At 35.5% G+C, this 576716-nt stretch overlaps 1 protein-coding gene, 2 long non-coding RNA genes and 1 pseudogene across 4 annotated transcripts; 2 read left to right on the forward strand and 2 right to left on the reverse strand.

Annotated features, from left to right (window-relative positions):
• The first annotated feature begins 70828 nt into the window (after nt 1-70828).
• On the forward strand, nt 70829-71900 carry LOC101971253 (ATP-dependent RNA helicase DDX19B pseudogene; annotated as a pseudogene).
• Nucleotides 71901-74873: 2973 nt separating this feature from the next.
• Nucleotides 74874-89878, reverse strand: LOC144371628 (uncharacterized). The gene is made up of 2 exons (XR_013431581.1): nt 89548-89878; nt 74874-75012 (listed from the first exon to the last, which is right to left on the reverse strand). It is a non-coding gene; the product is annotated as an uncharacterized LOC144371628 (long non-coding RNA).
• A 17220-nt stretch (nt 89879-107098) lies between these two features.
• LOC144371629 (uncharacterized) lies at nt 107099-386993 on the reverse strand. Its single transcript, XR_013431582.1, has 4 exons — nt 386934-386993; nt 362220-362289; nt 343431-343486; nt 107099-107212 (listed from the first exon to the last, which is right to left on the reverse strand). It is a non-coding gene; the product is annotated as an uncharacterized LOC144371629 (long non-coding RNA).
• Nucleotides 386994-394117: 7124 nt separating this feature from the next.
• Ar (androgen receptor) lies at nt 394118-560083 on the forward strand. Of its 2 annotated transcripts, XM_005335195.5 has the most exons (8): nt 394122-396816; nt 484055-484206; nt 523758-523874; nt 541931-542218; nt 548371-548515; nt 551606-551736; nt 552573-552730; nt 553487-560083. In XM_005335195.5, the coding sequence occupies exons 1-8, from the start codon at nt 395309-395311 to the stop codon at nt 553640-553642; spliced, it is 2655 nt and encodes an 884-aa protein (XP_005335252.2). In that variant the 5' UTR covers nt 394122-395308; the 3' UTR covers nt 553643-560083. The 2 variants fall into 2 exon arrangements, with proteins under 2 accessions (XP_077890772.1, XP_005335252.2); XM_078034646.1 differs by lacking the exons at nt 541931-542218; nt 548371-548515; nt 551606-551736; nt 552573-552730; nt 553487-560083 and adding an exon at nt 532373-533894 and having other exon boundaries at nt 394118-396816.
• Nucleotides 560084-576716: the final 16633 nt, after the last annotated feature.

Raw genomic sequence — 576716 nt, forward strand, 5'->3', positions numbered from 1 at the left:
AGGAGCCAAGGCTTTCAATGCCCTCCAAAGAAATCTGGATTTTCAGCAGGGCTGAAGCTGAAGGATAACAGCCAGAATCCTGCAATAATCACATAAATGGCCTGGAGCTAAAGGTTTGAAGGAACCAATGCTAATTAAGCAAGCATTAGGCTCAGTAGAAATTTACCATAAAAAGACTCCAAGTCTTCTGGGATGGAAGTTCCAAAGCAGAATGTTGCTATTGATACCCTATTTGAATCCAATGTATGATATATCAAGATCATTGTACTGTCTTCAGCAACTATTAAAAAATTAAAATTAAAATAAATTAATTAGAGAGAGACATCCCAGGCCATCTCTGGTGTTTATGGAACATCTTAACCTATTTTTGCAAATGTTTGGGGTTCAATGTAAGCCAACCTCTGTTTTACCCTAAGTCCTTTTTTTCTGTATTTGGGAGAAGAAATAAATGTATGTGTATTTTAAGCAAAATGTAGCCCATGTGTTGTTCAATACATCTGCATTTAAATAATTGAGATTTTATGACAATGTTTTATGTTCCAGGCAGATTTTGAATATTTAAATAAGCTGTTTTTATAAATAGCAAATTATCTTCAATTGCTGCTCAATACTAGGTTTGGATGAGTGGGAGTGGAAAAAGTTACCACATTCTCAGCCTTCATCCTGAAGCAAAACAGGATCTTTTCTTCCCATTAATGTTAATGTTCAAAGGACCTAATTGTTTTTATTGAGGCCTTCTTTTATTTTTTTCAATGAAGTTGAATCTGGAATAAACTCAGTATGATACTCTCAGGTAATGACATGATATCATCATGGCAGTGCATAGAAATCACCTGGTAACTAGTAGGGAAAACAGCTGAAACTCCTCCAGAGATTGGAAAGAATACAATAGGAAATAACTGCTAACTCAGGCTCCAGGACAACCCTCAGTTTCTGCACTAGCCTATACTACTTAGCCACAATGCAATTGATAGGATCTTCCTTCAGTCTTTCTCAGCTTGGTGTTGTGGTCCTTGTGAAGCAGAAACTTCCAATCTGAGGATCCCTAACTATGTCATGAGCTCTGTTCCTACCCAGATGGCCTCTAGTATTGGGCATTCATGTGATGCTTCCTTTTAACTGTTCCTTTAAGGATGCCTCCATTCCACCACACCTTCCCTGCAAGATTCATTGTGCCAAGTAAAGTATCTTGTGATCAGATCATGTATGTTACTCAGCAAGGACAAAAGGAATATGTTCATTTCACCTTTGGCTTTATATTCAATGGTACTGACACAAGTTTTTTTTTTTTTTTTAACCATACACCAAACACATAGTGATCTTTAACATATACATTTTTTTTTGGCATGCAATACGACATCTTGCCTCACCTTCTTTTTCGTCTTCATTTCTGTTGCTGCATTAGTTATGCAGAATAGTGAGATTAATTATAACTTATTCATATATAAACATACTATAATTTCCTCAATTTCATTCCGCAGTGCCTCGCCTTTACCTCTGTTCCTCCCTCTTCTCTGGTACCCTTTCTCTAACATATTCTCTCCCTTCTATTTTCATAATGCCCTACTCCCCACTTTTCCCCTTTTGTTCTCTAATTTTTACATGGGAGAGTAAACATATTACCTTTGTTTTTCTGAATGTGGCTAATCTCATCTAGCATAACATTCTCCAATTCCATCCATTTTACTGCAAACGACATATTTTGATTTCTTATGGCTCCATACAACTCCAGTGTGTGTGTGTGTGTGTGTGTGTGTGTGTGTGTGTGAGTGTTGCATCTTCTTTATCCATTCATCTCTTGAAAGACTCCAAGGTTTGTTCCATAACTTAGTTATTGTAAATTGTGCTGCTATTAACATTGGTATGTATATATCCATACAGTCTGCTGATTTTACCTCTTTTGGATAAATTGCAAAGAGTGGTATAGCTTGTTCAATGGTAGCTCCATTCCTACTCTTTTGAGGAGACTTCAGATTGATTTACATAGTTTTCTACTAGTTTGCAATCCCACAAAGAGTTTATGTGTGTTCCTTTTTCCTGTTTCCCCTTATTTAAATCTTGGTCATATCGTTTCCCTGTTGAATTTTTATAACTTCGTACATTCCTTTAATTTTCCTTCATGGCTCTATCATTATTTATGAGTATAAATGATTGGTTACTTGTGAGACTGCCTTCTTAACTATATGGTATACTTTTTTAGTTTTTGGTACTGAGAATTGAACCCAGGCCCTTGCATATGCTAAGAAACATTCCACCACTGAGTTATATTCCAAGCCCATATATGGAAAATTTAATATGGATGAGTTCCATGTTTGTTTTTCTTTCCATTATATTCCCAGTACCTAATATAGTTTATGGCATATGATTTCTGCTTTATTGGATAAATAAACAAAAAAAAAGAAATAGTTTGTTTAGGTAGACTAGTGTACAACTCCTGTCTGTAAACTCTAATTTTAAATGTTTGTGATCATCCATATAATCTGTGTACATATAATTGAATTTGTAGGTAAAATCTAAATTTTAAATTATAAAATATATATTAGATCATGGGCTGGGGTTGTGGCTCAGTGGTAGAGCTCTTGCCTGGCATGCGTGAGGCACTAGGTTCGATCCTCATCACCACATAAAAATAAACAAATAAAATAAAGGCATTCTGTCCATCTACAACTACAAAAAATTCTTAAAATATTAAATAAAATACTAGTAATTTAAATAATGCTATTTACTTTACATGAATTTTTATTTGAATAAAAGCATATACTTTATTATAACTATTAACATATAATAATTATAAAAATTAATGGGTTTCACTGTGATGTTTCCATGGAAGCATATATCATGCTTTGATCATATTTGTCTTTTTGTACTTTTTCTTTCCTTAATTCTCATTACTACAGCCCAGACCTCCCATATTTTTTATAGTTTCCACATGTGAGAGGCAACAGGTAATATTTTCTTTCTGTAAACTATTTCACTTAACATCATGTCCTCCAGTTCAATTCATTTTTCCCTAAATTTCCCATTTTTTATTTTGTCTTTATGGCTGAATAATACTCCATTGTGTGTGTGTATATGTGTACCTCATAATTTCTTTATCCTTTCATCTGTTAATAGGCACCTGATTCCATATCTTAGCCATTGTGAATAATGCTACAATAATGCAGGTTTCTCTCTTTTATGCTTATTTCATTTTCTTTGCCTATATACCCAGAAATAGTGTAGCTAAGTCATATGGTAGTTCTAATTTTAGTTTTTGAAGAAGGACCACACTGTTTTCCATAGTGAGTTACTAATTTACATTCCCAGCACAATATAGAGGGTTATTTTTACCCACATTCTCACAAGCATTTACAAATTTTCATTGTGTGTTTGTGTGTGTGTGTGTGTGTGTGCGCACGCGTGTGTGTGGTTATGCTAAATGAGCATTTGTAATAGTTATTCTAACTGTGGGAAGGTGTTATCTCATTGTAGTTTTGATTTGAATTTCCATGATAGACAATGATGTTGAGCACTTTTTTCATTCATTTATTGGTCATTTGTGTTTCATCTTTTGAGAAGTATGTATTCTGATAATGTGTCCATTTTCAATTGGATTATTTTTGTTTTTATTATTAAATTTTATGTCTTTATTCTGGACATTAATCCTCTTTCAGATAAATAGCGGAAACATTTTTTTTCCAACTATGTAGGTTGTCTATTGTCTCTGCTGATTGCTTTCTTTGCTCTATGGAAGCCTTTTTTTTTTAAGAGAGAGTGAGAGAGGAGAGAGAGAGAGAGAGAGAGAGAGAGAGAGAGAGAGAGAGAGAGAGAGAGAGAGAGAGAGAGAGAGAGGGAGAGAGAGAGAGAGAGAGAGAGAGAGAGAGAGAGAGAGAGAGAGAGAGAGAATTTTTAATATTTATTTTTTAGTTCTCGGCAGACACAACATCTTTGTTTGTATGTGGTGCTGAGGATTGAACCCGGGCCGCACGCATGCCAGGCGAGCATGCTACCGCTTGAGCCACATCCCTAGCCCAATGGAAGCCTTTTGATTTGATGCAATTCTATTTGTAAGTTCTTCCATTTGTTTCCTGGGCTGAGTGAATCCTTATTTGAGAAATGATTACAAGCTCAATATCTTGAAATATTCCCCCTATATTTTCTTTTAGAGTATCTAATTTTTTGATCTCACATTAAGGGCTTTGATCCATTTTGAGTTGTTTTTCCTTTTTCCCACAGAGTGAGGGATAGGTGGATATTTTCCATCATCTGCTGGAAGATATCCAGTTTTCTTAGTACCATTTGTTGAAGAGGCTGTCTTTATACAATGTTTTTTTTCTGGAACCTTTGTCAAGAATCAGTTAGATGAGGATGTTTATTTCTGAGCCCTATATTCTACCCCTTTGGTTTAATCATCAGTTTTTACGCCAATGCCATGATATTGTTTCTACAATGCCTCTGTAATGCAGTTTGAAATCCGGTATAATGATGTCTTCAGACTTGTTCTTTTTTTCTCAGGGTTTCTTGGGCTATTTGACGGTGTGTATGTGTGTGTGTGTGTGTGTGTGTGTCTGTGTGTGCGAGTGTGTTTCCTTATAAAATTTAGGATAATTTTTCTAGGTCTGTGAAGAATGTCACTGATATTTTGATGAAAATTATGTCAAATCTGTGGATCATTTTGTATAGTATGGCTATGTTTACAAAATTAATTCTCCCAATTCAAAAACATGTGAATTCTTTCCATTTTTAGAATCTTCTTCAACTTCTTCCATCAGTACTTTGTGATTTTCTTTGTAGAGGTATTTCATTGATTTGGACAGGCTTATTCCTAGATATATTTTAGGCTATTGTAAACAAAATTGTTTTCCTGATTTATTTCTCAGTGTTCATTCTTGGTGTATTAAAAAATCTGGAGGGAAAAGAACAGTGCTAGGGAATGTGATTGATAAAATTATATTGTCTATTATGTATAATTATAACACACCAATAAAAATAAAATTTAAAAAGTTATTGATTTTCATGTGTTTTGTTTTCTTTTTTTATTGGTACATTATAGTCATACCTTTTATTTGGGTTAATTTTGACATAATTATACAAGCTTGGAGTGTGCTCCCATTCAGTACCCATTACTCCCTCCTCCTGTTCCTTTTTCCTTTTACTCCTCTATTCTACTGATCTTTCTTTTATTTAGTTACTATATATATGAAATTCACTATGGTATACTTATTCATGTATATAGGAAAGTTTTTCCTTCAACCATTCCTCCATTTTCCTATCCCTTCCCTTCCTCTACTGATCTCTCTTCTATTTTCATTGGATTCCCTCCCTCATCCCCTTTTTTCCCTCTTATTGTGTTCTAGCTTCCACATATGAGACAAAACATTTTATCTTTGACTATATGAGTATGGCTTATTTCCCTTAGCATATTGTTCTCTAGTTCCATCCAGTTACTGCCAAATTTCACAATTTAGCTATTCTTTACCACTGAGTAATACTCCATTGTGTATATATACACATTCTCTCTCTCTCTCTCTCTCTCTCTCTCTCTCTCTCTCTCTCTCTCTCTCTCTCTCTCTCTCTCTCTCTCTCTCTTTTTGTACCAGGAATTGAACCTCAGTACTTAATCACTGAGCCACATCCACAGCCCTTTTAATTTATTTTTTTTTTTATTTTGAGCAAGGGTCTCAGTAAGTTGCTTAGAGCTTCACTAAGTTATACATCACATTCTTAATCTGTTCATCTGTTGATGGACATCTGGCCTGGTTCAATATCTTGACAACTGTGAATTGTGCTATTATAAATATTGATTTGGCTACATCTTTATAATATGCTGATTTTGGATAAATACCAAGGAGTAGGATATTTCAATCATATGGTACTTCCATTCCATTTTTTTGCATAATCTCCATACTGCTTTACACAGTGGTTATACTAATTTGCAGTTTTATCAACATAGTATGAGTGTAACTTTTTCCTTACATACTTTTCAATACTTATTATTATTTTTACTCCTTATAATTGCCATTCTGATTGGAGTAAGGTTAAATTTCAATGCAGGTTTGATTTGCATTTCTCTGATTGCTAGACATGCTAACCATTTTTTTTCCATATATCTATTGGGCATTTGTTCTTTTGAGAAGAGACTCATTTGCCCATTTTAAATTGTTTGTTTTTGGTATTAAATTTTTTGATTTCTTCAGATAGATAGATAAATATAAACATATTAATATCCTGAGGAGCAGGTGGAAAAGATCTCCCATTCTCTAAACTCTTTTTTATGCTCTTAGTTGTTTTCTGTGCAGAAACTTTTTAATTTGATGCTTTCCTCCTTATTGATTCTCGATTTTATTTCTTGTACTTTTGTATCCTGTTATTTTGCTGAAATGGTTTCCCAATTTTAAGAGTTTTTTGATGCAGGCTTAAATTTTCTCTCAGTGTAGAATTATATCATCATAAAGCAAGAATAATTTAACTTCCTTCTTTCTGATTTGCATCCCTTTGATTTATTTTTCTTGCTTGATTTCACTGGCTAAAATTTCAACTGCTCTATTAAATAGGAGTATTGGGTGTGGACATCATTATCTTGTTCCTGATTCGAGATGAACTGCTTTCAGTTTTTCACCATTCAATGAGATACTTGGTATGTTTGTTATATCCTTTATTATGTTGAAGTACGATTCATATATGCTGAATTTATTCAGGGCTTTTACAATAAAGGTATCAAAGACATGCTAAATTTTATCAAGGATTTTTGGCATATATTGAAATGATCATGTAATTTTCATCATTGATTCTACTTATATTCTGTATTACATTTATTGACTTCCATATCTTGAAACATCCTTGTATCCTTGTTATGAAACCAACTTGATGGTGTGTGATCTTCTTGATGTGTGGTTCAATTCAGTTTTTAACTATTTTACAGATGAATTTTTAATCTATGCTAATTGAGAATATTGATTTAGTTTCCTATCTCATTGTGTCCTTATAAACTCTTGGTAGCAGAAAAATATTAATTTTATAGAATGAATTTGGAAGGGCTCCTTTTCTTTCTCTTTCATGGAATCATTTGAAGAACATTGGTGTTAGTACTTTAAAAGTCTGGTAGCATTCAATTAATGAATCAGTTCAGTACTGCACTTGTCTTTTTATGAGATTTTTACCACTACTTGTATTTTATTGCTCAGTTTAGATTTTTACATTCATTTGGTTCCATTTTGATGAATCATATGTGTCCACTTTTCAATTTTTATTTAGTTGGACTTTTTTTCAATATATATCCTAATGTTCATTTAGATTTTAGTCATATTTGTTTTGATATTCCATTTTATGTGAAATTTTGTCTATTTATGTCTTCTCTCTTTTACTTTGGCTAAGCTAAAAGTATGTAAATCCTGCTTATACCTTCAAAGAACCAATCCTGTGTCATAGATAATTGCTATTTCCTTTTGGTATCTGTTTCATTAAGTTTTGTTTTGATATTTATTTTTTTCCTGTTGATATAGGGTATGCTTTGTTCTTGTTTATCTAAGACACTGAGATGAATCATTAAATTATTTATTTGAGATTTCTTGGTTTCCTTAATGTTCTTATAACTGCTTTCACTGTGTCTCACAAATTCTGATATGGTGTATTTCAGTTTTCATTTAGTTATAGGAATTTTAAAATTTCCTCCCTGATTTCTTCAATGATGCCATTGTTCATTCTAAAACGTATATGTCAATCTCCATGTATTTTCCTAATTTTTATAGTAACACTTGTTGCTGATTTCTAGTTCCATTCTTTTATGATCTAATACAATGCAAGAGATTATTTGACTTTTGTTAACACTTGCTTAAGGGCCTAACATATGACCTGTTTTGGAAAATATATATATATTTCATTATAAAAATAATATGTAGTTTGGTTCTTCTCTTTAGATGTCTAGATCCAGTTGATCTATAATGTAACTTGACTCTGTTGTATTTTTGTTGATTTTTTTTTCTTGATGATCTATCTATGGGTGAGAACGAAGTACTGAATTCACCTACTATTATTATATTGGAGCCTATACCTCCCTTTATGTCAATTAGTGTTATTTTTAATAAAGTTGGTTGCTCCAATGTTAGGTGCATACATATTTACAATCAATATAACTTCTTCATGGATTGATACCATTATCAATATGTAATGACTTTCTTTGTGTTTTTTGGCCAATTATTCCTTGAAAACTTCTTTGTTAGATTATAGTGTGCCAACTTCTTCTTGCTTTTGGATTCCATTTTATTAGTGTACGAATTTCTATGCTTTTTACTTTCAGTCGTATTTTTGCTGGTGAGGGGAGGATTTCCAGGCAGGAGATTGTTGAATTTTTTTTGACCAACTAATCTACATCTTTTAATTGGAAAATTTAGACTGCTTACATTCAGACACATTATTAAAAGGTATATAACATTTCCTGAAATTTTGCTGTGTTGATTCTGGTTGCTTTGAATTTTCTATGCTCATTTAGCTATCCTTTATTGATAAGATTTTCAATGGTTTAGAAAATTAACTATATTTTATTTTTTCCTAATTCTGAATTGTTTATCTACCTTTCTGGAAAGATTTATATTTTACCATGCTCTCAAGATTATTTTTTATCTTGGGACCTCTTCTCTAGAGGATTCTTTTTAATATTTCCTGTAATTCTGCTTTAGTGATTGTGAATAACTTTATGTTATCTTAGAACTTCTTTATTTCTTCAATGCTGAAGAATAATTATGCTGAATAAAGTTAATTAAATTGACAGTTATTTTCTTGCAGTACTTTCTGATTACACATAAATTTCTTCTTTCAAAGGATTCTTATCAATATTCTCTTTTCTGTTCAATACTCTTTTTTCTTTATTATTTTCTTATGCCATGATTAATCAATCGTATCTTCAAATCCTGATATTCTTTATTCTGCTCGATTTAGTCTATTGGTGAAGGTTTCAACTGAGTTTTATTTGGTTTGGTTTGGTTTGGTACTAAGGATTGAACTCAGAGGCACTTGACCACTGAGCCACATCCGCTATTTTATATTTTATTTAGAGACAGGGTCTCACCGAGTTGCTTAGTGCCTTGCTTTGCTGAGGCTTGCTTTGAACCTACGATGCTTCTGCCTCAGCCTCCTGAGCCACTGGAATTACAGTCGAGCACCACTGGGCCTGGCTTGAGTATAAGGCAACCACTTCTTCTATTGGTCCCCGAGAGTGGGGTACCTCTAGAATTTCAGGCAAATGTGCTGTACACAGTAAAGTATAAGGGGCACACTCTCTGTGGTTACTCCGCCAGACTTCTCAGCAATGTGTGTGGTGTGAGAATATAAAGAATCAACCTATACTGAGGCCCCTCTTAGATTCCATGTCCACAACTTTTGTGCCATTTCTCTGCTGCTGATAAGAGTATGAATATCCCAAATGGTGGTTGCGTTTCAAGTTTCTGAGGAATCTCCATACTGCTTTCCAGTCTGGTTATACCAATTTTCAGTCCCACCAGCAATGTATGAGTATACCTTTTCTTCCACATTCTTGCCAACACATATTATTGCTTGTATTCTTGATACTTGCCATTAGAACTGGAGTGAGATGATATCTTAGAGTACTTTTGATTTGTATTTCTCTAATTACTAGACATGATAAACATTTTTTCATATGTTTGTTAACTGATGGTATTTATTGTTCTGAGAAGTGTCTATTCAGATTTTCAACTCATTGATTAGGTTATTTGTTTTTTTCAGTGTTAAGTTTTTTGAGTTCTTTTTGTATCCTGGAGATGTATCTATCTGATTTACATGTGGTAAAGATTTTCCTCCCATTCTGTAGGCTCTATCTTCTTGTTATTGTTTGTTTAATTTGCTGAGAAGAAGTTTTTTAGTTTGAATCCATCTCATTTATTGATTCTTAATTTTATTTCTTGTATTTAGGGGGTCTTAAGGAAGTCAGGACATGAGCTGACATGATGAAGATTTGGGACTACTTTTTCTTCTATTAGGCAAAGCATCTCTGTTCTAGTCCCTAAGTCTTTTAATATACTTTGAGTTAGGTTTTGTACAGGGTGAGAGATAGAGGTTTAATTTTATTCTGCTACATATGGATTTCCAGTTTTCCCAACACCATTTGTTGAATAAACTATTTTTTCTCCAATATATATTTTAGGCACCTTTGTCTAGTATGAGATAACTGTATTTATTTGTGTTTGTCTATGTGTCATCTATTCTGTACCATTGGTCTACATGTCTATTTTGGTGCCAATACTATGCCATTTTTGTTACTATTGCTCTGTAGTATAGTTTAAGGTCTAGTATTTTGATGCCTCCTGATTCACTCTTCTTGTTTGAAAAGGATTGCTTTGGCTATTCTGTGTGTCTTGTTTTTCCAAATGAATTTCATGATTGCTTTTTCTAATTCTACAAGGAATTACATTGGGATTTTAATAGAAATTCCATTAAATCTGTATAACAGTTTTGAGATTATTGCCATTTTGACTATATTAATTCTGCTTATCCAAGACCATGGGAGAGCCTTCCATCTTCTAAGGTCTTCTTCAATTTCTTTCTTCAGTGTTCTGTAGATTTCATTATGGAGATCTTTCACCTCTTTCGTTTAGTTGATTCACAAGTAATTTTTTTGAGGCTATTGTGAATGAGATAGTTTTCCTAATCTTATTTGAAGTGGATTCATCACTGATATATAAAAATACATTTGATTTATATATATTGATTTTATATCCTGCTGCTTTGCTAAATTCATTTATTAGTTCTAGAAATTTTCTGGTGAAATTTTTGGATCTTCTAAATATAGAGTTATGTCATCAGCAAATAGTGATAATTTGAGTTTTTCTTTTCCTATTTGTATTCCTTTAATTTCTTTCTTCTGTCTGATTGCTATGTCTATAGTTTCAATGACTGTTGCATAGAAGTGAAAGAGGGCATCTATTTCTTGTTCCAGTTTTTAGAGGGAATGCTTCCAATTTTTCTCCACTTGGAATGATGATGGACTTAGGCTTAGCATAGATAGCTTTTACTATGTTGAGGTATATTCCTACTATTACTAGTTTTTCTATTGTGCTGAACATGAAGAGGTGCTATATTTTGTCAAATGCTTTTTCTGCATCTGTTACAACAATCAAATGGTTCTTGTCTTTAAGTCCATTGTTGTGATGCATTGCATTTTGATTTTCTTATGTTGAAACAACCTTGTATCCCTGGGATGAACCCCACTTGATTATGTGCACTATCTTTTAAAATATGTTTTTGTATGTGATTTGTGAGAATTTTTTTTAAAGAGAGAGTGAGAGAGGAGAGAGACAGAGAGAGAATTTTTAATATTTATTTTTTAGTTCTCGGCGGACACAACATCTTTGTTGGTATGTGGTGCTGAGGATCGAACCTGGGCCGCACGCATGCCAGGCGAGCGCGCTACCGCTTGAGCCACATCCCCAGCCCTGTGAGAATTTTTTGAGAGACAGAGAGAGAGAATTTTTAATATTTATTTATTTATTTTAGTTTTCGGTGAACACAACATCTTTGTTTGTATGTGGTGCTGAGGATCGAACCTGGGCCGCACGCATGCCAGGCGAGCGCGCTACCGCTTGAGCCACATCCCCAGCCCCGATTTGTGAGAATTTTATTGAGAATTTTTGTGTCTATGTTCATCAGGGATATTGGTCTGAAGTTTTCTTTCCTTGATATATCTTCATCTGGTTTTCGAATCAGGGTGATACTGGCCTCATAGAATGAATTTGGAAGTATGTTTCCTCTTTTTTTCTTTCTTGGAATTATTTGAGTAGTATTGGTGTTAATTATTCTTTGAAGGTCTTGTAGAATTTGGCTGAGAATCTATCTTTTCGTGGGTTTTACTTTCTTGGTAGGCTTTTGATGGTGTCTTTCATTTCATTGCTTCAAATTGATCTGCTTAAATTGTGTATGTCCTCCTGATTCAGTTTGTGTAGATCATATGTCTCAAGAAAATTGTCAGTTTTTTTCTATTTTGACTATGAACTTTCAAAATAATATTATCTTCTGTATTTCAGTAATGTTTCTCATTATAGTTCCTTTTTCTTCATAAATTTTAGTAATTTGAGAGTTCTCTCCTTTTCTCTTTGTTATTGTAGCTAAGGTTTTACCAATTTTATTTATTATTTCAAAGAATCAACTTTTGTTTTGTCAATTTTTTGATTTTTTTTGTTTCAATTTCATTTATTTAAGCTCTTATTTTAAATATTTCCTGTATTATACTACTTTTGCTGTTGATTTGTTCTTCTTTTACTAGGGCTTTAAGATGTAATATATTTGTTGACTTTTTATTCTTTTAATGTATGAGCTCAATTCAATGGACTTTCCTGTTAGCACTGCCTTCATAGTGTCCTAGAGATTTTGATATGTTGTATCAGTGTTCTCACTTATCTCTAAGTACTTTTTTATTTCCTCCATGATTTCTTCTTCTATCCATTTCCCATTCAATAGCATGCTATTTAGTCTCCAGGATTTTAGTAGCTTCTATTTTCTTATTTTATCATTGATTTCTAATTTCCTTCTTTAGAATGCAAGGTAGTACTTTTATTTATTTATTTATTTTGAATTTGCTGAGAGTTGCTTTGTAGAAAAACATATGGTCTATTTTAGAGAGGGATCCCTGTGCTACTGACAAGAAAGTGTATTTGTTCAACGATGTATGAAATACTCTACATATGTCTGTTAAATCATTATATTATTTATTTGTATACTTTCTTTGTTTAGTTTTTTTTGGGGGGAGAGAGGTGTGTTAAAGTCACCCAGTATTATTATGTTGCAGTCTATTTGATTTTTGAAATCGAGAAGAGTTTGTTTGATGTACATAGATGCTCCATTGTTTGGGGCATATATATTTATAATTGTTATATCTTGTTGATGTATGACTCCCTTAAGCAGTATGAAATGTCCTTCTTTATCCCTTCTGACTAACTTTAGTTTGAAGTCCACTTTATCTGATATAAGAATAGAAAGATTGTATATTATTTTGTGTTGTATCTCTGCTCCTTAGTCTATTCCAATAATTTTTAAATTTAATCTTTTCATGTTATACCATATTTCTTAAAAGTTTTATTTACGGTTTCTTATCATCTTCTCTGTGAAGTCAATTTTATTCTCAAGAGTGTATATTTTGTCTTTGTGGCCTGAGGTTTTGCCTTCTAAGTTGTCTATTCTGTTGGTGATACTATTCATTGAGTTTTTAATTTGGTTTATAGTTTCTTTCATTTTGAAAATTTCTGCTTGACTCCTGTTTATAATCTCTGCCTCTTTATTGAAGTGATCTTTCACTTCCTGTATTTTCTCTCCAATATCATCTTTCATTTCAAAGATCAGCCTAACTATGGACCTTCTAAATTCCTTTTATGACATATTCTCTACTATTTTATCTGTGGATTCTATTGTTGAAACATCTTGGTTTGTTAAGGCATTTTGTTCCCTTATATTTTCATGTTGTTTGTGTGTCTTCCCACCTAGTGTTATGGATCTGAGGCAGTACAATTTCTACCCGAAGTCATATAATGTCTCTGAAGGTTTCCAGTATCTGTCCTTTAAGGGGGAGACCAATATTAACAGCACCCGATGCAAACAATATACAACTTTAAACCAAATAGCTCCTATTAAGGCATCTACAGGTTTGTCACAATAAACAGAAATTATGTGTTCAATTATTGTCTACAATATAAAAAGTAAGTTTGCTAAAAGGGTTTACTAGTTCAAATAATTGATAATAAGAGAAAAGAAGTGTGTAAGATGTGATGTTTATGAGGGAGAAGGAAAGAAGATAGAGGTAAAATTTTATAGTAATATAGGCTGGTTGTCAGTACTATAGAAGTGAGGACTGGAGCTGTGGCTCAGTGCTGGAGCACTTGCCTAGCATGTGTAAGGTATTGGGTTCAATCCCCAACAGTACATAAGAAAATTAAATAAACAAAATAAAAGTATTATGTCCATCTACAAATAGAAATATTTTTAAAAATGTAGTGAGAAGGAGAATCCAGGGAGACAGACAGGCAAGAGAAAAAATATGTAGAGGCTTATAAAAAAGTAAAAATATAAGAATACACAAAAAATGTAGTATATTATTTAGACATCCCATTTATCAATAAATTGATGCATGAAAAATATTTGGATTTACAGATAGTAGAGATGTGTGAGAGAGAGCAAAGAGGGAAAAAAAAGGAAAGTCTCCATGGAAAATTGAATGATTGCTTCTGTTTGGTTTCAAAAATTTTCTCAGATTCCCTTCTCTGCTGATAGGTGGGGTTGTCTAAACTTGGTATCTCCAGTCTGGTGGGTGCCATATTGTCTGGGAGGGCAAGCCAATATAAAGATACTCTCACACTCTCTTCGAGTCTTCCCACCCATTGTAGCTGACACCTTTAGTCCCCATGCACTTCAGTTTGGTAAAAGGGTTTACCATTTTAAATAATTGATAATAAGGGAACAGAAGTAGTATAAGATGTGATGTTTATGAGGGAGAAGGAGAGAAAATAGAAGTAAAAGTTTATTGTAAGAGTGTGATAAGCTAGAGAGAGCCCAGATTTCCCCAGCTTCTCCACTCCTCCACCTCCAGGGAACTACCTGTAGTCTCCAAATTTCCACAGGCTTGCCAGACCTAGACTGGCTCATACAAATTCAGCTGCAATCTGACAGACCTCAGCTTCAACTTTACCAGGCTCTGCCTTGTTGCAATCCCAAGATCTCAATGCCCTTTTAACTTGTAGAGAGATCACTAAGGATGCAGTCACAAAGGAGGTCACTGCAAAGAAGCAGCCAGATGGTGGCCACTAGCAAACCCAGCAGGAAGATCTCAGGTTAAACCAGGTCTCCAAGCCCTGGCTCAAGACTGAGGCCACTGCTCCCCTAGATGGCAGTGGTGGCAGCAGCAAACCTGCAGGCCCTGGCAGGTGTCCCAAAATAGTGGTGGCTGTGTCTAACCAAACATTTGGGTACTGTGACAATGGACTTCCAGGCAGCCGTGGGCAGTGGGCAGCAGGCAGCATGCTATCTGCTGGCAATCTGCAGGAGGTTGGCAGGGTGGGTGGACTTTTGGCCATGGGAGATGGGTAGGTGAAAGGCAGGTGATGGGCAGATAAGAGGCAGGTAAATGGAACAAATGGCAGATGATAAGTGGCAGTCAGCAAACAATCTGTTTTCAAAAGGCAGGTGATATATTGGCAGACAGTGTGTTATTGCTACAGACAAATGGGGGATGAAGGGCAGGGGATAGATGGTCATTGACAGCTGCCTCAAAGAGAAACAGTATTTCCTCTGCTTGAATCCCAAGTCACAGAGAGACAAGGAATACAGCCTCTTGTAATTTGCCATCTTGGATCTTCTAGAATAAAATATCTTAGATTATGAACAAATACGGAAAGCAAGTTAATATAATTTGGTTAGTTGAATATTCATTCATCAAAAAATTATTTGCTTCTGGAAATACAGAAGTGAGTCAGATATGGGACGCTCCCCTTTAGAAATCCAGAGGGGGGTTGAGAAAGGTAAATCACTGAAAAGGAAATTTGAGTTCAAACAACAGGTCCAAGAAAAACTTGATTCTTCAAACACTACTTGTGGTTCAATAACCAGGTCCTCTGTAACCTACTTTTTGAAATACCGACATTTTCAGAAGACAGAGGCTAATATCAATTATGTCATTTGTATGTTGATATGACCTCAGAGACGTTCATTCTTTCTCCATGCCTATATTCCCCAACTATAATCTGAGGAAGTAAGATAATATGGGAATAACCAAATTAATTAATTTCAGGATTACACATACCAACCTGGGTTATATCATATACCCTCTAGTGGACTTCCCTCATATTGAATGGAGTTTTCAGAAATGAAATAGGCAATGGTCAGAGCTTAAGCTCTAACAAGCAATAGAGCATCACCAATTAGCTTTATGATCTTAGGTCTATATGAACTCTGTAGAGCATGAAGTAGTTTTCCTCTCTTGCGTGGAATACTACAACTTCCATCTCCAATTAATTATCGTGAGACAATCCATGAGAGTTTATAGCAGATCAGTGGAAGTCCCAGGTTGGAGACACAGACAGTTCTTATTAAAGAATGAATTCCAGAATGTTTGGTGCAAGGTGAAAGTTCTGTATAGTTGGACTTCCTACAACTGAAAGATATTACACATTAAAACATTTAAAAATAATGTCAACCAAAGAAAAGTGTGAGCAAATAAGACAAATTCACTTGATAAGCACCTTCTGTTTTCCAGCCTCTGTAGTAATCTTTGAGAGAAGAGAGAGAAATTTGAAGCAAATCCTATTATCAAAAAGCTTAATTAATTTATCAAGAATTAAAAATGTGAAGAGGGAGCCTATAGAATGAGAGATGATCTTTGACAACTACTTCTGAGGTCATTACTATCCAGAATATATAAAGAACTCAAAAAACTGAACAGCAAAAATAATACACTTACTAAATGGGCAAAAGAACTAAACAGACACTTCTCATAAAAAGAAATTCATATGGCCAACCAATAGGAAAATACAAATCAAAACTACATTGAGAATGCTTTTTTTAAAGAATCAGCGAGTTGCAATAGCTTTATTATGAGGTTAGCTGTCCCCTAGAAATGTATGTCAGCTTATAGAATCAAAAGTGAACACACCATATAAAGAGAGCTGTGATCAGCAAACTGTTATATGAAATGATTCCAAATACTCCTGATTTTAAACTATGCAGTCTATGCTCATATATATCTTTGAATAAATAAATAAAAAACTAAAAAGAAATACATCAACCTAAAGTGGTTGAGATTTTTTTGGTGGGATTTTATGGTGGGATTTTTTTCTGTTTATCTCTAATTTTAAAAAATATTTTTATTTCTTATTTTTAGTTATACATGACAGTAAAATGTATTTTGGCAGAATATATATACATAAATTATAAATTATTCTATTTAAGTTCCCACTCTTGTGGTCATACATGATATAGAGTTAGCCTGGTCATGGATACAAATTCATAGCTCATAAAGTTATGATCAATTAATTCTATTTCCTATTCTCCTCCACACTTCCTTCACTACATTCCCCTTTCTCTAGTCCAGTTGATTTTTTAAAATTCCCCTCTTTTACCTCCCTTGTTTGAGGCTAGAATTCACAAATCAGAGAGAACATTCAGCCTTTGATTCTTTGAGATTGGCTTATTTCATTTAGCATGATATTTTCCAGTTCCATCCATTTAACTGCAAATGCCATAATTCCATTCTTCTTTATGGCTGAGTAATATTCCATTGTGTATATACTGCATAGTTTTATCCATTTATTCATTGAAGAGCACCTAAGTTGTTTCCATCGTTTGGCTACTGTGAGTTGAGCTGCTATAAACATGGACATCCATGTGTCACTCTAGTATGCTGTTTTTAAGTCCTTTGGGTATAGACCCAGGAGTGGGATATCTAGGTCAAATGGGGGTTCCATTTCAACTTTTTTGAGGAATCTCCATACTGTTTTACATAGTGGTAGCACCAATTTGTAGTCCTACCAACAATGTATGAGAGTACCTTTCTCCTGACATCCTCACCAACATTATTGTTAGTTGTATTCTTGATAATTGCCATTCTGACTGAAGATGGAATTTCAGTGTGGTTTTAATTAGCATTTCTCTAATAGATAGAGATGTTGAACATTTTTTCGTATATTTTTGGCCATTTATATTATCGTCTTCTGCGAAGTGTCTGTTCAGTTCCTTTGTCCATTTAGGGATTGGGTTATTTCCTTTTTGTTGTTGTTAAGTTTTTTGAGTTTTTTATATATCCTAGAAATTAATGCCTTATCTGAGGTACTGGTGGTGAAGAATTTTGCCCAATCTGTGGGGTCTCTGTATATGTCCTTGAATGTTTGTTTTGCTGTGAAAAAGATTTTCAGCTAGATACCATCCCATTTATTGATTCTTGATTTTACTTCTTGTGCTTTAGGAATCTTGTTGAGGAATATGGTTCTCATGCTGACATGCTGGAGAGTTAGATCTATTTTTTCTTCTAGTAAGCACCAGGTCTCTGGTCTAATGCTTACATCTTTAATTCACTTAGGGTTGAGTTTTGTTGAGGGTGAGGTATAGAGGTTCAAATTTATTCTACTACATATGGATTTCCATTTTTTACACCATAATTTGCTGAAGAGGCTATCTTTTCTCCAATGTATGCTTTTTGACACCTTGGTCTAATATGAGGTAACTACATTTATGTGAGTTTATCTCTGTGTCTTCTGTTCCATTGGTCTTCATGTCTGTTTTGGTGCTGACACCATGCTGTTTTTGTTACTTTTTGTTACTATAGCTATGTAATATAATTTAAATCTGCATCATTTTCATGCTAAGGATTGCTTTGCCTATTCTGGGCCTCTTATTTTTCAAAAGGAATTTCATGATTTTTTGCTATTTCTGTGAAAAAATGTCATTGAGATCTTTATAGGAATTGCATTAAATCTGTATAGTGCTTTTGGTAGCATGATAATATTGATTCTGCCTATCTAGAAACGTGGCAGATATTTCGATTTTCTGAGTTCTTCTTTACTAGATTGAGGTTTCATCTCTCTCACTTCAGTCAGAATAGCAATTATCAAGAATACAAATAATATAGTGTTGGCAAGGATGTGGGGGGGTGAGGTATACTCATACATTGTTATTGGGATTGCAAATTAGCATAACCACCCTGGAAAGCTGTATTGAGATTCCTCAAAAACTAGAGATGGAACAACCATATGACCCAGCTATCCCACTCTTCAGTATATATCCAAAATACCCCAAATCAGCACACTATTGGGATATATTCACATCAACATTTACAGCAGTACAATTCATAATAGCCAAACTATGGAACTAATCTAGGTGTTCTTCAACGGATGAAAGGATAGAAAAAGAGTTGTATATATACACAATGGAGTATTACTCAGCCATAAAGAAGAATGAAATTATGAAATTTACTTAGAAATGAATGGAATGGAGGTTATCATGCTAAATGAAATAAAACCAGACTCCAAAAGTGAAAGATTGAATTTTTTTCTGATATGTGGAAGCTAATATAAAATAACAAGGCCACAAGAGGAGGGGTAGGGGAGTTCTGTCAATATAGAAGAATATTGGTGAACCAGGTGAAAGAGATTGAGGGGGAGGGAGGAGGGATTGGATGAAGGAAGAATAATGGATTGAATCTGAGTTATATATATATCTCACAGTGAATCTCATCATCATGTATATCCATAAGACATTAATTTAAAAACATATAAGTACATAGAAGAAAGATGACTAAAGTAGAGTAAAGAAAATGGGGCTGGGAGGAGTGGAGGGAAAATGAAAGTACTGGGGACCGAATTAGAACACATTATATTCCATGCTTTTATAATTATGTCCAAACAAAACTTAATGTTATGTACAACTAAAAAGAACAACAAAAAGAATGTATTCCACACTTAGTATGTGTCAGGCGGTAATCTAGGTGCAGATAGTACACCAATGAACAAAAAAGATAAGCACCCATGCATCTGGAGAGCATACATTCAATGTGGTAAGAAACTTAAAATTCTGGGCACTATGGAGAATATTTAAATCCATAAACTTCCTTTGAGTTTGTTAAAACTAGTTTAGAAAATAAGATTGCTACTCATGCAACAACAAAACAATTCAAAGCAGGATATAATCAAGAATTATTTTCTATGTCATAAATAATTTTCCTCTCTTGCCTGGACAGCTACAACTTCCATTAAAAATCTTTGTAAGATAAAGACTGAATAAGTCATATTTTTTGATTTACTGTGCCTGTTATCAATGCTCTATGAAAAGCTTCTTTCTTGATTTTGTTTATTTATTCACCATTTGTTTATTTATTTTCCACTGTTATTCCCATTTACAACTCTCATTTCACAATTTAACTATTCCATTCCACAGGCATATATTGGCATCATAAATCTTTCATAGTTCTCTCTTTAAATATCATCTCACAGAAGCCTTCTTGGATTCTTTTGCCTAATCACTGTTTCTTTTTTTCTTTTCTTTTTTAAAGAGAGAGGAGAGGCAGAGAGAGAGAGAGAGAGAATTTATTTATTTAGTTAGTTAGTTAGTTTTTCGGCGGACACAACATCTTTGTTGGTATGTGGTGCTGAGGATCAAACCCAGGCCGCATGCATAACAGGCCAGAGCGCTACCGCTTGAGCCACATCCCCAGCCCATAATCACTATTTCTTATCCCACCGTAATTTTTTTTCTATAGAATATATTACAATTTAAACTTCAATTTTTTATCCCCATCACTAAAATGAAAGCTCTGAGGGTGTAGGATCTTTGTATCAAACCACATTTTAAATTAGGTCATAAAACATCACCTGCCACAAAGAAGATGATTAATTAAATATTTGTGGAATGAATGTATGAATGAATGAGCAAATGAAAAAAAGAAGATAATTAATGACTGCAGATTTTGAGAAGTTCCATAGATGGCTTGTAAATTCCTGAAATGTTGTGCATGTTCAAATTTAGTGTTTTTCTTTGTCTGTACTTTTATTGACATATTCCTTCAACAAAGACAATGCCTACTCTAAAATTGGCACTGTGCTAGACACCACAGAGTCCAAAGCAAAAAAGAACATTATTTTCTTCAAGGAAATTTCAATTTATTGTGCAAAATTGGCATATAATTGGATAACTATACAGCATGAGACATAAATGGACATATAAATATACATATATGGTGTAAGAATAACTTTATTAAACACATGGACAAAGTGCTGTGGGATATCAGAGATATAAGGAATGAATTTCACAAGGGTAAAAGATGTCTTAATGGACAAGATTATATTTCTTTTATCATTTCAACAATGATTATGGAGCACCTATCCTGTCTACGCTATGCTAGGTACCAGTGACTCAGTGGCAACAGTGACTGAGGCTCAATATGATGGATAGCTAAGCACAAAACAAGAATCATTCACTATTAAGAATAGCTGAAACTAAGTTGTAACCACTGAATGACTGCTAGTGTGAAAGACTATTTCTCAAGCAATTGAAAAGTCAAGAAAAGGGACTTTTTGCAGCCTCTTGGAAATAGACATGCTCTAGAGAAACAAAACAAACAGAGATTTCAAATAAGTTTAGGTTGACTCTGCTAAGTAATTTAACATTGCTTCAGCTTCCTGCAAAGGAAAGGTGAGACTAAAAGTACACTGTATTCCAAAGGTTAGGTAATGTTGAAGGAAGGTTTTGAGATCCCAAAGCACAGAAAACTAAACTAATGCAATATATTTGGAATTCAGATAATTTGAAAGCCAGCAACTGGGGGCACAATGCACATTTAAAAATGGTGTGTAAAGGGTATTAAGTACAAATTCTTCAGCTCCTCTTAAAGAACTTCAGCTGCTTTAAAAATCCATAGTTACCTGAAAACATTTGCTTTGTAGCATAACCATAGTTATAAGTCACAATAGCAAATGCTCCAAATGGTAGGTCCTGGTTTTCAATGAAACTGCTTCTTACATGGGCAATTCTAATCTAGTGTGCTATAGAGGGAGGAGCTTCAGAGGTTTATAGTAGATTGACAAATTGTCCATACAACTTCTTTTATACAAGTATAAAACTTCTTTTCAAAGTTAGAAATTATTATAATTCTTTATTATCATAACAAATAGAATCAATAACACATACCCAAATATATTTATTTTATTGGTTCATTGAAGTGTATTTAACAAGGTTAAAATATAATATCTGAGAAACATCTGAGAAACACCAGTTAAGACAGTGAGTAATAAATATAAAAGTTACACACATTGCACCTAAAACTTATCACAATTAAACTATCCATAATATACTACTATCTCAATGCAACATGTTGTGCATTCTGATATTGTTCATGGGACTATCATGTACCGAGAAATGAAGGCACAAAACAAATGAGACTGAAGTTTGATTGTCCATTTGAATGGGCACATACAGACTAAAATCAATGAAGGACTATGACAAAACTAGTACCTTCCTGAACAATAACTTTAAATATAAAGTGAAGACATTCCAGGATATGAATTTCAAAGTCTGCATGAAAAGCATCTTGCAGTCCAAGTCAATGAATAACTGGTTTTCAAAAGAGTTCAAATTTAATGCATTACACATTAATATATTTTCTTTTGAATAATACTTTATTACAATGGTTTAAAACACCCTTTATATATATTTAGAAAAAATTTAAAGTAAAATAAAATGCCTGTGGTTTTTCTGAAGCATTTCCATTAGTCCAGTTCATAGTCACTTATCAGGGACTGAGTAAGTCTGACTAAGTAAACAGGGAAGGAGGAAATTATCATTTTCTTTCAACAACTGTTTCCTTTTTAAATTTTTTTCTTTGTAGATATACATGACAGTGCAATGTATTTTGACATATTACACACAAATGGAGTATTACTTACTCTAATTAAGATCCTATTCTTGTGATTCTACAGGATGTGGACTTTCACTGGTCATGCATATGAACATGGGAAAATTATGTCCAATTCATTCTACAGTCATTTCTATTCCCATCTCTCCTCCCTTTCCTTCATTCCCCTTTGGTCCCCCAAAGGTCCATGTGTTGACCCAATGAACTTCTAAGCTTATTCCTTCCCTTGTTGTTTGTAGATAGTCACATATAGTAGAGACCTTTTGACCTTTGGTTATTTGGGTTTGGGTTATTTCACTTAGCATGATGTTCTCCAGTTCCATCCATTTAATGGCAAATGCCATATTTTTGTTCTTCCACATAGTGGAGTTATATATATTGTGTAAACATATCCATTCATCTGTTGAAGGGCTCATAGTTTGTTTCCCTAGCTTGGCTGTTGTGAATTGAGCTGCTATAAATATTGATGTGGCCACGTCACTGTAGTACGCTGATTTTAAGTCCTTTGGGTATAGACCAAGGAGTAGGACAGGTGGATCAAATGATGATTTCATTGCAGGTTTTCTAAGGAATCCCCATACTGTTTTGCATAGTGTTTGCACCAATTTGCAGTCTCACTAGCAATGTATGAGTGAACCTTTTTTCCTACCTCTTTGCTAACATTTATTGTTACTTCTGTTCTTGATAATTGCCATTCTTATTGAAGTGAGATGAATGTACCTCACATAGAGCATTAGTCTCCAGGATATACAAAGAACTCAAAAAATACTTAACACCAAAAAGAAATAATAATCCAATTGATAAATGGGTAAAGGAACTAAACAGGGACTTCATAGAAGAAGAAATATGAATGGTCAACAAATATATACAAAGTGTTCAACATCTCTAGCAATTAGAGAAATGCAAATCAAAACTACAGTAAGATTCCATGAAAAGGAACACTGTTTTTCAAACTGTGATTAATAACCCACTAAGAAGGCATAAAACTAATTTAGTGAGTAGATTGGAATCAGTAGTGTACATACTTAAATAGTGTGTATACACACACATATACACACATACATGCACAGAATCAGTAATTATATACATATACTTACATATATGTGTTGACTTTTTAATATGTATGTACATATATTCCACTTATATCAATGTTTTATATGCCATAATGCATCATATTTGTTTTTAATAAAAATTGTTTGTGATTCAGGGCTGTAGCTTAGTGGTTAAATGCTTGCCATATCCCTGGGTTTTATTCCCAATACTGCCAAAAGTTGTTTTGAAGGAAGTTTGGTTTCTTTTACACACATCTCTGCACACATATAAAATATTGATGTTCATTTTTTTACAATACATCCCAAACAAAAAGGATTAGGAATTTTTTGCCTCAGATCTTCTTTTCTTCCATGCATCAGAACTTACTATGACTTTGTTTTGGTTTGGATCTGGAAAGTCCCCCAAAATTCCATGTGTTGAAGCCTTGATCCGCACTGCACCAATGTGCAGAAAATTGGCCATAAGGAAGTTATTGGATCATGAGTGCTTTCACCTCGTCAGTGGATTCATCCATTAATGGATTCATAAATTGATGGCCTTATGGGGGGTGATAGAAACTTTAGGAGGTGGGAACTAGTAAGCCACTGGAGGTATATCCTTGAAAGGTCTATCATGACCCTGGCACCCACCATCCACTTCTCTCTTTTACTTTGTTGGTCAACATGTAGTAAGCATCCCTCCTCTATCACAAGTTCCCCACCATGATGTTCTTCTTCACTACAAGCCCATAGTGACTACAGATGGAAATTTCATTTGGGGGGGCATGGATACTGGGGACTGAACCTAGGGTTATTTTACTCATTAAATACATCCCCAGTTCTTTTTAAAATTTTCTATGTTGAGACAGAGCCTCATGAAGTTGCCCAGGCTGGCCTCAAGTTTGACATCTTCCTGCCACACCCTACTGAAGCACTGGAATCATAGGCATGCACCACCTACCCTGGTTTGGACTAAAATTTTTGAAACCTGAGCAAATTAAATCTTTCTTCCTTTGATTTCCTTGGGTGTTTTGTCACAGTGATAAAAGCTTGACTAACACTTGTTTGCCTCAAGGAGATTGGCTTCCTTAATCTCAGCCCTTTGACCACACATTCAAACACACAAAAACTATAGTAATTTATGTCTTTGAGACATTACTCCTCCAACCTCTCTTATTCAGAGTACCATTTATGTCTTCAAAACTATGAAATTTTTGTCTCTAATACCCAGAATAAGTATGACTTATTCACATGAGGCCATAACTGTTAATTCATTTGTATTAGCACTGAAATTCCTCTCTTTTATTTCTGATTTGACCACAGTACTTATATTACATGCCATATGTATCAGTACTTAATGTAAGAATCTCAAAACTATGGGTGACTTGAAAGGCTATTTGTTTTCACTATGCACTGTAGGCAAGGCAATCCAGAAATTTTCTGTACATGAATCACTTTAAGAATGTATTCTACATTCATATTTCTGAGTTTTATGGCCAGATATTGTGGATAAGATTCTTGGGTTTAGAGGTTAGTTAGGGATTTGCATGTGCATTGTTCTCTGGGGACAATGATATTCTCAAGTTTGAGAAATGAGTATCTAATTTGACCTATCTCCCACCTCAGGGACTATTGATTTCCTTATTTTCTTGGGAAAAGCACAATGTCATTATTTATGTTCGTAAGTATTTTTTTTCTTTTTTATGGATCCTGCCTAGCTAAGCAGTAGAGTTTCCCATCTTGCAGATTTGTAGATATCAAAATAAGAAAGTTGCCACCAGGCAGGAGGAGGACTAAGTGATAACATGTGCACAGCACCATAGGGAGTTAACTGTTAGGTACCCTCCCAGGACTTTGTGTCCATCTCCAGAAAGGCAGAATAACCTCTATTTATATGTATCCTGAAGTTCAAACATACTGCTTCTTTAATCACCAGAGCATTGGCCCATAATCTGAAACTCTTTATTTACAGCTCAGCAGGTTAACTGTTGAGTCTGAGTTTCCTCATCTGGAAAATGGAGGTACTAATAGTACTGACTTTACAGTGTAATGTGAGAATTAAATAAAGCAATGAACAGGAAATTGGCCATCAAACAGGAGAGGCTCAATAAGTGATGTTTGTTGTTATTATTCCCATGGTCTCTCTGGTTCCAAATCGCCTTCAACTCTTATTTTATCACCCAGGCCCAGCAGACAATTCTAAGGCACAAAGGACTCTTTACTGAATTCTGTCAACATGAATGGATTCAACCCCTGTACAGCTAGTCCTCAGACAATAGCAAAATAATGCCCCAGAGAAAGCTGGAGATAAGGCTAGAGAAATAAGTATGGGCTGATCCGTAAGGGCTCTTGGTCTGCCTTACATGGAAAAATCATCTGAAGCAGTTCAGTGATAAGGCAGACTTGAAAAACAGTTGGGTAAAAAAGCCTGGATCAAGAGGGTTTGGGGAGGCTTTATAAAGCCTTGTTCAAGAATATTTCTAGCCCACACTTTGCTTTAGCCCCAGATAGGCTGGCTGGGACAGGGGTATTATGAGGACTGGAAATGGGCTAATGGAACAGGTATGGTGTATGGAAACCATTGGGGAGTAAAGAGGGCCTGGTAACTTGGCAAGTGTGAAAAGAGAAAGCCTTGATCAGGCATCTTATGGGGCTATAGTATTCACCTGTTCATAGTTTAGGCAGGATAGAGGGAGACAGCAGGGCAAACACAGGTGCCAAGTAGGAGGCAGGTTTAGGGACTTGGACATGATGATCACAAAAACTGAGTTCACTCAGTTATTAGAACCCAAGTGCCTGGTAGATCCCAAAGCAGCAACTTCCCAATCCTACTATGGAACTTCCAGGGGTTTAAGTAGGCATGGTTAGTAGGCAACTCACCCCAACCTATACACAAACAAACATAATCACAAACATAACGGTTCAGTATTTGGTTCAAATGTTAACGTCACAGTTTTTTGTAAGATTTTGTCTGAAGAAAGGAAAAGTTCCATTGATAAAAAGGAAGTTGTAAGAGCATTCATCATGATACAAATTGGGTATAGGGGAAGAGGCTGGGGTCAAACAGTTTAAGGGACTTGCAAAAGTTTATGGAGCCAGGGCCAGAAATAGGACAGGAGCCCATTCCATTTAACTACCAATGCAGTACTCCTTGCACTCCTTACCACTGGCCTCACCAAGTATTAATCAGCCAACCTCAACAGGCTGCTGCCCAAAATATAATGAGAAACATTTGGGGGATTTTTACCCATTCTGAGGATCTGCATCTGAATTGAATTGGAAACCTAGGGATTTGAGTCTAGTACCCTAGGTGACATTGATGCACTGCACACTTGAGACTGAGAACCATAGCTCCATTTGGTGTAGAAATTTCATTTCACAGTAACATTAAAGAATCTTCTCTTTGCACAACTTCTGCTTGCAAGATATTTACTGTGACTTGAGATATCCTATTCAATTTAGTGATGTCTGTGAATAAAAGTCCTTTGTCATAAGAGTTGAAATTTCTTCTTGGTTTCATGTAGCTTCTTAGGTCTCTCAGATCTTGACTGTTCCATTTGCCCTGTGAGAATCCTTGGAAGGTCTGAAGACAGAGATGATGTCCTTGTGATACTTCTCCAGTCTAAAAATTGATTCAGGCTGTTGTATGTATGAGTTATGTGGAAGTTTCTATTTCTGAGCAGTGTCTCATGGAATGAATATATCACAGTTGGCTTATCCATTAAACCATTGATGGATATTTGTTGTTTTGGTTTTTCCCACTTGGTGATTTTAAGTAGGGCTGATGTAAACATTAGTATAAATGTTTGTGTGAATTAAAGGTTAATTATCTATGTTAAATGCTTAGAAATGGAATTTAGGGATCATATAATAAGTGCATTTTAACTTTTTAAAGAAATGTTTAAAATGTCTTCCAAAGTACTTGTACTACTTTACATTCTCATTATTTCACTTTTTTGAACTAAGATTTGGTCCCTATCTTATCACCCCTACTAGTTAGAATCTAGGGGCTTTGTCTCTGTATAATTCAGAGTTCATAGCCCAGGAAAACATATATCAAGTACTTGTTTTGTGTCATTTATGGCTATGTGTTTCCCTTCCACCTCTCATACATGCCCTTTTAAAATTTATTCTACTTAAGGGATCCTTTTTAACTCAGAATGAAAGACAAATAATTCAAGGTTGGTCCTCAAATTTGTTTCTTAGCTTTATCACAATATGTCATAGCCTATAGCCTAGAAACATCAGAAAACTTCAGTTTATTCCTTCATCCTGGAATGCCCCTTTCCTCCTATTCTAATTTTACTGTGAATATTAGTAGCTATATTTGCTATTTCAAGTCCATTTGTGCAATATGTTCTTTATGTCATATCACCACTGAAGTATGTTTTATTATCTCCATTTTACATATTCAGAAACAATTGTTCAGATAAAGTAATTTGCCCAGGGTAATTCAGCTAGTGAGTTATAGACACTGAAATCAAAACCCTACAAGATAGAGCTTCAAGTTCTTACCCTGGTATCCAATGTCCTTTATGATCTTCTTGCAGTTTTTGTTGAAAGGTAATATAGAATTTGAGAGAATGGGATATTTCTGTATCCAAACTTCTTGGGTTTGAATATTTATTTTATCTCCTGCTGTTTGTGGAATATTGAGTAAGATGCTTAACTATTTTAGACCTCATTTTCTGAACTAACAAATGGAGATGAAGATGATAATATTAACCTGTCTCCCAGGGTTATAGTGAGGATTAAATAAATTAATACATATTCAACTAAACATTATTCCTGACATATAATAAGTGATCCACAAATACTATTAGTATCACTTTCTATCCTCATCTTCTCCCATTCCCATCAGTACATATCTTGTATTCTTCATTTCCTGTCTCCTTCAATATGTCTATGCATTTCTCTGTATGTCATACATATGTGAGTAAACCCAATTCATTCTTCCAAGGCTAGGTCAACTGCTGCCTTCTTTATATAACCTTGGATTTCTCCAGCTGTAAGTCAGCCCTTCCTCCTCAGCACTCAAAATAGTTTAGGTCTCTCTCATCATAGTGTTTGTCCATGGCTATTTGATTAAGATTGGTAGGTGACTGTCTCTTCCATGTCTTCTTATACTCAAGGATGTCAACTTATTCCTTTTTTCTGTTGCTTACAGTGTGCAGCACTATACATGGCACAGGACTTTCAAATGCAGTAAATTGCTGTTGAATTGTATTCATCTTTTTCTTGTTACTTCCAGCAGTGCCAGCTGCAGCCTGGAACAAGCTGATGGAAGCTTCACTCTGAAGTTAAGCCAGCCAAGGCTTTCATCTCCTCTCTGCAGACACTTTTATTTTGTGTTAATATTTTCCATGTGGGTATCTTTGAACCAAAGCTCTGCAGGTGGGAGTGGCTAGCATAGGCCTAGTCCATGCAAATCACCCTATAGTTAGTAGTTGTTGTCCACTTTAGGGTTTCTTCTTCCAGTACAGATTAGGGTAATAAGCCCCTCTAGTTTCTTAACACTGATATAGATATTGACTCTGTTGACATAAGATACCCTCAAGCAATTACACAGAAATGGGGCTTTCCAGATATCTGGCATCCAAGGTAGCTTCCAAGTTGGCATTGTTTGGTTTCTTCCAGGCCCATACACATACATTTCCAAATGTAATTACAAATAATGCTCAGTCTTCTTCCTCTGCAAGAAATCATATTAGAGTCCTTAGAATGACCAGTCTTCTAATATCTGTTGGGGCAAGCATGAGGAGTCAGTGGGGAATATGGCTAGGCAAGGTTGGGAATAAGAAAATACCTGGAATGGCAATGAAGATAGTTCTAATCCCCCAAAATACTGGGGATGAGCTGGAGAGCCATCATTTATTGAGCCAGTTGCATTCATTTGCTTCTCAATCCTCATGGTAGTGGGAGGATTCATTCCTAGCCTTAGAGTCCTGTCATCGGAGTGTACTGCCCTCTGCTTTTTTTCTTTGCTATCACCTTCTAACTTCTTTGTTGATATCCATCATGTGGATGATTTTGGCACTGTGAAAGATGACCCAATTAATATTCTGGACTCTTGGTCCTTTGATTACCTCATTGGCAGTGAGTTTGTCCTTCATTTATTCTCATCCACTCTAGCTATTGTAATCATCCAGAACTGCTCCACTCTTCAAATATTAAATTCAAACATAAAGTTACCATAACACATCCTTCCAGCTTTTCCTTCTCAGGCAATCTCTCTGTATTCTTCCTACTTTATGCAGGTCTTTACTAGCATACAAGCTTGTTTATGATGTCTCCAAAAGGTAGGAGCTGGGTCAGTAATTGCTCATTGTAGGGTTAATCAACTCAAAATTAAACAATGGTTAGGTTCAACAGCTCCAGTCATTTAGCACTAGAGATAAGGCATGTGGGTATAACAGGTATAACGAGGGTCTTCCTAGATTATTGTGTGGAGTGGCCATATAACTGTAATTATTTGGGGGCAAGTCCTCTTTGTGGGCTTTAGAACACCAACCAAATGACATTTTAAAATGAGACTTTCTTCCTTCAGTTACCAGAGTGTTTCTTTAAAGATTTGAATCCTTAAATGAAAAGCAGACCAAAACAACTTGATTATAAATGCAGCAGTTTGGGGCCCAAATATTACACTTGAAATGTAGGAGTGACTTTTAGCAATGTATTTGAAAAGCACTGGTGAATTACCATTGCCTGAGAAAGCTAGGTATGGAATACTTGAGCTCTTGATAAGAGCTATGACTATGCTCAGGGCCTTCTGTATATGGAATCCTGAAGTAACAGGATATATTTCAAATATCAGACAATATTGCTATTCATGCTAGAACCTTCCATTGAGATGTTTTCTACAACCAAAGAGGACAGACCCAGATCTTTTGAGATCTTCAGAAGGCTAGAAGTGATGTTCACCAACCTTTTCTATATTCTTCCTAAATGAAAGAAGCTTTTATTTTTTTATCCTCTCTGGTCTAGACAAAGGTCACTCTAAAACTTGACTTTGTTTTATTTACTTCCAGCCAACCTGTGCTTTCTGAATAAACGTCTACTTGTTTAGAAGGGAGAAAATGCTACTCTTAGTTTTTACATTTGGAACTGGAAATTTTGTCACAACCATGTAAGAATAGATGTGAGTCAGGCAGGGATAGGTGGAAAGGTTGAGCTGGGTCAAACCAGAAATTACCTGGAACACCACTGGAGTGCATGAAAAGGGGGTCTGGGAGCTGAAAACACTGTTACAATAAAAAAATTCTCCAAGATGTCATGATGTAATAGAGAAAAAAATGCTCTAAAGTCAAAATACCTAGATTTCAAAACAAAAGTAGTTGTGTAGACTTGGACAAGTAATTTTACCTCTATGAGTAACTTTACCTCTTAGATTCTCCATCTGTAAATTAGAGATACTTCATTCCCCGTAGATTATAGTGAATTGTGAATAAAATGATGGATATGGAAGTATTTGACTTTTTATTTATTCATGGCATCTATAGGGAATGAAACAGGGAATTTCCTCTGAGTAGCAATTTATTCAGAAGTCAAAGGGCAGAAAGGAGAAAAAGATGGGAATGTTGAGACCTGGGGGTACTCTGCTCTCTGTCTGACCACTTAATCCAACATTCCATATCCCCAGAGTTGATTAAGTTTGTCCTTTTCAAAACCTAACAACAAAGAACATGGATTTAAAAGTTACTGATTTAAAATACTATCACATTCTAGTTATGTCATCTTATGCTTTTCAGGACTCAGTGTGTAAAATGGGGATGATAATGGAATAAATATATTTAAAGCCCTTAGAATTGTGCCTTATCCTTTGTAAGTGCCACAGAAGTTATTCCCTTTTATTTCCCTCATTCCAATGCTAGTCAGAATGCATTGCATTCACCTATTATTAGTTTGTGATGCATGCACCCACTTCTCTGGGAACTCATCCAAAACAAATAATACATACTCATTGTAAAAATTTCAAATAATATTACATGAGTAAAATGAAAAATGTATATCATCTTTAACTTGACCCTGGAGATAACCCCTGTTCTTGTGTGAGTTTATTTTATATATATATATATATATATATATATATATATATATATATATATATATATTCATATTGTATATACAGTTCTATCATTTTTTTGTCACTTAACAAGGAATCACGATAGCCTTTTTATGCAAAATCTCTTTTTTCAAAGAAAATTATGAGGTCACTTATAAGAGCATTGCTAATATTTAGTATGAAGTGATTGAGAATATATTTAAATATAAAAAGTCACTCCATATCAAAATCATATCTAAAAATCATTGAAAAATTATACCTCTACCACATGTAAGAAAATTATTTATTTTTTTGAGAGATGTGTCTAAGGCTTAAAATACTCCTCTCATATTTTTAGGGTGCCACAACATAGGATTCATAACCTCCAGGAGACAAAATTGTGATGCAATCAAGAGGTATTTCCAAATGTGATACTCTATAGCTTTATGTAGGAATGTAGGATGGTAGACTGGAACATCCCCTTTTGCTAATATCCTTGGATGACTGGTGAAAGTAACTGTTTTGTTTTATTTTGTTTAGGAACAAGCTTTCCATGTGGATTAGAAAGTTAGGAAGGAGAATGGGAGAAAGGAACATGGTGGAGTAGAATATTCAGAATATTCAATCACCACAGAGTCCACCAGGAGAACCATCAAATGTGTTGATGGGGGATTTAATCATAGCAAAGATATGTGAGCTCTAAAAATTTGTAGTTCCTGCTGAGGGTTGGAATGAACATTGATAAAATGCTGTAAAACACCTTTTTTGTAACTTTCATATTAGAAATGAAGAAGATAGATATAAAACAAAAATATAGGCCTCCCACTGTTTCTATAGCCTGGAAATAAAGATATACATAGAAATCACAAACACTTGTTAACAAGGCAGAGGAACCTGTGATTCATACTTCTTGTGTTTTCAGTCCCAAATGACTCAGAGAAGGAAGTTAAAAATCCTGGCTATTAAACTATCCTATCTAGTTCTCTGCCTCAGAAAAATGCAATGCTGAATTTCCTGGAAAGATGGTAGCTTTCTCCAGTACTTTTTATACCCATGGAATTCACAGACTAAAACATTCTTTTAAAGAGGACAATCATAAGGCCATCAGTTCTTTGTTTTGTCAAGTAAGAAAATTAAAACAATAATGAAACTGCTCTTACTAGTTTCACATTTTCTTTAAATTAAGTATGTTTCAATATTTCAAAATTAGGTGTGATTAATCACAGCATATCCAGTTTATAACAAGACTATTTAACTTAATGAAAATTGCTGCACAGCTCTTTTTTTTTCTATTTCACTAGGAGGGCCATATGTCCTTTGGAGCCCAATATTTGTAAATATCAGCCTGAATTATTTTCATAATAATCTTATCAATAGGTTCAAATAGTTTAGTCAGATAGATCTTTTTATCTCTAATTTAATGCTCTTCAATTGCTGTCTCTGACATTACTCCCTTCTTCTATCCTCCAAGCAGACAAAAACACTAGAACAGCACCATTCTTAAGGTAAATCTTCAGATCCAGAGAGAGCATCAAGTCACCCTTTTTGTACATAGGATCATTGCAGAAAACACATGGCACACGCAAACTGGGAATTTGAATTTAATAGGAAAAATATCTCTTTCAATTGACAAAATCAAGGTAGTTTAGTACCTTAGGACTATTACAATATGTGCATGTCCATTCCCCTAGGCCTGAAGTAGACAGGTGCACAGGGAGGTTGCTGCCCAACTATGGCAAAATCTCTGCCCGTAAAGGACTAAATGGGGGAGATAAATATATTAACTGCTGTACTCCACTTCATACTTCCTTCCAGGACACCCCTTTGGCTAAACTCAATCAAAAACTCTAGAAAATGTCCTCATACATATATGAGAGTGAAATACGGATCTGGAGTGAGAAACAGAAGGTATTTAGTCCACCTAATATCAAATGACTTTTTAATTCCTAGAAAATCAGATGAGTCTTTAGTCCAGGCTTTTATCTGTATGAAACTAAGATCCATGTAAGGAAAGTGACCTACTAGTGCTACAGAAAAACCAGATGAATATTTAGGAAATTTTTTCATTTAATTTCATAGATTACATTTCAATTTTGTAGTGTCATTTTATGACTGATATATATTTTTTAGAAACTACATGTCTCTTTCAAAATAAATACATAAAAATAATAGAAAAAAAAAGAGATGTTAAAGATAGATTTAACTTTATGAAATAGATGATTTTCTGAGGGGACAAAAGGTTCATAAATCAAATTTTGCATCAAACTAAATTCTACCAAGTAATTGAAGGTATATTTGTAATTGAAATTACTTTTGAGATGTCAACTTTGTAACAAAAATAGCAAGCTTACAATTAGTGATATACAAAAACATAATTTTAAAAGTCTCAATAATAAGCATAAATATATCAAAAATTAAAATACAAAATTTATTCAAATATAGTGCAGACAATAATGACCATGAATGATGCATTTAAAACAATTTTAATAAACTCTCATTTCCAAAAATAAAATGAATTTTTAAAAATTACCTATTTAGGGGCTAAGGATGTAACTCTGTGGAAGAACACTTGTCTAACATGTGCAAGGTAGTAGGTTTATTGCCAGCACCCCCCACACACTCAAAAGCATAAATCAGATTACATACTGAAAGAAAAATTAAATTGTACTTGCACATTAATATTAAAAATGTCACACAGAAAAAATATCAAAACAAACCCTCAAATATACTAGACACTGAATTTATTGAGAAAGATATCTATGTATTAGAAAACGTATTGTGCATGCTGAAAAAAAGCTTTAAAAGAAAGCTTTAAAGTTTTTCAATTATTCCATATCTATTCATTAAAATATACCCTATTAAATTAAAATAGGCATTTGCTTGTCCCTTTTGAAATGGGTTATAGTCTAGGAAATGCTTTAGTTCCTGCTATTTATCATTGTAAGTAAGAACCATCAATTATTCTCCATGTGTTTGAATAGTATTCTTTGCAGAACTCCATGGTGATGCTATAATAGTTCACTGCATTTACCATTAAATGCATAATTTCCTGGTTAATTTGTGTTTCTCTAGGTCATACTGCACTAGAATTTTTTTAAAATAGGCCATTTTTCCTGTCTTCCCTCTCTCCTACTTTATAAGGACATCGAGCTCCCCTAACCTTTATTTTTTTAAACTTTTTTCCCCATGATTTTGTGCAGCACAGTGTTATCAAATGAAGACTATGCAGTTGAGAGGGACCTAAGTTAAATCCTGGCTTTTGACTTGCTAGTTTTTGACCTTAGCCAAATTCCTATTAATTTCTCTGAGTCTCAGCTTCTTAACAGCTAACAAAGGGAACTAACTTATGTAATGGTTCTGTGGATCAAATAAAATCATACACACTTTGAATGAAGTACCTAGAAAACTGTGTGTGTGTGTGTGTGTGTGTGTGTGTGCAGTTTTGTATATATACAGATTTTATATAGAACTAAAATTATATATATATAATATATTTAATTATTATACATAAAAATTATTTGAAATAAAACACAATATATGGGTAATGAAATTTCTACCCCCATGATAGGATATGTAAGCAGACAAAAGAAGCATGTACCTTTAACTTGTGGTGTCATACTTAGTTGTATGTGATATCCTCATTTCTTCAGAGGTATTATGGTTTGTACCTGGATTGTCCCCTAAAGGCTCATGTGTTGATGGCTTGGTCTCCAGTGCAGTAGTGTTCAGAAATGGGGCCTTTGGGAAGTGACTGGATCATGAGATTTCTAATCTCATCAGTGGATTAATCCACTGATAGCCGAATGAACTATTGGGATGTTGAGGGAACTATATCTTGTCCCTGGTTCCTTTCTCTGCTTCCTGGCTGCCATGAGGTGAACCACTTTCCTCTGCATTGCATTCCTACCAAGCTCTGCCTCACTATGGGCCCAGAAATAGTGTAGCCAGCTGACTAGTGACTAACCCTCTGAAGCCATGAGACAAAATAAATATTTTCTCCTTTATGTTGTTCTTCTCGAGTATTTTTATTACAGTGACAAAAAGCTAACAAACACAAGATATTTCCATGAAGATATCTATTTCAGTGTTTTTCATAATTTTTCCCACAAGGATTTAGGAATGAGTGCATGGAGATCCGGAGTATGGAATATATTCAAATGATATCACACTGTATATAATATCATTTCTTCTCTCCAACTGAGATGTTGTTACTGAGACAAATTTTCTTGCCCACCCTCTCTGCTCTTAGTGTGATTTTTCCCCCAGAAGATTCCTTTGTCCTTTATATACAAAATAAAATGTCCCTGGTGGGCTTATAATATCTTTAGTAATGGCTGAGCCTCAATGAATAAACACAAAATCAATTTAAACTCGGATCTGTGGTGTGTAAACATTGCTAACTATCCCTCAATATCCATTCCCCATGCCTTCCTTTTTAGTAATAAAACCATTCTTGTTTTGCTAAGTACATGAGCTAGAAGCTACATTTTCTACCATTTCTTGCAGCTAAGTATGGTAATGAAACTAAGATGTAACCAATAAGCTGCAAGTGGACATGATGTATGCAACTTCTTGATTATCATCTTTTTTTTCTATTGGTTGTTCAAAACATTACAAAGCTCATGACATATCATCTTCCATACATTTGATTCAAGTGGGTTATGAACTCCATTTTTTACCCCAAATACAAGTTAATATTGAACTTGTGTTACACAAAATTTATCTCATTCTCCAACCTTAATCACCTTGAAAAAAGAGATGATGGTGAAATACTTACACCCATTTTGATGAAGTAAACATTCTAGGAATTGGGAGAAATTTAGAGAAGTTTCCAAATGTTCTACCTCTAGAAATTGGTTCACAGTACATGTTCATTCCACTCTCTTAAGCACTTGAGACAAATTTTCCTAGATAAACCTTAGAATTGAAACTGCTTCACTAGCCTGGAGCATTTACCTCTGGAGAGTTAGGAGATAAAAAACATTCTAAATTAAATCTCTGAGTTTTGGGGTCTCTCTTATAGTAGTAACTTGCCTACCTGACCCTATATAATAAAATTGTGTTTTAGTATGTGTGTGTGCTTATGCCACAATAAAATCCATCATTCTGTATAACTGAAATGAACCAATTTTTTAAAATTACATAGTTTTTCCAAGCATAGAATGTCACACAATGGTTATTTTCCAGTGGGGTATGTATCTATGTTTCATGCTCCTTATTCCTTTACGAAACTTATTTTGCCAGTCCAATGACACACATAGCAATGGCCATTGAGGTGGGAGGGAATCCTTTTTCAGAGGTCAAAGTGGTACATGTACTAACCTTCCTTCTGGGCAATTTCCTGGGGTTGGATCAAATGGGAGCTATATTATGATTTTTCTCCTATGACCTAGATGTTTAATAATCAGTCAGAATTAGCTGAAAGCATCTATTACTTATATCACTGACAGACATTCAACACAGACATTCTACAACCAGATGACTTTGGGAGCCATGTGAGAAAAGAGTAAATTTGAATTTGTCCTCTCTCCAAATCTAGTGCCTTCTTCCCCAACAGGTAGTAGCTATATGAAAATAATATAGAGTAATTATGAAAAGAACAAACTCTGGAGCCATACCTTGTGGGTTTGAATCTCAATTCTTGTACATAATAGTTGTTTGACCTTAAACAAATAACTTATCTTGTCTGAGTTTCCCTGTCTATAAGATGGACATAATGATGGTACTTTGCTCACATATTTATTGTGTTAATTGTTTAAAATAATTTAGATTCCTCAAAAGACTAAGAATGGAAACACAATATGATCCAGCTAACTCACTTGTTGGTGTTTTCTTTATAGAACTAAAATCTGCATACTACAATGATAATGGAAAATCAGTGTTTATAGCAGCACAATTCACAATAGCCAAGTTATAAAACCATCCCATAAGCGCATCAACAGATGAATAGATAATGAAAATGTGATATATATTTAATTAAAAGATATAATTAATTATATATAATTAATTAAAATGTGATATATATAATTAATTAAAAGAATTTAGATTCCTCAAAAGTACTATATAGATATATAGATATACATACCCATACACACAGACATACACACACACACAAGTACATACACACATACACACTATGGGATATTACTCAGAAATAAAGAAGAATGAAATTATGGCATTTATTTGTAAATGGATGTAACTAGATACTCTCATGCTAAGTGAAATAAACCAAACTCAGAAAGTCATGTATCAAATGTTTTCTTTCATATGTGGAAAGTAGAACAAAATAAGCAAAATCTGGTAGATTTCCATGAAAATAGAAGACAGAGCAGAAGAGCAGAGGAAGAGAATGGGAGGAGGAATCGTGAGATGAAATTAACCAAACTATGTTCTGTGTATTTCATGAATGTACCATAGTGAATCTCTCATGTATGTATATCCTCAAAGCACTAATTTTTAAAAATCCAACTAAGTAAAGAGCAAAAAGATCATTAGAGTAGAAGAAAGGGAATTTGGGAGGGAGGCAAGGAAGTAATTAGAGCAAATTATATTCCATACTTTTATAATCATGTCTAAATTAATCCTAACCCTTATATTATGTATATCTAAAAAGAACTAATAAAAAACACAAATAAGTGGAAGGTCAATTGGATAGAGGAAGGAAAACAGGGGAGGAAAGAAAGAAGGGTATAAGAAGTTATTGGGAACTGAAGTGGAGCAAATTATATTTGATTCATGCATCATTAGGACAAAATAAACCCAATATTATACATAACTCTAATGTACTAATAAACATTTTTAAAATAATCTAGAATACTATTATTGATATCATTGTTCTATAATGACTGGTGTGGCCCTGAGGCTCATAACTTACAAGTCTATTCACTGAAATACCCATTACCCCATTCTAACCCCTGAGTTTCATGAGATACAGAACTGAGATTCAGTACTGGAAAATTTGGGGTTCACCCCAGGTACAGATCTATTCCATACAATCTTCTTCTCTGATGGGATGCAGTTGTAAAATCAAAGAAGGATTTCAAAATATTTTTAATTATTGATGACCTTTATTATTTATTTATTTATGTGTCATGCAGTGCAGTGAATTGAATCCAGTGCCTTCACACATGCCAGGCAAATGTGCTGTAAATTATGTTCCCAATAACAGAATATAATTGTTCCTCATTCTACACATGCATTTATAATTTTTTCCTTTTGAAAACATCCATCCCAACTGTGATGATATCATAGTTCATTGTATTTTCAATTTGCATTTCCCTGATAACTAGTGTTACTGAGTATTTTTTACATACACTTTTTGGCTCCTTCTCATCCTCCAAGTCAAAAATGCTCTTTTGGTTTGCACTACAGAGATAGTTATCCCGATTTAAATATTACACAATGATGCATGTATCTAAACATTGCATGTGCCTCATAAATATGTAAAATGTTTTCGTTTATGTATCAGTTAAAAAGAAACTTAAATTAAAAATTAAAATATTGGAAAACAAAAGTTAAAATTATGGATAATACAAAATAAATGCTATAAAATATGCAAATAGAAGAAATCAACCTACCAAAATGACTCTCAGATAATTATAAGATTGTTATTAGCCTACATTATAGTCAAAGAATATGTCTAGGGATAAAAAGCCCAGAAAGAGTCAAAGGTCTCAATGACATTACAAAAAAGAAAGCTGAACTTGTGTTATTAATATCATATATCACACTAATTTGAATTAAAGATAAAATAATTAAAGGACATAGAAGTGGCAGTTTATAATAACAAATGTAGAATTTACTGTAAGTACATAACTATCATATATCTGTGTATGCCACATATTATCATATGTAAACTATAAACCTTACAACATGTAAGCATAAATTGGCAGGGAACACAAGTCCTAGGACACTTTAAGTCATTTAGTTAGGCAACAATTGAGCAAATATAGCAAAAAAGTCAAAAAAGAATGAAAGGTTCTAAATAGCATTACTAATAAGGTTAAATTAATGAAGATATACAAAGCACATTACCATGAATGTATACAATACAAATTATTTTCTGGCTCTGGAGAGCACTTATAAGAATTAGCCATGTTAGGCAAAAAAAAAAAACCAAAAAAACGAGGTATAGTAAAGATCATACTTGCTAATCAAAATACAATTAAGCTAAAATTATTTTATGGAATAAAATACAATTAATGAATTGAAAATTACTAAATTTAAATACATAAAATGAGTTGAATTGATAAATACATCTTAAAACTGATTCTTGAAAGAAAATAATGGAATGCATACAATATTTCCTAAATCAGTATCAGAAAATATATGCAGACTTTGAGGAAAAGGGCTAAAATTATATACAGTGTAGATTTAAAAGACTTGTAAAAGAGTATTTTCAAAAATATTATGCAAATTACCTTGATAACTAGGATGGGATGAATGGTTTTTTCTAGGAAAATACAAATTTAATTATGACCACAAAATATTTAAAATTCATACAAACAATATGGAAAAAATCAAGAACATTAAGTGATTTCCCTTCAGAGTACCAACTCCCTATGTTTTTAACACATTTACAAGTGATGCAAACACTTAAATAAACTTTGGCTAATAGAACACAACAGTATTAATTGATGTGAATATACTTTGTATACAACCAGAGATATGAAAAATTTGTGCTCTTTATTTGTAATATGAAGTGTAATGCATTTCACTGTCATATATAAATTTTAAAAAGTAATTAAAAAGTGTATTGTGATATACTAATGATTTTAAAAGTCAAATATATGAACAATTTCTCTGGAAAAAAGAATGCAGCATCAATAAATATAATAAAAATGTTTCAATATTTTAAAATCTATTATAATAATATATTAAATTTCTAAAGAGAAAAAAAAACATGGTAATGTCAATTAATGTCAAAAAGGCATTTGACAAATCCAACATCCATTCCTGATTTGAAGCTATGTTGTGTTTGTTTGCACTGAAGATCAAAACACATGGATACCATCCTTAAATAATAAAAAATTTCTTAAAGCAAAACAAAAATCCTACTTCAGGCTGAACATAGAAGTATTTTTTATTAAAGTCAATAATAATAAGAAGTGTCATAACATAATATCTTTCCTAATGTTGTTTAGTAAATTTTACCCAATTATATTTGACAAAGGGAAAATAATTAAAGGCTCATTATTAAAAAGAATAAGGCTAAATTATACTTAATTGTGAGACAATTAAATAAGTAAACAAAAGAAGTACAGAAAAAGTAATCAAGTTGGACATTACAAGGTTAATATATATATATATATATATATATATATATATAAAAATAAGTAAACCTTTTTAATTTTTATTTTTAATTGATATAATAATTACATAAAATTGGTAATAATGATCAATAATTGTTATTTCAATTTATGTATACATTGTACAAATGATCAAATCAGGATAAGTAACATTGATTATCGTAAATATTTATAACTTAAAATTTTAAGGATTATAATTTTATATAAATTATTAAATTTATATAAAATACATTTTATTTTTTATTTTAATAAATAAATACAAATACGTGCAAGGGCATTCAAATTCCTTTCTTATAATTTATAATATATAATGCATAACTGTTCCATATATTTACTTTATTCTAAAATTAAAAAAAAACCTGTAGTTAATCTTCTTATCTTAATGTAACTGTACTCAGTGACCCTCCCCACTACTTTTCCCAGTTATTGTTAAAGCACTATTTTACTTTCAACTTCATCTTCTGTGTGATGGACTTTGTGTTTGTGTGTTTCTTTTTCTTTTCTTTTTTATAACATTATAATCAGGTTAATTTTTTACAAAATCATTCATGCAAGGAATTTGATTTTAATCACCATCGCCCTCTTTTCTGCCTTCCCTCCTCCCCTATTCTCCTTCCTCTAGTCTACTGATCTTACTTTCACTCTTTCATTTATTTTTATTGGTACTTTCTACATATACATAAAGGTGAACACATTTATATGTGCATATAACATAATTTTTAGTTCTTTTACATATTTTCTTCCCTCTCCCATTTCCCCTCCTTCAGTCTCACTCTCCACCTTTTACTCCACTGATTTTTACTACATATTTATGATACCTGATTCCCCCAATACACCCTTTTCCCCCTGTTTTCTTTCGCTTCCACATATGTAAGAAAACATTCAACCCTTAATTTTCTGAATCTGACTTGTTTCACATATGAAGAAGCAAGATATCATATGGTAGTGATTCCATTCCTAGTTTTTGAGGAATTTCAGGAATCTTCACAATGATTTCCAAAGTGATTGTACATATTAATGCAGTCCCACCAACAGTGTATCAGTATATCTTTTGGACTGCATCTTTGCCAGAATTTATTAACATTTGTGTTATTGATAACTGCCATTCTGACTAGAATGAGATGAAATCTTCGTTTTGATTAGTATTTCCCTGATTGATAGAGATGATGAACATGCTTTCATATTTTTATTGGTCATTTGTGATTCTCCTTATGAGAAATGCCTATTTAGTTCTTTTGCATATTTATTGATTGGGTTATTTATTTTGTTGTTGTTGTTTTGAGATTTTTGAGGGTTTTTTACATATTCTGGAAATCCCCTGTCAGAGGAGCAGCTGGCAAAAATTTTTATCCCCTCTGTAGACTCTTTCTTCCTGCAGAAGGTTTTTTACTTTGATGACATTCAACTTATTGATTCTTAGTTTTATTTTATTTTATTTTTTTGAGCTTTAAGGGTCTTATTGAAGAAATCAGTACCTGCACATATATTTAATGGTATGGTAATCCCACCTTTTTTTCTAGAAGTTACTAGGTTGCTGGTCTAATTACTACATTTTTGATTCATTCTCATTTTACTTCTGTGCAGAGTGAGACATGGAGATCTAATTGCACTTTTCTACATACGGATATCCAGTTTTTTTTTTCCAGCACCATTTTTTAAAAAGACTATATTTTCTCTGACATATTTTTATCACCTTTGAAAAGTCTCGCGTGGCTATAAGTAGGTGGGTTTGTCTCTGTGTTTTCTATTCTATTTAATTGTTCTTTATGTTTATTTTGATGGCGGTATATACTTTTTGTTACTATAACCCTGTATTGCATTTTGAGTTCAGGTATTGTGATGCCTCCTGAATCACTATTCTTGCTCAGAATTGCTTTGAATATTCTGGATCTGTTACTCTTCCATTTGAATTTTAAGACAGGTTTTTATAGCTCTATGAAGAATGCCATTGGTATTAGATGTGGATTGCATTTAATCTTTATATTGGTTTTGGTAGTATGGCCATTTGACAGTATTAATACTGTCTATCAATGAACATGTGAGGTCTTTCCATCTTCTCAGATCTTCAATTTCTTCTGTGTTCTACAGTTTTCATTATACAAATCTTTTACCTCATTGGTCAGATTAATTCCAATGAATTATTTTGAGGTTATTATTAAAGGGATGGTTTTCCTGATTGCTTTTTTCACCTGAATCACTGTATAAAAAGTGAAAGGAGTATAGAAAGCTGTGTATGTATGAATGTTGATCTTGCATCCTAATATGTTGCAGAACTCATTCATCAACTCTGGAAGTCTAGTGGAATGATTTGTGTCTTCCAGATATAGGATCACCTCATCAGTGGAGTTAGTTTGATTATGACTTTGATTTTCAGTTTTATTTTTCTTTGTATCCCTTTAATTTCCTCCTCTTGTCTGATTGTGTAGTTAGAGTTTGGGAACTATATTGAATAGAAATGATAGGAGTGGATATCCTTGTCTTATTCCTCATTTGGGGAAAATGCTTTCAGTTTTTGTTCTTCATTTACTATGATGTAGGCTTTAGGTTTTTCATATATAGTCCTTATAATGTTGAAGTAAGTTCTTTGTATCCCCAGTTTCTCCAGTATTTTTAACATGAATGGCTGATATAATTTATCAAAGGCCTTTTCTGCATGAATTGGGATGATCATACGATTCTTGAACTTAATTATATTTATGTGGTGGATTAAATTTATTGATGTGCATATGTTGAAACAACATTTCATACCTGGGATGAAACATAGCAATTTTAGTGTATTATCTTGTTGATGTGCTTTTGAATGCAGTTTGCTAATATTTTATTAAGGATTTTTGCATTTCTGTTTATTAAGAATATTGATCTATAAATTTCATTCCTTGATGTGTCTGTCTGGTTTTGGTAGCTGGGATATGCTGGCTTTACAAACTATATTTGGGTATGTTCCCTTTCCTTCAAATTGATGGAATAATTTGAAAAATACTAGTTTAGTTCTTCTTTAAAGGACTGGTATAACAAAGTGGAGAATCTATCTGTTCCTGGGCTTTTCTGTCTTGATAGATTTTAAATTGGTATTTCAATTTTATTACATGGTCTCCATGCATTTAGCTTTCCTATATCATCCTGCTTCAATTTGGGCAGGTCTTCATGTCAAGAAATTTGTCAATGTCATCTAAATTTTCCAGTTTAAGGTGATATGAATTTTCAAAATAGTTTCTAATTTTTCTCTTGATTTCAGAAGGGTCCGTGGTAATATCTTCTTTTTCATCTAAGATTTTGTTTACTTGGTTCTTCTCTCCCCCCCCCCACCTTTTTTGCCTAGTTTGTCTAAGGGTTTATAAATCTTTTTATCTTTTCAAATAAATTAACTGTTTGACTGATTTTAATAAATGTATATATATTATTCTCAATTTCATTAATTTAAGCACTTGATCAATTTTAGCAAATTAATCAATTTCATTAATTGAACCTTCATTATTTAGTGTCTTCCACTGATTTTGAAATTGTTTTTTCTAAGGTCTTGAGGTGGAGCATAAGCTCCTTTATTTGTGAACTCTTTTTTTTAATGTAAGCACTCAATGTCATAATTTTTTCTCTTAGTACTGCTTTCATACTGTCTCATAAAATTTACTATGTTGTGATCTATATTCTCTTTGTTTTTAAACATTTGTTGATTTATTTTCTCTCAATTTCTTCTTTGATTCATTCTTCATTTCAAAATGTATTGTTCAATGCCCATGTAAATTACCTGGTTTACTTTGTTTTCTCAATGTTGATTTCTAGTGTCAATTCATTATGATCTGATAGGATGTATCAAATTACACTCTTTTTGTATTTGTTATGATTTACATTGTGATCCAAAATATGGTCAATTTTTTAAAAGGTTCCATGAACTCTCGAGGAGAAGTTAAATTCACCTCTTTGTGGGGTAAAATATTCTGTAGATGTCTGCTGGGTCAGTTTGATTTAGAGTATTCGTTACATTGGAAATATATTTATTGATATTTTTACTTTGATGGGCTTTCTGTTTTTGATAATGATGTGTTGAAATGACCCAGCATTGTTGTATTAGACTCTCTGAGATTTAATATCAAGAAATTTTTTACATAATTGAGTACACTGACATTTAGGCCACATATATTTACTTCTGTCTTTGTCTCTTCTGATTATTTTTTGTTTGAAATCTCTTCTGTCAATTATAAAAATAGCTACTTTTGCTTGTTTCTGACATTTATTGCATTGAATATATTTTTCATCCTTTTATTTTCAGCTTATGAATGTCTTTGCCCATGAGTTGAGTCTCTTGAAAACAACTATAGTTTTACCATCTTTTTAAAAAATTCATTCCGCTAATCTTTGCCTTTTTTATTGAAGAGTTAAGATTATTTGTATTCAGTGCTATTATGGATATGTATTTGTGGTTTCCAGTCATTTTTTTTATATTTAATTCTGTCTTTATTCTGATTTGGTTGATTAGTCTTCATTGATTTGGGAGAGTTTGGATTTGTTTTTGGGTTCCCCTGTGTGAAGTTGATTTTGAGTATTCTTTATAATATTGCATGGGTGGTCATACATTTTTTTGTTTATCCTTATTATGAAAAGTTTTATTTATACATCAAATTTGAAAGAGAACTTTGCTGTATATAGGAATTTTGACTGCTAATTGTTTTTCTTTTAGAGTTTGGAATATCACATTCCAGGCCCTCCTTGATTTTAGGGTCTGAGTTGAGAAGTCAGAAGTCAGAAATGATCCTTATTTGTTTACCTCTATATGTGTCCTGATATTTTTCTCTGTGTCTTTTAATATTTTTCCTTTTGTATTATTATTATTATTATTATTATTATTATTATTATTATTATTATTATTTCAGTACTGAGGAATGAATCTAGGGGTAGGTAACTACTGAACCTCATAACTGTCCCCTTTTTATTTTATTTTTTAAATTTTGAGACAAGACCATGCTCAGTTGCTTAGGGCCTTGCCAACTTGCTGAGGCTGGCTTTGAATTTGTGATCCTGCTGCCTGAGCCTCCTGAGTTCCTGGAATTACTGGCTTGCACCACCATGCTTGGCCTTGTTCCTTATTTTGTACGGTAAGCATTCTGATTATTATGTGTCTTGGAGAATTTCATTTATAATCTGGTCTATTTGGGACCCTGTATAGTTCCTGTATGTGTATGGCTCTCTCACTTCTGAAATAGGACAAGTTTTTTGTTATTATCTCATTCAAGGTAATCTTAATGTCTTCAGCCTTTATTTTCATGTTCTCTTATATACGAATGATGTTCAAGTTTCTCCTCCTGATGGTGTCATGGAATTCTTGAGTATTCTGAACAAGTTCTATCATTTTTTCTTTTATTTTCTACTGTGTACTCAAGTTCATGCACCCTGTCTTCAAGAGCTTAAGTTTTGTCTTTGGGGCCTAAAACTCTATTTTTCTGTGCAATCTAATCTGCTTCTGATGCTTCCAAGTGAATTTTTTAGTATTTATTTTTTAGTTGTAGCTGGATGCAATACTTATTTATTACTTATTACTTATTTATTTTTATGTGGTGCTGAGGATCAAACCTACGGCCTCTCATGTGCTTGGAGAGCACTCTACACTGAGCCACAAGCTCAGCCTCCAAGTGAATTTTTAATTTGATTCATTTTATCTTTAATTTCCAGCAGTTCTGATTAGCTTCTTTTTAATATTTCCATTTGTTTTTCATAATAGCCTTTCATATTCTGTATTTTCTCTCAATTCATTCCTTAGATCTTCTTTTAGTTCATTGAATATTTTAATAATCAGCTTTTTATAAACATTCTCTGGAATTTAATCTACTTCCATACCTGTGGGATCCTTTGTTAGGGGATTTTGAATTTCGTGAGGCTATTTCTTAGGCTGTTTCTTCATATTTTCAGATGTTTTGGACTTGTGTATCAATTGAAATGGGACCCCTTCCACTTTTATTTGCAAATATTTTTATGTAATTATTATTTTTCCTTTGTAAAAGAGACACATGACAGTAGAATGCATTTTGACATATTATACATACATAGAGTATAACTTAATGTAATTAGGATTCCATTCTTGTGGTTGAGCATGATGTGTAGTAGTACTAGTTTCATATTCATAAATGAACAAAGGAAATTTATATCTGATTCATTCTACTGTCTTTCCTATTCCCATTTCCCTTCTCTTCCCTTCCTTTTTTGTTCTGGAGTTTCTCTCTGTTTTTAACATGTGAGTCACTCTCAAGGGGTGCAATTTGAAGTTCTTCTTTTGCTGTTTCTCCTTGGAACCTGGTTGTGAGTTTCAGGTACTTGTCTCCAAGATTCTATGAGTTGAAGTAGTGTTACGGCTCAAGTGGGGCTAGATCACTTGTGGAGTGAGATGCACTGTTGCTTGGCTGAGTGTGAGTGTTTCTTGGAAGCAGAATCTCTGCAATCTTTAAGTGTCTCAAACACTTTCAGCCTAAGATGGAAGGGGATCCAGGAAAAGTATTTAATGTCAATAACACATATGAAGCCTTAAGATAAATTTCCAGTGTCTAATTCAAAATATATAACACTAATTGCCACCTATGTAGAAATGGTGGGGTCATCATTTAACATCAGAACCAATATCATAATACTGAACTAGCTCAGGCATTTGATAGCAGGTATCTACTATGTAATCTACTCTATTAATAATCTCAACAATATAAATGTGGCAAGAATTGCATAAATCATACAATTCTATTATATGGTAGGATTAAGTAAAGACAAATTATGGTGGGAAAGTGAGAAAAATACAATATTTTAAAAAAAACAATCAGAGGAGAGGCAGGAAGTAGGTTACAAGGGTCATCTGGAAAATGAAGGAATAAAAACCTAACTGAAAGTAATAAAAGAATAAAAACTGTAAAAGAGAATAAGAAAATTTATCTGTTGGTGGAGAAAGGGAATGAAAAAAGGGACAAGAAAGAAGGTATGAACAAACCAACACTCAAACCCTTGTATAATTTTAGCTCACTTAAGCCTATCAAGGCTAAATATTTTAAAAGTGCAAAAGAAATCCATTAATATGAAAGTACAATGATATATGTAAACATTCATATAAATATATGCATATATACATATACATATATTTGAAACTATATACATAGTGAGAGCACAGCCATATATACAAACCCATATAGTCACTCAAAATCATGCATAATGGAAAATTTTTAAAAATCAATGCAATACTATGAAATTAGGTTTGGAAAAATAAATTTACAATTTAAGAGAATAAAATTAAAATAGATAAAAATGGGAATGTGTAGAGAAAAAAAATAAAGAATGAAAAAGAAAAAAATCTTACTGCGAAATAAAGGCTTCATTTTCACTGAGGTGACCAAAATTGTTGGCAGGGATGGATTTTCATTCTTTGTATCTAGTTTTGGCTTTATAACCCTTGGGCTATAGACTGAGGTTTGTTAAATCCAATGTATGTGTTTCTGATTGAGCTTCCAGACGTTATGACTAGGAGGCAAAACTTGCTGTAATAGTTCTCAGCATCCAGTATCCCAGTATAGGGTGAGACAGAATGGAGTGCTGACAAATTGTGTATTTGTAAAATGAGGATGGTGCAGAGTTGAAAACTGAAAGTTTCTATAGTCTGGGTTTAGTCTTGACCAAACCATGAAATTCTGTGGATGTTTGTGATTAATCCATGTCCCCTATTTTGGGGGAGATGCCAGTCTGTGCAGAATAACTGGATCTCCAGGACCTCCTGTAAAATCCACTTTTAGTGAATAGGGACTGAACCTCTATATATTTCACCTCTACTGACATGAATGGGAAGTACTATGTGCCCTGGAGTGCAGATGCTTTTTGTGTGGCTGCTAAAGGAATCTTCCCATAACTCTTGTGTGGTGCCAGCAACAGAGAAATTTCTTCTCTGGTATTAAGTGTCTCTATGGTCCAGGTATAATATTCTTTGTGCCTATATCTGTCTTTATGGTATACACACCCTCAGGGAATTCTTTTAGCTGACTACTGGTGACTTCCTTTATAAATTCTGATCATTGATCTTTGCTAACAGCTGCATAGCACTTACATGTGTTTCCTCCAGTGCTTGGAAGGCACTTTACATGACTGGGAGAAATTTCCAAACTATAGAATGCTTTCTGCCTGTGGGGTGAGATATTTTGGAGCTTTCTTTCACTGAGTCATTTTCCCTGCTGAGTCCATTAAATGAGCCATCCTTTTTAATCCCTAGGTTTCCCAAAACAATTTTTTCTTTATTCTTTATCCAATAGCCAAGGTGGATCTTTGTCTCTACTCCTATAACACTCTGCTACAGCCACTACTCCTGCTGGCAACCAAGCTGGCATGTTTGTAGGATATTATTCCTTATATAATGTTCAAGATTCTGACTTTTCTGTATCTCTATGATTTCTTTTACAGTCTAATATTAAGTATCAGTGAGTTCCCCTAGTTACTCACCTCATTCACAAACAATCTTCCCACTTTGAAAGTCTGCTGCTGATAAAATACTGGGAAGTGCATCATTCCTCTACTCCAGCATCTCTCTCTTCTGAGATTAAATTCTTGAGATTCTACATATGAATAACATCAAATGGCATTTGTTTGCTATACCTATTTTTCCTCACATAATGTGAAAAAAAATATTAGGAAAATTCGGAAATTTTAATGGAAGAAAAATTTCATTTTTAAAAGTGAGCACAAATAAGTACACTATTCAGAAAATATTAAACCAAAATTATAGTAACTTTATAAAGCCTACCTTAAAATTACTCTGGAACATAAAAGAATATGTATAAATAAATGAAAGCAACTTTTTTTTCATGTACCTAGGGTAATGATGCCCATTTCATTCCACCACTTTTCTGCCCCCATTCCCTTCCCCTCCCCTTCCTTCCCTTTTCCTAATAAAAGTTTCTCCATTTTTTCTATGCACCCCCCCTATATGGATCAGCATCCACTTATCAGAGACAACATTCAGCTTTTGGTTTAGTGGGATTGGCTCACTTTGCATAGCATGATATTCTTCAACCCCATTCATTTACCTGAAAATTATTCTCTTTTAATGCTGAGTAATATTCCTCTGTGTGTGTGTGTGTGTGTGTGTGTGTGTATACACACACACACATACAGTTTCTTTATCCATTCATCTATTGAAGGGCATCTAGTTTGGTTCCACAGTTTAGCTCTCATGAATTGAGCTGTTATGAAGACTGATATGGCTGTATCACTATAGTATGCTGATTTTAAGTCCTTTGGGTATAGAACGAGGAGTGGGATAGCTGGGTCAAATGACGGTTCCACTCCAAGTTTTCTAAGGAATCTCCATACTGCTTTCCAAAGTGGTTGCACCACTTTGCAGTCCCACCAGCAATGTATAAGTTCCCCCATATCCTTGCCAACAAATTTTGCTGTTTGTATTCTTGACAACTACCATTCTGACTGGCATGAGTTGAAATCTTAGAGTAGTATTAATTTGCATTTCTCTAATTACTAGAGATGTTGAACATTTATTAATATATTTGTTAATCAATTGTATATCTTCTTCTGAGAAGTGCCTATTCAATTCCTTAGTCCATTTGTTGATTGGGTTGTTTGTTTTTCTGGTGTTAAGTTTGTTGAGTTCTTTATATATTCCGGAGATTGGTGCTTTATCTGATGTGCATATTGCAAAAAACTTGCTTCCAGAGTGTAGGCTCTATTTTCACCCTATTGATTGTTTCTGTTGCTGAGAAGAGGCTTTTTAGTTTGAATGCATCCCATTTATTGATTCTTGAATTTTATTACTTAGAAATTAGGAGTCTTCTTATGGAAATCTGGGCAAAATCCAATGTGATGAAGATTTGGGCTACTTTTTTATTGGCACCATTTGTTGAAGCGGATATCTTTTCTGCAATGTATGTTTTCAGCACTTTCATCTAGAATGAGATAACTGTATTTTATGTGGGTTTATCTCTGTGTCTTGTATACTGTACCACTGTTCTACATGTCTATTTTGGTGCCAATACCATGCTGTTTTGTTACTATTGGTCTGTAGTATACTTTAAGGTCTGATATAGTAATGTCACCAGCTTCACTCTTCTTGCTAAGGATTCCTTTGGTATTCTGGGTCTCTTATTTTTTCCAAATGAATTTTATGGTTGATTTTTTTTCTATTTTTAAAAGGAATGACATTAGTATTTTACTTTTACTAGCATGGAATCTGTAAAATGCTTTGGGCAGTATGGCCATTTGACAATATTAATTTTGCCTATCTAAGAGCATGGGAGACCTTTCCATCTTCTAAGGTCTTCTTCAATTTCTTTCTTTAGTGTTCTCTAGGTTCTTTTTTTTGGGGGGGGGTGCTTGTGTGTGTGTGTGTGAGGTTTTTCACCACTATTGTCAAATTTATTACCAAGTATTTTATTTTATTTTTTAGGCTAATGTGAATAGGGAAGTTTTCCTAATTTCTCTTTTAGAGGATTCATCACTTATGTATATAAATTCATTTGATTTATGTGCATTGATTTTATATTGTGTTACTTTGCTGATTCATTTATTAATTCAACAAGTTTTCTGGTGGAGTTTTTTGGATGCTCTAAGTAGATTCACATCATAAGCAAATAATGATAGTTTGAGTTCTTTTCCTATTCATATCCCTTTAATTTCTTTCATCTATCCAATAACTCTGCTTAGTTTCAAGGACTATATTGAATATAAGTGGTAAAAGGCAGCATCTCTATCTTGTTTCAGTTTTTAGAGGGAATACTTCCAATTTTTATCCATTTAGAATGATGTTGGACTTAGGTTTAGCATAGATAGTTTTTAAAATTTTGAGGTGTGTTACTACTATCCCTAGCTTTTCTAGTGTTTTGAACATGAAAAGGTCCTGTATTTTGTCAAATGTTTACTTTGCTTCAATTGATATAATCTTATGATTTTTATATTTAAGTCTATTGATCTGATGAGTTACATTTATTGAATTCCATATGTTGAACCAAACTTGCATCCCTGGAATGAACCCCACTTGATCATGTGCACTATTTTTTAAATATTTTTTGTATGTGATTTGCCAGAATTTTATTGACAATTTTTTTCATTTATGTTCATCAGGGATATTAGTCTGAAATTTCCTCTTTGATGTGTCTCTGCCTGGTTTTGGTATCAGGATGATACTAGATTCATAGAATGAGTTTGTCAGGGTTCCCTCCTTTTCTATTTCATTGAATAATTGGGGAAGTATTGATATTAATTCTTCTCTGTAGGCCTTGTGGAACTCAGCTGTGAATCCATCTGGTCCTGGGCTTTTCTTTGTTAGTAGGTATTTGATGGTGTCTTCTATTTGATTGCTAGAAATTGATATGTATACGTTATATATGACTTCTTTACTCATTTTAGGTTGATAATATGCCCCTAGAAATTTGTTGGTGTCCTCGAGTTTTTCTATTTTACTGGAGTATAAATTTTCAAAATAGTTTCTAATTGTCTTTTGCGTTTCAGTAGTGTCTCTTGTGATATTTCCTTTTTCATCATGAATTTTATTAATCTGAGTTTTCTCTCTCCTTTTCATTAGAGTGGCAATTTCACTTATTTTTTCAAAGAAACAGCTTTTTGTTTTGTGAATTTTTGAACCACTACTTTTGTTTTAATTTCATGAATTTCCACCCTGATTTTAATTATTTCCTGCCTTCTCCTACTTTTGGTGTTGGTTTGTTCTTCTTTATCTAGGGATTTGAGATGTAGTTTCAGGTAATTTATTTGTTGACTTTTTCTTCTTTGATGAATGAGCTTAATGCAATGAACTTTCATCTTAGCAATGCTTTCATAGTGTTCCAGAGATTTTGATACATTGTATTGGAGTTCTCATTGACTTCTATGAATTTTTTTTAATCTCCTCCCTGAAGTCTTCTGTTATCCATGCATGATTCAGTAGCATATTATTTAGTCTACAGGTGTTGGAGTACCTTTTAGCTTTTATTTTATCATTAATTTCTAATTTTATTCCATATGGTCAGATAGAATGCAGGGTAGTATCTCCACTTTTTTTGTATTTACTAAGACTTGTTTTGTGACATAAAATATGGTCTATTTTGGATAACGAACTATGTGTTGCTGAGAAAAATGTGTATTTGTTCATTGATGGATAGAATACTCTATATGTCTATAAAGTCTAAATTATTGATTGTTTTATTGAGTTCTATAGTTTTGTTGTTTAGTTTCTGTTTGGAAGATCTATCCAGTGGTGAGAGAGATGTATTAAAGTCATCCAGTATTACTGTGTTGTGGTCTATTTGATTCATGTAGTTGAAAAGGGTTTGTTTGATATACATAGATGCCCCATTGTTTGGGGCAAAGATATTTATCATTGTTAAGCCTTCTTACTGTATAAATCCCTTAAGCAGTATGAAATGTCTTTCTTTATCCCATTTCACTAGATTTTCTTTGAAGTCCACTTTATCTGATATGAAGATGGAAACTTCTACTTGTTTGCAAGGTCTATGTGAGTAGTATGGGTTTTCCCACCCTTTCACCTTCAGTCTATGGATGTCTTTTTCTGTGAGAGCGTCTTTTAAAGGCAGAATATTGTTGGATCTTTTTAAATCCAATCTGTCAGTCTATGACTTTCAATTGATGAGTTTAGGTCATTCACATTCAGGGTTATTATTGAATTATGATTGTATTCCCAGACATTTGGTTTATTTTTGGTTTCTAACTCCATGTAGTTTCTCTTTTGATTGGCCTTTCCTTTAGTGTAGTTCTTCCCATTGCTGATTTTCATTGTTGTTTTTCATTTCCTCCTCCTGAAATATTTTGCTGATAATGCTTCATAGTGCAGGTTTTCTCACTGTAATTTTTTGAACTTTCATTTGTCATGAAAAGTTTTCATTTCATCATCAAATCTTAAGCTTCATTTTGCTGAATATAAGGTTGGCATCCATTTTCATTCAGAGCTTGGTATATGTTGTTTCAGGATCTCCTGGCTTTGAGGGGTCTGGATTGAAAAATTTGCAGAGATCTGAATTGGTCTCCCAGTGTATATAATATGATTTCTCTCTCTTATAGCCTTTTAGATTCTATCCTTATTCAGTATGCTATACATTTTCATTATAATGTGTCTTGTTGTTGATCTGCTGTAATTTTGTACATTTGGTTTCATGTAAGCCTCCTGTATTTGATTTTCCAATTCATTCTTCTTCATGTTTGGGAAATTTTCTGATATTATTTTATTGAAGAGATTATACATTCCTTTGGTTTGAATCTCTGTGTTTTACTCTATCCCAATAAATCTTAGATTTGGTCTTTTGATGCTATACTGCAATTCTTGAATGTTCTGTTCATGGTTTCTTGCCATCTTCACTGTGTGGTCAACTTTATTTTCAAGTTTGGATAATTTGTCTTCATTATCTGTCATTCTGTATTCCACATGATCTAATCCATTGTTGATGCTTTCTATTGAGTTTTTTAAATTGGGTTTATTGTTTCCTTAATTTCAAAGATTCATGATTTTTTTGTTGTTTCTAAGAATCTCTCTTTCTTGAAGTAAACTTTTGCTACCTGTATTTGCTCACTTATCTCTTTATTGATATGATCAATTGATGCCTGTATTTGCTCTCTTAGGTCATTCTTTAAATCACAGATCATTTTAATTATGTACATTCTGAACTTCTTCTCTGATATTTCACAAACTGTGCTGTCCATGGGTTCTGTTATTGTAGTATCTTGGTTTGTTTGAGGCACTTTCTTCCCCAATTTTTTCATGTTGGATATGTCTCCCTTTTTTAGAGTGGCTATGAGGTATTACAGTTTCTACCTATAATCTCATAGTGTCTGTGCAGATTACCTATACCTCCTCTTGGTGTTGGGCTTCCAGTCCCTTGCCAGTGTCCCAAGATGGATGCTACTGCAACTAAAGATGATGGTGGCAATAGCATAGGTAAATCAAGGTAGCAGCAGGTACATCCCAAGATGGATGTAACCACTTTCAGAGATGGGGCTAAATCTGGGCTCCCACATGGGTCAGCCAGGTGGTCCAGAGACTGGGCCTAGGCTCCTGCCTGGGTTGGCAAGTTTGGTCTTATGTTTGGGCCTGGAGTGTGTCTGCAGGTGAAATAGGGTGGTCCTGGCCTGATCTGGGCCTAGGCTTTTGCAGGGATCCACAGGGGTTTTCCTAGATCTGGGCCTGGACTTCTTCTGGGGACCATGGGGGTAGTCCTAACCCTGGACCTGGGCTCCTGCATGGGTCAGCAGGTTGGCAGGTTGGCCATGAAATAGTAATATTATACTCAGAAAAATTATATTTCTCATTTGAAAATGAAACAAACTTTCCATGATAAGTAGAAAACAAAAGAATTCATAAACACAAAGCCTTCACTAAAAAAACATACTCAATGACATATTACATGAAGAAATATAAAAATAATAACCAGCATAGTAATGCATTACACTAGAAGAATAGTCAATTAAAGGAGAACTAAGCCTGAATTAATCCTCATAAATAAATCAAAATGGCTGGAAATAACAAAAAAAAATCTCTAAAAATATTGAATGTAAATAGTCTAAACTCTTCTATGAAAATTTATAGATTGGCAGATTGGATTTAAAAACAAAACCCAACAACACATCATTTGTAAGAGACACACCTTACAAAGACATCTACAGACTGAAGGTGAAAGAATGGGAAAATATATTCCATGCAAATTGTACCCATAAACAAACAGGGGTAGCCCATCAAAAGGGACATCAAGTCAAAATTAATAAGAAGAGACAAAAAGGTCACTTCCTACTGATTAACATATGACAACATGCTATAATTATTTTAACCATATATTCCCCAACAATGGTGCATATACATACTAAAATGATTCTTCTCTCAATATAAAGAATCAAATAGACTACAATACAATAGTACTCACTAAATTCATCCCACCTCTTTAACCACTACATAGGTAATCCAGACATAAACTTAATAAAGATTCTTTAGATCTAAAAACATACTATTAACCAAATAGACCTAACAGGCATTTATAGAATATTTTATCCATCAAAAACTCAATTCATCTTTTTTCTCAAGAATGCATTGACTATGTTCTAAAATTGATCATATTTTAGGTTACAAACCAAATCTTAACCAAATTAAAAAATACAGTCAATTCCTTGCATCCAATCAGATAATAATGGAATAAAAGTATAAGATAAAAAACAGAAACCGTTCTAACAGCAGGAGTCAAAATGATATTCTTTTGAATAATATCATTTTGAATAACAAATGGATAGCAATAAATGATCATAGGAGAAAAAGTGTTTGAATTACAAATGGATAGCAACAAATAATCAGAGGATAAAAAAATCTTACAAATGAGAAAAAAGATATAACAAAATTTCTGGGACTGTATGAATAGTTTTAAGAGAAATGTTTATATAACTGGGTTCAAATATTTAAAAATTTAGAAAGATATTAAATAAATAATCTAACATCACACTTGAAGGCCATATAAAAAAAGAAAAAAAAAGTCCAAATCAGTAGAAGACAGGAAATTATTATAATCAGATGAAATTGAGAATAATCACTGAAATTTAGAATAAAAACTATACAAAGAATCAAAGAAACAAAGACTTTGTTTTTAAAGAATAAAAATATTCATAAACCCATAGTTAAAATAAACAAAATGAAGGCAAAAAAGACTCAATCAAATAAAATTAGAGATGTAAAAGAAAATATCCCTATAGATACTATTGAAATCCAGAGGATCATCAGAAACTATTTTGAAAATGTACACTTCAATAAGCTTGAAAATCCTGAAGATACTGACAAACTCCTTGAGATATATGACCTACCAAATTGAGCCAAAAGGACAGAGAAAACCTAAATAGAAAAACAAAAAGTAATGGAATTCAAGCAGCTATCAAAAGGCTTCCAGTGAAGAAAGAAAGCTCAGAACAGGATGGATTCTCAGCAGAGTTCTACAAGATTTTTAAAGAAGAAATACTAATCCTTCTCAAATAATTATATGAAATAAAAAGGATAAAATGGTGCTAAATTAATTCTGTGAAGAGAGAAAAACCTTGATACCAAAAAACAGATAAATACATAGCAAAGAAAGAAAACTTCAGTTCAGTAACCCTGATGAACACAGGTGCAAAGACTCTTTAAAAATATTGGCAAACCACATACAAAAACAAATTTAAAAAAATAATGCACCATAGTCAAGTGGGTTTCAGTCCAGGGATGCAAGGTTGGTTCAAAACATGCAAATCAATGGACAAGAATCATATGATTATCTCAATACAAACAGAAAAATGTTTTGGCATACTTCAGCCAATATGCATCTTTAAAACATTAGAGAAACTAGTTACAGAAGTATTACCTCAACATTTTTTTAAATATACTTTTTGTTGTAGTTGGACACAATACCTTTATTTTACTTATTTAATTTATGTGGTTCTAAGGATCAAACCCAGCACCTCGAATGTGCTTGGTGAGTGCTCTATTGCTGAGCCACTCCCAATCCCTTACTTCAACATTTTAAAGGTTGTATATGACAAGCTGAAGGCCAATGCCATACTGAATGAGAAAAATTGAAAACATTTCCACTAAAAGCATGACAACATTGTTACCAAATCTCACCATTCCTATTCAATATAGTCCTTGAAACTTTAGCCAGAGCAATTATGCAAAATAATGAAATTAAAGAAATACAGGGGATGAGGGTGTAGATTATTGGTAGAGTGCTTGCTGAAAATATGTGAGGTACTGGGTTCAATCCTCAGCACCACATAAAAATAAATACAATAAAAATATGTGTCCATTTATGAAATATAAATAAATAACAATGAAAGGATACAAATAGGAAAAACAGAACTTGAATTATCTCTTTGCTGATGACATGATCCTATATTTATAAGATAAAAAGAATCTACTTGAAGACTTCTAGAGCTGTTAAACTAACTTAGCAAAGGTTCAGAATATAAGATCAATATACATAAATCTACCACTTTCTTATGTTTCAATAATGAAACCAGTGAAATGTAATTAGGAATTCAATGTCTTTCACAGCAACCTTTAAAAAATACTTGGAAATTAATATAACAAAGAATGTGAAGGACCTCTACAATGAAAGCTGTAGAATTCTTAAAAACTAAATTTAAGACCTTAGAAAAAGGAAACACTGTATATACCCACATCAGTGTTCATAGAAGCTCGATTCGCTATTGCTAAGCTATGGAGCCGAACTACTTGCCTTTCAACATATGAATGGATCAAGAAAATGTGATATATATACACAATGGAGTATGACTCAGTGTCAAAGAAGAATGGCTTCATGACATTTACCAGTAATTGGGTGGATACAGAGATTATAGGCAAAATGAAATAAACCCGCCCCAGAAAACCAAAGATTGAATGTTTTTGGTAATATATGGAAGTTAACCCACAATAAGGGGGAGGTGAGAATAAAAGCTCAGTGTGTTAGAAAAGAGAAATTAAGGGAAGGGAGGGAAATAGAAAAAGAAAACACAATGAGATGAGTCTTACATAAGTTTCTTATATTTATATATAAAAACAAAACAGTTAATCTCACAAGAACAGGGTCCTAAAAAGAATAAGATATGTTCCATGCTTACATAATTATGTCACAAAAGAATTATACAGTCTTTTTAAAAAATTAATTATTTTTTAGTTGTACTTGGACAAAAAACCTTTATTTTATTTATTTATTTTTATGTGGTGCTGAGGATCGAACCCAGGGCCTCACACATGTTAGGCAAGCACTCTACCACTGAGCCACAACCCCAGCCCTCTACTGTCTTTTATAACTAAAAAATAAGAGAAAAGATGAAAAGACCTCTCATATTCTTGAATAGATAGAATTAATGTTATGAAAATGGCCATACTATCAAATGCATTATACAGATTCCATACAATCTGTCATGGAAATACCAATGACATTTCACAGAAGTAGAACAAGGTGTTACAAAATTAACTTAGAAAAATAGGAGACCCAAAATAGGCAAAACGTTCCTTAGCAAAAGAAGCAATACTGGAAGCATCACAATACTGGTCCTCAAATTATACTACAGAGATATAGCAACAAAAACAGTATGATACTGGCATTAAAATAGACATGAATCCCAATGGAATAGAAGACACAGAAATGGATGAACCTATCTGAATATAGTTGTCTGATACTAGACAAAGGTGTCAAAAACATATGTTGAAGAAAAGATAGGCTTTGTAACAAATGGTGGTTGGAAATTATATGTAGAAGAATGAAATTGATACCATTTCTCACCCTATACAAATGTCAACTCTAAGTGGAACAAAGAGATTAGACTGCAAATTCTACAACCACTTGAACAAAATGTAGGCCCAACAAAATACAAGAAATAGAACAAAAAATTAATAAGTGTGATGGAATCAAATTAAAATCTCCTGCACAACAATAGAAACAATTACGAGCATGAAGATAGCTCACAGAATGAGAGAAGATCTGTGCCACCTGCTCTTCAAATAGGACATTAATATCCATAATATATAAATAACTCAAAAATCTTGACACACAAAAAATAATAACCCAATTAATAAATGGGCAAAAGAACTAGACACTTCTCAAAAGAAGAAATGCAAATAGCCAACAAATATGTAAATATGCTCAACATCTCTAGTAATTAAGGAAATGAAAATCAAAAATACATTGAGATTTCATCTCAACTCAGTGAGAATGTCAATTATTAAGAACATAAATAGCAATAAATGTTGGCAAAGATGTTATGGAAAACATACACTTTTGCATTATTGATGGAATTGCAAATTAATGCAACCACCCTGGAAAGTGGTATGAAGATTCCTAAAAATCCTGTAGGGATTCATATGACCCAGCTATCCCACTCCTTGATATATATACAAAAGATTTCAAATCAACCCATTGTATGAATATAGCCACAACAATATTTATAGCAGCATAATTCACAGTAGCCAAGCTTTGCAAACAACCTAGATGTCCTTCCAAATAAGATTATTTAGTTAAATGCATAAATTTCTAGATATAACCCAAATTCATGAAAAAATAGAATTCTTGAATTGACTTATTAGTAAAAACCATGAATTATAAATTTGAAAATTTCCTATAAAGAAAATTCCAGACTGAAGCAACTTGTGTGGTAATGTCTATTGAAAATTTAAAGGGAATTAACAGTAATACCTCAAAAATTCTTCCCCAAAGTAGAATTAGGTGTCAATACCTCACTTCTTATATGTGTCTACTCTTACTCTTGTTCCAAATCCAGGCAAAGATATCACAAGGAAAAAATACAACAGATCCCTATCTCTTTGAATGCAGGTGCAAAAATGCTCCAAAATTACTCCAAAATCAAATCCAGCAATATTTGAAAATGACTAATTGGAAATTATCCTAGCAATTTAAATTTGGATTAACAGTTGAAAGTCAATTGATGTAATACATCGTAAAGGACAAAAACTATGTGATTTCAATAGACAGAGAAATGCATTTGATGAAATCCATTACTCTTTCATCATAAAATCTCAACAAAATGGTAATAAAAAGAACTTCCTCAACCTGATAAAGTGCATCTATGAAACACCCACAGCTAACAACATACTTAAAAGTAAAAGGCTGAATGCTTTTTCCTCAATATAAAAAGAAAGACGAAGATGTCCACTTGTATCATTATTATTCAACATTGTACTGGATGTTCTAGCCAGAGCAATTAGGCAAAATCAAGAAATGAAAGGCATCCAGACTGGAAAGGAAGAATTTAAACTAGCTCTATTTGCAGATGACATGATCTTGCATATAGATAATACTAAAGAATCCACTATAAACTACTAGAACTAATAAACAAGAATGGCTTTTTAAAAAACTGATTGCTGAAATAAGACTATATACAAACAGCAAAGAATGAAGTTAAACTCCATGTTACCCCACCCATTAAAATCAACTCAAAATGGATTTTGGAGCTAAATGTAAGAACAAATATTATAAAATTATTAGAAGATGGTAGATAGAAATATTTATAATTCTTTTAGGTAAACATTTCTTATATTTGACACAAAACAGCGGCAAAATTTTAAAAATGAATAAGTTTGATTTAAGCAAAATTAAAAACTTTTGTGCACAATTAATGTTACTAATAATAGAAAAGATAACAAATAGACTGGAAGAAGGTACTTGTAGATCTTATATTTGTTAAGGGAATTAAATCCAGTGTATTAGAAAAACTTCAACAATAAACATTACCAATTAAAGAAGAAAGAAAATATTTTAATAGCTGTTACCCAAAGTAGATGTAAAAATGGCTTGTTTGCCATCAGGGAAATGGAAATCAAAAGCACAACATGTACCACTTCACACCTTCTAGAATGGCCATAATGTAAAAGGCAGACAAAAATAACTATTGGCAAAGATGTAGAGAAATTTTGTCCATCATATATTGCTGATGGGAATGTTAAATAGCAGATCCACTTTAGAGAAAAATTTGAAAACTCTTTTTTAATCAAACATAGGCTTACCATATGATCTATCAAATCTACGTTTATATATAAGAGGAAAGGAATATACCTATGCACAACAACTTTTACATGAATGTTCATAGAAGCAATATTCATAATAACCATGAAGTGAAAACAACCTAGATGTCCATAAATTGATGAATGGTTAAACGTATCCATGCAGAGAGTATTAGCCAGTTTTAGGAACTGAATATTTGTGTCTCTCAAAATTTAAAATTAAACTACGTGAATTTTCAGTCCCCGTGGTGATGGTATTAGGAGGTAGGGTCTTTAGGAGGTAAAGAGGTTTATATGAGGTCATGATGGAACCCCATCAAGTAGGTCAGTGTTCTTATAAGATAAAGTGAAGCATGTACAAGACTATAGGTTCAAATCCCTAAACAGGAGAAGTGGAGGAGGAAGAGCAGAAACAAGAAAGGGGGAAGCAGAGTGAAGGTAGCAAGAAGGCTCATACAGAATCCAACTCTGATAATAAATTGATCTTGGACTTCTAACCACCAGAACAAAGATAAATAAATGTGCATTAATTAAGTCACCCAAACTATGGTATTTTGTTATACCACCATAAACTAGTACAGTTTTGTTATACCAGTGTATAATGGTGCAGCCAATATGGAAAGCAATATGGAGATTTCTTACAAATCTGGGAATGGAGCCATCATTTGACTCAGCTATCCTTCTCCTCGGTTTATACCCAAAAGACTTAAAAACAGCATACTACAGGGACACCGCCACATCAATGTTTATAGCAGCACAATTCACAATAGCTAAACTGTGGATCCAACCTATATGCCCTTTAGTGGATGAATTGATAAAAAAAATGTGGTATGTATACACAATGGAATATTACTCAGCAATAAAAGAGAATAAAATCATAACATTTGCAGGTAAATGGATGCAGTTGGAGAAGATAATGCTAAATGAAGTTAGCCAATCCCCCCCTAAAAAAACCAAATAGTGAATGTTTTCTTCAATATAAGGTGACTGACTCGTAATGGGGTAGGGAGAGGGAGCATGGGAGGAATAGACAAACTCTAGATAAGGTAGAGGGGTGGGAGGGGAAGGGAGGGGCAGAGAGTTAGCAATGATGGTGGAATCATTATCCAAAGAACATGTATGAAGACATGAATTGGTGTTAACATACTTTATATACAAACAAAAGTATGAAAAATTGTATTCTATGTGTGTAATAAGAATTGTGATGCATTCTGTTGTCATGTATTTAAAAAATAAAAGCAGTTAGAAATAAAAAAGAAGATGGAAAAATCTCCCATGTTCTTAAATAGGCAAAATTAATATTGTTTAAAAAAAGTGCTACACAGATTTAATGCAATCTTCATTAAAATTCCAGTGATATTATTAATAGAAACACAAAAATAAGTCATGAGTTTCATTTGAATAAATGAGAGGTCTAGAATAGCTAAAACAATCTTTAATGGAAAAAGTGAAGCTGGAAGAATCACAACACCAAAGCATAAATTATATTACAGAGCTATAGTATCAAAAACAGTATGGAATTAGCACCAAAACAGACATGAAGACCAATAGAATAGAATAAAATAAACAGAGACAACCTAAATCAATACAGTTATCTCATACTAGAAATAGGCACCAAAAATTCACTGGATGGCCTTTTCAATAAATTGTGCTGGGAAAACTGGAAGTCCATATGGATGTAGTAGATGAAATTTGATGCCTATCATTCACCCTGTACAAAACTCAATTGAAAGAGGAACAAAGACCAGGAAGTTAACCAGAAACACTGCACCTATTAGAAGAAAAATTTAGGCCCAACATTCCAACATATCAGCTCAAGAATTGACTTTCTTAAGAAGACTTTTAAAGTGCAAGAAGTAAAATTTTTAAAAAATCAATAAATGGAATTGTATCAAACTAAAAAGCTTCTTCACAGCAAAAGAAACAATCAAGAGCTTGAAGGTAGTGCGTAAAAGTGGGAGAAAATCTTTGCAATCTACATGTAAGATAGCATTCATTTCCAAGCTATACAAAGAAATCAAAAAGCTTAACAACCAAAAACCAAATAACTCAATCAATCAATGGATAAAAAAAAAACTGAAAAGACACTTCTCAAAAGAAGAAGTATAGGGGCGGGGGTTGTGGCTCAGTGGTAGAGTGCTTGCCTAGCATTTGTGAGGCACTGGATTTGATCCTCAGCACCATATAAAAATAAATAAAGGTCCACTAACAACTAATAAAATATATTTAAAAAAGAAAAAGTACAAATGATCAATAAATATATAAAAAATGTTCAATTTCTTTAGCAATCAGAGAAATACAAATTAAAAGTACACTGAGATTTCATCTCATTCCAGTCAGAATGACCATTATGAAGAATACAAATATTGAATTCCATATGTTAAACCAACCTTGCATCCCTGCAATGAACCCCATTTTGATCATGTTGCACTATCTTTAAATATGTTTTTGTATGTGATTTGCCAGGATTTTATTAAGAATTTTTGCATCAATATTAGGGATATTGGCCTGAAATTTTTTTTCCTTGATATTTCTTTGTCTGGTTTCTGTATCAGGGTGATACTAGCTTCATAGAATCATTTTAAAGAGTTCCCTTCTTTTACATTTCATGGAATAATTTGAAGAGTATTGTTGAAATTTCTTCTTTGAAGTTTTTGTAGAGCTCAGCTGAGGAGTCATATGGTCCCAGGCTTTCCTTTGTTGGTAAGCTTTTCAAGGCATCTTCAATTTCATTGCTTGAAATTGATCTGTTTAAATTTTCTATACACTCCTGATTTAATTTGGGTAGAATATATGTCTCTAAAATTCCAGTGATATTCTTAATAGAAACACAAAAATAATTTGTCAATGTCTTCATTATTTTCTATTTTAATGGAGTATAGATTTTCAGTGTACTTCTTGATTATCATCTGTATTTCATCTTCATGGTGATATTTCTATTTTCATTGTGAATTTTAGTAATTTGTAATTTCAATCTCTTTCTCTTCTTTATTCTGGCTAAGAGTTAGTCAATTTTGTCTATTTTTTCAAAGTAGCAACTTTTTGTTCCCTTGACTTCTAAGTTACTTTTTATTGTTTCAGTTTTGTTAATTTAAGCTATGATTTTAATTATTTCCTCTTTTCTAGTGTTTTTGATGTTGATTTTTCTTCTTTTTATACAACCACAATAATAGGATCCTATTTGGAAAAAGTTATACTTATTCTATGTACATAAAATTGGTCAAAATACACTTTATTGTCATGCATATTTAGAAAGAACAAATTTTTTAAAGGAATATAAGTAACAATAAATCTTGGTGAGGATGTGGGGAAAAGGGTACACTTATTTATTGCTGGTATGACTGTATATCTATAAAATCCTTCTGGAAAACAATAAAGAAATCCATCAAAAAACTAGGAATGGAACCACAATTTGAACTAGCTATTCCACTATTTGGTACATGACCAAAGGAGTTAAAATCAACATACTATAATTTGCAAAAGATGAATAATTTATTCTATTAAACATTTTTTTCTGGACGTCCTAATGAGCTAAATAAAGCAAGAAAAAAAGCATAATTTATACCACTTGGAAAGGTAAAAGTTTTTACTCAAATGTGTCACAATCACTAACCAAATCCTAGGAGAACAATGAAAGAGCTACTAGAACTAGAGATAGGTTTAGGTTTAGAAATACAAGTGAATATACAAAAATCAATTGTATTTGTTACAAATCTATACTACTCTAAGATTTCATCTCACTCTAGGCAGCATGGCAATTATCAAGAATACAAGTAACAATAAGTGTTGGTGAGAATGTGGGGGGGAAAAGCTACACTTACGCATTGCTGGTGGGACTGCAAATTGGTGCAACTATTATGGAAAACAGTATGGCGATTCCTTGGAAAACTGGAAATGTAACCATTTGACCCAGCTATCTCACTCCTCAATCTATACCCAAAGGACTTAAAATCAGCATACTACAGTGACACAGCTATATCAATGTTTATAGCAGCTCAATTCACAATAGCTAAACTGTGGAACCAACCTAGATGCCCTTCAACAGATGAATGGATAAAGGAAATATGGTACATACACACAATATAATAATTACTCAGCCTTGAAGAAGAATGAAATTATGGCATTTGCAGGTAAATGGGTGGAACTGGAGAATATTATGCTAAGAGAAATAAGCCAAACCCCCCAAAACAAAGGCTGAATATGTTCTTTGGTAAGCAGATGCTAATCCATAATGGTAGAATGAAGGAAATTTGGATTATGCTGAGGGTGGCAAGGGGTGTGGGGATGTAAGGGACAGTGGAATGAGATGGACATTATTACCCTCTATACATGTATGATTACACTACCAGTGTAACTCTGTACCATGTACAGCCAGAGGAGAGAAAAATTGTGCTCCATTCGTGTACAATGTGTCAAAATGCATTCTACTGTCATGCATAACTAATTAGAACAAATTTAAAATATATAATAAATAAATAAATAAGAATAAAAGAAAGAAATCAATTGTATTTTGATTGGCTAATAATAAAAATTGGAATATAAAATTTAAAACAATACCATTTGCAAACCAAAATGAAACACTTAAGGGATGTTTAGCAACATATGTGAAAAATTATACACAGAAACTACCAAACATTGTTTATAAAGTTAAGAAAAGCCATAATAAATGGTGAACTGCATTGCATCCATGACAAAAAAATCAATACTATTATGATATCTATTTTTCCAAAATTGATCTAAATACTCAATATAATCTCAGTCAAAATCTTTGTCTTGAAAGAAATTACAAGCTAATTCCAAAATGTATATGAAAATGCAAGGAAACAAGAATAACCAATGAGGAATTTTAAATAAAGGAAGGAATGGAAGGAAGACCTTTATTTCAATATTATTATTTACCTAAAATAACCATAAAATTGTGTTTCTGACATACAGATAAGCACACGGATCAATGGACCACAATAGAGATATATCCACACTTATATGGTGAAGTAAGTTTTTTTTTTTTTTTTTTGACAACAGATTGAATCCAGGGTCATTTAACCACTGTGCTGCATCCCCAGTCCTTTTTAAAAAATATTTTGAGACAGGGTCTCACTGAGTTACTTAGGGTATATGTTAAGTTGCTAAGGCTGGGTTTGAACTTGTGATCCTCCTGCCTTAGTCTCCTGATCTGCTAGGATTACAAGTATGCAGCACTGTGCCAGGCACATGCTCATTTACTTTGTATTTGCAGTAATAAGAAATAACAATGGAGAGAAAAAAAATAACCTTTAAACCAAAGATACCATGAAAATTGAATGTCTTTTTGTAAAAAGGAATCTCAAACCTTACTTTACACCATATATAAAACTTATCTTTAAATGAATAATATTCCTTAACATAAGAGATAAAAGGATAAAGTTTGTAGAAGACAACATAGGAGAGAACCTTTTCTAAACTTGGGTTAAGTATAAAAATAAATAAATAAATAGGAGAAAATAATGAGGCACAAAGGAAAACAAGATAAACTTGGACTTCATCCAAATTAAGAACTTTTGTTCTTCAAATAACACTGTTAATATAATTAAAAAATCAATCCCAGAGTGGGAAATAATTAAAATAACTATAATTGAAAAAGTATTAACATATAGAATCTATGTGCACATTCACAATTCCAATAGCAAGAAAAAAAACAAGAACAAAATAGAGAACAGGTTGTGACATACATATCAGCAAAGAATATATCATGAATGGTCAACAAGAGTAGAAAATATATAAAACATAATTTTCATTAGAATAGTTAATTTAAATCCACAATAAGTTACCATTATAAATGCAACAGAAAGTAAAAAAATGTAAAAGACCATTAAATGACTGCAGGGTTGTAGCACGGGGAAATTTCATTTATTGCTGGTGAGAAAGCTAAATGGTACAGTTACCTTAGAAAATATTCTGACAGTTTCTTAAAAACTAGGAATAAATTTACCATGTGACCTAGCAATTCTTCTCCTAAATATTTACTTTAAAAATATGAAGGTACTTCCACACAAAGATATAAAATGCCATAAAATGGTCATAGCTATATTATTCATAGTAGTCCTAAACTGGAAATAAGCCAAATATCTATCAACTGGAGAATGGACAAACTGCAGTGCATCTATGCGATAGAATGCCACTCAGCAATAAAAAAAAAAAGAACTACTAATAATGAACTACTAATAATGTAACAACATGAATGAATCTCAAAAACATTATGCAAAATGAAAGAATCTAGACTCAAAAGGATATAAATTGTGTGATTCCACTTATGAGACATTCTGGAAAAATCATAGCTGTATAGAGAAAACTAGCTAAGTTGTTACTAGGAGATACGGGGACCTTAACTGTAAATGAATAAGAGTAAACTTTTAGGGTTAATGACTATATTATATACGTAAGCTTTGGTGGTGTTGATATTAATAGTCAAAATTAATAGAACTATATTCTTTAAAAGGATGATATTTTTATATGTGTAAATCATACTTTGATAACAAAAATATATAAAATCCAAAATAAGAATATTTATAATAGATATAATTTTAAAAGAAATTTAAAAGTAAACTCAAATGTAGATTTATGAAATTGAAATGGATTTATAAAGCACATAAGGCTTTTTAATTTATAATATAGTATTATTTATAATCATTTGATGAAAAATTTTGAAATCTTGAATAAATGGTTAAGATTGAACAATATAAGACCTGGTTAAATAAACTATGGCAAATTTAAATGCCAAAATACTATTTAATCAATAAAAATAATAATGCATAAGACAATTTTGTGACATGATCTCACTAATATAAAATGGATATATATATATATATATATATATATATATATATATATATATATATATATATAAACTGGTAGTATTGCTAATAGCAATGGTCACCTCAGGGTATATTTGACTTTTGCTTCATCTTTGTGCTTTTTTTGTTTCTATGTTTTCTGGATGTTGACATTGTGTAATTTTTGTAAATCATAAAGGCTATTGAAATAATTTGGTGATATCAGAAAATAAATGCATGCTAAATGCCTAACAAAATTATGTCAAAAGAATACATGAGATAGCTTTAGGGATTTCTTGCTGGCAAACATTGGGCAATTTTATCATGAAAAAGAACAGTAATGATAGCATAAATAACCATTTAATTTTCACAGAAATATGAGTTAATATTGCTACTCTTTAAAAAGTTGGAGAAAGTAAAGGAAGGCAATTTGTTAAACATGTATATATGGTGGTAGGATAAACTTCTTTACAAAAGATAGTCTATGAATAAATATTGAGGGAATAGTAATAAATCACAATTCTGCCTTAACTCTGTGATTAATTCAACCATTTATTAATATTAACAGATTCTAATAGATACTATTAATTATCACTAATAGAAACTATCACATATAGCATTTATTATAACAGAAGCATTTTTCTCTTTTATGTATTTATTAGTACATTATAGTTACATATAAAATGGGGTTTATTCTGATAGAGTCAAATTTGTTTTTAATATAAGTTGCTCCATTTTAGTCTCTGATACTTTCCCTTTCCCTTTCCTCCTCCTTCCCTCTGTTCCCTTCCTCTACTCAACTGGTGTTACTCCTTTATGTAGTTTTTTGAATTGGTATTTTACAGATTTACATAAAGGTAAAATTTACTGTGGTATGTATATATATATATATATATATATATATATATATATATATATATATATATATAATGATTAGATCATTTTCATTCTACCATTCCTCCATTTTTCTAACACTCCTCCCTCCCTTTCAAGATTCTTCCTCTACTCCTCTGATGTCCCCTCAATTTTTGTGGAATATGCCCCCCTTTTCCCTCTTATTTTGGTCTAGCTTCAACATATGAGAGAAAACATTTGACCTTTGACTTTGTAAGTCTGGCTTAGACCACTTATTATGATAGTTTCTAGTTCTACTCATTTATCTGTAAATGTCATAATTTCATTCTTCTTTATGGCTGAGTAAAACTGCATTGTGTATGTATACCACATTTTCTTTAACCATTCATCTGTTGACAAGCGCCTGGATTGATTCCATAACTGGGCTATTGTGAATTGTGCTGCTGTAAACATTGATGTGGTTGTATACATATAGTATTTTAATTTTAGAACCCTTGGATATATAGCAGAAAGTGGGATAGCAAGATCATATAGTGATTCCATTCTTAGTTTTTTTTTTTTAAAGAATCTCCATACTTATTTCCAAAGTGGTTGTACTAATTTTCAGTGATCAACTGATAAATTTAGTATTATAAGTAGAGAGACTTCCTAATATTATGTCTTTCTGGTTGTAATTAAATTCTAAATACAAAAAATACCAGTGAAGTATACTTGCCAAGCATCATTAACTAGCATATAGTCATAAAGGCATAATCAGAATAAATAATCAGTAGAATCAATGACATTTTGCCAGACAACTAGTTGATCTCGACTTCATAGATAATATAAGCTAATTTAAAATGAGTGGAGGAAGGGAGGGGAAGAACAGAAGTTCAGTAGATTAGACAAAGGGAAATAAAAGGAAGGGAGGGGGATAGGAAAAGGAAAGACAATGGAATGATTCTGACCTGACTTTCCTTTGTACATATATGAATATATCACATTGAATCTCACCATCATGTACAACCACAAGACTGGGATTCTAATTATAATAAGATATACTCCATGTTTGTATAAATATGTTGAAATTTACTATAATGTGTAAATAAAAAGAAAAACAAATTTAAAAATGGATGGGTGAAACAGAAGAATTGTCCTAGATTAAAATGACTAAAAAGACATAAGCAAATGTATTTAAGAACTTCAATTATGTCGAGAGTTAAAACATATTGTATTTGGGAGATAATTGTGGAATTATGAATATGGACTGTATATTAGATGATATTATTGAATTAATTATAATTGTCATAGATGTGATGATGATCTTGTGGTTATATAATGAAAATCGAGGAAAATTATTTCTTTTTTAGAGAGAGAGAGAGAGAGAATTTTTTAATATTTATTTTTCTGTTTTCGGTGGACACAACATCTTTATTTTATTTTTATGTGTGCTGAGGATCGAACCCAGTGCCCCGTGCATGCCAGGCGAGCGCATTCCGGCTTGAGCCACATCCCCAGCCCAAGGAAAATTATTTCTAAGTAGTACATGTAGGATTATTTTGATATAATAAGTTGTGATGTTTGAAATTAACTTTTAAATGGTTTAGCAAAAGCTAAACATAGATCCTACTGTGCCTGCCAGGGTACCCACCAGCAGCCACATCCCACCCAAGCTGGGGACCATGGCCACCAACTTGTGGCCCTGTTCGTAGATGAACAGGAAGCAGCAGCCTAGTCTGTGCTGTTGTCAAGACCAATACTAATGCAGGTAAGACAGATGAAGAAGAGAAAGAGGACAGAGCTGCCCAGTCTTTACTCAACAAGCTTATCCAAAGCAAACTTGTGGATAACACTAAACAAGTGGAAGTCTTGCAAAGGAATCTGAACTTCGTGGCTCTCCTCAGTAAAGTCTTTTGAAGAGCTTCATCTAAAACCACAGCTTCTCCAAGGAGTCTATGCCATGGGTTTCAACTGTCCATCTAAAATTTAAGAGAATTCATTGCCTTTGATGTTTCCTGAACCTCCACAGAACTTAATTGCCCAGTACTGGTAAAACAGCCAAATAGAACCTTCAAAGAGACACCCCCAAATTTTTGTGCCTCTCCCCCACATATGTGCTCACCCTTCAAACAGGAAAAATAATTAACAGATGGACAAATTTTATCTTGAACTGAAGCTAACTTATGCTGTTTGTGGCAATAAATTGGAAAGATAACCCAAGATCTGTGAGAAGATTGTCATTGGTACCCCAAGGACCGTCCTGGACCAGTGCTCCAAATGGACACAAAAAGAATCAAGATATTTGTTCTGGATGAGGCTGACATGATGATAGCCACTCAGGGCCACCAAGATCAGAGCATCCATATCCAGAGGATGCCACCCAAGAACTGCCAGATGTTGCTTTTCTCTGCCACGTTTGAAGTCGCTGTGTTGAAATTTGCTCAGAAAGTAGTTCTGAGCAACATTATCAAAGTAAAGTGTGAGTAGGAGATTTTGGACATCATCAAGCAATACTATGACCTGTGCAGTAACAGAGATGAGAAGTTCTAGACCTTGTGCAACCTGTATGGGGCCATCACCATCGCTCAAGCCATGATCTTCTGCCATATCTGCAAAATAGCTAGTTGACTGACAGCAGAGTTCTCAAAAGAAGGCCCCCAAGAGGCCCTGGTGAGTGGAGAAATAATGGTGGAGCAGAGAACTGCTGTTATTGAGTGCTTCTGAGAGGGTAAAGAGAAGGTTCTGGTGACCCCCAAGGTGTGAGCTTGTGGTATCAATGTTGACCAAGTGTCTGTTGTTATCAACTTCAATTTTCCTGTGGACAAGGATGGGAACCCAGACAACATGATCTACTTGTACTGGATCGGGTGTACTGGTCACTTTGGCAAGAGGGGACTGACTGTGAACATTATCAAGCACAGCATGAACATCCTGAATAGAATCCAGGAGCATTTTAATAAGAGATAGAAAAATTAGACATGGATGATTCAGATGAGATTGAGAAAATAGCCAGTTGAGAAGCTCTACCAGCCCTTGGCACTGCCCTGCATGGGTGACAATTGCTTTCACAGTAGAGGCCTCAACCATCACTACAAAGATGTAGACATGAGGAAAAAACTACCTACCTCACTTTACATTACGTTGGACTTGACAAAAATTTTTGCCAATGATGAGGGATAGTAGAAATTTTTTACACCACTGTAGAAGATTAGGTGTGAATACATAGAAATTTACCTTTTGGAACTTCTGTCAGTTTTTTAGCCAGCACTTCTCTCATCATTACCCTAATCTAGACATTGTAGCTGATTACTTACCAGGATCCCCTGCTGAAATTCCTTCCTGTTCTGTGGCTTAGAGTGTGGAGGGCAGCCTCCAATCCCTGTAGAATACAGAATAGAAGTGAAGAGGGATTACAGAGGGAGAGGACACCCACAGTAAATAGGTGTTACACCTGTGATGTCTGGAAGCCACCATGAGGAAGCAGAGGAGACCTGTGACCTGCTGCTTTGGACTGACTTGGTATGGAATAGCTCATCTGCATATTGCCAGCCCCTCTGTCCTAATGTCCACAATAGGAAGGTATTTGCTGTGATGGACAAAAATGTCAGGCTCTGGGTCTTTCTATGCAGGCTTGTGTCTCAGGACCATCATTGGCTCTTTTCAGCAGGTTTGATGTGGGTGTAGTGTACATTGGATTATTGGTGGGTCCTTTGCTTGTGCTTGGGCAAGTCCTTTGGAGAAGTCCCCACAAAATTGCCACAAAATTTGGTTTCACTGGCACTTACAGCATCTTTTTTGTGTTGTCTTTCTTAATCCTCAGCCCGAGCAAATAAAAAGTGGCCTGGGATTTGGATTCTCAGCGAAAATTGTGGGTTCAACTTTCTAATGGCCATCTTCAAGGCAGTTTCAATGATAGTCACAAATTCTTTCTTTGCCTCAAGGTCCCAGAAGTTTTGTCAGATCTGGGGAAAGATTATAGATATTTGGCATCTTGATTGTAAAGAGGTTCTGAACATCTGTGTTCACAGTGCTTGGAATATACAAACAGGTTCAACTGAGGGACTAGATGGATTACAACTATTCATCTGTCCAAGGCATGAGTAATTGCCAAGATCAAACTTCCTCACACCTGGCCAAGGCTCTTGGGACCCAGAGTGTCAGAGCAAAGATAATCTCTTTTGCAAGAGCAATCTGAGACCCCCAACCAAAAGGAGTCTTCTTCAGCTCTTTGGCCCTGATATAGAATGCACTTTATCTAGGACCTAGAAGAGGAATTTATTATTATTATTATTATTATTATTATTATTATTATTATTATTATTATGGTTCTGGGGATCAAACCCTAGGCAAGTGCTCTACCATTGAGCCTTGGTAGAAGTCTTTTATGTGATTAGAACTATTCTAATCTCAGATCGTCTTTGAGTTGTCTCTGTTTTAAGGCTGTCACCTAGAAAGGGAGGTTGCCTAATATCAGCCTCCTGGTACTTTTCTTAATCTGACATGGTAGAGAGACTGACTGCCAATTCTGATACATTCTCCAGTGGGTTCTTGATGGTGTAATTTTCTGTATGCTCCTGGTCAACACTGACCCATAGTAGGAGTCTCATGAGAAGAAATGTTATAGTATCCTGCAGATCTGTGGACCAACTTTGAAATAACTAAAAACAAGGACAATAATTAACGAAATAAATAGACTCCCTACTAGTCTGTATGCCAACTTCACTCCTCACAACAGGTATGACTCATCTACTATTACAGCCATAAGTCTGAGAAGGAAAGGGAAGTGGTGTGCAGCTGACTCTTCAATAGTAGGAGTAAATAGGTTTCTGGTGGAAGTGTAGATCAACAGTTCTTAACCTGAGGTATTAGATCTCTGAAAATTCACTGGATAGGTTTCATAGAGTCTATGAAATATATGCATTAGTTTGAATTTAAATGCATTTTCTTGGGGAGACTCCCAAAGGATTATGCATCTTTTAAAAAACCAAGACACACTCTATTGTTGATGGTTCTGGAACATCACCCCAGTATCACTGTGGTTCATAACCCTTCATAGTCCATTTTCATTCCTGCTAGTGCTTGTATCCAGGGCTCAGTGGTCCACAACTGCTTCTGTGACCTTGTACAGTCTGGAGACCTCAGTGATGTAAAAGTGTCTTGAACTTAGTTAATCTTGGTCCCCAGGGATTTTTTACTGATTTTATTTATGGAAAGATAAACTGTGCCCTAAAAGAGAGAAACTCAGGAAAAGAAAATTTTGGTGCGGTAGAAAATTCTGGATTCTCATTATCTATAAACAAAGTGAAATTTCTTAGGATTGTTTTGTGCCATCCATTGACTGTATGCATAAGAACAAATCACTTGTTGATGTATTCTTTATTGATGTTAACTAAACTTAATTAAGGTGTGTTCTCAAAAGAAAGTTAAATATATATACCCAATATATAGAGACAGGTATGGAGAAAGTGAGAGGAAAAGTAAACGAGAAAGAAAGAATGAGGGTACAAAGTAATTAAAATGCTATCAATTAATGAATATGAGAATTTGGGTGAAGTGATGTTCAGTATATGACTACTTTTCTACACATATCAAACCTTTTTTCAGAATGAAAATTATGAAAACAATCATTTGACACTTTACATGACAAAATATTAAAGCTATTCTGTTAACCAGAGTTTATCTGTGTGCCCCTATAAATTATATGGAGTAGGGATGGCTGCTTAAATACAGCCCTTGCTGACAGCAAAGAGGCCAACTTACAAGAATAAAAATTAGTGAAATTTTTTTAGTTATATGTGAAAGAATAGATAGATGGTGGATCAGTTTTACAAGTACAATTCAAGACATTTAAAAGCATGTATTTTCAAAATTGATTTCAAATCAATGTTCATTATCCTTCAGGATGATAAATGGCAAAAAACTTAAGAAATGAAATGTGACATTCAATGACAACTTATATCATACCAATTTACAAAATGAAGAAGCAGATATATTGGAAATATTATGTATATTCTTTAATTATAAAAATTAAGCCTGTCACAGTGGTATATACCTTCAATCCCAGGTACTCAGGAGGCTATGGTAAGAGGACTACAAGTTTGAGGTCAGCCTCTGCAACTTATCAAGATCCTGTATCAAAATAAAAAACAAAATAAAATCATAAGGGCTGGTTATATAACTCACTGAGGAAGACTGTCCCTGAGTTTAATCCTAGTACTATAAAAATACAAGTTAGGGGCTGGGGTTGTGGCTCAGTGGTAGAATGCTTGCCTAGCATGTGTGAAGCACTCGGTTTGATTCACAGCACCACATGTAAGCAAATAATAAAGGCCCATAAATAACTAATAAAAATATTTTTAAATAAAATAAATAAAAATACAATTAATGTGTTTCACTGTGACATTTCTATATATTCTTACATATTGTGCTTATATGTATCCATCCTCCTTACTACACTTACTTAATGTGATATTTGGCTTAACATGATATCCTCCAGTTCTATCCATCTTCCTGCAAATGATGTGGTTTCATTCTTCTTTATAATACTCTATTTTTATATCTGCCACATGTTATTTTTCCATTAATCTGATGATGAGCACACAGGCTGAATTCACTTTGGATATTGTAAATAGCACTGCAGTAATCATGGGTATGTAAGTATATCTTTTGTGTTTTTGACAGCAGAATATTAGGGTTAGCCTTCAGTCCATTTTCCTCCAGTCTTGACAACAGTGTGCTATCAGCAAGAATATAGGAGTGAAATATGCTGAGGTCCCTAATAGGTACAGTGTCCAAAACAGTTGTGTTATTACTGTCTGCTGTTGCTATGGGGAAAGTATACAAGAGGGGAACTTCTGCCCCCTCAGACATGCCTACCTGAGGCTGAGTCATTGGCTGAGCACTTTAATTTCCCATATTCTTTAAGTTGAAGTGTTTGCAAGGTTTGTGTGAGAATTCATCATGGCATAACTTCTTTTAACTGGGCTATGGGTGTATTTCAGCAATAAATCCCCCACCCAACATGCTTAAGGTGCCCGGCTTGATCTCCTGATCCACTCAGAAGGAAGAAAACAAATACTAATACCCGTAACATCAAAACAGATCATATATAAAAATACAGTAGCAATTAAAAATAAAAACAACCACAACACTAATAACAATAGAAAAGAGAAAATACAGAAAAAAGTAAGAGTTAAAAAGTAATAAAAAAGGGTAAAATGGGGGAATAGAGGCAAAAAAATCCTATTAAGATACAAGTCAAAAAATAAAATAAGATGATAATGAAAAATATCAAAATAAAAATAATAAATGACAGAATGAATCGAGGAAAAGGAAAAAGCAAAGCAAAGAATCAAAAAAAAAATGAGTCAAAAATTCCTCCTAGGTGAGTTTTTGGATTGGAAACAATCTGTGTACCTGGTAATGTGGTTAATGTCTGGGCTGCAGCAAAACCTCCTCACAGACTGAGCTGCAGCATTATGTGAGCTCTGCCAGGAGCATGTATATTCAGCCCCACAGAATATAGCAGGTGTGCACCAGGGACATAGTAAATGTTTAAGTTGAGGCATATACACAAGATGTCTCTGGACATGGGAGGGAAGCAGTCAAACCAGCAAGTTCGTACTAGATTTGATGCAGCTTTGGGAACCTGAGAAATTTCCCCCATTGGTCTCAGAATTCTCAGACCTGGTTCTCCCTCAACACCATGTGTAACTTGACTGAAACTCTCTGTTTCAGCCTCCACTCCTCAGATGTTCAAACCACTAGGCAGACATATGTGTGTCACTCATCCAGCCAGGACTGTCTTGCTTGGTTGTCTCCCTCCAAATCAATATTGTGTCACGGGTCCACAGGGACTCTGAATTGTGATTGCTGTATATTTAGTTTATTTCCTAATAAAGGACCCTGTTAAGATGGATTCTAGTTGTAGTATTCTGAGGTGTTGTTGACCTATGTATTGAATTTTTTCTCTAAAGCTAGCTTGCTGCCCAGAAAGAGTCACTCTCAGGCCAAATTCCTCCAAAAGGATTTAAAGTTTGTTTGAACCATGGATTTCTTGGGCAGTTAAGACTGCTGGTCTGTAATTATTATTGGGTTGATTGCATTTTCCAGCTTACCATATTCTTGTGAGGTCTGTTTTTCCTTCTCTCACCAGGGAGCCACACCATTAGAACAAACTTTTTCTCTTTGATGTCTTTCCTATTCTCTCTGCTGTTTAGATTCTCTGTCACTACTTTATTGATTATCTGACTATTCCCTCACTTTCTCTCTTTGGCATATAATTTATCCTCTGTTTCTGACTTTTCTCACTTGCAGAACCACACAAAGGGTAATCCTATTCCTCCATCTTTCTTCTTTCTCACTATACTTAATAGCATAGTTGAAACTGGATCACAGTCTCCTAACTTCCAGTTCCATGTGCTCTTGTGTTATAAAGCCAGAACTGAGAAGAAGTGAAAATCAAGGACCATTATCCCAAAAGACATGAAAAGGGGTAAAATAGCCTTGTTTTAAAAATGCATAATAAGAGAACTTGAAGATTCTTTCCTCAAAGCTTGAAAGAGAACATTTTGAGGCATATAAAAGAAAGTGCTATATTACACAGAAAATAGTAATTGCACACAATTGTTACCCTAATAGTTAGTATAAAGTAGAAATTGAAATAAAATCAAAAAAGCTTAGGTAGTCATAGAAGACAAATTAAAAAAAGAATGCTATTAAAGGAAGCTACTAAGGGAATGTGATATAGTGCAAGCAGCAGTAGACCACAGATTCTCAAGACCTAGGCATAGTTCTGGACCAGCCACTGAGCCAAATAGAAATCTCAGGTAAAATTATTTCTCTTATCTGAATCTCAATTTTCTGTCAAAAACAAAGATTAAACTACACCAATGTTTCTCAAAGCATACTATTTAGAATATGAGTTTCCACGAAATCCTCTACAAAAGGGTAATTTCATACCCAAATGATACTTTGCTCTTAGAAATTTATAATGCACATTCTTCTATTGCACATTATAAATTTCTAAGAACAAGGGAGTAGAACCACCATTTGACCCAATTATCTTACTCCTCAGTTTATACCCAAAGAACTTAAATTCAGCAAACTACAATGATGCAGCTCAATTCACAATAGCTAAACTATGGAACCAACCCAGATGTCCTTCAATAGATAGATAAACAAATGTGGTATATATACACAATGGAATATTATTCAGCCCTAAAGAAGAACTGAATTATGGCATTTGCTAGTAAATGGATGGAACTAGAAAATATCACATTAAGTGAAATAAGCCAGTCTCCAAAATCCAAAGACCAAATGTTTTCTCTGATATGCAGATGTTAATTCACAATAAAGGGGGTTAGGGAAGAATAGAAGTACTTTGGATTAGACAAAGGGGAATGAATGGAACAGAAGGGGAATAGGAATAGGAAAGGTAGAATGAATTTGACAATATTACCCTATGTAAGTCTACAACATGTACAACCAGAAGAATGAGAAGTTATACTCCATATTGTATAATATGACAAAATACATTCTACTGTAGGCATAACTAATTAGAAAAAATTTTAAAAATTAAAAAATAAGAAATTTCTAGTGTACATTATGCTACTAAGGGCTCTTACAAGCCCTACTGTATACCATAATTTTAAACTTTTTGTCCACTTTTTTTCAGTTTTGATTTTAGGAGTTTCTGGGGGATTGAAACCAAAGCCTTATGAATGTTAATTACCTGCTTGACAACTGAGATACACACCAATATATTTCAAACATATAATCATGTAATCCTTGTGTCTTAGAATACTTGATGCAGTCATGTAGGTTCAATGCAACCTCCTTTTAGATAACTATACTCTTCCTTTGAGGACCTTGATAATGGTTAAGCCAGGCCTCACCTGCAATTCATAGCATAATGTGCTTTTGATGTTAAATGGGAAACAAAAATATGTGTTGAAGGAGATTATATATACACATACATATACATATATGTATGCATACATATACATGTGGTCATGTATACACACAAAAACAAATATGTATGCATATGCATACACATAACATTTTCCCTTCAAAATTCACTCTCGGAACAGTTGGCCTGAATGGAATTAATGTTGTGAGCACTTATGCCTCTGAGTTTAGCCAACATGAGACACCATCAGAAAATTAGATATAAAGCAGTGAGGAAAGGATTCTTATGCCCAGGGATTCTCTATGGTAATTTTCCTTTAATTTCTGGACTGAAAAACACTGCTCCTTTCAAGGTGGCCAAATTTATAGAAGTGTTTCTTCTACCAGACTCTAGCAATTCCTTTCCTTCCCTTGTCCTCCCCTAGGAGTGATAATAGCTTAAATGATACTATCTTGGAATATTGTTTTATGCCTTGTTGTTCCCCTATATACCTCCTTTGAAAATAACCCATTTGTAATGAAGCTGATTCAAATTATTGTATTTTAAGTGTATCATCTGATTTTGGTTGAGAACCTTAACTAACCCACTGTTTTCAGTAGGTCAAGTTTGAGATTAATATGGAGTGTCCAGTTGGAGATAAACAGTAGTAGGAAATTCCATCAATGGATTTGAAACTCAGGAGAAACTAGAGTTAGAAATTTGAAATTCATTAGTTATGTGAGGAAGGTGAAGCTGGTGAAGTTATAATAATTGTCCATCAAGAGAGCTGAATAAAATTAGGACTTAAAACAGAAGAGAATTGTAAGGAAGGAATATCTCCTTCTGGAAAGTCAAATTATTAAGCAGAAACATAAGGCTGTGTATATTAACAAGGATTGAGACAAAAAGGTAGATAATGACTTTATAGGATATTTTATAAACACCATCTCTACCTATTGAAAACACCTTTTCTAGTGACTTGAGTTTAGAGGTCCTTTAAATTCTAGTGATATTTAGAACTTTCCAGATACACCCTGCCAACTGGGATCTCTTTAACACCCTATTTACCTCTGTGTCCATAACGTTTCTGTCATCTTCCTGATTTACACATTCTACCTCTAGATGATCACACATCTTATTAAGATAAAATCAAATTAATTTTTCTGCTTCAGGAGAAAAATATATTTTAACATTTTGTGTTTATATTATTGACCAATTGTTGAGATCTAGATTGTTCTATTGCCTCTGCCACAAAAAAAATGTATCAATGTAGTTGTCACTGCAAAAGTAATTTACAAGAACTATCAGTTTTCAGTATTGCTATAAAGGAAAAAGTATCGTAATCTATAGGAATTACGTATAAGTTTCCAAAAATGATGCAGCATAAAATCATAAAATGTCCCTGAATTAATAACCAGGAAATTTGGATTCTAGATGTGGAAAGGAACCAAACTTCAGAGTGACCTTTGGCCTTAGTTTTATCATCTACAACATGAGAAAATTGGAATAGATTGACATATTTTTTTAAATGTATTCCTTGGGACCCTGGAGAGCTACTTCACAAGGCACTTAAGTAGGAAAAGGAAATTGAAAAGATGGCCTCTGAGTCTATCCCCTCACTCTTTCAGAGCACTTTTTTCCTCTTGTTTATATTTCATTCTCTGTATGATTTTTAATGAACAAAGCCCTCACTGCATATCAAGTAGCCTTCAGAAACAGCCTTGATGATCTTTCAGATCTCTTCTAGTGTTGACAGCCTAGAATTCTAAATGTGAGGATGTAGCTATCTGGAATGTCATACCTAAACAAGACTTGTTTGTGAGAACCTCATTGCTCCCAGGTATAGTCACCATTCGGGCAGAAGAAGGCCATGACTAACTAACCCCAGCCTCCTGATTCTGGCACTGCCTTGTTCTGATTTAATCCTTGATCTTAAGTTTTGTGGTGACAAAAGGAGGGAGCCTTGGCTTTATTACAATGTGCTTTTTGTCCCCCTCCCACTGTGCATTATTCAGGGCTACGTGGGAGAGAGTGTTGCTATTTAGGTAAGATGGGCCAAGTTCCAAAATTGGAAAGCAAACAAACTTGAAATGTTTCTCTCATCAAATCATACTCTTTAATCTTTCTTCTTCCATTTTTATTTATTCTTCTGTTAATTTTGTGGTTGGAACAAGTCTAAATATAAATGAAATCTCCCCCAGCTGGTCACCTTCTCCAGCCAGATCCTGAAGTACAGGGAACCATGTTGCTGTCACCATTTGCTTTACATCTGGAATCTCAAACAAGGCATTCCTTTTACCTTATGCCTCCTGACAATATTCCTGATGCTGGACTGAGTAGGTACTGAATTAAATAAGGCAAGTGAGAATGATTCCCCTCTATTTTAGTATGAAAGTAGTACAGAAAATAATAAGACACCACAGAAGACATGAATTGATTAGCAGGAATGTAGTTTCTAAGTCAGGCCAGAGAGAAACAATGAAGGTGAATTCTTAGAAATTAGATTCCAACTGAATCCACAGGATATTAGTTAGAAAGGAGAAAAAAGAAATTCGGGTCTCCAGCTGCTTAGAGAAGCCAGAAAAGAGGCAGTAAATATGATTAACAGAGGATTCAAGGAGTCCTTCCTTTGTCAGAGTTGCTTCCTCTTCTCACTACTGCTGCATACATCATACTCTTATTCATTTCTGAGGGGCTCAAGAATGAAGGAATGGGGCTTTAGAATGGCATTCCCTTGGATGCTGTAACATCAATTTTCAAGTTTGTTCGGAGAACAAGACTATTAGACATGGTATCAGAAATCATTCTAGTTTATTTCAATAATAACTTACTTGAGTACCTACTGAGTGCCATAGTATGTGCCTAACCAAGAAGTTTTCAGCCTAATGGCAAAAGAGTAAATAAACATCAAAATTCAACACAAAGCAGTAAATTGAGTGATAGTGGTTGGAGCAGCATGTCACAAAAGCATAACGTAGAGGCCCTTTACTGAAATGCACATAGATTCACAGAACCTCAGAGTTGAAAAGAAATAGAGAACATGAAGTCCAATACCTTCTCTGTAGAGATGGAAAAGTAAAATCCTGAATACTGATGAGACTTCTTCAAAGTCATAGAGCCAGCTAATGGCAGAGCTGGACTTCTGGTTTAGAGAATCAGAGTCATTTAGCTCTCTGCCATTTTTTCATTTACTTCAAGATGGTACTTTCTTGTAATAAATTATTCCAGGACTCTGTTCTGGAAAAACAACTAAAAGAAACTGATGAAGGGTTTGTGCAGTGTAGAAGACATGCCTCTTGATCTGGATATCAGAATATATCTGTTTCTGTATGTCCTTTCTCTTTTTATGATAGCTTGCACATCAACAAGTCTCATACAGAAATCTTCCATTATCTTATACTATAGTATAGTAGTACCATGGATCCTAGAGTAATCATTAAAGAAGCACTGGAATTCTAACTGAGAAAAAAATCTCTTGGGTTCTCTCTCTCTCTCTCTCTCTCTCTCTCTCTCTCTCTCTCTCTCTCTCTCTCTCTCACACACACACACACACACACACACACACACACAATAAATAAATAAATAACTGTAGTTTCTAATATACTCATGGCAGGACAAGAGTAAGCAAGTTTATCTAATCTAATTGTATTTCAATTTTCATATCCCTGTCAGATGGTCATTCAATGCTTTCTTACACACATCCAACATCAATGATCCTACTAAGCTCAGAACAAATCTGTTAGAAAGCACTATCTTGGTCCAAATGAATAGGTTTATGCTTCCCTAAATTTTCTGCCTCTTGTGGATATTCTCATTAGGTTGCTCTCCTCAACATTCAAGAGATTTAAAGAACTATTATTATGTCTTCCTGACTTTTCACTTTTACAGGCTCAATAGTCTCACAATTTCATGTTCCAGTTGTTCTTGTTGATACCTAGATTCTAGCCCTGTTCTTGGTTGTTATTTGGACTCATTTTGCTTAGGTCAAAGAACATAGTGTGGAGAAATACAACTTTTTTACATATTACTAGGGTGAATACTAATTGGCAAAAATTTCTTACAGGGTAATTTGACAACATATATAAATATTTTAAATATTTATGTACCATAACTCAGGAAATCTACTTTTCCATGGAAACAACAGCATCAGTGGATGAACAGACAGATTATAGAAGATAAATAGATAAATAGAGGATAGAAGACGGTTTTGCTTTTCATAAGAAGTAACTGTAGAAATATAAGTGCTTACTAAAAGATCATTGATCTAAAATTTTTCTATAATCATACTATGAAATAAAATGCTAGCACTGATATGATAGAAGAAGATCTACGTAATAATGTGGAAAGATGCCCAAGGTACATTAAGTGAAAAAAATGAAAATCAATATTCAGGGTATGATTTCATTTTTGTAAAAAAAATGTGGGCATACTTATATGAAAACAGAAATTTTATAGGCATAAGAAACATCTGGAAAGATGCACACTAAATTACCTCTGAGATTTGGGCTTGAGGGCGTCTTTTGATTTTTTTATATATTTCTACATTTATCTCCTATAAGCATGAAGTATTTTTACAAATTAAAATAAATTAAGATTACAAAGCAAAAAGGTAACAGAATAAACCTAATTGACCCATCATCTCTATTCCCTCTATTCATGACAATCATTTCAGGGATACTTGTCCAGAGTCAGGAGAAACAGAGTTTACTTGGACCTTGGAGTCAGACTATCTGCGATCAGCGCCAAGTTTCTCAATTTAGTAGCACATTGCCTTGGTGAAATCACTTTAGGTCTATATACCTCAGTTTCCTCCTGGATGAAGTGGGCATAAACGGATTACTGACCTCCTAGAGATTTTCTGAATATTAAATGACTTAACACATGTAAATCACTTAAATGTTGACTAACACATAGAAAAGTTTAATAGATATAAGTAGTTATTCTAATTATTTTGTGTTATAATGAATATATATACTTTCAGTCACCATGACTTTCTGTTACCGTCATCCTTAACTCCTTCCTTCCCCTCACTCCTCCCAATAGGTCAACTACAAATCCTGAATTATATTAGGACAAGCCATATGCAATTTCTGTTTATGTACAACATAAATGATTTGCTATAAGTAATTTTATATGTTTCAACCTAATCCGTCCTGAGGATTGCACAAATATCTTCATTATTTTTATCTTAAGCAGTTAGTCTTCTAATTGGTCTACCTAGTTCCTGATTCTCTTGTTACACTAATATGCCTTAAAGATATACCTTTGATGTAGTCACCACTCTAAACCTACTGACCATTCTTTATCATGTTCTTCCTAGGAAACACCAGAGACATCACCATCCCCATTTATGAGATGATACATGTAACAGGTAAAGTTCATATATGTGATGACTTTTAATGGACACACTCAGATTTTGTTATATCCTGAAATAAATTCTTCAGGGAAGTGAATCACATTCTCTGCAATTTTGATTTATTATTCATAGAAGTATTTAAAAGAATATGAGTAAAGAAATAAACATTTAAATTAAATTGGCTATTTTAAATGACACTAAATTAAAATGTTTTAAAATCACTTTCAGAGATACTCTTATTTTTTAATGATAAACAAAATTGATGGAAATAATCTGCCAGTGTTTGGACAATTTTCTCAGGATTTGAACTGAAATGCCTCTTTAACTTGCTTGAAACCATTGATCACGTCAACCATGATTGGATATTACCCCCAATATGGCATTGTGGTTTGAAATTGTTTTTCTCACAAGCCAAACTAAGCCTGAAAATTATAAAATCACTTTTGTTTATAATAATGCACATTGCATGTATTCATTGAACACTTTCTGTGCTTTATATACTTTTTTGTGATCTTAATAACAGAAACATTCATGTCTCATTCTTTCTCATATACAGAATAAATATACAGGCTCTTGGCACCATTTATTTATCTCTCCTTTCCTTCTTCTCATAATATGGAGTGTGTGTGAGTATAATGTGGAAAGAAAAAACATATGATATATATCATATATATGTGTGTGTGTATTTTTACATATCATAATTATAAATTATGTATTACATGTATATATTGGAAAAATTAAGTATAATAAGCCCTACAACTCCCAAGTTCTTACAGTTATGAAAACCCATTATAGAACGTATCAATTAGACTGAGCAAAGTATAAGGGCTAGGACTTTATATAACTCTCAGTAAACAGTTTACAACTCCACCCAACCTTCTCTTCTACTCAAGAAAGTGCATAAAAAAGTTAGTAAGAATGGTCTTATTATAGGATAACCCTGAGTCTACTTTACTTGATTTTCTTTTAGGTAAATCATTTGCAAGCACTGGTACTTTAACTCTTATGGGTAACAGATTACTTTTGACACATCAGTGGGTTGCAACACAGGTCTGATCTTCTGAATAAAGTCCAAGGCCTTTGGCTGGCCTTCAGGAGAGGCTGTGCTCTAGCCCCCATCTTTTTAAAGTACCTTTCTATACCCAGTGCTTGAACCAAATGGATCTCTTCACTGCTTCCTAATCACTCTAAGATGCAGTATTTTCTCTTTATATCAAGGACTCATATTGGAGCCAGAATTCAATCTCAGGAAGGAGTCTGGCTCCAGAGTGCAGACATTTAACTACTACACTACACTGACTCTCATATAGTTCTTGCATTAGAGTACTTGCTGTCTGCATGAGAGGCAGCCAGAATGCCTCTTTTTTTCATTTGAGTCCTCTATGGAAACCTGCATGTAGTAGGCCTACCAAGATAGTGTACAGAACTCAAAACAAATGATAAGAATGTAAGCAGCATTTTAAAACAAATATATTAAACTTCATGAATGCTACATTAAAATTGCACAAAATGTATTTTTATAGGAAACCCTGTGGCAAACCAAAAATGACAACAAGAGATAAGAAAGCAAACTGTGTGTTATGAGTCTTATAATCTACATCCCTATCAGCTGTGAGAACACAATTCACTGCTTACTGCTTATTACTTTAAAAGATTATGGATGGCTTCTAGCTTAGTGATTCCTTCAAGTTTAAAAGTTAAAAGCTCTAAAATTACAGGGCAATTTACAAAGCCACTGCATTTGGCTTTTAAAGTTTCATATGTAGTATGTTTTTACCTCTTCCATCTAATAGATACTTGAAACTGGGTGAGTTAACATCTGAGCATTGCTCTCCTCATCTGTAATATGGGAGTACACCATCCACATAGTCGTTGTAAAGACTAAAATATCATAATGCACATAGAACATCTAGAACAGTGCTTGACATATATTAGGGTCAACTAATATAATAGTGGTCACCCCATTCTATCCTTTTACTAAGACAATAAATTCCTAGCATGGGCTAATTAAAAGAGAGAATTATATACTTAGTGGGATGATAATTCCTGGCCAGTGCTTTGGGGAAGACAAAATTGACACCTATATAATGTTATTAGCAATATAAATTAACTTATTACCTTAAATTTACATGTCATCACTACATATTCTCAGTCACTAAACCCTCACATCCAATTAGATCAACAAATCTCTCTATTCTCTCTCATAAATCTCTCTCCTCCTTTTGTAACCCTCATTACGTCTCACCCAGATTGCAGTAACAGCCTCTTAATTTGCCTTCTTTGGTCTTGCTTCACTTTCAATCCCCTCTCCTCATTCTTTCTAAAGTGCAATTTGAAACATTTCACACTCTGGCTGAAAATCCTTCAGTGTTCCTCATTAGCTTATGGTATAATGAAGGGGAAACTCCTTAACATGGATTGCTCATCAGTTATGTCTGATCCTTTCCTTTTCAGTCTTATCTCTGGCTACTTCCCACATACAAATTGTATGCTTTGGTAAAATTGAACTGCTTGAAATTCTCATCAAAATTCATTCATATTATCTTCCCCCATTTTCCCCCTTTCTCTCCGTACATTCTCCAAAGCTCTTATAGTGTCCTGAAAAGACTTAAATTTATGCTGCTCCAACATCTGGCTTCCTTGATGTTTCTTCAACATGCCAAATACACTCTCAACTTAGGGTACATTAGCTGTTAGGGTCCCCCTAGCCCTTAGGTAACAACCTAAGTTTAAATTGCTTGTTATCCATATATATAGATATAGATATAGATATAGATAGTTATAGATTCTTCCATTTCATTCATAACTCTACCCAAATATCATCACAATTATATCTATAATACACCCCCCATCTCATCACTTTTTATCCTCTACTTTACATCATCCTTCTTACATTGCTTCATACTACTTGAAATACATGTGTGTGTACCTCTCCAACAATATTTGCTTTATGAGAGAAGAAACATCATCTATTGTGCTTACTATGACAAACTTGTGGTGGCATATTGCCTGCCATAATGTATGCATTCAAAAATATGGGGGAACTCTCTTCCTTCTGTTTCAAAAACTTTTCTTTCCTAACTTTTCAACATTTTCCTGGGTAATGTTTTACTCAATCTTCAGTCTTCACCATCTTTGCAACAAGGAACTTAGTTGTGTAGCCTTCCTATGGCCTTCCCCATTTCCTCATAATTTTTTTTATAAAAAACAGACTATTCCTTGGTGGAAAGGGGGAATGTGAATAGATCATGGCAGTCACCTAGTTGTGAGGATATTTAAAAATTATTCAAGGGGTATTTTAGTCAATTTCTGCTGTGACTAAAAGAGTCTCACCAAAACAACTGTAGAAGAGGAAAGCTTTATTGGGGGGCTCACAGTTTCGGAGATCAGATACAGACTCCATAGACAGCAGACTCCATTCCTTGGGGCTCAAGGTGAGGAAGCACATCATGGCAAAAGAGTGTGGTGGAGGAAAGCAACTCATATAATGATCAGAGAGCAGAGAGAGACTCCACTCACCAGATAACAAATATATATCAAAAGCCACACCCCAATTCCAACCTTTCCAGCCACAACCTACCACTTTAGTTACTATTCAGTTAATCCAAATTAGGGGATTAAATAACTGATTGGGTTAAGACTCTTACAACCCAATTTTTTTCTTCGAACATTCTTATATTGTCTCACGCTTGAGCTTTTGGGGGACACCTGACATCCAAACTATAACAGGGGGATACTGTGCTTTAAAAGAATGCTTTCAAAAGAAGTATTCTCAGAATAAAACATTTTAAGAAATAAAAGTAATTCTTAAAATGGTAAAAGTTGATAAGAAATAATATTATAATATTCTTAAAGTTATTATTTATTAAATTGCTCAAAACTTTTAAAAAGAATGAGTATTCCAGCCACAACATGCAGGATATAGTAAACAAAAATGAAAGGATGGACCTCTAAGAAGAGGGATATAAAGACTGAGACAAAGAGACATGAAGCATGAAGAATTAAGGAGGGGTCTGATGTTTTTATGAAGTAAGAATTAATGGGGCCATGTGATAGATGGATATAACAAGATAAAAACCATGGTAATAACAATCCACAGGTATTGAATCTCTGTGGTTATAGAGTTGAACTTGAGTGGTTCAAGTGGAAATCTAAGTGAAACTAGACATCAAGCAGTTGGAAACTTGATCATCAAAAATTAAATGTATCCTTATAGTTTAGTGGTTACCCTTATTAGAATTTGTACTGTGCTCCTGAGGAAGACAATGGAGAAGGAACAGACCTCAATTTGTGTTTTAAATTATATTAAAAACGAAAAGCATTAAAACCTAAAATTAACTTATCTTTTGTAAGTTCAGAAGAAAGACTTCACTAGAAACAAAACATGGCGAGTGTTGATTAAACTTTGCACATATGCTATTACTATGCAACTTATATTGGAGCTCAGGTCTTCTGAGTTATTTACATTGCACTACCTCCCAGTAAACAATTGTCATCAACAGACCTGTCTTGTGTAGAATATCAAAATATATCCTACTCTTTCCCCCTAGCCTTAAACATTTAAGTTTTTAAATGATATGACTGATGGAAGAAAAAGATTAGCCTACAATGAATGTATAGTACGAAAAAAGCCTCTGTGGTTTGCTTTGAAATGATAAGAGTTAAAGAGATCTACTGACCTCTGTAATAGGCTGCCCATTTATCATATGCTGTAACTTTTACCAGAGGTGAGGGAACAATCTAGTATTTTGTTTAAGAAATTAATTTGAATTTTTAGAAGCCCTCATGGATAAAAACAATAAAACAAAAACTGATTTCAACTCTCTCCAGAGTTTTTGAACTACTGGAAATGGACTAAATTAATATTTGAGGGGTGGCTTGTTATTTGAGTGGGAAATACCTAAATGGACCTCACGATTCTGAAATTTTAAAATTACAATCTTAAACTTGAATGAACAACAACACAAAAAGAACTAAAGTATATTTTTCAATTATTTAGGGGGCTTGGGGCTGGAGTCTCCTGTTTGGGTGGGTTTGGGTGCATAGGTTTCCATTTAGGCCTGACAGGGTCAGTGAAAATTACCATCTAATAACCTGATGATGGGTTGAGAAAATTCTGCAGAATAGATGGACTCTAAGAGTAACCATGTATAGTATCCAGTTTAAAATTTTTCTTTTTCTATGTTGTAATTCTTTTCAGGAAATTTGGTAAATCACCACAGTTTCATGTTGCCTGTGGTTTGTGGAATAAGGGAGGAGACTGTATCTACTGTGGGATAAAGGGGTACAGAGAGAAAAATAGTCCACTACTCAGTAAAGTGGTGGTTAGGAGATAGCTTGAGAAGAAAAGCAGAGAAGTCTAGGGTGATAGGTGACAATAGAGAGCAAGGAAAGAAGTGTGATTAATATAAACACTCACCAGGGAATTTGAAAAGAAGGTAGGGAAGAGTCAGTAACCATAGGGTTTCTTCTGTTGCCCTAAAGTCTCCTACTAATCTAAGCCATTCTGTGGCCAAACAATTCTTGGCTACAGTCTTGAATCCACCTCCTTTTCCTGATGCCATCTCCTCACCAGGCCTGCCAAATTCCTTTACCTGTTTCATTGAGTCTTGTTGGTAGCAGAGGAGGGGAAAGGTTCTGGAGTTATCAGCCTGTATCATCATTCCTGCCCTCCCTTCCCCCTAGGAAGCTGGGGCCTGGAAGGGGGGAGCTGCAGGTTGGAACAGCAAGCTACCCGCAGGCCATAGTGAGGGACAGGGGGCCTTTGATCAGCTCCCCGTTACTGGGCTGTTTTTCCTCATGTTCTTTTTTTCTTTCTTTTTCTCTTTTGTCTTTTAAATTTTATTTATTTATTTACCCATTTGGTATGTGCCGAGCAGACATGGTTAGCTATCTAAAGGTCACTAGGATAGAACCATTTGGCCACAGCCCAATGCTTCAGCTTTGCCAGGGACACACTGTTCTACTGTACCTCAGCACTGTCAAAAACACTCAGTTCAAACCCATTTTACTTTTCTTTCCTTCCTTTTCTCTTTTTTCTTTTCTTAATACCACTGTTTTTTGTTTTTCTTTTTTTTTGTTGTTGTTGTTCGAGTACTCTAATTCTTTCTGTGCACTCTTCACTTCTTCCACTCCTTGTAGCATTTGCTGTTCTTCCCATGCTTTTTTCCCCAGGCTTAGCCATTGCAATTATGCAAACATGAAGTGACTCCCATGACCAGTAGGATATCTTTTCACCTATTAGCTTGGGAATATAGCAGGTAGAAAAGAGAGCAGAATATTACTTTCATCTTCAAAATGGAAATAAGGTTAGGCTATTGCTGAGCACTTGGTAGAATGCCAAGCTAAGAGCTGAGACAAGAGTGTGTGAGAAGAGTTGGGGAACACCTGATAAAGGGGGTGTTTTCCTTGGGAAAAGCCTAAGAACACATGAACGCTGTCAAACAGAGAAACTATGAAATGTATTTCCTGGTGGCAAGAGGACTAAGCTCAAAAGTCTAAGAGGCTTGGGCACAGCCTATTTAGCATGATTTTCAAGATGACCTTCTTCACCTTCCAGTCTTCCATTCATTTTCCTACTTTGGGGCACCTTCACCATGAGCACCAATATGTCCATAGTTTCCTTCCCATTTCTCTTTCTCATAACTCTCCTTTCAGGTTTCTTATATAACCCCTCTGAACTCCCTGGAGTCTGCCTCTGAACTACTATCTTGGCACTTCAGATTATTGATATTCTTCTTTGGGAAATTTATGAGGTGGTGTGAAAATGAAGGTAGGAAAGGTCTTGCTGAATTCAAACACATAATTACATATTCCTGTCTCCACTAGTAAGTAATATTCTGTGTAGCTCCTCATGTGGCCATCAAAGCTCAATCCTATCTGTTATTCCAGGATGCATCCATGTAGGTGAAGCACACAATCCTAAACAAAGACTTCAATGAAAATCAAGGAAGCCTAGTCTGAAAGATTAAGGATTGTGTCTTGTGAGCCAGGTACTGTGGCACATGCCTGTAATCCCAGTGACTTGGGAAGCTGAGGCAAGAGAATTCAAAGTTAGGGGCCAGCATCAGCAACTCAGCTAGACCTGTCTCAAAATTTCAAAAAAAAAAAAATGGGCTGAGGATATATTTCAGTGGTTGAGCACCCTGTATTCAATCCTTAGTATCAAAAAAGTATCTTCTGTACATAAACCATAGGTGAAGGAGAAACAAAATCACTGAAGAAAGGAGGCAAAGAGTTTATATGAATCTAAATGGGAATAGGAGAGATCAAAAAGGTAATATAATGGTTGTAGACAAGAAAAAAATTTTAAAAAAGTTTTCTGATAGTGTGGATTCTAGGTAACTCAAAAGTTGTTTATTTTTCCTCAACAGTTCTCAAGAATGGGATATCCTGTTTGCTATGGAAATGTCAATGCTATATTCCTTGGGAGATCTATAATTAGTTCTAGGCTCTATAATTATGAAAGATACTGTCATATAGAATTTCCTCCAGATGAATTTGAACCACAAATTAAGCTAGTTAGAAAAGTATCAACATATGGGAAAAGACTAAATATTCTCCATGGCCCTTAATTTCATATCTGGAAGTAATGAGACAGACTCTATGAGGATGAGGGAAAGATAGAGAGACCAGGCAGAAACCTATTATGACCTCGCCCTGTTTAAGAGGGAGGAAGAGGGAAGAGCATATGAAATAGTGTGAGAATCTGTATCTAATTAACCTGTGACCTGCGAAGGGCTTAAATGACTACAGAAAGATTTTCATAGTGAGACCACATGAGATTTGAGAATCAGGAGAAAATGTGTCCCAGCTCTCAATAGATATAACATAGGCTTGGAAACCAGACCCCCTGTTTCATCCTTCCTTCAGATTCCTTCGTCATTTTTCACTTCCCTTCTGAGCAATAGCCTAGTTCCCAGTTATCAAAGAAGTATCAAGAGTTTCCACAAACCAATTCTTGTTCACTTCTCTGAATTCCTATATTCCACTTTAGATAGGTGAGGAAGAACTTTGAATGAGCCAGACCTGAAATTCTAGGAAATCTTCTAAATATTCCTTTCCATAGCTTGAAGCATTCCTATATGTACTTCTGTCTTCTTTGAATGCCTTTTTTTCCCTGTCTTAAGCCCTGCCCCTCCCCTGGGAGGCAGTATTGTGCAACTCAAATACCAAGCATTTGGATTCTATTACCAAGTTATTAAAATATCAACTCATGTTCCCACTGCCCATGCACCTTGACTAAGTTACCTCATGCCTGGGAATCTTAGATGTTACATTTGTAACATGAGAATACTACCACTTATGATAGGACTGTTGTAAAAGCTGAATTATATATATTATGTAATGTGCTTGGGACAATGCTTAAGAAATAGCTATAATGTAACAATTTTTATTAATGTAATTGTCTCTAACTCTTCCTCTAAAATTCTGACTTTAGTCTCTTGACTCACTGTAGGAATTAGCTTAGTATTTATATGTATATAAACATATTTCAATTAATTGGGTCTTAGTATAGTTGTATGATTGTCAAATCTGCAGAAATCCCATGCCATCCTAAAGAAACACCTTGGTGTCAGGCTTGACTGGGTCTAAGAGAACAGTATTCCTTTTAAGCCACTCTAGATCAGTGTGAAGGTAAGTTGTGTAATAAATCTGGTTTTGCTTAATGAAATCTGAAGTCAGGGTCTACAATGAAGCATATGAGAAAAGTATGCCATGGGAATCATCACTATACACTTTATCCTAACTTACATGACTCAGACAGCAGCCAGTGTGGGTGGATGGCATTCTCAAGGGATGTTGATGAGAATATATATAATAGAAGAACTAGAAGCTGACTACAGGTCTGGGGTTATAGCTCAGTAGTAGAGTGCTTGCTGAGGACATGTGCGGCACTGGGTTTGATTCTCAGCACTCATATAAATAAATAAAATAGATTTAGATCAAGAACTGGAAGAAGCTGACTATAGAGTCATTCCTCCTATCATAATGTCCTAGAATATCTTTCCCAAAGCTATGCCTGCATAGTGAGGAAATAGCATAATAAATTATTCCTGTATTTTGTTCATTTGATATCCATCTGGTCATAGTCAAGAAAATCAGCAAGTCCTTTGAGAGATGGGCACTGAAGCATCAACTGAAAAATATGTGGCTCAGTCCAATATTTTACATATGACGAACTCAAAGCCAACATCATGCTATAAGGGAAAAATAGCTGAAGCTTTTTTCTCTAAAATCAGAAACAAGACAAGGCTGTCCACTCTCACTACTGCTATTTTGTATAATCCTGGATACATTAACCAGGCCAATCAGTCAAGAAAAGGAAATCAAAATGATACAAAAAGGAAAAAATAAATTCAACTATCTCTGCTGATGATATGATCCTATATCTAGAAGATTGAAAAAGTTCCACTAACTCTAGAGCTTAGAAACAAATTTAGGAAAGTAGCTGGATACAAGACTAATACCCATAAATCAATAGCTTTCCTATGTTCCAACAGTGATTCAACCAAGGAAGAAATCAGGACAACCATCCCATTGAAAATAACCTCAAAAAATCATATACTTGGAAACTAATTTAACCATGGTGGTAAAAGAGCACTCCAATGAAAATTGTAGAAGACTGAAGAAAAAAATTGAAGAAGATCTTAGACAATGGAAAGACATCCCATGTTCTTAGGCAGAATTAATGTCAAAATGTGCATACAGTAAAAAGCAATATACAGATTCAATTCAATCTCTTATTAAAATATCAATTTTATTCTTCACAGAAATAGAAAAATAAACAATTATTTTTCTTTTTTAAAATATTTTTAGTTGTAGATGGACACCATGCCTTTTATTAATTAATTAATTAATTAATTAATTAATTTTGTATTGTGCTGAGGATTGAAACCAGTGCCTCACAATTGCCAGGCAAGCACTCTACCACTAAGCTACAACCCCAGCCCCACAAAAAAAACAATCTTAAATTTGTTTTGAAGAATAAGAAACCTAGAAAAAACAACACTATGCACAAAAAGTGAAATGAGGCATCACAATACCAGTCTACTAAGATTATAATACAGAGATGCAGTAACAAATACGACATGGTATTGTCATAAAAATAGACATGAAGATAATGGAATAGAATAGAAGACACAGAGAAAAATTCACATACATATAACCATCTGATATTTGACAAAGGTGCCAATATATATTTTGAAGAAATGATGGGCTTTTTCACAAATGGTTCAGAGAAAACTATATAGCTAAATGTACAAAAATGAAAATAGTCCCCTATCTTCTGCACAAAACTCAAATCAAAGTGGATGAAAAACTTAGGAGTTAGGCCAAAAATTTTACAACTGCTAGAAGAAAACATACGATCAACACTTTATCATATTGGTGCTGGCATTAAATTCCTTAAAAAGACTGCCAAAGTACAAGAAATAAAACCAAGAATTAACAAGAGGGATACCATCAAACTAAAAAGCAAAAGAAACAGTTAAAAACATGAAGATAGAGCCTGCAGAATGATATAAACTCTTGGCTATCTACTCCTCCAATAAAAGATTAATATCTAGAATATACATTAATATCTATAATATACAAAGATTTCAAAAAAACCTAACACCAATAAATCAAATAACACAATCAATAAGAGCCTACATCTTGGGAGCAAATCTTTACCCCTCACACATCAGATAGAGCACTAATCTCTAGGGTATATAAAGAGCTCAAAAAGCTAAAGACCAACAAAACAAATAACCCAATCAAAAATGGGCCAAGTACCTGAACAGACACTTCTCAGAAGATGTTATAAAACCATTCAATAAACATATGACAAAATGTTCATCATCACTAGCAATTAGGGAAATGCAAATCAAAGCTGCCCTAAGGTTTCATCTCACTCCAGTCAGAATGGAAGCTATTAAGAATACAAAAAACAATAAGTGTTGGTAAGGATGTGGGGAAAAAGGCACACTCATACATTGTTGGTGGGACTGCAAGTTGGTGCAACCAATATGGAAAGCTGTATGGAGATTTCTTTGAAAACTGGGAATGGAACCACCATGTGACACAGCTATCCCTCTCCTCAGTCTATACCCAAAGGACTTAAAAACAGCATACTACAGGGACACAGCCATATCAGTGTTTATAGCAGTACAATTCACAACAGCTAAACTGTGGAGCCAACCTAGATGTCCTTCAATAGATAAATGGATTTTAAAAAATGTGGCATACAGGCTGGGGTTGTGGCTCAGTGGTAGAGCACTCATCTAGCACATATAAGGTCCTGGGTTTGATACTCAACACCACATACAAATAAATACATAAAATAAATGTATAAAAAAGCTTTTAAAATGTAGCATATATACACAATGGAATATTACTCAGCAATAAAATAGAATAAAATTATGACATTTGCAGGTAAATGGATGGAGTTCGAGAAGATAATGCTAAGTGAAGTTAGCAAATCCCCCCAAAATATGCTGAATGTTTTTCTCTGATATAAGGAGGATGATTTATAGTGGGGTAGGTATGGAGAGCATGGGAGGAATAGACAAACTCTAGATAGGGCAGAGGGGTGGAAGGGGAAGGGAGGGGGCATGGGGTTAGAAATGATGGTAGAATGTGATAGACATTATTATCCAATGTAAATGTATGAAGACACAAATTGGTGTGAATATACTTTTTATACAACCAAAGATATGAAAAATTGTGCTCTATATGTGTAATATGAATTATAATGCATTCCTCTGTCATATATAAATAAAAAATAATAATTAAAAAAAGAAAAGAAAAGATGATCCTTGCTAGTAGCAAGTTTCTCCCAGGCCACAAGTGAAAATTGGTCAAGAATACATTTGTACCTGAGATAATATTTGAGATGTGCTTAAAAATATTTTTTACAAACCGCTGATAAAACTTTCCCTGCCTACTCAATAACCTAGTAGCTCCCATGTTAATGCCTTTAGCTTGGCTGAATCCTCTTAGTCAGACAGCTATGCTGAATTGCAGATGTGAGGCTTGAAAGGCCCTGACTTTGCTGTGGCTCATATTTACTTAATAAGGCACTGTTTGGATATGGGAATCATCTCAGCATTCCCATGCCACAGGTTTTCCATTTCTAATAACAAAACACCATAGATATTGTAAGTTAAAAATATAAAAAAGAGGTTCATTTTGGCTTACCATTCTGGTCCGTGGTTGTTTTAGTCAGTATTTTTACTGCTATGACTAAAGGACCCGAACAGAACAATTGTAGGGGAGGAAAAGTTTATTTGGAGGCTTACAGTTTCAGAGGTCTCAGCATGGCCAGCCAGCTCCATTACTCAGGACTCAAGGTGAGGTTGAGCCTGATGGTGGAAGAGTGTAGTGAAGGGAAGCAGCTCACATGGTAGTCAGGAAACAGAGACAGAGATTTCACTCTTCAGATACAAAATATACACCCCATAGCCATGCTCCAATTCCTACCTCCTCCAGCCACATCCTACCATTTCAGTTACCACAGTTAATCCCTATCAGGGGCTTAATTCTCTGATTTGGTTACAACTCTCACAACCTAATCAGTTCTCCTCTGAACCTTCTTGCATTGTCTTAACACGTGAGCCTTTGGGGCATACCTCACATCAAAACCATATCAGTGGTGGAGGGGCCATATCTAATGATAGCTTTCTGCTAGAGTCCTGAATTAGCACCATGAATCACAAAGTGAGACACTGATAGCCTGTGTGTATGTGTCCTCTGGTCTCTATTTCTTTTCTTATAAAGCTACCATATTCAGTTATGGGGGCACTACACTATAAATCCCAATATTTCCTAAGTTTTCACCTCTACACATCAGCATCAGATTAAGTTTCCACCTTCTTAATACCTCACAATGGGGATTAATTTAAGACACCAGTTATGGAGGGGGCAAAACATATTCAGCTGTACATAATAATCATACATATATTTAAAGGCTTCAAGACAATGGAAGTAGTGGAAGAATTTAGTATTGAGAGTAATTTAATTCTAAAAGCAGAATAGGAAAGTGGTATGGTTTGACATTTATAGGGAAAATACTCTATAAAATCTTTCCCAACACAAATATCTAGGTCAGAAATTTCACATTAGACATTCTATCCTTTGTACTTTACTCTTCCAAATTTACTGAAATTCAAGGATCAGATATATTGGGACTTAAATTCTCAACTGATAAATCCTTAGTTTATATCATGTGGTGCACAGAATTAAGCTGGGCTACTAGGATGAGACATGGAGTGATACCTCAGATTTGGAACCTGATAAAATCAGACACAGGATAATCTTCAACAATTATACCCTATTAGCAATTCTACTCTCAACAGATCTTATGATGCTCTTACCCCCCTGATAAATTCTTCATAAATCTGTCCATGATATACCTGGATAGTGCATTGTTCTTTCACTGAAGCACATGAGCATTTGTATGCACATGCATATGCATGGATGCCTGCATGTGCACACACACACACACACACACACACACACACACACATACACACATGCTCACATAGCCTCTCATTCTTATCTTGCTACATAAGTTTATTTAGATAATGTATTTTGTCTTTTCTTTTCCATTTCTCCTATTCTACTGGCTGCAACAGTCCAAATAAGATCCATATCACATAACAAGGTGCCAGGATCAGTGTTTCTCTATAAAGAAGTGGTTTTCAAGTTTTATATGAATTGTCTCATGATGCTTCATACGTATCTCAAAGACAAAGGTGAGTCATGACACGTACGGTGCCAGATCTCCAACAATATCTTCGTGGAGAAAAGTTATTATTTCTTATATTTAGCATATGAGCTATTTTAGTGTCCTAAGGCAACTACCAATAACTGGGTGTCTTAAAACAACAGAAATTTATTGTTTCACAATTTTAAGAGTAAAAAAGCCATAATTATTGTATTAACAAGGCCATCTCAGTCTGAAGTATGCAGTGGGAAATTTTCCTGTCTATACATATCTTATAGTGATTTGCTGACAATCTTTGTCATTACTTAGCTTGTAGGTACATCACTCTGATTTTTTGCCTTCAAAAGACATTCTCCTTGTGTCATTTCAAATGATCTTCCCTCTGTATATCTGTCTGTGAGTCCAAATTTCTGCTTTTTATAAGGACACCAGTCACATTGGATTAAGACTTGTCCTTTTCACTTCTTTTTAACTGAAATAGTTCTGTAAAGACCCTGTCTCCAAATAAGGTCACATTCTGAGGTATCAGGATTAGCACTTGAACATATCTTTTATATGGGGACACAACTCAACCTTCCATGTAAAAGTTTGTTTGGAAAATAAAAGGGGCTGTATGACTTTAAAATCTAAATGTTTCAGAAATGGGTCTCATCTGTCTTTATTCTGCATTCTAACACATGGCTACCATCTTTTGCAAAGGAATGTTGACCAGATTCTAGAAAAACATGGCAAGAATGGTCTGACAGAATAGGAATATCCAGGGCTTCTGAACTTCAAAGATGTTTGAAGTCAAGTCTTTGGTGTGACTTTTATACTAAATGAGGCTCTCCCAAGGGGCAATATGGTTTGTGCCTAAAATAAATTATACTCTTTTTTTTTCTGAGGAAGGAAGAAGAGTTCTCTTTGTGAAGATTGGCTTCCAGGTGTCTAGTCACATCTGAGGAAGATGGTCAAATCTGATTACATTTGCAGGAAAACCTTTTCTCACCATCAAGCTGATAATAGTATCTCTAATGTCAGGATGACCATATATAAAACTGATCTTTTAAGAAAGAAGGATGGAGAACAGACCTTCCATATACTGAGGAATAGTTGTTGTTGTTGTTGTTGTTGTTTTATTCCCACAATTCCTGTGCCCTTCTTGATTGATTTTCTCTGTAAGGAACTTGTTTTTCTGAGCTCCTCTGTGTTCATTTAACATATTAGTTCTGAACTAATTACAACTGTATAGTAAATTATTTTAATATAAAATTTATATTGTAGTTGGGAAATGATGGCTCATGCCTGGAATTCCAGTGCCTTGGGAGGCTGAGGCAGGAGGATCGAAAGTTCAAAGCTAACCTCAGCAAAAGCGAAAGGCTGAGGAACTCAGTGAGACTCTTTCTCTAAATAAAATAACAAAATAGATCTGGAAATGTGGCTCAGTGGTTGAGTGCACTTAACTTCAATCCCCAGTACTTCCCACCTCCCCAAAATATTTATATTGTCCACAATGAAACAACTGATATGACTCTGAAAGGGTTATTGGGACCTATGGAGAAATTTCAAGAATCAATGAAATCTACACTGAAGAGTACATGTAAAAAAGTGATTCCATGAGACCTGTGAAGACTTAGTGGGGTTCCACTAGTCACTTGGGCCTACTACACATAATTTGGAGGTAAGGCTACCCTCCTGAATGCAGGAAGAGAAAATGTCAATGGTACAGCCTGTTGGGTAAAGTTTTGAAAGGGAGATTATATCCTGTGTGGCATTAGTAGGGAATAGAAACAAAATAGAGGCAGGTTAGCTATTTATTTTCTTCTTAGTTTCTGAGCCTGGGAGTTAATCAAAGAAGCTTCCCCATGGAAGTTAGGAAGTGAGATAAGATAGCTAACATTAACAAGGTTGAGCTTGGTTCCAGAAAGCAGACCAACATATGAAGCTATCAGGAACATGTCACATCTGATTACTTCCCCCCAAAAAATCTTAGAGAATCATGGATGGAGGACCTGTGATAAAGTTCTTCATGGTGCCTCTAAACTAAAATTTGCTCACACTCACCACTTCTTGAATCCAGTTGTCATCAGACATAACCAAAAATTACTCATTTTTTACATATTTTATACTTCCACTCATATATTTTTATAATGACAATTTTTCTACATGAGGTATCTCATATAGATAATTTTTTTTCTCTGTGTCAGTGAGAAAATATCAAGGGCATGTGTTATGAGAACAACTTTCAAAATACTTATTACAGTATTAGACACATAGAGTGAATATCATGGATCCTTTGTTTTCTTTTCAGTTTTCTATAGTAAGATATAATTGGGATACAATTAGGCACTGCCACATTCATATTTTAACTCTTTCAGCTCTAGGCTGAAATCCTTAGGCTAAATCTGCTACTTGTGTTCTTAGGATTGTTAGGAACTTTCTGGATGAACTCTATTCTCACTCTTGCCAATGAACTTACTCCTGGTCCTAACTCTCCTTCACTTGCTCCCTATTTCCCTTCATCCACGTATGGCCTAAGGAAGACCTTCCATACTTACTTGTGACTTCTTCCTATTGCACCTCCTCCCAGTGAACAACATCAAAATATACCCCTCTCTGTTCCCATAGGCCTAAACATTTTAAGTTTTTAAGTTTTTGCTTATGTCAGCCATCTTCCAAACTATTGTTAAGAAATATACACGTACCTCATGCCATTTAAATTAATCTATACAATTTAAATTTATTGAAAAGTTCAGAATATAATTTACATAAAATCTCTTTTTCTATCATCAGGTGTGTGTGTATGTGTGTGTGTGTGTGTGTGTGTGTGTGTGTGTGTTGAAAGACTTTAGGTTATAAGAATCACAAAACCACTTCCTTAATAAATGTCTGATCTGAGATTGATGGAAGATGTTGGCAAACTTTTAATGTTAAAAAGCGAATTAATGGATAGATTAGGCTAGAAGGGTCATAAGACACTTTTACAATATTCAACACTGCCACTAAAGTGAAAAGCAGCCATAGACAATACATAAACAAATTGAGTTGGCTACATTCTCAAAAACTTTATTTGTAAAACCAGGATGTAAACCAGATTTGATCCACAGGCCAGAAAATATTTTCTGTATAGTTTGATGTAACAATAATGATGGTGGTGCTCTTGGTGGCAGTTATGGTTATGATAATTTATAAATAGCTCCTTTTGAATAGTTACTGTGTAATAGGCCCTGTATTAATGACTTTTGCATTATTTGATCATTTATTCTTCATATCAGCCCTATGAGGTAAAGCCTAATTTCAGTCATATAATACAGATAAGCAAATTATGGTAAGGAAGAGTTAAGTTAGAAATGGAGTGATCAATGAGAACTAATATATATATATATATATATATATATATATATATATATATATGTATAGATATACATATATACATATATATACACACACATACATTAAAGATTTAAATACTGTAATATGGGACACCATTACAAGAAAATATAGTGATAATATGTTAGGATTTTTTTTCTTTTTTGGTACCAAGGTTTGAACCCAGGGATGCATAACGACCATGCCACATTTCCCAGACCTGTTTTATATTTTTTATTACAGACAAGGTCTTGCTGAGTTGCTCAGGGCCTCGATAAGTTTCTGAGGCTTGGCGTGAATTCGCAAACCTTCTGCCTCAGCCTCCCAAGTCACTAGGATTACAGGTGTGCGCCACCACACCCCACTGGACAAACATATTAGGATATTGACTTGGGCAAAGATTTTGTTGGCTATTTTTATGGTTTGGATATGAAGTGTCCCCCAAAAGTTCATGTGTGAGAAAATGCAAGAAGGCTAAGAGGTGAAATGATTGGGTTATGTGACCCTTCACTCAAGCAGTGATAATCCCCTAATGAGATTAATTGAGAGATAACTGAAAGTTAGTATGATATGGCTGGAGGAGGTGACTCCCTGTGGGGTATGTATTTGGTAAACTGAGTTTAGTCTTTGTCTCTCTGCTTCTGATCATCATGTGAGCCGCCTTCCTCCACCACACTCTTTCACTATGATATTATGCCTCATCTCAAGCACTGGGGAATGGAATTGGCTGTCTATGAAGTGAGAATTCTGATACTGTGAGCCCTCAAATAAAGTTTTTCTCCTCAAAATTGTTCTCATAAGGTCTTTTAGTCACAGCAGTGAAAAAGCTGACTAAAACAGAAATATCCCCCAAGCACAAGCAACCACAGAAAAAATTGCAAATTAAATAACATCAAACTAAAAACATTCAGTATAGCAAAGAAAGCAATCAGCAAAACTAAAAGACAGCCCATGGAATGGTGGAAAATATTTGCAAACTATACCTACAGCAGTGTGTTAATATCCAAAGTATATAATAACTCAACAACCTAATAGTAAAAAAATAATTTAAAAAATCACAGAAAGACCTAAATAGGTACTTCTCAATAGAAAAGTACAAATAGATAACAGCTATATTAAAAAATACTATATATCACTTATCATCAAGGAAATTCAAAATTTAAAAAAAAACATAATGAGATACCACTACACTCCAGATAAAATGGCTATTATCAAAAGGAAAAAAATAACAAATTCTGGGATAGAAGTAGATAAAAGAGAATTATTATTTACCATTCATGAGCAGGTAATTAGTGTAGCCATTATAAAAAATAGTGTGGAGATTTCTAAAAAAACTAAACATAGTGTTTCCATACAATTCAGTAATCCCAACTGGTCATATATCCAAAGAAAATTAATAAAATATGGATGTTTAATAGAAACTTATACTCTCATGTTTATTGTATGATTTTTATTCACAATAGCTACGAGATAGAATCAATCTAGTTGTATATCAAAGGGAAAATGGATAAAGAAAATATAGTACACATACAGAATGAAATACTGTTCAAACATTAAAAAGGATTTAATTCTGTCATTTGGGACAACATAGATATATCTAGAGGACATTATGCTAAATGAAATAAGTCAGGCAGGCACAGAAAAACAAATATCACATGATCTCACTTATATATAGAAGCTAAAAATGTTGACCTCATAGAAGTTGATATAATAGTAATGGTTACCAGAAGTTGGGATGAATACAGTGGAAGGGGAATAGAAGTTAGCCAATGACAAAAATATTACAGTTAGATAGGAAGTATGCATGCCGATGTTCTATGGCATAGTAAGGGGAAATATAGAAGATAATAATGCGTCATCAAGATAATATGTCAAAACAGGAGAGAGGACTCAATGATTTTACTGTACACAAATGATAAAATTTGAGGTAATGGATATGCTAATTACCATGAGTTGATCATTACTGAATGCACAAATAAATCAAACATCACATTTACCTGATAAATACATGTAAGTATAATGTGTCAATCCAAAAAAGTAATTTTTAAAAAGTGGATTAAGGATTAGGATTGAGTCCTGGCTCTGAAGTTCTATAAATTACTCAACTCTCTAAATCTCAGTTTATTTTTTCTCTAAGATAGCAGTAAAAACAATATTTGCCTTGTTTCACCTACAAAGGGGTTACAATGAATGAATATAAAATTGTATTGTACAATGTAAAGTTCTTTAGAAATGTAAATTATTATGATTATTAAAGATATTTATATCTTGCTTCATTATGAAAAGAATTTGAGATGACATATTATTAGTATTTTGACTTTTGTTTTAATTGTACACATTCCTCACTATTATCCAAAGAAAAATGATTACTAATACTAGGCATTTGGCTACTTAAAAGGCTAACTCATAACAAATAAGGCAGCAACTCTGCCTTCCTTTTGGCAATTGTGTCAAATTGTGTCTATGTCTCAGCCAGAGAAAATATGTATGAATGTTTGAGAACACTTTGACACCTTTAGCTCAATTTACCAAAAACCAATCTCATAGTTCTCAAAACTGACTCCTAGCTAGGCACAGTGGTACACGGCTATAATCCCAGTGGCTCAGGGTGCTGAGGCAGGAGGATCACAAATTCAAGGCCAGCCTCATCAATTTAGTGAGGCCTTAAAATTTTAAAAAAGCCTCATCAATTTAGTGAGGCCATGTGGTGAGCCGTTTCAGCGGACTGTGGCCGCCATTACAAGATGGCGCCGGCTTCCGCCGTGGATTGAGACAAACAACTCCTTATTAGGGAGAGTTGACACGTCATTGTTTAACACCCTATGAGAAAGGTCCACGTGGCGGCTTTGCATTGGAGCTTGGTGTGCTTTATTAAGTGTGGGAGGCGCAAGCGGAGAGAGAATGCTTGAAGACATGTCTGAGTAAAGGCCTGAATAAACTGCTGAGAGAAGATTCCTGAGTCGTGTCTTTCTTGCGGGCAAGGGGTCACGACAAGGCCACAAAATTTTTAAAAAGTAAAAAGGGCTGGGTTAGTGGTTAAGTGACCCTGGTTGAAACCTTGATACCAAAAAAAAAAAAAAAAGGAAAAAAATAAAACTTTTATTTATGATTTCCCAATCTCAGCTAATAATATAATCATGTTCTTAGTAATCCAGAATAGAAGGCTGTGCATCTTCATTTCTTATTTATTTTCAGCTTCCCCAATCAACAACTTCCAAGTCTCACCATTTCTATATCAAGTCATCAGTTTTACTTGGACCACTGTCATCATCTTCTAATTCATCTGTTGCTATCTCCTCCAGTAGAGTTTTCATAACTTTTCTAATTATCTTGCAGGAACCTGGCTTTGACTGTGATGTCTCTCTTCTCAGGGCCATCAATCTCCTTGGCACACCCTCCACATTTTGGACCCAAGTGTCCATTCTTATTCAATACTCATCACCTCTCCTTTTGCTCCTTTATTAGATCTCTACGTGACACCACTAGTTACTGGTGATGAGTTCTGCTCCCTAGCATGTTGAAGTATAATATTAGAGATGCACTGAGACAAGCATATAAAGCAGGGTTTATTTTAAAAAGGGTAACAGATTTCTCCCAGTAGGGAAAAGGGGGCCATAGCTGGTATCCTGGTATCCCAAGAAGTGAGGGCTTCTGCCTTTTTTATATGTCTTAAATTTCCTTTGTTCTCCTGCTCTCTTCCTCTGATCTCTCCCCTTCCTGCATATGTGACTAGGCCCAGGAGCTGGTTAGTGGATGGCCAGAATGTGAGAAGCAGATGGGTGGGGGAAGGGCGAGCTGAATCAGCAGTTAGGGACACATTAATTAACAACTCTATAACTCCCTGTAGGGAGGGGCAATTCCTGGGGCAGGTTACCTTAGCAACAGGTTGAAGCTGGGGCAATTTATCTAGATAGGGTGGAGGAAGGGCTCTGAAGGCATTTCAATCCCTCCAGGGGCTGTCTCCAACTTCCCAGATTCATTCAAAGTGGCCTCCTTGATCAGAACTGACTTGATTTACTTTCTATACTAACTGCCTGTTCTAATTCTGGCTTCAAAGGGAAGAATACATTCCCATTTTCCATCTTCTAGAAGCTTCCCACATTCCTTGATTCATAGTCCAGTTCCTCCAACTTAAAAACCAAGAACAGGCCTGTCCAGCCACCTCCAGCCCAGGTGGCTCAGCTACTGTTAGACCACCAGCTGAGGTGCACTCCAGCCCTGAGCACCCCCAGCACAGAGGCCCATGTGCTCAGGTTCTGAGGATCAGGGCAGACAGATCTCCTGAGCATCCCAGACCTTCTTCCTCATTGCAGAGGCCTGAAGACGGAGGGTACACACACCTTGCTCCCAGGAGAGTTCAGCCCCTGCTGCCCACTGGCCTCCCTCAGACACAGAGGCCTAGGGGCAGTGTTGGGACTGCAGATGTTTGGTGACCAGCTTTTCAAAACACAAAGTCCTGATGTCTCTGCCAATTGTCAGTTTCCATGCTGTAAATATGTCCACTATTGCCCTTTTCTAGAGGAGCTGAGAGAAGGCACACAGCTGAGCCCCTGTGGTTTTGTATTTTACCCTGTGCCTAGATGGATAAGTAACCTGGATAGGATATAATGTAATAAAATGATTAGAAAGTGAAAAAATAAAAAAAAAAGAACAGTGCTACACTACCATTTCACTAGTTCTCTGTGGCTGGGAAAGTACTTCTGCTTTACCAAAGCAAAAACATTAAATCTATCTGGATGATGTAGCATCATCTCTTCACCTGAATGTGCTTAACTTAATCACACCTTCAAAATCCTTTTTGCCATACAAAGTAACATATTCACGGATTCCTGTGATCAAAACATAGATTTTGGGGGGGGGGAGGCAATTATTGTGCTTACCACAGAAACTTCCAGGATTTTATGCTCCAGTGGAGGAAATAGGCTTAAATAAACATAATTTAAACTAATAGTCTATACTCCCAAATGAAGTATTAACACCAATAGGGATGGATGAGGTTTTAAGGAAGCATTATGAAAGGATTAACTTAGTCTTGACAGATGAGGATGAGGAATTCAAAGACCAGGATTTGTAACTAAAAAAAATTAGTGTTCACTAAATTTCTTTAGTTGGACACATAACTTTGGTTGTATTTATTTATTTATTTATTTATTTCTATGTGGTGCTGAGGATTGAACCCAGGGCCTGACACATGCTAGGTGAGCACTCTACCACTGAGCCACAACTCCAGCCCCTAAGTTTCTTGTACTCTAGAAATGTTCACATATTCCAGCAATCACGAAAAATATCAACTAAAACACAACCAAAGTTTAGACCCTTTTTTGACATATCTACCTGTGATTGTACAGACTTAAAATCCTCTGTATCCATTTGTTCATCTAAAAATGTGGAGAGTAATTTCACTTACCCTCTTCTCCAGGGCTTTGTGAGTGAGAATTTACAATGTTAAATTGATAATATCCATAAAGTACTTAGACATGTGTCTAGTTCATAGCAAATACTCAACAAATGCTGTTTGGGGTATCTACTTAAGAACATTCTTGTGAGACTTAAATAAGATGATCTTTATAAAATATCCATTACCATGTCATGAATATAACCTACTCAAAATTTCATCCAAATAATTTATGATAGAAGTTACATCTATAATGAAAACAGTTACATTCCTCCCTTAGTATGTAGGTGGCTGGGATTAAAGAAAGTGATCAATGTTAAGAAGATCCAAGACAAAGAAAACTTGAACTTGATATTCAAATGAATGTGACCAATGATTGTGAGGTTTTTTTCATCCCTTCTCCAAATAAGATGTGTTTGAGTTGCATATGTAGTTTCCCATTTCATTTTCTGTACTTGTAAGCTTTCCTTGACTGTGACAAAATACTTGATAAAAACAATTTAAAGGAGAAAATGTTTACCTTGCTTTCAGTTTTTCAGTCCTTTGAATCATGGCTTTATTGTTTCCGAGCTATCATGAGGCAGAACATGGTGGGGAGCTTGTGGTAAAGAAATGCTTCTTACCTCATGGTGACTGGAAAGCAGAGAAAGACAGAGAGTGAGCCAGTAATGGGGAACAAAATATATCTTCTAAATGCACATCCACTGTGGCCTACTTTCTCCAACTAGGACCCACCTTCTAAAGGCTACATCACCTCCTAGTAGTACTACAGGCTGGCAGATAAGCTTTTATCACAAGGCCTTTATGAGGACATTTCAGATCTAAATCATATATTCTGCCCCTGACCCACAAAAGCTCATGTCTATCTCACAATGCAAAACAAATTCAGTCCTTCTCTAAGAGTTTCCAAAGAGTCAAGAGCTAAAGCAATCCTCAAAAGCCCAAGTCCAAAGTCTCCTCTCAGATTCAAGGGAAACTCTTAATTGTGAGCCCCTATAAAACATATCACCAACATACAATGGTGGGACAGTGTTCACATTTTCATTCCAAAAAGGAGGGAAAGGAAAATAACAAGGAAGAATGGGATAAAAGTGAGAAGGAAACCTATTAGGGCAAACTGTAAATCCTTTAGCTCCATATCAAGCATCTGGGTAAGTAGTAGTGGGTTGTGGACTTCAAAAGTCTTAGGCAGACCCACTCCTATGGCCTTCTTAGCTACCTCCCACATGACCACTCTCTTGGGCTGGCTTTGCTCCACTGTCTACAGTTTTCTTTGGCAGTTATTCCACTTTCCTGGAAAGTCTACTTTCCTGAGGGTCTCCACTGCATCTCCAGATTCCATTTCACAGCTTCATGAATCACCTATCAAGGGCTGTGACACAGTCCCTGGATTCACAGGACTTCCACTGATATCTCAGTGCCCTATAACTCTTTAATGTTGCATGCCTCCAAAACCAGGATCAGGTGGGTGATACTACAGTCTTCCATCAACTTGAGTAGTCCTGGAGCCTACCTGAACCAAGCAGTCTCTGAGTAACTAGACTGTTAAAAATGGTGACATGAATCCTTGTGGAAACAATTTCCAGAGGATCTTTTGGGACCAGAGTGTCCAGAGATTCTCTTCTTAAATGAAAAGTTTACAGTTTATATCTTTCAGTCTGTGAGGGATGGGTTCTTGCCAATTCCTGAGATATCCTCGAGGCAACTTTGCTATTATCCTGGTACAAAATGCTTAGCCTTAATGGTGTTAATTTCCTCAGCAATCACACTTTCCTTGGCCCCTACTTACACTGCTTCTGTTCTGGCCAAACTGCAGGATTTTCAAATCTTTCCACTCTGTTCTTTGCTCATAATTCTTACTGTAAACCTGGCTAAAAGTAGCCAGCAATATTCCATGTCATTACCTAAATGCTGTGCTGCCTTGAAATTTCCTCTGCTACATTAGTCCATCATCTTTAAACTTAACCTCTCACAAAATCTCAGGACCTCATGAATATACTTTTGTGTCCATACTCCTATTGCATTCTGATCTTCTGAGTTCTCACCAGAATCACACATTGAGCTCGGCTTATAATATTCTAAGATATCTCTAGCCTGCTTCTCCAAGCTTTTCAAAACTCCTTCCACAAACCAGTTCCAAAGGCTTCTGAACCACATGGTAAGGTATAGTCACACTGTACTTTTCTGTATCATTCAGCTTTGTATTACCATATTTTCTTGTATTAAGAGAATAAAGATGTATTTTGGCTCCTGGCTTCAGACGATTTATTCCATGGTCACTTGATTATGGGTTGTTTTGAGGCAGTATCTCATTGCAGAGAGCATATGGTAGAGCAAAGTTGCTCAATCATTGTGGTCAAGGAACGGAGAGAAAGAGAACTGATGCTGACGTCAAAAATATCACCTTCAAAGGCACACCCCCAGTGACATACTCCACCAGTTAAGTCTCAGGTCTTCCAAAAGGATGCACCTAATAACACTACATGTTGGCATGCAAACTTTTATTGCATGACTTTGGGAGAATATTTTATATCCAAAATATTACTCTCTCCTAGTTCTATCTGGGAGTTTCAGAATTAATGTGGAGGCATATAATCAATTGGAAACACAATAAGAGAGCAGCCAGAAGGGGCATAAGTCCTAAATCCACAGCCTAGAAAAAAGAGATGAAAGAACTGTGGCTAAGTAGACATGAGGGAAAATAAATGGAGGAGCAGACTTACTGTCTTCTAGCAGCTAAAAGTTTATGCTGTGGAAAGGAAATCTGACTTGTGAAGACATACAGAGAATAAACACTAACAGTAGCAATCTATTGGAATATAATTTACAGCTCCCTAGAAGAACATCCTGAATAATTTGACAACAGAATGATAGCAGACTCACAACTCATTACATCATGATTTTTCTCATTACTGGAAAAAATTTAAGTAATATTTACTCATATATACCAAAGAGAACATTAACATAATTCACATATCAGAATCAGAAATTCTTAACCCAGTATCTTGGATAGATTTCCAGAGATCCATAAATATTTCCACATTTTTATTCATGCACTATAATTGTACATAATGTTGGAATTTGTTGTTACATATTTATATATGAACATAATATAGCAGTAGATTTTGGCCAATATCACTCCCCTAAATTTACTTTCTTTCTTCCCTTTCTCCCATTTCCTTGTCCCTTTCCAATATTCTACTGCTCTTCCCTTGATTTTTATGAGAACCCCCACTCACCTTTATTTTCCTTTTTCTCTCTAGCTTCCACATATGAGCAAAAACATACGAACCTTATCTTTCAGGGTTTGGCTTATTGTTCTTAATATAATGGTCTCAAGTTCCATCCATTTTCTTGCAAATGATATAATTTTATTTTTCTTTGTGATTGGATAAAATTTCATTGTTTAAGAGAGAGAGAGAGAAGATTTTTTAATATATATTTTTTAGTTTTCAGTGGGCACAACATCTTTTTTTTTTTTTTAATGTGGTGCTGAGAATCGAACCCAGTGCCCCACACATGCCCGGCAAGCCCGCTACTACCTGAGCCACTTCCCAGCCCCATAATAACTTCATTTTGTGAAATACTACATGTTCTTTATTTATTCATTCACTGAAGGACACCTAGGCTGGTTACATTGTTTGGCTATTTTGAGTTGTGCTGCTATAAAGATGGGTATGCATATATTACTAAAGTATGATGAGTATTTATTTAAGATAAATACTGAGGAGTTAGTTATTGTTTAGGTGTGAGATGTCTTCCAAAAGCTCTTGTGCGAACAATGCATGGAAATTTAGAGGTGAAATTATTGGATTATGAGAGCTGTGACATAATCAGTGCATTAATTTTCTGACAGGGATTAATTTAGTGGTAAATTTAGGCAAATAGGGCGTGGTCAGAGGATATGGGTCAGTGGGGTGGTCTTGCCCTTGGAATATATATTTTGTTTTTAATGAGTAGAAGTCTATTTCTTAGTTTCCTGGTGCCATATCCTGAGCCACATTCTTTGGCTACACTCTTTCATCATGGTGTTCTACCTCACCTCAGGCCCCAATGAATGGAACCCACGATCTAAGGACTGAGACTTCTGAAGCATGAACCCCCAAGCAAACTTTTACTCTTCTATTTGTCCTTGTCAAGTTTGTGGGCACAGCACTAAAAACTTGACTAAACAGAAGTGGTATAGCTGGGTCTTATGGTGGTTCCATTCCTGGTCTTTTAAGAAATATCTCTATTGATTCCCATAGTGGCTGTATTAATTTACAATCCCACCAACATTGTAAAAGTGTTCCTTTTTCTCCATATCCTCTCCAGCATTTATTAATGTCTGTATTTTTGGTGGCTTCCATTCTGACTGGCATGAGATGAAATTACAATGTAGTTTTGATTTGCATTTCCCTAACTGCTAAAATGATGAACATTTTTCCATGCATTTTCTGCCATTTGTATTTCTTCTTATGATAAGTATCTGTTCAATTCATTTGATCATTTATTAATGGGGTTATTTGTGAGGTTTTTGATGTTGAGATTTTTTAGTTCTTTATGTATTCTGGTTATTAAACCTTTGTCAGAAGAATAGCTAGCCAAGATTTTCACCCATTCTCTAGAGTGTCTTTTTACATTCTTAATTAATTCCTTTGCTGTGGAGAAGTTTTTAATTTGTTATAATCCCATTTATTAACTCTTGGCTTTATTTCCTGAGCTTGAGGCGTTCTTTGAGAAAGTTGTTACCTCTGCTTTTATATGCTGGTATGATGACACTATGTTTTCTTCTAGGAGTTGCATATTTTCTGGTCTAATTCTTATGTCTTTGATACAGTTTGAGTTAATTTTTGTGAAGGATCAGAAATAAAGGTCTAGTTTCATTCTTTACACATGAATAACCAGTTTTCAAAGCACCATTTAGACATTTTCTCCAATGTATGTTTTTTATACCTTTGTCAAGGATCAGATAACATTTTCTCCAATGTATGTTTTTTATACCTTTGTCAAGGATCAGATGTATGGGTTTGTCTTTGTGTAGTCTATTATGTACCATTTGTCTATGTGTCTATTTTTATTGCAGTACCTTGCAGTTTTTCTTACTATAGCTCTGTAGTATAATTTGAAGCCAGGTATTGTGATGCCTGCAATATTGCTTTTTTGGCTTAAAATTGTTTTGGCTATTCTGGGTCTTTTTTTTCCAAATGAATTTAGGACAGTTTTTCTTAAGTTAATAGAATTTTAAATAATGTTATTAGTAATTTTATGAAGACTGCATTAAATTTATTTCTTTTGGTAATATAGCCATCCAAGTACATGGGAGGTCTTTCCATCTTCTTGTGTATCCTTCAATTTTTTTCTTAAGTTTTCTATAATTTTCATTGTAGAGGTATTTCCCTTCCTTGATAAGATTTATTCCCAGATATTTTGAGGCAATTGTGCATTGAATTATTTTCCTAATTTCTTTCTCTATAGATTTTTGTTAGTATATAGGAAACTTATTGATATATATATATATATTGATTTTGTAACAATGCTTTGCTAATTTTGCTTATTAGCTCTAACCATCTTTTGGTATAGTTTTTGGAAGGAGATCCATAAATTTTGATGAAAAATGTATATTTGTGCTAAATTCTGATTAAAATTTACCATTTACTTCAATTATGAACATAGACAACAAACTGGAATAATAATATTTTAAAATGTCATTTAATATAAAACACTAATTACATTGTATTACATTAAACTTATTGCAGATTGTTGACATACTGTGTATATTCATCTTTAATATGAAATTATGGTAGATATTGGACCAACCAGCACACTATTGTTTTGTTTTGTTAAGATGGAAACTCATACATTACTCTCTTTTTGTATTTCAATATATTTATTTCTTTGTATTGCTAGAGTTCATTTTATACATTTCAAATATTACTCAAAAAATGGTAAAAGGGATTCAAGCCACAATCTTACAATTTCCAAGAGTAATTTTACTGAGATGACTTCTAAAGTTCCCTCCATTCTAGAATGGGTGTAAGAGAGAACTCTGTTTGAGATGTAAAATGTTTCATGACTGGATCTCCCTATTGCTAACATTTAGTCTCAAGTTACTTGATAAAGCCTTTGAGGAAACAAGAGTCATGAAATTTGGGGGCAGGGCAAATGACATCTTAAATTCCCTTCTGATTGTGAAAAAAACTGCAAATGTGCTATAATTAAAAGTATTCCAAATGACAACTTCTTCTAAAGCAACCTGCCCATAAGATTTGAATATTTGAAAAACAACAGTCCATATCTGAAATATAAAAAAAGTATTTGAATGAAGAAAAAGAAATACTCTAGTAGAAGAATAACACCACATGTTAACAAAAAATAGATTTCAGAACAGACCTAGACTGATTATTATCTGAAGCAAACTGGGAAATGGAAATAGGGACACAAAAAGCTATACACTATCTTATTTAACATTTTCAGCAAACCTTAAGAGGGAGAAAGGTCACTTTTACCCCTGTCTTACTTTATAGTTTGAAAAAACTGATGTTTAGTTTAAATAACTTGTCCAAGGACAAATTAGTAGTAAGTGGTAGAAGTAGAAATTGATTGCAGTCAAGGCTACTGAAAACAACACTATGATATTTCTCAAGGTTTAAGATACAAATGCAGTTGTCTTCAATAACTGTTAGGTTTTCCTAAAATATGTTACGTGCATGTGCATGTGCACATGTATGTGTGTACATGCACGAGAGAGAGAGAGAGAGAGAGAGAGAGAGAGAGAGAGAAGGAGAAAGAGAAAGTTAATATAGGATATAAAATGGGTGGATGATATGATGTGTTAAGTACCTGTCACTGAGCATGACCAAAGAATGAGCTTCATAAGGTCAGGAAATTCAACTATTTTCTTTTTCATGGAATCCTAACTGCCTGGAAATAAATTGACACATAAGTGTGAATTATACAAATGCTTTTTAAATGAATGAATTAAAGGATGCATGAATTATTTTATTTAAAATAATTTTAACAATATTATCTGGTTATGGTATGAATGATTCCATGTACCCCAAATATGTAAGTCCATTTCTTTTTTTAAAGAGAGAGAGAGAGAGAGAATTTTAATATTTATTTTTAGTTTTTGGTAGAGACAACATCTTTGTGGTGCTGAGGATCGAACCCAGAGCAGCGCACATGCCAGGCGAACACGCTATCGCTTGAGCCACATCCCCAGCCCCTGTAAGTCCATTTCTGAAGTAAAAAACAAAAAAAAGGAAAGGCACAACAAGAATGAGAAAGAAAGGATGGAAAAGTAAACTCAGAGAGTTTGAGTAAAAGCCTGAATTAATCTCCCATCAGAGGCTGAGTAGTGGAAGTAGTAATTGGAATGGTCTTCTGGAATTTGTGAAGAAGTCAAGAGATGTATAAGACATGACCTAGCAATACAGCCCCTTGCTTTTGTCCAAAGACTTGGGAAGGAAGCCTGAGGGAGAGAAAATTTAAAAGAAATATTTTTTATTGCTGTAATGCACCCCTTTGTGCTACAATTATGGACAATGAGATACAGGACAAAAATGAAGATATTTATGTTTTCTCTGCTCTGCTGAAGTTTAGCTCAATCTTAGACTTACAGGGTCTCCTTAATTTCCATGACACAAATGTGTACTGATACAGGCTTTTTTTCAATCATCTCTGAAAATTGAAGAAAGCAGAAAAATCTTTGATATGAGGAAGAATAAACTGACTGTAGACTCATTGCCTGTCAACATCTATGTATATGTCTTTTCTATGCCAAGAGATTCAACTAGTCAGTTAAAAAAATTAAAAAGAAGAAAGAAAGAAAGAGAGAGAGAGAGAGAGAGAGAGAGAGAGAAAGAGAGAGAGAGAGAGAGAGAGAGAGAAAGAAAGACCATCAAACCATCAAACTTTGATTAGTCAGTTTGCTGTAAAGCCCAAGATGCCCATGTAGACTCAGGCTAAATTGAAAGAGCCAATCTTCCCACTTCCTTCTTCTGTTTCATGGGACTTCAGTATATGAAAGGGAATAAAAGTAAAAGAAAAATTGCAGCTACTGAAAAACTCTGGACACTATCTTACCAAAATTTATTTATATAAATTGGATTTAGAGTCATTCCAAATGTATACATCCAAAAATGAATCCAAGCAATTCATTTTTACCAACTTGGATCTTTTGAGCCCTAGATGTCCCTTAGAGACCATGTAATACAGCTTCTTTATTTTACAGATATGTAACTTGAGGCCCAGGGGATATCATATAGTAAGCTAGTAGCAGAACTCAGTATAAAATCCAAATTTCCAAAATGCTTTAAATTACCTGGGACTCTGGATTTCAAAAAGGTATCTTTTCTGCTATTCTGGAGGAGGCTAATACTTTATGCTTCAAATGATCTGAAGATAGTTGTGAACTTTCTTTGTACCTTCATCTCCAAAAAGCAAATATGCAAGGTAAACATAATTTTTCATACATTGTCAAGGCCTAAGATACCTCAGGTTAAGAATATTTGCCTAAAGGCACAGTCAGATCTCTAAATTCTCTGCTATTTTCTAGTGGAAGATGTTAAGATGACTACTGTATCTTTGAGGACTGTACCCATTTCAAGCCTGCTATGCAGTCCACACTCAGACCAGCTAATTAGGACCAGATGTGACATGTCTATTTTGAAAAAAGGCTTTATTAAGTAACTATTTATTAAGTAACTAAAATAATAGAAAAAAGATGAACAGAAGCACAAATGGTTTTAATACTTGTCAATGTATTTCTGAATTCAATTATCTAAACCTGAATGGCTTGCTTAATGCAAGTTTTCTATATATAGAAGAGTATATTCTAGCTCACTTTGAAGAAACCCCAGAACTATCAAAATAGCCACTGGCCAAGCTGCAATAATAAATACTAATATGTTCTCCATTTTTCATTCCAAAAATAATTCACGTTATGTTAACTTCTACAAACAAGAAAGCCTCAGGACATAGGTGAAAAGGGTCATTTTATTCATGAGACCAAAGAAACATCGTATCTCCTCACCTTTGGCACCTACATACATTTTATTTTATTTCTTGTCCTATAAGGGTATAGGGTCTTAATCCCTTCCAAGGTCTCCTGGAATAATAAAATACTGAATGAAGTGTTTTTCTCAGGGTCAGAACTCAAAAAGTAGCCAGGCACAGTGTCACAAACCTGTAATCCCAGTGATTTGGAAGTCAGAGGCAGGAGGATCATAAGTTCAAAGGCAGCCTCAACAATAGCCAGGCACTAAACAATTCAGTGAGACCCTGTCTATAAATAAAATACAAAAAAATAGGGCTGGGGATGTGGCTCAGTGGTTGAGTGCCCCTGAGTTCAATTCTCAGTACCACCCCAAAATAAATAAATAAATATCTCAAAAAGTTCTGACCAATTCTATTTTTTTCTTTTTTTTTAAGTACTGGGGTTTGATACTATGGGTGGTCAATCACTGAGCCACATCCACAGCCCCATTTTAAAATTGTATATTTTGGAGACAGGTTCTCATTAAGTTGCTGAAGTTGGCTTTGAACATGCAAACTTCCTGTCTCAGGCTTCCAAGCAACTGGGATTATAGGTGTGCACCACTGCACCCAGCTCTGACCCATTCTAATCTTTTCCTGACCTATTTCTCCATGCCCTGTTGTTCATGTTCAAAACTTATCTACAAAATGGGGAGCAGCAGCCCCTTAGATCTCCTGGGAAGATGAACTCATATTTGAATGAAGTGAATTAATAGACATGTAGGAGACTGTTCCCTGAGCTCCTCTTCACTATCCAATATTAATTATCTAGCATGTGATCCCAACGTGGATCTAGTTGTTCTATAGCTCAGATTTTCTGTTTCACCCATTTAAGAAAGATTCTAATTTCTTACTCAGGTGGTCCTTTTCTGGACATTCTACACCCCATGTTTGACCTCAAGATTACACGATGCCTTAATTACATATGCATGGTACGGGTACTGATTCTTATGAATACTTTCTGTGAATTAGAAATAGTAATCCCTTGGGTTTAGCTGTGTATCGGGGCATATTGACCCAATTAATCTTCTCAGCCAGATATTGTGTAGTGAACAATCTACACAGCAGCTGTATTGGAGATCCACTAATGCTGACTACCATATATAATATGTGATTGTGTATTTGTGGGAGCATTTGGAAAAGAATGTGGTTTTATCACTTAACAAAGAATTGAGGAATTCTTCCTAGAAATCTTTGACATTTTCTATAATAATAAATGAGAGAAGGAAGAAAGGGAAGAAAGAAGCAAGGATAGAAGATAAGGGGGTCTTTTGAAAAGTGAGAGGTTTGCAGAGCTTGAGTCACTAACTAAAAGTGCACAGAGGAAGCAAGATAGAGCGATAAGACAGAAGAATCTAACATTAATTGACCACATATTGTGAACCAGTCATTCTTCTAGGTATTCAAAAGCATTATATTATACTGACAGTTCATAATCCTACAAGATAATAGCTCAATTTTTAAAATTAGTTTAATTGTTAAATATACATAATAGGAAATTGTCAGCTGAACTATTTTTATTATGGTAAAAACAAAAAATTGATCATCTTGACCATTTTAACTGTCCATTTAAATGGCATTGAGTACTTACACATCATTGCACAAGTATCCTATGTTTTCTTATTGAATAATCTAAACTCTGTATGTACTAAACAATAACTCCCCATTATTCTTCACCACAGCCTCTGGCAATTGCCATTATATTTTCTGTCTCTATGAATTTGAATACTCTAGATACCTATATATTATTCTAGAGATACCTTATATAAGTAGAATCAGACTTTCTTATGTTTATTTGTACCTTTGTGACTTGCATATTTTGCTTAGTTTAAGGTATTCAAGATTTATCCATGTTGTAGTATTTGACAGAACTTTATTTCTTTTTTAGCATTGAATAACATTACATTGAATGTATTTACCTTATATTTTTATCCATTCATCCATCCATGGTTGTTATGGATGGGACTGTTTGTTATTGTGAATAATGGTCCTATCAACATGGGTTTACAAAGTTCTCTTAAAGACCATGTGTTGGTTCTTTCAAGTGTATACTCAGAAGTAAAGTTGCTGAATCATGTGGTAATGTTATTATTTTTTTTTTATTTTTGAGGAACTTGCATACTGTTTCCCATAGCAGCTGTGCTATTTTACATTCCCAACAACAGGGCACAAGATTCCAATCTTTTCACCACTTTTCCAACATTTGTAATTTTCTAAGTTAGTAGATAGAGGATACATAGATACAGTAATCATTTCAGTGTGAAATGGTATCTCATTGTGGTTCGGTTTTGCATGCCCTAATGATGACTGATGTTATGCATGTTTCCATTTTCATTATTAGTTACTTGTATATCATTTTTGGATTAGTATTTATTAACACCTTTGTCCATTGTTATAGTCTGGTTGTTTTGTTGTTGTTGAATCATAATGGTTCTTAACGTATTCAGAATATTAACCCCTTATATGTGAATTGCAAAATTTTCTATTATTCCATGGATTAACATTTTAATCTATTAATTATGTCCTCTAGTTCATAGAAATTTTAAATTTTGGTGCAGTCCAGTTTGTCTATTTTTTGTTGCCTGTGTTTTTAATAGATCCAAGGAACCATTGTTGAATCTATTGTCAGGAAGTTTTTAACCTAAATTTTATTTAGAAGTTTGAGGGCTTATTTCTTATGTTTAAGACTTTGATTCATTTTGAGTAAATTTTTGAATATGGTGTAAGGTAGGGTATGGCTATCCATAAATGCATATGGATACCCAGTTTTCACAGCACTACTTTTTGAAAACAGTGGTTTTCCCATTGGATGCTGTTTTATACCCATTTTAAAAAATAATGTGACTATATACACATGAGGATTTGTTTTGGGGCTGTCTGTTCTATTCCATTGGTTTATAGCTCTGACTTTGTGCCATTATCACACTGCTTTTATTAATGCAGCTTTGTAAGTTTTTAAATCAGAAATATGAGACTTACTTCTTTGTTCTTTTTATATTTTTGGCTATATGGTTTTCTTAAGATTCTACAGGAATTTGGGGATGAATTTTTCTGGTTGTGTAACTGGGGTTTTGTTAGGGATTGCATTGAATCTGTAATCACTTTGAATAGTATTAACATCTTAACAATGTTAAGTCTTCCAGGACATAAATACGGATGTCTTTCCATTTATTGATATCTTTAATTTCTTTTCACGATGTTTTCTAGTTTTCAGTGTGTAAGTCTTATGCCTTTTTTTGGGAAGGTTTTAATCTTTTCACTTTTAGTTACATTTTAAAGACGAAACAATTGAGCCTTAGTAAAACTTAGAAATGGTCATACAGATGGTCAGAGGGAGAACTGGGCTCTAAATCTAGATAAATTTTGCTCTGGATGCTACATACTTTCTACTATATCATGTTGCTTTTATTGATAGCAAGAATATTTATCATCTATATATTCCATCAGCCAGGGGCCTGTTAGACCACTATTAAATGGAAGAAGATCTAAAGTAAAAATAAATCAATAACATCAACTAGGGCTCTTCTCCAACTCAGTGGAGAGATAATTCATTGGTTAGACTTTGGTGCAGCTAAGGACAATGCCAAAAGTTCAATTCCCACATGATCCTTTTAGCTTTGCTTTCTTTTATAGCTACCACAAACACTCCTAAAATCCAGGTTTAAGGCAAACCAATGCCATGGGAATAGAAAAGGGGAACAAGCAAACAACAACAACAACAAAATTACTGGGGCTTAAGGAAAGTTTCATAGGGGAATGGCAAATTGAAACACGTCCCAACATATTAGTAAGAGGTCATAAATAGAATCAATAAATTAGAGGAAGGGGATAGAGAGGGAAGGAGGAGGTGAGGTGAGGGTATGAAGAAGTATTGGGAAACAAAATTTACTAAATTTTGCTATGTCCACGTACAACTATACCATAATGACTCATATGTGTGTATATATATATATGTATATATATTTATATTTGCATATATATGTATATATACATATATATAACTATATATATATACACACATATATGTATATATCACTACTACTACTACTACTAGTAATAGAAGGGAAATAAGTAGAGTAGAGCAAATTAATCTGGGGGAAGGAGAAGGGAGGAGGGGAGGGAGGAGGAAGATTCTGGGGAAGGATATTGATAAAATTATGTTATCTGCATCTAAGCATATGGCATAATGAACCCCACTATTATGTATAATTATAATGCAACAATGGAAAAGTGGTCATCATGCAGGGAAGGGGAGGAAAGACCTGTATTATAGAAGGAACAGCTTATTCAAAGATATAGATGAATAAATCAATTCATGCAATCCATAAGTAGTTCAGTGAGTTTGCAGTCTTCATTTAAGGGAGAAAGAAATGATAGATAAAAGGGATAAAAGTCAGTAAGAGTCAGATTTTAAAGGAAAGTTAAGAAGTTTGGATTTGAGAAAGCAACAAAATTCAACACAATTTAAAAGCATAGGAATGATTTGTTTGCATATGAAAACTTGCATAGCTGAATCTTAGGAATATTATTCACCTATGGCTAAATTTTCAAACATCTCTATTGTAGTCTTAAAGTTATGGCCAATGGTTGGCAGAAGATATGAAAGGAAATAGGATAGTTATGCTGTAGGAAGATTTATTATGGCAAGAGGGGATTTTGAGTAATGGGCTAACATTTCTGAAATTTCTAGCCCTGTAGAAGGGTTTGCTATCTAAGTCCCTTCAAATGATCTGTGGCTTATTTCTATCTCTGCTAGTAACCAGAGAAGGAATTGAGGAGGGGAATAACTGAAACCAGATTGCTCTTGTCCTGATCTCACTTCTTCCCTGGAGGCAGAAAAAAATGGGCTTTAGTCCCTCAATAACTACCACATCTTTTGTTGGGAGCCCCAAGGAGATAAAGGAGTTAATTGGAGGGGTACCCTGTGTTCCTTGGAAAAAGCACAATTCACAAAATGCAATGTTTATGCTCTGTGTGTAATAGGTGATATTGACGGTTTTTATGCAACACAAGCACCAGACTCAAGATGTGGGCACTGAGTCCTGCTTGTAGCTTGCTGGCCAGGGCAGGCTTTTTTTCCATTTGAAAAACTCTCCTAATTTCCCAGAAATTTTCCATTCTCTTCCTTCCCATTCTCCATTGTAGGGGCCAGGCAGTAGTCTTACATGTGCCCCCACTGCTGGGTTTGGGTTTTCGGAGTGTTGTCATGGTGACCGTACACTTTCTGCAGTGACCACCCATTGCCTTGAGAGAAGAAGCTGGCCAAAACCTCTCATGTTTTTCACTTAATGTTGGCTTTATTCACAAAAGGCTCCTGCTTGCTGCCTGCTTAACTAGGGCCAGAGACCATGGACTAGAAGGAAGAAAGATAATAGAAGAAAGGCTGCCCCTGGTTTTGAGGAATACTCAGCTTTGTACCTACCACCCACCACCAAGGTCAACCTCCAAGTATCTTTTCAAAGCCACTAACAGCAGGCTGTACAAAAATGCAAAAGTACCCATTTGTTCCTGGGATTTTCTGAAAAATCAGATGCAACCCACTCTTTAGGTCTCATGCCTATGCCTGCAAGACCATGAAGAATAGTTAACAGTGAACTACACTCTTCCCTAGGGTACAGAAGGATATCTCCATTTGTAGAACCCCTCGCTTAGTGGTAGTAAACTTCAGTTGCATTTGGAAAATTCTTTTCTTTGAAACTATTATTTTGATGTCTCCTGACATTTTGTCATTAATGTAAAATTCCAAAGAGATCTTTAAGCCAAAAAAATAACTTCATGGGGAATATGAAGAAATAAAAGGTTTTTTCATTGCCATTGTAAGGGACACATTAGTAGGAAACAGACTGTTTTTTTCAAGAGAAGAAAAGAAGACAAAAAATGGGAGGGACAGGTGTCATAGTGTAGCCTTGTTAGGGGAGTTAAGATCTGTTGACCTCAAACAAATTTTTTCTCATAGAAGCATGTATTCATTGCAAGCTTGAAGGAAATTCTAGCCTCCTCTCATCCAAACCTTTGTAGGCAAGCATTTCATTTTGAGCATCTACCTAATAACCTCTTAATTTATGGGTGTGTACTTCTAGTAACTATCTATCTCCTAACTTTTGAGTCCACATTATGTCTAGAAACTGATTGTTTTGAGGTGAAACCCACATCCTTTAGTATCCTACCCACTTAAGCCTCCTAGCTCTGATTTTGAGGGCACAAGTAACACATGTACATGTTAATACCATCTTCCTTATAACACCCCCTACATCTTCCAGTTTTTTTTAAAAAAATCTCACTCTTTGAACTATTTCTTTTTTTATTGGTTGTTCAAAACATTACAAAGCTCTTGACATCTCATATTTCATACATTAGAATCAAGTGGGTTATGAACTCCCATTTTTACCCCAATAAAGATTGCAGAATCACATTGGTTACACATCCACATTTTTACATAATGCCCTATTAGTAACTGTTGTATTCTGGTACCTTTCCTATCCCCTACTATCCCCCCTCCCCTCCCCTCCCCTCCCATCTTCTCTCTCTACCCCATCTACAGTAATTCATTTCCCTCCATGTTTGTTATCCCATTCCCCTCACAACCTCTTATATGTAATTTTGTATAACAATGAGGGTCTCCCTCCATTTCCATGCAATTTCCCTTTTTTTCTCCCTTTCCCTCCCACCTCATGTGCCTGTTTAATGTTAATCTTTTCTTCCTGCTCTTCCTCCCTGCTCTGTTCTTGGTTGCCCTCTTTATATCAAAGAAGACATTTGGTATTTGTTTTTTTAGGGATTGGCTAGCTTCACTAAGCATAATCTGCTCTAGTGCCATCCATTTCCCTGCAAATTCCATGATTTTGTCATTTTTTAGTGCTGCGTAATACTCCATGGTGTATAAATGCCACATTTTTTTTATCCATTCATCTATTGAAGGGCATCAGGGTTGATTCCACAGTCTAGCAATTGTGAATTGTGCTGCTATGAACATCCATGTGGCAGTATCCCTGTAGTGTGCTCTTTTAAGGTCTTCAGGGAATAGTCCGATAAGGGCAATAGCTGGGTCAAATGGTGGTTCCATTCCCAGCTTTCCCAGGAATCTCCATACTGCTTTCCAAATTGGCCGCACCAGTTTGCAGTCCCACCAGTAATGTACAAGTGTACCCTTTTCCACACATCCTCGCCAGCACTTGTTGTTGTTTGATTTCATAGTGGCTGCCAATCTTACTGAAGTGAGATGGTATCTTAGGGTGGTTTTGATTTGCATTTCTCTGACTGCTAGAGATGATGAGCATTTTTTCATGTACTTGTTGATTGATTGTATATCCTCCTCTGAGAAGTGTCTGTTCAGGTCCTGGGCCCATTTGTTGATTGGGTTATTTGTTATCTTATTGTCTACTTTTTTGAGTTCTTTGTATACTCTGGATATTAGGGCTCTATCTGAAGTGTGAGGAGTAAAAATTTGTTCCCAGGATGTAGGCTCCCTATTGACCTCTCTTATTGTTTCTCTTGCTGAGAAAAAACTTTTCAGTTTAAGAAAGTCCCATTTGTTGATTCTTGTTATTAACTTTTATGTTATGGGTGTCCTATTAAGGAATTTGGAGCCCGAACTATTTCTTAATAGAACTGAGTTTCTTCCTCTTCTTCCTGCATCTTCCTAAGAGTATATCCAATTTATATGTATTTCTTAAAGTATTATGCACAGAAGTTGAACTGGATTTCCTGATGAGATCGGAATGGCTCAGATAGTGGAACCCTAACACCTCCCCCATTCTCTTGTCTATATAATAGAAATGTTTTCAGATACCACATTACCATTTTAAGCTATTGCATCATACTCCTGTGTAGGACATAAAAATTGTTTAGTCTTTTTAACCTGTACCCATATTCTCTGCTATATCCTCCATGAATCCCTATTCTTTCCCTCAGTATTCAAATGGTGTATGGTGGGTCCTCTGCTACTGTACCTCTTTCTGCATTTTTATTTTCACTCAGACCTGACTCCTTTCAGGGGCATGACAATTGATATTCCCTTGAGTTCTCCCTGACATTCTTCTTTTTGCCAGTTAAGAGAAAGTTGGCCTTCTCCTTTCTCCCAGGCCCCATGTCTACTAACAAACTACAAGAGGGCTTTAGTCACTCATCAAATTAACCTCCTACATTGCCTGACTAAACTAAAACTAAGGTACTAACTAGGAGAAGGAGAAGGAGTTTCTGAGGACTAAATGTGGCTGTTTTGAGCACAGATCTAAAGAACTGGGGTTTAGTGGGATTCCCTCCAAAAACAATTGGGCCTGGGCCTACAGCATCACAAGTGAAAGGCAGCAGCAAGCTGAGGGAACTTTTCTGGGGGTTAGTCTACCTCCTCAAAAGAAGTCTAAACTTCTAATTCTTGGACATAGATGCTAACCTATCCCATGAATTCCAGGTTTTTTAGCATCTACTCACACAAAAACTTCTTTTATCTTGAAGGAGTATTCATTGCTTTGATTTTTACAGATAAACTAGGGCTCAATAATATGGAATGACTCACCTAATGTCATACAGCAAGTAAATGGCAAAATCTATGTAAGAGATTGAAGCAGGGACCAAAAGATTTTACTTGTATTTCCTTGGAATCAAGTACTTGTGACAAGAGCAAACAAGGGTGCCACTTGTTCCGACTCCTTCATGAAAATAATATAAGCTCTAATCAGGAGTTTATATTAAAATACAAATAAGATTTTAAAGGTCAGAGCAGAATCCACACTTTGAAGCATCAAATAATACCTCAGCCCTGAGCCCCATGGTTTATGAGTGTTCTTAGAGGAGAAGACTCAATGTAACAGCTTGTAGTTGAAGCATTGTTGTAACCTATATCTCCCAGGTCCTTAAGGCTAAGATACCAACAACTAGAAATCTCTTTAAAAAAATAAAAGTGTGGTCTATTGATTAAAAGCTTGTACTGAAATATCTATACTAGAACATTGACTATTTAAGAGAATACAAAGCCTTAATTTTTTGAATTTCTCCTACCCACCCATAAAGGAAAGTATTCTAGAATATAGAGCTAGCTACATGATAACTGTTCAGAGTTAAGAGACAAGACCTGAATTTGAGTCCAGTCCTTAATGGAGTATCTCAGTTGAATTACTTTCTTAATTTAAGCTTATTTGTTCCCTTTTGAAAAGTTCCTCCTTGGGCTGGGATATGGCTCAAGTGATAGCGCACTCACCTGGCATTCGTGGGGCTCTGGGTTCGATCCTCAGCACCACATAAAAATAAAATAAAGATGTTGTGTCCACCGAAAACTAAAAAATAAATATTAAAAATTTACTCTTTCTAAAAAAAAAAGTTCCTCCTTACCTCCCATTGATTAAGACAGAAAAGCTTCAGAAAATCCATCGAAAATATACCAGAGGCATTTGAGAAAATTGTGTCAAATGACCAAAGAAAGGAATTTGTCAGAGAATAAAGAGGCATCTTTTTTTGGAAATATGAGTGAAGAGACTAAAAGTTCCTCCTCCATATGATTTTGGAACTGGACAGGAGAGAAAAATTTCCGTGTTTAAGTAGTGAGAAATCCAAACAGGAGTTGGTACCAGGTCACTGAACGGGCAGAATACTCTTGTGTTTAGAGTGCTAAGGCGCCATGTGATTCAAAAAAAAAAAAAAAAAGATTTTTTTTTCTGAAATAATCTGTCCTTAATATGAAAAAGAAAAAAAAAGCCTTCAAATGAATCATCATAATGAAAATTACGGACATCCTTTCACCTATTTTATAGTTCAGTTTTTGTTGTTGTTGTTGTTGTTGTTTTGAGTTACACATAGGGAACAAGATTCTTGTAATCATATTTTTGTTTAGGTCTCCTATATGCTATGGCCCTAAAAGGCAGTTACTGTGGATGATGTATCCTCTGTCTGTTGTTTTGGCCTCCACACCTCCTATCTCATGTGGCTTAATTCAATCTAGGTGGAAATGCCAGGGCCTTATTGTCTTCCTTCCCAGTCCAGGTCAAGGACAGCTCTGTCAAATTCCTCAACCTACCATTGCCTCATGCTTGCTGGAGACAAACAGTTATTGTGGTAGAAGGAAATTCAATATATATTTTCCTTTTTTTACTGATTTAAAACCAAGAGAAAATGACTGTTGTGACTATTATGGTTAGTTTAGTCAGCTTTTTCACAACTGGGACCAAAAGAACTGACAAGAACAATTTTAAAAGAGGAAAAGCTTATTTGGTGCTCATGCTTTCAGAGGTCTCAGTCCCTAGACTGCTGATTCCACTGCTGTGGTCATGAGGTGAGGAAAAACATCAGGGCAGAGGAAAGCATCTCAGGACAGGTCAATAAGGAAGTAGAGATACAGTATTCCACTCAGCAGGGACAAAATAGAAACCTCAAAGGCACACCTCCAGTGACATACCTCTCCTAGTCATATGCTTTCCTATAGTCATTACCAAGTTAATCCTGTTCAAGTGGATTAATGCACTGATTAGAATAAGGCTATCTTAACCCAATAATTTCTCCTCCAAAATTTCTTGCATTGTCTCACACATGAGCATTTGGGTGATACCTCATATCTAAACCATAACATAGTCTATTTCAATACAAGGATTTGAAGAAGCTATTAAGTATGTAGGGACTCTGGGCAACTTTGCTCATTTGTTGGTGGAAGAAGTAGTATTAAAGAATTAGACTTCCTTAGTTCTAATGTCCAATAGCCCTCACTCAAAAAGTTTCCATTTAAGTCTAAACTTCCCTTGCTATAATTTAAGCCTATTTATTGTAAATTAATTAAATATTACATCAATTTTTTTAGATGAGAGGAAGGATGTTATATTAGAAACAGTTTTGCTCTGCCAAAAAAATAATGAATGATCACAGCCACACCTTTCCTTTCTCTGAGTATCAATTTCCTCATCTATAAGTCAAGAAAAACAATGCTTTACTCAGAGGGATTTTGTGGCCTTTTAATGATGAAGCACAAATGGAAATGGTAGGCACTAGTTTATGGTGTATAATCAATATAATCTACACAGTTTTCTCAATTCCATGTTCTATGGTGATAGAACCAGCACCACAACACAGACTTTCTGATTTCTAACCCAGTTTTAGGAACAGTGATCATATCATACTGCTAGAAGTGACCATAATATCTATCTGACATGCAAAGAACTAGGAACTAAGGTGAATGAGAGAATGAGGATTAAGAGCCTTGAAAGATAAATAACTGAGTTCAGACTTGATGCATAAATTAAGAAGTTATGGGAAGCTTCTGGAGTTTTGGGGTTGTTGAGCAATAGAATGAATCTTCCTTCAGAGTTGCCAAGAGGAGGTTGAAGATTAGATAAAATAAATTAGCAACCCTCCACCCAGCTAGGATGACCAAGCTTAAAGTCTTTCTTTTTCCTTTGATGATCTCTTATAAATCATCTTTACAGGCTAGAGAAGCACATGTGATTGATAAGGCTACTAAGAAGCACCACTGGCTTGCCTCTGACACTATTAGAGGGCAGGGGAAGCAGTGCCTGTAGGACTCCCAATCAGGACATTATCCCTCATAGAAACATTCTACAAATCCCTTGTCAGAAGCAGGAAAAGAGCTACATCAACAGCACTGAGTGTCCTGCCAGGCTCTACCTGGGAACAACTTTTTCAGTTAAAAACAAAAGCAATGAAGAGGGAGGAAAGATGGTGAAATAAAGGAAGGCCATACATCCTGGTTATTCTGCTGTTCAGAATTAAAGTGACGGGGAATACTACTTAATGAGGTGAACTGTGAGGAAATTCAGGAAAATTCAAAGATAATTCAATTTTAGACAGTCACAGACTCTGACAAAACCAGAAATTCTGATATTGTGAACAGAATATAAGAAAGAAAACATTGAAACAAAGACAGTGCTGTCAAGATCAGTGCAGAAAGTGGCACCATATTACCTGTGTCACCTTAGCATTTTTGTGACCAAAATGCATCATTAAAAAGGAGAGTGGCAACACAAAGGAAGGAGAGAGAAACACAGTAGAAAATTTGGCACATAAACACCTGTAGTAGGTAATCCAAACATGGTAGATACTGATGATGGACACTGAACTAGTGTTTGAAAAGTGTTCCATGATTCTCAAATTGTAAGCAAAGATACGAAGGCAGAGATACAAGAGTGGGGTGCAACTCACGTACCTTTTAGAACCGTGGCTAACACAGCCAGATGAAAATGGTCAAAAAGTGAACAGACAGATGTGTTACATTAAGGTACTAAGCCTTGGAAGTTCATATTCAGGAGCAGCGGGCTGTGTGAAACTTGCCATGTTCCTTTCAGCCAAAGTGACTTGTTACCCTGCCATATAAGTAGAATTCTTCAGAGATTCTGAAGACCCAGATGTCCAATGCAGATTGATATCCATCCATCCCTAAGTACTGCTCATTTACTATCTCTAGAGTAGATACTACCTGACAACATTCCAATAAGAGCTTGGTCCCAGCTGCCACAATTGTCCAAGTAGAACTCTCTATCTTTCCTATCCAGGAAGTACAGTGATCTAAGTCATCAAGACAAAACTCCAATAGAAGGGACTTAAGTTCTATCCTACCTTGTATTTTTGAGCAAGGAAGGCAAGAGCCATTTCAACCAGCTATATAATTCCAGACAATTCAAGCAGGAAGATTCACGAACAACACAAAAGGAGAAAGAGTTTAATAGCCCAGCTCTTGCATTTATTTGTATCTTTTTTCCTTTTTATCATTCTCTTTCATTTTATTATACTTTTATTCCTCTGTTTTATTTTCAAGGAGTATTCATTCTTCAGTTTTGTTCTCTGAGATATTTATCGATGGCTGTTTTTTAATTGGTTCTTTGTCCTTATACATGACAGTAGAATCAATTTGATTTCACTTAGTATGATAGTCCCCAGATCCATTAATTTACTGGCAGATGTCACAAAGTCATTTTTATTAATGGCTGAGCAATACTCTATTGTGTATATATACCACATTTTCTTTATCCATTTATCTTTTGAAGGTCACCTAGTTTGGCTCCATAGCTTAACTTTTTAAAATTCTGCTGCTATAAATATTGATGTGGCTGCATCACTATAGTTTTCTGATTTTAAACACTTTGGATATATACCAAGGAGTTGGACACCTGGGTCAAAGGGTGGTTCCATTCCTATTTTTTTTTTTTTTAGGAATCTCCCTAGTGCTTTCCAGAGTGTTTGCACAAATTTGGAATCCCACAAACAATGTATGAGTGTACCTTTTTCCCCACATCCTCACTAATATTTATTGTTACTTGTATTCTTAATAATGGCCATTCTGACTGAAGTGAAATGGAATATCATATAGTTTTAATTTGCATTTCTCTAATTGCTAAGGAAATATATATATATATATATATATATATATATATATATATATATTTGTTGACCATTTATATTTCTTGTTTTGAAAAGTGTCATTTCAGCTCCTTTATCCATTTATTGATTGGATCATTTGTTTGTTTGATTGTTTTTAGTTTCAAGCTTTTTAAGTTCTTTCTTTATCCTGGAAAATGCCCTATCTGAGGTGGAGGTAGCAAATATTTTGTCCCATTTTGTATGTTCTGTCTTCATGTTCTTGATTGGTTCTTCTGCTATGAAAAAGCTTTTGAGTGTGATGTTATCCTATTTACTGATTTTTAATTTTATTTTGGTCCTTTAGGAGTCTTGTTAAGGAAGTCAGTTCCTGAGCTGATATGTTGAAATTTGGCCCTGTACTTTTTAGGTGCAGGGATTGTGGTCTAATGCCTAGGTATTTGATTAATTTGAGATGAGTTTTGTGCAGGCTGAGAGATGGGGTTTAAATTCCATTCTACTACATATGGATTTCCAGTTTAATCAGCACAGTTTGTTGAAGAGACTATCTTTTCTCCAGTGTATGTTGTTGGCATACCTTTTTTGAGTGTGTGGTAACTGTATATTTGTGGGTTTGTCTCTGTGTCTTTTGCTTCATTCCAACTGATCTTCATATCTCTTTTGGTGTCAATCTCATCCTATTTTTGTAACTATACTTCTGTATAATTCACAGGCTTGCTATTGTAATGCCTCCTGCTTCACTTTTCTCACTAAGGTTTGTGTTACCTATTCTGGGCTTCTTATTTTTCCAAATAATCTTTGTGACTGCTTTTTTCTATTTCTATGAGGAACATCATTGGAATTTTGATGGGGATTACATTGAATCTCTATAGCTCTTTTAGTAGTATGGCCATTTTGACAATATTAATTCTGCCTATTCCATAACATGTGAGGTCCTCCATCTTCTAAAGTTTTCTTCAATTTCTTACTTTAGTATTCTGTAGTTTTCACTGAAAATGTCTTTCACCTATTTTGTTTGAATGATCCAAAGTAATTTATTTTTTGAGGCTACTGTGAATGGGATAGTTTTCCTAAATTCTCTTTTAGCTGTTTTGTCATTGGAGCATAGGAACACATTTATGAGTATTAGAAGTTTTCTGTTGGAATTTTTTGGGGGTCTTATAAATATAGAATCATGTCATCAAAAAACAGAGAATATGAGCTTTTCTTTTCCTATTTGTATCCCTTTAATTATTTTCTTTTGTCAAATTTCTCTGGCTATTGTTTCAAGGATTGTGTTGAATAGAAGTGGTAAAAGTGGACATCTTATCTTCTTCTTGGTTTTAGAAGAAATGCTTTCAATTTTTTTCCCCGCTTAAAATGATTTTGTCCTTTAATTTGTTGTATATAGCTTCACAAAGTTTAAGTATATTTCTTCTATCCTATTTATTTATTTATTTATTCTTTTTAAAATTTATATATGACAGCAGAATGCATTACAATTCATATTACACATATAGAGCAAAATTTTTCGTATCTCTGGTTGTATACACAGTATATTCACATCAATTCATGTCTTCATACATATACTTTAGATAATAATGACCATCACATTCCACCATCATTTCTAATACCATGTCCCTTACCTTCTCCTCCAACCCCTCTGCCCTATCTAGAATTTGTCTATTCCTCCCATGCTCCCTCTCCCTATCCCACTATAAATCAGCCTGTTTATATCAGACAAAACATTCAGCATTCGATATTTGGGGATTGGCTAACTTCACTTAGCATTATCTTCTCTAACTCCATCCATTTACCTGCAAGTGCCATGATTTTATTCTTTTTCATTGCCGAGTAATATTCCATTAAGCATTCTAAACATGAACAGATGTTGTATTGAGAAAACCATGTAATTCTTGTCTTTAAGTCTACTTATGTAGTGAATTTCAGTACGTTGAACCAACCTTGTATCCCTGGGATAAAACCTACTTTTGTTATCATATGTTTTTTGCTAGTATTTTATTAAGAAATTTTACATCTATGTTCTCAAACTCATTACTTGAAATTGATCTGTTTATATTTTCTGTATACTCCAGATTCAATTTGTGTAGGTCACAAATCACTAGAAGTTTGCTGATGTCTTCAATATTTTATAGCTTATTGGAGTATACATTTTCAAAATAGTTTGATTATCCTCTGTATTTCAGTAGTATCTGTGGTGATATAGCCTTTCTTTTCACAGATTTTAATAATTTGAGTTGTTTCTCTTTTTATCAGTTTGGCTAAGAGGTTATCAACTTTTATTTTTTCAAGCAACCAATTTTATGTTTCATTGATTTTTTTAAATCTGTTTAAAATCTCATTTTCTTTGATGTTAGCTCTGTTTTTAGTTATTTCCTGTCTTCTATTGAGTAGGTGTTCACTTGTTCTTTTTCAGGGCCTTCAGAAGTAACGTTACATTATTTATTTTATAACTATCTATTTTTTTCATGTATGAGCTTAATACAATGAGCTTTCCTCTTAGAACTGCCTTCAGAGTGTTAAAAAGATTTTGATGTTGTATCACTATTCTCATATTTCTATATTTTTAAATTTAACTCCTGATTTCTTCTGCTATCCATTCATCATTGAATAGTAAATTTATACTTTTCAGATGGTAGAGAATTTTCTATTTTTATCTTATTATTGTGTTTCAATTTCATTCCATTATGATCTGATAGAATACAGGGTATTACCTCTATTTTTTGTATTTGCTAAGAGTTCCTTTGAGGTCTAAAATATGGCTTATTATAGAATATATTCTTCTGCTACCAAAAATAAAGTGTATTCAGTCATTGATGCATGAAATATTCTAATATTATTTTAAATCTAAATTATTAAATAATTTAATATTATTAAATGTATTTGTTATTAAATACTAAATTATTATTATTAATTTTTAAAATTCTGTAGGTACTTCATTTATTTTGTTTGGGAGATCTATCTAGTGATGAGAGAGATGTGTTAAAATTACCCTGTATTATTGTGCTGTGCTCTAATTGATTCTTTTTTACAGAGAGAGGGAGAGAGAGAGAGAGAGAGAGAGAATTTTAATATTTATTTTTAGTTCTCGGCAGACACAACATCTTTGTTGGTATGTGGTGCTGAGGATCGAACCCGGGCCACACGCATGCCAGGCGAGCACGCTACCACTTGAGCCACATCCTCATCCCTCTAATTGATTCTTGATATTGAGAAGGCTTGTTTGATGTATGTATGATTGGGGAATGATAATTATGTTTGTTACTTCTTGTTGTCATATGATTCCTTTAAGCAGGATGAAATGAACTTCTTTGTGTCTTCTGATTAACTTTGGCTTGAATTGCCAGCCTATGGCTTTTGATTGGTGAGTTTAGACCTTTACTTTCAATGTTACTATTTAGAGATGATTTTTATTTCCTGTCACTTTATTTCTAGTTTTTAAGTTGAATTAAATTCTCCTTTAATTAACTATTCTTCTAGTGTCCTTTTTTTGCCAGTTTTCATTTTCACTCTCCATTTCTTCTTCATGATATATATATATATATATATATATATATATATATATATATATATATATATATATATATATTAGTGCTGGCTGTTTGTCATGGAATGTTTTTATGTCATCTTCAATTCTGAACTTAATTTTGCTGAATATATTATTCTTGGTTTGCAAACATTTCCTTCCACTGCTGTGGTATATATTATTCCAAGACCTCCTGGCTTTTAAGTCTGTGTTGAAAAATCACCTGAGATATTGACTAGTTCACCGCTAAATGTGACCAGTTGTTTTTCTCCTGCAGCTTTTAAAGTTCTAACCTGATAGTGTATTTTAGGTTTTTCATATAATATGCTTTGGGTTAGGTCTGTGGTAATTCTGTATATTTGGAGTTTGTTATGCCATCTGTATTTGTTGTTTTTTTCTTTTAATTCTTGACAAAATCATGGAATTTGCAGGGAAATGGATGGCACTAGAGCAGATTATGCTTAGTGAAGCTAGCCAATCCCTAAAAAACAAATATCAAATGTCTTCTTTGATATAATGAGAACAACTATGAACAGAGCAGGGAGGAAGAGCAGGAGGAAAAGATTAACATTAAACAGAGACATGAGATGGGAGGGAAAGGGAGAGAAAAGGGAAATTGCATGGAAATGGAGGGAGACCCTCATTGTTATACAAAATTACATATAAGAGGTTGTGAGGGGAATGGGAAAATAAACAAGGAGAAAAATGAATTACAGTAGATGAGATAGAGAGAGAAGATGGGAGGGGAGGGGAGGGGGGATAGTAGGGGATAGGAAAGGTAGCAGAATACAACAGTTACTAATAGGGCATTATGTAAAATTGTGGATGTGTAACCGACGTGATTCTGCAATCTGCATTTGGGGTAAAAATTGGGAGTTCATAACCCACTTCAATCTAATGTATGAAATATGATATGTCAAGAGCTTTGTAATGTTGTGAACAACCAATAAAAAAAATTAAAAAAAATAGAAGAGACAAAGAGAATCAAGGGCACATGATGAAGACACAAATTGGTGTGAATATACTTTGTATACAGCCAGAGATATGAAAAGTTGTGCTGTATATGTGTAATAAGAATTGTAATGCATTCCACTGTCATATATAAATAAAAATAAATTTAAAAAAATTCTTGAGAAATTTTCTAATACTCAATTTTGGGAAATTTTCTAATACTCTTTCATTGGAAATTTGTGCATTACTTTGTTTTGTGCTTCAGAACCTTTATGTATCCTAGTGAATTTTGGATTTGGTCTTTTAATATTATTTCATACTACTTGAAAATTCTGTTCATGGTCTCATAACATCTTTTTTCCATGGCAAACATTATTTTCAAGATTGTGTATTCTGTGGTCATTGCCTGAAACTATCTTGTAAGAGGTCTAGTCTATTTTTGAAGTTTTCCATAAAATTTTTGATTTGGCTTAATTATTACTTCATTTTGAGGATTTCCAATTGGTTTTCTAAGAAATCTCCATATCATTTTGAAGTTATCTTTCACTTCTTTTATTTTCTTTCTGATTTCATTCCTTACATCACCCTTTACCTTATAAATCCATTTTTAAGTATACACTGTATAAATTCATTCTCAGATATTTGTACCATTTTGGTGTTAATGGAGTTCATTTTTGAGGCATTTTGAGTGGTTTTTTCCCTTTCTTTTTCATATTTTTGGTGTCTGTCCACCTATCTGAATGGATCTAAGCAGCAGAATTCCTACCCTACAAACTTATTGTTCCCTGTAGTTTTCTAGTATCTTAGAGATTAGGTGCAGCCAAATGATAGCAACCATCTATGTAAACAATATATAACAATAGACTAAGAACTTGGTTCCTATTATGACATCTACAATGTTAATTGCCACAAGAAACAAAAAATGCTAGAATCAGCCAATTCCATCAATAAAAACTGCAAGTAGTCATGCATTATGTCTGGAATAAAATGAAACAGTAGCTATTACCTATGCATTTGCAAGTATTAAATATTCTGCAAAATTAGTGGTGGGGCTGGCATTATTTTAAAAATTAGTATAAGAGATATTAAGAATCAATTAAGAGAAAAGAAGAATAGATACTTGTATAGAAAATAGTTTGCAATTTCAAAAGTTGAACAGGACAATTGCAGATGTGACATAGGATGTGATGGTTATGAGGGGGAGGAGAAAATAGAAATAAGACATTTAGGAATAGTGAAAGAGAGAATAGAATTTGGCTGTTAGCAAATTAAAAGCAAGAAGGAGAAACAAGGGGAACAGAATAGTGAAATAATACAAAACTAACCTACACTAATCAATAACCATGACCTTCAAAAGACAGTGCAAAGAGCTGGGACTGGAACTCAGTTGCACAGCATTTGCCTAGTACATGTGAGGGACTGAGTTCAATCCTTAGCACTGCATAAAAATAAATAATTAAATATAGGCATGCTATCTATCTACAACTACAAAATAAAATTTTTTAAAGACAGTGAAGTAAAAATAACTACCCTCAAAAAATGCTAGAAATATGTAAACAAAAGCATATATGTATATGTGTAAATGTCCATAAATCATTCACCTCATGTTAAAATAAAAGTAGAATCTTGATGAAAATTTAACTAATTATTTCCATTGCGGTGTACAAATTAGTCAGTGAGAATATATGTTTATTATCTGTGCCAAACTGTATTTCTTTCTGATTCTTCTTGAGGTATGTACTGAGTGTAAGATTAGGGTCTGCAGGCTGTAGATTCCTTCCTTTTTATTGTATTGCTCGCCAAGTGGTCAGTTGCCCCTGCATTCTGTGAGATGACTTCCTATAGTTGGAGCTCCTGGGGGTAGGGCTTAAATATAGTGTGTCTCCAGGTGCTTTATTGGATGGTGAGTGGTCTGGGTATATTAAATCAATGGACGTCAACAGTCTTGCAGATGCAAGCTGTGTACCCTGGGGGAGTCTCCCCAGGGTTCCCATGGTTGAAGGAGGAACAAAACCTTGCTGCTTCTGTTGATTGCTGAGACTCCCCTTCCTGGTCTCTTGGGATCAGGTCCCGAGTACTATCACACCAGCCCATTCAAATTCCTGACTGAATACAGGTGGTCTTGTTAGCCACCAGACTCAAAAGAGGGAGGAAAGTAGGCTCTCTTGAGCCTTCCCAATTTATATTCCCTTGGGAAAATACTCTCCATGCCTGATTTTCTCTGGATTTGCTAGGCACAGTTTACATCACAAAGCTGGTGTCTGCCAGGACTGTGTATTGGACCTAGCCCCAAACACCCAGATTCAAATTCCTAATTCCCATTGGCACCATGCAGTGAGGCCTCAAGATGGCCCTCACCTCAGCTCTCTGGACAATTGGCGAACACATGGCATATTGTGTGCACCAAGTTATTGTGCAGAACAGCCTCTGAATTGGACTAGGGCAGGCTGCACCTCCAAACTCAGAATTTTTCATGCTAAAACCATCCATAGTATTTCTAACTTTTTCTGTACTTATGTGCTAATACCACTGCTCCCACAAAAGACCATCTCTGATTTTGTCCCTTTTCCTTGTTTAACATATCCCAAATTTCTAAGTATCTGAATCACTCTACCTGTCCAGCATTGAGTATTAGTGAAATTCCTTTCACCCACTTCTCAGAGAAGTAGTATTCCTGCTGCTTGAATCCCAGGTCACAGAGCTACAAAAAGTATTGCTTCCCTATAGCCTACCATCTTCCTTCTGTCATTTTGTTTTACTTTTTAGTTTGTTTGCTAATTGTTACTCTCCTTTCCTCATCCCAAGTCAAATTATCTCCTCTTCCTCCTCCTCCTCCTCTTCTTTACTCTTTATGACCTTCATGTGCTCTGCTATCTCCCTTCTCCTTGCTCCCTTCTCACATTTTGGACATTTTAATCTTTTCTTTTCCTTCCTACCTTATTTTCTTTTTTTTGTGAACTGTATTTTGACAAGTTTTAAGTATGTTTAGTTTATTCCTTTGGGGAATGGAAAAACATGGATCACAAGAATCTCAATATTATAGCTACTCTCTAAGTGTAACTAAATATGGGATTTCTTCAGCAACAAACACTCTTACAGAGCTGAGAAGAGTGAAGCATACTTTCAATTGAAACTGGTGATTTGAATTCTTGGATAATGATCCTGGCTGATACTGAGGGATGGGAAAATGAGACTAAGTCAAATCAAATCTGGGTCACATCTCCAAAGCCTAGAAGGGGCTAGAAAATAGACTGTTGTACCCCCAACACGTTCCTCCAGTATATAGCTGAGGGTCTAGGAAGGAGTGAAAACTCTGGCCATGAGAGAAGGAAGTGGAACTTGTCATATATATTCAACGCATAAGTTTGACCAAATTGGGTAAGAGCTGAGAAAAAAAAAATGTATCATATCTGAAACCCCACAAAGAAAAGACACTATTTTAAAAACCTCAGCAAGAAAACAAAATAAATTACAAATGGGTGCTTTGGAGATGAAGAGGAACTGGGCACCAAGTTTCAACTACTCCACAGCCCTGAATTGAAGCAGTGAGAAAATATATGACCAGAGAGCCAAATATAATTTAATGCTAATTTTATTTTCTTTAATACATAATTGTTCAATGTATCTAAGAACATGAATTCTCTTTTCTAATTAATTAGTGGATATCTGGAGAACATTTTCACAATGGTTTTTTATTTTTTTTAATTTTTAAATTTTTTTGTAGTTTTTTTTTTATTGGTTATTCAAAACATTATAAAGATTGCAGAATCACATCGGTTACACATCCACATTTTTACATAATGCCATAATAGTAACTGTTGTATTCTGCTACCTTTCCTATCCTCTATTATCCCCCCTCCGCTTCCCTCCATCTTCTAACTCTACCCCATCTACTATAATTCATTTCTCTCCTTATTTTTCCCATTCCCCTCACAACCTCTTATATGTAATTTTGAATAACAATGAGGGTCTCCTTCCATTTTCATGCAATTTCCATTTTCTCTCCCTTTCCCTCCCACCTCATGACTCTGTTTAATGTTAATCTTTTCCTCCTGCTCTTCCTCCCTGCTCTGTTATTAGTTGCTCTCATTATATAAAAGAAGACATTTGGCATTTGTTTTTTAGGGATTGGCTAGCTTCATTTAGCATAATCTGCTCTAGTGCCATCCATTTCCCTGCAAATTCCATGATTTTGTCATTTCTTAGTGCTGCGTAGTACTCCATTGTGTATAAATACCACATTTTTTTTTTATCCATTCATCTATTGAGGGGCATCAGGGTTGGTTCCACAGTCTAGCTATTGTGAATTGTGCTGCTATGAACATCCATGTGGCAGTATCCCTGTAGTACACTCTTTTAAGGTCTTCAGGGAATAGTCCGAGAAGGGCAATAGCTGGTTCAAATGGTGGTTCCATTCCCAACTTTCCCAGGAATCTCCATACTGCTTTCCATATTGGCTGCACCAATTTGCAGTCCCACCAGCAATGTACAAGAGTACCCTTTTCCCCACATCCTCACCAGCACTTGTTGTTGTTTGACTTCATAGTGGCTGCCAATCTTACTGAAGTGAGATGGTATCTTAGGGTGGTTTTGATTTGCATTTCTCTGACTGCTAGAGATGGTGAGCATTTTTTCATGTACTTGTTGATTGATTGTATGTCCTCCTCTGAGAAGTGTCTGTTCAGGTCTTTGGCTCATTTGTTGATTGGGTTAATTGTTCTTATTGTTTAATTTTTTAAGTTCTTTGTATACTCTGGATATTAGGACTCTATCTGAAGTGTGAGGAGTAAAAATTTTTTCCCAGGATGTAGGCTCCCTGTTTACCTCTCTTCTTGTTTCTTTTGCTGAGAAAAAACTTTTTAGTTTGAGTAAGTCCCATTTGTTGATTCTTATTATTAACTCTTGTGTTATGGGTGTCCTATTAAGGAATTTGGAGCCCGACCCCACAATATGTAGATCGGAGCCAACCTTTTCTTCTATCAGACACATAGTCTCTGATTTGATATCAAGGCCCTTGATTCATTTTGAGTTGACTTTTGTGCATGGCGAGAGGAGGGGATTCAGTTTCATTTTGTTGCATATGGATTTCTAGTTTTCCCAGCACCATTTGTTGAAGATGCTATCCTTCCTCCATTGCATGCTTTTAGCCCCTTTATCAAATATAAGATAGTTGTAATTTTGTGGATTGGTTTATGTGTCCTCTATTCTATACCATTGGTCCACCTGCCTGTTTTGGTACCAGTACCATGCTGTTTTTGTTACTATTGCTCTGTAATATAGTTTGAAATCTGGTATTGCTACACCTCCTGATTCACACTTCCTGCTTTGCATTGTTTTTGCTATTTGGGTCTTTTATTTTTCCATATGAATTTCATGATTGCTTTATCTATTTCTACAAGAAATGCCGTTGGGATTTTGATTGGCATTGCATTGAACCTATAGAGAACTTTTGGTAATATCGCCATTTTGATCATGTTAGTTCTGCCTATCCATGAACAGGGTATATTTTTCCATCTTTTAAGATCTTCTTCTACTTCTCTCTTTAGGGCTCTGTAGTTTTCATTGTATAAATCTTTCACCTCTTTTGTTAGGTTGATTCCAAAGTATTTTATTTTTTTTTGAGGATATTCACAATGGTTTTTTAAAGATATATTAACATGTGCCTTTTTTTTCTGAAGTGGTTGTAATTACAATGAATTAGTATCTCCTAAAGTGGTGCTAGAGACTCAACATATGATGGGTTCATGTAGAGTAAGAATATTACTTAGGAATTTACCCAGTCCAGGAAATCAAATAAAGAAGAAGCATCTCACTAAAACTCCCTGGTGTAACAGTAGAAAAAAATAAACACCATAGCAGATTAGTAGAATTAAAAACTCTATGAAAAAGCAAAGCAATCAGTTTTCCTCAATAGTTGATAACACTTCAATAATTGACCCCACAGACATTGAATTAGAGGAAATATTAGATACACTCTATTATCATGTAATCTAAAAAGAACTAATTTAAAACTATTTTAAAAAATTTAGAACATTGTTGGTTAAAATGACCAAGGTATAAGAAATCAGTTAAGAGAGAAAATATGGGAAGTGAAAGGAAACTTCATAAAGAGATAGAAATAATAAAAGGAACCACAAAAGAAATCCTAGAAATAAGAATACAATAAACCAAATTAAAATTTAACTGAAAGAAACACCAATAGATTAGACCACATAGATAGTTTAATATATGCAAATCAAAAAATGTAAGCCATTATATAAATAGAATTAAGAGTAAAATCACATCATCATTGCAATAGATGCAGAAAACCCCTTGTCAAAATTCAACACTTATTCATCTTGAAAAAACACTGAATAAACCAGGGTTAGAAGAAATTTGCACAATACCTACAATATCATGAATGCTATATATGACAAAGCCAACATATTGAATAGGAAAAGCTAAAAGTGTTTCTTCTAAAATCAGCAACAAGACAAGAATTCCCACTATCACCACTCTTATTCAATGTAATACTTGAAACTTTAGTTAGAGCAATCAGGCAAGAGAAGGGCATTCAAGACATACAAAATGTGAAAGAAAAAATCATATTATCATTGTTTGCAGATTATATGATCCTATATGAAGAAGATACCAAAAACTACACCACAAACCTCTAGAGCTGATAAACAAATTCAGCAAAGTAATAGGATAAGAGTTCAACATACAAAAATGAAATCATACAATAATGCATGTAATGAAAAACAATTCAGGAAAACAATTATATTCACAATAGCAACAATAAAAATGAAATATGTGGGAATATATGTAATAAGGATTTGAAAGACCTCTACAAGGAAAATTGGAGAACAATGAAGACAAATTGAAGAAGATATTAGAAAATGGAAAGATCTCCCATAGTCTTCAATAAACAGAATTAATATTGTTAAAATGGATGTATTACCAAAAGTTATCTACAAATTAAAAGTAATAGACATCACGATTCCAAGAGTATTTTTCACTGAACTATAGAAAGAAGTCCTAACATTCATAAGGAAGATGCAATCTTGACAAAGCATTGTTGAGCAATAAGAATAAAGATGAATGTACCATAGTACATGATCTCAAATTACTCTACAGAGGTATAGTAAAAACCAAAACAAACAACAACAAAAAAGAAAACATGGTAGTGATATAAAAACAGACATAAAGACCAGTAGAATAGAATAGAAAACACAAATGTATGATCATCTTATCTTTGACATAGGTGCCAAGAGCATAAGATGGAGAAGAGAGCATTACAAATGGTTTTAGGTAAACCAGATAGTCTTTTGAAGAAGAATGAAACTAGATCCCTATATATCTTCATGCACAATATTCAATTCAACGTGGTTGAAGAAGCTAGAAATTAGATAAAAACTGTGCAACTGACAGAAGAAAATAGGGCCAACAACATATATAGGCAGGCACTCAATTCCTTAATGAGACCCATAAAGTACAAGAAATAAAACCAAGAATCAATAAGTGGGATGGTACCAAATTAAAAAGTTTCAATAGAACAATAAAAACAATTAAAAGTGTAAAAAGAGAGCCTACAGAACATGAGAAAATCATTGACAATTATTATTTCAGTAGTGGGTTAATATACAGAAAAACTTAATACCAAAAAAATATGAATAACAATCAATAAGTGGACAAGTGAACTAAACAGATATGTCTCAAAGGAAGGAGAGCAAATGACTAACAAATATATGAGGAAATGTTCAATAGCATTAATAATTAGGGGAATGCAAATCAAAACTACACTGAGATTTCATCTCACATTGCTTGCAATGGCAACCATCAAGAATATAAGTAGAGTAGAACCACACCACAGCCCAGGCCAAGGGTGAGAACAACCCCCCTCCCCACTGGCCTGAGCAGGACCTTAGGCCAAGGTAAGGCCAGGGACCACCCGGCTGACTGACAGACCAGGCCTCACCCACCTCCATCTTGGGACATTGCATCCATTGCTATAGCCTTCCCCACACAGTAGCCTCCACCTTGAGACAACAGATAGGACTTGGAAACAACTGCATTTCTGAACAGGCAGCCCACCCTTTCAGCCCTATCTCTGAAACTGGTTGCATCCATCTTGGGACACCCCCTCTGCTATCTTGAGTTACCTCCACTTTTGCTGCCACCACCTTTAGTTTAAGTAGCATCCATCATGGGACACCAGCCAGGGAATAGAAGCCCAAACAAAGATGAGATACAGGTAATCTGCACAGCCACTACAATATTATAGGATAGAAATTATAGAACCTCAGATCTGCACTACAAGAAAGGAAGACACATACACAATGTGAAAAAACAAGGGAAGAAAGTGCCCCAAACAAAGCAAGATACTACAATAATAGAATCCATGGAGAGCAGAGTTGATGAAATCTCAGAGAAGGAATTCAGACTGTATTTAATTAAAATGGTCTCAGAAACACTATGAACTGATTCCTTTATTCAAGTATTTCCCACCATATGAATCCAGTTTTAGAGGGTTAACTTATCCAGCTTCCATAGCACAGCTGGGACCCAGGAAAAGTACAGCACCTCTCTAATCTGGTTTCTGGATTGCATCTTCCAAGGGCTAGATGTGAATGTAGATCCAGCCAAAGAATTAGCAAAAAGAAAACTGTCAATTTAAAGTGTCCTAGCATTCAGGTTCATCTGAGATATTTCCCTGGGACAGGAAACTGGCTGCTGGTTTATAGGACTGGGCTAAGAAGCAAAGGAGTGAGAATAGACATAAGGCACCAATTCCCACCCTTGATTATCAAGAAATCAAAACAAAGAGTTCAAGAAGCACCCTTGTGCAGCATCTCAAACCCAGGCTGAGGAAGTTGGGTGATGCAAAGTATGGCTTAAGACTTCAAAGCAAGCTGTTGAGGTTTCACCAAAACAATGTCCTCATTAGAAAGGGAGGATAGAAGATAGCTAGCTTTGGGGAAGTGAAGCAGCCCTTTAACATGGCTTCCATGCCCACCACATTCTAGTGTTTTAGAAGCTGGTTAACCTCTCCTTGGAAGGTCTGTGCTGAGTAAAATCTTCATATCACTTTAGTATGAGGTGAGCACTTACATATTCCTCTAGCCAGACTTTCAGGAAGTATAAACATGGCAATAAAGTACAACTGTAGGCTAGCTTCAAAGGCCAGAACCAATCCCTATAATCATCTCCACGTGGGAAGGCCCAGGGGTGTAGATTAATAGTTGAGCAGAACTGATTTAGAAACTGCATCTCACAGTAATAACAAGAGAACAACAGTCAGAAGGCACTGTAAAAATATGGAGAGAGTGGGGAAAGATTGGCTTAACTAGAAGGGTGTCTATTGAAAGTACTCCAGAGTTGGAACAGTGTAGCTATGGGGTCAAGGAGGTGTTTTTCCTGCTACCATATCAGAAGAACAAAAGAGTTTCCCATGATAAGCCCAGAAAACAATTTTCTAGCAACTTAATGGCTTTTCTGGAAAGCCTGTTAGGACAATGTGTAGAATTTGTTCAGTTACTTTACAGACCATTAAAAGGTAGATCACAAATATAGATTTGTCCAATGGAAAAAACATTAAGGATAATTTCTAGAATTGTAGATCTAGCTTTTATAGTGACTGATGAGAGAACATGGGCCAGGTCTCCCATCTCTGCCTACTGTACTGTTCCGATCTGTACAATTCAAGGGAGTTGATGAACTTTCTACCTTTGACCTGTCATGCATGATTTTCTGTGGAAAATCTAGCATTATTCTTGATTCACAGGAAAAGCCGGATGGTATGAGTTGCATTACAGTGATATTCAATTTCTGACAATGCTAGAAGCTACTTCTAATTTCTGTTTTCTACAGTTGTCTCTAGAGACTGGATATTTTTTAAGCCATGGGTTGTCGATACTTGGGTTAGCAAGGCTGTCTTATACTCTATTGTTAGCCCTAGTTTTCTTATCTTTATTTTTAGTAGGGCTTGTAGCAAAATTTCAATAACTTAGTTTCAACCATATGTAAAAATCAGATGGATTTTTTATGTATACATTGCACATTCTCTGTCTTATGCATTTGCATTAATTAATTTACATGCATTTATTTCTGTACAAAACCTCAGTTTAAATCAAGACAGTTCAACTATTAGCTGCCTGCTCATAGACAGACTTTATCAGAGGAAAGAAGAATGCCTTTATCACTCCACTTTTCCACAAGGAATAGGAAAATGAAATAGAATGCATATTAGTTGAAAAGAAATTAGTTGAAAAGAGAAGAATGAAGATATTTTCTGCACAATATAAGACAATGAAAGTGGTTTAGGAGATTCTGAAAACAATAGTTAGAAGGGCTGAGTTAGTGTGAACAATAACAAATGGTCTCCAGTCAATCTCATGTAACCTTAGTCTACATTAATAGCTGTGTAAAACCCAAAGCAATAGAAGTGGTAATCTTATATTCCTCTTCTTGGGTTAGACTCCATTTAACAATGTGCAATCTGTTCTGAATTCACATATTTTAAAATGTTTTCTTCTACTCATCAAAATGATCATAGTAATAGTTCATGGTAAGTAATTTGAAATGTAAATGAAAGAATGAAGGAGATAATAAACATATGGTTGCTGAGGTACTAGTGTTAAAGTCCTGATGTATTATTTCCTTATGAATTTCTTTTTTTCCCTATGGGTGTGTGTGTGTGTGTGTGTGAGTGTGTGTGTGTCTGTTTTTGTGTTTGCATGTGTGTTTCCAAAATTTGAGGTCATGAAGCACATTGAATTTTTGTAATCCCTTTTTACTAAAATTTTCACATAATATACATTAAGCAAGTTCCCATGTCAATATACTTCAGTACCATGATTCAAGTAATTTTATAGTATGCCTACATTTAACTACTATTGAGCATTTAGGTAATTAATTTCTCATGATTATGAACAACATTGCAATGAAAACTCTTATGCATAAATCTACTTGCATCTCTAATTATATATTTAGGTTATTTTTCTAAAAGTAAAACTACTGGTTCAAGAGGGTATGAATATTTTTAAAGTAAGGAAAATAATATTATCACTCATAACACCAGCTGGGCATTCAGTTTTATCTGTACTTTATTCACTAAACCCTATATTAAGAACTAATGACAACAAAACTAAATCAAATCTTATCCTTGTCATGAAGGGACTTACAGTCTGGGGGAAGAGACATATAAGTAAACACACAATAGTATTTCAGTGTAATCATTGTTATGAAGTAAATATGCATGGGATATTTGAAAAAAAGGAGGGCTCAAGAAAGGTGCAGTGATGGTTACTTCTAAAACACGTCAGATAGAGCACTAATCTCCAAGATATATAAAGAATTCAAAAAACATAACACCAACAAAACAAACAACCCAATAAATAAATGGGCCAAGGAACTGAACAGACAGTTCTCAGAAAAAGATATACACTCAACCAACAAATAGATGAAAAAGTGTTCAACATCTCTAGTAATTAGAAAAATATAAATCAAAACTACTCTAAGATTTCATCTCATGCCAGTCAGAAGGGCAGTTATCAAGAATACAATAAAAATGTTAGGGATGATATGGGAAAAAGGAACACTCATACATTACTGGTTGAACTGCAAGTTGGTGCAACCAATCTGGAAAGCAGTATGGAGATTCCTTAGAAAATTTGGAATGAAACCACCATTTGACCCAGCTATCCCACTCCTTCATCAATATACAAAGTATTTAAAATCAGCAAACTATAGTAACACAGCCACATTAGTGTTCATAGCAGCTCAATTCACAGTAGCTAAACAGTGGAAACAATCTAGATGCCCTTCAACAGATGAATGGATAAAGAAAAATTGTGGTATATATACACAATGGAATATTAGTCAGAATTGAAAGAGAATAAAATTATGACTTTTGCAGGTAAAGGGATGGAGTTGAAGAGTATCATGCTAAGCAAAGTAAGCCAATTCCAAAAAACCAAAGGCTGAATTTTCTCTTTCATAAGTGTATACTGACCATAATGGGGAGTGGGGAGGAATGCAAAAAACAAAGGAACTTTGACTGGGCAAGGGAAGGAATGGGTGGGAGGGAGCATTGGTGCATCAAAGATGGTGGAATGCGATGGACATCATTAACCTAAGTACATGTATGACTGCACGTATCGTGTGATACTACATCGTGTACAATCAGAGAAATGAAAAGTTATGTTGCAGTTGTGTACAATGAATCAAAATGCATTCTACTGTCATATATATATATATACCTAATTAAAAAAAATTAATTTTTAAAAAGTTTGAAAGGTGAAATGCAGACTAGGTTGAGTCTCCCTAGGGCTTTGATGACATGGATTCTTGACTGAGCCTTCCCCAGGAAGAAGAGACAGTAATGAATTCAGCCTCCTGAGAAGCACTGACATAAGTGAATGAGAATAAGAAAATGAAGGTTCTGACAAAGTTTAGAATGGATCAGTACCTAAAGTAGAAAGTGCTGTGGTAATAAAAGTGTTAGATTAATAAAATCCATGTTAGATACATTTAAGTTGTAAGACTCAGAGCTAGGTAAAATGTCCTCTGGGCTTGAGACATTGGTTGTGAGGTTTAAGGAGAAGAGAGTAGAGAGTACATTCCTGCAAAACTCAAGCAGAGTAAATAAATCCAATGGGCACCTATCGATGTATGATACAGCCTCAAAAAGCTGACTAACATCATGACTTTGACAAGGAGAGAGGGGAAAGTTGAGAGAGATGGCCTGTGACAAAAGTTTTAAATAGTAAATTTTAACCTTTGTTCCCTGTTTACCACACTGCCACCATTTTCCACCACCACTATATTCTCTACAAGTGCTATATTTTTCCTTTGAAATACTTCTACAATTTGTAATTACATGCTTATCTGTGAAGCTTTTTTCATTATCTACCCCATTGTATTGAGAATGTTCTGAATATAAGCAATCTTGTTCAGATCTCTATTCATAGAACTTAACACAATTCTAGGTACATAGCTGATTTTTCACGTTTATTGAATGTATGAATGACATGTCTATGGACCAATAAATCCAAAGAAAGGTACATCCCTGAGGTCTTAGGAAGAAGAGGTATAGGTTTGTTAATCAGACTTTTCGGCAGATAATTTCTCAAGGTTTTATTTGATAGACATTTTGACATTAATCATCCTCAAAACAAACATTAAGTATGAACTTAAGCCCCTATCTCTCACCCTACACAAAACTCAACTCAAAGTGGATCAAAGACCTAGGAATTAGACAAGAGTCCCTGCACCTAATGGAAGAAAACGTAGGCTCAAATCTCCATCATGTCAGCTTAAGACCTAACTCCCTTAGCAAGACTCCTAAAGCACAAGTAATAAAATCAAGAATCAATAAATGGGATGAATTCAAACTAAAAAGCTTCTTCTCGTCAACAGAAACAATCAATACCATGAAGACAGAGCTTACAGAGCGGGAGAAAATCTTTAGCACACACACACAAGATAGAACACTAATCTCCAGAATATATGAAAAACTCAAAAAACTTAACACCAAAATAACAAAAAAAAAAACGCAATCAATAAATGGGGTAAGGAACTGAGCAAAAACTTCACAGAAGATATATAATTAATCCACAAATATATGAAAAATGTTCAAAATCTCTAGTAATTAGAGAAATGCAAATCATCTAAGATTTCATCTCACTCCAGTCAGAATGGCAGTCATCAAGAATACAACAACAAGAAGTGTTGGCAAGGATGTGGGGGAAATAGTACCCTCAAACGTTGCTGGTGGGACTGCAAATTGGTGCAACCAATCTGGAAAGCAGTATGGAGAATCCTTAGAAACTTGGAATCGAACCACCATTTGACCCAGCTATCTCACTCTTTGGTCTATACACAAAAGACTTAAAATTAGCTCTGCTACTTTCTGATTCTCCATAAACCTTCCCAGTCCTTGGTTTCTACCTAAAATCAATCAGAATTTTATTCCCTTATTTGACAGTTTACTCCTTGCTGTAACACAACCCTCCTATCTTGTTGAAATTCATTCAATAATACGAAGATAGGAAATTTGAAAATCCAATCTGAACTTTATGATTAAATTATGTTTTAGTAGGAAAATACTATACTACTGTCTGAAGTTTGTGCACCAAACCACAGTTCTGCCACTTCCTAGATGTGAAAAATCAATTCACTTCTATTAGCCCTGGTACCTCATCTTCACACTGTTGCTAAAAAGTCCTTCCTCTCAAGTTATTTTAAGAATTAATTTAAATTATGCAATGACTTAAATGTCTGTGGTTTATATTTACTATAAAAATTGATACTTGTGAATATTTTGAGCACCCAATGCCATCAATAACTTTGAACCCAGATTGAGGTTATGCTTTGTGTGTGTGTGTGTGTGTGTGTGTGTGTGTGTGTGTGTTGACTAAAATAATTTTGGTACATTGTGATTAAACAATAGTGGGATACTCTATGACATATTCATCCAAGCACAAAACATAATTTGATAAATTTCATGTCCCAGTACTTCCATTTTTCTTTCAGTCCTCTACTTGTGATTTTCTTCCTCTATTTCTCTACTTTAATAGTATTCCTTCTGTTTTCATAAGGTCTTCTTTTTACTTTTTTTCATTATAGGTTCCACATATGATCTTTGACTTTCTGAGTGCGATTTATTTTGCTTAGCATTATAAATTCTAGTTTCAACTATTTTCTTGCAAATTATATAATTTTATGATTTTTGTGGATGATTTAATCTCTACACATGCTTGAATATTTTTAAATTGTTTTTAGTTGTTGATGGATTTTTATTATATTTATTTATATGTGGTGCTGAGAATTGAACCCAGTGCCTCACACATGCTAGGCAAGCATTCACCACTGAGTACAATCCCAGCCCCATGCATGAGTTTTTATTTATTCATATGTTCATGTACACATAGTCTTATTCCATAACTTGGCTATTTGTTAATTGTGCTGCTATAAACATGGATATGCATATACCACGATAATGTGATGATTTCAGTTCTTTTAGGTGAATATTAATTAGTTGTGTGGCTGAGTCATATGGTGGTTCCATTCAGAGTTTTTGAAGCACCTTCATACTCAACCCCATAGTGGTTAGACTAATTTATAGTCTTTCAAAATATTTATATTATGCATTATACATAACATTAGGTTCATTTTGATATAATCATATTGCATGTAATATAATTTGCTCCATTTCAGTTCCTCATACTTCCACTTTCCCTCCTCTTGTCCCTCCCTCTATTCCCTTTCCTCTACTATAATTCACATGCTTTTAACAAATGATAATTTAACATGAAGGAATAAGCTGAATTTCTTAAAGGCCGTAGCAGGCAAAGGAATGAAAAAGGAGGGAGAGAAGCCTCATCAGCATCAAGTATTTGATTTATTAAAAGTATTTTTAGTGGTTGATGGACCTTCATTTTATTAATTTATTTTTTCATATGTGGTGCTGAGAATTGAACTCAGTGCCTCACATAAGCTAGGTAAGCACTCTACCACTAAGTCCAAGCATTTTCTTTTTATCATTACAATTTCTTGGTTTATCTCTTGACAGAAAAAAAGTCACATATTTCAATGGTTTTGAACCATACAGCAGTAGAACTGCCCCACTGATGGTAGGATTGAACTGTGTAATTGAGTTGCCCTGATTTTTCTATAGGAATTTTGTTTTAGTGATGCTACTTAAAATCCCAGTAATAAATAAGATGAAACTAAAGCTAATGTGTTCTAATGGATTTTACAAACACTGAAAAAGAAATAGTTTGGGGCTGGGGATGTGGCTCAAGCAGTAGTGCTCTCACCTGGCATGCGCCGGACGCTGGATTCAATCCTCAGCACCACAAAAATATAAAATAAAGATGTTGTGTCCACCAAAAACTAAAAAATAAATATTAAAAGATTCTCTCTCTCTCTCTCTCTCTCTCTCTCTCTCTCTCTCTCTCTCTCTCTCTTAAAAAAGAATCAGTTTGAAGAGCAAAAATATATGCTTTCATGTGTATGACAAAATTTCATCTTAAATTTTTTTTTATCCAACTAATATGTTGATGTTCTAAGCAAAAATACTAAATTTAGTTAAAAATAAAAATGCACTGGCTTGGACCCAAGTTACAAGGGTTATAATTATGTTTCTTTGAATGACCTTTGAATTAATTCCCCTAAATTTCAGATAAAATATGAATAGGAAGATACTACAAAAATTAAATACAAAGAAAATATTCTGCAAAAAATAAACAAAGCATTAAACTACCATGGGGCAAATTTAAATGGTTAAATATGCATTTAGTTAGAATTTATAAAGAGAAGGATTGAGTGGAGGTACAAAAATCTTGAAAGAAATAATGACTAATTTTTCCCCAAATAAATGAAAACTATAAAATTTCAGATTCAAGAAGTTCAATGAACCCCAAGCACAAGAAATTAGAAAATTATGCCAAGTCACATCACAATCAAATTTATTAAATCCAGTGATACACAGAAAATCTTAAAAGCAGCCACAGTGGGAAAATATGTCTTAATTTATTCTGGCTATTATAATAAAAGATAATAGGCAGGGTAACTAATAAACAACAGAAATTTATTTCTCAAAGTTCTGGATGCTGAAAAGATCAAGGCACTGGCAGATTCAGTGTCTTGTGAGGGCCTGCTTTCTGGTTGAAAAATGGTGCTTTATAGTTTTGTCCTCATGTGACAGAGGGGATAGTTAGTTCTCTGTTAGCAGGGCATTAAAACAAATCATGTGGGTTCTGCCCTCATGAACTGATTTTTCATTTACCCCATATCCTAATACCATCACCTTATTGGTTAGGATTTCAACATATGAATTTGTGGGGGGACACAAACATTCAGGTCACATCAATATGCTACATGCAGAGAAATAAAAGAATGATGTGAGATGTTTTATTAGAAGTAATGCAAGTGACAGGACAGTGAATTAAAATTTTAAGGTACTGAAAGAAAAATACTGTCACACAAAATTCTCCACACGGTGAAAATATATGCCTAAATAAAGGTAAAATAAAAACATTCCAGACATGTAAAAGATAATTCACAATCAAAAGACTTCCTTTATACAAAATATTAAAGTGAGTCCTTTACAAAATAAATATACTACAAGAAGGGAACATGCACCTACACCAAAGAAGGAGAATATAAAATTATTTTAGTCTAATTATTTGAACCTCTCCACAATGGCAACAAAAGAAAAGAATGATTACAAACAGGATATTTGCATAACAGAAGATCACAACTACATACGAATGTATAGACACATGTGTAAACTACATATCACTCAGAAAATTTTGAACAAGAACTCCCTTAAAAATTACATTATGTGTAGATTAAATTAGGCCATACATTATAATACATAGTTAGATTAGTTTGGATCTATAAGATTTACACACTGAAATTTGCCCTTTGACCTGGCATCACTATTTCTTGGAACAGAATTAGACAATAATTCCAAATAAATGTAAAATTACACATAAGTATAAATTTAGACAGAGAAAGTAAGCCAAAAAAGAGAAACTGTACATGAAGTTACCCATTATACTACAATTCAAACTAATGTCCAGCAAATGGAATAGTAAAATATATGTTCTGGATAACATATGATTAATCCTTTGAATTTATAGTTATCAGGACGATATCAAATAGTAAAAAAAAAACTTTATGAAATTCAGTGACTGAAACAGATATAAATCCAAATATTTTCTATTATCACAAAAAACTATATAAAATGTTTTCTATGTAGAAGAATCTAAGATGCTATGAAGCAAATAAAAATGTGAATTGTCAAAGTGAAAAAGTAGGAATAAATTTTCTTTTCCCATTTTTCTATTAATGTTTCATTCTTTGTATATTAAAAATGAAAATAATAAAACTAATCCTGTATTTGTTCCCAAGTTGTTGTAGAACAAAGTGAGATAATGAGTATCTAAAAAGTGCTTGAATGAGTGCTAAGGGGCTGTTCTGCAAGTTTTAAATGATTGATTGAGTAAAATTATTTAAACAAAATTCCTACATAATAATTAATAAAATTTATTATCCAGACCATTGTAACACACAGTTATACCCTAACTCGTGTTTGCATGAATATTCTAAAAGAAGCACAAAAATAGATTGAAAAAGGTGGTATAGGCATGGGGCCACTGGAGTGGTAGAGGAAATCTCTGAAAATCTCCTCTCCTACAAAAGTAATTAGAGTACAAAAAGTGTACAAATCAATTTATATAACTCTGAAATGAATCAAAAGCTTGAAACAATCCAAGGACAATATTTAAAGAAAGGATATATGGGAAGGGAGAGAAAGAAATAGAATATTTGAAGAAATAATTGTCAAAAACTTCCTAATTCATTCAAAAATTCAACAAACTCAAAATAGGATAAACTCAAGGAGTTCCACACCTAACCACATAATAGTCAAACTGCCAAAAACAGACTCTTGAGAGCAAGAGATAAACAAGAGATGAACAACTAATCAAAAATGAAGTATCCTCAATATATTTACAGATTATTTTCCATCAGAAGCTATGAATGCGAGAAATAATAAAAATGTCAAAGTCAATATGCTGAAAGAAAAATTTCAAAAAGCCAAAACTGTATATCACAGAAAGTTTTATTTCAAAGAAGTATAAGAAATTTAGATATTACCAGACAAACAAAAACTGATACATGTTTTCTAGAAACTCACCCCATAAGAAATACTCGACAAGTATAAAAGAATTGAAAGCACATATCTTTCAAATTAAACTACAAATACACAAAGAAGGATGCAAGGTTGGTTGTACATATGTAAGTCAAAAAATACAATTTACCACCCTCATAAGACAAGAATCACATGATCACCTCAATACATGCTGAAAATTTTTGATGAAATCCGCCACCCAGTCATGCTAAAAATGCTGAAAATTAGGGCAGGAACTATTTAGAACTATATCTGGGGGCAAAGATAGGAGATGGGAACTTATAAAGGAAGTTGACAGCTGCCCCAGCAATTGCCTATTCTGATTCACACAGTATGCCTAGACCAAACTGACTGAGCAAGAACAAAAGAAAATTGTGCAGAGGGCATACAGGCCCAAGATATCAAGGAAAGAGAGCTCCCTTTGGTGCTGGCACCTCATAGGAGCTATTGAGAAAACTCCAAGAATGGCCAGACAGGGGAATCTGCACTCCATGAGTGGTAGTGGTAATTTATATCCATAGAAGTTAATATGCAAACTGTGGAACTTTAGATCTTACACCTTAAAAGTGGATATTATGAGATGCTCCTAAGATCCAGACATCAGCAGAGATTGAGCTCCCAAAGTAAAAGTGTGTATGAATCAAAATCAAATACCCAAAGAAAGAGTTCAAAAGGCAAGAAACCCCCAAATATGGGAAATTTCCATTCAGAACTCTGCACCACATCCACTACAAGAGTACACATTTTTTCCAGCATTCACCAGTCTATATCACACATTATATTGGGACATAGAAAGCCACAAGCTAAAACAATAAGCTTTGGCTACTAGTCATAATGCCTGACAGCTAAATAGGACAAAAAATTGGACTGAATAACCCCAGCCCTTGACCCAAGGCATGACCCAAGGCTTGACCCAAGGGTTACAGAACACAAAAATAAATGCAAAGAATAAAAAACCACCCATGCCAACAGTTTTGGCCACCTTGGTGGGAACAAGCCCTCTATTTCTCATTAAGATTTTTCTAGTTTTTTTAATATTCACTGCATATTTTTTACTTTTTAAACATGTTTTTCAAAAATTATTTTGTTACTTTTTTTTTGCTTTTTTTTTCCATTCTGAAAGATTGTTGTGTAGCTGTGTGGGTGTGAGTGTGTATGTTCTCATTGGGCAATACTTAAAGCTCAGCCAAGTAACAGCAAATCTCATCTGATACCTGATCTAACCCCACCTAAGCCTCAAAAGTACTTCAGCACACAGAACTGGGGAGACACAAATCTTAAACCAACAAGTAGATTTCAAGGAAGAACAACCAGAGAGAAACTTCAAGTTCCACTCCTGGATACCTACTCATAAATAAAAAACATAGAAGTCCAAGAACAACAACAACAACAAAAAGATAACTACACAACAAAAGAAACACATATGAAAGAGAAAGGGAATCCATCTCAATTGATATGCACACAGGAGACCTCTAAAAACGTGAGGAAACAGGCAACAAATCTTCCACCAAAATTTGTAGCCCTTCAACAAAGCATCCACAGATATGGATGTGGATTGAATTCTGGAGAAAAAATATTAAATTACTAAAATGTTCAGTGAATGAAAAAACTTATAAGGAATGAGTTAAGAGAGCAACTATACAAAATAAAGGAAATGTTAAAAAATAATAAATACAATAAAAAGAAAATGAACAGAATTCCTATAAAAGATACAATAAATCAAATTAAAAATTTACTTGAAAGTATTAACAATAGATTAGATTGTGTAGAAAAATAGAACTTCAGCTTTGAAGACAGAACTTTAGGACTTGAAGACAATATATAAAAATTTAATATTCAGTATGTACTAAAGAAAAATGATTAAAAAACACCATGATCAGAATATACAAGAACTCTGGGACAGCATCAAGAGAACAAATCAAAGAGCAACAGAAGAGAAGATGGAGATATAGGCTAAAGGCATTAAAAATATTTTCTATGAGACAGTAATAAAAACCTTCTCCATTTCAGAAATGAAATAGACATCAAATACAGGAGACATGCAGGACCCCACATAGAGCAGATCAGGAAAAAAGTTCTCCAAGACACATAATAATCAAAATGTCTAACATAGAAAATAAAGAAAGAATATTAAATGATTCAAGAGATAAACATCAGGTCACACTCAGAGGCAAAGCAATAAGGCTCACTCCTTACTTCTCCTCTCAGACTCTAAAATCAAGGAGGGACTAGAATGAAAAGTCCTAATCTCTAAAAGAAAACAACAATTGAGTTGGTTGTACCCAGCAAATCCCCTCTTTCAAATTCAATGGAGAAATAAAAATTCTCCATGACAAGGATAAAAAAAAAAAGAAATCCTGACCACCCAACCAACACGACAAAGAATACTCAAATATATACACAGAGAACTTGAAAACAATTCACTCTGAGAATTAAAAATACTTTAATGCCACAAGTAGATGAAGATCACTAGAAGAGTAACCCAAATAAAAATAATCAAGATAGAATTAAAGACATCACACAGGTCAAAATGACAGGAAACCATAATACATATCCATAATAACACTGAATATAAAATATAAATGTTCTGAACTCCCAAAGACATAAATTATCAGAATGTAACAGAAAACAAGATCCACTATATGATGTTTGCAAGAGAATTATCTCACAGGAAAAGGTACCCACAGGGTGAAAGTGAAAGGATGGAAAATGTATTCATGCAAAAATGGAATTCAAAAACAAGAAACAGCAGCCAGTCTCATATCTGACAAAGTAGATTTCAAGCAAAAATTGATCCGAAGAGACAAAGAATGCCACTACATTCTGGTAAAGGGAACAAACCAACAAGGGATAACACAGAATTGTATATATGCACCAAACGCCAGTTCATCTAATTACATTAAAAATACATTTCTTGTCATTAAATCCCAGATAGACTTCAATAAACGAGTACTGTGTTATTTAAACATACTCATATCACCCAAAAGTAATATCAATAAAGATATTTCTGACCTAAAGAATACTCTAAATCAAATGGGCATAATAGACATCTACAGAATAATTAATCCAAATTTGTACACGTGGAAAAATGAGAATTCATACCCCATTTGAATCAAATGTATGATGTGTCAAGATCATTGAATTGTCTTGAGCAACTAATAAAAAAAAGAATAAAGTGAAATATTATGACAAAAAAAAACATCTGGATGTATCGTTTCCTCAGCAACTCATGGAACCTTCTCCAAAATAGACTATACTTAAGGTCACTGTGCAAATCTTAGCAAATCACATGCATTCTATCAGATCATAATGGATTGACTAGAAATCAACAGCAAGAAATATAACAAAAACCACATAAACAAATGGACATCAAGCAATACTCTTTTAAAAGAAGAAGGAATCTTAAAATAAATGAGAAAAAAATGGAGAAATTATTTGAAACAAGTGAGAAGAAAGTCGTTGGAATGAGATGATATCATTACTCTAAGTACATGTATGAAGACACAAATGGTGTGATTTTAATTTGGGTACAACCATAGATATGAAAAATTGTGCTCTATATGTGTAATATGAATTGCAATGCATTCTACAGTCACACATAACAAATTAAAATTAATTAATTAATTAAATTGATTAAAGAAAGAAAGATGCTTCATTGGAGTTTCAAAATCAGGGGAAAATGTTGGAGAACCTAGTGATAGAAGGAATTTTCCTTAACTTTACAAAGGCTATGGTAAAATCAAAGATAGCATCATCCTGAATGGGAAAAAAACTGAAAATATTTCCTCTAAAGCCAGGAAGAAAACAAAGACATCCACTCTCACCAAACCTATTCAATATAGTTCTTGAACCTGTAAACAAAGCAATCAGGCAAGAGAAAGAATTTAAAGGGATAAAAATAGGAAAAGAAGCCAAACTATCTCTGTTTGCTGCTGACAGGATCCTATATATAAAAGACCCAAAAACTCCACCAGAAGACTTCTGGATGTGAATGAATTCACCAGAATATAAAAAAATAAGATCAACATTCATAAATCAATACTTTTCCTGTACTCTAACAGTGTTTCTACTGAGAAAGAAATCAGTAAAACCATTTCCTTCGCAATAACCTTAAAAATTAAATAAAATTACAAAGGAATAAATCAAATCAGGGAAGTGAAAAATCCTTCACAATGAAAATTATATAAAATTGTAGAAATAAACTGAAAAAAAAACCCTTAAGAGATGGAAAGACCTACTTCCCATGCTCCTGAATAGACAGAAATAAAATTATAATTGCCATACTACCAAAAGTAACAGATAATTTCAACACAATCTCCATCAAAATACCAATGACATTCTTCGCAGAACTAGAAAGAAACAGTTCTTAAATTCATTCGGAAAAAGAAAAGACCCAAAATAGCCAAAGCAATTCTGACACCAACATAATAATAACCCAATGAATAAATGAGCAAAAGAAATTTCTCAAAAGAAGAAACACAAATGGCCCAAAAATATATAAAATAGCTTTCAAAATATCTAGCAATCAAGGAAATTAAAATAAAAAAACTTTTAAAGATTTCATCTCTAGTCAGTATTGCAATTAGCAAGAATACAAATAACCATAAATACTGGCAAGTAGGTCTCACATAGATGGTGGGACTGAAAATTTGTACAACCACTCTTGAAATCAATATGGAGATTCCTCAGAAAGCTAAGAGTAGAAGCACATTATGACCCAGTTATCCCACTCCTTATTATGTATCTAAAAGTTCTAAAATCCATGTAAAATAGGGATGCAGGCACATCAGTATTTATAGCAATTCAATTCACAATAGCCAAGTTATGGAACCAGCCTAATTGCCTGCCCCTCAACAACAACAAAAACAATTTCTTTGTGTATAAAATTTTTCTCAACCATTTTCATACATTTACAGGGAATTGCCATAGTTTCTTTTTTATGACTGATGATTTAGGATTGAAATTGAATAAGTTATATTCCATGAATATATCAATATGTCAAAAAGAGCCCATTATTATATATATAACTACAACACAATTATAAAAACATTTAAAAATAAATAAACACACAAAGAAGGATACTTGGGAAACACACAAATATGTGAAAATTTAACAACACACTCTTCAATAACCAATTGGCCAAAGGGAAAACATCACAAAGGAAATTAAATATACATTGGGATACATGAAAGAGAAAATACAACATGCCAAAACATTATGGGATACAGTTAAAGCAGTGCTAATGAGGAAATTTTTAGCTATGGTTTCAGAAAAAGAACATCATATAAATAAATCATAAATTAAATCATTCAAACATACACACAACTCTATATAATTTACCACTAGAATTTATAATTGACAAAAATTAAGTAAAGTACACTACAGAGGAACTCAAATCAACATGATAAAAATAGAGAGCACTTGTTAAGTTAGCTACACTCTTAAACAGAAAAGAGAATATAAATAATTTTGATTTGTAACTCTTCTTCTCCTAAGGATTTTGAAAAACAACAGCATAAAAGCAATTACATAACTGTGTTTCTTGGCTGTATTAGAGTAATTATGTATTATAATAAGAGAATAAAAGAAGAGTGGAGGTAATGGAGGTATATTGGAACAAATTGTCTTTATAAAATTTATTGAATATAAACTAGTTTGTTATAAATTGACTAGATAAATCACTAATAAATTAACTCAATCACTACAGTGAAGAAAATTGGTATGGTAGAAAATAGTTAACACAAAAAAGTCAGTAATAGAAGATTTTAGGAACAAAAAATACATAAGATATATAGCATACAAATAGCAAAATGACATATATAAGGCCAATATTATCACCAATTTCATGAAATGTGAACTAATTCAACACTCCAAATGCAGAAGTTGGCATAATGGGCTAAAATAACATGATCCATATAAAGCTGTCTGCATGATGCATTTTGGATTCATATACATAGTGTGAAAGTAGAAAATGGAGAAAATACACTATAAATACATTAAATAAAATTTGGAATACTAATACAAATATCAAGCTAAATAATTTGTGACATATAATTGTTATTATAGATAGGCAAAGATATTTTATAATGATAAGATAATTTTTAATCAGAAAGATATAACAATTATATATGTATATATGAATAATTCATATATATGATATATATTCATATATAATTCATATATATATGAATAATGACAGAGTCTTAGTTATATGAAGGAACTACTAACAGGTGAAGAAAGAAATAGATAAATCAGCAATAGTAGTTGCCATCTTAATAAAGTGGGCCACTGGAAAAAAGATGTGTGGATCAACGGAATGTAAGAAAGATTAGAGTAACAGAACCATTGATATATATTGATTTTTGACAAAAGTACTAAGGGAATTTAGTGGGAAAGGATATTCTTTTCAACAAATTGTATTGGGAGTGCTGAGAGTATTGGATATTCTTAGAAAAACAGAATTTCAACTGTATACAAAGTAACTTGATATAGACCATCAGCACAATTATGAAAGCTAAATCTACATATTTCCTAAAAAAAGAATAGGAGGGAATCTTAGTGACTTTGGGAAATTATTTCTTAAATAAAATATAGAAAGTATAAAATATTAAGGAAATACCAATAAATTGTGATTCACAAAATGAAACATTTCTGCTCTTCAGAAAACATATAGGAAAAGAAAGAAGTAAGCCACAATCATGAGAATATATTTGTAAACCCTACATATAATGAAGAACATAGGTCTAGAATATGGAATAAACTTTGCAACAAAAAGAAAAACAACCAATAAAATTGGGGGAAATAACTGAATAAACACTTCAGCAAAAGGGCTACCAATAGCAAGTGAACATACATAAATATATCCTACATTTTTAGTGGTTGAACAAATTCAATTTAAAGCCACAAAAGGATACCACTACTTTCCTATTAGAATGTTTAAATAATAAAGGCAGATCATAGCATGTTTGACAAGGACATAAAGGAACTAAAATTATCTTCCATTGTTAATGGCAATTCAAAATCTTGAAGTTACTCTGGAAAATGTTTGGAAGTTTCCTTAAAGTTAAATGTATACCTACTACCACATTACTCAAACATTCCCTTATTGCACTCACAGGATTTTCCAAGAGAAAAAGAAGTATATTCCTATGCAAAGACTTATACACAAATGTATATAGAAGCATTGAAATAGTCAAAAACTAGAAATAATCTAGATTTTTGTCAAGAGATGAATGAATACACACATTTCGATACATCCATACAATAGGTTACTACTTGACAATATAAAGGAATGAACATTATTGCATACTACAACATGGATGAGTCTTAACAATTATTTTGAGTGAAAGAAACCAAACAGTGCATACTGTTTTATATATGTATGTGTGTGTGTGTATATATATATATATATATATATATATATATCATATTCTGAAAAATGTAAAACTAATCTATACTGACAGAAAGCAGATCCATATTTGTCTAGGGGTGGGATTGAGGTGACAGGGAATGGGAATGGTAGGGGCAAATTATTACAAAAAGATATGAAAGCAAGTAATATATTCATTATCTTGATGGTAGTGATGGTTTCATAGGTGCATGCATGAAAGTGTATCAAATTCTATAATATAAATAGGTGCATTTTCTTGCACATCATCACTCCTCAGTAAAGCTCTTATGAAAAAAGGTATACATCTAACAGTACCTAGCAATACATCACTTGTCAACATTCTATTACTATATCAGTAAATACTCAGAAGAAAGATGAATCCAAACATTCACATGAAAATAATATGTCTATAATTTCAGAATATGGTAAAAAAGCTTCACTTAATTCAAGATTAATTTAAAAATAACTTAGGCATTATAATATAATACAATTTGCCTCATGAACACGAAGTAAGAATATGCCTAAACTTTTACCTGTTCTCCTTTTCTGACTCAGAGATCTAGTTTCTATAACAAGTATTAAGCTAAATCACATGAAAATAATCATATTGACCATTTTCAACCTTTCAGAAAAGCAATTTCAAATGGTTCAACCTAATAAAAACTTGAACGACATTTCCTCTACAAAAATAAAAATACTACCATATATCATTTTTTCTACATCTTGATAGAGTGCCTTCTAGAGAATAAATGTTCAAAAAGTGGGAGTAATGACAAAGATGCTTAATTCATTGTATTCTGAGCATTCTTTTCTCCATAGTTAGAACATTCCAAGGAGGGGCATATGAAAAATACTGATGTAATAAAACTCTAGGAATTGTAATTCTTATACTCAACCCGAGAATAAGGAAGTGGGATATGAAAATATACTGTTCCATAGTGAATATATACTAGAAACATAATTGAACTGGAAACTGTATGTTAGCCTTCCTTATAGCATTAGCACTGAGAAACCACATGAGTAGTCACAGAGTAATGCAAAAGGTAAGCCATACCACTAGATTTTTGTTTTGTTTTTAAGACATATACTTAGTCTAAAGATCACTCATCTTGTTTAAGGTAATTTTTTTCACGAGTAAGAGAGACAGAGAAAAATGAATATTGAAATGGACCTATGAAAGCACACACAAAGATATTTAGATGAATCCAAGAAAAAGGTTAACTCTGAAAATAATCCATTGTGGAATCCAGAAGAAAATTTCAGTATCTATAATGAGCATGCAAGAAGATGAGTAGCAAGAAGAAACAAGAAAACATATCAATAGAACAAAAAATGAAGATGAAAATGCATCAAGTTGAAAGAAAATAGGGAGTGAATGAAATTAGGAAGAATTTCCAGGAGACTAAAAATAAATAAAATAGGCTGGGATTGTGGTTCAGTGGTAGAGTGTTCTGCTAGCATGTGCAAGGCCCTGGGTTCAATCCTCAGCACCACATAAAAATAAATAAATTAAAGGTAGTGTGTTTAACTACTACTAAAAAATATTAAAAAATAAAATAATAATATTATAATTGACATATCTATTGGAAGTAGTGAGAATATGGTTGGAATTGTGTTGAATGCAGTCAGTGACATGAAAAATATTCTTAAGAAGTTCTCCTAGAATTAAAAGTGACAAGGCAATTCTATAAAACATTATAAAATAATAATTGTAGATAAGTAGAAAGTAAATATTAAGCAGAGTAAGTAATGAAAGAAATAGCAAAAAATAATACCCCACCACACCAAACTGTTCCAAATTGTACAAATTGCCCCCAAATTTTACATGATTCAACAAGAATCAAGTACAATAATAGTAATAATATCAAAAGAAATAAAAATCTATACTTCAACACTTCTTTGTTAAAGTTGAAAATGTTAATATTAAACAAATCAAAAAGATTCCAGATTAGGAAGAATAAAAAGAGCTGAGCTTTTACGTAAGAGAACGGAAAACACATTTGACAATTTAACTTTTCACTAGGAACATTGAATGCCACAAGTCAGTGGCATCACATATTTAAGTTTTTGTGGAAAATAGTTTTGAACTTAAAAATCTATTTCCAGCCAAACTAATAATAGTATATGAGAGTAGAACAAAGAAGTGTTCAGATATGTAAATATCAGAGATGTTCAGGCCCTTGTTATACAATAAATAAATACTTGAACACAAAAATTCAGGAAAGGAAAATGTGAGCACAAGAAATTATAATGAACACCAAAGTCAATAAAAATTAGGGTAAGTCTCAATAATGTTTAAAAAGTCCTAACAATTCCAAAATTAAGTCCTGTATTATTACAACATGAAAGGGCTGGAGAACAAGTGAGAGCATGAGAATTGTTTTAATTTATCAGCTTTGAAAGGAAATACAAATTCAAATCTGCAATAATATATTTCAGGATAACCCTTCTTATGGTTTGGACTTGGAATGTCTCTCAAAGTTCATGTTTTGAGGGCTGGGTCTGTAGCTCAGTGACAGAGCACTGCCTAGCATGTGTGAGGCACTGGGTTCAATCCTTAGCACCACATAAAATAAATAAATAAATAGATAGATAGATAGATAGATGATAGATAAAATAAAGGTATGTTTTCCATCCTCAAATATTAAAAAAAATTAAAAAGCATTTATGTTTGGAAGGCTTGGCTCCTAATGCAGCAATAACCAGAAGTGGGACTTATAGTAAATGATTGATACTGAGGGCTCTACCCTCATCATTAGATCAATCCTTTTGTTGGATTAAGAATTTGAAGGGGATACAGGGAGGTGGTAGAAACTGTAGTTATGGTTGAAGGAAGCAGTTCATTGGGAGCATGCCCTTGGAGATGAAGTCTTGTCCTTAGCCCCATTCTCTCTCCCTCACTCTCTTCTTCCTGGCTGTCATGAGCTAAGAAGTTTTCTACTACCATGCTCTTCTAACATGTGGTTTCTGCTTTGGAGTCAGTCAACCATGAACTGAAACCTCTGAACCGGATGTCTAAAATGAATGTTTTCTCCTCTATGTTGGTCTTGCATATTTTGGTAACAACAATAAAAAGCTAAAATAAAAATTAATAAAAATTTTACCTATAACTTCCAATTTATTAGAAAGAAAAGAACAGAAAAATCTGATCAATTAATTCAACAAAAGGGAACACGTGTGTGCACATGTATGTATACTATTACATGAAGAAAAACAGCCCAATAAATAGAAAAAAGAAAAGAAAAAAAGATAGTAGGATCTTTTGGAAAAGATACAAAGAGTTTGAAAATACAGGGTGGAAAAACATGTTAGACAAATAGTAGAATGAAGGAAATAATGAGAGGAAGAGAAAATCAAATATTTAAGCATATTAATATCAGACAATATTAATATCACACACAATAGAATTCAAAGTGAAAGGAATTTAAATAGGACAAATAGGAGAATTTTATATTGTGAAAGGAACAATGCTCCAGGAAACTATAATAGACATGATTTTCTATTTAGCTAATGATAGAGTTTTGAAATCTATGAGCAAAGCTGTTGGCAATTCAAAGAACAATGAGCTTATCTAAAGACATGGGGAGACATGGTGATAAATGTTTCTCAGAGATATAAAAGACTACAATATGATGAAGTGAGAAATTAACATCAAAGGATCAAACCTACATATACATCCATATAATTGGAAAATAAATGTTTATTTTGCAATTCTTTCAAAGTAAAAACTATCAAAGTTAAAGTCTAAATTAATTCACTTTGTATTTTCTTTTTGTCTAATATATTTAAACTGAAACTTTCCTCGGTGTTACTTTGCCTACATCACACAGATTTTGACATGCAATGCTTATATTGTCATTTATAATGAATTAAAAAGCAAAGAAAAACCTTAAAACATGTTGAGAGCCACAGCAGAAGGGGACCCAGCAAACTTCCAGCTGCCAGCAAACTTCCAGCTGCCAGCTGATGATTGGCTCACAGTGGCCCCAGCAAACTTCTAGCTGCCAGCTGATTGGTTCCTCTGCAGTGATGCTCATTGGGCTGTTTCCCTGCCCTTTCAGACCAACGAACTGCTCATTGGGGGACTTTTTTTGGTTCCGCCCATGTGACCCAGCCAATCGCCTCAAGAGCAGGAGGAGTGGGGGGGGGGTTGAGAGGCTTGTGGGAAGCTGGTGGTGGCAGTTGGGCTCTGAGGGAATTCCTGAAGAGCTCCTGTGGTGTGGCGTGTGTTCTAAAAATAAAGTTCATTTCTGCTTCATAAGTGGCTCATGAATTGTGCCCAGCCAGACTGCGGCAAAAACATATGCCAAAATATTATTAGTGACTATTCTGGGAGATGATAGGTTCTTTTTTCCATTTAGTTTATTTTTGTCTATTTCCTGAAAAGAGATAGTAGAATCTTTTTTTAAAGGAAGTAAAGTCAAGAGGGTTTCTTAAAATATTTTTATTTATTTTTATGTGGTGCTGAGGATCGAACCCAGTGCCTCATGTGTTCAAGGCAAGTGCTCCACCACTGAGACACAACCCCAGCCCCAAAAGTTTTTGTAAATAAATATGGTATAATTATCTGTCTTTGAGGAAAATAAAGGCAATTTATTTTCAGGAACAGTATTTTTATGTCGACTTTTCTAGTTTTCTCTATTTATATACATTTTTGGCAAATAGTTGGAAAAATAAAACACCTTAATAAAAAATTGAAATGTGAGTATGAAATCATAGTTACTCTTTATGTTATACTCTGATCCTTAGAAATATGTAAGATTCATTGTAGATGACTCTTACAGATATCATGTTGAAAAGAAAAGTAATTCACAAAAGTATACATAAACTATGATCCTTTTTACATAAAGTTCAAAATACTCAAAGTGACTTTGCATGAGAGATCAGCAATTTTTTTCTGTGAAGAGCCATTTTTGTAAACATTTTAAGCTTTGTGTGTATACAGACTCTGTTGCAACTACTCATCTCTGTTATAGGCTTAAGAAGCTGTCGGTCATACATACGTCAGTGGGTATGGTTAGATGCCAATAACACTCTACAGAACAAGCAGTGGGTCAGATTAGGCCCACAAGCCATAGTTCGACAACACATGCTGTGCATTTCCTACAGATGTATATGTCTGTGTAGCACTATATAGAAAATCAAGGGAACTATTACTGTAAAAACCAAGCCATGGTTTCCAGTAGGGGAAAGTGAAGGGTTGTAATTATTCAGGGATACACTGGGAAAGTCTGGGTAACAGAAATGTTTTATTTATTGACTTCAGTGATTATCCAATGGTTGTATAATCTACAAACATTTGTATAATTTACACATATATTTTTGCCCCTTTCTTTATGGTGTATTTCACATTGAATATTTTAATTAAAAAAAGGGACAGGCAGAGTGGCACATGCCTGTAATTTCAGTGATGCTGGAGGCTGAGACACAAGGATCACAAGTTTGAGGCATGTCTCAGCTAATTTGCAAGGCCCTCAGCAACTTAATGAGATCCTGTCTTAAAATAAAAAAATGAAAAGGACTGAGGATGTAGCTCAGTGGCGAAGCACCCTAGGTTAAATCTCCAATACCATTTTTTTAAAAAATAACGCATTTAGAACTGAAGAAAAATGACTCTAATAATCAAAGGAAAAGAAAATAATCTTTCATATACTATTTTGATACATTTCATTGATTCTTTTTTAGTTTCAAATGACAGTAGAATCTATTTTGACATAATTATACAATCATAGAATATGTCTTGTTCTAATTCAGACCCCAGTATATCTCCTTCCCCTTTCCTCCCACCACCCCCTTGTCCCTTTTTTCTATTGATCTTTCTACTCATAATTATTTTTTTTAAGTTAGTATCTTGTGGATGTATATGATGATGAAATTCACTGTGGTTTATCCATATATATATACATAGGAAATTTATGTCAGATTCATTCTGCCCTTTTCTTTTCTCTGTCTCATTGTTTGATATCTACTTTTACATAAATCCATAACAAAGGTCCCATTTAAATTTTTGTAAGAAAGAAAGGGATTTATGTAGTAATTGAGAGGGGAAGAACTTGAGAAATACTTTCTTTGGTCTCAGTGAAAGATAATTTTGAGGTCAGCTGCACCTCAGTTTTTTTTCTATTTATTTATTTAGATAGTCTCATTACATTGCCTAGATTGACCTTGAACTCCCTATTCTCCTGTCTCAACTTCCCAAGTTGCTGGGATTACAGGCATACACCACTGTGCCCAGCACATTTCATTTTAAACCTGGGTCTCTGGCAGTTACTAATTAGGAGAAGATGGGCAAGTATATTAATTCATTGAATTTTAATTTCCACATTTACAAATTATGACTAATACTTACATTTTATTATGTCTGAAATAATAGAGTGAAAAGATGAGGAAAGTTGAAGAGAGGGGAGGAAGGGATGCATCCAAGAACAGTGCTTTCTTTCACTAAATCACAACATTTCTGAGATCTCTCCCCAGACATTTATTTCTTTATTATGGCTCTTAAATTAAATTCAATCAACATTTACCGAACACATAGTATGTGCCTGCCAGGCAATGGGCTAGACAAGGATAGGACCCTCAATCATTGCCCATCCAGAAACGTACAGTACAGCAGAGAAGTTCAACTTGAATTAAAAAAAAAAAATCCACTTTGGGAACCCTGAAAAAAGCTGTCACAGGTTGTGGACTCTGGAAAACAGAGTCAGAGACCAGCATACAGGAGTTATACCAGGAATATTTTTGAGGTCAACATCCCTGGAAAGGAATGGAAAACAGTAGGACTGGGCAGATAACTTGGCTAACTATGAAGCTGAAATGATCTTTTAGAGTCGTCCAAAGTTGAGGTAAGTTGACCAGGCCCTAATATACCCTTATGTATTACTCATTGAAGGAAACATCTTCTTGCCTTCATCCTGGAAAGGAGAACTGATCTTGTTCAAGGCACATTTCTTCAACTGAGATTATCTCTGATGGAGTCTGATAGCTGAGGTCCATGTTCTATTGTCACTGACAGCAAACAGGGAAAGAAATGTTTCATTTATTCCTGAAGGAAGATTGGACAGCTCATTAAAGATCACAACAGATGTGCCTCAGGCTGTTGAAATATCCTTTGTGTTTCTGCATTTATTCATGTTCAGTATATCAAAAGATTCTCAGGGACTCTCCAAAAGAAGAAGCTCTACAAAAGCCCGTATTCCAAAGTATTCTGGGACCAATTTTGAACTTCTTGTGACAAATAGGTGCAACAGATGAGATAGCTATTTTTGCCCTGCTTGTTTTTCTTCTTTATTATGATTTCTGCCCATCATTTTAAATGTCTTTAATTAATGATACATTTTGTTGGACTTCTGCCCCCAAGCTTTTAAGACAGAGGACATGTTTCTAAAAATCAAAGAACTAAATAATAAATAGAGTGCTGAGCAATAAAGTGATCTTCAGATGAAAGAATAGAAATCCAAACCCAAAGCATAAAATGGGCCAGTTCATCATCATGGTTGCAAGCAGGAAGGAGGGCCTTTCACACAGATGGCTCCATCTCAATTCCTTATGTCAGAAGCCCTAAGCAGCTGTTCTGCTGGCCCATATTGTAGCCTTAAGGCCAGATTACCAAAAGATCCAGCTGACTTGGCTACAGTGCAATGACACATGCACTTTTATTATTTGAACAAGATTCTGTTTTCCACTCACCTACAGATAAAAATGACCTTTCAGGCCTTTAGCTTCTGAGAGTCTGCAGGGGACTGAGAGTATGGAGAGGACTTAGTTGAGAGGCACAACAAATTTGGTTCAGTTCAATAATCACTCCCTGAGCTCCTACTTTGAGCCAGGCCCTATGTTGGGTTCTGGAATTTCTGATAAAACAGATACATTCTCTGTCAGAAGTTTCTAATTTAGTATCAAGACTGTCCAACATTCAGAAAATTATAATACTGGTTGTGCTACAAGTTGGGAGAGAAGCTCAGTTGAGAGTAGTAATATCGAAAGGAGATTTAGGAGGAAGAATTACCAGGGCTTGAGATCAGTTAGGCAGATATTGCCATGGACCAGGTGAGATCAGGTCAATGAAGGCTTAAGTACTTATGTAAATGTAGTCATGTTCTCTTACCTATGATCCATAAGAGGTAACTGACAATACTTAAAGCAGGGACATCTTAAATCTAATTTTAATAAAAGTGTTAAATCATACCTTTTGAAAATAATATCTGGCTTTATATAGATTTCTCAGATGCTCTGGACACTTTTTATTTGAGGAGAGAAAATGAAGATGCAGTGATGCTAGGGAGGTAATTGAGCAGAGGTTGGATCTTTAAAGAACTTTACTATTTTTTTTTAAAGAGAGAGTGACAGAGGAGAGAGAGAGAGAGAGAGAGAGAGAGAGAGAGAGAGAGAGAGAGAGAGAGAATTTTTAATATTTATTTTTTAGTTCTCGGCGGACACAACATCTTTGTTGGTATGTGGTGCTGAGGATCGAACCCGGGTTGCACGCATGCCAGGCGAGCGCACTACCGCTTGAGCCACATCCCCAGCCCTTTAAAGAACTTTATAATGTACACAACTATTGGTTTGCCATAGAAGTGTTTTGAGGAAAGAAATTACATGCTGACATCTTTTTTTAATTAAACTTTTTTGTTTTGATATGATTATAGATTCACATGAAATTATAGGAAATACTAGAGAAACCATGTGTACCCTTTCCCCAATGGTCACATCTTGCAAAACTATAATATATTGCAAGCAAGTTATTGACTTCTATACATCAAGATAAACAATGTTTCCACAAGTGTTTCTCATGTTTCCCTTTGATAGACATACTCACCTTGCTCTGGATCATACCTCCTCTTTAATCCCTAATCTGTTTTCCATTTCTATAATTTTCTAATTTAAAGAATAATATATAGTTGGATGTGGTGGCACATGCCCATAACCCCAGTGTCTGGGGAGGATGAGGCAGGAGGATGGAGAGTTCAAACCCAGCCTCTGGAACTTAGTGAGACAATAAGCATCTCAGTGAGACCCTTTCTCTAAATAAAATACAAAATGGGGCTGGTGATGTGGCTCAGTGATTGAGTGCCCCTGAGTTCAATCCCTGGTACCAAAAAAAAAAAGAATAATATATAATAAAATTTTGCATTATATAAGCTTTATAGATTGACAATTTTCTACTTATTATAAATCCCTGAAGATTCACCCAGGCTGTTTCATACATCACTAGTTCATTTCTTTTTATTGTTGAGTTATATTCCATAGGATAGACATGCCACCATTTACTGATTCACAATTTGATGTATATTTCAAATTGTTTACATTTGGAGTTATTTGGAAAAATCCTGCTATAAATGTTTGTGTACCAATTTTTGTGTGAGTATAAAATTCTATCTTTCTGGGATTGATGCCTAATAGCATAATTTCTAGGTCATATGGTAGCTGCAGACTTAATTTAGCAAGCTACCAAAAATGATTTCACAGTAGCTGTACCATATTATATGTTCACCACCAATATGTGAGCCATCTAACTTTTGGCATACTTACTAAAATTTGGTATGATCACTATTATTCTTTTAGCCACTCTGATAGATCTGTGCTGACATTTCACGGTGGTCATAACTTGTAATTTTCCTAATGACTAGTAATGTTGAAAAGTTTTCCATGAATTTGACATCTGTGATGATATGTTTATTCATGTCATTTGCTTATTTCCTAATTGGATTGTTTGTTTGATTACTAGTGAGCTTCGGGTGTTCTTCATATGTTTTCAACCATTATGATGCTTATGGTCAGTTTGGACTAATACAATGAAAATACCATTGACATGGTATTTATAAGTTGCACAGTTCTGAAGCTGAATAATCCATGATCAAGGCACTGGCAAATCCAGAGTCTGGTGAGACACACTTTTTGATGGTGACCATCTTTTCATTATGTCCTCATAAGGCAGGAAAGGGAGAGACAATAATCTCATGTCTCTTTTTCTTTAATAAAAGCATTACTCTCATCAGAAGTGCTGCATTCTTTTCCTTAATTAACTACTTAATTTTAATTAGTTATATATATGACAGCAGAATGAATTTTGATTCATTGTACACAACTGCACCACAACTTTACATTTCTATGGTTGTACATGGTGTAGCATCTCACCGTATTTGCAGTAATATATGTGCATAGGGTAATGATGTTCATCTCATTCCACTATCTTTACTGCCCCCATGCTCCCTTCCTACCCTCCTTCCCCTTTTGCCAATCAAAGTTTCTACATTTTCCCCATGTCTCCCCCTTCCTCATTATGAGTCAGCATCCACTTATCAGAGAGAACATTTGGCCTTTTGAGATTGGCTTTCTTTGCTTAGCATAATATTCTCCAACTCCATCCATTTACCTGAAAATGCCATAATTTTATTCTCTTTGAATGCTGAGTTTTATATATATGTGTGTGTGTGTGTGTGTGTGTGTGTGTGTGAGAGAGAGAGACCATTTCTTTATCCAATCATATATTGAAAGGCATCTAGGTTGTTTCCACAGTTTATCTATTGTGAGTTGTGCTGCTTTTTTGAACACTAATGTGGCTGTGTTACTATAGTGTACTGATTTTAAATTTTTTGGATATAAATCAAGGAGTGGGATAGCTGGGTCAAATGGTGGTTCCATTTCAAGTTTTCTAAGGAATCTCCATACTGCTTTCCAGAGTGGTTGCAGCAATTTGCAGTCCCACCAGCAATGTATGAGTGTGCCTTTTCCCCCACATCCTCACCAAAATTTATTTTCTGTATTCTTGATAACTGCCATTCTGACTGGAGTGAGATAGAATCATAGAGTAGTTTTGATTTGCATTTATTTAATTACTAGAGATGTTGAACATTTTTTTTCATATACTTGTTAGTTGAGTGTATATCTTCTTTTGAGAAGTGTCTGTTCAGCTCCTTAGCCCATTTATTCATTGGTTTATTGGTGTTAATTTTTTTAGTTTCTTCATATATCCTGGAGATTAGTGCTCTATCTGACTTGTGTGTGGCAAAAATTTGCTCTCCAAAATAGGTTCTCTGTTCACCTCATTGATTGTCTCTTTTGCTGAGAAGAAACTTTTTAGTTTGAGTACATCCCATTTATTAATTTTTTATTTTATTTCTTGTGCTTTAGGAGTCCTGTTAAGGAAGTCAGGGCCTAACTAGACATGATGAAGAGCATACTATCAGACCTTAAAGGAATGAAATTAGAAAACAATGATAAAATTAAAAAGAGAAGCTATTTCAACTCCTGGAGACTAAATAATATGCTATTGAATAATGTATGGATAAGGAAGACATCAGGAAGGAGATAAAAAAAATCTTAGAGGTAAATGTGAACTCTGATACAAGTTATCAAAATATCTGGGAGACTATGAAGGCAGTGCTAAGAGGAAAGTTTATTGCATGGAGTAAGTTCATTAAAAGAAAGAAAAGTCAGCAAATAAACAACCTGACATTGCAACTCAAAGCCCTATAAAAGGAAGAACAAACCAACACCAAAAGTAGTAGAAGACAGGAAATAATTAAAATCAGGGCAGAAAAATGAAGTTGAAACTAAAGAAACAATTTAAAAAATTGACAAGACAAAAAGCTGGTTCTTTGAAAAATAAACAAACCCTCGGCCATTGTAATGAATAAAATGAGGGAGAAAACTGGAATTATTAAATTTGTGATGAAAAAGGAAATATCACAACAGACACTATTGAAATACAGAAGACAATCAGAAAGAAAATTTTTAGAAAATTTATACTTTAGTAAAATAGAAAACCTTGAAGACACCGACAAATTTCTAGAGGCATGTGATCAACACAAACTGAGTTAAGAAGACATACAGAATTTAAACGGATCAATTTCAAGAAAAGAAACAGAAGACACCATCAAAAGCCTACCATCCAAGTAAAGGTCAGGACCAGACAGAGTCACAGCTGAGTTCTACAAAACTTACAAAGAAGAATTAGTACCAATATTCCTCAAATTATTTCATGAAATAGAAAAGGTAGGAACCATTCTAAACTCATTCTAAAAAGCTAGTATCATCCTGATACCAAAACCAGGCAGAGACAGACACATCAAGGAAAGAAAATTTCAGACCAGTATCCCTGATGAACATTGATGCAAAATTTATCATTAAAAATCTGGAAACTTGCTTACAAAAATATTTAAAAAGTAGTGCACCATGATCAAGTGCTGTTCATTCCAGAGATTCAAATTTGGTTGAACATACAGAAATCAATAAATATAATTCATCACATCAGTAGACTTAAAGATAAGAAACATATGATTATATCAACTGATACAGAAGAAGCATTTTACAAAATGCAGCACCCTTTCGTGTTCAGGACACAAGAAAAACTAAGGCAAGTAGGAACATACCTCAACAATGCAAAAGCTATCTATGCTAAACCCAAGTCCAACATCATTCTAAATGGAAAAAAAATTGGAAGCATTCTCTTTATAAACTACAACAAGACAGGAATGTCCTCTTACACCACTTCTATTCAACATTCCAAACCACAGCAATTAGACAGATAAAAGAAATTAAAGGGATATAAATAGGAAAAGAAGAACTCAAACTATCATTATTTTCTGATAACATGATTCTATACTTAGAGGATCCAAAAAACTCCACCAGAAAATTTCTAGAATTAATAAACAAATTCAGCAAAGTATCAGGATGTAAAATCAATACCTATAAATCAAATATATATATATATATATATATATATATATATATACATATATATACACATATAGATATTTATATGTATATTTATATATATAACAGTGACTAATCCACTGAAAGAGAATTTAGGAAAACTACCCCATTCACAGTAGCCTAAAAAAAAAATACCTGAAATCAACTAAACAAAAGAGGGAAATGCCTCTACAATGAAAACTAGAGAACACTAAAGAAAAAAATTGAAGAAGACCTTAGAATATGGAAACCTCTCCCATGTTCTTAGACAGGCAAAATTAATATTGTCAAAACGGCTATACTACCCCAAAGTGCTATACAGATTCAATGTGACTCCAATTAAAATCCCAATATCATTCCTTATAGACATAGAAAAAGCAATCATGAAATTCAATTAGAAAAGTAAGAGTCCCAGAATAGCCAAAACAATCCTTAGCAAGATTAAAGCAGGAGACATCACAATACCAGTCTTTAAACTATACTACAAAGCTATAGTAAAAAAAACAGCATGGTATCGTTACCAAAATAGACATGAAGACCAATAGTACAGAATAGAAGACACAGATACAAACCCACATAAAGACAGTTTTCTCATACTAGACAAAGGCACAAAAAATATATATGAAGCAAAGATAACCTCTTCAATAAATGGTGCTGGGAAAACTGGAAATCCATATGTAGCAAAATGAAAATAAACACCTATCTCTCACCATGCACAAAACTCATCTCAAAGTGGATCAAGGACCTTGGAATTAATCCAGAGACCCTTCACCTAACTAATAGAGGAAAAAGTAGAAGTGCTGCATTCTTTTTTAAGGTTTTAAAAAATTATATTTACTTTTTATTTGTACATGGACCCAATAAATTTATTTTAAATATTTATTCTTATGTAGTGCTGAGGATCAAACCAGGGCCTCACACGTGCTAGGTGAACACCCTACCTCTAAAGCCACAACCCCTGCCCCAAGCACTGCATTCTTATGACCTAATTATCATTCACATTGCCCCCAGATAAAGAGGATTTCAACATGTGAATTTCAGCATATGAGGATCACAAACATAGAATACATGGCAGAGATCTCCATCACATAAATGGTTTGCAAATATTTTCTTTTACTATGTACTTTCTTTATACTCTTATTGGGAGTCTTTATCACACTAAATGAGGTTTTATTTTTTGTTTTGTTTTTAATCTTGATAAATTCCAATTTATTGATTATTTTTCTTTTTTGGAGTAAGACTTAATGCCATGTATAAAACTTCAACAACCCCTATGTCTCAGAGAATTTATATTATGCTATTTTCTAAAAGTTTTATAGTTTTATGTTTTACATTTAAGTCTGTACCATTTTGAATTAATTTTGAGTAAGATTCAAAATTGTGGTCAAAGTTATTATGGTTAATAATATCCAATTTTTCCTGCATCATGTACTAAAAAGATATTCTTCTTTCATTGTACTATATTTGTACCCCTGTCAAAAATCCATTGAGATCTGTTTTAAGCATTTCTGCACTTTTTTTTTAAAGAGAGAGAGAGAGAGAGAGAGAGAGAGAGAGAGAGAGAGAGAGAGAGAGAATTTTAATATTTATTTTTTTTTTGTTTTCGGCGGACACAACATCTTTGTTTGTATGTGGTGCTGAGGATCGAACCTGGGCCGCACGCATGCCAGGCGAGTGCGCTACTGCTTGAGCCACATCCCCAGCCCCAATTTCTGTACTTTTTTTAACTTACACATAATCTTGATTACTATAGGTATATAAATTTTTAAAAATAGCTCTCATCTTTATTCTCCTTTTTCAAATACCTTAAACTATTCTAATTCAATTTGCAGTTCTTATAAATCTCAGAATTGTCTTTTCTACATCTGCAAAAACCATGTTGCAGATTTGATAGGAATTGCAATAAACATAGATTTGGCAATTATTTACAGCTTCACTAGGTTGAGTCTTCTATTTCAGTAACATGATATGTCTCTATTTTTAGGTAAATCATCTTTGATTCCTGGCCTCAGACTCTTATGGTTTTTCAACACTTTTTTAAAACTTTATACCTAAATAGTTCAAGTTTTGAGCAACTGAAAACTGTACTTTTCATTTCAGTGTTCATCTACTCATTGTTATTATATACAAATGTAAGAAATGTTTTTATGTTGATTTTGTATCCTCAAAATATGCTGAACTCATTTATTAGTTGTATCAGTTTTTGTGTTCTACAAGTTTATTTTAAATATTTTTTTCATTGTAGTTGGACACAACACCTCAATTCCATTCATTTATTTTTATGTGGTGCTGAGGATCAAACCCAGGTCCCTGCGCATGCTAGGTGAGCGCTCTACCACAGAGCCACAATCACAGTCCTGTTCTACAAGTTTTGATCATCTGCATTTAGTTCAAATACTTATTTATCATGATACTTCTACTATGACTTATTATATAGAAGTGTTGCATAGCATCCAACTAATTAGATATTTTCTTGTTACCGATTCATAGTTTGATTTCATTGTGGTCAGAGAATACATTCTATGTTATCCAAATTCTTTTAAATTTTTTTAAAATTTGCTTTGGTCCCAGAATATGGTTTAACTTGGTATACATTGGGAGGTTTCTTATAAATGTTGATTAGATCACCTATTTCATGGAGTTATTGAATTCTTATATATTATTGCTGGTTTTCAATCTAGTCAGACTGTCAGTAAGAAATGGTGATGGAAGTCTCTAATGTTGATTTTTTTTCACATTTTTTTTTCTATTCACTCCTAGCAGTTTTTACTTCACATATTTTGAATCTCTGTATTTAGTGGTATACTTATTTAGGATTGTTGCATCTTTGTGGGTTGACTTATCATTATATGCAATTTTATGTCTATTCATTTCATTTGTTCTATTGTTTCAAATATTAATATAGTCATTATTTTTCCTTTTTCATTAATATATTTATTATAGATCTTATTATAACCTTTTATTTTTATATTGCCTCTATCATTATATTTCAAGTGAGGTTCTTGTAGACAGAAAATAAGAAGGTTGAGAGTGTTTAATCCTGTCAACCTATGTTTTTTAAATTTAAAAGGTATATTTTGACCACTTACATTTATTTATTAACATATAAGGGATTAAATCAGCTACTTTGTTTTTGTTTTTCACTTTATTCTTTCTGTTTTGTTTCTCCATTTTTTTCTTTCTTGGGGTTCCATGAACATATTTTAGAATTCTATAATGATATATACTTAGAGTATTTGTATCTGTTCATATACCTTTTAGTGCTTTTTCTGACTATTGCATTATATATGTACATATACAAAGCTTGTTAGAGTGTACTGCTGTTGTTTTACCAGTTACTCTACCCCATTTATAATATATTTGCCTTTAGTATTTTTCTTTTCACATATTGATAACTACATTAGAACCATATCAGTTTTAATACTTTTTATTTAAACCTTCAAACAGAATTTTAAATTCATTGTATTTACCCTCATTTTTATTGCTATGTTCTTTGTTCTTTCACATGTCCTGAGATTTCATCTTTAATCACTTCTTTTTAGAAAAATTCTTTTAGCCATTAGAGTTGAGCTGGTGAAAAATTCTCTTAATTGTACTTCATCCCAGAGTATCTCAATTTCCCCTTCATTACTGATATATAATTTCACCAACTACAAAATTCTGGGTTGATATGTTTTTTTGGTTTCTTTGGCTCTTGAAATATGCTATGCCACTTCCTCAGCATTCATGTTTTTTTTTTTTAATGAGAAATCCACTCTCCTTTGAATTGGTTTTCACCTATAGTTAATTTGTAATTTTTGTTTCAAGTTTCTGTTTTCTCTATAAAAATGTGAGTATAAGTCTTAATGTAGATTTCTTTGACTTTATCCTATTTGGGTTTTTCTCAAAGTTTTAGATCTGTCTTTAACAAAAAATAGGAACGTTTTCAGCCATTATTATTAAAATTATTCTTCTGTTTCACACTTTTTTTGTTCCTGCTTTGGACCTCTGATTACATGAATTTTGCATCTTTTGCTGTAGTAGTATAGATGCCTGAAGTAATTTTTATTCATTCAACATAATTTCTTATTTTTACTTAGCCTGAGTAATTTTCAACATTCCATCTTCTAGTTCATTATTTCATCTGCCCTCTATTATATTAATGAGATTCATTTCTTATTTTAGTTATTGCATTATTCAATCCTAATAATTCTTTTTGAATTTTTTCTTTGAAGCATCTGTTCAATGTTAAAACTTTCTATTTCCTGAGAGTTAATTTTTTTTCATTTTTTCAAGGGTTATTGTAATTGTTCATTGAAACACTTTTATGATGGATGCTTTAAAATCTTTGTCAAATAATTCTAATACCTCTATATTCTTAATTTTGGAATATATTGATTTTCTTTTTTAGTTGTTTGAGATCTTACTGTACTTAGGTATAATAAATTTTCATTGAAACCTGAACAATTTCAAGATTATGTAAGGAAGTTATGAATCTTATGTGAACTTTCAGGTTTAGCTGACTTCCTCTCAGACTGCTCCAGAAGAGGAGGAGTGTACCACTTCATTACTGCCAAATGGGAATAGAAATGTAGGTTCCCCCACTAGGCCTCCACTGTTACCCAATAAGTGTTGGGGAACATTTTGTTACTGCTTGGCAGAAGGTAGTTCTAACCTCCCACTAAGTCTCCACTGATGCCTCTCTAGCTGGAAGGGGTAAGAGTGCCTAGTTATTGCTCCTCACATGGCCTCCCCTGGCACCACAGGGGAGTTCGCTTCCCTACTGCTGGGCATTGGTGAATGTCCTGACCCTTCCATTAAATCTCCTCTGATGTTATCTTAACAAAGACAGGGAGGGGCACCATGCTATTGCCAGGTGAGTGTGAGAGTTCAGATTCCCTACATTTTCTTCTTTGATATATGAATTTGGTGCTCTGTGCAGCCCAGTGGTGATGAAAGTACTGGTTCCCCACTCAGCCTTATCTAATACCTCTTTGACAGGGTTGCTTGAGTGCGTTGTTATAGCCTGGTAATGGGGGAATTCTAGCTTCCCAACTCAGCATTTGCTGGCACAGTGATATTTGCCTGAGGGAGAGAAGTTATTGTCTAAACATTTTATGTCTTGCTAGGCTGCCCTTTGCCTTGTAATTTAGCCAGAAAAGACAGGCTTTGTTTAGGAATTTTTTGTTAGAACCTATTGGCATTTCAGAGTCATGGGCTTCTTTGACATCAAGTTTTGGATATAAGAAGCAAAAAGGAAATGCAAGAAACTCACCAGGTTACTTTTCCTTGAGTTTTACAGTTCCTAGTCATATGTTTACTTCTTCCAAACTTTCCAAATCTTATGTTAGTTTGTTTGTGTGTGTGTGTGTGTGTGTGTGTGTGTGTGTGTGTGTGTGTAATGTAAGGGAGAAGTGGGTAAGAGTGTATCTACTTCATATTTCTTGAAATTCGAAGTTCAAGTGTATTTTAAAAGATTTAAAAGATGATAGTGAAAAGAATTGGATTGGATTCTGGCCGTAGTCCTGGACTATGAAGGAAAGGACAGCAATTTTGATTCCATTAAATATGATTGGTTAGTGTTTTAGTTGTTCCTTTCTGTACACAAATGCCTCCTGGAGAGAAGGGATAAGGAAGTTGCTGCTCAGACATCACAAAACTAGTGCTCTTTGTTCAAATGGTATGAGACTCCACACTAAACTATTGAGCTTGAACAGGTAAGGAGAAAGACAATTGTGTACTTGGATTTGAAATTTTTCAGGCATATTTTGACACCAGTGTATTTGGGATACAATATGGAGACAATCTGATCAGCTTTACAATATTCAATGCTTGGAACAACCGTATACACAAAACCCCACCTATGACCTGAACTGATGTCCCTTATGGTGTATGGGTACAAATCTGATTCTTTTAAAGAAGCCTGGCTTTACAGTTTGTATAGAGGATAAGCAAGGCAGTTTATATTTATAAAATGAGCATCAGCAATTCTACTTGCTTGATATAAAGAAGAATCTGCACAGCAAAGCAACATGTAGTTTACAACACAGATTTCTAATGAAGACAATAAGGACTAAATACCTAAAGATAGAAATAGAAAATTTTAGAAAATAATAATGAAGCAGAATGGACTTCAAGTTGTGTTTGAAGTGATATACTCCATCATAATCTATTTTGTTATGAAATATATTTTTGTGTGTGTGTGTGTGTGTGTATTTGATATTGTATAGTTTGGAGGTTGGGGAGGGATTCAGAACGCAGTAGCAGAGAGGTTCCAAAGGAGGGCTCAAGGAGATATTTTAAGTCAGTTACTTCCTAAATACATTAGGGAAAAGATGGGCTGCGAAGCTGAAGAGCCAGAGTTATCATCAGCTTAAATGGTTCTGAATCTGGATTTTCCCCTTGACCAAATATGTTTTTTCAAGAACAGAATAACAAATTTGTTCAGCAATCATAATAAATGTACCCAGAATTCCCAAGTCTGCAAGACCACTGGTCTAAGGGCTAAGAAATTTAATTTCAGTCTAATTTCTTCCATTGCCAGTTCAAATAATCATGGATGAATCAATTTCCTCTTTCTGTTGCCAGGTTTCCCATATGAATAAAAAGGAATTAGGCTAGACTAATTCCAAAGGTACATTCCAGTTTGCTTTTCTCTGACTTTATGCTCTTGGTAATAATTAGGCTTCAAAAATATCTGAGTATGGCAATGTTCTGTCAAAGATAACAAACCCCATTCCTTAAGGTAATAGTTTGCAAAACAATTCACAAAGCTGGTGCTTAGTATTCTTTATTTTTAAAAATTGATCTGGTGATCTAATGCAGTTGATTCACTGATAACAATTAATGATATATTAATTAATTCAAAGTCCAGATGTTGATGCTGTTTGTGGACACATGCTAGAAAGGGGCCAATTATACAGGAGCAGTCTCTCTCTCTCTCTCTCTCTCTCTCTCTCTCTCTCTCTCTCTCTCTCTCTCTCTCTCACACACACACACACACACACACACACACACACACACGTTCTTTGTGTCTTCCATGTATAATGATCCTTGTTTTTCTTTTTTTTTTTTCAGACTTTAAATGTTTTAAATAGAACTCATATACTATTTACCTCCCATCCCCACCCATCAAGCCTTCTCCTCCTGTATTCTCCATCTTGGTTAATATTACTGTAAAATTTATAGTTATCCTAGGTAGTAATACCAAAGTTATCCTTCACTATTTTTTCCAAGAAGATTAGTAAATTCTATACTCTTTACCATCATGGTCTCTCCTGCTAACCTCCAGTCTTTCTTTCAACCTCAAAATATAGTTTATATTTCACCTCCTCTGAAGCATTTCCTGACCTTTTCCCTTCCCCCAATCATAGCTGTATTTACTCTTTACCCAGATATATTTATGAATGTTATACTTTTCCCTATCTTTAAGGTTATCATTCTATATTATAATTTACTGAAGTAATGTTTATCTTTCCTATTAGACTTGAATACCTTGAGGGCATTAGATTATACATAGCTTTGTCCCCAGGGCAAAGAACAGTAAGTATTTGTTAAAATGAATGTTCAAGCACTTATCCAGAAGAGAAAGATGCTTCCAATATCTACAGAGGTGCTGTATCCTAAGCCTCAAGACCTAAGAACAGGAGTCACAGTCACACTGACTTACCATTATTGGATTAAAGATGTCATGGCTGCCTTCAAATATGTGAAAGACCTCCATATAGAGAATGGATAAGATTCAATTCATCTCAAAGAGCACAAAAACCAAACAAATGGGTAGAGAATATAGTGGAATACATTCTAAATTATGAGAAAAGAGAGATAATAAGATTGCCAAAGGGGAAATAAGCTTATCTGAGAAATAGGAAATTTTTGTTATTGAAGTTGTGTGAGTGGTAGTTGGACAGCCACTTGCAGAAAACATTGCAAAGAAGATTTACTTAATCATGTGGCAAAGATAGACTGAGTAACCTTTATGGTTCCTCTAGAATGTGTTCATTAAAACAAGATGGAATGGAACAGAACTGGGTCATATTGTTCCCTATGTCTTCTTTGCCTCTAGCTGTGTTTCTCTTTGTTAATGGCATCATCACTAGTATCAACAACTCACACTCAAAAGCACAAAATCATATATCATTACATCACCTCATCATAGTTCAATCAGTTAACAAGCTATTCATAGTCTACTTTCACATCGTCTTATCATCTCATGAGTCCCCTCACTCTGTCTACATTGACATTTATTTAATGTAGATTTTTAAAAATATTTATGTTTAGTTGTAGTTGGACACAATACCTTATTTTATATATTTTTTATGTGGTGCTGAGCGTTGAACCCAGGGTACCGCATGTGCTGGGCAAGCACTCTACCATTGAGCCACAACCCCAACCCCTAATGTAGATTTTATTTTACCTCTTGTCTGGATTATTGCAAAAATCTTCCTAACTCCTTGCCAATACTATCAGATAAATAATCCCTAATTCCCATTCTTTCACATTACTCTTATGCTCAAAATCCTTAAACTGAATCACATTACCATTAGGAGAAAAAATACTACCAATCATTCAAAGATCCTCCAAATTTGGTTATGATTTACTTTCCCCTACTTCTCTGTATGATAGCACTTCTCCAGACAACTTATAATATGGACTATTCCCAGAACTGCCCTGATGTTTCAAATTTACCCGTTCTGCTTCCAACTATGTAATTCTTAAATGTATTCTTCAAGAACCAGGTAAAATGACATCTATCATCAGGCCCATTATTCATTACTTCCACTTTCCATCACATTTTGGGGGACATTTTCCCCATATAAACCCTTAAAATAGTATTTTTGGTTAGTTTTTTCAAGTTTTATCTTTTAAAAATCTTTTTATTTCAATGTACTTGTGCTTATATTTAACAAATTTTTATTGTGGACACCATATATATGGGTTTGCTTTTTTTCAATACAGCCAATCTCTGCCTAACCATCAGATTTTACTTATAATATTCTTATTATTGTACAGTAACACCAAAATTACCTGACTTTTCTTTAGCACTATGTGTCAGCTACTATTTTTACTATTTTACATACATTATTTTATTTCTAAACTTACAAGCACCTCATGAGCTATTAATATCCTCATTCTACAAATAAAGAACTTGAGGATTGGAGATGTTAAATGTTTTCTCAATTACACACAGAACATTAAATTTTCCTAGTAAATGATACATGTGTAAGAAAAGGAGTGGCTAAGCCTAAGTTCAGTCCCTTTTCCTTGTTCCTTGGTTTCTGTCTGAACTGTTTATCCTGTGTACAAACCAATACATACTGTATGCCAACCTTACCTCAGTAGTTCTCTTACCATTATTTAATGCCAGGAGACTTCCTTGTTGATGATGAACAGGAAAAGTTGGAAATATATTATAAGAGGAAATGATTTGGAAAAGAAATCAGCACTGGGGTCCAAGATGCAGACAGAACTGCTATTGAGTCCTGACATCTTTATTTCCCAGCTATGTGACTGTGGACATCTGTTGAGCCTCAGTCATGAGGCTGAAATATTTAAGTGGAAATTTCAAAATCCATGAACCTGTTGAAAAAGATCTGTCACTTGTGTTTTATCTGTATAACAATCCATATCACACCTGCCCCTATGTCTCACAGTCTTTGGTAAACCTTCTCTCTTTGTGGACATCATTGGTTATGTAGTCACATGAAGAATTTCAAATGGATAGTCTCTAAAAGGCTCTTCCATTTTGATGCTCTCTGAAACATGAGATAAATAATGTGGAATGACTTCCAAAAATATGCCAGTGGGCAATTTGGGGTCTCACACCATGATTATTTCCTTTTTTGTTCTAGGAAGTAGTAAACAGTGCTATTAATCATTGTTGTTATCATCATGGTCTCAAAGAAACATTTCCTGTGGAGAAGAGCATGCGAATATAATGGATAAGATGCATATTTGTGTTATAGTATATTTATAATAGTTATTTAATCATTGTTTTCATTGATGAAGTACATGAAAATTTATAAAGTACCTACACCATCAATGTCACTTCATCCCCATAACAATTTATTGAGATGGTACAGGTTGTTATCTCCATTTTACAAATAAGAAAACTAAAATTGAAGAAGTTATATTGTATGTCCAATGTTATACAGCTAATAAGTGAAGTAATCAATATTAGAAACCAGATCTCTCTGTACCAAAGTATCTGTACTGTTCCACAGCTAAATTTTAAAATGAAACAATTGTAGGTTTTTTTTTATAATTAATGGATTTTACATTCATTGACTGCATTCCTTGTGTAAGATACTCTTTATACACTACAGAAATTTATATTTTAGTTAAGGAATCCAGACATAAACATACTGATAGGAGCACCAAAAGGCTGATATGAACCTTGAGTTTGAAGAGAGGGACAAAGACCTGGAGGTACATAAGGGAAATATTCTTTTCTAGAGAGGATATTTGTACTGGGTCTTGAGGAAGATATGACTGTGATGAGATGATGGGAGTGGAGCTTCCAAACAGGAAAAATAATGTGAGGTGTGGAAGATGAATATGCCAAGGTACATTTAAAGAATGAGTAAACAGGTTTAGCAGGGGCTAGGTTATTTGGCAGAGATATTGTTAATCCCTTGAGAACGCCTATATGTTAGAAGGCTTGGAATAACATGTTGTTTACTTCCCAAGAGTCTGTAGTTTTTATTTACCCTATGAGGAAAGCCTACGTGGACCATAGAAAAGTCAAGTGAAATGTCAAAGGCCACATAGACTATATTGGGTCCATGGCCAAGCCAAAGAGTCCCTTTGTGGCATCCTGTCTTCCCAATCAGTGCCCCTTCCAACAAAATTTAGGGTCCACAGTCTTTTCTACTTCCAGGAACAGCAGTAAACAATAGTTTATGTGAAATATAAGGATTCTTGGGAAGATTTTTTTTTGCTACAAAGATTCTTCAAAGCATGTAATCAGTAATCTGGACTTTACCTTCTTTGGAGGTGTTGGGAGGCAGTTGGGTCAGTGCCATGTCCCCAGCTCTCCCTTAGAACAACATACAATCAAGACACTAGGTCTCTTTCTACCTGACTCAATTATGAACACTCCCAAGATTCACCAGAGAGTAGGGAGTTCCCTAAGAAAATGAGACAGAGACTCAGAGAAATAGGCAGAGTTGGTGTCAACTGTAATAAGACATCAAATTAGAACATTCTCTCCTTTTTTTAAGGCCACATTTTACCTTGACGGCTTTTAAAATAAATGTCAATTTGAAAAATGAGAAAGGCCTCTTTGTCTGTGGCTAAATCACTCTTGAAGTTCCAGGAATCATCCTTGCTCATTGCCTTACTTACTTTCTGTTTCAGATCTCTGTGTCCGCTTTCTTTTTTCTTTCCTTTTCTTCTCCTAGTCTTCCAATTCCCAGAAGCTCATTCACTGATGCCCCCATTATTAGCAAGCTGCAGTCACTGATAAATCACTAGAGTTTGGGGTCTAACACTATCAGAAATTTTATCTTAATTATAAGGGCTGTGTGTGTGTGCATGCATGAGGTCTGGTATTCATTCAAGGAAAAGTATCTCCCCTAAGCCACTGATTGAGGTTTCAGAATGAGAAAATTAAAATGGCCTCATAGAATCCGCTCTTAAACTTGGAGAGGAACCAAGGAACCAAGCTGTTCTTCTGACACGGATGAAAAGTCCCATCTCAAAAATATCTAAACCCACTCAAAATTTCAAAAGAACCTGAGCTCAAGGCTCAAGCCCTGGGAGATGTCTTCTGCAGAGCAGCTGGAGAGCTACAGGGGAAATATAACATTTTTGTCCATTTTTATCTAATCCCACGCAGATTTAATCTCATCCTTCATGAAACATATCTCTTAATCAAACACTGTGTAAATAGAAAGGGGAAAAAAGCACCTCAAACACGTCTTATGTTTTATTTTTAGCTCAATTAATCCCTAGAGTCATTAACTGGCCTGTGGCTTCAGGGCTAACCTGGAGGAAAGCTCAAAGGCCCTTGGGCCTCCTCAGTCTAAACTACCAATCTTTCTTCTGTGCTGAAGAAGGTTAGTTTAGGCCTTTAACTTTAAGACTCAATCCCAGGATATTCATTTCCATTTTTATTAAAGCACAGATATTACTGAAACCTGTTTTTTTTTTGTGTGTGTGTGTGTGTGGTTTATCAAAGACCTCAAAACCTAATTCAGTTGGCCACTCTTAAGTTAAATCTAACTTTTTCCTGCTGTAAAGTAATTTTTAAACAGGTAAAAATACTTTTTTTTGATACTTTGATTCTGGGATTTTACCACTGAGTGATATCTCCACTCCTACTTATTTATTCATTTTAATTTTCAGACAGAGTCTCTAATTTGCTGAGGAACTCACTAAATTGCCAAGGGTGGCCTCAAACTTGCAATTCTCCTGCCTCAGTCTTCCAAGTCACTGGGATTATGGGAATCATCACCACCACATCTGGCCAGAAAGAAAGTTTAGAGATTAAAATGATGACACATTTCTCCTTCTGAACATTACTTTATTCATGTCTATAAACTTGATGAAGTCACATTTCCTTTCTTGGTCTGATTTATCCTTTATTTAAAATGAGAAAATAAATCAGTGGATTTGATCCATGGTTCCCAAACTTCATGGTACATCAGAATCACTGGAGGACTAGGATAAAAATATAGATGTTTAAAAGCATCAGCCATATTGATTCTGATTTAGTATATTAAAGGTATAGCTCTGGGAGCTACATATTTTTGTAAGCTTCCTATACAATTCTGATGGACACCATTGAACTCAACACTCTCTAAATTGCTATCCATATATAAAAATCAAGAAACTAATGTCTCCTGAAGAAATTTTGACATGTAACTGAACCATTCCGTTTCCTAAGATTCTCAGATCCATTATTCAAAGCATTGAAACTTATTAGAGCTCTAAAATTCCTGATTGATGATGAAGATAATGATGAAAACAGAAAAAGATCCATAAAATGTCAGTTATGAAATTCAGAACTAGGCCTGAGAGAAAAATCAGGAAACTCTGTTGTCAAAAGGTGTTCTACAATATGGCCTTCCGTTTTGAACATTATTCAAAATACCACTAACTTGGAAGTAGAACATGTAACATTTCAATCTATGTAAAAGGATTCAGTTGAAGGTTATCTGGTAGCACGGAGGCAAGGCTTAAATTACATTATTTCAAGTGGCCAAGTTAAGGCTTCTAAGTGATGAGAGACTTACATGAGTCTCCTAGTTATTCTGACCACCCCATATTCCAGGGATTTCTGATAGATTTACTCCCACTCTGAACCCCCTCAAGAAATTTAAAATCAAGTCTGGGGCATAGACTGTGTGTGTGAGAGAGAATAATAGACCCCAGCCTTCTCCTCTAATGCTGCTCTTGTCTGGAGTGTTCTAGTCAAAACAGTTTGTCTCCATGGCAACCCCTGCTTTGGCTCAGCCTGAGGATTAAGATGACTTCATTGCACACACCTGATAAGGGAAGGCGGGATTTACTGTATGGAGAACATTCTTACTCCAAACAGAAACAGAGTCAACAAGTAGCCATGTTTGTCCCTGTTATGAAGGACAGCCTTGTAGCCCACAGAACTTATGCCTAAAGTAAGCCTCACAAGTTATCTCTGGCTTCCCTTCTCCATGCTTCCACATTTTCACTATCTGAGGTTTTGAAATCTTTAATTTCAAACATCCTAACAAAACTAATCACTCCATTTGATGGACATACAATGTAAACATTGCCTCCTATGAGGAGTCAAATTGTTTGGCATTATTATACTAATTGTTGACAAAAAGGGGCAACTGAGTTGCATATATCAAGAAATGATTGCTAATATTTCACTAGGAGCTGGGGAAAGGATTCCTCCACTTTTAGGGCAAAGGTGGCTTAGGAAAATTCCTGTGTCTGGGGAGGGACAATATGTTGAAGATGCTTATATCAGCTCAAATTAATCTAGCATCTTGGAAGAAATATCTCTATCTAAACACTTGGGTATTTATCCCCAAAGAAATGAAAATATATGTCGACACTAAAAACCTACAATGTAAATGCTTATAAAAGTCATATACTGAAAACAACCTGTATTAATTTCCAAAGGCTTCCATAACAAATTATTGCAGTTTATGTGGTTTAAAATATTGGATATATATTTTCTCATAGTCCTAGAAACTAGAAGTACAAAATTAAGATGTCTGGAGGATAGGGGCCTACTGTTGGGCTATGAGGGAGAATCTGTTCGATGCTACTCTCCTAGGTTCTGAATATTTTTTGGCAATCATTGGTATTTCTTGTCTTGTAGATAAATCATTACTATCCTCAACCTTCACATGAAGCTCTCCCTATGTCTTTTCACATAATCTTCTCTCTGTGCATGTCTGTGTTGTGTCCATATTTCTCCTTTGTATAAGGACACTAGTCATATTGGATTAGAGCTCATACCAACGACTTCACATTAACTTGGTTACCTCTGTAAACATCCTATTTTAAAACAAACTCACACCCTGATATACTGTAGGTTAAAGCTCCAAATTATCATTTTTAGGAGACAAGATTCAATATGAAACATAATCAAATTATTCTACAATAGTTACAGCTAAACAAACTGGTGCATACATACCATAGAATATCACTCAGTACCAAAACACACAGCAATTTGAATGGATTTTAAGTGCATTATCTAAGTGGGGAAAAATAACATAAAAACATTATATAATTTCATTTATATAATGTGCTCAAATTTTTAAAAAATGTTAGATACCAAAACTAGAATGGTGGTTGCCATGCCTTTGGAACAGTATGGTAGAGAGAGGTGAGTATAAATATAAAGGGGTAGAAGCCATGGAGCTCTTTGTAATGATGGAATAGTATTTTATCTTGATTACAATGATTATCAGAACCTAATAATATGATAAAATTAGTTGGAAGTGCACACACATTGAACTAATGACCTTTTGCTTATTTCAATATTATTCTTTGCTTATATAAAATATAATCACTGAAGGAAACTGGATGAAGAGTATATGAGAATTCTCTGTACATTTCTGTAAAACTCCCTATGAATGTAAAATTATTTTAAATAAAAACACTTTTAAATTTTGAAATGGTTTTTAAATCCCTCCTCAAAATACTGAAAGAGCAGTCTTTTCATAAATTTAAAACCTTTTTTATATGAACCACTCATTTGAAACCCACAAAGTGTTCCAATAGAGCAGCAATCTAGTGGGTGATTTTTTTGTGAACAGAGCTATTGAGTATACCAAGAAGGAGACCATGGTCCCCAAGATAGTATCAACAATTAGGAGAATTAATATGGGGGGATATACCTACATCAAGACCTGGCAGGAAATTTATTTGGAAATATTTGAGACATACATGAGGATACACAGAAATACTTGTGGAATGATATGTAGAGAGAGCACAGTTTGGAATTTTTGTGGTCACATATGAGCAGGTAGGGATAAGATAAGTGAAACAAATGTTACATGACACTATGTGAACCATAGATTGGTAAGACCTGGAAAATAAGTTATAAATACAATACATCCTATAACAGAATTACAATATAAGTGTTATAGATGCTCAACAGGGAAAGTAACTAATTATTACTTTGTTTGAGAAAAAACTTCACAGAAGAGGTAATAGTTGATTTTGAAACTTAAGGATTTAATTAGGCAAAATAAAAATATTAAATAAAATAAATATAATCATGCCTCAGAAATTATGAGTAGGGTGAAATATAAAAGAGGGTGGTGGCTAGAGATGGATCATATATATCATATTATGAAGGCCCTTGTTTACAAAGCTAGGGGTTTTAAAATTTATCCTATAGATAATATGGACTTTTTAAAGAATTTTCAGCAAGAGTACTAAGATCAGATTTTTTATTTGGAAAGAGAACTCTAGTGGCAGTATGGAATATGAATTGGATTTTTGAGAGGCTGGATAAAGATGAGTAAAGAGTTTTATGATGTGAAGCCATGCCCAACAATGAAGTATAGGAAAACCTGATGAGACTAGGTGGACAGAATACACAGGTGCATCAGTATGCAATTTTGTATTTTTCAAGCTCTTGGTGAAATGGATCACAATGTGTGTGTATGTGTGTGTGTATGTGTGTGTGTGTGTCACAGTTTAGAAAAGTGGAGGAACTGTTGACATAATTCTTTTTTTCTTTTTTTTAATTGATTTTATTATTATTTTTTAAATATGTGACAACAGTGGAATGCATCACAATTCTTATTACACATATAGAGCACAATTTTTTTGTATCTCTGTATATAAAGTATGCTCATGCCAATTTATGCCATTATACGTGTACTGCTTTTCATTACAATTCTTAATACACATATATACCACAATTTTCATACATCTGTTTGTATATAAAGTATGTTGACACCCAATTTGAGTCTTTATACATGTACTTTGTATAATGATGACCATCACATTTCACCATCCTTGCTAATACCCTTCCCCTTCCCTTTCCCTCCAACCCTTCATCCCTATCTAGAATGAATCTAATCCTCCCATGCTCACCTTCCCTACCCCATATGAGTTACCCCCCTTATATCAGAGAAAACATTCAGCATTTGGTTTTTTTTTTGGGGGGGGATTGCCTGACTTCACTTAGCATTATCTTCTCCAGTGCCATCCATTTAATTGCAAATGTCATGATTTTGTTCTTTTCTAATGCTGAGTAATATTCCATTGTGTATAAATGCCACATTTTTTTTTTATCCACTCATCCACTGAAGGACATATAGGTTGGCTCCATAGTTTAGCTATTGTGAATTGTGCTACTATAAATATTGATGTGGCTGTGTCCCTATAGTATGCTGTTTTTAAGTCCTTTGGGTATAGTCTGAGAAGAGGAATAGCTGGGTTAAATGATGGTTCCATTCCCAGATTTCCAAGGAATCTCCATACTTCTTTCCAAATTGATTGCACAATTTGCAGTCCCACCAGCAATATATGAGTGTACCTTTTCCCCCACATCCTCACAACACTTATTGTTGTTTGTCTTCATAATAGCTGCCATTCTGACTGGAGTGAGATGATATCTTAGAGTAGTTTTGATTTGCAGTTCTCTGATTGCTAGAGATGATTAGAATTTTTTCATGTATTTGTTGATAGATTTTATATCATCTTCTGAGAAGTGTCTGTTCAGGTCCTTGACCTGTTGATTGCATGGGTTATTTGTTTTTAAATTTTTTTTGTGCTTAGCTTCTTGAGTTCTTTATATACCCTAGAGATTAGTGTTCTATCTGATGTGTGAGGGGTAAAAATTTTCTCCCAGGATGTAGGCTCTCTGTTCACCTCACAGATTGTTTCTTTTGCTGAGAAAAAAAACTTTTTAGTTTAAATCCATCCCATTTATTGATTCTTGTTTTTAATTCTTGCACTGTAAGAAACTTGTTAAGGAAGTTGGGGTTTAATCCCACATGATGAAGATAAGGGCCTACTTTTTCTTCTATTAGATGCAGAGTCTCCGGTTTAATTCTTAGGTCCTTGATCCATTTGAGTGAAGTTTTGTGCATGGTTAGAGATAGGGGTTCAATTTCATTTTGCTGCATATGGATTTCCAATTTTCCCAGCACCATATGTTGAAGATACTATCTTTTCTCCAATGCATGTTTTTGGGACCTTTTTCTAAATAAGATGATTGAAATTTTGTGGGTTAGTCTCTGTGTTCTCTGTTCTGTACCATTGGTCTACCAGCTTGTTTTGGTGCCAATACCATGCTGTTTTTGTTAGTATTGCTCTACAGTATGGTTTAAGGTCTGGTATAGCGACACCACCTGCTTCACTCTTCTTGCTTAGAATTGCTTTAGCTATTCTGAGTCTCTTATTTTTCCAGATGAATTTCATGATTACTTTTTCTATTTCTATGAGGAATGCCATTGGGATTTTGATTGGAATTGCATTAAACCTTGATATAATTCTTGTATTGAAAACAATAAATGAGAAACAACCTTTAAAAAGTTACCAGCAGGGAGTGACAAGATCTAGATGACAGAATAAGAAGTCACAGGCTCTCCTCCAGCCCCACCATGGGTATAATGATTCAACAACAAAAACACATGTAAAAATCCCTTGTGAATTATCCAGAAAATTATTGATGAGATTCTGCACTCCCAGGAGACTATAAAACCAGCCACACTAAAACTGTTATAAAAATTGTAGACACCCTAACACCATAATTATCAAGCTTGGCACAGTGCCAAATAATCATGATAAAACTTTCAGCTCCAAGTTTCTTTCTTAAGAGAGAAAAAACTTGGACTGCACATTCCACATCCCAACTTCTCTTTTGTTGTCTGAAAAGACTGGCTTCTATTTTACCTTTTCTAGAGTGATAATAGGAACCAGCATATTCTAGACTCTTGGGGGCTACAGAGAACAAAGGTGGTGTTTTGAATTACCACATAGGCACTTGTCACAGGGTATCCTGCTGATTCAACAGAGACATAATGAGTCAATCTCAGCTCCCAGCTTTTCCTTGGAAGGCATGGGGAATTGGATCATGTTCAAATGCTCTTGGTCTCTGTATCATTTGTTTCAGAGTACTCACAGGTATGGTATACTTTAGATTTCGGGGGACTAAAAAGAACATGATGGATTAAACTACCATTGAGGATTAAAAGGCCCATAAAGGCTCTGGCTGTGTTGATTGGTGAAGATCTTCCCCAGAAAAATGGAGAGATTTGGTCTTTTTGCTACTGCACATATATGAACACACAAAATATAAGGTAAAATGAAGAAACAGGGAAACACAATTAAAGGAACAAATGTCAGAAACTCATCATAATGAAACAAAAATGTTATTTTTATAATAGAATTCAAAATAATACTCATTTAATATTTAATTGAATACAAACTGGAAAAAAATGTTTAAAACAGCCAAATAGAAATTTTGAAGGTAAAGAATAAAATAACTGAATAAGAAAATTAAATAAAGATGTTCATCAGAAAACTAGAGCATGCCCAAGATGAAAAATCAACAAACTTGAAGATGGGCCATTTTAAATTAGAGTAGGAAAAAAAAAAGAAAGAAAGAAAGAAAAATTTAAGGATTTGTGGGAAAATACTCTGTTGATAATACAGAACTTATGGATGTCCAAGAAGTAGAAAAGAGAGAAAAAGTACCAGAAAACTTATTAATTAAAAATATCAAAAACCTTCAAAATCTAAAAACCTTCCTAATCAAGAGAGTGAAATAAGTATCCAGATACTTACAATCTCAAAAGATCCAAAATAAGATTAACCTAAGGACATTACACTAAGACATTAAAACATATTATAATCAAATTATCAAATGTCAAAAAAATAAGAGAATTTGAAAGCAGGAAGAATTATTTGTCACATACAAGGGAACTTTTACAATATCCTCAGAGAATTTTTTTAGGCACAAAATTTACAGGCCAGGGCTGGGTTTGTGGCTCAATGGTAGAGCACTTGCCTTGCATGTGCTAGACCCTGGATTTGATCCTCAGCACCACATAAAAATATATAAATAAAATAAAGGTATTGTGTCCAACTAAACTAAAAAATAAATATTTTTTTAAAAGTTTATAGGCCAGAAATGAGTGGACTGATGAATTTGAAATGCTGACACAGAAAAAATTGAAAACTATCAACCAAGAATAGTATTCCCAGCAAGGCTATTTTTCAGAAATGAAGCAAATATTTAAATATAGGTATACAATGCATATTGAGCAAATTAATGTTTCCATCTCCTTTCCATTATGTTGTGTTTGGAGACTCTTATATTTGACAATACACATGCTGAAAATAAAGAAAAGAAAAAAATATATCCCATGCAAATTGTATCTAAAAGAGAGAAAGGGCAGCTCTATTTATATCAGACAAAAGAGACTTTAGAACTCTCATAGAATGTATAGATGGACATTATATAATGATCAAATGTCAATACATCAGAAGTATCTAACAATGAAAAAATACATTTGATGAATATTGCACAACTTGAGTATATATCGCAAACATTACTGAAATGGAAGGAGAAATAAACAATAACATAATAGAAGATTTCAAGACTCCACTTTCTACCATGTATACCACAACTACAATGAAAGTTGTTATGTGAGATATCCCCCCAAACCTCATGTGTGAGACACTGCAAGAACATTCAGGATGGGTGCTGTGACACAAGCCTGTAATCCCAGCTACTCTGGAGGCTGAGGCAGGAGGATTGTGAGTTCGCCACTATCCTCAGCAACTTAGAAAGGGGAAAACCAACTCAGTGAGAGACCTGGTTTCTAAATAAAATATTTTTTAAAGGATCTGGGGATGTGGGTCAATCATTTAGCACCCCTGAGAAAAATCTCCAGGACCGAGAGAGAGAGAGAGAGAGAGAGAGAGAGAGAGAGAGAGAGAGAGAGAGAGAGAGAGAGAGAGAGAGAGAGAGAGAGAGAGAGAGAGAGAGAGAGAGAGAGAGAGAGAGAGAGAAGATTCCGAGGCAAAATGAATGAGACCTCTGAAATCATATGCCTCCAAATAAACACTTCCTCTTCTTCATTGTTCTCGTCAGATCTTTTAATCACAGCAACAAAAAAAGCTGACAAAAACTGAAACTGAAGCAAAGAGTGGGGTCGTGTGATTCATAAGCATTTGGAGCTTTATGGGATTGGTGAGAGGAATTTTGAGACATTTAGCAGTGAAAGCAGTGCAAGTTAGAAATGCCTTAGATTGATGCAAGTACAGCTTAATGGGTGATTCTAATATTGGCTCAGAAGACCAGAATGCCAGTAGGAATTTGTGCAGTAAAGACTGAGCTCATGAGGGACTTTGCCAACAGATAATAAGAAATAAGGCTTGAGTGCATCTTAGGAATTGGCAAGATATTATCCATCTCAGATTCAAGGAAGTGAAAGTAAAAATTCTCTTGAGAAGAGACCATTGGAATAAACTTCTTGCATAATGGGGCCTAGAAAGTTTTTTCAACATGCTCAGCTACCCAGGCACTCCGAGGCTGTGGTTCCTGGAGGCTTGCTTCTGCTTGAGATGGCTTCCAAAAAGAGTTCAAAGGAAGACCTGGGAGTCCAGGCAAAGTGCAGCACAAAAGTGCCAGACAAAGTGCAGCTCCTGATAGGAGCATAGGGTTATGTATGGAAATGAAGGAGGAAGCCAAAGATGTAGTGGAGACCCCTGAGATAAAGAAAGGCCAGTAACATGGTACTTCATTCTAGTAAAGCTGTTAGAATTGAGCAGAGATGAGCCAACAGAAAGGCCACAGGGATGGAGCTACACAAGTCTTTGGGATAGAACATCACCATGGTATGTGACCAGATGCCAGATGTGGAGCTTCAGGACTTTTTTGTCCATCAGGATTTCAGTCTTGCGTTGGTCCTATATCTTTTTTCTATGCCCTTATTTTCCTAAATGAAAATATTTACTGAACAATCAATGTAGAAATCAAAGGGAATTCTTAAAATAGCTAAAGAAAAATAAAAGCGTAATGTACAAAAATTTAAGAAAGGCATAAAAAAGCAGTACTAAGGGAGAAGTATATAGTAATAAAAGCCTATGTCAAAAAGTAGAAAGTTATAAAATAATCTAACTTTTGCCTCAAGGAAGTAGAGAAGAAAAAATAGCCAAATGCAAGGTGAGCAGAAGGAAGGAAATAATAAAATTTAGAGCCAGGTGTGGTGGCACAAGACTGTAATCCCAGTGGCTCAGGAGGCTGAGAAAGGAGGATCACAAGTTCAAAGTCAGCCTCAGCAACAGCAAGGTGCTAGGCAAAACGGTGAGACCCTGTCTCTAAATAAAATAAAAAACAGGGCTGGGGATGTGGCTCAGTGGCTGCTGCCTGCAAAAAAAAAAAATAAAAATAAATAAATAAATAAATAAATAAATAAATAAAATAGACCAATAATATATTAGGAACTGGGAAACAATAGAAAATATCAACAAATCCAGAGTTAGTCTCTTAAAAATTAAATGACCATGCTAAACAAAGCATAAACACAGAGCAAAAGAATCAAATAAATTAAATCGGAAATTAGTCACATTATAAGAGATGCTTCAGATATAGGGAGGATCATAAGGGACTCTTATCAACAATTGTATGCCAATTAATTATATAATCCTGAAGAAATGACTACATTCATCACTTACATATGATGAATAAGTTCCAGAGATCTTTTGCAAAGTCCTGTATCTACAACTATTAATACTTGATGTATCCTAAATATTTTTTTCAGAGAGTAGATTTCATGGTATCTGTTTTACCACAATAAAACAGAAATATTTCTAAATGAAATACAGCTTCTTATCACAACCATAAAATTTCTAGATGAAAATAAAATTCTCTTATGTCATTTTAAAATTTCAAAAAAATTACACCACAATCACTACTACACTCTGAATGTGTATAAAAACAACTGTAGTTAATTGCTTGAGCCATTATTATCCCCATATTATCAATGAGGAATCTGAGCTTTAAAGTGATAAAAGAGCCTTGTAAAAAATCACAGGTTTTCAAACTAAAGCAATTTGCCTCCAGAGACTACATTCTTAACCATTGTGCAATGCTCCCACTCATACTACTTAGGAGGGGAACAGTTATTTTTTAACTTTTATGTTTGCTCAGCTAAATAAGACTGTTAACAATTTACACACCTTGACTTAAAAATACAGTAATTCAGTATAAAACTTAGTAACCAGTACAAGCTAAAATATAATTGGAATAAGATTATCCCAAAAGAAAGCAGTGAACAAAATCACTAATGTAGAAAAAAGGGAGATAGACAAAGCAAAACGTTAAATAGTAGATTTGAAGCTACATATATCAGTAATTAGAAAAAAAGGTGAATTAATTAAACTCACAAGTGTGAGAATTTCTCTAAATTAGACTTTTAAAACATTAATATAAGATACAGAAAATTTCACAACAAAAAGGTACATTTGTATGTAATGAGAAACCAATGTAATAAGAAAGGGTAACACATATTACTTAAAAATTGATAGATCTAGTATTTTAAAAACAGTGGGATTTATAAAAGAGATGAGTATCACAAAGGGAAGGGAAGATGATAAGAATAGGAAAGACAGTGGAATGAATGGGACATAACTTTCCTATGTCCATATATGAATACACCACCAGTGAAACTCCACATCATGTCCAACCAAAAGACTGGGATCCTAATTAGAATAAGTTATGCTCCATGTATCTATAATATGTCAAAATACACTCTACTGTCATATATATCTACTAGAACAAATAAAAAAAACTTAAAAAGAATAAACGATATTAGACAAATTTGGAACACATATTGACTTGTTCAGCATTAACAAGGAACATTTAAAAAATTGACTATATATTAGACATTAAAACAAGGATCAACAAATTTCAAAGAATATATATCACAAAGGATACTGTCTCTGACTGCAATACATTTTAGAAACTAATAGCAAGTAAAAAATATTGAAACTATGTCTAGAATTTTAAATGTATGTTTAATATTTCCCCATTCAAAATTATGTTAATGGAAATAGGAAAATGTGTACAATTGAATAAGCATTCATATCAGCATTTGTAGAATACAGAAAACATAGGATATTCAGGAAAATTTTACCTTTAAATCCTTATATTGCAAAACAAGAAAGCCTATATCCTAAGTCATCCACCTTAAAGAAAAGTTAGGAAAATAATAAAATACTTCTAAATAATGTTCACAGGAAGAAATTATAAATATAAAAGTATAAATTTTGAGATAGAAAAAATATATCAACAGAAGCAATGATCCTTTGAGTAGACAAATATCTGACAAGATTCATCAAGAAAAAGAGAAAAGCATGAATATATAATACTAGGAAAGTAAAACAGTATGTAATTATGACATAAAGATATTTTTAAAATAACACCAAAAACACCACTCAATAATTTGGTGAGAAAATTATTATAGCACCAAATTTGAAAACTTAGTCAAAATTGAGAGTTTACATGGAAAGGATGACTTATAAAAATGATTCAAGAAGGAATATGAACAAATTACACCTATAATCATTAAAGTATTTGACCGAGTCTTTTAAAATCTGAAGCTAAATTCAAAACAAAACTGATAATTTAGAAAAACAGAATCAGAGTTTTTTTTTGTTTGGTTTTTTTTGGGGGGTTTTTTTTTGTTTGTTTGTTTTGTTTTGTTTTGTTTTTTTGTAGTCTACAACTAGGCAAAGACCAAAGCAGTGAGAGAGAACTCTGTGTGGCACAAGTGTACAGATTGTTTAAAGATGTGGGAGGAGAGGAACTGAGAAAAAAGTGTGGTACATACAGCCCCTCTTTTTAAATATTTTTACTGGTAAATTATAGTTATACATAATACTGGGGTTCATTGTGACATAAATATACACACATGTAATAGAATTTGCTCCATTTCAGTCCCCATTACTTCAACTTCCTTTCCATTCCTTCCTATCCTCTACTCCTTCCTCTATTCTACTACATTATTCCTCTATTCAATTTATTTATTTATTGTTTTCTTAATTAGTGCTTCATAGAAATATGTAAAGGTGAAATTCCATGTGCTATATTTATATATTTCCATAGCATAATGTGGTCAGTTTCATTCCACATTTTATCCCATTTCCTGTCCTTCCCTCCTTCCCTATCAATCCAGACCTACCTTCTTAAATCACAAGAGAATAAGATCTCATTTCTAGAGGGATTGGGATGTTTGTGTTGCCCTGAAATTATTGGGATAAACAATACAATTTAAACTTAACTCCAGTCCTAAGTAAACTGACTCAAAACATCTAAAAAATTCATAGGAGAACAGATGTACCCATTTTCAGATACATAACATGCTAAAGAATCTAGTGGGAAAAGAAGACTGCATACTGAACATATGATGAATTTCTACAAAGAAATGCATACTTTAAGAGTTAAATAGGACTGCGGTACAGGGAAGATGACTGTAACTATAAATACTGAAGAGAATGCATAGAAAAGTTAAGGGCATAAAAGCAAAAATCGTAGCAGATAGATTCAAGAATGTCACCATAAGTACCACTGAATTAGTGGGGAGTTGATCTTCATTATTTCACTTTTATTACTAGATCTGACAGTAAAAAACCTAGATGTACATGCCAGGTGCATAGATAATTTTTGCTTTACTATTCTGAAGAGAAAGAAGAAAAAGACTGCTGAGAATTAGTGATAATAGGTAAAATGCATAGATAATTGTTCTTTTTTTTTAAAAAAAATGTTCTTTATCTCTTCTTTTCTACCCCAAGTCCCCATGCAGCTGAAGTGACACAGCAACTAGCAATGCTCCCTGGGAAACTGCCTGGAACTCTAAGGGAACCATTCTTTCTGACTAGAGGAGTTATGGACTTAAGATCACTTGACAAATTCTCATAGGCTTTCTTTCTCTTCCTTCTTTCTTTCTTCCTCCTCCCTCTCTTCCCCTCCCATTACCCTCCCCTCCCTTCCCTTCCTCTTCACCTCCCCTTCCCTCCCCTCCCTTCCCTTCCCTTCCTCCTCTCCTCTATTTTCTCTCTCCTCCCATTTCTTGGTCCTGAATGAAAAAACAGTCAGAAAAGATGCAAAGTGAGATTGTGGCCCACAGTGGAAAGATTAATCTCTAAAAGAAGGGACATGAACAGAGTAATATAAAGTCCTGGGTTCACTTCCCTATAGTACATGTATATATACTATTATACCAATTTACAGAGATCTTACCTACAGAAGAGACCATCACCTACAGATTGCATGCGAAAATGATTAAAATACAACTTTAGAAAATTTGAAAACCAATTATAGCTAGAACCATAGCATCCAGAAATCAGGTTAGGATTTGTTGTCTGAACTTAACATAGTGAATTGCCTGCTAAAAAATCATGAAAAAATTAACATTCTCCTTAGAATTTAAACAAGACTTATGTTCTCATGACATAATATTCATAATGTCCAGGACACAACCCAAAATTACTTGGCATACAAAAGTAAAAATAAACAAATAAAAATAAACAACAGAAAAATCCATAAAAAACCCATAAGGAAAAAGATGATTAATAAATGCCAACTAAGAAAAGACACAGATGTTGAAATTATCAGACAAAAATCCTAAAGTAACTAATAGAAGAATGATCCAAGAAGTAAGGGTGAACACATTTGATAGGAATGTAAAGATATAAAGTCTTAGCTAAGAAACAGAAAATAGAAGAACACAATGGAAATTTTACAATTGAAACATACTATATAATTTATTAATTACTGGATGAGATCAATTGCAGAATTGAGATGACAAAGAAAAGGGTTTGAACTTAAAATCAAAACAAAATTAGTTTTTTGAAAAGATTAATAAAAGTGTGGTGATAGAAGATTGAACATATAAAGAATAAAATAGAAAAGATTCAGGTATGGAATTAGACTAAATAATTAAAGCTACTTGATTTTTTAAATTATTTTATTTTGGTAAAATACAACTGCCCCTTCTTGATTTGATTGAGTATATATGAAGTGAGGTTTGGTCTCTGGGCTTCCAATAGCCCCTCATCTTTATCATATGTTCAAAATCATTGAATTTTCCAGAGGTGATAAAGGACTAATAATGTTTCACATTAGCATGTTGAGAAAAAATGAAAATAATGTGGTATTTGGGGAAAAATGATGTATTAACTTTGGAATTAAAGTAAGCAGTATGTGGTTGTTGAAAGTGGGATTTGGGAGGAGAATATGATACATGGAAAATTAAACTTGTTGGTATAATATTTTGAATGATGTTGAATTCCATGTCTTATAATTTTTTATCTATTCATCAGACAGCCACCAGAAATTCTAGACAAACATACAACAATTCATTTGTCTGTTAATTAATTTCATAAACATTTACACATTATCTATTCTAGCTATGGAATACTAGGCACAGGCCTACAATAATAAGTAAGGTAGTACAAAGAAGGGATTGGAAGGAGGAAAGAGTGGAGTCTTCAAGACCATTTAGAAATTATTGAAATAGTTTTAGAAACTGAGACTGGGTGGGAAAAGGTAATGATAAAGACCTGAATTAAGGACAATGGAGATGAAGACAGAGAGGATAGGCAAGATTAAAGAGCTAATTGGGTGATTAAATTCAGAAGACCGGATAAACACCTGAATGTGGAGAAGGAGAGTAAAGGAGGAGGTAAAGAGGGTGGATGGTTTCTAGTGCATCCTGGAGAGACAATGGTGTCACTGGAGTGTGAAAGAGAGGCATCAGTCATTTCCATTGTGGAATTCTCATACCATGGTAGACTCCTCAATAATAAAGGATACATCCTTGGGGTTAACATTCATCTGGTTTATACCTGTATCGTCAGGATTTTTCAACTTAAGCATTATTGATATTTTGAGTTAGATAATTATTATGTGTGAGTAGAGGTATGGGAGAGAGCTTGGGGCTGTCCTGAGCATTGTAATATTTACCTGCATTCCTGGCTTCTAGTTACTAGATAGCAGGAGCATTTCTCCAGTAATAACAATCAAAACTATTTGTAAATGAAGGATATGGTGGCACACATCTATAACCCTAGCAACTTGGGATACTGAGGCAGGAGGATCACAAGTTGAAGGCCAACCAGAGCAACATAGTGAGACTCTGTCTCAATATAAAAAATTAATAAATAAAATAAAATAAAAAGACTAGGAATAAAAAAAGAATAAATTAAAAAAATAAATTAAAAAATGGTGTGTAGCTCAGTGGCATAGTGCCCCTGAGATCAATCCCCATTACTCAAAAGTACACACACACACACACACACACACACACACACACACACAGAGCCAAATATCTACTAGGAGGTAAAATCAGCCCATCCAAGTTAAGAACAACTATTGTATGGCCATACCAAGTTAAAATATTGAAAAAATTTAATACTAGTTAATAAAGGACCACCACTTCTTGCCTCCCAAATCCAACCACCACTTCCTGGCTCTCCTCCCATCATGCATTACCTGATGCAGGAGCAAGCCTCAAGGACCTTATTCCAATGCATAGGCTCATGTCTATATTCTCTGATCAATACCCTTGCTAAGTTTATTGTCAATAATTTTCATATAATTTTAGACATCTTCAGAGAAAATCAGTTTTTATATCTTCCTTTATCTCCATCTATGAATCCTTGCTCTTCCACCCTGCTCCACTGTAGAAAATATCTTCCCTTCTACTAGTGAGAATGCCTTAAGATATTTATAGAAAACCATGTGGTCTAATCTCTGTGCCCCCACATCAAGTGCATTTAGAGAAACATATTTCCTTTAATGTTCCCCTGCCAATCAGAGCTTCTCACTTCATAAATTCATGTCCACAGCTTCTGTCTGACTCCCTTCCCTGTGTCCTCATCATTTGGAGCTTCTGATGGCCCCACACTGACTCGGACCTCCCAGGTGCCATCTCATCAAAGTCACGTTGTTCCATGACACAGTGTCTCTCAGAACACTCCTGGAAATAACATTGGCCCCTTTCAGTTACCTTATCATATTGCAAAACCATATCTAATAAGAGAAAATCTCATCCTCACACACACACTGTTACCCAATCTGATAGAGAACCACATGTTCACATGTCTGAGGCCAAAAATAATATATGATGGTAGACAGTGGTAACATTTCCAGTAAGTATTCCCAAACTGAACAGAGAAGAGCTGCCCACTTTCCCTTATATTTCTACCCATTGGAGTAAACTGCAATTATATTTTCTTCTCAGTCTTCTACTTGTTATAATCCCCTAACAAGCATATACCACCACCCATAAAATAACTTTCCTCTAATTTTGTTATGTAAATATTTTATTGTTCATAAATGTTCTTCATGGTTGAATTTTCCTGTTTCCTATTTCAGGGTTCATGTTGGTTTCACTTAAAATATAGGGACAGGGATATAATATTACAATAGTCTTTGTAAACCTACAATAAGAACTTACTTCATTCAGGAATATTAGCTTCTAAAGATAAGGAAGAATAAGGGATAGGTTCTTTTGATATTATACCTCGTGAATATAATCAGAAAAAAAAATTGGAAGGGAATAATTCTGGCCGTTGAAAACTTCTGGTAGTCTTGTAATCATTGGTGCTTGTTTAAATCACATAAGAAGTTTATAGCAGTGTCTCCAAATAAGAAAATTAATAGTAAGTTTCACCTATAAAAATGATGATTATAATGAGTACATTAAAAATGTTGTAAGATAATGTTAAGTGAGAAAAAAGGACAGAAAGACATATGCAAAAGTTTATTTACATTTTAAAAAGCTTTTACATAGAAGTGAGTTTCAAAAACCCCGTCAAGGGTGGTCCTAAGCAGTTTAGTTAGACCCTGTTTCAAAAGAAAAAGAAAAAGGCTTGAGGGTGTAGCTTGTGGAAAAGTGCCCCTGAGTCGAAAAAATACACTCAAAACTCAGCAATGTTATTGTTAGGGTCACAAACTATGGATAACTTTTCTTATTTTTCTCCATTTGTCCAATTTTATATAGGATTATTGTCCAATTTTATATAGGATTATTGTGATGATCAATATATTCTTGATTTGCCAAATGATAATAAACACAAGGAGATAAGAACCCCTCCACAAACATATTCAACAAATATGTAATGAACACCTACCAGCCTTAAGCCAAATACCCACGAGGTACCAGACCACAAGGAAGAACTATCAGAATAGGTTATCAAGAGGTGAAAAATATTCCATTGGGTTAGTTTCATGAAATAGGTAACATCTGATTTCACTCCCAGATCTATGAGCCTTAAGTTAGTGGTAAAATCTAACCTCAGAAAAACTATCCCAGAAAAAACAGGAAAGCTTTTGACTATCAGGGATGGTCAGAAACATAAAAAATAGTCCACAAGAAGTCAACTTCCTTCCCCTCTCTTTATTTACAAAGTGAGAAAGTTGGAATAGGCATTTCATAAAGGTCATCCAGCTCTGGTGTACATGTAATCATCAGCCTTAAAGAGGAAAGGAACCTCGAAGGCTAAATTTCATGAGAACAAACATGAATGAAGCTGACCCTTACCGAGCATTTTAATGTACTTTAGGAAAGAAGATAATTTCAAAGATAAGTTGGACATATTACCTTGAATTATGAGATTTTTGTGGTTAATCTTTGGGTTGACTAGAACTAGAGTTATTTTGATAATAGTTTGAGATGGGGAATGTCATCTGTTTTCTGATAAGATTTGAGGATGAATTTTATGAATTCCTCCAGTCTTAAGTTCTTCTGGAAGACCCCATTTTAATAGCAGATCTTGTGGAAGCATAAAACTATCCCATATATAATGATAAGAATAGCCCTCGGTTGTTTAGAATGTACTAGGGCCAGTCTTATTCATTATTCTTAAAAACTGCATATATCAGGCTGGGGTTGTGGCTCAGTAGTAGAGCACTTGCCTAGCATGTGTGAGGCACTGGGTTCAATTCTCAGCACCACATGTAAATAAGTAAAAAAAAATAAGACTGTATACATCTTTAGAAACATACAGCTGAACACTGTGCCTGGAACAGCTTATCTCCTTGCACTGACTCTAACTAATTTTTTAATATTTGTCTCAGGTACCACCTCCTCCAGAAACCCTTCCTTATTCCCAACTTATGTTGTTTAGGGCCCTTCTAGCCTTTTCTATATACTTTAACAATCTAATTTCCATGTCTTATCATTATCGGTTTGTCTGTATCACCCACTAAATTTCATGTTTCTCATGGACAGAAAATATGACTTATTTATTTGAAAAAGGCTGGCAGAGATGAGCTCAGTAAATATTTGTTACATGAGAGAGAACACATACATCTGTACATAAATGGGAGTGCATTTTTTCCTTATACTTTCTTCTTGAGTAAAGTAATTGAAGTTTTTTTCACTAATGCAGTGAGTCTCAAACTTTATACTGCATCATAACACCTGGGAGTACTTATTAAACATGCAGATTTCAGGACCCTTTAGACATGAGCCAGTGGAACTTGGACTTGAGGCTCTTACTTCTATTATCATATGAATTGTTAGAAGTTGTTGCTGGTTCTCACTGCATTCATAAATATATGAGACAATAACCACCAGTCAAAATATTGTTCCTGACTTCATTTGAACAAGTTAAGTTGCAGGAGGGGATCCTTTTGGAGATAGAGCACATGACAGAATGTGATACTTGAATTGACCACTACCTGACTGGCAACTTTCCCATACTCTCAATCTATTATCCATTTTCCAGAGAACACAGCTTGGATACATTGGCTCATCATCTTAAGAGAACAGCAAGATTTCAGAGAATGAACAAGTCCATGTGATCATCTTTTCCATTATTCATATGCGGAAACTGAGGCACCCAGTGAAGAAGTAATTTGCCCAAATTCACACAGTGGTTCACTGGTATGCCTGGTACTAAAACCCAGGATCCTTAACTCCTAGATAAGAATAATTTCAAGTAGAAAATCATGGGCCTGTAATCATGAATTCTTGGACTTTAGCATCATTATATGTGGAATCTTTTAAGGTGATGGATGGATAAGAGAAGCTTTATGATGCCTCTAAGACAATATCACAAAGGAAGAAGAGTACTCTTCACAGAGCTTATTTTAGTGGAAATAACCTGGATATTGAGTCACAGAGACCCAGGTTCAAATGTGTAAAATATTTGCTAGCTTTGAAAACTGTACACTTTACTTAAGCTCTCCTCTGAGCCTTCATTTCTTCATTTATAAAATGATGCTAAAAATAACTTCTTCTCAGCATCATTGTAATGAATTATGTTTATGAAACTCCTAGCATAGTTCTTTGCACATTTTAAGCACTCAACAAAAGTTAGTTATTGTTTTACCCTGACAGTAACCTATTACTTCTACCCAAATAAAAGTGGAGTTTAAGTATGTTGGAATCCTGGAACCAGAGGAAAATCACTCCCACTTCTCTCACCTGCATTTTATTCCACTTAGGAAGAGAAAAACATCCCAAAGCCATCTCTAGGCCAACCCAATGGGCATTGTTCTACTATTGAAGAACACAGGTCCTCCTTAGAGAAGTAGAAGACCTGAAAAGTCAGAAATAAATTACTGGGATGAAAAATACTCCTAATCCTTAGATTTAGTCTGTGGAAAAGAAGATCAAACAGTGACATCATAACAGAGTATCAGTGTAAATATTCAAGAGGCAGTGGTTTGCTCTTCACCAAGCACTGAGAGAGGAAGAGAGTCAATAAGCACAGTGAAAGAACATGGTAATTGGTCCATAAAACCTGAGTTTGGGACCTGGAGTTGTCTCTTATGAACTGCGTAATTTTTGGCAAATCACTTTATCCCAAAGGGCTTTAGTTACCTCATTTTTCAAATGTGAAGGCTGGACAAGATAGCAATAATAATCAATTACATCTGTGCAGTACTTTATGGATATCAAATCCCCTCATGTAATCGTAACATCCCCTTCTAATTCTGACTTTCTATGACCATAAAAAGAAATCACACTAAGCATAAGAGGAATCAAGACACATGCAAGAAAAGCATTCAAAGCATAGAGGCTACTGAATTAATCAGAGACTGTTGCAGAATCCCTCTCCATAAGATATTTTTGAAAAAATAAAGACAGGAAGGAAATCACACTGAAAAAAGTGATGGACAAATTGAGTCTACCAGGTTCTTCTGCCAAACAACTACAGATTCCACAATTCTCTTCAAAGTTTGAGGTAGGAAAGTTTATTGGTAAGAAATGTCCCAGAGAATAGCCTCTTGTTTGTGAGAAAAGGCAAGTAAGCAGGTTGGCTTGAGACATACCATTTCCTAAATAATGTACTTTTTTATCCCCTAAATCCTGCCCTGCACCAGAGAAAATGTTATCAGGAGTTGGATCAATCCTCTAGCATTCCTCACAAAGAAACAGACAACTTGTCTTAATTGAACTCCATGCCCTTAAGAGGTATGATCTGGTTCTGAGAAAACCTTCCCTCATATACCCTCTTTTGTTTTCCATCTTCTCCTCTAAACAACACCAGCCAGGCCTGAGGAATGAGTAGCAGCAGCTGGAATGACCAACAGGGTCTGAGCATCAGAACTAGGCCAGGTCTCAGAGGACTGATGCAGGAGACCCTTTGCTTCCCTCTGTGACTTCAGCTTGGAGGGCACATTTGGAATTTGGAGGACTAGAAACCTAAAATATTGCCTAAAAGCTAGGCCTGTCTTCCTTTCTTCCTTACTAACCTGAGTATATTCTGCTTGCTTTTTTATATCCTGCTGCGGGAACTAGAGCAGCAACAAGGGATAAATGAAAAGATGTGTTCATGTTGGGCTGAGCATTCCTAGGAATGCTTTCAGCAGAGTTTGCCAGAAGGATGTTCCAGTGCTGGAGCTAAAGCCTGACATGAAGCTCTAGAGAGGAGAAAGGAAGCCAGCTCAAACTGGGTCTGGATACTGCCTCACTCCTCAGCTTTCTCATGTGAAAAGTGATACACAAACCTGAAGTCTCAGGATTGGCAGAAAGATTCAATAAGACACCAATATAAATAAATTTCCTAGCCTGACACATGATGGAGGTTTAAAAAACAGGTGGTTTGTTAAACTCATGGGACCTAGCTAAATATCCTGTACAGCTTCCAAGAAAGCAGAGGGAGTAGTATATTTCCTAGAACACTGGAGTTGGAGTCAGACAGTCCAAGAATTGTGCCTAGAACAATGTCTGATACATAATAAGTGCTCAGTAAGTATTACATGGGGTGACTTACTGATCTATCCTGCTGTAAACTTATTGTTTGACCATAGGCAAATAACTTACCTTGTTTGGTACTCAATTGTCCTACATGCAAAATAATGACAATAATCCCTGCCAAGCCTCCTCTATGAAATTATTAAATATATAAGAGAATGTATATGGAAGTGCCATGCGCCTATTAAAGGTATTTTTGTTGCATTTTGAGAGCCTACATCAAGGAAATTTCTCCCAAAATGTTATAGACATAAAACTTATTAGTTTTGGGCTGGGGTTGTGGCTCAGTGATAGAGCTCTTGCCTCGCATATGCGAGACCCTGGGTTCGATCCTCAGCACCACATAAAAAAAGTGAATGAGTAAAATAAAGTTTTTTTTCCAACTACAACTAAACATAAATATTATAAAAAGATTTATTGGTTTAGGTCAGGTTATAAGAGGAAATTCAGAATAATCAGTAAAACTAGTCAATAAACATCTGAAATTCTTGATTTATCAATTTCACTCAAAATGCAATGGGAAAGGCCTGGACCTTATCAAGAATTAAAAAGTAACTTGAAACTGAAATACACCATATTCCTGCCTTATGATGCGTTTTATCCAAGCCTGGGAGCCAGGACAGCACAGTGGCAACAGTACACATTCTGGAACTACATATCCTAGGTTCAAATATAGACTCTGTCATAAACCTTATGGGTGACTGTGGGTAAATCAATACATCTATGTTTCTTCAACTGAAAGTGTAGGTGATAATACTAGTACCTACCTTGTAGGATGCTATGAGGTTTAAAAGAATTAACACATGAAAATACATTTTGACATGACAGGCACAGAGTACACACTATATAAATGTTGGTAATTATTAGTACTATGTAGCAACATAATCATTGCTAGGACAGCTTCTGCTTGTCTAACCCCTTCAAAGCTCTTTTAATAAGCTTTGCTCCACAAAGTTCAGGACAACCAATTCTGCAATGGCTTTCTAAGTTGCTGTCTATTTGCAGTTATAAAGCAAACAACTTGACAACCAAAGCACTAACTCTTTACTGACCTTCCTTCCTTGAATGAATATCAATGTTAGTATTGAACACAGCTACAAAAGCAAACTTCCTAGGAGGTTCATCTTTTATAAGAAATTATTCAGAACATAATCAAAACCACACTAAAGAAACTATTCCACATGTTGCTGATCCCATTGTTCTTTTTCCTGCCTTGCAAAACTCCCTTTTTCTGCTTGCTATCAAAAAGTGTGTCATTCTCAGGCAGAATGGAGAGCAAGGTCAAAGATCAAGGAGATAGAAAAAAGGGGAGGGCAACACATCAAACTAGGAAGGGTTGGCAACACAACACAGCAACAAGATGATTTACTTCAAAAAACTCTACGTCAAGCCTGACATTGAACCTTGTACCACAGCCCACAACACAGAACTGAGATTAGAACCACAACATTACACTGAAACACACTTTGGAAATCATCCTAATAATGCCTTCTTACATATATTGATATACAGAGAAACCAGGGCCAACAGAAGAGGCTTAATAATTAACCAAAAGATCTGGGTAGATAGATTTTTATGCATTCCACTTTCACATACTGACCTTTCATTCTGTGTCAGGCTCTGTGTTAGCTTCTTGCTCTGTTTTATTTCCTTTAATTTTAACTCATCCCTGTGAAATAGGTACTGTATAGAAAGATCAAAAGATTCCCATCTTATATATAACAACTGAATTTAATAGCTAGTGAGACATACCTTATTCAGTCATCACCCAAATGACCTTATTTACAGGGCAATTTGTTCATTACCACATCTGAATGTCTCATTGAGAGAGTAATATTGATCTGGGAGTCTCTTTCAGGGGTGTTTGAAGAAGCTAGTTTTCTAAACAGCTTCTGAACTTCACAGCAGCAAATTGCACCAGTGAATATGGTTGTCACAGTATCCTCCCTTATCTATGCAGTTCTAAGTGGCTGTCAGAACCATTTTGATAAGTAGCATAACTCAACACAAGTAGTCTTGGGGTTCTCAAAGGATTTTCCAAGAAAATGGAAAGATATACTTTGTTCATGGATAGGCAGAACTAATATCATTAAAATGGCCATATTACCAAAAGTATTCTATAGGTTTAATGCAATGCCAATCAAAATCCCAACAGCATTCCTCACAGTAATAGAAAAAGCAATCCTGAAATTCATCTGGAAAAATAAAAGACCCAGAATAGCAAAAGCAATTCTAAGCAGGAAGTGTGAATCAGGCAGTATAGCGATACCAGATTTCAAACTATATTACAGAGCAATAGTGACAAAAACAGCATGGTACTGGTACCAAAACAGGCAAGTGGACCAATGGTATAGAATAGAGGACACAGAGACTAATCCACAAAGTTACAACTATCTTATATTTGATAAAGGGGCTAAAAGCATGCAATGGAGGAAAGATAGCATCTTCAACAAATGGTGTTGGGAAAACTGGAAATCCATATGCAACAAAATGAAACTGAATCCCCTCCTCTCGCCATGCACAAAAGTCAACTCAAAATGGATTAAGGACCTTGATATCAAATCAGAGACTATGCGTCTGATAGAAGAAAAAGTTGGCTCCGATCTACATATTGTGGGGTCGGGCTCCAAATTTCTTAATAGGACACCCATAGCACAAGAGTTAATAATAAGAATCAACAAATGGAACTTACTCAAACTAAAAAGTTTTTTCTCAGCAAGAGAAACAATAAGAGAGGTAAACAGGAAACCTACATCCTGGGAACAAATTTTTACTCCTCACACTTCAGATAGAGCCCTAATATCCAGAATATACAAAGAACTCAAAAAATTAAACAATAAGATAACAAACAACCCTATCAACAAATGGGCCAAGGACCTGAACAGACACTTCTCAGAGGAGGACATACAATCAATCAACAAGTACATGAAAAAATGCTCACCATCTCTAGCAGTCAGAGAAATGCAAATCAAAACCACCCTAAGATACCATCTCACTCCAGTAAGATTGGCAGCCACTATGAAGTCAAACAACAAGTGCTGGCGAGGATGTGGGTAAAAGGGTACTCTTGTACATTGCTGGTGGGACTGCAAACTGGTGTGGCCAATTTGGAAAGCAGTATGGAGATTCCTTGGAAAGCTGGGAATGAAACAACCATTTGATCCAGCTATTCCTCTTCTCGGACTATTCCCTAAAGACCTTAAAAGAGCGTAATATAGGGATGCAGGTACATCGATGTTCATAGCAGCACAATTCACAATAGCTAGACTGTGGAACCAACCTAGATGACCTTCAATAGATGAATGGATAAAAAATGTGGCATTTATACACAATAGAGTATTACTCAGCACTAAAAATGACAGGATCATGGCATTTGCAGGGAAATGGATGGCATTAGAGCAGATTATGCTAAGTGAAGCTAGCCAATCCCTAAAAAACAAATGCCAAATGTCTTCTCTGATATAAAGAGAACAACTAAGAACAGAGCAGGGAGGAAGAGCATGAGAAGAAGATTAACATTAAACAGGGACAAGAAGTGGGAGGGAAAGGGAAAAAGTAGGGAACGTGCATGGAAATGGAAGGGGACCCTCATTGTTATACAAAATTACATATAAGAGGAAGTGAAGGGTGTGGGAAGCCATTCTCGCTCGTGATTGGGCACTTCCCTGATTGGGTGTGAGGCATTCTGGCTGAACTGTGTTGGAACTAATCCCCACCATCTCCAAGTATGAGAGCCTGTCCATGTGGGGGCGTGACTGACCATTGACCCTGAGACCAATCACTGACCCTGACCTTGGAATGCTGTCCCCCTCGACATTCATTGGATGGAATTTTCCCCTGAATTTCTTGTTCCCCAATAAAAGGCCATCCTCTGGTGTGTTCTCTGTCTCTCTCCTGCTAGTCCTGAGTAAGCCTTGCTACCCCATCGGGTGGTTAGAGGCAGGAGCCAGAGGGAGGGCCTTCTCAGGCCTGGTAAAAGAAAAAGGTAATTGAGTCTTGTGTGTTTATTTTGATCTTACTAGTTAACTTCTATGCTATGAACCTCTTGTATGAAGCCAGTGTGCTAGTTGCACGGCTGAGAGGGGAAAGGGAAAAAAAAACAAGGGAGAGAAATGAACTACAGTAGATGGGGTAGAAAGAGAAGATGGGAGGGGAGGGGAGGGGGGATAGTAGAGGATAGGAAAGGCAGCAGAATACAACAGACACTAGTATAGCAATATGTAAAACAGTGGATGTGTAACTGATGTGATGCTGCAATCTGTATACAGGGTAAAAATGGGAGTTCATAACCCACTTGAATCAAATGTATGAAATATGATATGTCAAGAGCTTTGTAATGTTTTGAACAACCAATAAAAAAAGAAAAAAAAGTCTGATGATTACTTTGAAGGAAGGGGTTGCAGAAATATCAGTATGTGGTATTTTTACTGAATGTGAAAGTCCTCTATAAACCCATCACTATAAAAATGAAAATTATTCCATTGAATATAACTATTAGAAGTATAGAGAAAAGTTGAATAAGCATGTATTTCAATTTTTTAACCCATTGAGTCTATAATGTCCCCCCACTCTAGCTTCTAGAAAATCTCTACCTCCAGGTATTTTTGCCCAAATTTCCTATTGGTAAGTCTTCCAAATATGTTTCTTCCAACTACATACCTCTTTTCCATCCCCCACCATAAGGGGGATGCTCTCTGCATAAACTTTTTAAAGAAGTCTTAAGATCTTACTTGGAGAAAATAGAAATTAGCTCCTGAAACTGGAACAGGTAGGTGGAATTTCTATTCTAATTCTGATTCTCCCGGGGAAAATTCCTTCCCTTCTGTTTCAGTCAAATTTTCATCACTGTAATGAAAAGAACTACTTAGGAGAGGAATAGTATATTTTGACTCATAGTTTCAGAAGTTCAGCTCATAGTTGATTAATTCCATAGCTCTGGGCCCAAGGTAAGGCAAAACATCATAGAAGAAGGATATGGTGGAGAAAATCTGCTCAGTTCATGACAGCCAGGAAGCTTGAGTGTAAGGAGCTAGGGATGTAGTATTGCCAAAAAACATGTCCCCAGGAACCTTTTTCCTCCAGTAACACTTTCCCTGCCTGCCTAAAATTACCACCCATTAATCATTAATCCATTCAAATTAATCCACCAAGAAGAGAAATCCATTAATTAGGTTATAGCTCTCATAAACCAATCATTTCTCCACTGAACATTCTTACACTCTCTTATATATGAGCATTACAGGAACATCTCATATCCAAATCATAACCTCTCCTTGGGCCTCAGTTTTCCTATCCATAAATGTGGATGGGAATCTATTTCATGATGTCTTATGTTCATATAGCACTGCCATCTGATGAAGGCCTTTCTACTTTTTTGTCATGGGGAGATCCCAACTGTGACAGCTGCATATATGGAAGGGTAAGGTAAATATCACTGTGCTGTCTCATAATAGTATTTCTTAAGGGATGGGTCCAGTTTGGCAATCGTCAGTGAAGCCCAGACCCTTTGGCTTCAATGATCAATGAATCAGTCAGCTGCATGCCAGAGAGTGCTACCCATAGGGAAAATAAAAAAGAGGATAGGAGGTCCATCTCTGGGCGCTTTCTTTAGCTTCCAGGCCATCATAATTCAAGGATGTGGGCCTAACAGAAAACCTGAAGGAATTATGCCACTAAGAACAAATCAGCCCAGGGAGGCTGAGTGTGCACACCAGAAAACTCAGAGTAAAGAGGAATAAAGGCTACTGAATATTTGGTCATCACTCTATACTAAATGCTTCACAGAATCCCCATTATGACTATCCCAGTTCATAAACCAGATTTTAGAGAAATTCATTCATTCATCTATTCAATTGCTATTTATTCAGCATTTGCTTTTGGCCAGGCACTGTTTGGATTGCTGAAAATATGACTCATAAAAAGTCCAACTGTCATAAACAAACAAAAAACATAAAATACATAACTAAACACATGAGCAAATATCAAAGTGTCCAACAGCAAAAAAATGTTAAGGCAGAAATAATGCAATAATGAATGTGAAGTAATATGATAGAATCCAGGGGTGAACTGGATGTTATGGTTGAGGGAAATATGTATAAGGGGAAAATGTTAAACTCAGACCTTGACATAGAAAGCAAAGTCAATCATGATTACGGTTCCAGAAAGGGGGGAATTTTAAATGGAAAGATCCTGGAAAGCAAATAAGCTTGTCACATTTAAAAAGGAGAAATAACATAAGTGTGCATGGGGATCTAAGAGCAAAAGGGAGGATGGTAGAAAATGAAGTAAAAAAGCCCTAGGGACATGCAGGGCCTTGTGGACTGGTGTAAACACCAATGATTTTCTTACAAAAGCAACAGGAAGAAGATGCTTTAACGTTTTAAACAGTGTAATGTTGCTTTCTGAATTTCACTTGTACAAAATCACACATTAAATAACTTTTCTAACTAGAATTCAAACTCAGGTCTGTCTGCACTTAAACATTCCCAGTTACTGTCCAATGGAGGCATTGTACTCCTCAAACCATACATTAGTAGACAACTCCAAGCAGAATTCTTGGCAGACAGAGGATTAGGGGTAATAGATCATTTAACCACCTAAATGGAGGTTTCTTGAACTCTGTATTTGTATGTTTTTGCATGTGGAGAAGAGGTATATAAGGATGTTCTTAATGGGGTGGGGAAAGGGCTGAGGAGACTAAGATGGCCATAAAGTCTACTATGAGAGACAATAATAAACCTTCAGATTCCAGATCTGCCAATCACTAGCTGTTTGTCTTCAGGACACTCGCTGGGTCTCTGGATCTCTCTAGGCCTCAGCTCACTGTCATCCTCAGGTAAATGCAAATAATAATGTTTACTTATATGTCAGTGTACTCTGAGGTCACAGGGGAAAGTACAGGATAAATAACTCCAGTGCAGAATTTTGCAAACCATAAGTATTCGGTGTGTGTTAGATATTATTAATTGAAAATATTTAGAAGAGGACAGATGAGACTTAAGGATAAGTTGCAGCTCAGTGAGGCAACTATTATTTCTAGAAGCAGTTGGGCCTAGCTTTTAACTGATAGGTAAGATTTTTCAACATTCATCTCGCTGATAATGCTGAGGTACTAAGTCAGGGGATAGAGTTCACTTGCTATGAGTAGAGTCTCTCCCAGGCCATCTCTCTCCATGTTAAAGGGCTTGCCCAGCTTCAGCTTTATCTGGTCTTTCAGGACAAAGATAAAGACACTAGGCAGGGTACAAAAACCTGGGTTACAATGGTATGGTAACCTTGAATAAAAAATAGTTACCATGTCCTGAATATCTATGCTGGACTAGATACTTTCCATTTGTTATTGTTGTTGTTGTTATTATTGTCATTATCATTGGTGGTGGTGATGTTGCACTTAAACCTTCAAGTAACATGAGTAGGTAAGCAAGTGAAGGCTCAGTAAAACAGAGTTGCCTAAGATCATTCATCTATCATGTGACAGATCTGGATTTTGAACTCAATTTTTCTGGCCCTAAGGTCCCTGAATTTTATATTTGGGATATTCTTAACTTTTCCCCTTTGGGGGCTTCTAAATATGGGACCTTAAGCAAATAGCTTTCTCTCTCTGAATATAAATTTTTAGATCTCTAAATGGGGAATAGTAATTTACATCATGAAATTATTATGAAGACAGGAAAGTTCTTATGCATACTGGGTACTCAAAATTTTACATATAGTATTGGAAAATTATTAAATCTTAACTATATTGTTTAAATAGACATTATTACTGTCTCATTCCACTTTATAATGTCAGGCAGGAGACTTATCAGACTCTTGCAATCCCCACAATTCCTTTCTGGATAAGAGATTTTGAGGTTATCTGGGGATCAGCTGGAACATCCAGCAGCAATTCCTGGAAAATTTAGAGTTGGAACAATGAAAGTACCAGCACCCCGCCTAGCAAAGTAGGTCTGATGAAGGCTGAGAAGTGTGGGCCTGGAGGAGAATTGCAACCTGGCACTGGGCTGCACTATCACATGAGGATTACAAACCTCCTTGTAGCACATGTTAAAAGAAATAAAAATGAATTTTTCCCAATTTATCAAAGGACAAGTGACTAGCAGAGAATGAAGACCTATCTTTTGGTTGCCTATTAGTTGGGAAATTCACAAACAGTTTAGATTGCATGGCCTGAGGCTGAGATTAAAAGGGCAAGAAAAAGATCACAGCCTACTCTTATCTGACTTCACTGTACTTCTAAAAAAGAAACCTAATGAACAAGTGACAGCTAAAAATATGAAAATCATAGACTCAGGGGATCTAAAATAATTATTAAAAAATCATGTAGGTCAAGGGTTCCCAAATATGTCAGTACCAGAATAATGGTGTTCATTCAAGTCCATGACATGTGGGGATTATAACATTGGAGGACATTTGATAGTGTTTAAATTCTCACTGGTGTACTATTTACTAATAATAATAAAAAAACTTGGTGAAGAATTGCACTTGAGGCCAGGTGCCATGTCACATGCCTGTAATCCCAGCAGCTCGGGAGGATGAGACAGGAGGATTGCGAGTTCAAAGCCAGCCTCAGCAAAAGCAAGGCACTAAGCAACTCAGTGAGACCCTGTCTCTAATAAAATACAAAAGAGCCTGAGGATGTGAATTAATCCCCTAATGGGGTTTAACTGAGTCATAACTATCAGCAGGTAGGGTGTGGCTAGGAGAGGTGGGTTAATGGGGATGTGCCCTGGGGGTTTATATGTTATCCAGGAGGACAGCTCGCTCATTCTCTCTCTCTCTCTCTCTCTCTCTCTCTCTCTCTCTCTCTCTCTCTCTCTCTCTCTCTCTCTCTCTCTCCTTCCTGATCACCATATACTGAGCAGATTTCCTCCACCACATATTTCCACCATGATACTCTACCTTAGTTCAGGCCTGGAGGAATGAAGCCAGCAGTCTATGGACTGAGACCTCTGAAACCATTTGCCCCCAAAATAAGCTTTTCCTCCTCTAATTCGTCTTGTCATTTCTTTTGGCTGTAGCAGCAATAAAAGCTGTCTAAGAAAAAAATTGATACCAAACAGTAGGGTTGTTACTGTGACTAACTTGACCATGTGTTTTAGAAGCACTTAAAATTTTTTTGGAATTTATGGGAGGAATTTTGTGATATTTAGAGATGCAAGCTGATAAGCTTTACATTGCTGTAAGTGGACCTTAGTGGGTGATTCTAGTGGTAGTTTAGAAGACCAGAATCCTGACAGGACTGTGACTGCAGAGAGTAAAAGTTGGGTTCACAGGGTACTAAGGGAAAAACAGAACTCTTGAAATTTGACTAGAGGTCATTCATGTTATGTGCTGGCTATAAGAAGTGATGTAGTGCATTTTGCTCATGCCCTGAGAATTTCTGTGTTGCTCAATTAAAAGGTGAAGGACTTCTTAATCTGGCAGAAAAAAAATTCTAGGCAAGATAGTATTCAGGCGGTTGCATGGGTATTTCTGACAAATTTATTGTGATAATCAGGAGCAGAAAACAAAGCAGAAATATTTGAAAAACCTGCAGATTGGCTCGAAAACTGTGAATAAAACTGGAGCTAAGAAATGTGTCATTGTTAAAGATATGACAGCCACTAAAGATATACCACTTAGTACTTTACCTGCAAATAATAGAAAAGATGAATTGAGAGCATCTTCAGAATTTGCAAGATCACATCCATCTCAGACTCAGGTTGTAACAGTAAAAATTCTTTTGAGAAAAGACCAGTGGGGTACCTTGCTTGTATAGGGAGTCCTAGGAAGTTATTTCATCGTGCTTAGTTACCAAGGCACTCTGAGGATGCTTCAGCCATGGTCCCTGGAGGCTTGATTACTGCTCCAGATGGTAGCAGACATTGGCAGCAATCACATAGTGTTGGTTCTGTAGGTATACAGGATGTTTGAGTTTTAGGGAGTCGTGGAGGCTTCCATTGAGATTTCAAAGGAAGGCCTGGGGGGTCAGGCAAAGTGCTCCAGAATCAAAATATTTTCTAGAAGCTCTTAAAAGGGCAATGCTTGGAGATGTGAGGGGAAGGTGTAGCTGTGGTGGAGACTCCTGAGATAAAGAAATGCCAGTAACATGGGACATCTTCTGAGGAAAGTTTCAGGAATTGACTGGTCAAAAGCCAACAGAATGGTCATATGGGCTGCAATCAGCAAAGCCATAGGAGCAAATCTCCACAAATTTTTTAGAGAGAACATTACTGTGCCATGTACTCCAGATGCTGGACATTCAGTTTCAGGACTTCTTTGCCAGCTGTATTTCAGTCTTGCTTTCATCTTACCACTATTTTCTATGCCCCTATTTCTGTTTTGTGAAATAAAAAAGTTTTCTTTGTGAATTTAAATATATGATATGTGTAATTTGCTTTTGATTTTTGCAGGAATTAATGCTGAGAGTTTGCCTTGAGACTCAAAGGAAACTTTGAACTTGGAGTTTAGAGCAACCCTAAAACTGTTAAGACTATGGGGACTCTTGGAAATGGACTAAAGATATTTTGCATTGTGAAATAGGCATGAGCTTTTGAGGACCAGGGTTTGAATGTTGTGGTTTAGGAATAAAGTGTGAGACAATGCAAGAAGGTTTAGAAGTAAAATTATTGTGTTATAAGAACCTTAACTCCGTCAGTAAATTAAACCCTTGATAGGGATTAACTGAGTGGTAACTATAGGCAGGTAGGGTGTGGCTGGAAGAGGTGGGCTAGTAGGGTGTGACCTTGCTGTGTTATTTGTATGCTGTCTGGGAGGGGAGCTTTCTTTCTCTTCTCTTCTCTTCTCTTCTCTTCTCTTCTCTTCTCTTCTCTTCTCTTCTCTTCTCTTCTCTTCTCTTCTCTTCTCTTCTCTTCTCTCCTCTTCTTCTTCTTCTTCTTCTTCTTCTTCTTCTTCTTCTCTCTCTCTCTCTCTCTCTCTCTCTCTCTTTAGTTTTTTGAGAAATCGCCATACCATTTTCTATAATCACTATGCTAATTACACTCCCAGCAGTGGTGTGCAAGAGTTCCTATTTCTCCATCTTCTCTTCAGAATCTGTTACTTTTTACTTTTTAAAAATAAGAGCCATTTTTTGGTGGGGGGCAAGGACCTGATCAGACACTTCTCAGAAGAGGAATATACAATCAATCAACAAATATATGAAAAAATATTCATCATCTCTAGCAATCAGAGAAAGGCAAATCAAAACTACTCTAAGATATCATCTCACTCCAGTCAGAATGGCAGCTATAAAGAAGACAAGCAACAACAAGTGCTGGCGAGGATATGGGGGGAAAGCTATACTCATGCATTGCTGGTGGGACTGCAAATTGGTGCAGCCAATTTGGAAAGCAGTATGGAGATTCCTTTGAAAGCTGGGAATGGAACCATGATTTGATCCAGCTATTCCTCTTCTCAGACTATACCCAAAGGACTTAAAAACAGCATACTACAGAGACACAGCTACATCAATGTTTATAGCAGCACAATTCACAATAGCTAAACTGTGGAACCAACTTAGATGCCCTTCAGTAGATGAATGGATAAAGAAAATATGGTACATGTACACAGTGGAATTTATTCAGCATTAAAAGAGAATAAAATTATGGAATTTGCAAGTAAATGGATGGAGTTGGAGAAGATAATGGTAACTGAAGTTAGCCAATCCCCAAAAAAACAAATGTGAAATGTTTACTCTGATATAAGTGGGGTAGCTAATAGTGGGGTAGGGAGGGAGAGCATGGGAAGATTAGCTTAATTGTAGATACGGAAGAGGTGTAGGAGGGAAAGGGAGGGGGAAGGGGATTAACAAGGATGGTGGAATGTGATGGTCATCCTTATACAAAATACATGTATGAAGATTTGAATTTGGGGCCAACATACTTTATATACAGAGATATGAAAAATTGTGGTATATATGTGTATTAAGAATTTTAGGGGCTGGGGATGTGGCTCAGGCAGTAGCATGCATGCCTGGCATGCGTGCAGTCTGGGTTCGATCCTTAGCACCACATACAAACAAAGATGTTGTGTCCTCTGAAAACTAAGAAATAAATATTTTAAAAAATTCTCTCTCCCTCTCTCTCTCTCTCTCTCTCTTTTAAAAAAGGATTTTAATGCAAAAAAGTACATGTATATTGGCATAAGTTGGTGTGAACTTACTGTATGTACAGAGATACAAAAAATAGTGCTCTATATGTGTAATAAGGATTGTAATTAAAAAATACATGAATTTTTTTTAAAAATTAAAAAATAAAAATAAGAGTCATTTTAAAAAAATTCAGTTGATTTGGATGACCATTCTGGTTTGGGTGCCATTAAAGTAGTCCTGAGATATTCACTATCCTTAAAAAATTAGAAGGGAAAACTTTTTTAAATAAACTGTTTTCTTATGCAGAGACTGAAGACATGAAAGATATATAAAAACCCAAATAAAACAAACCAGAGATCAGAAACAAGTGCATGAATAGGGAACAATTTTCTTTGTGATGAAGGTAACATGCCTGATGAGTTTAAAGACAGAAAGAAATGTTATGCAATAACTGATGCTTACATTTTATTTGTAATAATTTGAATATGTGTAATTGTTAATATGAATCGTCAACTTGATTGGATTAAGAGATGCACCTGGGAGTAGTTTATGCCAACCTGTGCCTTGGATAATTGGCATAGTCTGTGCTGAGAATCCTGAAACTGCCATAACCTGGCTCCATCTGCTCTCAATTACTGTCTAGGAGTCAATCCTGCACAAAAACCTGTTGAAAGATATGTCAGTTCATGCTCTAGAGTGTTTCTGCCAGCCCAGGGACAGCCAAGGGACATTGATCTGTGCTCCAGGAAGCAAGTCTGTTCACCTGAGTCATATAGAAGAACCCCAACAAGTTCTGTATTCTGGTTCCAGAACTTCCCAGATGCCTGACTTGGGACACACTGAGAGATGTACCTCCCAATAACCTCACAGGAAGGGCCACTGAACTTACTCTGAGTACAAATCCTAAACATGAATCCAGCCTCTCTCAGTCATGGTCAAACAGCTGTCCTTCCCACACAATATCCACAATGAAAAACATACATGAAAACAACCTTAACAAAATTCTAGCAAACCAAATTCAATGGCACATTACAAGAAAGTATATTCACCACCAAGTGAGATCTATTCTGGGATCACATGGATCACCTAATATGTACAAATAAACATATATGCTACATAGCACATTAGCATAATAAAAGATGAAAAATATGTGATAATATCAATAAATGCAGAAAATCATTTGACAAATTTTAACACCCTTTCATGATAAAAACACATTACATTGAGTATGGAATAACTGTATCTCATCACAATAAGGGCCTTTTATAGTAAGCTCAAGGTTAACATCATCCTCAATAGTAAAAAGTTGAAGTCTTTGCCTCTAAGATCAGAAACAAGACAAGAATGCCCCCTTTCACCACTTCTCTTCAACATAGTACAAGAATCCTAGTCAAAACAATTAACCTTAAAAATAAATAAAAGATATCCATACAAAAAAAGAAGTAAGATTGTCCTTGTTTTCAGATGACATCATCTTATATGTAGAAACTTTATCAACTGAGGACCTATTATACAAGTATGGTCCAGCCAAATAATAGGATATAATACTTTTCTATAGAAGAATAGGAGACTCTCCAGGCCATTTCCCTGCACATTAAATAACATGCACAGCTGCAACATTTTCTGGTCTTTAAGGACAAAGATTAAGAGACTGTGTGGAGCACAAACACTTGAGTTACAATTCAAACTATGGTAAATTTGGGTAAGAGGAGTCTTTCCCTTATAGCACCCTCTGTTCTAGGACACTGAAAGAAAAACAGTTTAGAAACTGTTGTTTCCACTGGGCATGGTATCACACGTCTTACAATCCCAGTGGCTCAGGAGGCTGAGGCAGGAAGATCTCAAGTTCATAGGTAGCCTCAGCAACTTAGTTAGGACCTAAGCAGCTCAGTGAGACCCTGTTTCTAAATAAAAAATATTGAAAAAGGCTGTGGATGTGGCTCAGTGGTTAAGCACTCTTGGGCTCAATCCTCAATACCAAAAGGAGAAAAAGAAGTCATTGTTTCCAAGCACAACCCTCTTGTTGTTCAATAAAGGAACTGCCATTCAGAAAAGAAAGACCCTTCACCCAGGGTCACATAGTTCTGGAATATTACATGGATCATCCCTGACTTCCATAAATTTTTGTGAGGCCTGCTATTTTGGAGACACTAGGTGTATAGTTGGAAAAGACTAGAGGAAGTAATGCAAAAATAACATATGATGATACAATATGATTATTTGGTACTACTGGCACAGAAAAAAAGAAATATTACATACTTTGTGAACTTGAGAGGAGAACAGGTATTTTAGCAACACTTTAAAGAAATAAATCAGGATCTTGAAAGAGGTGTATGAGTTCACCAAATAGAATTCAGGTCAGTAGAAGGCATTCCAGATGAAAGGAACAGCAAAGGTAGAGGCATGCTCAGGGAAGAGCAAGTGTCAAATCCTAGAAAACAGTAATGAGAAGGACCGGGAGGTGAGGAAGACTGAAGAGGAAATAAAAGGTAGCATGCCTATGGAAAGTTAACCTAGGGTCAAATTCTACCCATCTTCATGTTGAACACTTTATTCTATGGATAGAAGACTTGGATTTGAACGTTTTCCCTGGAAATTCAAATCATGGTTCTGGATCTGCCTCCTCCATTTTGGCTGTGATAACTAGAAGTCTACAGTGAGAGGCTTCTCCAGGATAGTTTCCATGCCTCTAAGCATTCTTTCTTGTATCTTGTTTCCAGTCCTTAGCCAGTCAACAACTGTTCAGTTTTGTCTATGTCCTTCCTAATGTGTAAGAGCAGAGCTCGAACAATCCCCTTGGGATGGAGGGGAAATTTGACTAACCATGTACATAACTTTCTAATTTTTATTGGTTATTTAGTTATTCATGACAGTAGAATCCATTTTGATTCTACTGTCATGAATAACTACCCTCCATACCTCATTGCCTAATCTATTGCACTTTTATTCTTCCCCTCACCACCCCCTTTATTGTTCTTTAGCTTCCATATATCAGAGGAAATATTTGGACTTTGGTTTTGGGGGATTGACTTTATTTTACATAGTATGATAGTCTACAGATTCATCAGTCTACCAGAAAAACTCATACAGTCATTCTACTTTATGGCCAAGTAATATTCCATTGTGTGTGTGTGTGTGTGTGTATATATATATATATATATATATATATATATATATACACCATATTTTCTTTACCCATTCCTGTATTGAAGGATACCTAGGTTGGTTTCATAGCTTAGATATTGTGATTAGAGCTGCTATAAACATTGAAATGGATGCTGATTTTAGATCCTTTGGGTTTATACTGAGGTTAACCCACGACTAGCCCAGCAGGTGATGATCTACAATTGATAAGTACTTTACCACCTTATTAACCAATGAGAAAACTGTGGTACTAAAAGGTTTAATGTATTGCCTAAATTCACAAATCATTTAGGGAAAATGCCAAGATTTGAACTTAGGCACTCTGCCTCCAACGTCTCTATTCTTGACTTTACTGATTTTCATCCTCCTACAATGGTATAATTCATATTCTATTTCAATTGCTTTCATGTCTCATAACTCTCACAGATCTAAAGCTGAAAGGAAGAACTACTTGTGCTCTACTTCTACCTTAACCCAGAAGGTGCTCAGGAAATATTTTAAGTGTAAACAAATTATGAATGGAGCTTTTCAAGTCATATAGTCCAAGAACTTGCCCAAGTTCAATGAGCCATGCCAGTGACCATCCCCTTTGAAAATTACCACCCTTTAACTACTGCTGTTTCATGTCACTTCTGCTGTTACCACCCTCCCAGATCCAAGAGCACATTTGTTCTTTTGGTGAACAGAACAGTGATGAGGATGAGGAATTTTCTGCTTTGCTGGAAGGATGTTATTTCTTTTGGATTCTTTTTATATTTTGATTAGTTCATTAAAGTTAGATACAATATTGGAGTTCATTTTGATATAATCATATAGGCATGGAATATAATTTGTTCCACTTCAGTCCCCAGTACTCTCTCTTTCCCTCTTCTCCTCCCTCCGTCTTTACCTCTTCCACTAGTCCTCTCTTCTGATCTTCATCATATATTAATATATTTTAAATATATATGTATATATACATATATATGATTCGCTGTGCTATATTCATAGTCAATTCATATATTCATGCTACATATACTATAAATATATTCATACTATATTCAGAGTATAATTCAATCATTTTCATTTTTCAGTTCCTCACTTTTCTTGTGCCTCTTCCATCCCCCTCAATCACTTTATATTTTCATAATATCCCTCCCTCCTATGCTTTTCCCCTTATCTTGTTCTAGTTTCTGCATATAAGAGACAACATTCACCTAGAATGTTTTCCAGACATCTGACTCCATGTCTTTTGAATTCTTTAACCTAAAATGTCTATTTTTTAAAACATCAATGCGCCCACACAAAAGTTAGGCTACTTACAGAATAATTGTATTCTGATATGCACATTCTCTCTCTTTCTCATTAATGCCTTTTATTCGTCTTCCTTCTCAGAAATGCTAAACATAAAAAGAGACCAACAAATTGAGTAATAAATATAAGGAAATGAGATACTTTTGGGGGGATAATGGGTGGCTAGTCCCCACTCTCAAGTGTGTTTTCATATGTTTCTATGAATTACTTCAAATAAACCTCATTTCTGGGCTGGAGTTTTAGCTCAGTGGTAGAGTACTGACCTCGAACATGTGAGGCACTGAGTTCGATTCCCAGTACCACATATAAATAAGCAAATAAATTAAAACTCTGACAACAACTAAAAAAAGCTTTCGCTTAAAAAATAAGCTTCATTTTAGGTGATAGGAACACAAAACATGTAGGAGAACACATTTGACAACAGGGTTTGACTTGAGTGCTAGGTCAGGGAAGAAAGCAGGGAAACCTTTACATTATCTGATGCCTTAGTATAGAGGAAAGCCAGTATATTTGTATTCATTAATCTCTTCCCATTGTATGTTCAGTATTATCTGAGCATTTACTATGGTAGATACTGACCTAGGCCAGAAGTAAATTAAACAGGCCCTGTTCTATCCTCTAAGACATACCATCATCTGCTGCCAAATCCTACTTTTGATCTAGCCTTTCCCTATTTTATATTGGATCTTTTTAGTTATACATAAACATAGAAGTTATTTGGCAAAATTATAAAAGTATAAAATATAATTTGTTCTAATTCAGTCACTTGCACTTCCCCTTTCCCTTCCTTGCTCCCAGCCCCTGATTTCTTCCCTCCTGTCTACTGATCTTTTTGCTCTTTTTGTTTTTTTTAATTAGTATATTATGGATGAACATGATGGTGGGATTCACAGTGCCATATTCATAGGAATGTTATGTCAGATTGACTCCACTCTCTTTCCCTATTCTGTCTCTCATCCCTTCTCTTTATTCTCATTTGTGGACTTCACTGATAATTCATCTGTTATTCACTAGTTTGACCAGGTTCCCTGTGTGTGTGAGCTTCCTCTTGGTAATTCACTAGGACTCTAGCATTTCTTTCCCACCCAATAGTCTTATAACCAGATCACAGGCCCAGACGTGAGTGTCTTCCCTTGATACTGACTATCAGCCCAGATTTCCAAATATTGCCTAATTCTTGTTGCCCTACAACTCTTTTCCATTTGATCGCTTGACACCATTCTCAAGTAGGAATCCAAGATCCAGGAGAGAAGTATTGTACCAAATATTAGGAGGGAAGTTTCCATTTGCTCTCAGAAAAATCTCTGTGACACAAAAAGTAAACAATAAAAATCCCAGAGAATAATAATGCCTTATACTGAGCAACTGAACAGGTATGGGTGAGTGGATGTGCTATAAAAGGGAATGCAGAACTGAGTGCCTGGAATCTAAGGGATATTACCTGTGCTTCTCCTTTCTACTCCCTATACTAGAATAGAATGAAAAAGGTCTAGGTCACAGCTAGATCCAGTCTGGATGCTGGTTCATCTGCTTAGTCATGCTCTTGAGGAAAGTGAAACAGAAACCTTTTCATAGACAACGAAAAGGGAAGGGTACCACAGAAGCATTCCCATAGGTAGTTGTGAAGGCAGGAGTATGTGTGCCCAGTCTCAGAATCATACCTGTCAGCTACACTGGACTGTATAAAGGTAGTGACCATATCTGGCTCAGTATTAGGAATCTACTATATGTGTAATAAATAGTTGTTTGAATGAATGAAGAGATAGATTTCTTTTAAACCAAATGAAATTAATGTTGTATATCAATTTGCTCTGAGAATTTTAAGCTCAAAATCGTGACTACAGTTGGTTCTAGATGATATAAACATTCTGGTCAGTTTAATGCCGTGACAAAAATGTAGAAAATCCCTTAGGTATTTTGTTTACATTCATTTTAACTGAAATAACTATTGATCCACCTTATATGTTCCATTATGGTCCAGTGCTTCTATAATTTCAACATTACTCCAGTGGGGCAGAGAAAACTTTATGGAGTTTGAGAATCCCAGGCCTCCAAAATGTTCACCATTCAGAAAAGTCATCAACCATTACCCTCTTCATTTGGTAAAAATTCTCCCTCTCTTTCATGCTCCCTTCTCTACTTATGAAAATTACACACACTTTCCCTTTCATTAGAGCAGAGTCTGTTTTTAATCTTTTATTTTAAAATTATTATAGATTCATAAGAAATTGCAAAAATATACAGAGAGACCCTGTGTGTCATTTCTCCAATGCTTACATTTTATATAACTATAGTAGATATTGATGCTATAATGCATGTAGACTTTGATATCAACTCACCACATTTGTAGATTACTGTAATCACCACTAAAGTCAATATGAACACTTTTTCAAAGATGTCCTACATGGTAACTTTTTTTTTATTACACTACTTCTAGCCATCCCTAAACCCAACTACCATTAATCTGTTTGTCATCTCAAGAGTCTAATGCATGATGTACATTGAAGTTGATACATGTATTGAAATATATTTCTTTCTAAAACTGAGTGTTATTCCATAATGGTTTAATCATTCACCTGTTATCAGTTATTTTGATTCTTTATGCTTTTGGGATATTTTAAATAAATCTATGAAAACTTATATACATATACATATTTTTTTGCATGAACATATATTTTTACTTATTTAAGATAAATTCCTAAGAGTGTGATTGTTGAGCTATGCTCTTGAGGAAGCTGAAACTAAAACGAAATATGGGTGTATATCTTCAAATTTATAAGAAACTAACAAACTATTTTTTAGAGTGACTTCATCATTTTACATCATTTACATCATTTTACACCACTATCAGTAAAGTATGAATTGTCCAATTGATCTACATCTTTGCCAGCATTTGATAACTTCAATATTTATTTAAGCTGTTCTATAGGTGTATCATGGTATCTCATTGTGGTCTTAATTAGCATTTTTCTAAAGGTAAATGACATTAAACATCTCTTCCTATGTTTATATGCCATAATTTCTTCAGCAAAAAGCCTCTTCCATACTTTTACCCATTTTCTAATTACTTTGCTTAGGATTATATTTTTAACTTTGAATCTGAAAGTTCTATATATTGTAGATATTAATCTTTCAAGAAATGTTTAATTTCAAAATAGTTCATTGCAATCTATACCATGACTTTCATTACTCCTCACAGGGCTTTTTCGGAACAAATTTTTAAAATTTTGGTGAAATGGAATTTATCATTTTTCAAACTATGGATCATGATTTTAGTGTTCATCTGCAAATTCTTTGTTTAAGCATATATCCCAAAGATTTTTCATGTTATTTTCTAAATGTTTTATAAGTTACTTTTTATGTTTAAGTCCATGATTCATTTAGGGTTAATTTTTATGCAAAGTAAAAGGTTTGTGTCAAAGTAGTTTGTTTTCGTTTTTTGTTTATGAACATCCAACTGCTCTAGCACCATCTTTTTTGAAATATTTTTTTTTAGTTGTAGATGGACATGATATCTTTATTTATTTATTTTTATGTGGTTCTGAGGATCGAATCTAGGGTCTCATGCATGCAAGGTGAGTGCTCTACCACAGAGCTACAACCCAGCCCTAGCACCTCATTTTTAATTGCTAACTTTCCTCTATTTTGAAAAGGCTATTTATTTATGTATTTATTTTGTGGTGTGATAGACGTAAACCACAATTTTGCACATGCTAGGCAAGCACTCCAACACTGAATGACATCTACAGCCTTTTATATCAATGTGGAAAGCGTTGACATATTTAATTCTTGAGTCTTCCAATCTGTGAACCTGTTGTATTTTCATTTATTTTGTTGGTCATTTCTTTCTTTCTTTCATTAACATTATACAGTTTTCAACATTCATGGAATGAACATGTTTTGTCAGATTTATACTTAAGTATTTTGTCTTTTGAGTGATTGTAAATGATATTTTATTTTAAATTTTATTTTCCACACTTTATTGTTAGTATACAGGAATATAATTGATCTTAAACTTATGACCTTGCAGAACTCAATAGTATTTGGAAGTATTTTTGTAGGGTCTTTGGAATTTTCTATGAAGGCAATCATGTCATCAGCAAATAGAGAATATTTTTTCTTTCACATTTATATGCCTTTTTTATCCTTACTTTGTGTGTTAATTAGAACTTCCAGTAAGATATTCAATAGTAATGCTGAAAGTAGAAGCTTTGCTGTTACTAATCTTGAAAAACATTTAGTCCTTTATTAAAGATGTTAGCATTGGGTCTTCGGTAAGTGTTCTTTGTCAAGTTGAGGATGTTTTCTAAGAATTTTAAATCATGATTAAGTGTTAAATTATGCCAAATGCTTTTCCTGTATCTAATGATCATGATATCTAATATCCTGCTAATAAGATGGATTACATTGATTAAGTTTTAAAAATATTGAATCAGCCTTATATAACTGGAATAAACATTACTTTTTATCATGCTATAAATTATTTTATACTTTGATGAATTTTTAAAAAAAATTTTCACAATACTTTATTCTACTTATTAATTTATATGTAGTACTGAGGATCGAACCCAGGGCCTCATATGAGATAGGCAAGCACTCTACCGCTGAGCTATAACCCCAGCCCTACTTTGATAAATTTTATTTACTCATATAATGAGGGTCATTAATCTGTAACTTTCTTTTTTGTCTTTCTATTATTGTTTCTAGTTTGATTTCATAGTTCAGGAACATAACTGTATTTCTTCAATTCTTCCACATTTGTTGAGATTGTTTATGGCATAGATTTTAGTGCATATTGGTGAATGCTTCATGTACATTTGAAAAGAATCTGTATTCTCAGCCAAGTACAGTGACACAGGGCTGTAATTCCAGCTATTTAGGAAGCAGAGGAAGGAGGATCACAATTTAATTTTTAAAGAATAGGGGTTGGGATATAGCACAGTGAATAGAGTGCCCCTGAGTTCAATTTCCATTACAGAAAGAAAAAGTCTATTCTCTTGTGGTTGGGTGGAATATTGAAAAAAAAATGTTGAATAGATCCTGTAAATTAAAAATTTCTTTGTTTTCCATACCTAATTATTAGTTCATATTAGTTTTATTAATTTTCTGTCTAGTAATTTAATTTGTTGCTGAGAGGGGTGTGTTGAAGTCTCAACTAGAAGTGTAAGATTTTTTTCATGTCTCTTTCAGTCCTGTAAGCTTTTGCTCCATGTACTTTTTAGCTTTTTTGGTGCTTCGATGAGTAAAATTGCTAGGTATCTTTTGGTTTATTGATACTTGTACCATTATGTAATGTCCATCTTTTCCAAAATAATAATTTTCTTTGCTCAGAGTATTCCTTTATATGATATTAGTATCTAAATTTTCAATTGTTTTCCCATTTTACCTTTCTATGTGCTTTAATATTCAACCTGCCATGTCATTAAGTTTAGAGGAAGTTCCTTGTAGGCAATATAATGTTAAATCATTAGTTTTAATTCCTCTACCAATCATTGTATTTATTGGTTCATGTATACCATTTACATTTTATATAATTTGTAACATATCTTAAGATTGTCATTTTTGTTTTGTTTTCTGTTTGTTTCTTCTGGCTTTTGTTGTTGTAATTGTTTGTTGTTTCTCCGTTTTCTTTTTTCAGTCTCCCTGGTGTTTACTTGAACATTCTTTGGAATCCTAGTTAGCTTTGTTGCTCTAGATATTACATCATGCAAGCTTCATGTACAGGATACAAGTATCAACATTTTATCATTTTGAGTGAAATATAGAATCCTTCCCTTCCCTTACATTTCACCCAGTCTCATTCATAATATGGTTAAATATTTCCTCTACATACATTAAGAATCACATTAGACAGTGTAATGATTTGTACTTCTAATCCCAAACATAATTTAGATAACTCAAGATGAGAAGGAAATCTATTGTTTATACACATATGTTTTGAACTCTCTGTTGTTCATTCTTCCCTTCTGATGTTGCAAGACTTCTTATTTTGTCATTTCTGGGTAGAGAAATTTCTTTAGCCAATATTTTTTAATATTCATTTTTTTAGTTGTAATAAGACACAACATCTTTATTATATTTATTTACTTTTATGTGGTGCTGAGGATCAAACCCAGGGCCTCGCACATGCTAGGCGAGCATTATACTGCTGAGCTACAATCCCAGCCTTCTTTACCCATATATTAGATCAAGTCTTCTGGCAACAAATTCCCTTAGTTTTTCTTCATCTGATAATATGTTTTCTTATTTATTGTTGAAGAATATTTCACTATATGCAAAATTCTGGATAATAATACTTTTTTCCCAACATTTGAAAAATGTGCCAGTTCCTGGTTTTCATGGTTTCAAATGATGAATCTTCTCTCATTCAAATTGCTTTATCCTTAGAGGGAAAGTGTCCTTTCGCCTTCAAAAGTCTCAAGATTTGTCTTGTCCTTAATTTTTTGGAAGTTTGTCAATAATGTGTCTTGTTATAGATTTTTTGCAGTTTATCCTATTTCAGTTCTGGTTGGCTTCTTGCATCTATAGGTGTATAACTTTTGCAAAACTGGGGGATTTTTGAGCCATGATTTCTTCAAATACTTTTTGGCCTCATCTTCCTTTTCCTCTTATTTTGGGACTCTGGTGACACAAATGTTATATCTTTCAATATGGTCCCAAAGTTTCTAAGGTTCTACTCATCTTTCAAGTCTATTTTATCTCAATTTCACAGATTGGGTAATTTCTCACTTTGTATTCAATTTCACTTATATTTCCTCTGGCCAGTCCATTCTGGTATTGAGCCTATCATGTTTTTAATTTTGGTTATTATATATTTTAGTTTCATAATTTTAATTTATATAGTATAGAACCAGAAGCAACTTTTAGTATACAAACTCTACAAAGCGTATGATACAAGGACATATAATATGGAGATTTTTTATTTCATGAGAGTGATAAAGAAAGAGAATATGTAATGACCAAGATAAATCATAAATACTTAACAATGTGAATAGGGAAAGAAAGTACAATCCAATCCAGACACAGAACACACATGGTAGATTCCTATACTGAAGAGCATGGTGCATTAGAGAAACTGATAAACTATATTGGGCTTGGAGGTGTAGTGTGTGCAGCAAATAACCAGGGAGTCATACGAGATGATTATGGAAAGCACAGGACTATAGGCAAAGGTAGGAAATTTATTCTGTATTCTAAAACTGAAATGATAGCAGATGAAAAATTTATGCAGGAAAGTGACATTTTATAACTTGATTTAAAAGCTTTCTTTGGGCTGGCAGCAATCAAAGAAAAAGAATCATTAGCAGGGAAAACAAAGCAAGAGATTATGGTACCAGGGTGGAGAAATAGGCAAGTAGATATATGCAGAATATATTTTGGAGATATAACTAACAAGTTGGTTAAATGTTGGCAATAAAGCATGAAGGATAGATAGTAAAAGAAGAGTCAAGGCCTAACAGCAAACTATTTCATGCTTGAGTATTGTTGTAGAGTGACAAAAATATGTAACCATACTCATAATTTCCAAAAAAATCTCAACATTCATTCACTTGCTTGAGCCTCAAACCCTGGGAGGTAGTGATGATTACCCTACTAATATTGCCACTACCATTATCACCACCATAGTTTGACAGATTAATAAATTAAGACTCAGAAAAATGAAATGATTTACACAAGGTCAAATAGCAAGGAAAATGAGACAATGCATTTCCTAACCCCAAGAAAAAGAAACTTTATCTTCTCTTTTTATGAAGCTCCACATTAAACTAATTATTCTCAACATCAAGCCAAAGTCTTCCTGGCTGAAGGGCCTATAAATAATGCATGAGAGTAAACTCATTCTCCCAACAAACCCATCAAGCAAGAAGACTTCCCTAAGGGCTTTCCTTTTACCAATTAAGTATTCAGATCTGTTATTCTTCAGATTGAGAATTGCTGGAAGAATCTATTTCTAAAGTGCCCTTGTTTAAATGACTACTTCAAGGGCATGTGCATAGTAGATCCCATGCTAGGCCTGGTGTTTCATATGTGTCTACTCATTTGTGGGACTTATTCCCAATATCTAGTGCAGGTTCCACTACTGGAGAAAGGAGAAGTGGATTCCCCATCCCAATCAGAGTTTAGTAATATCTACTAAACATCTTAAAAATGGATATCCAATTAGGCCCTAAGGGGTCTTATAGACCTACCTTGATAAATTACCAAAAACAGGTATATATAGTCATGTTTCATATCATGTTGTGAAACCATGAAGGAAAATTAATGATTAACAGTATTAATGAAAAATAACACAGTTAACAGCACACTTAATAATGAAAGACTGAAATCCCCATTATAAGTAAAAATATAAGGAAGTAAGTACAACGTATGCTATTTCTATTAACCATTACAATGGAGATTCTCAGGGAGGGAAAAAATTCAAAGGCATAAAAATTGGAAAGAAATATGTAAAACTATATTTCTTCCCTAATTAAATGACATTGTATGCTGAGATCCCTAAGGAATCAAAAAAAAACTATTAAAAGTTGTTATTGTTTGAATGTGAGGTGTCCGCCCAAAGCTCATATGTGAGACAATGCAATATGGTTCAGAAGAAAAATGTTTGGGTTGTGAGAGTCTTAACCCAATCAGTGAATTAATCCCCTTATAGGGATTAACTGAGTGTTAACTGAAGTGGTGGTAGGGTGTGGCTGGAGGAGGTGGGTATTAGGGCATAGCTTCCGTGTAAATATTTGTATCTGTAGAGTGGAGTTTCTCTTTCTTCTTCTTGATCACCATGATGTGAGATGCTTCCCTCTGCCACACACTCCGCTAAGATGTTCAGCTGCATCTCCAGCCCAGAGAAATTGAGCCAGCCTTCTCTGAACCAAGACCTCTGAAACTGTGAGCCCTAAAATAAACTGATCCTCCTCTATAATTGTGCTGATTGGGTCCTTTAAGTCATCGCAGCAAAAAAGTTGACTAAATTGCATGGAATATAACATGTAACACTTAATACTAGAATTATTAAGTGAATTCAGCAATATTTCAGGATACAAGATCTATGTACAATAATTAATTCTATTTCTATATATGACAACAAACAGCAGAAAATGAAATTAAAGGCAACAAATTTATTTAAAATACTATAAAAAATAACATACTGTACTTGGTGAAGACCTTGGTGGTAAGCTCTAACCCTGACTTTTTCACAAAATTTTAACAGCAGCATTCCTGGATTCCTCCATGGCTTTCTCAATAGTTTATTTCCAAGGAGATTCAGGAAGTCTTAACCAAATGAGACTCCTAGTGTATTCTTTTGAAGATGAGTTTGTAAATTACTCCTCCTACTCTTCCTATCCTTATTCCCTTCATCCCTATGCATATGTCTTACAAGATAATCTGCTTAGCTATTAATGGGTAAAGTAAAATCAGATCATGTCTTGCCTTTTCACAAGGGATATCATAATATTCAAAGCTTTTTTTTCCAGAAATGACGTCCAGATGTTGGAAATCCAAGAACTATGTTAAGTTAGAGGAAGGCAAGAGCAAAGGAGCAAGCTGACCTTTTAAAGGTGCTCACGAAGAGGAACCTAAATCCATCTTATTATTAATTGATCCTACTCATGGATATTCATTGAATACAAAATCTAGAAGCCAAAATGTCTGTTGCAGTGCAGTCAAAATCACTTTGATATAGCAATGAGGAGACCTGGGATCTAGTGCCAATTTGTCCTGAACTAGCCTTGATATAATAAAAAGGGTATTAAATAAGAATCAGAAAAACTTCAATTCTAGCAACCAGCCAAATCTATATTGGTAAAATCCTTTCTATCTGTGCTGCATTTTCCTCTTCTGTAATATGAGAAGTTAAACTCAATCTGTTCAGGCTCTAAGATAACAAAATCTTATTATTTGGTTATCTTCTGGCCTTGCTGAGCAGTTATATCAGCAGCCTCAGATGGCACTCAGTAAGTTATTGTGTGAACAAGGTGACTGGACAGAGTGGAGAAGGAGATGAGTACATGCATGGTCACTGCTATTGGTTTTCATCTGGCAAAGATTACAATGCACATCCCATCATTTCCTCATTTGGCAATAATCCCCAGAGTCACAGATCTATATTTACATAGCCAATGTGATATACAAAATAAGAAAGGGCCTAGAGATACTTGGTGAATACTGGTACCAGGCATATTTGGGTTTAAATCCTGATTCTACCACTTTCTACATGTATGACTTTGGGAAGTTTACTTTATATTTGATTTTCACCAGTCAATTGCTGATCAAACTAATATCTTCCTTGCAGGTTTTTTTTGGGGGGGGGATTAAATAATTTAATGATAGTAAATTGCTTATAATATAACATGTAAATAAGCATTTATCTTTGACCCCTTCATGGAGGGAGTGGAGTAGGCACTTTTACAGCTTGGTGAACACCGGCAGCTCCTTCATTTGCCCTGAGGAGGTTTGTCAGCATCATTTTCTGGATGAGCACACAGGAATTGAAAACCAAATGTAACCTCATCCACACCTTCATCATGCAGACTAGCAGTAAAGTTATCACAAAGAGCAAGACCAGAATTGTTGAGAAAACTCCTGAGATTTCCAATGAAGATACTTTCTTATGGGACCAAGAGTTTATATTTGGCTCATGCCTCTGTCTTCCACAGAACAGTTAGCAAGAGAAGAAATATTCTAGGATTTTGAACACAGTCTGTGAAAGAAAACCAGGAGAATTAGTGACTCCTTGAATGTCCTTTCTTTGACCCTGCCTCACTCTAGGGATTAGAGGTCTGGTTCCCAATGCCTGGAGATCAAAAGTCACCAGATGGAACTCTCAAGCCACTACCAGTTGAATATTGTTATGATTCTGGGCAGGAGATCTTTAGTGGTCAGGAAATAAACAGCCCAACAAGAATAACATATTTCAGAAGTCACAAATGCTGGATTATGAAACTACATGCCAAGTATTCTTTAAATAATAAGGGATTCTGGGAACTATATGAATGCTAAAGTAGGCCACCAGCCAACAAAGTGGTTGAGGCCTCTCTTATAGCACAACTAGATCCTGAATATGACAAAACAAAATTGCTTTAACTCCTTTTTGCCATTCACCATAGTCTGAACCATCATGGAATAAGAAGAACAGGAAATGGAGAAAAATGTTATCAGCCTGCTGGCTCTTTTGTTAGGGTACCACATAAACCACCAGACCTAAAGCCCCTTGAACAAAAGTATTATGGTTGTCTTGTTCTGTGTCTTCTGTAGAGTGAACATTAAATAAATGCTTGCTGAGTGGATGGATGAATGGATGGGTGGGTAGATAAATGGATGTGTAGATGAGTGAATTGTGTTAGAAAAAGGAAGGCAAAGAAATTGGGAGACACACACATACACACACACACGAGAACACAAAATAAATTAGGAAACAGGTTTTAGTTCTTGCCACTAACTGGCATATAGTTTGTAGCAAGTTTTTTTTTCTCTTTTACTCAGTCTCTGTATATATCACATGATTATCCTAAAAGCCTTGCCAACTCAATTTTTATTGATAGATATAGATATAGATGTAGATATGGATAGATATAGATATATTATGATCACCTAGGGTGTTGATTGCCAGCCCTTGTTTAGGATTTCATTACTAGATTATCCCTTGCTATCTTCAAGGGCTATTGAGTTATTAGAATGATGTAAAAGAATTCCTTATGGAGAGAGACAAAACATCACAAAGTGAAGAATGTGGATTATGAACAGATTTAGCAGTCCAAATTTCAATCCTACTTGTTCTATTCTATTTATGCAGGTTGAATATTTAAATTTTTCCCTAACAATCTGGTTGACAAAGGCCAAAATTTCAAAGTTTAAGCCAGTCAAATGGTTTAACAGTCCCAGTTTTGAATTATATATTTCACTTGTGGACAAAGCAGAGCTTCCTTTACTGTAGGTGTTGCAGGACTTGAAACTTCTTTCCAGATATGAAGGTTGGATTCTTTTCTTGTCAAAATATATAAGGCTCATGCCTTTCAGTGCTGATTTCTTTTATTATTCAGCATTAAAGGAGAATAAAATGATAGCATTTGCAGGTAAATAGATAGAGTTGGAAAACATTATGCTAAGTGAAGTAAGCCAATCCCCCCCCCTCCAAAAAAAAAAAACAAATGCTGAATGTTTTCTCTGATATGAAAATACTGATCCATAATGGGGATGGGGGGGAGCATGGGAGGAATGAAGGAACTTTAGATAGGGCTAAAGGGGATGGAGGGAAAGGAGGATGCATGGAGGTTAGGAAAGATGGTAGAATGAGATGGACATCATTATCCCAAGTACATGTATGAAGACATGAATGGTGTGACTTTACTTTGTGTCCAATCAGAGACATAAAAATTGTGCTCTATATGTGTACTATGAATTGAAATACATTCTGCTGTCATATATAACAAACTAGAATTAATAATTGTTTTTAAAAAGCAGTGGAAAGACAGAACTTGAATCTTTACAGGATAAAAATAATTAGAAAAAGGGAAAAATGTACTAATGTTTCCTAAACAACAACTATGTGATAGGCAATGTAACATGTTACTATAGTTTTATAATTTATTTGTTTTTAACCATTTTATTTAGGAATAGTTGACATATGAAAACTACTTATATTTAAAGTATATAATTTGATGATTTTGAACATATGCATATACCTATGAGATCACCACTACAATCAAGATAATAAACAAATCGATCACCTCTAAATGTTTTCCACTTAATGAATGAGAAAACTGGGGTTCAAACTGATAATGTGATTCAGAATCATGATTTCAGAGCTTGTTTAGCATGTAAGAATGATCTAGTCCTATATTTCTTAAAGTTTGATTACAATTTTAAAATATAATTTAAATATTTGATGGAAAAAAGAAACTCAAAGTGTGCTGGGCCAAATTTAATACATTTGAGATACTAATATAGGAGCATGTACATGTACTGTAGGTAAACTCACCTCCATGGAGACCTCATAATATGCCAATATTCTTTACATATTTGAAAATTCTTATAAATCTGTCATTGATTCAGAAGATTGGAAGTCTATACTTGACTCTTTTTGAATCCAGGCCTGCACATGTCTGCTCATATCAAAGTCTAATAAACAAGTTATCCACTACTCATCAGTATTTATAAAATCTTTCACACAATTGTGCAATAAAAAATTGGATGCTGAACATATTATCATTAAGCCTATTTAAAAATGTTTGTGTTTTGTCAAAATGGCTTAATTGTTCACTTTGACATTATAATAAGCAGATTACATTCTTTGAAATGTAATCCCTTTCAAATGTGTCAGATCATATCAGTTCTCTATTTGAAACCCGGAAAAGGCTTCCCAGCTTACTCAGAGTAAAAGGCAAAATCTTTACCATGACCTACAAATATACCTATATCCATGACATCTCTGAACTTCTCTCACATCACTCTCCTTCTTACCCCCAACACCGTGGCTTCCTTGATGTTCCTGAAAGGCAAGACCTCAGGGCCTCTTGCACACATTGTTTATCTTTCTGGAATAATCTTCCTCGAGACATATAAATTCTTAACTCTTCCAATGTTTGGCTAAAAATTCTCCTCTCAGGGATTCCATGATTACCTTTTGTAAAAATTGTACCATTCTCCCAGAACACTACATTCTCCTTCATTTTTTATTTTTTCCATAACATTTATCTTCTTTTGAAATATTATTTATTTTACTATTTCTCCTTATTTTAGTGCATTTTCCATAAGGGCACAGATTTTTTTTATTGTTATTCTATTCCTATTTTAATTTTTTGTTTGATTATTTCAGTTATATATGGCAGTAGAATGTATTTTAACATATCATACATACATGGGGTATAACTTACCATTTTTGTGGTGGTATATAATGTGGAGTTACACTGGTCATGTATTCATAGATTAATATAGGAAAGTTATGTCAGATTCATTCTATTGGCTTTCCTATACCCAACCCCATTCCCTTTTCTTCATTCCCCTTTGTCTAATTCAGTGAACTTCTATTCTTCCCTCTGACTATTTATTGTGAGTTAGCATTCGCATATCAGAGAGAACATCTGGCCTTTGGTTTGGGGGATTGGCTTATTTCACTTAGCATGCTAGTCTGCAGTTCCATCCATTTCCTGGAAAATGCCATGATTTCATTCTTATTTTTTTGCTGAGTAATATTCCACTGTGTATATATACCACATTTCCTTTATCCATTCATCTGTTCATGGCCATATAGGTTAGTTCCATAGCTTAGTTATTTTGAATTGAGCTAAAGGGCATAGAATTCTTGTCTGTCCATTTATCACTGTACCAACAATACTTAGAACATTGTCTCATGCACAGCAGGTGCTCAATATGTATTTGTTGAATAAATTGATCAATGTGCTAATAAAATACATTTAAACAAATAATATTCCACTTATATGCACATATAATAAGATTCAATGTAAGATTTCTTTACAACATAAATAATAGGCTAGCTAAAATAGTTTAAGGACTATTGATAAAGTCCTAATTCTTCACATTAAGATGGGCAAAATGAAATCTAGAAATGCATCTCAAAAAATTTTATAGTAAAAGAAAAACCTTCATCTTCTTCTTTCCTCAAGATTTATTTCATTTCTCCTAGTTTACTTCCAGTATTCTCTATTTAGAGAATACAGGGAGTCTGGGGCCTCTGAGAACCTAATCCACACTGACCCATTGAGACATATTAGATTGGGGCAAGAAAGTAGAAAATTTGTGTCAGAATCAGGAGCAGGGTCTCCAGAAAAGAACTGGGCATAAGGCTATAGAGTGAGAGGTTGAGGATTTAGGGAGAATGTTAGGTGAAGAGTTAGTTGCTGTGAGGTTATCCCATAAATACTGACTAGGTATTCTCATTCAATCAGGCATTCAAGGCACAGTTGTTCATAGCCAGCTTGAGAAAGCTGCAACTGAAACTGGCCTCTAAATATCCTCTGGCAATATGCTGACTTCTGTGGTTTCTAGACCAGTACTTCCAAATTTCCTTGATATAATCAATGACTCTCAGGCCTAAAGATCTGGAAAGGCTCCTCTAAGATTATCTAGTCTAATAATCTTATTGGATGAACAGTGGACTATGGACCAGCAAGGAAAAAGTCATTCATCCAGGAAAAGGCAATGCTGTAACTAAAGTCATACTTAGTCTTTTTGCCACTTACCCTTTTTACTAGTGAAAAGAGAATTTGATTCTCTTTTCACTAGTGTCACAGGAACTCAGGGCTGGAAAACACTAGGTAATCAAGTCCAACCTCTATAAGTCAATTTGAAGTTTAAATATCTGTGAAAACTAATTCTCCTTTTCTGTGGATATTTCCAGTGATGGGAGATCATTCCATATAAGGTAGTTCATTCTTTCCATTTGTGGCTGTGGGAGTTATAAAGTTTATTATTTACCTTCATGTTTATTGAAAATACTAGTGTGCCTTCCACTAAAAGGTAGCCATTATATCTATAGGGCTCACATGGACCCCACCTACTTATTCCCTTTGCAATAGGATAACCCTTCAGAGGGCTGAGAACAGCAAACATATTGCCCTCAAGTCTTATCTGAGTCAATCTAAGAAGCTCTATGTTTTAATCAATTTTATAGAACATAGGTCCCAGATCTCTCCATATCTGTTCACTTTCTTTTGTGTACCCTCCCATTTTATGTTGTCATATTTAAAGTTGAGGACATGCATTAGCTGAGCACAGACCTCCAAGGAAGTTTGACTAGGGCAGAGACCTTCTCTATCATTCTTGTGTCTATAGATGCAGTTTGAGATTACTTTGGCTTTGAAGAGTGCCAAAACTGACTTTCTGCACCCGATCACCTAGGATTTTTCATAAAGATTTACCTGACTTCTGCTTTCCAGTTAGACACATTAGGAGCTTGATAGTTATAACCCCATCATCAAAAAGTTTTTAAAAAGCTGAAAAAAATCCTTTATTTCATCCATAACAAAATTGAAGTCAGAGGGAGACCTGTACCCAAAATTTGAGACACAGAGAGGAATATATAATCACAGCTTACCAGAGCAGAAGCTCAAGAGGAGAAATATCTATGAGGATCAACACCTAACTAGGAAAACCTAATCTATAATTGATAAATACTTGGAACCTCATAAGGATGAAATAGAAAGTTCAAAACTACAGGAGGAGAGCAGTCTTAGTAGGCCCCCACATTTTCTGGAATTTTACCACCAGTAACCCTGCTAGATTCTCACAGTGAAAAAAAACCCTTATGCTTCTAGCAAGGAGAATGAAAAAGTCATTTTGAAAAAAATAAATAAAGCCCATAAATAAATGAGCATTCTGTTCATTTGGGCCTGCCCTTCATCAAGGGAAATGATTTTATCAGAGACTAACTGAATTAAGTAAAGGAAAATACCCAAGTCCAGCATGCTCTAGCCTTCTATATGGATGAATGAGGAATGTTATACTCTTTCCCTTCATAGTCTTTCATATCAGGGAAAGGAAATACCAAAATCTAGATCCATCCAGTTTCCTTGTCTTTCCTAAGGGGAGGGGGGACTGAGAAGGCTCATGAAAGTCATATCCCAGGGAAACAGGTTCACTGAAAGTCTGAAATGTTCTTATACAAATATTGAATTTGTTCTCTTCTCCCACACATTTCTGCCACATTGATGGGACTCCTGTATAATAACAGGGATTAAAACAGAAAGAATGAGATCTACATGTCTCTTATCTTATATAACAAGAAGTACCCAGAAAAACACAAAGCAACAGGGAGACCAAAAGGAAAGAAAGGAGAGTACCGAAAGAAATTTTCAAATCTGACACCTATAGCAATCACAGCCAAACTTCTTATCTAGATAAACACAGAATCTTACATTTTTGTTCTTTTTACATACACATGATGGTAGAGTTTATTTTGACAAATTGTACATACATGGAGTATAATGTATAGCCTACTTGTCTTAGCAATTTTACTCAGTACCTGTCATGTACTGCCTTCAAAAAATAATAAGGAATAGTAATTTTAAATGCACACTTTGAAGAGAAAGTATATACATGAGAGAAGACTCAGATATGAAACAGATGATATAATTATCAAACTCGGAATTTGAATGATAATGGTTCTAATAAAAACAATAAACAACATGTAAGAACAGACAGGTTACATAGGCAGTGAGATAGAATTTGAAATAAAGAGTTAAAAAGAAATGCTAGTAATCAAAAACAGTATATGAGAAATAAAGGATGATTATAATGGGCTCATTAATAGATTAGAAACAAACAAGGAAAGAATTAGTGAGCTTGAGATATGTTATTAAAAACTTCCAAAACTTAAATGGAAAGATAAAAATATTAAAATTACATAAAAGAATAACCAAGGCCTACACGATAATTACAGAAGTTATCAACACATATAATGGGAATACTAGAAAAAGAAAGAGAGAATGGACCAGAGGGAATGTTTGGAGTAATATAGGCTGAGAATTTTCAATAAATAATGACTGACACAAAGTTTAAATATCCAGGAGGCATGGAGAGTACCAACTATGATAAATATTCAAAAAGGCCTACGTCAAGGCATAGCATATTCAAATTTCAGAAAATCAAAGACAAAGTAAGTCCTCAAAGAATCAATATTGGCTAGAAGCCTCTTACCTATGAAGAAGCAATATTAAGAATTGCATCAAAATTCTCATGGAAACCATATAATCAAAAAGATTGGAACAAAATGTTTGAAGTCATTAAAGAAAGAAAAAAATACCAACCTTAATTCTGTATCCAACAAAATTATCCTTCAAGGTGAAAGAAATAAAAACTTTCTAAGATGAGGTCTGAATGGATTTCTTTTCTTTTTTTTTTTGAGAGAGAGAGAGAGAGAGAGAGAGAGAGAGAGAGAGAATTTTTCATATTTATTTTTTAGTTCTCGGCAGACACAACATCTTTGTTGGTATGTGGTGCTGAGGATCGAACCCAGGCCGCTCGCATGCCAGGCGAGCGCGCTACTGCTTGATCCACATCCCCAGCCCCGGATTTATTTTCAATAGACTTTTATTGCAAGAAATGATAAGAGTACGTCTTAAGAGACAAGGAAAATGATAGAAGTACCCACAGAAAGAAAGAGCTCTCAAGAAGGAATAAATGAGGATAAAATAAAATACTTTCATTTTTTATTCTAATTTTATCTAGCAGATAATTATTTGTACAAAAAATTACAATGTATTTGTTGATGATATCTTCTAGATAAGTGAAATAAATGACAACAATTATAGGGGCTGTGAGGGAAAAAGGTGGATATACTTTTTTATAAGGAAACTTCACTACCTGTGAGGCAGTACAGTATTATTAGAAAGTTAATTAATTAGACTAAATTGTAAATGGATGGTGCAAACCTTAGAACAATCACTAAAAAGTAAGAAAAAAAAGAAATATAATTTTCTGATAAAAAGGAGAGAGAATAGAATCATAGAAAATATTCAGTTAAAAACAGAAGGCAGGAAAGAATGAATGACAAAAAGTGAAGGAACTGGATTAGTAGCAATTAATAAAAGCAGCAATAAATACAACAGATACTAAACCAAGAAAATCAATACTCATCTTAAAAACCATTAGTCTAAACACAAATTAAGTGACAGCAACTCAAAATTGAAAAAAAAGATGACTCAAATATATGTTGCTTTAAAAAATCCACTTAAATATGAAGTCACAGATTCAAAGGGATACAGAAAGATATTCTATGATAACACTGAATAAAAGAAATCTGAATATCTGTATAATTTTCAGAAAAGTATATTTTAGATCAAGAAAAATTATCCAGTATAAAGAGGAGTATTATATCATATTAAAATGACAAATTCTCCAAGAAGACATAACAACTATTAATGTGCATGTGCTTAAAAACAAACAATCCCCAAATTATATGAGGCAAAATCTGAATCCACTATTGTAGTTGGTGGCATCAGCACCAATGTATCAACATATCAAGAAGGCATAAAATCAGAAGGGAAATAACTGAAATCCATACCACCATAATCAACTGGATTTCATTGACTATTTAATCCAACATGTGCAGAATATACATTATTATCAAGCTAATACGGAACATTCTTTATCACAAAACAACCTTACCAACCTTACCCAGCTATCCCATTCCTTGGTTTATACCCAAAGAACTTAAAATCATTGTACTATAGTGATGCAGCCACCTCAATGTTTATACCAGCTCAATTCACAATAGATGCCCTTCAACAGATGAATGAACAATGAAAAATGTGGTGTATATACCCAATAGAATGAAATTATGACATTTGCCGGTAAATGATGGAACTGGAGAATATCATGGTAAGTGAAATAAGCTAACTGCCCCAAACTAAAAGCCAAATGTTTTCTCTGATATGCAGATGCTAATTCACAATAAGAAGGGACTAGGGAAAAATAGAGGTATGATTCTTTAGGCAGAGGGGAGTGGAGGGAGGGGAAGAAGTAAAGGGGTAGGAAGGATACCAGAATAAATTAGACATTATTACTCTATGTACATATATGATTACACAACCAGTGTAACTCTTCATCATGCACAACCAGAAAAATGAGGAGTTATCCTCCATTTATGTATGACATGTCAAAATTAATTCTACTGTCATGTATAACTAATTAGAATAAATAAATTTTTAAAAAAACCTTCTGGGCTGGGGAGTGGATCAGGGGTAAAGCACTCACCTAGCATATGCAAGGAACTGAGTTCAATCCTCAGCACCCCATAAAAATAAATAAATAAAATAAAGGTATTGTGTCCATCTACAACTAATAATATAATTTAAAAAAACACACCTTCCAGTTTCAAGATGCCAGTTTAATGTACAAAAGGCAACTGCTGTCTTATGTACCAGCAACAAATTCAACCTTTCACAGAGTGTTTTCTCAGACCACAATGGAATTAATCCAGAAGTCAGGAATAGAAAGATAGTTAGAACAGTCCAAAATACCATTAGAGAGCTTATTGCTTAATAACATGGATCAAATAAGAAGTCTGAAGATAAAGTTAAAAATATTTTGAACACAAGGAGAAGAAGAAATATGTAAAATAAAAAAATCTAAGTTTCCATTGTCAGGAAACTAGAAAAGGAAGAGCAAATTAAATTCAAAGTAAGTAGAAGAAAATGAATAATAAAAAGAAAGCAAAATTAAAGAAATCAAAAATATGAAATTGACAGAGAAAAATCAAGGAAATTAAAAGCTAGTTATGTGAAAAAAATCAATAAAACTTATGAATTTCCTGCCAGATTAAGAAAAAAGAGAAAAGATAAAGTATATTAATGTTAAAATGAAAAAAAGACCTTTCTTATTGATACCATAGACATTGAAAGCAAAATGAATAAATATTGGGAAAATTTTTAAGTCCACAAATTTAGTAATCTAAGTGAAATAGACAAATTTTTTGAAAGATACAATCTATCCAAACACACTCAAGAAGAAATAGATTATATATACAGGTCTATATGTAACACATTTATTGTACAGCTCACTGGTGAAGTTTTCCAAATATTTGAGAAAATAATATGGCAATTCTCTACAGAATACATTCCAGAATGCAGAAGCAGAGGAAGTACGTCCTAACACTGTCTATGAGACTAGCATTGTCCTAATAGAAAAATCAAAGATACTACAAGAAAGAAAATTAGAGACCAATACTTCCCCTACCATAGACACAAAGATCAATATAATACTGAATCCACCCATGCATAGAATTAATTGTACACCATGACTGAGGTTTATCACAGTTATGCAAGACAGTTTCAAAATTTGAAATCATTTTAGGTGATCCACCACATCAACAGACTAAAGACGAAAAATCATAAGACCATACCAATTGATGCAGAAAAACATTTGACAAAATCCATCCCCTGTTCATGATAACATCTTTGCACAAACTAGGGATGTAAGATAACTTCTACTCTTTGATGAAGAACAGCTACAAAAGAAGAAAAAGAAAATAAAACCTCCACAACTGATAGCACAGAAAATGATAGGAAACTAGTGCTAAGACTAGGAACAAATGAAGGCTATCCCATTTCACCACGATATTTAGCATTTTCTGGAAGTTTTAACTATTGCAATAAAACAAGAAAAAGAAATAAATATATGCAGATTGGGAAGGAACTAATAAAACTGTTTTGTTGTCCAATGGAATGGTTGTATACATAGAAAATTTCGAAGAATCAACCAAAAAATAATCCTGTAATCAATAAATTATTAAAGCATAGTTGAAGATATGAGGTTACTATATCAAAGTGAATTGCTGTCTTATATACCAGCAATGAACAACTGGACATTGGAAACCAAACAAACTTGGCTGAGCTCTTTAGCCTTAAGCATTTGGGGCTCAGTGGCAAAAATTTATACTTCTTCTAGTTTCATCATACCTCTTTATTATTAGTCTTTTGGTTGATACTTAGTCTTTTGTTTCACCACAATACTTCTAGGGTTAATCCCAGGCTGAGTCTCACAAACCTAGAAGAACAAAATATGTATCTAGACCATTCCTAAATATCTCCAAGAAATGAGAGCACCTACATACTTCTCTGTAATTTCCACTCCATTTATTTGTTTTCAACAGGAGCCCACAGAACAAGATCACTGGAAACAGCTTAGGTTCTGGTCCTCACTTAAGAGTGACTTCAATTCCTCTAGAATTTCAGGAGTTTGTGGCACAGTCCCATGATTTTAGGCAGGAAATTCTTTCTTAAGTGCTCAGTAAATGTTTGCTTACTGTAAAGAGTTCTCTTTTTTGGAAATCACACATATTTGGGTGTGAATCCACATTTGTTAGTTAATAGTTGTGTGGCATTATGCAATTTATTTAACTTCTCTGAGCTACAGTTGCCTTTTCTGTACAGTAAAACTTACCTGAAAGAATTTAAAAAATAAGTCAATGAAATAAAGAAACAATAAATAAGAAATTGCCTACCACTTTATACAAGATATGTTAATTACCTTCTTATAGATTATCTCTGTTGTATCTACCACTATGCTAAAACCTGGGAAAAACCTATAATACCATGAGCCCAGAGTAACTTGGGACCTGGATGTTCTCCCTTGATATTTATATCTTAATCTATATCATGAAGGTTGAGAAGAGTAGAACCTGAAATAATACCCCATAGAATTTCTTCAACTATAGTGTTGGCCAAAGTAGGTTCAGTCTGGCAGATAGGTGTGTTACAATACAGGAACTCTGTTGGCAATGGTGCCAATGAGATGTGCCCCATTTACAAATCTGCTCTGAGGGGATGAAACATCTCTGATTTGTAGGATTTGCCAATGTTTCTTGTGTGAACACTTCCATGACTGAATATGTAGTTTGAAGAGAAGTGCACAGTTGGTTCTCATCAGCCAGTGTTTGGTCACTCTAGCATACAATAAAGTAAGTCAAGAAAATCTAAGCAGATTTTAAACCATGCAAAAAAAGGATACAGGGATCTAAAGCAGAGCCTAGGTCAGAATCAATAAATCCTCTCACACTGAAAGGTCAAGAAGGTGTTGCTACAAAGTTTTGGTCACAATTTGTCCTAGTTACTGGGCCCGGGCTGAATCTACAGCTGGTATCAAAGAACCTCAGATGCTAACAAAATGTATTTTAAAATCATGATCCCAGGAGTGGTGTCAGCCTCACCTGGAAATTTGCAAGAAATATATATTCTTAGTCCCACCCTACATTTACTCAGAAACTCTAGGTGCAGGGCCTGAACATCTATGCTTTATCAACTCTTCCACGTGATTCTGAAGCCCACTAAGGTTGGAGAACCCTGGCAATAATTACAAGCACATTATTCCTGAGACCAAGCCAAACCATGTCCATATTCTAGGTTCTTCTGGATAAAGCCTCAATATGAAAAAATTGGCAGGCCCATTTGGATAAATTTGGGACAAGAGGTAAGGACTGAAATCATGGGTATGGTCAGTGGGGATAGGGAGATTCAAAGACAAAGAGAAACAGCCTCTTTTCATCCCCATTTCCAGTTATAGCTAAACTGCCTATTACAACAATGTTAGTATTAATTCTCTTTATAGTTTGTCTTTAAATATAACAATAGCATTTTCAAGATAAGGAAATTTAGGCAATAGCTCTCAATATGGCAGATTAGTTTCCAGTTCAACATGTCTATCACTTTATATAATTTGAAGGGATTTTAAAAACATATATTCCAGAAGTAGAGGAATTGTTCCAAGCAGGAAAAAGCATTGGACCTTTATTACACCTTCAATAGTTTTTTTTATAAAGTGCATTATCATCTCACTGTAAAGGTGTGGATTTATTTCTGGGTTCTTTTCTGCTACACAGGTTGGTATGTCTGTTTCTATGCCAATAATATACTGTTTTTATGACTGCAGCTTTGTTCTGTATTTTAAAATCAGGAATGTGTTGCCCCCTGCTTTGTTGTGCTTGCACAAGATTTCTTTGGCCATTCATGATTTTGTGAATCCATATATATTTTAGGATTTTTCTATTTCTATAAGAAATGTCATTAGAATTTTGATACACATTGCATTGAAACTGTAGACAACTTTAGATATATTAATTTTGCAGCCCATGAACACAGTATGTCTCTCCATTTATTTTGTGATTTTTTTCCAATATCTTTCACCAATATTTTATGGTTTCCAGTGTGCAAAATTTTCAGTTCCTTAGTTACATTCATTCACAAATATTCTACTCTTCTCACTGTTACTGAAAATGAAATCCTTTTCTTAGTTTTCTTTCCAGATTGCCCAATGTTAGTGTAAAGAATTTTTACCAATTTTGTTTCTTGAGTTTGTATCCTGGAACTTTACTGAATTCATTTATTAGTTCTTTCTGTTTTTTATTAAGTATTTATAATTTTTTACATATAAGATTATATCACCTGAAAACAGATCATTTTATTTCTTCCTTTCTGAATCCTTCAACAAACAGAGACAAGAATACACAATGAGGAAATACAGATATTTTCTTCAGTAAATGGTTCTGGAAAATCTAGATACCAACATGGAAAAGAATGAAATTGAACCCACATAATATATGATGCACAAAAATCAACACAAATGAATCAAACACTTAATTCTAGACAGGGAAGAGGGGTGGGTGGGGAAGAGAGGGGCAGGGAATTAGCAAGGATGGTGGAATGTGGTAGCCATCATTATCCAAAAGTACATGTATGAAGACACAAATTGGTGTCAACATACTTTATATACAACCAGAGATATGAAAAATTGTACTGTATATGTGTAATAAGAATTGCAATGTATTTTCCTATAATTTTTTTAAAAAATTCAATAAAAAATAAATAAATAAAAATTTTTTTAAAAAAGATCTGAAACTAGAAAATTCCTATGAGAGAAAACAAAAATATTTGCCTTGGCAATTATTTCTTGGACATGATACCAAAAGCACAGGCAACACAAGCAAAAGTAGACAAATGGGAGTACATCAAACTCAAAGACTTCAGTATAATAAAGGAAGCAATCTGTGAAATGAAAACACATCAGCCTATGGAATATAAGAAAATATTTGTAAATCATGTAGTTGGCAAAGGGTTAACATAAAAAGAGAAATCCTATACTCAATACTAAAAAAGCACAAATAAGCAATTTAAAAAAATGGACAAATTACCTGCATAGTCACTTCTCCAAATAAGGCATTCTAATAACCAGTTATATGAAAAGGTTCACAGTATCTTAAGTCATCAGGGAATCTCAAATAAAAAAAAATCACCTCACTTGTAATAGTGATTATTATTTTATAAAAACAGAACTGGGTATATAACTCAGTGGTGGATTACTTGCCTAGCATGTGCAAGGTGGAAGACCCTGGGTCCCATCCATAGCACTTAGAAGGAAGGAAGGAAGGAAGGAAGGAAGGAAGGAAGGAAGGAAGGAAGGAAGGAAGGAAGGAAGGAAGGAAGGAAGGAAGGAAGGAAGGAAGGAAGGAAGGAAGGAAGGAAGGAAGGAAATAGATGAGTGTTGGCAAAGACATGGAAGAAAGCAAAACATTATATATTGTTGGTGGAAATGTAACTTGAAAAAAGCCATTATGTAAAATGTTATGGACTTTGATCAAAAAAATTAAAATAGAGCTACCAATATCTCTGCTTCTGGTTATTTACCAGAATAATTAAAACTAGCACTTCAAAGACATAACTGCATTCCCTTGCCCATTACAGTCAATTTGAAAGATAAGGAAACAATGTAAAAGTGCACTGACAGATAAATGTAACTAAATCTAGCCATTAAACAAAAGAATGCCCTTTCTTCACAGGCCTATTATCTATATATAAAATGTGATATATAGATATAGATATATGTATATGTATACACACTTATAAACAATATGTATATATACATATATTCAGCCATTGAAAGGAAGGGAATTCTTCCATTTGCAACAATATGGGTGAACTTCAAAGATATTATGCTAAGTTAAACTAGATTCAGAAAAGCAAACACTACATAACCACCTTATTTCAGGAATCTAAAATAGTCAAACGGGGAATAGAATGCTGTGCTCCAGAATTTGGGGGTTGGGAGAAATAGATGTTGGTCAACCGGTACATAGTTTCAGTTACACAAGATGAATAAGGCCTAGAGATCTACTGTCCAGGATAGTCCATACAGTTAAGAGAACTGTATTGTATATTTAAAAATTGATGAAGAATTTAGATTTTTATGTTAAATGTTCTTGTCACAAAAAAAGGAAGAAGTAAATTTTCAGAAGTGTTATATACGTTTTTGGTATAGTGTGCAGTGATGGCTACATGGGTATATATTTATCTTCAAACTCATCAAACTGTACATTAAATATATACAGTTTCTGCATGTCAACCATACCTCAGTTAAAAATTAAAATAAATTAATATGGAACTATATTTCTGAAAATATAAAGAAAACTGTTACACTTGAAATCTAAGCCAATTCCAAAATTTATAGAACAGTTTTCAGTTATCATCTCAACCATTTTTAAGTGACATTAGATACATTCATAGTGTTGTCCAGCCATCACCACAATTATTTTGGAAAACCATCCATCCCACTATACTATTGTCTTGCAAAAATGCAATTAACTCTCGCCATTAAATAAAAAAAAATGCCCTTTCTTCACAGGCCTATTTTCTACTTTCTGTACCTCACATAAATGAAATCACACTTTTTTTGTCTTTTTGTGAATGACTTATTTCATTTAGCACAATACTGTCAAGGTTTATCCATGTTGTAGAATTTGTCAGAATTTTCTACCTTTTGAGGTTTAATAATATTGCATTGTATGAATGTAGTACATTTTTTTTACCAACTTATCAGTGAACACTGGGTTGCATCCACCTTCTAGCATTATAAATAATTCCACTATGATCATCAATATAGGCATATGTTTCTGAAAGCCTGCTTTCAAATTCTTTGGATATATATCCAGAAGCGGAATTTCTGGATAAGATAGTAATCCTTTTATTTTACTTTTTAGGAACTGCCATAATATTTCGTATACTAGTTGCACCATTTTACAGTCTTACCAAGAGTGCACAAGTGTTCTAATTTCTCCCCATTCTTGCCAACACTTGCTATTTTCTGTTTATTTAAGTAGTGCCCATCTAAAGGAGAGGTAGTATCTCATTGTGTTGTTGATATGCATTTCTCTAATGATTAGGAGTGCTGAAATAATTTCATAAAAATATTTCCTATTTGGGTGTTTCTTTGGATAATCATTTATTTAAGCTCTTTGCTTTTATTTTTAGTCAGTTTCTTGTTGTGTTGTAGGAGTTCTTTTTATATTCTGGATATTAACTCCTTGCCAATTAATCAAATTTTGAATATTCCATATGAGATCCTTACAACAAACTTTGGAAGGTATCTGAGGCCTCACTTATAAGTATTCCTAAAGTTATAGACAAGAAAACTAATTCTTAGAGAGGAGAAGGGATATCCCAGTAGTACATAGTAAGTCCAGACATACAGCCAACTATAGGAGCAAGTCTGCTATCTTGCTGATCCTGGAATTCAGATTTCAAAGGGTCTTTCAACAACACTGAATCTGAGTACCTGATCATATAAACAAAATATGGAGGCATGAGAAGCAAGAGGGATTTATACAGCCCACACAGTAAGTCAGTTTGGGAATATATTATAGGACTTATCTTCTTGATTCCCACTGAAGTAGCCTTTCTTCTCTAATATGTAACAATTTGCTACAGTTGTAAATCATTCTCATTTTCTACCTCTTAAGTAAGTTCCAGGTTCCTCAAAGACCCAATCTTCTAAAAATCAGGAAAAGTTGGTGAGAACAACAGAGCTATTTGCATTTCCCAGGCTTTGAATGTGAGAGAAGATTGGTTGAAAAGTATCCAGAGCTAAGAACATACAGAACTGAATTTTAGCCTATGCCAATGGGGTGAATAAACACCTACAGAATCCACTTGACTCCCCCACAGCTATTTGCTGATCTGTCTGCCTATGCCTATTTTTGCAACAAAAGACTAGATCTCTGGGGTGGCTTAAAATGTCAAGAAGAATAGGAATTCCACAGAACTTTGCTACTCTATTTGAAACTCTTTTGCAAATGATACAAATGGGCTAGTCTTCAAAGGGCTTTTGTAAGCAGTGGTTTACATAATTTTCACACCAGCTCTGTGAAGCTGCTCCATTACTCACATTTAGAAATGAGGAAACTATAGAACCAATTTAGGTGCCCTTCAAAAGATGAATGGATAAAGAAAATGCAGTGTGTGTGTGTGTGTGTGTGTGTGTATGATGTAATATTACTCAGCCTTAAAGAAGAATGAAATTATGGTATTTTATGAGTAAATGGATGGAGCTGGGGAATATCATGCTATGTGAAATAAGCCAACCCCCCAAAAAACAAAGGCCAAACGTTTTCTCTGATATGTTAAGCTAATTCACAATGTCGGGGGTGGGTAGGGAAAATAGAGTTACTTTAGATCAGGTAGAGGGGAGTGAAGGGAGGGATAGGAAAGATATTAGAATGAATCAGATATTACTACCCTATGTACATATATAACTATAGGACAAGTAGGATTCCACAAATTGTACAACCAGAAGAATGAGAAATTATACTCCATCTATATATGATGTATCAAAGTACATACTGTCATGTATAACTAATTAGAACAAATTTAAATAAATAAATAAAATGAGGAAACTAAGGTTGCAGATGTGTTATGACTTTCTTGAGGTCACATGACTAGAAAGTTTTATTTCATCTGCCTGATTCCAAGGTGTATGTACACATCGGCATATAGGCCAGTGTTTCACAGAGACTATCTGGAGCTTCAAATATAAATATTACTTTAATTTCTTTATGGTAGTGGCTGGTGCCTAAAAGTTTGATGCCATAAGCCATTTATTTAAACCAACACTTTACTTATAACAGTGGTTCTCAAGTTGTATCTTCCTGGTAATACATCACCAGGGATTTATTAAAAATTCAAATTCTCAGCCTCCATCCCAGACCTAGTGAATCACAGTCTATGGAAGTAGGGCTTAGCTATCTGTGTTTAACAAATTTTCCAGGACATTTTGGTGCATCTTAGGATGCAATTAATGAAATTAAGTACTTGATCTGATTTCCCCAACAAATGTACTTGTCTGCCTCATTTCATCAAAACAGACCCAGTCCAGGTGTTTTATGCCCAAGTTTCTCCACCTATAACATGAGATGTGGCATAATTCTCAGTTTTATAATGAGAAAAACCAAATCTTGAGCATAATGGGGAGAAGTATATAAATCAAGAGGCAGACCAGTTTTGATTCTAATAGCTGTAGAACCCTTTTCTTACTTTACTTTCTTCATCTGTCGAGGGAAATATTCATCCCTCTGAACATTCTGTTTTGAAGCTCAAAGAAGATAATGGAAGTGAAAAATCTTAAAGATTTGTTAGGCAGCATTCACTGAAGTCAGAAAGTCAAATTCTATTATGTAGACATTGTCCTTGTTATTACGGCTGCTGGTTGAAACCCAAAGGGCAGAGAATGATTAACTATATACTATGTTCAAGAAATATGCAGCCTTGCAACTTCTCAGATGATGTTACCTACACTACTTCCCGAAGGATAGCTGTCTTGACATTTCCTAATCAGTGCACATCCGCAGCCAAGTTCTTGCCCATATCTGTTCCTTTGTTCAACTACAGAGTGTGATTCTTATGTTATGGTCCTAGTCTAACTATATCTCCTTCCAAAAGAAGCTGTTCCTAAAACCTAGGTTGTCATGTTTTTCACAGAATGGCATCACCCTGACTGGGTTTGACTCAAAACCCACCAATATTTAAGCTGTCCTAGAATGTATGACATATCCTCTCACAAAGGAATGAGTTGGGCCAAACAAATTTGTATGGTTTAAATAAGAGGTGTAATACAAAACACCTGCAGAAATATTCAGAGGTAAAACTATTAGACTATTAAAACTGTAATAGAGCAAGTAGATTAATCCATTTTATGGATTAATAATTTGAATGTACTAACCAGGTGGTAATTGTAGGCAGGTGGAGTGTTACTGAAGAAAGCAGGTCACTGGGTATACCCCTGATTCCATTCCACTCCTCTCCTTTCCTCTCCTCTCCTCTCCTCTCCTTCCCAAGATGACAGGCCCTGAGCAGCTTTCCTCCCTTTCCCTTCTGACTTGATGCTCTACCTCACATTGGGCCTAGAATGATGGGGATTGCTGAGCATGGACTAAGACTCTAAAACAATGAATCCAAAATAAACTTTTGTCCTTTAAGTTGTTCTTATCAGGTATTTTGATCACAGCAATGAAAAACTGATGAACACACACACACACAAAAAAATATTCTCTCTGGCTGTCATATTTGAACTAAGACACATGGAAAAAAATACAAACTGGTATTGGATCCTAGAACTAAAAGTCAGTATTTTGGGTTGGAGCAGGAAATGATATTTTATTCTGTTGAAGCTGAAGTTATGAGAGGTCCAGTTGATAAGGGAACTGAAAGTAGAGAGTAAGTGAATCATAATAATAAAGGGCCATTTAGGAACTCCAATTGAGGTCTCTGTAGTTTCTTAGGCTCATTTTTTTCTGTGTCAGCCCTCCTGTAGCCTTGTGATAAACTCTGCTTTACCTTAAATTTTCTTCTTATGAGTAAAAATTCACACATCAGCATTAAGCAGCTCCTTGTACATACCTCTCTTTACTCACCCCAGAGCCTTGGGCATCCTGTAGAGCTAGTTAAACAAATAGGGTCTATGTTATCTAGGAACTAACAACAAACCAGGCTAGAGAAGTAAATAACCTTTTTGAGTGCCTACTACATGTGATTAACTATGCTTGTTTCATTTCCTACATCATTTCCTTTAATCTTTACAGTAACTTCAAAAGTTAGTTTTAATGTATAGAAAGGGAAATGAAGGCTCTGAGAAAAAAAGTGATTTGGTCCAGGTCAAGACTTGAAGTTGTATTCTCTGGAAACATAGCCTAGGCTCTTTCTAATGTACCTCACTGTCTTGATGAGTCTACTAGTTCAGTGGTTTTCAAACTTCACTGATTGACAATCCTCTAGAGAATATTTCATGAAAATACTGATATACTGCCTAATTCATGCTTCCATCCCCATTCAATTTAAGAGTCAAAGCATCCAGATGTTTTTAAACACATCTCTAGTGATTCTTATTCACCTATATGACCCAGTAAACAAGAATTTTGGATTAGTTAAGCATTAAAGAAGCTTATTATTACTCTTTAATCACTCCATACATAACTTTTCTACAGTTATTTGAACAAAGGTGGTCATACCTTCTACTAGATTTACTTGAAAAAATTCAAAACATTCATGTGATCTTTATGATAATGCTATCATTTTTAAGAAAATGTCAATACTGTCCTCTTCAAGCAACTCTTCAGAGTTCCATTGAAATAGTTGAACCAGATCTAATTATTCCCATTTTACAGATGAAGAAACTAAGGTCAGAGAGGTTAAGTAGTTTAATTAGGAACAGCCAAGTTTAGAAATATAGGTCCTGGAAGCCCAATATTTTCTTAATTGCTTTAAATCTTTTTTTCTCATCTGTCAATTTCAGGTCTTTCACCAGCCTGGTTTCTTTTCAGCCTGACCCATTTGTTCCCAGTTCAGGAACTGTGAGCCATAGATTTTCCACCTAGCTATGTGAACATGTTCTTGGCTTGTGGCCTCTGTTCCAACAACATGCAAAGGAGATGTGCTGTGCAAACATGTCTAAGCATACCTGGCTCAATTTAGTGTGGAAAGGAGATACAGCCTGAGGCTTCTTCAAGCTCTTCTCTATGGGAGCACAGCAACAGCACATTCTGGGCCAAAATGAGTTTATAATTATAGTCAATGCAATTCTGAAATGGAACAAAGACATTTAATTTCCTGTTCACATGGTGTTTCCAATCCATGAAACTGAATTCAGTAAAACTGACCATCACTGAAAAATCATGTGGTGTGCTGAGAACACTAACATGAGGTTAGGAGATCAAGCTTCAAATCTTCAAATACCACCAATATCACTACTTAGAAAAGAAAGAAAAGGTTTTGGCTTTTTTTGTTTGTTTGTTTGTTTTGTTTTCTAACACAAATTGAACCCAGAGCACTTAACCATTGAGCCATATCCCCAGCACTTTTTAATATTTTATTTTATAAGAGGGTCTCTTTAAGTTGCTCAGAGCCTTTCCAACTTGCTGAAGCTGCCTTTGAATTTGCAATCCTCCTGCCTCAGCCTCCCAAGTTGCTGGGATTATGGGCATGCAACACCATGTCCAGCTGGGTTCTGCAATTTCTAAGGTCCCTTCCAGATTTGACACTTTATCATTCTATGGTATCAACTCTTTGTAGAATTCTTTATTGCCTGCAAAACTTGGCTAGTGAGTAGAGTATACTTCAAGACTAAATTATTAAGCTTTGAGCAGGAAATCTGGGGAGTGTGGGATATTTAACAAAACAACAAGATGATTTTGGTTTTGAGGACATATTTCTTCCTTTAATCATTTAGGAGAGAACAAAGTAAGTAAAAATTGAATTAAAAATTATAAGCATTCTTCTCACTAGTGCAAAATTTAAACTCTATGAATGATCAAATTGATTATCTGAAATATTTCTGAGTTTGTATTCATTTTGACTCACCCAGATCTTGTTCCATTTCTGTCTATAAGCCACTTCAATTTATTGAGATGAATTGAAAGAATTTGGTACATGAAATTTTGAGGTTAGATTTGGAAAGTTACTCTGAGAAAAGATTAATCTTTGTCCTTGGCAGGACTGAGAAATATTTAAGTATTTATTTACTCAGTAAACACTTCATTAACACCTACTATATTCCAGAGACTATTGCAGGCACTTTAAATATGGAGAAGAATGAGGCAAACATGATTAAAAGCAATCATGTGACCTTCCTGTTCTTGTCTGAGTCACTCAACTAATGTTAGGATGGCCATAATGCTGGAGTTGGATAGGACTTTGACCTTCAAATGGGGTACAGGTAAGTAGGGAAGACAGATTTTAATTACTTCTTATATGCCACCAAATTGGCTGACAGAGCCTAGACCCCAAAGAGAATCACATTATAAAAATCTCAGTCCCAGGGCTGGGGTCGTGGCTCAGTGATAGAGCAGTCATATTTCTAGTACATATGAGGCACTGGGTTCAATCCTCAGAACAACATAAAAATAAATACATAAAATAAAGGTATTGTGTCCACCTACAACTAAAAAAAAATTTTAAAAAAGAAATTCATCAGTCCCATGTTAAGAACTTAAGTACAACCCAGCAATGTTAAATGACTTAATCTATCCCCCCCCCAAATTTCCCCAAATCTTAAATTATCCATTCTTCTCACTTAAAAGGTTTCTATATTATTCATTCCCTCCCCTTTTCCCTGATATTAAGAAAATTGTTTTTCTATTGATGAATGCCTGAGCTGAGCACAGTGGCACATGCCTTTAATCCCAGTAGCTCAGGAGGCTGAGATAGGATGATTGCGAGTTCAAGTCCAGCATCACTAAAAGTGAGGCACTAAGTAACTAAGTAACTCAGTGGGGGTGTGGTTCAGCAGTCAAGCACCCCTGTGTTTAATCCCTAGTACCAAAAGAAAAAATGAAAGCCTAAGCATCTCCAAGGTTTAGGGTGAAAATATCTAGGATATATAATTTAAATGGAAGTGTCAACTCCCCCAAAAAGCAGTGTTTGGAAAGCTAGGACTTCTGTTTGTTCTCATCTAACCTCCATCCAATTATTTTCTTATCATTATTCTTATCAAATCATGGTGCACTTTTAAATAAAGAGAGTGACTAGGGCATTGAAAATTTAAGCATTTTCTTACTTAGTCATCTCAAGGTGGACCAAACAGTTTATGTTCTGAAATGAATAATGGAATCAAAGCAACAGGCCTGGCTGATACTGGGGTTTAAGGTCAGAATAATAATGAAACAATGCAATCTCATACTATTTTAAAGAAATTGATAATACAGATACTCTCTTGAGGAATTTTGGCCAGTTTGGTTTATCCAAAGGAGTCATGCCCATTTCACAAGAGAACAAGGCAATTTAGATTATTTAAAACAAGTGAAATCTCCCTAATTGACTTTAGTGGAATGATAACTCCTGCCCTTGACTCACCACTGCAAGAAGGATTTTGGAAAGATTGACTTTCCTTGATTCCACCAAACCTTTAGTAAGCTCATAAAAGCCATATTTCTAGTCTAAGCAGAAGGATGGCTAAGGTATGAGGAAAACTTTAATACTATAGTTAAAAGATCAGCTGAACTCTGTTCTTGTGTATTTATTATACAACAGTAATTTATGTGAAGCAACCAAATTTGTCCTGGAACATTGACTTTGCCCTGCCTGGCTATGCCAAGACACTGGGAGCTGCCCAATTTCTGTGCCTGGCTTCAGGCAAAAGCCAACACTCAGCTCTTTCCTTCCTGCTCTTGGGGCTTCAGTAGCATATTCATGGTCAGAAGCAAAGTGAGCTGCCAAGTCATAACTCTCTGGTCAACCGAGAGGCCTCCTCCTGAGAAGTACAAGCCCAGTATGTGGTAAGAGTCATATTGCACCAGAGGAAGCATCCTCCAGTATGCTGATTCTTCTTTTGGCCTCATCCATTAGAGATGGACTCCAGTTGACTAGCAGAGGGTGTGGGGAGGAAGGCATAACTTATTAAGGCTTTATTTTCTCTAATAGATGCACTGGGCCTTCCTTTTGTCCTTTATCTGCTGAAGTAACATAATTGTGTGGAGGTACAAGCCCAACCCCACCATTTTTTTCCAGTGAGGACCACTGAGCCTCCAGTACCAAAGCAATAAACTGTGGGAAACAATATAGAACTGGACACAATATGAGGCAGCTGATTCTACAGCTGTGAGCAATCAAAGGCTGAGAGAGGAGTTGGAGCTTTCATTGTGCCATACCCAAGATTCCAAATGACCATCTATGGCCTCCCTCAATACTAGGGATCTATTAAAGCTGCTACAGTATTTAGTCTATTACACAGTCTGGGTCTTCTGTCCTTCAGAGACACATTCTACATTGCTCGCTTGAACCGAATTCTCTTTACTCTTCACAAAATTGAAATAAAAGGCAGCTTGATTTTGGTTTGCCTTTGAACTAGATAGCAAAGTTTAAACCTTTCTCACTCCCAAGTTGAGACTAAATTCTCAATTTTGCTATCTACCATAGTACACTCTTCTATATACACTCAGATTATGTACTTAACCTGAAGGAGGCAAGGGGAAGCAGATTTGAATCCTCATTTAATTTGGGGAGATTTATGGAGGGTCCTAGAAAGGAGAGAACACTTCATTAGAATCAAAACATTTGAGTTTGAAAGTACCCTCTGCTACTAGTACGTGGTGTGATTTTGGGCACACTATCATATATCTTTATGATTCAGTTTCTGGTTTGTTAAATTAGGGCACTTTTGCTGACCATCTTGTAGCCTACTTTTCAAACCCATACCAGATGATGGAGTCAAGGGTTCTTTGCATACAGTGTAACACTTTGGAAGTGGGAGTTATTAGGAATTGAGGCTTAATAGGTGGAATAGGAACTCCACTTCATGGATCTTGCCAGAGCCAGATCATCATAATAATCATCTAACTGGATACTAAGAAGAGCCTTCCCCACATCCAATGAGCCAAGGAATGAGTCACTGGGGAGGAATTGTGGATGTGTGCCCTGGTTATTCCTCAGGATAAATATCTTAGTACTAGGATTTAAAAAGCATGTGTTCAAAAAGTCAGACTATTATATAACTTTGAGCTTAATATCACTTAAAAAAATAAGAACAGCTACAATTCTATAGGGCAAGTATGACCTAAGAGTTTAATTATGCACATTCTACCATTTTATCCTCAGAAACCCCTGTGAAATATGGGATATTTTTATTCTTCTAGGTTTTAATAACTCAGGAAATCAAGGCACAGAATACAGAAGAGCTAGAATAAAAACCTGGGGCATTTTAATGCAAAGTTCATTGTCTTAAGTCTATGTTATATCTCCTTTTCCCTGACTGGACTGAGGAAAGTCTGAAAGAATTGTTAAGGGCTCTTATAACTCCAACGTCCTGAGGTTCTGTTCATGTATATTTAGGGGAAAGAGGGCAATGAAAACATAATCATTAGAAGCAAACATGAGATAGATCTGTTCTGATTTTAAACTCATTCATTGAATATATTCCCTGAATATATTGTGGTAACAATAGTGGCAAAATGAAAGGAACTTATGGAAATGTATTTACTTATTTAATGTTTACATAGCTTTTTATGTGTCATGCAAAACTGTAAGAATTTTGCAAATAGTAATGTATTTCTCATGAAAACACTCAAATCTGAGTTACAACAAACACAGAAAGTGAATGAGTAAGTATTCAAATCCAAGCAGATTGGCTTCGGGATCTACACTCTCAATCACCATGCTATACCACCAGTCTACTTAATAAGTACCATATGCTAAGCAACCTGGTAGATGATTGTCATATACATTCTCTAATAATATTATGATTTTCACAAATGGTTTTTTGGAGGGGCATCACAAGTTCATTTATTCCATTCCAATCTTAATTTCTAATATCTATGACACTCAAATCATATATTATACTTCACACAATGATGTGTGTGTGTGTGTGTGTGTGTGTTACAAAAAGGCTAAGAAAGGGTCAAGGTGGCCACAGGGGTTCAGGAGGCTGATCTGAGAGCAAAGGCGAAAGCAGATACAAATGCAAGAGATACTGCAGTTGGTCAGATAAGATTACAAACCAGCTGAAGAATTTGTTCAGGGTGTAGAGCTGTCAGAACATGGAACTTACTCTAGGCCAAGGTTTGGATGGATGGCAGTTTCAGAGTGTCAGCTTGAAGTGTCACCTTGAGGTGTCAGGTTGGAGTAAGGCAATGAGTTGTCATCATGTACAAGAGAAACTGCACTGAGCTGAAGTCCAAGAGCAGTGAATTGGAGGTTTGTTGCTATCTCACAAATGTTTATTCATAGAATCTTCAAGTCTCAACATTCTGAGGACTTGGGCTCTAATGTTGTTTTGGCTTCCAAGTTGCTGGGTTACCTTGGTAAACTGCATTTACCTCTCTGAGCCTCGGTTTTCTCACCTCATAAAACAAAAAAGCTGAACCAGATGGTCTCTGCCTTTCCAGGGTTCTTAACATGATTGATGAGTTTATGCTCAATTAGTCTGGGAAATAGAGTTTCCTTTCTCATGGCATCCCTTAGACTCCTACCTTATGACCAAGGGTTCCATATGATCAAACAAGACATTTAACCTCAGCCAGCCATCAGAAAACTACTATTTTCCTACTCTCCACACACACTAGGCCCCTTGGGCCTGGCCACTAGCATTTGTAATGAATCCAGCCCTCACTTCCCTAAGCACTCTGCTCCAACAATTCTTAAGTTATTTCCCCAAATCCCTAAACATTAACTCCTCCTTCAAGTCAAAGCTCAAGCATCACTTCCTTCAGGAAGCACTGAAGCCTTTCCTGACCATGTATTCTCTGACTCAGCCATGATTATATTCTTTTTTTTTTATTTCTATTTTTTATTGGTTGTTCACAACATTACAAAGCTCTTGACATATTTCATACATTAGATTGAAGTGGGTTATGAACTCCCAATTTTTACCCCAGATGCAGATTGCAGAATCACGTCGGTTACACATCCACATTTTTACATAATGCCCTATAAGTAACTATACATTTCCTGATGTGAGCATTTTTTCATACCAAATTCCCCACCACAATGAGAAGCAAAATGTTTAGTAAATGGCCTTGGAAGAGCCTTCTGGTGGCTACTGTGTTTTTAGCTCATAGGTAGGCAGGATGTAAGGAAGAGTAGCAGCATCTCCCCGACCTTCCAACTAAGACACTCTTCAAGGTTCCATTCTTATTTTGCCTGGTCCTATGAGGTGAGAAACTGACACCTCATGACTAACCCTACTTACAATATTTACATGGCTTTGGCTAAACCAGGCTCATTCCTCCATAAATTGTCTTCCCTTCCTTTAGGGAAAAAAGATGGGGTCTGAGTTTCGATCAAGGTTTGTGAGTAGAGCATCTCCAAGGCATGCACTTAAAGTTTGGAAGCTTCATTGTAGCTGCATAGATTTCCTGTGCATCTAGCTTCTGAATTTAGAGTGGTGAAGACAGTTATACAGTTTCGCGACAGCTGATGTAGTACAAGTTACAAAGCATTTGAGGCCTAGAAATTTCATTGAATTTGCTAGAGAAAGGGAAGTGGGAATATCTCAGTGGTTATGTGACTGGAGACAATGTTGAGAAAGATTGACTCACTATAAAATTAATGGAAGATGAATACCAGGAAGAAAACAAAAATCAAATGCTTATTTATCTTCTAGATTTAGCCAAACATTAGAGATCTGTAAACAACTTATTAAGCATTTATTATGTTCCAGGCCTTTCATTATGGAATTTGAAGAGAATTCTGAGAAAGAATCAGCCTCAACCCTCAAGTTATCTAGTAGAATCCCCATGGAATTTCTTCTCTCAGAAGGTGTGACTGGACCCAAACCTACCTTCTAGCCATGCTGTAGTCCTCCCCAAATAGCAAAGACTAAAGTCTAAATCAGCTTCTATCTGTGTCAGCCATCTGAATTTCTCATTTATCCTGTATATTTAGCATCTTAGAGAAAATAAGACTGAGTTAGTTTGGAGTTGTGTAAACAACCTGCATTTTTTTAAAAAATTTTGTATATCCCTTTTCAGTGCTTCATACAGGGACACTATGGTAGAGTGGAAACAGTGTGAGGTTAATCAGTATAGAATCAGAAAAGCAAGAGTCATACTTCTGGTTCTACCACTTATCAACTGTGTGATCTAGGCAGGTCATTTAACCACCCTGAATTTCAGTATTCTTCTCTGTTAAATGATAACATAGTATGTACTTTACAGGAATAAGTCAAAGAGCTCATGCTTGTAAAGAAACTCATTTAGACATTAGAACATCACAAAGGCATTATACATAATTATGCAACACATTCTTTTCCTCCCCTAATCCCTTTTTCTATTTTTTGGTGGGGGAGAAGGAGTTATGTTTTTGAAGATGAATTTCAGGTGCCAATGGAAAACACTTTGTAAAATATGATGTGCTCCAAAAAAAAAGAATAAACTACATGGTCATGATGTTTTGACACAATATTTCTTTGCTTTTGCCCCTACCTCTTGGACCATTCTTTTTCTAGCTCTTCTAGCTTTATTGGTTTTCACTTCCTCCTGCTAAACCCATGATATTAACTGTCTTCCAAATTTTAGGGTTTTTTCCCCTCCCTTAGTGAGCTTTATTTTGTATGCCAGCTTCAACTGTCACATCAACAGCTATAAATCATGGGTGAAGTCTACCTCTCTAGGTTTCTGGGAAAGCTAACAATCCTAAATACAAGCCCTCAGAAAATGGTAAATCGCTATAAGTGTCTTAACCATCAGAATTACTACAAGTACAAATGGCAAATCTGGGCGGAGTTGCCCAAAGAACATGATGTGGAAACAAAGGCCTAGATTTGGAGTCAGAAATCCTGAGCTCAAGCCCCTCATTAACTCTGACATGAGTTATAACCATAATAACTCAGATTTATTTAGTGCATTATAGCTGAAAAGTGCTTTCATATATATTCTCTCATTGATCCTCTTAATTGGTTTCTCTGTTCCAGTCTCTCAATGCTCCAATCCTGCCAGCTAAAGTAAACTTCCGAAGACACAGGCCTGATCATGTCATATCCATATTCTAAACCTTTCAGAGGCTCCCTACTACTAGTAAAATAAATGGTACTATATCCATAACAATAAAATATTATTATCATAAGACCATGGAAAACAGAAGCAAAATTATATGTACTGATATAGAACAATCTTTAAGACTTGTTAAGTAAAATAATAATAACAATAAGTCTAGTGGAGAATAAAATATGCAACAATTTATGTTTTCTACAAGGAACAACATTCGCATACTATTGAATAAGCATGTGAAAGGGAACTGGCAAACTTGGGAAATCAAAGACACACCATGGTTTTTCTTTTTGCAGTTTACACTTTTAGCATATCCATGCCATTTTGTCCAAAAATAATAACTGCCAAAAAATTCGCCATATTTATGATGAAAACCCATGTTATTTTATCTGTCTTTTAGAGATTTCCATAATGTGGCACTAAAAAGTTCTTTTCTAACTATTCCCTTTTGTGTACAATATAACTTGAGTAAGTTGAACTAGTCATTCCTCCCCATATATAGTCAATGAATTCAAGTTTCCATGTCCCTGCATGTGCATGACAATCCATCATGTATCAAAAAAAAACAGAGAACATGTCTTTTTGAATATTCTTGTAAAATAGTTCTATCTCTAGCAACCAATATATACTTTTAGTACCTGGGCTCCAGTATCATTCCCAAATTGCTAACTTCTTCTTGACATTCTCCAGTTGGCTCTTTATTCTTCTTATAGATGCCAGAGCATGTGCATTATATTTCTGTTAATTTGATTTTTTGCATCTGTATCACTTCTGACATGAACTAAGATGATTAAAACAACCCCCAGACTTTTAAAAATGGCTGCTACTATTAATTCATATCTTCCACATTTTGTCTGGATGATCTGACAGGTTATTATAATATTTAAATAAATTTTATTTGTTAGATTATTTCATGTCTCCAATATGTTGAGATCTATGAAAAGTCTCCTAGTTCTGTCATCCAAAATTACTGCTGGCTGTAACAAATATGTGGTGCCTACATAAGTCATAGTCCATCATCATGTATTCTTTAGTATCAGAAAAAAAAACTTTCAAGTTAGTACAGCCAAAATAATAAAAACTTACTGTGTTGTGTCTCAGGTCTACCCTTAGTCAAATCCTTCTAGGAGAAGCCAAATAAAAATTTAAAGGCAAATTTAGTAAAAGTTATCTGTCTATGATAGAATTTCATGTTGAAGTCAAAAAGGTGGGAGGTAACATTGAATCATTTATCACCAAAAAGATAGAAACTATTTTCATAAGAATAAGGGAATAAAAGCTTAAAGTCAAATGTGTGGTAAGTGTGCCAGGTCTAATGGTTTGGCATGTAGTAGGGATTCGATTAATGCTTGGAAAGATGGGTAAATGGATGACTTCATTGTCCGAAACACAATACCACCAAATACTGATTAGTTTTCTAATTGTACATGGTACTCTGTTTTACCTTGTACAAAGAAAAAAAAAGCATATAAAGTAGTGATACAAGTTTAATGTAATGGATATGCAAATTACCAAGGATTTACAATAAGATATCAAAACATCACAACTTGAGAGTCCAGCTGGACTTCACCTCTGGCTAATGTTTCACTGAATCATTTTACTTTACAAGTTAGAAATTCAAAGTTAAATTATGAAGAATTTAAAGACAGTATTAAACCCCAAATGTAAGGCTTTTTGACAACTAGACTTGTGAGATTGCATTGGCCACATGTCAGTGAAGCCAATCTAGTTTCTGCCTTATGCTATTGTTCATACAGATCAACCTGGACATACAATATGAAAGGGTTTGAATACTAGGATATGGGGATATTGGAAACTGTGTAATTTTCTTGACTCTCCTCTCCCCATTCTGGACTAGGCTTGGTGCCATTCACCTCTGCTTTTCAGCACCCTATGGAGCTTACCACAATGATAAGATTTAGTCCAATGCATTGAAATTGTCTATTTATGTATTTCTTTCCCCCAAATAGAATGGGAAACCTTTGAGGGAAGATCTGTGTTCTCAGTAGTATACTGGGATCATTCTGTGAGACTTGAAATATAAAAAGTATTTTGAAATTTAAACATGCATTTCATACAGATGTGGCTGTTATTCATGATTTACAAAGCTAGAACTGAACTGAATTCAAATGATCTGCCCATCACTCAAACTAGTTCAAATCAATGGCATTTCTTATGATACAAAGTAGGGTGAAGAAATAGGAAACAAATTGAGGCCAATGAGATACCAGAGGGCAATGGATTAGATTACAAATGTCAGCTTACCTAATTTAGTGAGATGAGAAATAAAAGGAGAGTTGAAATTAGGCATTGAGAGACATAAGGTAAAATCCTGAATTCTGAACAAGAATTTGGAGAAAACCAGAGTCAGAATTGAACTGGTAAAATCAAAGATTCAAAGAGGCAGGGATAATTTTGGAGAAAAGGTCCATAAATTTGCAAAGAAATTATTCTGTAATTTCCATTCCCTCAAAATAAGATTTGGAGGAAAGATGGTTAATAGGATGTAATGAATGTTGAAATTGAATAAATACTTAAAGTCAATGCCTAAGTCTAGATAAAATCAATCTTGAAACTAGTTCTATTATCTCTCTACTTAAATTTATACAAGCCAATATAAGTTCTTAATTAAGCTTTTTAAAAATATGTTCTCTAATTCTCTTTCCTTGGTTCCACAAGCCACTTCCTTTCTTTAAGTTCTTGTATGGCCTCTGGGCATTTAGGTGTCCAATAGCATGCTGTGCTGGTATTGTTGCCAACCTGGCGCCAACTTCAGTACCAAAAGAAGCCATTTAATATGGTAAAATGTTCTTTCTCTGTCCATTTCATAGGGCTCTTTTTCCACTTGAACAGCCTCAACACTCAATTTAAGAACTATACCTTTTCCTACCAATAGAATACTTGACATGCATTCACAAAAACCATACCTAACATCTGCCTTAATTCATTTTATGGATATAAGAGAATACCTAAGACTAGGCAACAAGAGAAATTTATTTCTCACAGTTCTTGAGGTTGAAAAGTCAAAGAGCAAGGTACCAGATGATTCAGTGTCTGGTGAAGAATACTGTCTGCTTCTAAGATGGTGCCTTGTTGCTGTGTCCTCACATGGCAAAAGGTCAAAAGACCATGAAACAGGAGAAGAAGGCCAAATTCACCATGACATTATCAATTCTACCCATGAAGGAGGAAAGCTCATGGCCTAATCCCATCTTAATAGACCCACCTTTTAATATTGTTACAATGGGAATTGAATTTCAACATGAGTTTTAGAGGGGACAAACATTGCAACCATAGCAGCCAGTTTAATAAGAATGTGGAAGCCCATGGAGACTTGCAGAGCTTTAGTGTTTGCATTTCTCATTCACATGTTTCCAAATCCTAGCCCAGATACCTTGAGCAGGTATTCAGGGATCATAAGATAACTTCTGCATTCCTTGAAGGAATCCAAACACAGGTATTTGAGAGTATTTCCTGATTTGATCCCTTGGATTATGGTTATGAGGCTGTGCCCTCACTGTCTCCATAGATGACACATCCTGGAGAACTACAACAATCAGGAAACGGAATGTAGCTACAGCTGAGTGGCAGTTCCAATAACATATGCCATGAATAGGTGTCTTTGTATTCAGTTAATGACTACTTTTACAAATCAGGATATGAGCTTTGAAGTTAGATTTCCTACTATATTAGTCCAACTTCTGTTACTATAATGGAATATTCAAGGTTGTATAACTTATAAAGAAAAAATATTTATTTGCTTCAGAGTTTTTGGAATTTTTTTTATAGAGAGAGTGAGAGAGAGAATTTTTTAATATTTATTTTTTAGTTCTTGGTGGACACAACATCCTTTTTTGTATGTGGTGCTGAGGATTGAACGTGGGCCGCACGCACGCCAGGCGAGTGCGCTACCACTTGAGCCACATCCCCAGCCCAGGAGTTTTTGGAACTTTAAATCCAAATGGCATAACACTGTCTCTGGCAAAGATGTCCTGGATGAGTCACATAGTGGATAGTATTATTTTGGAAGTGCATATAAAGTGGAGATATTACATAGCTAGACAATAAGTCAGAGTGAAAAGAAGGTCCAGGGATGTATTTTTATAAAATCCCTCTCAAAAGATCTAATCAGGGGTTACACAAGAACTATGCTAACTCTTTCCAAGGGACTAATAATATCCCCTAAGGCTCACCTCCAAGGAACCCACTACTTTTTAAAAGACACACTAAAGAACAAATTTCCAACACACAAACGCTTGGGTGACACATTCAAATCATATATAAACCATAGCACCTACATATAAAACGAGGGTAACAATCCTCAACCCACCTACTGTAGATATCATTGCATATGTAGACTGATATTATGGAAATTAAGGAATTTTAAACTTATAGCCTATCATTCCCTTTTTAAGGTACCCCAGGGTGATAATACCACCTGCTTCACAGGTTATTTATAGATTCAAATAAATAGTAGGTGCTAAAATAATTGGTGTTTGCTGTTTCTACACAACAGCCTATCTTAGCTCTACCTCCAAACCATATATTAAATCTAGATACTTTTCCCTCTCTCTTCTGCAACTTTTCTGTTCTACTCTTGCATAATCCTAACTAGTCCTTTGGCTACCAGTTTGTTCATCCTAAATATAATTCCCAGATAGCAGCAAGAGTAATATTCTTAAACCCCGCTATGGCTTCTCATTGCAATTAGAGCAATGACTAATATCTTTCAATGACCTACAAAATCCTACCTGGTATGACCTCCATTATCTTACCTTATTTTCATAAATTCTAATGATACTAAGCATTTAGTATCATTAGAATTTATTTATCTATTTTTTTTTGCCTGTCCAGCTTCAGAAGGACAATTATAAGCTTTGTCCCTATAGCCTAATAATATCTGGCACAAAAATTGTTGTTTAATTATTGAGTGAATGAGTGAATAGAATAATGAATGTATCTTTTTATTACTACCTAAGTAAACCACACTATCTTTTCATTCTAAGCTAAATACTACCACTTCTATTATGGTGTCTCTTACTTTCCTTCTAAAAGTCATCCCCCTCTTCCCCAAGCAAATATGAGCCTTTGTTTACAAAATAGGGTTGTACTTCACATATAAAATCTGGTCTCCCATGCAGCACTGCCTTGCTAAAATTGGATTTTCAGAGGCTTCCTCTAGTACCATTTCACTGCAGCCAGTTTAATATTTATTTTCATAATGTGTTAGGGATCCATTTTTTCTGTAATTATTGCTTTGGGTAGGGCTTCTGCTATCACTGTATTTTGCAGGATAAAATATACCAGGAACAATTACCTTAAATCCAATAGATAACTAAAATCTGACATCCAGAGAATCAATTACATCCTCTTGTAGCCATTTGGAATGACTATAGCCTTGAAATTGCCAAATTGTTCAAAATTATTCACTTGGTATTTTTTTCTTAAAACTTTCAATAAAATTCTACCTTAAAAGGTGAAATTTTCTATTGTTAGTATGCAGTTTGTCTACAAGTGCAATTGCAATAAGTTAATGTTGCCTTTTGTCCTGATTTTTATTTCTCATAAAGTTGCATTTCAATTCATTTTTATGCAGCTGGTATTCTCCTTCAAAGACCAGGAACACAGAAAGAAATCTGAGATGATAGCCCATTAAAGGATATAGAACTGCAGCATCTCAGACTTAGAAAGGGTCTTGGATTAAGTAGTGCAATCTACGACACAATAGAGAAATAGTTTCAACGTTATTTTTGAAATAGTTGGCTCATCCTGCCTTGCACACCTTTGGTGATGAATAGCTATCTCCAAAAGAAGCTTATTGCTACCTATGATAGTTCTCCCATCTTTTGAGCTAAAACTAGCCTTCCTGGGCTTTAACTCCTGGAGCTACTGAGACCCTGCCTTAATTCATTTGTGCTGCTATAACAATGTACTACAGACTAGGTAATTGATAAACAACAGAAATTCACTTACTTCTCATAGTTCTGAGGGCTGGGAATTCCATGATTAAGGTAGCAGCATTCATCGTCTAGCAAAGGCCTTCATTATGCATCCTCATATAGTGGAAGGAATTGAAAGGAGCAAACACGAATTTGAAAAATATGTCCTTTCACAGTGGAAGAACAGAAGAGAATAGCTTCATAAATGCCACGCCTCTTACTACCTATTACATTGGCCATTAATTTTCAACATAAATTTTAAATTACATATGCAGACCACTGTAGACCCCATCTACTCCCTCTTCACTATAACAGCTATTCAGGGATCATAAGACAAAGATGTCATGTTCCTCTTCAATATAACAACTATTCAGGGATCATAAGTCAAAGATGTCATGCTCCCGAGCCTTCTCCAGGCCAGTCATCTCCAGCAACTTCCAAATACTCTTCTGTTAACATGGAAACTCCTCAACTTACTCATTATCCTCCAGTTAGTCATTTGCTCCTTTAAAATGCAAAACCAGGATAGAAAATAACAACACTATCATACCTCACCTCACTCTCTTTCAATCATTTTGGCTTAAGGCTCTGTGGACAAAACTTCTTGTAAGTACATTTAAAGTTTTACTTTCTTCCCTGTCACAAATCTAGAGTAGATTTCCTGCCTTCTCTTGCTGCTGTATATGGTCATGTTACAGAATTCTAGAAAAAATGGAATATAAGTAGAAGGGATGAGTACATTTTCTAGTCCTACCTCCATGATTTTCTTCATATGCCAGCTGGACACCAAGTCCCAGGAAGATGTCAAAAGCTTCCTTGAGGAAAGCAGAACCTTATTAGCCTTTGTCCCTTAACAGTCCCTCTTTCTATCACCACTTATTGTACTTTCTATTAGTGAAAAATTCCATTGTACTAAGTGACTGAAGTTTTGAAGATTATCATTCACAGCAATTGGTATTACCTTAGTTTGGTATACAAACAATGGCTTGTTTAATCCACCTTTCCACTGCTAAACTTGTATGAATACTTCTTTCCCTTACTCTTCTCCATATGCCAGTATTAGACCCCTTCCCATTCTGTATTGTTTCTGTTTTCAAGACCAAGTGAAGGGCTCCATAAAAATCTCTCAATTCCATCTGGTTCCATACAGTTATTTTTGTGGCCTGTGGGCATCTTCTAGGATCTTGACTTTATTTACTAATCCATTTATTCTACCCTCCCCAGCCCAGATTTCTGCAATCTGCAATTGTATCATGCTATTAAAGTTCTCATCAGGCCCATTAATAAAAATGCTGGGTCATGGCTAAAAGCCAACATCTGCATCACTCTCTGTAAAACTCTATTTGATTGTGAGGCTCTAGACTTCACATATATTTACTACAGTTGTCAACTGCATAGACATTTCTTAATCATATTCATAGAGATCTTTAGATGTTTCATGAAACATCAGGCCAAAATTGAGATACCCTCTGGTAAAGGATTAGGTTAACCTTTCTTTTTAGTAATCCTAATAATAAACAAAATCAGTGAGTTAAATCCAGCATAACATGCACAGAGAATCCATCCTGGCTCTTACTGTCAGTCACTTACCTTGATATACTTGTAAAACTGTCATATATGTATTTCAACATTATTTGGTTTGAATTAAAGAATTGATCTGGGAATTAAGATATCTGGGTACTTGTTTCATCACACGTATGAGGTAGTGTGAACTTGAACAAGTCATTTAACCTCTGTATCCTCAAACTGTGAAAGGGGGTTAATAGAATGACTTCTACTTTTTCTTGCAATGTTAGATTTACTTGTAAATAAATCAATTTAACATATGCAGTATCAAATTGATTATTTAAAAAATTTTACCTGTCTCTGCTATCCTTCTGTAGGATAAAATCTTTGAAATTTGGACTGTTTCATGCAGGGTCTAAGGCATATATCTGTCAACATTAATGAACAAAATAATATACTTTTATTTTTATTAAGTTGTAACTGAAATTTAGCTTTTCTTTAAATAATGAATGCAAGCAACAAATCACAACATTTTTGAGAGCATCTGGGTATTATAGAAAGTAGAAATCACAAAATGTTCATATCACATTATTGTTGTTGCACATATTCTAGAGCATCATTTATGCTCATTATTATTTTGAAATTATGATAGTTATTAAACCTGGAATTATATCATGTTATTTAGTGCATAATGTACATTATTAAATACATTAATGTCTTTCTATGTCACAAAATTGTTTTTTTGTAACTTGATAAGTGCCTTCAATGTAGTCATTTCTAATATAATCCTCTGTATTTTACATATTCAAAATATCATCTTAACTTCAGACTTCCAGAAGTATTCATGGCACAAAATAACTATAGCACTTGCCTACCATTTTAATGCTTAATCTATGCTAAGTAGAACAAAATAAACACTAAATGGGAGTGATAAAAAATAAACCAGAATAGGTCAATGTAAAAACTGTTTTTGGTTCATCTTCCAATATTATCAATTTTCTTCTCCACCATCACCTAATTGTCTTCATGATACACACAATTTGTCTTTAACCAGACAAGGTTGAATAAACTAGATGTCTTTGGAAGGAAAGAGGTTAAAGAAAAAAACATTTATTTATCACCTACTGTGTGCCAAAACCTTTCACAGATACTGTGTCAATCCTCTTAATGTCCCTAAGAGGGAATATGATTTTCCCATTTTGCAGTTGAAGGAAGTAAGACTGAGAAATGTTGTAGATTCTGCACAGTATTATACTATTAATAAGTGATATAAATGAGATTAGAACCTGGTGACCCTCAAATTCAAAGTTTCCTTGTATGTTTGTGGGCTATACTACGTACTCCCCCAAAATCATAATTACTTGATCATTTTCAAATTATGTTGGAAACCATTCCTTACTGAAAACTCCCAACATCTTGAAAAGTTCAACACTGTTCTCTCCAATTTGCCTATACAGAAAATAGGAAAATATTCAGCGGGGTGAAGATTTACATCACAATTCAAGGCAGCTTCCTTAATTCGCACCATGACATATGCATTCTAGCCAGCAAAATAAGGCATCACATAGAAGATACTTATATCATCTGTGTTCATATCTACTTGCAAATCATTGCACACATAGCTACACCAAGGGAGGATAGAAAATCTATAATTTAGCTGAGTAGCCAAATACTGACCAAAAAACCCTCTACTACCATGTAGTCAAAGAAACAATAGGGTACAATTAACAGTCTCTACTATAGGTGAATAATATTTATTTTTTTTAAGATAATGCAAACTGAATCTCAGAGTGTTGAGACAATTTGTCTAAGGTATCTTGACTAGTAAGTAATAAAGCTAGGATTCCAACCCTAGTCTGACTAGCTCTGAAATTTCTTTGTCCAATACTTCATACAACTGAGGATCATGATTCTGATGGAATAGTTGAGACACCAGGATTATCTGATGAAAATGCTTAGACTACATAGGCAAAATGGGGATCTGGACTTGGGCCTAAATCTGGATGGAAAAAATAGAGGGAATTACTTTCTTTGCTGTCTTCCATTTTTTTATAAGGGTATTACTGCAAGCTGGAGAAGACTAAAGTAGTACTTAATCTATATCTTCAGACCTCTGAAGTACCATCACAAAGCAGTGCAGAATTCAAAACCTATGTCATCTTAGCAGCTAGAGCTGGGACCAGCAGGGGAAAGCCAAAGGAAGACAAATTTTTGCCCAACACAAGACAGACATTCTAAAAATTCATATCTTTTAATAATGCAAAATTCACTTAAAGAAAAAGTGATAAAATAGAATACTATATAGCCTCAAAAAGAAGGAAATTCTGCCAATTGTAAAACATGTAGGACATAGGTTAAGTGAAATAACTCATGTCCTATGGAGGACATAGGTTAAGTGAAATAAGTCATACACAGAAAGATATATATCATATTGTCATATGTGGAGTCTAAAATGACAACCTCATAGACCTAGAGAGTAGAAAGGTGTTTTCCAGAGGTTGGAGAATTTAGGGAACAATGGGGGCAGGGAAGAATTTTATCAAAGAGTGAAAAGTTTAATTAGGCTGAAACAATAAGCTGGCATAATCTCTTATTGTACTTCATGGTGACCACAGTTGTTAATAATATATTGTGTATTTTTAATTGTTAAAATAATATATTTCAAATGTTTTCACCACAAAAGGATAAATTGCTGAAGTGATATGTATATTTGAATGTTCCTTCAATATATTTTTAGGTCAGAGTATCACAGTGTACTCCATGAATACACAAAATTGCTGTTTGTTGATTTAAAATAAATAGATTAAAAGACTAAGTGACAGGAGAACCAGGATAGTTAATCACCTGGAGATGAAACAGTAGAACAGCGTCAGGCCTCAACTGAATCTTTACCTTCCAACCTTGGCATTCTGTGAAGAAAAACATCCCATTTTTCATTGAATTTGTATTATATGGGACTCTGTTACTTCATTCCTTCAGCTAAGTCCCTTTTAACCATTGATAATCAATTTGAACGAGAATGAAGTTGATGCCAGGTCTTGGTGAATGTGACAATGAGGTGTGTCTGTGATTGTTGAATGTATATTTGTATATTACAAGGTTTCATAGAAGCAACTTTTAAATTTTCTGGGTTGTTAAATCATCTGGCCTATAACACCCTTTGAAACTCTTTGTCTGGAAACTAGAATGATTATACCCTAGTGTATTAGTCAGCTTTTCAGTGCCATGACCAAAATACCTGACAATAATAATTCAGAGGAAGAAAAGTATATTTGGGCTCATAGTCCAGAGGTCTCAGTCTATGGTTGGCTGATTCCATTGCTCTTGATATTAGATCAGGCAGAGCCTCATAGCAGAAGGACATGGCTAAGTAAAGCTGCTTAACCCAGTGATGTCAGGAAGCAGAGAGAGAAGAAGGAAAGAGGGAGAAGAGATATAATCCCCAAGAGCATGAACCCAATAACCCACCTCCTCCAGCCACACCCCACCTTCCCACAGTTACCACCCAATTATGACTTATAATTATTAAACTATCAAATTAATCGATCCACAGATTAAGTTACAGCTCTCACAGTATAATCATTTCACTTGTATACATTCCTACAATACTATAGGAATTGTGGAGAACTCCTCATTCAATCCATAACTCTTAGGAATGAAGATGTTTAGAAATATGTTTAAAATTTCAGGTATGATGCTGTACTAAAACTGTGACAATATATTTAGCACCATGCATCTGTAAAGTTAGAATTGATATGTTCAAGTTGTGGTGGGAAACCTGGATTTCTGGTGAGGCCCTGCCCCTTAGTTGCTTTGAGACTGTAAGCAAAACGATCTCTCAGTTTTCTCACAAGCAAAATGGAGACTGCATCATAATATATATTTTACAAAGTTGTTGTGAAGTTAAGTACAAGGATACAATGTGTGTGCACAAGGTAATGTATAGTACAGGTGTCAATTTATTACACTGGAAAATATGTTAAATGGACCCTTCCCAAAATATTACCTAGAAAAATATTCTTCATTGTAATCTTTATATGCAACACTTCCTCTATTCAATGGCTGGTTTTGTGGGTTTACAGAGGGCAGATACTTATTCCACACCTTATTTATTTCTGAGAATGTTGAATTAGTGAATGCATATATGAGTCTAACCACCAGAGGTCTTTTATACTTTTGATAGGTTATCTCATTCAATCTATGCAATTTTTCAGTGTGGGACATTTCTGAGACTTGGTTTTCTCCTGTATGAAATAAGGACAGTAATCACAAAATTCCAACACTGCTATAAGGAGCCAGTGAGATGATGGACATAACAGGACCTACTGCAGTTCTAGACCCAAAATAGCCACTCATGAAATTCTAGCTCTCATGCTATATCTTTTTTTTTCCCTACCAGGGATTGAACCCAGGGTTGCTTAAACACTGAGTCACATCCCAGCCATTTTTAATATTTTATTTAGAGGCAGGATCTTGCTAAGTTGCTTAGGGTCTTGCTGATTGCTGAGACTCCCTTTGATCTCATCATCCTCCTGCCTCAGCCTCCCAAGCAGCAGGGATTACAGGCATGTGCCACTGCATCTGACTCATGCTGTTAATTCTGTTTTCCTATCAAGACTACCAACTCTTCTCCATATACCTCTTGCCCTGTGTAACTGACCCATACACACTAGGTCGACTGAACTGTCTTGACTTTTGACTTTTGGGAGATTCATTCATGTAAGGCAATAGTAGAAATTTAGGAAGAGAAAGATCAAGGTCGTTTTTTTCCTTTGCTTCCCTGCCACCTCTTTTAGTATTGGAGATTGAACCCAGGGGGACTTTGCTACTGAGCTACATCCCTAGCCCTTTTTATTTTTTTATTTTGAGACAGGGTCTCACTAAGTTGCTGAGGCTGCTGGCCTTGAACTCACTATCCTCCTGCCTCAGTCTCCCAAGTTCCCAAGTAATGGATTTCAGGCATGCACCAACACACCTGGCAAGATATCAAGGTCTTTACTCTTCCACTTCCCTGCATTCCAGGCTACATTTCTCTAAAAAGTCCATGACTCTGGTAGGAAGGTTCTCTCCCACAGCTTCTCTCTCTCCACCCCCCACCCCTGCTTCCCTGTGCACACATGTGTGTGTTTATCTCATTTTGTTTTAACTGCTCTATCCTCTTCTGTTAAGGGCTAGTAAAAACATCTAGTTATTTTTAGCCCAGAGAACTTGACCATACCTTGTTGGTTACTTTTTTTGCTCACAGCTTTGCAAATAGGCCTTTCATTAATTTCTCAAAAACTCAGTTTGAGTAAACCATCTATTTTGTGCGCCCTCAATATTATAAATCTTTTTGAAACTCTGAGGCTTAAGAGGTGAAGTAATTGGCCCAAATTCACACAGGTACATCTTTGTGAAGCACAAAACCCCATGTTAAAAATAAAAATCCAGCATTTCTTGGAGAACTAACTGGTGGCTTTAGATCTGAAACTGCTCTGACTCTATTCAGTTCACAACAGGACTGCCTGTTGATACAGAAAGAAACACATACTTAATAATTCAAAAAGGCTTACTAATAAAGATACATGTCACATGCCTTTGTGGTATCTGCCACCTATAAGGAAGTTTAGTGAAACAGAAAATGGGACTTAGAATTGCTTAAGATTCAGATTAGGGAAGAAAAGAATATGAGAGACTTTGTAACAAGCTTCCAATATAATGGGATTGTTATGATGGGGAAAGCTAGTTGCATCTGTTCATTGCCCCTTAGTGTGATTTGTCCCCCAAGGATTTGTGTGTTTGAGGCTTGGCCCTTGTATGGCAATATGAGAAGTGGTGGGAACTCTAATAACTTTAAATGGGAGATCTGTAAGTTCATGGAAGAGCCTTCTTCTGAAGAATTTAAGGTACTTTCAGGACTTGACTGAGCTCTTACAAGAGTGAATTGTTATAAGAGCAAGCCCTAACCCTGACTTTAATGAAAAGTTAAGAGATATCTCCTGAATTACAACCAAACATCAGAGTTTAATATAAAGCTGAACTTTGTTGCTCAGCCCCAAATATTAATAGTAATATTATGATTATTAATAACCTCCATTTAGGGAATGTTTACAAAGTATCTGGTAATGTACCAAGTATTTGCTTATATTATTTACTTCTCAGAAAAAAAACTTTTACTATAGTCATTGTGATCCCAATGTGAAGAGATTAGGTAGCTTGTCTGAGTCCATATTATTTGTAAAAAAAAAAAAAAAAAAAAAGAAAGAAACTAAATTGAAACCAGTACTGCCTGACAAAAACTTATTCTGACAATAGATTTAAGCAAAAGAAAGGATCATGGATGAGGAAATATTTTGATTGCTTAAGCACTGGTTTCAATGAAGCAACAATGGTGAGTTTTCTCACTTATTAGCCCATTTACTCATCAGTTCCCCCACCCCCTTTTATGACTGAACATGCCTGGCAGTCAAGCCAGCCTATGGAAGAGTTAGCCATAAAATGAACTGATTGGAATGTGAGATTAAGTCACTGCAGTTTGTCCCCACTGCTGGAAACATAGCACTCAGTTTGTTTTATGCTAGTGACAGTAGGAGGAGTTCTAGAGTGCACAAACAAGGAAATCTTCCCTTAGATCTGCCTTTTTTTAATTACTATAACAAAACATCTGAAACAAGTTAACTTTATAAAGAAAAGAGTTTTACTAAGCTCACAATTTGGGTGGTGGAAAACCCAAGATTGGGTTGCCCTCTCAATTTGGCATCTTGTAACTGGCTAGATGTGTAGATGGGTCTCATTGCAGGAGTGCCTGGTGGAGAAAAAGATGTTATTCCATACAGGAAGCCAGAAAATAATTCAGGGTTAGGGCTTGCTCTTATAACAACTCACTCTTGCAAGAGCTCAGTAGTCCTGAAAGTATCTTAAACTCTTCAGAAGAAGGCTCTTCCACGAACTTAAAGATCTCCCATTTAAAGTTCTTAGAGTTCCCACCACTTCTCATATTGCTATACAAGGGCCAAACCTCAAACACACAAATCCTTGGGGGACAAATCACAGTCAAGCCATAATATATTTCCCAACCAAACTTCCTCTGCCCCATCCCAAGCTATTCTCTCATCTATTTAATACTGCAGAATGTAGCAGGCAAGGAATGGAAAGGAAAGTGAAGTTTGTGTTAGAAGCCCAGAAGATGGCATGATATCTTGGCAATTTATTTGTATACATCTTTCTTTATACCTCAGTGAGGAGACTGGACTCAAGAACCTCTAATGGTGTTGGCTACTCATATGCTGTGATCTTTTCATCTTGAATCCCTGCTACCCTGATTACTGAACCTAATGACTAGAAACTGTTATTGGGTCCATACATAGAGACATCAGTATGATTTTTCTAAATGTCTACATTGTACTTGATACATTTACCTATAAATATATCTATATATACAAGTGTGTGTATATATATGTTTTTTTCTTGTTAAGATAGTTTTAGGTGTTATTTGAATATTTAAATGGTTTAAATTTCTTAAAGAATTTAGAGAGGGTAAATCAAATTTTATTTAGGGAATAAACAAATCATTATGAAAGAGATTAAGTTTAAGTTTCACATTAGTTCTGGAAAGCACCACTTCTTCTGGTTATTTGTATAGGAGATGCATAGTTGGATATTAATTTTTATCAATTCTACAAATATTTGCTGAACACCTAAATCACATAAAATGCTGAGGATGACTCAGCAAGGTGTTCAGTGACATTGCTGCTGCCAAACCACAAAAATTCTGATCTTTCGGGAGCTTTATCATCACTTGTACCAAAATGGTGTATTCCAGAAGATGCTGAGAACCTATAAAAACAAATGAGATCTCCAAAAATAAATACCTTGGAGCTGAAAGCAAATATTTCACAGATCACCTGGCTTACTTCTCCCATCTCCCTAATAATTATCATGCATTTGCTATGGTATGCAAATTCTCAGTGAAAAGATTAATCCATTGTGGATGTGTAACCAACGTGATTCTGCAGTCTGCATTTGGGGTAAAAATTGGGAGTTTATAACCCACTTCAATCTAATGTATGAAATATATGTCAAGAGCTTTGTAATGTTGTGAACAACCAATAAAAAAAAGATTGATCCAGTTAAGAGGTGAAAATTGTAGGAAATAATATAATAGTTATCTGAATCACAATTTAAACACAAGTTACATATTTGTTCTTAAAATATATGCTATTTTTAACTGAGCTTGACATACCCAGGTCTGTCTACCACAACTACAATGGAAAAATTTTTATTATTTTTATTATTTATTTTTTTGTACTTGTAGAGGGACAGAATGCCTTTATTATATATTTATGTGATGCTGAGGATTGAACCAAGTGTCTCGCATGTGCTACACAAGCACTCTGCCACTGAGCCACAACCCCAGCCCTATGATGCAAATTTTGAGGTCAAAAAAGTGCCACAGAGAGTGACATCAGTACAATGTAGAATGAGGAAGCTCCAAGTTCTATTTCCACAGAAACATCACAGTGAAGAGAGAGATATTTATAAAAAAAAAAAAACAGAAGGCATCTGAGCCAACTGGAAAGCAATAAAAAGGTTTAACACAATAAAGCAAATGGCTAATGAAGAAAAGGCCATTTTCAAAACAATAAGTAATCCCCCCCAAAAAAACTCAAACATAAATAAGTATGGAAAACAAAAAAAAATCATGAATAACACTGAAGAAAGTTGTTGTTGTTTTTCTTTTTTAATTAGATATGTCTCATATCCTGCCCCAAATGGCAGTTTTCTTGGTCTTGAGCATCAACACACCAGTTCCTAATATTTTTCCCCTCAAACCAGGGAGACAAAGCAATCTTTATTTGGAAATGATTGTGCAAACATTTTATAACTTGTCTGAGGCTACATGAAGTACTAAATTGTTAGTCTTCATTTCACAAAACATATAACACAGGTGGTAAACACAGGCAGGCATTGGTTGTGAAAGCTATAAGAGGACTATAAAATTACAGATACCTGGGGCTGGGGTTGTGGCTCAGCGGTAGAGTGCTCATCTAGCATGTGCAAGGCGCTGGGTTTGAGCCTCAGCACCACTTAAAAATAAATAAATAAATAAGTAAAATAAAGTTTCAAAAAAATTACAGGGAATGTACTGGTGGGGACATACAATAGATTATCTAAATCCTTTAGAAAAAAACTGATGTGAGATGACACTCTGATAATTTAAAACATTCACAAGTAGTCATGTACATATAGGAATTTATAATGCCACAAGAATACCCAGATAAGACACATGTTCAGAAAAGACAAAAAAAAAGACCTTAGCTTTCACTTTAGGCTCAGCCATTTGTTCACAGTAAGTGTATCTAATTGGTGATTGACTCCCTCAGAACAGAGACAGTCTGTAAAGACTGGGGAGACTTGGATGTTCTCTGTTTATTGGTTGAAATTATGGAATGGTTTTTTTCTTTCAGCTTCTTGCATTCAAGGAAATCTCAGTCAAAATACTATCTAAATACCTGCTAAAACAAAGTCATTGTACACTCATGAAAAATAATTGTTTTTATAAAAATAGTTTGAAAAGCTCTCAAGAAAGGCACAAGCATGGTCTTTACCAATAGGGGAAAAAAACAAAGAATAGAAAAGGAATCTTATTTTCAATTGTAAATTTTCAACAAAATTATAATATATACAAAACAAATAGAAACAACCCTCAAGGAAGTCCTGATGTTGGACTTACAAAAGAATTCCAAAAATCATCTTAAAAGTATTCAAAACCTATAGGAAAACAGACAAATAATTAACACTAATTCATAAACAATATTTGAAAAAATGAGAATATCCACGAAGAGAAAATATTAGAAAGAACCAAACAGAATTTCTTATGCTGAAAATTTTCACAAATGAAATGAAAAATTCACTAAAGGAGTTCAATTTAAAAAAAAAAATGAAAAAGACAGGTGCGGTGGCAAATGACTGTAATCCCAGGGGCTCCAGAGGCTGATGCAGGAGGATCACAAGTTCAAAGCCAGCCTCAGCAATTAACTCAGCAAGACCCTGTCTCTAAATAGAATATAAAAAAGGGCTAGGGATGTGGCTTGGTGGTTAAGGGCACCTGAGTTCTATCCCCAGTACCAAAAAGAAAAAAGAAAGAAAATTTAAATAGAGAAATAAATCAATGAACTTACAAAAAGGACAATTGAAATGAGAAGTTAGAGAAGCAGAGAAAAATTAATGAAAAAAAAATGAGCAGAGTCTAAGGGACTTGAAGGTCTTGAGGGTCCCCATCAAATGGAAAAACATTCCCATAAGGAGAATTCTGAGAAGAGAAATGGTTAGATTATTTCAAGAAATAATGGTGCAAAATTTCCAAATATTAGAAAAGATACAAATCTGTATGTCCATGAAGCTCAACAAATGCCAAGTAATATAAATTCAAATAGAGTACCTCAAAAACCTTATTTAAAAAAAAAAACTGGGACTAGGGTTATAGTTTAGTGCAGACTGTTTGCCTTGCACATGTGAGGCACTGGGTTTGATCCTCAGCACCATGTAAAAATAAATAAATAAATAAATAAATAAATAAATAAATAAATAAATAAATAAATACATTGTCTTCATATTAAAAAATATCTTTTAAAAACCTGTTGATATCCAGAGACAAAGAAAGAATCTTTAAAGCAGCAAGAAATAATTGACTCATCACATACAATGAATCCTCAATAAGGTTGGCAGCATGTTATTCATCAGAAAACTTGCAAACCAGAGTCAGAAGAATGATGTATTTTAAATGCTTAAATGAATAAAAAGACATTTAAATGAGATTTTGGTATCTGGAAAATTTTCTTTCGATTTCATACACTTTTTCCATGTAATATGTAGTCTCTAAGGTAACCAGAAAGAAAATATCTATATATTATTTGACTGATAGATAGTTACAGATATATACATATGTATGTATGGCAAAATGGTAAACTTATGTTGTGTATATTTTATCACAATTTTAAAGAGAGAATAAGACATTCCCAAATACGCAAACCTAAAGGAGCTCATGACCATTAGATTTTCCCCATAAAAATGCTAAAGGCAGTGTTTCAATTTGAAATGAAAGGATGATAGAAATCACATGAAATCACATGAATGTATAAAGTGCACATGTAAAGATAAATACAAGAGTAAATATAAAGTCCAATATAATTCTAATATTATATTGTAAATGCTCTTTATTTTTTAAAGAATTTAAAAGGCAAATACACAAAATAACTCTAAATCCATAAAATTTAGTATAAATTGCAAATTGATGTAACTTGTGGCATCAATAACAAAAGGGTGCACATTTATAGGAATAAAGTTTGTATATGATTGTAGTTAACTTGATGTCAAATTAGATGACATACATATAACTTTAGAAGTAAAGTAGATAAAATGTGATAGACACAAAAATAATCTACACATTATACAAGAGGATATTAGAAAAGAAATAAAACTTTTTGCCATAAAAAATTAAACTCAAAAGAATGGAGTAATGGGGAAAATAAGGGAGAAAATAGCTATAAAATTTATGGAAATAAAACATCAAAATGAGAGAAGAAAATTCTTATCAGTAAGTGTTTTAAATATATATATATTAGATTTCCAATCAAAAGACATAGATTGACAGGAAGGATTTAAAATATGATCTAACTATATGTTGCATAGAAGAGTCTCACTTTAGGTGGAATAATGCATAGGTTGCTAATAAAAGGAAAGAGATGTTCAATGTATATAATATCTCAAACAGAGAGGGATTGGTTATTCTGATACCAGATAAAATAGGCTTCAAGTAAAAACTGTTACAAAACACAATAACAAATAAATACTAAGTATTAATATCAAGTTCAATTTGTTAAGAATATATGACCATTAGAACATATATGCATCAGAGTGAGTATTCCAAAATATATGAAGGTATCTGAAAGAATAAAAGATGTAGAGAAACAGTTCTGCAATAATAATAGAAGAATTTAATAAATGATATTTTAATGATAGAAAAAACAGAAGTTCAATAAGAATATGAATTATACCATAAAATAATAAGCCCTAGTGGATATACACAACACTTCATTCAACAACAGCAGACACATTTTTCTCAAGTGCACATGGAACATTTTCCAAGGTAGGCCAAAAGCAAGTCTTAATTCAAAAATAGTGAAATTATACAAGCTATTCTTCTCTGATCAAAATGAAATAAAGCAATGAAACATTAATGGAAGAAAATACATAAATACATAGAAAGCAAACAATGCATATTTAAATAATCAGTAGATTAAAAAAGAAAATATAAGATAAATAATAAAATGCCTTCAGGAAAAAATAAAATCATAATGCACTAGGGCTGGGATTATGGCTCTGAGGGTAGAGTGCTCACTTGCCATGTGTGGGGCACTGGTTTTGATCCTCAGCACCACATAAAAATAAAATAAAGATATTGTGTCCACCGATAACTAAAAACTAAATATTAAAAAAAATAACATAAAAATTAAAAGATGCAGCAAAAGCAGTTCTAAGAGGGAAATCATATTTGTAAACACATACATTTAAAAAGTTGTAATAACTCAATTGAATATCTAATTTAAGAGCCTTAAGAACTAAAGAAAGACAAGTAAATTTAAATCAAAGCTAGTAGATGGAAAGAAAAAAATTAATATTGGAACAGAGATAACTGAAAATAGAAAACAACAGAGAAAAATCAATGAGACCAAATATTGTTTGTTTGAAAATCTCAACAAAATAGACAAATCTTTAGTTAGGTAAGCAAAGAGAAAAGCTTCATATTACCAAAATTAGAAATGAAACTGGGACATTACCACCGATATTACACAAGCAAAAATGGATAATAAGAAAATGCTATGAAAGATTATACATCCACAAAATGGACAACCAGGTGAAAATAGTCAAATTCATAAAAGTACACAACCTACCAATAATGAGTCATGACAAAGTTGATAATTGAAAGTGACCTATAAGCATAATTGGTTTATAACTTATTCAGAGGTTAATCACTAATAAATCTGTGCTCCTCCTCCCAAAAAAACACATGAAACCAGATGGTTACACTGGTCACTTCTACCAAGTATTTAATGAATAATTAAAAACAATTATTTAAAAATTATTCCAAAAATTTGAACAGAAGTGAACACTTCTAAACTTTCTTTCAAGGACAACATTACTCTGATATCAAAATCAGACAAAGATTCTAGAAGAAAAATTAAATATAAGCCAATATCTGTTATGAATATTGATTTGTAATTCCTAAGCAAAATACTAACAAACTGAATTTAATAGCATTTGAAAAATATTGTACACTGTGATCCGGTGCAATTTATTTTCATAATTCAAGGATTTTTTTTAAAAAAATATGCAAAACAATGTAAAATTTAACATTACTAGAATGAAAAGGGGAAGAGCACTTGATAATTTCAAATGATGCACAAAAAAAATTTGGCAAAATCAAACACTTTTATGAAAAAAAAATACCTTCCTTAAACTACAAATAGAAGAACCATACCCAGCCACCATCATATTCTATGGTGAATAGTTGAAACTTTTCCTCTAATATCAGAAAAAACAAGTATGTCCCCTCTCACCACTTCTTTTCAACATAGTACTGGAAGTACTTGACACAGAAATACATTAATAAAAAGGAATAAAAGGCATCCAAATAGGAAAAGAGGGAAAAATGCATTATATTTTTGCTGATGATATATCTTATATTTAAAAGACTCTGTAGAATTCACCCAAAAACTGTTAGAACTGTAAATGAATTTGATAAAGTTTCAGAATACAAACTTAACAATTAACTATTTAAAAAACTATTTATAAAAGTTATTTATAAAATGACTTTATAACAGTATCAACAATTAGTACACTTAGGAGTAAATTTAACCAAATAAGTAAAAGATTTTTACACTAAAAACTGTAAATATTGGTGACAGAAATCAAAGGTGATAAAAAGAAATGGGAAGACATCCTGTATTTATTATTTGGAAGAATTAGTATTTTTAAAAATACCCATGCTATCCAAAGAAACCTATAGATTCCATGCAATCCCTATCAAAATCCTGACAAAACATAATCCAGAAATTTGCACAGAACCACAATGGATCCCAAATTGGCAAAGTAATCTTGACCAAAAAGAAGAAAGCTGGAGATGCCACATTACACATATTCAAAATAATGTTGAAAGCTATGCTAATCAAAATATCATTGAGCAGTGAGGTACCAATACAATGGAATAGAGAAGGTCACTTTCCTGGCTGCTCTGTAGCATGGGACCAAGAAAGCAAACAGGTAGCTTCTCAGCAAGGCTGGTGAAAAAAAAAAAAAAAGGAGGGGGTGCTTCACTGAATTAATTCTGGACATAGGAGGTTGGATATAATAAAATAAAGAAGAAATCCCCATTGCCACTGCTGCTGCCTGCAGTACCTACCACAGCAATCCTCTTGGTGGAAAAAGTGGAGGGGTAAGTCAGTTATAGGAACCCACATTTTTAGGAGGTCTGAGGCATGTCTGGGTACAGAGAGATCAGAGATCATTGATACTGCCCAACTAACTTCAAAGGTGTGCTGCACACTATCTATGTGAGGGAAAGAAGATGCATGTCTCCTGGCTGCAAATGTAGTATAAATGAAGAAACTGTTTTGCAGCTCCAGTGCAAGGGCCAGCAGCTAGGAAAATCATTACCTGGCAAACTTATCTTAGCCCAAAATACAGCCCTGGCAAACCCACACCACATTACATAGAGTGTGTCTAAGTGACTTGGAGAAAAAACAAATGTAGTGAGGAATTTACACAGGGGTATACAGGTCAGGAAATGAACCTGCCTCTCCTTGTACCCCTCCCCCTCCAGAATGGCTGATTGAAGGACCAGAAGGGTAGGGGCAGGACTGATTTTGTAGAATGAACCTGAGCAACCAGAAAACATGGAGTCCATGGGTGGTTGAGGAGAGTAAGGATTGGCTCTTGTATTGCATGGGTGGAATCCAAGGGAGCTCCATGTGAGACTTGTCTCCAAGTGTGAACCAGCAACTATTGAGCCTAGAGGTGTGCCTATTTAAATCTTAAGACCAATCACCACTAAAGGAAACATCTGGAGCCTACCTAAGCCAAAAGCCCACCTCCAGGAGCTTTTCCTATGGGGTTACTTGTCACATCCAACAATCCCATCTAACATAGCTGAGAGGGGAAGCCAAGAATCTTTTGAACTTCATCAGAAACAATTCGTTAACTTTTGATCAAGATCTGCATTTTTTTTTTAAATTTTCTCAGTTCAATTGTAACTTGAATAGTTTATGGACACTTATTCATATTTGTTTCTTTTTTCTCATTTCTAGCATTTTGTGAAAGTAGCTATTTTAGATAGATCAGTATTTTGAGGACTAGGATGTTTCATTAGTATATTTGATTAGTATATTTCATTTTTGATCTTATATTCTTGTATTTTTTTGTTTTTATTTTATACATTTCTCTCACTTATTTGTTTTGCTCAATTCTCTTTCTCTTTTCTTTATAATAGCAAATCTCTATTTTCTCTGTTTCATTCTTCCTTTAATATTTTACTTCTATTTCCTCCCTCCTTCATGATCATCACATCCTACACCAATTCTGTACTCCCCCTGTCCACCACTTGAAATTGTAAACCCTTCTGTAAACTTACCATTTTTGCCATAGGCAGTAACTTATCATATAATTTCTCTTTATTGTGACAATTAACATTGTAGATGCCATAGCAGAAACTATTTGGTCTAATACTGTACGTTGTTTGCATTGGTTGTTGTTATTATCTGTCTTCTCCTAAACTGTGTGGTACTGGAAACCTTCAGGGACAATATAAGTCCACAGGGTAGAAACTATACTGCATCAAATCCATATTGTAGATGGGTAGACACAAAACAACATGAAAAATTAAGAGAACAAACTGCATCCCAAAAAACAAGACAATTCAATAAAAGAATCCATTGACACTACAGTGGAAGAAATGTCAGAGAAGGAGTTTAGAATGTTCATTGTTAAACTGATCTTCAAGGCAAATGATGCTGTAAGGAGTGACATCAGAGAGAAAATACAGGAAGTGAAATGTCACTTATATAAGGAGATAGAGAGTCTGAAAAAAATTCAGCAGACATACTTGAAAGGAAGAAATGAATAGATCAAGTTTAAACTTCTTGGAAATAATCACCACTAGACCACTTGGAAAACAGAGTTCAAACAATGAAGACAAATCATATAATATTGAAAATAAAGTTGACTGTGTAGAAAATATGTTAAGAGACCATGAACAGAACTTCCAATAAATATGGGATACCATGAAAAGACCAAACTTAAGATTTATCAGAATTAGATGATGGCTAAAATTTAAATATAATGTTAAATATTATAAATATTTATGCCCTAAACAGTGGAGCATCTATGTACATTAAACAAGCCCTTCTCAATTTCAAGAATCAAATAGACTACAACACAATAATACTGGGTGACTTTAACACACCTCTCTCATAACTGTATAGATTGTCCAAATAAAAACTAAATAAAGATGCTATAGAACTAAAAACTTAATAATTTAGCTATTATATATATTATTATATAATATATATTATAATATATATTATAATATATAATATATTATAATGTATATATTATAATATATATACTATATTTCAACCATCAATGACTGAATACACTTTCAACATTATATGTTCCTTCTCTAAAATAGACCATATCTTAGGCCACAAAGCAGCTTGTAGAAAATACAGAAAAAAATGCAGATAATACCTTGCATTCTATCAGATCATAGTAGAATGCAATTTAAAATAAATAATAGAAGCTACTCTAACACCTAGGCACTACATATTACACTATTGAATGAAGAATGGAGAGCCAAAGAAATCAGGGATGAAATTAAAAAAAAAATACTTAGGTAAATGAGAATAGTGATGCAACATTTCAAAATATCTGGGACACTATGAAGATGGTTCTAAGAAGAAAGTTCATTGCACCAAGCTCATTAATTAAAAGAATAAAAAGTTACCAAATAAATAACCCAACATTGCATCTCAAACCCTAGAAAAGAATAACAAATCAATAAGCATTAGAAGACAGGAAAAAATTAAAATCAGAGCAAAAAAAATCAATGAAATTGAAAAAAAGCAACTAAAAATCAATAAAACAAAAATTTGTTTTTTTGGAAAAATATTCTAAAAAATTGATAAACCCTTAGACTATCCAAGAGAAAGAGGGAAAAAAATCTCAAATTATTCAAATTTGTGATGGAAAGGGAAATATCACCACAAACACTAATGAAATGCAGATGAAAATCAGAAACTATTTTGAAAATTTATACTTCAATAAAATAGAAAATCTTGAAGACATTGACAAATTGGTAGAGACACATGACCTACCCAAATTGAATCAGGAGGACATAGAAAATTTAATCAGATAAATTTTAAGCAATGAATTTGAAAACACCATTAAAAAAAAATCTAACAAGAGAGAATAGCCCAGTACCAGATGTATTCTCAGCGAAGATCTACCAAGCCTTCAAAAAAGAAATAGCACCAATCCTCCTCAGGAAAAGAAAACTTGAGACCAGTATTCTTGATGAACATAGATGCAAAAATTCATGATAAAGTTTTGACAAGTCACATACAAAAACATACTAAAAAATAGTGCACCATGACCAAGTGGAGGTCATCCCAGGGATTCAAGCTTGGTTCAAAATATGTAAATCAATAAATGTAATTCATCACATCAATAGATTTACAATAATTATTAATAGAATTACAATAGGCAAGAATCACATAATTATCTCAATAGATGCAGAAAAAGCATTTGGAAAAATACAGCATCATTCATGTTCAAATCACTAGAAAAACAATGGGGATGCTAGGAACATACCTCAACATTGTAAAAGCTATCTAGGTTAAACCTAAGGTCAATATCATTGTAAATGGCAAAAAATTGAAAGCATTCCCTCTAAAAACTGGAAGAAGACACGGATGATCTCTTTTACCACTTCTCTTCAACAATAGTCCTTGAAACTCTAGCCATTAGGAAAAAGAAAGAATTTAAACACATATGAATAATAAAACAAGAGCTCAAACTAGCCCTATTTGCCAATGACATGATTCTATATTCAGGGTACCCAAAAAACTCCATGAGAAAACTTCTAGACCTCATAAATAATTTCAGCAAAGTAGCAGTATATAAAATTAACACCCAGAAATAAATTGTGTTCCTATACACCAATGATGAATCAGCTGAAAGAGAAATTAGGAAAAATATCCCATTCACAACAGTCACAAAAAAACAACTTGGGAATCAATCTAACAAAAGAGGTGAAAGACCTCTTCAACTGAAAACTTTAGAATGCTAAAGAATGTATCTGAAGAAGATGGAAAGATCTCCCATGTTCTTGGATAGGCAGAATTAATATTGTCAAAATGGCCATACTACACAGAGTAGAATGGCCATACTACACAAATATATATACTATACAAATTTAATGCTATTTCCATTTAAATTCCAATGATATTCTTCATAGAAAAGCAGTCATGAAATTAATTTGAAAAAATAAGAGGCCCAGAATAGACAAAGTAATCCTTAGTAAGAAAAGTGAAGCAGGAAGCATCACAATCCTAGACCTTAAATTACACTACAGAGCTATAGAAACAAAAATGGCATGGTATTGGCACCAAAACAGACATGACGGCCAAAGTTAAAGATTAGAAGACACAGAAAAAAATCCATATGAATTATGGATTATCTCATAATATACAAAGGCACCATAAACATATATTAACACGTGGTGCTGGGAAAACTGGAAATCCATATGTAGCAGAAAGAACTTTAACCCCTATTTCTCACCCAACATAAAACTCAACTCAAAGTAGAATAAAGACATAGGAAGTACACTAGAGACTCTGGGCCTTCCAGAAGAAAAAGTAGGCCCAACTCTTCATTGTGTCAGCTTAGGGATTGGATTCCTTAACAAGACTCATAAAGTGCAAGAAGTAAAATCAAGAATCAATAATTGGGATGGTATCAAACTGAAATTCTCTTCGCAGCAAAAGAAACAATCACAAACATGAAGAGAGAGCCTACAAAGTACAGCATCCCTTTATGTTCAAAACATTAGAAAAACTAGGGATAACAGGAACTTACCTCAACATTGTAAAAGCTATCTATGCTAAGCCTCAGGCTAGCATCATTCTGAATGGAGAAAATTTGAAGGCATTCCCTCTAAAATCTGGAACAAGACAGGGATGCCCTCTATCACCACTTCTATTCAATATAGTTCTCGCAACACTGGCCAGAGCAATTAGACAGACGAAAGAAAGAAATTAAAGGCATAAAAATAGGAAAAGAAGAACTTAAATTATCACTATATGCGGAAGACATGATTCTATACCTAGAAGACCCAAAAGGGTCTACAAAAAAACTACTAGAACTAATAAATGAATTCAGCAAAGTGGCAGGATATAAAATCAACACACATAAATCAAAGGCATTTCTGTATATCAGTGACAAAACTTCTGAAACGGAAATGAGGAAAAACACCGCATTCACAATATCCTCAAAAAAAATAATGAAATACTTGGGAATCAACCTAACAAAAGAGGTGCTTTTGCTATTCTGGGTCTTTTATTTTTCCATATGAATTTCATGATTGCTTTATCTATTTCTACAAGAAATGCCATTGGGATTTTGATTGGCATTGCATTAAACCTATAGAGAACTTTTGGTAATATCGCCATTTTGATGATGTTAGTTCTCTCTATCCATGAACAGGGTATATTTTTTCCATCTTCTAAGATCTTCTTCTATTTCTCTCTTTAGGGTTCTGTAGTTTTCATTGTATAAATCTTTCAAGGAGAGGAATGAATTACAGTAGATGGGGTAGAGAGAGAAGATGGGAGGGGAGGGGAGGGGGGATATTAGAGGATAGGAAAGGGAGCAGAATACAACAGTTACTAATATGGCGTTATGTAAAAATGTGGATGTGTAACTGATGTGATTGTGCAATCTGTATTTGGGGTAAAAATGGGAGTTCATAGCCCACTTGAATCTAATGTATGAAATATGATATGTCAAGAGCTTTGTAATGTTTTGAACAACCAATAAAAAAGGTATAAGAAAAAAATTGAATATCTTCATAATAAATGATAAGTGATTGGGGAGATACTTTTGTTTAATGTGATTTTAACATTACACAATGTATACAGATATCAAAACATCACATGAAACCCCATTCATATGTACAACTTTTATGTTTTATGTATCTGTTAAAATTAAAGAAAGTGTAAAAGGAAATATCAGGCAACCAAATGACTATCAGATAACATGGTCATTTTTTTTTTTGCTTTCATCAGTTTTTTTTATTTGCTCATTTTAGATATACAAAATAGTAGAGTGTATTTGACATATTGTACATATATGGATTATGGCTTATTCTAATTAGGATCCTATTCTTGGGGTTGTAAATGATGAGGATTTTCACAGGTTGTATATTCATATATGAACACAGAAAATTTCTGTCCTATTCATTGTATTGTCTTTCCTATTCTCATTGTTCCTCCCTTCACTTCTTTTCACTTTGTCTAATACTCTCCCCTCCCCCTTATTTTGTGTCAGCATCTGCCTGTCAGAGAGAACATGCAGCCTTTGGTTTTGGGGGGTTTGACTTATTTCACTTAGTATGATGACTTGATCTTATATGTAGAAATCCTAGAGATTTCACATAAAGATCTAAAAGATAAAATCTGTTAGAGGTAATAAATGAATTCAGCAAATTGTAGTATACAAAATTAACACAGAGATACCAGTTGCATTAAATATATTTACCATGAACAATCTGAAAAGAAATTTAAGAAAACAATTTAATTTAAACCATATCCAAAATGCTTAGGAAAATTTTAATCAATTAAAATTTTTAATCCATTTTAATCAGATTAAAGAATTATACATAGAAAATGAATAACATTTCTTAAAGAGATTAAAGAAAACAAAAATCAATGGAAATGTTTCCTCTGTTAATGAATTGGAAGAGTCAATATTGTTACACCAACCAAAATTATATGTAATTTTAATGCAACCCATGTCAATATCCCAATGGCATTCGTACAGAAATAGAAAAAAATTCTAAGTTCATATGTAATCTCAACTGATCTAAAAAAATGGACATTCTTGAATAAGCAGAGAAATGTTGGAGAACTGAAACTTCCTGATTTCAAACATTAATGCAGAAATAAAATAATCAAACCTGTTTAGTAATGAACTAAGAACAGATACATGGACCAATGTAATAGAATTAAGAGCCAAATAGTAGTAACTCCTCATATAGATGGAATATTGATTTTTAAGGCTGTCAAGATAAATGAAGGGCCAGAAAAATATTATATTAAGAGTAATTGGGGGCTGAGGTTATGACTCAGTGGTAGAGCGCTTGCCTAACATGCGTGAGGCACTGGGTTCAATCCTGGGCACCACATAAAAAAAATTAAAATTAAAAAAAAGATTACTTGGAAAGTGGATATCTACATGTTAGAAATAATAAAGTTAGTTTTTACTGTATTTCATGTAGATCATCCTACAGTACCTGTAAATATGTACAATCATTACCTGTGAGTTAAACCTTTTAAAAATTGCTTAAGAAGATGAAAATGTTAACTACATTTATTTTATCATTATACTTGTAAATGTATAAAATTATCATATGGTATTCCATGATTTAGTACAAGTAAAATAATTATTAATGACAACTGTAACTCAAAATTGATAAAAGATGTAAATATAAAAGCTCGACCTTTTAAATTCTGAGTGGAATACACAAGAGAAGACTACTGACATTGATTTAACAAGGATTTCTTGGATGTAACTCATGCAACAGAACAAAAAAACAGATAAATTTGGCATCATCAAATTTATAATATTTGTAAATTAAATGTAATTATAAACAGAGAGAAAGGGCAAGCTGTAAATTGGGAGAAAATATTGGTAAATCATTTATCTTATATGGTATTAATATCCATATAATATATAGTGTTTTCTCTCATATTTGGAAACTAGAACAAAATAAGAGAAACAAATAGTTGGCAAGATTTCATATCATTCATCTATAGTAAGAACCAGTAGAATTAAAGAAGGAGATTGAAAAGGAGGGAGGAAGGATGTGAAGGGAGAGGAAATATGGAATTAATTTAATAAAACATACCATATGCATATATAAATGTACTACAGGAAGTTTCACATATAAGTCTGTGTGTGTCTGTGTGTGTGTGTGTTGAAAGTATCAATTAAAAATAAATGAGAATAAAAGAAGATAAGTAGAAGATGGGAAGAGGGGTGGCAAAGGGGAAAATGGGGATTGAAAATCAAATTCCATGCATATATGATTTTGTCAAAATGAAATCAATTATAGCATGTAATTTTAATGCTCTAATAAAAAGATAAAATTCCCAACAAAGAAGCTAAAGGATGCACATCATCAAAACTGCAAATTCAAATCACAATAAGAAACCACTACAGACCTATTAGGATGGCTGTTATAAAAAAGGAAATTAGAAAGTACTGATGAAGATGTGAAAAAATCAGAATGCTTGTGCCTTCCTGGTGAGAACTGAATATTGAAAATAAATGGAAAACAGATGAAAATTACCATTTATATCATCAATTCTTTATATAAGACTTTCTATATTATTTTAATTTGCTTCAAATATTTTTGTCATTTCTTGTTAAAGGATTTTTATTATGTCAGCTTTATAATCCAGGTTGGATAATTCTGGTATCGGTTTCAGTTCATATGTCTTCCCATTTTCATTCAGTTGACATTTTCCTAGGGTTTTTTTTATTTTGCTATATTATTTTATTTCCTTTTTATTATGAGTGATTTTCAATTGTATCTTGGGCATTTTTGTTATTATGTTATGAGACACTGGCCATATTCATGTCTTCTATCATTGCATTCCCTTTTGTGCCAGAAGGGAAAGCTACCCTATCACAATTGAGTTGACATGCAAGTCTAGGGTGCATGTTCAGCTTCTACTGATACCACCCCAAAAAGAAGTGGGAAGGGGTATCTTGCCACCACTGAGCACAGATAGAAGTCTAGGTTTCCCGTTGAGCCTCCACTGATGTGGGGTAGGGAAATGTGTGGGGTTTTTCCATGATGTTTTTCTGGAGTAGAGCAGATCTTGACAAGAAGGTTTTTGTCATTGTAGGCATTCTTTTCCAAGTCCATGAGCTAGAGATAGCAGGCTCATCTTGGAAAATTTTTTTTTCTGTATCTGCTAACGTTTATAAAAAGTAAGGGTTCTAGCACCTATTCTGGGATAATATAGTGAGCAAAAATATATCCTAGGGATTCATTCCTTGTTTCCCAAGGTATCTAGTTTATCTACACTTTACTTGACATCTTTCTGATTGTTCTTATCATAGTTTTGCATTTTATGTCAAGAATTGTTAGCTATACTTTGCAGAAGGAATATGGCAAAATATGTCGGATTATTTTTCAATTTTAATTCTTTTATTATGAATATAAGTACACAGAGAAGGAAAGAAATTGATGTAGACATTTAAGGCTGAATAGAGTTTGAGATTAGGAGGTTTTTGATTAGTTTTTAGAGAAATCATCCCTCTGAGGAGGAGGAATAACATTCATTGGAGAGTTTTCAGCAGGATGCTCCTGTTCACTGACTTTCATATCCAGGGCCCTTCAACATGTAGAATTCATCCCTCTGTGATTCTTACCTTTTCTTTTTGCCTAATAGTTCATTTTTTTAAAAAATTCTAATTTCTTATATATGACAGCAGGATGGATTATAATTCATATTATATAGAAAGAACACAATTTTTCATATCTGTGCTTGTATAAAAAAATATAATCACACCATTTGTGTCTTCTTCATACATGTACTTAGGGTAGTAATGTCCACCTCATTCCACCATTTTGTTTTTTACCTCCTTTCCCCCTCCCTCCCCATACCTAACCTTTGCCCTATCTAGAGTTTGTCTAATCTTTCCATGCTCCCCCTTCCAACTCCACTATGAATCAACCTCCTTATATCAGAGAAAACATTCAGCATTTGGATTTTTGGGATTGATTAACTTCACTTAGCATTATATTCTCCAACTCCATCCATTTACCTGCAAATGCCATAATTTTATTCTCTTTTATTGCTTATTTATATTGCCTTGTTTATATATACACCACTTTTCTTTATCCACTCATTTACTGAAGGAATTGGTTCCACAATTTAGCTATTATTAATTGTGCTGCTATAAACATTGATGTGGCTATGTTCCTGTAATATGCTGTTTTAAATTCCTTTGGGTATAGACCAAGGAGTGGGATAGCTGGGTCAAATGGTGGTTCCATTCCCAGTTTTCCAAAGGAATCTCCATACTGCTTTCCATATGGCTGCACCAACTTGCAGTCCCACCAGCAATGTATGAGTGTGTCTTTTTCCCTACATCCTCGCCAAAACTTATCTTTGTTTGTATTCATTTATTATTGTATTTTTTAAATTTTTAATTGATTTTTAAAAATACATGGCAGCAGACTACATCACAATTATTATTACATATATACAGCACAATTTTTTTCATATCTCTGGTTGTATATAAAGAATGTTCACACCAGTTCTTGTCTTCATACATATACTTTGGATAATGATGACCATCGCATTCCACCATCCTTTCTAACCCCCTGCCCCCTCCCTTACCCTCCAGTCCCTCTGCCCTATCTAGAGTTTGTCTATCCTCCCATGCTCCTGCTCCCTACCCGACTAAGAATGAGCCTCCTTTTATCAGAGAAAACATTTGGCATTTTTTTTGAGATTGGCTAACTTCACTTAGCATTATCTTCTCTAACTCCATCCATTTACCTGCAAATGCCATGATTTTATTCTCTTTTATTGCTGAGTAATATTCCATTGCATATATATGCCACTTTTTTATCCATTCATTTACTGAAAGGCATCTAGTTTGGTTCCACAGCTTAGCTATTGTGAATTGTGCTGCTATAAACATTGCTGTGGCTGTATCCCTGTAGTATGCTGTTTTTAAGTCCTTTGAGTATAGACTGAGGAGAGGGATAGCTGGGTCAAATTGTGGTTCCATTCTCAGATATCCAAGGAATCTCCATACTGCTTTCCAAATTGGCTGCATCAATTTGCAGTCCCACCAGCAATGTATGAGTGTGCCTTTTTTCCCACATCCTTGCCAACACTCCTTGTTGTTTGTCTTCATAATAGCTGCCATTCTGACTGGAGTGAGATGATATCTTAGAGTAGTTTTGATTTGCATTTCTCTAATTTCTAGAGATGATGAACATTTTTTCATGTTTGTTGTTGATTGTATATCCTCTTCTGAGAAGTGTCTCTTCAGGTCCTTGGCCCATTTATTGATTGGGTTACTTGATTAGGCCCCACTTTTTCTTCTATCAGACAGAGTGTCTGGTGTAATTCCTAGGTCCTTGATCCACTTTGAGTTGAGTTTTTGCATGGCACCTTTGTCTAATATAAGATAACTGTAATTATGTGGGTTAGTCTCTGTGTCCTCTATTCTGTACCATTGGTCTACCAGTCTGCTTTGTGCCAATACCATGCCATTTTTGTTACTATTGCTCTGTAGTATAGTTTAAGGTCTGGTATAGTGATGCCACCTGCTTCACTCTTCTTGCTAAGGATTGCTTTACCTATTCTGGGTCTCTTATTTTCCAGATGAATTTCATGATTGCTTTTTTTCTATTTCTATGTGGAATGCCATTGGGATTTTAATCTGAATTGCATTAAATCTGTATAGTGCTTTTGGTAGTATGGTCATTTTGATAATATTAATTCTGAATATTCAAGAACAAGGGAGATCTTTCCATCTTCTAAGGTCTTCTTTAATTTCTTTCTTTAGTGTTCTTTAGTTTTTATTGTAGAGATGGGGGTAGTTTTCCTCATTTCCCTTTCAGAGGATTAGTCACTGATATACAGAATTGACTTTGATTTATGGGTGTTGATTTGCATGACTGGGATGAATCCCACTTGATCATGGTGCACTATCTTTTTGATATGCTTTTATATTCAATTTGCCAGAATTTTATTGAGAATTTTTGCATCTATGTTCATTAGAGATATTGTTCTGAAGTTTTCTTTCTTTGTCTTTGCCAGGTTTTGGAATCAGAGTGATACTGTTTTTACCCTGTAGTCTTATGGTACCCATGTAGGGATCCAATACCTCTCCTTTGAGGTGAAGGACAATGTTATCAGATCCCAATATAAACAGTATATACCCTAAAAACAAATAAGGAAGAGGGGTGGGAGGGAAAGGGAAGGAGAAAGGGAATTGCATGGATTATGGAAGGAGACCCTCATTGTTATACAAAATACATGTATGAAGAAGTGAGAAAAAAAGAATAGTGTTACCCTAGATTAGGTAGAAAGAAGTGATGGGAGGGGAGGGGAGGGGTTGGGGAGATAGGAAGGATAGTAGAATGAAACTGACATTATTATTACTGTGTGTATATATGTGACTGCATGACCAATGTGATTCTGCAACCTATATACTCAGAAAAAGGAGAAATTATATCCCATCTGATTCAAATGTATGATATGTCAAGTTCATTGTACTGTCATGTGTTACTAAGTAAAACAAATTTAAAAAGACGTTTACAGGCTGGTCACAATGTACTGAGATGGTGAATTTAATTATTATCTACAATATACTCAGTAGGTTTGTAAAAAGGTTTACAATTTCTGATGGTGGACAAAGATCCAGGGTGAGGAGGAGAATGATATGTTGAGGAGGTAGGAGGTTAGGATATAGAGTTGTTATATCTTAGGAAGTGTGAAAGAAATATTTGAATAGGAAGAACAGTAGCAGGATAAAGGAAGGGAAGTAATTTGGGGTAGAAAAGTAAGTGGGAAGACTTACTTGTTAGAGGATGAATTCATGAAACAACCATACATATATATTGAGAAAAATAAAAATGTTAAAATAGTAGAAATTGTTGGCATAAAAGCAAAATATATATATATATATACAACACAGCTATAATATACTATTCAGATGTCCCAGTCGTCAAAATCCTAATTCATTCATAGTGCTTGGTTTCACATATTATTGAGGATGTGAAGGCCATAGAATAGAGAGGGAGGGGGAGAATCTTGAAGGAAGAAACAGGATTGTTTTGGTTGGAAATCCATGTCTTTTCTGCTTCCCTTCTCACCCAATAGGTGGGGTCCTCTGTTGTTAGCGGATATCTCTGCCCTCAGGGTGGTGAAGTTAACCAGGGTATCACTGTGCCAGGGTAGCAGGGGGAGTTAGAAACTGGGTCCCTGACTAGCTGTTATTCCAAAACTGGGAATTGCCCCCACTGAAGATGGTGATGAAAGTGACCCAAGATGGAGTTGCCTGCTTTCAGCGGTGGGCTGTCAGGTCGTGTGGGGAAAGCCAGATGATGGGGTTAGAGGATGAGTTCAGAGACAGCTCATGCAGTGTGTGGCTGTTGGCTGATATCAGAGCCTGTGTGAAGTTGCAGATTCAGGCAGGCTACTGCGCATATGGAACTATCTGCACTGCTGCAGCATTCCAAGATGGCTGTGACTAGGGGAGGAGTGGCGGCTGGAGTTCCTGCATATGGGAAGCTGCCCAATGTCCTGTGTGGGAGTGGCGTCGGTGATTTTTGTTCAAGTGTGTGGCCCAAAGTTCCACACTGGTGTTGATGGTGCCAGCTCGAGTGCCCAATAGTCCTGCATGGGTGAGTAGTTGGGAGACCTACTCTGATGCTGAGGCATGGAGCACTGACATGGCACAGTGGCTGTGATTCCCATTTCGCTCACAGAGAAGCAGTATTCTCACAACTTGAGTTCCAGGTCACAGAGCAATACAAAATGCTGCCTCTCTCTGGCCCACCATCTTGCATCTCCCTAATACTGTTTTTTAAAAATATTTATTTTTTAGTTGTAGTTGTACACAATACCTTTATTTTTTTTTAATTTTATTTGATGTGGTGCTGAGGATCGAACCCAGGGCCTTGCACATGCTAGGTGAGTGCTCTACCCTCTACTGCTGAATTACAACCCCAGCCCATAAATCTGTTTCTTAAATTCATGGTATATCCATGGGCTTGTGTAACATTTATTTAGAAATTTAAGTCTCTTTCAAGACCATGGGATCTATGATGGTAAGAAATAAGACCTGCTCTTATTTGAGATAGTAACTGAATAGTGGCAACACTGAAGCATTTCCTGTATTTAGCCACTATTCTCTAAGGATTTAATGGTTGGATTTAGTACAGTCATCTTATGGTCATAGGGTGACAACTGAGGACAAAAAGAAATCAAATATAACAAAGCAGAAATGCAAAATGTATCTTGGACATTGGTGTTAAGTTATTTGATGAAGCATTGTGTATAAATATAAATGAGAGAGTAAGAATACCTCCCTCCCCCCAAGAGCTGATTCTCCATAAAAATCAAAGGAAAACTTTGAGAAAAGTACTAAATTACACTTAAATAAAATATCTGTGAAGAATACCATCCTAGGAGTGTCGGAAAGGGTAGAGAACAGGGGCTAGAGGTATAGCTCAGTGGTGGAGTGCTTGTCTAGAATACACAACAACCTCAGTTCAGTCTTCAGCATTGCAAAGAAAAAAAGTGTGGAGCAAGTTTGGAATTCCTTGAAAGAGCCACCCCCAGAAAATAGTCATTATATGACTTTTCTGATAGATTTCTAGAAAACTCCTTTTAGTAAGACTTTTTGGTATTTGACTTAACTCAAAACTTGTTCTGTAGGTAAATTCATATCCCCAGGATATTAATTGAAAAATGATCATTGCTGATTGTTTAATATTGCAACTGTCTGAAATGGTAATGCATATATGGTCAATGAAGAGGTCGGCAAAAAAACACTTAAAAGTAAGTTATGGGATATGATATTTACAAATAAGTGGGGAAGAAAAATTCCAATATTTTCCTTGGAACCTAGAAGACCATGCACATCTGTGCAGAGGTATATATGCCTAAGAAAGACATGATAAAGCTGCAGTCTCCTAAATCTGGCTGAACTTGTGGCTCTGCACAGAAGAGAAATCTAAGGTAAAACTGGATATTGCCAGAGCATTGAAAGCATGCCACAACACAGACACAGCGCCTTTCAATGAAGTGTCGAAAATCCATTGGTTCAAAGCAATGGATATAACTAAGTTAACTGAACAGAAATTCAAGACACACATGGTAGTAAATGAAGATTTATAGAACTAGTGCAAGAAAATCACTAAAAACAACTAAGGGCAACAACAAAAAGTGTCAGGTAAGGAGGGGACTCTGATTTCTAGAGTTGTCATGTTATATTTTATGAAATATATATTTAAATAACATTTTTAAAACATGAAAAGAATCAGGAAAATTATGTCTAGGACATGAGAGAAAAAAGCAGTCAATAGAAACTACTACTTATTACAAAAAAAAAAACTTAAGTAGTAATGCCAGTTTGGGCAATTATTAAAATTCTCAAAGAGGTAAGGTAAACAATGCATAAGAATTTATGAGAATAATTTCTTACCTAGAAGATCCCAAGAAAGGGAAATGAATATTTTTAAGAAAAAATGTAAATTCTATTGTGAAAATAAATAATAACCTATAAGGAAATTTTACTAGATGAGCTGAATTGCAGTTTTGAGTCAGGAAAAAGAATTGATGAACTTGAGGATAAGCCAGTGGATATTATCTAGACTGAGAAAGAGAAAATAATTTAAAAAAGAATGAAGAAAAATGAGCAGAGCTTCATAAAACTGAGGGGCATTATGGAGTTTCCTAATGTAAGCCTAGCTGAAATTCTACATAAGGTGAGGCAAAAGGAAAAGCACTTAAAAAGCATTTGAGGAAACAATGGCCAAAAATGTCCAAACTTGATTTAAAACCATTAATCAGTAAAGCACATTAGGCTGTGGTTTCTTAAATAAACTTGAATCACAAGTAATGAAAGATTTTTTTTTGCTTCATAGAAATTAAAAACTCTGTAATGCAAAGAACATCAAGAAGAAAGTGGGAAGAGTTGGGCATTGTGGCACATGCCTGTAATGCCAGCTACTCAGGAGACTGAGGCAGGAGAATCAAAACTTGAGGCTAGCTTTAGCAACTTAACAAGACCATGTCTCAATAAAAAAAAAAAGAAGAAGAACTAAGATTGTAGCCCACTGCTAGATGCTTGCATAATATTTCAGAGGCCAAGAGTGCTATCCCTTGTACTTAAAAAAATTTTCAAAAAGAAAGAAAACAAGAACTTTGAAAAGATATCTCAAATAATGGAGGAAACTACAGGCAGATCCTTTATATAAGAGATTTATATTTAGAACTCATAAAGAACTATTATCACTTTATGATTTAAAACATTTCCCATTCAAAATTAGACAAATATTCTAAATAGACATTTCTCCAAAGCAGACATATAAATGAATAAAAGCACATTAAAATGTTAAATATTATTAATCAATAGGACTAATTTAAATCAAAACCAAAGCAAGGGTTCCACTTTTTAGATTTTATCCTGAGAAAGTCCATGGGCACTCTATGCAGAAAAACAAGAAAAATTGGCAAAAAAATTTAAAAACCATTTCAAGTTTGTGGAAATTGTCCTAAGGGCAAATAGAAAATGAAGAAATGTGTTCAAGTAAATATACTAACAGTCAGAATAACAGTCAGAATCTGGTGCATTTGTGGGACATCTTACCTCTTCCCTCACGTCCCCCAACGTGGGTTATGGAATCCTCTATTCTTTTCCCCTTTCCCTCTCCTGCAATTTGCTTGTCTTCAATTTATTTGTAGTTTTTTTTAAAAAATTGGTGCTTTATAGATATACATAAATGTTAAATCTGTGGTGCTGTATTCATCTATGTACAAAGTATAATTTTGTCAATGTCAATTCTTAGTTCCTGCCTTTACCTTCTCCTCCTCCTTTCCCCCGTCCCCTTCTTCTTCTCCATGATCTTCCTTGTGTTTTCATGAGATTTCCCCTACTTTTTTCCTTTCTTTCGTTTCCACACATGAGAGAAAACTGAGTCTTACTTATTTCATTGATCATGAAGTTCTCTAATTCCATCCATTTACTAGCAAATGCCATAATTTCATTCTGCTTTATAGGAGATTATAGCTGAGTAAAACTCAATTGTGTGTATACCACATCTTCTTTTTCCATTCACATGCTAGTGGGCATTTGGGTAAGTTACACATCATAGCTATTGTGATTTCAGCTGCTATAAACATTTATGTTCCTGCATCACTATACTATGCTGATATTAGTACTTTTGGCCAAATACCAGAGTGGGATTGTTGGATCATATAGTGGTATCTAAAAGGGCTAACTGTCTGAATTGACATTTCTTTATTCTGGGGGGGGCATTGTTGACTTTATTTTTATTTGTTCTCTTTAATTATACATAACTGTAGAATCCATTTTGATATATTTACACAAGCATGTGCTAACTGAAATAAATCAGTTACAATACATCACATATGTGTAGTATGCAAAAATTCATGTAACGATTTACAACAGATTTGCCTATTCATCATAGGCAAATCTTTTGGGACAGAGAGCTGATTAATGGTTGCCTATATTGAAGGGAATATAAACAGAGACTGACAAATAATAGGTAAATGGATTTCCTTAGAGGCTGAGGAAATGCTCTACAACTGATTGTGACTATGGCCGTGCAAGTTTAAATATACCAAAAATTATATTATTGTACAATTTAGGTGTTGGAATTTTTAAATTATATCTTGAAGCTGCTATTAATATGTGGGGGAGGAAGTTGAATAAATATGACATATACATACAAAAGAATATCAAGTTGCTATTAGATAGACATGGATATAGATAATATACAGATATATGGATAGATATAGGCTACCGAGACATATAGAAAACTTGTTTCTATTTCTCTTGAAGTTCTAAAATGTCTTCATTCTTAAATTTCCCCCCTTCTTAAAGGGAAGCATTCCATTCATGTTTTGCTGTAACTTCCTTTTTATTATTTTGATAAAATATAGAGAGCAATAATTACCAATTTTTTCATCTTTAAGTATGTACCACTAAGTACATTCACATATTGTGCAACCATTACAATATCTATCTGCAATAATAATAATAATAACCCCACAAAGAAACTCTGTACTTTAAACATCTACTTCCAATTTTCCCTTTCCTTAGTCTCTGGCAAATGCCATGCTATTTTCTATCTCAGCGAATCTGATTAGGAATGTTATATATATTGGATCATATAGTTATTTTGTCTATTGGTGACTGGATTTGAAAATAACGCTCTCAAGTTTCATCTAAGTTGTCACATAGGTCAAAATTTCCTTCTTCACAAAGACCTTAGACAATGGAAAGATGGCTCATGTTGTTATGTAGGCAGAATTAATATTGTCAAAATGGCCATTCTTTATAAAAGTGTTATACAGATTCAATACGATTCTCATCAACATATCAATGACATTGAATGCAGAACTTTAAAAAAGTCTTAAAATTCATTTGGAAGAATAAAAGACTCATAATATCCAAAGCACATAAGTGACAAAAGTATGCTGGAGGCAGCACAATACATGACTTCAAATTATATTTATTAGATCCCTATCTCTCACAGTGCACAAAGCCTTAATCAAAATGGATCAAAAAATTAGGAATCTCATCAGAAACTTTGCAACTTCTAGAAGAAAACACAGGGTCAACACTATCATATTGGCACAGGCACTGACTTCCTTAAGAAGATCTCTAAAGCTAATGAAATAAAACTTATAATCAATAAGTAGGATGATATCAAACTAAAATTACCATATACAGCAAAGGAAACCATTAGAAAAATGAACAGAAAGCCAGCTGCTCCTCTGATGGAAGTAAAATCCAGAATGTTTAAAGAACTGAAAACATTTAAAACCAAAAAAGAAATAACCCAATGAATAAATGGGCAAAAGAACAGATATTTCTCAGAAGAAGAAATAAAAATATATGAAAAAAATATTGAAGATCTCTAGAAATCAGGGAAATGCAAATCAAAACTACAGTAAGATTTCATCTCACTCCAGCCACAATGGCAATTTTTAAGCATATAAATAATAATAATTACTGGTGAGGATGTGGGGGAAAAGATACACTGATACATTGTTGGTGAGACTTCATATTAGTAAAACCATTCTGTAAAGCAGTATGGAGATACCTCAAAAGTCGAGGGATAGAAATATCATATGATCCAAGCCTCTTTATTTATTCCAAAGAACCAAAATCAATGTACTATATTGATACAACCACTTCAATGTTTATAGCAACACAATTCACAGTAGCCACATTATGGAATTAGCCTGGATGCCTGTCAGTAGGTGGATGGATAAAGCAATATGGTATATATAAGCAATGAAGTTTAATTAGCCTAAAGAAGAATGAAATTATATCATTTGCTGGTAAATGGATGGAACTGGAGAACATCATGCTAAGTGAAATAAACCAGACTCAGAAAGTCAAGGGTTGAATTTTTTCTCTAATATGTGGAAACTAGATCAAAATAAGGGAAAACATGGGGATCAGATATCATAAAGATCTAAGGAAGACCAGTGGAAAAGAAACAAGAGATGGAGAGGTAGGGAGGAGAGATGGGAAAAGGGAGAAAGTTCAAATGGATTTAACAAAACCATGTTTCATGATTATACATATATATATATATAATTTCATATATATAATTTCATATATATATACAATTTCATATATATATAATTTCATATACATAGTTTTATATATATACGTATGGAATTTCACCTTTATGTATATTTGGGAAACACCAATCATAAGTAAATAAATAAGTTAAATTAGCGAAAGGAAGATCATTAGAAAAGGGATATAAGTTGATTTCTCATTATAGTTTAGATTCATATTTCCCTAAGCATATTTTCATTAGTATGTTGGTCATTAGAGTATCTTTTTTTGGATAAATTCTTATTTACATTCTTTGCCTATTTTAAAGATTGGAATATCATGCTGTTTTGATTACTGTAACATTTTTGTATGGTTTGAAAGCAGGAAATCTGAGTCAACCAAATTTATTCCTTTGTGTTATTCATGGTTACTTAAAATTACATATACATTTTAAACTGTTTTTTTCTATTTTTGCAAAAATATCATTGGGCTATTGATAGGGATTTCAGTGAATTAGTAGATCACACTAGGTGATATCATCATACTGACACTTTGAAGTATTCCAATCCATAAATATATGGTATCTTTCTTTATAGTTATGTGTCCTTTAAATTTCTTTCAGAAAAGGTTTCTAGATTTTAGCATATAAATATTTCATTTCCATGCTTCAATTTGTCCTGTGATTTATTCTTGGATAACATCATAAATTAAATTGTTTTTCTTAATGTCCTTTTGAGGTTGTCCCTTGCTTTTGTACAGAAACACAACTGATTTTTGTTTTGAGTTTATTCAATTTTGCTAAATTTATTAGCTCTAACACTTTTTTCTTTTGAATATTTGGTGTTTCTACATATAATTTCATATAACCTGGCTTCAAAGATATTTTTTTCTTTCTCAACTTGTATGTTCTTTTCTTTTTTTTCTTTTTTCATAATTGCTATGCCTAGAATTTGTAGAAATACATTGAATGAAATGTGTTGCCTTTGACTTAATGTTTTTTATAGCTTGATTTATTTATTCTTTTTGTGTGGTGCTGAGGATAGAACCCAGTACTTCACACATGCCAGAAAGGTACTCTACCACTGAACCATAACCCCAGCCCCTTTGGCTTAATTCTGATCTTAGTAAAAACACTTTTGATTTCTACTACTGAATATAATGCTAGTTAAAGATTTTTTCATATAGTCTGTTTATTATATTGAAGTTTTTCTTCTCTTCTTAGTTTATTGAGGGTCTTTAACATGAAAATGTGTTTAATTTTTTCAAGTGCCTTTTTTCATTAATGAGATGATCATGATTTTTTTCTACTTCGTTATATTAATTAGTATATTACATTGCCTTTTTTTTTCTTTTGTTTTGTTGGGAATTGAACTCAGAACCTCATTATTCTGGTTAAGCACTCTACCCCTGAGCTGCACTCCAGCCTATACACTTTTTGATAATTTTTTTTGTGTGTGTGTGTGTATTGAGACGTCCTTGTATTCTGGGAATAAATCCCAATTGATATGAGTGCATAAATTGCTTAATATAATGCTAAATTCTTTTTTCTAGCATTATGTTGAGAATTTGGCATCAATATTCATCAGAAATATCAGTCTGTAGTTTTCATGTAATATCTTTGTATCTCTTTGTTATCATAAGTAGCCTCATAGTATGATTTCCAGAGCTTTTACTTGTTGGGAGGCTTTTGATAAAATACTTAATGTCCCTACTAGTTACAAATCAATTCAAATTTTTTAAAATTTTTATGATTAAGTGATAGTACATTGTGTGTTTTTTAGGAATTTGTCCATTTCATCTAGGTTGTAACATTGTTGGCATATACATAGCCATTTTATTTTCTTAGATTTCTTTTTGTTTCTATAATATTGGCCAATTTCACTGGTTTCAGTTTTTACTTTAATAATTAGAGTTTTTTATTTGTGGTTAATCTAACTAAAACTTTGTTATCTCACCTTTTGCTAATATTAATGATATATTATTTTCAAATCCCTCTTTTTACTTATATCCATCATATTTTTTTATTTCTTTCTTCTATTATGAGTTTAATTTACTCTTCCTGTAGTTAAGTTATAGATTTGATATCTTTTACCATTTTAATGGATGCATTTATAGCATTAAACATTTCCTTGTCATGATATTTACCATTTCCAATAAAGTTTGCTAGTCTATGGTTTATTTTTTAATTTATCTCAAGATATTTTCAATTTCCCTTGTGATTTCTTCTATGACTCATTGATTGTTTTAAATTACATTGTTTAATTTACCAATATTTGTGATGTTTCAGTTTCCTTCTGTTATTGATTTCTGGATTCATTCCACTTTTATCAGATATTATGTTTTGTATGATTTCAATTTTTAAAATTTATTAAACCTTATTTTTGTGACCTTACTGAGTGTTTACATACCTTGTCTTGAAAGCCTGAAATTGTTTTCTATGTGATCCAAATATCGGTGAGACTTTTAACTAAATTTTTTATTTGATTTTTTTATGTCTTCCATTTACAAGGTTTCTGGGTTTTTTTTCCATAATATGTACCTCTTAATTGGAATGCTCTTTCATTTCTGTATTTTTTTCTTAGTTCACTCTTTAGATCCTCTTTTAGTTAACTGATCATTTTTTTGAAAAAAAAATTAATTGAAGATGGACAGCATGCTTTTATTTTATTTGTTTATTTTTATGCAATGCTAAGGATCAAACTCAGTACCTCACACATCTAGGCAAGAGCTCTGCCACTGAGCTACAGCCCCAGCCCTGGTTAACTGGTGTTTTTAACCATCAGCTCTTTGAATTGATTGTCTGGGATGCCATTTACATCAATATTTGTGGATTCAGTTATTTGGGGATTATAAAATATTGAAGGCATCTTGTGGGTCTGTTTCCTAATGTTTTCTGAGGTCCAATATTTGAAAATATGTTGAAATGTTTTTCTCTTTCTCTGTTATGTGGGGGGTGGTTCTTTAGTGAGTAGTTCTCTTTATAATTAGCCCCAGGCTAGGGGTATATCATAGTTTTGATACATCTGGTCAGTGTAATCAAATGTTAATTTCAACAAGCAGTATCACTTTGAAATGAAAGAGTACTATCAGTAATAGTGGTAATGTAATAGAAAATCACTATCAAAATATGCTATAAAGTTATTACTAATTTTTAATGCTTTGGATGTGAGGTGTCCACCAAAAGCTCATGTGTGAGATAATATAAGAAGGTTTAGAGGAGAAAGATTGGAACATGAATTTAATCCAATCAATGAATTCATCACCTGATGGGACCAATTTGGTAATTGAAGGCACATAGGGTGTGACTGGGGGAGGTAGGGCATTTGCCTTTGGGGTATATGTTTGCATTTGGCAAATAGAGATCTCTTTCTCTGCTCTCTGTTCATCTTGTGAGCCACTTCCCTCCACTACAGTCTTCTGACATTATGTTCTGCTTCACCTTGAGCCTTGAGGAGTGGAGCCTGCTATCTATCAATTTTTTTAAGAGAGAGAGAGAGAGAGAGAGAGAGAGAGAGAGAGAGAGAGAATTTTAATATTCATTTTTTAGTTTTCGGCGGACACAACATCATTGTATGTGGTACTGAGGATCGAACCCGGGCCGCATGCATGCCAGGCAAGCATACTACCGCTTGAGCCACATCCCAAGCCCGCTATCTATCAATTGACACCTCTGAAACTGAGCCCTCAAATAAACTTCTCCTACTGTACAATTGTATTGGTAGGGTCTTTTAGCCATAGTGGCAAAAAAAAAAAAAAGCTGACTAAAATACTAATGATCTTACAACTCCAGTGACCTAAGAGAAACATATGCTGAAAATAATGTGAAACAGCACAGGTAAGGCACTGGGCTTGATACTCAGCACCACTTAAAAATAAAGGTTATTTTAAAAAAAGAATTATATTATTTGTAAATTGATGACCTTCCCAGATCTGTAAAATCATGTGTTTCATCAAACTCGGTAAGTTTTTTGTCATTATTTCTTTAAATAATATTTTTTTTCTTATTTTCTTTCTCTTCACATTCTGGGATTGCTATAAAATGCATACATTTGTCTCCTTTATTATTTCTCCCAAGATTCTGTTTACTTTTTCATCCTTTTTTTCTGATCTTCACACTGAATAATTTCAGCTGACCTAAACTACACTGATTCTTTTTTTCTAAATGTCCAAATCTGCCATTGAATCTCTCTATTCAATATATTTATTTCCAAAATTTGTATTTGCTTCTTTGTTATAGTTTCCACCACTTTTTTGATTTTATAATTTTGTTCATCAATAATTTTCCTGATTTGCTTTGGATCTCTGTCCATTTTTTCCCTTAGCTCCTTGGTACACTTAAGATAATTTTCTTAAAGTATTTGTCTAGTAAGTTCACTGTATATATGCTTCCTCAAGAATATTTTTTATCAATTTAGTCACTCGTGTGATATAATTTTTGTTTTCATTGATAAAATTAGATATTTGAGCATTATAATGTAAAACTCTGGAACCGATTTCTCATGCTTTCACAGTGCTTATGGAAATATTCAAGAGTCCCTAATTTTGAGAATTTTTTACAAATTGTATTTGTAAGATTACTCCTTGTCATCTGTGATCACTGGAGTCTCTATTCCTTTAGTTTATTTTCAGCTAATGTTTTTCTGGAGATCGCTTTTCACTCCAGAAGCTTGAACAAAAAATAAAATGGAGGGAATAACTATGTCCTTCAGTCTTTACAGATTGGCTGTCTGCACGTGCAGTACTTTTCCACTCATGAAGAGTTATTCTGGGCATTCATCTTGTCTGAGGATAGCATCTTGTGTGAATATACTCAAGGTAAATTATATATATATTTTTTTCTAGTACCCTAATTTCTCATTTCTCAAAATGTTTCTTCCCCATATTCTCCTTCAGACAATATTGTGTTTTCAACCATAATCGTTTACCACAACATTTGTGAGTTTCCAATATGACTTTCAGCTTTTGCAAGCAGTACTGCTAATTTCCCCACATGTTGTGAGTTACACAAAAGAGAGATGAACAATTTGCATGAGGATTTTTTATATTTTCATAGAAATTAAAACAGATTAATACGATAATATATAAATATTTTTTTCTATTCATTATCAAACTAGCTTTGACTTGCATAACATCAAAACCACTCTACTAGGGAGGGAGGGAGGCAAAGACAAGTAAAAACACCACAAAAGTTTCCCAACAATGTGAAGATAGCTTTTTCAAAAATCAGTTATATGATTGATTAATGTAAACTTTTTATTATTTTCCAGAGTGATTATAATGTTCAGTTTTACAACTTTGGTTATTTTGCTTTTAAATTTTCTGCAGGAGAACAAGAACTTAGATCTTCCTATATCTCCATTGCACCACTTTTCTGTTATCACTCTACAAATTCTTAAACTTCCAGAAACATTAAGATATTTATTCCTCATGATCACTCTGAGGTAGTCCCTTGCCTTTTATAGATATGGCAATGCTTGCATCTTTCTTAAGTATCTATCCACCCTTCCTACTTAGCTCCATCAATAATTGGACCATGGTAATATGTAAAAACATCTAGAGTACAGGATATTTAAGGTCTATTCTTAGCCCCGTGACTCACTCATTTTTGAATTTAGACAAGTAATTTCTCTATCTAGTTCTCAGTCTCCAGATACATAACATAAAGATGGAAACTAGTTGCTTTCAGATGTTTCTGTCAACTCTGATGTTTTAATATTGCCAATAGAAAGAAAGTAAATTTTACCATTTTCCCACCCCAGACTAAGAATGTATTTCTGTTGTCTGGGCAAAGAACAAGTAGTTCTTTGCATGGATGTATTATATTTGCTTATCACAAAGCAGAAGGTAAAAGATGAAGGATTCTTTGAAAAATTCCTTTTGCCCTTGGGAGCAAAGGAGTGACTTGGCATAGAGCAATTAGCTGTGTGAACAAAACCCTCACTCCTTAATGGGCTCTAGTCAGTAAATTTGCTCAATACTCTTAACGTTGATGGCATCCTTCTGATCATCCTCACCTTCAGAAGGAATTGAATTCTCCAAATGCTAGAATTCTGTCACCATTCAACTCTATCCATTTCAGAATTCCAGGTAAATACTCCATGAAATCCAATAGAAAAGCCTGGCATAGCTGAGAAGGGTAGTGGGACTAAGAACTGAATGTCAAGGGACAAGAATATGACTATAATATTCATATAAAAGAGAAAACAGAAGTGTTTACAGTACATGAGTTAGAGTTGAGGTTATTTTTAAATCCATGCATATCACAATAGATGGAAAATAGAATAGTCTAGAATGAAACATTTTGTCATATAAAGGGGGAGGTAGAGCACTCCCATAGACAAAATTCCTGAATTTTTGGCTATATACAGATTCTGAACATTCTTCTTTCCCAATCCTTTATCCACCACCTTTACTCTGCCTTTATGTGTAGGATAACATGCATTTCCTCATAGTCTCATCCATTGATTTTTTTTTATGGAAAAGAGAGGCAGAGAAACCTAATGAAGAAACCATAATTTGAAAATAAACATCTGGTTTTCAGTTGTGGCTTTGTCACTAATGATGTGATCCTTGTCATATTGCTTGAGTTTTCTATTTTGATTTTCCTCATCTGTATACCAATTGGAGCTAATACATAATAGGGAAAGGAAAGAGTAAAAAGAAACTTACTATCATCTTTTGTTGAAATTTTCTTTAGCCAATAATACAATGAATATAAAAACTATGCAACAACATAAGGAAATATTTATAATGTTGAATTTTTATAGTTGTACTTGAAAATACTACTCAAGCTAATAATTAGGGGAAAAATATAGATAAATCATCTGAAAGAAAATACACCATTTATTTATCCATGATACAATGATTGAATTGGTATGATTTCCCTTTAATTTTCTCCTCATTATGGCATTTCATAGAAGTACATATCATCCATGGCTATGACTGAAGAATACCAAAATCACCAAAGGAATGCAACAGCAAGAAAATTTCCCTAGTCAGAAATATAATGGCTCATGTCCTTGAAGTATATGTTGTACAAACAATAGTAAAAAAGACAAGAACGTTTCCAAAGAAATAACATGGCCATCTTTATAATTAATTTATATAACTATTGATAGAATTAAATTAGGTAGTGGGGGCTGGAATTGTGGCTCAGAGGGAAGCAGGTAGCATCCCTATACCAGACCTTAAACTATAGTACAGAGAAACAGTAACAAAAATAGCATGGTATTAGCACCAAAACAGATTGGTAGACCAATGGTACAGAATAGAGGACACAGAGACTAACCCACAAAATTACAATTATCTTATAGTAGACAAAGGTACCAAAAACATGCATTGGAGAAAATATAGCCTCTTCAACAAAACTGGGAAAACTAGAAATCCATACACAAAAAATAAAATTAAATTCCTATCTCCCAGCATGCACAAAACTCAACTCAAAATGGATCAAGGACTTAGTAATAAAACCAGGGACTGTGCATCTAATAGAAAAAAAAATGGAGGCCCTAATCTCCATCATGTGGGATTAGGCCCCAACTTCCTTAATTAGACTCCTTTGGCACAAGAATTAAAATCAAGAATCAGTAAATGGGATGGACTCCAACTAAAAAGTTTCTTCTCAGCAAAAGAAACAATAAAGGTGAATAGAGAGTCTACAACTTGGAGCAAATCTTTACCCCCTCACACATCACATAGAGCATTAATCTCTTGGGTATATAAAGAACTCAAAAAGTTAAGTATCAAAAAAAAGAAAACCAAATAACCCAAACAATAAATGGGCCAAGGACCTGAATAGAAACTTCTCAGAAGAGGATATATATATATATATATATATATATATATATATATATATATATATATATATATACAGAGAGAGAGAGAGAGAGAGAGAGAGAGAGAGAGAGAGAGAGAGAGAGTCAATCAACAAATACATGAAACAAATGTTCATCATCTCTAGCAATTAGAGAAATGCAAATCAAAACTACTCTAAGATATCATCTCATTCCAGTCAGAATGGCAGCTATTATGAAGACAAACAACAAGAAGTGTTGGCAAGGATGTGGGAAAAAAGGTACACTCATACACTGCTGGCAGGACTGCAAAATGGTGCACCCAATATGGAAAGCAGTTATGGAGATTCCTTGGAAAACTTGGAATGAAACCACCATTTGACCCAGATATCCCTCTCCTCAGTCTATACTCAAAGGACTTAAAAACAGCATACTACAGGGACACAGCCACATCAATGTTTATAGCAGCACAATTCACAATAGCTAAACTATGTAACCAACCTAGATGCTCTTCAATAGAATTATGGATAAAATGTGGCATATATATGCAATGGAATGCTACTCAGCAATAAAAGAGAATAAAATCATGGCATTTGCAGGTAAATGGATGGAGTTAGAAAAGATAATGCTAAGTGAAGTTATCCATCCCCCCCCAAAAAAAAATCAAATGCCAAATGTTTTCTCTGATATAAGGAGGCTGACTCATAGTAGGGTAGGGAGGAGGAGCATGGGAGGATAGACTAACTCTAGATAGGGCAAAGGGACTGGAGGGTAATTGAGGGGACAGGGGGTTAGCAAGGATGGTGACATGTGATTGTCATCATTATCCAAAGTACCATGTATGAAGACATGAATTTGTGTGAATATACATTGTATACAATCAGAGATATGAAAAATTGTGTTCTATATGTGTAATAAGAATTATAATTCATTCCACAGTCATATATAAATTAAAAAATTTAAAAATAGAAAGTTTCCAAAGAAATAACATGGCCATCTTTAACATCAATTCATATAACTATAGATAGAATTAAATTAGGTAATTGGGGCTAAACTTGTGGCTCAGTGGTAGAGTGCTTGCCTAGCATGTGAGAGGCACTGGGTTCATTTCTCAGCACTGCATACAAATAAATGAATAAAATAAATGAACAAAAAATGAATAAAATAACATCAACATCTATAAAATTAAATTAGGTAATGGATATAAACAAAGTTCTTTTCACATAGAACATTTGATTTTTCCTCTGTTATCCTACTCTTAACTTCTCAGCTCTCTTCCAGCTGGCCCCAGATCCTCTTGCAATCAAATTATCCTTCTCAGGCTTTGGAACAAGTGGTTTCTTGACTTCATTAAGATGAAAATAGTTATAAATATAAAGAAATTCAGAGACTCACAGAATCTCAAAATTGATCTCATATTTTTCATCAATTACACATTCTAATAATAACTGAATCTTGGTTATCACTTTGCAAAGTGCTTTCACATCCATACTCTCATTTTTTCTTTTCAAGAATACCTATCCTATAGATGAGGATATTGAGACAAAGGGAAGGAAAAGGAACTAAAGTACCTAGTGGCAGATTAAGAACTTAAAAATTCTAACTTTCCAACTTGAAATTCTATATTTTTTCTTCTACACTGCAGACTGAATACTGAATTCTCTCTATAATTATTTTGCAAAGTTGTCAGTTTTCTCTAAACCAACATCAAAAATGGAATATGCATTCTCATTATCACAATCATCTTGATAATCATTATCTGGTTCATAATAATGGGAGGGTGCATCTAGTCAACACTTAAAACATGTCATATACTTTGGTTTGAATGCATTATCTAATGTTAGTCTTCACAACAACCTTATGAAATAGGCATATTCTCATTTGTAAAACACAAATGAGAGGCATATTCTCATTTGTGTTTTACAAATGAGAATATTAAACTGCAAGGCTTTTCATGCAGAAAACCCAAGACTCTTTATTCTTAAGCCACTACTCTTAGTAATGCCACACCATACTGTCACCTGAATAGCAATGACTCTATCTAAAGAACAGTATTCCCTTTAGGTTGCTAGTTTGGGAATAAATTTTTATTTTGTAATTCTCCCAGAGACTCCTAAGATCACATTACTTTTTATTTTGCTTTTAATGTCTTAGAAGTGGATGAGAGAAATTATGGGAACAATTAAAAAAGAACACTGACAGGATGCTTTGGCAGTATAGAAAACCTCCTTCTATCCTTTTACTGTTTGTAGGAGTTTGTAATACTGGTTTTTAGATATATGGCATGCAAAACAGTAGAATGATAATCAAAGATATTAATGTGATTGTGTTTCTGCCAGGTATCACTATTTGAATAGGATTTTCACTACCTAACCACATTCTTGTATATTCAAGAGGCCCAGTTCATATCTGCATGAATAAAACCACAACATTTCATTGGTAAATTTCACACCTTACACCATACTTTTTCCTTCTTTCTTGGTGAGTTTTTAAAAATATTTTTATAGTTGTAGATGGACAGAATGCCATTATTTTATTTATTTTTATGTGGTGCTGAGGATCGAACCCAGGGCCTGACACGCACTAAGGTAAGCACTCTGCCACTGAGCTACAGCCCACCCCTCTTAGTGAGTTTTCCCACAAAGAAAACGTAAAATTCTGTTTGGAAAAGTATACTTTGTTTGAAGTCTGGTCTCAAATAATTCATGTAGAAAGAAAGTTACAAGGAATAATAGTTCTCAGTTTAAAAATATCATAAAATGCAGAAACAGACAAGCTATCATGAGCAAGCGTCAGTAGAAATAATTAACTACAGACACAGGTACAGAAAGCTACTAGATGTTAGACTGATTGGAAATAAAACAAGAAATAGTTATCAATGCGTGGAATACAGTTAAAGCAATATTTAGATGGAAATTTATAGCCATAAATGCTTGTATTAGAAATATTAATTTATAGCAACTACTGAAAATTGACCATACTGCTGAGAAATTGTACATGAAATAAAGAGAATACAAAACTAAGTTAAGTTGGGTATCAAAAAGAAGTCATAAATATAAAGTAGGTGAGATTAAAACAATAAGTAAACATTATTAGTAATTTTATGCCCCAAAATTAGAAAACTCAAGTGAGATGAAAAGAATATATGCCAAATGAATTAATTAGAAGACTTCCAAGATTTTGGTCAAATGAAATGAGCAGCTGAAACTTTTTCCACAAAGGAAATAATGTAGAGTGATTTTACAAGCAAATTCAACCAAACATTTTTGAAGCCAGATTTAAAGTTAGGTAGTTAGTGTAGTTAGGTAAACCGGGTCTAATACCGAGTGAAATCTAAAATGGAGGCCATGCTGGGAATGACTCAGGGAAAACACAGGACAACTCATGGAATGCTAATGAAGTTAGTTTTGTTTTGTAGTTTGCTTTTAGATGGTCTAAGGATTGCCTGTTAATGTTTTAAAGAGGTACTGCTTTAAGAACTCACAACCTGGGTTAGCTTAAGATAAGGAGTTATCACCTACAGGATAGAGAGATAGGTACTAAAGTCCAGTACTCTTAGTATAAGGCTGTTAAAACTTATTTGCTAGATGTTTAAGATTAAGTTTTAAAACTAAAGTTAAATTAAAGGGGCCAAGAAAACCAATATTTGGCTCTTGCCCTCTGAGTCAGTCTGAATCAGGGATAGGGTCTTCTCCAAAGGGCTCTGCAACTCTAGGCCACATAACCTCCTGATCAGGGAGATTAATGAGACCAGTGGGGGACAGAAAGCCAATCAGTGCATTTGCTGTGAAGAGGAAGGTCATCAGAGAAGGGAGACATTCCTGATGCTCCCGAGGGAAGCCACATGGTCAAGCAAGGCCTGGACCCATCCTAGCGCAAATGGCACTAACAGAACTGAGAAGCTGCTGTGAAGTTCCCGAGGATTCCCAGAGACTCAGCTGACTGTTAACAATAGATGAAAACAAAGTCAGTTTGACTTGCTTCATCTTAAACACTTAGCAAAGACATTCAAAGCCAAAACATAGCTATTCCTGGACATTTTAAATAATTATAATAATTAAATGTAACCTCCAACAATAAGTAAAACTGGAGGCTACAAAAGAGATTCTTAGGTAGGAATGCCTGATAACTATCAAAAGGAACTTCCAGAGTAGTTTTTAGTTTAAGGCCCACAGATATTCCTAACCTACACAGGTAGGCTTGGTGTTTGTTAGTATGGTTATCCAGCCCTAGGTAACAAAATTTAATAGACACAGGTCATACTAGTAAAAGGATTTTGCAAGATCAGATGATATTAAATTATTAAACTATCCCTTAAGGGAAAGGACATCTGTAACCCTAAAAGTTAAATGTTGTGTTTACATCGCTGACATTTCTGGCAATATGACAAATATCCTTAAAGATTTACATGCTCAGATAGAAGCCATGTCCTCAACATGGAAACAATATCTTAACTCCTGGTTCTTGGTACTTCCTGGTGGTAAACATTGTTAGCCTTTGTCTTTGCCATCATACTCATTGGCATATTTCTGTGCTATGGCATTTATTGCTGCATCAATCTGGTTTCACTACCAATGAATTCTTGTTTCTCTTATAGACCACCCATCACTCGAATGGCCCTCCAGCCTATTACTTCTCAATTGGACTTTTAGCATGGACCACTTGATAGACCCTATATTTTTAAAGGGGACTCCAAACTGCTTGCCCCGACATCGCCCCTTTTGTCAGCCTGAAGAAGCCAGAAAGATTTTCTTCGCCCCCTTTCCTTACAGCAGTAAGGAGTTCCCAAATTAGAGGGGGGAATGAAGCCAGATTTAAAGTTAGGTAGTTAGTGTAGTTAGGTAAACCGGGTCTAATACCGAGTGAAATCTAAAATGGAGGCCATGCTGGGAATGACTCAGGGAAAACACAGGACAACTCATGGAATGCTAATGAAGTTCCAAAAAGGCCCTAGGCCAAAGTCCACCTAGAAGTATTAATGAACAGCCCCCAACAGATTTGAAGACAGCCCATCCCAAAGAAATGTTAATGAGCCCATCACAAAGAAGTGATAATGAAGTCCTTCCTGCTCAGACTACTTCTTTGGCCCTCCTGTGTCCAACCCCTCGGGCCTTCCAACCTACATTCCATCACTGAAAGACCTATAAAAAGGGGAAACAACCGCACTTCCACGGATTCCACCTTTTGGGTCCCCTTCTTCCTCCGGGAGAAGTCTTTTCTTCTGTCCTTTAATAAATTTCTAATCTCTACTTTGGCCTTGCCTCGGTGTGCTTCTTTGGTGTTATTCTTCAACATCGGGGAGCAAGAACTCGTCACTGGTCAACAGCGGTAACATTTTTACAATAGATTATTGTAATTCTATACACACAAGACAATAAAGGATATTCCCCAATTCACTCTATAAATCCAATATAACTATCAGACAAAAAATGAAAATCAGAACATTTTTTAAAGAAAGACATTACAACTCATGAACACGGTTTTTAAAAAGAAAAGAATCTAACAACTCACTAACCATCTTTTTAGTTTGTCTGCTTTTTTCCTGCATTCAAAAGACCTGACAACAATATCAGAAAAGGCAAAGTTTATTGAGGGCTCATTTTTAGCAGTCTCAGTTCATACATGGCTGGCTCCATTGCTCTGGGCCCAAAAATGAGGCAAAACAACATGGCATAACTAGAGGAAAAGCAACTCAATACATCACACCAGGAAGTAGAGACCACCCTCAGAACAGTCAAAATATATACCCAAAGACACGCCCCAAATGACCCACCTCCTCCAACCACACACTACCTGTAGTAACTGTTTACCACCCAGTTAATTCCTACCAGATGATTAAGGCACTAATTAGATTAAGGCTCTCATATTCTGATTCTGTCATATATAAGTTTTCTTACATTGTCTCGCACATGACCTTTTGGGGGACAACTCATATATAAATCATAATAAACATATTGTATTTATATGAAAAACACAAATAGGTTCTGTAATAAAAAATCAATGTAATTCACCACATTATGTTTAAGGGAAGAAATCATATGATTGTTTCTTTACATGGAAAATGTCTGGTAAAATTCAACATCCTTTTATGAGAGGTAAAAATAGTAGGGAATTCAGTGACTTGATAAAGGGTATTTGAAAAAAATTTAAATATCACTTCAGGGACTGATAATTTTATAGGACAAGTGTACAAGTACTAGCATAGTATGTGCAAGACGCTTGGTTGCATATCTAGCAACACACACACACACACACACACACACACACACACACCCATGCGCACACAAATAGAACAGACATCATAGCAATAATAAAATATCAAAATCATATCTGTTAAAATGAGAAGGCAAGAGTATCTATTATTGTCAAATTTTTCATTTCACCAAAAGTCCTTGGGAAAAAAATGATATTAATGAGAATTAAAGAGTCAGAAAATTATTACTTACAAATCATGCAACTGCCAACATAGAAAATACAAAGAAACTCTCAAACTATTAAATTCAGAAGAAGGTTCTCCAAGATTTCCTCATATACAACACTATAAAAAGTCAATTATATTTCAAAATATGAGCAATAGACAAAAAGGTGCTTATTATATTTAATAATATGCCATTTAATTGAAGATTGCAAAGGATGAAATAAAACTGCACCTATTTGTGAATGAAAATGATTGTATTGTAAAAAATCCCAGGGAATTTATTAAACTCCTAAATATAATTTGTGCATTAAGCAAGATTACAGGACGCAAGAACCATACACAGAAAGCAATTACATCTTTATATATAGACAATGAACATATGGGAACAAATTTAAAACAATATCATTTACAATAACTCCAAAGAAAATGAAACACTAGGGTGTTACAAAATGGTGGGCTACTGGAAGACTTCATTCCTAGTTGCTTCATGGCTCGGGATTCAATCAGTAGAAGGACTGCTTTTCTGAGAGGGAAGTGAAAGAGGGATTTCACTAAAACTCAGTATTTGATAGAATGCCTTAGATTCTCAGAAATTTGGGTACATTAAATGAAGAAGAAAAACTACACTGGAACCAAGCCAGTTTTGTCAGCAGTGGTGGTCACAATAACAGAAGTGTTGGTTCATCACAAAGAGAGGGAGAACACAGAGAGAAAGACAAGAAACAGATTAGATGGAAAAACCGAGGATTAGAAAAGCAGCCTGCCTTTTAGCTGATCCAAATGCTGAACTTGCATTGGTGATTGAAATATGCCCCATGCTTCCCAATTAGCCATGGAAAACTGAGGCAGGAGCCATTCTGAATTGGCCATGCTACAGCTGCTACTACAGGAGCCAACATATCTGAACAAACATGACTACACTATCCTGGAACACACCTTTAATGTAGCCTAGGGTATACCTACCAGAACCACAGCAAAACAGGCACAGAAAATATTTTACCCAAGGGGATTTAAGTCAGAAAAGTGAAGGGGGCCCCAACTCACTTCTCCCTTTGAGTCTGGTGGTTCCTGTAACCAGCTGAAGTGGTTTGTGAATCCAAACAAGTGGGTGCAGATACACTCAAGTACTAAGCCTGGGAATCATGGAAAGGCAGTATACATGGGGAGTAGAAGGGGTGAAGGATTGGCTCCCCCACCCAACAAGTGCCATCTGTGGCAGGCTCCATATATCCAGACTCTCAGCAGAGACTTGCAACTGTGAGGCCCTAGGGGTTCATTGATCTAATCTCTCCAGAGTAGAAACCACTCAGCAAAGCACCTGAGGCCTGATTAACCTAAACCTCAATTGCTGGAACTCTACTAAACTACAGTGGTCCTGCCCTAAAAGTGCATCATTCTGCTCTCTGAAGACAAAACTCCAATGGACAGTACTTCCCATCCCACCCTACCTTATATTGGAAAGAAGAGAAGCTGAGAATTATTTGAATCAGATTCAGTCTTAGTCCACTCCAAATGGTGGCTTAGCGAGCAATTCGAAAAGAGGAAGGGTTTAACAATCCTCAGCCTTTGCTCTAGCTCTCAATACATAGCCCATAAAGAAATGAGAAAAAAGTCAGTTATAGACAGTGATCACCTCAGTGAAAATAATTCCTCAATTTTTCATTAAGAATTTTTTTTCTTTTTTTAGTTCTCATGTGTGCTTTTGCTGTACTGATTGGTTTATAGATAGATACACTTATACAAATTTGGGTTTTTGTTCTCATTTTTAGAATTTTTAAAATGTAGTTATTTTTCCTTGCCTTGTCTTTTGGGAGTTAAGGTTTTTGATTAGTTTGGTTTGGTTTTGTATTGTTTTTCATTTGTATGCTTCTTTTCTTTTTCTTTCTCTTTTCTTCTGATAACAGCCAAATTATATTATATTGTTTTCTCACTTTATTTTCTTATTTCTATTTTTCTCCTCCTTTCTTATAATCATCCCATGCTACATCTTTTATGCTTTCTCTTTTTTCACTTTTTGTTTTTGTTTTTCTTTTTTGAAGAGAGAGTGAGAGAGGAGAGAGAGAGAGAGAGAGAATTTTTAATATTTATTTTTCAGTTCTCGGCGGACACAACATCTTTGTTGGTATGTGGTGCTGAGGATCGAACCCCGGGCCGCACACATGCCAGGCGAGCGCGCTACCGCTTGAGCCACATCCCCAGCCCCCACTTTTTGAAATTATAAACTATTTTCTGTATTCCTATCACATTTACTTTTCTCTTAATTAATGTATTCTTACCAACTTTAAGCCCTAATTAATTTCTATAACTCTTGCCTTTGCCATTAAAGCTTTTGCAATTGTTACTGCTCTGGATTACATAGTTAAAACCTGTTGTTTGTTTTTTGACAGACACAGCTCAGGGTTATTTATTGTTTTGCTGTTGGTAATTGCTGAAACTACCATTTCTGTTTTTTGTGGCAAATAACATTGTAGATGTCATAGTAAAAACTAAATATTTAGTTTAATGCTGTGTATCCTTTGTATTGGTTGTTGCTATTATTTGTTTCCCCATATTTTGTGAGGTGTTGGGAACCAACAAGAGTACTACAAGTTCATGGCGTAGAAACTCTGCTGATGAACTAAACTTAACCAAAAGGCAAAGCACCTTCCTCCCCAAATAAATGAATGACACTAAATCTTCAGTTATACATTAAGAGACAGAAACCCAAACTAATGACCAGTCCCAAGTAGAAACAACTAGGTTTGGCTCTGTAGGTACCATCATTACTATAGTAGAAACAGAGAGAGATAACACAAAGGCTGTGAACACCACACTTATGAGGGTGTCTCAGTACAATTCATTCTAGGTCACACTGGCAAGAGAAGACTATTCCGTACAATGATCCACACATAAGAGTGAAAGAGGTAATCCTTACCAAAAAATGCACAAAACCCAACAAATGAATACAAGATATATGAAAAAGCAAGCTAAGAAAACACCTTCTAAATTTCATAATTTATCAGCAAATCACCACAAAATTCCTGAATTAGATCAAATATCAGATAAGGAAATCAAAAAAATATTATAAAATTATCAATAAATTCTAAGAGAACACAGAAAAACAATTAAATGTATTAATTACGTCAATACAAAATATTAATGAGAAATCCAATAAGGGGATAGAAATATTGAAAAAGAACCAAACAGAAATCCTGCAAATGAAAGACAAAATAAATCAAATGAAAGGCTGAGTTGAAAAATCTCTCTACTAAAGTAGACCATATTGAAGACAGAATATCAGAACTAGAAGACAAAGTGGCCATCCTTCAACATTCAGACAGAATTAAAGAAACAAAAAGTAACCATTATCAAAAATATTAGAACTTTAGGATAAAATGAAGAGACCAAATTTAAGAATCATCACAATTTAGCAGGGCTATGAGGTGTAGTCTAATTGAATAGATTAAACCTTCCAGAGAAATTACAGCAGAAAATTTTCCAAATCTCTAGAGTGAGTTGAACATCCAGATATATGAGAATTTCAGAGCCTCTCCACAATACTTTATAATTAAAATGCCTAACATAAAGAACAAAGATAGAATTTTAAAATCCTCAAAAGAAAAATGTCAGGTCATATTTAAAAGCAAGGTAATTAGAATAATTTCTGATTTCTCAGTACAAACTCTACAAGCCAGGAAGGCTGAAATAAAATAAATGATAACTAAGAATGCTGAATGCAGCAAAGCTATCGTTCTGAATTGAGAATGAAATGAAAACCTTCCAAGATAAGTAGAACCTAAAATAATTCATGACTACTAAACATTACTACAGAACTTAAAGCAATTCTTTACAAAGAAGAAATTAAAAACAAACCTTAGAGCTCACAAAAAAACAAATCTCATTTGAAGAATATCTAAGCAAATGAGAAACAGGACCAAATTAAACATGATAAAAAGATAAAAATGGCAGGAATTAATAAACATCTCTCTATAATAACATTGAATGTAAACGATATCAAATCTTCAATTTAAAGACTTAGCCTGGCAAAATGGATTTAAAAAACAAGAGCCAACTATACATTGTTTGCAAGAGACACATATTACAGTCAAGGACAGCCACAGGCTGAAAGTGAAAAGACAGAAAATATAATTGATGGAAATTAAGGGGCAAATGGAGCCTCCAAAACATGCAGGTGGAGCTACTCTCATATCTTACAAAACAGATTAGCACCAAAATTAATCAGGAGAGACAAAAAAGTTCACTTCATAACGGTAGAAGGAAAAATTCAACAAGAAGATATAACAATCATAAATATTTATGCCCCAAACATGGGTGCAACTAATTATACACAACAGTCACTACTCAAAATGAGCTCCAGATAGACCCAAGTACAATAATATAGCATGATTTCAACATACCTATCTCACCACTAGATAGGTCACCCAGATATAAACTCAGTAAAGATTCTTTGGATCTGAAAAATATTATAAATTAAATGGACCTAACAGACATCTATAGAATATTACATCCACCAAAGCTTCATATGCTTGTGGCTCATGGCTTATTCTCCAAAATAAGTTATATTTTAGGCCACAAAACAACTTTTACCAAATACAAACAATTGATGTAATCCCTTCCATCTTATCAGATCATAATGCAATTAAATTAGAAATTGACATGATCAAAACCTCCATAAATTATATGAACACATGGAGACTGAACAGCACACTTTTAAATGATGAGTGAGTGTTTGAAGAAATTAAGGGAGACATTTTAAAAAATTCTTAGAAGAAAATGAGAATAGTGATACAATACACCAGAACATCTGGGACACTATAAAGGCAGTCCTAAGAGGAAAGTCTACAGCTATGAATATGTACATAAGAAAATCAGAAAGATCCCAAAGAAACCCTAATGATGCATCTCATGGTCCTTGAAAAAGAAGAATAAACCCATTTCAAAACCAGTAGAAAGAAGAAAAATAATTTATATTAGAGCCAAAATGAATGAACTTGAGAATAAAAAAATAATACAAAGGATAGATGAAACAAATACATCAGTCACTAGTATGGCATTATGTAAAAATGTGAATGTGTAACCTATGTGATTCTGCAATCTGTATTTGGGGTAAAAATGGGAGTTCATAACCCACTTGAAACTATTGTTCGAAGTATGATATGTCAAGAGCTTTGTAAGGTTTTGAACAACCAATAAAAAAATAAATAAATAAATAAATAAAGTGTTGGTTCTTTAAAAAATTAAACAGGATTGATAAGATGTAGCCAAATTAAAAAAAAAAAGAAAAAAGGAAGAAAAACCAAAATAATAAAATTAAAGATGAAAAATGAGAAGTCATCAGACATTTTAGAAATCCAGCTGATCATTAATAATTATTTGGACAACTTATATTCCCAATAAATTGGAAAACCTAAATGAAATAGATACATTTCTAGATAAATATGATCTTCTAAAACTAAATCAAGAGTATACAGAAAACCAAAACCGACCAATAACTTATAATGAGATATAAGTAGTAATATAAACCCTTCCAACAAAGAAAAGCCCAGGATGAGTCTCAGGTAAATTCTACCAAGCCTTTAAAGAGGAACTGATGCCAACAATCTTCAAATTGTTGCACAATATAGACAGGGATGGAACACTTCCAAATTCATTCTATGAAGCCAGTATCACACTAACAACAAAACCAGAAAGGACACATCAAGGAAATAAAACTATAGACCAATATCCCTGATGAACACAGATGCAAAAATACTTAATAAAACATTAGAAAATTATATTCAACAATATATTACAAAGATTGTACACCATGACCAAGTTGGTTTGAATACAGATAATCAAGGGTGGTTTAATACACACAAATAAACAAATGAAATTCATCACATATCAGAATTAAGGAAAAAATTGCTTTGATGCCAAGAAGAAGTTCCAAAAAATTTGCCACCCATTAATGATAAAAAACAATAAATAAATTAGAAATAGAAGGAATCTATCTCAACTTATAAAGGCTATATATGAAAAACCTAAAGCCAAACTCACAGTAGATGAAGGAAAAACTGGAAGTATTTTCTTTAAAATTTGGGACAAGACAAGCATGTCCAATCTCAACATGACTATTTAATCTACTACAATAAATTCTAGCCAGAGCAATTACGCAGCATAAGGAAATAAAAGGGATAATAATAGGAAAGAAAAAAAGTCAAATCATCGTGTTTGCAGATGATATATAATCCTATACATAGAAGATCCAAAACATTCCACCAAACAATGCTAGAGCAAATAAAATAATTTCACAAAGTATCAGGGTACAAAACAACATACAAAAATCAATAGTCTTCCCATATACCAACAATAAATCTGCTCAGAATGAAATCAGGAAAACAATTCCATCAACAATAGCCTCAAGAAACAAAATATCTGAGGTGAAAGACTATTACAATTGAATCTATAGAGCACTGAATAGAGAAATTGAAGACCTTGGAAGACACAAAGACCTCCCATGTTCATAGATAGGAAGAATTAACATTGCTAAAATGGCCATAATTCCAAAAGCTGTATACAGATTCAATGCAATCTCCATCAAAATACCAATGACATTCTTCACAGAGCTAGGGGGGAAAAAGTCCTAAAATTCATTTGGAAGAACAAAAGACCCAGAATAACCAAAACAATTCTAAGCCAAAAAACAATGCTGGAGTCATCAAAATACCTGACTTCTAGTTATAATATACTACACGCCTATAATAACAAAAACTTCATGGTAGTGTCATAAAAACAGGCACATAAGTCAATGGTACAGAATAAAAGACACAAAGACAAACCCATGTAGATTCAGTTATTTGATACTTGACAAAGGAGCCACAAACTTACTTTGGAGAAATGATATATTTTTAATAAATTGTGCTGGGACAACTGGTTATCCAGATGTAGAAGAATGAAACTAGAGCCTTATCTTTCCTCCTACACAAAAATAAATTCAAAATAGATTAAAGACTTCAAGATTAGAACAGAAACTATGTAACTCCTAGAAGAAAACATAGGGTCAACACTCCAGTTTTTAGGCACCTTTTCAATAGGACCTGTAATTCTCAGTTAATAATGCAAATAGTTAATAAATGGAACAGCATCAAATTACAAAGCTTCTGCACAGCAAAGAAAACAAGTAGAAATATAAAACCAAGTAGAATTGGAGAAAGTCTTTGCTATCTACTTTTCTGTCAGAGGATTAATATCTAGAATATATGAAGAACTCAAAAATTTATACAAAAGTTAAATAGGCAATTAATAGGCAAATGAATTAACATTTCTCAAAAGAAAAAATACAAATGTCCAACAAATACATGGAAAAAAATTCAACATCATTAACAATTGGGAACATGGAAACCAAAACTTCCCTAATTATTTAATTCCATACCAGTTAAAATGGCATTTATCAAGAATACAATTAATAATAAATGCTGGAGAGGCTATGGAGAAAAACGATTACTTTTAATCTGTTCGTGGGAGTGTAAACTAGTGAAATCACTATGGAAATCAATATGATCCTCAAAGATTAGGCATGGAACCACCTTATGACCCAGCTATACCCCTTCTCATTATTTACCCTGAAGATTTAAAGTCATCTTACTACAGCAATACCTGTATACCCATGTTTATAGCAGCACAATTCACTACAGATAAACTATGGAATCAGCCTAAGTGTCCATCAGTGGATAAATGGATAAAGGAACTGTGGTATGGTATATATGCACAATGTAATTTTTTCAGCCATAAATAAAAATAAACTATGGCATTTGTAGGAAAATAGATGGAACTAGAGACCATCATGTTAAGCAAAATGAGTCAAACCCAGAAGATTTTGTCTCATATGCAGAAGCTAGAAAGGAAAATGGAAAAAAAATGTGTGGATGGTTGCTTAAAAATCAAAGGGAGACCAGTAGAGTAACAGGTTGCAAGGGGTGGGAGGAGAGGTGGGAAGGGGTGTGCTGGGAAGTAATATCAGTCAAATTACATTGTTATATCATGGGCATGTGTGAATATGTAACAACAAATTCCATCACCATGTACAACTATGAAACACCAATAAAAATGTGGAAAAGATAAAAATGAAACACTGAAATATAAAGTCAATAAAACATGTACAGGATGTATATGCTACAAACTACAATGTGTTGATGAAATAAATAAAAGAAGACCTAAATATAGGTTAATAGATTGGAAGGAAAAATAGAAAATGTGTCAATTACCCCAAATATATCTAAATATTTAGTAAAATATCCATCAAATTATGAACAATGATTTTGTAGACATAACAAGTTTATTTTAAAATTGATATGTAGGGAGACAGCAAGACTGTGGCTAAATAAGATCTGCCATAAGATTTCTCCACAAATACACCAAGTTGAACAGCTATACACACACCAAACTAACAGCTCAGGAGTTAAGTAAATCAGGTAAAATAACACAGTTCTTGCTTTTAATATAACAAAATGAAAAGATACATTGAAGAAAATAGGAAGTAGTTTCATTTGTAAGTCCCCTCCCATGACTCTAAGGATCCTGGCATGGAGCGAGGTTTCTCCGGCTTGGGGGAAGGAGAGAGAATTAAAAACAAGAAGAAACCTAAGAAAATCTTTAAAAAATCACTTCTTAGATTATAAATATAGTAGCAGACCTACCAGTGTGAAACCTAGTGTTAGACACAGACATCTACCACCTAGCCAATACATGAAGACTGAGCCTCTGTAACTGTATTAGGTGAAGAAGCAAGGAGATTATCTCCAAACACCCCTCTCCCAACCTCAGGTGGAAGAACAAGGAGCAGAATTTCACTCTGTGGGGAGCAGGGCATGAACACTAGCATAGAGCTTGTTTCGGAGCTAAATGAAAAGTCCAACACAATGAGAGCAAATACCTAAAATGAATTCAAGGCCTTAAGGCAGGCCAAAAGTAACAGACACAGCCATTAGACCAGCTCCACCATCAGGCAGAGGCCTGTGTGCCTGTGAGACAGACCTGAGTTTCTACTATATCACTTCCAGGTTTAAAGCAGGCCTGGGAATACCTTTCTTCTCCTGAGACTCGGCAGGTCCCACAGCTGTGAGACTTGGACATGACCCAGATTAGCACCAACCTTAGCAACCAAAGGACTATCTTTCCCACCCATCCCCCCAACCTTGGGCAAAACAACAATTATCAGGCCAGTCAGTACTGACAGACAGGTCTTTGTAACTATCCTAGCATCAGGCAGAGGCTTGGCCCCTAGTGAGACAGATCAATGTTTCCTCCCATATTACCACTAGCTGTAGCATGGGCCTCAGCATACCCTGAGATTGCCCATGTCCTTGAAGCTGTGAGACTCAGTCACAGCCCAGCTTCCTAACAACTCACTTGACCAGGGACTTCCTTCATCAGCTCTACCCCAACCTAGAGTACCACTGTATGGTGCAAGACCACATGTTCTGGGGATAGAACAAGACAGTAACCACAATACTTTATCTTGGACCTTAGTGTAGGGCTCTTGATTTTGAACATTTGGAAGATCCTAATGGCCCACATTACAAGCTCTACCTGTGGAAGAAGCCTCCTCAACAACTCCAGTACCAGGAGAAGATACACGAGTGCAGGCAACTGAATTTCTATTCCAGTTAGTATCACATATAGCAGTGTTGGGCCACAAGTTCATGTCAGCAATAGGCATCCCATAGAAATTTTGGCCTTGGATCTAACTAGTGCTGTGAAGTTGTGAGCTCAGGATTTGACTCAGCATGGTGGCTTTAATGACCATAGATGTTACATAGGGGCCTAGGGATGATCCATCCATGGAAGTTCTTCCCAGAATCAGACATAATTCTGCACTTTCTGGCCACAGGGCAGTGATGGTGGGCAAAGTGTCTGGGCCTACTCTAGCCCCAGGGAGAGGCTTGGGGTGACAGTGCTCTCTGTAGTTATTCTGATATTTCCTTCTAAACAAGTCACCAATCAAATATGTGTAAAAAACCTGGGTTTGGATTGCCCTCTAGTACTGAAATTGTGCAAATACACAAGCAGCAGAATTCTGGAAAATCTGGACCCAAGCACCATCTAGTGCTGAAATAGCACCAGTGACTATAGGTTTTTGGGTTCTTTATATAACCCTAGAGATCAGTGCTCTATCTGATGGGTGAGTGGTAAAGATTTGCTCCCAAGATGTAGACTCTCTATTCACCTCACAGATTGTTTCATTTTGCTGAAAAGAAGCTTTTTAGTTGGAGTCCATCCCATTTATTGATTCTTGACTTTAATTCTTGTGCCACAGGAGTCTTGGAAGCATTTTTTGATTTAACAATAATTCTTGAACTGAAAACTATATTTAGTGAAAATAAAAACATGATATAAGTCATCAATTACAAAATAAATCAATCACAAGAATTAGTGAGCTTGAAAACAATCTATTTCAAAAGACGCAGTTAGAGGACAGACAATAATAAAAAATGCAGAAGAATAAAGAATGCTATGGTAAATTTGGGACAGTATTTAAAGGGGCAAATATTGTAGATATTGAGGTACAAGAAGGACTTGTATGTCAAAGGTATACAATATTTATTCAAATAAATGATAATAGAAAACTTCCTAAACCTAGAAAAAGATACAAATATCTAGGTAGAGGGAGATCAAAAGGCACCAATCAAATTTAATTCAATTTAATCTACCCCCAAAACATCTTATACTCAAGTTCTCATATGTAAAAAATAAAGGGAAGATTAACAAGGATGCAAAAGTAAAGAAACAAATTACACATAATAGTGCCCCAATTTGCCTGAGCACTGACATGTCAGCACAATAATTATAGGCCAGGAGTGGTGTGAGATTTTGACAAGTAGCAAATAAAAAACAAACAAACAAACAAACTTTCCATGAATACAGTATCCAGGAAAGCTATCCTTTAAAAATAATGGGCGATAAAGACTTTTCCAGACAAACAAAAGCTGAGAGGATATATCATCACAAAAACTGTTTACAAGATATACTAAAGTAAGTTTTTCAAGCTGAAAGAAGGAGATATTAATTGGTAAGAAAAAACAGGAAGGCATAAAACCAGCAGGAAAGAAAAATTATACAAATAAATTTTGAGTGCTCTAGTGTTGTGTGATGTGCAATCACAAGAATTAGTGAGTTTGAAAATTCATAGCTTTAGTGTGAAGACTAAACAAACAAACAAAATTTAAAAATAACAACTAAATAGGTATGGTAAGTGATAGAAAATATAGAAAAATGTAAAGTGGGATATCAGAAATTTAAAATGTGTAGAGAAATGTAATGCAACTTGAGAGTTTTCTTATGAGTACATTTTCTCTTTCTTTTGTTTCTGATCTTTATGATCATGCTCAGTCGCTATCATTTCAAAATAACTACTTATAATCAAGAGATATTTTGGTAAACCTCATGGTAATGCCAGTACTAGAACAAATCACTAAACCACAAATGAAGATTTTAAATGAAAAAGAGAAAGGAAGAAAGAAACTAAACGAACATGTAAAAAGTTTAGATTTCTGTAGTTACAGCTAATGGAAATTACCTTGAATGGAAATGGATTAAATTCTTGAATTAAACCAGGTACAGTGGCAAACGCCTGTAATCCCAGCAGCTTGGGAGGCTGAGGCAGGAAGATTGCAAGTTCAAAGCCAGTCTCAGTAAACGCAAGGCATAAAGAAATTCAGTTAGACTCTGTCTCTAAATAAAATACAAAAATAAATAAATAAAATACAAAATAGGGCTGGGGATGTGGCTCAGTAGTTGAGTGCCCATGAGTTCAATCCCTGGTACCCTCCCCCAAATTCTTGAATTAAAATACATACACTAGCTGAATGGATAAAAAAAACAAGACTCAACTCTATGTTGCTTACAAGAAACTCAATTCTAAGGACACTCAGATACTGAACATGAAGGAATATAATGAGATATTCCATGTAAATTGAAGCCAGAAAAAGAAATACAGCCTTACCAATATCATATGAAATAGATTTCAAATCAAACAGTAAAATGTTACAAGGAAGTTTATTATATAATAACATCATATAATTATATATTATATATGATAATATATATCAATAGCAAATAAAAATTCTACATATGTATATGCCCAATATAAGAGTACCTAAATGAATAAAGCAAGTATTAATACATACAAAGGGAGATATCATGTGTGGTGACACATGCCTGTAATTCTAGTAAATTCTGGGGGCTAAGGCAGGAAAACAATAATTTTGAGGCCAGCCTCAGCAAATTACCAAGGCCCTCAGCAACTTAGGAAGACCCTCTCACAAAATAAAAATAAAAAATGGCTGGATATGTGACTCAGTGGCTTAAAATCCTGGGTTCAATCCAAAGTATCATAAAAAAGCAAAGTAAATAAATAAATAAATGAAGACGTAGACACCAACAGATTAATAGCTCCAAGCTTTAAGACCCCCACATTCATAAATAAACAAAACATCCAGACAGAAAATCAACAAACAAGAGTTAAGATGCACCCTATACCAAACTGACCTAAGAGAGATCTAGAGTACTATCTTTTTTTAAAAGAATTTAACGTTTATTCTATTTATATGTTTGTTGTTGTTTGTCTTTTATGTGGTGCTAAGGATCAAACTCAGGGCCTCACCTGTTCTAGGCAAGCACTCTAACACTGAACCCTAACCCAGCCCCTATAATATATTCAATTGAACAGCTGTGGATACACATTTTTCTTATCAGCAAGTGGAACATTACCCAAAAGAGATAATAATATAATAGGCCACAAAACTGTAAGGGTCTGGCGAAACGTTGGAGGGAGAGACCACCCAAGAGACTGACTCCATGCAATTGGCAAAAGGGGATATTTATTGGGGATCCATTCCAGCGCGCTGGGACTCTGTGCTCACTCAAGGAGGGAGAGCAGCCCAGAGCCCAGAGCCAAGGTCAAGCAGAGCTTAAGTACACTTTTTGGAGAGGGCAGTGGGCTTTTCATACATCAGAACAAATCATCATGAGGCGCGGGGAAATTGAACAACAACTCTGAGACGTGATTGGCACATTCATTGGCGGGAACAGGTTGGGCGGGGGTGATTGGTCATTCGTAAGCGGGGTACACATTCAAACTGATTGGTTCAGGCCCTGTGAAGAACTGCACAGGGCCCTAGGCTAAATGGCCAGTAGGGCATTGTTTTAACTATCTCAGGAATCTGGGTGTAACAGAGGAACTTAATAATACCCGATGATCTTTTTCCAGCTTAGAAACTTTACTCTTTCAAAAACAAATTAGCAAATTAAAAAATAAAATAAAATTGAGTATTTTTTTTACCACTTGAAGTATAAGTAAAAATCAATAATAGAAAAACTTTGAAAACTATATAAATACATGAAAATTAATCAATTTACATTTGAACAGCTAATTGATCAAAGAAAAAGTTAAGAAGGAAACTTAAAAATTTCTTAAAATGAATGAAAATGGAAATACAGCATACCAAAACTTATGGAAAATAAGTACTAATCAAATAAGTACTAAATACTTTTATATGTCATCTGGACATGCCATAGTTTATTCAACTAAGATGCTCCTAAACATTGAATTTTACACTGTCTCCAAATATGCATTATATAAACAATGTTGTAACAAGCATCTGTGAACACAAATCTATTATATGTATCTAATTAGAAAAGTTCCAAGAGATATGTTGACTACATTAAATTGTATTGGTTCTTTTTAATTATACATGATAGTAAAATCTATTTTGATATAATTATACAGGCATATAATATATCTTATAGTAATTATGACTCCATTCTTGTGGATGTAAGCAATGGTGAGACTCATTGTGGTGTATTCATATATGTACATAGGAAAATTATGTCAGATTAATTCCACTGACTGTCGTTTTAGTATCTCCCCTTCTATTCTTCATTTCCCTTTGTCTAATCCATTGAACTTCCTTATGTGGGTTAGATACCACATGTCAGCAAAAACATTTGACCTCTGATTTTGGGGCCTGCCTTATTTCACTTAGCATAATAGTTCCCAGATACAACTGTTTACTGGGAAATGTCAAAAAGTCATTCTTCTTATTGGCTCTGTAATACTCCATTGTGTATATATACCACATATTCTTTATCTATTCATCCATTCAAGGACACATAGGTTGGTTCCATGTCTTAGCTCCTGTAAATTATGCTGCTATAAACATTGATGTGGTTGTGTCACTATAGTATGCTGATTTTCAAATCCTTTGGATATATACAAAGGATTGGTATACTTGGTCAAAACTAACCATTCTTAGATTTCTTTTTATAATTTTTTAGTTGTAGATGGACACAATACCTTTATTTTATTTATTCATGTTTATTTGACACTGAGGATCAAACCCAGTGCCTCATACATGCAAGGCAAGTGCTCTACCACTGGGCCACAACCCCAGCCCCCATTTCTTAGTTTTTGAGGAATCTCCATACTATTTTCAAAAGTGGTCACAGCAATTTGCAGTCCCACCAACAATGTACGAGTGTACCCTTTTTGCCACATCCTCACCAGCATTGTTTGTTAATGATATTCTTTTTTAAGTCATTTATTAACACTGGTTGTAAAGTCAAATCTGGATCTTAGTACCAGCTGTTATTAACTTCCATCTCATTCTATCATCTTTCCTACCCCCATGTCCTCTCCCCCCTCCTCCCTCCCCTTTGCCCAATCAAAGTTTCTCCATTCTTCTCATGCCCCCCCCCATTATGGATCAGCATTCACTTATCAGGAAGAACATTCATTTATGAAATCTAGCAGTTTTCTGGTAGATTTTTTTTTTTTTTGGTTCGTCTAAACATAAGATCATGTCGTTGGCAAATAGAAATAGTTTGAGATCTTTTCCTCTCTGTATTCCTTTAATTTCTTCCTTTTGACTAGTTGCTCTAGCTAGTGTTTCGAGGACAATAAGGAATCTAAATGGTGTAAATGGATATCCCCATTATTGTTCCTATTTTTAGAAGAAATGCCTTAATTGTTCTCCATTTAGAATAATGTCGGCCTTGGATTTGTCACATATAGCTTTTACACTTGTTGTGGTATGTTTCCATTATCCCTAGTTTTTCTACTGTTCTAAAATATGAATGGATGCTGGTTTTGTCAAATGCTTTTTCTGCATCCATTGAGATAATCCTGTGATTCTTGCCTGTAAGTCAACTTATGTGGTGAATTTCAATTATTGACTTCCATATGTTGAAATAACCTTGCATCCCTGGGATGAAACCCATTTGATCATGGTAAACTACCTTTTTATTGTATTTTTGTGTGTGATCTGTCAATGTTTTATTAATAATTTTTGCATCTATGTTCAAGAATATTGGTATGAAGTTTTCTTTCCATGATGTCACTTTTTTTCCTGCTTTTGGTACCAGGATATTAGCTTCATAGAATATGTTTGGAAGAGTTTCCTACTTTTGTATCTCATGGAATAATTTGAGAAGGATTGGTATTAGTTCTTCTTTAAAGGTCTGGTAGAACTTGGTTGAGAATTCATCTGGTCCTGGACTTTTTTTTCCTTAGTAGGTTTTTGACAGCTTTTGCAATTTCATTACTTGAAACTGATCTGTGTACATTTTCTGTATCCTCCTGGTGCAAGTTGGGTAGGTCATATGTCTCTAGTAAAAATTTCTCAATGTCTTTAAGATTTTCTAGCTTAGGGGAATGTAAATTTTTAAAATAGTTTCTGATTATCCTCTGTATTGCAGCAGTGTCTGTGGTGATATTTCCTTTTTCATCACAGATTTTAAATATTGAATTTTTTCTCTCTTTCTCTTGGCTAGCCTGGCTCATGATTTTCAATTGCATTTATTCTTGTAAGGATCATATTTTTGTTGTGTTGAGTTTAGAATTGTTATTTAATCTTTTTAATTTTGTATTTGTTTTATTTAGTTATACATAATTATAGAATGAATTTATGCACTTGGATATATCATGCATAGATGGGGTATAATTTCTCATTTTTTTGATTGTACATGAGGTAGAATCATATTGGTCATGCAGTCATATATATACATAAAGTAATAATGTCTGTTTCATTCTACTACCTTTCATATCCTCATATCCTCTCCCCTCTCCTCCCTTCTCTCTCTTCTACCTAATCTAAAGTAACTGTGTTCTTCCTTAGTCTCCCCACTTATTTTGAATTAGCATCCATATATTAGAGAAAATATTTGATTTTTTGAGATTGGTTTATTTTGTTTAGCATTCTATTCTCCAACTCCATCCATTTACCTTCAAATGTCATAATTTCATTTTTCTTTAAATTTAAAGAGTAATATTATTCCATTGACTATACCATATTTTCTTTATCCATTCATCTATTGAAGGAAACCTAGATGGTTCCATAATTTAGCTATTGTGATTTGAGCTGCTATAAACATTGACATGGCTCGTCTCTGTAGTAAGCTGATTTTAAGTCCTTCGGGTATATAAGCCGAGGAGTAGACTAACTGGGTCAAATGGTGGTTCCATTCTGAGTTATCTGAGGAATCTCCATACTGCTTTCCATAGTGGTTGCACCAATTTGCAGTGCCACCAGCAATGTATGAATATACCTTTTCCCCACATCCTTGCCAACAAACTTAACTTCATTGATTTCTGCACTTAATTTGATTATTTCCTATTTTCTACTGATTTGGGTGTTGTTTTGTTTTTATTATCTGGGTCTTGAGTTATAATGTTACATTATTTGGTATCTTTCTATTCTTTTATGAACTTAATGCTGTTAACTTTTCTCTTAAAACCACCTCCATTGTGTCCCAGAGATGTGATATGTTGTGTCACTATTCTCATTTACTTTTAAGTACATTTTTTATTTTATACCTGATTTCTTCAACTATATATTGCTCATTCAATAGTGTATTATTTACTCTCTAGGTGTTACAGTAGGTTTTTTTGTCTTAACATTGATTTCTAGTTTTATTCTATTATGATCTGATAGAATAAAAAGTATTACCTCTATTATTTGTACTTGCTAATAGTTCCTTTGTGCCCTTATATATGGTCTATTTTAGAGAAGGATCCATGGCTGCTGAGAAGAAAGACCATTCAGTCATTGATGGATGAAATACCCTCTATATGTATCTGTTAAGTCTAAATTATTAATTGTTTTTAGTTCCTTAATGTCTATTCAGTTTTAGTTTGGAAGATCTATCTTGTGATGAGAGAGTCACGTTAAAGTCACAGTATTATTGCATTGTATTCTATTTGACTCTTGATCTGAGCAGGGTTTAAGTAATATTCCATTGACTATATATACTACATTTTCATATGGTATGAAATGTTTGCACATAAGTATGTATGTATATTTGATGTACATTTTGATGGACACGTGTATATATTTTGGGTATATGGATGCCCCACTAATTGGGGCATAAATAATTATGATTTTAATTTCTTATTGTATGATTCAAATCACCAGTATGAAATGAAATTCTTTGTGTCTTCTGATTAACTTTGGCTTGAAGTCCCCTTTACCTGATATGAGACTTGAAAGCCCTGCTTGTGTACAATATCCATGTGAATGATATGTTTTTCCTAACCTTCCAAATTTAGTCTTTGGATATCTTTGCCCATGAGGTGAGTCCTTTGGAGACAGAATATTGTTGATTCTTGTTTTTTTAATCCAATCTGCCAGCCTATGCTTCTGATTGATGAGTTTGGACCATTTGTATTCAATGTTATTATGGAGGGATGATTTCTATTTCTTGTCATTTTTAGTTATTTCTAGTTTTTAAGTTGAATTAGATTTCATTTGATTGACTATTCTTCTAGAGTGATTTCTTCTTATGATGGTTTTCATTTTATTTTTTATTTCTTCTTAATGCAATATCTTATTGAATTTTTTGTAGTGCAGGCTTTCTAGTTGTGATTCTTTTAACTTTTGTTTATTGTGGAGTGATTTTACTTCATCATCAATTGTGAAATATAATTTTGCTTGATATAGTATTCTTGATTAGCATCCATTTTGTTTCAGAGCTTGGTATATATATAATCCTAAGAACTTCTAGTTTTAGGTTCTGAGTTGAAAAATTGGTTGAGATCTAGATTGGTTAACCTCTAAATGTAACAAGTTGTTATTCCTCTATCAGCTTTTAAAATTCTATACTTAATCTGTATTTTAGGCATTTTCATAATAATGTAACTTGGAGTGTTTCTGTTGTAATTTTGTGTATTTGGAGTGCTGTATGCCACTTGTATTTTATATTCCATTGCATTCTCTTGCATTCTTAAGGTTTGTAAATTTTCTGATATTATTTCATTGAAAAGATTGTACATTCCTTTAGTTTGTTCTTCAGAACCTTCGTGTTTCTTAAAGAATTTTCAATTTGGCCTTTTAATGTTATGTCATACACTTTTTAAAAATTTTCTGTTCATGGTCTCTTAACATCCTTTCTCCATGGTCAACTTCATTTTCAAGATTATGTACTCTGTCTTTATTGCCTTAAATTCTACCTTCCAAATGGTCCAGTCTATATTAAATGCTTTCCATTGAATTTTTAATTTAGTTTATTGATTCCTTCATTTCAATGATTTTCAATTGGTTCTTCTTCAGAATATCTCTTTATTGAAGTGATCCTTTACTTTTATTGTTTTCTCCCTGATTTCACTCTTTACATCATCATTTAACACTTAGATAAGTTTGACTATGTACTTTCTAAATTCCTGCTATGACATTCCTCCACTGTAGTGTCAATGAAGTCTGTTGTTGAGGCATTCTGGGTTGTTTGGGATAAATTGTTCCCTTGTTTTTTGATATTGTGTGTCTACTCATTTATCTGAATGGATCTGAAGCACCAATGTTTCAATGCTACAAACTTATAATGCCTCTGCATGTTTCTAGTTCCTCATCATTTGGGGAAGCCAAATAATAGCAATCACCTATGCAAACAATATATAGTAATAAACTGAGTACTTAGTTACTATTATGACATCTACAATGTTATTTGATCCAATAGACAGAAATGGTGGAAGATAATTTTAGCAATTTCCAACTGTAAAAACAGCAAGTAATCATGCACTATGTCTGACATAGAATCAAACATCAGGTGTTATTAGATAACTTCCACAGTATTTATTATTACTACAGCAATAGTGGTAAGAGCTGGCATATTATAAACTAATCAGTGCTACAGACTTCAAGAATAGAATTGATTAAGAGAAAAGAAGTGCTAGGTGGGTATAAGGGGTTTACAATTTCAAAAAGTGAAAATAACAGATGCAGAAATTACATAAGATGTGATGGTTTTGCTGGGGAGCAAAAAATAGAAGTAAACATTAAAGGAAGAGTGAAAGAGAAAACAATAAAATTCGGATGTTAGCAAAAGAAAGGTGAGCATAGAAACAAAGGAGAAAAAATAGTGAATAAAACCATACAAAACAAAGCCAAAATACATTAATTAAAAACCCTAACCCTCAGACTGCGGTTATGGCTTGGTGGTAGAGCACCCCTCTAGCATGTGCAAGGCCCTGGGTTCTATCTTCAGCACCACATAAAAATAAATTAATAAAATAAAGGTATTGTATCAAATTACAGATAAAAAATAAATATTAAAAAAGCCCTAACCCTCAAAAGATAGAGCAAGGAAAAAATAACTGCCATTAAAAAAGCTAAAAATGAGAAAATATAAATATAATATATATATATATATATATATATATATATATATATATATATATATATATATACCCATGAATCATTTAGCACACATTTAAAAAAAAACGGAGGGTCTTGATGAAAAATTAAGAAATTATTTTCACTGCTATGGACAAAATAGCCAATGAGAATACATATTCACTCTCTGTGTCCAGTTGTCTTTCTTTTTGTTTCTTCTGTAGGTAGTAGCTGAGCACAAGAGTAGGGATCACAGACTGTATAATTCTTTTTTTTTATTGTGTTGCTCACGTAGATGCAATTTGGAGTTCAAAACTTTTCAGCTTCTCTTATCAGCAGTATGATGTAGGGTGGACTGGGAAGTACTGTCAGCTACACACCCAAGGTGAAGTTGCCACTGGGTTCTGTGAGATGGGTTCCTGTAGTTTGAGCTTCTGGCAGCATGGCTGTTATAGTTAAGGTCCCATGTCCTTTATTTCATGATGAGTTGTCTGTATTAAATCAATGCACCTCTAGAGCCTGGCACTTATTGATTTATGCTGGGAGACTCTAGAGTTTCCTCAGGGTTTCACTCATGAGATGGGAGAGCCAATTCTTTGCCACTTCTGTTACTCATGGATATTTTTCCTCCATGGCTCAGTTCTGGAGCACAGTCACACTGGACTGTTTAAAGTCCAAACCCTTTTCAAGGGCCCTGGGAGCCACCAGACTCAAATTGAGGAAGCAGCCAGGCTCTCCCCAGCCTCCCCAAATTGTATTCTCCAGGCAAAATACTCTCTATGTCTGCTATTCTCTGGATTTATTAGGCACAGAATAGGTTACATGGCTAGTTATACCTATTGCCAAGACTGTATGTCAGTCCCAGCCCCTAACTTGGATGTACCGCCACAGCATGGTTGCCTCAAGATGGCTCCTGCCCCAGCTCTTCATGGAAAATTGGGGTACATTGGGGCACCTTTTGTGCACCAGTTTATTGTGCCAAATAACCTTTAGATCAGCCTAGTGTAGCCTGCCTTTTTGATCTCAGGAATTTTCACAATAAGACCATCCATAGTATTTCTCAATTTTTTCCATCTTTGTGTGTTAATTCTGCCACTTCCCCCAAGCAGCTTAACTCTAATTTTGTCCCTTTTCTTTGTTTAATGTTTCCAACATTTCTATGTCTCTGAGACCCTCTGACTGCCCAATATTTAGTATTAGGGAAATCCCTATTTCACCCACCTTGCAGAGAAGCAGTATTCCCACTGCTTTAATCCAACATCACTGATCCATGAGAAATGCTGCTTTTTCTCTGGTCTGTCATTATTGATATTACTAAGTAGTTAGAAGAAAGTTTATAGAAATTAATGCCCATAAAAATAAGATCTCATATAAAAATCTATCACTGCATCTCAAGAAGCTATAAAAACAAGAACAAACTAAACCTAACATTAGTAGAAGAAAAGAAATCATAAAGATCACTGAAGGGCTGGGGTTGTGGATCAGAGACAGAGTGCTAACCTACCATGCCTGAGGCTCTGGGTTCGAACCTCAGCACCACATAAAAATAAAATAAAGATATTTTGTCCACTTATAACTAAAACTAAATATTTTTTTTAAATCTTAGAAAAAATAAAATAGAAACTAAAAAAGAACCAATACAAATGAGCAATGGGGGAAAAAGATATCAAAAGTATAAACAAAACAAACAAATTCAGCCGGACTAGGAAAGGCGATAGAAGACTCAAACAAACACAATAGGAGATGAAAAGGAAAATATTATATTTTCACACAAAAAATTAGAGATTATTATGAACAATATAGATCAACAAGTTTGATAATCTAGAAAAAGTCAGCAAATTTCTAGACACATAGACTTTACTAAGACTGAATCATAAAGAAATAGAAAACCCAAAAAGACCAGGACCAGATGGCTTCACAGCAGAATTCTATCAAATATTGAAAGAAGAACAAATACCAGTTCTAAAGTTATTTAAAAAAAAGAACTGTAAAGAATTCTTCTAAACACATTCTGTGAGGTCTGCACAACCTTAAAATTAAAACCAAATGAGGACACAATGACAAAAAGAAGACTATAGGCCAACAAACTTGATGAACATAGATACAAAACCCTCAAAAAAATATTAGAAAATGGATCCAAAATCACATTAAAAAGATTATCCACTGTGAACAAGTGGGATTAACTCCAGGGATGCAAGGATGGTTCAAAATTATTAAGTAAAAAAAGATGATACATATCAACAGAATGAATGATTAAAAAAATATGGCCATCTCAATTGATATTGACAAAGCATTCAATAAAATTCAATATCCCATCATGATAAACATCCTAAACAAATTAGCCATGCAAGGAAGGTACCTGAACATAATAAATATGTTGGCCATATATAATAAGCCAAAAGCTCATGTTTACAGATTCAATTCAAGTCCTATCAAAATAAAAATAGTATTCTTCACAGAACTAAAAAACAGAATGAAATAAAATTCCTGTGGAACCACAAAATCCATGAAGAACCAAAATCATTTTGAGCAAAATGAACAAAAGAAGGCATTATGCTTCCTGATTGCAAAGCATACTACATTCAAGATGGTAAATTAGAGGAAGACTTTATTTCCAAATGTTCCACAGCTGGAGATTAAAGTGACAGGAGAACTGCTTCTCAGTGAGGGGGACAAAAGAGGAAATGCACTGAAATCCCATATCAGAAAGTCAGAGTCTCAGAGAGACAAAGAAATTTGGATGCATTGAACAAGGAACAAGAAAGCATACATGAAGCCAAACCAGTTGTGGCAACAGCAGAATCTGTGTTGCACATCAGAGAGGAGGGAAGAAATAGAGAGAAAAAAAATGAAAAACTTGGTACAGAAAATCTAATACATTAGAAAATCATCCTAAACTTAGCTGATCCAGAGGCTGCAAAGTGAACTTGTGTTTAAAAGCTCATTTAAACGCAATGTTGAGCAGGACATGCTGTAGCTTACTTCTATGGGAGCCCAGGAGATTATAGCAAACATTGCCCTAGTATACCAATAAATGTGTACCCTGCAACCTAGGGTGTACCTAGCAGAACATGAGTGAAATGGAGAAAGAGAAGATTGTATCCAGTGGGATTTGAGTGAGATAAATGGAAGGAAATCAAACTTGCTTTCCCTTTGAATCTGGCAGCTCATATGGCCAGCCAAGGCGGGTCAGGAAACTAAACATGCTGGTGTGAATACACTCAAGGACTAAGCTTCTGAAGGCTGAATTGTGGCAGCACAATATGTGAGGTCTGTGGAGTGTTATCTCCTTAGCCCTGTGATAATTCTTGGAGAGCTCTTAATGTCCAGACTTGCAGCAAAGATCAGCATCTTTCTAGGTGTGTTGATCTAATATCTCCAGAGCAGATCTAATATTTTCAACAAATTCCCTAAGGCCTGATTGGAACAAAGCTCCAACTGCTAGAAAACCCTTCTTAGAACTCTGCAGCCTACACTGGGAATTCTTTGATCTGTTCTGTCTGGAGAAAACTCCAATCAACCCTACTTCCACTTCATTTCTAACTTACACTGATGAGAAAGAAGCTGATAAATATTTCAAATATCTTAAGTTTTAGATCACTCCAACTAGTAGCTTGGTGAGCAACAACAAAAAAAAAAATGGATGGGCTTAACAATACCCAGCCCTTAGGAGATATCTCTCTCTCTCTCTCTCTCTCTCTCTCTCTCTCTCTCTCTCTCTCTCTCTCTCTCCATATCTGCATATCTGTATCTGCATCTCTATCTCTCAGTACATAGCCCAAGAAAAAATGGAAAGAAATACAATCAGGCATAGGCAGTTACAATCCATCCTCTTTGACTGTTTTAACAACCTCAGCAGAGACAATTCTTTCATATTTGATTAAGAAATTGTATGTGTGTGATTTTGCTGTGTTGATTGGTTCATGAATATATATATATATATATATATATATATATATGAATATGAGAGAGAAAGATAAGATTGTTTTAGCATTTTTATGGTAGCAAATAGCTATCTTTTGAGGGTTAGAGTTTGTGGTATATTTTTGTTTTGCTTTGTTTTGTTTTTGTTTGTTCCACTTTTTTCTCTCTCTCTTATTTCTTTTCCAGTAATGAACAAATTCTATTGTTTTCTTTCTGTCCAACTTTGCTTTACTTTTTTAATTCTATTTTTCTTCACCTTTTTATAACCATCATTTACTACATCTTTTCAGAATTCTCTCTTCACATTTTGAACATTATAAGCTTTCTTCTACTGTCCTAACACATTTTATTTTCTCTTAGTGACCTGTATTTTTACCATCTTTTGAATGGATATTTCATAAATAATTAGCTTATGTAAAAATGCTCCTGCCACAACTGTTCAAATTGTGGTAATTACCAGTACTGTGAATGACAGAGTTAATATCTAATGTTTACTTTAATGTGAGATCTAGTTCACAGCTCTCTATTGTTTTGCTGTTGATAATTGCTGATCCACCATTCTTATTTTTGTAGAATTAGTGTCTTAGATGTGATAGTTGTCAGTGGTTATTTAATTTAGTACTATATATTGTTTGTATCAGTTATTGCTATTATTTGTTTCCCAATTTTCTGTGAGGTGTTGGGAATTGACAGGGACACTACAAGTTCATATGGATGAGACTCTGTTGCTGAACTAAACCCAAGCAAAGGACAGTGCACTGACCTTCACACAAAATTAGCTACACTCAAACTTCAGCTATAATTTAATATATTGAATAGAAATGACAAAATTCCCAAACTAAAATTGAGGCCCCAAGTAGGAGCAGTTGAAGGATACTTGGGTCGCACTCACAAATGTCCATTTCCTACAGCAGAAACAGAGAATTACCACAAAGAATGTGGATACCATATCTATGAGGGATCTCAATCCAGATCACTGTAGAATATTACCAAGAGAATCTTGTACCATAAGTAAGAGTGGAAGAGGAATCAACTCCAACAGATGTATAAAACCAACAAAGGAATATAAGAAATATGAAAAACACAGTAACACAATGTCTCCTAAAGTTTACAATTCACTGGCAACAGGCTCCTAAAATACTGATGTGGATGAAATATCAGGTAAAGAATTTAAAAGATGGCTGGGATTGTAGCTCAGTGGTAAAGCACTTGCCTAGCATGTGTGAGGCACTGGGTTCCATTTTCAGTACCACATATAAATAAAGGTCCATTGATGACTTAAAAAAAATTCAAAAGTGTGAGCTGGGAACAGTGGTGCATGCCTGAAATTCCAGAAGCTGTGGAGGCTGAAGCAGGGTGATTGCAAGTTTTAAAGCCAGCCTCAGCAACTTAGCAAGGTTCTAAAGCAACTAAGTGAGACCCTGTCTCTAATAAAATATAAGAAAGGGATGGGGATGTGGCACATTGTTTAAGCACCACTGGGTTCAATTCCAACTATCAAAAAAAGGTGATTATAACAAATGATCAATGAATTTCAAGAGAACCCAGACAAACAACTGGAAAGATTAAGTATGTCAGTCCAGGATATGAGTGAGATATTCAATTGGAAGATACATATTGAAAAAGAACCAAATGGAAATCTTGATAATGAAAGACACAATAAATCACATAAAATGTTCAGTTGAAAGTTTTTCTAATAAAATATACCAGACTGAGGATATATAGTACTAAATGAAAACCCCTGACAACTATGACATTTAAGACACTAATTCCACAAAAACAGAAATGATGGGGTCAGCAACTGTCAACAGCAAAAACAATAAATAACTGTGAACTATGATCTCAACGTTGGAAGAAAAAGTGGACGAGCTGGAAATTTCACACAACACTAAAGAAAATAAAATAAATAACAATGACCAAAATATAAAACCAAAACTCTGGGACAACACTAAGAGACCAGATATAAGAATTGCTATAATTGAAGAGGGTGGAGAAATGCAGGCTAATGACATGAATAACCTTTTCTGGGATAACATAAAAAATTTCAAACTATAAATTTGAGATGGACATCCAGATACAGGGGGTATTTAGTACCCCAAATAGACAAAATATGAAAAGAACTTCTCCATGTACATTATAATTAAAATGCCTAATATACAGAACAAGAATAGAATTTTAAAATGTCAGATTACATTTAGATGCAGGACAAAAAGATTACTTCTGATTTTTCAGCAAAAATTTTAAAATCCAGGAAGACTTAGAATGATGTGTCACAAGCCCTGGAAGAAAATAACTGTCAAATCAAGATTTTTAAATCCAGAAAAGCTATTCTTCAGGATCAAAGAAGAAATAAGTATCTTCCAAGATCAGCAGAAACTAAAAGAATTCATGACTGCTAACATATCACTACAGAAAATAGACAAATACCTCACAAAAGGTAAAAACAAACCCCAAATATCACAAAAGAACAAATCTTATTTAAAGAGTAGCTAAGTAAATGAGAAATTGGACCAAATCAAACATTAGAAATAATCAAAATACTAAAAATTAATAAACATCTCTCAGTTATAATAGACATGGTCTCAACTCTCTAATTAAAAGGCAGGCTGTCAAAATCAATCAAAAAACAAAATTCAACTATGTATTGTTTGCCAGAGATTCACATTAGAGGCAAAGATAGTCACCTCCTAAAAGTGCAATGATGAAACTTGATATTCCATGAAAATGTAACATGAAAACAAGGGAGAATAGCTACTATCCTCATATTCATTAAAGCAAACTTCAATCCAAAATTAATCAAAAGAGACAAAAAAGGACATTTCACACTGGAAAATGGTAAAATCAAACAGGAAATATCATACTATTACATACTTATTCCTAAAACATTGGTCCACCTAATTCTGTAAAGTGGATACTTGAATTATAGACTCCACTAGACCCCAATAAAATAGCACTGGGTGAATTCCACATACCTCTTTGACTGATACTTAGGTTTTTCAGATAGAAATTCAGCAGAGACTCTTCAGACCTGAAAAAAATCATAAATATAACTGACTCAATACACATCTATAGAATATTTCATCCAACAAGAGTAGAACATACTTTCTTCTTAGCTGGATATAGAACCTTCTCCAAAAAAGGTCTATATTTTAAGCCCAAACCACCTATTAATTAATACAAAGAAGTCATAATTCTTTGCATCTTATCTGGTCATAATGGAATGAAATTAGAAATTAATGCCAAAAACATTTTAAGAAAATATATAAAAACATAGATACACTGTTTATAATACACAAATTTATACATGTAATTCACCATGAAAAGAAAACTAAGGACAAAAATCACAGTCATCTCAATAGATGCTGAGAAATTTTTAACAAAATTTAGCAACTATTAATGACAAAAAAACACTGAAGAAATTAGGGATGGGGAAAAAATGAAAGGATTTACTTTAAAATTTGGAACAAGATAAGATACCCAAGCTCACCATGCCTATTCAATACACAATTAGAAATCATAGCCAGAGAAATTAGGAGGATTGAAAGTAAAATATTCTACAAATAAAATAAATTAAATGGGAAAGGAAGAAGTCAAATTCTATTTACAGATGGTAGAATTTTCTATTTAGATGACCCAAAAAATCTCCATGAAAAGACTTCTACAGATAATAAATTTGGCAATATAGCAGGTTACAAAATCAACATAAAACAATCAATAACTTTCTTTCATACCAACAATGAAAGAAAATATGAAAAATAATTCATTCACAACAGCCTAAAAATAAAAAAAACGTATTTAGGAAATAAATTTAACCAATGTGGTGAAAAATCTCTACAATGAAAAGTATATAATATTGCCTAAAGAAAATTGAAGAATTCACAAGAAGATAGAAGGACTTCCAATGTCCAAGGATGCGCAGAATTAATATTGCTATAATGGTAATACTACCAAAAGCAACATATAGATTCATTGTGATCCTCATCTAAATACCTATGACATACTTCAGAGAACTAGAAATTTACCAAAAAAAAGTTATAAAATTAATTTGGAAGAATAAAAGACCCAGAATAGCCAAAGCAATTTTAAGCCAAAAAACTATGCTGTAGGCATAACACAATACCACACTTCAAATTATACTATACAGCTATAGTAACAAAAAAACTGGATGTTGCTGTCATAAAAATGGAAGTTCATAATCCGTTTGAATCAAATGTATGGAATATGATATGTCAAGAGCTTTGTAATGTTTTGAAAACTAATAAAAAAAATTTTAAAAATCAGAGAGAGATCAGAAAACCAGGGAGAGCAAGGAAGAAAGGAAAGGGGATACACTGGGGAACAATATTATACAAATTTTTTGTTATATTGTATGTGTTGTGTAACAATAAATGCCATAATTATGTACAACTATAAATTCACAATTAAAATACAGACACGTGTCAAAGGATAAATATACTACAATACTTTAGTAATCAAAATAGGATAGTATTGGCATAAAACATACATAGAAACCAAAGGAACAGAGTAGAACTTAGAAAATAAATTGATGAGTCTACAACCAATGGATTTCTAAGCAATGGGTTTAGAATACACACCAGAGACAAGATTTTTTTTCCAATAAACATTTTGGGAGGGTCTGGGGATGTGGCTCATCAGTACAGCGCTCACCTAGCACATGAGAGACCCTTGGTTCGATCCTCAGCACCACATAAAAACAAATAAAATAAAGGTATTGTATCCAACTACAACTAAAAAATAAAATATTAAAAAACATTTTGGAAAAAAATTGATATTCATAAGCAGAAGAAAAATATTAGAAAACTATCACTGCCCAGTTAGAAAAATCAATTCAAAATGAACTGAAGAGTTAAATTTAATAGCTGAAACTAAGATACTACAAGCAGAACACAGGAGGAGTAGGTTCAAGACATTGGAATGTGCAAGGATATTTTGGACAAGATTTCAAAAGCAAAGGAAGTGAAAGCAAAATAGGCAAATGGTATGACATCAAACTAAACAGTTTTTTCATAGAAAACGAGACTCAGTGCTGAAACAGCCTAAAGATTGGGAGAAAATATTTGCAATATATGTATCTGATAAATGATAGATATTCAGAATATAAGGAACTCAAAAACTAGATATCAAAAATTTTTAAAAATCATTTAAAAATAGGCAATAGATGTAGACACTTTCTTAAGAAGGCATACAAATGGCCAATAGGTATATGAAGATAACTCAGCATCACAAGTAATTAGGAAATGAAAACCAAAACCACTATATGATATCACATCACTCCAGTAAGAATGACAATTATCACAGATACTAAAGATAATGAGTACTAGTAGAAATATGGAGAAAAGCACACTGTTGGTATGAATGAAAATTAAAGTAGTCATTATTGAAAATACTGTGGACTTTTTTCAAAAAATTAAAAACAGTACTACTACATGATCCAATATTCTCACTAGTTGATGTATAACCAAAGGAAAAGAAATCAGTATGTTGAAGAGACATTTGCACTCCTATCTTTATTGCTAAACAATTAGCAATAGCCAAGAAATGGAAAAGAGCTAAGTATTCATAAACTGACAAATGAATAAAGGAACTGTGGTACATATGCATGATGGAATACTATTCAGCCGCAGAATAGAATTAAATTCTATCATTTCTGACAAGATCAGTGAAATTGAAAATCACGTTTGCAAAACAAGTCAGTAATAGAAATACCACATGATCTCATTCATGTGAAATCTAAAAAATGTTGAACTCATAGAAGTTGATAGTAACTTAGTGGTAATTAGAGGCCAGAAACAGTGTGGGGGAGGATGGGGAAACTTTGTTGATCAATGTTTATTCCATTATAGTTAGATAGCAGTAAGTAATTTGGGGGTATTATTATTGCATATTGTGATCATTATAGGTAATAATTGCAAACTATAGATTTTATATAGGGAGAAGAAATATTTTTTAAAGTTTTCAATTTGAAGAATTGATAAATGCCAATGTTGCTGCTGATGCTGCCAGATGTCCATTCTCAGCGTGTGCTGCTGTAGCTACCACTACCCAGAATTCATTTCCAGAGGACCTGAAGGTTTGGTTGCATGTGACCACCTCCATCTTGGGATACCTGCCAAGGCCTGGAGATCCAGTGTAGTGGTGCCTGAGGGTGTGGCTGTACCTGAGGTCTTCCTGCTGGGAGTGCCAGTGACCGCTATATTGATGCTTCTTCACAGGGTCACTGCTTTGTGTAAACACATCACTGGTGGTCTCTGTGCAAGTTTGAATGGCACTGAGGTCTTTGGACTGAAACTTGGCCGAGCCTGGGGTATCTTAATTCCAGATCCACTGGGTCTATGTGGGCCAATCTGGGCCAGGAAGCCCTGTGAAAAGTCAGAGACTAAGGGCATTTTGCATCAAGGGGAGCACAGATTGGAGAGGCTGGAGAGAGCCAGGCTCTCCCCAGCTCCACAGGTCCTGGAGTGCACGGGGACAGAAAGGGGACAGACCTGATGTAGACAGCTAGCTACATCAGGACAGAGGGTTGAAAGGGGTGTAAGGGAATCTTGCTATTAGCTCACCCAACCAGCGAGTCCAGCACCCACCAGACTGGAACTATCATCAAACACTAGAAAGCCCTGCATATGGGCAGAGAAGGGAAGCTGAGAAACTTTTGAAAGCCAGCAAAAAAATTGTTTAATTTTCTGTCAAGATTTTTTTCCCTCTCTCACGTCTCTACCATATTTGAAACCAAATGTTTTTCATGCATAAGTTTGTTGAGGACTAGGATATATGAATAGTATTTTAGAGTTTTATTGTCTATTCTTATACTTTTAGTTTTTTTCTTTTACTTTTTAATTTTTTACTATGTATGTATTTTTTCCTATCACCTATCTGTTTCCCTGGATTCTCTTTCTCTCTTTTCTACTACAAACAGCCAAATGCTATTAATTCCTCTTTTACACTTCCTATAGGTTTTTCCTTCTATATTTCCTCTTCCCTCTTGGGCATCACATCCTACACCACTTCTGTTCTCTCTTTGTCCACCATTTGAAATTATAAACCCTTTTAGTAAACTTACTGTTTATATTGTAGACAATAATTGAACACATCATTTTTGTTTATTGTGACAAAGCTATGGATGTCTTAATAGAAGCTATCAGGTTAAAGGTTGTATATTAGTTACATTGGGTACTGTTAATATTGGTCTCCTCATTAAAGGTGAGGTACTGGTGACTCCTGGGGACACTGTGTGTCTGCACGGTAGGAACTAAACTTCCTCAAATTCATATTGTTAGATGGGAAAACACACAAGCAACAAGAAAAGCAAGGAGAAAACACACCCAAACAAACCAAGATATTCCCATAATAGAATCCATTGACAATATAGTAGAAGAAATGTCAGGGAAGGAATTTAGAATGTATATAGTTAAACTGATCTGTGAAGTAAAAGATGGTATAAGGAGTGAAATCAGAAAATACAATAAGTGAAAGACCACTTCCATAAAGAAGCAAGGATTCTGGGAAAAAAAAACAAGCAGAAATCCTTGAAATAAAGGAATCAATAAACCAAATTAAAAATTCAATTTATACCATCACCAAAATATTACATCACTTGGAAGACGAAACCTCAGGCCAGAAAGACAAAATATACAATAATAAAAACAAAGTTGACCATGCAGAGAAGATGGTAAGAAACCATGAAGAGAATTTCCAAGAATTATGGGATAACATAAAAAGACCAAGTTTAATGGTGCTGGGGCTGTGTAGCTCAGTAGTAGAGCACTCGCCTCACAGGTGTGAGACCCTGGGTTCGATCTTCAGCACCACATGAAAATAAGTAAATTAAAGAAAGAAAGAAAGAAAGAAAGAAAGAAAGAAAGAAAGAAAGAAAGAAAGAAAGATATTGTGTCCATCTACAACTAAAAAATAATTTTAAAAGACCAAATTTAAGATTTATTGTGAGAGATGAAGGATCAGAGATACAAACCAAAGGAATGTACAATCTTTTTAATGACATGATATTCGAAAATTTCCCAAACCTAAAGAATGAAATGGAAAATCAACTACAAGAAGCTGACAGGACCCCAAAAGTACAAAATTACAACAGACATACAGCAAGGCATATTATAATGAGAATGACTAATATATGCAATAAGGTACAATGTTAAAGGCTACAAGAGAAAAATATCAAATTAAATATAGGGGGAAACATATTCGGATCTCAGTTGATTTCTCAACCCTGATCCTCAACTCCAGAAGGTCCCAGAATAATATATTTCTGAAAGAAAATGAAGGCCAACCAAAAATTTTATATCAAATTTTATAGCAAAATTAAGCTTTAGGTTTGAAGATGAAATAAAAATTAAAATTAAACCAAAATTAAAAGAATTCTCAATGAGAAAGCCTGCACTGAAGAGCATTCTCAAGAAAATATTTCATAAGGATGAAATGAAAAAAAAGTGAAAACAAACAAAAGGAGGAAGTACATTAAAGGAGTAGTCAATAAAAGGAGAAACTAAGTCAAATTAATAACCAGAAATAAACCAAAATGACCAGGGAATATAAATTACATCTCAGTAATAACCCTGAATGTTAATGGCCTAAACTCATGAATCAAAATATATAGACTGGCAGATTGGATTACAACACAATGCCCAATAATATGTTATCTCCAAGAGAGTCACCTCATAGGCAAAGACATCCACAGACTGAAGATAAAGGGATCAAGAAAAAAAATCACACACATGGATCACCTACCTAAACAAGCAGGGATTTCCATCCTCATATCAGATAAAGTGGACTCCAAGCCAAAGATAATCAGAAGAAACAAAGAAGAACATTTATACTATTTAAGAGAATTACACATCAGCAAGACATAACATAAATATTAATGCTGCAAACAATAGAGCATCTGTGTACATCAAACAAATCTTTCTCAATTTCAAGAATCAAATACACCACAGCACATAACACTGGATGATTTTAACACAACTCTCTCAATATTGGACAGATCATCCAAACAAAAACTAAACAAAGAAACTATCAAAATAAATAATGCAATCAATAATTTTAGACTTAATGAACATATATAGAATATTTCATCCATTAACAAGTGAATACACTTTCTTCTCAGGAGCACACAGATTCTTCTTTAAAATAAAGCCTATTATTATTATTTAAAATAAAGCCTAATAGAGCAACTATTAGCAAATACAAAAAATAGAATAATAGATAATAACCTTTTTTCAAAGGAATGAAATTAGAAATCAACAATAAAATAAAATTAGAAGCTAACACTTGGATAATAAATAATACACTAATGAATAACAAATAGAAAGCAGAAGAAATCAAGGATTAAATAAAGCAATACTTGGAGGTAAATGAGAGTACCAATACAACATATCAAAATTTCTGGGACACTATTAAGACAGTACTAACAGAAAAGTTCATTGCATTGAGATAATTTATTAAAATAATAAAAAGTAAACAAATAAATGACCTCAACACCTTGGAAAAAGAGAAACGAATCAACACCAAAAACAGTAGAAGAGAGGAAATAATTAAAATCAGAGCTGAAATCAATGGGATTGAAACAAAAGAATTCGAAAAATTGATAAACCAAAAAGCTTATTCTTTGAAAAAAATATAAAATTGAAAAACCTCTAGCCTGCTAATGAAGAGAAAGCAAGAAAAAAATTACTAAAATATGTGGTAAAATATCACCACAGACACTACTGAAATACGGAAGACAATTAGAATCTATTTTGAAAATTTATACTCCAATAAAATAGAAAATCTTAAAGACATCAACAAATTTCTAGAGGCATATGACCTATACAAACTGAATCAGGAAGAAGTACACAATATAAACAGATCAATTTCAATCGATGAAATAGAAGACGCCATCAAAAGCCTACCAATCAAAAAAAAAAAAATCAAGCCCAGGACCAGTGAGATTCTCAATCAAGTTCTATAAGACCTTCAAAGAATTAATACCAATACTTCTTAAATTATTCAATGAAATAGAAAAGGAGAATACCCTTCCAAACATATTCTATGAGGATAATATCACCCTGATACCAAAACCAGAAAAAGACACATCAAATAAAGAAAAATTTAGACCAATATCCCTGGTGAACATAGATGCAAAAATTCTCAATAAAATTCTGGCAAACCATATACAAAACATTAAAAATATAGTGCACCATGATCAAGCAGGGTTAATTCCAAAGATGCAAGCTTGATTCAACTTATGGAAATCAATAAACATGATTCATCACATCAATAGACTTAAAAGCGAGAATCAGATGACCATGTCAATAGATGCAAAAAAAAAAAAGCACTTGACAAAATACATCACCAATTCATGTTCAAAACACTAGAAAATGTAGGAATAGTAGGAACATACCTCAACATTGTAAGAGCTGTCTATGCTAAATCCAAGGTCAACATCATTCTAAATGAAGAAAAATTGAAAGCATTCCCTCTAAATATGGGAACAAGACTAAGATGCCTTCTTTCACCACTTCTATTCAACGTCATCCTTTAAATGCTAGCCAGAGCAATTAAACAGGAGAAAAAAATTAAAGGGATACAAATAGGAAAGAAGAACTCAAACTACCACTATTTGCTGATGACATAATTCTATATTTAGGAGACCCAAAAATTCCACCAGAAAACTTCTATAGCTAATAAATTAATTCAGCAAAGTAGCAGAATATAAAATCAATATCAATAAATCAAATATGTTCCTACACATCAGTCTTCAATCTACTGAAAGAGAAATTAGGAAAACTACCCCATTCACAGTAAACTCAAAAAATATATATATAAATTATTTGGGAATCAATCTAACAAAAGAGATGAAAGACTTCTACAATGAAAACTACAGAACACTAAAGAAAAAAACTGAAGAAGACTTTAGACGATGGAAAGATTCCCCCTGCTCCTGGATATGAAGAATTAATGATGTTAAAATAACCATACTACCAAAAGTGCTATAATTTTAATGCAATTCCTATTAAAATGACAAAGACATTCTTCATAGAACTACGAAAAGAAAGAAATCATAAAATTCATTTGGAAAAATAAGAGACACAGAATAGCCAAAGCCATCCTTAGCAAGAAGAGTAAAGCAGGAGGCATTAAAATACCAAACTTTAAACTATACTTCAGAGCTATAGTAACAAAAATGGCATGGTATTAGCACCAAAACTGACATGTAGACCAATGATACAGAATAGAAGTCATAGAGACAAACCCACATAAATACAGTTATTTCATACTAGACAAAGGTGCCAAAAACATTCACTGGAGAAAAGATAGCCTCTTCAACAAATGATGCTAGGAAATTTGGAAATCCTTGTGTGACAAAACAAAATGATCCCCCCATATCATGCATGAAACTCAATTCAAAGTGGATCAAAAACTTAGGCACTAGACCAGATACCCTGCACATAATAGAAGATAGAGCATGCCCAAATCTTCATCATGTTGGCATAGGATTTGGCTTCCTTAACAAGGCTTCTAATGCACAAAAAGTAAAATCAAGAGTCAATTAATGGGATAGATTCAAACTAGAAAGCTTCTTCTTAGCAAACAAAATAATAAATAATGTGAAGAGAGAGCCTACAAAATGGGAGAAAATTTTGACCACATGCACCTCAGATAGAGCATTAATCTCCAGGATATATGAAGAACTCAAAAGGCTTAACACCAAGCAAAAAAAAAAAAATGAATAACCAATCAATAAATGGGCAAAGGAAGTGAACAGACACTTCACAGAAGAAGAAATACAATCAAGCAACAAGTACATGAAAAAATGTTCAACATCTCTAGCAATTGAAGAAATGCAAATCCAAACTACTCTAATACTTCATCTCCAATGGTGGAAAGAGACATCATTACACTAGGTACATGTATGACTGCATATGTGGGTGTGAATCTACATCATGTACAACCAGAATAATGAAAAGCTGTGCTCCATTGTGCATAATTGAAATGCAGTCTGCTATCATGTATAACTAATTAGAACAAATAAAAATGGAAAAAAAGAATAAATACTGTAAAAAGGGCTGGGGATGTAGCTCAAGCGGTAGCGCGCTCGCCTGGCATGCGTGCAGCCTGGGTTCAATCCTCAGCACCACATACCAACAAAGATGTTGTGTCTGCCAAGAACTAAAAAATAAATATTAAAAAAATTCTCTCTCTCTCTCTCCTCTCTCACTCTCTCTATAAAAAAAAACTGTAAAAAATAAGATTTCATCTCACTTCAGTCAGAATGGCAATTATCAAGAATACAAGCAACAATCAATGCTGATGAAGATGTGGGAAAAAACTTACACTCATACATTGCTGGTGGGACTCCAAATTGGTGCAACCATTATGGAAAGAGAAATGGAAATTCCTCAGAACACTTGGAATGGAACCATCATTTGATCTAGCTACCCCACTCTTAGATTTAAACTCAAGAGGACTTAAAATCACCATACTTCAGTGACACAGCCATGTCAATGTTTAAATCTGCTCAACTCACAGTAGCTAAGCTATGGAACAAACCCAGGTGTCCTTCAAAAGATAAATAGATAAAGACAATGTAGTATATATACACAGTGGAATATTCCTCAGCCTTAAAGAAGAATAAAATGTTGATATTTTTCAGTAAATGGATGATGCTGGAGAATTGCATGCTAAGCAAAATAAGCCAATCCCAAAGAACCAAATGCCAAATGTTTTATCTTATATGCAGAAGTTAATTCACAATAAGGGGCGGGGATGCTAGGGAAGAATATTGTGACTTAGGATGAGGCAGAAGGGAGTGAAGGAAGGGGAAGGGATATAGGGGTAGGAAAAATAGTAGAATGAATCAGACATTAATACCCTATGTGCATATAACACTACATAACCAGTGTAATTCTATAATATGTATAACCAGAAGAATGAGAAGTTATGCTCCATTTACGTATGATGTGTCAAAGTGTGTTATCCTGTCATATATAACTAATTAAAAAAATGAAAAAAGAATTCATAAATGTTTAAGGAGATAAATATGTAAAAACCAATTAAAACATGAAGTAATTTATCAAACACTACAGGATATCTCATTAATACACATGCACAACTTTTATGTTTTGTATATCAAAAAAGTAAAAACAAAATTTTCACAAAAAGTAAAAGGCTTAAAATGAGTAAACTAACATTGAAAAGGAAGAATAAATGTAACAATCACTACAACTCACATTAAAACATTTTATATGTGTAAATACATATATTTATATATATTTATTTATTTATAATATTATATAACTTTATATATAATATAATATTGTATATAATATACTTATATAGTATTACGTATATTAATATAATATATAATTATAATATATAAATGCAATATTTATATATAAATATAATTGTGATATGTGTAATTATCTGGTTTTTAAATATAAAATGTCTCAATATGAGTTGTAGTGCTTGTTATCTTTACTCTTCATTTTCAATGCTGGTTTATTCATTTTAAGCCTTTTATTATTTGTGTGAATTTTATTTGTTTTTATTTTTCATAATATATATTTACTATATATATTTATAATATACATGTAATTATATATATAGTAACCATTATATCATTATAGTGTGGTATAGATGGATGCATAGATACATATATTGATGGAACAGAATGCAGAACCCAGATACGGACATACACAAGTATGGCAAACTGATTTTTAATTAAGATGATAAAATCATTCATCAATTTAAGAAATGATATTGGAACAATTAAACTTGGACTAAGTCTAACACCTTATATAAAAATTCAATAGATCATGCATTTAAATGCAAAACATAAAGCTATAAAATTTGGGGGAAAAACAGGAAAAAATCTTTGGGGCCTAGTCTAAAGAGTTTTTAAACTTGACACCACTGGAATCAATAAAAAAGAATAACTGATAAATTGGACCATATCAAAATTACAAATTATATATATATATATATATATACATATATATATACACACACATACTTAAATACAACAATGAAAAATAAGAATAGAGACCAATAAATTATAGGATGTTAATTGGGGTAGTTAGGAAAGGAAGGAAAAGTGAAGGACAGGAGAAGTATTGGGAAGTATTGGGGAATGACTTTGAACAGTTATGAGAATGTAAGAATATGTAACATTGAATCCTACTCTTACATATAGTTACAATGTACCAATAAAAATAAAAATTACTTTATCCATACAAATTTTAAATTTTCTCCATGAAATTCCTTGTAAGGAAGATAAGAACAAGCTATACATTAGAAGATAATATTTGCAAACTATAAATCCAACAATTAACTAGTATCTAAGTTACCTAAATAAATCCCACAACTCAAGATTAAGAACAAATAATGCCACTATAAATAATGGCAAAATTTGTAATGATTAATTTTACTAAAGAAGATATACATATGTCAAATAAGCACATGAAAAGTTGTTCTACATCATTATCCACTAAGAAAATTCAAATGAAGACCACAGTGCAACAGCACTCAACACCTGTCCACATGGCCAAAAAATAAAATAAAATAAAAATAAGCAGTTCACAATACCAACTTCTGGAGATAATGAAGATAAACTGGATCAAACATACATTGCTAGTGGAATATAAAATGCTATCATCACTCTGGAAAGCAGGCAATTTTTTATAAAACAAAACATACAACTAATATACATTCTACCAAATTGCACTCCTAGGCATTTATTTTAGATAAAAGAAAACAAGTTTACACAAAATGTAAACAAATTTTCATGACAGTTTTATTCATAAATTCAAAAACTTGGGAAAATTCAATGTCCTTCAACAAGTGTAAGTTTAAACTAACTGTAGTATATTCATACAATTGAAAACTATATAACATGAAAAGCAGAAAACTAGTAATACATACAACAACTCAAATGAATCTTCAAAAAATATGCTGACTAAAAAATTCAATATCAAAAGACTAGATACTGTCTTGATTCCATTAGTACAGAAGTCTTGAAATGACAAAATTGTGCAAATGGAGAAATGATTGGTAGTTGTCATTGGGAAAGTGAGTAATAGAAAGGTAGACATAACTATACAAGGGGTAGAGGAAGAATTCTTCTGGTGATAGAACTTTTCTGTACCTTGATTGTGTCAATGTTAGCATCCTGATTGTTATATGGTACAATAGTTTTACAAGATGTTAGCAATAAGAAAACTTGGTAAGTGGAACATAGGATCACTCCACTATTTTTTTTATATCTTTATTTATTTGTATGTGGTGCTTAGGATTGAATCCAGTGACTCACATGTGCGAAGTGGGCACTCTACCACTGAGCTATAGCCCAAGCTCTCACGCCACTATTTCTTAAAACTGTGTTTGAATACATTATTATCTCAAAATAAAAAAATTTCTTGAAAAATACATGACTTAGAATAGCAATACATTTTTTTCAGTTATCTAAAGAATACAACCTAACACAAATGTGAGACAATTATTGTAAAAAGTATAAAACTTTATTTAAATATATTGCAGAAGGTGTAACTAAATTGAGAAACAATATTTCACCAAGAAAGGTGGTCACTGATAATGAAGTCAGAACAGGGGTCCTCATAAAGTAGGTCAATTCTCCTAAGGAGATTTGTAGAAAAATTGCAATTTCTATGACCATTCACCTGAAACTCCATAAGTTGATTAAAATATTACATAAATTATTTACCATGAATAACCAAGACTCCAAAAAAGAAGTACAAAGTGATTATATTGACATACAATAGTAGCTGATGAAAATGATTCAGTAGGAAAAACCATAAGAAGTAAGGAAATTACTGCAAAAATGAAGGTTTTGAGAAGGCTAAAGGGAATCAGATCTAAAGCACAAGTAGGTTGATGTTTATTGATCTAACAGAATGTGAGTAGAAAGGCAAGTAGGTTGGTTAGTTAATTGGTGGTAGAGTGAGATGAAATGAGGAAAGTATTGTTGAATGTTTAAAAACAATGAATCATATCACACTTCTCTGCCAAATGATTTTTTTTTTGGTACTGGGGAGTGAACTCATGGGAACTACATCTCCAGCCTTTTTTTATATTTCATTTAAAGACAGGGTCTCACTGAGTTGCTTAAGGCCTCACTAAGTTGCTGAGGCTGGCTTTGAACTTGCAATCCTCCTATCTCAGCCTCCTGAGCTGCTGGGATTACAGGTGTACACCACTGTCTGCCAAATGTTGGTGTCCACCCACTTCTTACTACTCAGGATGTGCTATAAGAGCTGAGACAACAGCAACACTATTAGAAGTAATTTAATATAGTAGTTAAGATTATGGGATCTAGAGGCCATATTATTGGCTGTGTGACCTTAAGCAAATAATTTACCTCTCTAGATCTCAGATTCCTCTTTTTTAAAATATGTTTTTAGTTGTACTTAGACTTAATACCTTTATTTCATTCATTTATTTTTATGTGGTGCTGAGGATGGAACCCAACACCTTGCACATGCTAGGCAAGTGCTCTACCACTGAACCACAACCCCAGCCCCTCAGCTTCCTCTTTTTAAACTGTATGACAACTTACAGACTGTTTTGAGGATTAAATGAGACAGACATTTAAAATGGTGCCTGGCACACAGAAGGTGCTCAGCCATCACTGGCTATTTGGTATATAGTAAGTCCATTTTTAAAATGGAATAAATTAAATATCTTCAAGGTCTCCAGATAGAACTTCCACTATAGGAGTATAGGTTTAACCTTCAAGGCTCTGACTCCTGAAGAAAATCTCCACAGGAGGTAAATAAGCCCAAAGCCTACTTTCCCCTACTCTTAGACATGGGAGTTTGATTCCAGCACTTCTGGGGACATTCCTGGGTATGCTTATAGCACAGAGTTCAGGAACATGAGGAAGAATTTGGATCATGTTTCAAGCTAAGGATAAAGTGTTAATTCAAGGAGGATACCAAGAAGTCTGAACCAGATTTGTAAGGACAGTGTAGAAACTAGACTAATGTCAGACAGCACATAAAAGATATGTACATGTACCCTCTTTGGCACTGTATTCAATAGACCAATCAGAAAGCACCTTTAATCAGAACTATTTTAAGAGTGACAACTAGCAAGCTTGGCTTGGCTGTAATCATGCCCATTTGATGAAATGAGTTGCCATATGATTGTACAGTGGACAAAGATAGGTATTTCTTTGTCTTAAAGACGGGGGAGAGAAAGAGATTCATGTGGGAAGAGGGAGGCAAGATTAATGGATGAGAAAGAGAAACTTCAAGGAGTTTCCATGCACAAACTCCTTAAATTACCAAGCCTTGAAAAGGAGAGTCAATATGTGGGTCTCTGCTAATTTCTAGATAGCTGGTTTGTGACTATTTGGGTTGGATGGGTAAATGAAATTCTTGCTAGCAGCCTTCAAGATACTTAGATTATTAGTTCTAGAAGCTCACATTTCTATAATGGAAATGTAATATCTACATTATAACCTGCTCACAACAAGCCCTTATTATGTGCCATAAGTGCTATTGGAATGCCAGAGCTACACAGATGAAGACATCACCAGAAGCAATGAGGCATCCAGTGTACTACATTGCTGCAAAGGATTTTCAGTCTGGGAATATCCTGTTTCTGGCTACAATAATGGGTCTTACGTTACCAAGGCACCATTATACCATGCCTTTCTACCTTGAGTGGAGGCACAGGGCAGTAGTATAGAAGAAAGGAATGCATACAAAGGGCCATGCACTGTCACTTAAACTTCACAACAACATTTTGAGGTAAATGTTATTCCTCATCTTGAATCTATTTCCTCGTGGAAAATCACAACATTCTTTTATGCATCAAAGTCTCCAATATGTCCTGTTGTAAATAAATATGTTTAACTTGAACAGTTTCACAACTCATTGTTTCTCAGAATACCCACTGATATTCCAATGAGCAATTAGTCTCCCTGCTTTCTTAGGCTTCAATTGTCTCATTTAAAATAAACAGTGTATAGGGTTTTAAAAAAACAAATCATGCTAACATATGTTATTTCACTTGACCCATAACTTTATAGAATTACTATTATTAACATATACATTTTACAATTAAGGAAATCGATAATGATGGAGTCTAACAAGTCTCAAGTTTTACAGCTAAGTAACTGTAAGAGCCAAAACTTGGGAGTCCAAGTCTTCCTTATCCATTTAAGTTTAATATTTTTTTTCATAAGTTCATCAATTTTAACAATATGTGAGTCTATGATCTCTGTTACTTTGGCCAAGATCCTTCCCTTTTCTTAGCCTAATATTTCTAAAGAACATTCGGACTCTTAGATTTTAAGGCCCAATCATAAGTATCTCAGATGAATTTGAAATTGTGTTTAAAATTCTGGGTTACCAACTCAAGAGATAGAAAGAACTTACATAATACAGTGATATTTTAGCTATAAGTGTCTTTTGGCACCTGAGACTCTTGGAAAAACAAATCCTTGAATTTGAGCATTCAGATAAGCTAGTTTGATAAAATTCCCTACCATTCTTACCATTCCTATCTAGCTTATGTATTAACAACTGATAGCAACAGCTGCCCTGATAGTTTTCCCCTGGTCTTGTATTGACTTGGATGGGTGTACAGTTCTCTACACATTAATGTCTCTACCTGTTTTCACAGTCAGACAACCTAGTATACTAGAAAGACCCAGGAATATAATTAGGAGGAATTCAACAATCCTGACTTAAGGAGATATACCACCATTTATTTTCCAGAGTCAATGAGCAAGACCCAGATTGTTTCAGTCTGCCAAAAAGATCTGAAGGCTTTCACCTTCAGTTCAGGCTGAGATATCTCAGCAGTGTGTAAGGTCTTAACACTTCAGTGTTTTAAGGACAGAAAGGGAACTTACAGTCCCACTGCACTTTCCTATCTAACACAGGCATCTTTTCTCTAAAATCCTATTCGGATTCTAAAATAGAATCAATCTTTCCTTCATTTCCTTCTTCCCTTTCTCTCTTCTATGTTCTCTTTCTTTCTTTCTTTCTTTCTCCCATTTATCCTCTATCCCGCCCTCTTTACTTCTTCATATTTTTTTCATTCATTAATTATACCAAAATTTGGAAATTGTGTCAGACACTGAATATAAAATAAATGAGGCCAATTGCCTGACTTCTAGAAGTTTGTAACTTGATCAGGAAGCCTCAGGCTCTCTTACCATTTGTGTTTTGAAGTGCATCTTCTCAGAGGCTTTACTCTAATGATTATTTCTTTTCTTTTTTAGACATCTGTATACAATTACGTCATAGACCCTCACTCATTGGCCTTCAAAAGTGCTCATGTCATCCATCTTTAAAAATCCCTGCATTTCATTTTCCACTTCATCTATTGTCTGATGTCCTCCCTCTTCTTCACAACCAAACTCTATAAAGCAATTTAATACATGTTCTTTCTGTTTTTTTTTTAACTATCATTACTCCACCCACTCTGGATTGGTACTAACCTACACCATTCCATTGTAACCACCCTTGCTCAGATGAAAAATGGCTTCCTTCTTGTTCTAGCCAATGGACTTTGTCCATCGTATTCAACCTTTTCCTAGTACCTAGAAGAGTACTGGGAACAAAGTAGGCATCCAACAAATATTTGTGGAAAACATAAGTGCTATATTTTCTGAATTCCTTATATCACATTATCGTAAGAGTTAAACACTTGGCCTTGCAACACTTCCTCCCACTGGTTTCTGACATGGACTCTTCAGATTTTCCTCTACCTATTTAATCTCTGCTTTTGTTCACCAACACTTGTGTCTATTTTTTTTTTACTAAAATTTGTAGTAGCTGGATATGGGTTTACCTTATGAATTCTTCTGTTCTAACTCTATACACTCTCCCTGGTGAACATATCCATGGATATTATTTTACATATGAGTCCTCTCCAACCAATTTCTAAAGTTCAGACCTTTATTTCGATTTCCAAACTTGTATATTTATTTGCTTACTACACATTATCACTGACCATTATAGAGTCATCTTGAACTCAGCATATTCAAAATTGTATTCTTCCAATCTATCACCTGCCCCTATAAATAAGGATATTCCCTCTCTAGTGCCATTTGTTCAGTAAATACAACTTCTATCCTCCCAGGTGTTCAAGCTACAAATCAAATTTTTCATTGCAATTAAAATTAAGTTCAAATTTGATAAACACTATCTCAGCCAGGAGATCATGAACAACATCAACATTAATGAACCATGTGATAGTTTGTATTTATGATATGATGTGTTGAAAACAGTGTTTTACTGAGTAAAATTCATGGCATTTGCAGGTAAATGGATGGCGTTGGAGAAGCTAATGCTAAGTGAAGTTGGCCAATCCCAAAAAGCAAATGCCATATGTTTTCTCTGATATAAGGAGGCTGACTCATAGTGAGGTAGGGAGGGGGAGCATGGGAAGAATAGATGAATTCTAGATAGGGAAGAAGAGTGTGAGGGAAAGGGAGGGGACAGGGTAATCGATTAGCAAGGATGGTGGAATGTGATAGACATCATTATCCAAAGTACATGTATGAAGATACAAATTGGTGTCAACATACTTTATATACAAATAAAGATATGAAAAATTGTGCAGTGCATGTGTAATAAGAATTGTATTGCATTCCACTGTCATTTAAAAAAAATCAATTAAAAAGAGAAAAAAAGAAAATAGTGTTTTATGTCTGTGGTCTTTCTCCTCAAAACACATAACCCCTATCTACTCACAATAAAAATAATTTTAAAATTCCCAATTGAGAGCTATTTTACAAAATACTTGACCAGCACTTCCCAAAACTTTTAACATTATCAAAGCAAGTCTGGGAGAACTGTCACAGTCTAGAGGAGCCTAAAGAAACATGTCAACCAAATGATTCTTGCATCAAGACCTAGAATACTTTTCCTGGGAATTTTCATCCAGAAAATCATATTCATTTCAAGCCTAAGCTTGAATGTCACCACCTCAGGGAAGCCTCTGTTGAGTCCACAAACTCAGTTATATCCCACCATTCTTTGCTCCCATAACATCATATTTTTTTTTCAAGGAAGATTCAAAACACTTGTAACAATTTGCTCTGTGCAAGTGTCTCTCTGCTTTACTGTAAGTGTGGTTAAAATGGAGATCCTATCTTTAATAATATATATCTCTAGCATATAGAAATATGACCCACAGGCCAATTCTAGTCCACTATGTTTTTGTAAATAAAGTTTTATTAGAATATAGAGAGGTGCATTCAGTTATGTATTTTTTTCTATTAGTGATTTCACACTATAACAATAGTATCGAGCAGTTTCAACAGAGATGTATAGTCCACAAAGTCCAAAATAAGTAACATATAGTCCTCTAACGAAAACATTTGCCTGCTACTGGCCTTGGAACAGTGCCTACCATAAGGTAGGCCCTCAATAATTATCTGGCCATTAGTTAATTAGTAACATTACCACAGTGGAGAAAAGAACACACACTTTTTGTGTCTTTTGATTATTTGTAATCAATCCTGAGTTGTTTTAGGTGGAGTTAATAACTCCCTAGCTAGAGAGAGATTTCTTAAAAAGCAGCACTTTGTCTGCTTTTTTCTCTTTGGATAACTTACAGTCGTTAGTTTGAGCTCTCTATCAGAGCTACTGTCACATTGTCCTCTCCCACTCTCCTTGTCTTCAATCACACCAGCCCATTCAATAGCAGAAAGGTAATGAGTAAGATCAAACACCTTTTCTAATAACTTCTCAAGAGAAAAAACCAAGTTAACTTACTTTGTGGATGATTTCCAAGAGGGAACTGTCTGACAATCAGAGGAAATGCTGGGAACCTGGAAACACAAAACTGAAACAAACAAACAAACAAACAAAAAGATGAGACAAACTGCTTGACCCAGAAGTATCCTAGCATAGGAGAATTCAGTCAGAATTGTGATATAGAAAGTATGAGTTTAGTGTATATAAAAATTGTCTATTACCTAGAAATTTGAAGCCAAGCCAATCACTGTGTCCTGCTGGAGCTCAAACCTAGAAAGCAAGGTTTGGGGTTCTGGCAGATGTGAGGTACAGTTTGAATAGTGGATATGCTTTATTCAGAGGCAGCAATAGCCCCTAGCCAGCCCTGGCCTTCAGCTCCAGTTCCTCAATCCATTTTTATAGGCCTTTTTTGTATGCAGGCCAAACAAAGAAGGCACGTTGTGAGTAGATTACATAGGTAAGTACATGCTCACAAGCAAATGTTTATGATCACACTTCAAACTTCTCCCCATGGGCTAACAGAGCTACCCCATGAAGGTGTAGGGGCTTTATTGTCAGATCTTGTACAATCCACAGTTTTACCCCTAGTCAGACCTGTGGGAGAAGGCAAAAGAACATTCCTTTGCTTCCCAATCACAGGCTTAAGCAAAGGCTCCCTGGTTGTCACCTGAAGCCATATTGAGGGTACTGTGTGGTGCAGAAAAACATCCACAGGAGTTGGTCCTCCTCATCAGGGATGCTCATTTAGAGTTTGCACCACTGCCCACAGATGCTGTGTCTAGTACTTTAAAGAAGGAGGGTTGACTGCAGTTTTAAGTCCTTACTTAAGCAGATCATTATATCTTTATATCATTTCTGTAGCTGGTGGATGATACAGAATATGCAGCATCCATTGCATCTGCAACAGATTTTCCCAGTGCTGCAAATCCTGACCTGTAAAATGAATACCTTGAGCACACTCTATTGTGATGGGGCTGGCCATAAAGGCCATCAACACTGTCAGAGATCAAACTGCAGTATGTTGATTTTCTTGACCACTGGGCTAAGAAAACAACACTTTTGCCATATCAAGTGTTATCAAGACAAACATAGCTCCTTCTGACCTTCATAAATGGCAAATTTAGTTAACCTGTCATCATGTCAAGGGGATGCATCCATACATTTCCTGGCTATCTGTGGCCTCAAGGTGTTGAGGGTATGGATACTCCTGAACACAAACCATATACACCTGGCAGGCTTCTATCAGGCCATTCCACTTTAAAGGCATTCTTAGACTACATTTTACATAGTTTATTATCTGTAGAATGTAACCAAGCTACATACTCTAACCACTGCACCCTAGCCAAAGCAGCTGTTTCATCATTACCTAGGCTAGTTGGGGAGGGGGGGCATGGCCAGTAATCTGCCCTATATTCACCTGTTTATGATGACTTAGCTCCAGAGCTCTTGCCATGGAACTTGCCCTGATACACAGCACAGCTGTCAGTACCTATCACTATGGGGGATACTTCATTTGTTACCATCTCCCATACAGTATGTAGTTCAGCTCACTGGCTACTTTGTCCTAGAACAATATCAAACAAGATAGAGTCTGTCTTTTGCTCCACAGTCACCACCATCCACACCAGCAGTTGCCCATGGCTGGAGTCATTAGCATATCAACACTGAACAATATAGTTGCCTAACCCCCAAGGTTAGGCTTGTTTCTGATTCACCTATATAAATAATGGGCCTTAGCAGCTTCTGAATCCTTGGTCCATGCCAGCTCCTAGCACACATGGGTTCTCTCTTGGCCCCTTCCAATTCCTAATACAGTTTGGTTTTCTTGGCCCTCTGAGTGCCTCCATGGGGTTAAATATTATGCAATCTCTGAAGAAGGAGTGCTAACTTCTCGATTTTTAGGACACTACACATGATTTCATATACACATACATCTTACAAGAAGCACAACAAAGTAGCCAGAGGCTCTCCTGACCCCTGTCTAAATTGTTTTCCCAAGTCCACCAACTCTTCTTGAAAGGCAGAACATGGTGAACGTGGTTACCTGGGTTGGCCCTGATGGCTGCCCACTAGATCATCAGCTGTTATTATTTTGTTTTCTGCATTATCATTGAATGGGCTTGAAGGTGTTCATTTTCTTCCTTCTCTTCTTCCTCCACTCTGTCAACACTACAGGAAGTCCAAGGGGGTACTTTTAATATATGAAGATCCTTCTCCAGTGACCATACTCTGGCTTCCAAAGCCTCTTCCTTGTCTTGTAACTCCCTCTTTTGGCAGTCTTTCATAAAACTGCATAAATTTTGCTCTCAGAGCTGTAAGATATAGCCATCCCTGGCCCAAGTGGCCATGTGGGCCCTTCATCAGACTGCTTCTCCATCTTGTCTGCACTGCTGCTGCTACTTTCCCTTGGGTGCAGGACAGTGCCTGGGCTCCAGCGCTCATTTCACAATGGTGCCCTGCTGGGTCCATGTTAACTGGGGGGCAATCAGAAGCCTTCTCTGTTCTCACAAAGAACCCAACCATTTTATCCCAACTCTCCAGAAGAGTCCATGTTAAAAGCACTACAGCAACTGAGTGCTACGTGTCTTTTACTCCACAGTCACCACCAGCCACACCAGCCGTGGTCCATGGCTGGAGTCATTAGCATATCAACAATGAACAATATAGTTGCCTAACCCCCAAGTTTAGGCTTATTTCTGGTTCACCTATATAGATAACAGGCCTTAGCAGCTCCTGAATCCTTGGTCCATGCCAGTTCCATGATGTTTAGTGACCATAGGCCCTTCCCCATCTACTAGGATTGATGCATCTCTCACCTGCATAAGATTCTGTTGACTATGTCAGTTGTCTGGTTGGGGCTCAGATCCAGTGAGAAAGGTTGGGGGCTCTGGCAGTTTAAAGAAGATGTGAGGCCAGTTGGGATAGTAGATATGATTTATTTGGAGGAAGCAATAGCCCCTAGCCAGTCCTGGCCTTCAGCTTCAGTACCCCAAACCATAGTTACAGGTCTTTTTTTTAACATGCAGGCCAAACGGAGAATACACATTGTCATCAAGTTTTATAAGTGAGCTCATGCTCTCAGAAGCAAATGTTTATGACTTTCAGTACATATGACGAATAAGGCATTCATGACCTTGGCTACATACTAAAAACATAGCCCACCAGAAGCCTCAGTGAGGGTGCCTAACTATAGCCATCTTGGACCTGCCCAATACTTGGCCTTTCTGTACTTCAGTTTTCCCATCTGAAAAATGAAGGACAGAATTCAATTTCTGAGCCTTTCATGATAGCCATGTTGGTGTTGAAGAAATTTCCAGAAAAGCCTAATAGAAATTCAGAGTAATGGCTACATTTAACTCAGGAGACTACAACTTCCCCTGTGTAGCCCGTATATGGCTTCAATTAATAAAACTGGGAACACAAGTTAGTTGTTGCTGAACAAATGCTGTTTATTGAAAGGACAAATAATCTAAAAATAGGAGAGGAAAACTGAATCCAAAAGACTTTTAGAGGTTAGAAGGTTGGGAAAGCATAAAACTAGATGGTCTCAAAGGTCTCTTCTAGTCCTGACATTCCACATTTATGTGATCTTATCTCATCCAACATTTGAGAACTCAAACAAACCAACCTTTCAAAAGGAAGAAGAAGCTGTTGAGCAATTGGTATAGTTACAAAGAGAACAAGCCTTTAAAGTCAAAAGAAACCAGATTTCATATACTACTTGTTATTGCTTGGATCTGTGATGTACCTCCAAAGCTCCTGTGTTAAGACAGGAATGTTTCCAGGTGGAATGATTGATTGTCAGAGATACAACATAATCAGCCCATCTTAGGTTGACTGGACTGGGTGGTAACTGTAGGTAGGTGGGGCATGACTGGAGGAGATGGATCACTGGCAGCATGCATTCAATGGGCCCTTCTCCCTTTTCTCTTTCTCTGCTTCGTAGCCACCATGAATGGAACAGAATTCCTTCACCATGTCTTTCTGCCACAGTGTTCTGCCTCACCTTGGACACAGAGCAATGGACTCAGCAGAGCATGGACCTCTGGAAATGTGAGGCAAAATAAACTTTCCCACCTCTATGTTGTCCTTGTCAGGCATTTTAGTCACAGGACACAAAGCTGACTTACATACTACCTTTATCACTTATGTGTGACAGTGATGAAGTCATTTCACTTCTATGAGCCTCAATTTTCTTATTGTAAAACAGGCTTGATAATGCTTACCTCATAGTATTTATGTGAAAACTAAATGTGATAAAGTACCTGTCACATAACAAACACACAGACTCTTGAATTGTGTAAGAGTCATCTCATCTTCCAGTTTATTTACTCTTTTTGCCATAAAAACTCTCACACTGAGCCCCTCCAAACCATGCTTAGAGATCAGCAGAGTTCCTTTATAAGGATTTCCCTCTGTTACTTTTTCTACCTCTCTTTCCCTATTATCCACAATGCAATCCTTCCAGTTAGTCCATGGCAGATACAGCAGAAGGAACTTGGGGCACACTCAACAAGCCAAACATTCAGTATGATTTCTAATAGACTTTGTATTTTTATATCTCATGTTGACATTAGTAGCAGCACAGAGAGACAGAAAAGGTTACTGGTCAAAGAGTCAAGAGGCCTGGATGAATCCATTCCTATCTCTGTGAAATGGGAGGTTATGTATATGGTGGAGGTCAGTAGGCTGGCACTAAATAAAATGACCTTCAATGTTCTCCTAATGTTCCATGAGTCAAAGGACTGATGGTCCAAATTCATTAAGACTTGGAAGTTGAAACCAAATCATCCTAAAGAACCTCTGTTTCACCTCTCATTCATTCCACAGGACCCGGATCACAGGCATTCCCTCTTCAAGGGAAGAGTGTGACTTGTATGAAACACATGGAATACACAAAAAGGGTTTTCTCTGGATAATTTAGAATTAAAAGGGAGGGAAAGCATTTGAAGGGATGAATTATTTGAAATTCTAAAACAAAGTACCCAGAGAGAGAAATTCAAGCTGTTGTAACTCTTCCAGGAAAATGTACCACAAATGCAGCTGCTTGGATTTTCGTGTAAATCTGTCTGAGCCATGGGTGTTTGTTCCAACAAGGAAGGATGATGACACATTTAAAATCCATAATGATGCACTGCCATCCTCTTTGGTGCAATGTCTTGCCAAGACCAATTTTATTCCATGAGAAACTGTGTAAAGTTCAACAAGACCATATTCCATGAAGGAGTGTGTCTGAGAGTACTAATGATGGGCTTTTTCTCTAGGCATCTAATAGTTATTCGTTATAACAGATTAAATTTATTTCTCCTTGGGCTGGGGATGTGGCTCAAGTGGTAGCGCGCTCGCCTGGCATGCGTGCGGCCCGGGTTCGATCCTCAGCACCACATACCAACAAAGATGTTGTGTCCGCCGAGAACTAAAAAATAAATATTAAAAATTTCTCTCTCTCTCTCTCTCTCTCTCTCTCTCTCTCTCTCTCTCTCTCTCTCTCTCAAAAAAATTATTTCTCCTTGTTTCCACTTAACAACTCCTTTTTTCTTCTTTTTTTCATTTTTTTCTCATATTCTCATCTGCTTCTTCTTTACATATTATCTTTATCTCTCTTCTCCTCTGCTGTTTCCCTCATATTTTCCTATGCTTCTCACTTTCTAGCCTTTCCCTTTCCTCTCTCCCTTTGCCTCATCTCCCCTCTGCTCATTCTTCTCTCTTACAACATTTTATCTCCAGTTATTTTCTTCATTGTTAATTACCAATGATGCTAAAAAAAGTCTTACCTATGGTCATTTTCTTCTTTCCAAGAGAATTCCAATTCCAAACAGACATATAAAAATGGATTCTACATGGCTCAAAAATACTTACCCAAGAAACCTTCCAGTCAGTTCACTCCCACTAGTCATTTTCTTGCCTCCAGATCCTACTTCCTCCTCTCATCATTTGATATCCACTCACCACTTGGCTGCTGTTATCACCAAAACTGTGCAATTAAAAGTTAACTCTGTATTTCCTATGTACTGAAATAGTACTCAGAATCCTTCCCTAAATTATGCCATAGCAAATATCACATGATAAAAGCAGATGAAAAAAAACACATAATGTTCAAACATCAAAGCAGGAGACTGCCATGTCCATACAATTCATGTTATGTGGTTAGAAAACTAAGGCGCAGAGAGAGAAAAACAGTCAGGAGATAAATCAAGTAGGCTTTATAGTAAACTTTGGATATTTCTTTCTTTTTTACATCATCAATATCATTTTATATTTCTTTAACTTTGGATATTTCAATGGCAATTGGTAGTGTCCCTTTTTGGTCATGCTTCCCTAAATAAAGTTTTGGGTCTTATTTATTTCTATAATACAAACATGCAGTACATGGTTCTCCATAGTAAATGAGTACTGATTGACAGACTTCCATGTTAGAACAGGATCTTAGACTATATCCCTAGAAACTTCTCTTTATTTGACTGTAAAATGGTTTAATAACAGTAATTCCCTCATAAGGTTAATGTGGGGATTAAATGAGATAGCACATTAAAAGTACTCATGGTATTGCCTGGCTCCTGAAAAGTACTGTGTAATCTTTAGCGATTATTACTAAGACAAATATTCTAAGAAATTGTAGATGAACTACATTTTTTCTGAATAACTCAAGTATTATGCTGTATATGTATGTGTGTGTGTGTGTGTGTGTATATATATATATATATATATATATATATATATACATATATATATGCATAAAACCTGTCTTGATCCTAACCTTAAATAAAATAAAATTTCCCAACTCTGACACTATTGATGTTTTGGTCCATATAATTCTTTTGGGGGGGGTATGCTGCCCTATGTCTTGCAGGATATTTGGCAGCATCCCTATATTCTAACTACTAGATGTTAATAATATACTCTCCCCCCATTATGACAAAAAGTGTCTCCAGGATTGCCAAATACTCCCTGGGAGGCAAAATTATCCTCATTAAAACCACTGACTTCAAAGTATACCAACATACAGTGAAATGTGATAGCCATTTGAACTTATACAAGTCCTGGGTGAGCTTATATGTCCTATTAAGTGTCAGTTGTTTAATTTTGGGTGAGGAAGAAGGGGAAGTAAGACCAGGAAGCTTGAATCTTGAATTGAAATTGAAATTCAGATAAGTTGAGCAAAGATGGGCCTACCAGAGGACTGTGGGACAAATAATCAAAGAGACTCCTCAAATTAGACTCATTCTGAAAAAAGAAAGTAACATGTTTGAGGAGCTTGTTAAAGAGTTCTTTTGCTAAAAACTATGAATGATTAAGTTTGTAAATAGTGCTGATTAGGGGTATCTCTGACAAGGTAGCACACAGGAGGAGAAAAGACATTTTCTCCTTTTCTGACACAGGCCACCTGGTAACTTGGGTATAATGTGGGTATAATGAGGGAAGATGCAAGGCTATGCAGAACAGAGTACTGAAAAGAAAATAATGGGCATAAACATAAATGAGATATGTGAAAATTTTGGAAATTAAGAATATACCATAATGTACTAACATAAAAAAGAATAGTCTTCCAAGAAGAGGAATCTTTAGTTATGTGGGAGAAAGATCCAGAAGTATTATAGTAGTATAATACTACTATATTGGTTATGGGCCTGTAACATAAATTATTGAATCCCAAGAAACCCAAATCTATTAGACATTACTATATTAGATATTACTTAGCAAATGTTTGTTTAATATAACTATGATCAAATGACTGGGTCTCCAGGGCCTGACCTTCACGTTATATTAATGTACATACTTGAGAGTTAGGAGACCTTGCTTCTAATCCCACATTAGACCTTCTGCAAATCATTTGGCCTTGGTTGCCTAACACTTGGTAATCAGAGATTAACTTGATGATCTTCAAGTCTCCCCCCAGTTTAAATAGGATCAGTGAAACAAACAGTTGGTTATTTGAAAACATTAAAAAAGTGACAAAACTTTTGCAAAATTAATCAAAAAATGAAATAAAATTAGAGATAAAAATGAGAATATTACAAGAGATAACACTGAAATTAATATAATCATTGGGAGATATTTGAAACCCCGTGCATCTATAAATTGGAAAGTTTGAGGAGCATCAGTGTTAGTTGATTTTTTAAAAGTCTAGTAAAATTTATCAGTGAGTTACTCTGCTACTGAGTTTTTCTTTGTTGAACACTTGAAGGTTTTCTTTTTTTCCACCAAACGGCTCTTAGAATTGATAATCAAATTCAGCAAAGTATTGGAATAAAAAGTCAACATGCAAAACTTAGTAACATTTTTAGACACCAATAATGAACTCATCGAGAAAGAAATCAAGAAATCAATACCATTCACAATAGCTTCCAAAAAATAAAATTCCTAGGAATAAACAAAACCAAAGAGGTAAAAGACCTCTTCAATAAAAATTACAAGACAATGAAGGAAGAAATTGAGGAAGACACAAGACATAAAGACCTCTCTTGTTAATGGAATAGAAGAATTAATATTGTTCTGATGGCCATTAAATCCAGTATATTTTCAAATAACCAAATGTTTGTTTCATTGAATCTATTTAAACTGGGGGAAGACTTGAAGGTCATTAAAATACCAGTGACATAATTCACAAAACTACTAAAACAATCCTAAAATTCATAGGGAAGAAAAAAGACAGGGGCTGGGGTTGTGGCTCAGCAGTACAGCACTTGTCTAGCATGTGCAAGGCACTGGGTTCGATCCTCAGCACCACATAAAAAATAAATAAATAAAATAAAGGGATTTTGTCCATCTACAACTAAAAAATATTCAAAGAAAAAAAGACATAGAATGGTCAAAGTCATCCCGACCAAAAAAGAGCAATGCTGGAAACATCACAATATCTGGTATCAAAATATACTATAGAGCCACAGTCACAAAAACATCATGGTATTGACTTTGGCTTCTCTGGATCTTTATTTCTTCCATATGAATTTTAGGATTGTTTTTCTAGTTGATGATATTCAAGTCTCCCCCCAGTTTAAATAGGATCAATGAAACAAACAGTTGGTTATTTGAAAATATTAAAAAGTGAAAAAACTTTTGCAAAATTGTATGAATAGTGTCACTGGTATTGTGATGGGGATGGCATGGAATCTGCAGGTCACTATTGGTAATATGGCATTTTAACAATATTAATTCTCTCAAACTTTGAGAGCTCTTTCCATCATCTAGTGTATTCTTCAATTTCATTCCTCAGTGTTTTATATATAAAAAGCTTTTTGTGGAACTATTGTGATGATTGTGAGATTTTTATACTTGGTTCTATTTATGTTGAGCCAGTCTTGAATTTCTGGGATGAAATCAAATTGATTATGGTGTATGATCTTTTTAATGTACTATTGAATATGATTTTCAAGTATTAAGGATTTTAACAGCAACACTTATCAAGGATACTGATTTCTAATTTTCTTTCCCTTATGAAACCTGGATGAAGCCTAGGAATAAACAAAACCAAAGCGGTAAAAGACCTCTTCAATAAAAATTACAAAACAATGAAGGAAGAAATTGAGGAAGACACAAGACATAAAGACCTCTCTTGTTAATGGAATAGGAGAATTAATATTGTTTTAATGGCCATATTACCAAACGAGGCCTACAGATTCAATGCAATCCCCATTAAAATACCAGTGACATAATTCACAAAACTATTTTCGGATCAGGGTGATATTGGCTTCATAAAATGAGTTTGTAAGTGTTCCCTCCCTTTCAACATCATGGAATAGTTTAAGAAGTATTAGTATTAGTTCTTCAAAGACATGTCAAAATCAGCTGTGAACCAATTTGATCCTGGTCTTTTCTTTGTTATGAATTTTTTTATTACCGCTTCAATCACATTACTTGTAATTCTGTTTGTTTTCTAAAAAGTTCCATTTTTCTAGGCTGCATGTGTATAGAAATTTATCTATTTATTCCAAATTATTGTAATATAATTTTCAAAATAATTCCTAATAACTATGAATTTCATTTGTGTTTGTTCCTATACTCACTTCATTTCTATTAATTTGGTTCTTTGATCTCTCTCTTGTTTTTTTTAGCATGATTAAGGGTTTGTCAATCTTGTTTATTTTTTCAAAGAAACAGCTCTTCGTTCCATTGATCCTTGGTATTATTCTTTTAATTTCTATTTCATTAGTTTTATTTCTAATCTTTATTATTTATTTACTTATATTAGTTTTTGAACTTTTTATTGTTTGTCTAAGACCTTAAGCTGCATCATTATATTGTTTATTTGAGAGCTCTCTCTCTCTTTTTTAATATAGGAACTTATAAGAATTGCTTTGTGGCCTACTTAATATACGCTCAATTTTGGAGAAATTTCTAAGAGTGTCTTAAAAGAAACTATATTCGGGGCTGGGAATGTGGCTCAGGCGTTAGCGCGCTTGCCTAGCATGCGTGTAGCCCAGGTTCGATCCTCAGCACCACATACCAACAAAGATGTTGTGTCCGCCGAGAACTAAAAAATAAATACTGAAAATTCTCTCTCACTCTCTCTCTCTCTCTCTCTTTAAAAAAAAACTATATTCAGTTGTTGCTGAATAAAATATTTTATAGATATTTCTTAAGTCCAGTTGATCTATAGTAAGATATAAAATGTGTCTGTTGATTTTATTTCTGAAAGACCTGTCGGTGAGAGTTGTGTATTGAAGTCCTCTAGTATATTGAGATCAATTTGTTCCCTCATATTGAGTAATGTTTGTTTTATATAATTGTATGCACTGATAACTGCAACATAATTATTTTTTTAAACATTTATTTTTTAATTGTACTTTGACATAATATTTTTATTCCATTCATTCATTTTTATGTGGTGCTGGGGAGTAAACCCAGGGCCCTGCACATGCTAGGAGAGTGCTTTACCACTGAGCCACAACCCTAGCAGGAACATAATTATTTTTAATCTTTTAATTTTCTTGGTGTATTTCTCCCTTTGTCAATATTTAACGACCTTCTTTGTATCTTCTGCTGAATTTTGGCTTGAAGTCTGCTTTGTCTGATACAATAATGGCTATTCCTAATAATGCATTCCGTTTGAATGGAGTATCATTTTACTTCTTTTCACTTTCAGTTTATGAATTTTTTGTCTGTTAAGTGTGTTTCTTTGAGACAACATGCAGTTGTATCTTGTTATTTAATCCAATCTCCTAGTCTATATTTTTAAATTGGTGAATTGAGACCATATACATTCAGCGTTATTATGGAAAGGTATGTGACACTTTCTGTCTGTTTGTTTTATTTCTACTGCTTGAATTGTTGCTAGTTCTTATTTGCTCATTTATTTTTCTAATGTAATTTATTTTTTCCATGCTTCTTTGTTATTTTTATCCCTGTCTTCTGTTTGTAGGATTCCTTTAAGTATCTTCTGCAAAGTTGGCTTAGTGTTCATGAATTCCACTGGTTTATGCGTACCCTGGAGGCCTTTATTTCTTCTTTGATTCTGAAGGATAACATGGTTGACTATGTTAGCTATTATTTTCTTTCCTGGCTTGAAATACATCATTCCATGCCCTCTTGGCTTTTAGTTTCTTTTAGATTTCTAAGAAACCTGCTGTTGTTCTGATTTGTTTCCCTTTTTAAGTGGGTTTGTGCTTCTTTCTTTCATCTTTCAAGAATTCTTTCTTTATTATGAATTTTTGGCATTTTAATTATAATATGTTGTGGAGTGGTTCTTTTCTGTTCCTGTCTGGAGTTTAAACTGCCTCCAATACCTACATGTCCAACTCCTACACAATATTCAGGAAGTTTTCTGCTACTATTTCATTATGTAAGTTTTCTGTATCATTAGTCTGTATCTCCTTTCCTTCCTTAATATATATATATATATATATTTTTTTTTTTTTTAATTTAGTCCCTTAATGTCATAGTATATTCTGCTTATAGTTCTTATTTTTTTATTTTTATTGCTGTATGAATATTCTAATCCTACAACTTAACTTTTAACACTGGTATTCTTTATTCTGCATGGGCTAGTCTGTTGGTGAGACTCTACACTGAAGATTTTATTTGAGTATTGAACTTTTCATTCCCATTTCATTTGCTTCCTTTTCAGAATCTCTCTTTTGAAATTATCTTTTATATCTTGCATTTTTATCCCTTATTTCATTCTTTAGATCTTCTTTTAGTTCTTTTATCACTTTAACAATCAATATTTTAAACCCTTTGTCTTGCATCTCCTTCACTTTGATGTTGATGGGATCAATTCCTATAGTGTTATAAACTTTTGGAGGCATACTGTTACCTTGTTTTTTTTTTCATTTTTCCAATATTTATATGATATTTGTTCATTTGACAGAATGGATATCTCCTCCACTAATGTACAAGGGTCCTTTTGTTGAACTACTTTTTCTTTACTATGTGCTCAGGACTGGGTGTGTATCTCAGTGTCAAAACACCAACTCAAAGTGATCACAGTGTTATGATAAACCTTTAGCACTATTCTGAGTGAAGACAGTAATCACCAGAAACTTACCACTTGAGAGCAAACCACAATCAAATAAACCATAAAACCTTATCAAAAATGTTCTCCATAACTCCTGATAAATAATTGCATATTTTTAAGGAAAATTATGGTGAAGATTTATATAGTCATCCATACCCCTACTGTACTCCCAGGGATCTTCCTTTTTAAACATTTTAAAAAGAAATTTAAATGGACATATAATAATTGTGCATATTTATGGGATATAATGTTATGCTTTGATACATACATTATGCAATGATTATTTTTAAAATTTTTATGCCATTATTTTATTTATTTTTATGTGGTACTGAGAATTAATAATCTATAATAGGCTGAAAAATAAGACATTAAAGAAAGTAAAATTATTACTAATCAATATCAATCATGAAAATTAAAAGGAAACAGAAGAAGCAAAATAAAGTTGGGAAGAGAGAGACAGAAGCAGATATTGCAGGAAGAGAAAGAAAAAGAAGTGAGAATATAAAATTAGAAAGAAGAAAAAACATAGAAATACTAAACTAAGTTAACACATTAAAACATAAAAAATACACAAAATACACAAAATTGTATTGAAGTATGCAGTATCAAATAATTGGGAGAACCCGTCAAAATACCACAGAAAACAAAATCTGTGAAGTAAAAAATTTTAAAAAACTAACATTGTATGTTCTTGAATTATCCCTTGCCAAGCTATTTGAGATGGAGAGACTATTTCCTGGAATGGAAAATTAACATCAACAAAAATGATGGCTAAAGAAAGTGCCAGTGTGTATTTAATGTGTATGCTTCTTATTTACCATGAAAATAGAGCCTGAGTTCTTATCTGACTCATTTCTCATTGTCTCCAATCTTCTATATATCTAGACCAGTTTATCTTTCAAAGTTGGAAAAAGTTGTATTTGCTGAACCCAGAAAAATGAGTTTCAATGTTCTAGGAAAAAGTATGAAAATAAATAATAATAATGATTTAAAATTATAGAATTTATATAATGCTTTACTATTATAATCCCTGTTATCATAAATAATCTCAATTGATTTTTAAAATAATCATGTTTTTGGGGTCCTTTTTTGGACCCTTCTTCTGATTTATCTTTGCCTAGTTCTATTAAGGATTTGAATCTTAGGTCAGTGATCACTTTAAAAAAATCTTTCATAACTTCAGTGCCTATATCAAATCTCCCTGTGACATACTCAAGGTACATGTACCTTGCCATAATTGCAATTTTATACATAGTTATTTTATTATTATATCCCTATAATATAAGATTATTACTGAAATGAAGCTTCCCAGTCAGATATTGTATTTCTTAGACTTTCTAATATGAGGGCAGGAGGACCTTGATAGAAGATAAGTTCTAACAAATTTATTGTGAACAAAAATTGATTTGCTTCACTTTCCAACCACAGCTGTTAAAAATCAGATGCAGACCAGCATTGTCTTGCATGCTTACAGTTCCAGCTACTTGGCAGGAAGTTGCTTGAGCTCAGGAGCTCAAGGCCAATTCGGGCAATATAGGCAGACCTTGTCTCAGAAAAACAAAAACAAACCAAAAAAAAAAGAAGAAGAAGAGGAAGAAGGAGAAGGAGAAGGAGAAGAAGAAGAAGACAAACAAAAAAGATGATGTGCCTTCATTATTCTCTCTATATCTGTCTTGCTTTGGCTTAGAAGCAAAGTTCTCAAATTTTATTATATGTTTGAATCACCCAGAAATATAAAAAAAATTCTGACACCACTGCTGTTCTGCAGGCCAAAGAAATCCCTGAAAATATTCATCTAGGCCACAGTATTTTTTAACTCCTTAGGAGATTCTAATGGGTACTTAAGTTTGAGAACCACTACCTGTGGATAGCTTCTAAATCTCTGAAACACTGTGTGAAAAAATACTTTCTACTAAGCAGAAATATCTATACTGGGCTATCATGTGATCAAGAAATAAACTTGTGTTAAATCTCAGAAATATTGGAGTATACTTGTTATCCCAACTAGTTTACCTAATATAACCGCGACTACATCCCCAGCATCTACCAATGCCAAGCACATAGTAGGTGCAAAAGAACTATTTATTGAAGAAAGGTATTATGTTTCTCATCTTCTAGATGAAAGCCAAAGAGATCGAAAACTAAGTTTGTATAGCTAGATATTACCAGTCTGAATATGAGCTGAGGTCTTTTTGATTACATTTTCTTCCACTATAATATAAGGCCTCATTTTATAGTGAAAAATGTGTTTAGTTTTTAAATTCACCTGCTTAGTTCAGTTTAAACAATCCAAATTTTCGTGTTGACAACATGAAAATCATGAGCCAGTTGAGATCCCCTTCTTCTCTCCCTGAGGCCTGATCAGGTTTATGACATTGACTGACCACATCAATGTTTCAGAGATCCTTCATAGCCTGTTTGATATGTTGCTTGTTGGCCTTGAAGTCCACAAAAAAACACAGGAGTGTTGTCTTCTGCCTTCTTTATGGTCAATTCAGTGGCCAGGGAAAACATAATGACAGCACATTGATCAAGCTTTTTTCTCCTAGTAGCACTCTTCCAAGGATATTTGGGCTACTTCTAGAGACCCACCAAAAGGTGAGTGATAAATTAATCTTGCTTTTTGAGGAGTATAGGGAGTACTGATGCTTGTGAGTACTACCTTCTTGGCCTTCAAAGCCTTTCCTTTGGTTTTAGAAAGGGCGGGAACTTGCTTCTTTGTTTTTGGTACCGTCTTAGTAGAAAGGATTTATTTTTCAGATTTGGAAACCACAGGATTTCAGAAACACAGATACTCATTTTAACATCTCTTATAGTTGACAATAGTAAGACATGATGTCCTGAAGCTTCTGGTAGCAAATTCTGGGGCTATTACCATATCATTCATAGTAAATATAGGAACAGAAAGATAGAGAAGGGAGTTGGTGAAAGTTGGTGGGTGGTAATATTCCTTAACTTGTCTTGGTTTGATTAATTTAAGTATAAGCCCAATATCTCAAATCCTTGCCAATCTAAGACAATTTTGTAAGAGGACATAATATAAACAATTAGAATATAGGGTGAGGGCTAAGGCTGTGGCTCAGCTGTAGAGCGCTTGCCTAGCATGTGTGAGGCCCTGGGCTCGATCCTCAGCACCACATAAAAATAAATAAATAAAGATATTGTGTCCAACTAAAAAATAAATATTAAAAAAGAGAATATAGGTGACATGATAGAAACACCAAACCTTAGGTCTGAACTAAATCAAGATCTGAATAAATGGTCTCACTGACTAGAGTTTTACTGCATCACCCAATACTTGTCTAAGAGCTTCCTAAAGACTACCTGCTTTTCACTCCAAAGCTCAAGCATAAATAATACCTTCCTGTTAATTCTCACATCACTTCCATGCCATTCTTCCAAAATTACAAGACCCTCCATAATCTATTCCTGTTCTGTTTAGTCAAATTTTCTGTCAGTGTTCCTTTACACATCCTCTTGTCCAGACAAAACATCCTCTAAACTCTGTAATACATCAACAACATCTTCAGCAAACATATAAACCTTACTTTATCCAGATCTACTTTTCATTCTTGCTCATGTCCCACCACTCTATGAAGTCTTTTTCCACGATTCTGGTTGACTCATGTACTTTTTTCTAGTTGTTATGGTTTGTGTATTGGATTCATTTCTCTAAAATAATTTGTTAATTCCACGATTGAAATGCCCCCATAGCAATCGTTCTTCATTTCTGTAATTTTTATCATTGATTATTTCTTTATAGAAGTAGTTTACAAAGCACCCCTAAATACAAAATCCCATTTGTCAGTCACATCCATTCTCTAGGCTTGTTTTGTACTACTATAACAAAATACCACAGACTGGGTAACTTATAAGAAACAGAAATTTATTTTCTATCTGTTCTAGAGGCTAAAATGTCCAAGATTAAGGCTCCACCGTTTTGTTGTCTGGTGAAGATCTAGTCTCTTCATTCAAGGCAGCACCTTGTATGCTCCATCCTCTGGGGGAAATTAAATACTATGGCATCACGTTACATAAAGAAAATGGCAAGAAAAAACAAGGGATAGACATTTTCTTTTAAGCCCTTTTATCTGGGCACCTAATCCCATTCATGAAAGATGAGCTTTCCTTACCCAATCATCACCCAAAGGCCATAATGCCCAAAGTATTGTTTCAAAATGAATTGTGGAGGTGACAAAATATTCAACCCATAGCACCGACCTTATGAAATAAATATTGATTTTCTAAGTTATGAAATAGTTATGGAGTATCTGATACCTGCCAGGTACAATGGATGGAAATTATTTCCATTTTTTTTACAGATAAGAAAACTGAAAATATACTGTGAGGTAAATAGACATCTGTAAACTTGCACAGCTAAAAAATAATGGATCTAGAGATCCAAGTCAGGCTTATCATTCTACATCCAAGATTCTATTATATGTTGTATCTCCCGAAAAATAAGCCTTAAATACTTTTTAATTAAAATAAAAGATATTTCATTTCCATATATTTAGAAACACTTATGTGTTATTATTGAGATCATTGGCAATATGATTAACAAATATTTTTGGAAAACCAACTGTTTTCTAGATAGGAAGGGTATATACCAAAAAAAAAAAAGTAGACATACTCTACTAAGTGTCAAGTGAGTGGCAGAAGTATCGCAAGCCTTCTGAAAAATACAAGTTTTGTGAGTTAGGGTGGACCTGGAAGTTTCACAGGAAAGGTAAACTTGGTGGTAAGCCTTGGAAAACAGATAAATTTTGGTAAAAAGAGCAAGAAAAGAGAAAGAACATTTTAAAGGATGAAATAGTGTAAGCAACAGCATCTCAGAGTGTTGCAAAAGCAGGTCAGGCATCACTGGTTTGGATCAATAGTAAGATAGAAACTTTTAAGCCAAATTTGATAAGTGAAAACACAGCTGGTATTGAAGATTAAAAGAATTTGATAAAAGATAAACAAATGAGAGATGGAGGCCTTGAAATGAGGTACTGGAAATGATAGCACTTTATAAACTGTAAGTCACTATGAGTAGAAGTAATTTAAAATATAAATGTTGTTTTTGTTATTTCTATCACAGAGTAAATTATTTTACTTAATTACCACTGAGTTAATCATTGGGCTTGGTAAGCATTTCTATAAACCAATCAATGGCATAACTTTTTTCCATAAAAGCTTTGGAATATATATTTTTTTAAAAAAAAAAACTTCTTTCATTTCACATTGGTATGAGCTTCTTGGAAATTCAGAAGGACCTGCATTAGCAAGTGGGTGACTTCCTGCACTGTTAGTCCTTCACTCTTAAGGAAGTTTCTTGGAGGAAATGTGTTTAGGAAAAGTGAATATTCATTAAGCAAAAATAAATAACATTTGACAGAATGAGCCAGCAAAATTTATAATCATCTCTCATTTTGGACAGCATTTTGATCCCATTGGTAATTTACATGGACTCATTTTCTTCTCATTCTGATTCTGAGAAATGTGAAGAAGTTATATTGCAATTCATTATAGAGTCAGTCTTCAGGGCTATGGAGCCAAGGTTCAAATACCAGTTTTGCAACTTCCTTCTATTTGATTTAAAAACACCTGTCTGAGCCTCAGAGAAAAAAGGATAATCTCTACTACTTTGCAGAATTCTCATGAGAAATGAATAAAACATGCATATATGGGGTCTGGTGTGTTCCTCAAATATATGTTCCTGTTTGCTTCCTTGACATTCTAGAGCATGAATTTGAGAGTCCAAGAAGGTATTGTCTCAAGTATAGGAAAATTATCCATGCATTCAACAAAAGGGAATTGAGTTTGTTGTAAATGTCAGGCTCAGTGGAAGAAGCTACATACAGAACAACAACAACAAAAAAATCATTACAGTAGACCAAGAAACCCATATTTTCATTGACTTCCCAATTTTTTCCCTCCTACTCCTTAAAAGGAAACTGCTCTAAGGAAATGATTGGTCTACTCTTTCATACTGATGTGTCAATGAACTAAAATTCTTCATGAATGAAAACTCCCAAGGAAAAGGGGGTGGGTAGCTTAAAGATAGAGAAGTAAGTGTAGAATTCTGGGGGATATCAATAAGTTTCAGGTTCTTCTGAAATTGTACATTTTGAATGAAGGGTGGTACTCTTATATGAGAACAAAATATCAGAGCTAAAATACTTCTCAAATAATATTGCCTAGAATTCTGGTCATTTGCTTACTCTTCCTTAAAGGAAGAGAATGGAGAAGCAATGGATAATATCTCTGGAAATCTTATTCAGTAACCTCAAAGCCTATGCCTTTTATGAACCATTGTTAAGATTGATGGGGGCACAGATATGTTGGTACATGCAGAGAAATCCATCTCCAGATCACACTAGTATGGTCCTTAGGCTAAGCTAGGTGGCTGAACATTATCTTTTGTTTGAAGAAGAAAGTCATTTATTTGATTGCCTTCCCAGAAGTTCCCTTAGACTGAAACTATCCCTCACTTTCTCCAGAAATGCCCTCCCTCATGCATATGGTTACTTAGGGCAATAATTTTCTACAATACGACTTTATTTACTCCCTGTTGATAATTAGTTAACTGAAGGATGGGCATCTGACCTAACCTTGTACAATCAGAGTCTTCTCTTGGATTTTCAATCAAGATATTTCAGCTCAGCTAGACTTGAATTATAGAGATATTAGCAATGGCTATTTTCTCCCATGTGGACTCAGAATGGATAAAGAGGTCTGCAGAGAGAATAGAAGGAACACACATGCCAAGAGAAGGAGAGACAATAGAGGGAGAAAGAGTGCTGGCAGCATTCAGTACCTTGTTCTAATTGCTTCCAAGGCCCAACAGAATTCTGGTTCTATGAAACATTCCTTTAGGCTTATGTAAAAAGAGATCTGTAGGTTAAGTTATTAATTATTTTCTTTCTCTTTTTTGCTTAAGGGAACTCATTTGGCTTCTTTTACTTGCCACCAAGACTCCTAACTAATAAAACCGTATACTTACCAAAACCAAAGACAAGTGGCCTTTTTATATCTACAAAATCCTACTATTGTGCAACTATTTTCTGCTTTTATTTATATTATTATCACATACAATTTTAATATGACAACTTGTAGGCCCACATGTGGTTTACATGGTTGAAAGCTGTAGAAACTAAGGCAGACAGAAGTACAAGGACTTATTGAAGGTCAGCATCAAAGCTGGGACAAATATTGAGGTATTATGATTTGGGGTCATTCATGAACATTGTTGTTTCAGACCAAGGTGGAGTCCTTTTATTTTGAACTAGTGACTCTCATTCATAGAGATAGCAGGTTAAAATAGCAAAAAAATATTTCCTTAAACCCAACTTACTAATAGAACCCATAATCCCAAAGCTACTATCATAGCATGTGAACATAATCATTTTTAGTCCAAGGCTGTCAAGACATTCATTTCATGAAATAATTCATGTTATAAAGTAGTTGAGAACACAAATTATGGAGTGAAAAGTTGTTTGGATCTTGTCTCCATCATTTTCAAATTGCATAATATTGAGCAAGTCATTTAAACTCTGTGAACCTCAGTTTCCCCATCTATGAAATGAGAATAAAAATATCTTCCCAAAGTGGCAGCAACAGTTAGGGTTATGAGCATTCTGGGCTGTGGGCTTGAATAACAACACTATTTTGTGCCCTCCACCAACAGGGAGACTACAAAGTTTACCTTGTAGTGTTCAGGACATTACAGGACCAACCTAGAGTCTGAGAGCTTTGTAATGTTGTGAACAACCAATAAAAAAAATTAAAATTAAAAAAACAAAGAATTTGAACTTGAAAAGTTGCTGCTTGATCTCAGAATCCTGAGCAAGAAGAGATGCTACTCTGATCCCATATCCTGTCAAGAGTCCTGGGCTTTAGGCCTCTTTTGTGTGAATTGAAGTTGTCTGAAGAAGTCACATCTATATTAAAGATCTTGCAGACTGTTGACTTTGGATGACTAGATCTTTTTGATTGTAGAGAGATGAAATCTTGTAGATATAGAGGCAAAATTATCTTGGACAATCTAGGTCCCTTTAATATTTACCCACTTTCAAAATCTGTATCTGGCTTAACATCCTTTTGACTATTAGGTTACACTCTGGAATAGGTCATTAAACCTGGCAAAACTCTCTCTTCCACCAACCCTAAAACTAAGAATGCTATAATATCTAAAATATATATTAAAAGTACTTTCCCCAATCTACTGTAGCCTGCCTACTTAATGCCCTCACCAACGTATCTTCTGATGCTTTCATTTCTGATTTCTTTGCTCTGTGACTCTAAAAGTTTATGTAGTCCCTTCCATGGCACAACATGTAATTTGGGATAGCTTGAATCTGTTCCTAGGCCATAGTCACTCATATTTGGCTCAGAATAAATTATTTTCTGATTTACCTTAAAGCAGAGTTATTATTTTACATGGACACTTGGAAACCCTCTGAAATTCAGGATAGGAAAGGAAACAGGACTGGTGGAGAGTGACCCAGGAAGTGGCACCATTAAGAACCAAGAGCTGGAAGCACTGGAATCAGGAAGATGGAAAAAGAAGCAGAGAATCTAAAGGAGTTACAGAAAAAGGTAGAGAAGCACATGAATACAAGTTCACTTCCAGTCAATGTTCTCCAAATGATCATATCCATTGAGGAAAAGATGGAGACTAATACAGGATCCATGTGTGTTAGCAATGTGAAGTATAATGTAATTAGAAAGGTTGGAAGCACACATTCACTGATTCAGTCAATTGTGTTACCATCATCTGACAAACAGTGGCTAACCCAAAGGGTTTGCAAATATAGAGTTTTCAGACATTCTTCTAACTGCTTTATATGAATGAACCTATTTGATCCTCACAACAATACTATGAGAAAATTATTATTATACTCTTATTTTACAGATAAGGAAATAGAAGCTCTGAGAACATAACAACATGTTCAAGGTCATACAGATAGTAAATGTCAAGAAGCAATATTTGAACCCTTGAAACCTAGCTATAGAGTTTATATTACTCTATCAAGTGGTACTTGGATAGCATCTGTGACAATGAGTCATTGAGCACTTGTCCAGCTATAGATGAATCCTTATTAGAATAAGACAAATCAGGTTGATTCCATGAGCCTATTACTGTGCTTGGACCACCAACTAAAACAGTCCCTGCTCTTGATTCTGCACTAATTTTAACAGCCTTCCCTGAAGTTCCATCTACAAAGACTGAGTTAGAAAGACATTATAGTATTCCCCTCATTGAAAAGGTATCTATTAGAAGTGAGAGGTAATAAAGAGAACCAAGGGGGAAAAACAATTTTAAAAAAGGAAAAACAGAAAATTGGGGTAAAAGAAATCTCAGCTGAACTTAACACAGCATATTAGAATTAGATGAAAAGCTTTCAAATGTCTAAAATGCTGAATATGTCCTAATTGTTTTGATTTTTAACAAAATACAAATTTTTGCAACTAACATTGAAAATGATGAGCTTGGTTCAGTTTATATTGTAAATTTCTTTAGGGAATCCCTAGCACATAGTAGATGATGTGAAAAGGGAAATTATTCATTGAGACTTTCTATGTATTTTGACAATGGAAAGAGCCCACAGAGATGATATACAAATACCATTTAGAAGTCAGATGCTATAAGCTCAAGAGCCAGGTTTCAGAGGTTTCAATCCTAGGTCTTATCACATGCTACTTGTATGATCTTGAGCAAGTTTCGGTATTTTCTCTGTTTCTCTTTACTCATATTTAAAACAAGAGTAATAATAGTACCTTTCTCATAGATCTGTTCTCAGGATTAAATGTGTTCATTCATATAAAATGGAAGAATAAGTGAGCACAGAGTAAGCACCATTTCTATTAAATTAATTACTTTGTGTGAGGCTCTTAGAAGGACAGCTACCACACAAAGTTATGTAGTAAATGTTAGGTGTTAGTGTAATCTGTTCTCTGTGCCCTGAATATTAGAACTACAACCTAGGTATTTCTTGATGAGGCCCTTTGATTTCAATCTGATCACATAATCAAATTGATCTCACAATACTATGACATTTGTGCTCATATTCTTGTCCTGGTTTGTTATCTATGACAGGGGTTCATTTAGCAATTTTGAAAATGAGTTTTTGGGCACTTTCATAGCACAATTGCGTTTGGGAAAGCAGGTGACTAAGGAGTGGTAATTTTGGAGACAAAGGGGCTATTGCTGATAAATGGTATTTGATTGTTGTATCTGAATACATTTAGTCTCAGATTTCAGTTTACTTAGAAAATAAAATAGCCATAATTGGTATCCCCTGCAACTCTATGAGAGCGTAATCAGTTTTGATCTGTTGGAAAATACTGTTTGCTTTTCCCTATGGGTTTGTTCATAATAATTCATAATTCTAGTATACACAAGCTTGAATCATCTCTCCAAATCAAGGAAAAGATTTTCAGCTGACAAATATCAAGGCACTGTTTGTAATTCATTGGGTAAAGTGTAAGAAAATCTTCTAATAACCCTCTACTTTCCAAATTATGAGAGAATGATGCACTTTCCATTCATAGATTCATATTCCAACTGATACAGAAGTTAAAGAAAGTTTTTATGTTCACAGTTTGATTCATGTCATTTCCAAATAGTTAGCTGCCATGGATTAAAATGGAACTAAGGTGAGGCTAGGTTTGTAGCTCAGTGGAAGAGGACTTCCCTAGACCATGTGAGGCACTGGGTTGAATCCTCAGCACCACATAAAAGTAAAGAAATAAAATAAAGGCATTGTGTCCATCTACAACTAAAATATTACAAAGATGGAAATAAGGGGACAAGGGCATTTTCCCAGGGGCTCATGAAATATGTCATACTTTTCTGTGGGGAAGGCATACAGAGGAAGCCAGAAGGGAAGGATTGGAAAACTTTACCTTTATCTTGTCCTCTGTGCTACTCCTTTGTAACATCAATGCCACCCATTTCCAGAAGCAGCTGAGAGAAAACTGGGTTACAGAGAATTGGTTCCAATTTCATGGTAGAGCTAGTCCAACCCTAACCCAAATTCTCATTATCTGTAAATAATTTGTGTCTCTAAGGATAAGGTATCACTTCTTGAGGGATACTATTCACTGAAAATTGCTGGTGTAGAAAACAGAATTCTGATCTAGGAGAATGCTGACCCTGTCACATATTTCTGTATCTGAATTGTTCTATGACCTAGGGAAACTCACATCAGTTTTCAGAGACTTAGATTCTTCTGAGCACTAGAGATAATAGTTCATATTCTACTTATCTCTAGAAGTTGCTCTCAAAACTGACTGAGGTATTACATGTAAATGTTCTTTGTGAACCATATTGTCCTATACAAAATAAGGGCAGTGTTATTTGTTGCTAGAGATTGATGATGCAGAAACAGGGAGAAGGCACCCCTCCTCTTTTTAATCCAGAGAAATAATATGAATGTAATTATAATCATTAAGTGGATTGCCTCTCCTAGCTTTGAACTCTACAGGGATATTCTGCTACTTTGGAAAATAGCACTGATCTCAATTTTATCTTTTGGTCGCAGGCAGTTTTCCCTGGAGTGCTCCATTCTTAAGGGCCCATAGGTAACATGTTGTCTAGGTGATGATCATTTTTTTTTTCTTTTGGCAACTAATGATTCCATCCTCACTACCTGTTGGAGCCAAAATGAATATGATCCAAGATTCCCTTTATATTACCATCTTTAAGCATGTATCATGCAGCAAAGAATGCTGCCAAGGACCTTTCTAGTGTAGAGTGACATTATGTCTCTTTGCTGAAGGAACATTGACATGTGAATGGGGAGTGAGAGGGATTTTGTAAAATGTCCCCAACTGTTGACCTCTGCTTCATATGTTTTCAGATCTTTTAAATGGTAAAGTTTAAACTTTGAATTCCAATGTTGTCCCTGGCACCTGAATTGGGATTAAATATCTTTAGGCATTTTGAAAAATAAATAGCAGTATATGGATGATACCAGTAATTAACTATTGCCTAATGCCTGAGAGGCAATAAGACATTTTGTTTGGTGTCAAACAGACTAGGTTCCAAGCTCTAGCTCTACCTCAATATTGTCATGGTTAAAATGGAAACAATGGCGTTGGATGCAGTGGTGCAGGCCTGTAATCAAAGTGGTTGAGGAGGCTATGGCAGAGGATTGCAAGTTGGAGGCCAGCCTCAGCAACTTAGTAATAAAACCAGCAACTTAGTGGGACCCTATTTCAAAATGAAAAATAAAAAAGGACTTGGATATATTGGGCTGGGGATGTGGCTCAAGCAGTAGCGCGCTTACCTGGCATGCGTGCGGCCTGGGTTCGATCCTCACCACCACATACCAACAAAGATGAAAGCTAAAAAAATAAAATAAATATTAAAATTCTCTCTCTCTCTCTCTCTCTCTCTTTTTAAAAAAAAGGACTGGGATATAGCTCTTGAGTTCAATCCTCACTACAAAAAAAAGTTAAAATTAAATAAAGTTAGAATAATAACAAACAGTAATGTTTCCCTTGAAGAACTGTTGTAAGGATTATAAATAATATACATGCTGTCATATAATGGGCAAATAATAACAATAATCCTTATTACACATTTACTTTACATTCAACATTGATTTGTTTTTCAAGCAAATCATCATGAAAGAAATTATTTTATCTCAATTTTTCAAAAAAGTAAAATAAGGTCCAAAGTGATTAAGGTGATTAATAGGAGGGGTTCCTGGCATGGTGGTGCACCACTGTTATCCCAGCTAGCCAGGAGGATGAGGCACTAGTATCACCAGTACCAGGCAAGTATCAGCAAATTAGCAAAACCCTGTATCAGAAAATCAATAAGTAAAAAGGGATAGGAATGTAGGTCAGTAGTAGAGTACTCCTGGTTTCAGAACCCAAAACCACAAACTAAAGAATGGAAATTTATTTTATTTTTCATCAAACGTAACTTTATAACTTTATTGCAAAATGCTTTCTATGTAAAACATTCAGTAATGCCTCTGCTTTCCCAATATCTTTTCTACGTATTATAGATAAACAAGGCAATTTACAATGACTTCAGAGAGACAACTGATGTACACTGATAAGAGATCAGTTGCAGTTTTAAAAGACATCTAGGTTCATACTACCAGCACTACCTCCTATGAGCTGACTGACCTTGGACAAGTTACTTAATATTTCTGAGACTCAGATGTGCTCTTTACAAAAAAGAAATAATTTAGCAAGCATGGTGGTGCTTACCTGTTATTCCAGCTACTCAAGTGACTGGGGCAGGAGAATCAAAAATTCAAGGCCAATCTCAGCAAATTAGTGAGATCCTGTCTCAAAAAAATAGATAAAAAGTTCTGGGGATATTACTCAATGGTAGAGTGTCCTGTGTTTAATTCCCAGTACCCCAAAAAAGGTGGGATATAAGTCCTACTCCCTAGATTTATATGTAAAAGTAAATAATTATCAGTGGCCCGCAATGGTAGCATGTCACAGTGGAGTCATAGTGAATTATCACTAGCAACCAGATAGCAGAGATGTGGGCAAAATTCTCTTTTTCTTATATCACTTTTGTAATATGATTACATCTAAAATTTTATACCTACATTTTGGTTAAATTGAACATTTAGAGCTCTTAATCCCAGTGCCTAGCTGAGTGCCTAGCACATAGCAGGAGCTCCCCATATTTGTTTTACAAATAAATTAAAAAATTGAATGACTTTTCATAAAAGACAGGGATACTACCTGGGAAGGAGAAAGATCTTTAGCCATAAAATTAAGACACATATCTGTGATAACTGCTTTAAAAGAGATAAAAATAAAGTGCTGTTTAAATTAACTGTGTCTAACAAATACAGGAAAGCTTCTCAGAGAAGTCAACAATTGAGCTGTGTTTTGGAAGGTCAGTTTAGATTTGGTCATGGAGGAATAACATTTCAATAGAAGAGAACAGCATGGTCCAAAGGTAGTCAGGTCTTGAACAATAAAGGTATATTCAGATGGAGCCTAAGAAGTCTGAAAAGATTGAAGGAGTAGATGGTTGGCAGGAGAAAGAGGTGGGACAATTGGTTGTAAAGAGAGATAAAGACCTTACTGTGATCGACTTTAAAAGCTAGGCTATAGAACTTGGACTTGAATCCGTAGGCCAGAGGACTGCAGATTGGCAGCCCACAAACTGATTCTTGTCCATAGACATGTTTTGTTTGGCTTGCAGAGGGTTGGCCTGCATGATGTTTTCAAACCATCTGAATCAGAAGCCAACATTTTAAAAAATCAGGAGATTTCACATTAAAATCTGGAATGCTGTTGTTCTTGAAAATAATGGAACATCTGGAACACTGAGGCCACATTCCTGCCTGGCAACAAACAGTTAGGGCTGAGTGGTGGCTGCTCCCTTTTGATGGGGCATCTGCTCTCTAGTTGGCCACTGCCTCCAACACGCCCTTTTGTGTCTCTAATACCAGGCATTCCTCATTCAGTTTTTGTTACTTCATATGCATTTGAGTTTGAAACCCCTGGTGCAGGTGATTAAAGATTATACAAGCAAGGTTCAATATTACTAGAGTTGTCATTTAGGAAAGAACTCTGATTCTAATTCTGTTGATGATAGTCTGGAAGACGGCAACCAGGGAAGAAGTTAAGAATGAAGTTCTGGGAAAGGATGAGAGTGAACTTAAACATTGAGGGGCAAAAAAAATGAGAAGAGAAAATACTCTTTAAGTAGAGGAAATGCTGCTGTCCACAAATCAGAAGAAGGTAGAACTGTGAGGGTTTATTCATAAGTCCTGATCTTCACTTCCAGCCCAGCTCAGAAGTAGTTATTTAAATAGTTTTTCACTCTTGTTCCTGGACTAAGAATGAGCTCTTCACAGGCAGTGTCCACAGTGTCATATTCATCTGTGAATCCCAAGCGCCTAGCACAGAGCCTGGTAAAATACTAAATCTTTAAATAAATATTCATTCACAGAATGAATTGAATGGATTCTCTAATTTGCTTGTAATTTGAAAAAATATTTATTACATTCCTATGCATGCTGAAACCACAAAGTTTTTTTATAAACCCCCAAAGCAAAACTCCCAGTTTAGAAATAGAATTTTAATTTAGTGGAAATAAAAAACATTAATTTATTCAACATATAAATTTATTAAGCAGTCCCAAGGATTCAATAATAAGCAGAAACCAACATGGTCCCTGATCTCTGGAAATTTGGAGTCCAATGAGGAGAAAAGATCATGAGAAGCCCTTTGAAAGAGAATACTGTATGGAGGAAAAGAAGTTGAATTAGTTTAGAAGGTCCAGGAAGTCTTCCTGAAACTTCAATATGTTTGGCATAAATTAGATTATGAGGGAGAAGGATGAACCAGCATTTCAGATTGAAGGAATAGTATATGAAAAGGCAGGAAAGACTATGGGGCATTTAAGGAACAAATAAAGGCCCGTATAAGCTAAGCTTAGAAAGCAAGAAGAAAAGTGATATGAGATGAGGTCAGAAGGCTTAGAGAGGCCAGATTATGTAGTGTGTGGTTAAAATTTTGAACTTTTATACTATAAGCAAGGGAAGGCCCATGACAGAATTTAAGAAGGGAAATGGCAGAACTAGATTAGATCTTCTAAAAGACCCCTATGTACAAACATCTATTGATAATTGATAACTGAAAAGGTCCAAAGGTAATTTATGTGGGTAAACAATAGCCTTTTCAATGAATAGTGCCTAATGCAGGACATTATATATAGAAAATCCAATATCTACATACAAAAAATAACTCAAAATGTATCATACACCTAATTTTACAATTGAAAATTATACAATTTCTAGAAGAAAACACAGATAAGAATCTTTGTGATGTGATCTTGGATTAGAAAACTATTTCTTAAGTCTGATACCAAAAGCACAATATATAAGGGAACAAATTAATACATAGGACTTCATCAGAATTAAAATTGTCTGCTCCTTAAGAGACACTGGTAAACCAATGAAACTACAGATAGAAAACAATGTTAAATCAAAATTTTGATGTATTTCTTTGGTGAGCACATAAATAACCAAAAAAAAAATTCATAATAAAATAAAAACTAATTTTTAAAAATAGACAAAAATTTTGAGACTTCATTTTAAAATATACAAATGGAAAATAAACACATGGAAAATGCTGTATATCATTATTCTTTGGGTAAATGCAAATTAAATGAAAAATCTTTATCCGTCTAGATTAGAATGCAAAAATTAAAAAGACTGATCATACCAAGTGATGGTGAAGATGTGTAGAACAGGAATTCTCATAGAGAATTTAAATGAAAATTTAAAATGGTATAACAACTTCAGAACAGTTTGTCAGTTTCTTAGAACTGTGACACACCCATTCCATAAATAAGTATTTTATTACCAAAGGGAAATGAAAGCATTAATCCATATGAAGGATTTTGTATAAATATCCACAACAACTTTATTTGTAACAGCCTGAAACTAGAAAGAACTCAAATGTCTATCAGTAAGCAAATGGATAATCAAAACTGTTATGTAGCAACACAATGGAATACTGCTTAGCAATAAAGAAGAAAGAACTAAGTAGTAGTATATACAATAGCTTAGATGGATACCAAAGACATTATGCTCAGTGCAAGATAAAAGACAAAAAGTATGTATTGTGATTCCATTGCTATAAAATTCTGGAAAATCAAAAGTAATCCATATTGACAGAAAGCATATCATTAGTTGCCTGAGAGGGTGGAGTATAGGACAGGTGGAGAGGAGTTACAGAAAAAACTTTTCAAGTGATTTACATTTTCACTGTCTTGATTAGGTGATGATTTTGTGAGTCTATACATAGATAATTAATAATTTTAAAAATTAACCATTTGTATGGCTTTAATATATGTAGTTTATTACATGTCAAATATGCCTTGATGAACCTATTTTTCAAAAATCTCTGAGTAGAACCAATTGTGGTAAAATAAGAGTGAAAGGAAAGAGACAATTTGCAGTGGGCCAGGTAGGAATAAATAGTGTCTCAAACTAGTTTGGCAGCAATAGAGATAAAAAGAGTTTGGTATATTTGAGAGATATTTAGGAAGTAAATGTTCACCATTTTCCAGAGGTCAGGTGATTCTAATTTTAAAGAGCAAGGAACTAAGGTAAATTCCATTAACAAAGCCCACTTGAAGTTGCAAAGACACCCATAGCAGAACTTACTCTCAACTAGACCAACCTGAGAGCACACCTCTAAATCTATTACAGTTTAAAAATTGCAAATGAAGGGGGAGGAGAAAGAAGAAAGCTGATATAAATACTGAATTTTTGTAATATTCTAAATACATGCCTGTTTATCTTCTTAAAACAATGGGAGGAAAATAAGATTGAAGATGATGGATCAGAGTTCAAAACTTTCAAATAAAGTATGCATATGTCCCTAATATGCTCAAAGTAGTTAACTTTCCTTATAAAACTTGTGAATAGTTTGCTCTACTTTAAAAAATGTGATCCATCAGATTTTTTAGAATGCTTTCCTATTTATAAATTTGTTCTGTGCATATGATACCTTTAAATTGCTATATCAGCCTTCTGAAGGTAAGTAATATTGGCTACAATTTTCTGATGAGGAAAGTGAAGACAATTTTTGTGCTATAGAGACAACACAAACTTTAGACTTCTTCCGATGTAGATTTGGCTGCCATTTATTCAAAAGGTAACTTAGTAGAGATATTCCTCTTCTTAATTTGTTCATGCCTCTTTTCTTCTAACTCCCTTCTTCCATCTTGCATTGCTCATTCACTGCCATGAACACCTCACTTTATTGTCAGTCCTCAGAAAAGTAGTTTTTCTGGTTCTGAGATCTATGTTCAAGTCATCCTACCATACTTCCAGCTGACTAAATTCCCTTTGAGCAACTCTAGTTTAAAAGTTTGGTGGGCCTGAGGTTGTGATGACCATTCAAATAAAGTTACAAAGTGTCTGTGCATTTGAGTTATATATTCCTATTTCCCATTACAATAAGGAATGGAATTTAGGCATGTTACAATTTGGCATCATATGGCTTGTAAGACTGCTTCTTTACCACAAGGAGGGATTTGTGAGTCTTCATCAAAAAGGGGGGGGGTATTATTGGCATATGTCCAGGGAGGTCTGTAGCTATTAATGTCTAAGCTGACAATTTTTCATCTCCTCAGGTGAAAGGGTTCTCAGGCCTTAGTATTCTGGAATGTTCATTTATAGCTATTTACCAAGTGCCCAGGAGATTGACAGGTCTAGCTAAAATAATGAAGAAGACTGGCTCAGGTTCTACTATTATGGAACACAGAACAAATTGTGTCCTTGCTTCTACTTGTTCATGTGTGAGATAGAGCTGATCATGTCCACTCATTTTTGCCGTTAGATTTCATTTACCTCTTTTGGTCAAGTAAGTAATGCCCATAATACTTCCCTATGAGCAAGATAAAGCAGCAATCACTCTTTTCTCTTTAGAAGTCTGTAATATTCAAGTCTTAGGGAAAATCTATGTAAGCCTTCTGGGACACAGTGGTCTAAGGAATATAAAAGCTAGGGAGGCCAAAGGCCTTCCTATGAGAAAACATTGCTGATAGGTCTTCCCTTTCATTTCCTCTATTGTTACATTCCCACCTCCGCTCCATCTTTACACAGGGGCTGTGAAACTCCTCTGGAAGAAGAGTTGCAGTCCCACATTACTCTCCACCCTTAGCTGCCAATCAAGAGGAAGAAAAGCAGCCCTACATAGGGTCTATTCCTTGGATAGTACAGTTCAAAAGTTTAAAATATGCAAAGACATCTTGGAAACTCCAAGAATACAAACAAACATTTGCAAAGCTCTGGACAAAATCAAGGGTCCACATGTGAATGGCAAGCAGTTGCTGTGTTTTGCGTGTTTGCCTGTTTGAGTGTTTTTGTACTATGCAACTTTGGATAGGTATGAACTGCTGGTTAGAGGCAATTCCAGACAGGAAGAGGTCAGAGAATACAGCAGGAATGACCTCTGGTTCCTAGGGCCTAGGGTTCCCAGAGCAAATGGCACCCTGCCATGAGGCCCAGTCTAGCTGCATGTTGGCAATCGCAAAGGTTTCAGCAAGTACCAGCTGGCTAGGCTGTAGTTTGCTCCTTAATTTGTAGGAGACAATATTTTCAACGTGCTCCTGTCGCCCCTTCCCCTCACCACCCCAAGCCTCTGATTTGGTACTGGGCTTTGGATTCAAGTGTGTTGAGTGCTGGCCTTCAGGAGATCCTGCAGCCCTGTCCTCAAAATAAAGCACCAGGTTAAAGCTTTTGGCCTGGCTCCTGAACCCCGGTATAGGAAAGTAAGAGGTATTCCAGGAGCAGGGGTCCTCCGGGGCTTGAGCGAGCCTCTCCTGCCCTCACCCACGCTGTGCCAGCACTTGTTTCTCCAGAGCCACTGGGCGCTAGCTTGCGGTGAGGGGAGGGGAGAAAAGGAGAGGGGAGGGGAGAGAGAAAGGAGGTGGGAAGGCTAGGAGGCCGGCCTGGCGGGGGCGGGACCGACTCGCAAACTGTTGCATTTGCTCTCCACCTCCCAGCGCCCCCTCCGAGATCCCGGGGAGCCAGCCTGCTGGGAGACACGGAGGGTCCGGAGCAAACCTGGAGGCAGAGGAGGCGACGGAGGGAAAAAGATCTAGCTAGCCGCTCCAGTACCATACAGGAGCAGAAGGGACGCACCGCGCCACCCCAGCCCGGCTCCAGCGACAGCCAACGCCTGTTGCAGCTCAGCGGCTTCGAAGCCGCCGCCCCGGAGCTGCTCTTTCCTCTTCGGCGAAGTTTCTAAAAGCTGCTAGAGACTTGGAGGAAACGAGGAAAGTACCGGGTAGGACTGACGGCTGCCTTTGTCCTCCTCCCCTTCAACCTCCCCCCCCCCACCCCAGGTCTCCTCTCCCGCAGCTGCCTCCGCCAGCTACTCTCGGTCTGCCCCCCCTCCCACAAACCCTCTCCCCTTCAACCCCGTCGGCCCAGCTCTGCCAGCCAGTTTGCAGAGAGGTAACTCCCTTTGGCTGCGAGCAAGGGAGCTAGCTGCACGTTGCAAAGAAGGCTTTTGGGATCTGGGCGACTGGGGAGCGCTTCAGCACTACAGCCAGAACCTGACTCCTTAGCACGCAGGGAGGGCCCCTTGGTTCCCCACAATCCCCCTCTACCTCCTCCTGCTGCCCCCCCACCGCCCCCGTGAGTGCAGAGCCAGAGATCAAAAGATGAAATGGCAGGGCTTCAGTAGTTGAAAACAAAACCAAACAAAACCAAACAAAGCCAAAACAAAACAAAAAGAAAATAACCCAATTTTTATTTGCACCTGCTTCACTGGACGTTGAATTTGGAAAGCAGAGGACCTCCCTCCCCCCAAGATTTGAGCATCTTTTGAATCTGCCATTCAAGTATTTAGAAACAGACTGTAAGCCTAGCAGGGCAGATTGTGTCCAGCGCGTGTTTTCCTCAACACAGGACTTTGAGGCTGTCAGAACGCTTTTTTTTTTATTGTTGTTGTTGTTTGTGTGTTTTGGTTTGGTTTGGTTTTTTTTTTTTTTTTTTTTTTTGCTCCTGCAAGTTTTCTTCCCTGGAGCTTCCCGCAGGTGGACACCTAACTGCAGCGACTACCGCATCATCTCAGCCTGTTGAACTCTTCTGAGTAAGAAAAAGGGAGACAGGGTAAGGGAATTAAGTGGAAGATTCAGCTTAGTTTAAGGATGGAGGTGCAGTTAGGACTCGGGAGGGTCTACCCCCGACCTCCGTCCAAGACCTATAGAGGAGCTTTCCAGAATCTGTTCCAGAGCGTGCGCGAAGTGATCCAGAACCCGGGCCCCCGGCACCCTGAGGCCTCCAGCACAGCACCTCCCGGCGCCCGTTTGCAGCAGCAGCAGGAGAGCAGCCCCCGGCAGCAGCAACAGGGTGAGAATGGCTCTCCCCAAGCCCACATCAGAGGCCCCACAGGCTACCTGGCCCTGGACGAGGAACAGCAGCCTTCACAACAGCAGTCAGCCCCCGAGGGCCACCCCGAGAGCGGCTGTCTCGCAGAGCCAGGAGCTGCTACCGCCGCCGGCAAGGGGCTGCCGCAGCCGCCGCCAGCACCTCCAGACGAGGATGACTCAGCTGCCCCATCCACGCTGTCCCTGCTGGGGCCCACTTTCCCGGGCTTAAGCAGCTGCTCCGCCGACCTTAAAGACATCCTAAGCGAGGCCGGCACCATGCAACTCCTTCAGCAACAGCAACAGCAGCAGCAGGAGGTGGTATCCGATGGTAGCAGCGGAAGAGCTAGGGAGGCCGCTGGGGCTCCCGCCTCCTCTAAGGACAGTTACCTAGGGGGCAACTCGACCATATCTGACAGCGCAAAGGAATTGTGTAAGGCGGTGTCAGTGTCCATGGGCTTGGGTGTGGAGGCATTGGAGCATCTGAGTCCTGGAGAACAGCTTCGGGGAGATTGCATGTACGCGCCGCTCCTGGGAGGTCCGCCCGCTGTGCGTAGCACTCCCTGTGCCCCGCTGGCCGAATGCAAAGGTTCTTTGCTGGACGACGGCCCAGGAAAGGGCACTGAAGAGATTGCTGAGTATTCCTCTTTCAAGGGACCTTACGCCAAAGGGCTGGACGGCGAGGGCCTGGGCTGCTCTGGCAGCAGCGAAGCAGGGAGCTCAGGGACACTTGAGCTGCCGTCCACTCTGTCTCTCTACAAGTCTGGAGCATTGGACGAAGCGGCAGCGTACCAGAGTCGAGACTACTACAACTTTCCGCTGGCCCTGGCTGGGCCGCCTCCCCCTCCACCACCTCCCCATCCGCACGCCCGCATCAAGCTGGAGAACCCGCTAGACTATAGCAGTGCCTGGGCAGCAGCCGCGGCGCAGTGCCGCTATGGGGACCTGGGAAGCTTGCATGGCGGAGGTGCCGCGGGACCCAGCTCCGGATCGCCCTCGGCAGCCACCTCCTCTTCCTGGCACACTCTCTTCTCAGCAGAAGAAGGCCAGTTGTATGGACCATGCGGCGCAGGCAGCGGCGGCAGTGCAGGAGAGGCAGGGGCTGTAGCCCCCTATGGCTACGCTCGACCACCTCAGGGGCTGGCAGGACAGGAGAGCGACTTTCCTGCACCCGATGTGTGGTACCCTGGCGGCGTGGTGAGCAGAGTGCCCTATCCCAGTCCCAGTTGTGTCAAAAGCGAGATGGGACCCTGGATGGAGAGTTACTCCGGACCTTACGGAGACATGCGGTAAGTTTCTCCTCCCCAAAACGTCAACTTTCTCAGCTCAGGGCACAGATTCGCTATGCATTCTAAGATAGCTAGCCACTCCTTCCCACGCGAGCATTTCTACTAACCTTGGCAGAACTCAGACTGGTTCCTTAGGAAGGGCTGCACTAAATCTGGAGCCCTCCCAGGGACTCTGGGCCCGCCAAAGTTTGGACCTGAGCATCTGAATACCTGCTGTGCGCACTGGGTGCTGGTTCAAGCCCTTTCATATTCCTCGACAACTTCCCTGACCATCTAAAATCCTCATTACCATCTGGTACTCCAGGTTCCACAGGCTTTAAATTAAAATTCCATTACACTGCACTCTTTCACAGATAAAGCCCTTAAGCCCGCCACTCCCTTTTACCTCCTTTTCTCAAAGTCCTGTAACCTCCTTCAGAATGACTGCAGTTTTTTCCTCTTGGGGTCTGCTAGTGTTCACCTTCCAGTCTGTGCATGGCCGGTCTTGACAAAATAGAGGTAAAAGTGCTGGACCAAGTGTTTCCTAGCCCGCCTCCTCCAAAAGAATAAAACGGAATTCCGGGTTAGGGAAGCAAAAAGCCTCTGGGTGCTGAGGCCTCTATGTGAAAGAGTGAGGTTCCCTTCCTTGGAAGCAACTGGGGATGTGTTCCAGGGTTGGGAGGTCAGCAGAGAGAATCCAACCAGGAACGTTTGGAGCGGGTAAAAGGGCAACTTTCTTGGTAAAGACTGGACAAGATTTACCCTCACAGGTTCCTCAGCATTGGTTGACTTATGTTAGAAGTAGTTACTTCTTGGGTCGGTTGTCTCTTGTAAAGTGTTTATTTTCCCTGTGGATTATAACAGATCCACAGCCCTCTTCTGCAGGTTTGCTTCAGATGTATAAAGAGATGAATGTTCTTCTAATGAACAATGTTACTAGATTTGAGTCTGACTTGTAAAAGTGTTGGGAAAAAATTTTGTAAAGCATTTCCTGCTATTCCAGTGTGCTAAAAAATCTGTATTGGGGAGGTAGGAGTAAGGCTCTTTATTATAATACTTCATTTCAAGAACGTGCTTGCATTTTAAAACATGAGTTTTACTGCTAATAAATGGAGTAAGAATTGTTAAGTAACCTATGATCTATAATTTTGCCTGAGTTTTAATTAGGACATGAGAAATGTGGCCAGCAATTTCATCTTGTTTATTAAAGTATTTTCTTCACTGAAGTTTTTGAGCTTCTTGGAGACCATGTTGAAGATCTTCCCCCCCCCCACTACCAAGTTAAAATATTCGTTTATCTGGTGAGAGAGGAAGTATTGATTGGGGAATTAATTCTTCGGATTTCTCAGGTGCTGAAGTCCCTTGGACTTCTGTCTTACTTTATGTTTCTGTAGCAATTTTATTTTATCTATGACTTCTCCAGATTTTTTTGGTTAGACTTAGCATATTTGTTTGATGTCTTAAATCTAACAATTTGCCTCCTTTCATTGATGATTCTATTCTTGGAAGGTTGATAGCACAGCGTCAAAGAGAAAAGGAGGATAGGAGTTCATAAAATATTATTTTCTGTATTGTTGAAAAAACAGCTTCTTATCAGGCTTTACATCTTATTGGGTTTTTAAGGTTTGGCTTACTGGATTTTCAAAGCGTTCTTTTGGTATCGTCAAAGTATTTTCTAGATAATTTACGGTGTTTATTTTTGCAATGGGTTATGCTGTGGGATAAAAGGTCTTATTCATTTTATGAGAACAGATTTACTTGGTAGGGTTAATTTTGGGGGGGTTGTCATTAGAGAACAGAGTTCCTTTTCTACTGTAATTTTTTTTTCCAAGGGGAAATTGTCTAAGCTGCTTCTTGACCTACTGTGATGCTAAATGGAGTCACTGAAACCTTCCATATTCTGTATAATTCTCCCCTGTTGGGAGAGAGGTATGTTGATATTCACTCAACAGGGAGGAAACTAATAATTCTACATATTTGTTTAGGGATAAGTGTCTTTGAAAATAGAACCTAAATTTTCAGTGAGCGGCTGCAGAGCAGGGAGTTCTTCCCATCAGGTGTACGGTAAGCTTGGTGATTTTATCACAAATCTTAATGGAAAAACTTCTCTATTAGGAAGATCATCATACCATAATGCCTCCTTGACACTGTTCAAATTAATGAGCACAATTATAAGAATTTAGCAGAACCTGAAGAAATTTTTTAAATTATTTAATCTTTCCTGAATTCAATTGCTGCACTGGCTATAAGGAGTTCAGTAAAAGGGAAAACTGATGTTCCTGTCGTGTGGGTTGACAAATAATTTTCATTTCTAGAATATAGAAAATCCTTAAGTTACTTTTTTGGAAATTAAACAATTTAATCAGAATTTCTCTTTAAAAGTTGAAATGTTTTCTTACTTTCTCTTTCTTTCCCTCACTTTTTAAGAGCACAGTTTGGTGAAATGCAAAGGGACTTTAAAAACCAAAGTCAGTTTTTTTTTCCCTCTGTATTGTGTGTATTATGTGCTAAATTTGAGTTTAAAAATCTCAAAATTCTAGAATGCTTCCAATAACCTGTTAGGTTCCTTCTTTTCCAAGTGTGTGTGTGTTTGTGTGTGTGTGTGTGTGGGGGGTCATGTACATTAGTTGGTTAAGTTGAGGGTTTTTTAAAACTTTAGTTACTGCAGCAGTAACTCTATGTTCTTATATATCAACAATGTTTCTGCTCAAAGAAGGTCAGAAGACAGCAGTGGTCCTATTTTTACTTAATTTAGAATGTGGTTTGTGAACAGAAGGAATAATAAAAAGTGATGAAGCTTATTTGCGACCCGGATGATATTTTATGGATCTGTCTTCTCTCAGAGATCAAATAAGACTATACAACTTTTTTAGCTGACCACTGGTCCACTTGACAGATGTAGGCCCCTTCATATCTCAGCAAGAAGCACAATAATATGGCAAACATTTTTTTCTTGGGAGTTGGGGCCGAAAGGAGACCATGTAGAGTTGGGATTTAGAGAAATTATCCAGAATGCAAAAAGAACATTTTAATTTTTCTCTTGGTTGTGTACTCCAGTCTCCATAATAGGTAATATTTTTAGTGGTGCTTTGAGATTGGAGAGTCCTGCCTTTAGCTATTACCTTTTTTCAAAATATGGAATTTTATTAATTTCTCCTTTTATTTTTGCTCCCCTCCCCAATTGTCAAGCAGCTTTTTATGTCTGTCTTATAAAGATTAATTTGTCTGTTTTGAAAAGCAAAATTTTGCTATTTGGGCCTCAGTTTCTGATGTCTGGCTCCAAGTAATCAGAACATGAGACCCAAATAGCCACACTGAGTGCAACCTATTTGTAAACATATACAGGAGGTAGCCAAAGAAGGACCCTCTTGCTTGTTCACAGACTACCTCTCTCAGCACAGCCAAAGGTTAACACATTGGTGGGGGATGTTTTCAGAGAAGCTTTTAACCTTCCAATTGCAGGATTACTTTGGGGTGCTTTCTTGCCAGCACTGGTTTTACCTTATCAAACTTTCACTTGTTGAGCTGCAAACTGTAAAATAATATATTGAATTTGCTGGCATATTTAATTTTCTTCATTAATATTAATAATAACTTTCTCATATTATGTGTATATATATATATATATATATATATATATATATATATATATATGCTTTTAAAACTAAGAATTCCTTGGTCTCCTGACTCGTACGTACATGTATAGTAACCAACCTTGGTGGGATCATGTGAGTTGAATGTAGACAGTTTTATTATTAATACTGTTATTGTTATTAACAATGGTTATATCAACACCACCGGTTTCATTTGGAACTATGTTCAAGCAGGGATCAGAATGCAGGCTGGTTGTGGCAAAGAAAGGGGCTTCTTTTACCACCGAAGCTGAAATCATAATTCTGAAAACTGAAAAACAAACAGAAAAATGGTTTCATGAGCTTGACTGGAGAGGGTAAAAGGAGATCTTTCTCTAACCCCATCTCCACCATTTTCTCTTTGTCTGCAGCTTCCTCGAGTGCTGCCTATCCCTGATTTTATTTTATTCCACTCCTTTCATGCTTTTGACATTGAAATATAGACTCTTCTTCCTACTTCTCAGGATATTTTTCTCATTACACCTGTGGCATGCTACTAAAGAATTTCTTTTTAAAAAAATCTGCAGAGTAGCAGATCAGATCAACCCCAGCACCTCTCTCTTAAGAGTAAATGACATGAGCCGATTGCAAAATGAATAGCTGGGCTTTTTACCTTGAGGTTAGAGCCTGATTCAGTAGTTTCTGAGGGAGCAAAACTAGATGGCTTGAGGACTTGGAAATTTAATGAAGTATTTTGCTGGCTACCGTCTTAGTCTTAGTATCCCTCTCTTGATCTCTGTCCCTATCAGTCCACTGGCCCTGTTGATAACCTTCTCTTAGTCTCTGAGAATAACTGGACCCTTTCTCTTGCTAGACAGCTCTGTCTGGATCGGACTTGTGCAATGCACTAATCTGCAGGTGAAGGTACTCATTGGAAGTGTCCAACTGAGCTAACCTGCTCAAGCTCTGTGTAAATCAATCATTTGAAAACAATGGGAAAACCTTAAATAAATTATTCTACTCCAGACTTCCTCCCTACCAACATTCCACTGAGTCCTGGGATATTAATTCAGAGGAATTAATAAAATCCTAAATTCAAAGCTGGCTTTAAAAAATTGCTTGTAAAGTTATGTGCAGTAATCAGCATTGATTACCCTTCATCATAGGGAAAATTTTATGAAATCCTAAAGTTACGTAGTCTTTTCAAAGAAAAGACTCAGAATTTTCCAGTTTATTTACTAGCCATTTTGTAAGTTTGAGTAGACCACGAAGGTGCTTAGCGATCACCTCTTTGCTAGGTGGGGGAATATAAATAGTTGCATTTTCTATGATATTTGTTTATTATGTGGGGAAACCTCTCTGGAGCAGAACTTACATCATTTTTCTTCTGGAAGCTTCCCACATGACTCTAATGCTTTAGATTGTTGCTCAGTAAGGGCTATACTCAGGGTCAGCTGCAGAGAGATGATAGCTGACAATTAATTGCTTGTACACTCATGAGTGATACCACCCCTTCTCTCTCAAACAGATTACTGCTGACAACCTGCAGGCCATATCAGGGTTGAAGGTGGCTCATTTAGAAAAATTTATAGCATTAAAATTCTGGTCGCTGGAGAGTGCTGTCAATTAAGATCACATAGTATTGAGTTTTATTTTGTTAGTAGTATTGAGTTGTAATTTACAATCTGTAGTATTCACCAATGTGAAGTATATAGTTTGATGGTTTTTAGTATACTTAGAGTTATGTGCAAACTACCATAATTTTAGAACGTTTTAAGCACCCCCAAAGGAAATACTGTGCCACTTTGTAATCACCCCCTTACCTAGTCCCAATACTGAGCTACCACTAATCTACATTCTTTCTGTATTGATCTGCTTATTATAACATTTCATATAAATGGAATCAAGTAATATGGGGGTCTTTTATGACTCACATTTTCCACATAGAATAATATTTTAAAGGTTCAAACTTGTTGAAGCACATGTCAATATTTCCTTATTTTGTATAGCTCAATAATGTTCCATCATATACCACATTTTGTCTATTCATCAGCTGATGTACATTAGGATTTTTCCAACTTTTGGCTGGTATTGATAATACTGCCATGAAAATTAGTGAACAAAATTTTTGTACAATTGTGTTTTTTGCTTTTGGGGGGGTATTACCTAGGAGTGAAATTTCTAGGTCATATTGTACCTCTCCATACTTTGTGAGAATCTGCCAAGCCATTCTCAAAAGTGGCTGCACCATTTTACAAACCCACCAGCAATATATAAGGGTTCCATTTTCTCCACATTTTGCCAATATTTACTATTATCTCTTTAGGATAACTATACTAATGAGTGTGCATGCAGTGGTATCTCAATGTGGTTTTGATTTGAGTTTCCATTATAATCATCATGTTCAGTATCTTTTCATGTACTTATTGGCTGTTTGTATACTTTCCATGGCAAAACTATCCTTTCATATACTTTGCTCATTTTCAGGTGGATTGTCTTTCTTTATGATTTAGTTGTGTTTAAATGTGTGTGTGTGTGTGTGTGTGTGTGTGTGCGCATGTGTTTATGTGTACACACACACATATATTCTTGGTACAAGTTCTTTAACAGATAATTGTGAATGTTTTCCTTTATGTTATGGGTTGTCTTTTTGTTTTCCTGAGGGTATTCTTTGAGGCACAGAGTTTTAAGTTTCATAAAGTTCACCTTATGTATAATTTCTTTTTTGCCTATGACATTACTATTTTATCTACAAAGGCCTTGCCTGATCAAAATCACAAGGATTTATACCTATGTTTCCTTCTAAGAGTTTTATAATTTTAGCTGTTTGTAGTTAGGTCCTTGATAAATTTAGATTTAATTTATATATGTGATGACAGTAGAGATCCAGATTCATTCTTTTGCATATAGATATCCAGATATGGTAGCATCATTTGTTTATGTTTCCCCATTTAACTATCTCAGCATCCTTTGTGTAAAATCAGTCAAGCATAGATGTGAGGGTTTATTTCTGAACTGTCAACTATATCTCATCAATCTGCATGTCTGTCCTTATGTCAATATTACACTGTCTTGATTACTGCAGGTTTTGGTAAGGCTTGAAATAACAAATTGTGAATCCTCCAACTTTGTTCTTCTTCAAAATTGCATTGGCTCTTGCAGTTCCCTTGAATTTTCATCTGAATTGGAATCAGCTCTTCTACAAAGAGGCTGGCTGGGATTCTGATAGGGATTGTACTGGATCTGTGGATCAATTTGGGGAATATGGTTTCTTAACAGTATTGTTACCTAGTACATGATTATGTGATGTCTTCCTATTTATTTAGATTTTCTTTATTTTTTTCAAAAATGTTTTGTAATTTTCAGAACATAAGTTTTGCGCTTCAGTTATTAAATTTACTCCCAGGTATTTTATACCACTATGAATGAAATTAAAATTATTTTTCTGATTTTCTTTCAGTATTGTCCATTGCCAATGTGTATAAATATAGTTAAAATTAATTTTAAAATATTAATCTCATAACTGCAACCTTGTTGAAATTACCTGAGTGTGAATATCTCTGGAATTACTGCTCTGAAAGTTGAACTGCACTTCATTTCATCCTTTATGAATGCTATATGGAGACACTAGTGTCAGTTTTACTCAGGTGCAAATTAGATCTGGTAATCTCATCCCCTTCCTGGATGAAGAGGACAATGTTTCTGCATATTTAGCTCTTTGGGAAACAGCAGAAATGAAGCCTAATTGGGTTTGTATTGTTAATAGTCTTAATTTTTAGAATTTGGATTTGGGAACTATTAGCAAGGGAGTAAGGAATAATTATGATTTCTATGTAGAAAAATATCATGAAGAAGTAACGAAGATAAACTAGGCCACAGAAATCACTAGTTATATTTGGCTTGTGTTTAGGTTTGTGTAAGCAGCTGAAGTCATAATTTTATGTTTTTATATGTTGTCCTTTGAATAAAGTAAATGTCACCACTCCTTCTGGTGTGTATTTCTGGATGGGGAAATGGTTGATTTACTGTCATGCAATTTAGGCTTCTTTTCAGGAATGCACAGCATAGCCATGAAGCAGAAATAAAGTTCTTCTCTACAGGGGCTGAACTTTGGCCTCATTAATACTTTAGACTAAGAGTCATAGCTATAGCTGTAGTGTTCTGATAATGAGAAGTGAACTGCAAGCTACTGAGCAAAAAGGTCCTATTTGACCTCATGGATAGCTTTAGAGATTACCTCAATAAAGTGTCATTTAAAAAATCTGTCAGTCAACCACTTTCCATTAAGCACCTGCTGTATGCTTAGCATCTGTTAGAAGGAGGCACATTAGGGAAAGGCAATACAATTGAGAGAGAATCTTGAGGTTGCTGCTTTGCAGGAGCATTCAAAAAAAGAAAGAAAGAAAAAGAAAAGAAAGGCAGCACTGTGATACTAATATGAAGTGATGCTAGTTTTTCTTCTTTTTTTTAAATGTAGGCATTCTACAAAGAAATGAACAGAAGTGGCCACCACTATGTATTACCTGTGGCTGCCTCTAATCCTTTATGGACATAGGTAGGGACATGACTGAACTCAAGCAATAAATCTATCTTGAGGTCTTGGTGAATATTTCAAGCAATGGGACATTATATCTCTGGAAAGATGAGTGAATTATCACAGGGGTTGAAATCTATTTCTGCTTATTCAACAGTGCTACTCTAGTCAAGTTAATTATTAGTTTCTTCCTCATTTTCTTGGCTCTATAATTGCACTTGCTGAGAACATGTTTTGATGTCTTTGATTGGACAAGTCTGTGATAATATGAGTAATGAACTAAAGTTGAAGGTGATTAATGAGTCTTAAGTTTTGTGTGATAGCCAGTGAAGATGCCATTGTGGTGGACAGATGAAGAATTATTCTTCCGCTTGTAAGTTTTCCATTAATTTTGGTGACTTGCTTTGAAGCTCTAAATAAATGGGGTTTTGAAATGTTGGTTAAGGGAGGTTCAAGGAGTAAGGGACACATGACAATCGTTTTCTTTTAAGAGCTTTGCTGAATTAAATGATGTAGCTTTTTGAAATGGCCCACCACCTAATCTTGGGCTACATTTTCTAAAGATTGAGTAGGTTCCTGGCTTGTGAAATATGGTCCCACTATGTGGCCACTAGGGGGACTACAAGTGTCCCATGGCTGGATGTCCCTGGGAGTGGACAACCTCCTTAAGTGGTTTCAACATACAGCTAAGGCTCAGGATACTTTGAACCAGAACCCCCTAACATTTAACAATAAATAAGCTACTATGGTATTATTATTTCATGTGGGATGTTCTTTCCAAGAGTTTCAACCATTTTTTGGTAATACTAATTGACCCCTTGATACTGTTTTCTGCATATAGATCAAGGAGCAGTTACAATTTGCAGTTTACAAAATATTTTCATATTCTTCTATTGAATTTCATTCCTATTTCTGCCCTATAGAAGTGGCCAGAGTTTAGAGTAATATAATACTATTATATAATCAGTATTCCTATTATAAATATGCTCAGAGAGGCTAGGCAACATGCCTACATTTAAACAGCTTCAAATTGGCAAATATGGTGTTTCAGTCTGACTCTTTCTTTTTCCAGTTATGTCTTACTGCTTATTGCAGACTTTTTACTTAATAGATAGGAAAGATGAGATTCAGAGAGGCAAAGGAATATAACTGGTATCAGTAATAGAAACTGGTGAAAGTCTTAAGGCTTTTAAATCTTTTATCTACCAATCAGACTGATGGGTTGGGTTGTGTGAAAGTTCTAGGTGTCAATATCCTTGCTGTTTTACTTTTCAGACTGCATTTATTCAACAAATATTCATTGAGCATCTACTATATGCCAAATTCTGCACTCAGCATTGGTAATGTAGCAATAAAAAAGCAGACAAGAATTTCCTTCATGGAGCAAAAAGTTTAGTGAGTGGAGACGTAGAATATATCAGAGGGTGATAAGTGCCATGAGGAATAACTTAGCACAGGGTGGGAGGTAGATGATGATGGTAAAAGGGAATATTTTATATTTATTGGTCAGAGAAGGCCTTACTGAGATAATGATATTTGAACAAAATCCTGAAAGAAATGAGGAAGTCAGCTATGTGGTTATCTTGGGTTAGAATATTGTAGGCAAAAAGGCCCTGAGGCAGGAGCACAATGTGAAAGAGGACAGTGAGGAGGTACAAAAGCCTGGGTTATAGTCAGTGGGGAGTGATAGATCATGACACCAAAATTATGTGGGGCATCATTGGTATTCCTTAGGACTTTTGACTTTATTGAGATTTTGAGCAAATTAACATGATTTGAATTATACTTCAACAAGATCCTTCTTCATGATATCTATTTGTTTACTTTGCGTATGTGTAGATTAGAGCCTGTGGGGGGAAAAAGCAAGCAAGGAGATGAAGCTACTTCAGTGATCCAAGTGGGAAATTATTGTGGCTCAGGCTAAGTTAGTAGAGGAGATAAGAAATGATTTGATTTTAGATGTATTTTGATGGTAGAGCCAACAGCATTTACTGACAGATTGGATATTTATTGTGTAAAAAAGAAAGGAGACAAGGATGATTGTCAAATTTTTTGTCTGAGTGACTGGAAAAATGAGAGTGCCATTTATGAAATGGTGAATATTTATGGAACAGGTGCATGGGATGGAGTAGGAATCAAGAGTTTCATTTTGGACACGTGCAAAGTTTGAATTATCTGGTGAACATCTTGGTGGCTTCTTGTCAATTTAGTTTCGTGCAATGCCCTCAACTTTCCTGTTTTTTTAAGGAGATTAAAAGGAATCTTTGCAGATCACCAAGGCTGTGTTCTGTCTCCTCCCCCTTTTATTTTATAGTGACCTATAGAATGACAGAGACCTATCTCAAGTGAAACAACAAGATGGTAATAGAACTAGGGCATAAACTAAGTACTTTTGGATTCCAACTCTGTGGCTCTTTTCTCATTGTTATTCTGAGGCCTCACTCAGAAGAGTTATTCCTTTCCTTCTAGTCCCAAACTTTGAACCAGGTAATTAAACTAAATAATTAATCAAGAACCGGCAAACTACATTAATTGGCTGCTATCCCCAATCACACCAAATTGTCATTATCATTTTACCGAACCACATATCAAAATAAATTAATGCTGAAAAACATTGAGCTTTGATCAAAGCTGGGACCTATTGAGAACATGAACAAAAATGGCCTGATATGCTAGAATTTAGAATTTTTAGATTTTTAGAGACCATCTTGTCTAGCTAGCTCTTTTTATATGTGAAGTACCTGAGGCACAGAGATAGAAAAGGACTTAGCCAAGGTCACACAATCTAGTGCCTGAGCCTGGTCAGAGCCTGTTTTGAAGGTTAGCTGTATGTTATTTCCTTAGAAAGTTTATATTGGAAAAGTGATTTCATGATCATAACAAAGAATCATAAAAGCAGTTATAGTGATAGCACTTAATGTTTTAGTAAATCAAATGTTGGAAAACCACACACACTGGCTGCTACCACTAGTTGCACCAAAGTATCATTATTATAATCTTTTTGCTGAACCACATACAAAAAATTTAATCCTGAAAAAAAAAGGCTGAGTTTGATCAAAGCTGGAACCTATTAGGCAACCTAAACAGAAATGAAGTGAAATCATAGAATATTCATTTAATTCTCACATTGAACTTGAGAAATAGGTCTAGAGAGGTTAAGTAACTTGGCCTAGTTTCACACAGCTAGAAAGTAGCAGAACTTATGTGCATCCCCAGGAAGTCTAGCTTCTAACCTTGAGGTTCTAACCACTCTCCTATACCAGCCATTGACCTTTACCATCCAAAAAGACTAGTGACTGAGGTGACTTTATTATACACTATACTTATTATATTCCAATGCTCCTCACTAAGTAGTTGAGTAGTCTGAAGGTCAAAGTGGGGGTAGGGACAGAAAGGAGTAGTAAGAAGTAGATAAATTATGATAGGGATTTAAAAATAGGATTATATGAATTATTGAAAAGGGCATAAAGATCCTTAGGTGATTGAAAATTCAAAGCCCACTACAATCCTGGGCAATTCAATGTCTGCTTAAACAGGAGAATTATCAAGGTAAGAAAAGGCAAACAGTCAATTTTGAAACTCTTTTTATGCTTTACATGTGTTAATTAATTTGATCCTCAGAAAATTTCCAGTAGGAAGCTACTTTTATCATTCCCATAATACAGATGAAGAAACAGACACACAGAAAATAAATAACACACTCAGGATTATAGAACAAATAAGTGAAAGAGGCTGTATTAGAATCTAGGCAGTCTGGGGATGGGGTTGGGGCTCAATGGTAGAGTGCTTGCCTAGTATGTGTGAGGCACTGCATATGATCTCCAGTACCACAAAAAAATAAATAAATGAAATAAAGGTATATAAAAAATAATCTAGGCAGTCTAAATCCTCAACTTAAGCTATTTTCCACTACATTTAGGGAAAGGGCAGAAAGTTTTCAAAATGTAAAAATACTGTGCCTGAACAAGGATGAGCAACTCTCATTCTTAACATACACAACTTCTCTGAAGGGTGCTTAGGGAGAAAGATATTTACTCAAGATCACATGGTGAGTAAGTAGCAAAAAAGTCTTTTGAGCTAAAAACTCTAGCTAGCTAGACCTCTTTTCACTCTATCATTCTGTATCCCTTCTCACAATGACTTGTCTCCTTCCATTCCTCTGCCTGTATCAACCTGCCACTTACCTTTAAAAACTGACTTTTGCCATCAAGAAGATTATGCAAAGATTTGGGAGTATAAACAGAGTCTATCTCCTTCCAGAGATTGGCAAAAGGAAATAAATGCCAGTAAAGGTAAGCATATGGAATTTAAAGTAAGAAGGAGAACTTTCAAGTTACCAGCAAGATGCTTCCTTCATCTCACTAGGCCCAAATGTGTTGTATATACAGGATTTCATAGGAAGTCATGAATGTTGATGTCAAATAACATTTTTGTTACTATGGAAATGAAAGCTGCCTACTGCAAAAGTATGGCTACTGTGAAAGTCTGCATCTTACCCAGGTTTTCTATTGAAGAAAGTGCAATCTTGCTGCTTACAAAATGGTAACAACTTACACATTTCCTTTTAAAATTGCCAGTGCCTGAGGGAAATCACCTTTGCAAACTTGCCATATTGGGACACTTCTCTGAACCATCCTCTAACTTCACATTAGGTGAGGAGATCACATTAACTACAAGTTGAGAGTAAAGTTGGAAATATTTCATGTTTGATGTTTGGTGGCAAAAAGGATTCCAAATCATGTTTTATGTGTGTTTACTCAACCCACCCCTCCTTCCCTTTTATCTTTGTTTAAAAACCAAGGTTAGCAAGTGTGTAGGCTGTGGGAGTTTCCAGTTGTTCATCTGAAATCTGTTTGATCAGCCTTTTAAATAAAAAAAAATCCAAGTTAGACTGAGATATTTTACTTATCTAATAATAGACCAAAAATCTTGACCATGCTCTTATTTTCAGATGGCATGTTGTTTGATTTGGACGTTTACTAGGCCTTGGTGAGGTGCTGGAATTACTCAAAATATGCCAGGTCAGATGTGGAAATGAATGGGATGGACTCTTCTCTGAGGACATCTTACCCTTTTAGGCTCAGAGTTCCCCATCAGAGCTGACCTCACAGTGTCTGAGAAAAGACAAGCTGGAGACTTTGGGAATTAGGGGGTGGAGGGATATATCATGTACCAAAATGTTCTCAGTCATTCCCTCTACTGAAGTTCAGATTCTTATCACTTCCTACCTGCTTAATGCAGTGACATCATGTCTCCTCTCTCTGCTGCTCTCTAAATCATATAATATTCATGCCACCAGACCTTCCCAAAGTTTCCTTCCAGTCCTGTCAGTATCCTGCTTTAAACATCCATTAGACAGGCTTGGAGCCCTGTCTGATTTATTTCAATATTTTCAGTGTTTGGCACAGAGGAAGGCTTGCTGAGCAGTTATGTAATGCATGATTAAAATTTCAGCTCCTTGTGCTGGGGGTGTAGCTCAGTGGTTGAGCACTCTCCTAACATGTGCAAGGCCATGGATTCGAGCCCCAGCACCACAAAAATCGGGGTGGGGGGAAGCTCCTTTCCATTTGCTTATAGGTTAAAGTCCAAATTTTTTAGTCTGGTGTTCATGTCTCTTCATGATCTGGCTATTTTTCCAGCTTGAATTCCTATAATTCCTGTACAAAAATCTTAAATTCTAGCCAAATGGATTTAGTCACTATCACTTTAAAACATCCACACTCTTTCTTTCCTCAAATTTCTTATTTTTCCTATTATCCATTTAACCTTGAATTCTGTCCCAATTTCAACAGTGTCTGTTTTCTAAGCTTATTCCAAATACATCCTCCTTCAAGAGAAGTTTCTCATTCCTTATCCCAAGGGGAAGTGATCTCTATGACATGATATAGTTGAAAGAATATTGGTTTCAGTTTCTTCATTGTAAACTAGGACTAGAAATCTGTAGTTTATAAGATTTTGATCAGCTGAGTTGATGGATATGAGGTACAAATGAAGTATCAATGCTTAGAAATAAGTTTGTCCCTTCATTCTTTCTTCATCTGTAGTACTTGATCCCTTGAACTATAATTATTTGCATGTCTGATATAGCCTTCTAACATACTTGTTCTTTAGGGCAAAGGTTGTTTTGTGGATATCTCTGTATAAGATCTCCAACACACAGAGCTTAGAATGTGTTACACAGTAGATGTTCTTTATTAAGTGATTGTCTAGAACAACTAATGGATCATAAGTTCCATTAAAAGAAATATGGGATTCAGAATAAAAGAGATGATTATCTTGCTCTGCTAAATTCTAGTATTTGCAACGTGTTGTTTAACTCCAATATTCATGGGGCATTGAATCTTGTAAAGCATGGAGGAAATGATATGCTGGGATAAATATGGTAAGGGAGGCAGGGAGAAGTAGACATAACTAGTATCTCAATATATCCTAAACACTGTCCTGGAAATAAAATGGATATTTTTTCTGTAGTACCAGAAAACACAACATCAATGAGGACAGATTACAATTGAGTAAAGGGAAAGTTTATCTGAGAGTGATTTCACCCTAATTGAAAGTTGACAAATCAGACCAGATGAGCTTTGTTTAGCTTATTCAGTGTGCCTCCGTGTGTGTGTGTGTGTGTGTGTGTGTGTGTGTGTGTGTGTGTTGAATCACTTGCTAACATTTCACATGCAAATTCAGAGTTTTCACCTTTGGGAATGAAAATCTGGCAATACTTGACCTTCATTCCTGCCAGGCAATGACCTGATGGAGGTGAAAAGCCAATGCTCCTCTAGATAGAGCATTAGCTTTCTAGTTTGCTCAAGCACCAGTAACCTGCTTTCTTTACTGAGGTTACCTTACATTTACAAATTTAAATTTGCCATCCATGTCAAATCAGAGACCTGGGGAATCTTGAGAGGCTTCCTGACTCCAAGAGCTTTTGCACTTTATGCAGGAAGGGCTAAAAATACAAGGGTCACTGCAATCAGAGCAAACTTAGCTTTTAAATCTGGCTTAGCCATCTATCAGCTGTGTGACCTCAGATGAGTACTAACCTCTCTGATTCTCAAGATCTTCCTCATCTGTAGAATGTGCTCCTTACAAAGTTATTGTGAGGATGAAATAAGGCAACTTAATTAAAAGGCATGACACTTCAGTAAGTGCCAAAACATTAGTTCCCTTTTTCTTATTCATCACTCCTTGTCTATTGGCAAGATGGCATAAGTAGTAAATTCACCCTCATTGAATGCATTAAAAAAGAGACTGGACCTTTTGGGAACCATGTGTAGGGCAGAGGTTTGGACTCAAATGATTTCTACAGTCACTTCTTAAAAATTTAAAAACTTATAAATGACTCCAAAATGCCAATCTAGATGATTTTATAATGCCTTGTGTAGCTAGGGATTTTGAATAAGTAACAAAAGAGCTAAAGGGTCCTTGATAAAGAAGCTGGGGTCAGGGCGAGCTAAAATAAATGTTTAGTCTGACATTTAGGCATAGGCTTTGGCATCTAACAGCCTTTGGTTTAAATCCTGGCTCTGACTCTTGCTGGATGTGAATTCTGGGCCACTTCACCTCTCTTTTCCCTTATTTCTAAAATGAGGATATTAATCTTTTCCTCATTGGTTTTGGTGGAGAAAAGTGAAATAATAAATATGAAACATCTAGCCCAGTACCTGGCCCATAGTATAGGCTTGAAAAGTTGCACCTGTTCTCATTATCACCACCATGATTATTATTATTATTATTTATTAGACTAGATAAGTAGAGTTCAGGGAAACTACTTTAGCTATAGTACATCAGCTTTTTCCTAGGCCACCACTACCCAGCCCTCCCTTTCACAAAGCTCCCCGTTTCCAAAATGCTTTGGCTAGAATGTAAGTGTGAGGTCATTGCAGATAACAGGGAGCCTGATTTGCTTTGGTAATGCAAGTCATTAAGTTTCTTCCCTCCATGCAGCTGAAGCTCTATTTACTAGTTGATGCTTGCTTCAGATTGCATGACTGAGCTGGTTTGAGAAGAGAGAGAGAGTGAGAAGATCTTTTCTCAGCCAGAGGTCATGGTCCTCCACAGGGAACAGAATGACCCAGTGCAAAGTCTGGGCTCTTAGTGAGTTCGGATCCTCTATTTTTCTATCAGTCACTCCATTACACACATTCGTCCCCTTCCCCCACAAATCACTGGACGGTAATTTCCTTGACTTCTTCTGTGGCCTGGAACCATCCCCCTTCTTGTCCCTGTGATCCACACAGCTGGCAAAAGGCAGACAGCAGAACAAAAACAAGCCTTTTAGCACAGAGAAAGGGAGCTTCACAGCAGTCCTGAATTAGCTTGGGAACCTCATGTTAACAAAGGACCTTCCTGACCTCCTCGCAACACCCCAAACATTTAAAAAAGATTTTTAATGGCTGTGTCTCAGAGAAACTCCTTGCCTAGATATATTTAAAGATCTGCTGAGTCATTTAAGAGCAGCCTGAGAGATCACAAGAGGCAAGGACTATATCCCAGTCTATGGGGGAGTAAGTGGAAAGGTGAAATCTGGTTTTTTTCTCATGGGGATGAAAAAACATGACCCATCTCTAGCCCACACAACTCTAGGGATTACCTATTAATACTTCTTTTTTATCATATTTGGGCTCCTCAGTTTATAAAAGAGTAAGAGTGAGAGGTGGAGTACTTTAATCCAGTGTGTCTCTTATCTGGAGTTGTAAATGTGCCTATTATTGGTAGCCAAGAGTGACGTGAAAATGTCATCTTGATGAGTTCATTTCCCTCTTTCCTTTTCAGTTTCTGGTCACATGCATAGTTACCATAGTGCATGCCAGTTGCTGGAAAATTATATACACACACGTATGTATTTTTGTATACACATGTACATACACATATACATATGTGTATATATATATGCATATACACACATATTTCTGTATGCACACATACATACGTATACACATATGTGTGTATCTATCTATATATGCATATACACACATATATCTTGTTTTACTTTATTCTCCACTGCACTTCTGAATTAATTAGTGTAAAAATCAGCAACTAACTATAGTTCACTGTAGGTACACATCGGGTGCCCTTAGAGCCAGTTGTCTCCATGGTTTTTATCCTGTTATCCTGCAGATCTGTAAGTTGGTATAATCCAGAGCTTCTCCTTGGTCCTGGCCTCTTTGAACCCTGTTTGACAGACCTGAGGCTTCTTTCTTTTTCAGGGCATTTGTTCTTCTCTTTGTTTACCTACTCCATGTTGTTTCATTTTCTTTTCCCATCTCTAGCATATTAGTCTGCCTCTCATATCTGCAATAGCCTCCCACTCCACTTTCACAATGCCATCTCTATCACTACCATCTAAACCTTCCTCACAGCCCCCTTCTTCTGCTGAAATCACTTCTGGGCAGAGGATTCAGATTAGACCAGAAAAGATGATTCCTGGAAGACTTTAAAAATATTAACAGCTTTTATCATTGGTCACATTGAATTGTTCACCAGCCATGCTAAGGACCTAGATGAAATCAAGTAAGCTAAAAGTTGCTTAGAGCTGGTAGGAGACCTAGTTATCTGACTTTGTTTGTATTCAGTTTTTAGATGGTTTTCAGAAGGTCAAGTGGGAGGAAGGCTTTAGAATAGCCAGTTGATATGAGGAATGGGGGAGGATGGGAAAATGGGAGTGGAACCACTGGACATATTTAAGCCTAAAATATTAGAATCTCTAGGAAGTATAATCTACCTGAAAATCCATCAAGCATATGCAGGCACATGATTTCTTTTGATTCTCATAAGAAGCAAACTTGAAAGTAGGTACATCAAGAAGCAATATCTCCAGTTTGTGCATAGGAAACTAAGGCTAGTGGCAATAAAGGGATATTCCAATGTAAATCAGACTAGAAGTGGTAAAACTAGAATTTGAATTTTTATTGTAGTTCTATTTTTATTAAAGATTTGCATTTTTTGTGCAGGAATTAAACCCAGGGCCTTGCACATGCTAAGCAAGAGCTCTACCACTGAATTATAATCTAACCCTACAGATTTGCTGCTGAATAAATGAATGAACAAGTACATATGTGGATTGGGATCATTCTTCCCAAGTTTTGATTAAGGATTTGGTCCATTCTTTGTGGAGCATTCTTTTAATTCTCAGCAATGCCATTCTGGTAAAGTGATAACATTTTTTCATTAATTCACTAAGTAATTCTTTCATTCATTAATGCATTTCTTGAATGCCAACTTTGTACCAAACCCTTGCTGGATTCTAGGGTTACAAAGAGAAATTAAAAACCATCTCATGACTCAAAGTTCTCATGGACTGGAAACTGACATTTCAGTAATAAACATTTAATCAGCTGCTTATGAAATGCCATTAGCAAAATCTCAAGTTATATCCATCATACATAGTAAGTATGACCATCATAAGAACGGGGGTGTCTTTTTCTTGAGAGCATGATGATGAAGCCTTATGAGTAATTGCATTTTAATCTAATCTTGTCTTCCAAAGAACAGAAGTAAAGTGATTCATCCTGTTTATGCATGTGTTGTGTATTCTAGTGTGTGTGTGTGTGTGTGTGTGTGAGAGAGAGAGAGAGAGAGAGAGAGAGAGAGAGAGAGAGAGAGAGAGAGAGAGAGAGAGAGAGAGAGAGATAGATGGGGAGAGGCTAGATGCACGATAATGGACAGGAACTGAGAAATCCCTGAATAGGATCTATGGGTGACTTAGGTTCTGCTGGTGAATTGAAACCCCCTGTGTTTGTGTTGTACATAGAGGGTAAGGGTGGCAAAGATTGTTGTATAAGAGCTGATTTTAGATTTTTTTCCAAGTAAATAGTTAGCTGAGTGAAATAATAACTTGTTTTGAAAACCTGACACTCAAGGCACTTTCCCACCATGGTAATCAGTTTCTGGTCAAATGTGTCTGGTTTTGATCATTTACCTCTCAGTGCTAGGTGCTGTTAGATGTTGTCTCTTTTCTTGTTTAATCTTTATTCTGATACTAAGTAGTTCTTATGAGCTCCATTTTATGGATAAGGAACTGAACTCCACAGAGTTCAATGACTTATTGAAAGTTACACAATGAGTACCTTGGTGGATATGGGATTTGAATTTTGATTTTTCAATTTTTGTCCTCTGGTCTCTGCAGTTTTCACTATTCCAAACCACTTTAAATTTATTTTTCATAGAGGCCATTAAATCTACTCTCCATTAGCCAAAGCCTCTTGCCTCCCTTCAACATAACTCTTCTCTAGCATGTTCTTAATAATCCTCTGAAAAGGTTTTACAGCCTTCCTGGGTACTGTGGCTCAGAGTCTTAATCCAGGCTCTTAAGTGCCTTGGTTAACTGTAAAATGGAAAATCAAAGTCACAGCTAATTCAGGAAAAATGAGTTTGGGATGTGTATTTCCTGGGCAACTTGTCATCTCTCTTTTATTTCTTTAGCTTCATAAACTTACCCACAATGTTCCCTGAGGACTAGGAGTAATGGGGATGATGGAGAAATGCTTCCTTCTTTTCCTTTCCAAGAGACCTTCGGCCAAGTGCTACACCTCCTCCTGCTTCCCTATTCACTCTGTAGAGATGGCAATGAGAGGTAGACATCAGTGCCTTTCAGCCCTGAGTTCATGACAGAGCTTTCTTTCCCTCTGGCTCAACTAAGGTAGGAGGAGAAGTTGAATGGCTACGAACCAAGAGTACCAGGACTAAAGAAGAAGCCTGAGGTCCTTGAAAAAACAGTGGACCTATGCTTAAAACACCAGACTTTGTGGGTTACTATCTGCATTCCTTATCTGTAGATTAGAACATAAATTCTAATTTTATAAATGAAACATTAATTCTAAAAGTATTTTGTAAACTTGGAAAGGACTTATAGATTTAAAGCATAGCTGTATTTATTATCGCAAACTGATGCTATATTTTGGCAACCAAACCTCATCCTCTTTATCCTAAAATCCTGAGCATGTGTTGTTTCAGGGGTGGGTCTTGCCCCTGTACCATCCACTTTACAATCATAGTAACGATGGGCTGCTTATGCCTTGAGCAAGTGTGAAAGTCCCTTCAAATGCCCCTCTCACCCCCAAAGCCAATCTTACTTATCCAAACAACATTTGAAGCTCATTTCAAGTAGACATGTCTGTATATGGGCTTTTTTCTCCCTTCTTTGTATATAATAGGCATTTGTTGGCTTGAAGAAAAACATTACTCTTCTTTCCATTCCCTAGGACTAATTGTGCCTCTCCTGTAGACAACATTTCAGAACAGTGTTGAAAAGAGTACAAGCTTAGACCAAAGAATCAGAGGTACTAAGAATTAAGAGAGTACCCTAAATATCAGTCCCTTTTGTGTAAACTGGGTAACTAAAACCCAGACAGGAAAGGAGATGAAATCAAGTTCACAAAGGATGTCATTGATACATTTAGGCTGGAAATCTGGGTTTTCTTCTCCAAGGCCCCTAGTAGATGCCCTTTCTAGCTCAGATATTTGTTGATCTCAATGATTCTGACTCTTTCTACTATACTGTGGATGATGGGATCAGAAATCCCAGCTTAGATAAAAGTGAGAGTCTGTGCCATCCCCTCTCCATTGTTTTTATCTAGGGGTCTGGCAGTCAGGAGTACAACCTTCACATGTACTATTTTCACATAAAAAAATCACATTTTGAAAATTGTAAATTAACAAAGTAGTTATTAGCATGGCGAGAGTGTGTTTCTTCATTTGACCCTTCCCCTGCCTTCAATCCACTATGCCCAGCAAAATGTTTTATCAGCTCTCATTTGCCAAGTTGCTCTTTTTTTCCTGTAAATTCTGAGAGCAGAGTGGTTCTTCAGAGGGAATCTCCTTCATCTTCCTGCCTGTTCCAAAGCCTTCCCCAAGCTTCTGGAGGTTGGCTTTGTATAGGACTTTGTACACAGCACCAGGGAAATGAATGCAGAGTGCTTGTGGTATCCTTTGCCACTTTCCCCCTTGATTTTCTGGCCTCATAGGTGGAAGGCTCTTCAGTTGAAAACTTAGAACTCATTATCTATGGTAGTGAGTGTAATAAAGTTTGGACTATGACCCGTAAGATGCATCATTATTTATTAGGCATCTAGACTAGCTATCAAGGTAAACTGTTTTGTGTGCAGCAATTTGGGGCAAACTACAGTGTGGGGGGTTAGTGTGTTGGTGAGTTTGAGAAATTCATTATTATTCTTACCAGGCCACCTTTTTCATTCTTATTGGCCTGCCTGTAGAACATTAGAGACAGTAATTAATGTGCCTGGAATCCTCCAGTTTGCAACTTTTATACAAGTGATGGTTTGGGGTTTTCACACATGTGTGTTTGGGCTTGATATTTGCATGTGATTATGTAACAGACCATGTATGTTTATTTTTGTGAATCCTAGAATTTCTGAGCAGTTGTGACATAGAGCAATAGTTTCTTGCTCTGTGTTCTTTGCTAGTGGGATCATGTCGCTTGTACCTGTGTCTCTAAATAAGCATGTGTACTGCATCACGTGCCTCTGTCATTTTACCAGCTTTCCTAACCTTGTATCTCTATGCTTTTTTTTTGTTCTCTGAGTTTAGATATATATCCGTCTTTGTGGGTATCTCTCACTCCAGACCCACCTTTCATAGTATCTGTATGTATAGCTGTTTCTTACTTACTATGTATGGATTTCCCTGTCTAGAATGGTTTTTATTTGTGTGTCTCTGCACAACCCTATTTTTGTGTGAATATTTGAGGGAGATAGTAGCCCTTCTTTGCATGTCTGCTTCTCTGTGTATCTTCTTCTTTGTTCCAAGGTTCCCATCTTCATGTGTTTCTGCTTTGATGCATCTATTTCTTATCTGAGTTCATGTTTCTCTCAGCATGAATCTGTCTTGCTCTTCTGGGCCCTTGAAATTTCTCATTTGTTTTATGTTTTGTTTATATCGGTTGAAATTGGCCTCTTCATCTTTTTCCATGTACACATCTTCCCTCCTTTTAGTTTGTATACAATGACACCTACCCCCCCACACACACACAAACATAACTCTGGCTTTATTTTTGGCAGAGTTTATGTGTGCTTACTATCAGTTGTGCCAGCTCTCTCTTCCTGTGTCATCATGTATACATCCCTGTATCTTACTGTTTCTGCCACCAGGTATTTCCATGTAGGTGTTTTCTGTGTGTTGCCTTTTGTCTGTTTCTGTGTCATTCACTGTATGTCGGTAAATACATGCCCCTTGATCTCCTAAGAAATCTAACTGATTTTTGAAGATTCTACTAGATTATTTTGTGAGATAGTTCACAGGTCTTGTTTTTAACCTTCTTGATTACTTTCTGGCTTGCTGGCGGCCGTCTTGGTACTTAGGTGGTGCAGATACATAGTTGTGCATAATTATTCATAAGTGATGTTAAAAGATCAGTTAAAAATTAAACATATTATCTTTATTAATAGGTCAGATGTGTTAAAAGAATTGTTGGGAAATGAGTAGTATATAGATTGTGAAACCTTTCATGTTAAGTTTGCTATGTCAACAAATTACATTTAAAAGTTTGGGGTTGGATAAGATGCTATTTATCCTTAGAGAAACTCAGCATATTGATGGTAGAGAGAGTACTTAGTTATACCATCAAATCCAGTTTGTGTTGTTTAGTACTGGGCTAGGTGTTACTTTCTGTTTTTGTTTGGCTTTTTGTTTTGAAGAGTTCCATGGAAAGCAGTATGGAGATTCCTGGGAAAGCTGGGAATGGAACCACCATTTGACCCTGCTATTGCCCTTCTCGGACTATTCCCTGAAGACCTTAAAAGAGCATTGTACAGGGATACTGCCACATCGATGTTCATAGCAGCACAATTCACAATAGATAGACTGTGGAACCAACCCAGATACCCTTCAATAGATGAATGGATAAAAAAATGTGGCATTTATACACCATGGAGTATTACGCAGCACTAAAAAATGACAAAATCATGGAATTTGCAGGGAAATGGATGGCACTAGAGCAGATTATGCTTAGTGAAGCTAGCCAATCCCTAAAAAACAAATACCAAATGTCTTCTTTGATATAATGAGAGCAACTATGAACAGAGCAGGGAGGTAAAGCAGGAAGAAAAGATTAACATTAAACAGAGACATGAGATGGGAGGGAAAGGGAGAGAAAAGGGAAATTGCATGGAAATGAAGGGAGACCCTCATTGCTATACAAAATTACATATAAGAGGTTGTGAGGGGAATGGGAAAATAAACAAGGAGAGAAATGAATTACAGTAGATGGGGTAGAGAGAGAAGATGTGAGGGAAGGGGAGGGGGGATAGTAGGGGATAGGAAAGGTAGCAGAATACAACAATTACTAATAGGGCAAAAAATTGTGGATGTGTAACCGACGTGATTCTGCAATCTGCATTTGGGGTAAAAATGGGAGTTCATAACCCACTTGAATCTAATGTATGAAATATGATATGTCAAGAGCTTTGTAATGTTGTGAACAACCAATAAAAATAAATAAAAATAAAAAATAAATTAAAAAAAAAGAGTTCCACAAATGACATGGTGAAAGTTATGGAGCTTGAGTCCAAGCTCCATGTTCATTAAGATGTAGAATATGACCTGGGCATAGTGGTATATACCTGTAATCCCAGCACCTCCAGAGGCCAAGGCAGGAGAATCGCAAGTTCAGAGCCAGCGTCATCAACTTAACAAGGTCCTAGAGACCCTGTCTCTAAATAAAGTATTTTTTTAAGGGGCTAGAGATGTCACTCAGTGAATAAGTGCCCCTGAGTTCAGTCCTTGATACCAAAAAGATGACTGAGACATGGCCATTCTTCTTATCACATGGAGCAAGCCAGGGGCCCAAGATGAAGTTCACAGAAAATGAAGAGATGAATCATGGAAAGAAGCTTTTCAGAGCCCTATCTTTCCTTGTCTTGTGTCCTATGTTCCTATGAGGAAGGTGGTAGGGGTGGAGGAGGAATAAGGAGGAAGCCAGCTCTTCCTCTTCTTTCTGGTGAAAGGTCATTTCATATATGTACATTTTCTGTTTTTTCCCCCATTTGGCTTCTCTTTCTTTGTTTGATCATGTTCTTTTCTGATCTTATTTGATCATGGCAAGAAGGAAATCCCAAAATGTGGCTTACCCATTATTATACTTTTTTTCTTAGTAAGATGTCAAGGAGAGATTTTCTAAATGTCACTATAATTTGCATAAAAACTGATCAAGTAATATGGACAGGCATCATTTATAACAGCTCTGTACCCTTCATAAGGTTTATATTATGCTTACTAAGGGCAGTTATGATTTCTGTGATAGTAGCCTGTGTTGTGTTGTCAGTTTATAAACAAAATGCCTAAGACTTTAGTCCCTTTTTTACTCTAGCAGTCTCTGAGAAGAAAGTGGTCACTAATACAAGACTAGACTTGGTGGAAACATCTAAAGCAACTAGGTGTAGGAAATTAATTTGGAATCCATCTAAGGGAATGCCTATCTAGAAGTCAGTTGTTTTATGGTTAATAAAGAGAATACATATGTTCCATGAGTATTTTAATGTGAGCCATGAGTATTTTAATTTCCCATAAGATTATTGGAGAGATAATTAAAATATTCAAAATATTGAAAAATTAGCAATTATTCTAGACATACTAATTATATACTTATTTATATATTATTTATATACCATTAAACCATTGTATCTGTTTTATTATAGCAGACTCTTAGCTTAGTTTGAATGTAAAATAAGACAACAAAATCAAGGGATGGTGTAATGGATCTATCTTATTTTATAGTTCAGACAGTTGAGTTCTTATTTTGTAAGCTATCTTAAATACAGAGGAGTCTGTGGGACTGGGTTCTAGTTAGAATGTGGAAGTTTAGCCTGGCACCGTGGAACACATCTGTAATAGTAGCAGCTGGGGAGGCTGAGGCACGAGGATTGCAAGTTCAAAGCCAGACTCGGAAATTTAGCAAAGCTGAAAACAACTTACTGAGACTCTTTTTCAAAATAAAGAATAAAATAACTGGGGATGTGGCTCAGTGGTTGAGTGCCCCAGGGTTCAACCCCTTGTGCCAAAGAAAGAAAATAAATGGAGATTTGTATTTTGGTTCCACATTCTGATCAACTTTGATAGTTTCCAACCTTAATTTCCTCATTTGTATAATGGTCTTAATAAAACCTCTCTCAGCAATTACCAAATGACTGCATATGACAAACTTCTCATTTATTTAGGGAACAAATATGGAAATAAGGATGAGTGGGTGATTTTTTCATAAAGCAATATTGCAAGATATTTCTTTTGCAGCAAACTGTAGCCATTAAGTTTTGTTTAGGGAGATAGTTATCAGCTCTGATGCTGCCTTTTCTGGGGAAGGACAGTTTTGTGGTGACAAGGAATTATCACTTTTCTAGGGTAAAAAAAAATTGTCCATTTTATAAAAATTTAATCTTGTTTAAATACTTAAGTGGCACTCTTATGACCTTGGGTGTATAGTGAATTCCTTACTTTTTATTAATTAATTGTAAAAATAAATCTAAATCAACATGTCTGGTAAAATCTCATTACAGAAATATTATAAAAATTTTTATATTCTAGGAGTTGAGGTCCTCATCACCATCTAATTCATTGATAGAATATTAGATTTTAATCTAGTATCTAAGAGAAAATACACCTTCTTGGAGTTTATTGTGATTTTATTTGAAATGTCAATTCATATTTTTTTTCTATATTACTGGTGTGATCAAAACTGGTTGTGAGTTCTAAGTACATCAATAGACTTCAAGGTAAGCCTTAAAACTTGAGGAATTAAAGTAATCCAAACAGTGTATCAAATACATCAGTCTTCAGACAGAAAACTCTGTCATGTACTTTCCTAGTTCAATATTATAGTTGAAAATAGTTAAATATCCAAATCAGCATTCTAAAAAAATTGTTCCATTGTGCCTTTTTGTACTGCCCCAGCTTCTTTATTGAAAAGATATGATATACATATAAAATGATCTGACATTATGATCCTCAAAAGAAACCAGTGAGGTGGGTAGTGATCTTGAGCTTTATTTTATAGAACAAAGAATTAAGACTTAGACACATAAATTAACTTGACTAGAGTCCTACCACTGAAAGGTGATAGAATTGAAATTTGAACTTCACAAATAATTATCTCCCTAAAGGTATTCATTTTATGATTGTATGGAAATCTGTCAAACAACCTTAGTCTCTGCTGTCTGGGATTAACCATTCTACAAAGTAGAAACTAGAAGGTCATTCAGATGAAGTGTCTACAGATTCAGAGGGCCATTAATAATGCTCCAGTTAAGGAAAAGCAAACAGAAAAACAAAATACTTACTAAAGAACTTCAGAAAGCACTTGTGAAACATTTAACCTTGGATTAATTGGCTTTGAAATAGAAAGGTGGAGGAGTAAGATGGAGGGACCAGTTCTTCCCTGGATTGGTATTTATTCACCTTGCTCTTCTGACATTGGGTCAACAGTCATATTTGTTCTGAATGGTCCCGATTAATTTCTTTCCATTTGAAGACAATATATTTTACACAAATTGATTGGATTTCTGAGGTACTATATAGAGTACTGCAGTGATTGGCTTTTAAGAGTCCCTTCCAACTCTTCAAACCTGTGACGTTTTCTCAGGATCTTCTGATCCCAGTCCTTCATTTGTGATATCATTTATCTCACCTTTGTGATTAACAACTGAAAACTGCAAGCTGACTTACTACAAATATTGACTGACGCTCCTGCCCCATCACCCTTTGAGATACAATTCAAGGGTGGCATTAACATCTCTCATTATATAGAGAGACTGTGAAGATCAAGAGTGGCAAAGGGGCTTTCCCAAGACATAGCTATTGTCAAATGAGATACCAGGTTTGAACTTGTAGAACCCATGGCTTTTCTCCTAACATCTTAGTTTAATGTGAAAGTTTTGGGAACAATAATTTATTAAAAGTAAAACTTTTGGTAAACAAATAAATGCATATGTAATTGTAAAAACTTTATTGCAGCACCACCTAAATTCATTGCACCCTCCAACCAGTAGTATATGTTCCCTAACTGGATTAATATTGCCCTGAATCTTATAGTCATTGAAGAGGCCCAAGTACTTTTTCTCTCTGGTCCTATTTCCCCCCGTTTGTGAGGCATGATGGAAGAGAAGATTACTGTGGTCCCTGCCAACACACTGGATCATAGGATTCTTCTAAGTGCTAACTTATTTCACTCCAGCTATGGAAGGCCCTATGGGACACCACCCACAGAGGGTAGTTTGAAAAAAAAATACTGGTGATTAAGCATGTTTCCTTCCTAATATATCTTCTAGAAGGTGATAAGTTCCAGGTTTTCCAGAGTTAGATTTCAATCCACTTCTCCACCCATCCTTTCCATCAACAGAAGCAGCATCCATTTATACACTTTTTAATAGAAAAGTACTCCCGAGAATGCCGTTTGTCAAAATGGAAATATATTCAAATATCCCATTGTCCCATTGGGCTAGTTTGAAAGTGCGCATGCGTTGTGTTCTCAATTTTGGCCTAGGCTCGCTCCCTAACTAGTTGAGAACTTTTATGTCACCCAGCCATGAAGCCTAGGGAATAACTTTCATCACATTTTTTCTGTTGCCTCTCACAACATTGAAGAGCTTTGTAGCAAAAGTCTACTCTGTCATTCCCAGAACCTTGGTAGTAATATTGAGTTAAAGAAGAACTTGAATCCAGTGTAGTGTTTCCCAGACTTTTCTTATACTTGCTCCTTAGCCTTTAGAAAACAAATTCTACAAAAGTGCTATTGTTAATCCAAACAAAGGAAGAGATGTCAATAAGCCTTTCCTTCTTCTTATACGTGTGACAACTTCTGACTAGTGACATTAGAAAAGGTAAGAAAATGTTTTGTTTTGTTTTATTTAAAGAAATATGGATTGTGCTGGGTGTGATGGCACACACTTGTAATACTAGTGGCTTTGGAGCCTGAGTCAGGAGGATCACATGTTCAGTTAGGCTCAGCAACTTAACAGGGCCCTAAGCAACTTGGGGAGACCTTGTCTCAACTTAAAAAATAAAAAGGGCTGGGTATGGGGCTGGGACTGTGGTAGACCCCTTGCCTAGCACATGTGAGGCACTGGGTTCGATCCTTAGTACCACATAAAAATAAATAAACAAAATAAAGGCATGTTGTCCATCTATAATTACATTTTTTTTGTTACAAAAAGGCTGGGGATGTGTCTCAGTGCTTAAGCACTACTGGGTTCAATCATTTATCTGTCTATCTATCTATCTATCTGGATAGTTCATAGAATCTTTGCTGATTGTACTCACAGAGTCCTTATGAGATTTCTGCCTACTTTCAGGTTCACTGAATAAATATAGAGAAAGACAGGTGTGCTGAGGGTATCAAAGTTAGGCCAAGAATGAACACATTCATTCAAAGCTCTGTAAACAAACTTACTGGGTAGTGTGGGAACAGTGAAGAAGTAGTTGTAATTCATTTGTTAACAGGAGAGGGAAAAAGAAATGAAAAAGCTGGATCATCCATCCATTGAAAAGAAACCTTGAAAGAGGTCCAGAAATCCCTAGAAATCCTTGACTTCTTAAAAGCGATAAGTGTTTGTTTGTTTGTTTTTCCCCTGACAGTTTTAGAGGTCAGAGAGTTTGCTTTTCTATTGCAAAACACTGAGTGGGTGTAGAAATAATTGTAGGTAGCTTAACTCTGGCCATGGCCAGAACTTTTGCTCTGTCTTTAGAGTCTGTATGGAATTGTCTAAATGAAGATGTAAAGATTCTATGACTTATCAAATTGTATAGTTGACAAATAGAACTTGCTAGTAATTTGTGCCTAACATTTTTGACCTATATTCTGCTGTGCCAATGAAGGAGATACCATATTCAGTATGTACATAAGACAACAAGTCCAGGGAATTGTGTTCATGAATTAAATCATGAGCTGGTTCCTTGGAAGCTACAGTTCAAACATTTGCTGTTTCTTTTAATTAATGAAAATTTTATTTGAAAAGAAAACCACAGAAAGGAAGAAATACAAGCTGGCAAGTAACTTCTTTGTGATATACTTATTCAAGGTTGGATTCCTTGGTCTCAGCCTCAGAGGTCATGTTTTTGGCAAAATGGCCAACAGTAATAGAGATTTTATTTCTCACAGTTGATCTTTAGAGCTAGTTTGATAAGAACTGGTAGAGAGGATTTTACTTAAGGAGAAATAACAAGGAGAATGGATATGGGTGGAAATGGCAGAGTGTTTTCTTCTTTATTTATATTTTCTCTCTTTAAGAAAAAAACATTGATGATAGATTTTCATATGAGGTATATTGTCTTTGATATGAAATTTAGATACCATAAATCATACCTATTTAAAGTATATGTATAGTTCAGTGTTTTGTGAGTTAATCATAGAGTTGTGCAATCATTACCAAAATCAATTTTAGAACATTTTCACTATTCCAAACAAAACTTATAGCCATTAGCAAATATTCCACATTTCTCCCATTTCCTCCAGCCCAAGAGAACCATAAATCTACTTGCTGTTGGTATATACCTGCCCATTCTAGACATTTCATATAAATGAAATAATGAATATGTGGCCAATTGTATCTGACTTCTTTTATTTAACATAATATTTTATGCTAAGGTTGATCCACATAACAGCATGAGTCAGCAATTCATTCTTCTTCATGGCTGAATAATATTCCCTTGTAAGAATTAACCACAGTTCTTTTCCATCAGTTGATCAACATTTAGGTTGTTTTCATTTTTTGCTATTAAAATTGGTATGATGAACATTCATATATAAGTTTTCATGTGAATATTTGTTTTATTTATTTTGGGTATATATCTAGGAGAGGAATGCTTTGTCAAGTAACTTATTATCCTTGAGGAATTGTCAGATTTTTCCAAATAAATTGAAACCTTTTATATTCCCTTCAACAGTATATGAGAGTTTCAGTCATTTTTTGTCCTTTTTAGTTTTTCTTAATAATAATAGTAGGTGTGTATTAGTATCGCATTGTGCACTTCCCTGACAACTAATTATCCCAAAGATAATGTTGGCTATCTTTGAATGTGCTTATTGGCTAATTGTATATACTGTCTTTGATCCTTAGTTCATTTCCAATTTGAATTGTATTTTTATTTTTGAGTTGGAATATTTAAATATATTTTGTCCATGTTTGTCTTTTAAAGGATAATGTCTTAAGGTTTGCTTTTGTTTTCTAGTAAGCATTTGTGTTATTTTACTGGTGTTACAATCTTTAACTGAATTTGCCACTTTGCTGGATATGAATGCCGAAAGAATCTGAGTGACCTTGGCTTCCCTGCTGAGAATGCAGTCCAAGCACAGAAATGTATCAGAAATTTACCATTTAAACCCACCACCCCCATCCTTATCTGGGGCAAGGAGAATTGACATTTAAAGGTCTTTATTTTTGTTTTCTTTTGTTTTTAACTTCAGCTTACTTGGGTTGGGAGTGAGGGCATATGAAATTATCATAGAAAAATGAGAATATGTTTTATTCAAATTGGCATATTCAAGTTGACATGTATGGTGGGTTATTTGACTGAAGAAACCTGTCATTTGAACTTCTGGGATATTTCAAAGTACCAATAAGACATATCCTATGTGTATTTACTTTATATTTGGGCTCTTATGTACTTGTGGGTGAAACACTGGACATGAATTGTAGTCCTCTCTACCTTACTTTTTTTATTTGAAGCAATACACATCAGTGATTTAAAAGCAAGGTAACTTAAATTGTAAAGTCATGGAACCCCATATCAGAAGAACAAGAACAGTTTTTAAAATTTCACAGACCTGAATTTCAAATATTGATTATTTTATTTTTAGCTGTGTCACTATGCAAGTTATTTTGCTTCTCTGAATTATGATTATTTATTATTATTATTATTATTATTATTATTATTATTACTATTGATGTTGTATATAAAAAAATCAACTTCTCAAACTATTGTGAGGAAAAACTGAAATGATGAACATAAAATGCCTGAAACATACTAACTAGCTCAATAAGCTAGTTACTATTTTGTGTTTGAGGATAGGGATAAATAAATGAGTTTATGACACTGTACCTTAATTATATAGTTAGATCTGGGCTGATATTAGGGAGTCCAAAGATAGAATAGGTTAGGAAAATGAAAGAGCACTTATTTTCCATTTTACCTAAGCATAAGTGCTTAGTAATTATTGATAGTTTGTTTTCTTGATTATCTTATTTTTTAAGAAACTATTAGCCAGGAAAAAAATTCTTATAATAATAATAATCTCTTACACTTACACGTTGTTTAATGCTTGTAGAAGAGCTAAATACCCTCTACTTACTGTCTAATCATTAATGTCCTCTAAAACAGATATATAGTCAGCACCAATTTTATTTTTCAAATGAGACAGTTGGGGCCCAAAGTATTTCACAAAGTAATTTGGAGACAGTCTGAACCAGAGTCCAGGTCTTAGCTATCAGAAAAGCTGTTTTTCTGTGGTTTGTCATGCGTAGTGGGGATGTATTCTTTTAGCATCCTTTTATCTTGAAGGTCCTTTTAGTAATTTACTTTACATCAAGGCTTTTTATGGTTTGGTTACATGTTCATTATTGTGTCTATAGCATTGTCATTGATATCGTAACTATTCTGGTGAAAAAATCTACAGAAGATTGGTGAGCAGCTACCAATCACTTTTAGGGCTGGTTGACTTTTTATTGAGACAATTTGCCAAGCTACTATATATTATCTAAAAGTACTACTTCAGGTGAGTGGTGTGAGGTCAAAATAGGCACTTGGAATAAGGTAAGGGCTGTATACATGGAAGGAAAATGTGGTGGATGATTATCTAGCATTATTTTCATTAATGTCAAGGATGAAGCCCTTGAAATAAGTTTCAATAAGCATTGGATAGTATTAAAGATATAGTTATAGATTTTGAACATGAAATTCATGATTCTGTAATTCTCCATTTTCCTGGGCACATGAAAGAAAATTAATAAGCTTCAGGTTTCTATGCAGTTATTAAAGCATATTTAATCTGCTTTGAGTTTATTCTCATTTTTTCCTCTCCCACCAAACTATTTCTTTCCTATTTTTAGTTTACAATCAGCAAGTAGGTTTGTTTTCCTTCAGCAATCATCACTGCAAACATTTCTAATATTTCATCTGTTAGTTCAGCCAATGTAAAACAAAATGGCAGTACAGAGGAGGCTGAAAAAGGTGAACTGTTTCCTTCAATTTGCTCCTCCTTTCCCAGTTGGCACATAACCCTGATACCTAGTCAATAATGGTGTGGCCACTTTTTCTCTTTTATTTGCCTTTCCTTAGTCACTGTTCCATTGGTTTTCACAGACATTTGTCAGAGCCTGCGTACCCAATTCTATCGGATTTCTCAATTCATCTTAAGCAGGTTGATGTCTGTCTTTTTCCTTAAAATTCCCCAATGAAAAGGCATATCCAGGGTAAATTTAGTGTCTTGCAACTCTGAGAGGAATTTCTTCCCAAACACTAATGGAAAAACTCCTTCATCCAGTTGTTTCTATTGTGTTTGAGGAGAGGTGAAACAAAGTATTAATAATAAATTTGTATACAATAATGACTTTTAGAAGTAGTAATTCCTTCATCAAAAATAAAAAAATAATGCAGAACTTTGGATTTATGTATTACAACCATTACTCAGCTATAGTTTAAGAACAGCTATAAATATTAATTTTGTAATAATTACATTTCATAATATGTACCTTGCAAAAAAACTGTTACTAATATTTTGACCAAGGGATGAAGTTTCCTAGTTACTGATATATAACTTGAATTTTTGGTATATTTCTTATTGAAGCTGAAGGTATTTCTATGGTTGGGCCTTCTGACTCTTTAGATAGCAACTTCAAAGGCCCTTCTTCAGATAGTCCTTCCTTGAACACTCTATTTCAAGTTGCTGCTCCCATTATTTACTATTATAACATGTTATATTTCTTTTGAAGCACCTTATTCTATCAGTATAAATGATTATGCTTATTCACTTGCTTATTATACATTTTCATCATAGATTATCAAATCTGAGGGCAAAGACCATGATCTTCAGCACTGAGTGTTTTCAACTAGAAGATACTTGGCAAATATTTGTTGAAAACAAATCATAAGAGTCATATTTTAACTCTGAGTTGAATAAGTCTAAGCCAGGAATTCTCAACCTCGGTTGCACATGAGAATCACTAATGGAATTTAAAACCATATCAAGGTTCTCCCAATTTACTCATTCATATTCTACAGGTCTAAATTTCAGCAGGCATAATTTAAAGGACTATAAATGATTGTAATGTTTAACTAGGGCTAAGAACAACTGGTTAAATAGTATAAAATCAATTTAATGGATGGAAGACTTTAGACAAGACACTTTGTTTCTCTCTGATTCCAGTTTCCTCACTTGTAATGTGGAAATGATAATAACTCACAGTGTTATTTATGTAGGTTACATGATATATCAGAGCTCCAATGTCTAGGAAGATATTTGACATATAACATATAATCCCTGAGTATTTGTCAACCAACCAGTCAATCTCCTTCCTTCCTTCTCCTCATCTCTTTTCTCTTCCCTTCTCCTCTCACGTCATTGTGAAATTGGTATGGCCCAATCACAGACTTTTAATTCACAATACTCACTGAAGAGTGTTATGGGAAAATGAAGTACATTGCCTTAAGAAGTTTTCAGATACCTCTGCTAGAGTATGTTTTACGAATCATTACTTATTATAAGAATTTCAATTCAATCATCATTGAACATTTACAAAGTTGCATATACAAATGTTTTATTATACCTAAACTTATGAAGTTATGTCATGTTCAACTCTAGTTTCCAGCATGTATCTCTTAGTCTAGCAAGTGCCTTCTTTGCAGGTACAAAATTATTGCTATTATTATAAATGGCACATAATGATTCTACCAGCTATAATTTTTGAGCACATCCTATATGCCATCCACTATGCTAGACAATTTGTAGTATTTCTTATAATCAAACTTCAAGGTAGTTAATATAATCTCCTTTTACAAAAGGGGAAACTGATCATAGAGAGGTTGGTTTACATAGCCAGTAAATGGCTAAGCCTAGATTGGGATGGGTGTGGGTGTGAAGAAAAAGGAAGCCTATAAGAAAAGCGATAGAGATGATTTGTTAGATATGTAATTTTACAAAACTCTAGGAAGGGACTATGTGAAAGGTAAGTTGCTAGCTATTGGAGTGAGTGTCAGAGTATAAATACCTTATTTACTTTAGGATTTAGACTAAATTAACTTGTTTGCTATCCAAAGTCTTCATCTCATTAGTTTGAAATAATCTCCCCTCAACAGATTTTTAATTTTCAGATTTAAACCCATGGCAAGATTAAATTGATTTAAAGTTTACCTTCCATTCCTTACAAATTTAGGGTCACATCTCTTTTGCAAAACTCTAGTTTTAAGTATTTGCACATTTATACTTATGAAATCTTTTCTTAATCTGTGATGTTTCTTATCTGTTCAATGGTGAAGGGAGTTTTAGAGGAAAGGTTTGATATACTATCAATCTAAGTTTGATATACTATCAATCTAAGTCTAAGTTTCCTCAACTTTGACCCTGCTCCTTTTGGCCAATGACCATACTGACAGTACATAACACTCCTTTGTTCTAATATTATCTGTGCATCACATTGATTAGGTGACCTGGCATCTTCAGAGCACTGATATGGGATTCCTCTGTTGATTACCAGGAAGCATCAGGTGATATTTTCTCCATAGGCAGAGGGTGCTTAATATGTGTCAACTTTGGAAAAGGCAAGATTGTTGGCTCAACATTATGGACAGCATGGCCTTTGATTTCATCTGTTTCAGTCTTTGTTCATGCCTAGCTTGTCCTGAGGAGACTGATATTTTAGGTCTTTCTATTTACTTTGTGTTATATTACACAAAACTGAAGGTATGGGTTCTTAGCCATGAATGTAAAGCTTTTGTAAAGCAAATGAAACTACAGAGTGAAGAGATAGTCTACAGAATCAGAGACAATCTTTGCTCGCTATGCATCTGACAGAGAATCGATACCCAGAATATATAAAGGCAATCGCTTCTCGGCCTTTTGGCTAAGATTAAGTGCAGAATATATAAAGGCTTCAAAAATTTAACACCTAAAGAACAGATAAATCAAATCAAATAGGCAAATAAGCTGTACAAAACTTCTCAAAAAAGTGGTACAAGTGGCCACTAAAAATATGAAAAAAGAATATTATTTTTAGCCATAAGGGCAACACAAATACAATATACATCGAGATTCCATTTCAACCCAGTCAGAAAGACTATTGCAAAAAATGAATAAATTACAAGTGCTGGTGAGGATGTGGGGGGAAAGGAACCCTTATACATCACTCAGGAAATCAGTGTGGAGGCTCAAATATACCATGTGATCCAATTAGACCATTCTTGTGTATATACCCAAAGGATTCAAAATCAGCAATCAAAAGATATACCTACATACCCATGTTCATTGTAGCACTATTAATTATTTCAATTTATGGAATCAGCCTAGATTCCTATCAATGGATAAATGGATAAAGAAAATCTGGTATATATAGACAATGGAGTATTATTCAGCCATCAGAATAATGAAATCATGTCATTTGTAAAATGAATGGAACTAAAGATCCTCTTGTTGAAAACAAAATAAGCCAGATTTAAAAAGATAAGTATAGGAGAATAATAAAATCCAATTTAAAAATATGAGGTGGAGGTTAGAGGGAAGATAGATAATATCCAAGCATTTTGTATGTACACATGGAAATGTCACAATGTAACCCATTAATTTGAACAATTGATATGCACTGAAATTATCATAATAAATACTCTTAGGAAACAAACATCAATTATAACAGGGCTAGGATGAAGTTCAGTGATAGAGCACTTGGCTAACTTGCACAAGGCCTTGAATTCCATCCCCAGCATGACAATAATAATTATTATGATTATTATTATACCAGTTTTAATTCCTGGAATTTATGATTCATTTGATCTGGCAGTGAGGGCAGGAATCTGTATTTTAAAATTTTATTTAAATTGCTTTGATATACAACTAAAGTTGAGAATCTGTGACTGAACTTGTTCACACCCCCAACCCCTGCAATACTTTCTACAAGTGGCATTTGAGTTAGACCTCAAAGAGCAGATAAGATTTCAATATTAAAGCATGAGTCAGCACTTGGGTATGTAGCTCAGTGGTAGAGAGTGTGTACACCAGACCCCGAGTTTGATCCCTAGTAACTAACATACACACACACACACACACACACACACACACACACACATACATGAGTAGAAAGTGAAGATTTTTCACATAGAGGGAACTTGGAAGAAAATTTGCAAAACTTACAAAATATAGCAGCAGCTAGAACTTGTGAAATTTTTTTTTCCAATGGAGAAGTATCTCTTCATTTTTGTTCATTGCAAATAGCAGGGCCCTTACATGGGAAATGGAGAAGATGTGGTGCTTATCAGCTTTGAATACCTTTGTATAGAACCCTTGATACATCTCTATGCTTATTAAAAATGTCTTTACTATAAAGGTGATTTATTTATGAACAATAGGTCACTGAAATTTATGTTCACAGTTAGAGGCCTTGAAATGTAGGAGAATTACATGTTTCTTCAAGAGATCCACTTATTAGATATTTTTCCTATTATGGATAACTCCAAGAGAACCACATTCTACTCCATTTCATTTTGACTTATGCAAAATTTTTCAAGCTCCTGAAGTAGGGTTCATTAATAAAGCAGTGATCTTCAGTTCTGTTGCAAAAGTCTGGGAGTTGTAAAAGGAAAATGCTACTGACAACAAGAGCTCTTTGATATTTGTCACTACATCACCATGGGGCTAAACGACTGTGTGAGTGCTTGATATATATTTTTTTTTTAGAGAGAGCGAGAGAGATAGAGCGATAGAGAGAGAACTTTAATGTTTATTTTTTAGTTCTCTGCGGACACAACATCTTTCTTTGTATGTGGTGCTGAGGATCAAACCAGGGCCGCACGCATGCCAGGCGAGCGCGCTACCCTTGAGCCACATCCCCAGCCCTTGATATTTTTCTTGATGGGTAAGTCTATGTTTGTACTAATGCAATGATTTGTAGGTAGATGTCCACTGTGAATCATGAGGTTGGGGTTGAATGTTGGCTGCCAGTGACCACTCTGATAACCACCTTGGATCTCCTTTAGATAGAAGCCTATTCAAGTTTCAGATCTTTCTGTATTTTGTGACATAAATATGGTACACAGCAGATGTATTAAACAACCACAAAGAAACCAATTAGGGCTCTGTAGTGTATGTCAGAGTGTAGTCATTGATGGTATATAACTCCCCACTTCCACAAAGACTGAGGGAGAGTGCATTGTTTAGTAACTGCATCCTACATTTGGCAGGTAGAATTGAGGGGCACATATTACCAGTAAATTTGGTGGTTCTTTGGGACTTCTTAGCAATCTCAGCAGAGCTTTCCTGGTGTCAGTTTTGTTGTGAAGTTTAGGAAATACACATTGCTGTTACTTTGTTTCTGATTGTAGAGCAAATGTAAGGTGTAGGCTGAGCACACCCCTAATGATCCCAGTGGCTCGGGAAGCTTAGGCAGGAGTATCACAAGTTCAAAGCCTGCCTCAGCAACTTTGTGAGTCCATGAGCAACGTGAGCAACTTAGCAACAACCTGACTAAGTAAAATACAAAATAAAGGCTGGGGATGTTGCTCAGTGATTAATCACACCTGAATTCAATTCCCAGGACAAAAAAAATAATAGGGTGCAGGGATAGTTTGCCTCCTTGAGGAAGGAGAAATTAGCTAAAAGATAAATAAAATATGGTACAGATCTCTCTCCAGTTACTCTAGGAGTATTTTCTGGGTGTTTTTTAGTTCAGTAATATATGCTATTATTTGGGGATACTAAAGAAGAATAGGTAGTGTATATTACAGGGATCACTGAGGCCCCCTTTCCAAACAGAATTTCCTTATCCTTACCACTCTTCACACTCATTGACCCAGGGTATATTTCATAAATAAGGGAGAACTGAAGCTGCCTCTTAAACAGAGTTGGATTTCATGGTAAGAGATGTAGCTCCACAGATAAGACTGGCTACCTTCTTTGCAGAAGAAAATGAATTGGGAAGGTTCTGGTGGAGGTCTTAAGTACTTCTGGAGATAAGCTAAAAGAAAAGTAAGTTAAAATCTTGACCCAGAAAGAACTCTTAAATATATTTATTCTATTGAAAGGGTACTTAAATTTGGATTCAGACACATTTATTTTTGATTTGTGGTTTTGCCATTTGCAAGAACTTGAGTAAGGATTTTTTGTTGTTTTGTTGTTGTTGTTGTTTTATATGTTTTTGGTACCAGGGATGGAACCCAGGGGTACTTGACTACTGATCCACATCCCCAGCCCTATGTTGTATTTTATTTAGAGACAGGGTCCCACTGAGTTGCTTAGCGCCTCGCACTTGCTGAGACTGGCTTTGAATGCATGATCCTCCTGCCTCAGCCTGCCAAGCCACTGGGATTACAGGTTTTGCACACCGCGCCCAGCTAGGATTGTTTTTAAGTAAGATGCTTTATGGAGCCATGTACTCAGTAAATATTTGAATCTAAGAAAATTAATTGCCCTGCTTTTCTGTTTTTCAGTGGTCCCTCTTCATGAGAAAACCTGAGAACTACTGATATTCTTTTCTCAGAAATCAACCTGTCAGGATAGAGACTAGAAGAAATATAAGAAATTAAAAAAGTACATTTCTAGTTTTTCCCCATATTATCTTTACTTCTCCAAGCCTTCTCTGTTTACAAAGGTGGCTTATTTAACTCTTGTTGGATAGAGAAGGTTCTTTTTCTTTGTATGTACCCCTTTGGGGTTAGACCATTCGCAGCATTATTATTTTCTAGTTCTCAGCTAACTTTACTCACAGTAGCCTCACTGGAATCAATTCAGCAGTGAGAATTTATCTCCTATTTGAAATAGTAGAAGAGTTGATAGCAAAATAACTCTATCATGGGCCTAAGAACTATCATTCAGTATCAGCCTTATTAGCAAAAATCAACAAACAGTATGTATTCAATTTCTATGGAGTGGAACAGTGAAGTGCATCATGGGATGATATAACTTGTTATTTGATTTCTTTATAAACATTATCAATTTGGAGCCCTGTGAATCACGTGGTGAACATCAATGTAACTCAAATGACTGGCCTGGTCTGCTCATTGCCCATTTAAGGCTATCCGTAGATCAAGAAGTCTGGGATTACTTGACCCTGAGGTTCCAGTAGTTTATGAAGACAGTATATTCAAGGCTTTCAGATTTGCCTGAGGCACCTCATTCACCTTTAGTACCATGACCACAGCCTACCCCTGACGCTTGTTAAGTAGGTTTAGAAATCACATATCAGCCCATAGCACAGCCAGTTAGCTCTGTTGTATCCAAAGCACATGAATCACCACCTATACTATATTGATAACTTATAGTCTATAATTCTGCGTCAGAGATTCTGTGAAAAACTGGGAAGCCTAGTGATAGGCATCTTTGGTATCTACATACAATCCAATATCACCAGAAACTTTTCCGTATCTCCTTTTTGCATGTCCTCCTTGCCCTCAGTTGAATATCTACTATTTCTACTCTGGTTCCTAGTGTTTTTCCCCCAAGAGTACTTGGACTCTAATACATTCATACATTGCTAAGTGATAGGGATACATTCTGAAAACTGTGTTGTTTTGTCATGTTGCAGGCATCCTGGAGTGTACTGACACAAACTAAAATGGCTAGGATGTCACTAGATGATATAATCTTAGAGGACCACCATCATGTATGCGGACCATTGTTGACTGAAATGTGATTAAACAGTGCGTGACTGTAGAAGACTCTTGAAGGAAAGAGAAAACTTTCAAGATCCAAAATAATGAATTACTTAGGGTGGGTTTTTAATAATTAGCAAATGAATGAGGAATGCATATTTCAGGGGAAGATGATTTCCTATGTACCCCTCAAATCATGGTTGAAGATGATAGATAGCCTGTTTCATCTCCATATAAGAGCATTCAATTTCCTGCTACTTTCTCCCTTCTTCTTCCCCTCAACCCCACATGTGTGCATGGACACACACCCTGTGCTTCAGCTACACCCAACTTTCTCACTATTTTCTCTCACTTCTCTATGTCTTTGAATGTTCTGCTCCTTTGTCTTCTGTCATATAACAGACACCCTGTAAATGTTTGAAGGTTAAGTGAATGATTTAGTGAATTAACTTCAAACTTTTGGCCTTCCAGTTTTTCCTGTGAAAAAGAGCTGAGTGAAACTGTTAATTTTGGAAGATGAGGTCAGGTGGTTGATAGGTATAAGCAGGGAACAATTATTATTGAGACATAGGGAGTTGTATAGATTCTGTACATAAAATTCAGTGTAACGATGGTCTCAAATATAGTAAAAGCCCACTCCAAGCCCAGTTATAAAGTTGATCTTAACTGTATTGGTTCTTTTTTAAGAATGGGCTAAGAAATGATAATTCCTTATTTTTTTTGCCTTGTTAAAAGAGTGAAGTTGCAATAGTGTCAATTTCATTTCATTTGTTTATTTCCTTTTCTTTCCTAGTGAAAATATAAACACACTTTTACTTTTCTATAGCTCTGTCACATAGAGATCCTTCCTTCCCATTATCATATTTAATATTCTGAACAACCTTGTAAAACAGTCATTCTCATTTTCCAAAAGAGATAACTAAAGTTCAACTAGATGAAGTTGCTCTACCTATTGGAACACACTGGATCAGAAAGTAGGCAGTAAAATCAGGGGGGATGGGATGCCATGTGTGATGTTTGCTAAATGTGTACATCATTTGGTGAAAGCCAGCCATGAATTATGCTAGATAAGTATTTAGTAATGTTCCTTTCATTTATTTGGCTACCCATATGCTTTCCAGGGGGAGGCAAGCTAGGGCAGGTACAGACAAACAGCCATAAAGATTGGGTGCTTTCCTTTGAAGTTGGGCTGCCTGTTTGAAAAAAAAAATACTTCTTGGTGATAGAAGATGGCTGGAGTACAGATTTTATTCATCACCAAATCTACCTGGATGAACATTTTCCAAATAATCACTGAAAAGTCCCAGAATATTTTCTGATTTATACACACTCCATGAGCATCACCACCACATTTGAGATGTTAGGAAATTCTACCAGAGTACTTATGAGGATGCTGTATAGGGGAAAAATGGAATGGAATTTGAAACTGGTTAGAGTTGGGTTTTAGTTATTTACAATGTGATGTTGGGCAAATCATCTAGCTTATCTAAACTTCATTTTACTTGTCCTTTGAAGTGGAATTTTAAAATGCCATATTTTTATGATTGTTGTGAAAAAAGAAAATAATATCCAGCATCAGTCACAAAAAGCCATTCAGCAAATATTATCTCTCTCCTTCTTCCCACCGCAGTCCTGTCCCCAGCTAGTAGCAGAATCCTGCCTATTGCTCCATGCTGAGATGCATAGCTCTTGCAAGAACTGATTGTTGTTCTTCATTTCAAGGCCCCCTGTGTTCTACCTCACCCTCCCAATTCTGGGGGCTTCCAAAGTGGACAGGTACAGGCTGTTCTGTGGAGCATCAGAAGCTGTTACTCAATCTCCTGGCCAGCAGTCCCAGTTGCTCTTTTCACATACTCCATATGCAGGCGTGCTCCTGTTCTTGGAGCTCACAAATGTGTCACACATTGCTCTGCTTCTTGTACCCAAATCCATCTCAGGGTAAAAAGACCAGGCTCAGTGTTGTCCAGTGAGCAAATCTTCCAAGTTGCCCTTGACCCTATAACCTTTTGATTAAAAGAAAATGCTTTAAACTCATTGGACTTTATATAGACTAGAATCAGACGGTCGTGCCTTCTGTCCTCAAGTATCCCAAAGCACTTTGTAAGGCAATGTGACAAGCACTGAGGCCACACAGGCCAGTGCAGCAGCCGCCACCCAACACTTCACAATTAGTCATGCCTAGCCTGGGATCATCAAGCTTGTTTTTATTGGAAGAGCAAGAAAGGGAGGGAATGTTAGTTGGCAGTTTCCCTACGTACCCTTTATGAAAGCGCCCTTGGCTCTTCAAATTTCACCTGAATAACCAGCTCAGGCAAATTTTCCACTATCAAACAGCAGAATGTGATGGCGTGAAGCTGATGCCAGGGTGACACCTCTGGACATTGGCTAAATAGGCTTTGCCTCACAAATTTCAGCCTACTTTTATCCCTTATTTTCTTTTTGCAGCTTGCTTTCTTTCTTCTTCGTCATGTCTACTTGTTTTCAAGCCAAAGGGTAGTTGTGTGTCTTTAAAAATTTGTAGTTGTAGTGGACAGAATGCCTTTATTTTTATTTGTTTCTCTTTATATGGTGCTAAGGATTGAACCGAGTGCCTCACACGTACTAGGCAAGCACTGTGCCACTGAGCTATAGCCCTATCCCACTTGTGTGTCTTTTTAGAAGGTTCCCTACTATTTCCACTTTTCTTATTCCTCACTATCATACCACTGCTTTTATATGAAGGAAAATTTTGGAACTGAAACTACAATAGCTTAGGCTTCTCTCCTACTAGTAACAGTCAACACACTTGTAACTACATGCTCAAACTTGTCTTATTCTACTTAGATTGATGAAGGCAAGGGCCATGCCTGTCATGCTTATTCTCTCTTGGCGGGCACAGTATAGCAAGTCCTTAAAAATGTTTGTTAACTATAAATTAATGAGTGTTAAGAACTCCACTGCTAGTATCTTATCTCTTGCCATGCTTATACGCAGCTGACCCAGTCTATTTGTAGGCTGCCTCATTTTCATTTCTACAGCCCACACAGCTCAAGGCCTTGCTAAGAGTGTGGATGTTTAAATTAAATTAACTCCCCTTCTCTAGGCTTTCTAATTGGTATGAATTTGAGGCTAGACTTGCATTGACCTTTGTCCTGACTGTCAATAGAGTCCTCCTTTCCCGTTGTTTTTACTTCTGAAGCCCATAGGAGTTCCTCATGGGTAAGTTTATCATTGATATACATTTTGAGGGTAGACTCAAACTGCCATCTGCCTCCTAAAGATCACTGCCTGCAACCTGCTAAAAAGAGGATTACAGGAGCATTCTCAAGGCAGAGAGGCCTAAAATTAGACATGGCAGCTGTGTTTTTGGTGTGCAGGCGGGTGGGATACAGGCAGCTAGTTTCTCTTCTTTTTCCTTTGCTAATGCAGCCTATTTCTCTTCTCTTTCCTCCCTTAGTTACACAGCCAGTGGGTGGAGCCAAGCCTTTAGGGGAGGAGTTTTCTCCTCACACAGGCCCTTGCCTAGAGACTATCTGATACTCTAGTAAAAAAGTTTAGTTTTGGTTTGACACTCTTATTCAAAGTTTGGTATTTTTAAAAGAGAAACTTGGGGCTTGAAGAAATCTTTTCTTTTTTCCTGCTGTTGACTTTTGAGTTTTTTAAAGCTACAAAGTCCAGACTATCTAAACTCTGATTCTCTTAATTTCCTCTGATTATGTTTCTTCCATCTTCCAGTGTGTTTGATGATCAGCAAGAACCTCATCTTTGTTCAACCCTGGACAGTGATAGAGTCAAGAGTTTGGTTTACACCATAAATAATGTGAGAACTCAAGGACTATGTTTATGTGGAGGAGGTGAAGACATTTTTTTTTCCTTTCAGGGATAAGCAGAAAGAAGAACTTAGACCTCAGAGTGAAAACCTTGAATTGTGAAATATATTCAGTGAAGAAGACTAGTTATTTGCTATAATCACAGTTGCTTAGGCTCTCTCATCTGAAGATGTGGGGTCAAGCCCTGGCTATACCATTTAATAATCTCAAGACTTGTGATTGAACCTTTTTAAACTTTAGTTTTCTTTATCTGTAAAATGAATACGATTATAATAATTACTCTTTCACAGGGGTGCTAAAAATAACTATCTCATTAGGGAGAAAATTAAGTTAGATAAGAGATGGGGAAACATTTTGTAAATGGTAAAATGTTATACACTTAAAAGCTATTACTCTTTTCCTTTTAATCTCTATTCTCTATTTCTTGCCTTTTGTATAGCATGGGTGATTTAGATATAACTTTGTGGCTGAAGGATGGACTGGATGTCCAATTAAGGTCTCCTCCAAATTAAGAGTTTGTTTACATACTTAGGAAAGCCTGTAAGAAGGAAAAGTATAGATAACTGTGCTTTCACACGTTCCAGACTATCCCATGTAAGAAAATCATATTGAAAGGCAAAGAATAAATCTGAACTTCATCAGTTTTGATAATGTCTCTTCAAGTGTAATCAGAGATGGTGTTCCTCCATTTCATGCTGGTATCTAACCATTGTTCAAATAAATAGTAAAATGCAAATGACAGGAAATTGGTTGTTCTGAATCCTCTTTGTGCCTGAGGTAACAATAAGCCTGTAATGGTCACTGTGACCTTTGATTTTCTGTTTTTGCAGTCTTACACTTGTCTCAGGACTTTCTTTCTGCTTCTCTGCATTTTATGTTGAGATTTCTTCTAGGTATCAGATTAAATTTTTAATCAGCCAAGTATATGTGTCTGCTCTGTGGGCCTGAAAGAAATTAGCCTTAGTTTGTGTGGAGATGTCAAAGGTGTGGGCAAGAAATAAGCCTAATACTCAAAAAAGAATTTGGGACCTCAGCTAGAGCATAGGAAAGCAACCTGCTAACTTCTTACAGTGGACACCAATTAGGGTAACATGGGTGGGTGGAAAATCTGCTAACTGTCTGGATGGGAGAGAATAGAGTCAAAACATGTCTCTCTGAAGCTGAGAAAAAAAGAAAGTGAAAGAAAACAGAAAAAATGAGTTTAGAGGTAAACAGGATATCATATGAGAGTGTGAAAAACAAATTGAAAATTATGATTTCTCTTAAATATATTTTATGATTTTATTACTGCATTATAGTTAAACATAATTTTGGGATTTATTTTGATATAATCATAATGCATATAATACAGTTTGTTCATTTTCATTCTCCAGTACTTTTCTATGTTCTCTTCTCCTCCCTCCCCTGATTCCCTCTATCTACTGGTCCTCCTTCTATTTATTTATTTTTTAATTGTTACATTGTAATTATACATAAAAGTAAAATTCACCCTGATGTATTCTACATGTATATTGCATAAATTGGTCAATTTCTTTCCACATTTTTTCCCCTTACCCATCCTTCTTCCTTCCCCCTCAACCTTATCAATTTCACTGCTTTTCTTTTTATTTTCATTATATCCCCCCTTATTTTCCCTTATTTTTCTTTAGTTTCTGCATATGAGAGAAACATTTGACCCTTAACTTTCTACATTTGTCTTATTTCACTAACCATGCATGATGTTCTCAGGTCCATCCATTTACCAGCATTTTTCTTTATGGCTGAAGAGAACTCCTTTGTGTGAATATATATATATATATATATATATATATATATATATATATATATATAGAGAGAGAGAGAGAGAGAGAGAGAGAGAACATTGTCTTTTTTCATTCCTGGATTGATAGGCACCTGGATTGGTTCCATAACTTGCTTATTGTGAATTGTGCTGTTATACACTTGATGTGACTTTTTCCCTGTAGTATGCTGATTTTAGTTCTTTATGATAAAGTGGGATAGGTGGGTCATATGGTGGATCCATTCCCAGTTTTTAGAGGAATCTCCATACTTCTTTCCAGAGTGGTTGTACTAATATTCTGACCCAATAAAAATATATGAGAGCATATTTTTCCCCACATCCTCAGCATTAAGAATTATTATTATTATTATCATTATCATTATTATTAGTTCCTTGATGATTGCCATTCTGACTAGAGTGAGATTCCTTATAGTTTTCATTTGCATTTCCCTGATTGCTAGATATGTTGAACATTATTTTCATATATTTGCTAGCTATTTGTTTCTTCTTTTTAGAAATATCTGTTTAGTTCTCTAGTGCATTTACTGATTAGATTATTTGGCAGGGGGGATTGGTGTATTTTGAGTTCTTTATGTATACTCTAGACATTAATCCCCTGTTGGAGGTGTAGCTGGCAAAGATTTTCTCCCATTCTGGAGGCTTTCTGTTCACATTCTTAATAATTTCCTTTGCTGTGAACAAGCTTTTAACTTTGATGGCATCCCATTTATTTATCCTTGGTTTTATTTCTCAAGCTTTAGGAGTCTTGTTAAGGAAGTTGGGGCCTGCACCAATATGTTAGAGTGTTAACCCTATGTTTTCTTCTAGCAGTTGCTAAGTTTCTGGTCTACTTTCTAGGTCTTTGATCTGCTTCAATTTAACTTTTGTTTTTAGGATGAAAGGTAGAATAATGGTTCCATTCTGCTACACATGGATGTCCAGTTATCGCAGCATCATTTGTTGAAAAGGCTCTTTTTTCCAAAATACATATTTGGCACCCATGAAATGATCATACGACTACACAAATGTGGATATCCCTGTGTCTTCTATTCTGTTCCATTGGCCTTTATGTCTGTTTTTTATCCCAAAACCATTCTCTATTTGTTCATATAGAAGTACTCCTTTCAATTCCAATTACTATAGGCTTACTTCCCTTATACCATTCCAAGGGGGAAAAAAGCTGAATAATTAAGATGGGCTTTGCTATGTGGATCATGCCCCTTGGTGAGTACTGTGCCCCTTTCACAAGCCCAGTTAAGACCAACAGGGATCTCCAAGGAGGCAAGCTTGTAAGGGTCCATTGCTATTAAATGGAGGTAGGTACAAAAACCTGTTAGAATTAATTATCCAAACGTAAAGTCCTTTTGGGGCTTGGTAGAATTCCTAGAAAAGAGCCAAGAGATAAAAGCCCAGGCGGGAAGGACAGTGTAGCCTCAGTGCCATTCCCTAGTTTCTGAGTTATCATTGCCCCTTCATTTGTTACCACTGCTAACACCATTTGTAAAATAATTCTTTCCTTAAGTAAGCAAGACATGCAGTCTGCTAAATTACCAAACATGAGATGTGGAAAATAAATCTCAAAGGGAGTAGTTTTCTCAATTAAGGGGTGATTCATTTTACAGAACTAGGGTAGAGGATGTGAGAAGAAGAATAAACAATGATATATGCTGAATTTAAAATATATTATATCCAAATACAAAACTGTGGGAGTTGATGTATACCTTACTGTTCTCTTTGACTGACTTGAGGTTTATTAGTAAAGTATGTGTGATTTGAGTTTTTGTTAAAATCAGCCACTTTAGGTTTATATGTATATGTGAGGATATATGTTCACTAATTGCAGTCTGACACAGGATAACCAATAGGGAAATATGTAAACTCCCCAGATATTTCACATGGTAAGCAAACAATATAGGACAAACCATGCTTACACAAGGGGTTAATTTGGGAACAATTATCCTCCTCTTCATTTGCCAAAAGATTTTGAATAAAGTATATTTTAAATAAGAAGCCCTATAAATGCACTTCAAATATGATTTGATTTATATACATTCAAGTTACTCTTAAGTTTTTAGAAGGTACTATGAAACATACACACTTATGTAACATAAACAATTTTGGAGTTATAACATAAGTTGTGAAAAAGCACAATTATGTAAGCCAGTCCCCTCAAACCAAAGGCCAAATGTTCTCTCTGATAAATGGATGCTGATCCATAATGGGTGGGAGAGAAGCATGGGAAAAATGGAGGAACTTTGGGTAACAGAGAGGGAGGCTAGAGAGGGTGCATGGGAGCAGAAAAGATGGTGAAATGAGATGGACATTATTACCCTAGGTACATGTATGACTGCACATATGGTGCAATGCTACACTGTGTATAATGAGAGAAATGAAAGTTTGTGGTGCAATTGTGTCCAATGAATCAAAATGCATTCTGCTGTCATATATACCAAATTAAAATAAATTAATTAATTTAAAAAAACACAATTATGGAACTCATACCCTAAGTTATGATTCACTTCATTTGTCAGTACTGAGAAATTTCAAAATGAGTTCATTACTTTTCACATCAAGTTCCCTATTGATTTTTTTTCTTTTTTTTTTAAAATGATATACTTAGGGAAAACCTTTTTATCTATTAGGACTTATAGGTGAGACTGAAAATTAAACTATTTAACCTATGCCAGTATCAACTACTTATAAGGATTTCTATGGGCATCTGTCACTGTAGAGATTTGAGCATCTCCTAAAGGGAATGGTTAGCGACTTCTAAAACTGTGTCAGACTTATTAAGTTATTACTAGATACTGGTTTTGGTGCTTCATGTTTTGATAGCATAGAAGTATGAATAAGTTTTAGTAAAACAAAACTTAAAAAGTACAGGGAAAATGCCACCCCAGCATTTTTATTTGTAAAAAACAAGTAAAATGGTGCCAAGGAAAAATAATGTAATCTAACTACCCGCAAAAGTCTACAGTGTAACTTTTTGACTTAGATAATGCTATTCTAACACTATCTGTTTCAGTCCATTCCCACTCAGCTGACTTAGGAATCAAAGTCCCAATGTTTCATCACTGTTAACACTATTGTTTTACTTCTTAATTTATTTCTTAAAAGGCACAATGTCTTAAATTCCTTAACCTCCTTCACATTTTATTTCTTTTGAAACTTTTTACCTTGTTGTTAAGGCCCAAGTGATCATTTTTGAAATAGACCTTTATCTTTAGCTGCTTCTTTGGAATCTTTACCTTGCTCAAATTTCTGAGTTTATTAGAATGGCTGTTTTGAAATTGCTGTAATTGGTAACAGGAGCAAGTTTTCTTTAAATTATTTCTTAGTAATATGTTTGTTTTTAAAGATCCACACTATTTTGTTAGGCAACAAAATGTTAAAACTGTTTCACAAAGTGATGGCAAATATTACATAGATTCCTCCTTAGTTACCAATGTTCTTCCAGAAGTGAAATAATATCTTTGAAAGATTGAATATGTTTTTGCAGATTACAGATCGGTTTGGTTTTATTTTTAGAAAAACATAAAATAAATTTAAGGTGGAGGTTAATTAATTAATTAATCAGAGAAAACTGAGGAATGACTTGCTTATTACACATTTTGTCAAGTTTGGGAAAAGGAATGATTTCCAATGTAAGGGAACAATTATGGATATATTGGCCTTATTTTACCACAGTATATGTGGTCAACCACAATTCCTCCTCAGATAATGTCTTTATAATAGTTTCATTTAAAAAATAAAAAGGTTATCTTTATGTTGATCAGCAAACATACATATTTTAATGAGGCAATCATCTGCAGATTAAAATTAATAACCCAAACTATACTAAACCAACACCTTACAATAGTAGTTATTTTTTAACCAACAAAATCAAGACATAAATTTTCATTCTAATCTGTGAGAAAAACTGAACTATTGCCTTATAGAACAATACTCAATCTTAAGCTTCCTCATCCTCTTATCTGGTAATTAAGAAATGAAAACCCGCCATGCTTTTCTCAATTCTTGAAGATTTTTCAGTGTCAAATGCAATAGAAGGAATACAGTTCCCATTTCAAATCTATGGAAGTTGTGACTATAATTTAGATTGGAATATCTGTCAAATTACAGTGGGTCTCACCAGTGCTGGAACCTGCCTCTAAAATATTCTAAGTAAACAGATTCCTTAGAAATTCTTAACACATACCACCAGTGAATCTCACCATCATGTACATACAGAAAACAAAAATTAAAGAAAAACTATAAGTAAATAGCAGAAAGATCTGTACACTAGAGGGAAGGGAATAGAGTGGGAGGAGGGGAAGGGAAGGGGAAGTACTGGGCACTGAATTAGAACAAATTATATTCTATGCTTTTATAATTATGTCAAAGTGAATCATGTTGTCATGTGTAACTAAAAACAACCAATAAAAAAGTCTAGCTTGAGTACTTAAGAGTACAATGCAAAAGGATTATTGATGAGTGCTATGTCACAGTTAACTCTTATTCAGTTTAGAAAAGATAAAATACTTCTTTTAGTCTAGAAAACTTCATACCAAATACATACAAATTTACCAGCAAAAGGATCTTGGGAAAAATCATGGCATCTTTGAAAAATATTTTAGAAAGATTATAGTACTATGTTATTTGTAAATACAGTACAATAGAAAACATAATTGTGCTTTAATAAAGCTATCTTTATACTTCAGTCTTAGATGAAAATCACTTTAAAACTAAATGATCTTTTTTGTTTACTAGTTTGTTGTATATTTCCAATAGAGTGCACAAAATTAATTAGCTTTTCAATTTCATAGTTCATTCAATATCTGATTTGGCAGTAGGTTTCAAAGATGACTGTTCTATCTGTTCGCTTGTATTCAAGAGAGAAAAGCCTTTAATTGTCAGTTTAATTACTTCTGATAAAAATTTTAACTTTTCTGGTGTATTCACCTTAGAGAACTAGAGAACCTTCACTCTTTTTCTTGTTTTGTTCTGAATACTCTGATTTTTTTTTCTATCTTGAGTGAAAACATTTTAAAAAGAGACTAAAATAGACTAGTAAGTTACAATTAGAATAGTGTAGCTCAGTGGTTCTTAACTGGATTTGATTTGCTCCCCCTCCCCCCTCCCCTCCCCCTCCCCCCTTCCCCCCTCCTCTCTCCCCCCTACACTTCTGGGACATTTATCTTTGTCTGGAGACATTATTTTCAAGCCTGGGGCAGGGACTGGACACTGTTCTACTGGCCTCTAGTGGGTAGAGGACAAGGATGCTGCTAAGCATCCTACAGACCTCACACAAAGACAGGCCTCATGCAAAGAAGTATCTAACCCAGTATGTCAGGTATATCAGATTCCAGAAAACCTAGAATGAAGTCTCAAATCTACCATGGACCACAAAATTATTTAGCATATCTATGACCTCATTATCCTCAATTGCAAAATGATAAATTGAATTGCATGATTTTAAAGAATTTTGAAGCATTTAAGTTTTATAAACCTATAAAACATTGTAGTGACTTCTTTCATCTCAGGAATGAGATTTCTTTAGTGACCCCATATCTTTTGTTTGTCAGTCCTGCTAGATAATGTATTTATTTACTTTGTTTCTACAATTTTTATTTTGAAATTAAATTACCTATATATTAATAGGTAAAAAGCATTTAAAATATATTTTACACAAAGCAGTTGAGATTCAAAGTCCTATTTTAGATTACTTTGAATTTAAAAATAGTTTACCTTGGCCTCCATAAGCAATTAAACAAGAAACACACTTTAAGTATATTACATGTTCAGAGGATTCTGCCTTCCTCTGAGTTTTCAGACTGTGTATATTCAGTTCTTCCAAACTGTAAGAAGCTAGTCAGATGGATAAATGGATTATCATGCCACATAATCTTAGCAAAATCATTTTAAGCTCATACAGATTAGTGGACACCACATATTACATGTCATTTGTCTAAAGAGACCGGTTGGATCATGGCTGCAAGACTCTCACTTGCAAAATTGCATGTGGTGATATTTACCATAAAATGGTCCCTGATTTTCACTGAAAAGTCAAGATCCCTTTATGGGGAGCAGTTCTAGTTCCCTCTTATATGCCAAACATTGTTCTCTGTTCTGAAACAATAGCTAAGCTTTATACCCTGCCATGGAGACTATGTCCCACCCATTTCACAGTGATAGATACAGAGAAAAGAGTGATTTGCTCCAAATTGTATGCTAAAAAGTGTGGGAACTGGTTTGGATTTGCTCCAAATTGTATGCTCTGTGTGGGAACTGGTTTGGAAAGTCTTTTCATCCAAATGTAGGAAGAGCTTTTGATACTTCTATCAAGCAAGTATTAGCAAACTTCTTTGCAGTGACCCAGATAGTAAATATTTAAGACTCTGTGGGTCACATGGTCTGGTAAAAGTGCTTTACTTTGTTGTTATAGCACAAAGCAGTTATAGATAATTTAGCTAGATTCTAGTACAAACTTACAGAAAGTGCAGTAGGTTGGATTTGGCTTTCAGAATATAGCTTTCAGATCCCACTCTTGGCTATTCTCTAAGGTCCTATGACCTAGCATGGTATCTCCATTTACTTTCTATTTCACTTGTGAGAGAATAGCTAAGTTCATTAGATGCCTTTAATAAGAACACAGTTATACTCTTGGGATACTCAGGTTGTCAGAAATTAACCTCCTGAACATTTTTAAACCACAGGCTGGGCTTTGTTCTAATCTATTCCCTTCTGGCCCCATCTTTGGAACCCTTGATAACCAAACATGAAAGCTTTCCAGAGAGCTGTATGATATTGAGTGGAGAACAGTTGGCTCATACTAGCCTATGGACTATCTATTAACTGTCTTAGTAACTATTTTGCAAGGTAATCCATGGTCTTTCCTTTCTAAAGAAAAATATTTGCTAGTCATAACCTAGAAATTGTAGGTATCCCTTGTTTTTAGGTTAGATGTGTTTCAACAGGATCGGCTGGCAAAGATAAAATAGAATTATCTGACTGTCAATTTATAATTGGACATGAATTCTTTGGGGATAAAAATCATTTTAGCAGAGAAAATATACTTTTGGTGAAAAGAAGCGTGTCATAGTGATAGTACATTTGAATTAAATTTTGATGAACTTTATTACTGGCTTTAATGCAGTGTTTTACATTTGGGCAAATAATTTTCCTTCCTAACCTCAGTTTATTTATCTTTTAAATGGGACTGTAAACATATTTACCTCTTAGAGTTATGTGGAAAACTGAAGGAAATAATGGATATAAAAGTGCTTTAGTGCCCAGCATGGTTCCATATGAAAACAAGGAAAAATGTGAGGTGAGAGAGCCATTGAGGCAAGAGTTCAAGAAGTGCTGAAAATGTCTGCCTAAATAAGCAGATGTTGCTGCTTTTGCAATACTTGGTTAACAATTAGTTTTGATTATGATTAGAAAAGTAATCTCTGGTTTTGTTTGGCTTTTTGTTGACTTTATGCATAATTAAGGGTACCTGTTTACCTTTCAAAAATTAGTTCAAATATTGTTTTATAAATATAAAATTATTTTGCTCCAACTGGAACCATAGCCACCTCTTAGCTACCCCTTATCCTATCCTCACTGTTTTTTTTTTTTCCATTTTAACCTACTCAGGGCAAAGTTTCAGACTAAGAGTGTCTTCTATGGTTATAAAACAAGCGTGGTGTCAGTTTATTCAATAAGCATTTCCTCTGTGCCTGTATGATGGATGGAGCAGAATTACTGCACTCAGTGAACTTAGTCTAGACCCATACTTTTCAAAGAGTAGACTTGTATGGCATTGGAACACTTAAATGTCACTAGTTTAAATGAAAATGTAAAGGACAGAATGGAAATGAAGGTAGGGGAAACTAATCAGAGGAAGGTACCCAAACAAACCAGAAACAGGTATTTGTTGGGAAAGATACCTATAATAAATAGGTCCAATAAGGCAAGGGGGTCAGAATGGTGCATATGGAATTAATTATTCCTATATATTCTGATTTAAACTAGATATGGCTTTGGTGAATATAGTTTCAAATCTAAGTTAACAAGGTTTTGATAATATGTTATTGCAATGCAGATTAAATAGGTACTCATCCTAAGATTATTGGGCAATGAAGATAATTTGGTTATTTTTGCTGTATGGAAAATACAATACACTTAGTAGATGGATTCATAGCATGGTGAGTTTACCTTTGAAATCAGACCCTGAAAATGGGTTTGAGTTCAGTAGCTAGTTTGGAAGACTGGATTCAGGGCACTTAGTAAAAAAAGACCATTGGGACTATTGTTTAGTCTCCAGGATTTTGTTTTAAGTGTTAAAACCTATAGTTCTTTTCCAGTAACCAGCAACATTTGGCAACATTTTTGTGTTATTAGTTCATCAGTAGTCAAATGAAAAAGAAGACTCTTTAACAAACTGTGCTTACTTTTGAGATTTTTTTTTTTCTGGCAACCCAGGATATTTTTTGGCAAAAAAATGTATTATTATATTTAATCTAAGATTCAAGAGAAAATTGTGTGTTTTCAAAGTAAGTTAAATGAATATTTTTAGGTAGATCATCCCCCAAACAAATGAGATAAAGGGCTGTGTAATAGCTCATAGTCGCTACCTTTTTTGGTTGTTTATTCAATAAACTAGGGAAGAAAAGCATATTTTGGCCCATTTACTCCCCAAATAATTACCTGTTTGTCCAGTAGAGTTGTATTTTTTTTAACTAGGGATTGAACCCAGGGGCACTTAACCACTCAATATATATATATATATATATGTGTGTGTGTGTGTGTGTGTGTGTGTGTGTGTGTGTGTGTGTGTGTGTGTTTAAATTTTGAGACCGGGTATCACTAAGCTTTTCAGGGCCTTGCTAAATTGATGAGGCTGGCTTTGAACTTGCAATCCTCTGTCTTAGCCTCCTAGGCCACTGGGATTGTAGGTATACACCACCGCACCTGGCTAGTTATAATTTGATTGATTTCAAATGTTATATCTTAGAATAGGCATCTAAGATTTTCAGGGTTGGAAGAAATCTTAAATGCCATCTGTATACTACAACTTATCTTTGGATTCTTGAAATTCCCTTGCAGTAGGAAATACTCAATACAGATTAGGTACTCCACAAGGTAATTATTGAATTTGGGGGGAGAGTTTTTGTGCTCATAGAAGATAGTTTTAGGTTTATTATTTAAAACAGACTTAAGAGTTTATGTAATTTACCTCTTCATTGTTTTTATTATTATTAGTTATATAATTAATAATAATATATAATATGTAATAATGAATAATTATATAAATATATAATAATTTATAAAATAACTAAATAATAATTATATTATATTATTATTAGCATATGTTAATTGTATATATAATGGGATTCATTGTGATGTTCCCATACATGAATATGACCTGTATTGTGCAGGTCCATCTACCTTCATTCTACCTTATCAACACCTCCTTTCTTTCCCTCTCCCCTTGGCAGCATTTCTAATCCTTAATAGTCCCTCTTCAACTTTCAGGTCATCTCATTTGTTTTTTAAGTTTCCACATATGATACAAAAACTGTGCTATTTGTCTTTCTGGATATGACTTGTTTCACTATTGCCTTCAGTTCCTTTTTTTTGATTTGGAAAATGACATATCATTCTTCTTTATGTATGAATAATACTCCATTATGTGTGTATGTGTCTATTTTATCCATTCATCTGATGATGGGCACCTACACTGGTTCCAAAACTTGGCCATTGTGGATAATGCTATAATAAACATCCATATACAGGTATCTTTTCCAGATATCAACTTCGTATCATTTGGATAAATGTCCAGGAATGGTATAGCTGGATCATATGATTCTTTTATTTTTAGTTTCTGGAGGAGACTCCAGACTGTTTTCCATAGAAGCTGTACTAATTTACATCTCCACCATTAGGAAATAAGTGTTCCTTTTCTTTCCACATCCTCACCAGCATTTTTATTTTTTGTTTTATTTTGTTTCAGTAGCCATATTAACTGGGTGAGATGGAATTTCAATGTAGGTTTATTATTTGAATTTCCCTGATAGCTAAATATATTGAGCAATTTTTTTTTTATTTTGATGTATTATGCACGTGAATTTCTTATTTTGACAATTTTGACAAGTGTCTATTCAGATATTTTGCCCATTTTTACTAGCTTATTTTTAAGATTATTTTAGTTCTTTACATACATAAATCCTATATAAGATGAAGAGTTGGCAAAGATTTTTCCCATTCTACAGGTTGTCCCTTCATTCTGTTGATTTTTTCCTTTGATGTGCATAAACTTTTTAATTTGATGGAATGCCATTTGTCAATTCTTATTTCTGTTTCCAGTGCTTTTGAATTCTTATCTAGGAAAACTTTGCCAGTACCAATATGTTATAGTATTTCCCCTATGTTATCCCCTAGTAATTTAAGTGTTTTAGGTCTTAAGGTCTTTGATGAGTTTTGAGTTGATTTTTTTTTTTTTTTGTACAGAGATAGGGTTCAAGTTTCATTTTTTTTCACATATGAATATCTAGTTTTCCCAGCACCACTTGTTTAAGTGGCTGACCTTCCTCCAATGAATGTTTTTGGCACCTTTGTTGAAAATCTGTTGGCTAAAGATAAGTGGATTTATAAGTCTTAGTTCAGCATTCTGTTCCATTGGTCTACGTGTCAGTTTTTATGCCCAAACCATGCTGTATTTGTTATTATGACTGTATACTATGTCTTGAAATATTGTGTTGCCTCTAGATTTGCAATTTTTGCTTAGGATTCCTTTGGATATTTAGGATATTTTTGTTTCATTCTATTTGAGGATATTTTCTAGTTTTCTGAAGAATAGCATTGATATTTTGATTAGATTGTATTGGATAATATAGCCATCATAAGAATAATATTTCTTCCAATCTATGAACATGGGATTTATTTATGCTTTTTGGTTTCTTCTTTAGTTTTTTTCTTCAGTTTTTTAAAATTTTCATTATACCTTACACAGGTCTCTCATGTGCTTAGTGTGAATAGGGTCATTTGATTTTTTTTAATTTCTTTCTTAGTAAGTTCATCATTGGTCTATGAAAAAGTTACTGAATTTTATATGTTGATTTTCGTGTCTTTCTACATTAGTGAATTATTGGTTCTACTAGTCTTTTGGTGGAGTCTTTAAGGTTATCTGTATTTAGAATTATATGCATACAGGAATATTTTGATTTCTTCCTTTCTTATCCATATGCCTTTTAGTTCTCTCTTTTCATTAGTTGCTCCGGCTAAATTATTAACTACTATATTGAATAGAAATGGTGAGAGTGATCACTTTTGTATTGTTTCTGATTTTAGAGGAAATGCTTTCATTTTTCTCCATTTGATATGATGCTGGCTAAGAATTTGACATATATGTCCCTTGTTATATTGAGGTTTGATCCTTCCACAGTTTGTTCAGGGCTTGTATCATGAAGTATGCTGAATTTTATCAAATGTTTTTTCTTTTTTTATTATCATATTCATCTTTTTATTGGTTGTTCACAACATTACAAAGCTCTTGACATATATCATATTTCATACATTAGATTGAAGTGGGTTATGAACTCCCAATTTTACCCCAAATGCAGATTGCAGAATCACGTCGGTTACACATCCACAATTTTACATAATGCCCTATTAGTAACTGTTGTATTTCTTCATCTTTTGAGATGATCATGTGATTTTATGCTTGATACTACATTTCTGTGCTCTATTATGTTTATTGATTTCCGTAAATTGCCCTATACTTGCATTCCTGGAATTAAATTAAATATGGTAATATGAAATGATCTTTTTAATGGGCTGTTGAATTTGATTTGAAATCTTTTTTTTAAATTTTGCAATCATTTTGTTTAGGATTTTTACATGTGTATTCATCAGTGATATTGGTCTATCGGTGTTTTTTTGTTGTGTTCTTGTTGGATTTTGGTAGCAGTGTAATGCTGGCTTCATAGAATAAGTAAGGAAGGGTTACTTTCCTTTCTGTTTTGGGGAATAGTTTCAGGAGCAGTGATTTTATTATTTTTTTTCAATTTTGATAATTTTCTGTGCTGCTTGTTTTCAGCTTTCATTTACTTGAAATATCATCTGGTAATGTGCTTTTCTTTCTTGGGAGGCTTTTCATTACTTGTTCAGTCTCATTAATTTTATTGGTATATTTAGGTTTTTAATGTCCTCTGTGTTCAATTTTGGTAAGTCATATATGTCCAGAAATTTGCCAGTTTTTTCTAGATTTTCCAATTATTGGCATATCTTTTTTCAACATATTCCATAATTATCCTTCTTATTTCTCCAGTATTAGTTCTAATACCTACTTTTTCAAACCCTTATTTGTTTGTATCTTCTCCTTTCTTTTAGTTAGTCTAGCTAAAAACTGGTCAATTTTGTTTATCTACTCAAATAACTCTTTTTATTATTTTTTAGTCTTTATTTCATTTAATTCTTCTCTGATCCTTTTTATTTCTTTCCTACTGTTGATTTTAGCTGGTTTGTTCTTGTTTTATGAGATCTTAGGATGTATAATTAGGTTATTTATTTAAAACCTCTCTGCTTTTTTTGATGTAGGCACCAATTGCTACCTCTTAGTACAGCTTTTGCTATTTCCCATAATATTTGTTATGTTGTGTTTCCATTTGTTCTTGATTCAGAGAATTTAAAAAATTTTTTCAACAAACTTGAATGTTTCATGCCCTCTTTAAATGTTTGAAATCTCCAAATAAATTAGTCATTGTGCCAGAATATCAAAACAATTATGTTACTGCATATGTTTGTTCTAATGATTTCTTCTTTCATGTAATCTGATGTATATTCCCCTGTACCCACACTGCTGGATAACTATCAGTACTTCTAAACCCTTTCCCTGAAGAATGAGAGTAGAACTCCATACTATTATTAAAAATTCTTTCTCTTGACTCTCAACAATGTGAGGGCAACTGTAATAAGAGCATGCCATGTAAAAACGTTAATATTAGTGTATTAAACTACCAGCTACATTTAGGGAATTGTATAAATTCTTTAAATTTATCTTACTTCTGTGAAGCTCTTTATTCATGCAGAACAGTTTTCTCTGCAGGCTGTATTTGTGTGCCTCTAGAGGAAGGTGTTTAACATGGTCATGGTAACTAGGGAGTGTTTTTAAAAATTTCTTTCCAAGGTTGATGACCATAGCATCTTTGGAATAATCTCCTTCCCTTTATTTCTTCACTGACTAGTATAAGAAAGGGAATGTTGTGGTCTAGAGTTGGTTTAATGAAGTCCAAAAATAATTCGGGAGGCATTTTCTTCCCTGGAAATGAGTTTGGTAAGAATCTCCCTGCATTGGAGAGCACCAAGGTCTTAGCCTCAGGCATTCCCAAAGGATTCTCCCAGTGTGACCTGTGTTACAGAGGACACAATTGGAATTGCCTCTTAATTTTGAGAGATGTGTACATGGTTATGGGATGACTCACCCTTTTTGCTTGGGTGGTTCTGCTTTCATTGTAGACAGACTTTCTGGAGGGCCAGCTTGGCATGCACATGTGTATTCATTCCACCCTCAAGCATTTTTTTGTGAGAAAGCATTTGTTGAGTGGTTTGCCATCTTGTTTTACAGCTACTTTGCAGGCTATGAAATGGTCATCTGGTCTCTTAATTTTTTCTGAGAAAAGTAATTTTCTCTTTCTTATCTTTGTGACTGCCAAGTTATATGACTCAGGGAATCCAGGTGACATCTTTCCATCTGTCTATTCAGAGATGAATAAGAGATTACACTGGACAATTCATCAAATCTGAAGTTTACTAGTTTGCATTTTCCCCAAATTGGACATATAATATTATTTGTTTGGTAGCCTAAGAGATCATTGGCAATGCTTCTTTGAAGTGAATTAATCTGAAAAACATGTAATAAGTGTCTGATATGTGCAAACATTGTGCTAAGCATTATTTTAACAGAGATGAGACAAATATCTGTTGTAGGAATTTGCTGTCTTGTAGAAAACACAAATACTACAGTATATATGAGCATAAATGCTGAATATGTGATTAATTCTGACAGAAAAGACTGATAAGGGAAAGTTTTTAAAGGCAGTCAAGTAGAAGAAAGGCACTTGAGGCAGAAGGTCTTTAGTACATTGAATTTGAAGGAATGGTGCATAGTCCAGTGTGCTTCAGCAGAATGCAGATAGTTGATAATATTCCATCAAACCAGAAAGAGCCTTGGATGTCATCCTGAACTTTCAGGTTCTGGCTGGTTTTACTTAGTTAGATGTTTTAGAGTTTTATTCATTTTACTGAAAATTTCATAATTTTGTTCTTTATGGCTGAGAAAAACTCCAGTGTGTGTGTGTGTGTGTGTGTGTGTGTGTGTGATATTTTCTTTATTTATTCATCTGTTAATGAACACCTAAGCTGGTTCCATAACTTCATTATTATGACGTGTGCCCTTGTTACATATGTGTCACTATAGTATAATGACTTTAAATTTTTGAATAAATACCAAGGAGTGGTGTACCTGGGTCATATGATGGTTCCATTCCTAGACTTTCAAAGAGCTTCCCTGTTTATTTGCTTAGTGGTTGTACTAATTTACATTACTAACAACAGTGTAAGTGTTCCCTTTTCTGCACATCCTCACCAGTGTTTATTATTATTTGTATTTGTTATTGCCATCCTATCTGGAGTAAGATGAAATGTCACTGTAGTTTTGTTTCTAATTTCCTAAATTGTTAAAGATATTTGAACATTTTTAAAATAGTCATTGGCCATTTGTATTTTGTCTTTTGGGAAATGCCTGTGTATTTCATTTGCCCATTTTAAATTGTTTTATGTTAATTTTTAAAATTATTTTTATATTCAGAATATTAATTTTCAGTCAGAAGAGTAGCTGCCAAAATTTGTTCCCATTCTGTAGGCTCTCTCTTCATGTTCATATCTCCTTTACTTTGAAGAAGCTTTTTAATTTGTGAATTCATTTATCAATTTTGGTTTTATTCCTGAGTGTCAGGAATCTTATTGAGCAAGCTGTTGCCTATACCTGAGTGTTAGAGTATTCATTGTTTGTTTTATTCTGGCCATTTATAAAGTTTCTGGTCTAATTCTTAGGTCTTTCTTCCATTTGAGTCGACTTTTGTGCAGCATTAGAGGTAGATATCTAGTTTCATTCTTTTACATGTGTACATCTAAATTTCCAAGCACCATTTGTTTAAAAAGGCAATCTTTTCCCCAACATATATTCCTGCCTTCATCAAGGTTCAGATGACTATATCTGTGTGAATTTGTTTCTGTGTTTTCTATTCCATTGGCCCATGTTGTCTGTTTTTATGTTAGTACCATGCTGTTTTTGATACTGTAGCTCTGTAGTATAATTTAAAATTGGGTATTGTGATGCCTCCAGTATCAATCTCCTTGCTCATTGTTGCTTTTGCTATTCTGGGTCTTTTATTCATCCATATGAGACTTAAACCTGTTTTCGTTCCTAGTTCTGTGAAGAATTTCATTGTTATTTCAATGGGGATTGCATTGGACCTTTATCACCTTTGGTAACTTGGTTATTTGACAGTATTGTGTCTGACTATCCAAAAATATGGGAGGTCTTATCATATTCTAGTATCTTCTTCAGTTTCTTTCTTCAATTTTCTATAATTTTCATTGTAGAGACCTTTTAATTCCTCAGATTTATTCCCAGGTATTTTTGAGACTAATGTGAAGCAATTTTGAAATATACATTATTATTGATTATAGTTCTGTGCTGCACAGATCTCAAAAACTTATTTTCCTGTCTAACTAAAACATTGTAATCTGTGAAATTTTTCATTGTTATCCTATGAATGCTTAGAAGTATTTAAAAATATTTTGCTATTTATTAAGCAATTCTTATACATACTGTGCATGAAATGAATTCTGCCTTTTCCAATATTATTTTCCCTCAGTGAGGCTTGTCAGTTATCAGTTTATATGTCCTTGGAAGGATTTTTAAGCAGAGTTATGCACTGGTAGGATGTGCAGTTTAGAATGATGACTTTGGAAGTGATATGCAGAGTGGTGAAAACACAGGTAGTGAGATCATTCAGGAGGCTGTTGCCTAAACTGAGTAGTATGTGGGTGGAATATTATGAACACTATGTGTATCAGATAGTTCTGGTATTGGTACTGGCTGAAAATTTAGTGAAAGAGTCTTAAGTCTTCTGTTGGCTGTTTGGGCACATTAGCATACACCGGTACAAAAAGATCACATGGTGTATTTGAAAACACTGTGAGTTTGGAATTAGTACACTTATGTAAAGGCTATGGCACTACTTTATAACCAGTTGTGCATTCATAGGCATACTCTTGCTGTTCTTTGGTGCTTGAATTCCTTAATTATAAATGGGAAATTAAAACTTTCTAGCTCCTTCTTTGAGTTATGAGGAACAAGTGAGAAAGATAGTGTGAACATGTGATAGATAATGTGCTATATGAATATTGGTTCTTGAGGCAGCTGTTGTTAATTGACTGAGTATTGAGCCTACCTCACAGGGTTGTTGTGAACATCACATGGGATAAAGGACTTGAAAGTATTTTGCTAACTTTGAAGCGTGATTCAAATGTTAGGAATTAGTAAAAATAATAAAAGGGGAACAATTCATTCTTCATCCAGATGTTTTGTCTCCACTGTGACTCATGTGCTCATTTAGAGCTGTGCAGATGAACCTCTACTTAATTTGCACAGACTAGAGTTCCACATGGAACAAAATCAAATTGGACCAAAAATTTCTGTTCATTGGCTTCTCTGTCAGATTTTAGCTCTGGAACTGAAAGGACACCCATTTTGTATGAGCTGCCCCTATGCTTGCACTCATGTCTATTCCTGTGGCTCATGTGCCTGCAGGATTTGGGTCCAGGCTCCAAGATCTCACAGGAAATCCTAAGATTCCTTCAAATTTGTAGGACATACCAATCTTCAAATTTGATGACCATTGGGGCCACAGATTTTTTAAAGGCTATCAATCAGCATGAAACAAGTCATGATCTGTAAATCCAATTTCATACTACTTGTGGTCAAAAGAAATACCCTAACAGGCAAAACCCAGCAGTGTTTGCTATTTCCAGTGGGGTTAATAAACACATGAAAATTCTACTTTGGGTATCTATAAGATGGAATATGAAGAAGAAAAATCAGTAGCTCTAACTCCTATCCTCCACATTCCAAGATAAAAGAGGCCTTGAATAATCTTCTATCCTATTGTTTATTTTAATAACAGAAGTATGTTCATAGCTACATATTAATTCCATCTCCATTCTCTTTTAATTTCAGTGAAACCAGCCTAGGGATGTTCTGGCTTTGGCTTTCATGGAACCATGTCATACTTTAAAACATTTTTGGTAGGGGTATCAGGGATTGTACTCAGTTATGGACACTCAACTACTGAGCCACATCGCCAGCCATATTTTTTTGTGTATATTTTATTTAGATACAGGGCCTCACTGAGTTGCTTAGTGTGCCTTGCTTTTGCTAAAGTTGGCTTTGAACTCGAGATCCTCCTGCCTCAGCCTCCCAAGCCACTGGGATTACAGGTGTGCGCCACCACACCCAGCTAAAACTTATTTTTAAGAAAATGAAAATTAGGCAGAATAATTCCTATCTCTTTGCTCTTTGCAAAGAAGTGAAGTTTCGAATTATATAAAGAAATTCTATATTGGTGAACTTGTTGAACCAATATTAGTGAATCTAATGCACTTTTTGAATTTTGTACCATAAGTGTTGAAATTCACACCTGCAATGTAACCTTTTAAAAATATTTAAAATTTAAAAAAATGATGAAGAGAATTAAAAACAAGAAAAACATATCACTGGTTATCTGATCTTCCTGCCAAAATTCACTTTCCTGTTTGTAGATTTAACCACTTTTATTTTCAATATTTATCCACATATCCATGTTTTATATCTTCTTTATATAAAACATAAAATCTATATCATGGCTTACTTCTTTTTGATTTTTGTTTTTTGACATAGGTAGTTTTAAATTTTGAATTTCTTCCTGGTATACCAAAGAGCTACACCTTTAAATACAAATAGTTAATCAGATATACATTTAAGCTAATCAAAATTAAGGCAAAGTTAAATTTCAGTTTCTTAATCTTATTAGCTAGAAGTCAAGTGCTCAGTAGCCATATGTGTATAGTGGTTATGGTTTTTAACACTGTAGATATAGAACATTTCCATCAACATAGAAATTTTTGTTGGAATGTGCCACTACAGAGTAAATATACCTTAGTGTACCAAACTATTTTTGTTCTGATAGACAACTAAGCTACTTTTCATTTTTAGATATTTTGGATAACTTGGCAGTGAATGTACATATGCCTATGCCTGTTTGTTTTGGCTGAATTATTTCTCAGGATTAGTTTCAAAAGCAAAATTATTAGGTCAAAGAGAATGAACACTCTTTAGAACCTGTAGTGCATTGCCATAGTTCATTCAAAAATGTTTATATCAACTTAAAGTTCTTTTAGCAACATATATATGATTGAACTAGTTTTTGTGTGATTTTAATAATACTAATATGATTGATTTAAATTTTTTATTCTACTGTGTTTTTCATTAAGATAAAATTATGTTAGATTTGCTTTACATTTCATTTGCTTTACATTTTATGATGATGTATTTTTCCTTGTATAGTACTGTATGTTTATATTTTTGCCCATGTATATTTTATTTCTTTAGTGTCTTCCCTATCAATTTGAATGAAACCTCTCTTTCTCCCTCTCCTTCTTCCCTCTTCTCTCTCTCCCTATCTATATATATATGTAAATTTTGCCACCAATAAATCTTTTCAAATACTTTTCATAAAATGTAATCCTGTTATATTCTCTAACATTAGAAAATTTTAAATAAACACCAAAGTTTGTGAAGATTTTTAAAGACTATTTTGTACTATTTTAAATGTTAAATTTGAGTTTCATAAAAAGAGACAAAATGAGATCATTTTTCAGTAAAGGATATGATCATTTAACCCTTGTCAAATTCAAGAGACATGCAGATTTCTGTAGACCAAGGGAAGAGGGATTCATCATTGTATAAGTGTTCCCAACACCCTATCCTATAATGAAATTTAGAACTTAAGGTCTTAAATATTTTTAGGCTTGTTTAGTTTGTTCCTTTTCCTCTTAGCATATCTGAATAACCTGAGACACTCCCAAGGGAAAGTTCTGTGTCAATCCATAGGGCTGAGAGCATCCAGAATACCTTTTGGTCCTGGACCTGATGCCTGAGAGACCCAGAGAGGAAGTCAGTGGCATTACAGCTCAGTGTTAAAGCAGTTCATACATACATCACATTAATAAATTAATGTCTCACAGGTCTCTTTTCTGGTAGGAGGAAGGTGACAGATAGTATCATTTGGTAGGGTGCTTAAAGTTCGTTTGATGGGTTCTATTTATTTTTTACCTAATAATAATAATACCTCCTCATGGTATAATAATCAAACTGAACAAAAGGATATAAAATTATAAAGATTTTACTAATGACTCTGCACTACTCAGTTCTACTCCTCATAGGTAACCAAAGAGAGCAACTTCTTGTGTATATTTCCAGAAATTTTCTGTGCATTTAAAAGCATGCATATATATTTAAACACATGCATATTAGTTTTCACAAATACTATCATTCTAAAATTACTCTTTTACAATTTTATTCCTTCACTTACTAAATCAACCTTATTTTACATATTATTTCAGCTTACATGGATCAAAATTAATTTTCTTAATGATTGTACCATTTTCAAATTGTATGGTTGGATTGTAATTTATTTTGTTATTCTTCCTACTAATGGATATTTAGTAATTTTTTTCCTAACCTTTTTTATGTTGAAACTAGGGATGCAATTAACATCCTTAAGAGACAGTATATATGGTGCTGAAAACAAGTGACTCAGGAACTAAACCAGTTTGGTTCAATGTTGATGCCACCACCTCTTTGCTATGTGGAATTGAGCAAATACCTTCATTTTTTCTTTTGCTTCAATGTCCTCATATGTAAAACATAGATAGTAAATGATCTTTATTCCATAGGGCTGGTATAAGTGTCTGAGTCAATAATGTACATTAAGGATTTAGGTATTGAAACCCATTATTCTGTATAATTAATATGCATTAATAAAGAAAAACTTTGTTATTTATGCAGTAAGTAGTGCAGTCAGCACTCTGAAATTGTCAGATAATGTAAATGTATACTTTTATTAGCATACTTTTGTACATCAGATAAATTCTTAGATGTTAAATAGTTGAATAAAAGAGTTTATACATTTTAAGTGCTGGTTGATATTACTCTTTCCCTGCCAAAACCTATAAACATTGGATATTTTTCATTTTTTTAATATTTGTAAATCTGATCATTAAAAACAACAGTATATCATGACTTCAAGTTGCCTGTCTTCAACTATGAGTGAAAATGGTCATCTTTTCACATGTTTATTGGCCATTTATATTTATTTCCACTTGAACTGCCTGTTCTTGGCCTTTACTCATTTGTTGTTGTTGTCATTCTTTGAGTCTTCATCTGTTTCTTATTGACTTGTGGAGCTCTTTGTATATAAAGGAATTTGGCTCCTTGTCATATGTGTTACAAATACTTTTCCCTATTTATCTTTCAACTTTGTTCATATGTTTTCTGATCCAGCAGTCTTACATTATATACTACAATTAAATTCAACATTCTTTTTCTTCATGGCTTCAGACTATGGAGGCCATATTTCAAAGGTCTTCTTAGGTGGGATTGATGTAAATCATGTGCAGTAAGTATTTTTGCTAAAAAGACTGTTTAATAATGGATATGAGAGCTAGAGATAACCATAGAAATTGCCTGATACAACCTTCATTTCTTTATATGTTTTTAATTTTGTGTTATACAGGAAAACAAATTTAGTTTCAAGAAGGAAACTGACTCTAAAAATTCCATAGTAATCTGATAGCACAAGTATTGGCTGGATCTCCTGGTTCCTGATGCCTACTGTAGTGATGATTCATTTCAACAACAAAGGCTTTCATATGTAAAAATACATATTTAAACAACTCAGAGATATGTTTCATTTTGAAGAAAATATGCAACACACTTTGAAACAAAGATTTATTTTGTTTCTCATATAAATTTTCACTTACAGAAACATTAAGGTATGAGGTATGAGCTATGTCAACATAAATTACATATATGTTGGGTATTTAATTGAACAAATGAACAGATATACTAAACAAAGGATCATGTTCTTTTTTACCTCCTTAACTATTTTAGTTATGAGTGGGAATTGGATTTATCTTAACAGTAATTAAATATATTTTTATCTGATATGAAAACTGAAAAGCATTGTGTTGGCTGCTAAATGCATTCTCACCTTCCTTTCCCTGCTTTGGCAAAGTCTGGGATTAAACCTAATTCCTTTTAAGTTGCTCAGTATCTTAGTCAGTTTGACCTGTCTTGATTGCAGAAGTGCCCAGATAATTCCCCATCCTAAAGCTCTCTCATGGTTCCTCAGTGTCTGTAGGATGAGATCCAAATTGCTTAGCCTAGCTTACTCACTGCAGCTACTTGATCTTCACCACTAATGCAGAGTCTCCCAGCCTTATTAATACTTACTTTAACATTTGCTGTTTTCCTGTATGGGACAACTTTCTTCTTTCCAATCTGCCTGACTAACAAAACCAATTTAAATAAACATTATTTTTGTGTATTCTGTGAGATCTTTTCCAATCATTCTACTCCAAGACAGGTTTTCATAAAGGCAGGCATTCTGGAATGGCATGTCAAGGATCTTGGTAGACCTTCTACCCAGCAAAACAACTATTTTACTGCTAAAAATTATCCAAAAAAGTTCTCCAAATAGTGTTCTAAGGTCATACAGTAAGAATAAAAAATTTATTTAAGTAAATCTATTATATCTCAGTAAGAACAGCAAGAATCTAAGATATGTGAACAATAACACACTCTTATACTCACTCCTCACTCCCTGTGATGGAATATAATCTAGAGACAGATATAACCAAGAGGATAAATACTATCTCTCCTTCCAACTCCTATCTAGGGAAAGGATTTCACCCTCAGTGGGGTTGGCTGCCAGCATCTCCTATGCCTCTAACCATGCGTTGCAGAAGCACTGTTTTAATAATGCAAAGCTGAGAGCAAAACCCTTTCTACCCCTACCTTCTACTCATGAGGGCTTTCCCCCAGGGGTGTGTTCATCCAAGAATAATTGACTGTGCATACTTGTTTATATAAAGTGAAGCCTCCATACTAGGAAAGGCAATCCTAGAGGACTCATAACCAGAATATTCTTGTAGAGTTGATAGTGGGGGTGTGTTCACTTGAGGAGAAGCAAGTCTCAATTTCACTGCAGTGACACAAAGGTTCTGTTGTGGATGAGGGGAAAAAGACATGTCATTAGGACAGAGAGCTCTGAAGGTCTTCCTGAGGTGATTGACTTTATTTGAAATAGATCATGAGGAAGTCCTGTGCCTGAAGACACCACTAAAAAAAAAAAAATGAAGATCTTGGTTGTGAGAAATTAAGAGTGAATTGGTAGTTCTGTGATACTAGTAGCCATAAGCCAAGCAGCAGACCAACCAGATTACCAGAAAACTATGGGGAGTGGGGCAAGTCAGCTAAGATGAGGATTCATAGGGTCACACTCATTGCTGGATATATGGAAAGTTACGCATATCTGATCAGGATGTGGAGCAGGTTCTAAAGTATTCCTAAAACCATGCATGTAACCATCAGTAAAATAGAGAAGGCTTTAATCTGAAAAGGCTTAGGCACAATCCATGACAATTGATTATATTTTGACCAAAGGTGCCATCCCTACAATGCCAGACTTAACAATATTTGTCCCCAGCGGAATAAAAGAGTATACCTTCTTAAAAGCAACTAGAGGGAGAACTTCTGAACTACTTGTCTCTTGCTGAATGTGATGCAAAATCCTAAAGTCTCTGAATTGTGGGGTTGGGGCTGTCGCTCAGTGGTAGAATACTTTCCTAGCATGTGTGAGGCACTGGGTTCTATCCTCAGCACCACATAAAATAAATAGATAGATAGATAGATAGATAGATAGATAGATAGATAGATAGATATCATTTATAAAAATATATACTTAAAAAGTCTCTAATGTGAAAATATTCGCTAAGCTACATGTATATCCAGTTCTAAAGGGTAAATATCTGAAATAAAGCAGTTTAAGAAAAACCTCTGATAAAAAAAACTGGTTTATGTAAATCCAGAATTGACCAATAAGAAGCCAGTTTAAATGATTAAAAACAAGGAAAGATTTGAGCAGAAACATCAGAAGTTTCACAATCTTGGGGGAGCAGAATCACATAATTAGTTCAGCCAAGTCACTACACAAACAAATGACACTGCACAAGATAAAAAAAAAATCTCAGGAAAGGGTAATCTGGTATCCAGAATTATGATATAATATCTAAAATATCCAGTTTTCAACTAAAAATTATGAAAAAGTATGGCCCATAGAGGAATTTTTTAAAGTCAATAAAAACTATTTATGAGAAAACCCAGATGTTGAACTTTCTAGATAAGACTTTAAATCAGCTATTTTATTTTTGTTGATTTTTAGCTTTTTAAAATATGTGCATTTTAATTGAACATATCGGTGGGATTCATTATGCCATGTTTTTACATACATTTAAAAATTTGATCAATCTCATTCCCCAATACCTTTCCTTTTCTTCTCCCCCTTTCTCCCCTTGATACCACTAGTTACTGGTGATGCGTTCAATTTCCCCAAGTATTGAAGCTTGAACATTGGAGGAAAAGCAAGCTTAGAAAGCAAGTTTTGTTTAAAGAATAGTAACACAGACTACTCCCAGGAGGAAGAAGGGGGCCATAGCTGGTATCCAAAGAAGTGGGAGTGTCCTGCCCCTTTTATAAATTTTAGATTATCTTTGTTGTTCTGCCTTTTTCCTCCTTATCTCTCCCCATCCTATGTAGTGACCAGTCCAGAGGATCTACCAAAAAGGTGGAAAGCAAATGGGAAAGGGGGAAGGGTCAAATGGTTGAGTGATCTCAAGCAATAAGGTAACAACCAGAAGGTATCAATTAACAACTTTTACAACTCCTCCAGGGAGGAACAAATCCTGTGGCAGGTTACCTCAGCATCAGGTTGGAGCAAGAGCAGCGAAGGACTCCAAGAAGTAGGGGGTAGGGCAGCATTTGATTTTTTTTTCCCAACCAGTCTCCATCTTCTAGACCAGACCCAATTATTTATAATCGATATTTAAAAAAGCAGACTGCCTTTCTGCTTCCTGGTTTCACCCTGACCCTCTGCTGATCTCCCTTTTAGCTATTATTATTTCAATTAATGTATTATGCCTATATATAAGCAGGATTCACTGTGGTATAGTCATACATAGACAGAATAATTTGGTAGATTTTTTAATCAGTACTTCCCCCATGTCTTCCCCTCCTGCCTTCTTCTCAGTTCTCTTCTTCTACTCTGTTGGTCCATCTTCAACCTTTATAATAATCAAGGGTCAATCAAGAAGGTATAACATTTATAAACACATACTTACCTTACAACAGAGCCCTAAAATAGATGAATCAGAAAAGTAGTTCAATATCAATAGTTGGAGAGTTTAATACCTTTCATTCAAAAACAGATAGAACAACTAGACCAGAAAATCAGCAAGGAAATGTAAAAAATGTAAACCTTTTGAATGTAAAACCCTTCAAAACAACTCGACCTAACAGATAGCTAATGAGTACTCCACCCACCAACAGCAGGACACAAAGTCTTCCCAAATGAAGAGGAAACATTCTCCAGAGTAAACCATATAATAGGACCTAAGACAATCATTTCATTTTGCAAATATACAGTCAAGAAAGCAAGAGCTGAGGTTGTGTCTCAGCGGTAGAGCACTTGCCTACCACACCACGTTTGAGGCCCTGGGTTCCAACCTCAGCACCACATATAAATAAATAAAATAAAGGTATTCTGTCCAACTAAATCTAAAACAAAAATAAATATTTAAAAAAGCAAAAATTTAGCCTGTAGAATGGGAGAATATATTTGCAAACCCTGTATCTAGTAAATGACCTCTATACTGTATATATGATAAAAATGTTACATGTATGTATGAATGTGACACAATAAAACCCACTGATCTGTAAAATTAATATACACTAATAAAAACATTCTTACAAGCTAATAATAAAAGATAAATAACCCAATCTGAAAATAGGTTACAGAGTTTAATGGCTATTTCTCCAAAGAAGATGTATATCATTTATGTAAATAAGATGCTCAATATCATTAGTCATTAGGGAAATGAAAATCAAACCACAATAAGCTACCATTTCACACCCAGTAGAATGGCTATTAAATAAATGTAATAATTAAATGGAAAATAACAAGCATTAATAACAAGTGTTGGCAAGAATGTTAAGAAATTGGAACCCACATGCACTGCTGGCAGGAATGTAAAATGGTACAGCTGATTTGGGAACACATTCCAGAATTCCTCAAAAAGCTAAATATAGAATTACCATATGACAATTCACTCCTAGGTATCATAGGTATTATCAGTTTCATTCTTATGAATTATCCATGAGAATTAAAGCCACATGGCCACATAAAAACCTGAATGTGCATGTTCATAGAGGCATTAATAATATTAGCCAAAAAATAGAAACAACTCAGATTTTTCTCAACTCATGGAGAGATGACTAAAATGTGGAATATCCTATAATGGAGTATTGCCCATCCATTAAATAGAGGCAAGTACTGATAAAAGCTACAACATGCCTGAAACTTGAAAACACTGTTAAGGAAGTCCGTCATGAATGGCCACATATTATATGATGGTATTTATCTGAAATGTCCAGACTAGATCAGTTCATAAAAACAAAGCAGATTAGGTTCACAGCAGCTGTAGAAGGAAGGATAGGGAGGGACTGGTAAAGGTATGGGGTTTTACTTTGACGTGATGAAACTCTCCTAGAATTGGATAGTAATTAAATTGTACAACTCTGTAAATACACTAAAAACCATTGGATTCTACACTTACATGGATACACTTATGTTATATAAATTATATCCCAATAAATATTTTAGAAAGATGGTCTTCCCCCCTCCATGATCTTATATCACTCTGTAATATTCTTGTTTGTGAATTTCTTTCACATTGCTTTTAATAACTCTGTGATCCATCGTTACCTAAAGAGACAGTGTTAGTGGTGGCCTACTCCTCTGTATGTCCCTGGCCCATAGAGTGGTTCAGTTGCCACCTTGTTAATAGATGTGAAAACTTTGGTAAATATAATGAGCTCTAGCAAATAGAGAATTAGCAGTTTTATCTGTGCAAATCTTTAAAAGACCAATTCCATGGTTAGGGGGACTCAATGTATAAAATGTGCTTCTTCCATAAGAAGCATAAATGAGTTTTAGCACAGGTTTATCTTAACACTCTCAATTCTGATTTATACCTTTATAAAAGTATGATTTTTTCCCTTCCAAGTTCCCCCAAATATTTGATTTTGTTTTTAGATTTAACTTCCATCCTAGGCTCAACAAGGATGGAACTCCAAAATTGGAGTTTCAAAAAATAAATAATTTGCTCTCAGCACTGGTATACGATGGAATTAGTGTAAATCAATCAGGATTTCTGAATATCTACTTCTAGTTGTTAGTTGCAAGGCTTTGTTTTGGCCTTTTGTGATATAATGAAAGACTACCCAAATGGTCCTAAATTCTAATTATTGCTGTGTTTCTTCCTAGTTTCAGAACCTTAAGAAAAGTACACATTTCCTCTGCCTTTATTTCTTTATCTGTGAGATGAAGATGATAATCTCTACATGCAATATTGTCAGGAAGATACATATAATAATTAATGTGAAAGCAGATAAAATATAACTGCACATAGATGATCATAGTAATAGTAGCAATGATGGTGATAGCAACTTATTTTGTTATGCAATGCACACATATATTATGCCAGGCACTGTGATGAACATCTGACATAGATTAGTTCACTTAACCTATATAACAACCTGATAGGTAGATACTGTGAATACTCCCTTTTCAGAGATGAGAAACTCTAGTTGCTCATTAAGTATGATTAATGGTAATGATGATGTATGGTAAGAGTTAGTTTCTTCCTTTCCATGGGTATTTTTTCTGTCTCCATCCAAGTCATTTGGAGAAATTGAGAAATCACTCTGTTTTTCATATGTAATATAGCACAAGCATGTAGGCAAACTGAAATTAGGACACTTAATAAAAAACCACCAAAGGGCCAGGCAGTCCAGATTACTTAGCCCCAAGAAAGGTCTCCAGACCACTCTAGCCTTTGTCCTTTTTATCTTCCAAATTGTGAAGAAGTCAAGAATTGCCACTTTTCAGATCCATTATTTCCTCACGGTCTAAGAAGTGTAGGGCACATATTGTAGATTTTCAAGGCTGAGAGAGAACAAGAAAGGCATATCACAGTTCTCTCTTAACTATGTCTTGGACAAGGGCAGTTCATTTTCAGCTGGCCTGGTTTTTCTTCTTGTAAGATAATGCTCTATTTTCCTCCTCCTCCTTCACTGCCAGCTCCCACCTATATCTTTGCCATGCTGGTTTGTTCCCAGAAGAAAGTAGCTGAAACTTTGGGGGTGTGTGTGGAAACTGAGGATACTTTTACTCCTTTTGCCAGAAACACACCAACCCAGTTTTTGCAAATTTTGTAAATTCATTATTTTGTTGGTTTGTTTATTCATTCATTCACAGATTCAATAAATACTTAAGAAACACTAAATAGGGACCAACCCACACTAGGCACTAAAGATGAAAAAGTTAATAAAACTAGTTGTGGCCTGGCAAAGGGGGAGGATGCTTGTAATCCCAGTGACTCCATAAGCTGAAGCAGGAGGATTGGGAGCTGGAGAGCAACCTCAGCAACTTAGCAAGATAGTATCTCAAAATAAAAGCTAAAAAGGATTGGGTGTATAGCTCAGTGTTTAAGCACCTGGCTCCATCCCCAGTACTGGAAAATAAAAGAAAACAAAACAAAACAAAAAATAAGTACAGACTACTCTCAAGGAACTGTAGAGACAAGTGGACCAGCAAACACTTTGGTCCTGTTTTGAAAGCTAAGTGCCTGGTGATTCACAATCAGAAAGCATTTAGCCTCATTCCCCTCATCATTCAGAGATAAAGCCTTATCAAACCAAGTACTCAAGAGTCAGTCATTTGGAGTCTAAATCATGGAATCTTAGAAAACAAGTGCCAGGAACAAGGCAGCAGAGTGGAATGAGCATGAAACATAGTCAACAGTTATGATATCTAGGCCCATCTGTTGCAGACTTGCTAACTAAGACACCTAACTCATCTGTTTTCTTTTGCTCGTCTGGCAATGAGATTAATGAAAAATCTCCATGTGGCAGTGAATTTTGGAGCATGACATAAGATACTGCTCTGCCACTCAGTCTTCTTTTGCCCTGCTGTACTTAGCAGTGTCAGATATTATTCTTTTCAACTCTTTCTTTGCTTGTTTCATGCACTGCCTCCTCAAATGGAAACCGTCTTGAGTCAGGGACTTTATCTGAGTCATTTATCACTAAATCCTCAGTCTAATGGTGCCTGGCTTATGAAATATATCAAATACATTTTTATTGATAGAGTGGATGCCAATGAGTGTGCCGGCATTCATAAATGTATGCAATGCTGTACACATTGTTTTGTTGTTAAAGTTGTTATATTAAATATTTTCTAGTCTACCCTTCCTGTTTTATAGATAATCAGAAGGCAGTTTGGTATCTGAGACTTCAAATTGAAACCTTGCTTTCTTCTAGGTGTTCCACTTTAGATTTGTTATTTAACCTCCTCAAGCTTCCTTTGACTCATGTTTGCCTCACACAGCATTTGTGCAGATCCCACGAGATAAATGTATGTGAATGTGCTTTACGTGCTTAAAGTGCTCTACAAATGTGGGTTTTACAAGATGAGAAAACCGAGGGTCAAAAAACAGGTCACTAGCCCAAGGTCATGCAGTGGGTTGGTGTCAGAATTTATAGTGGAATTCCAGGCTTCTAACTCCAGACTAGTATACTAAGGCAAATTCCAGAGTAGAAACAGTGAAGAAGAGTAAGCAGTGACAAGGGATAAGGGAAATCAGGCTCTGCCTTGTCCTCGATTTGTCTCTTCATCATACTGGTAAAAGGAAATAGGAAGGTGCCATGCTAGAGACCACATGATCACTTTGCAGAATGGAAAGAGCTTATTCATCAAGCTGAACAATTTATCTGTGTTTATTTAACAATGAGAGTTCCACCACTTTCATACCACTTCACCTTTACCTAGATCTTTATGATGCCAAATATGACACATTTCCTTTTCAGGTTTTATCCTAGATTGCAGTTTACTCACCCTTTTGTTTATTTGTAATATAGAAGCAAAGGTAAGGTAGTAGTATGGCAAGTGGTCATTCTTTATTTCTAACAAAGACAAAGAAAAATAATCTGAGAGATTGGGATTAGTTATGAGGAAGAACATTGTGGCCAAAACATAAGAGGTACTGAGAGTAAATGGATATTGTGAAATCTTGTATATTTGAGAAAAAGAGAGATTTTTTTTAAAAAAAATTGTGTCATTTACTTTAGCATTGTTCTAGTTTAAGACTCACAAGTTGTTCAAAGTTTATCTTAACCTTCAAATTAAGGTGCTTTTTGAGTGGTAACATGGCTGATTTCTTTTTTTTTCTTTTTTTTTTATTGGTTGTTCAAAACATTACAAAGCTATTGACATATCATGTTTCATACATTAGATTCAAGTTGGTTATGAACTCCCATTTTTACCCCAAATACAGATTGCAGAATCACATCTGTTACATATCCACATTTTTACATAATGCCCTATTAGTAACTGTTGTATTCTGCTCCCTTTCCTATCCTCTACTATCCCCCCTCCCCTCCCCTCCCATCTTGTCTCTCTACCCCATCTACTGTATTTCACTTCTCTCCTTGTTTATTTACCCATTCCCCTCGCAACCTCTTATGAGTGCTTTAGTATAACAATGAGTGTCTCCCTCCATTACCATGCAATTTCTCTTTTCTCTCCCTTTCCCTCCCACCTATTGTATCTGTTTAATGTTGATCTTTCCTTAAAAAATGTGGCATTTATACACCATGGAATATTACGCAGCACTAAAAAATGACAAAATCATGGATTTTGCAGGGAAATGGATGGCACTAGAGCAGATTATGCTTAGTGAAGCTAGCCAATCCCTAAAAAACAAATAACATGGCTGATTTCAAACTCTGTTCTGTGGCTTGAGAATGAAGGGAGGAAGAAGAAGAATTGAGCTGAAAGTGTCCAGGCAGGGTCTGGGATAGACATCAGAAGTTCATCAATGAAGGCTACTTGGAAGCTGAAACCAGACATGTGCACAGATTATTTCTGATATCATAATTTATAGGCGATTTGAAAGAGGAATACACAAGTGGGGACATGATCATAAAAGACTTCATGGAATAGGTGATGATCTCTTGGGCTGAGACCTGAATTATGAGATGATGTAGAAGTGGAGACAGATGGTTTGGGACAGGGTGTAGTCAATCTAGTTGGAATAAGTGGCAATGTAAATAATGACAGAGGGGCTTGAACCAACAGGATTACACTGCAACAGGGTAGTACCCCTGAAATATCATTTGGAAAAGGTTGTGGAGGAGAAAAAATAAGGAGCTAGAAATAAGTCTTGAATGTCATGATAGCACTTGGAATTTGTATTCTGTAGACCAAGAGGTTTTTCACTTGGTCATTTAATAAGAATACACATACTCAGTTCTGACCTATAACTTCAGACCTAGAGTTATGGCTAAGTAAGGAAGGGATCCCATCGCTATATTGCTAATTAGCTCCTCAGCTATTTCTAACACATAAGTGAGTTAGGTCCACTGCTATAAGCTACTGGGGAGTAATTGAGAGCTGTTAGGGAGAAAGTTACAGAAGCAGATATTTCTGATAAGACTCCTCTGAGGTCCTGTATGAGAATCAGAGGAAGCAGAAGGATATGAATAAGGCAACTGTGGTTATTTTGAAGCAAGGCTGTGTGTATGTCTTTGTGTGTGTGTGTGTGTGTGTGTGTGTGTGTGTGTGTGTGTGTGTTCATGTGCATGCACACATGCTGGTGTAGGGGAACTGTTTAGCCTGTAAAATGAACATATATTAGTCACTGATTGACTGATTGGATGGTGGTGTAGGTGTGGTGCATTGAGGAAGTGTATTACATTAAGTCCAGAATGACTCAGGTTTTGTGGGTTGAGTCATTGGGGATTGCCATCCACTGAAAGAAACTATAGTCTGACAGTTAATCTTGGAGTCAGAGAGACTTGAGTTCAAATCAATTTACTGTCTACAGATCTTGAACAGAATGTTCAAGGATTTTGGACCTCAAATCTCCTTTCTATAAAATGGGGATCACACTTACCTCATTAATTTGTAGTAAAGAATGAACTATATAATATGTAGTATAGTAGCTGGGACATATAGGCACCCAGTAAATACCAACTGGTATTATTGTGCTGTATATTGCAATATATACTGGAGCGAGATGGGGTTGGGGATTTTTTAATCTCTGCTAATGATTCTTGTCCACATAATCAAAATCAAACTCTTATTGTGGGGAGAAAGATATTGTTTTCAAATGTCTAGTTAATCCCTGGCATTGTTTGTCATTAGGCTGGGTCTCATTGTACATAGGTTTTAACAGGTCAAGGTAAGCTCTGTTATTGGTATCTCCAACAATGTGGGTATTTAAAGTGGGCTGTTTTTCTAGGTCCTGTATGTTTTCTGAGCCAACATGAAATGTCTAATCTTGGCTGCCTAATTGTAGACTGAACTTGGAATGTCATCAGCATTTCATTGCTACCCAAGTTGTGTCTGCTCACATCGTGCTATCTTCCTTCTTTGGGTTTCTGAAGTCCTCAGACACTTGGCTGAACATTTTTCACATTTCTTCAGCTACATCATCTGTGTTTTTCTGTCTCAGACAAACTCACAAAAGAACTTTAATGATAGAGAGTTTTTTTGTGTGTGTGTTTGTGTGTGTGTTGTAAGTTTTAGGTAAGGAAATTGTGGTAGCTGCTGCTTTAACTGGTAATATTTGACAGAAGAGGCACATAGGAGACAGCATGATTTCAGAACTCACTGGGCTCTGAGTTCAATACTCTAGATTCATAATTTCAAAGAGAAGAAGAGTGGAATAAGGAAAACAGGGAGAAGTTATCATTTATTTCGAGTGCACTAGGCCTTTTCCCATATTATCCAATGCTCTTTTTATAAAACCCTTTTGAGTCTGGAAAGTTATTCCCCTCATTTTATAGTTAAGGAAACTGATGAGCAGGGAGGTTATGTTAACATGACTAGTTATCAGTAGTACTGGAATTAGAACTCAGTTCTTTGTGCCATATGCCTTTTCTTTTCCTTCTTGTTATGATTTAACTTTCTAGAAAATGTGTTTCATTTGCCTCAACTGTGAAAATCTGGAATACGTTCTCTGAATGACAGTAAATCTCTTCAAACCAGACTTAAGATAGGGGAAAAGGATATTTGTATTTGTGAGCCCGTAATATATTCCAAGTGTCTCTCACAGTGCCTGACAGATAGTAGAGTGCTCAAAAATATTTGTTGATCTCTTCTGGCAAGATGGTAATCCTATAATGGATGAGACTTATTTTGATAGCTGCTTTACTGTTTAATGCTTTTACTATCTTTTAAAAGGATTGTGGAGTATAGCTGAGTAATTGTTTGAAAATGGTTATATAGATTAACACAGGTTGTCTGTTTCTGATTTTAGGCCTTGGGAGAAATTATTGTGCAAAATGACAGTAGAAATGTTATTCCACAACAGAATTCTGACATAGGAATCATAACACCTGACTTCTAGTGTCAGCTCTGCTTCTAAATAACTGTTTCTCCGAATCCCTTTCTGTGCCTGAAAGTTTGCCCTGAACAATAAAGACATTGGACTAAGTCAATGGGCTTCATTTCTTACAGAACATTAAATCATTTAGAGAAATTTTTGGGAAAAGTATATGCCCGGACCCCCAAGGAAGTTTGATTAAATTATAGTAGGGAATGTGGGGAGAAACATTGTTATTTTATGCAAACTTGCTTTTGAGTTTAATGTGCAGTCACCATTGAAAAAGCACTGGATAGATGGTCTATAAGGGCCATACATCTCTGACAGTCAATAATGGACAGTGCTATGTATCTTGGTGAAGAGAGCATGGTCTTTATGGTTAGCCAGGTATGCATTTAAATCCTGGCTCTACTACTTAATAGTTATGTGATCTTAAAGAAACTGTTAAGTGACATGGCATCTCTGGCTTTCTCATTTGTAAAATGGAAATACATTATGTACCTGCAATAATAATTATTGGTATTAAGGCCTTCCCCAGTGTCTAGCACATAGTAAGCCCTCAAGTAAATGATGTCTTTCATATCAAATGTTCAAATGGAGGATGTGAGGAAAATATTAGTCTAGTAAGATTTAACATGTAATTCGAATCAGTTTTTTTTTTTTTTTTTTTTTTTTTTTTTTTTTACATTTCCTGTTTCCCTGACAATGGATTCCGGAAACAGAAAATGTGGAAACAATTCACAGCCCTAAGATCTGATGACACTGCAGAAAACAATCTGGCTAATTCTTCCATGGCTGATTGGCTATGATGGCTAGGAAGCTATTGGGAAAAAAAATTTGGCTCAGAGAAGTTAGCAGATGTGGCTTGGGAAGTGCAAGGACATGACTATAATAAGGATTCATCTGTTCAGCTTCATTTCTAATAGTGATACCAGGAGAAAATGACAGATTTTTCATGTTGGTGGGACACTCTGATAAAAACAGTCTTGCTACCACCCCTCCAGCTGTCTTGGCATGTTTGTCAGTGATGTAAAATTCGGGAAAATGGAAATCGCCAGTAACTCTATGGCTGATGCATAGTGACAAGTAATATTTCTATTCATGGTTGTATGTTGTACAAAGGGGACCCTGCATGTCAGGTTTGAGGCTTTAGTATACATGAGACTCATAGATACTACCATCTGATCTCTAAGTAGATTCCAGACTAAATATTTGATAAACATGTAAAATGTCTAGCTTGGTCAGTAATGAGGCTTAGGACATGGTGGACATTACCCTCTAATACCCACAGGCAAAACAGATTTTCTCTTCCAATAGTAATTACCAACTTGGACTTTTATAGCATTTCTGTTGCCACACTTGCATTAACTATTTATGCACTTGCTTTAGCCTTAAATGAGCTAATCAGAGCTCCTTGAGGATGAGGCTCTTGTATTTCTCATATTTACATATCCATCCTTTAGCAAAGTTCTACCTTATAACATACAGATTATTGAATGAAGGAATTAATGGATGAATGAATAAATAAAGAGGTAAGTGATTTTTCTTCCTTTATTATTTGTGTGTGTGTGTGTGTGTGTGTGTGTGTGCACATATGATTTTTGCATCACATAAAATAAACCTGACTTGGAAGATGAGACTTCCAGAATGATGGAGAGAGGACTTCAATATATGTTCCCTTTCCTAAAAGCAAGGAAAACACTATCTAAATTTGTAAAAATCAACTCTTCCAGAACTCTGGCAAGGAAACAAAGGCTTGCAAGAATATGAGAATAATTTAGTCAAGAAAAAAAAGTTTCAAGTTCTCTCATTATAATGAGAATAATTAGAAATCAGTAATGGAAGCAATTTGAGAAATTCACAAATGTGTGAATGGAATTAAAGATCACAGTCCTAAAAAAACACTGGGTCAAAGAAGCAAACACAAGGGAGATGAGAAAATACAGAGATGAATGAAAATGAAAATGCATGGGATACAGCTAAGCTAAAGCAGTGCTTAAAGGGAAATTTATAGTTGTAAATGCCTGTATTAGCAAAGACAGAGAATCTCAAATCAAAAACCTAAACTTCCATCTTAGAAAAGTAGGAAAAGAATAGCAAACTAAAAACAAAGAAAGCAGGCCAAGGAAAGATTAATGGCAATAAGAATGGAATTAAATGAAACAAACAGTATAAAAATAAAGTAAATGAAATAAAATATTGGTTCTTTGTAAAGATCAGCAAAATTAACAAACCTCCAGTAAGATTGACTGGTAAGAGAGAAGATCCAAATTACTAAGCTGAGCATTGAAAATGGAGACTTCATTATCTACTTTAGAAAAATGTTTGGAAAGGATTAAAAGAGAGTACTATGAACAACTTATTACAAAATATAGGTAATGTGCATGAAGTGGAAAGATACTCAGAAAGACCCAAACTACATAAACTGATGCATGAAAAATGAGAAAATCTGAATAGTCCTCTGATAAATAGAGTGAATTACTAATTTAAAAAATCACACAAAAAAGTCCAGATACAGATGCCTTTGCCAGCAAACTGTATCAAATGTTTAGATAGGGTTTAGCACAGATTGTCACCAAGAACAGTAGAGGCAAGAACACTCCCCACAGGCTGGAGATATAAGTACATGTATGAAGACATGAATTGGTATGAATATACTGTGTATACAAGTTATGAAAAATTGTGCTCTATATGTGTAATAAGAATTATAATGCATTCTTCTGTTATATATAAATTTTAAAAAAAGAACACTCCCCACTAATTCTGTGAGGTCATTATTACCCTCATACCAAACCCAAAGATATCATACAAATAGAAAACTACATGCCAATATCACTTTTGAATTTAGGTAAATTAAAAAAAAAATTCAACAAAATATTAGCAAAACAATCCATTAACAAATAAAAAGAATTATAAGCAAAGATCAAGGGGGGATTTATCTCAGAAATTCAAGCTTGGTTTAATATCTGAAGACTAGGTAATATAATATACCATAGTAAAAATAAAGAACAACAGCAATATGATCAATTGCTTCAGTAGATAAAAGAAAAAAAATTGCCAAAAATCCATTGAGAATTCATCATTAAAACACTTAAAAAATTAAGCATAGGAATGAACTTTCTTAACATGATGGATGAACATCTGTGCAAAATGCACATGACCTTTGGTTTCTTGGCAATGGTTTCTTGAATATAACACCAAAACCCAGGCAACAAAACATTCAATAATTTGAATTTCATTACATTTGATAATGATTTTGTTGCAAACGATACCAACAAAAGAGTGAAAATGCAGTAAATAGAATGAAGGTATTTGCAAATTATATCACTAATAAGGGTATTGAATCCAGAATATATAAATAACTCCTACAACTCAATAACAAAAACAAATAATCTGTTTTTAAAATGGGCAAAGATTTGACTAGAAATTTCTACACAGAAGTTATGCAAATGAAAAAATGTGCAACATCATTAGTCATTAGGGAAATGCAGTTGGAGACCAAACTGAGGTACCATTTCACACACATTAGTTTGGCTATAATAAAGAAGGCAGAAAAAAAAATAACAAGGCTTGGCTTGTATGTAGAGAAATTGGAATTCTTATAAATTGCTGGCAAACATTTGGAAAACCTGAAATATTCTTAAAATGTTACTGTTTGACCTGGCAGATCTATTCCAAAATATATGCTCAAAAGAAATGAAAACATGTCCACACAAATGTTCATTGTTCATAATAACCAGAGCAGAAGAAATCAAAATGTCTGCCACATGATCAATGGAAAACCCAAATGTAATATATCCATGTAATGGAATATTATCTAACAAGAAATGAAGTAATGATACATATTATACTGTGGATGAATCTTGAAAACATTATGCTAAGTGAAAGAAGCAAGTCACAAAAGATACATACTCTATGATTTTATTTACATCAAATGTCCAGAAAAGGAAATTCTTTACAGACAGAAAGGAAACCAATGTTGCATGTATCTAGGAAGAAGGGTTAATGGGGAATGGCTGCTAACTGCCATAGGGCTCCTTTTTGGGGTGATGAAAATCAATCTCCCTTTCTCTCTCCCCAGATATCTACCTTTCTCTAAAATATATGTGTAGCCAAGAAGAATTCCCTCTTTTTTATTTTTTAGGATATTAGACATCTTTTTTTAAATTGCAAAATGTGAAGGCAATCAGTACTTACAATGCACCCACCATGAGGCAGTCATAGAGGAAAGTCCTTTATATATGTTAATGTAAGTCTCACAAACTATTCAGAACTGAAAATATGCCCAACTCTCCAGATAAAGATTGTGGAGCTCAGAGATGCTTTATTGATTTTGCCCTAATATCAGTGGTGGAATTAGGATTTCAGCCCAGATCTGTCTGATTTCAAAGTCCTGCTGAGTTGACATTCCTCTACTGGACAAGGAAAATTTGGTTTGTGATTTTGTATTTCATCATGGTTCTGTACTCACTGGAGAGCTCACTCAAATGAGTCACACTTCTCAGAGTATCTCTGTGTCCTCCTTGGGAGAAAGAGTGGGGAGGGAAAGGATGAGGGGAGGGAGGGAAAGGGAAACCAGAGAACTCAGCTGAGTGCTTGAGGTTAACCTAAACCCAACTTCCCCTAGTTGAGCTGACATTTGCAGCTTGACAGCTTCTAGCAATACACTTTTACTTAATTAGTTGTGTAAATTTGAAGAATACCAAGTGGTGTTCTGGATCAGAAACCATCAGTTCATTGTGGCAGTGCTTGTGCTTCATGCCTGTGAACCCAGATGCCCTGCCTCTGGATAATAAGTAAGCAGGTAACCCTGGGGAAATGGGAGGAAACACAGTACTACATGCAGATTCTGCACTTGTTCTCAAAGCAAATCTCTGTTGCTGTGGTTGAAATTAAGACCTTACAGAAAAAGATAATTACAACTTCCGGAGTATTTTTCCTTGTATTGTGTGCTGTTATAGTCACACAAAACAATGCAGGTGACATATAAGTTAAACAATGTAGCAATAAAATGAATACTCATGAGCACTGATTAACAGAACAGCAATTTTAACAGCAGCATTGCATCAATACTACTAGAATATAAGCCCTTTGAGGGTATGGAGTTTTGTTTTGTTCACTGCTGTATTCCCCAGGACTTAGAATGGTGCCTGGTATACAGTAGGGAATTAATAATATTTTTAAAATAAATACACAAATCCACTCATATTCTCTTTCTTTGGATCATCTCCTCCAGCCTCCCCTCACAGCTAATCATTATTTTATATTCCAGGTTTATTATTCCCTTGTTTTTGATGCTTTTTTCACATATATATTTCTAAATAACACAACATTTGCTTTGGCTGCTTTTAGAAGTTTAGATGATAGAATTATATGTGTGCTATTGTGAGTTAGGTCTGTTATAAAACATTAGTATGTGGGGTTCATCTATATAAAACTTTATCCAGTTCCTTATCATTGCTGAATTGTATTTTATTAAATGAGTGTCCCATAATGTATTTATCTTTTCTCCCATCAGCATACATTTACCAGTTCAGCTTTTATAAACAAAACTGCTATGAGCATTCTTGCATGTGCTTCCTGGTACACACGTGTATGAGGTTTTTCTAGGATGTAAACTTGGGAGAAGGACTGCAGCTGGAATTTTCATTTCCAACTCCCAAAGGTTAGCCCAGGAGTCAAAACTGCAGTGTGCCCTTTGTCTGCACTAAGCCAGGGTCAGTGGGAGTGCTGTTCAAAATATTTTGAAAGAGAGAGAGAGTTGAAAACTTGTCTGGTGATACCAGGAGTTATCTCAGGCCTCTAGGCAAAGGGAGATATAGTTAGTAAAAGCCTAGATTCTAAAATCCTTTTCATTAATTCTCTTCTGTTTTTACAGGCTTTTTTGTGCAATGCATGCTTTATTAAACTCATATTGAATAAAATGTTGATTAATTAACTTAGTCTTTCATTGACTATAAATTTGATTAGATTATTGTATATAATAACAATATTTAAAATTTCACTATAGATGAAAATTTATATTATTATAATTTTTAATGATAATAACAACTAACTAACATAAGGTCTACCCTCATAATAATATTTAAGTGCACAATATTATATTGTTAACTAGGCACAAGTTGATCAAGAGACCTCTAGAACTAACTAACCTTACATTACTAACCATCCATTGAACAATTCCCCATTTCTGTTTCTTAAAGGCCCTTACAAGAGGACTTCTTATTTCCTTTCTGCAGGTTTCCATTTTGTTGCCATTTTGATATTTATTATGTGACCACATAATAATAATGTTATCATCTTCATCTCAGTTATACCTACATACTTTTTTGGTGTGGAGGTGTACCAGGGATTGAACTCAGGGACACTCAATCACAAAGCCATATTCCCAGCTGTATTTTTGTATTTTATTTAGAGACAAGATCTCACTGAGTTGGTTAGCACTTTGATGTTGCTAAGGCTGGCTTTGAACCCACGATCATCCTGCCTCAGCCTCCCAACCTATTGGGATAATAAGTGTTCACCACTACACCCAGCTACCCTTATATACTTTTATGCTATTGAAAAAAATAATCCTGCCTTTGAGGTGCATTCACATCTGCAGAAAACTGAACTGTATATCATTTACTATATCTTACTGTTCTTTGCTCCTTGTTTTTCTTTTTCGCTAGAGAGTGAAAATATCTTGATCACCAGTATCCCTAGAACCTAATTTTGTACCTCATCCATAGGGGTAGTGCCACATGTTGAACTGAACCAATCTACCTAATCTCAAACTTCAATCTCCATAACGTGGTTTTCTAGTGATTAAGAATCTACATTTTGGAGTCATACTTACCTAGGATGGAATTCTGGCATTGCAGTTTATAGACCTGTGATCTTGGGCAAATTTACTTAATTGTGCTGAGCACCAGTTTCCTCTTCTGCAATATAGGGATGATACAGAGCTACCTGGAAGGGCTGTTGGGAAAATTAAATGAGATGATTATGAAATGATCTGTCATGTGGAGTGCTTAAATACAGACTCCTCTGATTTTATTTGAACTGTTTGTGTTACTTATAAAAGTCAAAAAGGTGAAGAGAGGAGGTAGAATCTTGTGTAAAACTTTGGCTTCTCCTTATTTCAGGACTGAGGATGGAAACACATATTTTACCCATGGAAATGGTACTTTATCCCAAAGAAAGACATTCTTTGCATTTGTCTGAATTGTAGGTCAGAAGTAAGTTCCATTCTTGTGAAATGCATGGCCTTGCTAGTCTTGATTTAGTGGTTAGACTCTTGATGGCATTTTACTTAGGGAAGGACAGGGAAGGCTTGCAAGGAGAGTAGATTGGCTACCTGTTTATAGAATATTTCAAGTGCTTTTTATTGTACCTAGGATTTGAATAAAGGCTGATATTTATCTTGGAGATTCAGTAATTGTAAAGTATAGCCTAAGTGAAAACTTTCTTGGCTCTTGCCCTGCCTACACGGGGGGTTGAGTGGAAGATAAATATTGATGCATTTTTGGATTCCAATGCATGTGTTAAGCATGATAAAAAACAAGCCATTAATAGGAAGTAAAAAAAAAAAGTAGTGGGAAGATGATAGGGTGAAGAAAACTGTTGGATTTGGAGTCAAACCATTCTGAGCTGTCCTCTCCATGTCTTAACTTTTTTTCATCTTTACAATGAATATACTAATGAGAAAGTATTCTTGTCTTGACAAGTTGTGGAGTGTTGAAATGACCCAACACACCAAACAGGCTCCCATTAAGTCTTATTTTCCTCACTAAGGAAGAATTACTCGTAAAATATAGGAGTTATATTCCTGTGGTTGAGAGTTGGGCAGTTGTCATCTATCTGAAGCAGATTAACCACAGGTGGCCACTGAGTTTTACTTATGCTTAAGCATGGGACATAGGAAAGACCTAAATTGACCTTTGGTTACTAATAACCATGTTCTATTTGTTCAAACTAGAATTAATTACAATGGGAGATTAAGAATTACCATTCCATGAGGGTTTTGGATTGACTTTCTTGCCCTTCTCTTTCACTTCCACCTAGAAGAATTCAGCACAAATATTCTTATGGTTAGGCAGTCAACTAGGTGACTTCTGAAGTTCCATCATTATTCAAGGAACCTATGAATTTTGTAATGGCCAAATGTTTTGATAACAACCAAAACAATGTCCAGCATCACTGTGTATTATTTCTCAACAAAAGCTTCAGGCCTACCTAGAGATTCTGCTACTTAATTTTGTAGAATGGGGCAGGGGAATATGATCTGGAGAGACTTTTAAGGGAAGTGAAGGAATGGAAGAAAAGACCATTGAAGACTAGCTTGATAATACTAACTGTGATCCTTCACCTGTGTATTCATCCCAAGGACCATTGTCTGATTATCCATTGTCTGACTTATATTGCCACTCATAGTAGCAACTCAGTAGAATGGGTGATATTATCCCTATTTTATGGATGAGATTCCAGGGTTAGAGAGCTAAAGGAGAACACAACAAACTGTTTTGATATTTGGTGTAGTTTGGCTATAGATTTTGTTTCAGATGAGATAAAGCTATAGGATACTGTTTAATTACTCTGAAAATGTTGCCTGACCACCCACTTAAATTAGATAACTTAACCTCAGGTTTCCTGCCTATATTCTTGACTCATATAGACATTTCCTATGAGATTGCTTTATCCCAGAGAACTTTCCTAAATCCCATAGCAGGATCCAAATGGTCTGTCTACACCTGAGGAAACCCTACAAACACCATCCTTAGAAGAAATCCCAGGAAAATTCAGCTTCACAGTAACTCATTTGAGCAATGAATAATAGTAGTTTATGCATACAGTTTATTCCTTAAGACTTTAGGATTCTGCCCTCCTATGTCTGCTACCCACTGACATGTTTTGCTTTGTGATTTGTGTGTCTTTCTAGTTTGGAGAATGCCAGGGACCACGTTTTGCCCATCGACTATTACTTTCCACCTCAGAAGACATGCCTGATCTGTGGGGATGAAGCTTCTGGATGTCACTATGGGGCTCTCACATGTGGCAGCTGCAAGGTCTTCTTCAAAAGAGCTGCTGAAGGTAAAGCCTTATGCACACTCACTTCTATTTCTCTTTCTCCTTTTCCTCTCAGAGTGACACATTCCAGGGCCCAGGATTCACGTTGGTGATAGGGTCATTGGCAGGGCTGTCTTATAAAACTCAGAAGCGCAAAGAAGCAGATTTTCATACTTGCTGGTCTCCAGGCTTTGGCTCCCTTGGTTGTACAGGCAATACAGGCAATGAAGGTGGTCCCAGCTGGTGCTTGGTGTTCAGTGGGTCCTAGGAATAAAAGAAAAATTAATGATTTGAAAAATGTAATTTCCTTCCTGCTTGTTTTCCACTCTGCTGCCTAGTGAGGGAAAAAATTGTCCTTATTAGAGAGGTTAGAAGTGGAGAAACCCCAACTGAGTCCCCAGCCTGTTCTCAGTGGTGAATATAAGACTGTTCCTCCGCAAAAGACTTCCTGGCCTCAGCCCCAGAAAGGAAGTGTTCTCGCTGTTCAGCAGACCATCAGTCTCTGCACCTGCTCCCTCCTGCTGCTGCCTCCTTGGGATCTCTCTTTGCATTAATAGCTCCTGAGTAGGTAAGAACCCAGAGTGAAAAAGGGCTTTTATTGTCCTCACTAGAGGAATGACCTCAGGGCCTCCTCATTGGTCCAGAATCTCAAGCTAAGTAGTATTTTATATCTATCTAAGTAGGCTGAAATCCTGGTTGCTTAATCCTATTTCACTTGAAACAACTCATGTCTGCTCAGCACCCAGAGGTGCTCCTCCTATATCCTATAGGATGAATTGCCATTTTCAGACCTGTTATATATTCTAGTGACTGTCCTAACCACCTGGGGCTTAAGCCCCTATTTGTCAACTTCACTCCCCTCCTTGTACTAAGGGCGTCCTTCTCAAAGGGACACTGTACACTAGCCCCACACAAAGATTCTCTGCTATGTGGCCAGATCTGATTGTTAAACACCAGTGTGCTCGCCTGCCCCACTTTCCAAAAAGCAGCTACTTTCTCCCAAGGCCTTTTTCTCTTCCTGGTCTGGAAGAGTCAGAGTTCTAAGTCACAACCAAGACAGAGAGCCTTTCCTCATGTAAGGGCTATAAATCCTGAGGACAGTCTTAAGAGAGGTATGTAGGTCACACCTTTCACCAGGAATGTGCTGATATCCATCAGAGAGCAGCAAAAGTACTGGAGAGTTCTTGGGTTCAAGAGGAAAAGTAGAAGTCTGGCATGGTGGCACATACAATATGGCAGGGGTGCATATTGCTGTTAATCGCAGCAACATGGGAGACTAAGGCAAAAATATTCCAAGTTCAAGGAGAGCCTCAGTAACTTAGCGAAATCCTCAGCAACTGAGACCCTGTCTCATAAAATAAAAAGGCCTGAGGACATGGCTCGTGATAAAGTGCCCTTGGCTTCAATCCCTGATACTGCCAAAGAGAAAGAGAGACAGACACACACACACACACACACACACACACACACACACACACACACACACACAGAAAGAGAGAAAACAAAGTTAAAAAATAGGTACCCTTTAACTTGCCTCCTTTTTGATAACCAATCATAAATGATGATGGTAGTTTCATCATTTTCTTCCAGTGCCCAAAGACATAAGGAGGCAATTAACATTTTATTTTACTAAAAACATGCTTTATATTCCAACTATACCCCTGCAACTGTTCATGATGGGCTAATACAAAGTTCAGGGCCCATGCTACATACAGGCAATTTCAAAAGACCTGAGAGAACTGCCTTCCCTTCTTAACAGTACTTATGAAAGATGACTGTCAGCAAAGGAAGTAAGGAGAAGGTTCAGGGACTTTAGATTACCCCAGCTTTACCAGTAATACCCTGACACTTCCCCATACCCTGTCATCTCAAAGGCACTGTATCTGGGGCAGTGAATGGTCCAGAGAAGCTGTCTAGTATTTCAGCAAGTCCGGCACCACAGTAGTTAGTAGTCATATCAGATTTTGATATGATAGAAAATGAGTTCAAGTAAACATGCAAATAAACAAATTCAGTAATAAAATAGATTAGATTATACTAATGTGGGTTTTACAAATCTAGGTCATTAAATTGTTGTTTTCAAAAAATGGGGAAAGTGATCAACCATATGGTGAAGGATAGATTTTGCTGTCACATTATATTTCCCACATGGGGGATTCATAAAGAACTTAGGGCTGAAAGAAGGAGATGGGCAGAAGGGCATTTGGTGGGGGTGTGTACATGGGAGATGCTCTGCTATGATGCAGATCCTGGGCTATTTAAAACAGTGAAGAGAAGTGATGAGGTAGTGGATGGAAGGAATAACCCAACTTTCAGAGTACTTAGAAATCCTATAAGATCTCAAAATGCTGCAGACCCTAGAATCACTTAAGTTAGGGAAACTCGGTAATATTGTCTTTAAGAAATTGACCATCTGTGAGCTCATGGGATCAAAATCACTTGAAAAGCCATAGACAGACAGCAAGCCTTTTGAGCCTATTGGTTACTTTGAAAAATGGACCCCAGATTCCAGTCTTGAGGCCTTTGAGGAACAGGAGAAGGGGGTTTAAAAATAACACACACAGATGTGGTGACACATCTGTAATTCCTACAACTTGGGAATCTGAGACAGGAGGATTGCAAGTTTAAGGCCAGCCTGGGCAATTGAATGAGCCCTTGTCTCAAAAAGGGCTGGGGATGTTAGCTCAGTGGTAGTATGCCCCTGAGTTTTAATCAGCAATACCCAATCCCCCACATTCCCCTCACCACACACACACACACACACACACACAAAAAAAAAAAAACCCTCAAAAATAAATAAATAATTGGTGTTTTGGTGTTTTCTTTCTCCTCCCAGCAGCTATAAAGTTAGAAGGCTTGAGTTTACTGCTGTCATTATCCTTATTTGAAGGCAGGGGGCTGTCTTATTACCTAAGGAGAACATTTATTGATTTGTTTTCTTTCCATTTTTACAATGCATCTTTATTGCCCAAATAGCCTTTCTGAAGGTGGTTCTGCATTTGCCTGGCTTATACTTGGAATTCTACCTGTTTTGAGAGAGTAGGAACACAAATCTTTCTCTTCCTCATTTGTTTGTTGCTCTCAGCTAACTCATAATGAGTATTCTGAGTGTTGATTATCACTTTATTCATAGTTTTCAGAAATCTCTGGACTGGGCACAGGTACAAGAGTTAAAAGCCTGGTGTGTCAGACAGAAATGCATTTCTAGATTTGGTGGTTCATAAAGCATGAAGCTTTAATGCTGTCACTGGTGAAGAGCTCTGCACAAAATCTAAGGTAATCTGGCCAGGTTCCCCTCCCCCAACCATCAGGGAAGTAGAGGGGGAAGAGTCCCACATTTTCTCATTGTTAGTAATACCAGGGAATATGAATGAGGCAGGGAATAATTTGCATATTTTTGAAAGAAGAAATAATGGTATTAGGCCATAAGGGTAAAATCACTAAAATCTTTAGTAAGTTTCCCTTGAATGTGGAGGGGTATGGGAGTTGTTTGGGGGATAAACTGTGGGTTAGTAAAAAGCATGAGTAAAAGAGCAGGTTTGTGGTGTGAGTAGAGGAATTGGAAATGAAGGGGAAGGCATGTAGGATACTATCTACAAACCTAGGAGGTCAAACGAAGGTAATACTCATATAGAGCAACTTACAGAGATTTGGTTGTGTAACGTTGAATAATAAATTCCCTCCTTTCAACCTCAGTTTTCCTTTTGTAGTATAAGGGGAGGGGTTGGACTAGATGTTTTTATAATGTCCTTTTGGCTTAGACTTTTTGTGAAAGTTGTACAAATATCATCACCTTTATTACAGCTATCATGCATTTATACCTGTGTACACTTTTGGTTTTGCCTTCCCAATAGGTGGTAATCCTCAGATCCTAATTAATAAAGATGGTGCCAGAGCCAGCTAGAGAGCAAGTGCACTATGCACAGTAGGGTTAAAACCAAAGACTCTGAGATTCTCCCTTGTGACCATGGCTGGGTAACTTCCTTTCTTTTCCATTTTCTCATCTGGAAAATCAGGATATGAATCCCCATCTCCCCCTCATCATGTTTCAAAGAGGGTTAATTAATTCATCATGTGCATTATGTGCTCAAGAATTTACTATTTTTCAGACATTTTCTAGTAAAACATTAGAGATTGTACATCCATTTGTTTTGTACACATGGAGCGCTGTTTGGTACACATCATAAAATTGAAACTGTAGTTTACATTCTGAGCTCAAAGAATTACACCATCCTCACTGATGTTTACAATAGGTCCCAATTTAGTTTCCTTGGCAGATTTTATATAAGTATGGCTTTGATTCTCTCTCATGCCCCAGGTTTTTGTGAGGGAAGAAATGTAAGTGAACCCATATTGAACTCTTTCTGTCCTTTAAATCCACTCTTTCCCACCTCAACTCATATGGAATTGAATGTTACCTCCTTTTTGGAGTGTTGCAGAGAGTTTTTGGTGAATGTTAGTTTCCTCTTCACTCCCTGACTTTTTCAGTAACATTTCCCAGGGGCAAATTAACTCTGCCAGGAGGATCTGCTTATAGCTTCAATAGACTTTATCAGGTATCTTTGGCCAAGAAGTTGACTGGTCTTGACTTTGTGAGTCTTAGAAATCTTTTCACAAAGCTCCTCTCATCTTTCTGTTTCTCATTTTCTTAAAAAGTCACTGCCAGACTTTAGATCAGAGGTTGATAAACTTTCTGTAAAGGGCCAGGTAGTAAATATTTTAGGCTTTGCAGGTCACATGGTCTCCCTCCTCTCAACTAGTCAGCTCTGATTTTGTAATGTGAACTCAGCAATAGACAATACACAAACTAATAACTGGGCTCCAATAAAACTTTATGGGCACTGAAATTAGAATTTCATTTAATTTTCACGTTATGAAATAATATATTTTTTTTACTCTCATCAACCATTAAAACTGTAAAACTTAATCACAGTTCTTACAACTCACAAAAACAGGTGGTATACTGGATTTGGCTTTTGGGCTACAGTGTGTTGACCAACACTGAACATAGTTGTAAATCTGCATAATAATTTTTCTCTTTCCAGTCTCCTAATATTTTAGTAACTTTCTAGGTTATCTAATTTTGAAAATGCTTCCCAGAATGCCTAGTTCAATGAAGCTTCTTGGTCTTGAGCTTTCTTTGGGGTGGAAGGGGGCTACCAAGGTTGAACTCAGGGGCACAACCACTGAGCCATATCCCCAACCCTATTTTGTATTTTATTAAGAGACAGGGTCTCACTGAGTTGCTTAGCAACTTGCTTTTGCTGAAGCTGGCTTTGAACTTGCAATCCTCCTACCTCAGCCACCCAAGCTACTGGAATTATAGATGTGTACCACTGTGCCCGGTGGTTCTGAGTTTTTTTAATAAACAGGAGAAAATGAATCTGGGAATGCTAGAATATAGATACTTTTTGATGAGCTAGTACATCACTTCCCCTTGAAATATCCAGAGGATAAACTGAAAACATTTGACACATTTTCTAAACTTTTGTGTGATACTTTTTCTGTTAAATGAAAAATATATGAATGAGTTTTGCTGGATGCCACTTATACTCCACATGGTAAGGAAGAATGGCTTTGGGGACTATCCGCTACCAAATGATATGAAAAAAAAATATCTGTTTTATAGAAAGTAGAGCCCATGTGGCCATCTGAATTGTGGCTCTGTCACATATTACCCTATGGTTCTCTGTACTCACACATTTTCTGGCTTAACTCTGGCCTTCCCTATAATAATACAAGATCCCAGACTTGCAAAATAAATAATTCAGCACTGTAACTCACTGCAGTTGATACCCAGCCAAATCTCTGTCAGTGCCCAAATTCGGAGTCATGCCAAGAAATTGCCATTGTTGCTCTATAGTGTCCTATGCCTGCTTATTTATAGCATGTGCATTTTATTAAATGGTGATTAACCAGAAGTTGCCATAGCACTTGTATCATTATATAAATCTCTTTAATGTTTACATGACCTTTGTCATTTGCAAGATCTCTTAAGTCTCTTACCTCCTTCCATCATGTCTTACTGGTTTCCCAGTCCCTTATCATTTGGGGGGGGGGCTGTACATATAGTAAAACCTGAAGCTTCTTCAATTCTTCACAATAATCGCTTGGTGACTGTCAAACTCTGGGTAGTTCATTTGTGCAGTTGGCTTTTATTTGCAAGGGTAAGTAGTAGATGTACTTTCTCTTCAGAGGTAAGAATTATGTATTACTTCTTTGGGCTTTAGTCCCACACCAGGAAACATACTGTCCCTCAAGGTACTTGAGCTCTACAAGAAATCATCATTGTAAAAATAATTCCTTAAATATATTAGCCATGCATGCATATTTTTGGAACTTGTTGTTCAGGTGTCCATGCTCTGTACCCTGCCCACTTCACAGTTACATAACTGTTGTTAGCTTCTAAGGAGGCAGATGAACTTGGTAAGTAAACCTGTTGAAGAAAGAACTGGGACTGGGAAGTGGATAACTTGTTATAAAGAGAACAAGAATTAGAGTTCTCAGTCCCTTTGCTTCCATTCTGTGTAGTGACTCCTGAGACACCCTAGTAGAATCACTATATCTCCTGGCTATGCTAGTGCCTATGTGAACTGTGCACATCACATGAATAGGCCTGGTAGTAAATCTACTCATGCATTCAGTCAGTAAACATTTCACAAGTGTTTACTACATACAAGGTATTGAGTTCACATACTCAACTATAGATCCTCTTTGAAGAAATTGTAGTCTGGTGATTTTAACCCTGGCTATCTGAAAAGAGCTTCAGTAGCTGAAAGGCCAACACATTTACTATTCATTTGAACTTTCCTTTCACCTGGGACAGAAGGACAAGTCATTTTCTTGGTCTTCCATAGGTACAAACTTAGAATTTCTAGTTGATCAACATGTAGGCACTAAGTAGTATAGTTGCAATTTGAACTTAGATCTTCTGAAGCCAAAGGCAGCATTTGCTCTGTTTTAATACAGCCTCCCCTCAAATATATAAATATACTAACACAAAGTAGAAAGGAAATATTATGCCTATGCAAATAAGCAAGGCAACAATGAAAAAAGACCAAGAGAGTCAAGATATAAAGGAAGAAAATTCAGACGTACATATCACGGTGAGAAACTAAGGATACACTAAAGAGCACTGACATCAAAGGGAGTTTATCCTCTTAAGTAGGTGATAAAAACTTTAAACAGCTGGTAGTTTACCAGCTACTCTCTCCATTAACTCAGGCCAGGGACATGTGAGCCATCCCCCTTCTAACAACTCATAGTCGTCAGATGGATAACACTCTCATCACACAACCAGAGAAGAAGAAGCACAATTTAATACTTGTGCTCATAAGAAGTTTTGCTTCATATTACCAAGCTAAGGGAAGAAAGTTCAGAGACAGGATGTATGGATATAAATGGTACATGCATGGCTCCTTGGCCTTTCCTCTGAGCCTTCTCAGTGGAGCATGCTGCATTATGTCTTACATGGGGCCAGGAACAAGAGAAATCCATTTTCTCCTCTTTTATGTCTGAAAACAAAGAATGCTGTCTTTTAGGACAGGGCTTAGAAATCACAGATTGTTATTTTTCTCTATCAGGGTTTTAACATTCTGTTCTTCCTTCCTCTATCGGGATGCCTTATTGTGAGGATGGACCTTGACTTCATTGTGGTATCTGAATCTGTACCCTAGAGACTGTGGACAGTTCCTTAAGTTAGACAAGCACATTCCTACAGTTCAAAAACAAGCTCATTTACTTTCAGGACAGTTGATTCAATCACAAGTTTTTTAAATGGAAATTCTTAAAAGATGTGTTGTCCTCAGAATCACAGAATCTTTCAATGCTAACCTGTTAAATCTTGAAGGCAAGGAAATTGAAAATCTAAAAATCCAACCAAGCCATTTCATGGATGAGGAGACAAAAGCCCAGAGAGAGGAAGTGATATTCCCAGGTTTGTTTAATATGTAAACAGCAGAAATTGAATCTGGTGTCACTAATATTTTTTGTCTGAGGTCTCACAGCCAACCATCAGAGCCATGGAGCTTACTATTTTGAAACTAAGAATTACATGAGGCAGCAGAGTAAGCATTTAGCATACCCCCTGACTCCTGCAAGGTGCTCAGTTCCTATTAATCCTCTCTGCTTCCACCATGATGTGAGATCATCCTCTGTAACTGTATGTCTTCCCAATTAGCAAAAGAACAAATGATAATAGCAATGTATACTGCAAGGTCTCTGTAAGGCATTGCTTGGTATGAGGATTCTTACACAATCTATTGAATGTATATGCATGTATGAAGAATCTTAGGGGAAGATTTCATAGTTTTCTTATGATTCTGAGATGTTGTGTATCCTAGATATGACTACAGAACTCTGACCTAAATTTATATAAAGACATTCTAGACTTACAATGGAGTTTCATGACTATAGTGATATTCAACATGGCTACTTATGACTGGTTCCTTTCCCACATAGGATACATTTATTCAATAATCAGTGCTTATTGTGTACACTGAACCTATGCCAGGCATTGGTATAAGAGGTAGAAGGTAGCAACAAAATTAATTTATTGAGCACTTAGTATACATTGGTTGCTGAATGGACATTTACTCAGTCCTCACAACAATGCTACAATGTAGGTATTATTGTTATTACCCCACAATTTACAAATGAAGGGATTGAGACACAGAAGAATTAAGTGACTTGCCTAAATTCATTCAACTACTGATTACGAAGCAAATGTGACAAATGTTTATCAATATAACAGAGTGGGATCAGTGATGCACTACAAGTAGGTACAAATTTTCCTGAGCAGAATGAATGAGAGAGTACAATATATCTACTTGGAAAGTTTGGGAAGGTATCATAATTGAATTAAGGATTGATCTATATCTTTAAGGATGTATAAGACTTTTACAGGTACAAAAAGGTATGAAGAGAACTTTGGGAAGAGGAAAAGGACTGAGAAAAGGACAGGCTAGCATGAAAGCAAGAATCTTGTTTGGGGTACACTGTGTATAGTCTGGATGTAACTCTGGTGAATTCTTCAATTGGCCTTTTGTACCTGGCTCCATCTCCTTGCTGAGATGTCCATAGCTGCCCTAATTTAGTCTCTATTCTTTTTGAAAGCAGGATTCTCTCCAGGTAGTAGAATATGATGTAGTGCAAGAGCACCAGATGGGGCTCTGGCTCTGCCACCAAATCACATGTGGCCTTAGGCATGACTTGTTTCTCCTTTGCAAGGGAAAATTGACATCTGACAAATAAAATGGTTTCACTAAATGATCTCAAATCTTTTAACAAAGTCATAACAATCTAAATATTTAATGATATTTTAAAATATTAAGTCAGTGAATTTTTATAAATATCCCAGATGTTTTCAGTGGTTTACTTGATATGCAAGATTCCTGGGAAATAGGCAGAGCTGAGATCAATCCTTAGCTCCATGACTAAATAGATATGTGACCTTGAGAAAATCACTTAACTCCTCTGTGCCTCTGTAAAGATAATAGCCCATAGAGCTATTGTAAGAACTAAATAATATGCAACACAGTACTGAGATACAATAAGTTTTTTCTCCTTCTCTTTGAGTGAATTCTTGGTCATTGACACACATATAATTAGGGGGTTCCCTGAGTAGATAGTAAGCAAAGTTAGGTAATGGTATCTATGGCAGTCTCCTGAGTAAAGGAGGCCATGGATTAGGGTAAGATTCCTAGCCAAGTACTTGTCTTCAGTGCTATTTAATTAGTGACCAGAAAGGCCAAAACACTTGTACAGGAATAGAGAAAAAGTCAGTCTCTTCCTCTTTCTTCTTTGCCTCTCAGGACATAGTGAGTAACATTCCCCAGACAGACAGCAAATGTTCATTGTCTCTCCTGAATTCCAGGATTCCGACTTGAAGGTGTCAGAGCTCTCTGTGTACCTTTGACTCCAACAAGATAGGTCTGGCCCAGCAAATTGAAGTCTCAAGGTACAGGCCAGGAGAAAACTTAACAAAGGTGATAAATTATCCTCCATGATCTTCAGCCATTGGTTTCCCTTGTCCAGCCAGAGGTGTGTCTTAAAGTATGCTGAGGCCAGATTCAATAGAAACCTGAGCCAGCACCTGTGTAAATAAGTTTTAAGGCTTCTTTTCCTGAAGCCGGATGAGTATTTTTTTTTGTAACCAAGCCAGATTATCTTTTATCTAGAGTTCTATCTCCTACATTCCTAGTACATTGGACCTCTTGGAGGAATGTGGCTTGGTTGTAGTGACACTGTTTTGTTTGTCTTTGGGGGTCATTTCTCTCAAAAACAGGGTGATACCTTGGTATGGCCTATGACTTTGCTGTGTTTAAAACAGAACTCTAGTGATAGACTGGAATCAATTCTGTTTCCTGTAGATCCTCCATCTCCACCCATTCTCCAATTTTTATGCTTTTAAAAATCAATAGCTAACCAAAACCAGCTAGAACATACTGCTTATCTCTGGTTCTTACCTGAATTGTCTTCAGATGTTTTCCAAAACTCCATAAGAGGATAGGGAGTCAACACCCTCCCAAGGGCCCTGAGGGCCCATCAATGAGCTGGTATCCAGTGCTTGAGGTCACTTAGCTCTGCAAGGACTTCAGAATACAAGCAGGGTGGGTCCTTTGTGTTACTGAGGACAAAGAGCCTCTGACTTCCTGCTCTCCCACATGGCCTCTTCTGCCACATCACTTGTGTGTTGCCTCTTTGACTCCCTAGATGCTCCTCTGTAGCTCAAATGAAAAGAGTTTCCTTTGTCTCTTTTATAACTTGACAAGAACTAGCTAGCAAGCATAGGTATAGATTATAGTTTCTGAGGAGAAGAGACAGAAGTAGGTAACATAAGATGGGAGTGTGGAGCTGTGGAATGATTTCTCACTTGCTTAAAGAGCCCAACAGAGCTGTTTAAGGGCTTGTTTGCTCTCTTACCAGGAGTCCCATGGTGTAGGGGTGAAAAACTTGATCTTGATTTCTATATTGATGTTCCTTGACTAATGATGGAGTTATATCCAGATTAAACCATCATAAATTGAAAATGCATTTACTACACCTAACTTACAGAACACCACAGCTTAACAACACAGTACTGTGGAGTATCTGTTGTTTACTCTTGTGATCATGTGGCTGACTGAGAACTGTGGCTCCCTGCCTCTGCCCAGCCTTGTGAGAGATCACCCACTTGAGTCTTAAATCTATCACCACTAAAATAGCCATATAGACCATCATTTCTAGAGAAATTATATGAATAACTCGAGGTAAGACAACTTGAAATTCCTAGCATAGTGCCAGAACTTTGAAAATAAAATGAACCAATACTGTTGACAGTGCCTTCTCGAGCATGAATAAGAAATCACTGATTCTCTTTCCCATGGAATTAAATAGTGATGCCACAGTAGCAATGCTAATGTGAATTAAATAATTTACCTGTTGCTTTTTTTCCTGGATAATTTCATAGTAATTATTTTAACACATAGATGATTTTGCAGCCTTGCAGATGAATTTATTCTCAGTACCAAAATCTAAGGAAGGTGGACTAGAGCAATAGCAAGGCAGACAGCAGAAAGCTTCGTGGGCCTGGGGCCCTAGCTAGAGTAAACATTAGACTGCAAGCATTTGTATTCTCATAGTCCAATAGCACAGAAGAAGGAGTGGAAGCAAGCGGCTTTCGCTTATACATCTTTAAACAAGCATGTATTGTATCAAGTCCTGTGTGAGCTCAGAGATGACTGTGAGCCAGCCATGTCCTCAGAGAGCTTCCAGTCAGGGAGGCATGCCTTCCAAGATCAGCTGCAGATTTAGCACTGCACAAAGTACCTAAGTGCAGCAGAGACAGTGTTAATGAGACATGGAAAGGAAAAGCTGACAGGCATAGACCTCCTTCCCCAGGCCCAGAGATAACCTTGACCAAGCCTGGCACAGTTTGAAGGGCCTGTCCCCATCAGTAGGTCTTGAAGCCTTAGCAACAATAAGCAACAATGATGATAATAATTAGAGCACCCAATGTTTTTGAACATTTGTTATGGCTTATGTACTATACTAAGTTCTTACTTAATTCTCATAACCCTATGATGTAGTAATACTCTTATTAACATTTTTACAAATAGAAAAGTGAGGCATAGAGGACTAACAGAACTGGAAGGCACCCAACTCACCTCATTTTAACAAGCTTCATGCATCTGTTATATGTCAAGCCTCATGCTGAGTGCTAGGGAGGAAGAGGTGAGCAAAGCATGATCTCAGTACAGTGGAGACCACAGACAGAGCACAGTAAAGCAGGTATATTCCAGGCCTTCTGCTTGATGCTAAGAACTCAGTGATGAATGAGACGCAGTCCTTTCAATGGTCTCAAACTTTAGTGCAGAATATAGATGTGATAAGTCATATGAGAAATAAGTTCAAAATGGGAGAGAGATTATGCAGCAACTGATGGGCTTAAACCAAAGCCCAAAAGAAACAATGTCATTGAGAATTATAGAGCAACTAATTGATTTACATCAAAGCCCCCCCCCCCCGACAAAAGAGACAGTTTTCCATATTTTAATTCAATTAATAGCTGTTTTTTTAAAAAAAATTATTCTATCCCTATTTCTCCCAGGTTTACCAGAACACTACAGAGGACTATACTACAAGATAGTTAAAGTATTTTTTACCCCAATGTTTATCTATACTTCCCCCTTGTTTTCCTTTATTGAGTCTATCTCTTCTGCCTCAAGTGTCTTTTTCCACATCTCCATATCCTTAAGTCCTACCTTTCTCCTAGGCCCTACTCAAATTTCTCCTCCTCCTCCATTTTGATACCCTATCAAAAGGCACCCCACCCTCTTCTCTACTCTCACAGTACCTCAAGAGTGTCTCTCTTGTGGCTCTTACCACTTCCTGCTTTATCTTTCAGTAATGCACTTACTAATCATTTCCTTCTGCTGGTCTGAGCTCCTTAGTGGATGGTTCATTTTGCTGAAACTATGAGGTTATTTGAAATGCATTGAAAATGTATTCTGTAGTGCATTGTGCCTGGTGTGTTTCATTTTCAATCTTAAATTATACCACCTGTCTGGAGGTTTACATTTTTCTGTTAACGACTTTTTTGAAAGTTCCCCCATCATAACACAACTGACTAAAACTATATTAATTTCCTTTAGGTCTGGCCCTTATGCGAGCATAATTTAGAGTCAAAGTTCAGGCTTCTTGTTGGAGACTTAGATTATTGACATGTTTTTAGGTTATATTAATGTTATTTTTTTCTTTTTAAATTTTTCTGAGGATCCCATTTCTTTTCTTTTTTAATTTTTTTTAATTATTGATGGACCTTTATTTTATTCATTTATTCATATGTGGTGCCGAGAATCAAACCCAGTGTCTCACACATGCTAGGCAAGTGCTCTACCTCTGAGCCATAACCCCAGCCCTGAGGATCCCATTTCTACCAGTGGAAATACCAGGTCATGTATCAAACAACAAAAATAAATGTATAAATAAAAATAAAAGCAAGGGTAGGAAGTAGGGGTTCTTATGTTTTGACTCATGGATTTATGAAAGGCCCTTCTATTTGAAAGTATCTTTGTACCCATGATCTGTCATGATTTCTGAAACTTCCATGATATGTGAAATTGTTTTGGAATGCTTTGACTCCTGGGACACATTCAGCCATCTGTAGGAAATGATACTGGGAATTAGATTGTTAGTGTCTCTTAGTAGGACTCTGGAAGAATGGGAGACCTGTCTCTTGTTTTGAAAGGGAGAGTCCCCTATTTTGTTTAGGACAGTGTCTGAGCAGAAGACACTTATCTAGAATAGTCAAGTATAGATAAAGCATCAAATTTGTAAGCTCCGAGGACCCACGAATCAAATGAGAGCATTGAGCACTTGGTAAAATGAAAGAACAGGAGAAAGGACAAGCAGGTTTTACTCGTTTTAAATCGTAGTCATTTAACTACTAAGGCCAACAGAAGCAGTGACATCACGTTAAACCAGAAAGAGATGTACACATTCTGTGTAACAATAGCTGGCTTCAGGTAAACTTGTAGGGATCCAGGCCTGAGGGGACATTCTCATCCAAGTCAGCTTCTTTGGACATCAAAATACCATGGTTATTAGAAAACCAGCAGGGACAGGAGAATTGAGGCAGCAAGACAGACTAGGCACACACAAGTTAGTTCACACCAGTCATCGGACAGGATTGTGACTACCTATATGGAATAGAGACTGCCTATCCCTGCTGTGTAACAGGCAGATCTGGGGAATAGCAGGGAAAATCTAGGGAACTGGAGGGAGGCAGATGACTATATTCAGCAATTGGTTGACATAACTATCATAATTTGATGAATGTGGCTTCCAGACCCTCAGGTTTTATTCATTCAGTAGACACTGAAAGATCTGTTACAAAACTCTAAATTCCATATGGGAAAAAAATAAGAAGTTAGAATATCTTTGAAGGAAAGGTGACACAGAGTCAGGAAATCCACCTATTAAATTCTGGTCTTAAGCCTCAGTTTCTTCATTTGTAAATGGAAATAATGTAATAACTGAAAAAATGAAAAGTGATAACACTCATGAAATTACTCTGTAAATTGCAGTGTCATTTGTGTGTTTCTAGGGGTTCACCTTGCCATTGTCCAGGATAACCATGTCTATTTTTGAATAAATGATTACTTGTCTCTGACTACCCTGGAACCCTTGGCAAAGAGTTACCTTTGGATAAACAGGTTTAATTGCAAATCATTTCTCTGCTTTCTTTGTACACAGCTTATTAATATATAAGACACATCTCCTTCAAACTGCACTCGACACCAGAATGATTATCTCTTTGAAGTACCTCTCAAGGCTCTTCAAAGTGAACTTTGTATATCCTAATATATATATATATATATATATATATATATATATATATATATATATAGAGAGAGAGAGAGAGAGAGAGAGAGTGCATTTCAAAGATAACTTCCAAGTGGAATGACAGTATGCCAGAACACTTTTGAATAATGCAGAAATAGACAATTGTATAGTTTTCTTATAGAGATAATTATTATCTTCCAGCGAGTGATTCCTGGTCAGAAAATGGCCTAGAGACCATAGGGAGTGCCATTCCATTAAAGCTCAGTTTTGGATCTTAGTTGCAAGGTTATGAGAAGCCTGTGCAGATAAATTATAGGGTTTATGGCAAAAACAAAACTGTCTCCAAACACAATGCTTTATTTCACAGTCTAGTGTTTTTAATCCCCAATATACATGGATTTGATTTAGCACTTAGCAGCAGGGCAGCTTTCTAAGTTGCTGTATACATTTTGTAGAAGAGTAGTGATCTTTTTCAAATTAATCTATTTCTTTTAAGTTGTATGTATATGGGCTTTTCAACCTCATCACTCTCAAAATTTATCTGTATCCTCCAGTGAGTAGGTCTCCTCAGTCTTTAACATACTTGTTTTGATTTCATGAATGAACATCCCTGCCTGGCTGACATGTGGACCTTGTGAAATTGCTTCCAATGTTCTTTCCTTTGTTTTTTCCTTGATGACCAAGCTAACAGAGGCAGTAGTGGCTGTGTTGGGATGACAGTGAAATGACATGAAGATGAGCTTTAACCTCTGGCCTCCCTTTACCTGTTCCAGTCACCATCCAAGGGACTTAAGTCAGCACTCTACAGAGTGGTCTCACCAAACTCTAAATCTAAGATTCAGACTGAATAACAGGATTCCAAACAGCCATTATGGGGACCTAACAGTTTGTTAAAAAAGAGTAATTTTTCTGTTGATTCTTTTCACTCTAATACGATACTACTTTTATGTAGAAAAAATTCATGGTCTTCCTTGACCTGGACTGCTTCTTTAAGAATCATGTTACAGGGAGCTCCCCTGACCAGTAACATATGAAAGGATCCATCAGTCAATCATCAACTCAAATAATTTATATATATATATATATATATATATATATATATATATATATATATATAGAGAGAGAGAGAGAGAGAGAGAGAGAATGTTCAATATGCTATAAAGTGGGAAGACAAAAAAGAATATGCCTTCCACTTGTCTCATTCACAGTCTAATGAGGAAAAGAGTCATTTTTTTTCCATTTATAGTGACCTATAACTTTTCATACACTGCTGGATATCTTGACATGGTAATGACACAAGGGAAGATTGAAAAGTGGACAGAGGCCAAGGGAAAAAGAATTAAATGTGGATATAGCCATTCTCAGGGCTCCATTTTGAAATACTGGGATTGCAGTTTCAAAGGGTTATTTTGAAATCACACCCCATGGCACTGCAGATAATAGAATCTTGCTGTCACTGGAGGTAACAGAATGGTTGGTAATAGAATGAAATGAATAAGATGAGAAATTGGGATGAGTTACAGTTCATTTTCTTTTAGCAAAGAGTCTACTTTACAAACCATGACAGAATAAAGTCACCACTGAACAAAAGAAGGTTAGTCATATGACTCCAGGCATGTTACTGAGGCTCTTTGGGTTTCTGCTTCTACATCTGCAAAGCCATTAATGGGTTTTCCTTTTCTATTTCCTAGGTTTGTTGTGAGATGATACATTAGAAGGGCTTTGCCAATGGGAACATACCTTAAAAATGTATTCAATTGCCAATAGGACCTAATAAAGGTAGACCTGCCTTCATTACTGACTGGTATGTCCTTAAAAACCTGCACATTCTTTTAAATTAGGTCAGTTATGCTACACTTTACAAGGCTCTCTTGATTTCTTTTTCTGACTTCTCTCCCAGATACTAAGTATTATTGGTTCCAAAAAGATATGATTTACATGCCATAATGTTCCTTTTTTAAAAGTATACAGTTTTGTGGGTTTTAGTGTGTTCAAGAAGTTGTACAAAAATCATCACTATCTAATTTCAGATTATTTTCATTACCTCAAAAGGAAATCCTGTAACCATTAGCATATTACTCCCAATTTCTCACTTAGCCCAACCCCTGGAAATCACTAATATATTTTATATATCTGTGGATTTGTCAACTCTTAATAGTTCATATAAAATAAGGCAATCAAATATGTGGTCTTTTTATCTGGATCCTTTCACTTAGCATAATATTTTCAAGGTTCACCCATGTTGTAGCATGTATCAGTACCTCATTCATTTCCTTGGCTGATTAATATTCCACTATATGGAAATACCATATTTTGTTTATCTATTCATCATCATTGTGTTGGTTCTACTCTTTATCTGTTAAGACTAATGTTTCTGGCACTGGGGTTGTGGCTCAGTGGTAGAGCACTTGCCTGGCATGTGTGAGGCAGTGGGTTCGATTCTCAGCACCACATATAAATAAATAAATAAATAAATAAATAAATAAATAAAGGTCCATCAACATCTAAAGAATATTTTAAAAAGAATACTGCTTCTACAAATATACATGTGCAAGTATCTGTATGTATACATTTTCATTCTGTTGTTTACATACATTGAAGTGAATTGCTGGGGCATATAGTAACTCTAATTTTATGAATAACTGCCAAACTGTTTTCCTCAGTGACTGCAACATTTTATATTTTCTTGTCAGTATTTTATCAGGGTTCTAATTTCTACACATCCTTGCCAGTACAAATTATGTTTTTGTTGTGGTTATTATTATTATTATTATTACTACCATCATAGTATGTAGAAAGTTGTGGTTTTTCATTGTGGATAGCATTTTACTAGTAGCTAAAATGTATGACTTTTATGTCTTTTTAGCCATCTGTGTGTCTTCTATGGAGAAATAACAATTAATATATTTGCCTATGTTTTAATTAGATTATTTGTCAGTTAATTATTGAGTTGGGAGTGTTTTATGACTTCTGGATACAAGCCTCTTATCATATATGTGATATGCAGACATTTTCTCCCATTCTGTAAGTTTTATTTTCACTTTTATAATGGTATCCAACCAAGAACAAAATATTTTATTTTGATGAAGTCCAATTTATCTAGTTCCTCTTATTATTTATGTTTTTGTTTCTTATCTAAAAATTCATTGCCTAATCCAAGTTTGCATAGATTTATACCTATGCTTTCTTCTGTGAAATTTGTGGCTTTGGATGTTAAAATTGGGCTTGTTTAGTTTGAGTTAATTTTTGTACATGATGTAAAATAGAGCTCTAGCTTCATTATTTTGCACAAGTATATCCTGCTGGCCTAGCATTATGTATTGAAAAGAGTATTGTTTCTCCATAGAGTTTTCTTGATATATCTGTCAAAAAAACTATCACAAATGTATAACTGTTTTAGCTTTTTTGTTGCTGTGACCAGAAGACCTGACAATAATAATGTAGAGGAGGAAAAGTTTATTTTGGCTGACAGTTTCAGAGGTCTCAGTTCATAGATAGCTGAATCCACAGCTCTGGGCCCAGGATGAAATAGTACATCATAGTCAAAGGGTATGACAGAAGAAAACAGCTGAAAATGGGGCAACAGGAAGCAGAGAAGGGGTGCAGAGAGCATGTTCCACTCACCTGGGACCAAATATAAACCCCAAAGTCACTCCCAATGTCCTACCTCCAGTCACACCCTATGTGCCTACAGTTATCACCTAGTTAATCCAGATCAATGGATTAATCCACTAATAAGGTTCAACTCTCATAATCTAATCATTTCCCCTCTGAAAATTCTTACATTGCCTTATAAAAGAGGTTTTGGAGGGTACCCCATATCTATTTGTTGTTGTTGTTGTTGTTTTGATCATTTTATTTATTTATTTTACAGTAGAATGCATTTTGACACATTGTACACAAATGGAGCACAACTTCTCATTCCTACAGCTGCACATGGTGCAAAGTCACTCCACTAGTGTAATCATACATGTATATAGGGTAATAATGTCTGTCTTTTTCTACTATCCTTCCCATTCCTACAAGCTCACCCCAACCCTTCACTCCCTTCTACACAAACCATAGTTCCTTCATTCTTCCCTATCCTCCAGACCCACTATGGATCAGCAGATCCTTCATATCTGAACCATAACAATAACCTTACATCTGGACTCTTAAGTTCTATTTTGCTAAACTGTATGTCTATTTTTATGCAACTAATCTATCCTCTTGTGATTTATTCCTCAGCCCCTTGATTATGAGGGATGCATTGCTTAATTTCCTCATATTTCTGAATTTCTCAAACTCTTCTCTGTTACTTCTATTTTTATTCCATTTTGATCAGAAAAAAATGTAGGACTCCAATCATTTAAATTTATTGATAGTTTTATAGCCTCAAATATGTTTATGTTTTACTGAGCAATGTTTCATGTGCTCTTAGGGAGAATGTGTATTGTGGTCTTTTGCAGTGGAGTGTTCTATAGATGTCTGGTACGTCTGATTTGTTTATAGTGTTGTTCATGTTTTCCCTTTCCCTATCTTCTGCCTAGTTTTTCCATTAATAATTGAAAGTAGGGTATTTAAGTCTCCAACAATTATTAATGGATTGTCTATTTTCCACTCATTGTTTCTGATTGTTATGTTTTAGTTGGCTCTGTTATTAGGTGCATGTGTTTATCATCATTACATCTTCTTAATGGATTCAAATTGTTACCATTATAACATGTCCCTCTTTATCTCTACTAACAATTTTTGTCTTCGCGTCTATTTTGTCTGATACTCAAATAGCTGCTCCAGCTGTCCTTTGGTTTCTGTTTGCAAAGAATATTTTTTTCCATTCATTTCTTTAACCTAGTTCTCTCTTTTATTCTAAAGTATCTCCTATAGACAACATATAGCTATATCATACTTTTCATCCATTTGGAAAATCTCTTAATGACAGTGTTTATTTCATTTATATTTAATGCAATTACTGATAAGGTACAATTTGCAGCTGTCAAAACTCCTGGTTTGTTCTTGCTGCTTTCTATTGTTGTCTTTGCTGTTTGCTTGTTTAGTGACTTTTTAAAAACCTAACTCTAGATTCCTGAGTCTATGGCAGAGCTTTTCAAAGTACTCTATGGATACTTCATTCCTGGTTTTCCCTTTTAAGCTTTTTCATGAGCTTGTTATTTACCCTAGTTGTCATCTACCAACTCATCCAGCCTCTATGTTCAACATTTGTCTCTGATTATTTCCTACAAAATCCCCCAGGGAAAAAGCTGTTCACACTGGGCAAGCTCTGAGTCAAGTTAAACAAACACATCCTTTAGAGTAGAATCTTCCAGGGAATTTCTAAACAGCTCAAATAATGAAAATTTTCTGAGAAAGGGGCTTTAAAAAAAAAACCCATTCAGCCTCAACCAGGTTATACCAAGCTTCTAGTCTGCAATGTCGCCTCAGGCTATTGGTTTTCATGGCTACCATGGAACTTGGGAGTGGAGATAGGCAATATGCAAGTTAAAATGCCATAAAACATGATATGCTTATCAAGATTTTGCAATTTTTCTTTTTAATATATGGTCCCGATTACTGAATATCATTAGCTAATTTCTATAGTTCTGAAAATGTTGATTCTGACTTTTTGCCAGGCTTTTTTTTAATGCAGGACCAAATTTATGGTGTTCCTCATTCCACCATTTTCACTGATATCACTGCTATCTACGAATTTTTAGTTGAGCACTCCTCAACTTTCAAAAACTAGAATATCTACTGTGTTTAGGAATAATGGACTAATGTGTGTCCAGGGAAAATTTGGAGACAGGAGGTTTCCATATCTCACTCAGAATTAAAAGTTTTTGATCTAGAAATCTATAAGGTGACCTATAAGGTCACAAATGATCTGTACTGTTATTGCCTCTGGAACCTCATCTTCTACCATTTTTTTCTCCTTACTGTAGTTGCACTGGCCACTTGGCCAATACTTGGATATGGTAGGCACACTTCCACCTCAGGGCCTTTTCATCAGCCATTTCTTCTTCTGGAAATTCTCTTCCTTGAGATAACTGTATGTTTTATTTCCCCCACTTCCTTCAAGTATTTGCCCAAATGGCATCTCAGTGAAGCCTGCCCTCAGCATTCAATTCAGATTTGCTCTTCTCCAGAATTCTGTATCCCCTTTACAATGATTTTTTGTATATTGTTCTTGTTGCTTTCCAGCACACCATTTAATTTCTTGATTTATTGGATTTATTATTTATTTCCTGCTTTCTCTCCTTCTGTAAACCCACACACATAAATTAAAATGTATATTCCTCAAGATGGAAATTATTGTTGTTCACCTATAAATTCCAAGTACCTGGGATATATAACATTGCCCAGCCCAGAGTAGATAATTAATATGCTTTATTGAATAAAATGCCAGCATGCTTGCATGCAAAAGTAAATGAGTTTCGTAATTCTACCTGGATTTTTCTTGATATCTTATTTGTTTCATGGGCATAGAAGGTAGTGTCTAACAGATTCTGGCACTTAGTAGGAGTTTAGTAATTTTTTACAGAATGACATAATGAACACTGGGCCCCATTTCCAACACTTTATTTATCTAGTACTGTTGTATAAACCAAATGTTCCACCTAAGTGAACTTTCCCAAATAACTGATCTCCAGAATATCTAAGATTTAATAATTTTACATATCTCTTAATGGAATAGGTAAATTGCTTGGCATGCCTTCCAGAGCATATCAGAATGACTGCAATTTAACATTTTTGTTGATATTTGAGAAGTTATGAAAAAAGGATAGAAATAAGAGTCAGATACTTGGTTGTGGTAATGACTTCAACTTTTATTTAACTGTATGAGTATGGGCAATTCTGTTAACCATCCTGAGCCTTAGTTTTATTATAGGTAAAATGTTAATTATTATAACTTCACTGAATAGCTCATAGATTAGTGTGATATTCAAGGAAGAAAATTTGTAGGAACACTATCTAAGTCGTAAAGCTACCTATAAATGCAAATGATATAAATGTTTATTATTTGGGAAAGGGCTGAGTGTATATGAACTGTTTTCTATGTATGAAATTTTAGGGAACAGAAAAGGGGCATGCTCAACATGAAAGTGGTTAAGCCCAAATAATACTAATATTACTTTCATTTTTGAAAATAATTTTTCATTCCTGATAATTGAAATTCAGCCTCTTTTAAACTGAAACTTCATACTTCTCATTGCTCTGGATTGTTAACAATTATTGCTATTTGGGAGCCAAGGATGACGCTTCTGTTTTCCAGGAAAATCTCTGGTGCCCTTGGTGCTGAAATGTGCTCCAGAATAGATAGATCCAGAGCTACCTAGGGACTCTTGGAACAGTGGTGGAGGGGAGAGATGATATCATAACTCTTTGTCAGCTCATGTTACTCAAGTTAGCCCGGATGTAGTTTTGGAGGATTTTGTTTGTTCTCTTCTTGTTTTGTCATCAAGGAAAGCCAAGCACCATATACCTTTGAGTTTTTCTGATCTTTTGAATAACAAATTGAAATGAATAGTTTATACTCTTTACATTATACAAGAGTTTTAATCTGCTGGCCGTAGGAGAACTTTATGTCATTTTACTCATTTTTGTCAGTAACTATTTTTTATTTTTGTTCATAATTAAGTTTATATCAACATTTTGGGAAGTTATAAATAAATTTATAAATTTATTTTTATATAGACATAATATTTTTACATATTTATAGGGTATAGTATGATAATTTAATACATATATACAATGCATAATGATTAAATCTGGTTAAAAAGAACTTCCAGCCCTTTAAATAATCATTTATATGAGTTGGGAATGTTCATACTCACCTACTTATTTTGAAATATTACTATAGATTATTGTAGTCAGTAGTTACTATTGTGTGCTATGGAAAACCAGAACTAATTCCTCCCATGATATTCTTTTAGGGAACACAAATATATGGGGACAAAATGCATTATCTTCATAGCCAAGTGAATGATCTAGGTGGACCTTTCTCCATAGATGCAGTCTTTCTGACTCCTTAGACTCTGATGGTTGGAAGGAAAAGCCTAGGACTTCTTTAAGTACCAACAGTGCCCCACTAGTTTCCAGATGGCATTTTTCTGGTCATGCTTATGGGCCAGTTCTTGTAACTGGTCTAATGGGAGTAATCACCAAACAGCAGGCCAAAACAAGGACTAAGGGAAGGAATACTCAAACCTGTTTGGCTGTTTTAAGATAGTTGTCAAAGTAAAATCTTTGTTTTAAATAGAAAGAAAAAAATATGTTTGATCAAGGCTGATTGAATAGTTTGGAGTTTTTGTTGATTAGCAAATCACCAATTTCACATCCTGTTTCAACTGTTGATCTTAACTCTTTCCAATCCCCATGCCTTTTTAGAAACATCATCCTTTCTGCCTGAAATGCCTTACCAACAATTTGTTTGCTTAGTAAAATTTTATGTTTTATCAAGATTAATCCTTCTGTGAAATACGATTTCTAACTCATCTTTAATCTCAGGAGTTTAACATCTGTTTACTGTTAGCATTTCTCTTTCCATACAGATTTTCATCATCTTGTTTTTATCTTCTGATGGCATTTCATAACAACTGCTACTCTCTTCTGTCCAATTCATTTACACCTTCTGTTAGGTTCTTGTTAGAGTCTGTAAACAAGTCAGGATGGCGCCTGGCATTTTGCCAGGGGGAGTGGTTTGTGGGGTGGCTCCAGTGAGCCATTAAGTGTGTAGATTCCTTATTGGTTGACTGCTGTATCTAGTTTATGTTAATTAAGATAAGCTGTGTGGAATGTATATATACCCCTCCTGTCCTACAATAAAGGGCTCCCACTCCTGCTGCATCAATGTACACAAGTTGCTTGTCACCCCCCGGTTATTTTGCTGCAGCTGGACTGCGGCAGGTTCTATCTATATAAACTCAGTAATCCACTATATGTATTTCACTCAAAATTTAGTGCTTGCTTGTGTGTGCCAGATATTATATTAATTGGTTTTCATACACTATTTCATTTAAATGTCACAACAGATCTGGGTGTTTTTATTTCATTTTGCAGTAGGCAAAATTGAGGTCCAGAGAAGTCAAGTAACTTGTACCAAGTTACAGCTAGTAAGAGGCAGAGAAAAGATTTGAATAAAAATCTTGTCAATCTACCAAATCTCCCCTTTTTTGGTATTGGGGATTGAACTCAGGGGCACTTGACCACTGAGCCACATTCCCAGCCCTATTTTGTATTTTATTTAGAGACAGGGTCTTTATGAGTTGCTTAGTGCCTCGTGGTTGCTAAGGCTAGCTTTCGTCCTACTGTATCAGCCTTCTGGGCCACTAGGGTTACAGGCATGTGTCACTGTACCTGGCGCCATTTCTTTTTGACTATATTATACTGACTCTTCTCTTTTCTTTAGTTTCCACTGATTCCTATATAAGTATTGCATCTTAGTCTTTGAGCACCCTTGTGGGGCTTTCCTAGAATCAGAAATGAATTTTGGCTTCTTAGTGCTTTGGGTCCATCACTGTATGACTTCCTAAGCAGGAGTTGTTCAAAATATTCCTTGAGACTTGTAGTGATTAGGAGGGAAGTTATTTTCTCCTTCTGCTTGCCCCAGATAGTACTGCTTCCAACCCCAGTGATATGACAGACCACTTTGAGCCCAGTGAGGTAGCACCTATGCTGGACAAAAGCTTCTTGGACTTTTCTTAAAATGGTCACACAGCTCAACACTTCTTTAGTAGGGTCCACACTTGAGCTTTTCTTTCTAAATATTTCCCTTATCCCTATCCACCTTTTTCTCCTCCATTTCCCCATCTTTGTCCCAATCCTTCTTATTCCTCTTCCCTCCTTCTCTTTCCCCCTTCTCTCTATGTCTCTCTACCTGTCCCCCCATTCTTGTTCAGTATCATATAAGTGTTTTATAAGGAGTACACCATGATCACCTTGAAAAGTTGCTTTTGATTTTTTTAGGAAATCAAATCAGAAGAGCACCCAAAAGCAGAGCACAATGTTGGTGTGTGTCCAAGCTACAGATTAAATTGCAGTTATCAAATTTGATCTCAGGTGACTTACACTTTAGAACTATATAGGATGCAAAATATGAATAATTTGATTAAATATCTTTATCATGGAGTACTTTATAAATAAACAAAATTAAGTGCAGTCTTTGAGTGCTATACAATAAAGATTTCAGCAGGTTCTTCATTCAGCCTTGATCAGCTCTTCCTAAGTTTCACATGATTCCAGGAGCATGCTCATCATTCTAATAATTCTGCTTTATCAGGTACCTATATTTTGTTATATGCTTCATGTAATATTTTTTAAATTGTCACAGCTCTGCAAAGATAGATATATTATACTCCCTGTTTTGTACAGGAATAAAAGTAAGATAATCATAGAAGTTATATTATTCACTGAAGGCCATGCTATTTGCCACCAAAAAGTGGCATTGCTGGGATCTATAAGCCAGTCCCTCTGACTCTTAAATCCATGTGCCTGTATCCACATGGTATTGCTTTGACAACTAACAAATATTAAGAACAACTAATAGAATTTACCACGTATGCCTGATGGTTCTTAATCTCTGTGCTATTAATTTATTGAGAGATTATTGAATTCATCTAAGCACAGCATCCCGTCATTTTATATGAAGAAATTGAACTTCAAAGGAAAGCAGTATTATTTCCAAGGCCTCACTATGAGCCAGTGGAGGTAAGGCATGACCAAGACCTCCTTGCCTCATTTCATAACTCTCATCTAATCTTTTGACTTATTACAGCTTCATGTGTATTTATGTTACAGTAGATTACAAGCTCCTAAAAGGCAAGAACTATGATCTCTCTTTCTGTCCCACAGACTTTGGCAGAGAGCTGGACCATTGGACTTTTAGTAAGCATTTGTTTAACTGAATAATTGACATTTTGGGCTAATAATGGAGACACCATTTCTGACCGTGTTAGAAGAGCCACCTCCCTAATTACACAGTGTAATGACTATAAATTGTAAAGTAGGGTATACTGGGTAGAGCTGTTCTTGGTTTCCTCTGTACAGTTTTACAGAGTCTAACCTTTTTGTTGGGTAGATAGGAAGTCCAAAGAGAGGAAAGAATTATCCCATGATCACAGGGACATTTCACAACAGAACTGGCATTATTTCAACTTACATTTATAGCAGGAAGTGCATGTAAATAACATAAAATTTTTAAATTAGGAAAGGTTAAAAAGTGAAAAAATAGTGCCCTCATTTCACAGATCTAAAATTCTCTTTTACATACAAATATGCTTTGTTAGTTCTGTGTATGCTTATAGACATAATACATATATATACAGGCATACAAAATTAAGCAATTTTCTTTGTACACCTCATGTTCTATATTTTTTCTGTGTTTTTAATAATTACTTCAGTTTTGGGATATTATTCCATATCAGTACTTCATATAGAACTACCTCACTTTTTAATGACTGAATTGTATGACTACATCATAATGTATTTAACTAGCCCTCTATTGATGACAATTTAGGTTACATCCAGTCTTCATGCTATAATAAATGTTATAGTTTGTGTCCTCACATGTTATGTCACACCCATGCAAACATGTACTGGGACAAAACATATGTTTTATTTAATTTTGAAAGCCTTTTCCAGCTATCCTTCAGAAGGGTTGTCAGACTGTCATGCAAAATTTGGATTGGGAAAAAATGGATAAATGACAGTTACTTTTCATTTTATGAGAGGTTTACTTTCATGACCTTGAGGAAGTATTCAACCCAGAGCTTTTTTAAATGATCAATCCCTACTCTACAGCACATTTAAATGATCAATCCCTACTCCACAACACATTTAAATGAGAATTCAGTTTAAAGAAATGTGATTTGTACACTACTGTTCAGGAACACATCTACTGGGTAAAGCAGGTGAAGATGGCAATGTTTCTAAAATGCAATTGAGTCTACACAGGCTGTGATCCCAATCATATTATGAAACCTCAGAGGTGCACTTAAATGGAAGTGTAGGGAAAAAATAACAAGGGGGTCAGACTCAGCTAGAAGGGAGTAAAACTACCATAAGGATAGAACTAGTGGTGTGGTCATATGTTGGCTTTCTTGGGCGGGGGGAGGCTGGAAACTGTTTTGTGGTGATTGCTGATTTCCACAATGTAGTTATTCCTATCATGACCCATTCCAGACTATAAATGTGATAATTCTGAATATGAATTTGGGAAGATGTGTTCAAAGTCTGTGTTTCAAGTCAGTCTAAGCCAGCTCTAGCATCACACTGTGCAGAACATAAGGGAAAGCCGTGTGAGAACATAAGAATTTGGTCTCGACTAACATCAGGTGATCCTGATGAAAGTGAGCTGGGCTAATACTCATAGTGTTTTGCTTAGTGACATTGGATCCTCTACTTCTCCCAGATGATCTATCCAAATCTGAACTGAAGAACATCATCTGTTTGATGTTCCACATATTCCTTACCTAAGTGGCCTGAACCTCTCTGGTCTCCAAAGGAGGGGAAAAAAAGGAAGGGATTTTGTGAATTGGCAGGTGTGCTTTCACTGTCAAGTATTCATCCTGTTATGAATCTAGTGTCAGCTGCAAATCTCCATGAAAAGATGACTCCTGTGCAAAAATCCAACCCCAGCAGTTTTGTCCCATAGATAACCATTAGAAGCAGTAGAGGAGTTTTTAAAAACTTAAGTTGGCCTTAGTTTACCCCTCAATCAATGAAATCAGAACCACTGAGAGTGAGACCAGGCGCCAAAATTTTGCAAATGTTCCCCCTAGTGATTCTTATTCACAGCCAAGATTGAGAATTACTGCCCTGAACAACCTGGTCCTGCCATCTGATCAACTTTTTCTACCACCTCCTCTCCTTCATTGCATGCTGGCTACACTGGTCACTTGGTATTCCAAGAACATATCAACTTAATTCATGACTTTCAGCCTGTGTATTTGCAGTTCCTTCTGCTGGGAATGTTCCTCCCCTGCCTCTTTGCATGTCTGGTCCCCTCCTATCACACAGGTCTCAATGCAGCTGCCACATCCTCAGAATCTTTCCCTCAAACACTCCTCCTAAATTAGTCTGCCCCATTCAATCTCACCACCTTGTTTCATTTACTTCATTAAATGTGTCAACAATCTGAAAAGATCTAATGTATTATCACTCAATTTTTGTTTGTCTACTTCCACCAAAAGATACCTAACTTGAGGACAAACCCTTTGACTGTACTGTTCACTTTTGTTTCCTCCAACACCTAGAAAAGTACCTGGAGCATACAATCAAAGGTTATTCCTCAACTATCAGAGAAAAATTATTGAATTTTTTCTATGATTAAGCTCAATAATGGATTCAAATACTTTAGAATGTTCAGGTTTGAACTGCAGAGCATGACAATCAAGACTATTTGTGGTCTAGGTACCATCTAATTTCTCAGTCTCACCTTCTTCTGCTTCCTATCCTCTTGAAGAATGAGGTTTGTGTGGACCACAGTAGTTGGGCAAGGTGATTCTGGAGGTAGACGCTGCAGAGTTAACTTTAGCAGAGGTGTGGTTGTGTGTGTGCAATAGAGGTAGAGGGCACAGGGCAGAATGTCTTTGAACAGGACAAAGGCCAGTAAAGAGAGCACCATGGTTAGAAGAGGGCCACTGATAGAAACAGAATACATGAGCCGGTTAGAGTGGCACACACCTATAATCCTAGCAGCTCAGGAAGTAGGAGTATCTCAAGTTCAAAGCCAGCCTCAGCAACTTAGCAATGCCCTAACAACTCAATGAGACCCTGTGTGTAAGTAAAATATTAAAAAGGGTTGGCAACATGGCTCAGTGCTTAAGCACCCTTGAGTTCAATCCCTGGCATAGATAGATTGATAGATCGATAGATCGATAGATCAATAGATAGATAGATAGATAGATAGATAGATAGATAGATAGATAGATATAATACATAACAGACTCAGAAACTTTACATATAACCCTTCTAATATATCTAATATAGTCCCTTTCTAGATCACTTTCAGATACATTCTGTATTGTTTTGTACAACTCTATGAAGTGGACAACACCATTATTTTAATTATGATTTTTTTTTTTTTTGATGAAGGAGCAGGGCCCAGACATCCAATTAAAAATAAAACAGTGGAGCTGAGATTTCACACCAATCCTTTTGACTGCCAGTCTAGTGATATTTACATTTCCATTGTATGGAGCTTGGGCCACATCATGGAAGGTACTAAACTCCAGGGAGTCTGGGTGTGATTCCTGTTCCTTTTAACTGAAGCTGCCCCTTCTCACTAAAGCTAGCTGTTAAGTTCAAAAGAAAGAAGTGTGCTTATGGGCTTCATGACCACTCTCAAGAATCCTCTCTGTAGGGCATTAGCTGAGGACCCCTGCTGAGGGCCCACCCATCATATGGCGTTAACTGCTACCTCTAGGTGGATGCAAGAGAGCCAACAGTCACATCCTTGGGGTCACAGAGATCCTACCATCACACAAGAGACCTGCATTTTGCCAGGACTGTGCTTAGAGCTCTCTTGACTGTTCCACAGGCCCAAAAGCAATAACCTAGGAGAAAAAAAGTAGCTAAGACTCAACAGTGCTTTCAAGAATTTTTCAGTGAAATGTACCCTTGAGTGATGAGGCCAAAAGTTCTGGACTGCCTCAGCCCCATAAGACACATGACCCCCATAAGACACATGACCATAAACAGACCTTGGGCTGATTCTTTTCAATTGAGATCACTCAGGAGAGGAACCCTTAACTATTCCTTCCTAAAAGGTTGTGCTTTTGTTTTTCAGGAAAAACCCATAGAGTTGAGTGAGTTGAGATTGGAAAAGTAAGATAAGAATGCAGACTGCCTTTAATTCTCTTAGAGTCACACTCAGGTATACTGTAAGATTCCCAAAAACTTCTAATGTGAATAGTAGGCTCTTGAACCCACCTTCTTTATGTCGGTATTGTTCTCTTACTGTGTTCTACATCCCTTTCTTGTTGGATATCAGGGGATTTGCAATCAAAAGAGGTTAAATGAGAAATATCTCTCTCTCTCCCTCCCTCCCTCCCTCCCTCCAACCCCTGCATATATATAGAAGAGATACATGGATATACATATGTAATATATATATATATATATATATATATATATATATATCCACATAATGATTCATTGAAGCAGCAAGGCTAGCCCTCAGATCTTCGACCTTTCTGCTCTGTGCTCTTCTTTATTGTTATGCACTGCCTCTGTCTTTGAAGCACAGGGCCAGGGCCCATTTCAGAGTACACATCACGTTGACATCATCACTGCACACATATCATAGAGACCTGGCTTGCAATCCTGCTTTAGCTACCTACTAGCTTCCAACATTCAACATTCCTGACTCTATTTCTTTTCATCTCTAAAATAGGAATAGTAGCTACTGGGAAGATATGGGGCAAGAGTTAAATAAGATAACATATTTGTGGTCACCTTGAGAAATGCCAATAAAAATATAGTGCTTTCCCTCTTTGCATACCTCTCCTTAGGCAAGCCAAGCACTATTCTTCCTTGTCTCTCTGAAGAGGCAACAGGTAGATTTAGAACATATAGGGCATATAAGCAAGAAGAGATACAAAATATTTGTCAGGTATATTGCTCAGTTATACTGGTTAAGTAGAAGGAATATGGCAGCCTGGATTGAAACAGTGCTATATTCTCTGGTATCAGTATGCACTTTGTATCTTTCATTTCCTAATATATGAATTGAAGATAATGGTCTGTATCCTCTCTATTGTGAAGAAGGCCTAGTGACAAAGAATATAAAGATGATTTCAAAAAAAGAAAGTAAATTTGCAGGGAACATAGTGGTCAATTGCTATTGACTCATACAATCTTCAGTTCATTCTGATCCTGGATCTCAGTTTATCCATCTGTAAAATGATAATGTTGAACCACATGGTATCTGTGGAGGTCCTTGCCCATTCTGACATCCAAGGAAATTCTCATGTAATACATAGGATCTGTAGGGTCATTTATGCTTCAAATGCTATTTTCCTATTTTATCTATTATCTCATGTGAGCTTAGTATTCATACTGCTGGAATGGGAATGAGGACACCTGTTTTTTGTCTCAGTTTTGACAATGACACATAGTGTGACCTTAAGCAAGTCTCTTCCATTCTCTGAATCTCTATTCCTCAATCTGTAAAATAAAGGATATGAAGACTGAACTAAAGCAGTAGGTTTCTAAACTGCTCCACAAAGCACTGGGTTGACCTACAGCCTTTCTTTAAAGGCAACCATAAGGCTATGCCTGCAGAGAAGAGGAAGAAAAGAGTGGATTGGCAGGAGGAGTTTCAAATTTTTTATACCTGCATAAGACAGATTAGGTTCAATTTTACCTGTTGTGTATATGGAGCTTCTAGGTAATGTTTTTTATAAAGGTCGTGGCAAAAGAAAAAAAAATACTTGATTGGTTTCCTTTATGAAAGATTCCATATATAAATGAGATCATGCACTATTTCTCTTTTGGTGCTTGACCTGTTTGTTTCACATAGCATATTGTCCTCCAGGGTCATCCATGGTACCATACATGACAAAATGTCCTTTATTTATTTATTTAGTTAGTTTTGGTACCAGGGATGGATCCCAGGGTCACTTGATCACCAAACTACATCTCATCTACTTTTTTAAAAAATTAAAATTTGAGGCAAGATCTCACTAATTTGCTCAGCGCCTCACTAAATTGCTGAGGCTGGCTTTGAACTTGTGATCCTCCTGACTCAGCCTCCCAGGTCACTGGGATTACAGGTGTGTACCACCACAGCCAGCTCAAATTTTCCTTCTTTTAAAAAACCATATAGCATACTATAGTGATGAAGCCACATCAGTGTTTATAGCAGCACAATTCACTATAGTTAAGCTATGGAGCCAACCTAGGTGCCCTCAATAGATGAATAAATAAGATGTGGTATATATTCACAATAGATTATTACTCAGGCATAAATAGGAATGTCTTTATGACATTTGCCAGTAAATGGATGGATCTGGGATTATCATGCTAAGTGAAATAAGCCAATCCTATAAAACTAAAGGATGAATATTTTCTCTGATATGTGGACACTAATCCAAAATTGGGAAGGAGGATAAAAAAGTATAGAAGAAAGATTAGTGGATTAGACAAAAGGGAATGAAGTGAAGTGGGTAGGGATGGGACATGGAAAGACAGTGGAATGAATTTGACATAACTTTCCTAAGTACATATATGAATACAGCATGGTGAATCTCACCATCATTTACATTCAGAAGGCACTAATTAAAACAATAACTACAAGTAGATGGCAGAAAGATCAATAGAGAAAAGGGAACAGGGACTGAGAGAGGGCAAGGGAAAGGGAAATACTGGGGACTGAATTAGAACAAATTATAGTCCATGCTTTCACAATTATGTCAAAATAAAGTCTATTATTGTATGTAAATATAAAGAACCATCAAAAAGGCTGAATACTATTCCATTGTATATATATATACTTTTTTACGTTTATAACTATTGCAAATAATGCTGAAAAGAGATCAAATCAGAAGAAACAGAGAATGGAGGTTACCAGGTAGTGATAGGCAGTTAATGGGGGCAAAGGATGATATTGGTTGAAGGATACAAAATTTCAATTAGAAGGAATTACCTTTGTGATATATTGAATAACATAGTGACTATAATTCTTAATAATGCTTTGTATGTTTTAAGATTGTTCAAAGAATACATTTTGCATGTTCTCACCACAAAAGCATAATCAGGTGAAGTGATAGACATTTTAATTAGTTTCATTAATCTTTCCACAATATGTTCATATATCAAAACATTACATCATGCTCCATAAATATAATTAATTCTCAATTAATTTTTTAAAACTTGGGTATATGAACTCTAAGCCTTAGGGATTAAAAATAGAACCAAGCACATATACTGTTTGAAAACTTCATTTTTATTGTTTTAAAAAAACAGTATGTTGTGAACATATTTCCAAGTTACAAAAGAAATACATTGAGATACCTGCACAGTGTTCCTTTGCACGAATATGAAATAATTTATTTAATCATTACCCTAATGTTAACATTTAAATGTCTCTAATTTGCTTGTTTAAATAATACTAAAATTAACTTTTTTGTGTGCTTATCTGATTATTTTCTTATAAAACATTCCTAGAAGTGGAATTTCTAGTAAAAGCTTGTTGATTTTTAATTTTTTGAAATTTATTACAAAATTACTCTCTAAAAATGTGCACTCCCACCAACAATACCTCTTCACAAATACTTTGTTATTCACCTTAATCAATCTGACTTGTAAACATAATATCTAATTTGTATTTCTATGATTTCTAGGGAAGTTGAACAATTTTCATGTTTATTGGTAATTTGTATTTCTTGTTTTAATTATCTATTTATGCCTATTGCCTATTTTATATTGTACTGATTATTTTTACATATCAAGGATAATTTTTCTTAGTTTTTGGTTTATCTTTAAATTTTATTATGATATTTGTTTAATATAAGAAATTCAAAACATTTTTGTTGAAAAATGTCAAAATGCTCACTTATATTTTCTTTATTTTCATGTTTAAAATGTCATTTTCTACCTTCAAAATTTTTAATTTTCACCTGTATTTTCTAATAATAGTTCAGTGATTTCCTTTTTTATGTAGTGACCTCATTAATTCAGCTGAACTTTTATTTTAACTAGTAATATAACTATTGTATTTCCAAATAATTAACTAGTTGTTCCAAAACAAATTTAGTGAATTATCTCATCCTTTCTTCACTGAATTGGTATTATGTATTACATACAGCATATCTGATTTTGGCTTTTCAGGATTCTTCTTTCAATTTACCTTCACTGGAACAATATCAAACTATTATAATTGTTGTGGCCTAATAATATTTTAAAGAACTTGTAGGGCAACACTTTTTAAAATATTTTTTTTAGTTGTTGATGAACCTTTATTTTATTTATTTTAATGTGGTGCTGAGGATTGAACCCATATCTTCACACATGCTAGGCAAGTGCTTTACCACTGAGCTACAACTCCAGTCTGGACAATTCTTATTATTCTTCTTTCCCCAAATATCTTTCCCCAGCAGGATAGGAGTTTGTGTTCTGTGCATTAATTTTTCAGTCACCTGGACTATATCATGTCAGATAGGACCTTTTAGAACTACCTTGGAGCAGACCAAGATCCCACTTGCACAATTCTTTGTCACCTGAATAGAAATGAGGTCCATTAACTTCCTAGACAAAGAACAAAGATGCCTGCTACATTCAGACTGCATTGTGTTCAGAATGTGTTCATCCACCACATGTCTCTATTGAATGCCATTTCGAGGTTTGTGCTGGCTCTACCACCAACTTGTTGTGGTTTGGTACCTTGCAATATTTTGTGTCCATTTCATAATGGAGGAATTAAGCACAACATTGGGGCATTTTACTATAAAGCTTTTAAGGTTTTTTTTTTTTTTTTTTTTTTTTTTTTTTACAACTCAGAGATTCTTTGTTTCTAATTAGGCCCAATGAGTTAGAGTTACAAGGATGCATATAATTTGCTTCCTAGAAGGAAGAGTTATTAAGAGTCCACAGTTATAGTAGGTTGAAATATAATTCAAGAAAATAGAGGCAGGCATTATGTAAGGATGCTACAGAAGGGGATTGCTTTAGTCAACATTCACTTCTGTGACCAAAACACATGAACAATTTTAAGGCGGAAAATTTATTTGAGGGCTCATGGTTTAGAGGTCTCAGTCAATAGATTATTATTATTCTCAGTGCCTGAGGTAAGGGAGAACATCATAGCAGAAGAGTGTGGAGGAGGAAAGAAGCTCATAAGATGGTACCAAGAAGTGGAGAAGAGAGAGTTTTGCTCAACAAGGGCAAAATACATACACCCCAAAGACAAGTCCCCAATGATCCTCCTCCTCCAGCCACACTCTACCTACCTACAGTTACCACCCAGTTAATCCCTATCAAGACATTAATGCACTGATTAGGTTGAGGCTCTCAAAACACCATCATTTCAAGTCTGAACATCTTTTATTATTTCACACATGAGTTTTGGTGGATTCTTCATATCTAAACCATAACAAGGATTCAAGTCTGATGTAAAAGTATGGGTGTGGTGTGCCCAATAGTGTTTAAAATTCTTTCTAATCTTTTGGGTTCATAATTTTATGAATTGTGATTTGGATCAAACTAAGGATATAATGTCAGGCTAGAGAATATTCCTGATGAACATAGATGAAGTAAATTCTTTTTAAAAAATATTTTTTAAATATGTTGATGGAGCTTTCTTTTATTCATTTATTTATATACAGTGCTGAGAATTGAACATAGTGCTTTACACATGCCAGGCATATGCTCTACCAATGAGCCACAACCCTAGCCCCTGAAAAAAATTCTTAACAAAATACTACCAAACTAAATTCAACAGCACATTAAAAGAGTCATTAACCATGACTAAGTGGAATTTGTTCCTTGGATGCAAGGATGGTTCAACATATGCAAGTCAATAACATAACACATCACATCAACAGAATGATCATCTCAGTAAAGGCCAAAAAAATCATGTGACAAGACTCAACATTTTTTTTTTCATGAGAAAACTCTCAACAAGTTAGGTATGGGAGCAATGAGATTCAATCCAAAATAAAGGTCATATATGACAAGCCCATAGTTTACATCATTAATATCAGCAATGAGACAAAGATGCTCATGCTCACTACTTCTAGTCAATATAATATTGGATGTCCTAGTCGATTTCATCTTAATGATTCTTCTTTTCTTTATCACAGAACAGGATGTATAATCATCCTACAATACTTACTTTTTACTAGATTAGTAGTAAGCTTTGGAAATAAATCAAATGGGAAGAATTCTATTATTAAGAACCCTGAAAGCTTCAGCCAAATACATAGAAAATATATAAATAATAGGTAGGAAGTAATAGAAACTCAGGGATTTTACATTGGTTCTGCCATCATTGGTGAAGTGATTATTCAATAGGAGAAGTGGGTTGAAAGGAACCTTGAGTAGTTGTCAGCCTCATCCCTTGTCTCTCTCCTATCCCAACAGTGCACTTGAGTTAGGGTCTAATTTTCAGAACTTCCAGATAAGAGATACCTTTCATAAATAGCTTTGCAATCTTCAACCACTTTGTCACTATTAAATGTCATTTCAAAAATTAGATTCATTATTATGCTTCAAAAGGAATATGTAACATGTGTGCATCTGTATGTTTTAATGTGTTACATACTGTTACATAATCAAACATATATGTATGTATTCACATATATTTCAGGAACACAGTTTGCATATGTGTATATTCACATTCACACAGGTGTGCATTTGCATATGCATGAATAAAGATTTGTGCAAAATATTTTTTTTAATATTTATTTTTTTAGTTTTTTTTTTAGGTGGACACAACATCTTTGTTTTATTTTTATATGGTGCTGAGGATCGAACCCTGCGCCCCGTGCATGCCAGGCAAGCACGCTACCGCTTGAGCCACATCCCCAGCCCCAAAATATGTTGTTTATGTGTATCATTGCATATGGCTTGCAATGTCAGTGCCTCTTTATAGCACCTTGAAGCACTTAGGAAAACAAAGAGTAGAGACCAGATGACTATATATGTGAGCTACAATGTTACAGTCAGTTATTATCCTAAAAGAACAGATTGAAGAAAGAAGAGACCATTATTTTGAATAATTTCTTGCTTACATGTAGTACTCAAGCCCTTCAAGTAAAAGACTGCAAATATATTATAGATGAAATTCAGTCATTCTTCAAGACTCCTGACCTAGCTTATATTTTAATAATTTTCCAGTTCAACCCATTTCATATTATCAGTGGGGAACAGAGAGGGAAAAGTACTTGTCCAAGGCCATTTGGTGAGTTAATGATAAGGATGATTAAAGATCTAGATCTTGTGACTTCTCACCCATTGTTCTAATCTGGGTTGAATATTTTTATCCAGCAAATGTTTTCTTCTGTTACTTCAGCACGAATACCATGCCTGGCATGTATAAATACTCTGTGAATGCGAAATTAATATGCAATTTCTTTGGTTAAACTGGGCATTGCACTTATTCATAGGTAAATCAAAAATAATGTCTATATTTTAGGTCACCTTGTTTCAAGTCAAGAGGCATCCTTGGAAAAATTATGATCCACAGGTAAAAAAAATGGTCTGAGTTTCTAACTGAACAAACCCAGATTTATTTTTTTCCAACTGGAACCTGCTTCATTCCTAAGGTTGGGTGATCTTCTTTCAGAAGTAGAATCTAAAACTCCTCCTGAAGTGTTATTCCATGCTCCTTGAAAACTGCAGTACAGGAACTAGTATTTTCTTTTGGAAGAAGAAATTTCTCAAAGAAGTCAAGTTCTCCTAACTTGAACTTATTTCAGTAATCATTGTGATGAGCTACTTTGGAGAAACATAGCAGCAGCAGTACTGTGAGAGTGTCCTACTTCAAGCACACCACAGCACTGGAACTGAAACTACTGGAATTGGATATAGGGCCTGCTTTCTAGGAGCTGACACCCAAAGATTGAATGGCACTCATCCTTTCTGTGAACATATTGTAGTCCTCAGTTTTCAGCAGGAAAAAAAATGCTATTAGCAAATTATGTACTCTGTTTATACAAATAAAATCCCTTGGTACAACAGTTAGAGTACTGTCTTGTTTGATAAATTTATGAATGCATATAACATAATTTGCTCCATTTCATTCTCCAGCACTTCCCCTTTTCCTTCTGTCCTCCCTCTCCCTGATCCATTTCAGTCTACTATGTATAAATATAATGCACTGATTGCAAACATAAAAAGAGGATATCAGAAAATTTACTATGAACCTTAGACTTTGCATACTTTGACTTGGTAATTCACCTTATATAAGAATTTATACTTAAGAAATGTACTAAAGAAATGTGCACAGATATGTACAATAATTTTCTCACAATATTATTTGTAAAGTAACTAATATTGCTTTAGCAATAAAAACATGTTCTTGAGAAAATGAGGTTAGGAAATGAAGAAAATGAGAAAAATAAAATAGAAATAGTAGAAACACAGGGGAAAGAGTACTGACTTAGAGGTCTTAGTTTCCTCACCTACTAAATAAATGTAATGATAATATTTACCCTAAAGTGCTGCTGAGATTATTTATTTTATTAACATAAGCAAAACTCCTCACATAGACATGGTTTATGCTATGTGCCCAATGTAGCAAAAATTTCTTCTTTCAGGGACCTCTGATTCATGTGCTTCTTCAGCAAGTCACTTCCTCAAAACTCATCCTTGGAATGAAACGGTTGTATGGGTGTGATTTTTAACGGTACCTTTAAGCTCTGTGGCCTGGGGAATAGAAGAATTTTTCATGTTTCAGAGTAGCTGAGGATATATTTTTGACAGAGGGAGGAGGGAAAGAAGAAGGAAAAGAAAGAAACAAGAAAATTTTTTTTCAAAAGGAGAAAGAATTCTTTATTATTATAATGCTAACTTCAGGTTCTAACAAGTGGCCCTTAAAAGCACTATTTTGCTGATCTGGTTACTACTAAATCTGCTACATAAAATAACCTACTCTAATAGATATATTTCAGCACCTTATCTGCACATTTTAGGCTTAATGAAGGGAAAAGAAAGATGAGCTGTACCTAAATTTATGTTTGGCTATGTTTTCCTTTCCTACTATCAAGTAACAATCACTCTTTAGTTTTTCTTCCTTTTTACTAGCACAAATACTAATTCTTTACCAAAAGAAGCTTCTTTAAAATTCCATTCTATTCAGTAAACCAAAGCACAGCAAAAAATATGAGGAAAAATTAACTTCTCTTCCTCAAAGAAAGGGTGTTGTAAAGGGATGCACAGGCTTAGTGCTTTGGAACTGGAAAGTTCTGCAGGTTTCAGAGTAGCCAAAGATGTATTTTTGTTTATCTCTACTGATAACTATTGAATACACAGAAAGAGAAATGCACAGGGATATTCAGTCCATCCATGTTGGTCAGATGTCTACTATGTGCCAGGCTTGTTCTGGAGGCAAAGAAACTAAGTATTGAACAAAGTAGATGTTTTTGAGTGAACTACCAAATCTTTGAGTAACTATTATCTCAAGTATCTCTGAGACTCTCTTTCTCCTCTAGATAATATAGACAGTAAGGATCCTTGTTGGGTTCTTATGTTGACTTCAGAGGACTTCCTTTTGCTTGCTGTGATTCACTACACAAGAGTGGACTTGAACTGTTATATTTTTATAATGTGCAAGATTGGGAGTATGAACATGAGCAATTTAAAAACAGGAATCCCATGGAGTTCTATTTTATGGAAGTTTTACCTGTACTGGCATTACAAACAATAAGTGTCTTATTAACTCAACTATGATTCCATGAATGATTACAGGTGTCAGTGGGAGGAAATGTTGGTTGAACCATGGTAAACGAATGATCATTTCCTTATGGGCACTCCTGGCTTTTTATTAAAGATTGAGAATCTCATTTTAAAAACCATTGGGTAGTACTAATAATGGAAGTATCAACAGGTCCTGTATTATTTCACTCCACAAAAAAATACCTATGAAAACCAAATAGTATAGCACCAAATTAAAACCTGCCTATTTTTAGTTGTTAAATTCTATGTGATCAGATTGTTTGGGACCATTGTTCACTTCTCTTCTTAGGTAGTATATACCTCCATGCCTTTTTTACCTAGAAAATACTTGGTGTATTTCCTTAACATATATGCTATTCTTGTATTTGTTCTCCCAGGAAAACAGAAATACCTGTGTGCCAGCAGAAATGATTGCACCATTGATAAATTTCGAAGGAAAAATTGTCCATCTTGTCGTCTCCGGAAATGCTATGAAGCAGGGATGACTCTGGGAGGTATGATTCTTTTTGTCCTCTTTCTGTTTTCCTTCTCCCACCCTACCCCTCCTTCACTCTCTAGTTCTCTTTCTAAATTAGACTTTCTTCTTTGATGCTTCCAAGAGGAATAGCCATGTTCTAGATGCAGGCTGACCTTTTCATATCCAATGTGGCCATCAGCCAGCTAGTGACTACTTTACCTTTAACCACTCCACTCCCTACTCTGGAATTCAGCATAGAAGAAGGAGGTGTGAAGCAGTGATCAGGGGCCAACAGTAGATGAGTGAAGATGGACTTCACTGGGCAGAGTTCCCAGGGGACATAATGGTACTAGCCTGATGCTGTTCAATGGTAGTGAGGACAAGGGAACTAAGGAATCCAGAATAGTCACAGGTGCAGGATGACCCAGGCACATACTGGCCTTGAACACCTAGGAATATCCCTCAGCTAATTGCTGCTGCCTATGTTATAGAGCCAGCCACCTGGAATGAGAAGCTGCTTCCCTTTGGAGCCTGTGACTAGGCTGCCAAATGAGCCAATTTCCTATCATAACCTTTTAATCATTTCCTTTTATTTATAAATCTATTGATCATTTCCAAAAATATTTTTCTGTAGTGCAGTAGCTTGAGAGAAGGAAGATACAGCTCTTTTGAGCGTGACCCTCTAGCATAGGCTCTCTGTCCCCTGAGCCTGTGTCTACCATGGGCACTGTCACTATTCCAGAATGGCTCAACACCACTTAAATGACACTTTTCCCTCTCCAAATTCTCCATTTCTTCATGTTTACATCTGCCCAATGCCAGGGTCCTCCATGCTGCCTGCTGTTCTCCAAAAGATGCATCTTTCTTAAGAAAAGCAAGCTCATTAGTCTACTTTGATTTAGAAATGCGGCTCAAAGAAAGGCACGCTTATTTCTGAGTGCCCAAAAGTACAGCCTCATACCTGATTATTCATTATCAGCTTGGAAAACCCAAGTGCCTGGATTCCCGCCTTCCCTCCTTCCCTCACAAGGCTAATTTAGAGCAATTGTCCTTCTCTGGCTTTCTGTGAGGTGCTCAATGCCTTGTCTGTCAATGTGCACATTTTTAAACACCAACTTGTTTTCTACCTCTGGAGCAGGGCCATGTGTAGTTCTTCATTTAGATAACTATATCCTTCCCTCCCCACATCCAGTAGTATTCTTTAAGCCAACAAAAGTATCTCAAACAAATTGACCCAGGCTCCATCTCAGGCATTTTCAGCAGAAGCTTCTTAAGTAACATCTAGTACTCCCAGCCATGACAGGCAGATGCCCTGCGAATGGCTTTCTAGGCAGCCACATCAGATGAAACTCAAATATTAAACCAACCTTGTTTTTGTTTGCTTGGTGTTTGCCAATGAAACCCTGAATTTCTGATATGTAGTGGGGAGGAAGACACAGGACTAGGGTGCTGAGTGCAGAGGGAAAGCCAGGAAAGGTGACCAAGGAATCAGAAAAAGAATGTTTTTTTTTTTTTTTCATGTGAATGTTGCAAGTCCGGGGCAAAGATTCTGATACACTCAACCCTCAATTATGTGGCTTTCTGAGAATTATGTCTAAGACATATGGACTTCCAGGTAGAGAGACCTGTGGCTTGCCATCTACTAATAGGAATTGCAAACCTATGCTGATTCAGGTCAAAAGTCCTCATTACATGCAGGCTCAAATCTTAAGACATAACACTACATCTTAGCCAATATCCTCCATCATAAGAGAGTCTTGTGGCTTGATTTCAGTGAAACATTTTGAAAAAGACCCTGTGTATAACATATAATTTCACTATACTCTAAAGCAGTCATATATTAATTGATAAATTATTTTATTGGAGAGTGGTACAGTAAGTTTCCAGATTGGTTTGTTGGGTAGAGTGCTCAAATTTGAATGGGTGTGGTCAACACATGAAGACAAACTGAGAAGTGCTGTGGCTGGATTCCATTTTAGTTCCATTCCCATGATATTTACTTAGTTGTCTGTTGTGTGTAAAGCATAATGCTAGGCATTAGAACTTAAGACTGGCAAACTTCATTCAACACCCACATGCTACAAGGATATTTGATGTGTAAATGGCCTTGCCTTTAGAGTCAAACAAACCTAGGTTAAAAGCCCAGCTCCATTATTTACTGTGTGCCCCCTCTGAGCCTCAATGTCCTCATCTGTAATTTAGAGATGCCATCCTCACTGTTACAGTGAGTAGAGATGACGTGAATGTGAACATTATCGATAAATGACAAAGTGCTAGACAAATGTGAGGGTTATTATGACAGTTAAGTCACTAGTAATTTAGCTGGGAAGGCTGTTCATAGCACTTCTAAGTGACTTTTATCCTGAGTGATTTGGCATGCCCTCTAACATGTAATAGCTCTACAGACAGAGAATCACCAGAAAGCACTCTTGATCACCTAAAACTAAAAAAGTACTATCAAGATCCTGTTTGGAAGCTTATTTTAGTAATTAAGAAAATTATATGCTATGCTCAAGTACCATGTCAGTAAAAAATCCAACTGTTTGCCTTTTTAAACCACCGTTTGAAATAACAAAATTTTGCATTTTGCTGAACATATCCCCTGCCTTCCTCCCTTAATTTCCACCTCCCCAAATTTACTGTTAACCTACAAATTCAGCCCACACCACACCTGTACTCAAACAATGGAGAAAAGAAAAGCATCAATACAGAGTGACCCTTGTGAATAACAATAGACTTCTATATTCATAAGATTTTGGTTTAGCATAGACATTTTGATCACTTTGAAGTATTCATATAATTTCAGTCAAATCAAAATGATGTATTTTCCAAAGTGTCAACTAAGAATGAGTCCCTTCTCTCTTCTGAGGGTCATTATAAAATTGGAATAGTGGGTTTCATCGAGGACATTTCTGGTGCTAGTAATTTTGGATTTTCTGTCTAAATCCATACAGAAAGGATTTTAAAATTACCAGCCAGCTACTTCTTGGATTGTCTACCCACTGTTCCTAGAAGTATGAGTGCATTGACTTGTATAGTAATTTGAGCTATCCCTGTTCACAACTACATCAGAAACATTATGTGTCTAAATGTAGACTGGATGGATAGATTATTGAGGGAGTGGAGGGTAGAAGGGCTGTCTCTGTATCTTAGAGAAGCTGGCACTGCAGCTGATGGCTGCTTGGACTCAAGGTCTCAAGACATCTAATCTGGCTTTCTCTATAGTGTTCCATTTACTGGTGATGGGAGCTTTGAATTCATAGATGTTTGTTCCTTTTGCTTCTAAGCCTACATGCCTGTCCTTGCTTTGTCTCTTAGCAGTTATTTCTTGATATTTCTGAAAGGATACTGTGGCTTTTTGTATTCTTAGGATGATTCCCTTAAAGAATACCTGCAGACTCTCAATGCCCATCAACTACAGGCCTTTATTTATACCTGGTTCATTCCTTGCTACTTTTTGAAAACCACATATTATTAATTGCTTCAAAAATTTAAATACCTTATCTACTTTTCACTTAAGAAAACACTTATAAATATAACTGTCCAGATACAAACCTTCCCTCCAGTGAATTAACTGTAGCTTTTCATAGTCCATATTTAGAATAAATACCCAGCTATCTCTCACTTTTCTCTGTACTTCCCAAGGATACACTCTCAGTCTCCAAGATGGAATAAGAAAAAAAAAATATTGCCCTTCCTGTCATTTTCTCATCTCACCCTTTCTTCTATCCCACTTTCACCCCTCTTTCTTTTTGAAACATTATTTTTGTGTTTTGCAACTCTTGAGTTGTCAGCTTTTAGTAAATAGCATTGACATCTGTTTATACCTTCTCCTGGACCATGGAAGGTTGTAGGCCTTTCACAAATTTCAGGTGGCAACCAAACTCCAGAAGAGAAGAGGGAACATGGATCCCCAGAGCATGTGAGATTCTGAGGTGTGCAGCATGTCCTTCAAAGGTTGAGAAGTCTCTTTCCTACTAGGAGACTGAATTCTTCATCTAAGAATCAAATATATCTGCAGGTTTTAACAATCTTTATGAATTCTCTGTTTGGGAGGATGGCCCAGGGACCCCCTGGAAATGATCTGATTTCATCATGGACGATATGAATATCCTTGGTTTCCAGTGTTGAAGACAGTCCTGATGCAAGCTGTCTCCTTATTCTCCCTGTGCAAGAGAAATCCAGAATTGCTACTTCCAGATCATGTTTCCTGGATGCAAGAGAATGATTCCAATGCTGAAATACCATTCATGGCATGGTTCTTCACATCATTTATTCATCCATCTGTCCATCCTTCCAACCAGACAAAAAAAACTAGTGTTTTACACTTTTACACCTTTCTATCCACTCATTTACATGTGCATTAATTTAAAAAGTATTTATTGAGTACCAATTATGTACCAGACACTGTGCTAGGCTTTTGAAGAAAGTAAAACTTGAACAGAACATGATCCTTGCTTTGAAAAGTTAAATAAAGGGAGACAATGATAATCAATACACCTTGGCTGTAAAGGATAAGTAGGAAATTATTGGGAATAAGTTTAGTGAGAGAGAAGGAAAAGAATAAGAGCAGAGTTTGAATAAAGGCACAGAGACATGATAAAATGCATTGAGGAACTGAGGAACAGCCAGTAGTTTAATTTGGCAAGAGATGGGGAAATGGGGAAGGAATGCTGTAATCACATTGAAAATGAACTTGATTAGTATGCCTAGAGGGTTGACTTCAGGCAGTTGCAGATTTATGACCATAAGACAGGCATGGCCACTTGTCATATTGCTTATTTGTATGTGTGATTTTTTTAAAGGAATTAATGGCAGCATGAATCCTATTCTAGTGTGGGCTTAAGTTTTAGAAATGGAGTCAATTAGGCTATGTAGAGAGAAATATCTAGCATCAAATTTTGTTAAACACGTTGGATTGGTACCTGGTTCTAGTAGTTTGTGCTTCGGATGATACCTACAAGGACTGACCATATACATGAGGAATAACTTGTCTAAACCAAGGCTTGAATAAGGGGCAATACTGCATACTACCCCAAATTGCCTTTGTCTAGGCCTGCAGTTCTTCACATAGGTTCTAAGAAAACTTTCCATGGCATACCGTATGAAAAATTATTTCCTTGACCAAATAAGTGAAGGAAACATATATTATAGTCTTCTTGGGAAGATTTATATTGTATATTAGCATATAACAGGCCCTGATGTGCACTGCAGTAAAGTTACCTGATGAGCTTGATAACTCAGGATTCTTAAAATTAATTCAACCAAAGCACCCTTTTTTCACATAACATCTGTTAATACCTACCAAAACACTGTTCGCTAGGCTACATTTTATATTTTAGAAAACATACATACAGATAAGGACTCTGTGCTTAGGCAGACAGTATGCCTAGCTTAGTTCATCTGTTTTACAGATTTCATTGCTCACCAGGAGACACAGTCAAGAATGTGTTAATGATCAAGAGCAGACCATACTCAGCATATCTAAGTAATATGCATCAGTGGCTACTAAATCTACTAAAGTATACCATGTCAGGTCTGTAGCATTGATGTCATACACAAAAGATAAGATGCAAAAGCCAAAGTGTAGCTATTGCCCAAGTCATGTAATGGTTGCAGGTACATAATCCTGACCCAAAAGTGTGCTAGATAAATTATTTCTAATAAATACAATGTTTCAGCATCACACAAAGTGATCACTATAAATATTTTGGTTATCTGAACGTTCTGTTCTAGACTTTACCAGTTCTATTGTACACAGTCAGATCAGCATCCCCACATCTACCCAGAACCCCAACATGGTGCTACTACATAATTTCATCACTAAAGTAGGAGGCCTAGAAACCATCCAATGATCAAATACCCTATACCTCCTGTTAGGCAACAAAGTGTCAGACAGAATTAGCAATGTGAAACTCAGTTACTGGGAGTTCCCTTCTCCTTTAACTCTCTAGACTAGAGCCCTAAAGGTTTTAAGGCTGGAGATAGAAGCAGTAAGTCAATTCTAAGAATTGCTGCTTCCTATACATAATTCTCAGATACTTGAGTGCATCTGACAGCTCTATATAACTAAGGCAGGCAGAGAGGGGTAAATTGCCCTATGAATTTTGGCATCAACATGCACAATGTATGACTGAGCACTCATAACCTCTGTGGTTCTTTCTTGTTTTTAAAACAAGATCTTGTGGTGTAGTGAAAATAACATGATTGACTCAGATAAAGGCAAACCTTGTTTGTAGTCCTGACTCTGCCACTTAACTGTCTTCATGACCTTGGGCAAATCCTCAGTTTGTTTCTGAGCATCAGTTTCCTCAGTTGTACTGTAGGAATAATAAAATCTTTCCTAAAGAATTATTATAAATGCATTAAAATGGTACATATTAGGCATACAATAAATACTATTGTACCCCTGACTCTTGTTTTGGATGAGATACACAATTTTCCTTGTATTCTTGTATTCTTGAGAGCAACTGCAAAATCTTTTCTTTCTATGCTCTTACAGTATGTCTTTTGGTTCTTCTTCTTGGTTCTTTGAACTCTGAATAACTCTTGAAACAACCCTTAATTACATAGTATATATTGCCACCTTCAGCTGGCCATATACATATTTGGTGACACTTTGGTGGGGGGGGCGAGATATATATCTAATTGTGGTTCTCAAAGAAACTTCTATATGGAGAAACTGTATCTCTTCATTCCACCAAAACAATGGGACAGAATATATATATTATACTCTGTCTCTGAGCATTTGCTTTTAGAGAACTATGGTTAGAGATAATTTTTTTTCTAATTATCAAAATTGATGATGCCCCATATCTAATACTCAAATGAGTATCTCGCTTATACAATTTCTACTTAAAATCTTTGATTTTTTTAAGTGCAATAGCAGTAGAGATTTTATTGTTGTTTACTTTAGCTATTAGTACTAAAAAATCCCTCAGTTGGTCTTGAGAGAGTAAAATGATGTCATATGCAATATTTTCAAAGCTTGTAGTCAGAAAACTAAAGATTACATAGCACACAATAGGACATGTACATACACATACAAAGGCAAGTATTTTCCAAATATAACAATTCAGGGAAAAAAGGTGGGTTTTTTGTTTGTTTGTTTGTTTTTGATTTTGGGGGGGTTGGTTTTTGTTTGTTTGTTTTTTGATGATAACATAACTTGTTGTTTGAAAATGTTCTATTTTTGTTTTAATGAGTGCCAACTCTTGTTATACATTGTGGGATTTAGTCCTTAAGATCACAAAATTTTCTCCTTGTGCTTAACTCATTCAAAGACAGTTTACCAGAGAAAGATGTTTTTTTTTGAGACTTTTGGACATCTTTGGAGATCATGTTCCTTAGAGTTACAACAAAGGGGGAAAGTAAAGGGACACTCAGAAATCAATAGAAACTTCAGATTATCTTTATTGGTAATATCTATAGAGATAACAGATATCTAGGAAGTTAACTGAAAATGGTATCACTACTCTAATTCATCTCTGTTGGAATCAAATTTTGTTCTTCTTATACGAGATAACCTGTGCTAAACTATTTTAAATCTCTTAACCCAGGCATATAAATGTTTTCTTTTCCCCAATACCCTATTGGATGCATGCTTCTGTGGCTGAAGTGAGAATCATCGAGGAAATTTTAGCCTTCTGGTAGTCAGCAGTTAAAACAATGTAAACATGAAGCACCAATAGAAAACTTGATCTGATATCCCCAGCATTTTAAAATTTTATTTAGAGACAGGGTCTCACTGAGTTGCTTAGGGCCTTCTACATTGCTAAGACTGGCTTTGAACTTACAATCCTCCCATTGCAGCCTCCTGCCATTGGAATTATAGGCGTGTGCAATCATACCAGTGAAAATATGGATCTTGACCAAAATGTAGGGTCACCGGTTCAAGCCTGCACAGTGAAGTGTCATTTTGGTCACAGTGACACCAAAAGAGACTGAGGACTCCTCCCCAGGATGGAAAATAAAATACAGAAACTTTGATTAGTGGGATATTAGGCAGACAGACATTAATTTGAAACATTTCCATTTCTAGGCTAAGAATGCTGAAGGTATTGTGAGATTATTTGGCTTCTGCAAGAAATTCAGAAGACCACCAATAAGGAATCTGTGTTGGTCTCTGAGTGGCTATAATGAAACTGTTTAATTATACCTCTCTTCCCTTCCCCACTCCCAAAATAAGTTCTTGCCCATTATGTGCAGAGAAGTACACATACACACACACACACACACACACACACACACACACACAAACATATATAATATTTTTTTCCATTGGTAACTAATGCAGAAAAGATGATAAAATCTATAGGTAAACAATTTTCCATTTTCCCATCTCACCTCTATTTTATAAGTAGGTAGGAAAAGAAATGGAAGACCCCTTCCAAAATGACAATCACCCTCTCACCCTAACTTTTCATGCTGCCTCCAGTGTCAGAGTACCTGACTTACACAACTAATTATGGAGCCTATTTGGTGCAAGTTCATCTTTAAGCTGCTACACTCAACAGTATCTCTCTTTCATATTAGAAAAATTCCGAGTTGGCAATTGCAAGCATCTCAGAACGGCCCAACACTGAAGAAAGGCGGTCCTGTCTCATTCAAAATGAGGGCTCTGGAGGGCTCTAGTGGATATCCTGGAAAAGTCTGGAGTCTGAAGCTTAGGAGCTTAGGAGTTGGAGTCTTCAATACAGACTCTGGCATTGGGGCTGGAGGCTACTCTCTTTGTTGACGACTCCCCCAAATGGGACTGATGTTGTTTCCCTACCTCACAGGGATGTTGTGAGGACTAGCTGTAGAAACAGTAGCAATTATCATTCATATAGTTTTGCATATTATGATTGGGGCTTCCTGTAAAGTAGTGTGGTATTGGCAGCATGTTTTTGTACTGTTCTTGGTCACATGCAATGATGATGGCAGCCAGACACTGCCTCAGATGGACACAGTCTTGTTCACTTGCTTTTCACAGTGTGCTGCTGGAAGAAACATTGCTGATGTGACTTAAGGTGCTACCTTGGACAAGAAAGCATTGTGCCTATCGCTGAGGCTCCTGTGGCCATCTTTGCTAGTTTCTCAGGCAATTTGTAGGGTTTTCCCTTCACATCTATTCTTCCAGATTCCTGCCAAGAACCTAGCTCTTAGCCTCAGGCCCCATCAGTGAGCTAAAGGTAGTAGCTAATCCACAAATGTTCAGTATACAAGGACAAAATTTCTGCTTCTGGAGAGGATTCCAGACAGCTTCTCCCTTAAAATCAAGAGAAGACTGGAGTCAGATAGTTTTTTCCATCTTCCTAAAGTCAAGGCAACCCTTTACCTGACACTTAGGAGCTTAGGAGTTGGAGTCTTTACAGGAGTTCACACACTTGAACCTCTCAAGGAGGTAGACGGCAATGTCTGAGAAGCAGTACCTACTTCTCTTGTCCCCTCTTAAAATTAGGACTGTGGTGGAAAGTGGATCTGAATTTCCCTCTATATTCTAGCCTTAGCACTCTCACAATCTCCACTACTCCCATGCTTGCCTCTCCATCACGTGTGAACCCTTCCAAGACAGTCTCAAACATTACATTGAGATAAAAGAAGACATACTTTGAATTTGTAATATCTTGCTCTTTCTCTGTCCCAGGGCCTCCATATTGAAACCAGTTCCCTTCTGGTGGAGATGGAGTATTGTGATGCCAGAGGCAGACAAATATGAGAGGCAGAAATACTCTCCCTTCCTTGTCAAGTGCCTGCCCTTCTCATACCCTTCCTTATCTAGTCTACACACACACACACACACACACACACACACACAAACACATACACACACACACACACACACACACACACTTCCCCCTGACTCAGCAACATTCTGGAACAAAGCCAAGGAAGAACTTCAGGAGGGGTGTTTCCCCCTCTTCAGGGCATAATTTTAATCTCCTGGCCAAAAAGAAGTTCCCTAATGTGGATTGAAAGGCTAATGTGGTTTATTTTTTAACTGCTTTCTATTTGTTTGAATGTTGCATATTTCTGCTAGTGAAATTTTCCTTTAATAAAACCATTAATACACCAATGGTATTTTCTTATTTACAACACACTGACAGAATTAATGCTGTTAACATTGGGAAATTTTTTCTTTTTCTTTTTTCTTTTTTTTTTTCTTTTCCCTCTCATTTGCTTTCCAGGTCATGCTGACCTGTTCAGCATGGGCTGTTTCGCATTTGTTTTTAATGTCAGTTTAAATGTAATTGTAAAAGCATGTATGCTCTAAATTCATGTAGTTACTTTTTCCAGTGGAAAAGCCTGGTATGCAAAAGCATTTCCAGGCTCTGCAATTTCACATGGGCAGGGTTTTGGTAATGACCTTGTGCTCCTCACTCGGGATGGCATCTGGACAGTGAACCCCTTTCTTCTGGCTCAGTAATCAGAGAGAGGAGACTTGGAAATAGTTTCTGCCAGATCCTGTGCTTTGGCAAGGATGTGCAGCATTGCATATCATTCTATCATTAATTACATTTACTCCTCCATGAACTAAAAACCATTAGACTAAATAGTCCAACATAAACCTTGAAAGATAAAATTTGATATTCTTTCCTCTGGCTATTCTTCTGACCCAGAATTGGGACTGGGAGGAAAATGAGGGTGTGGGGGAATGGCTAAGGAGTCTTCTTGCCAAAGGGAATTTGGCATACATTTATTAATCCCACTTTGTTGCACCCCCTGCTAATCTCTGACTCCATGCCTGCCAAGGACTGGCTCTGTCACCTGCCTTTTGTCCCCATCCTAGTTCTTCCCCACCCTACTCCAACTGCCACTATTGACCCTTCTCTCCAATAACATGCTACTTAACCAGAGGAAAAACAAAATACCACCCTAGAAGTTAGGATACCTGGTTCTAACTTTTTCTCTGCCAGAATCTAGCTGTGTGGCCTTGATCAGGACATATCTTTGGCCTTGGTCTCTTTATCTAAAAAATAATGTTTGATTTTGAGAGAGCAGGATGGGTTAGACAAGATCTGGGACATTCAAACTCTTTGGAAATGGAATCTTTTCTTCAAATAAAATCTGACATGGAGACCCCAAATGTAGGTACAGAAAAAAAGTCCTTTTTCTCTGGTTTCAAAGAACATGGGATATGTAGAGCCACTTGCTCAGGCCCACTTTGCCTTCTCTCAGGAGCCCTTACAGGAACTTGTAGGATCCTTCAGGTTCTGCTACTAGACCTGATTTGATGTCTGCAGAATCCTTTTGATTTTCTCTTCCATTAGACATCGATCCTGGTGTGTAAACTCAGTTAGCTTTTTCAAAAACAAATTCAACTTCTTGGGATAAATGGCATTAAAGTGGCATAATTGGGGCTCAGTAGCCAGCAATAGTGACAGCCATCATTGATTAGAATTTCCTCAGTGCTAAGCATTGTGCACATATTTCTTTCCGAAAGGCACAGTAATCCTGTGAGGTCGATCCTGTTTTTATATTAGGATTCTGAAGCCTGTCAGTTTGGCCCTCAGTCTCTGGCTTGGTTTCAGATAACCAAGACATGAGGCCATATTTCTCATAGTTTGAACACTGGAGAGTTTTTCAGAATGTCCTCTAGCTGGGGATCCAATTTTAGAAAAAATCATAGCTTCCCATTGGCATATACTTTCACAGGATTCAGAGCACTTTCACTGGGTTTATCTCATTTTCTCCTAAAAATAGCCCTTTGCACTAGTCAGGTCAGATTGTCACCATTACATAGGTGAGAAAACTGAGGTGTATAAGAAATCAAGTGATTTGTTCAAGGTTGCACATCCACAGAATACTCTGATACTACCACCAAACAATAATAAGCTCTTTATTGCATATAGAATTTTAAAACTTTAATGTCATTAGTGTATTCTGTCTCCTGGAATTTAGTACATTTTTTTACCATGCTTCAGCCTTGGAAAGTCCTTTTGGTGGTATAGAATCTGCTTTCTAATCTCAGATATCATCATACTGCCCATATTCCTTGAAAAACCTTATGAATCATGTACTGACATTATCCCCATTTTACAAATAAGCTAACTGAGATTATTCAGAGATATTGATATTTGCCCAGAGTCACAAGGGTGGTCAGTGGCAGAGCCAGTGTTATAACTGAGGCAGTCTGAATCCAGAATCATGGTTCTTAACTACTACCCTTCCTACATTTGTAAGGAAACTAAGGCTAGAAAGGGTAAGGGACATTACTAAAGTTCCTTTGGAGTTCCCTTGGCTTCTGATTTAGTATCCTCTGACTTTCCAATCTAAAACTCATATAGTGAGATCCCCTGACTCTAATCCTAGTAGGTAGAAAGATGGCTGGCATGATTTAAGCCAGAGGCCAAAAACTGCCTTTTCTCCAGGCAAAATTCACCTGCAGAATTTTGTTTGTCCAGAACAGTGTTTGTTTAGAAAATTGACATAGGCTCCCTCTAGTCAGGGCTTCTATCACCATCACTGTCACCATACCTTCCTATTTACATTTGACAGACTTTTTAACTCACTTATCTATCTACCTGACTTGTGAAGGTATTTGAGTTCATGACCCTTATATTTAAGCATTATAATATATAAGCACTTTGCACACACACGTGTTTGCATGTGTTCATATAAGTGAGCCTGGTATGGTTTCACAGAGAATTTTCAGCCTTGCAGCAAGCATGCTTTATGTTCATTTGGCATTTCAAATTATATTTAAGGTCTGAAGTTAGTTTGGGAGGCATTCAAGAGTTGAAGAAACTCAGCTACTGTTTTTCATTTCATACTGTTACCCTTCCCTTCCCTGCTATATCTGGTATCTGTCAATCCTGCTCTCTTCCCTTTCCCATGGGCGATCTAGGTCACCTAAAAGCTGTCCATTCACCCTTAGGAACAGAGATTCTTATGTACTGGACATTCTTTGGCTTTGTTCTCATAAGTGGACTAAGAAATAGGTGGCAACACCTGCATTTTACAAATGAAGAAACTGCATCTTTCAGAAGCTGAACAAAAGCCTCAGAGCTATTACATTAGTAATTGGCAGACCTGGGATTCGAACCCAGGATTGTTGCCTGATTCCAAAGCCTACTCTTTTGTCCTGCATTATCTTATGTAAGGAAAGTGTATTCATTTTCTGTTGCTGCATAACATATCACCACAAATTTAGTAGCTTCAGCATTAATCGGCTTATGGTTCTCTACGAGGTCTAGCATGACATGGCTAGATCCTCAGTTGAAAGAATCAATTTAGTTCAGATTAATCTTTCTTACTGGGTGAGTGTCCTTCTAGGAAAAGTCTAGTACTTTTTAAGGCTTTATTTGATTAAGTCAGGTCCATCGAAGATGACCGCCCTTAAAATCCCAACTGAATTAGGACTTCAATTACATCTGCCCAGTTCTTGCACAATAACATATAGATTACCTCTCAATTGCATAATTGCAAGGAGATGTGTACGCTTTAGGGTCTTATGATCTTGGGGGCCATCTGAAAAGCCAGCCCCCAAGAATGTTATTCATTTATATTTCAAATTCCATGATGAGATATGGAGAAGAACATTCTTGGCCTTAGGCAGAGGGATTTCAACTTTGGGAAGACTTTGGAAATGTTTCCTTACCTTCACCTCTTCTGTACCCATGGGCAAAAAGGCATATATCTTGGGGTGGCAAGGAATGAGGCTGAAACAGTGCCTGTTGGCCACAGAGGGTAGAGAAGCTACAAATTAATCACATCTGCTTCCTCTTGGGAATGTACCATGGAATCTGATTTGAAAAATCTTTCTCTGGTGCTTTAGAGATAGCCCCTATAGAAGTCTGGTGCCCCAGGACTGGAAAGCGAGCTCCCCTAGGATCCAGTTATAACAGGCAGGGTGCTCCAAGCCCAGATATGGATAAGGAAGAACTTTACCAAGGTCCTTTCTTGTCACCACTTGACCTAAAAGACAGAGAAATAATAGAGAAAATCACCATTAGTACTATCCAGTTTTACTGACCCCTTTGTTCTGGCTTCATCACTCAGTTTAAGGAAGTCAATGAGTCTCTGCCTTGACACAGTGGCTGGCTGGCCTGTACCTCACATGGAAGAGTTAGATTTGACTCTGGGGCTCAGGTGCAGGGGAAGGGTGGGGTGTGGGGGCAGCCTTCATGGAAGAAAACAAGGCCTTGGGCATTGAGTAACAGCTGAGACTAGCAAGCCTCATTGTCCAGCATTCCAAGTCATTTAGCAACATGCTGGCCTCTGCTATGGAGAGAGAACAGAGGATCCCCCGGCAGAATGAAAGGAATCTGATTTCAATTATGTTCAGTACAGTCACCCTCTTTAGGCTGAGAGGCCAGAACACCTGGTGCGGCTTGGGCCACTGTGGCTATAGGAACAACACATTATCCGGGTCCTGGATGCAAGCGGGAATGTGGCCTCTCTTCCTCATGCAGATGCCTTATAGGTCTAGTGGAAGAGGATGCAAAAATGACAGACAAGTTTTCACTGGCACTATGTAAAGAAAGGGGAATTATTTCATCTTGACGGCTTCTCCCCACAGTCTCTGTACATATTGATCTTGATTGTAATGAGTTTGCTTCGGTCCACAAGTCATCACCCCACTGAGAACTGAGTCAGTGGTGAGAGAGTCGAAGTGACAGATTATATCTCACTGATCACGCCAGCGCAATGCTCTGTGGGTCCCTCCACCTTTTGAAAAAGCTCATGGATTCATCTGTATAGAATTCATTTGGATCCTTTTCTTCTTTATCAATAGCTTTAGTAGAATATGGCAAATGGAACAGCTGCCCCAGAGAGCAGTCTATATTCACAGCACTATTCAATAAAACTTTTGAGATGATGGAAATGTTCTGTATCTGTGTTGTGCAATTTAGCAGCAACTAGCTACCCATGACTTTTGAACACTGGAAATATATCCAGGGAGACTGAGGGATGACATTTTCAATTCTCTTTAATTTTAGTTAATTTTAATTTAAATAGCCACATATGGCTAGTGGCTACTATATTAGGCAGTGCAATTCTAGAAGGAGCTCAGTAAGGCACATACTGAGATAGTGCAGGAATGAGTTTATCAAGGAGAGAAACAATGCAATATGAATCATGTTAAATTAGGAATAAGAGTCCTGGTTCTAATCCCGGCTCTGCCACTAGGTCACCTCACCCTCTCTATGTTCAGCCTCCCCATCTCTGACTTGAAAGGTTGGACTAATATCTGAGTCCCCAAATGGCAACTAAGGTCTTAATTTAATTTTAGAATACTTTTCCAGTGGTAGGACAATAGTACGACACTCATTCCAATTCACCACAGTGCCAACCATTCTCCTACACATATATGCACACAAAAGTACCCACCCACTGTATTCCCTGTGAGGATCCTGAGGGTATTTCAATCTGTGACCTCTGGATAATATGATTTCTATTGGACCCTTCCTGTTTTGTCATGCTGTGACTCTTAAGGCACTATAATATTCCAAATATGGTTTCATTTAGGCAGGTGACTGGAGTATTTTCATTGCTTCCTGTCTCGTTCCTTCTGGATGTGATACTAGTTATTAAAGTTTAGAGTCAAGGGTAAAGATGAGTGGCAAGGAAGTTACAACCCCAGCAACACTCTTCAATTCTTCTTTTAGGCTTAAAGTTAAGCTTTGAGGCATAGGCCTGACATCATAGAAAGAAAGTGTACTTTGAATCATCAGGGAAGGTTTAGATTATTGGGTTCTCCTTCTTGACAGCTATGTTTACCTCAGTTTACACATTTGAAAACCAGGAATAAAAAATATCCCTGAACCCTACCAAGACTGCTGTGGAATTAAATTATTTAAAATATCCTTAAATTGAAACACAAGAAGGGGAATCACATGATCTGGCAACTACTAAGCTCAAGGACAGAAAGTACCAGTGATGGGGAGGGTGGGGTCTGCTTGTAAAAATTGCACAAGGGAAAAGATCCTAAAGGCATCACCACTGTGTGGAGCTGTGTTTGAGAACTCATGTTAACAATGGATTCACCAGACAATGAGATATTGTGGAGGCTAGGCCTCTAGCTCTAGAAGAAGATAGACTTGGACCAGACCATACTTTCCAGCCATTGCCCTTGGTGGGAAGTAGGAGTTGGAAGTGGGTACTCATATCTAATTACTGGCTGTGCCCAAGCCCTGCAGAAATGATTGTTGAACAAGGTCATCTTGCACTCAGGGTTGGTTTCCCAGGCTTCCTTCTTATTTTTCCCTGAGTTCTTCTCTGAGCTCCTCTTGTGTTACCAACCCCATCATTGTCCTCTTCCCTACATTGTCAGTACAAACATGTGATGCATTCTTGCATTGATTTACTGAGCAACACTATGATTGGGGTTTGCATTGCAGGACTTATTTTTCCAATTAGAGTTTAAAGTCAGTTCCAGATATATGTCTTTTTCTGCAGGAGGCAGAAATAGATGAGCAGTAGGTTTTCTTGTATTTATCAATTTAAATTGAGAAATCAAACTTGTCTTAGTTTTATACCATTTTAATTTATTACTATTTAAAAAGGATTAGAGAAAAAGTGGTTTATGATCCACTCTGGTGCATCTGTCTATGCTAGACTTCAGAGTTATGACCTTTTCAATTATTTATAATCATGTCAATAAAAATGCTAGGGGAAATAGCACAAAGTAAACATTGGAATGCCAAAGGACCTCTAGCTCTGTGTATGTGCATGTGGTGAAGATGGTTCTTAAGGTTAGAGTTTTGGATTATTGTGGTTTGTTAAAAGAATATTATTTCTATTATCCTTTCTAATGGCTGTATCCTAGTATGGTTCCCAGTTTCCAGACAGATGGTAAAGGCAGAGACATTCCATCATTTCTCTGATGCAGTTAGGGATTTCAGCTCTTCATATTCTCCCATACCCTTTGGTAAAGAAGAAAATCACTATGTGTGTTATAGAGCATGTTCAACTATGGGTATAATTCTGACAACATCTGAGGCTCGTTACATTGTTCAGTGAGAAATAGTACACTAGAAAATTCCTGTTCATTGCACCCAAATTGTTATGATGGAATTTTGTAGTCTGAGAATGTAATGTAATGGACTATGTAGGCCATTTTTTAAACTTCATTCCCATTTGATACTTAAATTCTCAATCATTGTACATCTATTCTCTGATAATCCATAGTGACATAAGTGCCTAGCAACTTTTCCATCTTCATAGAGCTTTAACTATAGAAATGTATGTGTGGAAGCAAACTAAATTCCAAGAGGCTATACTAGACACCCAAAGAGAAAGGTTCATCATCCTTCAAGAGAGCTGTTTCCCTGGCAATTTGCTAGACATCCTAGACATAGACACATTTACATCACTCTCTTAATTTACAGTGTTCATTATTTATATATTACCTATAAGATAAAGCATAAACTTTTAATAATATATGCATGCCCCTTTAAAAATCAACCCTCATATTTGTGTTCAATCTTATAAATAGCCACTCTTCTCAATATGAAATATGCACACCATCTATATTGTTCTATAGTTATGTCTCTGCATAGTGTAATTCTCATCACTCTTCAAGGACTAGGTAAGATGCCCCCTTTCATGTAAAGCATTTCCTAACCCTAAACATTAGGTGATATTATTGTTTCTTCTCTTTTTTATGCTTCTATTATAGCATTTACAAGTGTGACATTTTCTGGCACTGTTTGTGGGCATTTACTTATTTTCCATCAGGCACCAGTACCTATCCTTTTCTTCACTCAGAAAAAAAGGTCTAATAGTGTATGTCTGTTGGATTACTGAGTAATTGAATGAATGAATGCACCACAAATATTGACAAATGAATTAATGAAAGATTCCAAGTATGAATAATGAAGGCTGTATTCAGGCAGAACCAATTGCAAGAGTACATTAGGTGGCCTGGCAGGAGGATCAGGGGAGAAAGAAAGGTAAGAAAGTTTGGGTTTAGCAGGAATTTAGGATGACAAATCATCTATTCCACCAATGTTGAATGATAACCTGTTATTAAGGAGTTTAGAGTCTGTGACCAAGGAGTATGAACATCTTTATTTTCTTAGCTCAGACAATTTACCGAACAGGGTAGCTCTGCTGTGTGCTTTTGGTCACTGATGATAAATTTAAGTTTCTTTTCCTTTTTAATAGCCCGTAAGCTGAAGAAACTTGGCAATCTAAAACTACAGGAGGAAGGAGAGACTTCTAGTGCCAGCAGCCCCACTGAGGAACCAGCCCAGAAGATGACAGTATCACACATTGAAGGTTATGAGTGCCAGCCCATCTTTCTCAATGTCCTGGAAGCCATTGAGCCAGGCGTGGTGTGTGCTGGACATGACAACAACCAACCTGACTCCTTTGCAGCCTTGCTCTCCAGCCTCAATGAACTGGGCGAGAGACAGCTTGTGCACGTGGTGAAGTGGGCCAAGGCTTTGCCTGGTAAGGAAAAGGAAACAAGGGCAGGGAATGACAATCATATTTAGGGAACACTCCTGTGGGCAATGTATTCATTAATTCAGGCAGTCCTCACTATTAAGCTATGGGGACAGGATTGCTATAATCCTCACTTTAAACAAGAAAGGCAGCATGATTTGAGTGTCCCAGATGGCTCATGCCAATGTACAGCTGTCAGATCCTCTTGTTCAACATGAAGAATTTGTCAGCAAAAAGTACAATAATTATTAATCATATACACATACCTACATATGCCTTAAGATGCTCTTACATATACATACATATTTATGGCTAACTCCAGAGATAATCTGGATCCTGACAGTGCATCTTCAATGTCACCTTCAGGAGCTATACCACAGGACAACTTATATATATGAAATGATAAAAAAGAACACAGGGTTGGGTGTTAGAACACTTGGGTTCTTTTATAAGGTACTGCGTATTGAACCCAGGTGTGCTTAACTACTAAGCCACATCTGCAGCCCCTTTTGTTTTGTTTTAATTTTTATGAGACTCTTGCTAAGTTGCTTAGGGCCTCCCTAAATTTCTGAGGCTGGCTTTGAATTTGGGAACCTCCTGCCTCAGCCTACCAAATTGCTGGGATTACAGGCATGTAACACAGTGCCCAGTAGAACACTTGTGTTCTAATCTTAGGTCTGCTGGTAACTTCACCTTCTCAGTCTGTTTCTCCAAATGTATAATGTGTAATGAATTCTTTGGATGGAACTAATAGTTTTAAAATTTTGATTCAAGAAAGCTTTAGTGCTCTATTACGGTGGAAAGAAAATTTATGTGATAGTGAAATAATTGCCAATTGTTTGTCTAACTTCTGCTTGGACACCTCCAGGAATGGAAAACTCCCTTCCTAGGATATGTTGTTTGAACAAGTCTGATTATTAAAATATTAAAGCTTAAGGAAGCTTTAGAGATCCTCTATCCAAGGATTCATAGACTTTCCTTTAGCAACCCAAATTCTTTATTTATCCAAAAACAATTGGGGATGTAGCTCAGTGGTAGAGCACTTGCCTAGCATGTGCAAGACCCTGGGTTCATTCCACAGGACCGCAAAAAAAAATGTTTTTATGCAATTACCATGAATTAATATTTATAATTAAACATCAGTAAACTAAAAATTAAATTTAAGAAGCATTGTACCCAGATACAAGTAAAGCTGTTGATTTAAAGGCAGTCTTTTGCCTGTATCTCACTAACTCAGCTTGTCCCTCACTACTGCAGGTAAGCCCCCCCCCATTAGTCTTGCAGAATCTTGTGGCTTCAAGTAAAACAGTTTGAAAACCAGTGAAGCATGTGCTCTATAAAGGTTCTCCAAATCCTGAGATTGTGATTCAAAATTCTTTTGAAATATCAGCAACCAAATATCCTTTTGTGAAGTCAAAGATTAACCTGCCTTCTAATAATACTTGCTATTCAGATGGAAAATTGTAGTGAGAAGAGCAGTTACCTGATTTGATTCTCATAAGAATCCTGTAAAGTAAGGGTTCCTTCTTAAATTTTTCAGAGACAATGAAGCTCTGAGAAGAGAGGTGATTGGCCTACAGTTACACAGCCAGAAAGCAGTAGGGCCAGAACTTGAGCCCTCTGATTTCAAACATCCTCCTCATTCCACTCTATATTCTGTAGCACCTCAGCCATTCTGTAACTCTGAGATTTACAGTGAGGGGTCAAAGCCTCACCACCAAAGGCCACTTGGGTCATATGGTGGGCTTGCTATTTTCAGAGACATTGCATGTGGGCCTTCAAACTCCTACTTTGTACTTCTACCTCACAAAGCCCAGTTGTAGCCATTACACTGTCTCTAATATTTTCCCAGGTTGGAAAGCTGAGGTTATCTAACTAGTGTGATCTCTGGGAAAGAGGCCCAAGGCCTCTGGGTGAATAGGTACTATGCCAAAACTGAGAGTTCACAAAGACAGGAAAAAAAAATTACAATAAAGAAAAATGAGAAAATTGTTTTAATTCTTATTATTTATTTACCTAGATGTCTTAATGTCATGTGTTTGATAGACATTTATGGTTTAATCTTCCATGCATGGTGGTACACACCTGTATTGCCAGCAGCTCGGGAGGCTAAGACAGGAGCATCATGTGTTCAAAGCCAGCCTCAGCAAAAGCGAGACACTAAGCAACTCAGTGAGACCTTGTCTCTAAATAAAATACAAAATAGGGCTGGGGATGTGGCTCAATGGTTGAGTGCCCCTGAGTTCAATCTCTGGTATCAAAAACTAGTTGAATAAATAAAATTTATTCTCCCTAAGCCATAACCAAATACTTAACATGTGTCTATTTATAGGGTACATAGCTTTTCATAAATGTGATCCTCAAAATGCTCCTCTGAATCATAGGGACAATTATTTCCATTTTACATGCCACAGCTCAAAGAGGTTAACTAACTTGCTACACTGGTCACTTAACAAATGGAACCAAAAATTGAGCACAGACCCTCTGATTGCTAATTCAGTCATCTTGAATATAATCTACTGCAAATAACTATGGCAGAATTTGTATAACAGGACCACTGGCTTTCCTTGGCTCAAGCCTTAGGAGGAAAGCCCTCTTCTTACATTAACACATCTTCAAGCCAAACTCAGCTCACCATCTACTTTGCCAGAGTAAATGATCTCTGACTCTGAGTCATTTAGAAGAATAGCTTTAAAAGAAAACTGATTACCACATTCATAAGGACTGCCATTCACATTGTCAATAATTACCTCTAGTTCAAGTAATTTGTTCATCCAGCAGTTTGAATTCCTATCCTTTGTGAGGCACTGTGCTAAGCACCTAGTCAGATAAATTTTTTTGTAAGTTTTCTGTGATGGTAATGTCTGGAAATTGCCTACTGAGACACTTGGCACATTAATAAATTCTAACTATAAATGAGAGGCAAGCAAATAGATTGTATGTACACAGTATATTTAGTATAAGATGTATCTGGTTTCGAATGCTAGCTATGTACTGGTTATGTGCCTGCAAGCAAATCACATATCTTCTTTGTGCTTCTTTCTTTACATTTGAGTCTTGAGTTCTAGGGCACTTCTCTCACTAAGCTCAATCCAACCTACCACTACCCTTCCAAGAAGCTCATGCAGGGACCCCAAGTTTGAACTGTCTTCTTTGAAAACCTTGACTGGCAGTTGCAATACAGCAGCAAATATTTCTAAACTATTCTTGCTTTGAGTCTGCTGTCCCAGACTAGATGTGGGCCTTCAAGTTTCCACAGCAGATTGCTAATAATGATTGGATTCTAATGAGAAAACAAAGAAACTGCCTCTGCTCCCTAGCCTGTTTGGTGGATTTTAAAACCTCAGAAGGGCTCCTCTCTAGTTCTCCAGAATACTCGAACACATTGCCAAATAGGTGTTGAGTGAATGTGTGCCTACAGAAATATGTAGGGCTACTGTTATCTCAAGCCATACCTTGGAAACCATGCTATCTGAGCAGGCCATTGTGCAAGCTAGGCATAGAGTTAGGTGTTATAATCAGATTATGCCTATAGGAAAATTGGCCATCCACAGTGCTAATGTGTGCACAGTCATTAGGTTTGCAAGCTGAGCAGTTTTCACTAAGGACTCTTAGTATGATAGCCATTTTTCATCTCTTACATTAGTTTTCTGGTGTCTCACGGTGGGAGGAAGCATCTGTATAGACAATTTTTTACTAACTTTATAATTTATCCCTCACATTCATCCCTCACATTCACACACTTCACTAGAAGATCACAATTCCCCCAGCCAAAGTATTGTTGTTTGGGGGTTTTAGGTTTTTTTGTTTTGTTTTGTTCTGTTTTTTGCTTATTGGTTTGTTTGTTTTTGTTTGGAGGTGTTTTTTGTTTTGTTTTGTTTTGTTTTGTTTTGTTTTGTTTTGTAGTTGTTTTTTGCTGTCTACTGCCTCCCACTCCAGAGGTTCAGGGTACAAAATCCCAGGCCACTTTCTCAAGGAATCTCAGATATTGCCCTCGTGGACCCTGTATCTTGTCTCTTACTGGGAAAGGTCAGTCTCAGGCATTCTGTAATATGGAAAAGCTCCAGGCAGGAAATTGTCTGGGTTCTGAGGATCCAGTCAGTCTGTTAGCATGTCAGTATCATCAAGGTAGAAAGCACAGGTCTAGGAGTTGAGATTACAGCCAGGGGTGGTGCTGTGAAAGACTCTAGCATCCCTGATCTCTGGAAGATGGGATCTAAAAGAAAAGGGAAGTGGAGATGTGAGGGTGTGCAGATGCCAACCAAGCAGAACACTATGTCTGGGTAGTGAAGTCTTCAGACTCAAGCCTATGGCAAAGGAAAGTTGGTGACCTTGGTAACTTCTGAGGTGGGACCTTCAGCAGTGGAGCGGAAAAAGCACTGGAGCAGAGAATCAAAACACCTGGGTTCCAGATCCAGTTCAGCCACATATAGACTATGTGACCTTGACCAAGTCAGTTAATTTGTCTGGCCCTCAGGTTCCTTGTTGATAAAATAAGTGTCACATCACCGACCTTCCAGGGTTATTGTGAGGATTAAATGTGGTCATCAATAGGAAAGTGAGAAACTTGATCTGAAGTCAAGAAAGAATTCTAAATGAAGTCAACAAAACAAAATTTCAGATAATTATGAATTTATTGGGGGAAAAGAAGAGGGTATGCTGGTAGGGATGAGGTCTGAGACAATGACTTTATAACTTTAAGCATTCAACTGTTTCACAATCTTTAGGGAACATGGCTATGTCTTTTCTACCCATGTGCTATTTCAGAGGTAGCTTCCAGAAGGGTCTGTTTTCTGAGCTTAAGGGAAGTCATTTGGATATTACTTAATTCCCATTTTTTTCAAAATGGAAATAAAATTGAGGGCCCTTAACCTATTTAATATTTCTCAAATGCCCAGTTAAACACCTGAACCATGCTATGTACTAAGAAAGCAAAGATCAATTAGAAGATATGACTCCTGTCTTCAAGTTGCTCCAAGGCTTGCAGGCAGAAAACAGGCATATAGATGGATTTCATGGCTGTGAAATTATCACTGTAATTGGCTAGGGCTACAGTATGTGCAATGAGCAAGTAAAAGAAGAATAATTATTTTGCTTGGATGAGTTGGAAAATGCTTCAGAGTGGAGGTGGCCTTTGAGTAAAGACTTGAAAGATGAGTAGGTGTTTATCAGATGGAAGGCTTTTGGAGGGGGAACACATTCTAGGCAAGACAACTGTCTATTCAGAAGTAGCAGAGCTGTAGAGGCCTGGGAAAGGATGAAGTGTTCAGTACATTTTAAGTTTTTCAAAACAGCTGGGACCTAAATTATCTGAAGGCAAGTTGCAAGAAATTAGTCTGGAGAAGCAGATTATAAACAGCCTGTTTATATATAAATGAAGTAGGCTGAGAATGGCAAGAGTGTAGAAACTATTAAGTATAAAAGAATGGAGAGGAGGTATATGGGGTAGAAAGAAGGTCAGAGAAAAGAGAGAGAGCCTGTAGGTGGTTTAAAGAAGGCCAGTGGCTGTCAAGACATTCCTCCTATATGATAATATATAGTAATATCCCTTTCCCAAGATTGTTACCAGGATAAAATCAAACTGTAGCTAAGAGAGCTTTGTAAACTTAGAAGTGCTGTCCATGTGGAAGAATTGGTTATTACACTGCATCTTCAGAAAGGTGTGGTAATCAAGAGCATGGCCTTTGGAGTCTGACTATTGGCTTTGGAACTTGATATGCCAGTTAGTAGCCATATTATCTTGGACATGTTATTGACCCCTCTGTGACCCATTCCTACTGATTTTCAGAATGGGGATAATAAGAATACCTATTTTATTCATTGTCATGAGAATTAAATGAAGTAATATAAGTGCTCAGAAAGGAGTTCATTCATTATAAGTAGTCAATGTTCAATTATTATTCTCTTCCAACTGACAATGGCCTTTTGGCCTCCATCATGATCTCATTTGAACAGTTCAGTGAAGTAGGGAGGGCAAAGAATATTATCCTTACCATATAATTTTTTTATCACCCCTCAGAAGCCAGTACTGATGTTCCCTGGGGCTTCTCAAGGGCTGCCTGAGTACTAGAGATTCTCAGTTCAGCAGAGGTAAATAAAGACTTAGCTCAGTCCATCAATGTCTGCACTGACCACTGCCTTTGTGCCTTCTTTTCTAGGCTTCCGTAATTTACACGTGGATGACCAGATGGCAGTCATTCAGTACTCCTGGATGGGACTCATGGTGTTTGCCATGGGCTGGAGGTCCTTCACCAATGTCAACTCCAGGATGCTCTACTTTGCTCCTGACCTGGTTTTCAATGAGTAAGTATTCCTGGGACCAAGTCTCATATAGATTCCTATTTTTAAAATAATAATAGAGACATCTCAAATGTTTTGTTATAACTAAATTAAATGGATATGGAGTATCTAGCCCATGGTAGGCAAGAAATTTAAAAAAGGAATCCCTTTTTTATTCCCCCTTTTCCTAATGATGATAATCTTATGTTTGCTGTCTGAGATCCTTCAATTGCATTGTGAATGGAGCTGGCCAGAATTATCGTCCCAAAAACCTTGAGCTAGTTTCACCACAGAGAATCTTTTCAGTCAGGCAGGAGTTGAGCTTCCCTCTTGGTCAGCCTTTAACCCAGAAGAGCCTTAAAATAAAACCTCCAGGCAGTAGTTCCTGGTAGCACAGCACTGCTATGCAAGAGAGAGTAAGTGTCCCCAGTTGCACTCTCTCAACCCAGCCGGCCCTGGTAGCCAGAATCTAAGAATAACCACTGGGCTTTTGGCATGACCCGGGTTGTGGTTTCCAAATCTCCAAAAAGTTACCTATGATGCCATCTTCTGGGCAAGACCTTGAAAAGCCCCCCTAACTGTTCATGTCCAACCCCCATGCCCCTGCTGCCCTCCAGTGATTGAATCAACTCCCTGAGCACATGTTCAACCTTCTTTAGTCTTGAGACCTTTGGAGTGTTGCCCAGTGACAACTGGTTATTTTCTGAATCCTTATTTCTGTCTTTGTTTCTATGTAAGCTTGTGGCATCCCACTTCAGCTTTCTGGCTGAGTCTCATCCATTTTGTCCAGAGGTATCACAGAGCTACCCATGGGTCAGAGTCCTATATGCACCAACTCCCAGAGTTCCTGAACCCTATTGAGGCCTACTTCCCCATCTTATTATATAAGAGCTCGCAATGTCTCTACAAACATCTGACCAATGTTTCTCAACATGAATGCTGTTGACATTTGGGGAGGAATTTTTCTTTCATTGTGTAAAATGTTCCTGCATATTGGAATATGTTTAACATCTCTGGTACCTGCCCACTAAATAGTAAACATAAATCCAGTCACTCTGACAGCCTGACTGACCCACACATTTCTAACACCTACTGAGGAGACAGTGAACCCCAGTTGAGGGACAATAATTGCTGGCAGTCTCCTCAAAATACTAACAGAGGGACTAAGGCCCAAAGAAAAAGATAATGGGGGGGGGACTGGTCCAAGCTGGACCAACCCATATTCCATTCTCTCTGATTCAAAATCCTATCATTATCCCCATTTTCCCCTTCTTTCCCTTTTTTGCAGGGAACATATGTTGTAAGGCTAAAGGGCTTGAATCCTAATTGTGACCTCAGGGAAATTACTGAACTTCTCTGAGCCTCAAATCTTACCTGTAAAATCTTAGTGTTACCTCCCTACATGTCATTTATTGAACACTTACTATATGCCAGAAAATATGCTCAGTGTTTTCCAATCTTCATTTCTCGCCTTATCCATTTTTGTATTCCATCTACCTCTGTTCTCCTTTCTGAATTCCATTCCTGCCTCTCCTTTTCTGATCTCCCATCACCTTCCCCTTTCCTTCCTTTAACTTTCTGTCAATTCATTTTGCCCTTTCCCATATTTCTTTTTCCTTTCCCTTCTGAATCCCTTACTTGCCTTTTCTCATTCTCTCTTCTTCATTCCCTACCTTCTCTGTCTCAGGAGCCTGCAGCAATATGCTAGGACTCCTTCATGCCAGCACCATAATTTGAGCAGTAAAAAGGTTGCAGTGTTGTCATCAACAGAGGCATGGAAGTATAGTGGAGATCAGAGAAGGGCCAGGCTCCAGAATCAGCAGGTCTTACTGAAAAATTCCCCAGGGTGATGGAGCTTAGAGCAACACTGTTCTGGTCAATTGACTTGTGATACTATCTAAACACTTCCTCTTTCTAGTTGGAATTCAGACTGAATTGAATTATTCTGCAGCACCTGCCCCCTTTTTTCTTTATGCAGGAGACCCAAGATCTGTCTGAAATAGGTTGCTGAGCTTCCACCCACACAATGCCAAGCCTGCTCAGCTTGTGGAACAGGCTAGTGGCTTGGGAACCAAAATGTCAAACCACAGACTTTAGGCTCCATCTGGGAGGTCGTTGTCCCCACCACTTCAGTGGGTGTCAAATCCCTTTTTCTTGACATGGTACACAATCAATTACTGTCTTACACACACACACACACACACACACACACACTTGATTTCTGAAGTGCCAAACCCGGAAGGCCTACTAGCAGAAAGATACTGTATCTTCCCTTACAAGCATGCGATGACCCATCATGGGACAGAGGGGTTGCCTCCTCCCCAAGCCTTGGCCACTTCCTCATATAATTTATAGGTGATAATGTGATAATCTATTCACAAGTCACCATAATAAAAGCAGCTCACATGTGTTTACAGCTCCCAAACTGTGGCAAGGAACAGCCAGCCTGTGAGGGAGTGGTCTCCCCTTCACCAGGAGACATTTAGATTCAGACATTCAGAAAAACTTCCTGGCAGACATGGAAGCACTAGAACTCATTTTCAAAGGACAACATGGAATCTCTATTGCTGCAAGTTTTTAAAGAAATGGTTAAATTTGTACTATGAGAAATGACTTTCAAACCAAGAGCCAGTCAGGAGCGTTGACAGGATAGACACCTGTGGTCCCTTGCAAATCCTGTGTCCTTATATGAAGTGCTGATTGCTGGATCCTCTCTCCTAGAAATCCTTCAAGTTTGGCTGCCTTGGAGGCAGGTTCTGCCTCTTGCTGTAGCTGGGATACTAGAACTGTAGTCAGGGAGACCATGTGCTTGCCCCATTGTGTTCATTTGGTTATGCTTTCCTGTCCATGACTCAGGAAACAGAGGGGGCATGGAGACCTGGAAATTCCATGTGCTAACCCATATCCTGGCCAGAGAAGATGAGTAGTTAATTATCAGGATGCCAGGATTTTAGAAAAAAATAACAGATTTGTTCTTTGTCAATGAAGCACCAGCAGGACAAATAGACTTTTTTTTGAAGAAGCCAAGGAAGGGAAGAAAAACTAGAGATATGTCCTCTGGGCTTTTTGGAAGCCTCCCCTGATTCCTCTTCTTCCTCTGTATCTCCTTCACAGGTACCGCATGCACAAGTCCAGAATGTACAGCCAGTGTGTCCGGATGAGGCACCTCTCTCAAGAATTTGGTTGGCTCCAAATCACCCCCCAGGAATTCCTGTGCATGAAAGCATTGCTACTCTTCAGCATAAGTGAGTATCTAGAGGCACAGGGAATGCCTGTGTGGTCACAAAGACTGAGGGGGGCCACTTTTTCCATCAAAATATTATCAGGGAGGAACCAGCTCCTGGACATTTCCCTTCTTCCCTCCCCCCACTACATCAGCATCCTTTTCCCCAACAAAGACCAATTTCATGGCTACAGATCAATTTCTTTGGTGGACTCGAGCCTCCATCAAGTCTTAATCTACCCGTAGTCTCTCCTTAAGACTAGGTGTTTTGACTGGTTCCAGCACACCTCTGATTTTTTTTCCCACATTTTCTGGGATAGAAACAGGCATGAACCACCCCACTGTGTATTCCTTGCAGAGTAGTAGAGCAGGAGGGATTGTCTCCCGGAAGACATTTCGTCTTCCACCAACAGGAGGAAGTCTATGTTAGCAGCTTGTTTGGCAACCAAGCAGCCTTTCTTCAATGTCTCTTCTAAGAAGAGTGCTACCTTAGCCTATGTGAAAAAGAAAGGAGGCACAATTTCATATTCAGAGCCCTATGATTTAATTCTGTCAATCAGAGCTGAATGATGAACAACATAAAAACTTAGATCCTAAGAAATGGGTACTTGAGAAAAGTTTCAGTGAATTTTATTTGTTTCACTCCCTTCCGATTGGGTCCAGCTCTCCTTTTTCCTGAGATCTCCCTGGCAGACTGAAGGCCCCAGGCACACAGATTTCAATTGTCAGGGAGCCAAGTAGATGGTTCCCTCCCTGTGGGGGTGGCGGTCAAGTTTGTGGTCAGAAAACTTGGTGCTTTGTCTAATGCTCCTTCCTGGGCATGCTTCCCCTCCCCATTCTGTCTTCATCCCACATCAGTTCCAGTGGATGGGCTGAAAAATCAAAAATTCTTTGATGAACTTCGAATGAACTACATCAAGGAACTCGATCGTATCATTGCATGCAAACGAAAAAATCCCACATCCTGCTCAAGGCGCTTCTACCAGCTCACCAAGCTCCTGGACTCTGTGCAGCCTGTAAGCAAATGATGGAGGGTGCTTTATCAGGGAGAGCAGCCTGATAGAGCCAAGTGATAATAGGCTTCTGGATGGTCTGGCACCACCTGTTGGGAGGTGCTTCCATTTCCCTTTGGCTTTGAGTGTGGTCCAGGAAGAAAATGCGATGGAGAAGAAAGGAACTCAGGTCACAGTGTCCCAGCTGGATGTTGTGAAAGGGGTGGAGGAGTGAATAGAGCAGTTGGGACTCAGAGAAGAAGCTTAAAGCACACGAATTCTCTAGTCAGACAAGATAGACCTGGTTATTTTCCCCCTCTTCCTTGAGTCATGTGCATGTGAATTTGCGTGTGTGTGTGTGTGTGTGTGTGTGTGTGTGTGTGTGTGTGTGTGTGAGAGAGAGAGAGAGAGAGAGAGAGAGAGAGAGAGAGAGAGAGAGAGAGAGAGAGATGGGGGGGCTGTACTGTGGAAGAGGAACACCCAGTTCTGAGTCACAGAGCTTGCAATGGTGTAAGAGATCTCTTGGGAACCCCCAGTGACTCTCCAGAGACAATTACACACACACACACACACACACACACACACACACACACACACACACCACAGAGGCAAATTCACATGCGAGACACACACACAGGCAAATTCACTCATGGGGCAGGACCAAGGATAGACAAGGGGACAAAATGCTAAAAGTCTTGGAAATCAGAGGTGGGGGTAGAGTCTGGCAGAAACCAACTCCTTATCAACCTTGTTTTCTCTTTCTCTTACTGTCCCCTGCAGATTGCAAGAGAGCTACATCAGTTCACTTTTGACCTGCTAATCAAGTCCCACATGGTGAGCGTGGACTTTCCGGAAATGATGGCAGAGATCATCTCTGTTCAAGTGCCCAAGATCCTTTCTGGGAAAGTCAAGCCCATCTATTTCCATACACAGTGAAGCTTTGGAAGCCCCCATTTCCCTCCCCCACCTCACTCTCCTTTTCCAATGTCTTCTGCCTGTTATAACTCTGCACTACTTCTCTGCAGTGCCTTGGGGAATTTCCTCTATTGATGTACAGTCTGTCATGAACACGTTCCTGAGTTCTATTTGCTGGGCTTTTTTCTCTTTTCCTTCTTCTCTCCCTTTCTCATCCTCCATGGCACCTTCACACTCTGCTCCCTGTTGTGGCTCCTATCTGTGTTTTGAATGGTGTTGTATTTCTTTAAATCTGAGATGATCCTCATGTGGCCCAGTGTCAGGTTGTGCTTGTTTACAGCACTGTGCTGTGTGCCAACCACACAAACATTTACTTACCTTATGCCACGGGAAGTTTAGCAAGTTAAAAGTATCTGAGGAAAAACAAACTAACAAACAGAAAACAAAAAAAAAAAATTAAAATTTTAAAAAAAAAACCCTGAGAGGACATTTTCCTCAAAATAAATAAATTAATAAGCAGAAATCCCCAAAGAAGCCAACAAGTCACTAGAAGGTAAAAATTGCAGGTCCGTGGGGAGTCACTGTTTTTGTTCATCCCCTCCCTCCAGGAAGACTTTAGCTTTTCCCAGTGACTATTGCCATTAAAGGACAGGGTGACCCCAGAGAGGATCTGGGGGCACAGAGAGAGGAGGAAACAAGTAGGGCAGTTGGATCACCAGTACCTGCCCACAGCCTTGGTCCCTGAGAGCTGGACTGCTCAACTGCAGTGCAATTCATTATACTAAAAATGTGCTTCTTGTTTGAAAACTTGTCTGCATGTGAATGCCTTCCCCCTCAAACCCTTCTCTCTTTCAACCTCTGCCTCCACCCTCCAATCAAATTTCAGTAGCTTTTCAAAGAACTTCAAATGAAGTGTTCTCTTTAGCCTAAACTTGACCACTTCCACTGAAGAGTCAGATCAGTGAGAAGGAGTGGAGAGATCTGACCCATTGGAAGGATCCTATAAATTCCAGTTCTGCTTTCCCATGCATGATCCAGGGAGGAGCTTGCATCTGGAGTCAGAGAAGAAGGAAGTGATGGCTTGGCTGTTCTGCTTAGGAGACAGTACAGTTGATCCCTTGATGCTACCTTCTTTACCTCCACCTTTAAAAGACCTATGGACTCTATGTGGCCACAAGCTCTCTCCACGCTTCCTTGAGTGTTTTGTAGGCCACACTGCATTTCAGTCATGGTGGTAAAGCTTATTCACTTCTTTAGGCATGTTCACCGATTGTCTGCTAAGATCCCTTCACACTGTGAAGGCTAGCAGGCCAGAAGCCCTGACATCTGTCTCTAGATGCTTGTAGTCTTAGACATCTTACCAAGTGTTTCTTATCAACATAGTTTGTTGGAGCCCTTAGACAAACCCAAAAGAAGGCATCGAAGGGATCAGACAAACTGGGCGTCTTGCCCTTGTCATCCAGAGATGAAACTCTCCAATAAATGGAGACATATCTACTTCCTTCTTCAAAGCAGCTAAAGGGGCTACCCATATCAAGGTGGAATACCAGGGTTAGAAGAATGAAGACACTAGATCCAGAAAACCTGAAATGCTCTCCTTGCCACCCAGCATATCTGACTGAAGAACTCATGGCAAGAAGCAAGCAGACACCAAGAGAAGACTTTGACTATTAAATAAAGCCTTCAGAGGCAAAGCCTAAAGTCAGAATGGTACAAGTTTACTCAGCCCCCTCCTCTGCTGCTGACCCTGGGCTCTGACATTGGCCATAGTTACTCAGATTCCCCACCATTGTTGCTACCTCTATGTCAGAGGGGCATGCAAGACCACTGAGACTCTCTACAGAACCATGGCTTCCTTTGGAAAGGTCTGGCTGTTGTGGCACTTATAGATAGGCTGCCACCCATAAACTCAGGGTATGCCCCTGGGTCACTGGTTTCATATAGTCCTTTGGCACACCTCTGTTCTCTGGACTTTGTTCCCCAACCCTGAATGTGGAGTGGGGAGGATGTTCACCTATTTTCTCTTCTTGGCCCCTGCCTCCTCAATTAGCTCTTAACATCATTGGATAAACTCAAGAAATCAAGGGCCAGTCACCAAGCTGCCCATTTTAGTTGGTTTACTCTGCTGGTTGAGAAGATAGTTCTGAGTGACATGATACTATTCACATGAGTTTCCGTCCCTGATTTCTATGTTGATATTAATAGCCAAAGGAACTTGCAAAACAGCTTCTTTAAATAACAAGGGAGAAAGGAATCTAACATGAGTGATATGCCAATCCAAGACTGGTGGACAAAAGCTGAAGCTGATAGGTTCCTTTCTGGGATAGGATAGATTCTGATTTTCTTTGTGATGACACCATCTGGCCTATGTACAGGATCACTTTTTAGCTGTCTTAGACAGAAAAAAATAACATCCACGACTCCTTTCAGTTAAGCTAGGTTACACTTTAATAGTTCCTTTACATCTGTTTTGATTTTCATCTTTTGTGGCACACGGATTCAATTATATCATTCTAATACCTCTCCTTGTAAATACTAGAGGCTCTCCTTTCCATTTCTCTATCAAATTTTTCATCTTTATGGATTTCCCAGTCTTGACTTTTGTCTTCATGAATATATGTTTTTCATTTGCAAAAGCCAAAAATCAGTGAAACAGCAGTGTAGTTGAAAGCAACAACAATTGGATTACTCTGAATTTCCAAATGACAAAAATAGGGAAAAAGAGCCTAAACAAGGCTTTAGCCCTTTTGTTTCTGCACTGGGGTTTGAGTGAGCAGAGGAGGTATTAGTTTGGCTTGGTTCTCCCACAGATGAAAGAAGAATACTTTTTTTTCTTTTGGTCATTGATGTTCCAACCAGTGTGACTGACAGAAGTCTCATTTCGCATGCACTCTGCTCTACAAACAGAGTTGATGTGGTTGGTACACTGTGCTCACCTGTGAAGGACTGGCCACCCAGACCCACTCACCTGGTGAGCTAGAAGATGAGGATTACTCACCGGACAAATCAAGGGGACCATCTCCAAAGAGGTGTGCAGTGTTTGATGGGGATGGAAAGTGAGAAAGAGAAAAAGAGGGAGCATCGTGGAGAAGGCCCCATCTGTGCTGGGCAGCAGATAGCTGCCAAGGTCACGAACTCTGGTCAAAGAATAGAGTCGTGTGGCAGTTTCAGCCCATTTACTGGGCAGCTCACTGGGTCTGGCCTCTGAGCTGACATGGGGGTTGAATTCTTTTTCCTTAGATTTTCTATGCCACATACAATATCGTTGTTCTTGGAAAGTTCATTATTTTTTTAAATTACCTTACTCTGAGAAAGGGAGTTTTTGAAGGATTCTGTCATATATCTTTGAAAAAAAGAAAATCAGTAATGCATATATTTTTATGTATGTTCACTGGCACTAAAAAAAAAAGAAAAAGAAAAAAAAAGAAAAAAAAGTTTCACTCTGTCCTTTGGGTAGTTGCTGAGGTTAATTGTTCAGGTAATGAAATAATGTGCTGATGCTCAAATCCCTCTCTGTCCATACTCTACTTCTACATACATGTAGACATATATAAACAATATATTTGTATTTGACTTGTACTTTCAAGAAAATGTCCACCACCCTCATGACACTGACACTACACAAATGACCTGATTTTGAGCTTTGAGTAGCTTCTAAGTGTTTGTTTCATTAGGCACAGCACAGACGTGGCCTTTCCCCCTTCTCTCCCTTGATATCCAGCAGGGCACAAAGGCCCAAGCCACCCCCTGTCCCCCTTCTTAGCCGTATGCCAGCGCTGCACTTCAAGAGACTCTCTCCAGACAGCCCAGTAAATATCCCTGCATGACCCCTGTATAGTCCTGGAAAAGCAAGAGGCTGACTACTGCTTATTGTGTGCCAGTTGCCCAGGTGAGAGGGCTCTGGACTGAGGTCATCAATTTAGTGCTTAACCCACTTTTAGGGGGTTCACACGAACCAGGAATGCCAAAGCACCACATCAAATCCCAACTTAAAGTCAAAAGAAGCCATTTCACATGTGAAATTTCTTGGAAAAGGAAGTTCCTACCCTTGTTGCTTTTAGAGGCAAATCTGTTCTCACCACTGATCTCTTTGAAAAATTTTGAAAGAAGTTTTTTAAAAAAGACTGAAAAAGAGATGAAAGCATCACATTATGTAACCAAAGATTACATTGTATCTGCTAAGATACCAAAATTTTTAAGGGCAGGGAGGGAGCAAGCATTAGTGCCTCTTTGGTAAGCTATCCAAAGACAGACTAAAGGACTTTGCTGGTGACTGACTTCTAAGAGTTTTGTGGGATTTTTTTTCCCTTCACAAAATACATATTTAGAAGAGTTGAAGATAATTTGGAAAAAATGGGATTCTGGGTCCTTCATTAAGTGATTTTATAAGCAGAAGTAGCTTTCCTTTTCTCTAGTAGTTGCTGAGCAAATTCTTGAAGCTCCATCATTGCATGGTTGGAAATGGAGCTGGTCTTGGCCACTGTGTTTGCTAGTGCCCATGTTAGTTTATCTGAAGATGTGAAGCCCTTGCTGAGAAGGGGAGCATTTAAAGGACTAGATTTTGCACTAGAAGGACAGCAGGCAGAAACCCTCATTTCTGCCCAGTTTGGACAGCACAAAAAGTTCTCTGCGGTTTAAGGCAGAAGGTTGAAATATATTGTAAATTAGTATTTGTATCCGTGTTTCAAAATTGAATTATATATATATAGATATAAAGTGTTCTAATAGCTTTACCTTTCTCTGCACCTTTATATTTGGTTCCAGGTCATATCTGATGCCATGTACTTGTGAGAGAGGCTGCAGTTACATTTTTGAAGCTCTCTCAGAATGGACAAGACACCTGGATTGATCAGATAACTAAGAGATCTCTGCCCCTATTGGGCCTGATGCACAGGCCTTGCAAAGGGGTAGAGGGGGGAAAAGGGTAGGGTATGTGATGTATTGCACTTTACTTGCCTAAGACAGATGAATGTGGAAAGGGTGGTGAAGACTCATTGGAACTGGCTATTTACCATAGGGAATACCCAGACATGGGGTCAAAAGCCCACCTGAATGATTGGCCAGTGGCCCCTTGATGGGACCTGAGTTATTGGAAGATCAAAGGGTATTCCTTGGTCTTCACCACTCTTGTGAGAGAAAGGCAGTTGCCTGTAGTTGGGAACCTGGAGCAAGTGCTCCATCTTTCAACCAATTCTCTCCCCTGCGATTGAGGTGCTCTTGCTACTGGGTGTCTGTGTGCTCTAATTCTGGTTTTGGATATGTTTTGTAAAGATTTTGAAAATTGAAAATGTGTTTTTCTCTGTTAAACTTGTCAGTGTACTAGAAATTGTATCTCTGTAGGTAAAGGTCCATCCCTGCCCATGGGTAGAGGTATTTTTCTTCAATTAAGAGTTTGACACTGGGGTCTGTTGCCCAGAGCCTCCCAACCCTCAACCATTTCTAGGTGAAGGCAGAAAAATCCACATTGGTTATTCCTCTTCAGACATTTCATCCAAGATCACACATCACTTGGAATTCTCCTAGTCCCCAAAAGAATGGTAGATATTTGAATCTAGTGGGTGGACTTTCAGAGCGAACAACAGCTTTTGACTGAGCTTTAATGTGACTCTATTAAATTTGGTTGGAAAGTATGTATTGATTGATTTTCAGTCCCAATTCATTATAACAGAAGTTCTGCTTCCTTTCCTTGACTCACTTGTCTTTTAGCCTTTTTGGAATTAAATAAGAAGCTATGGAATAGGTGACCCTTGTGGCCTGAAACAGTTCTCACATAATCTACTTGGCAAAGACCATTATGTAGCTGCATATTCCATTGACCCCCAAAGACTGGAACATACACATACGCATACCCCAAAGGAAAAACTCTTCTAAAATGTTGCTGCTTCTCTGGTGGTGCCCTCCTTGGCTGCTGCCTCACAGTTTGGGTCCCTGTAACAAGCCAAGCTGGCAGTCTCTCTCAACCTTAGCCCTTGGTGCTAACTGTCCTGCAGTGAAGTGCCTATGGGGTTGTTCTATTTCAGAAGCCACTTGGGTGCTGAGAGCAGCCACCACTGGAATGACCCAAGGAAAGAAAAGAGTGCCCCCTTAACCACCCAGTGACACCTTTCTGCTTTTCCCTAGACTGGACATTGATTAGGGAGTGTCTCGGACATAACATTCTTGTGCTGTCCTTGAGATTAATTTGGCAGCCCAAGGGAGCAGACTATGTAACCAGAGATAAGAATTAATTTTCAATGTTGAGAGGAAAATGAGAGAGAGCATTATTCAAAACAATTTTAAAAGAAACAAATTAATTTTGCTTGAAAGTTCTTTCGATGGGGCTTCAGTTCTTACAGTGGCACTTAGCCTCAACTGGGCAGCAGGACCAGCCCCAAGCGCTAGTGTTCTGTTCTCTTTTTGTAATCTTGAAATCTTTTGTTGCTCTAAATACAATTAAAAATGGCAGAAACTTGTTTGTTGGAATACATGTGTGACTCTGGGTTTGTCTCTGCGCCTGCTTTCAGAAATGTCATCCATTGTATAAAATATTGGCTGGCTGGTCTGCCAGCAAAAACTTGGCCACAGCCCCTGTTGCGGCTGCAGGCTCAAGTTATTGTTAACAAAAAGACCCGAGAAAAGCTGCTAATGTCCTCTTATCACCGTTGTTAATTTGCTAAAACATAAAACAATCTAAAATTTCAGATGAATGTCATCAGAGTTCTTTTAATTAGCCCTTTTTATTGGCTGCTTTTATTGAAGTTGAGAGTTGGTATCATGCCCAGTGGCCTTTTATGCTACTCTGATTTTCATATATTTGTAAAAATCTTCACACAGGGGTTATGAATTTGCCTTGCATTGACCTTAGCATAGGCTAACCTGGGACCACCAAAATCACAAAGGATCTGGGGTACAAAGCACAGATGGGCACTGGCAGCCCATCACAACCTTTCACAAACAAAAAAAACCCTGAGTTTAACAGCCAGAAGAGAGCTGCATAAAGCCCAGCTGCTCACCCTCATCCTCATCCTAGTGGGAGTATAAATTAATGGCATCACTGCCCAGTTAGAGCCAAGTTTCAGATAAAGAATGGGCACATTTGCCTCCTTACTTTTTCCAGGGTCATACCATCTTTGACCATGCAGGTAAAATCCAAGTCAGCCTTCTTCAGTTCAAGCAAGGCCCCTTCCTGTTGCCTCTTGGCGCAAATGAGATGAGATTCCCAAATTGGATTTCTAGGCTTGATAGAGGCCATAAATGAGGTGTGACAGGTATCTTAGAGAATAATAAGAAAACTTTCTATGCCTCAGTGTCCTCACCTGTAAAGGATGGTTACAATGTCTCCCTCCCAGGCTGAATTTGGGATCCAGTGAGAACATATGTGACACAGCTGGTGGGCTATTTTCTCTGGCTATGCTCCCTGTTAAAATGCCAGAACCCCTGAGAGAGATTCCACATTGAACCATGTTTATCATTGACCACCTCAGAGACAGGGATTTCTCAAATTTTTCCTGAGATCAGCATGTGATGGAGAGGAGCACAAAACAAAACAAAACAAAAACCCAAAACAACAGAGATTGCTGAGATGTGTGTTTGTGTATCTAAGTTACAGAGAAAGAGGATGTATGTGTTTGTGGGTTATATGTGTAAATCAGAGCCTGCCTCCAGAGAATCCCCCTGAGAATCATTGCTTAGGTCCTCTTCTTTTGCATCTACAGAGTATGATCTAACAGCAGCTCTACTTGGCTTCACTCATCAAGACAGCAACTCTAAATCAGCTCCTGTCTAAACATACAAGGTGGCTAGCATCTATCATAGATTTTTTCCAAAGAGTAGAAAAATACAGAAGTCAGGGGGTCACAGGACACTTAACCTGTTGAAAAAAAGCCTAGAGGCAGGAATCCTGTATTTTCTCATGGCTATGTAACAAATGCTTAATGAGGATTCTGGCCTGCTGTTCACTGTATGATACTAAGCAGTCCTCTGCTCTTTTCTGGACCTCAGTTTTCTTGTCTATAAAATCAATGTGTGTTGGAAGGTATGGACAGCTAGATGAGATGAGAATTCCTTGCCAGTGTGGATACCATGGTTACTGCAAACTATGATATTTGGCTTTATCCTGACCTAAAAGGAAAAGAAGGGGACTTTTACTACTCCTTGAATATAATTTTGTAGTTAGAATCCTTATGTTTGTACTTAACAAACGTTTGCAGAACAAATCAGGGGCAGAGAGTCAAAAAGCAATTGAGTCTTGTGTAAAAGATGCTATCCATTCCTTGGTGGGTGAAGTAAGGGCTTAAAAGTGAGATAATTTGTTTACCACTGAGATCATCTCATAAATGGCAGAGATAAGAAGGACTTAATCCATGTATTATCTGTGCCTTCAGTGAGTTTACAGTCTATTAAATGCTTTAGGCCAGACCAGGCTGGAAATTCAACTTATCTACGCAACCCCAAATCCTTCCACATCCTTCCCTCCAAAGAAATTAGGATAATCTTCAATTTAGTGTTGCTGCCTTTAGAGCTAACAAGGATCTTAAGTGTTGTCTACAACAAATTTCTCATACTTTACATGAGAAAACTGGGTCAAAATACTTACTGAATGTGATTGTAAACTAATGCCTGTGGCCAGGGGCAACCCCAAAGCCCCCAGTTCATGATCCTCTTCTCATGAATTCAGGCAGCTTGTCAAGGAAGTGGGATGTCTGAGAAGGCTTAACATTCCCTGGCATACAGATTCAGAACCTTGAGGAGAGAGCTTCCACCCCTTGTATGGCTCCCATGTGTGCAGACCAACACTCTTCACCCCAATCTCTACCCCGGCACGTAGAAGATAAGGGAAGGTTTCTAGTGAAATCTAGGCTGTGACCCAATTTGAATGAAGATGGGGCTGCAGAAGAGAGAAGTGCATTCTTTCTCACAGTAAAGACAGCAGCCTTGCAAGGGAAACTGCAAATAGGGAGGAGTTTGAAGGATGGTATCCCTATCAGAGATGAGGATAGAAAAGGAGGCCTTAGCAAAGCCAGCTAAAAGAGTTCAGCCTTCATCCCCGAAATAAATGGGAGACATAGAAGCCCTTACTAGCATTGCATTTCCCAGAATAATCTAACACATAATCTCATCTAAATCTCATAACATCCTGGGAAGGTAAGCAGGTTAGTGATTAACTGGTTTGTACAGAGGAAAACTGAGGCTCATCAAGGTGAAGTGATTTGTCCAAGGCTGCTGTTAAATAATTGATAGCCTGAAGTCTAAGGTCTCCTGATTATCAGTCTCCATTTTGGTTTCCAGAAGCCCGAATCTCCAGATTCCCAGTCTCCATCTCCTCACATCATACCAATCTGTCCAAGACCCCAGGATATGCCATTGCAATTCTTTTTTTGGAATGCCCATGTCTCTGTGATAACAGCATTCATTGCCTACTACCCCATCTACACTTGTCATGGCCTTCCTAGGGTAACATTCCCTGTCATGGGGCCCCAAATTGGCAGGCAAGAAACCTCAGAGAACAAAGGTAGCATCATCTTAAGAGGTAATGGCTGTGGTAAGTCAGGTAAATTAGTGCTCAGTGTGTTGTGGAGCTTCATTCATTCACCCAAACAAATAGCAAATGAGGAAATGCCAAGGAGAAGCATTTCAATTTCCTAGAGAGGTGACACCTGACTCTGGCCTTCAACAACAAGATAAAATTTCCCAGAAGAAGAAGCTATCTTGCTTGGCAGGCAATCATAGCTGAGAGAATACCATGCAGTAGAGGTAAGAGAGAGTGTGGCTTCTATTTTGGTGTAGTCAAAGTGTATGGGATCTGGTAGGGAGTAATTAGAACTGAATCTGAGCTAGGGCTTGTATGTCCTATTAAGAAGTAGAATATCTTCTATAGGCCACTCATCTTCAGTTGCCACATGTGAAATATAATGACCTTACATGTGACATGACCTCAGTCAGGGGAACCAAGAGAGATGTGTTCAACACACAGCTATCATCAGCTCATTTCTCTCCCACTTAAGAAGCAAATATAAGTGCAAGTGAGAATGACCATATTAAAAGGAAATATTTGGGGGCTGGGGTTGTGGCTCAGTGGTAGAGCACTCGCCTAGCACATGGGAGGCCCTGGGTTCAATCCTCAGCACCACATATAAATAAATAAATAAATAGATAGATAGATAAAGATGATATTATGTGCAACTACAACTAAAAACATATTTTAAAAAGGAAACATTAGAACATCCTATCATACTTTTAAAAAAGTTATCCATGAACTTCAGTATGTAAAATACTATTAACAATTATTTTCCACCCCTCACAACTGATTATATAGCAGCAGTTGAGATAACCAAGATTTTTTTTTGTTTTGTTTTCTGTTTTTTAAGAAAGCTGTAACATAATAAGTTTGGGGAGGTGAAAACTATGCTAAAAGTTATTATGTGAGAATAATATAATAGAAGGTGAAGCAGAGAGTGATTCAAGGGCAAAATTAAGAGTGATGCTGATGGCCACAACATAAATAAAATGTATTGCAAGTTTACTATGTGTCAAGAAAAGTGTATATAATTGTCATATCAACCCAATGAGTCCAGCCCAGTTGCCTCCTTATATAGATAAGGAAACTGAAGCTCTGACCCAACATTATTTCTGTATTAGACCCAAGATTATATCTAAGTAATAAAGCCTAAATTCAAACTCAAGATTATTGCAAAAGATTATGATCTTGATCACTACATCATTCTTAAAAGGCTGACTGCTTTTCTCAAAGCCTTTGAAAAGAGGCCCAGGAAACTCAAAAGCAGGTAGTATTATGAGCAGGAATAAAGGAACTATATCAAAATGTAATTATCTTCAAAACCACCCACGTACAAAAAAGAGTTATGTCTGGTGTACATGACCTCACAAATTTCCACACGGCCTCTTCCCCAAACTTCAGATGACTCTTACTGAGAGAAAAAAATGTTCTTTTCTATCCTACCATCTTCTAAATGTCTTATAAATGCACTTGCCCCTCCTTTCTGTCTGGTTAGAGGTATCTGGATACAGCAGAAAGCTGGATAATCAAAGAATCTGTGAATATATTTGTCTATAAAGGCAGGCATGGGAAAAGAGCATTGGATCAGGAATCAGGTTACCTACCAGCTTCTGTCACTAACCGGCAGATAAAGTTATGTAGAACCTTTCTCTTTTCTAGGACTCAATCTCACCTTCTGTACAGCAAGGGAGATCAAGAAAAAGCCTATTTAGTTCAGATTTAACTTGCTTTCTTAGACTATGAAATTGTTGGCAAAACCCAGAAATTGTCCTACTTCATCTTACTCTAATTTCTATAATCCTGTACCTAATTTGTTTTTCACTACAAATTTAATCTAGGGAAGTTCAACCACTGAGTCTCATCCCCATCCCTTTTTATATTTATTTTGAGACAGGATCTCACTAAGTTGCTTAGGGCCTCACTAAATTGCTAAGGCTGCCTTTGAACTTGCCATCATCCTGCCTCGGCATCCTGAGTCATTGACATTACTGGTGTGCACCACCACCCCAATTTTAAAACCCCATATTCTAAAAGAGCAATGATAGTTTGTTAGACTAGAAATATCTAGCCTCCAGCCTCCTGACTACACACCTAGTAATGTGTTGCTTGTTGTTCCACAGCAGTCTCCACCCTATATCACACCAACCTACCTGCTGCTCATACACACTTGTTGATCTTGGTGGGAATGTACTTCTAGCTATGATCTTTGGGCCATTCTGTACCTGGACTATACTAATATAGGTCAAACACCCTGCCAAATTCCCCATCCAGAGTACATGTGAGCAACTGTAGTTGATTGAAGTGTCTCTGAGATGGAGAAGGTATGGAGCTACAAGAACCAGAGTACAGGCAATACTATGGGATAAGCATTAATGCTCAAGAGACCAGACCAAAGATTACCCTCTGGTAAGAGGACTATATATTTTACCATTTTTTGCTCACATAGTTTTCTCCTTATGAAATGCCCTCCCCTATTTTTGCCTGGGCAAATCCTTCCTATCCATTGATGCTCAGCTCGAAAACCAGCTCCAGTATATTTTTTTCTGATTTCTGAAACTGGAAATTAACCCTCTGTGCTTTAAACTTCAAACTTCCCTCTCTGAAGATCAAACAACTACTTTGGTTTGTAGTTCATTATAAAAGCAACACACTGCCATCTAAGTAATGCTTTATAGCTTGTAGTACTTCAATATCTACTGTATCACTGAAGACTCACAGGAACCCTACAAAGAAAGCAGGGCAGAAATTATTAATATTGCTGTAAAATATGAGACAAGAAGGAAGCATTGTTATTTTAGAAGTTGGCCATAGACCTTTATTTATAATAGTATGTCTTACTAGATTCTCCGATGGCTCTCCCCCCCAAAAAATTAACTAAATTTCCTAGTGAAATTAAAAAGATAATATTTTAAAATTTATCACTGCATTAATATGTTAGTAAGGAATCCTGAAAGGTAAAAATAGAAATAAAATCAGTAGCTATGTAGTGTGACCAGTTAGATATTGCCCTGAAATTTTTATCCAAACCTTGGGGATTCTGAATTTCTTTTACAATTACTGTAAGAAATTAGAGGAATAGGAGATTAAGATTAGGGCCTGACCAAGGTATGGGGTCTTATAAGAGACTTCCACATAAAGCTGACATCCTCAAAGGCCATATCCTCAGTGTAAGGGTAAATAAGAATTAAATCTGTGACACATAGATTTGTAGTCCTAATTTAAGACACGTTTTCAGTGTCTTCAGAAAAACCAAAAATAGACATCTGAAAATCACCATTGGAATTGGCAAAAGCAAATGTTCTATGAAAGAATGCATGTTTCACCAGCTTCAAAAATTCCTATAGGTCCAAAGAAAAGGAGCATCTCACAAACAAAGGTTACAAAACATAGAGATAATCCTTCCAGATTAAAATCCCAAGAAAAAAGAAATAACAGAATCAGATCCATAGACTTCAGAATGTAGAATCATCACACATAGAATATAAAATTAACTTTATTGGCAGTGTTGATAGATATTTTAAAAATAATTGAAGTGTGAATAAATGACAAAACCCCATAAATAACAACTAGTCTTACTGGGAAAATAACAAAATATAATGCTTAGAACTAACAAGTAAAATAGTGGAACCAAAAACTATTGATAGATTAAAGAACAGGATATGTACAAATGTAGAAAGAATTATGGAATTGGAAGATAGATGAGAACAAAATTAATGATATACAAAAATATTCATTATAGTTAAGATTAGCATCCATAATGATAATAGTAGAAGGCATCAGTGGAAAATACATGTAATACACTAAATATCTTTCAAAAAAGTTAAAATAATACATTTTAAAATCAATCCCATGCTAAAGGAAATTTTAAATGATGCACTTCAGAGTGAAGGAATACAATCTTAATGGAAGTTTTGAAATGCAAGAGGTAATACTGAGCAAAGATATTGGTAAACTTGTAGGTAAATCTAAAAATTCATTGAGTTTATACTAAAATAATAGTAATGTCTAACCTGTAGGACAATAGCAAGATAAAATTAAAGACTTAGAATTAGAAAATAACTTGTTGATTGGGATCATTACACTTAAAAATTCTAATATCCTTTAGTTTTTGAGGACAAAGAAAGATATTCATTGTTTATTTTTATTTAAATTGTTTTACTGATCATAAAACACAAAATTGTACATACTAAGGCGGTTCCATGTAAAAATGAAAATGAAAAATATCTCAAAAAATCTATTGTGAATAATCATTATCTGACATTTTGTAATTGTAACCTTATTGAGTATAAAGTAGTATCTCATTGTAGTTGTTGATATGCGTTTCCTTGATGGTTAATGATGTAAGCATATTTTTATGTCATTTTATTGGTCATCTTTATATCTCCCTTATAGAAATTTCTGTTCAGATAATTTATCCATTTCCAGACTGAGTAATTTATCTTTTCACTATTGATATGTAATGTCTTTATATATTCTAGAAATAAGACCCTTAAGTGATTCGCAAATTTTGCTTCATTCTATGGAATGTCTTTCACTTTCTTGATAATGTCTTTTGGACTGAAAAAACTTTTCATTTTGGTGATACCCATTCATTTATTATTTCTTTTGCTGCTTTTGATTTTAGAGTAATATCTAAGAAAACATTGCCTAATACAAGTTCAAAATATGTATGCCAACATTTTCTTATAAAATATGCTAAGTGAAGCTAGCCAATCCCTAAAAAACAAATGCCAAATGTCTTCTTTGATATAAGGAGGGCAACTCAAAGCAGATCAGGGAGGAAGAGCATGAGAAGATCACCATTAAATAGGGATGAGAAGTGGGAGGGAAAGGGAGAGAGAAGGGAAATTGCATGGAAATGGAAGGAGACCCTCAAGGTTATACAAAATTACATATAAGAGGAAATGAGGGGAAAGGGAAAAAAAGAGAGAAATGAATTACAGTAGATGGGGTAGAGAGAGAAGATGGGAGGGGAGGAAGAGATAGTAGGGGATAGGAAAGGCAGCAGAATTCAAAAGACACTAGTATGGCAGTATGTATAAATGTGGATGTGTAACCCATGTGATTCTGCAATCTGTATACAGGATAAAAATGGGAGTGCACAACCCACTTGAATCAAATGTATGAAATATGATATGTCAAGAGCTTTGTAATGTTTTGAACAACTAATAAAAAATTTACAATTTTAGCTACTATATTTAGTCTTCGATGAATTTTAGTTAACTTTTGTATATTAAGTCCATTCTTTTGTATGTTAATATCCAGTTGTCTCAGCACTATGAATTTAAAAGATTATTCTTTCCCCCATCAATTTTTTTAGTATACTTGTCAAAAATCAATTGACACTAAATATAAAAGTTTATTTCTAGAATCTCTACTCTGTTGTTCAATGTGTCTATATTTACACCAATACCTTATTCTCTTGATTACTATATCTTTGTGGTTAAGTTTTGGAATTGGAAAGTGTGAATCCTCAAACTTTGTTCTTTTACAACATTGTTGTGGCTCTGTGTGGTACCTTGCAATTGTACGTGAATTTTTGAATTAGCTTCTTGATTTCAAAAAACGTGATAACTAATATTTGATAGGGATTGCCCAAGATCTATAACTCAATTTGAAAGGCATTTTCATCTTAACAACATTAAATCTTCTAATCCATCAACATACACTATATTTGCATGTATTTAGATCTTCTCTAATTTCTTTCAGCAATGTTTTATGGTTTTCAGTGCATACTCCTCAAATCTCTGTAGTTAAATTTATTTCTAAGTATTGTATTCTTTTAATGCTTTTGTAAATATAATCAATTTGACTTTTATTATTGGCTGCCTCATGGCTTAGTTGAATGAATTTCTCTTTCCTCTGTATCTTCTGCAAATTGGTACTTGGAACTAATAGTTTGATCAAATTCAGTCTTTATTTTTGTCAAAATTACTTCATAGATATACTTATCTTGAGGCACAGCATATCTAGTTATCTCCCTGCTATGACAGTAGCTATTGATGATCACTGAGTAGACTCATTAATCCATTAGGAATTGAAGATAGTGATATTCTAATTCCATCATAATTTTTTTTTGCTAGCTGGAATGTATCTAAAAAACAAAAATTCCCTTTATATATTATTTGATATTAGACTAAATGGAAAATTTTATGTAGGAAATCACTCTATTTTTAAGTGTGTATCAAAAGAAATTGTTACTTCCTGGAATGAATAAAATTGGAGAACATTCAGATGAAAGGCTTGTGTGTATGTGTGTATCACACTGAATTCTTCTGATTTAGAGTTCATAGACATAGACACTTTACTCCAGAAGATAAAGCAATGAAAGATATTGAGCCTACATGCTCCCAAGGTATTTCAGCAGGGGCTCTTTGTACTGCTAAAAAGCAGTCTAGTGCCTATCACCCTATCACCCAGAGAGAGCCACCTGAAGACTTCTCACTTTCAAGGCCTGCTCACCTTGATTCCTCTGAACAAGATCTGATATGTCAGGTAATGGCTTAGAAGAAAGACTAGACTCAGGAATTTTTAAAGGACATCAGAAGGAGGCACATTGCAAATTTCAGTGTCTGTCTATTCCTTGTCATTGTTTGGGCCTGGTGCCAAGACTGCTATAACTGTCCCTCCTACATCTAAGTGGATTTGCTGACAATGATGAGAAAGCATGACATTCCAGTTTGGGAGGTTAAGAAAAAGAAATGATACCTCTTTGTTTTCAATTCAGAAAAGCAGTGGGAAATGAGGTTTTAGAGATAAGAAAGAAAGAAAGAAAGAAAGAAAGAAAGAAAGAAAGAAAGAAAGAAAGAAAGAAAGAAAGAAAGAAAGAAAGAAAGAAAGAAAGAAAGAAATGATAGCACAACTGGGAGAGGAAAAATCCTTAGAAGGAGTGATATAAGGAGCAGTCAAAAGCATGGAAGGCCCTGACGCACAAAGCTTGGATTCCTGGTTAGATTAGCACTAGAGAAGGGAGGGGTAAAGGTTTGAGGGAGCAATTTTCCTGGCACCCCTCTTTTCTATCAGACAGACAAGAACTCTCCAACCTACATTCTGTCATATCCCCTTTATGGCTCACTTTCCTGCCTGCTTTTCTTGGATCTCAGGACAGGATAAGCCCATTTGGCAACTTAATTTGACTGATCCCAGGCTGTCATTCATTTTCTTTTTCTTTTATTACTTTTTTTTCTTATCTTTCTCTGCCTCTTTCCTTTCTTATCTCTATTTCCTTTCTTACCTCTTTCTTACTTGTTCTTTCTTTCTCTGCTTCTCCTATGTCTTTCTCCTCCTTTCATCCTACAGGTATTTTCATCCTCTTTGTTGCTTTCCCATATTTGATATTCTTATTCTTTTGCATTTCTACTGCCCCATCTCTCTCTCTTTCACTCTCTCTAATCTCAGTCTCTCTTTTCTCTTAATCTTTACTCTGAGCTCTCTTGGGTTTAGCTTTCAAGCTTTGGCCAATTCCTGTTCAGGTACTTATACAAAACCATCCAAAGAATATAGTTAGCCTTGAAATGTATGAAGGTCAATCTTTGCCAAATCTCCCAAACTTTACCTAAAATATTTTAGTTCAACAATATTTCTAAAGCATCCTCTTTGCATCAGACATTATATTTGACTCCATTATATGTAATTTCATTGACTTCACAAAACCTTTCAAAGAAAAAACAATTATTCCCATTTTACAAACAAGGCAAAGATTACTGAGAGATGAATTCCAGTGAGGAAGAGGGACATGGCTAAAATTGCATGCTAGCCAGATGTAGAATCAAAATTCGTATTGGGTTCAGAAGTGTATGCTATCTCTACTTTCCTGGCTGGATGTGATTAATACTCACCCCAAGAGATGAGATAGGGAATCAAAATGAAGGATATGTACAAGTAGGGGATGGAAGGGAAAAGTGAACAGATGTTATAAGCCCCAGCTTTTCCCCTGCCTGATTTTCCACCCCAAATTTGCCACACTCATGACCTCATTCTCAGAACTCTTCACCCGTTCCTAAACCAGTCTTAACTAAGACAGAAAGAATCTTAGAAAATTTAACCTCTTTATCCAATGCAGCCTGGAAAGAAGTTGCCCACCTCAGACATGGGTGACTACACTGTGGCTTCTGCTTCCCTTTAGTCATCTTAATAACTGATGGGCAAGGAGTGAGAAGTGGGCATCAGTGTAGCCATCAAGGTTCAGTATTCTGTCTCCTCACCTCATGATTGCCCAGTGCATAATGTTGGCATCCTTCCTGGTTATTCTGTCTCATATAGCTCTAGGCCTGAGCCTATGAACACTGCTAAGAGTCACCTCACTTTAGCCTTCCTCTCCTGAGAGCAGGTTCCACTTCTATGCCTCCCATTCTTCCCACCCATGCCAAATGTTGCATCACCTACCGTGAAAGTGCTGAAGGGACCCGCAGTTCTTCCCTGCCTTGTCCTGCCCTTCCTAGGCTGCCTGCATTTACTAGGCTCTATCACTGTAGTCAGAATAGTCTTCCTGTGGGCTACTTCCTCCCCACCAGGCCCATGTCACTAAGGTCTTAGAAACCCTGGAAGTCCTATAGCTGAGTCACGTAAAAAGCAGGTTTAACCTTAAAGGGAGGACTGAGTCTGGTCTCCTCCCCCATCACATTATCTTGCTTCTGCTGCTACAATTCAGACTAGAATTAATTAGGTAGTACACGTTTCTCAGGTACAGCATAACCTTTCCATGGAGAACTCTGACTGACAGATTCTAATTTATAAGCTTTATTCTGGTGCATAGACAAACACTGCCATGCTCAGACTGTATCTTTTGAAGGTTATAGCATTTAGACCCCAAAGCTCTTAATTTTATTGGAAATGGGAGAAAAAATGTCATACAAATATTTCATTTCAAACCATAATGACTCTGACACACACCTCTTATTGCAATAATTACCACCCACCCACTTGTACCATAATCTAAGAATCAGCCACAGGAGGGCCCAGCTCCCTGCTATGTCTGCTTTGGTGGTCCCAGAGAAGCAGATGAGGGAGAGCTTCCTCTTCCCCTCTGATGTTTTGTAGAGTATCCTCTTCCTATTTCACATCAATTGGGGCTGGGTTTTGACTACAGATTTAGTATTTTAGTGTATTCAGTATAAACACAGAATTTTTACATATGGGGGCTATCAACACTTATGTCTAGCCCAGATTTACCTGGTTAATAGAACAGCAGAAGTACCCTGATCATTCTAGCCTAGATGGAATAAATGCTGCCTATAAGGACAAAAAGGAAGAGAAACTGATAAGCAGAGGAATATACAAAATTTGGTATCAAGGGAGGTGAAAATAGAGAAATTGGAATTCCAGAAGGGCCACTGAATAATGCTCCAGCCAGCATTCTTTTGATTGCTACTCCCCACTTTTGGATATTCTCAGGTGGGATGAAGAAAAGGTGGCAGCTACAAGAATGCCCACTATAGCTGGAAAATCAATTATCAATGGTGTTTCATTGATGATGTCTATCCTTGATCCACATCAAGTGGAAGCTATTCCTCTATGAGTCATCTGGATTTTTCTGACATTTAGCTCAAATCCTTCCACTGTCCACTTCTCTTCTCCTTCTTCTTCCCTTCTCCTGCTTCTACTCCTAGTCATCAGAATGACTATGGGAATCATCTCCTATTGTTGGGACTTCAGATTACCTTTTCCTTTGTCAACATTTATGGCTATAGTATTCAAATACATGGTCCCAAACCTCTCCACTTGTCTTTTCAGCTTAGACATTGGTAAATTTTGAGGGGAACTAGAATTTATTGAGAGTCAAGTGTATGCTGACCATTTTGATGGACACATTGTCAAACAGGTTTTATTATTTTTTTCTCAATGTATCAAAGCAAAGTTCCTATAACTACTTTAAAAATGAGACGACTTAGGCTGAGAAGGAGGTGATAAACTTATGCATGGTGACATTGTTAAGAAGCAGCTGTGTCAGTACTATGGCTTTCTGACTCCAAATCCAAAGTTCTAACCACTAGAAGACCCTCTGGAGAAGCCTGGCCTGCTGCCTTTAACATAATCTTGTCTATATGGCAAAGGGCCATCTTCTGATTTCATATATGGATAGATTACCATATGTGGTGGAGATGAGGAACTATTTACAGATGACCTTCATTCATATTCACATAGGGCATTCTTTTGATTGCCACTCCCCACTTTCAGATAATCAGAAAGCAGGTGCTGATGCCTCTGTTCATAATTTCCATCTCAGCAGCCCTAGCATGTGTCTAAATTAGGTGAATTCCATGCCTTGAATAGGATGTCAAGGACTAAATTTCCTTCTCCTTACTCCTATTCTGATGCCACTACCTCTGACAGGTCCAGCTCCTACCCTTATTCTTAGCCGAGAATCTCTTGGAAAGTATACTGACAGAAGCACTCTGATCTTTATAGTCTGATTGGAGTTAATGCTGCCTAAAAAGAAAGCAAACGTAGTCCTGCACTGACAGATGCCACAAATTAGACCCAAGATTCCACCTTACATGCCCTTCATCATCTTCCTGGTAAAAGGTAACCCGAGTTTCAAATCAGCCTACCAAAGGCAGATAATTTCTGCCATTTGGCCATGGCCTGGCCCAAATCTTCACCTTGGAAGGATAGTGAACTAGCCAGGCTTGAGAGCTCAGCCACAGCTGCTCTGGGAGTCCACAGCCTGTGCCTGGCCCATTCTCTAGCCCTGCAGTTTTATTAGCTTCGTTTTTATGTGCTTTTTAGCTCCCTGAATGCAGCCAAAACCAACATCAAATAACATCAAGGAACATAAGGTCATGACTTCCCCACCCCCTCAGTGCTCAGCCCCCAACTCACTTAGAGGTGGGATAGAGAGAACAAAACTCCACAGATTTCCCCTGCCTGTCTTTTCAGAGGTTGGGGAAGACTGCTGCTGCTTTGTGAGCTATTCTCAGACACTGCTGCCTCAGAACTCATTGTGAGAGACGTTTCAGGTCACCATAACCCAAGGAACAGAGGGAGAAAAAAATGAGAGGGGAAAAAGAAAACCCAGCCAGCAAGCAATCTTCAGATCTCTGCCTCCCTGAGGCCACAAGAGCTGGGCCTAATGGTCCTGGCCAGTGCCTGCTGGGAGGGACAGTTGGAGGAAACAACTCCCTGCCTCTTTGCCTCCCTCCTCCCTTTTCTTCTTCCTTTTTTTTTCTTATTTCCTTCCTGGGCCAGCTAGGAACAAGCATTCTAACAGGCCTCCCACATGGGCTGCAATTCCTAGCCACCCCCAGGGATTCACAAGCCCCTTCCCTTGAGCTCTTAGGTAGGGAAGCCAAGAGCCCCAAACTGGTCTGGGAAGTTTCCCAGCATTGCAAGTTCGGCACTGGGCCTGAAACCAGATGAAGGAGCCAAGGTGCCTGAACTGAAGGAATTTTTTTAGTCTAGTGAAAGTCAGAAAACCAGTTTGGATTATAGCTTTCCTGATTCATAGTGTGAGGAAGCAGAGGCAGGACTCTAGGACTGATTGAATGGAGCCTTGATCTTCTGGTCAGGAGCCATAGATTCTAGTCTAGACTGTGTAACCATGAAAGGTCTTTTTCCTCTCAGTCTCAGAATCCCTCACAAATACAGCAACTGCTCCCCCAAACACATTCTCACAACATGGAACATAAATGTTTTTTTTTTAAAGAGAGAGAGAGAGAGAGAGAGAGAGAGAGAGAGAGAGAGAGAGAGAGAGAGAGAGAGAATTTTAATATTTATTTTTTAGTTTTCGGCGGACACAACATCTTTGTTTGTATGTGGTGCTAAGGATCAAACCCAGGCCACACGCATGCCAGGTGAGCAAGCTACTGCTTAAGCCACATCCCCAGCCCATAAATGATTTTTTTGAACACATAATATGTTAACATTTTGGTTGATAAAATTATTAATGATGAGATCTTAGTGGTAGCAGTGTGAAAAGATCATGTGACAACAGCAATGTAATTCTAGAACTTTTGTTGTGCTTGCTCCTTTAGCAAATAACGGTTCAGATGGTCGACTCAGTCCCTCCAACATGACATCCTTTGTTAGAATCTGGCGAAGTGTTTGGGATCCCCAGCTATCATGTGGTCAGAGGATCTTTAAAAGTATTTTCTCCGTATTATTATAACTCTGAAATTTCTTTCCTGCCGATCATGATGAGAACATTTAAGAGAGTACTTTTTTTCTCCATTGGATATCTATTTGTGTATATCTATATAGAATATATATCTCCATATATATAGATAGATAGATAGATAGATATATGCCTGTCTACATATCTACCTACCTAGTATTTACAACATTAAATATCCTTATGCCAGTGCAAAATAAGATAAATTAGCTAATCTAGGTAGTAATTCTGCTTCTTATTATAATCTCTTGTTTGTGGGCCCTTTTTTTCCTTATAAAATGAGCTCAAAATGTAAATTAATGAGTTCATTTTGTCCATTGGTGACAAGAACAGGTAAATAACATTTCTGTTTTTTGAATGAGTATCTATTGCTAATACAGACTGGATAAATCTATAATTTTATGGTCTATTAAAAAATCCACCAAATCAAAAGCTACAATAGATTATTGGGAGATCCAGTCAGAGATGGTTTTGCTTCTGCAGGCAGCTTAGGTGTTGAAATACTTGCTCAATACCCACCCAAGTAACCTCATATCTTCTAAGCAGTGAGAGGTTAGATACAGGGAAGGAGAACAAGAAGGGAGTTCCAGACAGTCTATGACCTCTATTACAGAACAGGGATATGGGGTGAGAAGGAAAATATTTAGGTCAACTTTCCCATCCATTTCTTCTGGTTTATCAACTTCTATCAGAACTTCTCCAAAATTCTTGGTTGTCAATGCCAATACCATCTCATTAATTTTTCCATAGTTCCTCTAAGCAAAAATAATTTTCTAAAAGTTCCATTTATTAAGTAGCCAAGCTCACATAACCTAGTAAGTATTAAGTGGGTAATAATAGATTAGAAGCCACTTAAAATAAGGCACATGCTTTGAGAGAAAATATTAGTAAACATATTGATATAAATTATTTTTATTTCATCTTAAATAACCAAATTTCATACAGTACTCAGCTTTTCAGACCTTAGAATCAGATTGGACACCACCACCCTCATTTCCTGTTCCACATGGATTTTCACATAGTACTTGATTTTTATCATACCAGCCATCAGAAAGAATGTAGTAAAATGCAATGTTGAAACTGTGAAGTACCTCAAACTAGCAGCTTATGGGATGTTGAACAGATGTTGGGTATCACTGTGTTTCCCTTAAAAATTTAAAATATCCCACAATGCCCCCTATGAGTCCGCTGAGGTGCCCTGATGAACCTCAGCTCATAATTTGAGAACCATAGGGTTAGATCAACAGATTACTGGACATTCTTAAACATAAATTTTCCCTTCTTCCTTCACTGGCTGAAATGTGTTTCCTAGTTCTATTTCCCCAAACTGTCCTTTGCTTTAATAACCATCTGAGATAAGATGAAGAGTATGTCTACATCATCCATAAAATTGCTATTGAAGACATGTTCCACTCTTTCCCCTTACAAGGCATATTTCACAGTGGAGCTGGGGAGATCTTTTTAAAAGTGCACATCTAACACATCCATCA

This window comes from Ictidomys tridecemlineatus, chromosome X (genome assembly GCF_052094955.1).
Source record: "Ictidomys tridecemlineatus isolate mIctTri1 chromosome X, mIctTri1.hap1, whole genome shotgun sequence".
NCBI classification, from domain to species: domain Eukaryota; kingdom Metazoa; phylum Chordata; class Mammalia; order Rodentia; family Sciuridae; genus Ictidomys; species Ictidomys tridecemlineatus.

Excerpts from the sequence above, each read along its gene's own strand:
- Ar (XM_005335195.5), top strand. The coding sequence starts at position 395,309 with ATGGAGGTGCAGTTAGGACTCGGGAGGGTCTACCCCCGACCTCCGTCC. Across the intron at positions 396,817-484,054 it reads GGACCTTACGGAGACATGCG|TTTGGAGAATGCCAGGGACC; the intron begins GTAAGTTTCTCC and ends GTGTCTTTCTAG. Across the intron at positions 551,737-552,572 it reads ATTGCTACTCTTCAGCATAA|TTCCAGTGGATGGGCTGAAA; the intron begins GTGAGTATCTAG and ends ATCCCACATCAG.